This window comes from Hyperoodon ampullatus (genome assembly GCF_949752795.1).
Source record: "Hyperoodon ampullatus genome assembly, chromosome: 6".
Lineage (NCBI taxonomy): Eukaryota > Metazoa > Chordata > Mammalia > Artiodactyla > Ziphiidae > Hyperoodon > Hyperoodon ampullatus.
In genome coordinates this window covers 57674589-58177134 of record NC_136919.1, presented here as the reverse complement: position 1 = coordinate 58177134, position 502546 = coordinate 57674589, and the positions used below count along the sequence as shown (strand labels likewise).

Below are 502546 nucleotides of genomic sequence, written 5' to 3'. Positions count from 1 at the left end.
AAACAATCTCAATTATAAGAGCAACTATTTGTGTATTGTGTATATACGTGTGGCTGTGTATCTACTCAGCCATATTATATTTATTAAAATTCTTAGATTGCATGTTGCAATAAAGTTTTCTGAAAGGGGGTCTCCAACTATTAAATAAATGACTACTACTAAATTCATATGTAGTCATTAATCTCAAAAATTACCTGAAAGTCTGATAACTGCCTTGCCTTTGACTTAAAAATTAATATATATTTTTACCCTTCATGTTATGTATTAGCTCCCTTAATGAATTGTATCTTGAATATCCAGTTACTTCCTTTCATCCTCTTCCCTGTGTCATGTTAATTTGCAACAGCTTTAAAATTGGAATGAGCCAGATAGTTTAAATGAAATTAATCAGCTTCATAATTTACAAAATTAAAATTCTTGTGTATGTCTTTGGGCCTGAAATTGTTCAGGCACATAAATTGTTGCTATTGGTCACTTTTAAAAACCTGTGGGATAACTTGCACTGCACACAGAATTTTATTCTTGTATAAAATTTAGATTTGTACACTTACTATTTGTGCATTTGTAAATACTGTTTTTTAGGCTGAATCAATTGTCTTAAAGCGTTCAAGCTTATTAAACTTGTTGCCAGTAGGTTTAAGAAAATCATGACCTCACATGCCTCACTGACATTTATCATGCCTTTTGTTAAAACATCCCTTAGGGACAGTAAATTTGCCTTTCCTCTGTGCATGCATGGTTTGAAAAGCCAATGATTGTGTGCTGGCTTTTACAGTAATTATGCAGATAACTAAATCAGTTGATAATTATTTCCAAATGGTACAGTTAACAGCCACATCTTTCTACCTGCTATATTTAAAAAATTGTTACTATACCAATCTTCCAACATTTCAGGGTTAATAAGACCTATGCAGAATCCTAGTTTCAATTTATTGTGAAAGTGCTAAGTGAAAGAACTTGTCAGAAACTGTGTACAATTCTCATTGCCTTAAAAATGGATCTTTTGCACTGTCTCAGAGAATATATTTTTGCAACTTAAGACTTGGTACTAGTTTTAATACTTAACACTTATTGCCCCAACACAAAGTTTGGAATTACTTTGCATATAAAAAAATCAAGGTTGAATAAAATGAAAACTCCTCAAGTTTGCTGTGCTTGTCTTACATTTTTAAGGCTCCTGAAGTGTGTACAGTAATTCAAGCTTTTGTGATCTTCAGAATTCCGGTATTGTCTGTTTTCCCACTTCTCTGTAGTTCTCAATAACTTGAACTAAATTACCAAAGCACTTCCCACTAAAACAACCCTGTGATGATCTCCTTACACATTTAAGAATATTTTGCTGTATTGTATCAAATTACAAAATTTCTAATAGCTTTTTAATATTAATCTAAATAACTTAGCCATTATATATTGGAAAGCTTAGCCTGTGGCTGTCATTCAGAAATTGAGACTGATTTGTATTAAAATTGCTTAAAGGCCTTTTTCTTGCACCTACCACAGAAAGGGCAGTAAAAATTACAGCAAAAAAGACGCAAAAAAACAGATTTCAAATCATTATTTATAGGTTTAGAAATATCTAGAATGACTGTATGAGACTTAAATCCTGATTAACTTCTGAAAGCGATCTTTCAAATTACTGCAGATTGTTTAGCATAACTTTACACTGGTTTTAGATTTGGTATTAACTGCTTTTCATAGATTGATTATAGCAACCTGCAGTTAATGAGTTAACAATCATAAACACGTCTGACCTACCTTTGGGATATTCAATTGTTGCCCTTTTCATTTGTGGTATACACTAGTAATATAGGATTCAATGTCTTTGCAATGTTAAACGCTTAAATCTGCCAGATTTCGTAAGCTAGTATAGTCTAGGCCCACCTTACCTATCTGTCCACCGCAGTGACTGTACTCCTCAAAATAAGAAAGCAGGGTGGTTCTCATGTTTTATGCATTAGAATCAACCAGCTACTAGTTAGAATTCTGGGCTTACACCAGACCTGCCTTTTGGCCTGTTACCCTCTAGGATTCAACTGTAGTGTCAGTCCTTCTGGCACTGGGTACTTTTCTTTAAATGCTGTAAGTTCAACTTCTAACTTTGTCACCTGCCAATTAAGACTTTAAGACTTTTGTAACTTTTTAATATTACATTAAGAGCTATGGGTGCTGTTCAGCAGAGTAACACAACATTGTAAATCAACTACTCCAATTAAAAAAAAAAAAAAAAAGCTATGGGGATCTCCTCTATGAATCTTGCTTCAGGGCTGGCATTATTGGCCTAACCTGGGAACTTATGACTGGGGCCCCAAACTACCGAATCCTAGTCCACTTTTTAGCCAGATCCCCAGGTGATTCTTATGCACACTTTAACGGAAGCACTTCTTCAGTCTCTACATGTTACAGCCACTTGAAAATTTTACTCACCTGTTATTAATATATACTCTGGCAAAGGAGCACCTTTTAAAGCCTAATGTGCCTTCTTTTAAGACGCTTCTGGTCTATAATGGTCTGAATGAAGGTTCTAACTGCAATTACCATAGAAACCAGACATAGTACATTAGAAAAAGTATAGTTTTGGGAATTCCCTGGCAATCCAGTGGTTAGGACTCCACACTCTCACTGCCAAGGGCCTGGGTTCAATCCTTGGTCAGGGAGCTAAGATCCCACACCTCACAAGCTGCACGTTGCAGCCAAAAAAAAGGTATACTTTCTCTGTGCATCCTTCACTGATGCGTGCTTCTAAAAAGAGGTACAGTCAACTCCTTCGCAGTGTGAAATATAATAAAAACAAGTAGAGTTGAAAAGCTTTCTGTTAATGCATTAAATCTGCACTGGTTTTAAAAGCTTTGTCAACTATTTTAAAATGGTATCCATTAACTATGCTTTTAACAAGTTATCCTTTTTACATATGACAAATGTCCATCTACACAAGGGCACTTTTCATGTATCATGTATAGATCTTTAAGAAAAACTGTATTCCTCAAAATAAAGTGTATCAAAGATTAATAGTCCTAGTCATTTATTTCCCCTATATTGTTCCATGCCTTGCTAAAAAGCCAGTGAACATGCTAAGAGTCCTTTCCTGAGCCACCCACCAAAGAAACTCTGTCCTGGCCATCTCTTCCACTGTCACAGTTCAGTCTCAGTGTCTGAATCTGAAGGATTACCACTTTCAGGTATCTCTTGCAGACTTTATCTACCACTAGATTATACAGTACCTCCCCTTCTGTAAGTTTCTCGACCTTCATTTATTTTATCATCAATTAAAAGTCAATAAAGGAGATGTGATGTCTGATCTTATTTATTTGTTACTCTTAGAACATCTCATTTTTGACTGGACTCAGACTTAGAAGTAGAAGCTCTCAGAGAGGACAGCCTCCGTCTCTTGGCAATCTGTTCCTGGCGTTTTTCTTTGGCCTCCTAAACAAAACCAAAAAAAAAAAAAAAAAAAAAAAAAAAGAGCACAGTTAAAGCTTATCTGGATTAAAAATGCAAATCCAAAGCCAGGCCTATCCCCCCACCCCCCAACACACACACTGAGGACTTACCTTCATTCTCTTGGCCAAAAGTTTAGCATATTCTGCAGCCTCTTCCTTGTTTTTCTTAGTACGCTGTTTCTTCAGAGCAATTCGCCGACGTTTGTGTTGCAGAACTCGTGGGGTAACAAGACGCTGAATCTTGGGTGCTTTGGTCCTAGGTTTCTTACCTAAAAATTTAGATAATGACTCAATCACTTCAATAATACCCTTGTTCAATAGGACCCACATTTACATTTTTAAAGCATTAGAAACAGATTCAAACTCAGTAGTTCCTATGAAAACTTATTTGTATGAGACAGTTTACTAGGGACCAGTGTTTTCCTATACCAATAGCTTGGATGTCAAGTTCAAGATCATACGTAAATTCAGCAAAGTAACAGGTTACTTTGCTGAACAGTTGGAAGTCATACCCCATACTTTTTTCTGTTCACTTTTATTTCCCTTCCACAATTACACTGTCTTGGGAGGATGTTATATCTCTCTGTACCGTTAAGACATATGAGCAGTATTAACCGCGTATTTAACTTGTCATGAAAACTAAGTAAAACATTAACTGCATCCCACCATGCTCTTTGAAGTCCTAATTAGTGCTCAAATTTCTATTTTCTAAGACAGGCTGCTTATCTGGAGTGAAACTTAACATTAGAATGAATGAACAAATGAATGAATTTGTTTGTTTGGTGGTGCTGCCCGGCTTGCGGGATCTTAGCTCCCCAACCAGGATTGAACCTGGACCACCATAGTGAAAGCAAAGTCCTAACCACTGGGCCACCAGGCAATTCCTGAGAATGTCTTCACTTAGCCTGCTGATTTATAATCCAAAATCCTCTGGATTATAAATGTGCTTCAGAACAGGAGTCTTTTCAGATGCAGTGATTTTAGTTTGTGGATACCTTCTGGGAGCAATAAACGCTTCAGATAAATATTCTAAGACTAAATGCTCAGTTGTTCAGGTTCTGCTAAAATTAAAAACCCTTTGGAATTATAAAGAAAAAAAGAACCATCTAACAAATGTCTTGTTAAGTAGCACTTAGTACACTAATGATATTTCCAAGGGCGCAACTACAGAGAACTACCGTATATTTGCCAGTTACTTCACTGAAAGTCATACCTGGCACACAGTAGGTGTCCAAATATTTCGTATGAGTGACCAATGAGCACTTACCATATATTAGCTTATTTAAGCCCCCAGTCCTGAAAACCAAAACCCAAGCAAAATTTTTCAGACCTGTCAGGAAAACCCAACCCAGAACTAACATACTATTTATTCCACTTATTATAAATATTCATACAATTTACTACAGAAATATCATTACTGAGCATCGCTGCTGCAGACCTCACTAGTGATGGGTTATGTTGCCTAATAAACAATATACCTTCTTAAAAAATAAAACACCAAGGTTCCTGAAAAAACTAAAAACTGAGTTCCCATATGATCCAGCACTCCCACTCCTGGGCATATATCCAGACAAAACTGTAATTCATAAAGAACACGCCACCCCTATGTTCATAGCAGCACTATTCACAATAGCCAAGACAGGGAAACAACCTCAATGTCCACTGACAGATGAAGGGATACAGAAGATATGGTAGGCATATACGATGGAATACTACTCAGCTACAAAAAAGACATAATGCCATTTGCAGCAACGTGGATGGACCTAGAGATTATCATACTAAATCAAGTTACAGTAAGACAAATACCATGTATCACTTACATGTGAAATCTAAAATATGACACAAATAACTTTACGAAACAAACAGACTCACAGAGAACAGACTTGTGGTTGCCAAGGGGGAGGGATGGATTTGGGAGTTTGGAATTCAGATGTAAATTATTATACATAGAATGAATAGACAAGGTCCTACTGCATAGCACAGGGAATTATATTCAATATCCTGTGAATAACCATAACGGAAAAGAATATGAAAAAGAATTTACATACATATAACTAAATCACTTTGCTGTACTGCAAAATTAACACAACATAGTAAATCAACTACACCTAAATAAATTTATACACATATGAAAACCCCAAAACCCCAAACACTTGTCCCTGGTATTTTGAATAAAGTTTCTTTCCAACTTCTAATTCTCACAACTCTATTGCTATCCACATTCCAGTTGAAGTAAACGAAGGCCAGCAGTTAAAGCAACTTAAGTGGATGAAAGCATGTCTTTGGTAAACAAAAAAATTAGAACCACTGATATGGAAAGAAAGCAAGTTTGGGGGTGGTGAGAGCACATTCAATAACAACCCCCGAGTTTTCTGTCATTCTTTCAACTCCTAACCCCAAAGCAACGAACTTAAAATGTCTCATAAGTTATCTCTGAATGAACTTATACATCAGTGACCCAAAGGCAAATTCCCAAGAAAAATTCTATCACTCTGGAGGGCACTGGATATAATAAGGATTCATACCAACTGCACGTCTTGACCCTCTCTCTCCCCGACTATCTTCCTAAAAACTCAGATTCTAGGTAACTAGTAGGCAGATTCTTATCTTCTAACATGCACACAAAATGCTATGACGAATCAATGAAATTAAGCAAGCCCTGAACTGCATAATCCCCCATACCTTCTTTATTTAGGGGCTTTCTCACAACATACTGGCGGACATCATCTTCTTTAGAGAGATTGAAAAGTTTGCGGATTCTGCTAGCTCTTTTGGGCCCCAGGCGACGAGGCACAGTAGTATCAGTGAGTCCAGGAATATCCTTCTCCCCTGAAAGACAAAAACGAACAGACGTTTTAATTCAACAACCTCCTTACAAACAAGAACCCTAGATTTTTCAGGCATTGCTAAAACAAGTCCACTGGTCAAAACTGTGGATACTGCAAATCAATCAATCAATCAATCGACAATCCGCTTTAAATCAGTGTGGACAAAAATTAACTCAAGAATAAAAATCTCACCTTTTTTTACAATGACCAAATTGAGAACGCTCAGATTGGCATCCACAATGCAACCCCGTACAGATTTGCGCTTTCTTTCTCCAGTCCTCCTTGGTCTGTAACAGGAATGCCCCTTACTCAGTAGCAGGCGGACTCGGCCATGGGTCAAGACACCCTGCTTCATGGGGAAACCCTGTTTGTCGTTCCCACCACTGATTCGGACCACATAACCCTGGAAGAGAACACGGTGACACATTACAGAACAAAAGACTGTGGCCTCCAACAAGTACACTTCATTAAGACCAATTTGAAACTTAATAGCTTTCTCTGTTCACTAAATTTTGTCTACACTTCCAATTTCCCAAGTTCAATTAGCAAAGTCCTTTCAGTCAAGTTACTTCTAGCCGATGCTTTACCAGAGTTAACAGCTCTTGGGGGAGAAAGACTATGTTAAGGAACAAAGCATCAATGAACCACAAATACATCAAAAACAACCCTTCTTGGCACTTTTCAAAAAAAAGTGGAGACCATTAGCTTGCAGGGCAAGAACTATATATTTTTTCATGAACATAACCCTGCCAGGTGATGGCTCCACGTTATAAAGTGACATCTGGAAGTAACTAAACCCAAGGTCAGAAGACAGAACCGGAGTTTCAACCCCATTACATTTACCAATTACCGAACAGCGTTTACCATCTCTCTCTTAAATATTCTAACAATTCAATTCGGCAGTCCGGCAGGCCACTTTTACCTTCCATTCTTCACCCAGAGCGTCAGCAGCAACTTCTGTGGCCATACGCTTCTCATAAAAGGTACGAAGTTTTCGTTCATCGTCCACTTCAATGAGTTTCTGGCAGCCAGTGGCCGGGAAAGAGATGTTCAGCTAAAAATTAAACGGGGGGGGGGGGGGGGGGGAAAGAACTTCATGAAAATCGCAAAACCACTACAAAGGTTATTCCACTGCAAAAAGCCTTTCCTGTCACCCGCACACAACTAACAGAAAATTTGATACTACTCACTGAAGCATGTGTGTACATAAGACCGCGCAAGACACACTGCACTAAAGTAGGACACATCTTTCAAGCCTCGCGGAATGACGCCGGGGCGAAGGGCGCTGCGCAGCAGCTCACCCTCTCGGAGCAAGAAGCCCGACCTACTTGCCGGCAACCGGGCAGCAGGGCCGCCTCTATCTCGGCTGGGGGGCAGGACGCCACCATGGCGCTCCCCGCCCGGCGCAGCTCCAGCTGCAATCGCTCGCCATCCGCTCTCCGAAAGAGCTCCGGCCCCAAAAGAGCGATCCTTCTCCTGCCTCAGGCCCTTCTCCATCCAGAGCCAGGATTCTGGAGCGCAGCGCCGTATTCTGGGGCTCAATCCACGTTACTCAAACCTAGCGCAACACCCGCCACCAGTTCCCACCTTCATTCTGAAGCGGCCGACCGCCTCCGAGGCGCCACGAAAAAGAGACCCAACTTCCGCTTAGCCCAGGTCACATAGGCTCTTCCAGTTCTCGCGAGACGGTCAGACGCCTGGGATAGCGGAAGCGAGCGTGGGTAGGCGGCACTTCCGGGGGTGGGGTTAATCAGCGGTGGGCGGTGTTGGTGAGGCGGCCCAGGTCTAATTTCGAAGGTTAGTCTTTCCACTGCTTGTTCTTTCCCCCGTCGTTCTGGGTCAGAGAGCAGTCCCGCTCGGTCCCGGCCACTGCTTCTGATGACACCAAAGAGGGAGAACGGGATCGGAGTTCGGCTCTCCTGGGCTGTCTTGTACCTCAACCTCCGTCCGAAGATTTCCACTTTAGGAGCGTGCCCTGCCCTGGTTCCGGCTGTTCAGAACAGGACGCCTTGAAAGCTGTGCTCTGTTTTTTCCTTAAATACTCGATCATCCGCTTGTCCTCTAACCGCTGCAGTCATCGTTCTACCACAGAATGATACACTCAGCCACCCTGTCACCCAAGCCAAAAACCATAATTACTCCAAGTCCTGGTACCTCCTAAATAGTCTCCCTGCTTTCTGTCTTGCCCCTGCGATCTTTTTAAAACGCAAAATTCTATCACTCCCTTGCTGGAAATGCACCATTTATTTCCCACTATAGTTAATACTTTCCAAACTTCTTAACCTGGCTTTATAAACTTTCCACAGTCTAAAGCTCACCTATCGCCATTCGTTAATGCCATGCCAGTCTTTTCAGATTGCATGTCCTTCCTAAGAGAAACCTTTCCTGAACACACAACCAGAAATTGTATTCCTCTCCTCTAGTGTAGCACTATTTCCCTTTATAGTACTGTTTACTTATGATACATAAATGGTTTGCTTATGGTCTGCCTCCCCTACTAGATGGTAAATTAGGCCAGGGCTCATGTCTTAACTTCACTGTGGAATACTAAGGATGCAGCAAAGTGTATGGTACTTAATAAGTAAGGCTCAGTAAATATCTGTTATATGATCATAACCCCAGCTCTGCTGTGTGTTAGTCTATCAGTGTAGTAGTATGGAGCCAGCCAGCAGAGGGAGAAGGAATGAGTATATTATACTAAATCTTGAATCAGCAATGATTCAACTCTTATTAGAATAGAAAGATGCAGGAAAGATACAGTGTATCTGATAGTCCTCCAGAACATTCCTGGGAGAATGAGAATGAGAACCCAGGTGATCTAACTTTGAAGCCCACAGTACCCTGAATCAGTACTCTGAAGGAAGAAACATTTATTATCTATTACATATTTACTCCATATTTTTTCTTCAAGAAAAAAACTCCTGCATTTAAAATAAACAAAAATAATTTTAACTTTCCAAGATTATTACATCCCATCTTCCATTTCAGTATCACAAAGTTTTGAGTTTAGGCCTGCTTCACATTCAAAGCTGAAAGATTCTGCTAAATCCTGTTCAATCATCTGATGTTAGTGTAAAAAGGTTGGTGAAATGATGCATTGAAATCCTGTGTATGTAATTTTTGTTAAGGTGAAATTGACACAACATAAAATTATTCTTTTTTTTTTTTTTTTTTTTTTTTTTTGCGGTACGTGGGCCTCTCACTGCTGTGGCCTCTCCCGTCGCGGAGCACAGGCTCCGGACGCGCAGGCTCAACGGCCATGGCTCACGGGCCCAGCCGCTCCACGGCATGTGGGATCTTCCCGGACCGGGGCACGAACCCGTGTCCCCTGAATCGGCAGGCGGACTCTCAACCACTGCGCCACCAGGGAAGCCCAAAATTATTCATTTTTACGTGAACAATTCAGTGGCATTTAGCACATTCACAATGTTGTGCAATCACCACCTCTATCTAGTGCCAAGATATCTTTATCACCCCAAAAGGAAACCTTGCATCCATTAAGCAATTGCTCCCAATTCCACCCCCTTCCACCAGCTACTGGCAGCCACAATCTGTGTACTGTCTCCATGGATTTACTTACTCTATATATTTCATATAAATGGAATTATACACTATGTGACCTTTGTGTCTGCCTTCTAATATTTTTGACGTTCATCCACATTGTAGCATGTATCAGTGTTTTATTCCTTTTTACGATTGAATGCTATCACACTGTATGTGTAAATCACAATTTGTTTATCCGTTCATCCACTGATGGACATTTGGGCTGTTTCCAACTTTTGACTATTGTGAATAGTGCTGGTATTTTTTTTTTTTTTTTTTTTTTTTGCGGTACGCGGGCCTCTCACTGTTGTGGCCTCTCCTGTTGCAGAGCACAGGCTCCGGACACGCAGGCTCAGCGGCCATGGCTCACTGGCCCAGCCGCTCCGCGGCATGTGGGATCTTCCCGGCCCAGGGCACGAACTCGTGTCCCCTGCATCGGCAGGCAGACTCTCAACCACTGCGCCACCAGGGAAGCCCAGTGCTGGTATGTTTGAGTACCTATTTTTAGTCCTTTGGGGTATATAGGAGCAGGTCACATGGTAATTCTGTGTTTCCCAGGGGAACTGCCAAACGATTTTCAGAGCAGCTGAACCATTTTACATTCCCCCCAGAAATGTATGCACTTGTTATTTTGTTATTTTCTCTCTTTTTAAATTATATTCATCCTAGTGGGTGTGAAGTGGTACCTCAATGTGGTCTTGATTTGCATTTCGTTAATGACTGATGATGTTGAGCATCTTTTCATGTGTTGGGCCATTTATGTATTTTCTTTGGAGATATGTCTACTTAAGTCCTTTGCCCGTTTTTTGTTTTTTATTTTAGCTCTATTTTTATTGAAGTAGTGGTAGTGAGTTAATATGAGGCAAAGAGTAAAATCCAGGACAATTCCTCAGGCTGTTTTTTTTCTTTTCTAATGCATTTTTTCAAAGACATAAAATTTACCATCTTAACCATTTTTAAGTATACAGTTCAGTAGTGTTAAGTATATTCAGGTTGTTGTGAAACATCTCCAGAGCTATTTCATCTTGCAAAACGGGAACTCTATACTCATTAAACAACTCTTTTTCCCCCTCTCCCATCCCTGGTAACCAACATTTTTCTTTCTGTTTCTATGAATTTGACTACTTTAGATATTTCATACAATTGGAATCACACAGTACTTGCCTTGTTGTGAATGGCTCATTTCACTTAACCACGTCCTCAAGCTTCATCCATGTTGTAGCATGTGACAAGATTTCCATCCTTTTTAAGATTGAATAATATTCCACTGTATTTACATAACACATTTTATTTATCCCTTCATCTGTTGATGAACATTTGGATTGCTTCCACCTCTTAGCTATTATGAATACTGCTGGTATTAACATAGGCATGCATATATCTCTTCAAGACACTGCTTTCAGTTCTTTTGGATATATACCCAGAAGTGAGATTGCTGGATCATATGGTAGTTCTATTTTTAATTTTTTAAGGAACCTTCATACTGTTTTCCATAGAAGTTGCACCATTTCATAATCCCACCAACAGTGCACAAGGGCTCTTTTCCTGTATTTGAATTGGCTTGTTTTATTATTGAATTGTAAGAGTTCTTTATATATTCTGAATGCTATACCCTTATTAGATATATAATGTCCAAATACTTTCTCCCATTATGTACATATCTATCCACTTTCTTGAGAATGTCCACTGATGTATAATAGTTTTGAACTTTGATGAAGTACAATTTATCTAATTTTTCTTTTGTTGATCATGCTTTCATTGTCATATCTGAGACAAATCCATTGCCAAATCCAAAATACCTATATTTTTGTCCAATAATTTTATGGTTTGAGTTCTTGTATCTAGGTCATTGATCCATTTTGAGTTATTTTATTAATATGGTGTGAGATTGGGAGTACAACTCCATTCTTTTGCATGTAGACATCCAGTTGTCCCACCACCATTTGTTGAAGAGGCTATCCTTTCCTTCATTTAACGATCTTGTCACCCTTGTTGAAAATCAACTGGCAATAGATGTATGAGTTTACTTCTGGCCTCTCAAATCTATTCCATTGATTTATGTATCTATCCTTATGCCAATACTACACTGTTTTGATTTGTAGATTTGTAGTAAGTTTCAAAATCAGGAGGTGGGGTCCTTGATTTTTTCAAGCTTGTTTTAGTTCTTTGGGAATCCCTTGTAATTCCATATGAATCTTATGCTCATTTATGCAAAATATGCTCTTGGAATTTTGATAGGGATTGCATTTAATCCATGGATCAATTTGGGGAGTATTGCCATTTTTACAAAATTAAACTCATTAAACTCTTTCAACTCATGAACATGATATGTCTTTCCATTTACTTAGGTTTTCTTTAATTTATTTCAGCACTGTTCTGCGGTTTTCAGTATGCAAGTCTTTTACCTCCTTGATTAATTTTATTCCTAGGTATTTTGTTGTTTTGGATAATATATAATACATATATATATATAAATATATATATATATATACACACACATTTATTTATTATATGTATATGCACACATATACTATTTTTTTCTGAGCCATTTGAAATTAAATTACAAACACCATGGTATTTCTCTTCTGAATACTTAAGGATGTATCTCCTAAGAATAAGGATATTCCGCCACATAGCCTCAATACCATTATCACGTGTAAAACTTATTATTTAGGCAATACATTCTACTACACAGCCCATAAAATTTTACCAATTGTCACAAATCTCTCCTTTAGTTTTCCCTCAAGCCTATTAGCACCAGGGCCTGGCCCCACCCACCAGCAGATGCGTACCAGCCCCTGGACCTCCTGGGCCATGTAGCTAGTCACACTGTGACCCACCAGTGGACCAGCAGCCACTGCATGAGGTAGGGTCTAGTAGCCGATCAGGCTGTTGGCCAGCCCCACCTACCAGCATGCCCAAACAAAGGAACAAGACAAAACTCCAGAAGAAGAACTAAACAAAGTAGAGGTAAGCAATCTACTTGATAAACAGTTCAAGGTAATGACCATAAAGATGCTCAGTGAACTTGGGAGAAGACTGGATGAACACAGAAGTTTAACAGAGTAAAAATATATAAAGAAGAACCAAGCAGAGCTGAAGAATACAATAACGGAAATAAAAAATACATTAGAAAGAATCAGTAAATCAATTAATACTACCCAAGGCAATCTACAGATTCAATGCAATCCCTATCAAAATAGCAAAGTCAGGGAATTCCCTGGCAGTCCAGTGGTTAGGACTCGGCACTTTCACTGCCAGGGCCCGGGTTCAATCCCTGGTTGGGGAACTAAGATCTTGCAAGCTGCACAGTGTGGCCAAATTAAAAACAAAAAACAAACAAAAAAAACACACCAAAGTCATTTTTCACAGAACTAAAACAAATAATTCTAAAATTTGTGTGGAAACATAAAAGACTCTGAATAGTCAAAACAATCATGAGAAAGAAGAACAAAGCTGGAGGCATCATGCTCCCTGATTTCAAAATATAACAAAGCTACAGTAATCAAAACTGTATTGTACTGGCACAAAAACAGGCATACAGATCAATGGAACAGAATAGAGAGCCCAGAAATAAACCCACACGTAAATGGTCAGTTAATCTATGACAAAGGAGGCAAGAATATAAAATGAGAAAAAGACAGCCTCTTCATAAATGGTGTTGGGAAAATGGGACAGCTACATGCAAAAGAAACTGGACTACTTTCTCACACCATATAAAAAAACAAACTCAAAATGAATTAAGGACTTAAATGGAAGACCTAAAACCATACATTTCATAAGACTCTTAGGAAAAAAACATAGGCAGTATACTCTTTGATATTGATCTTAGCAATACTTTTTTTTTTTGGTTGTGTCTCCTCAGACAAGGGAAACAAAAGTAAAAATAAATACTGCACCAAACTAAAAAGCTTTTGCACAGTGAAGGAAACTGTCAACAAAATGAAAAGTCTGCCTATTGAATGAGATGATATTTACAAATGATATATCCCATAATGGGTTAATATCCAAAATATACAAAGAGCTCATTTAACTCAACATCAAAAAAAAAAGATTAAAAATGGGCAGAGGACATGAATAGACATTTTTCCAAAGAAGACATATTGATGGCCAACAGGTGTATGAAAAGATGCTCAGCATCACTAATCACCAAGGAAATGCAAATCCCAACCATGATGAGATATCATCTCACACCTTTCAGATGGCTATTATCAAAAAGACAACACATAACAAGTGTTAGTGAACATGTGGAGGGAAAGGGAACTCTCATGCACTGTTGGTGGGAATGTAAATTGGTGCAGCCCCTATGGAAAACAGTATGGAAGTTCCTCAAAAAATTAAAAATAAACTACCATATGATCCAGCAATTCCTCTTCTGGGTATTTTTCTAAAGAAAACAAAAACACTAATTTGAAAAGATATATACCCCTATGTTCACTGCAGCATTATTTACAATAGCCAGGAAATGGAAGCAACCCAAGTGTCCATCAATACATGAATGGATAAAGAAGATGTGGTATATATACAACGTAATATTAGCCACAAAAAGAATGAAACCTCGCCATTTGCGACAACTTGGATGGACTTAGAGGGTATTATGCTAAGTGAAATGAGTCAGACAGAGAAAGAGAAATACCATATGATTTCATTCTTATGTGGAATCTAAAAAACAAAACAAACGAACAAATGCAACAAAACAGAAACAGATTCATAGATACAGAGAATAAACTAGTGGTTGCCAGAGGGGAGGTGGGTAAGAGTCATGAATGAAATAGGTGAGGGAGATTGAGGTATAAACTTCCAATTATAAAATAAATAAGTCACAGGGATGTAATGTATAGGAAATGGAATATAGTCAATAATATTGTAATAACTTTGTATGGTGACAGCTGGTAACTAGACTTATGGTGATCATTTTGTAATGTATAAAAATATCGAATTATTATGTAGTACACCTGAAACTAATATAATATTTTAAGTCAATTACACATCAATAAAAAATTTACAACATTCACATAGACATCAAAAGTTTATAAAAGGAATATTCAAAGTATTAACATCAGCAAGATGGCTGAATAATACTTTCTTGCTCACACCCCTCCTACCAACAACAATAATTCAGCATCCATCAGGGAAAAAAGTGCCTTTGTGGCAGCTTTGGGACCCAGGTAGATTGTGAAATCTTGGTGCAGTCCAAGACCAGGAGAGATATTTTGAGAAGGGAGGCCTGAATCCAGGGTGCTGACTTCACCCGTCACAGACCCGAAACAGCTCCGTATCTGAGGACTCAGCTACCACCCCATTTGGCTTTGGTTCTGTCACCAGCACCATATGCTATGGGACCCAGAAGGAGTCACGCCCACCCATGCATTGGACAGTAGGCATACAGACCTCAGTCTTGGTTATGGATCCTGAAGTGGCCGGTGAACTGGCTCTAGCCACTCTCGGCTGTGATCCGAGAGCCCTTGAAAGTAAGCCTGTCAAACTCGGTCAAAGTGTAGATTTTTTGTTGTGGTTTTTATTTTTTATTTTTATTTTTTTGCGGTACACGGGCCTCTCACTACCGTGGCCTCTCCCGCTGCGGAGCACAGGCTCCAGACGCGCAGGCTCAGCAGCCATGGCCCACGGGCCCAGCCGCTCTGCGGCATGTGGGACCCTCCCAGACCGGGGCACGAACCCGCGTCCCCTGCATCGGCAGGCGGACTCTCAACCACTGCGCCACCAGGGAAGCCCTCAAAGTGTAGATTTTGAAATAACTTTGAACTGGGCTCCACTCCGTCTTAGCCACAGTCAGCGAACAGTCCTGCTGACAGAAGGACCGAGCAGCAGACGCTCTATGCCCCAGAGATCGTGAAATGGCCCTATACTTTGTTCCAGCCCTTGTGGCTACTTCTGTGGAGCAGTCCAGCCCACCCAGGGCCCTGGCGGGAGACCTACCAATCCATGCCTCCGGAGCCAGGTCTGCAGACCTCAGTGAAACCTGAAATAGCCCTGGGCCTCGGTTTCAGCCCTTCTCAGCCACAATCCAGAACCAGTCCTGCCCACTCAGGGATTCATCCAATTACCAGGTCCACCCAGGGTCTCATCCAATTACCAGGTGGGAACTACCTCCAAGCACCTGGTGATAGGCTGCTGTCTGAGGACCCAGCTGCAGAATCTGAAGCAGACCCTTCTCCCAGCACCACCATATTGAACAAGGTACTGGAGGCAGTCCCTTACCACCGGTGACCAGACAGGATCCACGCCTGCCCCAGCCCCTAATAACACACCTGCCAGCCACGGACCCCCCTGGAGACCCAGCAACATCACATAACTGGCTCTAACCCAGCAAGACTGCATTTCTGAAAGTAATCTCATCATCCCTGGGAACTGACAGGACCTTGGAGAGATATCTGCACCCACATGTTCATTGCAGCATTATTTACGATAGGCAAGACAGGGAAACAGCCTAAGTGTCCATTGACAGGTGAATGGATAAAGAAAATGTATCTATTGGGAATTCCCTGCCAGTCCAGTAGTTAGGACTTGGCGCTTTCACTGCTGAGAGCATGGGTTCAATTCTTGGTCAGGGAATTAAGATCCTGCAAGCCGTGCAGCGCGGCCAAAGGGGGAAAAAAAAAGGCAAGAAAATGTATCTATCTATAATGGAATATTATTCATCCATAAAAAGAAGGAATTTCTGCCATTTGCAACAACAGGGATGGATCCTGAAGGCATTATGCTAAGTGAAATAAATCAGACAGAGAAAGACAAATACTATATGACCTCACTTATATGTGAAATATAAAAAAAAAAAAAAAAGGAGAGAGAGAGCTGAACTCACAGAAATAGGATGAGAATGGTGATTGTCAGGGGCTGAGGGGTGGGAGAAAATGGTGTTAACACTGAGTGTTAATCGTCTATGGGATATACAAGTAGAGATAGCCAACAGGCTGTTAGGTACACAGGTTTGGAGGCTGAGTGTTTGACTCAGTGAAAAAGGTGGTTTTGAGAGGGGGCCCATATTCATTTGCTAGGGCTGCCATAACAAAATCCCACAAACTGGGTGGCTAAACAGCAGAAATTTATTTTCTCACAATTCTGGATGGAGCTAGAAGACTGAGACCAAGGTGTCAGCAGGATTGGTTTCTTCTGAGGCCTCTCCTTGGCTTATAGATGGCCATCTTTTCTCTGTGTCTTCACATGGCCTTTCCTCTGTGTGTGTCTTGGTCCTAATCTCCTCTTATCCTAAGGACACCAGTCATATTGAATTAGGGTCCTTCTTAATAATCATTTTAACTGAATTACCTCTTTAAAGACCCAATCTTCAAAATACAGTTATATTCTGAAATACTGGGGGTTAGGACTTCTACATAAGACTTTGTGAGGGACACAGTCCAACTCCTAACAGGGCCCAAAGGTAGTCTGTCAACCATGAGGAGCCTGACTAAACAGAAGAGAATTTGTATTCAATAACACTGAGTTAAAGTAATCCTGAAAGCAATCAGTAAAGGTAAAATTTCCTCTAACTCACTGAGCAGGTGAGTTTTTCAAGTGTGTTTGGGGAAGGAGATACTTTCCAAAGGGAGGTATAAACACAGGAAGGAAGAGAAGTAGTAAAGGGAGGAAATGAGCTTGTGCCTTTCAGGAAGCTGTCTCATATTTGGCTCCAGTCAAGAAAACAGGAAAAAAAGATCATTTAGACAGAAAAAACTAAATTTCAAGGGCAGTTTCTACTCATAGGAAGAGACTGATTTTAAAACATGCCATGCTGTGTTTGGGAAAGGAAGTTAAATCAAAGAAATGAAGCTAGGAAAACTCCTTGCCAATATTTCTGTAACTATATCCAGAAGCAAGAATTACAATGGATTTCTCACCCCTTGGGTCAGGGACTAAGGGCTGTTTTTGCAGTGTTGTGGAAAACAAGCTCTGGCATATGTTTATTAAATATTTGGTGGTGGGCAGGAAGGAAAAGGGATGACAGGAAAAATGCAAGAATAAATCTTGTTTTTTTATCAGATCAATTCACTCTATGGGGCAATCTTTTTGTCCCATGTATTTCCATTCTTTTTAAAAAATATTTATTTTATTTATTTTGGCTGTGCGGGGTCTTCGTTTAGGCATGGAGGATCTACTAGTTGCGGCATGTGGACTCTTAGTTGTGGCATGCACGTGGGATCTAGTTCCCCAACTAGGGATAGAACCTGGGCCCCCTGTGTTAGGAGCACGGAGTCTTACCCACTGGACCACCAGGGAAGTCCCTGTCCTATGTATTTTCATTCTTTAATAGCTATGTGACCTTGGACAACTTATTCACCCTCTTGGTTCCTTAGTTTGCCCATCTGTAAAATGGTGGTAATACCTTCCTCACAGAGTTCTTGTCGGGGGTGAATGAACTGATACATGAAAAAAGTTAAACCTTTCTGGGTGCACGGTAGAGTCTCAGTGAGTGTTAGTTATCTTCATCATCCCTGACACCACATCATCACCTGTCATTACCCATGTCCCTCTAACTTTACTCGTGTCACTCTCACTCCCAGCAATGCCTTCCTTTCCCCTCTCCCAAGTTGTGCTTTGGGTAGGCTTTCCATGAGGGTTCCAACCCAGACTGACCTTGCTACAAGGAGGAGATCGACGGCTGAGCTTGGTGCTGGGGTGCTGTGGATTGATTCAGATGATGGACAGCCTTGGGGAGGCGTACCAAGAACATACCTTCTGGGCTCAAGAACTTCAGATGGCAATTCTAACAAAAACTGGCACTGGGGTTCCAGCAGTTTCTTTCATGGGTGGAAGTTGAGAGTGGGATTTAATCTAGTCGAGGACATCATCCAGTAGGAAACCACACAGACCCCAGAAGCAGCAGAGAGAGGGCAGGGAGAGCTGTGGCTCAGATACAGCCTGGGCCCAAGCCATTTCTTGTTCCTAATTGACTGGCTGGAAAGGTCACCAGGATGAAAATCCATGAGTTGTTTGTAGTTAGTTGATATCTGCAAGGAGATGCCCAAAATTATTCTCTAAAATTGTCGCTGCAAATCCTGGCAAAGGTTTCTTCAAAGTGCTCATCCTAAAATGCACTAGAAACTTTTTCATGTGAAGAGAAATCCCAGCCCTTGTGGTAGGTTCACTCATTTTGGGAATCATCAGATATTTCTAAGAGGGTCAAGCATCCCTTAACTTCTCATCATTTGTTCCCCAGGCTGCATTGCTAATGAGAAAGATTAAAGATCTATGGCTCTTCTTGGTGTCTAGTCTGCAAACTTCTGGGCAATGACTATCTCCATCTACAGAACATACTACATTTTAGATTCTTGCCTCCAACTATTAAAATGATCAGAGAATTTAGTAAAAAAAAAAAAAAAAAGGATGATCTCATTGGCTCCAGTCTTCTCCACTTTCTTTAAAGCCCTTGACCTCTTACCTGGACCTCTTTCTTTCAGTAGACAACGTATCCTGCCACTTTTCTCAGAAGTATTAACTGCTTCAATTTTCTCTCACCCTCAAACTGTGTCCAGACATTCGTATATATACTCTATATTCCCTTCTTTCTTAGCATAGAGTTCTGTTAGGACACTTAGTTTTAAGTCACAGAAATCCTATCCAAATTAGGTTAAGCAAAAATGCAACTTTACTATAAAGGTTCCAGGGTATCTTGGGAACATTTGGATGTAGCTAGATCCCTGGGCAGAGCTGGAGTCAGGGACTTCTTTTCCATCTGGACTGTCTCTTATCTATACAGTTCTCTTTGGTACTGCTTCATCATTCTCTTATGCTGTGTACCAGTTCTGCCTACGTCTCCATCCATTGGAACAAGTTACCAATAGTGCCTCAGTTCAAATCTCTATTCCATCAGGCAGCCAGATGGAGCTGGAAAGCTCCATTCTGATTCCAAATTTCCATGGGTGCATTCTGATTAGCCAGCTTGAGCCAAGACCCACTCTTGGACCAATGAACTCACTCTAGCCATGGAGTCGGGTCACAGTGTATTGCCACGGCTGTTCCTATGGTAGCCATCTGAATGGAGGTGAGGGCAGTGGAATGTGGGAGGTGGGCAGACCTCACTGAAGAGGCAGAAGGTCCCAGAAAAGGAGGGGATTCTGGGACAAAACAATACGTGTCTACTGCATGCTGTCCCTTCTCTCCAGGCAAATTGCATTCCACCTCTTTGCAGCTCCTTCAGGATCTGGTCTCATTGATCACCCTTTTTATTTTCTTTTACATTTTCAATCTGTTTCTCTACCTGGGCGTTAAAATTTGCTCAAGGCACTCCTGTACTAGAGGACCATCCCATAACCCTTCTTCAAGCTCCTGCCCAATTGGGTACCATTTCTCTCTACCAAGTAAATTTCATCTACCCTTTACTCACATTTTACCCCAACCTGGCCTCCTCCCCCTTGACTCCTGCTGCTTCCATTTCCCCAAGGTGCTTCTTGGTGTTGGAAGGGCTGAAGACAAGGCAGAGAGAAGGAAGCATGAAGTGTATAGGCCACTGTGAGTAGGCGTGATGTCTCTGACGTGCCAGAGACCCCCTCCCAGCACATCTCAGTAGCCACAGAGCCTAGCCCCAAGGGGCACTCTGGACTGTGAGGTGTGACACTGACCAGTCTCTGACCTTTCGACCTTCCTAGTTCCAGAGAATCTGTGGCCACAGTACCACCTGGATCCCACCCAGGCTGCTGATAGCTTGTTTACCAAAGCCTCCCTTGGTGAAAGGGCCTTCTCATGCAGAGGCCTGAGAGGGTACCCTTCAGGCCACTTGCCATTCGCTTCCTCAGGTGAGGGTAATCTCTCTGCTAGGTCTGTGCCCTTGGGAATGAAGGGGACAGGGAACAACCACAGGTTTGACCGGAACTGCTGCTTTAAGGGTACCCACTGGTAAAGGCCGAACCCTCCAGCACTTGCTCCCCAAGCTGCCTTTCTGGTGCTCTTGGCTACATGGGTGCTTATGGGGACACCCCATTTAATGAAGCCCTTTGCTGGTTTAATTTTTTTCAAACTTTTTATTATGGAAAATTTTAAACACATACAAAGTAAAGAGGCTAGTTTTACATGTCTACCATCCAGGTTCAACCACTCAGGTTCAATAATAATCCATTTAAAGACAGTGTTGTTCCATCTGTACCACCAAACCAACACCCTTCCCCATAATCTCAAAGCAAATCTCAGATATATTTTGTCTGTAAGTATTTCAGTATGTATCTCTAAATAATAATGTCCCTTTTTTGTTTTTGTTTTGTTTTGTTTTCTGGTTTTTGGTTTTGGTCCTGTTTATTAAGGTATAATTTACATGAAGTAAAATTTTCCTTTTTAAGATACAGTTCTGAGGTTTTAGAAACTCATTCAGTCAGGTAATGACCACAATCAGGATACATATCCCTTTGCAGTGAACTCCCTCTCCCATCCTCAAGCAACCACAGATCTATTTTTATTCCTTAGTTTTACCTTTTCCAGAATGTCATAAAAATGGAATCATAAAATATGTAGCCTTTTGAAGAATCACCTTTTAAAACATAATCATACCATTACCACACCTCCTCGGTCAGCAATAATTTCCCCAACATCAAATATCCAGTGTTCAGGGCTTCCCTGGTGGTGCAGTGGTTGAGAGTCCGCCTGCCGATGCAGGGGATACGGGTTCGTGCCCCGGTCCGGGAAGATCCCACATGCCGCGGAGCGGCTGGTCCTGTGAGCCATGGCCGCTGGGCCTGCGCGTCTGGAGCCTGTGCTCCGCAATGGGAGGGGCCCCTGCAGTGAGAGGCCCGCGTACCACAAAAAAAAAAAAAAAAAAAAAAAAATCCAGTGTTCACATTTCCACAATTGCTCTAAAAAACATTTGTTTATGCTCTGATTAGGATCTAAACAAAGGATTGCAATTGGTTGTTATGTCTCTATAGAAAATCTATAGGTTTCCTCCCCATTTTTTGTTTTAAGAAATGAGGTGGTTATGAAAGGTTTCCCTCAATCTGCATTTTATTGACTGTATCTGTGTGTTGTCATTTCTTCCATTCCCAAAGCCTTGTTTCTAAAATACGGCCCGTGGACCAGCGGCATCTGCATCGCCTGGGAGTTTGTTAGAAATGCAGAATCTTGGACCCCACTCAAGACCTACTGAATCAGAATCTGCATTTTTAACATTTTTAACAAGATCTCCAGGTGATTCACCTTCACCTCCTGTGAATTGGTAGTGAGAGCTAGAGTTTTGATCTGGTTTAGGTTCACTATTTTGGGGGGCAAGGCTGCTTTGTAAGTGGTGTTGCATCCTTGATTACTTCTCAACCCAGCATGCCTGCTCCTCGTCTGCCAGGACTTGTGCCTCCTTGTCACTCAGGCCTCTGAAAATGCAGGCACAACCAAGGATCTGCCCTCTGCCAACCTCCACTCTCTTTCCCTCCTGAGCCCCAGTGAGCTCACTTACCCCAGAGCTCTCAGGTATCACTTTTATAGTCATGATCCACAAGTCTTTCTCTCTAATCCTGACCTGTCCTTGGTCTCCTGATTTGCCTTTCCAGTTGCTGAAAGAATATATCTTCCTAGATGTTCAGCCTGCCTTTTAATTCAACACATCAAAGCCTAAATCATTATTTTCCCTCTTATCTTCCCTTTTGGGTTAGTAACCTAGCCATCTTCTGATCACTCAGGCTACACTGTTTGAAGTTCTTTTCCATTTTCCACCCACTCTTTCATGTCCTGCCTCTAATCGGTAGTTAAGTTTTATTAATTCTCCTTCTGTATTTGTCAGGCTTCATTAGGTTATTCTGGGGTAAGAAACAAATCCCCTCAATTTCAGTGGTTGACAGCACAAAGTTATATTTTTTGCTCAAGTTATGAGTTGGCCGTGAGTCGACTCCAGCTCTGTTCTGCTCTAGGTGTCTTCTTCTTTCTGGGATCCAGGCTGAAGAGGCAGTCCCAACATGGGGTATGGCAAAGGGAAATGAGGAATGGCAGGACTACGACTCAGTTTCAAAGCCTCTGCTCAGTCATGGAAAAATCAGTTCCATGCACATTTCATTTTCCATAGCCAATGATAAAGTCAAGTCCCATATCCGTGGGTTGGGAAAGTGCATCAAGTATCTCAAATCCATAGTGCAATCTATCACAACTCCCATTTTATATCTCCGTTGCATTCCTTATTCAATTCCTTTACCCCTGCCTCAAACTTCACTTTTCTTAGCTTAGAATTCACTTCCTCGGAGAAGCCTTTTCCCCGTCACCCTCCGGCAAGATCACATCCATTGCTCTCTGTTGTCATGGGACTTGTACTTTTTCATAGCATGTGGCACAACTGTAATGAATTATTTATGCAATATTTAATCTCTGACTTTCCCCCAAGTTCTGTGAGGGCAGAGACAGCATCTGCTTTGCTTACGATGTTATCCTTGGCACCTAGAAAACTGTCTAGGGCCCATCGCATATTCAGTAATTATGTAAAAGGTGCAAAAGAATGAATGCATGTCTTAGTCATGCCCATATCATCCCGCACCTGGATTACTGAGAAACATTATCAGTAGTTCTTTTTTTTATATAAATTTATTTATTTATATTTATTTATTGTTTTTGGCTGTGTTGGGTCTTCGTTGCTGTGCACGGGCTTTCTCTAGTTGCGGCAGCGGGCACTGCTCTGTTGCAGTGAGCAGGCTTCTCATTGAGGTGGCTTCTCTTGTTGTGGAGCATGGGCTCTAGGGGCAGGGGCTTCAGTAGTTGTGGCTCCCAGGCTCTAGAGCACAGGCTCAGTAGTTGTGGCACACGGGCTTAATTGCTCCTTGGCATGTGGAATCTTCCCAGACCAGGGCTCAAACCCGTGTCCCTTGCATTGGCAGGCGGATTCTTAACCACTGTGCCACCAGGGAGGCCCCTTATCAGTAGTTTTTGACATCTATTTTATTCTTCAGCCATCAAGGTTTCCTTCCTAAAGACCTACTCTTTTCACATCATCTATTAGGCGTTTCATTCAGCTTCTTCTTCTGCCACTTTTCCAGCTAAAACATAGTATTGAAGTTTCCTGAATTATTACGCTTTCTCAGACCTCCATCCTTCTGCACATACTATTCGTTCTAAAGAATTCGCCCCCGCCCCCCTCGGTGCTCTGCCTGGTAAAATCCTATTCACCTTGTTCATCTCAGTCTGGAAGCTGCCTCCCCTGATGAGCCCCCCTTGACTCTCAGTGCAGACTTGGGGCCCCTACCGCTCTGCTTCCCTATTCTGTGTCTGCACCTCCGTTTCAGCAATTGTCGCGTTGTATTCTAATGGTTTGTGTGCTTCTACTAGACTAAGCTCAACCAGGGCAAGAACGATATTTTTGTCTTCTATTACCCAGCACTTAATATAGAGCCTGGCACAAAGCAGATGCTCAAAATTGCTGCTACACTGTTGCAAGCTACAGTTATTTAACAAAGGAACAGCTTCTCTATCCAAAAGCAGAGGTCAAAACACATGTTAACAACTTCCATGCACTTCAGGCATGGGCAAAGCCTCAGACTTCCTATCAGAATCAACATACACCCAGTCCTAACATTGTTTGTGGTTTTCCAGCACAGATTAGAGAAAGGAGAGAGGCACTTCTAAATTGAGGCCTAGTGACAACTGCAGAAAGTGGCCTCTGACGGCTGTCAGTAAACAACCAGAGAGCACCCACGGCAGCAAAGGTGGCTGCTTTCTTGCAGTGGGTGCACTAGTGTTTCCCTGGCAAGGTCCCGCTTCCTGCAGCCCTCCCCCATAATTCTGAGCCTGGAGACTTCTTAGATTAAAAAAAAAAAAAAAAAATCATCCAGGGCTTCTCTGGTGGCGCAGTGGTTGAGAATCTGCCTGCCAATGCAGGGGATGCGGGTTCGTGCCCTGGTCTGGGAAGATCCCACATGCTGCGGAGCAACTAGGCCCATAAGCCACAACTACTGAGCCTGCGCGTCTGGAGCCTGTGCTCCACAACAAGAGAGGTTGCGACAGTGAGAGGCCTGCGTACCGCGATGAAGAGTGGCCCCTGCTCACCGCAACTAGAGAAAGCCCTCGCACAGAAACGAAGAGCCAACACGGCCAAAAATAAATAAATAAATAAATAAAATTAAAAACAACCAACCAAAAAAAAAACTATTAAAAAAAAAAAAAAAACCTTGGTAACTTTTTCTGTTTCCCTCCTAGCTGGAGAAGGGGGCGAGACTCTGGGCCCCAGTTTCCTGGTGATGAGCCTGATGAAAGGATGACTTCCTTCATTGGGCTCCTCTTTTCTTCCTCTTTTTCTTGGTAGCAGCAGCAGTCTTGGCTTGGATTTGGTTTTCCAGGAAAGAAAAGTGTATAGTCCAGAGTGAATTTTTGCTCCACCACACATTGGCTAAGATGGTGATTCTCATACATGAGAGTGGGTCAGAATCACCTGGAAGGCTTGTTAAGCCAGAGCTTGTTGGATTCCATCCTCAGAGTTTCTGATTCAATAGGTCTGGGGTATGGACCTAGAATTTTGCATTTCTAACAAGTTCCTAGGTGGTGTTGATGCTGCCAGTCTGGGGACCATACCTTGAGAGTCACTGGCCTAAATGATAAGCCTCAAGCATGACCAGTGATGAAAAACTCTGGCCAAACAGAAAAATGCAGAAAATTTCATCTTTGATCATGCACTTCTTTTTTTTTTAGATGTTTTAGGACTTTAATGTCCTTCACACGGTCAACATAAAACACTGACAATGGATGAACAATAGGGGAAAAGACTATTCAGCAAAGATCTTCCTTCTTCGGCATCACTGGTCAAACACCAGAAGGAGAACGATCACGTGAAGCAACAGTAAGGGAATTTAACACAGATTTTTAGTTTAACAGCATAACTGAAAAACAAAACCAACCAATCAACCAACCGATCTTCTACCCACTGAAAGGAAAGGAAAAGTGAATCAGGGAGCTTCCAAATCTTGTGAAGCAGCTTAAACAGGGAGAGGAGAGGGGGAAGGGGAGGCACATGACTGTTGAGAACCTAACACTCTAATGCACAAGGTCAAGGATCCTAACAAATTCTCAAAGTCTCAACATATACCAACAAGAACCGTATTATTAGAAATATAAAGGCACAGAGATATAAATGCATAGAGATATAAACCATTTGGTAGTAAAAACAGACCTTGCTATATAAACATATAGTAAGTCACTTCTATCGCTTTATGAGAATAACCGTATAAAGAAAGAATCCAGAAGACCCCACTGCTGTCATCTTGCAAAGGATCAAAATTCAGCACCTAGAGGGCCCCACCCACCCTCCATGCTGTGTGTCTGTGTTTCTCTAAAAATAATAACCTGCAATTGGTATATAATTAAACCCGTAGGCAGCTTTGAATATGAGATCTAGGCAGAAAAAGTAGCAGCAAAGACAACAGTAGCTGGAATTTGGTAGAAAAGTAAGAGAAGACTTTTTAAAAGCTTCCAGTTCAAGTCAGAATTAAGGTTAAGTTTCAACAGCTTGGGATAGCTGTGGATGCTTTTCTGTTCTCTGAAAAAAGAAGAAAATCTATCATAAGTATGTTCATTCGAAAAAAATACTGTGTTTTTTAGCCATGCCCAGGTGACTTCCAATTTTGTACACTGTTCAAGGGCAGAGTGTATATTAGTTAGGATGTGCTCATAGCTGGTGCATCTCCAAAAAATGCTTCATGAAGGCTGCCAGCTTCTGACATCTTCGATGGTGACAGCATTATACAGAGAGGCCTGAATGCCTCCAACGGACCCAGAAGAACCACCGATGCAGCCGTTAAGAACAGGAGCATCTGGTTGAGCATCAGGATGACCCTCCTTCCCGTCACCAGCTCCTGCGAGAGTCACGGCACCTGAGGCTGTCGTGTCCAACCTCCCACCTGAAAGCCCCTGCAGGTGGCCAGGAGCGTCACACATCTCAGTCATTAGAAAATTCCTTTCCAACGGCAGTGAAGGACCGTCATGCTCACAGGTAACCTAGGTTAGCTCAACTCTTCAATGAGCCTGCTGTGCAGGGGGCAGGGAGCGGGCAGCTATTCTCATGCGTGAAAACATACATCTTCCATGGAGCTCACAGAATTAACTACTCTCTCTGATGTTCAGGGGAGCAACAGTGTCTGTTCTTACACTGAACAGGCTTGTGCCAACTGCACTAGAGATGGGATGGCACCCTTTGTGCTGTCAGAGCAGAGATTTTCAAAGGAAATTTTGACCAAAGCTCCTAGAAGGTGCGCCCCCCACCCCGTGCCCTCGGCCGTGGAATCGTGCTAAGGGGCCTGTAAGCAGCAGCAGGAGCACCCCCGTAACAAACGGTCTTTCCCAACTAGTTACAATAACTGCTACTCCAGGATGGACAGGCTCCTAGATGTGTCTCCTTCAGTGTCTGAAAACTAAACCAATTCTCTGACAAGCTTCTGGATGGGACACGTACTCACCACCTATGCCCTTTCAGGGAGATCATACTGCGTTCAAGAGCTTTGTCGAGAAATCTTTTTTCTAAAGCATCATCTCCTTTGGTGTTGCCAATGCGGAATGGAATATTCATCTTGCTTCTATTCTGGGCCTGCACTGGACATCAATTCTAATAGTAGCTTTTCCTTTTCGACCACTTTCCAAAATTATAGTTCTCTTTTTCTGTCTAGAAGCTTTGGATGGTTCCTTCACCGATGAAGAAGTAATCCACTGGTACAACAAGTGGATTTTTTCTTATATCCAGAACGAGCAGAGTTCTGTTGGTTTCAAGGGCCTTTAGTAAAGCCTTTGCTCCTTCACTGGTGAGGCCACACTGCTGCAGGTCAAGTGCTCTAAGCCATAAATCCTCACTAAGAGATTCTGCCAAAGCACTTGCACCCAGGTCACCAATGAGCGTGTTGCAGTTCAGAGTGATGCGCCTCAAACCAGCCATACAGTCAAGATCAGGTCTCCTGGAACGAAGACTCTCAGCCCAGGTTTCTTCATGCTTTCTGGTAGTTTTCTAAACCTCCATCTCCAACTGGACAATTCGCAAGACACAGGTGCACCAAAGTGGCCAATTTATTCAATCCCTTTGTTAACATAGTTAAGCCTCTCTCTCTCACAACTAGCCCACTTAGCTCCACGTTCCTTAGCGCACCTGATGCACTTACACAGCGTTTAAGAGCTTTACACAATTGGAAGGTCACATCTTTATTTCTTTTCGCAGGAACACGACTTCTGTAAACTTTATTTCTGCCAGAAGCTGTCTCGACAAGCCGTGGCTGGAAGAAGCTCTGGATACAGATCAGGGGCAGCGGGTGCTCAGGAGCGGCGCCCAGTGCACCCCGCGGAGGCGGTCGGCCTTAAGTCCAGCGGGGCGTCCCGCAGGGAAGCGCGCACGGAGGGCAGAGGCACCAAGTCCTGCAGCGCGCACAGGTCCTCAGAGCGCGGAAAGAAGTCGACCGCGCTGTCCCGGCGCAGCTTCACCGAGTGATCATGGCCCGAGCACGGCCTCGGGGACGCTGGCTGCGGACACGATGGCCACACCCGCCTGGGGGCCCCGGCCCCTCGGGCGCCCACCGCCCGGCGGCTGCGGCCCCGCAGCGTGCGCAGGACCGGCGTCGCAGCCAGAAGACACAGGGCCACGGGCCCCAGCTACGCCAACCCCCCCATGCCGCGCTCCGGAGACCCCGCGTGGCGTGGTGTTGGCGCAGGCATCTATCGATCATGCACTTCTTGCTTCATTTACACAAGTGTTTGCTTTTCTTTTCCCCCACAAGGCAGACTTTGTGACTTGATGGTTTCTACTTGTGGGACCAGTTGAACTGGATATTTATTATCAGATATTTACTTAGACCAAAAAAAAAAGTTATAAATTCTGTAAAAATAGAAGATGCTGGCATCCAGACTTCCCTGCAAGGGCAGTTCTCCAAAACTTCTCTCTCCTAGATCTCTATCACTGACTCACCTTTAGACCAAAAGCGCCAGAAGCAAAGTCATCGTCAGAACTCAGCAGCGCCTTGTTCTCTGCTGTCAGCCCCCATCCTTACCCCAACTCTCCCCAAGCTCTTTTTACTCCAGATATCAGATTTTGTATTAAACCATTAATGGTAGTTGCTAAGGCAACATACTCTTAATATAAGTCCATTTCAAAATTAACATCATGGGGCTCCCCTGGTGATGCAGGGGTTAAGAATCCACCTGCCAGTGTAGGAGACATGGGTTCAAGCCCTAGTCCGGGAGGATCCCACATGCCGCGGAGCAACTAAGCCCGTGCATCACAACTACTGAGCCTGCGCTCTAGAGCCCGTGAGCCACAACTACTGAGCCTGTGTCCCACAACTACTGAAGCCTGCGTGCCTAGAGCCCATGCTCCGCAACAAGAGAAGCCACCGCAGTGAGAAGCCCGCGCACCACAACGAAGAGTAGCCCCCGCTCGCTGCAACTAGAGAAAGCCCACGCACAGCAATGAAGACCCAACTCAGCCCAAAATAAATAAATAAGTAAATTTATATAAAAATATTAACATCATGACCTATCATTAGGTAATTGACTAAGGTTATATTCATTGAAAAAATGTTAGGAATGGAGAGAGTGGATGAAAACATCAGAAAACTGTTAAAACACTTCCAAGAAGACCGACACAGGCATATTTGGAGTAATGTAACTTGCATCCTTCATGCTGCTCACCAATGGCTTTTGGCTTGAGCACCGTCTCTCTGTTCAGTTTTAATTAGACAGAACCCAAGGGGTCAGCTTTGATTTTGAAACAGAACTGTCACCGACAGTAAGAGTTCCCATGTAGGAGGAAAACTCCCTGTCATTCTCTTAGCAGGACTTGGAGAAAAGAATGAATAATATCCAGCAAATTCCAAATTTCATTGATGTTAAAACTCACACTGTTCTGCATTGTAACATCTCTGAATTTCAGGTTCATCTTACAATGAATGTCATTTTATAATCATGGTTGGTCAGGTGACAACTGAGGTGTTTTGTCATTGCCTGAACACACACAAACTCAGTGGTTATTCCTGGTGGGAAGACTTGGCAACTGTAATCTCCATGTTTCCATCAATGAGTTGTGTAAGGACCACCTGGAAAAGAAACATGCTGCCTGTTGTCTGAAAACCTTCTGTAGACACCTTCAGGTAAGATCAAGAATGTGCCAGCATTAAAAGGTGTACATGAGATGTTAGTGGCTTGAAAGCAAACAATAGTGAAGTACTCTTTAAAATGCTGCATCACCAGCACCTGGTAATTATGGACATCAACAATTTTGAGTCAAAAAATGATTCAGAAGAATAGAGATTCTGTGTGTGAAGAGACTATAGGAATTCCTTAATGAATTTATTTTGCTTATATTTTCCTTTTTGTGTGGGCACAAGAATGAGGTATAACGATGTATGTCTACGTCTAAAAAGCTCTCATTCAATAATTATTTTAAAATTCTAAATGATAAAAAATCTTTTACAAATGATTTAATTGGGAGTATCTTTCTTTTTAATAGCAGCTCTTAACATTTTTGATCTGAGGACTCTTTTTTTTTTTTTTTTTTTTTGCGGTACGCAGGCCTCTCACCGCTGTGGCCTCTCCCGCTGCGGAGCACAGGCCCCGGACGCGCAGGCTCAGCGGCCATGGCTCACGGGCCCAGCCGCTCCGCGGCATGCGGGATCTTCCCGGACCAGGGCACGAACCCTTGTCCCCTGCATGGGCAGGCAGACTCCCAACCACTGCGCCACCAGGGAAGCCCCTGATCTGAGGACTCTTAATGCTCAAAAATTAAGGAATATAAAGAACTTTTGTTTATGTAGTAATATCTATCTATATTTACCATATTAGAAATTTACACAGACTTATTTTTTATTGAAGTGTAGTTGATTTACAATGTTGTGTGAGTTTCAGGTATACAGTAAAGTGATTTAGATATATATATTCTTTTCCCTTATAGATTATTACAATATATTGAGTATAGTTTCCTGTGCTATACAGTAAGTCCTTGTTGGTTATCTATTTTATATATAGTAGTGTGTATATGTTAATCTCAAACTCCTAATTTCCCTCTAATAATCCCTCTCCCCCCTTTCCCCTTTGGTAACCATAAGTTTGTTTTCTATGTCTGTAAGTCTATTTCTGTTTTGTAAATAAGTTTATTTGTATTTTTTGTTTTTAGATTCCACATATAAGTGATGTCACATGATATTTGCTTTTCCCTATCTGGCTTCATTTAGCATGATAATCTCTAGGTGTATCCATGTTGCTGCAAATGGCATTATGTCATTCTTTTTTATGGCTGAGTAATATTCCATCGTGTATATACATCACATCTTCTTTATCCATTCATCTGTCGATGGACATTTAGGTTGCTTCCATGCCTTAGCTATTGTAAATAGTGCTGCTGTGGATGTTGGGGTGAATGTGTCTTTTATAGTTTTCTCTGGGTATATGCCCAGGAGTGGGATTGCTGGGTCATATGGTAGTTCTATTTTTAGTTTTTTAAGGAACTTCCATACTGTTCTCCATAGTGGCGGCACCAACTTACATTCCTTTTTCTCCACACCCTACACAGAGACTTTTAATACTGAAGAATACACAAGTACACGTTCCATTAGCTATCAGAGAGATAATGCCATCACACAACACATAGCCTCTGAGAAACTTCAGTGTACACGGGTGAGAGAATGAGAGCAAAAAGGGCAGATAATGTCATAGTGTTAATAGGAAATGAGCTTTGACTTGAAAGGGATCTCACACGCTGAGAGCCACTGGCATATGAAATGATGGTGTGTTTTACACCATCAGAATTAATGAATATGAACACATTTCCACGTAAAATATCAGAAGGAGTAAAACCTTAACATGGAGAACTATTGTTGGGCAGTTGGTGTAGCACTGTGAGACACTGAGAAATGAACTGATGTACTTTTCTTTTGTGTCTGTGGGAAATGTTTTCTTCCTCCCACTTCAGCGGCCAGCTCACACTGGGTATCCTGTAGATCTGGGTAATTCTGACCTTAAGAGAAGGTGACTGGGTCCTGAATTTCAGGACACAGTGGAACTGGCTGTTTAGGAAGAGGACAGGATAGGAGTTGGGACAAAGTTGAAAGGAGGAGTGTGGTCTGGTTCTGGGCGGAGAAAACTCGATTTCCTGGAGACTAGGAGAGGAGTGGGCCTTGCAGTTTCTGCCAGTGATAGAGAGCTGGGAAGACAAGTGAGTGTCTGTGCAAGTACCTGTGGAAGAAGGACACTGGGGGCATAAGGCATTGGAACACCAGCCAGGGTCCAAGGGGACTGTCAAGCCAGAGAGAGGTCAGCCTCTGGGGAGGTTCTGGCCTTCTGGGTACCATGACGGCTGGAGCAAAGAGATCCTAGTGACAGTCACCTGACCAGGGCCTATTCTGCCACTGCCATCTTGACCTGGAATCCTAGAACTGCCCAAGGAAGAAGGACCAGAGCTATGACCAAAACTAAATGACAGCCTTTCTCTTTATTCAGGAATCGCTGGAACCAGATTGGCTTTGGTTTAGAAACTACAGAATAGTTACAGCAGCAAAAGCAAAGCAGTGATGAGCAGATCTGAGATCATCCTGAATTTTATTTCTAGCCCTGACACTTACTAGCTGGAATGGCATTGCTGATAGAACCCACTTCGCAGGATCCCCTCTGGGAGCACTAAATGAGTGACACACTCGGAAGCTCTTCAAACAGCGCCTGGCCCATAGTAAGTGCAATATACCTGTCATCATCTCTTGTACCTGGGATGTTCTGGAGGTGTCATACCAGCCACACTGCATCTTTTGGGGACTGGGATAGCTGAAGTTTGACCCTATGTGTAAACGAAGACTACATTCTGATACTGGAGTCCACGGGACCGAGGGCAGGAAAGTATTCAAAACTGCAGAAGCGCTCTACCCAGGTGTGGGTGGTAGAGGCTGTGTGGGAGAGTCCTCGGCTCCACTGCAGACGCCCAGGTCTTCCTGCCTTAGCCCAACGCACCAAGCAAGCCGGAGGGACTGAGGGCTTTTCTCGGCCGTGAGTGCGTGCCACGTGCACTCGGAACATGTTCTCCGACATGCAGGCAAGTCCGAGCAAAGGCTGCCACGATTTCGTAGGGGCCGGGTCCTCCTGGGTTTCTTAATTTCTGGGTTTTCAATTTTTTGCCAGGGCGGGCTCTGGCGCTCTTTGCGCAACTGGGGTAGGGGGCGCCTCCAAGTCTGAGCCGCAAGGTGGGCGTGGGCAGGCCAATCAAGGCCTCTGCCACCTGCTGGCAACAGACGCGTCCAGGGATGGGGGAGGAGGAGACAGGCACCCTCCCCCCACTCTCCCCTCCCCCGCGCATCCCGCCTCCGGCGTGGGCGTGGCCGGGGCTCAAGGTCCCGCGGGCTCCCCCAGGGGGCGGAGCCGAGGGAGGGGTCTGCGAGCCAGTCAAGTCTTACGCGACAGAGCGGAGCCCCGAGAGGCCGGCCCAGGAGGCGCCACATCCGGCGGCTGTCCCGTGGTGCATAAAGCCGCCGCCGCTGCTGCCACCACCGCCGTTGGTTTCCAGCAGCAGCTCTGGCCTCCTCTCGGCTGCGGGAGCAGCTGCTCCAATGCCCCAGAGCGACCATGAGTTCCCCGCACTGGTGGGACCAGCTGCGGGCTGGCAGCTCGGAGGTGGACTGGTGCGAGGACAACTACACCATCGTGCCTGCCATTGCCGAGTTCTACAACACGGTGCGGAGTGCGGGAGTGGGGATGGCAGCCGGGCTCGCGGGAGGGGGCTGTCCCTAAGCGCCGCCGCGCCTGGAGCCTGGACCTGGGTCTGTGCGTACATCTGGGGCACTTTCGCTCCAGGGCCAGAGTCGACCCACGCCCCCTCCCCTGTGCGCCTTCCAGTTCTCCATCTGTCCTCCTGTCCTGTCCCTATCGCCGACATCTGGGCTCATCCTCCTCCTCTAAGTCATTTCTTTCTGATGGCTCTGTTGTCTTGTTTGGTCCTCACCTGTCCCGGAGCCAGTGCTCCGTGTCAGCCCATTCTTCCAGTTTGGGTCACTGGGGGCGGTGAACCCTCCAGGATTACTCCCTTCGTCCCTTAGGATCTCTGTGGCGTGACGCACTTGGGTCGCATTGTACGTTTTTGCCCTGAGCGCCTGCTCTAGGAGTCCGGGGAAACGGGGAGACCTCCCGTCAGGTCTCTGAGGTAGGGCCCACTCCGAAGGTTGGCCCCGCCCCAAGCGTACACCAATAATAGGTCGAGTTACTCTGGGCTAGAATCAAGTTAATTGCTAAGAGTTCTTATTTCCTTGCCTTTAGTACGGAGTTTCACACCAGCCCCAAGTTCAGCTCCCCCAGGCCTGTGCATTCTTCAGTTATTAAGCCTGGGAAGTGAAAGGGAAATTTGGGAGGGATCGTGTGCGTGTTTTCTGGACTTGCCTAGGTCTCTAGACGTGGGCAAGACGAAACTTCCCCACTGCAGAATCCTGTGTGCTTTTAGTCTTTGTGGGAGAGAAAGCCCGCAGTTGGGAAGGATATGCCTCTTCTTTTTGCTATGCCCATGCCTCAGGATTCTGGTACCAAAATGTGAGGCTTTGCATGGTCATTTCTGTGGCTTTTCATTTCACTGCTCTAACATGGAAAACAGGAACTCCCGGCTTAAAGGTCGCTGTGAATTTGAGATTGTTCTTTAGGATTTCCCCCTTTGATTTGCTGTAGAGAATGTCGTTGGCTTGAGTCAAATACTTCTTGCCTGGAAGGATCTCCCATGAGCTAGTTCCTCTCCTATTCATTGATGAGCAAACTGAGCTCTCCAGAGGGGAGCTGCTCTGCGCACATTTCTGGCATGGCTGGGGCCACAATCTAGAGCCTGCACTCTCCCTCCCCTCAGTGCTGAAATTCATTGTTGCCCTCCCAGCAAACGCTCCTCCTTTTTTTATGACTGGATTAATTCCTCAAGGAAACCTGGCCCTCTGCTGTCCCTAGATGCTGTGACAGATGCAGTCAGTGGAGGTGGCCACCCTTCACCTATTGTACAACCTGTTTCAAAGCATGCTATCAGGTGTGGACAGGTGCCTTCAGAGGATGAACTGGAGCAGGGCTGGGTGCTTTCAACGGCAGTAACTCAGTTTCTCCACTTGTAAGTGGAGAGTACTACTAAGGATTTCACCAGAGTTAATGAAGAAATGACAGCTTGGGGACAGGTTCTCACACACCCAGCAAGGTAATTATCTGTGGAGTCTGAGGCCAGCTGAGTCAGGCCTGGTTATTTGGCCAAAAATGTTAGTGTATAGCTGCTCTGGGTCTGCCTTGAAAAGCCCCAGAGTGCTGTATGGTGGGGAGACCTTATTTTGTCTTAACTTTTAATCTAGTCCCATTGGAGGTGTTTCGTAGTGAGTGCCAAAGTCTTTTAGAAATGAGCTGTTGATCTTCAGCTGCAGTGTCTGTGGCTGATTGGCTCTGCTGGTCTGCCTGGCAAACCTAATTCTTTGGAATACTTGTAAACCGCAGAATTTGCTTTAGCAAAGTGGAGCGATTGAGGGTCTCAGAGAAGTAGTTGGCCCTCAAACTTTGTAGAGTGTCGATCCAAAGAGTTTACCAAAAAAACGTTTCCACCTCTTCTTCTCACGTCCTAGTTATCTTCTGATCCTCATCATAGGACAAACCCTTGCTTATCTTACGCCTCTATTAAGGAAGACATCGAGCTATTACTTGGTGACAAACATCTCATTAAATCCTCATAGCAAGGCAGCAGGCCTCATTATCCACTTTACAAGAAAATAATAATCATTACTCATTTTGAGAAAAAATTTGAAGGAATTAAGATGTAAAATCAGGAGAAGACTGGGAGGGGGATCTAGAACCTTCTTAATGGAGCTTGGCAGTAGCACATCACTACTGCAACTTCAGTTACTCCTGGCTACCACTAGTTGTTCGCTGTGTGTTGAAGCTCTGCTGGGTACTCTACAGTCACCCTCAGCAGTGGTTGCTGTTTATTACATCCTCTTCGTAAAGGGGGAAACTGGGGTCTAGATAGATTTTGCAACTTGCTAAGGTCAAGAAAATGGCAGAACTAGAGTCAGAACTTGGACGGTCCATTTGATCCTGCTCTTGAAGATGCAAATGCCGTTGTAGCTACTTTAGATTTATTTATTTAGCATGGTACAGGTATTTATTGTTCAGTCATTCTTTAACTTAAAACTCCTGCATTGGGACCATTTGATCTCTAGGCTAATCATGGTGTTTGATATGGGGAAAAAAAGTTTTGTTTAAAGTAGTTTTTTTTTTTTTTGGCCGAGCTGTGTGGCATGCGGGATCTTGGTTCCCCAACCAGGGATTGAACCTGGGCCCCCTGCAATGGAAGTGCAGTCTTAACCACTGGACCACCAGGGAAGTCCCTTAAAGTAGTTTTTTGCTATTGTTGTTTATTATTAAAGTAACAACATGATCATGGTAAAAAAAATAAATAAAAGTAGGCGAGTTATAAAACGAAAAATACCCTTCTGTGTCTTTTCAGACATTTTATAAGCATGCAAAAAACACGTGTATTTGTGTAAACATAAAAGATATGTGTGCAACGTGTATATACACACCACAACCCAATTGAGATCATACTACAGAAACTCTTCTGCACCTTGGTTTTTTCCCTCAATTTGTCTTGGAGATAATCCCATATCAGATCATACAGAATTATCTTCCTCTTCACAATGTCTATACAGTATTCCATTTAATGGATTGACCATAACTTATTAAACCAGTCAATTCGTTATTGGTGGACATTTAAGGCAGTTTCTGTTTATTGTTTTCATTTTGGTTTCTGAACAGTGATGCAGTGAATATCCTCAAATAGGCATCTGGATGTACTTCTCCAAGTACTAATTCTAGATAGGAAATTGCTGTGTGGAGGGGAGTATTTACTTCGAAGGCTGATAATTGTTGCTTAATGGTGCACCAGAGAGAGTACTCTGATCTGTGTTCCCACTGGCTATGTTTGAAAGTACAGAGCATTTTGCTTTTGCTCCCTGAAAATCTCCATTGCCTCAAATTTTGCCATTGTCCTTTGCATCAGCCAAGCCCAAATATCTCTTTCAAGAACACATCATGCCCTTACACAGTCTTTTGCTTTTGCACCGTTTCTTCTAAATACAGTTGTATTGAATTGAGTTCCGTTTTAAGTTTTAAGGCCCAGTCACACTAAAGAGAAAAACTCCAGACCTAGCAGATTTGGAGAAAAGGGGGGTATGCCTGCCTTTTGATCACCGAGCTTGGCCTTTGGGAATTCTGTTGGGGACTCAAGAGGACAGAAGGAAATCATCTGGTGCTGGAAAAAAGTCTTGAAGCAAAATATATGCCTAAAATCAGTCCATGATCTGTCACCTCTCCTAATCAGCTCTGCCCCCAATCGTCAAGATAAGTAGAGTTCTCTTTATATGCCAAAGCCCACATCCCACTATCTGTAGGGCAGAGTTATCCATCAGTCAATCTATCAGGCTCTCCATCCATCCATCCATCCACCCATCCACCCACCCATCCACCCACCCATTTGCTGGGCAACTGTGTGCCTATCACAGAGACCAGACCTGCAAACAGTCATCTGGGTGGTGAGGACCATAGGAGAGGTATGTACAAGTCACTGAGGTGTTATTAGTACTCTGCTGGGGGTTGGTGTACTGTGGAGGTGGGGTGGGGAATTTTGCAGGAAGGCTTCTGAGTCGGGTGACCAACTTGTCCTGGTTTGCCTGGGACTTGCCCATTTTTAAAACTGAAAGTCCCATGTCCTGGAAACCCTCCTCAGTGCCAGGCATACCAGGACAGTTGGCCATTCCAGAGGCAGAAAGGGAGCAATGGAATGGATAGTTAGGAATCTGCATACGATTAAGATACATAGACGGTCTGCTCAGCCAGGGTAATGCCCCTAGCTGTTTATGAACTTGCTCTTCAGAAAAACTTACAGCCTGTTGCTTTGTCAGTGTTTGCCCTCTGTCTGGGAAAGTGCACAATCACATGCGTCAGGATGAGATTGCAGTGTGTTCCTGAGATTATTTTGGTACAAATGGCTGGTAGGAATTCATAGAATGAGGAAATTTCTAAGGAAATAATAAATTTTAAAATTGTGGTTTCCTTTTGATTAAAAAAAAAATCTGTTCTGCAGGCATTGAACAAACCAATTCTCCAAAGGATAATCCAACAATAGGCTTTTAAAAATACCCCTTGGCTGAACTATTCAACTTTAGTGAGCCACACAACTTTGAGGGGAAGTTTCATTTCTCAGTAGACATGGAGCCATTGAATCTGTCTTTCAACAAATGAATCTGTCTTTTACCAATGACTTGTTTGCTTTTCCGTATTTCTTTAGGAGTTCCTTCCTCTTTTTGTCTTGGGGAGCGTCTCCCTCTTATTTGGTCTTTTCCTTTTCATAGATTGATGTCTTTTTTTTTTTTTAATTGAAAAAAAAATTATGGCCGTACCACGTGGCATGCAGGATCTTAGTTCCCTGACCAGGGATCAAACTCGCCCCCCCTGCACTGGAAGGGTGAAGTCTTAACCACTGGACCTCCAGGGAAGTCCCCATAGATTGATGTCTTTAAAAAGCATGGTGGAGACCAGCAGGCACTGGTAGATGGGCTGTGCAGAAGCAATAATGTGATTTCAGTGTTATTTAGGACTGTTAAAATGATGCTTCTAAATTGAACTCCCTAATGTGGGCATTAAAAATATTTGAGGTATCATAATTTTACTGCAGGTGTAATAAACGACCTCATGTTTTTGTGACTAGTGTGTAAATACATTTAAAGGTTATTATTGTGTACATTGCTAGTGGTAACATAGATTGAAAAAGCCTTTTAAGGAGCAGCTTGGCCATAGATAGTTGCACCTGGCTGAAGCAAAGGAGATTGAGAGAACTTGAGGCAATAAACATATACAGTTGGACCTCTGTATCCATGGTTCTGTATCTGTGGATTCAATCAATTGTGGATTTGAAAAAAAAATTCCAGAAAGTTCCAGAAAGCAAAAGTTGAATTGCTGTACATTGGCAACTATTTACATAGTGTTTACATTGTATTTACAGCTTCAATTTTTTTTTGTTTATTTTTATTTGGTTGCACCAGGTCTTAGTTGCAGCAGGTAGGCTCCTTAGTTGTGGCAGGTGGGCTCCTTAGTTGCGGCTCGCCAGCTCCTTAGTTGTGGCATGCATGTGGGATCTAGTTCCCTGACCAGGGATCAAACCCGGGCCCCTTGCATTGAGAGCGTGGAATCTTAACCACTGCACCACCAGGGAAGTCCCTGTATTTACAACTATTTACATAGCATTTACACTGTATTAGGTATTATACATAATCTAGAGATGATTTAAAGTATACAGGAGGATGTGTGTATGTTATATGCAAATATTATGCCATTTTATATAAAGAGACCTGAGCATCCAGGTGAGTTTGGTATCTGAGGGGGTCCTGGAACCAATCCCCCACAGATAGAGGGATGACTGTACTGGGGGAAAAAGCTGTGTTATATTTATTCCCTGGCATTGTAGGTGAGGCTGCAAATTGGTGCGCCTCCCACTGGGGAATGGCTCAGTAAACTACTGCTGTCTGCAGCACTTACAGCAAGTGTGATAAAGCTCTGTGAGCTAAGATGAAAAAGTTTGCAAGGCATGTTGTCGAATGAGAAGAGGAAGTTGCAGAATGATAATGTTGTAATATATGATATATATGTATTCACATAAATGCAAAGAAATTGAAGATTGTGAATCTGAGAAGAGGGGATATCTCCAGGGAGGAGGATAGAAAGGAAGACTTTAGTTTTGTAATGTATTCTCTTTCTTACACGGAGAACACATTCATGTACGTGAAAGGAGAAAGTTACTTATAGTATAACAATTCCATATTTCTCCCTCTTCTCCCCGTCACCTCCTTTTATTCCTCCTACTTCTGTGTTTAACAAAAAGGAGAGCCGTGTTTAAATCACATAAAGGTCATAGGTGCACAGTGTGTGATGCAATTCAGAATTTTTAGATGCCCATTGAGGCGTGAAGCCAAGGAGGTCAGAATGTGGTTGGGTGGGTTGGAGGTGAAAAAACATCAGCTTGGGGCAGTAGAAGGAGTGGCTGGATGCTGGCCTCAGCTCTGTGGGTGACTGCCTCTCTGACTTTGGCCAGCCTGGGAGCCTTTCTGGGCCCTTAATTATATCCCCTTGTAAAGCAAATGATCTTTAAGATCTCTCATTTTAACTCTTAAAGGTCTCTGATTTTTTTTTTTAAGATCTCTGATTCTTTAAATGATTCCAAGGAAAGTTAAAGCCTGTGATAATACATAGACCCTTGTCCTGATTCTTCCTTCTCTGCTTCTTAGTAAATAAATGAGAGTTGGCTATATTTCCAAGTCTGGAGACTGCATACCACCTGGGACAGCTGAGGCCACTTATCCAGACTCTCGCCCAGGGTCACCAGTAGCTCAGAGGGCTCCTAGCGGGGAAAGAGGAAAAGGTCCCCACCAGAATGGGCCAACTAGAACAAGGTACCCCCTTCTCCAGAAGGATGCAGCCCCACGAGGGATTTCAGTCTTGAACTTTAACCAAAGGCAACAGCCTTGCGTCTGTCGCACCCCTGACCAAAGGTCTTGTCCTCTCTTTATTTCTCTCCCACTCTGTCCTTCTCCCCTTTCTAAAGACTGTCATTCCCATCCCCTCTTGTTCCCAGATGGTGACAGAGGCATGCGTTAGCTACTGTTGTTGCCAATTCCTACCTGTACTACACCTCAAGTTCTGGAGTTTGTGATGCATTTTGTTTAGTTTTGATTTCCTTGGTCTGGACACGGGTTCGAGCCCTGGTCCGGGAAGATCCCACATGCCGCGGAGCAACTAAGCCCGTGCACCACAACTGCTGAGCCTGGGCGCCTAGAGCCCGTGCTCTGCAACAGGAGAAGCCACCACAATGAGAAGCCCGCGCACCACAAAGAAGAGTAGCCCCCACTCGCAGCAACTAGAGAAAGCCTGTGCACAGCAGCGAAGACCCAACACAGCCAAAAAAAAAAAAAAAAGAAAGAGGCAGGAAGGAGCCCCCTAAAGGGTTATTAAAGAAGTTGTGAGTTTTCCTGGTTGTGCAATTTTTTTTTTTTTTTTTTGGTTAAAAAAAGATATATGGCCTCATTCATCTCCATTTGCAAAGGACATACTGGGAACAAGCTGCTTTACTTTTTGCCCTTTTACTTAATATTCATCTTTTCGTTTTACATTTTCTCCCCCCAGATCAGCAACGTCTTGTTTTTCATTTTACCGCCCATCTGCATGTGCTTGTTTCGTCAATATGCAACATGCTTCAACAGTGGCATCTACTTAATATGGACTCTGTTAGTTGTAGTGGGTAAGTGGATTCGTTTGCAAGCATGGGCTGAAAGGGAGGAAATGGAATTCTGTACACTCCCTGACCCCTTTGAACATTATGCTTTGTAAACCAAAGTCATTCTGACGTCTTAGCAAACTTTTATGTTGTTTGCTAGATGCCAAAAGGAGGACTCTTTTGGGCTTGATAACAAGGTTGACCGTAGTTATCACAATTGCGTTTGAGAATTCATTTATGTAACAGCTATTGGTGTTGTGCCAGTGCAGTTTTCTGTGAACTTCTGAAGAAAGTCATGTGAAACAATTGAAGTCTGATGAAACTGTGGTTTCTAATGGACTAAAATAAAAAAAGAAAACAAATGAAGGATCAAATGTTTGATTCTTCATTATTCTGGGAAATACTTGTATAATTTTCATTTCCTTCCACAGGCAGATTGGGAATTCTTAACAGTGAGAGAATGTTGACTTTTATTTACTGCCTGTTCCCATGAACAGGTGGATGAAGACAGAGTGTGTTTGTGCAGTTATTAAAGATCTGTGGGAGGGAGGGAGACGCAAGAGGGAAGAGATATGGGAACATATGTATATGTATAACTGATTCACTTTGTTATAAAGCAGAAACTAACACACCATTGTAAAGCAAGTATACTCCAATAAAGATGTTAAAAAAAAAAAAAAAAGATCTGATGTGCTGGTGTTTGGGCCCTTCTTCAAATCCTCTTTCTAGACTTGAAGTCTGCATGCCTAGGTGGTGTGAGTTTCTTCCTTCAGTTTCTTTTCTCAGAGAGATAGAGTGACCTGGTCATTGCTGTTTGTGAAAGGGCTATCCTTAAGCAGTGTATTGAGTTTGTGAGTCTGTTCTTCTATGTGACCTTTTTTTTTTTTGGTTGTAATTGATTCTAGGAATTGGATCCGTCTACTTCCATGCAACCCTTAGTTTCCTGGGTCAGATGCTTGATGAACTTGCAATCCTTTGGGTTCTGATGTGTGCTCTGGCCATGTGGTTCCCCAGAAGGTATCTACCAAAGATCTTTCGGAATGACAGGTAAGCTTGTACTAAATTTTTGCATTTACTACTAGGTGCGGTACCCAATATAACGACGTATTGGGTTGCCCAAAAAGTTCGTTCGGGTTTTTCCATCTTACGGAAAATCCCGAACGAGCTTTTTGGCCAACCCAATATATATCAAGAAAAATCACACACACACAAAAAAAGGGCTTCCTTGATGGTGCAGTGGCTAAGAATACACCTGCCAATGCAGGGGACACAGGCTTGAGCCCTGGTCCAGGCAGATCCCACATGCCATGGAGCAGCTAAGCCTGTGCACCACAGCTACTGAGCCTGCACTCTAGAGCCCGTGAGCCACAACTACTGAAGCCCACGCACCCAGAGACGTGCTCCACAACAAGAGAAGCCACTGCAATGAGAAGCCCGTGCACCGCAACGAAGAGTAGCCCCCGCTCACCGCAACTAAAAGCCTGCACGCAGCAACAAAGACCCAATGCAGCCGAAAATAAAATAAATTAGAAAAAAAAGAGAAAAATCACACCCTATTGAGTCTAACCTAGTGATGAGCTTATCATATACTTATTATTATTATTTTTTTTTTTTGCGGTACGCGGGCCTCTCACTGTTGTGGCCTCTCCCGTTGTGGAGCACAGGCTCCAGATGCGCAGGCTCAGTGGCCATGGCTCACGGGCCTAGCCGCTCCGCGGCATGTGCGATCTTCCTGGACCGGGGCACGAACCCGTGTCCCCTGCATCGGCAGGCGGACTCTCAACCACTGCGCCACCAGGGAAGCCCTCATATACTTATTTAATGTCCACTGATTATACTGTCAGACCAAAAACAAACTGCCAGATAAAAAATGTAATTTTAATATGCTTGGGGAAGAAGTTATCTGACATTAGGACAAAAAGTCAAATATCCCCCTTATTGGTACTAGCAAAACTAGAAGGATTTTCGGGGGAGGAGAAAAGACTGAATGGTAGTTCAAAGACCTTTGATTTCCTGCTATAATATTTCCTGAGTCCCACCCAACTCCACTAGTTTTAAATGTTCACAGTAGAATCCACACTGAGGAACTGGTTCTTGGAGCTATAGATAATATTCAAATTGTGTCAATATTGCTTCTGATGAGAGCTACACACCAAAACGCGTGCGCGCGCACACACACACACACATACCCCACCCACCCCCCTTCAAGCTGGAAATCCAGTATTTCAGGAAGGGATGCATTTTAATATCCATTGTGTTATTCTTTTTTTTTGCTGTACGTGGGCCTCTCACTGTTGTGGCCTCTCCCATTGCGGAGCACAGGCTCCGGACGCGCAGGCCCAGCGGCCATGGCCCACGAGCCCAGCCGCTTCGCGGCACATGGGATACTCCCGGACCGGGGCACGAACCCGTGTCCCCTGCATCGGCAGGCGGACTCTGAACCACTGCGCCACCAGGGAAGCCCCATTGTGTTATTCTTATATGGTTATTTATCAAGTAACTATTTTTTGGGCTTACTATTTACCATGAACTATTTACTATGAAGTTTTCTAGGCACTAGGTTATAAAAGCAAACAGAACAGCAATGTCTCTGCCCTTGATGAGCTTACACTGAAGTTGGAGAGATTATGAATCAACAAACAAACACATAAATAATATTATGTTAGGGTGTGATAGTGCTATGATGAAAAATGAAGCTGGTAAGGGGGTAGTGGTGACTTGGGGTGCTGATTTAGAGTTTGGTCAGAGAAGGTCTTTCTGAGGCATTCTTGTTAATATCTGAAGTAACAGAAGAGTCAGCATCATAAAGATGAGAAATTCTCCCAGAGCTCATTACTCATATGTTTCTCTGTACACACTGTTTAGTTAAAATATATATATACATATATAGAGAGATAGATAGATAAACAATCCAGAAATATGGATTCAATCAAGCAAGCTGTGTGTGCCCATGGAAGAGCTATACCAGGAAGATAAAAGAGTTCATTATAGTTTTCCTGGTACCCTGAGTGGAAATAGGAGCAATGCAGCTATTAGAGATGCAGGCTGTTCTGTATGGTTAGAGGTGGAGGAGTGTCACTGAAACATGCTGGCTGCAAAAAGCACATGTAGAACTGTGTGTGTAACACCCTAATTTTAGAATGAATGAAGCCTCTTTTTGAGTATATGTCTTTGTATATGCACAAACATGCCTGAGAGGATGAGGACAGCAACTACTACCACTGGCTATTCTTAGGAATTGGGGTGGAGAGAGAACTTTCACTTTTACCTTTAATCTGTACTGTTTTACAATTTTTTTAAAAAACAAGCATATGTTAATTTTTAATCCTAAAAAATGCATTATTAAATGAGGTAGGGAGAAAACATTATTTATTGGCCACACCGCATGGCTTGCAGGATCTTAGTTCCCTGACCAGGGATTGAACCTGGGCCCTGGCAGTGAAAGCACTGAGTCCTAACCACTGGACTGCCAGGGAATCCCAAGAAAACATACTTTAAATGGATTAGCTGTACAATCTTCATCCTGGGCAGCAGGATTTGAATTAAATAGTATTATCTCTAAATAACTATTGAGCAGATAGAAGTATCCTCAAGAGGTTATTTATCAAAAAATGAGAGAGAGCAGCTGTTTACAAGTAGAAGCGAAAAGGAGGGTGTTCCTGGTCTTAGATGAAATATGTTCTCCATCGTGCTGAGACCTTCTCCAGAATAGAAACCAGAAATAGCCTAAGCCAACCTGCTGTGTTTCAGTTGTGTGTCTTGTTTCCTTGTTCAGCTTCAGGAGAATGACTGGGGGATAATCAGAAAGCCTTGGGAGGTAGGGCAGGGGTGAGGGCAGGGGTGGAGGTAGGTGCCACTCGGGCAGGGGCACGAAGTGGCTTGGCCAGTGGGGACTTTTTGCCTCTGCCTGAGAGACACACCCCTTACCTTTTGGCCTTTTCTGTGGTCTCAGAAGGTGCCCACCAGTCACCTCCATGCTTTCCCTGAGCACACGTGCATTAGGTTGAGAGCTGAGGAACCATTTTGCTCTTAGATCTGATTGTTCAAGTCCTGGGATCTGAGTGAGAAGCTGACAAAATGGGAATAAGGGTTTTGTTTGTTTGTGGTGCTCTGGAGGCCTGGATTTGAAATTCCACTGGACAGTTTTTAATGTGTTCATAATAGAGAATCTTTTTCTTTTCTTGTCTCTTGGTGGGTGCAGGAGAGAAGAAAATGGGGCAATGCTGTAGTAATGAAAACTTACCGACTTTAATAATGAAACACATTTTGAGGCAGGGAGGTCTGTGACCACCCGGGACTCTTCCATCGCCAGCACTCTGCAGCCTGTCTCTGGTGAAGATGTGAACTCTCTGCCTTCAGTTTGGGGAGAGTCCTTTGGAGGCACTGAGCACCCTATATGTCTATATATTTGGAGACCCACCTGGGTTTGATTCCTAGCTTCCCTGCTTACAAACTGTATAACTTGTCTTGACTCTTTAACTTTCTGTTTCCTCATCTGTAGAATTAGGTGACTCATGGGTTCACCTCAGGGTTCTTGGGAGACGATCCTGCAGAGCACCCTGTCGAGTACTAAGAACATGGTCAGTGCTTCACGTTAGCTTTCGTTATTCCCAACGGCACGTGGAAATTTCTGCCCAGCATTTCTGAGATGTGCATACCAATTGAAGGAGAGAATGAACATTGCTAATTTTAACAGGCAAAGAAAGAAAAGGTGCATGTTATAGCTCACTGTAAATAAGGATTTCAGCTCTATTTGTTGGCCTTCAATTTGCCAGTGGTGGGGAGAGCAAGAAGGCCAGAAGGCCAGACCCCTCTGTGTGGGCTTCACCACCCATGATGTGGGGACAGGTGGCAGCTCTGCAGTGGAATGGCAGGCCAGACCAAAGACTTCGGGTCAAAACCAGGAATTCTGGAGACTGGGGAGTGTGTGTTTTAACTGCCTGAACTTACACGATATTTAACATTTGTCTCCCCTCAGCACCCCCCCTTTTTTTTTCAGTGATCTAGACTTTGCTGGAATATTTCTAAAAACCTATTAGGAGTGGTTCCAGTGTGAGATTTCTAGAGAAGAGAGGGGAGAATGTGTTGGCTAAGCGACTTTGGATCAGACAAATACGTATTTTAATAACAATCCAGTTTTGTTTTTTTTTTTAAGCTCTGGTACCTCATTTTGCTCATCTGTAAAGTGGAGATAGTAAAAGTATCTACCTTAGGGGTTAGAAATATACGGGAAAATCATATCAAGTGTATAATATAGTGTGTCTTACAGAGTAAAGACTCAGTAAATGCTAGGAGTTTTTATAAATGGCTAATACAGGTAAGAGTTTTGAAGATAAAGATATCTAGAACAGCAGGGAAGTTATCAAAGTTCATATGTAAATAGAAGTAATTGGTGAGATTTTTTTTAAAAGGGCTGTCTTTCATCTTGCCTGGAATGTCTGAAGAATTGTCAGGATATACACTCAGCTGTTGACTGTTATTAATAATTTGGGGCTTCCCTGGTGACACAGTGGTTGAGAGTCCGCCTGCTGATGCAGGGGTCACGAGTTCGTGCCCCGGTCTGGGAAGATCCCACATGCCGCGGAGCGGCTGGGCCCGTGAGCCATGGCCGCTGAGCCTGCGCGTCCAGAGCCTGTGCTCCGCGACGGGAGAGGCCACAACAGTGAGAGGCCCACATACCGCAAAAAAAAAAAAAAAAAAAATTGACATTTTTGTTTTGAGAAAAAGACCTTTTGTAGGCTAATTGTATCCATTTTCTAAAGAATTTATCTTGGTTTTCATGATGTTGCATCTACAAAATGTAGGGACAGCCCTCACTTTATGATCCAGTTCATTTTTTGAATCCTGAATAGCAAGGTTGCAGGCTGAGGTTTGGCTGTCCTGCTCTCTCTCTGCCTGGATAACCTGGGGCCTCCATCTCAGACTCTCTGGGCTGTATCAGTTCCTTAGAAAATGACGGGGGTGGACCTTCCAGGACCAAATGCTGGCGTCCTGTGAGTATCAGGGGCTTGTTCTAAATAGGTTATATTTTAGTCTTAAAGGGGAGTTTAAAGCAGTGGATCTTAGCCAGGGACATCTATCCCATGCAGGCCATCTGGGAAGTTTAAGGACATGTTTTTGGTGGCCCCAGTGATGGGAGGTTTTATCATCCATAAATTCCATTTCACTTCAGAAGAGTAAAGGGGGCATTACCAAACATTTGATATAAAAAAGGAGCTCAGGGCCTGATAGGGCTGAAAACCATTGCTTTAAAGGGTAGCTAATGATAAGAACAGTAACAGCATTATTATAACAATATTATGATGATGGTATTTGGTTGCTAGATTTTGGTTTGGGAAATACAGGAAGAAGGGGTGCTAAGGGTTCCCTGACCTTGTGTTCAGTTTGAGCCCATAATGGGCTGGAAAGTTGAAAACAGGAACAGAGGCCACAGTAAGGGTTGTTTAGAAAACACCCGATGGGGACCCCTTGCTTCCCGGATATTTCTAGCTCTCTCTGTCCCCAGGGCCTCTGGTGACTGTGGGGTCGGCTGGTGACCTCTGTTGACTTCTGCTGGTTGCAGAATCGTGCGTTCACACGATGTCCTCATTGGTTAAGCTGCCTTCCAGAAGTGCATTCCTCCACACCCTCTGGGGAGTGGTAGGGAGGTGTCTGCCCACGTTCCCCTTAGAGAAAGCATGTTTCGTCAAGCTTGTTGCCTTTGAACTCTTCGGCAGAACTATATAGAGCCTTTGCTGATTGCAGCACCAGCTCAGTCAGCTTTTCCCTGCATGTGATATTATCAACAGTGATGTTATGTAAAATAACATTTCTTCTCAAACGATGGTCATGATAACAGAAATAATAGATTTTATTAGCACACACCACGTACCAGGCTCTGTGTTGAGTGCTTTAATGCTTGTAAGAACACCATGGGGCCAGTGTCTTGATTTCCATACGGAACACCTGAAGCCTGGGGAGTTTTAGTGACTTGCCAAAGACCCCAGCACTGCTAAGTGATGGAGGCAGAATGTGAACATGGTGGGTCTCATGTTGCTCTCCGCGTCCTAAGCCTGAGTCCTAAACCATTGGATTTAGGGAGATGATGCAATTTGGAAGTATCTGATTATGTGTTTATGCAGTCTAAAAGGCAAAAATGCCTTGACGTGTCACAGAACCTCAAACCCAGTAACAGAGTTACCGTGGGTCCCCAAGGGCCATGCGCATGCTTGGGGCTGGGGCCTGTCACGCTGCTGTCCTCAGGCTGAGTTGCAGACTTTTATCCGGTAGCTGAAGGATGCTGGCCAAGGCCAGGAAAAGAACACGGTTCTCCTGAGGATTTGCTGCCTGGATCCTTTCCCATATACATATATTTTCTCTCTGGTTGAAGTTCAGGGCTACAGTTCCTGTTCATTCCAGTCAGAAAGTTGGCAGCTTGATCAACAATTTCCTGTGCCTTGATGATAAGTGGTGTTCCTCTTTAAGAGATCCATTTGTATTTTGAAGGTTTCAATGCACTTTGATTTCTTTATAATGGAATTTCGTTCAGATTAGCTTCCTAACTGTGACCCTTTCCAGGGCTCTTGGCCAAAGTAAATTGTGCTAATGAGGAATAACAGAAACTTCAGGAAAATCATGCGCCCCTAAATTTCAGTCATGGATATGGCCTTTGAGATCATCTAGTCCAGACTAGACAGGAAATTTATAGATAAGGAAATGGAGTCCCAGGGAGGGAAGAAGGAGCATGTCCAGGGTCACGTCGCCACTTCTAGATCTTGCTACCGAAAGCACCTTCACTGAAGGGTGTAAGGATGGTATGGATTATTTTTCTAAGATTTGTCATGTCGAAAACCTAACACAAAATTCCAATGCATACTAGACTGGATTGTCAGTAAATATAGACACTAGAATTTTAGACTTTTGTGTGCTAGACACATAGGGCATTTTTTTCTTTTAATCTAAGAAGTTTTATGGTTTGTAAATGGTCTCTGTTTTTCTTATAAAGGTCATACATGTTCACCTTGTAGAACAGGGGTTGGCAGACTATGTTCTTCAGCCAGATGGGCCCCTTGCCTGTTTTTGCAAATCAAGTTTTATTGGTGCATAGCCATGCCCATTTGCTTACTTGCTGTCCACAGTGGCAGAGTTGAGTAGCTGAGGCAGAGACCCTGTGACCTGCAAAACCTAAAATATTTACTATCTGACCCCTTACAGAGAGAGTTTGCCCAATCATGCTGTAAACCATACAGAGAAAAAAACATACAGAGCAAAAACATGCTGAAAAAAACATACAGAGAAATGCCACTAAAAAAAATCAAGTATTCATATCTCACCCTTAGGGATTTAGGTTGATTTTAATTTTACCATTTTCATGGCTAAATATTTTGAAAATTTCTTATTGCTTCCTGAGGATAAATTCCTAGACTAACCGAGCCAGTGCGTGAGAATGGTTTTTAGGTTCCTGGTACTTAGTGCAGAATGTCTTTTGAGCTTGCAGTCCCATCAGCAGTGCCCGTACTTTGCCAGCATTCAACAAACCAACACAACCTCCTTTGCTAATGGATTTGGTTTGCTTTCACCCATGTAGGGGCAGGTTCAAGGCGGTGGTCTGTGTCCTGTCTGCAGTTACAACGTGCCTGGCGTTTGTCAAGCCTGCCATCAACAGCATCTCTCTGATGACCCTGGGGGTTCCTTGCACAGCGCTGCTTGTTGCCGAGCTAAGGAGGTGGGTGCAGGTCTTCCTGCCTGGTCCTGAGGCTGTCCCTGGGATAGGAGCAAACCAGCTCCTGGTTCTTTTACTGCCCTTGAATGTGGAAGAGGAGTTACCCCTCACAAAGAGTAGTTCCTGACTTTTGGATTAGCATCAAGTTGCCTGGTTTGGTCCAAAATGTTAATGATCTCATTTTCAGAAAGAGGGGAGCAGTGTATGCAATGCATCCCAATGGTTCAAAGCTAGCTTAGGAGGAACATCTCAAGGACCTGGTGAGTACCTAGACCAAGCTGCCTAGAGTTAATTCTGTAGAAAGGAGAACAGATGTGCTCATGTGATAAGAATAAGGAGGAAAGCAAAGTCCTAGAGAGGCTATTGCATTTACACACAGAAGGAAAAAGAAATAAATGTCTATATACAAAGCAGCACTGCTACTTTCTCTGAGGCTTAGTTTCTTACAGTCTATCAGGTAAAGCCTTTGCTGTTGGCATAAGCATTTTCTTGTGGGAAGTTGTATGTGCAGAGCTCAGGTTGATATCCAGAAACATTTTAGTTTAGCTCTTGTGTGTTTATGACTGTCTTATTCAGCCCCAATTAAAACACAACCCAACCACTGCCCTTATTGTAATACTCTTTGAAAATGCTTCTTTTTCTCTGCACTCACTTGTAGACATCCATTTTAACTCATGACTCATGGTCATGGACATAGATGCTCTTAATTGAAGTCTTATATTTGTCTACCTTAGTGAGAGTTTTTCTGTGTAATGCGTTATCAGCTTTCTCTCAGTCTTTGTTTTGAGTGGAAACGTATATATTTCCTTCCGTTGCTTTGCCTCTGGGTGTTGTTTTGATTATCAGCAATACCAGGCAGGGTCAAAGGTGGTTGAAGAGGTATTTAAACTTGCTGGCTGGCAATGGAAAGACTCTGTCCTGTCTTGTCTTGTCGGCTTTGAGTAGCCTTCACGGACCTGGGAAGTAAGAGACCCATTTCAGAACACTAACAGATCTTAAAGCTCTTTGGAAAACAATTATTGGGTTGGCCAAAAGTTTCGTTCGGTTTTTTCCATAAGATGGCTCTAGTAGTACTTAGTTGTCTTTAACTTCATTCAAAACAATTTTGTTAGATTGTATGTGACAGCTGTCATATTAGCATGCACTTAAAAAAACCACTTATTGGGACTTCTCTGGTGGCGCAGTGGTTAAGAATCCGCCTGCCAATGCAGGGGACGCGGGTTTGAGCCCTGGTCCGGGAAGATCCCACATGCTGCGGAACAACTAAGCCCGTGTGCCACAACTACTGAGGCTGTGTGCCACAACTACTGAGCCTGCGCTCTAGAGCCCACGAGCCACAACTACTGAAGCCCGCACGCCTAGAGCCCGTGCTCTGCAACAAGAGAAGCCACCGCAATGAGAAATCCACGCACCGCAACGAAGAGTAGTCCCTGCACGCCGCAACTAGAGAAAGCCCATGCACAGCAGCCAAGACCCAACGCAGCCAAAAATAAATTTAAAAAAAGACATTAAAATTGGTGAATTTTTGTAGCCATTTTAATATTGAAGATGGAAGAAAAAAAGCAACATTTTTGGCTTACTATGCTTTATTATTTCAAGAAAGGTAAAAATGCAACCAAAATGCAAAAAAAGATTTGTGCAGTGTATGGAGAAGGTGCTGTGACTGATCGAACATGTCAAAAGGGTTTGTGAAGTTTCGTTCTGGAGATATCTCACTGGATGATGCTCCCCATTCGGGTACACCAGGTGAAGTTGATAGTGATCAAATCGAGACGTTAATTGAGAACAGTCAACGTTAATACCATGAGGGAGATAGCTGACATACTCAAAATATCCAAATCAAGCATTGAAAATCATTTGTACCAGCTTGGTTATGTTTGTGGCTTTGATGTTTGTGTTGCACGTAAGTTAAGCGAGAAAAACCTTCTTTACTGTATTTCTGCATGTGATTCTCTGCTTAAACGTAATGAAAACCTTCCATTTTAAAAACAAATTGTGACGGGCAATGAACAGTGGATGCTGTACAATAATGTGGAATGGAAGAGATCGTGGGGCAAGCGAAATGAACCACGACCAACCACACCTTCATCCAAAGAAGGTGATGTTGTGTATATGGTGGGATTGGAAGGGAGTCCCGTATTATGAGCTCCTTCTGGAAAACCAAACGATTAATTCCAACAGATACTGCTCCCAGTTAGACCAACTGAAAGCAGCACTCGGCGAAAAGCATCCGGAATTAGTCAACAGAAAACGCATAATCTTCCATCAGGATAACGCAAGACTGCATGTTTCTTTGATGACCAGTCAAAAACTGTTACAGCTTGGCTGGGAAGTTCTGATTCATCCATCATATTCACCAGACATTGCACCTTCGGATTTCCATTTATTTCGGTCTTCACAAAATTCTCCTAACAGAAGAAATTTCAATTCCCTGGAAGACTGTAAAAGGCGTCTGGAACAGTTCTTTGCTCAAAAAGATAAAAAGTTTTGGCTGAGTAATATTCCATTGTATATATGTGTCACATCTTCTTTATCCATTCCTCTGTCGATGGACACTTAAGTTGCTACCATGTCCTGGCTACTGTAAATAGAGCTGCAGTGAACATTGTGGTACATGACTCTTTTTCAATTATGGTTTTTTCAGGGTATATGCCCAGTAGTGGGATTGCTGGGTCACATGGTAGTTCTATTTTTAGTTTTTTAAGGAACCTCCATACTGTTCTCCATAGTGGCTGTATCAATTTACATTCCCACCAAGAGTGCAAGAGGGTTCCCTTTTCTCCACACCCTCTCCAGCATTTATTGTTTGTAGACTTTTTGATGATGACCATTCTGACTGCTGTCAGATGATACCTCATTGTAGTTCTGATTTGCATTTTTTTTGATAATTAGTGATGTTGAGCATCTTTTCATGTGCTTTTTGGCCATCTGTATGTTTTCTTTGGAGAAATGTCTATTTAGATTTCCGTTTATATGGGTCTTTACAAAATTCTCTTACTGGAAAAAATTTCAATTCCCTGGAAGACTGTAAAAGGCACCTGGAACAGGTGCTCAAAAAGATAAAACATTTTGCGAAAGTGGAATTATGAAGTTGCCTGAAAAATGGCAGAAGGTATTGGAACAAAAGGGTGAATACGTTCAATAAAGTTCTTGGTGAAAACGAAAAATGTGTCTTTTATTTTTACTTAAAAGCTGAAGGCGCTTTTTGGCCAACCCAATAAATTGCCGATAAAGACATCTGAATGGATTTGTAACAGTCCAGTGATGCTGCCTGCTATTAGACCTGAAGTTAATAGAATGTTCTGCACTTAGCTTTGTTTCTTGAGAATTCATTGCAATCTAGTTGTCATTTTAACTCCTGAGTCTAATCATCTGTTTTAGTCTATAATTTTGTTAAAAAATAGATAAGGAAAGGGAAACTTTTAAATTCATATTACCTAAACAAGAGCAAATGAAAGACAAGTGGTTAGGGCAGATGATTTTAAGGTTTAAATTCTGCTTCACAACTGTGATCTTTAAGCAGGGAAACATATCTTTCTTTAATATTCCAACCTTTGAAAGTAACTACAGAGGAAATAATTTTTGTTCCATACTTAAAATCTTGGCCCCTAAAAAGCTAGTCATCACTACTGCTAATTGGTCTTCATCACGACATTAGCAAATTGCCGCATCATGGGAAGTATCCCCCCTTCCACCTAGGGTCAGCCTTTCTACCCCTTGATAATTCCCCCTTCTCCTATGCTTAGTTTACCCCTGTAAGTTGTCTACTGTGTCATCCCTCCCTCTCCAAAGGATCCATCCCATTAGCCTGCAGCCGTGTTTGAGTCTCCCCCATGTTCTCTAACACCCAAACCTGGACTGAGTCACGTCTGTCTCCAGCCATCATGCTTTCTCTCTCCTGTCTGTTGCAGCCACACTTATTTAAAAGTTGTCTCCAGGGGATTCCCTGGATGGTCCAGTGGTTAGGACTCGGAGCTTTCACGGCTGTGGCCCTCACGGCTGTGGCCCTCATGGCTGTGGCCCGCGTTCAATCCCTGGTCTAGGAACTAAGATCCTGTAAGCCATGTGGCGTGGCCACACACACACACACACATATAAATAAATAAAAGTTGTCTCCATCCATCACCTCTCATTTAGTCTTCAAGCCACTCCAATCTGGCTTCTGTCCCCACTTCAATACCCAAACCCTCTTGGTTGTTCATCCAATGGTCATTTTTCTGTCCTCCTGAATCCCAGCTCTCTGCACAATTCACCCCCTCATCCTTGGAACATTCTTTCCCGTGATTCCTATGACACCACGCCCTCCTGAGTTTCTACCAACTCTGCGGCAGGTCCTCTTAAGCCCCTCATGTAAGCTCCTTCTTTTCTATGCACCTGTCCATGCAGGGACCCCGTAAGGTACACCCTCACCTCTCTGCTTTTCTCCCACTATATTTCCCCCTACAACCTCTCACCTACTCCATGGCTTTAATTCCTGTACGTATGCAAATGGCTCTAACCCAGTCCTTCCTTCTACTCCACCACTGTGTATCTAGCTGCCTGCCTGACCTCTCCAACTCCACATGTCACAGGCATCTCAAATCCAACTCATCCAAACCCAGATTCCTGATCTCCCTTTCCAGTTCTGGCTCTCTTAATATTTCCAGCCTCAGAAAATTAGAGCACCATTTACCCATTTGCTCAAGCCAGAAGTCTGGCTTCCTCTTCCTTCCCCAGTCATCTCATCTGATCACCATTATTTTTCTATTGGTTGGCATCACAATTAGGTTGAAGTTCAAAATCCCCCACATGGCCCCTGCCTGTGGATCTCTCCCCCACAAAGCTCCCCTTACATTTTGTCCTCCAGCCATTCTGACCTTCCGTGTCCCCAAGGGGGCCTGGCTCCTACCGGCTCCAGGTCTGGGTTCACGCTGTCCCTTCTTTCTGACCCTCTTGCTTGGTTCACTTCTGCTCATCCTTCAGGTTTTGGCTCAACCATTTATATGCTCTCATAGCACCCCAAACTTCTCCTTTATGGCCCCCATCTTGGTTGTAATTAAAAAAGTATTCGTGCTGTTGTTTTGCTCAATGTCTGTCTCCTCTGCTTGACGTAACTCCACGTGGGCAGGGACAAGGACCCCGTACACTGCTGTGTCACACTTCCCACTCAGGTCCCGGAGAGGAAAGAGAAGATGCTTGTTGGCCTGCTTTGATAACATCCCCAGCAAGAAGATGCCCTGTCGCTCTTGTCATGTCCTTCCAGAGTGTTCCCTGCTTGTCATCAGCAATGATGTGTCATGTCTCAGCTAAATGTTCGTCATCCCACCTCCCTCTGCTGAGAACAGATAGGGGAGGGGCTGTTTTTTAGCTTTCCATTTCTCATTAGCCTCATTCCTAGAGCTTGTTTCTAGTCTTTTCATATGTTCATTGTCCTTATTAAACCTTCTCTCAGACCAGGAGGAAACAAAATTTTCTTATGCCTGGGGGTCATGGCCTGACATTGACTGACATTTGTGTTGTCACATCACCAAGTGACTCAGCTGTGTTGAGGATATTTTGAAATAGACTTTTTCTGATTATAGGAGTGAATTTATTGTTAAGGAAAACTTTGAGAGCACAACAAAGGGTCAAGAAGAGAAGAAACAACAGCCATCCTCTCAGTTTTTCTATCCTAAAATAGGGTCCTGATATATATGTGTGTATATATATGACTTGTGTCCTGCTTTTAACCTCACATTGACATTGTGATATAAGCTCTGAAAAGTGGGGATAAAACCTGATGAAGTGCAGGTTTGGACAAGCCTCAAGTTCACATAGCCCTTGTTAATGGTGTACAGCAGGACCTGTGTCTCCAGAAGCAGAGAAAGGGTCAGTACCAGGTGCCCTGAGTCCCTGACTCTGCAGGACTTTGCTTTCCCTCCCTGCTTCACAAGTGTCAGCCCCGCCCCGTCTCTTCCGTGACCACCTGCCTTTCAGCCTCTCTTGCCACGTACGCTGCATCTGCAGCTCACTGTGCTGGTGTGGCCCTTAAACCAGATTTCCTAGGTTTAGTTAAATTGAGCTTACATAGCTCCTGTTATACCAGGCTAACTGTCTACATATTTGTTGATGCTTGTTTTTGTTAGTTTTCATTTTACCTTTTAACATGGCAAGAGGCCTGTTTATTATTATTTTTTTAATAAATTTTTATTTTATTTTTGGCTGCGTTGGGTCTTCGTTGCTGCACGCGGGCTTTTCTCTGGTTGCCGCGAGCGGGGGCTACTCTTCGCTGTGGTGCGCGGGCTTCTCATTGTGGTGGCTTCTCTTGCTGCAGAGCACGGGCTCTAGGCATGCGGGCTTCAGTAGTTATGGCACATGGGCTCAGTAGTTGTGGCTCATGGGCCCTCGAGCGCAGGCTCAGTAGTTGTGGCACACGAGCTTAGTTGCTCTGCGGCATGTGGGATCTTCCCGGACCCAGGCTCGAACCCATGTCTCCTGCATTGGCAGGCAGATTCTTAACCACTGCGCCACCAGGGAAGCCCAGGCCTGCTTATTTTGCCTTGTACAGTGCCTGGTGTGGATTCTGAGAATTTGGTACCCAATCAATATTGTTACTGTTTTTTGTTTTTTTTTTTAAATCTAAAAAAGTGTTCTGATCAGATCACTAGGAGGCAGTTAAAATAAAGAAGTGAAGGACAGTTTTATCTGTTCATGGAGCAAGCCTTATTTTTAAGTGCCTATTCTGGACCAGGCACTGTTGCTAGATGCTGGATATACATTAGGCCTAGTTCCTGCTCTCATTGGTCTTACAGTCTAGGCGGATACTAGGTATTAACAAACACTTAAACAAATACACAATCTCAGCTTGTGATGCATGTTATGAGGGAAGATGGCAGGGCCCCAGGAGAGAATGTGATGGGGGAGTTCGATGGTACTTGGGCTGTCAGAGAAAGTCTATTTGAGAAAGTGCCCTTGAAGCTGATACCTGCAGGAGTGGAGAAGAATGGGCGGAGTGAGGAGACAGGGCTCTGGGAGAGGGGCCGCGGGTCCAAGGGTGAGCCGTTCAGAGGAGGGTGTGCTGAAGAGAAGAGGGAAAATGGAAATTGTTCATCTCTGTTTTCGTCACTAAACTGGAAAGTAGTCACTACTTATGTCATGGGGCTCTATTAATTCTTTCAAAAATTGTTTCAAGTGGTGCATTGAGCCCTCCTACCGACAGGGTTTCTCAGTTTGTTTTTTGAGCGGGTCTCTCTCAGCCTGCTGTCCATCCCATTTTTTCACTGATGCTTTTACTCATGTTTCTATCAGGCAGCTGGGAAAGGTACCAGCAAGTCAGGCTTTTGACACCGTCTACTCGTTCAACAAATACGAGCCAATAAATATGAGCCCTTCTTGGGTGCAGATATTACATTAGATGCTGACCCCTGAGAGTGAGCAAGCTTGACTGACTGGGGAGCAGTCCTTTAAGGGAAAGAGACCCTGAGGGAGGGTTCGAAGGACCCTCAGGCACCAACTGCCTCTGGGCATTTCTCCCTAGGAATAGAAGTCACCCACTTTGTGAGCCATTTGGTGACAAGGAAAGAAAACGGCAGCTGAAATTTCCTTTGAGCTGCTGGGATTTGTTTCAGAAATGCTTTTGTTCCAGTGTGCGTTCAGGAGTACTGTGAGTCTCCTGTGTGCCTGGCGCTGTCCCAGGGGCTGGAGATGCAGCAGTGAGCAGCTTGCCTGCTGGTAGGAGATAGGTCTTAAATGTATAAGGAAAACACAGAGGATGTCAGCGGGGCTGTAATCACTACAGAGAGAACTAGAGGAGGGAAGAAGGTGATAGCGAGGGTCACTTAGGGGGTAGAAACAGGTGGTGCGATGGTTAGAAACAGTGCTCAGCAGAGGGCTCACTGAGTGACATCTGAGCAAAGACCTGGAGGTGGCGAGCCGCGTGTATATCTGGGAACAGCATTCCAGGTGGCAGGAACGGCAAGTGCTAAGGCCTGGAGGAATGCGCCCAGGATTTTGGAGGAATGGCAGAGATCCCTGGGGGGTTTGATGAGCAGAGGCAGTGAGGGGCAGAGTATGGAGGACGGGGGTGGAGCACAGAGGAGAAGCCAGCACACTGGGGCCTCGTGGCCTCCGTGAGCACTTTGGCTTGCCCTCTGGGAGAAGGGACGCAGTCGGAGGCTTTTGGGCAGGGCGTTGAGAGGTGACTGTAGGAGCGGGGGTGGATGGAGGCAGTGGCTGTAACACAGGCAGGAGATGATGGTGGCTTGGACCCAGGTGGACGTGATGGGAAGAGGTCAGATTTTGGATATATATTGAGGGGCTGATGGATTGAATGTGGGGTGTGTGAGAAAGAGAACAAGGACTCCAAAATTCTTGGCCTGAGGTCCTGAAAGCACAGAGTGACCTCTTCCTGAGAGGGCTGGGCATTGGGCAGAAGGAAGGATTTAGGAGTACGTTGTGGACGTGTAAACTTTATATCAACACTGGACATTGGGTGGACATGTCAAGAATGTGACATGTGGTTAAGTCTGGAGTCAAGGAGAGGCCTCGGTGAGGAGTGTGGCTTTATGAGCCATCAGGGTACATACGGTGTTTACATCCGTGAGCACGTGTGACAGGGCGTTGGGTGGGAACCCCAGTGCCAAGGGGCCAGGGAGGCAAGAGGAAGCAGAGAAGAAGTGGCCAGCAAGGTAACAGGAGCCAGGACTGACGCGAGCTGTTCTCTACATCCCCGGGCAGGTGTGACAACGTGCGTGTTTTCAAGCTGGGCCTCTTCTCGGGCCTCTGGTGGACCCTCGCCCTCTTCTGCTGGATCAGTGACCGGGCCTTCTGTGAGCTGCTGTCGTCCTTCCACTTTCCCTACCTGCACTGCGTGTGGTGAGCCCCGCTCGTGGTGGGGTGGGTGGTCACCAGGCAGGGCCTACACTCGCTGTCACTCGGTTCTCCCTGCAGGGGGCACAAGTGTACACAGGGGACAGAGCTGAGCCTGGGTGCCTCCTCTCCTCAAGTAGACTGTCAGACGTTTCAGAAGCGATAGAAAAAGCAGAAACAGCTCCAGGGAGCAGGCTTAGCCGGAACAAACAGACCTAATTGTCTGTGCTTCGTGTCTGTGGTCTCTCACCTCTAGCTCCATTATTAAAGCAGAAAGGAGCTTGGAACTTGAATCCGTAACCTGAGCTCTAGCTAGATCTCCAGGGTGGGGGAAGGTGGCGAAGGCGGCGAAGGCGTGGGACAGATGTGATGTGAGGATAGGACGGTCCTGAATAGGAACCAAGCACGCCTTTTGAGCCTGAGTGACCAGCCTGGGCCTCACAGGTCATCTAGGGACAGTCTCACCCATTCATTTGACAGGTGGAGACAGAAGCCCAGAGAAGTAAAGTGAATTGTTCAGGATCACCCACCTGGTGACATCAAACCAGTCTAGGAACTCAGTAATGGGGAATTGGAGCATCTCTAGTTTAGAAGGCTCAGGATACACTGTTAAGAAAAAGAAAGCTACAAAACAGTGCGGAGAATCCTGTACTCGCAAAGCTGAGGAGGAAATCCAGTGGTTTTCTTCCTGGGAATAATCAAATGCACAGATCTTAACTGTGTAGTCTGGTAAATTTTGATAAATGTATCCACCTGTGTAAATAGGATCTCACTGAAGATATAGTATGTTTTTAATTGATCCAAGTTCCCTTATCACACAGTGATTTAAGTAAAATTCAAAAAGTAGACTGTGATAACTTGGATTCCAACTTAATTTGTTTCTAAATTTGGTGTACTTTCTGAGGTGGTTCTTTTTTTTCCCTAAAGTTGAACCATTTTCTGAGACTTCCCCTGTGGTCCAGTGGTTAAGACTCTGTGCGTCCACTGCAGGGGGCGCAGGTTTGATCCCTGGTCGGGGAACTAAGATCGCACATGCTGTGTGGTGTGGCCTCAAAATAAAAACAAAAACAAAGTTGAACCATTTTTTCATCCCAGTTGTAAAGTGACATATTTATTTATTACAACAAATTTAAACTATAGGTAAGTATAGAAAGAGAGACTTTCATAATTCTGTCCACCAAAGAGAGAGAACAATTGTTAACAGCCTGAAGTGTATCCTTCCAGGGGCTTTATATACATAGTTCTCTAATTCTACTTTTAAAAACAAAAATAACATCATTCTATACATGATGCATACTGGTCCTTCTTTTGTTGTTTAAACTAAATACTAGATCATAGACAGCTTTCCTTACCAGTGCGTTTATATTATCTTCAACAGTTTTTGTGTCCAGTTAATACCACACAATATGGATGCTTTATAATTCGTTTAACCAACCTCTCTATTAATGCATATTTAGGTTATTTCTAACTTTCCGCTTTTACAAATAATTGGTGGTGAACATCTGTATTTGTTCATATGCCTGAATTGTGTCCTTAGGTTAAATTATAATATGTTGCCAAATCCAGAGATATTGTATCAACTAACACTTTTTACTAAAATCTGTAAGATAGTAAAAGTGTATCTGTAAGATACACTTTCACATATACTGGATATTAGTAACTTTAAAAAAAATCTTTGTTAACCTGAAAAGATTTTATTTTTATTTTCATGTCTTTTAAAAAAATTAGTATTTTGTTGGGCATGTTTTCAAATGTAAAATTACTATATCTTTCCTCTTTTGAAATGTGCCTTTTAAGTTTCTTTATCATCCCTGTGGAGTGTTTCCATTTTTAAAAGTTTATATCCAGCACCTAGCGCCTGACACATAGGAGACAGTCATTACTCTTTACTACCTATATGCCATTTATTGGGCACACTTGCAACATTTTCAAAAGTACAAAGAATAATACATGGAGCCCCCAGCTAGGCAACACATAGCTTCAGTAGTATCTACATGAGGCCAATCTCATTCATGCCACCTTCACCCACTACCCACCCACACCCGGATTATTTAAAGCAAATCCCAGACACCCTATGAGATGATTAGTCTTTGGGTTCTTTGTAAGATAGGGATTTTAATTCTTTGTCATATGGTGCAAATATTTACCCCCAGTTTCCCATTTATCTTTCAGTATGTTAATGATATTTTGTGCCATACTGGTTTAAAATTTTCATGTTCTCACATCTATCAGTCTTTTCCTTTAGGTTTTTTTTTTTTCTTTCCCTTCTGTATGCATTACAATGTGACTGTGACATCCCTTAAATGACACTGTTCTCAACTAAGCAAACTGGTAGTACTCTTACAGCCATCTTTATTCCATGTGTTTTTAAATGTAGAGACGTGCATTACATGTGGCTCTCACAGCCATTCCCTTTAGGGTTTCTGAACTTTGTGTCATTCTAAGAAAGGCCTCCCCCACCAAAGTTTATTAAAAATATTTTCTTTAAATATGTCTTTAAATGTATTTTCAATCTTTAATTCATCTGGAGTTAAGTTTCAGTATAAGGTACAAAAGTAGGATTACACGCCTTTAAATGGTCCCTTGCATGATAAAGATCAATATGAAAACTTTTTACAGGCACAGTGAATTTAATAATAGTAATAAAAAAGAGTTCCCTGGGCTTCCCTGGTGGCGCAGTGGTTGAGAGTCCGCCTGCCAATGTAGAGGACACGGGTTCGTGCCCCGGTCCGAGAAGATCCCACATGCCGCGGAGTGGCTGGGCCCCTGAGCCATGGCCGCTGAGCCTGCGTGTCCGGAGCCTGTGCTCCGCAACGGGAGAGGCCACAACAGTGAGAGACCCGCGTACCGCAAAAAAAAAAAAAAAAAAGAGTTCCCTTACTAAAGTGCAAAAGCAGATGAATCAGTATAAAATTATTCCTAATGAAGGGTGTCAGATATGTACAGCTGATTATTAAAGCTAGAAGGGTGGGGGGACTAGTTCTACGTGCTCATCGGTTATTTCCTTAGTGCCTTTGTTTTACTTATTTTGTTTTTTTAGTTTAATTCATTAATCAATTTATTTACATGTCAATCCCAGCTCCCAATCTATCCTTCCCCCGCTTCTTCCTCCCTGGGAACCAAAAGTTCCGTTCTCTAAGTCTGTGAGTCTGTTTCTGTTTTGTGAATAAGTTCTTTTTGTTTGTTTGTTTAAGATTCTGCATATAAGCGATATCCTCGGGCCTCAGTCTTCTCGGTTGAGCCCCAAAGGCATTTGCAGGTTTTTCCTGTTATCAAGCTGGAATGTTTTAGAACATTCCAAAAGAGGCTTTGTTGGCTCAGGAGTTACCATTCTTCTGCTATTCCAGGGATTGTTGGGCAACCTCACCCCTTCTTAATTAAAGGAGGCCCCTGCCTGTCTTTGCATCCAGGAGAGACAGGTTAGCCGGAGGGAGGAACGGGCTAAACCCGAGCACAGTCTTACCTGCGTCAGGTTCTCTCAGTTCTCATGCCGCCACGTCTCCACCGCAGGCACATCCTCATCTGCCTGGCCGCCTACCTGGGCTGCGTGTGCTTCGCCTACTTTGATGCTGCCTCCGAGATACCCGAGCAAGGCCCCGTCATCAAGTTTTGGCCCAGTGAGAGATGGGCCTTCATCGGTGTCCCCTACGTGTCCCTTCTGTGCGCCAACAAGAAATCACCAGTCAAGATCACGTGATGGCATGGCAGTGGCTGGCCTCTCTGCTTATTTTCCCTCTCGCACCTAAACTTCATCTGCCAGCAGAGACAGCCAGGGGGATTCGCAGAATCGGGAGTGGGGTCTGTCTTTTAAAAATTCGGTGCCCTTGGGTTCTAACTAGTGTGTCTGTGGACCGCCAGGACTCCACGGTGCCTGGGGGGCAGCGGGTGTCTTCCCCTTTCCCAAAGATGGGAAGTAGAGGGCCGAGGGGCACTAGGTGTGTCTTTTCAGTGTCACCTCCAGCTACAGTGCTCATTGGGCTGCGTCCTTTATGGTCATGGCAGAGCCGTCCTGTGGGGGACCCAGCGCTGCACACACCTCGCTTCCTGGAGAGAGTTTGCTCCAGATCCCCCCGTTCCCATGTGCTCTCGGAGCGGACCCTCCCTTGACAGACAAATCCTGCGCCAGACAAGACCCTCTGACTGTATGGTGGAAGAGGCCAGAGATTTTCATTTGGGGAAACTGTCCTGAAACGAAAGCAAACAAATGGAACACACACAGGGCTTGTGGCTAAGGAGGCTGGTTTCCCCCCTTGCATCTCTTCATAGCCCAGGGTTTACATACATGTGTGCATCCTTTTCCTGCTACCTCTTCTGAGAGATGGGGCCTTGACTTTTGATCAGGGTGAAGCTAACAAGAAAAACCCTCTATGCCAAAAACGACACTCCACTTTAAGCCATTCTTGAAGATAAGCACAGTTTTAAAATGCTGACACAGTCCCCGCCCCCCCCAGCCCAGTACCCTCAAACACACAAAGAGAAGACTAGCTATGGTGTGAGTGGTGTGAGCGTTCCATACAGAGACCCACCCCTTTACTGCTTGACCTCTGTGACGTTGCCAACGGCCTGTGACAATCGTGGTAGGGGTCCTGGTTCAAACTTTGGAGCAAACATGAAGTTTCAGAAGTTGTTCTCATTGGAAGCCTCCTGTATGCTGTCCTATTCCGGAAATTATCCTCAAGAATCTTGCCGCTTCTTTCTTTGATATTTACTGTGGGAATTACACTCCATATCCTCACAGTATGAGGTGCTTCCTGTGGTTTCTCCGTGCTGGCGTTTGACCACGTGCTTTTCTTAAGTGCTGGCCTTAACTACACACTGGCTGCTTTGGGTGCAGCAGGGCAAATCTCTTGCCTTCTGAGTTCTCACCTAAAGTGACACTGGCTACAACTCCTGTCCTCTTCACTGGGCTGAATGGGAGACTCCGCATATGTCTTCAAGGTGCGAGGTGGGAATTCGTGACCTCAGGGATACTCATTTTAACTCAGGCATCTCTTGCTTTGCAACATTCCATCACGGGAGAGGGCAGAACAGATGTGTCCTTCTTGTGTGGATGGGAATCATGTCACTGTCCTAAGTATGTAAGAGTCAGGCAGTAGCAGTTTTTGGCTTGTCCGGGAACTCTTACTCTGGTTAAAATTTGCACAGAATTGCAGGTGAAAAGTCCAAGAAGCAACTGAATTTAGACTTTAGAAATGAGTGACTTTATTCTACTTCTGTGGTTTTTAAATTATTTTAGCAGCAGAGCCCTGTTTGCAATAAGAAATCTTTATGGAGACCTAATGTGTGAAATAATTTGTATTTTATTAGCTTAAATTTATTTTGAGTTTAAACTTCTAGCACTTCGTGAATAATATAAAAGGCAGTGAAAATGGAAATTAACAAATTGGTGGTTTCCAAGGTAGAAAAATTTGGTATTGAATGAGTGTACATGTTGCTTTATTATAGTTTAAAAAACGGTATTTGAATTAAATACTCGTGGCATCTTTAATGTACCGATATGAGACCTAGGTGGCTTGTGGAACAGAATTGGAAAAACTGCTCTTAAGTCCTTTGGGTTTCAAGTCTAGAATTTTCTTTAAAGGGAAATGTCAGACCATCCAGATTGACCCACCAGGCACGGATTCTCGTCTCATCCATCCTGCAATATAAGAATGCTCCAAGTAGGGAGTTTGTTGTATTTTAAGCCCAGCTCCTTTAGTGGGAAAAAGTAAATAAGGAGAAGCAGAGAGTGTAGGAAATGTTTTGTGTGTGTGTGAGGTTTAATTTCTGTCTCCTCAGTGATGGGAGCATTGTCCCAACCGTTAAGGAGGGACCGGTTCTTCCTATGAAATGAAGGGTGTGTTCCGTGGGAAACACCACCTCCAGCCCCCAAGGCTTTGACATTGCCCTTCTGGAAGGTTCTGAGTGACCTTTGGAAATAGAGATACAATGTGACACTGCTGGAAGTAAGGAAGTAAGTACACTAACTCACAGGACTATTTCTCTGCTTTTCCTACAAGACAAATGACTAAGTTTCGGAGAGAATGCTTTTGTTACGAAAAACAGAATGCCCTTCTAGAGATTGGTTTTAATGAGATGAAGGCTGAGAAAAAAGTGTGGAATGGGGTATATTTGAGGAAGACAAGACTTTGCTTTTGAACAGAAATCACTACGCTTGCCAGCGTGGGATGGTAAATCAAGAGAGTAGGAATAGGGCTTCCCTGGTGGCGCAGTGGTTAAGAATCTGCCTGCCAATGCAGGGGACATGGGTTCGAGCCCTGGTTCAGGAAGATCCCACATGCTGCGGAGCAACTAAGCCCGTGCGCCACAACTACTGAGCCTGTGTGCCACAACTACTGAAGCCCGTGCGCCTAGAGCCCATGCTCTGCAACAAGAGAAGCCACCGCAATGAGAAGCCTGCGCACCGCAACGAAGAGTAGCCCCGGCTCGCTGCAACTAGAGAAAGCCCACGTGCAGCAACGAAGACCCAACGCAGCCAAAAATAAATAAATAAATAAATTAAATTAAATTTAAAAAAGAGTAGGAATATACCAATCTTACTTTAAGTTAGGTTTATGGCATCATGCATATTTATATTTACATGTGTATTCATAATGCTCATAGCACTACATGCATTTTAAAGAAAATGGGGATATTAAGAAAAGTTGATGGAGAAGAAAAAAAGTAGTGTGTACTTCTATAGCTCAAGGACAACCATTGTTAATATATTTTGATATATTTCCTTCTTGTCTTTTTTTTCCTAATATAGTTGTCAATTGATGTCTTTTAGAGCTGACAGTTGATATTGTACCTTGAATGGAATATAAATGCCAGTTGTATATTTTTCCTGAAGAGCAGGTTTTGGGATATATGAGAGTTAGCTATGCTCTTGAGTGTTCATCACTGGATTCTAAGACTTACTACTGAGCCTTCCCTTTTAATCGAGCCTCACATGAATGGGCCCTAAGAAATAATGAACTGAATTCTGCTTTTTGATATACTTCTGCACTTAGATGGACAAGTCATAGAAAATAGCTGTTAAATATATGGTTCTACAGGTTTTGATGTTTTCAGATTTTTAAAAAGTGCATAGCTTATTTCATTAATTGATGTGCAATCAAGAATCCTTTTTTTCCCCCCCTGATAATTCAGGGAAGTGGAGATTTGACATTTAGGAGTTAGGTCACGGCAGTTACTCAGCATGGCTATTAGATATTTGTTCTGGTTAGAATTTGCCTAAGAGAGATACCCAGCAGGAACTGGATTTAGAATATTAAAAAACATTAATTTACCAAGTGATCATTTAAGTTAATGATTCTTGTTTTATAGTGTTTGATGATTTTTAGAAAATATTTTCTCCCCTTTATTATTATAATGTAAAACAAGCACTTCGGTGAATATATTGCAGGTGTTTGGGGATGAGATATCTACATCTGTTTGGTAATAGGCTACCTTTTGGGGCAACTCTGTGCCTGTCCTTCTGAAGAGTGCCTATAAAACATGAATTGTGGATCAAAGTTGTTCTGTTGGGGGACTAACCTTGATGGGCCTCAAGCACAGGCTTTGTAAAAAGACCATCATGTATTCTATTTATTGGATTTCTCAGGTGTGTAAAAACTTCTTACTAGTTCATTATGCTTACATGAGCTGGTGCCATACCAAAGGCTCCAAAACTGGGATGTGATCCTTCCCTGGCTCTTCATCCCTCGGGGCTGACATGGAACCATCTCTGTGGGACAGGTGAGGGCTGAAGCTTGCCTGGCCAGAGCCCCTCTCATAGCTCCTTTTTCCCGGATGAACTTGGAACCTTTAATAGCCAGCTCTTTGCCTGGGTGCTGTTGATCCAGCCGGTCAAAGAGGAGTCTTGGGCCAGGTTGGGATTCTCAATGGATTTTATAGACATCGTTCTCTTACAGATGGTTTTTTTTTTTTTTAAATGACCCCTACTCTAAGGGACTAATTGTTTGAATTGTATCTTTCCCTATATGTTAAACCAGATTTAAGACGATTTTGTAACCACAATATGTAATCAGAGCAAATAGCGTATTTTCAGATATATACCTTGTTCTGTACTTCATATAGGGTGTGCTGTATATGGGTGGTAGGCCCACTGGCTGTGGTAGCATTTAATCTCCATTACTTTGGGAGTAATTCAAGGCCTTTCGAAATGGAGCTTTTGCACTTTATGCTCTTTTTGTGAACTGACTGTGATAGCTATGTTTGATATTAAAGCTATAAGTGGTATTTTCTGTGAATACGTATATGTTTGTGTTTATTTCCAAAATGATTTCTGCAACGGCTGCAGTGAGCAATACATTTAATGGATTGTAAAGTGCATTTGTTCAAATTCATTTATTAATGAATTTGGGTATCATTGTTATTAAACATACTTAAAATTAGTGTAGTTAATCATTGGTTTCTTCTCAGAGCTGTGAACTTAATACACCTACATACTTCCAGTGTGGAAGTACCTACAGGCAGTTTATTTTTATTGAAAGTTCTATAATTATGTCATGTGGATATAAAATCTCAAATATAGAAAACAACTCACCTAAGCTGTAGTTCATCCAGTCACTGGAAGGAAGATCATAGAACAATATAATATAGTAAATGAGTTTAGCAGGAAAATTCTGTATCTACCTGTTTTTCTTAATTTCCCGTGACCATTTTTTAAAAATTTTATTTATTTATTTAGGCTGTGCTGGGTCTTAGTTGCGACATGCGGGATCTTCATTGCGGCATGCAGACTTCTAAGTTGCGGCATGCGTGAGGGATCTAGTTCCCTGACCAGGGATTGAACCTGGGCCCCCTGCATTGGGAGCATGGAGTCTTAACCACTGGACCACCAGGGAAGTCCCTCCTGTGACTGTTTTTTTAAAATTAAGGGATATGGGCAATCATATTTATAAGAATAACAGGACTATCAGAGGAGAAAGACTGGGTCATCAGTATACTAGTATCATTGCAGTGGTTTTTTTAGACTTCTTTTCTGGCCAGGGTGAGGGGATGAGGGGTGGACACAGAGGTCTTTGATAATCTGCTGTAAGCAGTGGGTCTTGGAAAATGCCCACACATAGAATTTTCTGGGTATTCAGATGTCCCTAGAAGCCACCCAGATGAAGAACTGTGTAACAGGACACAAAGCCAGGACTCACATCATTTCTGGTGATGAAATTGGCGTCTCCACAGCTCCACTTTCCCGACTGCCCTCTGAGACCAACCCCAGGGCCTTCTCGTGTGAGGACTTTCCATTATGAGGGGCCGGAAGGGGGCAGACCCGGGGGGCTGGAAACTTACACCTTAGGAGTTGAACAAATTGGGAATTCACCTCTTCCTCCAGGCTCTTTCCTGGTTTATAGTTCCAGCCACTCCTTAAGATGCTATCCGAGTCTGTCATACTATTCTGTCTCCTTTTGCACTGTTGAATTTTTCCATAAATAAAAATGTTTTAAATATGGTATTTGGGTTTTCCTCCTCTGCCCTCTCGGGTGGGGTTCAGCCTCCTCCTCTTGCCCCACTTTATAGGAGCTGGTAGCCCCTTTCCCCAGTTTGAAGAGTTATCTATATCTCACGTTGGCACTTCTGTCTCTGATCACCTCCAGGCCTGGTGACCCTCTGAGTATTAACACACGAAAGGGAAAGATCAACCTCACCTGGGTTTTTGTTGGCTTGTTTTATGTTTCTCGTTAAAACATTTGATTCAGCTGCTTTTACGAGCAGAGAGACCAGACGTTATTGTAACAAATGGCAATAAAGTCAGTAGAGTTTATTTTTGTATTAAGGCCGGTGGTGGGAAAGTGGCTAATTGTGAGGCTAGGTGCATGGGGTGACAGAAAATGCATAATGGCATTATTGGTGACACTGGCTAGAGATGGATGCCTGTGAACAAAGAAAACCTTAGCCATCAGGGTGGGAGGGACCTGGAGAGACTCCTGGAATAATACTGCCATCTAGTGGCCCTTCAGGGTATTGCTACCAGGGCACAAGTGAAGTCCTTCCCAATTGCTGATCATCCCAGGACTCACTATAATTGTCTTAAAACAAGTTATGCAGACTCTTTTTATTTTTAAAATTATTTTATTTTATTTATTTATTTTTTGGCTGTATTGGGTCTTCGTTGCTGCGCGTGGGCTTTCTCTAGTTGCGGTGAGCGGGGGCTACTCTTCGTTGCGGTGCGTAGGCTTCTCATTGTGGTGGCTTCTCTTGTTGCAGAGCATGAGCTCTAGGCACGCGGGCTTCAGTAGTTGCAGCACGCAGGCTCAGTAGTTGCGGCACGCGGGCCCTAGAGCGTGCAGGCTTCAGTAGTTGTAGCTCGCCGGCTCAGTAGTTGCGCTCGTGGGCTCTAGACCACAGGCTCAGTAGTTGTGGCGCAGGGGCTTAGTTGCTCCGCGGCATGTGGGACCTACCCGGACCAGGGATCGAGCCTGGGTCGCCTGCATTGGCAGGCGGATTCTTAACCACTGCGCCACCAGGGAAGTCTCTGTGCAGCCTCTTTTTGGGCCCAAGTATGTTTCCTGGATTCTTTCAAGCATATCTCTGCCTTCATTTTCCTTTCCTCTATTCCTTCAGCTACTCATTCTTTAACCACTAGGTGTTTGATCTTACTCGATTAAAAAAAAAAAATCTGCCAAATACCTTAAACCAAATATTTTCCTGTCCATAAAACCAACTTAGAGTAGATGTGATCTGGAGGAAGTTTTGTATTTATTAACTTTTTATTCTTAATATTTTTATTTTTAATTTTTTTTTGGCTACACCATGTGGCATGCAGGATCTTAGTTCCCTGACCAGGGATTAAACCCATACCCACTGCAGTGGAAGCGTGGAGTCTTAACCACTGGATCGACAGGGAAGTAAGTCCCTGGAGGAAGTTTTTTAATCCCCTAGAGTTTTTTAATCCCCTAGTTTCATTTACATGAGTCAAATGTCATTACAATCCCCCAATTTTAAGACTGAATACAGTTTGAACCAACACTTTGCAAATACCCGCTATGCTAATGTGATGAGCACATAGCCTTGAGCTGGGTGTGTGTGGAAAGGGGAGAGGAGAAGGGGACCACTAACTCTGCTGAAATCCCTGCATAAGAGAGGAATCAACAGTGCTAAGAGGTAGGCAGGAGAGAGCAATGGGGTTCAACCTGGGAAGAGTTGGGGTTTGAGAATTCTAAGCTTTAACTGATGGCCCATGAGCCACGTTTAATAATATATAATCTCAGCCTGATTAAAGTATACTTCGGGAGTAATACTACCTAGGAGTATTATTATTTTCTTAAAGCCAGTCTTATTTGAGAGCCTATCACATAAATTATCTTTCACATAAATTGTCTGACTTCTCACGATTATTTTGTGAGGCTATTATTATTATTATTACTTTTTTTTTTTTTTGCGGTACGCGGGCCTCTCACTGCTGTGGCCTCTCCTGTTGCGGAGCACAGGCTCCGGACGTGCAGGCTCAGCGGCCATGGCTCACGGGCCCAGCCGCTCCGCGGCATGTGGGATCTTCCCGGACCGGGTCACGAACCCGTGTCCCCTGCATCGGGACGCGGACTCTCAACCACTGCGCCACCAGGGAAGCCCTCCTGTGACATTTTAGTAAATTTTTGCTGACTCGACATCAAGCTCGGCTCTGTTACTTAAAACCGAGGGAGGCCTAATGAATGCAGGTGGAATCTAAGAAAAATTATTGGGGAGAGCTAGATCTTGGGCAACTCCGGAACTAAAGAAGCTTCCCTACCCTCAGCCCCCTAGAGGCCACATCTGCTGTGGTGACTGGCGTGCTGTTTAATGCTGTCCCCATCTTAGAGAACCAGCTGCTGCTTGATTTAATAATACATTAGTAATACATATTCTTTCCTTATCACATTAGCTCAACAAATTTAAGGGAAAAAAATCACTAAAATCTTCCTTTCATACTTTTCCCCTCTTGCCTTTGAAACCAACTACTGCAGCTGCTAACAGAGGTCTCTCTATGTAGAATGTGTTTTGTCCTTCTGGAGAAGACAAAAGAATTATTAAAAGGGCGGGCAGCTGCTTGTAATGACAGGAGAATGCGAAGCGTTTGTCAGCATTAACTCTTCTCTGCTTCCTCAGTTGAATCACCATGACCTTCCTCTTTATCGCTTTTTGGCTTGTACTGTTCCCGGTCCAGGAATGTAGAGGCCTTCACCCTGCCTGTCCTGCATCTTCTGTGTTAAACCTGCATGAGTCTCACCTCTAAGACTTTGAGCAAACCTAACAGCTGATAAACTCTACCCTGACTTATGAACACAATCTCCCTTTCTTTCACAAATGCTCAGATCATGCAATGTTCTAACAGGGATATTTGCACAACAATTTTGCACGATGGGGATAATGACAGAGTCTACCTCATGAGGGTGCTGTGATAATTAAATGAGATAGGGCTATGGGTTTCAAACTTGGCTGCACATTAGAATCACTGGAAGAGTTTCAAAAATCCCATTGCTGAGCAGCACCTAGATATGTTCAGTCAAAATTTCTGCTTGTGAGAGCCATCCGTCAGTATTAAAAAAAAATCTCCCTAGCTAATTCCAATGTGCAGCTACATTTTGGAGTCAGTGAGATAGTACTTGTTTATAAGTATTCAGTAAATGGTAGCTGTTTTTATTATTATAATTAAAAATGGAGAATTACCCCAGTTTAACAGACTGCTGAAATTGAGGGCTTAGTAGGAACCAGATTCATGTTTTTTTAAATACGTTTATTTATTTTTGGCTGCATTGGGTCTTCATTGCTGCATGCAGGCTTTCTCTAGTTGCAGTGAGTGGGGGCTCCTCTTTGCTGTGGTGTGCAGGCTTCTCACTGCAGTGGCTTCTCTTGTTGTGGAGCACGGGCTCTAGGCACACGGGCTTCAGTAGTTGTGGCACGCGGGCTCAGTAGCTGTGGCTCGTGGGCTCTCGAGTGCAGGCTCAGTAGTTGTGGCGCACGGGCTTAGCTGCTCCATGGCATGTGGAATCTTCCCCGCCCAGGGCTTGAACCCGTGTCCACTGCACTGGCAGGCGGATTCTTAACTAACACTGTACCACCAGGGAAGCCCCTCATTTCTTCTTTAATTCATCCATCTAACAATAACTGAGCGTTTACTACCTGCTAGGCTCTGTGCTAAATTACTCCTCTCCACTTGAAAGTAAAAAGATAGTTATCGCCTTCAGAATGAAATTCAAGTTCTTTAGGACAGCCTTCCCATGCCCCCAACACCCCCTTCTGTGTGCTCTTACCTGCCAGGGCCATGGCCCACATGCTTGTGAGCTCCAGCCACTACCAACTATTCATCACGTTCCAGGCCCTTTGTCTCTGGGCCCTTCTCCGTACTCTTCCTTTTGCTTAGGATGCTCTTCCTACACTCCTTCTGCCTTTTCACTTGGCCTACCTTAAAGGATAGAATTCCTGGTACAGAACCTGTAGGACAGATGGGTGCCTAGCACTCCCTGGCAGTCCCGCATCCCCCATCCCCCCTGATGGGCGAGCTGGCCGCTGTCCTCTCATTGTCAGGATTCCGTGAGTGCCCTGCAGGGGTGAATGATTAGTTCTCAAGGTCTTCTCTCTGCAGAGAGGCTGGGCCAACCTCTCTCTGCTCTTCCTCAGGCCTCACGCTGGCGGAAGACTGCACAGGCCCAGGCAGGCTTTCTTTCCTGTGTCTTACTTAACTGGTTCTGTTGTTCCAAGACCCCAAGAGCTGCTCCCCAGGGCTCCTCTGAGGGAGAGAACTTTTCCTCTGGAATCATCCAAGGGAGCAGCGCAGCTCAGAGCTCCATACTCGGAATGGCCTGAGGGAGGCTGCATCTTCCGTGGCCACTACATGAAATCCCACGGCATTGGCAGCCTTTGGCGAGTAATATGACTTTATGACCAGAGGTAATCCCTGAATACTATGCTCCAAAGGAGAGAGACCCTCTGGTGTATCTCGACCTGCAGGCACCTAACATAATGTGTGAGGGGCTGCGAGCTGTGATAGCTTTCACAGCTGCGAATCCTGCTGAAGGAAGGACTGCTGTTAGGAATCTTGTAACCCTTTCCTCACGCTGACCTCCAAGGTGGTCCTGCTTAGAAACATCCCAGTGCCTTCTCTCCATTTCTGAGTCTGTCAGGAGGTGGTCTAAGGACTTGCCTGTCCTGTCACTGGGCCGACAGAGCTCTTTCTATAGGAGCCAACCAAGAAGACCTTACTCAGTGTTCCAAGTCTGTCCATACACACACACACATCCCTTGATTCTGGCTTTTCCAGCTCCAGGCCTGTGCCACGGTACCTCCTTTCTGTTCCATCCTTCAAGATTCATATTCTGCTCCGGGGGAAGGGGAAATCTGAGTGTGTTCTATACATAATCTCACCTAAACTTTTGCAAAAATCTTATGTAGTTGGTGTAGTTATTCCCATTTTATAGAAGAGGAAACATTCTTCCCAAGGTCACATGGTTGGAATACCAGTTAACTTTTGCTATGTTACAAATCATCCCCAAAACTAGTGGCTTAGATCAACCACCATGTGTTTAGCTCACAACTCTAGAGATTATTTGGCTGTCAGCTGGGGTGTTGTGAGTAGGGCACAACTCATCACATGATCTCTTTCATACTCCAGCAGGATAGCTGGGGCTTGTTCATATGGCAGCTTGGTAGGATTTTTCTTGGAAGGCTGGATGGATGGAAGGCCTCTTGATACTTAGGCTTGGAACTGTTACTGTCACTTCTGCCATAATCTACTGGCCAAAGCAAAGCATGAGGCCTGCCTGGATTCAAGGGATGGTGAAATAAACCTTACTTATTCTTTGTTGGGAGGAGCTGCACAGTCATATTGCAAAGGGGCCTGAATACCGGGAGGGGTGGGATGGAGGGTCATGTCCACTTCTGCAATCTACTGTAGTTGTTACGTGACAGAGGTAGGATTTTATTTTTCAATTGCAAAAATAGTGTACACACACAAGAAAAATTCAAACAGTAAACAAAAGGGGAAATGAGGAAGAGAAAGTCTCATTCTTAGTCCTGGACTAGGAAAAAACATTCTAATCTAGTCCCACTCTCCACATGGAAACATGATTGACAGTTTCTTGTGTATCTTGATGCGATTTTTTTTTCCTGCATGCACGTAGATGGGAGCCCGACATGTACAATTTCCTGCACTTCGTTCTTTTCACTTAATAATAATGCAACTAGGTTCTTTCCATAGCAGCACAACTAGAAATTCTCCGTTCCTTTAAAGGTCTACGTAGTGATCCACTGAAGAAACATACCATGTTTATTCAACCACATCTCCTACTAGTGGACACTTAAGTTTTCTTCTAGTTTTTGTTAAAAATAATACTGTGGTGACTATCTTTGAATATCCTTCTTTGTGTACTTGTAGACTAGATTCCTAGAAGAGGAATTTCTAGGTTTAATAGCAGAGTTGAGCCTTGATCTGTTCCCAAAGCACATGCACTTTTCAAGATGCGTCTCCAGTTACCCACTGTTCCTCTAACCTTTTCTGTAACTAGAAACTACCTTAGGAAGCATGTCCCCCTGTGTACATATGCACATATTGGATGATGGGCATGACCTCTCCACACCCTTCCTTCCTAAGCAGGCTCAAGAGGTCCTGAGCTATGCATTATTAAGCTCTTCCAAGAAGATCCAGATGTTATCCTTTCTGTGTCTTCCTTCATGATGTTTTTCAGGAGACATGTACTGCTCTGTTACAGGCCAATGATAAAAGAATCCTAGTAACAAATGTTAACATACAAATGGTAGGTTCCAACCAAGTGAAGGCCTAAGGTATAAATGAAGATTTCACAAATATTACAAATACAGACAGGTGGTAAAAGAATTAAATCAAATCATCACACAGCAATAATAGCAAAGCCCTGTTGTCACACTGAGCAGTTATATTACATGAATTCTGTCTTTGTTCTTGGCAACTTTAACAGTTCATGAACATTAAGTATAGTAGCAAATATACAGTGAAGATATTTCTTAAGATCCTATTTTTTCATTCTTTAATATTGTTTTTGGGTTTCTTCATGGATCCTGATGCCCACATGCCACCTGCCTGGATGTTAGTTGGAGCCCTGAATTCTTACCAGGTCTGTATGGACTTGACTCTTTTATGAACAGTGGGTTGGTGACTGTCAGAATCTGGAGGTGGCATGCAAGCACACTCAGATACCTCACTCCATTTCTCACAGCCTCTGATTATGTCCCTGAGTAGATGTAGGCAGTAATTCTGTGGAAGGGAACAAACCACAGGGGGCCCATTTCTGTATGTGGGGAGAGTCTGCCTTTCAGGGCTGCTCTGCAGATAGGTTAAAGAAGTGGATTTCTAGAGAATGCAGTTTCAAAAAGTAATTACTTAATGGTTTGAGTTCCATGTGCCTCAGACTTCAGAGCAGGAGGTACCCAGTTTCTTATCTGTTACTTAATAACAGAGACATTGCTGCTGTCAAAAAGACAGCATTCTGAAATGTTCCTATTAATATAGCCCAAGGAAGAATGATGTTTTATTCCATGGTACACTGAACAGTGAAGCATTTAAAGGCTAATCACTGCCCAGCCACAATAATCTGTGCATTTCTTCATTCACTTATTCATCATTTATTTATTGAGTGCTACACTGTGCCAAACACCATGCTGGGTGGAGATATCAAGATAAATAAAACACACATACACCTCCCCATGTATCAGTTAGCTCTGGCACTGTAACAAACACACCAAAACACAGTGGCTTAAAACAAAAACTATGTATTTAGTTTACATGGCTCTGGGTCAACCATTTGGGCTGGGTTCAGCTAGCCAGTTCTTCTGGTCTGTGGCCAGCTGTGGGGTCAGTCAGGGCTGGCTGGTCTGGGGGTTCTCAACTAGGATGGCTTGTCTCTTCTCCACATGCCTCATCCTCCTGCTGTCTGGCCTGGACTTACTCACGTAGGGTCTAGGCAGATTACAAGAGAATGAGGGGAAGCCTGCCGGGTCTCTTGAGGATTAAGCTTTGAACAGACATGATGTCCTTTTAGTTATTCTGTTGGTCAAATCAGAACAAATCGACTTACAAGGCCAGGGAAAGGTAAATACCTCTTGATATTCATGGCCAAGAGACTTGGCAACAGACGGGGGAATAATGATGGTTAATTTTTGCAGAGTCTATCTCACTGCCCTTTATAGCTCATAGTCTGTGGTCAGAGGGACAGGAAATTGTGATACGTGCTACTAAGAAATTGTTTCTATCTCTTCCTCTCTTTCCCTCCATCTCTAACATTTTTACATTCTACATCAGGGAAATCTAGTCACTCCAGTTAAAACACTTCAACGAGTCAAGGGTCTGGCACAGTGCTGCTATTATACATTAAAAAGCAGAAATGTTACAAGGCAGTTGGAGTGATCCATGAACCTCACGACCACCAAGCTGTTGGTCATATCACACACTCGATTCTATGATAGCATGTCTGCCTTTTAAATATATTATCAACATACAAAACTGTGCCTGGGTTTTGTTGAAACACACTGTATCGCTGCACACACATATTTCTTCAACTAGAGGCAGAAAATCATCTTGTTAAAATGCATGGTGTGAAACCAATGAAAATAAAGCCATAGCCAAATCCATAGCCATAAAATAGGATATTTTAACCGAGGACCTTTTTTTAAAATTCCATCAGCGAGTAAACACCTGTCAAAATATGCGAACTCAACGCCAACACCAGATGCATCTAATTAAATCAATTTCCAGCTCTTGCTGTCCGAGAACAGCTGTGTGTAAAGCACGTTTTCCCCCCACACCCCCACCCCGCTCCTTCCCACCATGTGAAATCCCTGAGGGAGCAGAGAAAGCCCCAGGTGAGTGGGTCTCAAACTTGTGTGCATGAGAATCACCTGGATAGGGGTGGTGTGGGGCATAATTCTTGTTAAAAATGATGTTTTTTTACTCTACCCTTTCCCCTCAATCTTGGTAATTCTCCCAGGAAATCTGCACACAGGTGGTCAGGATCCCCCTTTCAGGATCACTGCCTTTATCTTAGAGCAGTTTTCCTTCCAGGAACTTTAAAAAAATGAATTAGGACCTCATACTTCATCTCTCTATGTCAGGCAGAAAGTACCAAGTCTCTGCCAATCTAGTTTTCTCACGTGGACTAAACTTCCTGGACACCTTGAGATATGAACAGCACTAACTCACTAACCAGAGACCAAAATGCCTTTCAAAAAATCCAATTTTCTGCAAAGGGGAGAGAATGCAGCTGTGACTTGTGGATGGGCACCTAGGGCTATTTGAATTTCCTCTAAAACTGTAGATCTGTACAGTCTACGAGTACAAAGGGAATTTGGGGCTACTTAGTTAAACTCCATTTTATGGATACAGAAACTGAAGTCAAGTGTCTTCTCTAAAAGTAGCAGAGATGGGGCTAAAACCCAGGGCTTCCCATTGTCTAAAGTTAGTTTTCTTACAAAATATGGGGCTTCCCTGGTGGCGCAGTGGTTGGGAGTCCGCCTGCCGATGCAGGGGACACGGGTTTGTGCCCTGGTCCGGGAGGATCCCACATGCCGCGGAGCGGCTGGGCCCGTGAGCCATGGCCACTGAGCCTGCGCGTCCGGAGCCTGTGCTCCGCAACGGGAGAGGCCACAGCAGTGAGAGGCCCGTGTACCGCAAAAAAAAAAAAAATGTGGAGTCTGCAGTGCTCTGTCTACTGAGAGTCCTTTGGGTGCATGTTCTCTTGTGAGGCAGCCAGCAGAGTGGGGGAGAAAGGACACCCCAAGAGTGTTCTTAGTGCCCCTTTCTGACAGAACTGGAGTCAGGTGACATCAGGCCTCTTGATTCTCCAGCCCCAGTCCGCGTGTGGGATGCAGCAGCGTGGTGTGTGTGTGGGGGGGAACTTCACGCTGAGTGTGTGCTGAGGTGCTGTGGCGTGTCGCCTGCCACGGCCCGCAGCCTCCTTCTGTTCTGGGTTCTGAGAGGAGACAAGACAGGCCTCCCTGCGAGAGTTTCACACCTGCTTAGAGTCTGCCCCGTGCTGACTACGCTGCCGCTTTCCCCGTTTTTCCCCCACGGCAGACATCACTAATCCAGTATGACAGTTCTTCCAGCAGAGCCAAAACCTGGTTTCAGCATCTTCCTCCAATTAGCTCCGTGGGCAGCCACTTCAGATCATCCAGTCAGCGGGAGAGAGGAGACTAGTTTGCAATCCTGCTTCTGAGTGATTTTGTCCAGAAGTAATTCTAAAATCGACCTCCAGGGAATAGGGCTGACAAGCCCTTGGGGAGGGAGGGAGGGCTGAGTCAGAGCTATGGAACACTGTGGCTGTGGTTCAGGGCTGGGTTCCCCCCCCAGCAGCCCAGGTGTTACATGCCGACCTCCACACGGGCATCCCTTCCCACTGAATCTCCTCTGGTCCAGTGTGTGTGTGTAACAAAGACCCAAGATAACCAGCTGGAGCTGTGGGTTCAGTTTGCAGCCATAGAACACAGTGATCCCACTGATGGGGATCAAACTGATGTCCTTGACTTTCCTGGTGTGATTCTCAACCAAAGAAGCTACCTTGTGACCAACACAGAGAATAAAGTCTTGTGACTCAAAGTGTAGTCCAAGGACCAACATGTTGGCCTCCCTGGGAACTTGTTAAACCCACCTCCTAGAGAAATGGAAATAAAAAAATAAACAAATGGGACCTAATGAAACTTCAAAGCTTTTGCACAGCAAAGGGAACCATAAACAAGATGAAAAGACAACCCTCAGAATGGGAGAAAATATTTGCAAATGAAGCGACTGACAAAGGATTAATCTCCAAAATATACAAGCAGCCCATGCAGCTCGATATCAAAAAAACAAACAACCCAATCCAAAAATGGGCAGAAGACCTAAACAGACCTTTCTCCAAAGAAGATATACAGACTGCCAACAAACACATGAAAGGATGCTCAACATCATTAATCATTAGAGAAATGCAAATCAAAACTACAATGAGATATCATCTCACACCAGTTAGAATGGCCATGTCAAAATATCTACAAACAATAAATGCTAGAGAGGGTGTGGAGAAAAGGGAACCCTCTTGCACTGTTGGTGGGAATGTAAATTGATACAGCCACTATGGAGAACAGTATGGAGGTTCCTTTAAAAAACTACAAATAGAACTACCACATGACCCAGCAATCCTACTACCGGGCATACACCCTGAGAAAACCATAATTCAAAAAGAGTCATGTACCACAATGTTCATTGCAACACTATTTACAATAGCCAGGAAATGGAAGCAACATAAGTGTCCATAGACAGATGAATGGATAAAGATGTGGCACATATATACAATGGAATATTACTCAGTCATAGAAAGAAATGAAATTGAGTTATCTGTAGTGAGGTGGATGGACCTAGAGTCTGTCATACAGACTGAAATAAGTCAGAAAGAAAAAAAAATACCATATGCTAACACATATATATGGAATCTAAAAAAAAGGTTCTGACGAACCTAGAGACAGTACAGGAATAAAGACTCAGATGTAGAGAATGGACTTGAGGACATGGGGAGGGGGAAGGGTAAGCTGGGACAAAGAGAGTAGCACTGACATATATGCACTACCAAATGTAAAATAGCTAGTGGGAAGCAGCCACGTAGCACAGGGAGATCAGCTCGGTGCTTTGTGACCACCTAGAGGGGTGGGATAGGGAGGGTGGGAGGGAGACACAAGAGGGAGGGGATATGGGGATATATGTATATGTATAGCTGATTCACTTTGTTATAAGAAACTAACACAACATTGTAAAGCAATTATACTCCAATAAAAATGTTAAAAAAAAAGTCGAATCTCAGGCCTCATTCCCAGACCTACTGAAATAGCAATTCAAACCTTAACATATTTTAACAAATCATACAGGTGACGTATATGCTTGAGAGTTTGACAGGCATTGGCTTAGAAAGTCACTATGACTTCAAACTGATTAGTATTTGAAGTGTGCTGGACTCCTTGGCAGATGTCATCAAGACAGGCCCTGTCTTCAGAGGTAGCTCAGCAGGTGCAAAGGCATCGGGCAGAACATGGACTGGATTTGTGACCCATGTTGTTCTAGAAAGAAAGCCCTGTTCTTGTTTTGTGCAGCCTTTTTACTTCTTCCCCCATTTTCTGTTCATTCTTTCATCCTTTCATGTTGCTTCACCCTGCACAGGCCCTGATATCCAACTTTTGTTGGCTATCAAAAGTCCTCTTGGTCTTTTTGGTCCTCCAGTCCTCTTGGTCTCAGGCCCTCCACTCTCTGTTCTCATTGTCTGCTTCTCCACCATCTCCCCGCAGCCTCAAGGTTTTGACTGAGGCCCTAGTTTTGCAGAATGTACTGATATGGCTTGCCTTCAGCTGTGGTTGATTTGTTTGCTGCATTCAAAAAGGCCCAGGCTTAGGCAATTCAAAAGGCAAACAATGAGGTTTGGAGAAGTGCACAGTGGATCCTGTTTGCTGGCAAGAAGAGGCACAGTCTTGTTTAATTGGTCCCTTAATTGGGGGTCTTTCACCTGTTCTGAAATCTATTGAAGAGCCCCACGGGCTGGGATTCCCATCTCAGTGGGCACTGAATGGCCAAGTGACAGAAGCCAATGATGCTAACCAAGTGACATGCCCTATAATCTTTTCTCTGCATAGGGATTGTTACTTTAGCCTGCCACCTTGGAGGACTGCTTTGCCCAGCATTGAGTAATGGCTAGATCACTGTTATTCATGCTAAATTCACTGCTATGGGTCAGACTCTAGGGTGTAACCACTTGACTATGTCCTCTCGACATTTAGAAGAACAGTGATAAGAAGAAACAAGACAGGGAGTCTAAAGTCTGTCAAGAGAAGAAAAGATTAACTGTTGAAATGGTCCCATTTGCCTTCACTGTCCTCATTCAGTCCATTGGCTGGCAGACTTAGAGCTGCCATGCCTGGCTTCTGCTGGCTGCCAACATTTAGGGAAGGCAGGCATCTTTAAATCTGAGTAACTGAGTCTGTGGATTAATTGTATTTCCTTAACTCAGACACTGTTAAGAAGAATCTGTCACCATTTCCACTGAGAAAAGATTAATGAGCAATATGATTAATTGCTAGTTGTACCAATGCTCTTGTGTTTTTTTCCCCTGAGAATTACTTTGGGTGAAGCTTTCCACTATGGCATTTTAATACAAAACTGAATGATCGATTGTCCCCTGTGCAACAGATTAGCCACTAACCACATGTGGCTATTGACATTTACATGGAAGAAATAAAAGATTTACTTCTCAGCTGCACCATCCACATTTCAAATGCTCACTAGCCACAGTGGCTAGTGGCTACTGATAAAGGACATTTTTATCATCACAGAAAGTTTTTTAGACACTGCTGACAATGACTCAGAATTTAGAAGAACATGGGTTTCTGAGTCTTATGGGCCTGGTTTCTTCTGCACACACATTATATCTCACTTCTCTGTAAGAAGTCACAGGTAAATAAGACACCTACCTTTCAAATGGTTGACTATGCTTTATAGCTCCATGGTTCTCAAATTTCAGTGAGCATCAGGACCACCTGGAGAAGTTGCTAGAACACAGCTTACTGGGTCTCAACACCAGTTCTGAGAACGTGATTTTAAGTTTCCAGGTGCTGCCCCTGCTGCCTTATGCAGCTGCCCTTGAATTGTGGAAGCCAGAACACCTTGATCGACAAAGATTAAACCATGGGTATCCTTGGTTTATACGAAGGAGGTCCATAGGCACATTCCTGAGGGTGTGAGCATTCTTTATAACCTTGTAACAATTGTGATTTCACTCTCAAAATAAAAAGATTAATAAACACCTATTCAGGATCACTGATGACCATCTGAAAACCAACAGCAGCATGCGATTTTAGTGCCTGAGTTTGCATGTGTATTTATGATCACATGATCACCAAACGATTTCCAGAACTGGTAACATTTAATTTTGATGTAGAATTTCTTAAACTGGGTTCTGTAGAGGTCACTGAACATATATGTAGGAGTCCCAGATTCCCTGTGTTTGAGAAACAGTGACCTGGGAAATAGGGGTAGGGGAGGGGTGGACCCAGCAAGGGCAAGGTCTTATCAGCATTTTTTCAGGGGGAGAGCATGTGGCATTTTGATTGGAAAGGTTTTCTGTTTAGGACTTCCCCTCACCTTGAAGGACATTTAGCATTGCTGGGCCTTGCCCATTAAATGCCGGGGTGGGGGGTGCTCCAGAGTCACAGGACAACCCCAAACCATTTGTACACGTTCAAAAATCCCTCTGGGGGGCAACAGTACAGCCTGCTTCTGGGTGAGCAAACCCATAGGCCATCAGGTTTGCCCTAAGGCAACTGGGCCTCTGCTCTTTCTGGCGATACTATGGCTGCAGCTGGGTCCCGGGGCCTCCCCGGCCTCTGCTTCCCTCTTTTGTCACCCCCAAGCTTCTTGTTTGGGAACTGAGATACTGTGTACTATACAGTGTACGGCCCATCTTCAGGACACTTCGGTGGGGTCACCTTCAGTCTACCGTTTGGCCTGTAGAGGGCAGCAGCACCCAGAACTTCCCGCTTGCTTTGCTTATTGCTTATCATGGGAGGCGGTAGTCAGCCTAGCACCTCTGTTCCCTCCGTCCCTCTTCCGACCTCGCCCTTGTTTTTGGGGGTCTCATCTAGAAAAGATCTTCTCAATGTTCCCCCCGTGGCCCTGGCACCCGGTGGCCAGGAAGGAGGCCTGGCAGCAGCAGTGGTGTTCGCTGGACCCCACGAGCTCTTTGCGACCCTTGGAGGCGGCGGTCCTCTCCCCACGGCCTGGCGCCCGGCGGTGCTTAGCCAGGGCGGGAGGCTGGGAAGCCGGGCCGCTGCCCTCCACACCGGCTTTGATTTGAAATTCTCTCTCTTGCTTTCTTGCCTCCTCCACCCGCCCCCTGCACCGCGCTCCCACCATGCTTCATTCCCAGAAAGAATCTGAGTCAGTCTCGTCATTAGATTAGCTCCTGCCAGACGTCAAAGCAGTTGACAGGGAGATCGTGACCCCCCTGCTCCCACTCCAACAGAAAAGGAAAAGAAGGAACTGGAGTGGAGAAGGGTCTCTTTCGGCGGCTCAAGAGCCCTTCCCCGGTCTCCGGTAGAAATAGGAAGAGGATGCAAGCAAGAGTCCCACTTAACTACCTGTTAGCATAGGTCAGAATCTTTAGATTTTGCGTTGCTTTAGAACAAGAATATTGCCCCTTCTCTCGAGAAACACCCTTTGGCTTAGGCCTGCCTCTTTCTAGAAGTCCCCATTTTCCCCAATTTTTTCTGACGCTCTCTTTCTTGCCCGTGCTTAATCATGCTGGCTCTTTCCTGGGCCGTAACTCGCATGCGTGGGCTTCAATTTACCTTCTTTCTGTGAAACAAGCAACACCTGTCCTATCATCAGTGACTCCTGAAAACCCTCTCTCCTAGAGCTCACAGAGGCTGAACGTCTCTCTGACCCTCCTGGGGAGGTCACCCTGCGTCAGTGGCAGGGGTCCATGCAGTTAAGGACTCTCGTGCTGTTACCCACTCCTGCCCGTGACCAAAAGTCCTCCAGTGAGCTCTCTGTCCTTGAGGAAAGGACAAAAGATGTGATACATCTTAGATCCAAGACCTGGGACAGAACAGCGCATTTCAGAAAACACTCATCATCCAGGATGCTAAAGGGGACTCCGGGCAGTCATGGTGGCACCTGGACTTCCTTCGTTGGGGGTAAGTCGATCTGCAGTGGCCCCAGGGAAACATATTAGCATTAAAGCCAGGGGGCCAGAGCAGAAGTGGCCTGGCCTTGAGAGTGCAGAGAGCTGATTGCTAAAATCTGTGTCAGGCATGATATCCAGGTAGGGGTACAGGAAGCATGCAGGAGGGGAAGGAGGCTGACTGGTGTCGGGCAGCCCAGCCTCCCTGGTGATAGCCTTTTCCCTGCTCAGTTTTGCTTTTCTTGCCCCTTCCTACCTCAGGCACCCCCTGCTTCCACTTCATGTCCATCAAAACTTTCCTCCTTTCACACTGAGGCGCAAGTGACTGATAAGAGCAGAGAGTGGTGGTGCCTAAGAGCTTTCTCCCAGCCGCCCTTTCAAGATAATTGTTTATAATGGAAGACTGCAAAGACATAGAAACAGAATAGTATCGTGAACCCCCATATAGCCATCATCCAGCCTCAACAACTATCAACGCGTTTCCAGTCTGGGTTTGTTTTTTTTTTTTTTTTTTTTGCGGTACGCGGGCCTCTCACTGCTGCGGCCCCTCCCGCTGCGGAGCACAGGCTCCGGACGCGCAGGCTCAGCGGCCATGGCTCACGGGCCTAGCCTTTCCGCGGCATGTGGGATCCTCCCAGACCGGGGCATGAACCCGCGTCCCTTGCATCGGCAGGCGGACTCTCAACCACTGCGCCACCAGGGAAGCCCAGTCTGGGTTCTTTTATAGCCCCGAACTCCTCACTCCCAGCTTCGGTGTGAAGCAAAGCCAAGGCACCATTTCTTTTCAGTATGTGCAGAGGGCTTTCTTAAGCCCAATCAACCATGTCATGTGCTGGTGAAGAAGCTTTGGTGGCGTGAGGTCCAGGTTGCTTGGTGGGTTGGACAAGGCTCCCCTGCAATCTGCTACCGCCCACCTTTTCAGCTTCTGTCCACTCTCTAGCAGACCCTACCCTTCCAGCCGTACTGAATATTGTTCCCCCAAATGTCACGTGTTTTCATCTATCACTTGGTATAAGGGTTTCCTCATCAGACTTCTCATCCCCCACCTACAGTCAGGAGTCATGTTTTCTCCGAAGATTTCCCTGAACCCTCAGATGGACTTAAAACACTGTCCTGTGGGCTCAGCTGACATCAAGACACTTATTTATAGCACTGATTTATCAAGTGGGGCACATTGCTTACTATAAGATAGGCACTGTTCTAGGGGTGTTCCAAAATAAAAATTAGCTGATTTAACCCACATAAAACAATTCTCATGAGGTCATAGATGGAACAAGTGAGGCACACAGAGGTTTAGGTCACTGAACTGGTAACTGGCAGAGCTAAGATTTCAACCCAGGCAGTCTGGCTTCTTAACCACCCTCTAGGCTGCTTATTCTAGTACAAGTCCTGATTGGTCATGTGTTTATCTTCCTCTGAAGACTACAAAGTCTTTAAGAAGAGGGGCTGGAACTTAGTCTCTTCCAGGCCCCCAGTGCTAACGCCTGTATCCGGCACATTGTAGGTCCTGACAACCCATGATTGAACGCATGAATAAATATAAGGTCATTTGTAGAAACTTCCAGGCATGGACTCTTCCTAGAGCCAGTTACAATTTCTACAGGGATCAGGGCCTTAGGCGAAGCAGGATTCTCAATCTTTTTTCCACACAGCACTGCTGCAGCTTATGTAGAGCTCACTATGGCTCTCGCCTGGGAGCGTACACGTTGGCCACGTTGGAGAGGGCAGCTGGAGGTGGGGTCGGGTTTTAAAAAGCCCCCGGGTATTTCTGATATGTCCTTTGTGTGCCACCTCTTTGTTGAGAAGCCCTGAGCTGGATAGACAAGGCACTAAGATGAAATTCTAGGCAATGGTCCTGGGATGGAGGGGGAATCTGAGGATGTTGGGGACAGGGTCTTCCCCTTACTGCCCAGACTCTCCTAATGGCCATCCCTGAATCAGGCCAATGGGAATGAATAGCATTACTCTCCTTGTGGAAAACACTTTTCCTTTTGCCCTAAGTTCAGTGGAACTGCTATGGGGATGGATTGTGCATTTGAGTGAGCTCCTGAGAGGAGACAGGAAAGCTAGAATGTTTACAACCTTCCCTGACCTGATTCCATTTCAAGGGCATGGGTCATTAGCTGCTGGCAGCAGTCAGAGCTGTATGCATACTTCCCAACAGCTTTGTGATCGAATTTGGGCATAATTTTACTTTTTGTCCCTGAGGTGATTGTTATTATTTACTGGAAATTCCATTTTTAAATCCCAGCAGCAAAAGCCTTTCTTTTCTTCCTACACAATTCTCATTAGTTAGAAGTTGCTATTACTCACTGTCTGGCTATAACCTAACTAATGACCCGACTTAAGCCTTTTAAACTAGCTGTCTTCTTATCATAGTTCTCTAGCTACTCTGGCTTGTGAGTAGCAAACCCTCCACCTTGCAACGCTGTGCGTCATAGATGGTTACATAAAACACCCATGGCAACATGCGAAACACCTCAGATGCTTTTTGGCTATTGCAGCAAAGACTATACACAAAACAAAAACCAGACCCTAATATCCAGTTCTACAGCTTAGTAGTGTGACCTCAGGAAAGTAACACTGCTGATTTAGTCTTCATTTCCTCATTTATAGATTAGGCTAAAACATGGCAATTCGATTTTCTCTTGCATGTCACTGGGACTGATTGGTAGTGGCTGCCTATAATGCTCAGCTGAGAAAATATAGTGGGGAATGGTTCTGTGACTGATTATTGATATCTGCTGTGGGTGAGGCAGCGTGAGTGGCATAATTTACCAAGTGTTGCCAGTGCTTGTTTGGCAATGTCTTAGGTCTATCCCTGAAGAAATATACAGAATATATTTAATGTATGAGCTGGCCCTAGAGGCAAGATTGACCAAGAGAAGTTTAGTATTTCAGTGTGTTATTTGTAGGTATATCACCAAAGCCTCCAAAAGTTGTGGGAATCCTGGGTGCACCTCAAAAGGTTTCATGTCCTGGGGCTTCCCTGGTGGCGCAGTGGTTGAGAGTCTGACTGCCGATGCAGGGGACACAGGTTCGTGCCCTGGTCCGGGAAGATCCCACATGCCATGGAGCGGCTAGGCCCGTGAGCCATGGCCGCTGAGCCTGCATGTCCGGAGCCTGTGCTCCACAACGGGAGAGGCCACAACGGTGAGAGGCCTGCGTACCACACACACACAAAAAGGTTTCACGTCCTGGATGAGCCTGACACCTAGATTGAAATGGAATCTGTCTTTGTATGCTGTTTCTTTTTTTTTTTTTCTTTGCGGTACGCGGGCCTCTCACCGTTGTGGCCTCTCCCATTGCGGAGCACAGGCTCCGGACGCACAGGCTCAGCGGCCATGGCTCACGGGCCCAGGCGCTCCGCGGCATGTGGGATCTTCCCAGACCGGGGAACGAACCCATGTCCCCTGCTTCGGCAGGCGGACTCTCAACCACTGTGCCACCAGGGAAGCCCTGTGTGCTGTTTCTAACCAGGCTAGGCTTTTAGATCCCAGGGTCACCTGGCGCATTCCTGGATGAGGGTAGGTGGGGGACTGGGATCAGTGGCATCCCAGGAAGAGGTGGGATGTGTGTAGTGTTAGCGTACTGAGACAAACGGTTAGGATTCCTATAATCTTTAAGCTTAGAAAATATACTGACATCTCAATAAGGGACCAATTTAAAATATTTTCTGAATCTTAGGGAGGTTATATAACTTGTTCAAGATCACAGGAGGTGGGCAGAAGGGAACTAACATATACTAAAGCCCACTGCAAGCCAGGCACGTTATGGCATAATGGCTCACTCTTTCTAATAACTTATGGTGGGAGTGGGGTATGCTGGGGAGTAATGCAGTTGTAGCATTTCATAGACAAGGAACTGGTGTGCAGAGTCATTGAGTAACTTGCACACAGCTGCACAGGAAGAAGTGGACCAAGGTCAGTCTTTCCAACAGTTCTGGATTCTGATCATAGCACACTTTCTATCAGGACTTCTGTGTGTAATTGTCAATGCATTTGGACCCTAGTATCTTGGGATCTGTGAAAACTAGGGAGTAGTTTTTTTTATTTTAATTTTTGGAAACATTAATTATACAGATATTTGTAAGCCAATTGCTAACGTAAATGGTTGTGAAGGGAATTTTTTTCTTTTGTAATTTATTTTTAGTTTTACAAATTATACCATGATAAAACAATAAAAATTGCTTATTTGAAATATTTCCCTTTAACATTTTATAAGTTAATCAAATGCATACTACAATAGATTGTTGTTTAAGGGAGTGCAAATGATTTTAGTATTACAAAACTTTAAGCTGAGGCTACACTCAAAAATAAGTTTAGAAAATGGTATTACAAAAGATTGAGAGTGAGTAGTAAAAAAACCCCAAGACCAAACCCAAGCAGGGCCGCTGTGCTGTAGGAAATCAGGTGTTTTCACTGCCATAAATCTTCACTGTGGCCAAACTTACAAACCAGTCCTCTGGGGAATTCCCTGGCAGTCCAGTGCTCAGGACTCGGCACTTTCACTGCTGAGGGTGTGTGTGGTTCAATCCCTGGTTGGGGAACTAAGATTCTTCAAGCCCCACGGCCAGCAAAAATCACCCCCAAACCCCCAAACCCAAAAACAACTCTGCCTAACCCCCCCCACAAAAAAAACCCCTCCAAAACAGTCCTCTGAAAAAGAGAAAGACATTCTGGAAAAATACAGCAATTCCAGGGCATATTATGGCTTTTTCTTTAGCAACATAACCTCCAAAGAGTGTAATCTGTTATATAGAGTTGTGGATGAAAAATGGATGGAAAACTCAAATCTTTTTGATCAGTAAAACTGTACCAATAAAAACTGGGTTGAGTAGAAATAATGGAGAAGATTCCCAATAGCACCTACGATTGGTAAAAATTTTAATATGGATATAAAAACTAAACTTAATTGATGAACTGAGTTCCTATCTTAAAATTTATACAGAAAGCAATGTCTCCTGGAAAATTTCAATAAAATAGAAAGGATAAGTTAGAAATTGTTCTCTATACAAATGTATGGACACCAAGGGGGGGGAAGCTGCAGTGGGGTAGTGGTGGTGGGATGAATTGGGCTCTTGGGATTGACATGTATACACTGATGTGTATAAAATTGATGGCTAATAAGAACCTGCTGTATAAAAAAATAAATTTAAAAAATTTAAAAAAAAAGAAATTGTTCTCTATAGATAACTGATCAAGGGTTTAAATCAACCTAATGAATATTGCCTGAAATCAGCATTAATGAAATCAGCATTCATATAATTCTGATCAAAATATTTACATTTTCAAACATAGGTCAAAAATACCATCAAAGGCACACCCCAGAATTTTTAAATATCACTGGGTTGAACACAGTGTCAAAATGCCTTGTACCTCTTCCCTAAACATAAAGCAGTTGCTAAATCCTCATCTCTGAGAAGTGAGATTCATTTTGGAAGGAAGGGAAATGAGAGGTGTGTGGATTTCAAGTTTTTCTTAAACTTGGCCATGTGCCCTCAGCCCATCAGCTGTGCTGACAGAGAAAAGACCTTAAATCTTCCTCCGGGAGAAATTCAGCTATCAGGACAACACCAATGAACGTTCATTAAAGAGGTCACTTTGGAGCATGGCTTTGGGGATGTGCTGTTTCCATGGTTGTGGCTTGCAGAAATTCCTTCAGAGGTCGGCAAAGCCTTGCTTAGGGAGAGACCCAGAGACTCAAGAGAGGAAGACCTCTAAAACCCAAACTGTATTTGGTAAACTGCCCATTTGTGTGGAATGGGCCAAAAGAGTCCCACAGCCTAAGCTTCGGTAGTCTGCTGTTCACACAGAGACCATTTGAGGAATAATGCCAAACAGGTTATTCCTGCTTGAAGTTTTACCTCTGCACTATTGCATTTAGGTGGGGATGAAGCATGGGAGGTGGTGTGTGTGTGTGTGTGTGTGTGTGTGTGTGTGTACGTACACGTGTCAGAGAGAGAGAGAGAGAGAGGGAAAGAGAGAAGACTGAAAGGGCAGACATTGGCTGAATTCCAGCCATCTTGAGGCAGTGGGCTAAATTCTATTTGATAGAACAGTAGTCGTTCTCAACCTGGGGCAATTTTGCCCCACCCCAGCCTACCCCCAGGGTAATTTGTCCATGTCTGGAGACATTTTTTTGTTTGTTGAAATTTGTGCCTAATGGGTAAAAGCCAGTGATACTACTAAACATTCTGCAATGCACAGGACAACACCCACCAACAAATAATTTTCCAGCCCAAAATGTCCATGGTGCCAAGGTTGAGAAATCCTGTGATGGAGGCACCAAGGTCACTCAATCAAATGCAGCTAGTGTGCATATACATTTTCTTGAGAAGCGTATGGTTAGGAAAACCAAGAAAAGAATCCAAGCACTTGGTTGACTTTGGGGTCCTCATCTTGTCTAACGGTCTGTGTGCTCCATAACTGTAATCCTGGAACTTGGGGTAATTATGTAGCTAATGGCAGGGGAGGTAAAAAGTAACGACTAAGAGTTGAAATTTGGATAGCAGGGTTCAATTTAAAATTCTGACATTTAATGTGTGACCTTGGAATGTTACTTAACCACTTGAGGTCTTATATTTCTGTCTGTAAAATGGGAATGATGTAACCAACTCAGTGAGTTGTTGTGAGGATTCAATGGAATGATGCATGCAAAGCATTTAGCATTAGTGTAGACACAGAGCTGTTAATAAAATGTTGGGAACTGTGGTCAGAACAGACAAGAAAAATTATGAACAGAATGAAGAATCCAATCAAGGAATAAAGAGATTAGTAGAATACAACCCAATGGTACAGAAAAACTGGCTGAGAGCCCGTGGGGCTGCAGGATCCACCTACTCAAAGCAGGAGGCAAAACTTTGAAAGAGATTGAAAAAATGAAGTGATGGTAATGATGCCCACTGGACTGCAAAATGAAATTCCAGCTGAAAGGGACCCTCCATGACAGGAGACAGAATTTGACTCAACGCCTGAGTGTTATGATTCCTTTTGACTCCAGTAGAATCATCTTGGTAGTATGTAGGAACCATGTGTCATGTTCTGGGATAATTCTCTAAATGATAAATAATGGTATTGTGACTCAGCCTACATCATCTTATCCTACCAGAGATGCTCCATAGTGAGGTGACTTTTCAAAGCATGGGAAGACGTTATAGAAATACAGTTAATAAAGTAAAGCAAATTCATAGTATTAATACTTTGGTATGATTTAGGAATAAGTTTTATAATCCTTGGGATATTTTGTGTGTATTTCTATTTCAAGGTGTTTGAAATAAATCTGGCATACTACATAATCTGATTATACTTTGAAATGTGTAATTATACTAGACTCATGGTATTGATTTTATTTTTTAAATTTTTTAAATGTGTTTAAATGTTGAGCCTTCTTTTATTTTATTTTATCTTATTTTATTTTTTTACAACTTTATTGGAGTATAATTGCTTCACAATGGTGTATTAGTTTCTGCTTTACAACAAATTGAATCAGTTATACATATACATCTGTTGCCATATCCCTTCCCTCTTGCGTCTCCCTCCCTCCCACCCTCCCTATCCCACCCCTCCAGGCAGTCACAAAGCACTGATCTGATCTCCCTGTGCTATGCGGCTGCTTCCCACTAGCTATCTACCTTACGTTTGGTAGTGTATATATGTCCATGCCTCTCTCTCACTTTGTCACAGCTTACCCTTCCCCCTCCCCATATCCTCAAGTCCATTCTCAAGTAGGTCTGTGTCTTTATTCCTGTTTTACCCCTAGGATCTTCATGACATTTTTTTTTCTTAAATTCCATATATATGTGTTAGCATACGGTATTTGTCTTTCTCTTTCTGACTTACTTCACTCTGTATGACAGACTCTAGGTCTATCCACCTCATTACAAATAGTTCAATTTCGTTTATTTTTATGGCTGAGTAATATTCCATTGTATATATGTGCCACATCTTCTTTATCCATTCATCTGTCGATGGACACTTAGGTTGTTTCCATCTCCAGGCTATTGTAAATAGAGCTGCAATGAACAATTTGGTACATGACTCTTTTTGAATTATGGTTTTCTCAGGGTATATGCCCAGTAGAGGGATTGCTGGGTCATATGGTAGTTCTATTTGTAGTTTTTTAAGGAACCTCCATACTGTTCTCCATAGTGGCTGTACCAATTCACATTCCCACCAAGAGTGCAAGAGGGTTCCCTTTTCTCCACACCCTCTCCAGCATTTATTGTTTCTAGATTTTTTGACGATGGCCATTCTAACTGGTGTGAGATGATATCTCATTGTAGTTTTGATTTGCATTTCTCTAATGATTAATGATGTTGAGCATTCTTTCATGTGTTTGTTGGCAGTCTGTATATCTTCTTTGGAGAAATGCCTATTTAAGTCTTCTGCCCATTTTTGGATTGGGTTGTTTGTTTTTTTGTTATTGAGCTGCATGAGCTGCTTATAAATTTTGGAGATTAATCCTTTGTCAGTTGCTTCATTTGCAAATATTTTCTCCCATTCTGAGGGTTGTCTTTTGGTCTTGTTTATGGTTTCCTTTGCTGTGCAAAAGCTTTGAAGTTTCATTAGGTCCCAATTGTTTATTTTTGTTTTTATTTCCATTTCTCTAGGAGGTGGGTCAAAAAGGATCTTGCTGTGATTTATGTCATAGAGTGTTCTGCCTATGTTTTCTTCTAAGAGTTTGATAGTTTCTGGACTTACATTTAGGTCTTTAATCCATTTTGAGCTTATTTTTGTGTATGGTGTTAGGGAGTGATCTAGTATCATACTTTTACATGTACCTGTCCAGTTTTCCCAGCACCACTTATTGAAGAGGCTGTCCTTTCTCCACTGTACATTCCTCCCTCCTTTATCAAAGATAAGGTGACCATATGTGCATGGGTTTATCTCTGGGCTTTCTATGCTGTTCCATTGATCTATCTTTCTGTTTTTGTGCCAGTACCACACTGTCTTGATTACTGTAGCTTTGTAGTATAGTCTGAAGTCAGGGAGCCTGATTCCTCCAGCTTCGTTTTTCGTTCTCAAGATTGCTTTGGCTATTCGGGGTCTTTTGTTTTTCCAAACAAATTTTGAAATTTTTAGTTCTAGTTCTGTGAAAAATGCCAGTGGTAGTTTGATAGGGATTGCACTGAATCTGTAGATTGCTTTGGGTAGTACAGTCATTTTCACAATATTGTTTCTTCCAATCCAGGAGCATGGTAGATCTCTCCATCTATTTGTATCATCTTTAATTTCTTTCATCAGTGTCTTATAATTTTCTGCATATAGGTCTTTTGTCTCCGTAGGTAGGTTTATTCCTAGATATTTTATTCTTTTTGTTGCAATGGTAAATGGGAGTGTTTTCTTGATTTCACTTTCAGATTTTTCATCATTAGTGTACAGGAATGCCAGAGATTTCTGTGCATTAATTTTGTATCCTGCTACTTTACCAAATTCATTGATTAGCTCTAGTAGTTTTCTGGTAGCATCTTTAGGATTCTCTATGTATAGTATCATGTCATCTGCAAACAGTGACAGCTTTACTTCTTCTTTTCCAATTTGGATTCCTATTATTTCCTTTTCTTCTCTGATTGCTGTGGCTAAAACTTCCAAAAGTAAGTTTAATAAGAATGGTGAGAGTGGGCAGCCTTGTCTTGTTCCTGATCTTGGTGGAAATGGTTTCAGTTTTTCACCATTGAGGACGATGTTGGCTGTGGGTTTGTCATATATGGCCTTTATTATGTTGAGGAAAGTTCCCTCTACCCTACTTTCTGCAGGGTTTTTATCATAAATGGGTGTTGAATTTTGTCGAAAGCTTTCTCTGAATCTATTGAGATGATCATATGGTTTTTCTCCTTCAGTTTGTTAATATGGTGTATCACGTTGATTGATTTGCGTATATTGAAGAATCCTTGCATTCCTGGAATAAACCCCACTTGATCATGGTGTATGATCCTTTTAATGTGCCGTTGGATTCTGTTTGCTAGCATTTTGTTGAGGATTTTTGCATCTATGTTCATCAGTGATATTGGCGTGTAGTTTTCTTTCTTTATGACATCCTTGCCTGGTTTTGGTATCAAGGTGATGGTGGCCTCGTAGAATGAGTTTGGGAGTGCTCCTCCCTCTGCTATATTTTGGAAGAGTTTGAGAAGGATAGGTGTTAGCTCTTCTCTAAATGTTTGATAGAATTTGCCTGTGAAGCCATCTGGTCCTGGGCTTTTGTTTGTTGGAAGATTTTTAATCACAGTTTCAGTTTCAGTGCTTGTGACTGGTCTGTTCATATTTTCTATTTCTTCCTGATTCAGTCTTGGCAGGTTGTGCATTTCTAAGAATTTGTCCATTTCTTCCAGGTTGTCCATTTTATTGGCATAGAGTTTCTTGTAGTAATCTCTCATGATCTTTTGTATTTCTGCAGTGTCAGTTGTTACTTCTCCTTTTTTATTTCTAATTCTATTGATTTGAGTCTTCTCCCTTTTTGTCTTGATGAGTCTGGCTAATGGTTTATCAATTTTGTTTATCTTCTCAAAGAACCAGCTTTTAGTTTTATTGATCTTTGCAATCGTTTCCTTCGTTTCTTTTTCATTTATTTCTGATCCTATCTTTATGATTTCTCTCCTTCTGCTAACTTTGGGGGTTTTTTGTTCTTCTTTCTCTAATTGCTTTAGGTGCAGGGTCAGGTTGTTTACTCGAGATGTTTCCTATTTCTTAAGGTGGGATTGTATTGCTATAAACTTCCCTCTTAGAACTGCTTTTGCTGCATCCCATAGGTTTTGGGTCGTCGTGTCTCCATTATCATTTGTTTCTAGGTATTTTTTGATTTCCTCTTTGATTTCTTCAGTGATCACTTCGTTATTAAGTAGTGTATTGTTTAGCCTCCATGTGTTTGTATTTTTTACAGATCTTTTCCTGTAATTGATATCTAGTCTCATAGTGTTGTGGTCGGAAAAGATACTTGATACAATTTCAATTTTGTTAAATTTACCAAGGCTTGACTTGTGACCCAAGATATGATCTATCCTGGAGAATGTTCCATGAGCACTTGAGAAAAATGTGTATTCTGTTGTTTTTGCATGGAATGTCCTATAAATATCAATTCAGTCCATCTTGTTTAATGTATCATTTAAAGCTTGTGTTTCCTTATTTATTTTCATTCTGGATGATCTGTCCAAAAAAAGTGAAAGTGGGGTGTTAAATTCCCCTACTATGAATGTGTTACTGTCGATTTCCCCTTTTATGGCTGTTAGTATTTGTCTTATGTATTATGGTGCTCCTATGTTGGGTGCATAAATATTTACAATTGTTATATCTTCTTCTTGGATCAATCCCTTGATCATTATGTAGTGTCCTTCTTTGTCTCTTCTAATAGTCTTTATTTTAAAGTCTATTTTGTCTGATATGAGAATTGCTACTCCAGCTTTCTTTTGGTTTCCATTTGCATGGAATATCTTTTTCCATCCCCTTACTTTCAGTCTGTATGTGTCTCTAGGTCTGAAGTGGGTGTCTTGTAGACAGCATATATATGGGTCTTGTTTTTGTATCCATTCAGCCAATCTGTGTCTTTTGGTGGGAGCATTTAGCCCATTTACATTTAAGGTAATTATTGATATGTATGTTCCTATCCCATTTTCTTAATTGTTTTGGGTTCGTGTTTGTAGGTCTTTTCCTTCTGTTGTGTTTCTTGCCTAGAGAAGTTCCTTTAGCATTTGTTGTAAAGCTGGTTTGGTGGTGCTGAACTCTCTCAGCTTTTGCTTGTCTGTAAAGGTTTTAATTTCTCCATCAAATCTGAATGAGATCCTTGCTGGGTAGAGTAATTTTGGTTGCAGGTTCTTCTCCTTCATCACTTTAAATATGTCCTGCCAGTCCCTTCTGGCTTGCAGAGTTTCTGCTGAAAGATCAGCTGTTAACCTTATGGGGATTCCCTTGTGTGTTATTTGTTGTTTTTCCCTTGCTGCTTTTAAAATGTTTTCTTTGTATTTAATTTTTGACAGTTTGATTAATATGTGTCTTGGCATATTTCTCCTTGGATTTATTCTATATGGGACTCTCTGTGCCTCCTGGACTTGATTAACTATTTCCTTTCCCATATTAGGGAGGTTTTCAACTATAATCTCTTCAAATATTTTCTCAGTCCCTTTCTTTTTCTCTTCTTCTTTTGGAACCCCTGTAATTCGAATGTTGGTGCATTTAATGTTGTCCCAGAGGTCTCTGAGACTGTCCTCAGTTCTTTTCATTCTTTTTTCTTTATTCTGCTCTGCAGTAGTTATTTCCACTCTTTTATCTTCCACCTCACTTATCCGTTCTTCTGCCTCACTTATTCTGCTATTGATCCCATTTAGAGTATTTTTAATTTCATTTATTGTGTTGTTCATCGTTGCTTGTTTCATCTTTAGTTCTTCTAGGTCCTTGTTAAATGTTTCTTGCATTTTGCCTATTCTATTTCCAAGATTTTGGATCTTTACTATAATTATTCTGAATTCTTTTTCAGGTAGACTGCCTATTTCCTCTTCATTTGTTAGGTTTGGTGGGTTTTTATCTTGCTCCTTCACCTGCTATGTGTTTTTCTGTCTTCTCATTTTGCTTATCTTACTGTGTTTGGAGTCTCCTTTTTGCAGGATGCAGGTTCGTAGTTCCCGTTGTTTTTGGTGTCTGTCCCCAGTGGCCAAGGTTGGTCCAGTGGGTTGTGTAGGCTTCCTGGTGGAGGGGAGTAGTGCCTGTGTTCTGGTGGATGAGACTGGATCGTGTCTTTCTGGTGGGCAGGTCCACGTCTGGTGGTGTGTTTTGGGGTGTCTGTGGACTTATTATGATTTTAGGCAGCCTCTCTGCTAATGGGTGGGGTTGTGTTCCTGGGTTGCTAGTTGTTTGGCATAGGGTGTCCAGCACTGTAGCTTGCTGGTCGTTGAGTGAAGCTGGGTGCTGGTGTTGAGATGGAGATCTCTGGGAGGTTTTCGCCGTTTGATATTATGTGGAGCTGGGAGGTCTCTTGTGGACCAGTGTCCTGAAGTTGGCTGTCCCACCTCAGAGGCACAGCACTGACTCCTGGCTGCAGCACCAAGAGCCTTTCATCCACACGGAAAAAGAGGAAAAGGGGAAAAAATCATAAATCTTGCTCTCCAAGTCCACCTCCTCAATTTGGGATGATTTGTTGTCTATTCATGTATTCCACAGATGCAGGGTACATCAGGTTGATTGGGGAGCTTTAATCCGCTGCTTCTGAGGCTGCTGGGAGAGGTTTCACTTTCTCTTCTTTGTTCTCACAGCTCCCGGCTCTCAGCTTTGGATTTGGCCCCGCCTCTGCGTGTAGATCGCCGGAGGGCGTCTGTTCTTCGCTCATTCAGGACGGGGTTAAAGGAGCAGCTGATTCGGGGTCTCTGGCTCACTCTGGCCGAGGGGAGGGAGGGGTACGGAGTGCGGGGCGAGCCTGCGGCGGCAGAGGCCGGTGTGACGTTGCACCAGCCTGAGGCGCGCCGTATGTTCTCCCGGGGAAGTTGTCCCTGGATCCCGGGACCCCAGCAGTGGCGGGCTGCACAGTCTCCCGGGAGCGAAGGTGTGGAGAGTGACCTGCGCTCGCACACAGGCCTCTTGGCGGCGGCAGCAGCAGCCCCAGCGTCCCACGCCCGTCTCTGGGGTCCGTGCTTTTAGCCGCGGCTCGCGCCTGTCTCTGGAGCTCCTTTAAGCAGCGCTCTTAATCCCCTCTCCTCGCGCACCAGGAAACAAAGAGGGAAGAAAAAGTCTCTTGCGTCTTCGGCAGCTCCAGACTTTTCCCCGGACTCCCTCCCAGCCAGCCGTGGCGCACTAACCCCCTGCAGGCTGTGTTCACGCCGCCAGCCCCAGTCCTCTCCCTGCGCTCCGTCGGAAGCCCGAACCTCAGCTCCCAGCTCCGCCGCCCCCCAGCAGGTGAGCAGACAAGCCTCTCAGGCTGGTGAGTGCTGGTCGGCACTGATCCTCTGTGTGGGAATCTCTCCGCTTTGCCCTACCCAGCTACGTGGGGAGTTTCTTGCCTTTTGGGAGGTCTGAGGTCTTCTGCCAGCGTACAGTAGGTGTTCTGTAGGAGTTGTTCCATGTGTAGATGTATTACTGGTGTCGCGCCTTCTCTTAATTAATTAATTTTTAAAAAAATTTTGGGCTGTGTTGGGTCTTTGTTTCTGTGCAACGGCTTTCTCTAGTTGTGGCAAGCGGGGGCCACTCTTCATCGCGGTGCGCAGGCCTCTCACTGTCTTGGCCTCTCTTGTTGCGGAGCACAGGCTCCAGACTCGCAGGCTCAGTAGTTGTGGCTCACAGGCCTAGTTGCTCTGTGGCACGTGGGATCTTCCCAGACCAGGGCTCGAACTCATGTCCCCTGCATTAGCAAGCAGATTCTCAACCACTGCGCCACCAGGGAAGCCCGATGGGATTGATTTTAAAGGTGTAGTAGACTTCTATTAAGATTGTAAATGGCATTTAAATGTTTCGGATAGCCTGGTTTATTATATTTTATTTAAGTTTGATATATTAGATTAATAGGAATTGCTTAAGTGCGTAGGAAGATTTTGTTTTTTAGGTCTGTAAGTCTGTCAGGGTTTTGGAGTGTTTGAGAGAATCGGGTATGTTAAATGTGTAAAATTTAAAAAGTTCCTGAGGGAATTCACCTCGTAAATTGAGTTCGTTAGAATTTAATCTTTTAAAGTTATCAGTTAATTGAGTGTAATCAAAGAAAAAACTGACTCTGAATTCTTCTTTTTATCTGAAAGTAATAGGTTGATACAAGACTGTGAAATTGAATTTAAAGGCTTAGAGAACACTAGGCTTTTGAATTTACAACTTTCAATATATTTAACTAAGTAAAAGCAAATTGTTAGAGTAGTCCTTTCAGTGCGCAAGGTTCCCTCAGACATTGGAAAGCTCAAATGACACTAGTAAGCACCCCGTAAATGGTTATAATTAACAGCAACTATTTCTTGCCCTCTGTTCCTTTGAGTCCTTGCAGTGAAACTTCCACAACTGTGTGTCAGTTTCTTGAGATCCTGAGGGTCCCAATTAGCTGAAGGCAAGGATTATTCCAAAACCAAAACACTTTTCTTTTTTTTAAGAACAAGAGCCCAGTTTTTTAATTTGATCATTTCTTGCATTTGAAGTACTCTTCCATGACATCCTTGGCCTGAGACTCTTTGCCATAGTCCTTAACCACCACGCAACTGCAACCAACCACTTTAGGTATTTTTCCCTCTCCATCAGTTTTACAGAGGCCTACCCATTCCCCCAGTTTCTTGATGTCATCAACCTTAATCAGGTTGATTTGGTGCTCAGCACAAAGGGCTTCCACCAACTTGACATATATGGGCTCATCACAGTTGGATGCAAGCACACAAAGATGGGCTTTGGCAGCTTCCCGAATTCCACGTGCTAGGCCATCGTGGATGAGGGCGGTCTTCAGCACCTCTTGCAGAGCAGGATTAACGTCCATTACCCCTCCAGCAGCAATGCCTTCCTCGGCCATGGCGGCAGGGACTCCGAGGTGGCAGGGAAAGAGCAAAACAACACTTCTTTTGGGTCAATAATTTTATTACTATCACTTTTCACACCGAGGAGACTTAGTTACATAAAGTGAGATATTCTATGAGTTGATTACCAGTAGTAGAAGCACAAAGGTGTGGAAAGTGTAACATGAACACAGTGAAGAAACGCCCTTTATCAGAGTGAAGTCCATGTGACAGAAACACATTACTCCAAACAGACTATGTACAAATAAATATAGCTTTCCATCTATGTACAGACATATTCACAGAGAATAAACTGACGCAAAATCTCCATACATCTCCTCATCCAGCGAAAATTGATCACAATAAACAAAACACATGGGAAATGACAAAAGTAACTTGGAAGTGCATCAACTGGATTCTTGTAGGGGTATAGAGGTTAAAATGCTTCTTGAAAATGGAGGCAAACAGAGGAAGCATGAGATGACATCTATCCCTAAAAAGATCCTTTACAAAAGTGGCATTCTGATATTTGTAAGGTAACTTGTCCAAAAGACAGTTTACGAGTTCTAGGGCAATGCCTATGTTGGGGTCAGTCTTGACAACATGGTCTCTGTTTTAACACTATGCAAAGAACAAAAGTATAATTTATCTTTCCTTTAGCACTAGCAGCCACTTCATTAAACCAGGAAGGTAGTTTTTGCTACTCTTTGATGGCACTTTTGAGACTGCAGATTGCTTGGAGATGGAAGCTGTTGCTTCTGGAGTTTTTTCAAACTGGAGCAGAAGAAAAACATCCAGGCTAGATGCAGGGCACAAAACTTTGTGTGCAGGGTTCAACAGGATTATATCCCAACAGAGTTTCCCTCATCCAGATGGAGAGTCTCTGCCCTTTGGAGAGATGCTTCAGACCACAAAACAGCCCCCAACAGAAACATCACTGGCTCTGGATCCAGACAATCTTTCTTTAGGGCAAATAGCCAATTAAACATAAAATTGATGGGGTTGGTCAATTTAACACACATTTAATCTATAGAGATAATTTAGGTACCCAGGTGGTAGATATTTCTAGGCTATTAAGTGCCTTTTAGTCATTCTTTTAGCTTTTACTCGAATCATATAAAAAATTGTGATGAAGTGAAACAAAGTTTTTAGTTGTGGGGACATCTGTGTGTACACGTGTGTAAGCAGTCTATGATACTGGGCCAGAAATTATGTAGTTTAGCAGAAAAGGAAAAAAAATCCAATGAATTATGAAGTCTCCTGTTTTATATGCTTTCTTCCCAAGGAAGGTTTATAATTTAGGCATAATAAATTATTGATAAACTGTATATCTCTATTTGCCACTTTTATAAGGGAACTTCTTAGACCCATCCTATATTTACATAAAAACTCAAACCTTAAATTTTCCAGGTACATATATGCTAATTATCCATTTCACTCTCTATATTGCTTTACATAACAAATGGATTCCTGAAAAACAGTAAATCTATAACTTAAAAAAGGAAATACTTTCACTGTAGTATCAGAACTTGCTATTTAAAGGAACTTGCTATTTAACAAGCTATTTTGAAAGTGAAGAATGGTTTTGTGAAATGAACAATTTCTTTGATTTTCAGTTTTATGAAAGTACACATCTAAAATTTATCAGATTAGGATCGTCTAGAACAATAATTGTCTGCCTTAAAAAACAGAACAGATAAACTCTAATTTACAACAAACAATACAAAACAGGAATGACTCATGAACTGCTTATCGATTGACTATATTCAGAAGCCCTGAATATATGTATTATTTGTATTTTATGGCTTTAATTAAGACAGTTGTCTCTTATGAAGTATTGATACTATAAAGTGCAATATTAAAAAATTAAAAAACCTAAAAGGCATCCATTGTCCTTCAGTTTTAGCCTGATGAGAAGAATCGGAGATTTGTTTAATTAAATGGCAAAGAATTTTTTACCCTTAATTCCTGCATGTAATTTCATCCTTAAAATTATTTTATTTGGGGATTCAGACTTCATTCATTTGTTCCTTTTCTTTTTTCTCTTTTTTTGATGACATGATTTTAAAAATTAGTATTCTCTTTTGGTTAGTTGAGTGCTTTTTGAGAACTGTCAGTCCCAAGGACTTAGTTACTTCCAGTTCCATTGTAAAGGAATATGCAACCCAATAAGTGAGAATGTAGGAGCAAATTTCCAGCCTTTTGGTGAACTGTACCCCATTTTCCTGGGCCACGACACCAATCAACAATCTTACAATTCCCAGCCAACCCACCACACAAGGAAGTAAATGCACTGCAATACTGGGTGATGAGAGGTGGTCCAACCATTTCCCCCATTTCCTATTTAGAGCGAAAATATAGATTCTTTTTGGTAAATCAGTGCAGGTAAGTGCAGGTCCAGAGTTCCTGAATGATCTCCAGTGGTGTCTCTCCCATTCTGAGTACTCGTTGAGTGTGGGATTATGACCATAAAGACGAAGTCCATGAGCTTCACCTCACCAGGGCCTCAAGACAATGCCGCATCAGTGTTCAGACTTTTCACCAGAGGATAAATGCCTGCTAGTACTTGTTGAGTCGAGGCCTACTGGTGCTTTTAAGGCATTTCTGTGACTCTCTTGTAGTTGTGAATTCTGTTCCCATTTTAGTATCAATTAGGAGGGAGTCCCTCCCCCCACCCCCCTAGAAGTAGTCAATTACACAAAACGTAAGTTGTTAGGGGCACGGGGCTAGCATTTTTCTATCTTCACCTTAATGCAGAGATGGAGAAAAGGCTCATTAGACTTGCCAAGTACAAGTAAAGTGGAGAGGCTGGTGGTGAGAAGCTGGAAGGGGAGTAAGCACTGGGCCCAACCTAGACTTGAAAACTGGAACTGGGGTTAGAAAGAAACAAACGGAGACTCAGTAAGGCCCAAGGGAGAGGGGCTCATGGTAGGTAAGAACATCCATCCAAATGCACTGGACGAGCTGAGAAATGCACTCGCTTCACCTGTCTTGGAGAAAGATACGGAAGTCACAGGGAACACAAGATTAATGTGAATTAGCAATGAAGTGTGACTTTCTAAAAGGTAAAGGGGCACAGAGGAGTGCAGAAGCAGGGGGTAAACACTGGGTCTGAGGCTGTCATCCCGCCCTATTCAGACCTTATACTTGTGCCATGAGTAGTCAAAAGGCTCCATGATTTCAGAGCAACATAAGGCATTTGAAAAGGCTTAGTAAAGAAAAACTTAAAAATTATTGAGGGTTAGAGAGAAAGACTCAGAAATAAAAATCTGAAGATAACATTTGATGCAAATAGATAAAGGGTCACATAGTGGTGACTCCTAGCTCTGTCAGGGGTAAATAGTGAAGAGTGCCCAGATGCAACTCTTTTCTGCCGAACAGAAAAAAAAAAAAAGGTGAATTCATCACCTTGAGGGGCTGGGGTGAATCTGGAGGAAGACTTTTCTGACACGGATGGTTGTTCATGTTAATAGCTGACAGACCTGGGTTACACCAGGAACATCTATGCTAGGATTTCTTTCCTACAAAGGGATTGTCTTTGGGATCAGGGTGATAGGTTGAACAAGTGCTCTTAACAGAACTAAACCTTTGGCAAACTCAATGCCAATTCCATGGCACTCTTTCACACTTAGGTCTTTATCAGTTTTTTAAAAAAAATTCTTTAAGGTTTCCCAGTCTGCCAACCAATCATTTAGTGGAAGGGCTTTGGCTTAGATAATTTGGTGTTCCATAGTGTCCCCACTATTTGTTTGCTAATTTGAACAGAGTTGTCTATCCAGTTGTAATTAGAGGCTCCTTTTTCTCTCTAAGAAACTGGCTGACGTGTGGATTCCTGGGCTCTTTGTAGCTTTCTCTCAGTTTGTTTAAAGAAAACTGCCACTAAAGACCATGATGGAAATCAGGTGGTGCTGGGCAAGGCCGATGCCCTGTGCGTGAGGAAGGTGGGGAAAGCGGCAGTGAGCACACTGGGGGGCACCTAGGCGGAAAACACGTGTGACTTCCATAACAAACATGAGTGCACCCGCGTTTTCTACAGACACCTAAAGGCTCCTGGTGATTTCTGTGCTGCAGCCCATGCCTTTTTTTAAAAAAAGATATTTATTTGGTTGTACCAGGTCTCGGTTGGGGCAGGCAGGGTCCTTAGTTGTGGCATGTGAACTTTTAGTTGCAGCGTGCATATGGGATCTAGTTCCCTGACCAGGGATCCGAACCCAGGCCCCCTGCATTGGGAGTGCAGAGTCTTAACCACTGCACAACCAGGGAAGTCCTGCCTGTGCCTTTTCGAAGCTCCCAGTAAAGTGAAAAAAAAGAGTGTAATCTCACAATAAGTAGTGGAGTTCATCTGGCTCTGAGTGTGCCTTTCTTGCTTTTCTTGTTTGCTAGATATTTCAATGAATAGGAAGCTGTGAGATTAAAAAATGAAACACAAAGCTAGAGAGGCAAGGAGCTAACCTTAAATAGATAGTGGAGTGGAGGCCCTTACCTTTCTTCCCAAAGTCTTCTTGAGAGGGGAACATATTTTTATCTGGGACTCTATATAGGCTTTGTAATTGGGTAAAAAAGCCTGAAATTTGTAATTATTTAAAACTACATAGGGATATATATCAATGTGATATTTGCTTTCTTGGGAATCCTGGTAAAAGTAAGTTAATTTCCCCTTTCTTCCTTTTCCTTATTATTTTTTCACTAACTTTCTCTTCACGACAACCCCTCACTTACTAACTGAAGACAGTCTTGCTGAGGGAGGTACAGGAGTTGAGCATGTGTCTTTTAGAAATATTAAGCCAGGTGGTTATGTAAGATTTGGCTTAGCAAGAATGAGCATTAGCTTCTATAACAAGCTTTCAGGAGACAGTTGATTTTTCCAGAAATCACCCTGAGAACAGTTTCCCTTTATTTCTTCTGGAACAGAGCTGTAACAATCCAATTAATTATTACTAGCCACTTAATTATTGGAGTAGCAATCTGTCCAGGTGCAAGGAAGCATGGCATGCTCATAATCTTGTGTGTGTGTGTGTGTGCGTGTGCGCGTGTGCGTTGTTGGTAGATGTAGGGAAGGAAGCATACTGAAGTTTTCTGACATGCTTGGATTCAGACCCACATCAGATATTCCAACACAGCAATCTCAGCAGAGCAGTTAACATTAGTTCCATCTTTTCCAGCTGTCTATCTGGCCAGCAGCTCTATCTATCTGTTGTCACTTCCCTGGTCAGCTTTCTGTTAAGGTGGTCTTGGGTGGAGGGCTTCCCTTGATAGCTCATCCTTGTCACAGAGGACTTTAAGAGCTATGAGCAATGGTGGGGAGTTTGCCAACTCTCTCCCTGCCCAGCAGTGATGTACATTAATATCATCAAATGTCTCATCAGCAAAGCAGCTGTGTTTTGCTGAAAGGCCTCCAAACACCTGATTCACGCCTTCCCTAGAAAATAAATGATAATGGCCCCTGTCAGCTGACACCTGTGAGAAGCCTTACAAAGCATTTTTCCCAAATACGAAACAGTCCCTGCCTCTTTTTATAATCTTCTGGGCAAGGCTTTAGGAAGTTCTGCTGCATCAGCCAAACTGATAAGCAACCCTCCCCCTTAGTCCGTGGACGTTACTGTGTTTTCCTGACCTGCCGCTGCCTGGCTCAGCTTAGGCCCGGGAAGCTGCATGCAAACCTTCTCATCTCCAGCTTCAGTTCTTGAGGGTCTAGGCAGGTTCAGAGGGCAGCTGAACTCGGCGTGGGCATTCCCAGAGGCAATTGAGAAGGGTCTATATGGGTATTCTCAGCATGAACCAGGTCGTTCTCCTGTCCTGAGGCTGCCTAGGGTGACAGGGGAGGTGACCTGCAAGTAAGACCTGCTTGGTTTGCTGCAGGTAAAGGGAACCATTTGCATACAGCTCATTTATTTTAGATTGAACAGTAAGAGGTTGGCTCTTGAATTTTTGATATTTTTACCCTGTTCCAGAAAAACAAAGAGAGTTATCTGTAGTCTAAAGTTTTTTCCCCTGTACTTTTCTACTGTGCATTCTTTGCCTCTACATCACCATTAGGGATATGGCTGGCCATTTAAATATACAGGGAGGGTTCATGTGTGTATGTTTGTATGTACTTGTGCACAAAACAAACCTTATGAGATCAGGAGGAAATGTTCCCTTTGGTTGTTGGTGTGCATGTTTTTCCTTTCCTTTCACTAAGGCAAACTTTGGTGCTCCCTGCTTTTGAATCCTGGATGTAATTGGGTCAGAGGGTGATGATGTAAGTGGTATTGTGTGTATATATATAGATTTGGTATGAAGATATATATTTATATATGTATTTACATATATGTTAATGATTTGAATGCTTTTAAAGATCCACTGTTGCATCCTATACACTTCTGTCTGGGTTTACCCAAGCCCAACACATAACCTCACAGACAACTTATAGGAGGCAAGCAGGGGCAGGGAGGTGCCTGCATACTGGCCGGTGAGCCAACACTGCACACCCTTGAGGTGGGAACTGGGTTCAGAAATAGCATCTTCTCAAATGCAACTTTTCATGACTGACAACACTCCCCAGGAAGGGAGCTTCCCAGGCAAGTCAAATGCTCTGTGGTTGCTTGGATGAGTCTTCACCGTGAGCTGGGAATGAACGGGAAAGAGTAAGGAGGCAGGGCGAGTGTGGGGAAGGGCTGGAATAAGAACAGGGTTGCACTGGACCTCCCTCCTCCTTTCTGGTTTTATATAGTCAACCTGCAATTGAGTCAGTCACCTACTCAAACCTTCCTTCACACAACAAACCAGTCCGTCATACACATCCATGCAATAAACAACTCTGCTCCCCTTTGAGTAATGCACAGGGAAAACCATCAGAGTTTTTAACTCAATGTTCACTTACTCCTTCTCTTTCACTCAGAGGAACTAACACGAATTCTTGCTTCAACACAAAATCCTGCCCTTGATGAAGGAGACGTGGGTCTCTCTCGCACAACTGAACACCCGACTTTGCAAAGTTGGAGAGACTGGGAAGCTGGCCTCCTGGGTGGCAGCCATCTTGGCTTCCTGCTTTCCCATTGGGCCTCCACTCAGAAGAGCAATGATGGGCACTGCCTGTGACTGCCATGCTCTGTGGAGTGGGCTGAGGTTTTGTGGAAGGAATGCTGAGCTTGATCTTTATCTTTATTCAGTTGTGAGTTCTGCATCCTGTCTCCCTGTGTTAGGAGGGACGTGCTCACCGCAAAATCATAGCAGCATCAGTGACACAACAGACTGGAGAGAAGCCATGGTGTGTGCCAACTTAGATGCAGGACGGCTACAGAATGATGCGCCATCCTCTATTTACTTTTTCAACTGATGATAAGGAAGCATGATTTGGGGAAATGAAAAACTCTGCATGTTTTTCAGTAAGTTAGTCCACCTCATCTTTTTCCTCTGTTGGTTTTATTTTCTTTTGACATAGACCTGAGAAATCATACAAAATGTCAAATAGAACTTGGGAGCACTGAATGAATGAAATGAAGATGTCCCTTGAATGCTCTGAAAATCAGATCCTTGAAGTGACTGGCTTGAAGCCAGTGTAAAGCTGTTGCGTGTAGTCTGCAGTGTACTCTGTGAGCTAGGAAGAGTCCCAGCTGGGGTCCTGATGGCAGGAGAGACACCCATGGTGCATGGGCTTTAACCAGATCCTGGTCCTGGCACCACTAGACACAGGACTCAGAAACCTTCCTAGTTAACAAACGCCTTTCCAAACATCTTGAAGCTGCCTTAATCCAAGCAGTATTGATCAGAGTCATTCTAGTTCTATTGGTTGGAGGAACAATGATTTCTTCCTTCAGCCACTGAAGCCCTTTATGACCACACTGGAAGATGCATTAAAGAACCATGTCCTTAGGGGGCAAGTCCCGCTGAGTGCCTCTACTGGATGGTATTTCTTAGTACATATCCAGGCTCTCTTGGCAGGCATTTCGATGCCCTTAGCATCAAAATACGTCTGAATGACAATCACAACTAAACTTGCCCCCCTTCTTTTGATGATAATGGGACATGCATTAGAACAGTATAGGTTCAGTTTATATAGTCTTGTTGTCCTAGAAGTGCACTGATGTGCTTTGCAATCATAGTTTCTACTTGCATGCTGGGGCTATAACCCCCCCCAAACCCAACCCTGGGCACCTTCCCCGTGCCCCAAACCAGTATCCACCCAGCCTGGGTTTTACCTCTGAATGTCCCGATAACCCTGTGGGTTTCAGAGAGTGTACCCCAGTTGGGGTGGAGAGAAGGTCTTCCCGGTTTGGCTTGTGGGAACATTTTGGAGGGCTCATTTCAGGGCCCCTACAGCCCCTCTGCACCCAGCCCTCCCTCGTGCAACCTATTTTCCTAAAATATCCACTGTACCAGGCAGAATCCCAGTATGTCCAAGGTAGGCTGAAGGTCACAGCAATGATTCTCTTAGCTCACCTCTTGCACTTAAGAGGTAAAGCTCAGACTGAAGGTTGATGCCCCTCTTCAAATAGGTACTAGAAATATACTAGAGCTATCCCTGAAAAGATGCAGTTGTATATATATATATATCATATATGTATATGATATCATATATATCATATATATATGATTATATATATTTATAATTTTTCTTTGTATTTGTATACAGGTATGTACTAATCTATAGGTGTGGAAGGAGAGGTATAATACAGGAACAGGCAGGGGTGTGTGCATGTGCATCTATACATAATATATATATTTTATATGTATATATATCACCTCTGTCATTCTTTGCATCATGACAACGACCAGCGAGGAGTACCTGTCAGCAATGCAGGGAGAGAAGCCCCAAATGCTGGGATCTCTTTGTCTCTTGCATGGAGCCACTGCAGGAGGCAAGGGTGGGAGCAGCCCAAGAAATGAGTGGGCCCAGCGTGAAGCCATGCCCTTATCAAAGCCACCAAGGAGGAACACTTGAAATGCCCAGGGCTGTGTGCCAGCAGAGATCAAGGAGCCTACAACCTTGAGCGGGGAGAGACAGTCCATTTTGTTGGCTCAAGATATGGCTTTTCCTGCTAGATGGAGACAGGGCACATGAGGATTCTGTCTTCCAGGAGGACACTGACCACGAGGAACCCAAAGTAGAGGCCAAACATGATGAAGCCCAGCACTTTGTTCATCCTCCATTTGCAGAGGGCGATGGAGAGGATGACGAAGAGCAGCATGATGAAGAGGAGGACGATGGCGCAGAAGAGGCCGTTGCTGCTGACAGCCACGGGTTGGAACCTGTGAATGATGGTGTACAGGAGCCAGGGCAGTGGGAGCCTGTGGAGAAGAGAAGCAGGGTAGAAGGGGACGCAGTCAGGCACGCTGAGGAAGGCACAGGACGGAGCATTAGCTTCTCGGAATCTGTGATTGGAGACGAGTGTCCTGTTAGGTTCACTAGGACTCAGGCCTGGCTGATGCAGGAAATCATATTTACAAGGAAGTCAGGTGAACTTGAAAAACCTTGATCTATTTCCCAATCAAATTAGGGAGAACAGAGAGAATTTATTCTGCGGTTGAACAAGATCAAAGACATGGCTGCTGCAGATGATTTCTGAATTTGATTTGAAATAATTTTTTTTGGTTTCCTTCCTAGTTGAGATTAAAGTGTCACTCTTAGCCCTAAAGAGGTGAACTGGAAGATCTGTACAGGATGACAGGAGGAGATGATAAATGGAGAAAAGGTATAGAAATCTGTGGTGAAAATGACCAAATTATTTTTTTTAAATGGAGACAGAGAATAGCAATCACACATACATACACACATACACCCCCCCAACACACACACACCCAATTCTGGTGAACTTGTGGTTGACAGCACTACAAATAGATAAAAACCCTTTGGGGGAAATATGACATTTTTAATACTTTTGACCAATCAATTCTATTGTCAGGGATTAAGCACAAGGAATAATTCGAAATGCAGATGCAATTTTATTCAGAAAGGTGATCATTTCAGTGTTATTTTGAGTAGTGAAAAATCAGGGATAACTTAATCTCTAATAATAGGCAGCTAGTTAAATAGCAAACTATAAGTCAATGTAATTTTATGTAGCTATTAAAAATCATAAACTTATAATGATACAGGTAAATGTTCATGGTATGACTCTATATTTAAAAAGAAGGATAGGGCTTCCCTGGTGGCGCAGTGGTTGAGAGTCCGCCTGCCGATGCAGGGGACACGGGTTCGTGCCCTGGTCTGGGAAGATCCCACATGCCGCGGAGCGGCTGGGCCCGTGAGCCATGGCTGCTGAGCCTGCGCGTCCGGAGCCTGTGTGGAGGCCACAACAGTGAGAGGCCCGCGTACCGAAAAAAAAAAAAAAAAAAAGGATAAACATAAACATAGCAATCTAACTTCAATAATAAATTAAAAAAGAGTAGTGTTGGTTTGTATTTATGTTTTATATATGCTTATATGTTGGTTTGTATTATGCCTTATATATTTAGGCTTTATATGTATTTTTTAAATCCTTTACCTTGAGTATGTATGAATCCTATAAACAAGAAGAAAATGCTAGCAAGACTATGAAGAAACTGTTACACTCAATATATTGCTAATGACTTTGTAAATTGGTATAAACTCTTGGGAAAGACTTTTTAGAAAAATATACTACATCAATAGACATTGAAATGTTTATAATCTTCAATCCATCAATATTTCTTGAGGAAATTTATCCTAATAAAATAATTAAAAGAGGAGATCTTTCTGCATAAAGGTGTTCATAAAACACCCATGATATCAGAAAATTGAAAAAAATACAAAGGTCCTACTAAAGGGTAAAGGCTAAACTGAAAGCAACAGGATGGAATATTTAGAAGCTGTAGAATGTTAATTATGAGAGCTATGAAGAAACTTAGAAAAATGGTTGATTTACTAATTTACTAATAGATGCCTACTCTTTGCTAGGCATAAATGGCTTTAAAATGGAAAAATAAAAGCCCTCCAACAGGGCAAAATTGATTATTCACTAAGAAAACTTTCTGAAATATTAGGAGAAAAACACACAAAAGTTAAATGTTTTGGGGTAGTAAGATTAGGGGTGATTTTCTTTAAACTTTCATTTAAGTTTCATTTAAGTTACAACGTATATAAAATTTAAGAACAATGAACAAAAAGCATCTTGCAATTCACTATATTTTTCAAAAACACGACAAATTTGTCTCATAGAACACTTGTAATTTTTCCCAATATGTAGGATTTTCTCTTTTTGTGCTACAGAATATTTTCTTTCTGTTTATACAAGATATTGACCAAGAAAACTACTCTAAATGTGTGGGCAGTGGAACTGAGAAACACTGTTTATACTAGGGATGTCCTTCCTTTAAAATATACCTTTTCAGGCATTCACTCACTCATTCACTCGTTCATTCATCCATCCAACCATCCATTCATCCATTCATTCATCCATTCATTCATCCACCCATCCATTCTTCCATTCATTCTACAAACATCTGCCAAACCACTGCCATGCATTAAGCATTGTATTAGGCTTTGGGGAGTTCTTGTTCTTGGGGAGTTCACAGTCTAGCAGGCAGACTGATAGATAGGAGCATGATAAGAGTGTGAGATACAGATATACAGAAAGTATGCAGGAGCACAAGCCCCCAGGCAAGACTTAAGGGAATCAGAAAAACCAGGATTTGAGTTGACACAGGAAGGGTAAATTGGAGTTTTCCAGACAGACAAGCAGGGAGGGCTCCTGAGGGAGAGGTGCCAGCAAAGGAAGAAAGAATGGTAGGAGAGGGCATCTTTGGAACTTAAAGGTGGTTCAGACAGTGGAAGCTCAGAGCAGGGTTTTATGCACAGGTAGTGCTGGAGTTGAGAGCACAGACTCTGTTCAAATCCCAGCTATCTCATTACTAGTTGTGTGAATTCTGTGCCCTTTGGTTTCCTTATCTGAAAAATGGAGATGAAAATACATATGTCATAGGATCGTCATGTGGCTTAAATAGATAAAAACGTATGTACAGTGCATGTGGTAGATACTGAATGAAAAAATTATTATATATATTAGGTAGTGGAAAGGATAAAAGAGAACAGTATTCAAGATGCTCAATGAGAAAGTAGATCCGTTTTAGTGGTCTTCCAAACTCAAATGCAAGAGCTCAGTTCTTCGGGGAACACAAGGATAATATCCCATGTCTTACTTTCTCAAGGGGCTGTCCTTCAAGGTTATTTATCAGAATACTTTTACTTGGACACATTAAATGAAATGATAGAGATGACAGCATCCCTCCCAAATCGGATCTGCTTGAGATTATTCATATTGAGAACTTCAGTCTGCTTAACTGTAAGAAGAGATCTCATCTTCTGACTTTCAAAAAACCTCGAATATCTTCACCAGCACAGATAAAGAAATGATAATGCCAAACCTGCCAGCATTTTCCAAGGAAGGAGATGGGATATTTTTTCTGGGCCTATGTTTGTTTCAGTCTGCTTTCCAATCCAAATCTCATCTGAGGCTGGTGGGGACTTTTATTAGAATTAGAACATGTAAAAAAATACAGTGAAACCACCAGAGCATCTCAGTCACATGAATGTTGAATATTCATGTCGTATAGCCAATGCCATTTTATAGGTGAAATTCTCTTAAAGTATTTCCTACAACACCCACTGCATGCAAGTTATGTGTTTCTGCCTGTCTACAGATAACTTACTCTTCATGAAGTTCTCTGAAAATGAAAATTGGAGTTGGTGAAATTGAATGGTACTACCAGTCTTTACTTTCTATTGGTATTGGTTGGTTTTGGGCTCTGAGATCCTGGTCATGTCTTCACAGCTCCTAAGAAGACAAAGACAGTGGTGGAGCTGATGTGCACCTTTATACAACTAGCTCTACTCACCCTACAGTGATGTCAAAAATGTTGCTTCCAACAGAGCTGGACACAGCCATGTCCCCGAGCCCCTTCCGGGCCACTATGACACTGGTGATCAGGTCAGGGATGGAGGTCCCAGCAGCCAAGATGGTCAGACCCATAATCTCTTCACTAATGCCAATTGTCTCTCCAACCTAAAAGCAATGACAGGGACAAACATATGAGTGTTTGAAGTCACAAAACCATCAAAACCACTAACATTTGAATGCAACTCCCTTTTAATGAGTTCTTACTCTGTGCTGTGCTGAGTATTGAGATGATAACAAGGAATAAGGCACCATCATTGACAGAAAGGATTTTATATTTTAATGATATTCAGACCCAAGGGATCAGGAATGTTCACATGAGGATTAAACAGATAATCTCAAAAAAGAGCTATAGAAGACTGGAGTGCAGCCTGTATATGGTTTTTATTAGGACCAGGCAGGGGAAGCAGAAGATCAGAGTTACAAATGCCCATTGGTCATTGGCTACAGGGGCCAGTGCCTGACAATGCCACCAAATCCTGTAGCAGATTTACCCCTGGATTTATCATTGAAGATTAAGAATTGACACCCAGTGTTCCCATTTTTCCTTAACATTTCCTAGTGTCTATAACCCACTCTTAAACACTTTTAGACTCTACCATTTTCACAGAAAACTTGATTTTGGGTGTTTTTGGGTTTTCTAACACAGGACTGTAAATCAGCAAGGCAGCCATGGAGAAAGCAACAGTTAGGGAATCAGAGGACCTTGGTCTAAGGTCTGGCTCTGGAATTTATTAAGTACTTGACCTATTGCTAACCCGACCAATTGGGCAATATCTTTGATCCTCACTTTCTTTTTTTTTCCTTCCAGTTTTATTGAGATATAATTGACATACAGCACTGCATAAGTTTAAGGTATAGAGCATAATGATTTGACTTACATACATCATGAAATGATTATCATATAAGTTTAATGAACATCCATCATCTCAGATATACAATTAAAGAAATAGAAAAAAATTCATTTTCCTCATGATGAGAACTCTTAGGATTGAGTCTCTTAACAACTTCCATATATAACACACAGCTGTGTTACTTATATTTTTATCCTCGTCTTCTGATCCATAAAGTGGGTACGATAATACTTACCTTACAAGGTGGTTGTGAGGACTTAATTAAAATTTATGGAAAAACCCTTTGTAAATGGGTTTGACAATGATGTATGTCATCACTGACAAGTGACAGGGGGATATTTATTATATTCTTTTGGTCTTTGCCTTTTAAGACTGATGACTTCTCTTCTGGACAGTTGGTCTAGCCTTCAATGTATGCTCCTCCAGTCTCTTGAGAAACGTGTTTGTCTTCTTGTTGTCTTTCTTTTAAAAACTTTATGTATTTTCTGGAGTTGGTGAACTGCAGTTCTGAAAACCTTTATGACAATTCTTTCAGTTTGGTTTCCTACCTGATGACGTCCAGCATTTTCTGAGAAAATGTAAAGGGCCAAAGTAGCATGTAAGAATAAAGGTTTTGGGGGGATATAATAAACATTTCTTTTTTAAAAACTTGAAATATAGTTGATTTACAATGCTGTGTTTCAGGTGTACAGCAAAGTTAGTTCCAAGTGTACAGTTATATATATATATATATTTCAGATTCTTTTCCCGTATAGGTTACTATAGAATATTGAGTAGAGTTCCCTGTGCTATACAGTAGGTCCTTGTTGGTTATCTAGTTTATACATAGTCGTGTGTTTATGTTAATCCCAAACTCCTAATTTCTCCCTCCCCCCATTTCCCCTGGCAACCATAAGTTTGTTGTCTATGTCTCTGGGTCTATTTCTAGAATAAACCTATTTCTAAATCTCTGTTTCAATTTATAGGAATAGCCTGGTTCCCACTAGCTTAAAAACATAGTTGGGAGCTATTTTTATTTTGATGGTCATGCCTGCTCTAGAGCCTGGTGAGCTGAACTAGTTTACCTATCCTCGTGGTGCACAGATTCATTGCTCCCCATTAGAAAGTGACATCTACGTGAGCAGGGTCAGGGCCTTAATCACTATGGTCTCCCTAATAAGCAGAACATAGCCTGGTACATAGTAGGCTCTCAATACCTATTTGCTGAATAAACAAATCAATCTGCATACTTAGATGATTTTACTAGCATGATTTTTACTGACTCTCCTAGAAAAAGTTAAACAAGAGTTTTGTACAAAAGTGCCCTATTTGAGCAAAGTATTCTCCCTGATGACATTTTTTGTTAGATTTGGAGTGAAACATTTTCCTTTTACAAATTTATTTATTTATTTATTTATTTTTGGCTGCATTGGGTCTTTGGTGCTGCGCATGGGCTTTCTCTAGTTGTGGCGAGCGGGGGCTACTCTTCGTTGTGGTGTGCGGGCTTCTCGTTGCGGTGGCTTCTCTTTGTTGCAGAGCACGGGCTCTAGGAGCGCGGGCTTCAGGAGTTGTAGCTTGCGGGCTCAGTAGTTGTGGCGCACGGGCTTACTTGCTCCGCGGCATGTGGGATCTTCCTGGAACAGTGCTTGATCCCGTGTCCCCTGCATTGGCAGGAGGATTCTTAACCACTGTGCCACCACGGAAGTCCATGGAGTGAAACATTTTCAAACACTGTGAAGGTGCTGACTAAATGACTGTCGCCCTCAATAAGTTCCAAACTATCTAGTACGTTCTTAGTAATTTAAAATCTTGGAGTTTAAAAAAAAATTTATTTATTTATTTATTTATGGCTGTGTTGGGTCTTTGTTTCTGTGCGAGGGCTTTCTCTAGTTGTGGCAAGTGGGGGCCACTCTTCATCGCGGTGCGCGGGCCTCTCACTATCGTGGCCTCTCTTGTTGCAGAGCACAGGCTCCAGACGCGTAGGCTCAGTAATTGTGGCTCACGAGCCTAGTTGCTCCGCGGCATGTGGGATCTTCCCAGACCAGGGCTCGAACCCGTGTCCCCTGCATTGGCAGGCAGATTCTCGACCACTGCGCCACCAGGGAAGCCCATTAGAGGGAGTTTTAAAGCAGTGACTATTTAAAAAAAAATTTGTATCTGGAGTTTGAATGACACTACTGACAGAATAATGCAGAAACTGAAGAGAGGTGTTAACGGTAGTGTGGTTAAGAGTGCTAGCATGGGGTACAAAAAGCCCTGGGTGCAAATCCTAGCCTGCCACTCCTTGGGCACAGTGGCCAACTTCCCTGAGTCTCAGTTTTTCTCATGTGTAAAATGGGGATAATAATATCTACCCTCAGGGTTGTTGGGATGATTACATGTGATGATGCATATAAAGCAAATAGCAACTAGTGTCGGGCATAAAGAAAATGTTCAATAAATATCAGCTGTGATAAATCAGACACTACTCCTCTCCCTCTCCAACATATCAGAGTGCAACCCTCAGGGTTCCGGCAGTAGGGACAGAAGCTGGTTTAGCAGAGTCAGTTTACGATGTGGGAAGTCACATGAATCATGACGAATTTTCACTGTACATCAAAACCCTGATGACTCTGGGTGGCTCTAGAAACACTTTCACTGAAGGAGAACTAGTTTTCAGAAGCTCATTTTGAATCTATTTCACTGGAGTGGGCTTTTGGCGAGTCAGGGGCAAGGTGATGGGTGCATGGATGGGACAGCATTCTGATCAAATCGGGGAGCATCAGAGGAGTTTACAGCTAGAAAGGACCTCAGTAGTCTCTTGGGGGAATTCCTTTGTTTTCTAATAGAAATAAATAACGAGGCCGCTCAGAATCCATATCCAGTGCTGCTCCAATATTCCATGATCCAGTTCCTTGCTGTGGTTTAGTGAGGATCTGCAAAATGTCATATTGGCTAAATGAGACATGAGGTTGTATCTGACTCTTAGCATTAGCCGAGAATTAACATCCAATTAAGTAGATGCGGGATAGATTTTAATCACAGGTTTTCATCACCCATGAAATTAACTAAGATGAAGATTCGAGATGTAAAAACAAAAACAAAAAACTCCCCAAAGGAAAGTACGCACAAAGTGTTTTATGTGAAGGGCATTTAGTTTTGGCCAAACAGTAGCCAAATAATTGTATTAAATAGCATTTATTATTGGTAAAACTGTGGATAACAAAATAGTTGAGCACTAAATGGTACACTTGTTATCTTTATAGCTTTTACAGTTTAAAAGTACAAATGATAGAATTAGAGCTACAGACTTAGAACAGAATCTGCTATCTTGATCAGCTGTTTGGATATTTTGAAAGAGAAAAGCATTTCTTTGGAGAAAAGAAAGAGAAACTTCTCATTCATTATTTGCTAGTAAGGCTTCTCTTTATATTTCTGGGCTTTTTTTTAGTAATTATTATTGTTCCAGGCATTGTGTTTGTATTTATCTACAAGAGAATGAAAAGGAAACAGGATTGTGGAATGAAGATAATCATTAAAAAGTAGAGAAAGAGATGGAAGCCTGTAGGATGATGTTTCCTAGGATGACTAAAGAGAAATATCTAGAGAACAAAATATTCCAATAAGTGAAAAAAATAACTTTTTTTCCTTTATCAGTATATGGAAGAATAAAAATGATTATTAGGAAAGGCCATTGTATATCTATAAATGGCAAACAAACACTCCTTTTAGCCTGGAAATCTGGAGGCTGAGAAGCAGCTTACCTTCTGCAATGATTTCTGCTGGGTATCGGTAGCAAACATCTTTCAACAAATGTAGAAAATAATGACTTTGGGGCAAACAGAACTTCTTCAGGGGGCCGAGGATTTTTGGAAATATTAAGGAAGAGTAATCTGAGGTCAAATGTCAGTAAAATAACTGTGATAGGAATAATATAAAATATCTTGTAGGAATAATGCTTGGTTTATCAGCCAACATTTCCAGTGGGTTTTGTTAGTGATGCCATATCTTCTTTCTGAAAAAATTAAGGTGTAATTTCCATACAGTAAAATTCACCCTTTAAAAAAAGCATACTGTTCTGTGAGCTTTGACAAATATATGCAGTCCTGTTTCTCCACATCCTCATCAACAAATGGTATTGTCTGTCTTTTTGGTTGTATTCATCCTAATGGTTGTGAAGTGGTATCTTATGTTTATTTTTAAACAACTTTATTGAGATATAATTCACATACCCTAAAAGTCACCCGTTTAAAGTATATGATTCAGTGGTTTTTTAGTATATTTATAGAGTTGTGCAACTACCACCAGAATTTAAGTTCAATTTTTCGTCATTCCAAGAAGAAACTCCATACCCGTTAGCAGTCACTGCCCATTGCCCTCCAACATCCCCAACCCTAGGCAACTGTCACCTACTTTCTGTCTCTACAGATTTGCCTGTTATTCACATTTCATATAAATGGAATCATATAACATGTGATCTCTTGTAACTGGCTGTTTTCACTTAGCATAATATTTTAGAGGTTCATTCACACTGTAGCATGTATCAGTATTTCATTCATTTTTATTGTAGAATAATATTCCGTTGTGTGGATATACATTTTATTTACCCATACAAGTTGATGGACACCTGGATTGTTTCTACTTTTTGGCCATTATGAGTGATGCTGCTGTGAACATTTGTGTATAAATTGTGCAGATGTTTTCATTTCTCTTGGGTATATAGACAGTGGAATCACTGGATCATATGGTAACTCTATGCTTAACATTTTGTGGAACTGCCAAGCTGTCTACAAAGTGGCTGCACTGTTTTACATTCTTACCAGAAATATATCAGGGTTCCAATTTCTATAGATCCTCTCTAACACTTGTTATTTTCTGTCTTTTTGATTATATCCATCCAAGTGAGTGTGAAGTGGTATCTCACTGTGGTTTTAATTTGCATTCTCTAATGAATAATTATGTTGAATATCTTTTCTTGTGCTTATTAGCCATTTGCATACCTTTCTTTGTGAAATATCTACTCAAATCTTTTGTCCATCTTAAACATTAAGATGCCTGTAGACACTTGCCTTTCTATTACTGAGCTTTAAGAGCTTTTTATATATCCTGGATACAAGTGCTTTATCAGAGAGATATGATTTGCAAATATTTTCTCTCAGTCTGTGGTTTGTCTTTCCAATTTTTGGGGTTTTTTTTGGCTGTGCCACGTGCCTTGTGGGATCTCAGTTCCCCAACCAGGGACTGAACCTGGGCCCTCGGCAGTGAGAGCGCAGAGTTCTAACCACTGGACAGGCAGGGAATTCCCTGTCTTTTCATTTTTTAAATGAGGTTTTCTGAAGAGCGGAAGTTTTACTTTTGATGACGTTTAGTTAATTTTTTTTTTATGGATCATGGTTTGGTGTTATGTCATAGAACTCTTTGCCTATCCCATGGTTATGTGGATTTTCTGTTTTCTTCTAGATGTTTTTAGCTCTTACGTTTAGAACTATCGTGCATTTTGAATTAATTTTTGAGTATCGCAGGTGGTAAATGTCTAAGTTCATTTATTTTGGCATATAGAAATCCAATTATTCCAGCAGCATTTGTTGAGAACTCTATCCACATATGTCCTTGGTGTATATTTCCTTATTTCAAATTGCTATATTTTATTTCTGTTAAGAAGTATAATAATTTTAAGGGTATATTAGACAAAGAATACAAGTGAGCAGTTGGAATTTATGTAGTTTATAATAGAGATTAAAAGCATGAGTTTTGGAGCTGCAGAGTGCTGGGTTAGAATCTCAGTCCTGCTTTTTACTACCTAAATGATCCTGGGCATTTTTTTTTTTAATTAGCTCTAAGCTTAACTCTTTATCTGCAAACTGTGGATAATAATAGTACCTCCCTTATAGAAATGACACCCGTGTACAAGGACAAAGGGATGTGAATTATCTGGCATGTAGTACACATTCAATCAATAATGGTAACCATTACTATCTTTGAGAATGTAAGACCTTTGCATCTCATTCCTCCATTCATGTGTTGCAACAAACAATTCCTGAGAGTTTATTCTGGTGATGAGCATTATGACTGGTATTGAATTAAAAGTGGTAAAAGGGAAATACATCATCATTTTTGTAAATGGAGGCTCAAGGAAGAGACCATTTTGTCTCCAGTTCTTTTCCTAAGAGCCAGTTGGATGAGAACATGAGGTGAGTGGCTGCCCAAGAGAAAGTAAGTGCTGCTGAGCCAGGAAAAACTCTGACATTCCTCCAGGCCTCGGTTGGCCTGGCTTCAGGCTTCAGAGGGCAAGAAGCAGTGAGACTTGCCTTTCCTCCACATGGCTGTCTGGGGCTATGCCGATTTGAGTCCACACTATAGGGAAAGGCCAGGAGACGAGGGAAAGTTAAGTGGAATAAATTCCTTTAGCCCTGGAATATGTAATTTGTTAGATGCAATACTGTTGTGACAGTTTCAGAAAGCAAACACACTGGTTAGCCACATAGCAACCAAGAGAAAAGCCAGGCAGATGTGTGTCACTCTCAAGGTATTACCTGATGTGCCCACCAGACCATCAAGTAAGAGAATACTGCGATCCAGGTGATGGAGCCGAAGAACGTGATGGGAAAAAACTTCCTTGATGACTGAAAGAGAACCAGAAAGAGGAGAGAATGTGAGTGCTAACTGAGGTGATCTGATAGCTCAAAGCTAAGACTACCAATTCAGCTACTTCTCCCTCACTGCCTGCAGTCCGGGTAGAATTAGCAATCAAAATAAATGACCAAGTGTTGGTCAAGCTGGGACATTAAGATTCTCTCTTGAGAATGTGAAATTGGTGGAAGCCAAACCATCCCAAAGCTAGTTTCTGAGATGGAAGTCTTTTGAAGAGAATGTCTGTTCCTGCTTCTGGTTTCTCAGAGGCTCTCTGTTCCTGCCCTTTCCAAGGCTTGGTTTCTCAGCCTTGCCTTCAATCCCTCAATTCCCCACATTCTCTCTCCCTCTCCTGCTCCCTTTTCTACCTTCTCTTCAACTTCATGAGAATCAGTTTCTATTGCTTCAACCCATGTATCCTAAGAATCCATATGCCAGAAAGCCTACGGGATTAATTACATTTAACAAGAAGGATCAATAGTTTCCAAAATACATTGGCTCATTTTACGGTCCCATGAATTATGAGGAAATGCCACACAGAAGAAGCTATCACCACAATTAATACAGATTCCTGAGGATGGCCAGTCTCCAGGACGTTGGAGCCACACAAGTATCAACAGCAGATGCTCACTTGTGCTGCTCTCCAAGGGGGTGGCACAGTAGACGTTCTTGGGAATGCTTTTTCTCCTGTTCTCCACCCCTAACTATGTTATATCCAATTATGCTTCTAGCCCTGTGCAATCTCAGGCTTATAGTATGAGCACTTTTTTTTCTTTTTTTTTGCAGTACGTGAGCCTCTCACTGCTGTGGCCACTCCCATTGCGGAGCACAGGCTCCGGATGCGCAGGCTCAGCAGCCATGGCCCATGGGCCCAGCCGCTCCGCGGCATGTGGGATCCTCCCGGACCAGGGCACGAACCCGCGTCCCCTGCATCGGCAGGCAGACTCTCAACCACTGCGCCACCAGGGAAGCCCCAGTAGTATGAGCACTTTTAAAGTTTCTTTCAAACATCAGCCAAAATCAGACACTCAGAATGCAGTGTTTCTTATCCATCCCACTATAGGGAAATCCACGCTTGCACTGGATGGTAGTGGTGTCCTGTTGATGCCCTTTTTGCAAAATTGGGATCCTTTAAAACATGCTCAGATAACAGAATGCTCTCAGAGAGTCTCTCATTTATTATTGCCAAACACTTTTTATTTCAAAGCTTTCCACTTTGAGAAACAATCTCATTTTTTTGCTTTGATAACACCATCCAATTTTGTCCAGAGAAATGAATCCTGGAGTTGACCTGGATGAAAGCTCTCTCACTTGTCTGAAGAGCTGACCTTGGGCAGTCACATAGAACACTTCTGCCGTGGCTTTTGAGAGCTTCATTAAAAGGAAAAGATAAACCTGTATATGGTAATCTTTTGAATATCTTTAATGATGAACACAGTCTATTGCTCCAAACAGGCTTATGTTCTATTAATTTCAAGTTTTTAATATATGTTTTCATTATCATTCACGTGATTCTATTAAATTTCACAATAACCATTTCTTTCTTTCAGTGGTTGTGGTTTTTCCTGGGCCTTTTGTTAGCTGGGATGTCTGGAAGACCAGTGGGCTTGATTAAATTGGAGAAAGCATTAACCACGGTGAGTAGCCACAACCTTATTCTTAAATGCTTCCCGCTACTCCTTCCCTTAGAAGGAAAATATTTCAGCCAAAGACTCAGACTCCTTCTGGGGACCTAAGCACTATTTAATGGGTTATGGGAAAAAAGTCATCAGTTTTTCAAAGTGGAGCTTGAGACATTCACTTTGAAAGCAAATTCCTTTAAAGCGAGGGGTTCAGCTGGATTCTGGAGACCAGATTCCCTGAGCCTTGGAATTGCCAGTGCCAAGAAATCCATTTTTCCCAGGCAAGGCATTTAGCTGATTAGAGTCCCTATTCTTTTCTTCTGGCCACAAGTCACTGTTTCAGGATCCTAGGTGTGATGAGGGCTTCATCTCCCACGCCATGCTCTATCACAGGGAAGAGAAGGGCCCCCTCTTGTGATGTGGGACCACCCATGTGGTTTGAGCAGTAGCCAATCCTTAGCTTGATTTTGAGCATCCTGGGAGGGAACGGAGTACCATCTCCACACTTTATGACATGGCACATGGACTGGATATCCTGGGAGAGTCCTCATTTCATAGGTATGCCCCCTTTCCAGGTTAGCTCACTTACTAAGTATGTAACTATTATTTTATTATTATTTAATTTTTTTGTACCTTTGCATGTCTGTTCATTGATACAGCATCAAAAGTCAGAATCAAATTATTTGAACATATTTCTCATCTAAAAAATATCATCCCTGAACCATAGACCATTCCCAGTCAAAAGGCAGAAAGTAAGGAATCGGACTAAGGATTTAAAGGTGCTAAGTTTATACCAACAAATTATTGAAAACCTCTGTATTTCAAAATTTGATGCTATGAGTCTTAATCAAGCAGCCAGTTAGTTATTAGTGGACATCTAAATGTACCTAGTATTGGATTAGGAACTCATTGAAAAAAAAAAAGGTTTAAAAATATTTTTTCTTTGTAAAATTTCAGGTCTTCATCATTAACTAGGGGGTAGGTAAAGGCTGGGCACTTACGCTGTACCCAGATCTTGAACTAGACATGAAACTCAAATCTAGGTCTCTCTGACTATATAGCATGCATTCCTAGATGTTAGGAATCTAGGTTATACTCATTCCTAAAGAAAGACAGGGCCAATAATGCTCAAAATATACCCGACTTTGGATACATAATGATCATCATCATCATAATACTAGCCTATGCTCTGAATGTCAGCAAATAAAGAGCATCAGGGAAATACAGACTAGCATTCCAGCTGTACAACCGTCTGCCTCACCCAGCCTCCCATATTGTTCCTGCTTTGGAAGCATCAGCCTTTCATGCATCAACAGTTTGGTTAAGTGTTTCCCCGACTGTCAAAGTACCTTACCATTTCCAATCTCACAGCCCAGGTAATTCCTTCTTTCATTTTTTTCTGGACTATTTCCCTTCTTTGGACTCTGTGGTTTCATTCTAGTTATCACTGCCCAGTAGCACGTGTACTCTTATTTAGTTACCAGTCTCATTGGAAGGAAGAAAAGAGCTCCTGAAGCCAAGGTCTGATGTGTCAATTTATGGTTAGTAATGGTGGTTCATCCTGACATCTGCTGGGATGGACCTCATACCAATTAGCAAAAAGCAAATTGTATCCATGTGTTGGCCCGCACATGTGTCCATTTTGTTCCAATGTAATGGTTTACTTGTATAATTGACAGCTAATGTTCTCATTAGAAGATTTTAGTACATCAGAGTGATATTTTCTTGGCTTAAAAAACATTACTGGACATTAGCTGGTCGCACAAATTGGCCATCTCCTAACTTATTTAAATTCAACAAATATTCACTGAGCATCTCCTCTGTGCAATATTCTGGGGCATACATATTTAACAGAGATCTCCAAAGCAGTCCTGTTAAAGATTAAAAGTATGGTCTCTGGATTACTATGACCAGTACTGAAATCCTTGCTCATCAATTACCAGCTCTGTGCCCTGAGACAAATTATTTAATCGCTCTAAATCTCAGTTTCTTTCTTTGTAAAATGGGAGGAATAACAAGGTCTAGTAGTTCTGAGGATTTCACACCCATGAAGTGTCTAGCAAACTGCCTGGCACAGAACAAGTGCTTGGATAGTAATGGCAGATGTTATTAGACAATATTAAGCTCATTTTGATTTTTAAGAGATAAGAAAACTGAAACTCAGGGAGGTGAAAGTGACTGCAGAGATATGGCCTAGAGTCTTGGCTTTGCTTCTTATTAGCTGGTTTTGCTTGGGCAAATCACTCAACTTCTCAGGGCCTCAATCACTCCATCCTTGCTAGAACCGTGCTTGGTACATAGTGGGTACAATAAATACTTGGTGAATGAACCAATGCATGATAGAAATTGTAAAAACCTAGCTGGGTTCTGAAGTACCTTCCTAGCTCTGATGGGTCATATTTTGATATCTCATGAGATGCATTCTTGTTTTGTAAGAACATCCATCCTAGGCCATGAGAAAATAAAACTTTTGGGGTCTTTGTTTCCTTTATTATTTTCAATTTTCATCAAAGACATATTCCTCATTAAGGTTTGCATTTCAGTTCTAGTACTTGTAAAATAAAGCCATTAATTTAAGAAAACTATAAAAGTGAAGCCCACCATTAATTATCTGAGCTGGAAGTATGCATAATTCAACAAACACTGTCATATAATTTGCATATAAATGAAGTGTAAATAAAAGCAAGTGGGAATACTATTTACTCTGAAACTACATGTATACATTAAAAAAATCGTGTTTTCATTGTAATTATTGTCAAGGTTTGGGATGTCATCTCCATGGGTAATTCAAAAACCACTCAGGAGGCAGAGCTGCCAGGCTCTGAGGAGTAGCAAGTGTCTATTAATTGATAGTTTTCTCTTCTGTCTCTCCTCTCCCTGGATAATTTTTCAAGAGGCCCTTGTTGCAGGACATGAGGACCATGGCAGACTGCAAAAATGACCGCATCACTTTGCAATTCCTCCCATGAAGAGAGGAGGTCTATTTCCCAAGCCTCTGAATCTGGGCTGGCCTTATGCCTGGCATTGACTAATAGAATGTGGTGGAAATGACTGTGCAGATTCCGAACTAGATCTTTGTGGCTTTGCGGCTTTCATTTTCACTACTCTTTCATTTTCACTACATTCACTACTCCGTCATGTGAATAAGCCCAGGCTAGCCTGCTTAAGGATACAAGACCAGTGGAACAGAGACAAGGTGTTCCAGCTGACATACGCCTACACCAACCAGCCCTCAGCCGTATAAGTAAGTAGCAGAACTGTCAGGCTGAGCCCCACCTACATCGCTAACTCGTAGAATTATGGGCTAAAAAAATGCTTGTTGTTTTAAGCCACTAAGTTTGGGGGTGGTGTGTTACACAGCAAAAGCTGACACAAGATCAAACCTAATGAAACTCTCCTGAGCTGAGCATGAGTAAGAAGCCACTTACTGGCCTTTGTATCAATTGGCATGCTTTCGTTTGGCATTTCATGTATGCAAAGAATGACCATATAACTCAAACCAGCATGCTTTGAGAGTAAACTGGGACTATCTCAGGCAAACTTGGATATATGGTCACCTTAAATTAGCAATATTGTACTGATAGTTATCTCTTTATGTTTTCTTGAATCACAGAATGTCACCACTGGCAGGGAATCTAGAGAGCTTCCTCCACTCCTGCATTTCACAGAGGAGGAAATATGGGGTCCAGAGTTGAGAAGTGACTTTCCCATGATTGCACAGCTCATGAGTCATGTGGGAAAAGCCACTATAGTAAATGGTAGCATGAGAATGCTCTAGAGTCAGGAGACTTGGGTTTGAGTCTAGCTGCTCTCACTAGCACAGCTGTGCAATCTTGCCCTGTAGGTCTATGTGGTCATGTTTTGTTTCCTCTACTGAGTTTAGAGCACCTTAAAAATGGGAACTGTGACTGATGTGTCTTTATATCTCTTTTAGGGCATAAGCCTGACGCCTGGCATATAATAGGTGCTCAATAAATAGTTGCTGAGGAAATCTAGAAACACCCAGTGTTCTACCTAGGAGTCTCATTTCTGCTTGGAACAGCACATGGCATACTCAGAAAAAAACAGAAGAAAATCCAGTCCGTCCAAGGATGGCCCTTGGAGGTGCAGTGAGCAAAAGCCCCATTGGCTACCCCAGCGCACGCTGCAGGGGCTGGCTCCCACGGGGTGCTGCTCAGCAAATGACCAGTCAGCAGTGCTACAGGGGGAACATCATGTTCAGCTGTATTTGCTCGCTTTGAACCCCTCAGGATAAGAGCATCAGCCTCTGTTTCGATCCAGGTAACTACAGCCATGGTGGAATCCTGTTTGCTGTCCAGGAGTTACAGGTTGAGAACTCTGATCTTCCCTAACAGTTTCCTTGACCTATCAGCTCAGATCATGGAGGGGACGAACACTTTGCCAGCCTTTGCTCTAAGAGTCCCATGCAACCCTGAGATTCTAGGGCCTTGAGTCATAGGCAGCTTCCTCCCATTCCTGCACATCTTCCTGATGGCTTCAGCAGTTGTGTGCTGACATCAATCACTTAAAAATTTATTTATTTTTTATTTTTTTGCGGTACGCAGGCCTCTCACTGTTGTGGCCTCTCCCGTTGCAGAGCACAGGCTCTGGACATGCAGGCTCAGCGGCCATGGCTCACGGGCCTAGCCGCTCTGCGGCATGTGGGATCTTCCCAGACCAGGGCACGAACCCACATCCCCTGCGTCGGCAGGCAGACTCTCAACCACTGCACCACCAGGGAAGCCCTAAAAATTTATTTTTTAAATTATTATTAAAATTTTAAAATTGAGGTATAGTTGATTTATAATATTGTGTTAGTTTCAGGTGTACAGTACAGCAATTCAGTTATATTTTGGGTTAGTCAAAGAGTTCGTTCAGCTTTAAGTGAAAATAAAAGACACATTTCTCATTTTCACCAAGAATTTTATTGAACAATGTATTCACTAACCGAACGAACTTTTTGGCCAACCCAATATATATTACATATATTCTTCTTCAGATTCTCTTCCCTTATAGGTTATTACAAGATACTGAGTATAGTTCCCTGTGCTATACAGCAGGTCCTTGTTATCTATTTTATAACATCAGTCAGTCTTATCAGTGAACCAGGCCCCTCTACTCTGGGCCATATCACTCTAGGCCTGCTGTGGGGATTTAGAAAACCCTGTCTGTCTCCCTCATTTTCCTCCCTGAGCTAAGCAAAAGCATCGGACTAAACAGCAGAGCAATGGCGACAGAAAGAGACAGACAGACAGAATGAGTGAGTGAGCGCATGTGAGCACAGACATCTCAGAAATGTCAATGTGATGGGAGCCAAGAAGAAACTGAACGCATTCCAGCTATTTGGCTGCAGGTTTCCAGGAAGCCAGGCCTTTGCATACAGCAGATGCTCTGTAACAGCATCTTGAACAAAGAAACCTAGATAGCACTTTAAGTGAGCCACACCTGCTACATTCACCCTTTCTTAGGAATCGCCTAATGTCAGGAGTCCTTAAATGAGGGGTCATTCATGGCCTGTACTTGGCAAGACAAGGCTCTCTATCAGGTTGGATTATTTCTAGGTCAGGGTAACGAGACAGGATTTTTCTCCAGTCTTTTTCAAGGGAGGAAGGTGGGATCATCACAGGGCTCTTGAAGAGGGATGCTAAATTATGCTGGATGTTACCACAGTATTCTATTCCAAATGCTTTTAGAAATGATGTTTTCAGATGTCTACCTTCTGGCGTCAAGAAATATGAGGAAGAGCCCAAGCTGTGTGGTCACACAGGCCTGAGTCTGAATCTCAGCTCTATGCCCTAGGAAGTGACCAGGCTTGAGCTAGTTAACTCTTTCTGCCTAAGTTTCTTTCTACTTATGCCAATTATATGTATATATATATATAATTTTATATATATAGTGCAGGCATATATATATGTATATGCCCATACTAGATGTTTTCTGAGATTTACAATAGAATTTATGGAGTATACCAAGGATAGAGCATGATACATAGTAGGTACACACTTTTTGTTGAATGAGTACGTGTGTGTAGGGCCATAATAAAAAGTAGAGCTGGGGCTTCCCTGCTGGCGCAGTGGTTGAGAGTCCGCCTGCCGATGCAGGGGACACGGGTTCGTGCCCCAGTCCGGGAACATCCCACATGCCGCGGAGCGGCTGGGCCCGTGAGCCATGGCCGCTGAGCCTGTGTGTCCAGAGCCTGTGCTCTGCAACGGGAGAGGCCACAACAGTGAGAGGCCTGTGTACCACAAAAAAAAAAAAAAAAAAAAGTAGAGCTGTTTCTCCTTATCTCTCATTAGTTCGTTCACCCTTTAGGGCAGTGGCCCAGGAACCCAGTTTGACACTACTGGGAAAGGATTTCTTTTGATTTGATCTACATTCAGATTGTACTTTGCTGATTATAAGATGGTACTGTGTTCACAGCATCCAGTACATAATAGTGGCAGATAATAATATTGATTATGGTAATGATAACAATACTGGTGAGAGCAGATCAGACATATAGGCATTTACACCAGACGAATGCATTTCTGTAAATTATTTTTTGAATCGAATGAATAATTCATGTACACAAATATTCAACAAAATGTGAGTCACCCTTCTGCCTCAGACCTTCAGTTCCCCTTTGCAGAGAAAATCACTGTAGTGGTTTTAAAACATGGTCGCAAGTTCTCTGAAACTGCTGCCATCAAGGGTGTCATATGCTATAGGACACTGATATATTCTATGGAGACATCTTATCTCTTCCCCTTTAATCAAGACAGACTTATGACTGCTTTGAGTAGTAGGGTTCAGTGGAGGTGACTCTGTGACTGCTGAGACTAGGCCATCAGAGACAATGTAGTTTCTCCTTGTGTTGCTAGAACACTCACTCTTGGAGTTCTGATCTCTTATGTAAGACATCTGACTATCCTGATGCCACCATACTGTGAGAAAACCCTAGTAACATAGAGAGGCCACGTTAGGCTCTCCAGTAGACAATCCCAGCTGAGCCCAGAATTTGAATCATCTCTGCCCAGGTGCCAGAAACATGAGCCAGGAAATCTCCAGATGATTCCAGCCCCCAGCCACTTGAGTCTTCCCAGCTGAGGCCCCAGACATTGTGGAGCAGAGACCAGCCATCCCCAATGTGTCCATTTGAATTACTGATCCACAGGACCCACGAGCAGAATAAAATGGTTGTCATTTCATACCACTAAGTTTTGGAGTCGTTCATTACGTAGATTCAATAGCCAGAACAATCACTATTATTGTGTATTTGTCCAGAGAAATTTCAGGCACATATATATGCATATACATGTGTATACGTCACCCCCTTTTCCTTTTAAGACAAGTAGAAGCAGGCTATGCATACTGCTATATGCTGTGCTTTTTTTTTTTTTTTTTTTTTTTTTGCGGTACGCGGGCCTCTCACTGTTCTGGCCTCTCCCGTTGCAGAGCATAGGCTCCAGACGCGCAGGCTCAGCGGCCATGGCTCACGGGCCCAGCTGCTCCGCGGCATGTGGGATCCTCCCAGACCGGGGCACGAACCCGCGTCCCCCGCATCGGCAGGCGGACTCTCAACCACTGCGCCACCAGGGAAGCCCCTAGGCTCTGCTTTTTACAAGAAATTCATTTCAAAAAAAAAATGCTTTACTCACAGGTTTGCGAACATCAGGTAAGGTAATCCAGAGAGGAAACACTATGGGGAAAACAACTAGGAATGTGACTTGTTTGTGGGTATCGGAAGGCCAGGCCAGGCTGAGAGGCTGGTCCTCCTCATCTTCACCCGTCTCTGTGGTCTGTTATAGAAAGAGAGAGAGAGAAAATGAACAAAAAAGACGATAACATCTGCAGGCCACAAAGCAAGGAGAGACGTTCCGGATCTCGTTAGGAGTTTTCTTGGGTCATCTCAGCTGCTTCATCCATGTAATTTTTTAGGTTTGTAAGAGAACCCCACCTGTCATAGTCTGAGTCCCAGGAACAAACAATACATTGCTCAGCCATGAGAATTTAAGAACTTTCTTTCCTTTCCCTCAACACTCTCCAGCTTCTCACTTTCCTGAATTGATCATTCAACTGGAGTGGACTCTGATCCATGACCTTAGGAGAAACCATATCTGCAGAGCAAAAGACCCCAGTGCCAACCTTCTTCTCCTCTCTTCTTGAGGAGAAAGCCACAGGATTCAGAATCCTTGGGAATAAATTTTTTTAATTAAAATAATTAAAAATCATTTTTTTAGAACACTGATTTGGAGTGGGCAAATGAAAGTAACCACAGAAATCTGTCAGTAACAATACTCAACTCCCTTCAGTGACCCTGGAATAGTTAAGTTCATAGTTATTGTGTGGTTGTGAGTTTCTAACCTGCTTAATCACCTCGTTAAATTCTAAACCATTTTATTTCCGGACAAAGGCTTATTATGCAAACATATATATGCATTCACAGCGGAACAGAGTATGGAAGTAGAGGATGCTAAACCTGTGGGTGTCGAGCACACGGGGCTGCAGAGCCAGGGGGTAAACTTCAGAGTTTCTGACTTGGCAGCAAGCGGCCAGCGTATTATTCGCTGCCTGCTGAGGTCAGCAGCTTCTGAGGTCCCAGAGCTACAAGGGACAGAATGTGGATCAGGGCCTGGCAGGATGACCATTAGCCTGTCAGATGGGCCCTCCAAGCCTCCGAAACAGCACTGCAGACAGCATCAATCATTCCCTTCTCTGCTTGTTTAAAAATGAAAGTGCAGCAGCAGGACCAAGCATCAGGTCTAAAAATATCAATAGGAACATTTCCACGGATGCTTCCTTTTGAGACCATATAAATAACCCACACAGGCTTCAAACAGCTCCTGCCCTCCCCCCTGCCCCCCACCCATGGCTCTTGCTTCCAGCATCCTGTACTATTTCAAGCAGCACTGAATCCCCCCAGCACTTCTCTCCCTAGGGAGGTGGTAAGTGGGCCAGGCTCGGGCAAGTTGTCTTAGAGGAAAAGGATAAGACTAGAGGCAGGGCTGGGTGTGAGGCCCGACTTGCTGTATGTTATGTTTATTATTTATAATTTACACCCTAGTACTGCCAGAAGGATTTGTAGTGGTTTACACAATCACCCATACTTTCTCTCCAGAAATTAAAATTTAAAAAAAATTAATAAAAGCTAATCTTAAGCCATGCTGAAAAAGGTTCTTTCTCTTTGCATGTATGTCCTTGGCAGTGGGTGAACGAATTTTAAACACCAAATATGAGGGAAATAAGAGGATTAGGTAATAAGGCAGAATTAGGAAGTCAGCGTGGTTTATTTGGGTTGTCTGGATCCTCATTAAATATACTTCTTATGCTCCCCATCTCTTTACTATGCAATATGTTGGAAAAGAAGGAAGATCTAAAATCAGTAATCTACATTTCCACCTTAGGAAACTAGAAAAAGAAGAGCAAATTAAATCCAAAGTAAGCAGAAGAAAAGAAATAATAAAAATTAGGGCAGAAATCAATAAAGTTCAACTAATCTATGACAAAGGAGGCAAGGATACACAATGGAGAAAAGACAGTCTCTTCAATAAGTGGTGCTGGGAAAACTGGACAGGTACATGTAAAAGAATGAAATTAGAACACTACCTAACACCATATGCAAAAATAAACTCAGAATGGATTAAAGATCTAAATGTAAGACCAGGCACTATAAAACTCTTAGAGGAAAACATAGGAACACTCTTTATGTCAAACACATTTATGTCAAACACTCTTTGACATAAATCACAGCAAGATCCTTTTTGACCCACCTCCTAGAATAATGGAAATAAAAACAAAAATAAACAAATGGGACCTAATGAAACTTACAATCTTTTGCACAGCAAAGGAAACTATAAACAATATAAAAAGACAACCCTAGAGTGGGAGAAAATATTTGCAAATGAATCAACAAAGGATTAATCTCCAAATATATATAAACAGCTCATGCAGCTCAATATTAAAAAAACAACCCAATCAAAAAATGGGCAGGAGACCTAAACAGACATTTCTCCAAAGAAGACATACAGATGGCCAAGAAGCACATGAAAAGCTGCTCAACATCACTAATTAGAGAAATGCAAATCAAAACTACAAAGAGGTATCACCTCACAACAGTTAGAATGGGCTTCATCAGAAAATCTACAAACAACAAATGCTGGAGAGGGTGTGGAGAAAAGGGAACCCTCTTGCACTGTTGGTGGGAATGTAAATTGATACAGCCACTATGGAGAACAGTACGGAGGTTCCTTAAAAAACTAAAAATAGAATTACCATATGACCCAGCAATCCCACTACTGGGCATATACCCTGAGGAAACCATATTTCAAAAAGACACATGCACCCCAATGTTCATTGCAGCACTATTTACAATAGCCAGGACATGGAAGCAACCTAAATGCCCATCGACAGACGAATGGATAAAGACTATGTGGTACATATATACAATGGAATATTACTCAGCCATAAAAGGGAACGAAATGGGGTCATTTGTAGAGATGTGGATGGACCTAGAGACTGTCATACAGAATGAAGCAAGTCAGAAAGAGAAAAACAAATATCGTATATTAATGTATATATGTGGAATCTAGAAAAATGGTACAGATGAACCAGTTTGCAAGTCAGAAATAGAGACACAGATGTAGAGAACAAATGTATGGACACCAAAGGAGGAAAGCGGGGGTGGGGCAGTGGTGGGATGAACTGGGAGATTGGGATTGACATGTATACACTAGTATGTATAAAATTGATAACTAATAAGAACCTGCTGTATAAAAAAAATTTAAAAATATGTGAGAAAAAAAATAAATCAGTGAAAGTGAAAACAGGAAGTCAACAGAGAAAGTCAACAAAACCAAAAGCTGTTTCCTTTGCTATGTAGTTCATGCGGGTTCATCCACTGCTTCCTTTACTTATCCCGAGGGCTCACATCCCTGACAGAAGCTTGGGTGTGCTGCCCCTGGTTCCTCTTCTGAGCCAACTCATCCTCCTCCCAGAAGAGGTAGCGGATGTAGAGAGTATCACTCCCTGCTAGGCTCACCAGCCTCCCAAGCTGTCAGTTGACTACATGAATAATCTCTGTGTAATCAGACCAGTGAAGATGAGGAGACAGGTGCATTTTAGCTGTTCCCTCCCAGATACGATCTTTCTTGTTTAATCCAAATGAATGACTTTCCCCTACCCACCTGGTAGATGCCTCAGGAATAGGGACCATGGGACAGTTGAGAATTTGCAGTACGCCTAATAAGTACCCTGTCTTTGGGCAAGGTAGGTGGTTTTATTCAGATAGAGGATGCCAGCACTTCCTTGAAGACCCATCAAGCTGATCTGATGAGTTCATCAAGGCTCCTCCCCCTTCCAGAGTTGACACTCCCCCCAGGCAGGTCCCCCACTGCCATCTGCAATCGAGCAACTTCTCTCTAAACTCTAAGCTAACCTTTTTCAGAGAAAAAACAAAAGCAACTCTTTATGACTCATGCCGTTTTAATGACACCAACAGATGGTGACATTTCATCAATAACCCTTCTGCTTATAACCTACGGATTAGCTCCCTTCTCAATCTGCCAAAGTCACCAGGCAGGCAGTGCCCCTAGAATATAGCAGAAAATAATTGTCTGTTTAGATGCATAAGCTCTAAACATACTACTGGTCCAATGCAAACAATTAGCTATACTGTACGGCTTCCAAAAGCTGCATTTGAGGTTGCTGTTGCTAGGGCAGAAATGGATGAGGAGAAGAGATTGGGTCTCAGGCTGCACAAACAGTGCTCTCCATGGGGACTTCACGGCCTCTTGGGGACAAATCTTGCTATGTACAGGAGCCCAGAACCCTTCGGAGGATTCTAGAGGTGCCTGGGGAGCAAGGTTGTCAGCATATTTTAGGGGAAATTCTCTTTGTCTTTTTGCCAAGTGCAATCTCACTCTCAGTGGGCAACAGCTTGCAAGCTAGTTAGAGGAAAAAAATTCTGTTCCAAGTCTGGGGGCTCGATTTGCCTTTGCCCAAGCTGGGGCTGCTGGCATGCTCATTTGTCTCAGCCCCGGGAGAGGCTGGGCACTGCTTTTCCAGCTTTTCCTGGAGTTGTGGCATCCTGGCTTTGACCTTGCAACAATCCATCCTTACCTCCTAAAGCTTCTGCAGCATGTCTATAGAAAAAAAACAAGGTAAAACGATCCTGAAAAAATTCAAATGTCTCATGATAGCTTAAGGTAGTTTGAGATCTACTGGGGTCTCCATAGAATCCCTAGAATTTTGTAAAACCAGGGCACCAATGATTGCTTTAGGGCCTTGTAATCTCTGACATGGTAAATCTGAGCCTAAGACATAACGACCCTAAGTTTCCACATTCTGGTTGTCTGATCTTGAAGGAGTCAGTGCAGCCTGGTGGGAAGAGCAGGTGGTGGAGAATCAGGAACCCTGGCTGCCGTTCTCTGCTCGAGCTTGGATTCCTTGGGTGGTGACCATGACCACCTGCAAGTATTCACTGAGTGCTTTTTAGGTAGAAAGCATTGCATAAGTTCTGGGACTCTTGATTTGAAGGAGACTTGAATTTCAAAGGGGAGACAGAACAAATGGCTCCAAAGAATTTATTCTTTATCTAGTTACGGGGATGCTGGCAACAGCTTCTGCTTGTTCTCTAGTATCTATTATGCCTCTTACACATTGAATTGTGTCTCCCCAAACTCATATTTTGAAGACCCAACCCCCAGGACCTTAGCTGTGACTGGAGATAGGGCCCTTAAAGAGGTGACTAAGTTAAAATGAGGCCATTAGGGCAGGTCTTAACCCAATACGACTGGTGTCCTCATAAGAATAGGATATTAGGACTCATGGAGAGACATCAGGGATGTGCATGCATGGAGGAAAGGCCGTGGGAGGACACAGCAAGAAGGCAGCCATCTGCAAGGAGGGGGGCCTCAGAGGAAAACAACCTGTAGACACCTTGATCTTGGATGTCCAGCCTCCGGAACTGTGAGGAAATAAATTTCGGTGGTTTAAGCCACCCAGCCTGTGGTATTTTATTATAGCAGCCCTAGCAACCTAATATACTGCCCTCGTACTTTAGTGATAGAAGGCCTACTTTTCCCTGGGTCTGGAATAAAGACTATTTCTAGCCTTCCTTGTAACAAGGTGTGGTCATGGGATGAAGTTCTGGCCAATGAGATGGAATGGGAAGTATTCTCTGCAACTTCTGGGATGTATCTTTAAAGGGTGGAGGTGTATCCTTCCTCACCCCTTCCTCCTTCTGGCTGCCAGGAATGGGGACATTTTGGCCAGAGCTTGAACAGCCATCTTAGACCATGAGGTGGAGAAATAGTATAAAAGGATCTGACCTCTGACACCCATCAAGAGCCATTCTAGCTCCGGGCTGCGTATAAAGACTTGGGAGAGACATAAAATTCTATCTTACTTAAGCTGTTGTTATTTTGGGGTTTTGGTTGCTCACAGTAGAACCTTATCCTGGCTGATCCAGTGTCCTCTTTATGAGGAATCAAGGGAGAAAAACCTTTCACATCTCAGCACTGGGAGAAGTCATGCTTCCTCTGAGAAACTGAGAAATCCGTGCATCAGGGAAATTATACTCTTTATTTTTTGGCACTGGGGAGTTCAGAGCCAAATTTGTAACCCTGTCCAGCAATCACAGCACTGGAATCTGCACTCACCTTACTCTAGTCTTACTCTCTTCCTTTCCTTTCCATCCTTTGCTGAATTTTCTCAAACTAGTCATTTTATCCCTTTACATCAGATGTATTTTTGCAAGCAGCCTGGAATCTTTGTGAAGGTGGGGCAGACCTAAAAATAAAACTCTGCAGTGGTCCAACAGAATTTTGGGGATAACTTTATGAGAGAGTGAGAGAGAGAGAGAGAGGGAGGGAGGGAGGGAGAGAGAGGGGTAAGATGTTACTGTACGTGACAACACATGACAAATGGACAACTACCTTCTTGGATTCATTATCAATACTGAAGGTTGGAATCTGGAGGTCTGGCTATCAGAACACCTACAGATAGAAGAGAACAGTTCCAGGGGGCAGTTAGCACCTATTGGGAGGTCTCTGGAGCAATCAACTCTTTTTTTTTTTTTTTGGTGGTACGCGAGCCTCTCACTGTTGTGGCCTCTCCCGTTGAGGAGCACAGGCTCCGGAGGCGCAGGCTCAGCAGCCATGGCTCACGGGCCCAGCCGCTCCGTGGCATGTGGGATCTTCCCGGACCGGGGCACGAACCCGTGTCCCCTGCATCGGCAGGCGGACTCTCAACCACTGCGCCACCAGGGAAGCCCAGTCAACTCATTTTTATTTTCCTTTATCTAGTGAATGGGAGAAGTGGCAGCAGCCTGTCCATTTGTGGCCTAGCATTATGAGAATTGGTTCAGCTTCTTTGCACGTGCATCTTATACTATTTCCACTTGTGTCTCGTCTGGATGGTTTGCCCCAGAATAAACGTCAGGTTTCCATTGGAGGGGCTTGAGTTGGATTTATCAGTCCAGAAGTTGCCTCTCCAGCCAGAAAAATATCTCTTGGAGGCAACTCAATTTCTTATTCTTGTCTGTGAAGGGCACTGTGCAAGATTCCTGCGTGAAGGTGAGCCCACTTTAATGAAATCTCTGCTGTCAGAGAATTAAAATGAACACCCAGGAGGCATCTGAAAATAGGTCATCTCTGAGTTCAGTTTTATTGATTGGTAATAACATCTCATCTCCAGTTCACAAGGAGCAAGCTCAGAGGATCACTTGCACCTGCGTAGCTCTCAACTCGGTGGGGTTTGATTCTTCTTTAACCCCCTCAAAAGGACCACTCAGTTCAGCGCTCAGGAATGCCACCCCTTCCCACTGGAGAGTCCCTTCAGTGTGGCATGATGCTGGATAAGATGCAATGCCAGTACTTAGGTATCTCTGTTTTACCTCCACATTGTTCAGTCACACAGATGCCCACATGAATGATCAAATGGGGCAAAGCTCATGGAGTGCAGTGCATGCTACGAATCCCCAACAAGACCCTGAAGCGCTGGGAGTGGGAAGAGACATCCATAAAAACATTCGCCGAGCCTGAGATATGAGGCTGGGTGGGTGCATCAAGAATACTGAAACTGTCACCCTCAACAAAAGCCACTAATAAAACACGTGAAAGGGCTTCCCTGGTGGCGCAGTGGTTGAGAGTCCGCCTGCCGATGCAGGGGACACGGGTTCGTGCCCTGGTCTGGGAAGATCCCACATGCCGCGGAGCGGCTAGGCCCGTGAGCCACAACTACTGAGCCTGCGCATCCAGAGCCTGTGCTCCACAAGGGGAGATGCCACAACAGTAAGAGGCCCGCATACCACAAAAAAACAAAAACAAAAACTAGCTATGTGACCCCAGGCAAATCAACGGAAATGCTGGAATAGCAGAAGAACACATACGTGTCACCTGTAAGGCATCTGGACCCGGTGCACCTCACCCCCTTTTAGGCCCCCAAAGTCCTTAAAAACCTTGTCATTGTGAAGCAGAGCTTCTTTGTCCCCTGCAATGTTTTAATGTGGGACCACCTTCCTGTCCAAGAACTTGTCATTCATTTTATCATTTGGACACTGAATGATCATGAAAGACAAGCTGCAATCATATAGACCTCTGCAATCATCTAGTGTAGGAACTTTAGGGCCCCAGAATTTCAGAGCTGGAGGGGCCCTGGGTCATTGAGCACCCCCCCACCCCAATTGAGGACCCTAAGATGAAGTGACATGCTGAAGGAAGGTCACAGTGCCAGGCTCATTTCACTCCCAACCCAAGGCTCTTCCAAAATACCACATGGCCTCCCCTCCTCACTCCTAAAAAGTAGGTATGAATGTGCTTTATGTCCAATTACACTAGGTTTTCCAGCTTTTTGTAATAAATCAAATCTACTAAAACAAAAATGCTAGCTATGGCAAACACTAAGAATGTAATTGACATAATTTTGGTTGATTTTCTTGTGTCTAAAACTAACTTCTGGTGGTTTGGATGCCCCACGTTCTTGCAAAAGCTGATCAGAAACATCTGATTCTTGGATGCACTCTTCCTTTTCTTGAGTCTGCTATGGATGGAATATCTGTGTCTCTCCAAAATTCATATGATGAAATCCTAACCCCCAAAGTGATGATATTAAGAGGTGGGGTCTTTGGGAGGTGAGGTGATTAGGTCAGGGTGGCAGAGTCCTCATGATTGAGATTAGTGCCCTTATATATAACTGGGAAGCTAGCTTGCCCCTTCTGCCATATGAGAACACAGTGACTAAATGTCCGTCTGTGAACCAGGAAAAAGGCTGTCACCAGACAATTGATCTTGGACTTCCGAGCCTCCAAAATTATGAGAAATAAGTTTCTGTTAATAAGCCACATAGTCTATGGTATTTTTGTTATACCATCCAGGGCAGCTTTGAAGGGGAAATGAAGGGCAGATCTGGGCGTGGGTGGGGAGAAGGAGCCATTGTGATGCTCTCTTCCCTCCTCTATCTCCTTGAGTGTTATCTCCAAGGAGCCAGGTACAAATTTAAAAATGAAATGTGGGTACTGATAAGATATCAAAGAATGTCAGGACTTCAAATACAGGTGAAAAAGAAAGACTTGTTCTTTAGCATCTCTATCCAAGAAAAAAGTGCAGAAATTTAGCCCAGGTTTGAAGTAGGAGGAGGTGACAATCAAGTACACCATAATGAGGGCTCGAGATTTTATGTGCATTTCATCGCTTGATGTCACCCCTGATTCCCATAACTGTGGATAATCATGTACTGGCTACTTCTAAAATGAGTATCTAGGGGACATTGGAGGAGATGGATTAAGCCCTTTACAATCATAAACTTTCCCGAGGCTAACTCCAGCAAGAAATGAAATAGGAGGCAGGTTATTTCCAGACTCCAGCATTCCGTGTTCCAAGGCCGGTGGAACCTCAGGGGAAGAATATACACAAAAGAACAGCATCGTCTTGGAACAGGGACGATCTGCTTCTCCTCCTGCCTTCATCCTCTTTCATTATTGAAGCATTAAAAATACTCTCTTTGACAAAGGTGGTATGTTTTACTTTTCCAATTAGGTTTCCTTCGGAACTGACGAGAAGGTGTGTGCACCTGTACAAAGCGTACGTGGGAGGCTCCTAGAGAGAGAAGAAATCTTGAATGTGCCTCACCTAATGAAGGGATTGCTGGAGAAGGGACTAAAAGAAGAAGAAGACCTACTTCTGCTCCAGAACGTTCTTTTACAATGTGACTGCTGTTACAGAATTAACTGAGATAGTCCAGGAAAAGCACCTAGAACTGTGCTTGGGACAGAGTAAACAGTCAATAAACATTAGTTATATTATGTTTAACAAATGGTTAGGAGAAGAATTTCTTCAAAGACATCCAGGAGAGAGAAGTTTAACTAGGTGACTTATGATACTTCCAAGCAATAAAATTCTATAATTCAATTTTTTTCATGTGGAAGTGGAAACTGCAATAATTGTGTTCCCCATCTATCCATTCATCCAACATTTACTGAGCATTCATGGACTACTGTGATGTCAACAATCTAATTTACTTTCCACTTTGGTAAGAGGAATAAACAGAAGGCCTTTGTAAATAAGATGAAAGTGGAATTTACTTTCCACTTTGGTAAGAGGAATAAACAGAAGGCCTTTGTAAATAAATTCCATAGCCCTAAGGAGAAAATGCTCTTTTATTTCAGTAGATGGGCTGTAAGTAGACTTTCTATCTGAAACAAAGCTTCCAAGCAGACTCATAATATTGTGACACCTTGATTCTGTCTTTTGAGCAGAGCTAAAACAACACTAGAGTTGGAGCTCTCAAAAATGCACATTCACACTTGAATACAGTGAAAGGCTCTGAAATCAACATCTGTTTGGCAAGTAGAAGGTGCCTTCCAAGAAACATTCCATGGAGTGCTTTACTACAAAGGAAATCTATTCAAGAAGGAGATTTTTTAAAAAGATAAATATCCATATGGTCAGCGTATTAGTCTGCTTGGGCTGCCATAACAAAACACCATAGACTGGGTGGCTTGAGCAGTAGATATTTATTATAAACTCCCACCATAAATATCAGCTGGCTCAGGGACAGTAAGTGGTTTTCATCTCATCTCCATTTTTTTTCCTGAAGTGGTTGGCCAATTAGTGGGGTCAACATACCAGCAGCCTTCATTTTGTCTAATACAGAGCTAGAACATTGTGCTTGAAATTCAAAATATCGATCCATAAAAATCTCATTACTAGGTGGTGGATCATTTTGTCTTACAGACCCAGAGACCTATACTCAAAACGTCTGAGTGAAAATGAATTCTTGGGACCCCAGAGCTATCGTTCAGGACTTGCCAAACAAGGTGTGTATGAGTCATTTTGAGTACAAACTCAGAGTTCTGGGATGGGTCAGCTAAGGGCTCTAGGGACAACTTCATTTGCCATTTGCCTTTCCTCTTTTTTATTATTTTTTTTTGCAGTATGAGGGCCTCTCACTGTTGTGGCCCCTCCCGTTGCGGAGCACAGGCTCCGGACACGCAAGCTCAGCGGCCATGGCTCAGGGGCCCAGCCGCTCCGCGGCATGCGGGATCCTCCCGGACCAGGGCACGAACCCGGGTCCCCTGCATCGGCAGGCGGACTCTCAACCACTGCGCCACCAGGGAAGCCCTGCCTTTCCTCTTTAAAAAGGGAATAAAACCAGGAGAGCCAGGAAGAAAAACTGTCAGACACAATGATGGAAGACCAGAGTCGTGTTTGGAAAAATTCAGTTACTCAACTCTAAGATGAATCCTTACTGACTATTATGAACAGAGTGTTTGTCCCTCCAAAATTCACATGCTGAAGCCCTAACCCTCAGTGTGGGTGTATTTGGAGATGGGGCTTCTAAGGAAGTAATTAAGGTTAAATGATGTCATAAGAGTAAGCCCCTGGTCTGATAGGATTAGTGTCCTTGTGAGAACAGACACCAGAGAGCACTCCCCTGCTCCTTTCTCTTTCCACCCACACCCTTTTGTGTAGGAAAGGCTCTGTGAGGACAGAGAGAGAAGAAAACCAACTGCAAGCCAGAAGGAGAGCCCTTGCCTGAAACGGAATTGGCCAAAACCTTGATCTTAGACTTCCAGCTTCCAGGACTGTAAGAAAATAAATTTCTGTTGTTTAAACTACCTGTGATTTTTTTGTTATGGCAGCCCGAGTGGACTTATACACACTGTCCATATGGATATTTATCTTTTTAAAATATTTTATTTTTGAATCCTTTTTTTTTTTTTTGGCTTTGAAAATAAAGTGTTCACTTGCTATAATTTATTTTTAAATCACCGTTTCACCATTCTTTACTGAGTCTTTGAGAAATCTCTTTTTGTTCTCTGAGTTTCTCAATGTCTTTGCCCTTGCATTATTTACCAATATCCTTCATCTCTCGACTCAGTTTTTAATCTCTGTGTTTCTATCACTTATCTCTTTCCAAGAGATAAGAGATAAGTCAAGAAGAGGTCAGTCAAAAAGCATCTCTTTTTGGAAGGCAGCACCATCTGAGACATCTGTATTGCCTTCTGTGGGGACCTCCTGAACCAACAGAGCTAACATTTATGTAGCATACAGATTTTTTTAAAAGTGATTACTCTCTGCCCATCTAGCAGTAGGAAATAATTCCCCCCCTTAAAATACCATTTTATGGGAGACTTCCGGGGAAGATGGCGGAAGAGTAAGACGCGGAGATCACCTTCCTCCCCACAGATACACCAGAAAAACATCTACACGTGGAACAACTTCTACAGAACACCTACTGAACGCTGGCAGAAGACCTCAGACCTCCCAAAAGGCAAGAAACCCCCCACGTACCTGGGTAGGGCAAAAGAAAAAAGAAAAAACAGAGACAAAATGATAGGGGCGGGACCTGCACCAGTGGTGGGGAGCCGTGAGGAGGAAAGGTTTCCACACACTAGGAAGCCCCTTCGCGGGCGGAGACTGCGGGTGGCGGAGGGGGGAAAGCTTCGGAGTCGCGGAGGAGAGCACAGCAACAGGGGTGCGGAGGGCAAAGCGGAGAGATTCCCGCACAGAGGATCGGTGCCGACCAGCACGCACCAGCCTGAGAGGCTTGTCTACTCGCCCGCCGGAGCGGGCGGGGCTGGGAGCTGAGGCTCGGGCTTCCGTAGGAGCGCAGGGAGAGGACTGGGGTTGGCGGCGTGAACACAGCCTGCAGGGGGTTAGTGCGCCACGGCTAGCTGGGAGGGAGTCCGGGAAAAAGTCTGGACCTGCCGAAGAGGCAAGAGACTTTCTCTTCCCTCTTTGTTTCCTGGGGCGCGAGGAGAGGGGATTAAGAGCTCTGCTTAAAGGAGCTCCAGAGACGGGCGCGAGCCGCAGCTATCAGCGCGGACCCCAGAGACCGGCGTGGGACGCTGGGGCTGCTGCTGCCGCCGCCAAGAGGCCTGTGTGCGAGCGCAGGTCACTGTCCACGCCCCCCTTCCGGGGAGCCTGTGCAGCCCACCACTGCCAGGGTCCCGTGATCCAGGGACGGCTTCCCCGGAAGAGCGCACGGCGCACCTTGGGCTGGTGCAACGTCACGCCGGCCTCTGCCGCTGCAGGCTCGCCCCGCACTCCATACCCCTCCCTCCCCCGGGCCTGAGTGAATCAGAGTCCCCGAAGCAGCTGCTCCTTTAACCCTGTCCTGTCTGAGCGAAGAACAGACGGCCTCTGGCGACCTACACGCAGAGGCGGGGCCAAATCCAAAGATGAGACCCGGGAGCTGTGAGAACAAAGAAGAGAAAGGGAAATCTCTCCCAGCAGCCTCAGAAGCAGCGGATTAAAGCTCCACAATCAACTTGATGTACCCTGCATCTGTGGAATACATGAATAGACAACGAAACATCCCAAAATGAGGAGGTGGACTCGGAGAGCAAGATTTATGATTTTTTTTCCCCTTTTCCTCTTTTTCCATGTGGATGAAAGGCTCTTGGTGCTGCAGCCAGGAGCCAGTGCTGTGCCTCTGAGGTGAGACAGCCAACTTCAGGACACTGGTCCACAAGAGACCTCCCAGCTCCACATAATATCAAATGGCGAAAATCTCCCAGAGATCTCCATCTCAACACCAGCCACCAACTTCACTCAACGACCAGCAAGCTACAGTGCTGGACACCCTATGCCAAACAACTAGCAACCCAGGAACACAACCCCACCCATTAGCAGAGAAGCTGCCTAAAATCATAATAAGTCCACAGACACCCCAAAACACACCACCAGACGTGGACCTGTCCACCAGAAAGACAAGATCCAGCCTCATCCACCAGAACACAGGCACTAGTCTCCTCCACCAGGAAGCCTACACAACCCACTGAACCAACCTTAGCCACTGGGGACAGACACCAAAAACAACGGGAACTACGAACCTGCAGCCTGCAAAAAGGAGACTCCAAACACAGTAAGATAAGCAAAATGAGAAGACAGAAAAACACACAGTAGGTGAAGGAGCAAGATAAAAACCCACCAGACCTAACAAATGAAGAGGAAATAGGCAGTCTACCTGAAAAAGAATTCAGAATAATTATAGTAAAGATGATCCAAAATCTTGGAAATAGAATAGACAAAATACAAGAAACATTTAACAAGGACCTAGAAGAACTAAAGATGAAACAAGCAATGATGAACAACACAATAAATGAAATTAAAAACACTCTAGATGGGATCAATAGCAGAATAACTGAGGCAGAAGAACGGATAAGTGACGTGGAAGATAAAATTGTGGAAATAACTACTGCAGAGCAGAATAAAGAAAAAAGAATGAAAAGAACTGAGGACAGTCTCAGAGACCTCTGGGACAACATTAAACGCACCAACATTCGAATTATAGGGCTTCCAAAAGAAGAAGAGAAAAAGAAAGGGACTGAGAAAATACTTGAAGAGATTATAGTTGAAAACTTCCCTAATATGGGAAAGGAAATAGTTAAGCAAGTCCAGGAGGCACAGAGAATCCCATACAGAATAAATTCAAGGAGAAATATGCCAAGACACATATTAATCAAACTGTCAAAAATTAAATAAAGAAAACATATTAAAGCAGCAAGGGAAAAACAACAAATAACACACAAGGGAATCCCCATAAGGTTAACAGCTGATCTTTCAGCAGAAACTCTGCAAGCCAGAAGGGACTGGCAGGACATATTTAAAGTGATGAAGGAGAAGAACCTGCAACCAAGATTACTCTACCCAGCAAGGATCTCATTCAGATTTGATGGAGAAATTAAAACCTTTACAGACAAGCAAAAGCTGAGAGAGTTTAGCACCACCAAACCAGCTTTACAACAAATGCTAAAGGAACTTCTCTAGGCAAGATACACAACAGAAGGAAAAGACCTACAAACACGAACCCACAACAATTAAGAAAATGGGAATAGAAACATACATATCGATAATTGTCGATAATTACCTGAAATGTAAATGGACTAAATGCTCCCACCAAAAGACACAGATTGGCTGAATGGATACAAAAACAAGACCCATATATATGCTATCTACAAGAGACCCACTTCAGACCTAGAGACACATACAGACTGAAAGTAAGGGGATGGAAAAAGGTATTCCATGCAAATGGAAACCAAAAGAAAGCTGGAGTAGCAATTCTCATATCAGACAAAATAGACTTTAAAATAAAGACTATTAGAAGAGACAAAGAAGGACACTACATAATGATCAAGGGATCGATCCAAGAAGAAGATATAACAATTGTAAATATTTATGCACCCAACAAAGGAGCACCTCAATACATAAGGCAAATACTAACAACCATAAAAGGGGAAATCGACAGTAACACATTCATAGTAGGAGACTTTAACACCCCACTTTCACTTTTTTTGGACAGATCATCCAAAATGAAAATAAATAAGGAAACACAAGCTTTAAATGATACATTAAACAAGATGGACTGAATTGATATTTATAGGACATTCCATGCAAAAACAACAGAATACACATTTTTCTCAAGTGCTCATGGAACATTCTCCAGGATAGATCATATCTTGGGTCACAAATCAAACCTTGGTAAATTTAAGAAAATTGAAATTGTATCAAGTATCTTTTCCGACCACAACACTATGAGACTAGATATCAATTACAGGAAAAGATCTGTAAAAAATACAAACACACGGAGGCTAAACAATACACTACTTAATAATGAAGTGATCACTGAAGAAATCAAAGAGGAAATCGAAACATACCTAGAAACAAATGACAATGGAGACATGACGACCCAAAACCTATGGGATGCAGCAAAAGCAGTTCTAAGGGGGAAGTTTATAGCAATACAATCCCACCTTAAGAAACAGGAAACATCTCGAATAAACAACCTGACTTTGCACCTAAAGCAATTAGAGAAGGAAGACCAAAAAAACCCCAAAGTTAGCAGAAGGAAAGAAATCATAAAAATCAGATCAGAAATAAATGAAAAAGAAATGAAGGAAACAATAACAAAGATCAATAAAACTAAAAGCTGGTTCTTTGAGAAGATAAACAAAATTCATAAACCATTAGCCAGACTCATCAAGAAAAAAAGGGAGAAGACTCAAATCAATAGAATTAGAAATGAAAAAGGAGAAGTAACAACTGACACTGCAGAAATACAGAAGATCATGAGAGATTACTACAAGAAACTCTATGCCAATAAAATGGACAACCTGGAAGAAATGGACAAATTCTTAGAAATGCACAACCTGCCAAGACTGAATCAGGAAGAAATGGAAAATATGAACAGACCAATCACAAGCACTGAAATTGAAACTGTGATAAAAAATCTTCCAACAAACAAAAGCCCAGGACCAGATGGCTTCACAGGCGAATTCTATCAAACATTTAGAGAAGAGCTAACACCTATCCTTCTTAAACTCTTCCAAAATATAGCAGAGGGAGGAACACTCCATAACTCATTCTACAAGGCCACCATCACCTTGATACCAAAACCAGGCAAGGATCTCACAAAGAAAGAAAACTACAGGCCAATATCACTGATGAACATAGATGGAAAAATCCTCAACAAAATACTAGCAAACAGAATCCAACAGCACATTAAAAGGATCATACACCATGATCAAGTGGGGTTTATTCCAGGAATGCAAGGATTCTTCAATATATGCAAATCAATCAACGTGATACACCATATTAACAAATTGAAGGAGAAAAACCATATGATCATCTCAATAGATGCAGAGAAAGCTTTCGACAAAATTCAACACCCATTTATGATAAAAACCCTGCAGAAAGTAGGCATAGAGGGAACTTTCCTCAACATAATAAAGGCCATATATGACAAACCCACAGCCAACATTGTCCTCAATGGTGAAAAACTGAAAGCATTTCCACTAAGATCAGGAACAAGACAAGGTTGCCCACTCTCACCACTCTTAATCAACTTAGTTTTGGAAGTTTTAGCCACAGCAATCAGAGAAGAAAAGGAAATAAAAGGAATCCAAATCGGAAAAGAAGAAGTAAAGCTGTCATTGTTTGCAGATGACATGATATTATACATAGAGAATCCTAAAGATGCTACCAGATAACTACTAGAGCTAATCAATGAATTTGGTAAAGTAGCAGGATACAAAATTAATGCACAGAAATCTCTGGCATTCCTATACACTAATGATGAAAAATCTGAAAGTGAAATCAAGAAAACACTCCCATTTACCATTGCAACAAAAAGAATAAAATATCTAGGAATAAACCTACCTAAGGAGACAAAAGACCTGTATGCAGAAAATTATAAGACACTGATGAAAGAAATTAAATATGATACAAATAGATGGAGAGATGTACCATGTTCTTGGATTGGAAGAATCAACATTGTGAAAATGACTGTACTACCCAAAGCAATCTACAGATTCAATGCAATCCCTATCAAACTACCACTGGCATTTTTCACAGAACTAGAACAAAAAATTTCACAATTTGTATGGAAACACAAAAGACCCCGAATAGCCAAAGCAATCTTGAGAACGAAAAACGGAGCTGGAGGAATCAGGCTCCCTGACTTCAGACTATACTACAAAGCTACAGTAATCAAGACAGTGTGGTACTGGCACAAAAACAGAAAGATAGATCAATGGAACAGGATAGAAAGCCCAGAGAGAAATCCACGCACATATGGTCAACTTATCTTTGATAAAGGAGGCAGGAATGTACAGTGGAGAAAGGACAGCCTCTTCAACAAGTGGTGCTGGGAAAACTGGACAGGGACATGTAAAAGTATGAGATTAGATCACTCCCTAACACCATATACAAAAATAAGCTCAAAATGGATTAAAGACCTAAATGTAAGTCCAGAAACTATCAAACTCTTAGAGGAAAACATAGGCAGAACACTCTATGACATAAATCACAGCAAGATCCTTTTTGACCCACCTCCTAGAGAAATGGAAATAAAAACAAAAATAAACAAATGGAACCTAATGAAACTTCAAAGCTTTTGCACAGCAAAGGAAACCATAAACAAGACCAAAAGACAACCCTCAGAATGGGAGAAAATATTTGCAAATGAAGCAACTGACAAAGGATTAATCTCCAAAATTTATAAGCAGCTCATGCAGCTTAATAACAAAAAAACCAAACAACCCAATCCAAAAATGGGCAGAAGACCTAAATAGACATTTCTCCAAAGAAGATATACAGACTGCCAACAAACACATGAAAGAATGCTCAACATCATTATTCATTAGAGAAATGCAAATCAAAACTACATTGAGATATCATCTCACACTAGTCAGAATGGCCATCGTCAAAAAATCTAGAAACAATAAATGCTGGAGAGGCTGTGGAGAAAAGGGAACACTCTTGCACTGCTGGTGGGAATGTGAATTGGTACAGCCACTATGGAGAACAGTATGGAGGTTCCTTAAAAAACTAAAAATAGAACTACCATATGACCCAGCAATCCCACTACTGGGCATATACCCTGAGGAAACCATAATTCAAAAAGAGTCATGTATCAAATTGTTCATTCCAGCTCTATTTCCAATAGCCCGGAGATGGAAACAACCTAAGTGTCCATCATCGGATGAATGGATATAGAAGATGTGGCACATATATACAATGGAATATTACTCAGCCATAAAAAGAAACGAAATTGAGCTATTTGTAATGAGGTGGATAGACCTAGAGTCTGTCATACAGAGTGAAGTAAGTCAGAAAGAGAAAGACAAATACCGTATGCTAACACATATATATGGAATTTAAGAAAAAAAATGTCATGAAGAACCTAGGGGTAAAACAGGAATAAAGACACAGACCTACTTGAGAATGGACTTGAGGATATGGGAGGGGGAAGGGTAAGCTGTGACAAAGTGAGAGAGAGGAATGGACATATATTAACTACCAAACGTAAGGTAGATAGCTAGTGGGAAGCAGCCGCAAAGCACAGGGAGATCAGATCGGTACTTTGTGACCACCTGGAGGGGTGGGTTAGGGAGGGTGGGAGGGAGGGAGATGCAGGAGGGAAGGGATATGGGAACAGATGTATATGTATAACTGATTCATTTTGTTATAAAGCAGAAACTAACACACCATTGTGAAGCAATTATACTCCAATAAAAAATGCATTCTAAAAAAAAATCTTATGGTTTGTTTTACATATAGATGGAAAAAAATCTAGCATCAAGAACTTAGCATATTAAATACAAAATGATAAGGTTTCACTCAGCAGTGGCAACCTGAAAAAACTTCATCTGCTTCTCCATGACTTTGAATTGAAACCAAGATTTCAAAATATTTTGCTGTGAGTGATGAAGCTGTCTGGACCTAAGTTTTCCAAGAAGCCAAGAAACCATTTTTTATTAATGTAAAATGGCTTTTGGAGAGTCTGGTGAAATGCAATTACTTTCCTTCACTTTGCATTTTGCCCAAATAATTCTGAGGTGCAACCTACGGACAAGATGTATTTCTTTCTGTATTGCTATTTTAAACTGGTTTTTGTATAGTTTTCATGGGCTTCGTAAATCCTGCTGATACAAATCGTAAAAGATTCGTCAACATAAAAGCTACAATTCAAAAGTCATTCTCATCGTTTTATCATCAACTGGATTACAATTACTCATAGGAACAGTAATATTAATGTTGGTATTTTTTTCAGGGATAGTCAGCTCTTAATGTATCTTACGTGAATAATTAATAGATTTTCTTCAAACTACTTCAGAAAGCACAATGACAAATGGTGTTATTAACAGTAAGATTCTAAGTGAAGTTATAATTCTCTGTCAATATTCAAATTTAGGCAGAAACCCAAGAGTCAGATCTATCTATTTCATTTTCAAGTGTGGTCAAAAGGCCTCTGAGTGCATCTTAAGCAGCTGGTAAATATTGTACAGGTCATCAGATATAGGAACTAGATCTCAACTTTTCCTTAAAAAATATATGTATAGATTGAAAGGAAAAAATGTTATCTCCTCCAGAAATGGAACCCATGTACTAAGGCCTGGTAGGTAAAACACTGTAATTTTTGCTTTTTTCTATAGTTTGTATTAGCTTTTCTCAGATACTAATAAGTTTCTTGGCTTGGACCTTGCCAACTCCAGTCTGATGAAGAATCTTTGGATATTCTTTTTCTTTCACAAGAGAAAGGCCTTGCCCTCTCTCCCCAGTACTGCCCTTGTGCTCTGGCTGTGTCAGACACAGAGATCCAGCCCCACTTTCCACTATATTCTGCTTTCCTCCATTTCTTGAGTGCCAGAATCCTCTTATTATGCTTCACCAATGTTCCAAGAGATTGAATAATCTCATCAATAGTGGGAAATTCGGTCCTTAGCTGTTTTTAAACTTTCAAAATGGTGGATCTGGCTATTCCACCTTAATCATTTAGAAGAGATACTTGCGCTTTGAATAACAGGAAGATTTGAGGTTCGAAAGGCCTCTATTAAAATTACTACGGCTAAGAAAGTACATGTTTACTAACTTAAAGGTAATATTTTAGGAAGAAAGACACCATATGGATTCTAGGTCCCATCTGCTTGGATAATCTTGGAAATATTATCAGAGCTAATGTTTTGGACCAATGTTTATTATGAAGTCTTTCTATGGAGCTTTAAAATCACAGCTGTAACTTTAAATGACAACAATAATCCAAAACAAACTGCTGTCTTTGACAACAACGCTTTTTTACCACCCTCAGAGATGCACAAATTTAATAGTAGAGAAATATCTTTGTGCATTTTATTTTATTTTTCTTAAGAGAAATCTAAGCTTACAATCACATCCATCATCTTTCCCTACTCATCCTTTACTTAGTCACATAATACCCAACTATTTTTATCAGCACTATGAGAGCAGATCTTAAAAACCATACTGAGTTTAGGTGAGGACGAATGCTAGACTGGGGAGAAATAAGTCAGGGTTGAAATCCCAAAGGGAGAAAGGAAGGGCTTAATATAGCAAGATGGTATTTAAGTTGTAAAGTGAGAAAAAAAGAAAAAAGTCTGCATTTTATATATTTTCTATCTATCATCTATCTATCTATCAGTACATGTATGTTTGTGTGAGTATATGTGTGTGTGTGTATACACACACACACACGCACGCACATACATATTCTTTTTTCCTAGGAATGCGATTATCTTAAATAAGTCTGTTTGCCCACTGGTGCATCTGGGCAACTCTTAACCAAAGCAAAGACCATCTGGATTTCCCTAAGGACAGAGAGAAGTCTCAGAGCTGAAATGAAATAAAAGCTGCAACATATAAAAAGCATAATACAAGAAAAAAAAGTTAGATTTTCAGATTCCAGAATCTAGGAAGTTTGCAAGGCATTTCCCCTCCTACCCTTTCACTGTGCGCGTGTATGTAAAGAGTTTGGATGTGTCGTGTCTGGAGGACTGTGACGCAGCAAGGCAGGCAGCTTCCCTGAGCAAGCCGGCCACATGCAGTCACCTGGCTGTTGTCTAGACTGGCAAAATTAAAATGTAAGAAAATGCTGGGTTCTGAGTGGGAGAGAATATATCTTAGAATTGTTTTTCAAACCTGGATAAATTTCCAACATTGAAAATTTAGAAGGCTGGTAAATTCTCAGTGACAGCTCAAATCAGTTCTGTTAGAATTGACAGCATTTTGTTAGCAGGTATTGGGAGAAGATAATAGCACTAAGCTGTTCGAAACGTCAAATTATTTCTTGGTTCCACAAAATATACAAATGAAGCAGAAAACCTCCTGCAAAGGGGCTTCCTTGGTAAGAGAGAATATTTTAAAGTGCTCTTCATTGCCAGTGTAAAGTCTGGACAGAAGGAAGGTCTCAGAGCTGAGGCGTCTGTGTAAAATTAGTTCATTGGTAAACAGGGTTTTGAAAACAGCAGGTTAATTACACGAGACAGGTTAAACTCTCAGGAGAGAATCAGCAGTGAGTGTGTGGTGTGTGGGGCTCATCATTTCCATTAATAAAGTCGAGATGCACACCTCATTCCTCCTGGAGCCTGATAAAAATACAACTGGGAAAGAAAGAAGACCAACACAATACAAAGGCATTGAATCCTTTCTGTGAAGTTGTGCTTTGGGTGGCCTGAGTGTCCTGATTTCACACCTTTTTTTCTGACTCTGGAATCACAGCCTTAATTTACCGTGTTACCCAGTTTTTCCAGCCTTGAAACTCAAGCATCACCCACAGCTGCTTTTTCTTGTTCACGCTCTGTGACCAATTTATTACCAAAGGGTCTCAATTCTGCCTCAGAAACAGCTCTCACATCCAGCCACTGTCACCCCTGCCACAGCCAATACTTGGTCTGAGGCCTTGTCATCTGGGCTACTTAATAGCCATTTTTAAACAGTTTTACTAAGTACTGCTAATAATAGCGAACATCTATGCAGTGCTTACCATGTGCCAAGAACTGTTCTATGAGCTTTCGAGTCTCACAATAATGCTATGAAATAGGTTACTATTCCTGTTTCAAAGAGAAGGAAGATGAGAACAGAGAGGTTAAGTAACTTGTCCAAAGTCACACAGCTGGTAAGTGGCAGATCTGGGATTTGAACTCTGTCTTCAATTTGTGGTCTGTCTTCAGAGACTCTACTATTAAAGGACTAATGCATACTGTTTCTGTTTTAATTTAACCCATTATTATTTTTAGTTGTTGCATTTTTTTGGAATAGGTAAAACAGTTAACTCATTCAAAATTCAAAAGCTACAGGAGGCTACATACTGAAAGACGTGTGCAGAAGGCTACCTCCCACCCTGGTTCCCCACCACAGGCCCCCGTCCTGCAGGTACTCAGCATGACCAGTTTCTTCAAGAGCATCCAAAGCAAATGTTTATATGTTACTATGTTATTTTCCTCCTTTTTTTCCTGTTACACAGGCAGAGTATATTGGATGTAATTTGGCATGTTGCCTTTGCCACTTAACAACATATATTGAAGATCATTCCATATAAGTGCATGAAGAGCTTCCTCATTATTTTTTTCTTTTTTCTTTTTTTTGGAAAGACTGCAGATGGTTGAAATGAGGGGTGGGCAAACTTTTCCTGTAAAGGGCCAGATAGTAAATATTTTAGGCTTTATGGGCTTTATGGTCTCTGTCACATATGCTACTGCTGCCTTTTTTTTTTTTTAAACCTTCAAGAATATAAAAACATCCTTATCTGATAGGTTGTACAAAAAAAGGCTGCAGGCCGGATTTGGCCACAGATCATAGTCTGCTGATCTTTGAACCAAACGGGCTCTTACCTCGCTGCCCTGCGTCCTGTCCTCCCTCCCTCTGGCCCCTTCTTGACCATTCAGAAAGAGCTCTCTTCTTATCACATAAATCCAAAGCTGCCACTGCTCCCTTTAAAGCCTCTACGCCTCTCCACTCCCAGCAGGTGGAGGTCCAGGCTGCTGAGCGGTGCCCACAACGCCCTTCATGATCCCTGTGCCTCTCCTCCCCTCCCCGTCTACTGCTCTGGTCCAGGCCACTATCAGCTCTGCCTCAACTCCTGCAGCGACCTCTTTGCCCCACTACTACTACACGATCTCTTGCCACAAATCCACTCTCTACACCCCAGTGCAGTCCCTTGGATCGTTTACAAGTGCAAATCACATCTGGGAACCTCTGATAGCTTGTAGCTGCCCCAGAATGAAGTCAACTTCTGTATGGTCCACAAGGCAGGCCAGCTCCACTCGGCCCTCCTGTCAGACCTCACTGCCAACACCATCCCTCCCTCCACCCCCCACTCTCCAGCCACAGTGACTTTTCTGTTCCTCAAACAAGCCGAGCTCATCTCTGCCTCTGTGGGTGCTGTTCCCTTGACTGACCTGTTCTTAAAGTTCAGCCTCCGTTCAAATGCCGCTTCCTTAGTGAAGCCTTCCCTCACCTTCCAACCTAAAAGGACCCCTCCACGCTTGCCCTCCACTGAGTCACCAGGCTTTATTTTCTTCATGGTCCTATGGCTGTCTATAATTATACCTTGGTTTACATTAGGAGGCTCTCTGCTCTGCTAGGATGGGTGGGCATCTCTGGTGCACAGCACATTGCCTGGCACACATTAGATGAACACCGAAAATTTTCCGATTCAACAATGGAAGAATTTCAGCCCAATTTACTTTTCCTAGTGGATTTCTCCTCACTCCTCACCTTATATTTCAGTCTTCAGTTCCCCTGGCTTTCTCAACCAATCACTACACAGGAATCTCCCTCCTAAGCGAACAGGTTGTCATCTCGGTCATCTCCTCCTTCTCTGAGCGACAAACTCCTACTTACCCATCAATACCCAGCTCAAATGTTACCTCTTCTCTTAAGTTTTTACACTTTCCCTTGCCAGGGTCAATTTCTTCCTCTGGAAGGCTCCCAGAGCGCTTTGTATAGACCTCCCTGATCACACTGGGCCATAATGATTTCCCTACCATAGATGTTTTTTTATTTACTTATCATACCCTGAATACTCTCAAATTTATATATATATATGTTTCATTTTATCTACAATAAGCATTTTACCTATAGGGAAAGGACACTTTGGATGCTGTTTATATAAGTAGGTATGAACACATAATAATATAAATAGCATCATTTAGCTCCGTGCTATGTGCTTTATGTATCTCATTTAACTCTCCTAATATCCCTAATGAGGCAGGTACTATGGTTATCTGTACTTTGCAGATAAGGAAACTAAAGCAAGGTTGGGTAACTCGCTCCTGGTGGATCTGGAATTCACTGCCAGGCTGTCCTGCAGGCAGCTGGTGGCCTGGCTCTTTGAAGGTCTGTGTGCCCTTGAGCTCTCAGTGTAACAGGATGGTGCCCAAATCTGCCCTCTGACCCTGCGTGAGACCTGGGGACACGGCTCTGCTCAGAGAGGGGTCAGTTGGGACTCTGTCACTCCCCTGCAGCAAGGTGCCCCGTGTGGGGGACACAGATGTCCCTCTGACAGCCAGATGGAGAGGCACAATGATGAGGCTGCCCTCTGCACACCTGTGACTGTGCCATCCCCAAGGGCAGCCAGGTATCCTTGGGGCCTGCTTCCTGCTGCCACATGCTGCTTATCCATGTGGACATAAGCTGCTCTGCCAGCTCACCCTTGAGCTAATACGAAGGGACCGCAGGGCTCTGGGCAGGAGGGTGGGAGCCTAGAAGGCAGAGGAGACAAGGGCAGAAGGAGCTGCCATTTCTCTTTCTTTTCCTTTAGCCATTTCCCCCCTCCGCCCCAGCTTTACTGAGGTATAATCGACAATTAAAAATTCTATCAGTTTAAGGTATACAACATGATGATTTGATATACGTATACCTTCTGAAAAGCACAGCAAAGGAAACAACAAATGAAAAGGCAACCTATGGAATGGGAGAAAATATTTGCAAATCATATACCTGATAAGGAGTTAATATCCAAAATATATAAGGAACTCAAACAACTCAATAGCAAACAATGAATAACCTGATGAAAAAATGGGCAAAGGGACTTCCCTGGTGGTCCAGTGGTTAAGAATCTGCCTTCCAATGCAGGGGACACGGGTTGGATCCCTGGTCAGGGAACTAAGATCCCACATGCCGCGGGGCAACTAAGCCTATGCGCCACAACTATTGAGCCCATGAGCCACAACTAGAGAGCCCACGCACCACAACAAAGATCCCTCGTGCCCCTACTAAGATCTGATGCAGCCAAATAAATACATAAACAAATAAATAAATATTTTAAAAAAGGGCAAAGGACGTGAATAGGTATTTTTCCAAACAAGATGTACAAATGGCCAACAGGTATATGAAAAGGTGCTTGACATCTTTATCCTTTCCTTTGAACAAAGAAACTTTCCTTGCACCTTTCTTCAGGGAATAAAGGCAACAGGCAACAATGAGCAAGTGTTTGTCTAAGACATACAGACTTCCTCTGTTGCAGAGTGTATCCTCGTGTAAAGGAGAAGAGAGTGCTGGAATGGATTTGCTGTAGTCTGGCTTCATTATCAGCTCATCAGGAAAATTCTGCCTAGAGAAGTGGGTCACAAACTTGAGGGGAATGCTACTCAAAGTGTGGTTCTCGTACCAGCAGTATCAGAATCACCTTGGAGCTCAGGAGAATCGCAGACTCTGGGTCCTACTCCAGACCTGACAAATCAGACCTTGAACTGTAACAGGATCCCCCAGGAAATTCCTAAGCACATTAAAGTTTGAGAAAACACTGACCCAGGGTGACTGATTAAAATGTGAGTTTAGGGCTCTATGCCTTAGAAATCCTGATTCACTTGAGGAGGGTGAGATCCAGAAATCTAACAGGCACCACCTACTTTTTGCTTCTGCCTACTTTTTTGAGCAACTGTGGTCTAGAGGCAGTGCTGCTTGGTGGAAATAGTACAGACGCTATATTTAGACAGTCTTGAGATCAAATCTCATTTCTAATAGCTACAAACTAAATAACGCTGAATAACTACTTCATCCTGTTAAGCTTTAGCTTCCTCAGCTGTAAAATGGAGATATTAAATGTCTATACCTTCAGCTGGGTGGTTTAAAGCACCTAGCACCAAAGCTGTGGCACACAGTATGTATAAATGTTAAATATTATAGCCATTAGATCAAACAGCTATCTAATGGTTGCAACACTGAATGGTGGACTGGGCCAGGGTACTGATTAATTTCAACTGCAGGGACAGGGAAGGCCAAAGGGGGCTAACCAAGGTGTGATGGCTGTGGTTTCTCTGTTACTTAATCTTGGCCCTAAAGACAGAGAAAGGATTAGGCTGCAGCAGTGATCAAACTTTATCATCTACTAAGAATCACCAGGGAAGGGAGTTAAAAATGCTGATTCCTGGGTGCCACTTCTCAGAGATTCTGTTTCATCGGGTCTGGGATATGGGCTAGGGATCTGCATTTTTATCCCCAGGAGATTTGATGCATGAGTCCTCCAATCTCACCCTGAGAAACAGTGGCTTAGAAAATATGTGTACTTATTGGATAAAGGAAGAGCCTGACGCATGTGGTGCCCTGGCTGGTACTGGGAAATATACATAAGGATGGATGACTCCACCTGGTGTCCACCCAGCTGGGAGCTGGGGCCTCCAAGGAGAAAGTAAGTCTGTGCTGCTGTGCTAGAATATCGACACGAACGGCGGTCCGGAAGAGCAATGGAAAAGAGGCATACCTGGGCTTCCGCAGCTTCAATGCTGTGCGAGAGATTTCCATTTTGTACAGGTTCCGAAGCATCACTGGATGGTGTCATCTCCACTTCTGTGCTGGTGCTGTTTGGGAGCTCGATTTTTTCTGTGACATAAATCAGGCACATACAAAGAAAGCAAATGGAGTCAAGTAGGGGTAAGAGCCATATAGAGAAGAACACCCTATATTGGGCCAAGGGAGAAGGTAGTGGTCTCTGAGGGGTGATAAGGCCCAGGGCTGAGGTTGTGTCAGATGGCAAAGGATTTCTACCCTTCTCCCCCATGCCTTTTAGTGTACTCAGCCCTCTTCCTCTCTTTAATAGCTCTCTGGCATCCCCTCTGGCCTGATGTCTGACCTTAAGTGCCCTATCAACTCCCAGGGTATGCATTCTCTAGACTAGGCAAACTGACCAACTCGCCACTCAAGAACATGAGCGTGGACATTTTTATACCAAAAGCCAATCTACACACTAACTGTTTATACCCAGGACCACACCTCTCAGATATTTTTTATAGCAGGATCTTTTCTTTTGTATCACATTCCAGAAAGGATATTTATTAGCTATGGCCTCAGAAGACTTGGGTCCTAGGCTCTGCTCTGCCACCATCGGGCTGTCACCTCGGGCAAGTCCTCTTCTTCCTCTGGGCTTTAGGAACCTTATCTATGAGATTAGGGAAATCAACTGGGTGACCTCCAAGGCCCACTGCTTCCAGCTCTAATTCCCTCAGGCTCAGTGAGTAGACAACTCTGCCGGAGTGTAGGTGCCACGCGTAGGGCAAACCTGGGAACCCGGCCTTCTCGAAATGCGTGGAGAATGCTACTGAGAACATTCCACACCTGGACATCCTACTGCAGGCCAGGCAAGAGCGGGGTGCTGAACAAGTAATCATTCCTGAATGAGAGGTGACATTTGGCTAGAGTGACTCCTGGGTAATGGTTGAACACTGGGACTCGTGGACACTGGGCATCTCAGACAGGCCTGGGTTCACACTCTGATTCTGCTACTTGTGCTGTGGGACCTTTAGCAAGTGACTTAACTCCTCCGAGACTCAGCTTCCTCATCTGTAAAATCAGGGAGATGACGACAATAGAAACACCACTGCTGCTATGACTAACAACAACAATGCGATCAAAGGGTACGCTGATAAAGATTACATAAGAAAATGCATCCAAAGCTCTCAGCACAGTGCCTGGTACAGAGCGAGCAAACAAGAAATAGAAACTATTGGGATCCTCATTATCACACCTGCCTTGCATTAGAAGATTTTTTTTCAGGGCTCAGAGGAACACCGGTAGGTGATCAGTGATCAGGCACCACTGAGGTTTTTTGCCATGATTTCAGTGACAGGGAAATAAAAAGGGTTCCTAGGCCCTCTGGCTGTGCTGGGTCAAGTCTCGGATTTCAGGAGACGATGAAGCTCTGTGGTTCAGTGTCAGCGTTGCCAGGAATACCAGAATGCTCATCAGTATCAGATATGGGCAGTCTCAGGCTGCTCATAGAGTATCAGAGTATTTCTAGCAACTTCAGAAAAACTAAACATTTTTATCACTGGTAAACTCTCACTGGAAAATCATTTGAGAGTTACATAAAAACTGTTGGGTTTGAAGGAGCCAAATTTTGGAAGTCATAGGGAAATATTTATGTTTATGTATTTAGTTGTGGAATACAGAGGCATCGATATATTTAAATGTAGAAAGCCACTGAAACTCAAACTATTTTATCTTTCCATGTTTTCAGTCGTGATGATGTTATCTTAATGATGTTCTGCTGTGTGTGACTGTGTCTTTTTCCTGGTATACTTGGTTTAGTTATTTAAACTAAAAAGTACTAAGTACCTTGGGAAATATTAAAATTGTGTTTAGGGTGTCTGTTGGCTGAAGTGATACAACTTTAGGATCGGCCTTCAATAGCCAGACAACACAGGAGGCTGGGTCCCAAAGTGGAGTTAAGATGTCCAAGAACAGACATGAACAGATGAGAAGAAGCAACCTCCCAGGCATGATAGTTAGCATTTTAGCTTATTTCCTTTAAGTTTTTCTTTTTATACCCAGTAGACTCTTGACTGTTTCTTGGCCAAATAGTTTCTGTGAGCTAGAAGTCAGGATAACAGGAGAGGCAGAAACTCTTCTAAGGAATGTCATATATTTCGAGTGCAACACTTTTAAATTTTGTCTGCAGATAATTTTAGTTTCTTGGGCAATAGTATTGTGTATCGCATAGTTCCAGATTAGGGTAAATTTAGTCTGAATTTAGAATTAAAGAGCTACGTGAGAGTCACAGACTGGAGATGAGGAACATAACATTCCAAGTTAAAATGAGATGCCTGAATGTCACGATCTGGTCACACAGGAACTCAGAAAAGGTCAACCACAAGAGACCCGGGTGAGTACTGTTGAATTCTTAAGAAAGGAGGGGCAGGGTCATCTTGTAGGAACCCTGCCACTCAGTTCAGGAGTGACCAAGTGAACAATCGGGTAATTTACTGGGGGTGCTGCAGGCACTGTCACAGGTATAAAGTCTGGCTACCAGGCAAGAATTTCAGAAGGGGTACTCTCACCTTTTGTTAAGCATTAAATGACAGGTCTGTATGACTTCTTTATGTGCAATCCCTGAAATGAAGTGACTTTCTACTCTTCAGTGGAGATGCCTGGCTAGGAGGTGGTGTAACTTTGCTTATTTTTAAGTTTTTATTTATTTATTTTATATGGTTCCGCAGAGAATCATTTCGCTCTTTTTTTTTTTTTTGCGGTACGCGAGCCTCTCACTCTTGTGGCCTCTCCCGTTGCGGAGCACAGGCTCCAGACGCGCAGGCTCAGCGGCCATGGCTCACGGGCCCAGCCGCTCCGCGGCATGTGGGATCTTCCCGGACCGGGGCACGAACCCGCGTCCCCTGCATCGGCAGGCGGACTCTCAACCACTGCGCCACCAGGCAAGCCCCATTTCACTCTTTCTAAAGTTCACCTGGGTGTAGGTGATATATTGTGTCTATTCATGCCCTGTACCCATGAGGGGGAAGTGGGACTCTTCCTGACACCCAGGAAAGGGCTGAGTTGCAGGGTTCTGTGTCTGCACTGAGTTGGGGTGTCCACACTGGGTCCTGTCTCTCTGCCCCCCTCCATGTACTTCAGGAAAGGCACGGGATGGAAGTCTCCCGGACTCACCCACATGATTAGCAGCGCCATTCTGCCTCTCGTTCTCATCCACCTGACATTTTTTCTTGGCGATCTTGTGGAGAATTGAAGCCTTTTCTCTGAACCTCCCTGAAGCAAGAGAAAGTAATGGAAAGGAGACAGGTGAGAAGGAAGATAAAGAGAGAGGCTCGTGGCAAATGGCGAAGCGCCGGTGAAGCAGGCATGTGGCTTCCTCAGCTAAGGGGCCGGTCAGCAGCAACCACTCCTTTCTGCCCAGCCCAAAGGCCCTATGACCTGCAAGAAGGGTACTTTCTTACCTTGTGATTCTTCAGCCCAATTCTCTATCTGAGAATCTCAAGCTGCCGGATCACAGATGAAAGGTGACCTCTTCTCTCCCTCCCAATTGCTTACGAAAAACGAAAGCACCAATCATCACCAAAACTCCTCCCCCTACTGCTGAGGTCTGAAAAGTACCATTTCAAGGTAATCATTTCAAACAGCTGTGCCACAAAAGTAATGCTTCTAGAGAAACAGAACTGCTCTGGAGGCATAGCCGTGTCTCTGGAATTATATGCTCACCCCAGAATTGGCTTTTGACCATGGAAAGCTAAGCCCAGGGGTCCTTTGATTTGACTTTGGTTTTCAAACACTTATCTTAATTAACACTGCAATTTCTATAGGAGTTGGGATGCATCACAGCTTTTCGTATTAGTTGAGTCAGCTGCAATTAAGGCATCAGGGAGGCAACTGATTCCAGTTGGGGATTTACGGTAAAGGATGAGCAACTAAGCACAGCAAGTAATGTCTGTTGGTGAAGAGACGCTTAGGGAAAGGTGCTGGAAAAAATACCATTTTCAAAGTAATCATTTTAAACAGCTGTACCACAAAAGTAACGCTTCATTTCTTCTCCATTACTAACATAATTAATGGGTAAATGCATGCAACAAGCACAGAAAAAAAGCATGCAAAAGTGTAGAGATTACTTTATGTGAAACATAGCGTATTTTTCTTTCTCTTTTAATCCTTGATTTTTTTCTCCCTGGGAACGTTCAAGGTACAAAGGAGCCTCATTTGAAACTGACTGATTATTGCCTAGATTCAGATATGATGAGTCCCTGAAAATATCACAACTCCTACAATTTTCCCACTAGGCATTGGGGGTTGGCTGGGTTCTCTAGCAGCATATTAGCAGAGGAGCTCATTCTACTTTTCTAGTTAGACCCAAACCAAACCAAATCAAACCCCAAAACGTTTCTCTTGGAGAGCCTGTCCTCCTAGGATGGGGCATGGCAGGTTGGCATCCGCATCCCACCCCTCCTTGTGAATGGAAATCCTGGGGAGTGGTCACAGAGGTGACTTGTGTGCCTGGCTGGGGATGACAGGAGATGTAAACTAGAGTGGGACCAGTTGACTTCAATGGTGAAAATGATGGGGGAGAGAGCCCCTTCTGCTTGCAAGCTCCATTAGCCTTAAATCTAGATGCCTGCTACCATAAAGGAAGCCTCCAGCAGGTAAGTACCTTAGTCTAGGTAATGAATGTGCCCTGCTGGGCACACCCTCCAAGGAAGCAGGAAGAGGAACATGACGCAGAGAAAAGTGGGTCAGTATGTGGCTTGGGCTTCATAAGGAATGATAAAGAAGGACTAGGTGATGGGCATGATGTCCATCCTTGAGGGATGTTGAAGGTCAGCATTAGGTTCCCCACGCTGGAAGGTAATTTGAATTTGGCTATTTCTATTTAATCTCCATGGAAACTCGGGGAAGAAAAGAGGAAAGGAAAGAAGTCTGGGGACTAGGAGAAGGAGGAGGTAAAAGGGAAGAAGGAAAAAAAAAAAGAAAAGAAAAAGGAGAGAAAAAGAAGGAATTCAAGAAGGAGGAAACGGGCAGGGAGCTGGGATTGTCTGGAGGTTGCCAGGCAGCATGGATGCAAGACACATTCCTGGCTGCCAAATCTAGTCTTATTTGGGGAGTAGATAGCTGGATAATGAAGAGTGATTCTCAGCATTTGGCAGCCTGAAGCCTAAAGAGGGGTACTTCTTGTGGAAGACAACCCTAAGAAGTCCTCAAATCATCTGCTGAAAAGGCAAGAAGAGGAAAAGGGAGGTTCTAAACTTTATAGAAGGTGATGATTCTAGTAATAATGCCACTCTGTGGATTTGGGGTCTGTCTTTGAACTTAGACATTCTGCAGCTCTATGATCAACAATTGCTATTTAAAAATTGTATGTAAAGTAATAATAAAGCAAGAGAGCATTCAGAAGAGGAAACAAACAAGCCTGGGGAAATAAAACGTGAAGTAATCCAATCCAAGTAATGCCCAAAAGTCATGAAACATGGGCTGGTTTCCCCAAATTCTCTAAAGGAGGAGTGGGAGGACAGGGTAGGGAAATGATTCAAGAATTGGGATTTCATAGGTTCTCAAACATTTCCACAGACCAGCAAGGGTTTTCTAGACTGGGTGTCACCCGTTTTCCCACTGCAGGAGCACCTCAGATTTTCTGTGCTATGGAAAAATGGGAGGGATAGACCTTACTTGTTTTCTCTTGGGGTTCAGCCCTTGGGCAGCAAGGCAAAGCTGCAGAGGCTGCCTGGGGAGCAGCTCTCGTCCATCCACCCCTTCAACTTCTTTAATACAACGTCTGCCCCAATTTGCAGAACCTGGCAGCCATTCTGCCTTGTGAGTGCTGACAATGGCTGCTCCAAGGCCTAAAAGGATTTTCAGAGATTAGTTTCTAGAAAAGCAGCACACAGAAAAGGTGAAGAAAGGGTGAAGGCCCACCTTTAGAATTTAGCACACAGGGGAGTTCCTTGAGGTGGTGGGGCAGAGCTTCGCCAGCAAGGCATCCTCATCCCAGTTCCGTGGACACCCCTGGGATCACCACAGGGCACCTTTTGAGAAAAGCTGTGAGGATCATGCTGACAGGACAAGAGTGAGCACACAACATGGGATTCTCAAAGGGACCCTCTGTGTTTGGGGGTAGGAAGACCTGGCACCTTCAGGACCTGTTCAGCCTGAAGCCACAAGCTGGGAGAACACCTCGCAGGATGCATGTGTGTTGGGGACAGCACAGTGCTGTGGTTAAAAGGATGTGATTTCGAGGCAGCTAGGCCTGGGCTTAAGCCCCGCCTCTCTCACTGGCTCTGCTGGCTGAGAACTGGTAAACACGTGACTATTTCTGAGCTTCAGTTTTCCCACCTGTTGAATAGGGATGTTAACGACTGACTCCTGAGCTAAATGCAAGGCTTAAGTGAGAAAATATGTGTAAAGGACTGATCACAGTGCCTGGCATTAGCAGAACTCTGTAAATAAGAGGAAAAAGAAAAACAAACCAACAGACAGCCCAGGGGCAAGGGTAACGTGGCCCTGAATTGCTTTAGAGCAGCTGTCCCCAACCTTTCTGGCGCCAGGGACCAGTTTCATGGAAGACAATTTTTCCACGGACAGGGGCGGGTGGCGGTGGATGGCTCAGGTGGTCATGAGAGCCATGGGGAGCGGCAGATGAAGCTCTGCTCACTCGCCCGCGGCCCACCTCCTGCTGTGCGGCCCGGGGTGGGGGACCCCTGCTTTAGAGGAATCGTTGGCATCGTCTCTTCTCTCAATCCACACAGGCGGGACTGGAGAATTAGCTGCATCTGACCCAACAGTGTAAGCATCGGGGGCCTTGTCGGATTGGTGTTTAGTTTTCAGTGAGTCCCCCAAAGTCAGTTCCAAAACCAATTAGGAGAAGGATCACTTTATACTTTCCCGAAATTAAGAAGGTCAAGGTGAGGGAGCTGGCCCTCTGTGTTTTAGATACCTTCATGATCTTAAAATGAAAAGATAGTGATCAGCTTTCTCCCATTACCTGTGAGGACAGAGTACAGGGAAGGGCTATTGGTGTTGCACAGTGGACTCGGGGTCGCTCAAAAGAGCTTCCTGATGCACAAGGACTTTACCTCCTCTGTGTCTCAGGCTCAGAATTTTTAAATGGGGATAATAAATAGAACACTCAGCTCGTACAGCTGCTGGAAGACTTAATGGTTTGATACACAGCAGGTGTTTAGATGGCCCTGACATACAGTAAATTACTCAGAAAGGGTTGGTATTATTATGGAAGTGAATGCAGGACCTTCACCCTATAAATTACTGAAAATAAAAAGCTTGATATTTAAAAATAGAATGGAAGCTTAGCAGCCTCCGGTGCAGGAGACCTTGGCAGTAAAGGCACTGCTTCCATAGATTATTTTAGGCATGGATTCCACGTTGGCATAAGGGTTGACATGGACAGGTCTAAGAAAAAACTGTAGCTCTGTGCCTAAAGAAGAAGACATTTTCGAGCACTTTTCAAGGTGAGAGGAGTGATTTTTAACATTTTTTAAGGCAACTTTAAAAAATATACTCTGCTGCAGTGTGAACCCTTCAAGTGTTGTATTTTTATACAGCGACAGATAATTTGTATACTTAAAATCGCAGAAATAGCAAATTCTGCTCAAATCATGAGGCACCTAGTACGTCAAAACCTAGTACACAATTTTAATATAGTTTAGCTTGCTCTGAAATCTGCAGAAGAATACCAGCTGAGTGTCCTCAGGGGACTGTGTGTTGAGGGGGTGCGGCAGGGAAGTGTGGGAGAAGATCAAAGCAGAAAGGCCTATTATGAATAAGAACAAATTTTGGAAGAACAAAATTTGAGGAATCAAAATCCTCAACCAATCTCTCTGCCATAAAACAGAAGCTCTAAGCTGCTTCGCAAAATAACTTTTGGAGGTTCTGTTTACTCAAAGAAAAAGCATTTTTCTTCTGTTTCTGCTGTTAATTAATGGAAATGACCCCTGGAAATTCCTTCACATCTTTCCCACCAAGTAATCAGCAGCGCTGGACAGGAACCCTTTGGGCTGGAGGTAAGATTCCCTCCCGGCTGCCATGGAACATTCTGAGCACCAGAAACACAGAAGAGATAGGACCAAAGAGATTTACAGATGTAAAGGGAGTGGCCACACACACCTCGGTGAACAGGCCTTGGTTTGGGAGAAGAAAAGGGAAAATGAAACAGGGGGGAATACTTAGTGTTTTAGAAACTATTTTTGTGTTTTCAGTTCTGCCTTTCCTGTCTCCGTCTTTGAAGTTTATGGCTTGGCTGGTAGCTTAAAAAGTAAAAGGGCACTGAACTTTCTTCCTGTTTATCCCCTGTCTTTTTGTCTGGAAGCAGAGACTCAGGTCAGGCAGCCAGGCCATCGTCACTCTGAGAAGGTATGCAATGGAACTGACGTGGCAAAGAGCAAACGCCGACCTTGGGGTCATCGTGGGTTCCTCTCACATCCCACATGTTATCCACCAGCAAATCTGGGGTCTCTACTTTCAGAATATTTCAGAATCTGACCACTTTCCCCTCCCCATCCCCCTGGGCCGAGCAACAATCCTGCTGGCCTTCTGGCCAGTCTCCCTTCCACCTTTACCTCTCTGTCCCCCAGGCTGGTCTCAGTGATCAGATCATCACGCCACTCACTCCTCTGTGCAAAATCCTGCAGTGGCTCCTGAGGTCAAAGTGAAAGCCAAAGTCTTCCCAATGACCTGGAAAATTCTGTCCAGTGAAGCTCACCTCGACCCCCTCCCCCGGCCCCTCCCCCTCTCCTAGCTTACTCTGCTCAAGCACGCTGGCCTCCTTGCTGTTCTGGAAAACACTGTGCACTCTCCCACCTCAGCGCCATGGCCTTTGCTGGTCCCTCTACCTGGAATGTTCTTCTCCCAGGGATCCACGGGCTTCACTCTCTCAACTCCTTCAAGTACTCGTTCAAATGTCACCTTCTCATCAAGGCTGCTCTGAGCAGCCTATTTAAATTTGCAACTTTTCTTTCCAGCATTTCTCATCCCCAGCTTATTTTCTTGAAAAAGTGTTTTTTCACCATCTAATTTACTGTATCCTTATTGCTACTGATTACCTGCTGCTTCCCATGAGCAGCCAAACTCCACGAGGGTAGGGATTTTCATTGGTTTTGTTCGCTGCCGAATCCCCAGCGCCCAGCGGGGCTCAATCAATCCTTGTGTTTGTGGTTTCCTGGCAAGTTGATGAGGTTCGTACGTGCTTCTCGCTGGCTAATGACCCAAAGTAAATCCTTTCAAGTCCACCCAAGCCCAAGGCCCCAGTAGGGCTGAGGGTCCGTACATAGAGCCCCAGGAACTGTCCGAAGGTAAAGAGGAGAAATGGGCTGGACCAGGTGTTTATGCACCAGAGATGGAAGACAGAAGGGGACACCAGTCATCCCATTCCTGCACCTCCCCCACCAGGCTGCCCAGGTGAGCACTGGCGAGCACAGCAGAGAGCAGAGCGGGGAAAGCTGGGCTCTGGCTTCTCCTTCTGTATGAACATACTCCTCATTTGTCAAGGCCTAACTGAAGGCCAGACCCGAAGCTTTTTCTCTACTGATACACACACCCATCTTCCCAAGTGGAAATCCACCCGCCGCTATCATGGCACTTTGTACCCCTGTCACAGCCCTTATTTCAGTTTGCTGCCCACCTGTCTGCTTTCCCCACCAGAGGGCAGGCTTCTCAGGGGCAGAGACCTCTCCGCCATCCGTGTATCTTTGTGCTCCTCAACAAGCGTCTTAGAATCGTGCTTGGCACGTCACATGCAGTCACTGAGTTACAGTGAGGCTCTCGGTATATTAGCTCCCCTGGGAAGTCAGCTTTTTTTCCAAGTCAGTACAAGTCACAGTCTTCTACTCTGCAAATATTAACCAAGACTGTGCTATGAATCAGGCAACATTTGGTAATAAGATCCAGCTGGTGGGTGCCCTTGTAGAGTTCACAGCCTGGAGCCAGAGAGACAAGAAACAAGGACTTGAGATTCATGCCCTGATGGTATGGGCCTTCTCGGGAGGGCATGGAGACTCAGAGAATAGTGAAAGTTCTAAGATACAAGACACTACCTAGCAGCTTGAAGGAATAAACTCCTCTTGGATCTGACCTGACTTTTATTCTTAAAAGCAAAATATTAAAAATAATATTCTCATCCTGCACAAAAACACCAAGATCATAGAGTTTACTTACTTATTCAACCTCTAAATTATTTCCTCTAATTTTTGTGAAACATCATGTAAAACCACTTATTGTAAAATTACATTGACAATAATGGAAATTAAGCTAGTATTGTAATAAAGTAGTTTGTAAAGTGTCTTTGTAAATATTTTGTGAATGGACCACATAATAAAGATGATGAACATAATTTAATTGTAGTTATATTTATAGATGTAATCATAGGACTAGTATTTGTAATTAATAAGAATATTTACATAATTGTATCTCAAGCGGTGGCCAAACCCATCATATAATGAAATGAAGCAGGCTGATTTCCTTATTAAGGCTTTTAAAAATAATTTTCTGTAAAAATGACCTCTGGAGTCACAAGTAAAGCACAGTTCTGTCTACATGTGAATTGGTTCTATATCATCTCTCCTAATGGGGTCACCTTATCATTGGAAATATGAGAGTGTCTTCCTAAATATTTTGGAAGATTTCCAATGTGTTTCAAAAGTTGGTATCTTAAAGGTTGAAATTCTGTCCTTTATCCCAATTTCCTGCCTTTTCAGGGACTCTGCCTAATCAGTCATCTTATCCTCAATCCTTCCCTTTCCCCTCAATATATAATCATGCTTAAGTCTTTCAACGTGGCAACTTTTCTCTTGACTTCAGGTTTCCTGCAGGTACTGCTCTCTCTTGCCTTCTCTTCATGGACAAGCCTCTGGGAAGATCAGTCTGTGCTGGTGCCTCTGTGTCCTTAGGGTTCCTTCAGTCATTTCTTTTTTTTTTTTTTTTTTTTTTTTTTTTTTTTTTTGTGGTACGCGGGCCTCTCACTGTTGTGGCCTCTCCCGTTGCGGAGCACAGGCTCCGGATGCGCAGGCTCAGCAGCCATGGCTCACGGGCCCAGCCGCTCCGCGGCATATGGGATCCTCCCAGACCGGGGCACGAACCCGTATCCCCTGCATCGGCAGGCGGACTCTCAACCACTGCGCCACCAGGGAGGCCCCTTCAGTCATTTCTTAACTCTGCACCTGCCATTTGTCAGCACTGCTCCACTGAACCTACCCGTGGCCACTTTTCACCTCCACTTGCCTGGATCTCTCAGTGGCATCTGATATTCCTCACTCCCCTCCTCAAAATCCTCTTTGATTTTCAAGGCGTCCCGAGAGCGCTCCTTAAATGTCATCACTCCTCAGGGGCCCCTCCTTGCTCTCTCTTCCTCACACCTCACATTCTCCCAAGGGACCCAGTGGACCACTGCCTGGATAGTGATGATTCCCACATTCAGATCTCTGGCCCAGATCCTCTCATCCAATGGACTTCTGAACACCTTCACTGGGAAGTCCCTCTGATGGTTAAACTCAACATGCCCCAAACTTCCATACATCATTTTCCTTCCTAGGAATCTGCTCTTCTGCTTGTATTTTCTGTTGGTGATTTCCTCATTTCCAGTGTTTTCTAGCCACCTTAGAGGTCTCCCTCTCCCCCATATCCAATTAGCTGCCAAGTCCTTTTGAGTCTACCTTTGAACACTTTAGATCCAACACTTTCCAGCCTGGATGTTGGTTACAGCTTCTTAATTGGTCTCCCAGCTTTTAATCACATTGCCGACCTGCCTCCTTCTAATTTACCCTTCAGATGGCTTGGAATGCTCCACAGTTATTTTCTTGTCTTACTCCTTCTTAATACTCTGCTTTAGGCATCTCATCTTTCAGGAAGCTTTTCCTGAGTCCCTTTCCTGGGCTGGCAAGGCACCTTGGTACTTTATAACAGCGCTCTGATACTGATCCTGTCATGACAGTTATCATAGAGCCTCAGAGGTGTTTTACTGACTCTCTCTCCAACTGGCCTGTGGGCCCCTCAAGGCAGGGATGCTGCTTTTCATGTCCCCCCAGTACTTACTTCTTAGGCTGGTCCTCAGTAAGTGTTTATGAATATAACATGAACACAAACAACAAAGGGAACCTTGTGTGTGTGTGTGTGTGTGTGTGTGTGTGTGTGTGTGAGAGAGAGAGAGAGAGAGAGAGAGAGAGAGAGAGAGAGAGAGAGAGATGCTTGGAGTTCTTGCTGTATGCAAATCTATTTGAAGTTTACATTCTTTTCCAGGGGAGAGAAAGAAGGAAGATCCAGAAACACATCACAGGAAACTCACCAGACTCTCTTCCCAGTTAATGATGTAAATTAAATCTCCAAAGTCTAATAGTGTTTACAATTAATGTTTGTCTATTTTGAGACTCTCTTAAAAAAAAAGATAACCTAATCAAGTTCAGGCAAAATCGGAATTTTACAAACCAAAAAACTCGCAGCAGGTATCAGATAGCAAACTACGATGTTTCAGGCAAGGAGCCAATTTACTGACCTTAGTCGAGGCTGACACGGCTTGGGAGCTACTGTTCTTCATCATTTTGGGTCGCCTGTTTTATTATTTGAGGAACTTAATTTTCTGGACCTTTCTATCTCATATACACAGATACCAATGGCTCACACACAGACATCCTCAAAGGGGTTTGTCTGATCTCAGTTTTGGAGCTCTGAGTCAGGGAGGGGCTGCCGGATAGAAGGCTTGAACATCTTCCCCTGCTCCCATCCCTTGCACCCTGTGGATATCTAAGAGGTAAACGAATAAAGAATCACTTTACCCAGGCATGCTTCAGATCCAAGATTTGCCAGCATCCAGCCCCAATGCCACCTAAGGGGTGGAAAAGAGCTCCTTGGAATCAGGTGGTCAAAGCCTGTATCTTGGGTATGTCTCTCTGCAAATGGGCTGTGACATTGGTGTATTCATTTGGGCAGAGTTTTGACTTGTTCATAGCACTTGGCAAATAGTAGGTGCTCAATAAATATGTGTTGAACGGTTACTCTGACTTGTATGTAAAAAACAGAATGTAACAAAACAGTTCTTCCTTATGATTAGCCTGTATATTGCCCAGTTATTTATCTGGGCATAAAGGGAAAGATTTTATTCTGTAACAGCCACTGTTTCACGTACACCCATCCTCTCCTGTCACTTGGATTTCATGTGTCTGCAAATTGTCAGTTAACTTGGATTCTTATGTTCTATTTTTTCTGAATCCTCAACTTTACATGGTAAACTGGTGCCTGTAAATCTCATTTGAAACATGGGTTTGCAACAGAAGTGCCGGCACCTGCCGTGGGTTCTTAACTAAATGGGACTGAAGGCTTAGTGGCCCATGACTAAAATGAGATACTTCAGTTCATTGCAGATCTAATCAAGAGAGAAACTTACCATGCTTAATTGAACATGCCAACCTCCTGGTATAACAGATTCCCACTTTTTTTTTTTAAAGAGAAAGTTTCATGGGGGCGGGAAATTATATTATTAATTTATAATAACAGTGTTCAAGTTTGACTGATGAAGGCGAACTTAACATTTTCAGTTCTGAAGATGTCAGAAATAGATAAAAAAAAAAAAAGCATCCATGGTTTGCCTTCTGCTGCCACTTAACACCTTCTACATATGCAATGTGGCAAAGTCTGCCTTTACTTGCCAACTCCAATCTTTCTGCTTTTACTGCTGACAGTTTAGATCATGAAAATAAGATGCAATGAAGTTTGAAGAGCTGGATGTATTCTAATGAGAAGACTTCCTTGGTCCTGGTTTTCAGGAAGACCGTGGATTTACCCACACAGCTGGTTTGGTCTTTCTGACAGATCTGATACAGGTTACTAGCTGATTAGTTTGGTTATGCACACACACTAGGCTGCTGTCTTCCTAAGATCCAGCCCCAGGGAGAGACTTGTAAGAATACATCTCTAAAAAAGTAATGTGGTTAATAACTGATGAGTTAAATCTGTTTTTTTGGAGAAGGCTCAGCCTTAACGGATAGCATCTGTTCAGGTGCCCAGAAAAATTGTGTGGTTATGGAAAGTTGGACCGAATGAGTTAAACCATAAACCTGGAATGAATGAAACATAACATGGTGCTGGAAATGGTGTCTGTGCACAACAGAGGGTGCCCTCATTGGTAACCGAAGGGAGAAAGTTAACCTGCAGTGTACTTCTCAGAGTTTCTATAGGGATGTCAATGGTCTTGAGGCAAGAAGGCACAGGCTGCAGTGGAAATTGGATATTCTGTGTGGGAGGAATTGCCTTGTCATTGCATTTAGAAAGGACAAGGATTCCATCAGAACTGCACCCTGGCTTTCAATCAACTTTGGTAAAAAGTCAGGTTTAGCAATGAGTACATTAGAAGGTAGTTACATTATGAAGGCTTATCCGCTTTGGAATGAAGTCAGTTTGAATCTCTGTTCAAAGAACTTATTTAAATTTGTTGTTTAAGGCTTGCTCCTTCACTGTTACTAGGAGTGTAAATTGGTGCAATGCCTTTGGAGGGCAATTTGACACTACCATTCGAAGTCTGAAATGTGTATGTCTTCTGATCTGTCATTTCTATTTCCAGACATTTATTTTATATCTTTATTTATATCTTCTATTCAGTAGAGTTTATTATATGGGCAAAGAAGATGCTCATGTAGCATTTCAATAACTAAATGAACAAAATGGGAAATATCCTAAATCTTCATCAACAGGGGACTGATCAAACCCACCAGGGAAGAGCCGGGCAGTGGAATACTATGCAACTGCTAAAAAGGAATGAGGAAAGTAAAAAAGTGCTAATACGGAGATATCTTCAAGACATATAAATAAACGAAAGCCAGGTATAGAACAGTACATAGAAGAAAAGAGAATATGTTAAAAAACTGATAAAAGTGGTTAACTCTAAGGAATGAATGGAATCTGTGGTAAAAGGGAGGCTCACTTTTATTGTCTTTCCTTATGTAATGTTTGCTTTTTACCTCTGTGCGCATGTAATGTTTTTATAATAAAAAAGAACAGTTAAAATTAATTTGCAATTTAAAATTTCTACTGTGGTAAAAGTTTAGATTTGTAACTAAGAATATAGGATTTTTTGGGGGGTGGGTTGTCGTTCTTTTAAGGGTCTATTCCACAGGAACTATCTAATGGACTATTTTCTGTATTTAACCACATTAATAAAGAGTTTGGCTGTGAAATGGATCAACTAATACACAAGCCTTTTATTCCAGATGCTATGACCCAGGAACATACCTACCACAATCTTGGTGGCAGCTTAATCAAAATGCAAGATCAAGTTAATCTTAAAGGTAGACTGCAAACCAAAAATGTCTGCCATCACACTTAATAAAGGCACCAGGACAGGATCTTGGACATGGGACTGGAAGGGGCATCAAGGTATCCATTATCTGAACATCCTTCTGATGGAGGCTTCCTTGGCTTCTCCAGAGATGGGAGACTCACTCCTGTCTGAGACAGGCCATCCCATCTTTGGCCATGTCTGTAAGAAAGGTCCTTCTGTGCTGGACTGAACTCTGTCTCCCTGAATTAAGGAAGGCTGATCTCCTTCCTCAACCTTCCCCACTCCAAGGTGGACTCAGGGGGATTCCCCAGAGCTCCTCTCTCCTGGAAAGATAGACCCCACTTTATCACTGCAAACTGCCCATGCAACCAATCGCAAGAAAGAGGCTCTAGGAAGAACTTTGAAAACATTGTTAGGTTGTTCCCATCCCATGCTACGACCTTGTTCACTTCAGCACCATCCATCACCATCGAGATGCTTATCACCAAGTGGCTCTGAAAATCCCTGGACTGACTCAACCTCCCAGCCCCACCATTGGTAAATCTTTTATGTCTTAACCTCTTCTATGAATGTTGTCTTTTTGTTCCAACTGAAACATAGCTGTTTCCTGATGGCCCTTTTTCTCCTGTGGCCTTTGAAAGTGACACTACTTGTCTCTCCAAGTGCCCACATTCCATTCCTCCTACCTTACCACTCATAGATCATTTCTCTGTCCTTCTTTGAAGCCCAGGCCAATAAACTCTACCACCTGTACCCCAAACGACTTCCAAGTCATCCTTCCCTCTTTCCTGAATATATGAGAACCCAGTTCACTCGTTTTCTCTCCACCATTACTCGTGTTACCATCCATGGTAACTCTACGTGGGTGAGCCCTGCAACACTTGGTTCCTCACCGCCCTCACCTACTCGCTTCCAGCTGCCCTTTCCTCCAGCTCACCTCATCCATCCACTCCTGCAGTTAGACCTTAGACTTTGTCACTAGCAATAACTGCACCATGTCCAAACTCCTGACTGGAAACATCCCACGTTCTGTCTATAACTCTTTTATCTTTCTATTACAAAACTTCTTTGATCTCATTGGTCAATTCATTGATGCCATCACCTTTTTATGCCCCTCCTTTAGAACAAGTTCTTCCCTTGGCTTCTGGGATGCCATTCTCTCCTGGTCCTCTGCCCACCACAGTCTCCTTTGCTGGGCCGTCTCCCTTCTTCCCAGACCCTACACTTTAGAGTCCCCAGGGCTCACTCCTTGGCCTCCTCTTTCCTATTGATTGGCTAGGTATTCTTATCCAGTTCTGTAGCTTTAAATGATACCTATATTTTACGACTTTCAAATCTATATCTATAGCCCTGACTTCTCTCCCAAGCTCCAGACTCCAATTCCACTTTCTCCACATCTCCATTTGGATGTTCCATAGGCAACTCAAACTTAGCATGAGCTCTCAATCTTCCTCACAGAGCTTGCTCTGGTCTCAGTCCTCCCCATCAACATACAATTATATGAAAGTGATATTTCTCTGTTGTGAAGAGATTGCAAGTTGCCTATCAATATCTATTCCTTTTTCATTTCCTAATGACATAATATCTGAATTATTGGGGCTAGCAAATCACCCAGCTTAACATACTACATTTCCAAGCTTCCTTGAACTATGTGTAGGCATGTAACTGAGTTTTGGACAGATTTTACTGGGAGGGTCTAAAAGGAAGCCTCCTTAAAAGGAAGACAAAACAGCTGGGGAAAATAATTTTGGCCCTTCCTCCTTCCTGGAATACAGATGCGATGGCTGGAGCTGTAGTGGCAGCCATCTTGGACCATGAGGTGCCCTTGAGGTTGAAAGTCATATATTAGGATGGTGAAGAAGAAGGATGGAAGGAGTTGGGGTCTAGGATTACTGTGAAGCTTCCATATCAGCCATGTACAGCCTGCCTCTGGACCTCTTTTACTTGAGAGAGAAATATACTTCCATCTGATTTAAACCACTGTTAATCTGGATTTTCTGCTATATAGAGCTGAAACTATCCTGCTTGATATATCAGTGTATACAACACAGTCTCATCCATTCAAAGCCAGGATTAAAATATAAAGTGAAGGCCACAGATAGCACCAAGGACCTGTTTTAGGACTACATTTTCAGAGGATACCTCTTGGGCAATGGAAACTACTGTTGAATAGTATTCCAAAATTCAATTTCTCTTTGAGAAAGAACTGGAATATTTCATTGGAGTTAAGAACATCAAATGACTGGCTAGACTATGTATCAGGGTGCTTCTGTTTCTTTGAAATAATGTGGGTTTTCAAAACTCAGCCACATGACTAATTGAGGAAACCATGATTCACATAACACATTATTAGTTTCTCAGCTTGGTAAAGAGGTTGCCAATAGGTTGCCATGAAACTAGCCTTAATTTCATTAAAGAAAAGATCATTATTATTTTTGCCTTTGATATTACAACAAACTTTTCTATCTTCTCTTTTCCTTACACAAATGAACAAAGATTGACTTTTTAAATCGTGGAGAAATTATTTTTCTAGAAATGGCTTCTGTTAAATGGCAACGAGTTTAGGACAACACATTGCATCTTTGCAAAGTATCCTTAGTCAGGATTTCTGTTTACCTACCTACCTACCTACATGTCTCTGTGACTGTTTATCTCCAAAGAGCAGAAATGATTAGTTGTGTATACTGCCACTGGTGGAAAGGCATCTCTCCTTTGAATGTCTCTGTTCCATCACACGAGTTTGTTTTCTTTTGAACTAACTTTCTACATTTTCATTTAAAGTAACTTTAGTAAGGTAGCTAAGTTCAATTTATTGAGGATGTTCCAGAGTGATAATGGTATGAAATTTGGGTGTCTGCAGATGAGAAATAAACTATGGGTTATTTATTTATTTTTTAACTGAAGTATAGTTGATTTACAATGTTGTGTTAGTTTCAGGTGTACAGCAAAGTGATTCAGTTATACATGTACATGTGAATATGTACGTGTATATATATATTCTTTTTCAGATTCTTTTCCATTATAGGTTATTACAAGATATTGAATACAGTTCCCTGTGCTATACAGTAGGTCCTTGTTGTTTATCTATTTTATATATAGTAGTGTTAAACTATGGGTTATTGACATTAAGTAAAAATCAGAGATTGCTCTTCCAAGAATATTCAGTATCACCCCATGAGGAGATAAAGGGATGGATGCCCATGTAGGGGGATCTGAGGTCACCAAAAGACTGCCCCTAGAGTCATTTGTTTGTATCCTTGGAAACATCTTGTTACAGAGGGAAATAGAGTCTTTGGGAGGAGTGAAGTTCACGAATCTATCAAGTCTAGGAACATGACTCATACAGAGGCAGGTGCTCAGCTATTATCAAGTGAACACATTAGAATCAGGTGGCTGGTGGGAGAGTCATCACCTTGGCAAGCAGGAATGAGGCAGTGGAGACACGGTCCCTTCTGAGAAGCCTGCCCTCATTTCCATTGGGCTCCCCTGACACCTCGGGTCTGCCCATCATGCTACTCATCTCTCTGCCTATGTCTCCCACTAGAGCGTGAATTCTTCAGGAGAAGCACTGTCTTTCATCTCCACAGGCCCTGCACCCAGTCTAGTGCCTGGTCCATACTGAGTATTGCTGAAAGAATACGTTAGGGAATGAATGAGTGAGTGAATAAAATTCTGATTGGCTCGGGGTGGGAGAGGAAGTTGGGTTTGGCCCAGGGAGCTGTTCCCATTTATGTTCTGGGCACCTGAAGACAAGGGAGGGAGGGAAAGGGCTCCGAGGGGAGGGGCAAATTTTACAAAAAATGGTATGCTTTTGTCCAGTGTCTGAGAGTAAATAGATTGTTTTATTAAAATAACATTTTAATGGTAAAGTGTTCCAGTAGGGGGGCCATGTTTCAGTCAATAGCTCACTGTCATTCTTAGTCTGTGGTTCAACCTTTCCCATGGTCTGGTCTCCATCAAGCCTTTCTTCCCACTCCTACCCTGTAGCCAATCTGAACTGTCCAGTTCCTCATTCCACCTTGTGGAGCAACCACAGCGGAGCTGAGAGGACAGGGTGTGGCATGCCACAGTCCTGAGTTCAGGTCCCTCATCTCAACTTACTACCTACGCGTCCCAGAGCCAATTACTTTTCTTCTCTGTGTCTTCATTTCCTCATCTAATATAACACTTCTTTGGGCTTTGGTTTTCTCATCTTCAGTAAAATCTACCTATGTGATCATCACAAGGATTAAATGACACAGAATATATAAAAAGCCCACAGCACTGCACCTGGCAGGTGGGAGGCACCCAGTAAGGGCTGGTGTGGCCCCTCTTTTCATCCTTCTCTCGGCCTGGTGGCTCAGAACTTACCACTCCTCCTTTCCCAATTTACCCCGTATTTACTGATCTTTTAGGGTGCAGGTCAAAGATCACCCTCTCCATGAAATCCCTCCCCAGCCCGCCCCCCCAGTTGAAAGCAATCTTTCCTTCTTCCATAGTCTGTCATCTTTTTCTGAGCACCTGTGGTACTGACCACTCTCTTCCTGGTGGCTCAGTGATTGCTGTGCTTTATTTCTCCCCTGTCTATAAGTTCCATGGGGCAAACTGCCCACCTTTTAATCTTGTGTTTCAACAAAGCACCTAGCAGAATAACTTGCATATAGTAGGTGCTTAAAATAATAAACTGAATCTGTGCTGGACAATTCTCTATATTGAGGAAATCATCCCATCATTTCTCTTAGGATAGGGAGTGGCATATATAATTCATCTTTCCATTTAATCCACTTTAGGGAATAAAAATAAAACAGGCCTCGTTGCAAGTAGCTGATGTCACACAACATCCAGAGCACTCTCTGGAAACAGTTACAAATAATGACTAGTCACGTGGGCAATTACAATAAAGCCCTGTCAAGGGCTAGTCACAATTCTAAAATTGTGAAAAGAAATGCTCAAATGAAGGGGGATATTTCCTGAAGGCTATACTAGTCCCCTATTGCCCATAACATCTTCACCTTTATTATACGTCCTTAAACTGTACAACATGGAAGTGATATATATCGCAGTTATTGCTATTATTTTCAATGAGAGGGGAGAGGCCCTTAAGAACTTGAAGAAGTCATGCATGGTGGTTGCCAGGTCTGAGGTTACTGAGCATCTTTTAAGCTGAATCCCAGAATTAGGTTGAAGCCAGGCCTGGCTTGTCACAGAGGCAGCTGCCAAAGGGTATAATCTGAGGGGGCTGTAGGGAGACCTCCTGTTCCAAAGTATCCTCTCCATGAGTGCCTGAGAGGGACTGCTATGTGTTTAGAAAACTTTTGAATCGTTCTAGGTGAAGGATAATGCCTTAACCAGCATTTCTAAAAGAGTTCCACAAGAGGCTCCATGGAAAAATGGGTCCTCTGACCAAAAAAGTCTGGGAAATACTGCAAACTCCATCCCTCTATACGATTTACTATTATATGCTGCAGTGCACGGGTACATACTGAAGGCTCTGACAAGTCACATGGTCAAGAAATCTATTTAACTTAACTCAGAAGCTCTCCCGCTTATTTAACTATGAAATCAAGCTTGCTTTCTTTTTTTCCCCCAATTGTTGCAAAATTCCTAATGACATGATCTGGAAGTAGTATTTCATAGAACATGCTTTTCAAGTGCTCCCTGAGCTATTATTGGCTATCACTGTAACAGGGATGAATGTTCAGCTAAGCATGGGGCACAAAGGGATACGCATGAAGGAATGGGGGAGTCAAGAGAAGGATAAGGAACGTTAAAGGTGACCATGAGGGCCCCCAAAGACAAGTTCACAATCTCGCGAAGATCTCAGTCTTGCTAAGCTGGTCAGCCTTCTCATTCCAGGTATTATTTTGGTTTTGTTTCCCTGCCTAGAAAGTCCAGCTGTTCGATATCAAGTGGTAGCATCAGCTCGGAAGTAGCATTTTTGCATCTTCACATAATCTCGGTTTGTCTGGCGTGGGAAGGAAGATTCAGGGAGCACTCGGATGGCCACATTTACTCCAATAGATGTGGAAAGAGGAAGGAAGGGAACGGTAAGGGAGAAAAGGGGCAACTGAGGCAACAGAGAGCCAGAAGCTGCTCTGGCCACAGGAAGCTAAGGGCAGAAGGCAGAGGACAGGAAGGAGGAAGGAGAGAAAAGTGAGGGGTTGTCACTGCTCAGGTAGAGGGTAACAAACCCACCAGCTGCCCAAGCCATGAGGCCGAGGCTGAGGGCTGTGAGACTCCTGAATCGAATTATAGTCAGTGAGGCCCAAACCTTTGGCTTCCCAAGCCAATCACCAAGAAAAATCAAAGTGGTTTGAAGACATGAACTAAAAATAACAGCCGGGACAGGAGCCTTCCTTTAAGGTTCGGATTGCTCTTTCTATCCCTGCGGTGGTGGGATACTGATTCTCATAGGTAGCTTTCTGCCTTTGGGGCTTTCACTGCCCAAGGGTCTGCATTGCCCCAGGTTGTTGGGAGGGCCCTGGGCTACAGGAGAGCCCAGTCTGAGATCCTAACTGTGGCCTACTGCTTTAGAAAACATCACAGTGGTTAACTGAAAGCACAGAGATAACAGCAGAGAAGGGCCCGGGTACAGTGCAGAAGCCAGAGTGGGGAGGGGCTGGAAAGGGCTTCCTCTTACCGAGGGCTGTCGGATGTCCTGCTTCCTGCAAAGCAACTAGGAGATCTTTGGCGAGCTAAGGCAACTCAGAAATACTAGAAGCTGAAAATAAGATATACAATACTTTTGGGAGTTTCTCTCATGTTGAAGGATAAAATTAACTGATTCCCCTTCTAGGGTACCTTTTGATTTCTTGTCAATATCAGTGTAAAAATCACGGGAAAACTCCAAATGTTTTCGTAACTTACAAATATTATTTATTAGTCAAAAGGCGGAGGTATAGGGCAAGAGAGATAGGGAGATAGGGCAAGAGAACAACTCCCTTTACAAGAATGCAAAAATTCTCAAATTGCTGTTCCGTGGTGCACTTACTTCAGAAAAGTCATTCTGACTGGGGCAAGGCCGCGCTCTGGGACAGAGCCTGGAATTCATCAGTAGATACATTGAAAAAGAAGTTTCTGCCAGACTTCACTTATTCAGGGGAAATGGTTAAAATGATACGTCCAATCTCACGGAGTGTGAATCCCAATATATACAATCCTACTGGCTGGAATGGTGGCCCTGGCCTCTCGTGGGTGAGTTAACAGGGACTGTGACAGCTAAGGACGTGAGCCTATGCGGCCCTCTGCATCAGAAACAGGTCTCTAACTGGTTTGGGACCTAGTGGTTCCTTTAGATCGCTCATTCCTTTGCATAAATCAGAATATTACCAGAACCTCCCCACCTCTGAAATTGGGGCATATTAAAAGAAGAGTCTCGGTTGGATGTGTTTCTATATGTTGTGAGCATGTGGAGGAAATAATGATGACCCAGTGGGTGTGGGCTTGTGCTTATGCTGCTGACACCATTTCTCTAACTGTGTTACACAACTGAGATGGTTTGGATCGGTTGAATGGAATAACATGATTGCTCATGGTATTGCACGTCTCCAATTCCAAACCAACACGATGGCAAAAACTAGACGAAAATGTGGAAAGAATAATAAAACACACAATGTCACTGAAGTCATGCAAAGAGGGGGAAAAATATTTTTTAAAAAAATGGGCAAGCCACAGACACCATAAATGAAAAAAAAAGCCAGTGCATACAATTCTAAAATCATTCTTACCTTCTTCAGTCATTGTGTCATAATATTTTAGTTTTCCATATGATCCAAGTTCTACAACATCACAGTAAAAGACACAAAGATAAGGAACGAGCTGTAATGCAAGAACTTTGTTTTTACACATTCTCAATTAATCAGATTCAGAGTTACACTGTCAAATTCCGCAATCGTAACTATATAGAGATGTGCAAACATGGGCCATGTGGCGGATGGCTTTCACGACCCACTTTCAGAAATCACTTAAAATGTATTATTCCACCGGGGGTAGGACTTGCCCTGCATTCCAGAATAGGACACAGTTATTTTAACATCTGATGAAACAAATACTTGACAAAGATATCTTCACACCAGGTCCAGCCTAGGCCTATAATTTTTAGAGGTGACATTCCAAGAGAAAGGGCTGGACAAGGACAATGCTCAGACCCACTGAGGCTTGTAGACACCAGGATTCCTTGCTGTGGAACAGCAGTCCCAAGAGTTCATTTCACAGCTTTTCTCCAATAGAACTACTTCCTAGAGATTAGTAAGGAAGGCTACCTGGGAAAATCCCAAATAAAAAGCCAGGTTCTAGACTTCCCTTTCATTTCTAATCTTGTATTTTAGACAGAAAGCACTGAATACCATGGGTGCAGCTTGCTTTGGTGTGTGTTGCGGTGGGGGGTGGGGGAAGGGGCGGGGGATGGGAAAGGCGTGGAAAGCTTTGGGAGGAAGGGGGAAGCGTATTCCCAGGGAAGGGCACGTGGGCCAGACAGGTGACAGGGCAGCCACAACTCCCAGCTCAGGGCATTGTCTGCTGCTGTGTAGACTGCAGGGGCCAGGAGGCAATCTCCTGGGTGCAGCTCACCAAAGGACTCGGCTGTAATGGAAACCACGGGCAGAAAGCAAGCTTTTCTGAGTCAGCTGGTGGAAGTGGCAGCCTGGGTGGAGGGACGGAGGAGGTGGGGATGCACCATTTCTGTTTTCTTACTTCAGTTCTAAAATAAAAACTTTCATTCTTGTTCATCTGAAAATTCCAGATTTTTTGAAGCACCATTGTGAGCAGGTTAGAAATATTTTCCCTGGTCATAACAACACTCTCCCAATAAAATTCAAGAAATTAATGACACTCAAGAGATATTCCTGTGATTCTGTAGAATGCTTCCATGGCTCATTAACTTGGTCGACTGCTAAAAATTTCACATGTGAATGAATTAATAACTGATAGGGTTTGTGTACAAAAGGCTTTAGCTTAAAACCCAATAATAAATATTCTTCTGCTTATATTATACACATTCTATATATATTCTTTTTCCATGTGCCTAAAATTTTACCTAAAGCTATTTTAACACACCAACACAAAATTATGTCTTGGGGAGAAAAATCACCTCATCTTTATGTTTCTGCAAAAACCTGCCTATTCTGGATTTTGTTAGATACACGACAAAGGAATCAAGTGCTTCAATAAGAAATGGAATTTTGTGTAAAAACAAGGGAGTTTTTTAAAAAAAAAGACTTCTGGGGATTGCCTTCTGTAGAAAATATTTGTTTTTTTTCTGGTATTTTAAGAAGAGTAGTCTATTATATATATGACATTGCACAAGTTTGGGATTTTAAAATGATCCAAATACCTTCATAAATATTAAAACACATGTTCAAGGTGGCTTTACCCATAATCTATGCATTTGTATTTGTGTGTGTGTGTGTGTGTATAATCTTGCAGTAAATTGATGAATTATATCAGCCAACTAATTTTTTTGTAACCTCTACTCTTTCCCTGAGGTAAAGCAGTAGAATAAGCAGCTGGCATTCTCTTTACTTGCCGAGGAAACAGAACGTGAGCAGCTCTGTGTTTGCAAAGTTGGGTGTAAACCATATTCTACACAATGAAGATACATTATTGCATTTTTGTCTTTTGAGATGCAACCTCTCTGTAGGCAAACGCTGGTCTTCATGTATCAATCCGAAACTTTCAAACATCTGCTTATGGCAGATGTGATTAATTTTAAATTTTACCTTCTCTCTCGTGGAGCCGGGTATAAATAAATACAATCATATTCTTTAATTAATTTATTTTTACATAGTCGAAATTGGATCTGTGGGTGACTGACAAAGCTCACACATTCTTGCTCCTGTGGCAATACCTAGATTGTTTCTTAGCTGCTTCCTTGGATGAGGACTGGGGCAGGGGGACAAGAACTGGACAAAACATATAAAAAAGGAGGCTAAAGGTGGTGGAAGAGAAAGAATAAGAGCAGTGAAAGGCTGAATAACAACAGGTGATGTAGCAACTTAAAGCACAGTGAGCTAGGAGGGCAAGGGAACAATATTTGCCCAAGTGAAGGGAACCATGTTTGTTGCTTACTAAAGAAAAGGCACGCAAGAATGTGAAGGAAACGAGCCTACTGGAATGAAGTTTTTAACATTGACAGCAACGGCATGGTGAGACAGTGAACTCAGCACCTCAATGCTTTCAAATGGTCAGGGTGGCATCCTGGGGCTGGTGGGACAGCACCTCCGAGAGCTGGTGCCTCCCTTCCTTGAACCAGGGGCTCAGGGGGTGTAGGAAGAGGAGTGTGACATGCGACTAGGACAAACATGACTTGCATCCATAAGCCAGAGCACATAACGCACCTGGCTTGTGTCCCACATACCACGGACACCTCATGGAAAGTGGCCTGAGAGGCATGAGCGAAAACTCACCGGTAAGGGGCAATGGCCTCCAGTCAGCACACTCCCCATGGACAGTAGCCAGGGTACCTTTAGCACCGTTGGATTAAGATTCAAACTGCGCCCAATCCAAGCTGAGTTTCTTTGGGATGGGAGGGAGGAGGGGGAGAACTCAAGAGGCTGCTGTTTAATACCATTGAGCAACTTCCATTACGTCAACTGAGCAAGAGGCAGCCAGGACTGGAAGAGGGATGAATCAGCAGTGAATATCATCCTGGGTACCACCTGGTGCCTCTTCTATGTAACATTTCTCTAAGAAGACATACAGCCTAAGAAAAATTCCAGAACCCAGTGGTTGGTGTTTGAGATGAGCCTATGAGCCGATTGGGAATGCTGTCTAACGTGGTGCCCACACTCGCTCATGCTAGGTGGACAGCTGGGTCCACAGGCACCCAAGCTCCCAGATCTCTAGGAGGGCTTGAACCTTTTGTCATTCCTCTGTCCACTTCCTTTCAGGTCTTGTCAGCAATGTCATCACCTGGCTTTAAGGTACCTCTGAATTCTTGTCCATATTTCTTGGTTGACAAGTCAAGGGAAGGATCTTGTCTTTAGTCTCAAAGAATCTGAATAAGAACTAGTGTTTTGGGCTCCCAATTTCTTCCTTTCTTAAAAAGGGCATGGACACAGATTTCTCCTTCCAACGTTGACCTTCTCAGCTCTACTTTTGAAGCCTCTGGCATTCTTAACCCTTTTCTCAGCAAATTTCCCCAGACAGGAGCAGCAGAAAAGTGACTTCTCACCTTTCAGGCCTCAAAATTCTGACGTATACAACAGAAAGTCAACAGAAGCATCTATGCCGAATTCATTTTGTTAGAATGAAGAATAGAGGTAGAAAAATCAGTGAGAGCAAGTATTTATTAAGTGTTGGTTGATGGAAAAAAATGATTAACTTGTTTGTTTTCTTAAATCAAAGAGCTGCTTTATTTTTGTTACCTGTTTGAACTGAGTTTGAAGATCTAAAAGTTAAGGTTTCTAAACAACAGAGAGTAGTTTCTTGGTAAAGTTGTCTAATACCTATCAAGGAGGTGTGTACAGATACCAGATTACATCACATCCCTGAAAGGATTATTTTCAGTAGCAAATAGAAGTTAAGAACATAGGCTTTGAAGCCAGGGTATAGGTTTGAACCCAAGATCTGCCACTTATTAGCTGTGTGAATTTGAGCAAATTTACCTCTCTGAGCCTCAGTGTCCTCAGCTGTAAAGTGGCATGACTGTATCTACCCCACAAAGTTGTGGTGAAGAATAGATGAGATAATAATACCCACTAAGCAATCGGTAACGGGCAGCTTCATTATTGCAAGCATCACCAAGAAGAGTGAAAGAGAACCTATGGGACATGGAGCAGAACACATAGAAAACTTGGTATTTCACACGGGTTTAGTTCGTTAAAACTAATTCAACAGTACTTATAGAAGTTTAAAATAGCTATTTGTTGCCCAACAATATAAGATATTTTGCCTTGCTGGGGCTAGAATTAGAAAGAAATGTCTTCATCAGTCCTGCCCTTCTACTCTCAGATCTATGGGGAATGTCAAAACATGGACCATAACCATTGGAACAGGATGTAAGAAGCAGATCCTTCATTCATCTGACCACCATGTTCCAGCTTTGGACCTATGCACCTTTCCTTCTAATATGTGCACACAAGACTGTCTCTCCACATGTTGGAGGCTGAGACCCTCTTTGGATTCCTCTTTGGATCTCTCCCAACTAGAACAGTGCTTTTCTCATATCACATGCTCTCCTCACATTTCTTAAACAAAGCATATAAATGCACAGCTCCCAAATAACAGTGAGGTTTAGGATGCTTTGGTGTGTTGAACTTCCCTGGACTTGCTGAAGTCAGGAAGGCAGGCACTGATGTCTAAGGCTTCCGGACTGCTGATACCATAATATCACTCTCAAAGTTCAGGGGGTGGGGGAGGGATGGCTTGGGAAGTTGGGATTAGCAGATGCAAACTCTTATATATAGAATGGATAAACAACAAGGTCCTACTATACAGCACAGGGAACTATATTCAATATCCTGTGATAAACCATAATGGAAAAGAATATAAAAAAGAATTTATATATATGTATAACTGAATCACTTTGTTGTAGAGTAGAAATTAACACAACATTATAAATCAACTATACCTCAATAAACTAAACTAAAAAAAAAAAAAAGAGTACTTCTGAGTGAGACAGATAAGACAGCTAATTCAAAGCTTGGTTCTACTACTTATAAGCTGGGTGATCCTCTCCGCACCTTAGACTCTTCTTCAGTAAAATGGGGACAAGAGCAATAAACACCTATTCTCAGGAGGGTTTTTGGAGGATCAGATAAGAACATGTCTCTATAGCACTTTGTGCTGGGTGGCAGAGGCATCCTTAATAATTGGTACCTCTCTTCATTGTCTGCCAAAGTTCCAACAGGAATATCTACTTCAGCCCAGCATGAGGTTGTTAAATCCTATCAAACTCTAATTATCTCTGCAGGTGGGCACCAATGTCAATGTCAATACTCAATGTGTGCAAGTCAACAACCCCCGCTAGACATCTTAAACACAAGGAAGACTGTCAAAAGGAAAACTTTCAGTTTAATGAAAGGCTGCCCTGGCTAACTTCCAGAACCATGTTTGGCAGTATTAACATTTTAGCCTGAGGTGGTTTTCTTTCTTATTTTTTTAAATTTGTGAATTTATTTTCATTATTGAAGTTTTGTGAATGAATAGTTTGAGAGTTGTGTATTTGTCATTTTCCATTCACTCCCTACAAACATAACATTTATATTTGTAGATCTATACAATTTTTAAGTTTCTTGCAGGGTACGTGGGTTGATCTTGCTTCTCTTCTATTCCTGTGTGAAAATTTTTCATCAAAAAAAAAAACCACGTATGGGCTTCCCTGGTGGCAGAGTGGTTAAGAATCCACCTGCCAATGCAGGCAACATGGGATCGAGCCCTGGTCCAGGAAGATCCCACATGCCACGGAGGAACTAAGCCCGTGTGCCACAACTACTGAGCCTGCGCTCTAGAGCCTGTGAGCCACAACTACTGAGCCCGTGCACCACAACTACTGAAGCCTGTGTGCCTAGAGCCCGTGCTCCGCAACAAGAGAAACCACCGCAATGAGAAGCCCACGCACCGCAACGAGGAGTAGCCCCCTCTCGCCGCAACTAGAGAAAGCCCATGCGCAGCAATGAAGACCTAGCGCAGACAAAAAAAAAAAAAAAGTATTCTGAGTTAAAAGATATTTCTAATATAGCCCAATTTAAAGCTTTTTGTTTGATTTTACCTAAAAAAGAGCTGCATGGACCACCGAAATTAATTGCTTTCCATTAAAAGGCTTTCTTTGGTCATTATTCTTTTATATCAAATGTTCATGTCAAGGCAAGTTATTTTGTTTTAACTAAAAAAATAAGACTTTAAGAGATTGAGGTTAAGTGAGGAAACAACCATATTCTCACTTCAGACTCAAGTCAGAAGAAAAGGAATATTTTAACCTTCAGATTCAAATTCTCACTCAAAAAAAGCTTTTAAAGTACTGACTCATTGCAGAAGCTCTGCTTAACAGTCTGTGGGGGAATAATATTTGTGTGTTAAACTTCCCTAAGAGGCTCCTGAATACACGGTTACCTGGGGACAGCTGTACCCAACATGTGGTAACACATCTATGTCATATACAAGGTGTAAACGGAGGTGATTTTGCCCTATGGAGCTCTTTTCATATTCAGCTCTTCCAAATCTATGCTAACAAGTGCTTCCTTTTCTTCTATGAGATTAAAGCCTCTCACTTAGGCTTTTGGAAGCAAGGCAAGAACTTTCCAAATGAAAATAAAGGGCTGAACTTGTGGGTAACCCTCCATCAGCTATTGAGTGTCAAGTAGGATTTATGTACCTACACACACACCACCTCTTCGACATTTATCACCTGATTTTCACGCCCTCTGAATCCAGCCCCTTCATGAAACACTCACTCTTCCTTTTCAAGCTTCCTGCAAACCCAGACACATTGGTTTGTTACCGCTGTTCTTCTTATCTCCCTCACTTTCTACATGTATTTCCTTGTCGATGTCCATCTGCTGATATCATTCTGAGGACCCAGTCACTAGGAAATACTGATACTACATTGGTGGCCAAATCAGGGGTCAGAAAGATCCCCAGCAGCTGGCCCAGTGCCTGGAGTACAGCAGCATTCTGATAAAGCACCAATGAACCACAGGGGCCAGGTGTGTAGGTGAGAAAGTGGACTGGGGATGACAATAGGGAGTGGTGGGGATTATGGAAAACTGGCCAGTGCGTGCCTAAAGAGGGGCAGCGGCCAGTCAGCTCCCACTCCATGCAGGAAGGCAGTTACAGTGCTGATAGATCTGATTATTCAAGGGAAGCCAGAGATCCAGATTTTTATGTGAAAATTCCTGATTTTAAATGTTGGCAACTAATTCCAAATTAAAAAAAAAACACTCTGGGTCATATTTGGCCCAGCAATTTGTAATCTTTGATTTAAAATCAGGATGCTTAGTCCAATTTTCTTATAAATATTAATTGAATGAATGAATGAAGAAATGAGACCAGTTAGGCTATTGGAACTGGGAGGGGTCCTTGTTAGGTCACCCTTCTCCTGAAGGTCAAGGACTCTGGTTCTCTTCCTTGTCTCCCTCAAGGCTTACCTATCACCTCAGGCTCCTGAGACACCAAGGCTGAGTCCATGTCAGGCCAATGGAGCTGCTATGATGCCATGACTAATACCCTCTTTTTTTGCATGTCCTTGCCCATCCAGCTCTGCCATCACATGAGCCAACAGAGTAAATTTTTTAAAACAATCTTATTTTGGAGAGGAATGAACACTGCCCATTAAGTATAACTGTTCCCAATTATTTTGCAGGGAAATATCTGGAATGTGAAAACACAATGAAAGGTTCTGAAAGGTAGGTGAGGATCACAGAGGGAGGTGCCATATAATTATATGGGAATTATCATCCTCGAACAGTGAACAATAATGTGTGGTCATTACTGTGGATCATCCAGATGGTTCATGATGAAACGCCCAAGCGAGTCCCCAGATACTCCAACTTCTTATAAATTTGTCACCTAATTTGCAGCCTTGCTCCTCTGCGGTGTTGCTTGGCAATGTCAATGGTTACTGATTTCTGTTCTGTGAGGAGCTGACTCAGGCCATATTTCACTGTAATTTACATGCTCTGGATGATCAAGCAAGAAAAATGGGACTATAGGAAGAGCTGCTCTGCTGCTTTCCTTCTGAGGCTGATTGCGGAGGGGAGAGAACAGGAGCGAGCAAGCAGGTTTCTGGACAGGAGTTATAAAGAAAAACAGTGAGCCATCAGGCAAGAGAATCAACCCCAGTGTGGTTAAAAAAAAGAGTTCCTGGGATTTTATGAATGTCCTTTTTTTTTTTTTTTTTTTTTTGCAGTACGCGGGCCTCTCACTGTTCTGTCCTCCCCCGTTGCGGAGCACAGGCTCCGGACGCACAGGCTCAGCGGCCATGGCTCACGGGCCCAGCTGCTCCTCGGCATGTGGGATCCTCCCGGACCAGGGCACGAACCCATGTCCCCTACATCGGCAGGCAGACCCTCAACCACTGTGCCACCAGGGAAGCCCCTAAAAAATCTCAATAACAATCTTAAGGTAACTTTAAACACTGAGACTTTGGCAGAATGTTTTTCCCTTTTCCCAAAGGGATGGAGAAAAGCACGTGACAATATAGCATGATGGCCCCATCATTTGTACTGTGGAGCCCCACGGGCTTTGACTTGACAACTAAAACATGTTCTTCATAAGCTTTTTGGGTAGGTAGTGGGTTAAGAAGCTAACATATTCACTAATGACATCTAACATCTTGGGTACTTTTTTGCATCTCTGTAAATGGAAAGATTATGTTTACCAAATCAGGCAAAAGGTACTTTCTGATTAAGTCTTATCAAATTTGGGGTGGATGATACAAACACATTTATTGCTCAGTCTTAAAAGTGGCAAAGTAGGGGCTTCCCTGGTGGCACAGTGGTTGAGAATCTGCCTGCTAATGCAGGGGACACGGGTTCGAGCCCTGGTCTGGGAGGATCCCACATGCCGCGGAGCAACTAGGCCCGTGAGTCACAACTACTGAGCCTGCGTGTCTGGAGTCTGTGCTCCGCAACAAGAGAGGCCGCCATAGTGAGAGGCCCGCGCACCGTGATGAAGAGTGGCCCCCGCTTGCCACAACTAGAGAAAGCCCTCGCACAGAAACAAAGACCCAACACAGCAAAAATAACTAAATAAATTACTAAAAAACTCCTACCCCTAACATATTCTAAAAAAAAAAAAAAAAAAAAAAAAGTGGCAAAGTATTCCATTCTCTTCCCCTATCCGTGTTTTAAAGGATTTTTCGAGGTGGCACATACAGATAAGCCCACTGTTTTCTTTCATAGATATGCGAGCTTGTGACTAACATCCACAGGGTGGAGCTTTAGGTGATGCTGATACTTCTATAAGCCATACCCACAACCCAACCAGTCATGAAGCCCTATCAATTCTACCCCTAAATATCCTCAATTCTGTCTTTTCTGTTCCATTCCCACTGTTCCTACCTTAGTAGGAGGCCTTGCTGAGGTTACTGCAGTAGTCCTTTTGGATCTCTCATTTCCTAACCTTTCTTACCACCTACCGTCTAGTCCTGGCACCTTTCACCTATCTTTCTCATTGTTACCAGGGTAAGGCTTTCAAAACACCAACTGAACATACACCTCTAAATCCCACGCATACCGTCTTTTTGTGTTGGAATTTTATTAGGTCTCCCAACTTACTGAATCACTTGGAACCCAGGTTTGAGGTTCCCTCCTGCAGGCAGCATTCCTGAATGCCCCCCATCCCTAGTGTAAGTCACTTTCTCCCGTGTGTCTGTTCCAAGTATACCCTTCTGTGCGTGCTCATCAAAGGCACCTTAACCTACTTGCTTTCTGTCCTTTAGGGCAAGGAATCCACATACTCATTTTTTAATTTGAACACCCAGCATAGTTCCTGGCACTCTGTAGGTGTTCAAATGCTGCTGAATTGAATTAAATCTCTATTTAATAATGCTCTGTTAATCTTCCTCAGCCTAGTTGCCTTTGGTATGGACATCTATGATTCCTTCCATTTTAGTGTTTTAAGTCCACAGTTTCAACTATTCTGTCTTCACTATCTCTGCAGGGAGGAAGTCTGTGAAGGGAAAATGCATGTGGCCTCAACTGTTAGAATCCTCTTCATTGCTTCTGTAAAGTAGGAGGATTTACATCATGCGAAAGTGTCATCAGGAGAGTCCTCAGCACATAGAAGACAAAATGGTGGCAATGGCTTGGAAATGGAGATAAAAAAACAAAACAAAAAAACCCCACTGTTGTGTGGAATGGATGCCGCATGCTGGCTAGAGAATAATTTGGATGTTCTCCTGGATCCCATCCTGCAGCCTGGCTGGATTCAGAAGAGTCTGCCAGGCAGACAGAATCAGTGCTAAATTATATCCAGCCATTGGGTCAGCACAGCTGAGTTTCTACCCTCTGATGCACTGAGCATCAAAAAATATCAGAAAAGTATCTTAGAAGAGGAGAGGAAAAACAATAAAATAGACAAATTTCAGCCATCCAAGGGGGAAAAAAGGGCAAGAGATAAGAGAGAACTATGAGAAGGCAAGAGAATTTAAGAACAGAATGAAATTGAGGGAAAAAAGACTGGAAGACAAAGGAAATTAATGCCACTGATGTAGAAGTAATTCAAAGTCAAAACTACCCTTATAATTTTGTATTCTACACTTCAGTGCTGTTCAGGATGTCACTGCATTGAATACCTGGCTCCCTACCACAACAGAAACAATCACCCCAAATTATGAAAAACTTAAAGGATCAAATTTAAAGTAGAAAGAATGTTCATGCAATCCTCTAAATTTCATTGAAGGGTAAATCCATTTACCATTACTCCTACTTAAATACCATACTATATAAAATGGGACCATACGAGTGAGTTTAAAATCCAGGATGCAAAGATAGGGTAAAAGATTAAGATATGTTTCCTAAATAGTCCACTATGTGCCTTATATTAAACAGCAAATGCCTGCCACTGAACCAGAGCTCTGATGACATAGGAGGAAGTGGGGCACTGTAGGATCTTATAACCCGTAACTGCACGAACAGTGCCCTAAGGATGTTTCAGCAGGGTTAAAATATTAGTACAGTAATTGCTTTTTCAGATTTTTATCAATATGTTGGAAAGAGGAATTTTTTTTTTTAGTCTGCCAAATATCCCAAAGCTATGGACCCTAGAGGAAACTGGGACTTTTTGGAAGGAAATGAGTTAAGTACCATGTCACACTGATGTACTTCTCATTGTGCAAAGGACAGGAGAATTTGGAAATACAGAAAGTATAATTATTCAATTTCAGGATAACTTTTGCTCAACTAAAAGCCAGATTGCCAAAAAGACCAGTTCCCATCTTATCTTATAGACAGGTATGGCAGGATCTAAAAAACTGGTACATGGTGAAGAGGCTGCTTTTTAAGGGAAAATAGAGATATGATACATAATTCAATGACTTACTATTGAACCACTGAAAACTGCCTAAAAATATGACAGCTGCAAGAAAAAAAAAAAGGACTGAAAGCGATTTGGCAAATACCTACCTAGAGCTAATGATGTATCAAGCACTGTTCTATGTGCTCTGTGAACAGCACTTCACTGAATACACTCAATAGCCTTAAGAGATAGATGCTCTTGTCTTCCCTGTTTTACAGAAGAGGAAGTTGAGTTATACAGAAGTTAAATAACTCACCCAAGGTCACACACCTAGTAAGTGGCAGAGCTGGGGTTCAAACCCAGGTGGCTGGCTCCACAGTGTGTCTGCTGAGCAGCTACACTATACTCCTCCTCCCACGAGCCTAGTGGGAAGATGCCACCGTGAACACACCTAGCATAGGACAGAGTCTGTCTAAATGGACATATTGCAAGATGCTACCTTTAAGCTCCAAGGGTCAGTTCCTCACCTTCTAATCCTGACTTGCACAAAGAAGATGGGGAACAGTTCTGAGGTCAAGAAAAGAATTTGTAACTTTTTCTAGATAGGAAACTCTGCGTGACCTGTGGTGCCATGAATGGGAATAGGATGCATGGAAAGGGAGATAACAACTGGGTAAAGTTTTTTTCAGAAATGTAAGAGGAGACTTTTCATTACGAAGAGTTTTCTGGAATGAGATGGACTCACCATGATTTTTAATTCCTGCCAAGGATGGTGGTTCTGGCCTAAAGCCCTTAGAGTTGAAGCAAAGCTACCTTCGCTATTGGTTATTTGGGATTAAGTGCCGCCAGCCTGGGAAGTCAAAGAGAGAAATCACCACCGCAGAAGTAGCCACAGAGGTTACTGCAACTGCACTGCTAAAGCTCAGCTTCAACAACAGCATTTAAGCTGGTTTTCAGGAAGTTAACTAGTCTGGGACAAGCACCAGCTTCTGTTCCCCCAGAGACTTACCTACAGTGGGGGCTTGTAAAGAGAAATGTTCTCAAATGGGGTGACTACTTACTCAGCTTGCAATAGGAATGCATGTTGTGAATGAATAAATGAATGAATGAATGAATACATGAACCCACACACGAATAAGAAACCAATCTGATGTAGATCCATAAGCTTTATATAAATCACAATGCTGCTGCACTCTTTGAGTGCATGTGTGTGTGTGTGCGCGTGCCCTTGCACACATGTGTATCATATAGTCTCATCTGAGCCTCAAGGCAACCGGTAAAGGACAGTTTGATGTGGGTCAGGGAATTCTTCTTAATGGCTGAGGCAAAGAGGCCAGATTGGGTGGCTCTGATATCGTGAGATCAGAAGAGAAATGGACCCTCATAGCAGCTCAAGGATTTGTTCTTATAGTATGACCAACATCCAGAGGTGAGTGCACAGCACAGTGCAAATCCCAGACCAAGAGACAAACTAGGAAGAGATCTGGCTACTGTCAGAGCAAAGTGTCTCAGAACCGAATGCAAGTCGCCCAACCTGCATTCCACTAAGTGAGGCCTGGCTATTGATTCAACAAAGCAGAGGTGTCTTTAGTGTTTCATTTGAGAGAAAATGCTTTTGAATGCACTCATCTCACAGATGATGTTTCTACATCAACATGCTTTTGGAATGGGCCGTCACTGACAAAACTGAAGTGCTTTTTTCACTTCGGTCCTCCACATCGTCAAAGCTGTGACAGCTGCTTTCTGTCTCTGGGATTTCTGAGTCCTCTCCTCTGAAGGAGTTCTAACTGCATCTCTTGGGCATGTGATAAGTTCAAGAGAACAAAGATGAAGCTGTAACTTTATGGATGCCTCATCCTCTTTTTCTTTCTGCGTGCAATGTTTACATTCAAATGGCAGCCAGTCAATTTTTTGGCCATATACCTTTGTGGACTTGACTTCAAAGCAAACTTGAGAGAGACAGAGAGAGACAAAGAGAGAGAAAGAGAGAGAGAGAAACTATGCCCATCCTCAAAAGCATTTCTTTCAGTAAGACCATTCACATTCCCTTCATGCCCCAAATGAAATGTATTTGTAATGTGTACAACACAAAGAGAGATTCAATTTCGACCATCTTTGATGTTCAGATCTGAGAGTAACGCTTTACTACTCCCCAAAGAGAGGAGCTATTTAACTTGTTCCTGAATTGGCTCTATGAGAGGCATTAATAGCTTGCCTTCCTCTCTCCAGCCATTTAAACTGCTGTCATCTTATTAAAAACAAGGCCAGTAGATTGCATTTTATTCTCTTCCAGTGAAGATTTTCACCCCTGTTGCCTGTTCACGCATCAGCTGAGGCAGCACGCAAACATCTTTCTTGCTAATTTAAACTGATCTGTGATTTGGGACAGAAAGAAAGGATACAATACTGCCTTTCAGGGATAACTTCTCCCCATTTTGAATCAAATAGGCATGAAAATGACTTTCTTCTGGTTTCAAATGACAATTTTTGAATGCTCATATTGAAGCTGTTTCTAAAAATAGAAGCTGGGGAAATAGGTTCTGCTGTTTGGTGCGAAAAAAAGAAAGCCCAGCAAGCCAGTGAAAGTTTAATCTTAGTGTTCAGCCCCAAATGAACACTCAATGTCTATGTTAAAGAACTGAAGTGATCTTACAAAATAGGGAGCTGCATGGCTGTGTGTCCGGGAGATGGACACTTGTGGCTACAGACGAAAGTCCTGTGTGAGTGCAAAGCATTCAGGCTCCGAAGGCAAACTTAGGAGCTGGGTGACCAAGAGCAAGTAGTGTCGCCTTGCTGAACCTTACTTCCCTCAGAGGTAAAACACACAATAATTCCCAGAGTCGCTGCTGGGAGAATTCCAGGAGGTGACTGGTAGGTGTGTGGCACAGAGCAAGCACTTAGAAAGTTCCACTTGCTTGTTTTTCCTCTTCAGCATCTCTTAGGCCTTTAGCTTCCTACACTTAAATCACACACGCACAGCTATGGTAGACACACACACAGACACACGCAGACACACACATACACATAGACATATAAACATACACGTACAGACACACAGACACACAGGCAGACACACACAGACACAAAAAGATACACACACAGACACACCCCAAGGGCCCCTGGACAGGAGAAACCGCTGGAGCATTAGTTCAGCGGGCAAACAGCCACATGCCTGCTCATCTTTCAAAGGAGCCCCATCTCGGCTGGGCCAACCATACATCGTTTTGAGTTTCTCCAGCCAGTTCCATTGCCCTGAATTTTTCATCACCTTTCCTGCCCTCCCACACTCCTCACCTCCTTTCAGAACCACTCTCGAAGCTCACTTTCTCTGAAGGCACCGCTTCCTGATGGCCCTGCCCTCAGGTTCACACGGAGATGCAGTTCCTGAAGATCTGGCCAGCACAGTTCACCTGCACTGACAGTTTCCTCTGCGGCCGCTCAGCGCTGTCTGAGCACCAGCCAGAATTCTCCGTTGGGTTTATTAATCTGCACTTGTCATGATGTGATATCGATTCCGTGAAGGTGTGCTTTCCCCGCCTCGGGAATGAGGGCCTTGCTCCTTCACGTGGCTGATTCTAGTGCTCGAGGAAGCCCCTCTACCATCCCCATAGCGCTTCACCCAGAGCCGGTAACCGACCCCCCAGGACAGCGGTGCTCACAGCTTCTTCCTGCTCTTCGGGGGCCGCCTCTGGGAAGACCCTGGCTGCTTCTGGTCCAGCCTTCTCTCCTTCCTCCCAAATCCTTCAACGAGAGCAGCTAAAAGCTGCTGCTTTGTGATGCACCTTGATCTCTGCTGGGCATATTTTCCCTTTTTGTTCTTTTGGGTGAAAAGTGCCTTTGCTCTTCCTGCTTATTCTATATGAATTTAAAAGTCCAGTTATGAAGTCCCATAGATATCTTTTTGGGATTTCACTTAGGATTGAGTTGCACTTAGAGTTTAACTTGGGGAGAACTGATATCTTTATAATATACCAACATTTGTTTAGATCTTCTTCCATGTTCTTCAGAAATGACTATTTACTGTTTTTGCTATAAAGTTCTTAAACGTTTTCTTTGGGTTAATCCTTGGTACTTTTTGGTTTTGTTGCCCTTGTGAGTGGCCCTTCATTTCTTTTATGTTTGATATTGCTGGTCTAGAGGAAGGCAACTGAATTGGGCATAGTGATACAGGATTTGACATGAGTGAACTCTTAATAGTTTTAACTATTAAAAAAAGTGTTTATTCTTCCCTGTGGGGATTCCTTTGAACAAAAGGTTCTGCTGCTACTAAAAAACACATTTGAAAACACATAATCTAGGGTACAGGGAAGATGGTGAAAAAATAGAGAGTTGCTATTCATTTGTGAGGCTTTTACAATCAAGATGTCCTGGAATTCATGTCACCTCACATTGCCTGAGCCAGACTGATAAAGCAACAGGAGAGATGGCATCAGGATGTCACAGGAGCTAGTGGGAGGAAAATGAGGGAGCCAAACTGTCCCTTTCAGAAAGGCAAGGGAAATGTTCCCAGGACACTCTTCCAGTCAATCTGAATGAAAGTAACATAAATGTGTTGGATGGAAAGTGACAACAGCAGAGACTGGCTGTGATAACGTGAAGTGAATTTACCATGGGGGAAATTTGCCCGTCATTCTAACAGCAAAGAAGGCAGGTATCATACTATGAGTACGGTATCATTTTCAGACATCTTATTACAGGATTCTGAAGATTTTGTCACGAAAACAGCCTCAAGCCTCACATATCAGGCCTGGAGACCTGCTGTTCTAAACAGTCTCATGCCCTGTAGTTAAATAATCCTTCACTTCAATTACAGGCCCCTAGGCAAGTACTATCCCTACTTTTGTGTTTCTAAGGTATCCAGTGTGCTTATTTGTTAAGTTTTGCTATTGATAATAAAATTGTTGTTATGATGAAAAAATGTAAATCAAAGTCTGAAATTCCACAAGGAAGGAGAAATTACTAGAATTGTGGAAGGGAATCCAAGAATCCATAAAAATTGAATAAGGAGCTTCTTCTTTTGTAGTTTTCTTCTCAAACACAACTTAATACCCAATTTCGTGGTAGATGCTATTTTAGAGGTGTCTGAATTTGTAAAATGAATGGTTAAAACAATAAACTCCTTACAATCTTGCAGTGATGGTAATTCTTTTTTTACAAAAAATTTTTAAAATTTATTTTATTTTATTTATTTTTTATTTTTGGCTGCGTTGGGTCTTTGTTGCTGTGGTGGGCTTTTTTCTAGTTGCGGTGAGCGGGGGCTACTCTTCATTGCAGTGAGCGGGCTTCTCATTGCAGTGGCTTCTCTTGTTGCAGAGCACGGGCTCTAGGTGCGTGGGCTTCAGTGGTTGTGGCATATAGGCTCAGTAGTTGTGGCTTGCGGGCTCTAGAGAGCAGGCTCAGTAGTTGTGGCACATGGGCTTAGTTGCTCCGCAGCATGTGGGATCTTCCCGGACCAGGGTTCGAACCTGTGTCCCCTGCATTGGCAGGCAGATTCTTAGCCATTGCGCCACCAGGGAAGCCTGATGGTAATTCTTTGAACATATAAAGTTAGGCCCATGAAATGCAAGAAATGAAAGGATCAACAGTTTATCAAAGGGAAGAAAAGAAAAGGAAATAAGAGAAGAACAAAGGGTTTGGAAAGAAAAGACAAAGAAGTAGACAGGAGAACTCATCAAGAAGGTGAGTGGCAGAGAGCAAACCTTTCCCACTGCAGCAATAACTCTAGAACTACAAGGAGATTCACTCATTCAATCATCCAGCAAATATTGACCAAGTCAGTGCCATCCTAGAGGCTGGAGATATACTGGTGGCCACAGCAGACATGATTGCTTCTCACTACTGCAGAGACAACCATCAACTGAACAGGACTTTGCTGGTCACAACCAAAGAGCCTTTTGACAGGGCATGGATTAAGACAATCTATGTGGCTAGAGACCTATGTTCTCCAGCAGAAACATTATAAAAGCAGGCACTCATTCAATCTACTCAACAAATATGGATTGGGATCCATGTGAGCTGGGCCCTGGAGATAGAGGAGTGCCTTCCCTATGTCCTGCTCTGTCAGAGGTGTAAGGGTAGAGGCAGGCAGAAAACAACAAATAAATATATTCATGGCAGTTATGGAGAAATATATCGCAGGGCAAGAAAGGTCCAGAACTCTGCTTTATTATCCTTGTTTTGATTTTGCTATTTTTCAAAGGCCGATTGAGAAAGATCTTTCTCATCAGGTGACATGCGAAGGCTGGCTTGAAGGAAGGAACGGCAGGGGCCTTTGGATGTCTGGGAGAAGAGGGAACATGTGCAAAGGCTCTGAGGCAGGAGGATGCTGGGAGTTTGTGAGGAGGAGCTGCTAGGTAGCCAGAGGAGTGGAGCACAGGGAATGACGCATGAGAGGAAGGAGAGGACGGCTGAGAAAGGGGAGGAGAGGAGTGGAGGAGGGAAGAACAGGACGGAGAAGAAGGGAGGGAGGAAGGTCACAGTGGGCCTTAGGGTCACCACAAAATCTCGGGCTTTTACTGCTGGTGAGATGGTTTTGAGCAGAGGTAGGCCATGATTTCACCTGTGTCTTAGGGGAACCAGGGTCCTTAGACGGCAAGTTTGGGGGCATGGTTTTTCTGGGGAAGGATTCAGAGGCCATTGTATAAAAGTTGGACTCATGGGCCACCAGAGAACGCTTTAAAAGGGAGGAAGAAGGGGAACGTCACATCTCTTCTCTGTAAGTCAGGAACTTGAAAAGACAGGATGAGGGTTACTAAGGACAGGAAGAAGAAGGGACGTTTGACCTTCACTGGCATCTACCATGGAGCTCCCTGTTTGGGGAGGCAGAGTGCCCACTCCTGGTTCCTTTGTAGGTTGGGGTGGTCACATAGCCCTGTTCTGACCCATGTGACACAAGTGGAAGTCTGCTTCTGGGAACACTAAGGGTTTTTCTTTGTTTGTTGTTTTTTTGTTTTTGTTTTTGCTACGCCATGCGGCATGCGGGATCTTGGTTCCCTGCCCAAGGAAGGTTTTTCTGATTAAAAAAAAAAGACAGCCGGTGTCTTCTCCTTCCCAGAATACAGATATGATGATGGTGGGGGAGGGGAGTAGCTTCCATCCTCCGGGGATGAGGATGAGAGCAACAGGCTCCGGATGAAATAATGAAAAAACAGGAGACCAGGTCTCTCATGGCAAGGAGGAGCTGTATTACTAGCCTTGAACTGCTTTTAATGGGCTTCTAGTTAAATAAGAGAAATAAAATCCTACAAAACTATTAAGGCCAACCTAAAGAGGCTATATACTGTGATTGCAACTATATGATGTTCTGGAAAAGGCAAAACTATGGAGACAATAAAAGGATCAGTGGTTTGCAGGGGTGTGTGTGAGAGAGAGGGCAACAAGGATGAACAGGCACAGGACAGAGGTGTTTTAGGGCAGTGAAAATACTCCGATATTACAGTGACGGATAAATGTCGTCATACATTTGCCTAAACCCACAGAATGTACAACACCAAGAGTGAACCCGAAGGTAATCTACGGACTTTGGGTGATTATGATGTGTCAGTGTGGGTTCATGCTCAGCAAAAATGTACCATGCTGGTGAGTGACGCTGATAATGGAGGAGGATATGCATGTGTGGGGCAGGAGGGATATGGGAAATCTCTGTATCTTCCTCTCAGTTTTATTGTAAACCTTAAACAGCTTTAGAAAAATAAAGTCTTAAAGAAAAACAACTATTAAATTAAGCCACTGTAGTTGGATTCTATTACATGACACTGAACACAATTGTTTTTTTTTTTTTTTTTGCGGTACGCAGGCCTCTCACTGCTGTGGCCTCTCCCATTGCGGAGCACAGGCCCCGGACGCACAGGCTCAGCGGCCATGGCTCACGGGCCCAGCCGCTCCGCAGCATGTGGGATCCTCACAGACTGGGGCACGAACCCGTGTCCCCTGCATTGGCAGGCAGACTCTCAACCACTGCGTCACCAGGGAAGCCCACACTGAACACAATTTTAACTGAAAAGTCATTGCCAACAGTCACGGAGCGCTAATTATATGCTTTTTGGGTACTGTTGTACTGAATACTCACCATAAGCTTCTGATGGTGGAACTATTATTATTCCTTTTTACAAATGAAGAAACCAAGGCCCTTTCATGTTGGAAAATACTACTCATAAACTTATGCTCGTGCTGCTAACATTATTCCATTTTAAAAGTGGAAAAACTGAGGCCCAATGAGGTTGAGAAGCTTGTTCGAGGTCTCAGAGCTAGAGGCTGAGCCAGGATCTGAACACTGAGAGTCTGACTCTTGTACCACATATGCGCCACGGCCAAACTCTAAGCCTTGTCCTCATAGCAACCTCTCCATTTCATCACCCAGTCACTCGGCTCTCTCGGAATTACAGAGTTGGCTATGGGGTTCCTTTTGCTGTGTAGGACAGTACCCACGTCATGCTGGATGGTGAGATCAGTGGTAATTCCTGCGCTTAAGCAAAAGCAAATGAGAGCAAGGTGCGCTTGTGGACTCACGAGTGTGGCTGCAACTCAAGGTGTGAGGGAATGGAGGGGGGAAGCTAAGGCCAGGCCAGGCCTTGCTGCAGAGGCTTCTGTAGGGGAAATTCACATCTTACAACATGAACGTATAATTGGTCCAGGGATAGGTCAGAGCTCCTGGTATTTAGGCTGGCATCTACATTAGAAGAAAAAGGGACACTGAGCTGGACACGAGGTTACACAGGGAGGCAGAGCAGCACAAGAACTACAAGGATGGACTGAGTCAGGCAGCCAGAGGTTCAAATTCTGGCTCTGCCATTTACTTCCTGTGTCACCTGGTGAGGCAAGACACAGCCTCTTTACATTTCAGTGTGCTTCTTGGACTGACGGAGCAGGGCTGGTGTGAGGACTAAATGGGATGGTTTCTGTAGAGCACGCAGCATAGTGCCTGTCTTATAGTAAGCCCTCCGCAAATACTATCATCATTAGTATTATTAGGCAAAGTAATAACAGCTACTTCTCACACCAAAAGCGCTACACCCAGCATCCTTGTTATAGGTTCATAAAGACGTACACTTGGGGGCTTCCCTGGTGGCGCAGTGGTTGAGAGTCCGCCTGCCGATGCAGGGGACGTGGGTTCGTGCCCCGGTCTGGGAGGGTCCCACATGCTGCAGAGCGGCTGGGCCCATGAGCCATGGCTGCTGAGCCTGCGCGTCCGGAGCCTGTGCTCCGCAACGGGAGAGGCCACAACAGTGAGAGGCCCGCGTACCGAAAAAAAAAAAAAGATGTACACTTGGGTAAATATAATGGCTTGTTTAGAGAAATGTTAAAACCAACATGGGACACTGGATTTTTTAGAAAGATCAATTCAGACAGTCATACTGTGATCTCAAAGACCAAGAGTGCTAGTTCTCCAGGGCTTTCTTATAAAAGAAACAAAAATCTTTATTCCAACCATTTATATGAGCCTTAAGCAGATTTCTTCTTTTCATCAACAATGTCCTGTTCAGAATTCTGTGGCCATGGAAAGGCACAGCTCGGTCTTATTTGGACTAAATCTTCACCCAAGGCAAGGTGACGATGGCTTTGTCCCTTCCACACAGTGTAGTGTGCCCAGAGCACACCAGTGAGCCACGGACAGACGAAGCTCTCAGTGATGTGTGTCCCTGAAACAGTTTAGGTTAGATGAAAGGTGGTTTCACGTTCTCTGCTATCTTCCCATGGAGAGGCGGAGTATCCTCCTCCCCGTCTTGAGTCCGGGCTGGCCTTTGTGACGGCTTGATTAGTAGAATACAGTAGAAGTGACTTCCTGGGACTTCCCAGGCTAGGTCATGGGAAGCTTTGCTGCCACGGCCTGGGCCTCTTGGAAGGTTTGCTCTTGGAGTCCTCAGCCACCGTGTAAGAATGCCAAGCATGTGGAAAGGCCCTGAGACAACCTGGAGAGTCGGGGGGCCCAGCTGAGCCTGGCTTTCCAGCTGTACCTTCAAAGGTGCCAGACGTGTGAGCAAGGCCCTTTTGGACCTTCTAACCTGCAGGTCTCCTAGCTGAATACCATCAAATGACCTCTGTTGATACCACACAGAACAGAAGAATCACCCCGCTGGTCCCTGAATCACCCAAATTCCTGATCCATGAAATCACGAGCAGGAATAATATGGGGGTGGTTTTAAGCCACTAAGTCTTGGGTGCTTTGTTACATATCAATAGATAACAAACACAAACACTGCAGGATCTCATGGCTTGGGCTCAGAGGCCCAACTGACTACCAATTAAAGCTTTAAGTAAGGGCTCCATCACTGGATTGACACCGGAATGGCACAGATGAGGAAAAGGGCATTTTATTATTTTTTTTAGTAGTTCAGTTTAATTTTCTGCTGTAACAAATATTTCAGCACCCTCCTCCTCCAGCAACAGGGAAACAATAGGGCCAAGAGTGCCCAAGGCCAATAAGCAAACAAGCAAACAATTAGGCCCCCATAATAAGGTGGCAACTAGTGTAGGAATCAGTGCCCTGGGGAAGGGCATTGACTGTCTTTCCATAGGTCATCTGTCCCAGGTGATGTTGAAAACTTCCCTTTTTGAACACTGTTTGCCATGTGGTGCCAATGCACGACTCAGCAAGGCAGACGCCAGGAACAACAATTAGTATAACAGAGAAGCCACTGCAGTGTTCATGGGGTCAGGTGATGTAACCAGCACACTCTATATTGTTAAAAGGTGACAGTTTGGCATGCGGATGTGTGAACTCAAGTGATTAGATGCAAACTAAAAGAGAGATGACTATTTCTGAGAGCTTGGAATGTTCTTGGAATGGAAAATGATTGTGAATTTTTTTGGGGAAAAATACCAGAGCAATCTGCTTTCTTGGCCGCGTGCTATGGAGCAATTTTAAAGCATTGAAGTACTTTCTATATTTTCTAATCACTCAAGTCCAGAACTGATTATGGCTCTCAGCATTCTCCCAGATTCACACCACTGGAGCACTCCACGTCTTTCGGGGAGAGGTTTCACCTTGAAAGCAGACGTCCAGATTTGGAAGGCACATCTTGGTACAGCAGGAACAAACATTTTAACAGCAGCACAGCCCTACAAGGGCCAGGTGTTTCGGAAAATCACTGATGGCCCAACACCGAGACAACTCAGATGCACTCTCTCTTATCTCACAAAGTATAACCTCCCCACCAAAGAGAAAAACAAAAACAACCCCTACCAGAAACTGAACTCCCTCAAACAAAAAACACAGAAATTTAGATTGTTGAGACCTATGGGCAATGACACACACACACACACACACACACAGAGTTGTATATGCACAGATCATCTCTGGGATGAGCCCCAAGAAATTGGTAGATGTGGTTTCCTCTGGGAGAATTGGGGGACTGGAGAAAATTGGGAGGTTGTTGGCGGAGGAAGACTTATTTTTCTCGCATAACCTTTTGAATGTTTTAAATTAAAACATTCATATGCTGCATTATTTTTCAAAATAATGGAACAGAGTAATTCCAAACCTGTATATGGTGTTTACGATCTGCTAGGCAATGTGTTCAATGCTTAATGTATATTCACTCCTTTAGTCCTTATAACAACCTTATGATGCAGACATCATTATATATTATCCTGATTTTTACAGATGAGGAAACTGAGGTACAGAGAGGTTACGTAACTTATCCAAGGTCACACAGCTAATGTGTGCAGAGCTGGAATTTGAATCCCGAGAGTCTGGCTCTGGAGTCTGTCCTCAATCACTTACATAACGTGCTTTGCCAGAAATAAATATACCCAGTTGCCTGCCTACTCAAAATCGAGTTGGGGCAGATAAGATAGTTCATTTCTTCTCTCACCTGACTCTTTTGGGTGATGCGTGGAGAAGATGGTGGCTCAAAATAACCAAGATACAATCTTAAACCCATGGGGCTTTAGAGGGCTTTGAAATTGTGTGACTATCAGAGCAAAAGCATGACTTTGGCCAAGTTGCTTAATTCTTCTAAGCCTTAGCAGCTACCATGTGCCAGGTAGACTGCTAGATCTTGGGGACAACTAGTAAATAAACAGAATCCCTGCTCTCTAGAAATTTACCATGTCCTGGGGGAGACAGGCAGTGAACAAATAACCACACAAATTGTAATGTGGGCAAAAAGGAAAAATTAAAGGGTGCATTGAGAGAGGATGATTGGGGCCCTGATTTATACTGGATGGTCAGGAGGTGTCATTTTCACAGAGCACCGAAGAAGGGGCAGGAATAAAGCTGGGAAAAGTGGAAGAAAATGGGAGAAAGAAAAGTATTCTGGGCGGGGGGAATAGCCTATGCCAAGACCCTGAGGCAGGAAAGAAACATCTGTTTTACGACAGAAGGCCTCTGTCTGGCTAAAGCAAAGTGAGTCCACGTGAGTTTGGAGAAAGAGACAGATCATGCAGACCATTGCAAGTATTTCACAATTTTCCTAAGAGCCATGAGAAGCCACTGTAGGTTAATAGGAGTGACATAATTTGATTTACTTTTTAAGAAGATTACTTGGGCTGCTGTGTGGAAAATATGCAAAGAAAGAGGCAACGGAGGAAGTGGAAGACCAGCTAGGAAGCGATGAAGACGGCTTGGAATAAAGAGCTGGCAGAGAGAGAAGGAGATACATTTGAGATCTATTTTGGTGGTACCCTATTTTATGAAATTTGAATAATAATGTTAGCTATGAAGTGTTATTATAAAGCAAAGATTCACAGGTGTGAAAATACTTTGTCAATTATAAAGTACCAGACAAAGGTAACTATTACTGTAGGTGAAAGAACCAAGTACTAGAGAGGCTCTAAGTTGCCCAAAGTCACACAAATGCTTCGTGGCTGGGCGGAGGTTGGCCTGCGATCCCCTCACTCCCTGAGATCATTTTTGTGGGGGTGACCCTGGTGGGGAGGAAAAGAAGGCTAGTGGCCAGGGCTAGTTTCCTTGTCATGTGGACCTCTGGTAAAGAGAGTAATGATATTTAAGATGTTCCCAGCAAAGGATTACCTGAGTAAACAGAACTCAGGATCTATGAAAGAAGGCTCTTTGGAAAATATCACATCAGCTACGTAACTCTCTGGGGTATAAGGCGGAAATGTTTTACAACTGAAATGCTCCACAGTGAGAGGTGAGCCCGTGATCCTCACTTATTATTCTGGGTGAAGGTGCGTGCCTAACAAGGGGAGACAGGACCTGGGGAGCCGCTCTTGAGGTCCCAGAGTTTTCTTGACTGCATCTGAATCTCCTGATGGCCTGAACCCTTGAAATTATTTAGCCAAGCTTTATATTGGTTAAGTGCTCTGATTTATGTGGGGATAATTTGTCAGTGGCAGAGACCTGTTTCCCAGGCCATTCGCCTCCGTGTAACATCAGGCCTTACTGTAAGGTCCAGGGATGAAGGGAGAACAGAAGACTTCGTTATATTTGAACCCTTTGCTAGTAGCCTAACTCTGATAGTTATTTGATGCATCAGATATCTGCTTCCTTGAAAAAATAACTTTTTAGGACACTTATGCAATTCAAGAAACAAGATGCACCTGGCTTCCTTGTGAATGAGTAAAACTGGAAGAACACAATACTGAACTCTTGGTGATGGTTTATATAATGTCCCTAGGAGGTGAACCAGGCCTCTTCAGTCTGATCCTAAGCAGTTTTCTTAGAGAGCGCTCTTTGGGTGCTTAGAAGCTCACCTCCCATCTTCCAGTTGCCAAAGAATAGGTACAACATCAGTGCTCTGCAGTGAACATCATTCTCTAAACTAATTACAGCCCTCCTAAGTCACGGAGTTCTTGTCTCCTCTTTTTCTTTTTTTTTTTTTTGCGGTACGCGGGCCTCTCACTGTTGTGGCCTCTCCCGTTGCGGAGCACAGGCTCCGGACGCGCAGGCCCAGCGGCCATGGCTCACGGGCCCAGCCACTCCACGGCATGTGGGATCTTCCTGGACCGGGGCACGAACCCGTGTCCCCTGCATCGGCAGGCGGGCCCTCAACCACTGCACCACCAGGGAAGCCCTTTTCTTTTTTTAAGATGTACAATTTATCAATTTTTCTTCACATATAACTTCATTTTGCAACTTAGGAGGATGACGAAAGAGAACTGTTACTCTATCTGGAAGGGAGAGAAACCGCTCTTGTCTTCTCCGCCTCGTAGCAGACTGTATTTATGCTAGAGGCATCAAAAGACAGAATCAGCGCACGGACCTCCACTCCTGCTCCTGGTGAAAAATCTCTGATCGTGAGCTGGGCGGTTGCAGATAAGCACGCAGAAGGGCCAGAGCTGCCTCTGGCAGAGGTTAACACGCGGACATCAGCCGGTTTGTGACAGAAGCGTGAACGTATTTTATAAAAAGAGGACTTTGCACATCCTCTCCCTCCCGCCCCCCACCAAGCGAAAGCCTGATGTTTACCTTCAGCGAGCGGGTCGAGGGTGTGTATCATGAGCTGGAAGATGCTGTTCCTCATGAGACTGTTGTGGAGGGAGGCGGAGCTTCCACCCCGCTGCAGACGCGGCTTCGCCTGAGCAGAGGGACCAAAGAGGCCGTTAGTGCTCAGAAATGCAAGGCAAGTCCTCACCTAGTCTGTCAGAGAGGCTCACACACAACGGAACCAAAGATTTTCTGCGCACATTCCTTCAAAGTCTCCTGAAGGAATGGCATTCTCACATTCTTTCCTACTAAAGGGATTAATTGCTATCTATCTGTTGAGAACTTATTATATGCTAGTCAACGTGCATAGCCTTCACCTCCATTCTCTAAGTGAACCCTATGAACTAGATACCATTATTGTTCCCTTTAGACAGATGAGGAAATTTAGTCTTAGAGAAGCGAAATGAGGTGTTCGGGTCACACAGATAAAAAATGGAGGATAGAGGAATGGGTTGCAGGTCTGCTTCACTCAAAATCTGTTCTCTGAACCAGTGGGTGGTCTCTAAGATGTCTGGATTGTGCCTCCTACCAGTAAAATTTTTGAGTGTGTATATATGCATCTATCTATATCTGTATCTATATTCATATGTATCTCCATCTATATCCAGACACATACTAAAATATGGGCATATATATCATAAAACATCTGCAAAAGTAGAAATAATGAAGAGTAACAAAGAAAGCAAACAATAGAGGTGCTAGTATTTCCCGCTTGCTCCGCAAAGGGACATCCTGCACACATTCCGGGGTACCTCATCTCCACGATGGGAACCACAGCTCTCATCCATGAAGCCTTACAGTCTATGTTAAATGAGATTTGAAGAGAGAGAATCTCCTATTATGAATCCACAGAGAACCTTCCTGGCTCCCTAGAGTCCTTTACATTACAGGGTTTTGCAAAATATTCCATCACACTCCAGATCCACAAGGGGGTTTCCCAAGAAAAGTCCCACAAGAGACTCCATGACCAAATATATTTGGACATTGCTACATCCTAGACCAACTCACCTTTAGAGTGTTAAGATACACATTAGACCACTAAGTCTAACACTAAAGAAATCTGGTTAACTTGATTAACTTGGACAGTGTTTCCAAACTATTGCCCATTCGTCCCTTGTTTTACAGAATACTTATTAAAACTGAGCCACATGTTTGGAGACAAACATGAAACCCAGAGTAAGCTTGAAGTATGGGTAAAATGTCAATGTGAGATACATGGAAAAATCGGAATTTTTTAGTGTGATTTTATTATAATTGATATTCTATTAGAAATAATATTTCCAACTTTACAGGGTTTGGAGAAGAATCAGAGGGGATTACTGGTGTCTCATTGGTGAACCAGATCATGATTCACAAAGGAAGAGACTGGGTCTGCACCCCTAGCCCAGTACTGGATCAGGCATATCCTATGGGCTCTCAATGCATGTCAGAAGTCTCTGCTCTGAGCATCACAGGAGGAAGAATGGGGTCATATGTATCTTCATTACTAGTCCTTTCAGCTTCAAAAATCTGGAACATTTTTTAATGCATTGTGTTATTTGATTCAGAAGATTAAGGCTCAAAAAATTTTAGGGGCAAGGTTAAAAGATTTGAATAGAGTTGATCACTGTTTGATGGCTGAACACAAAAACTGATGGTCATTTCTTTGCCAAGCTGCACAATACAAAATGTGACATGTTAATTGGACAGGAACTGGAAAATGTGTTTGTTGTTAATAATTTGTTATAATCACTGTTACTATGGTCCTTATTTTGGGAAACCTAAAGAACTCTCTTGTGGAAATCTTCATTAGCCTAGGATTATGTCTACAGAACTTAAAGCAGTCTTCGGGGCATTATGTATATTGAATATATAGATCTCATGCAGCATTTCTTTTGATGGAACCAAAAGAAACTTCCAACCAAAAACATAGGTGCATGCAGATGCACAAATAGATACCAAGCATTAGATCCTTGCTGTCCCCAAATATCTGCTCAACATCCCTTGGAATGTAATTTGGAAATATCTCACTCTTTCAACTTTTCCATGCCAAGTGAAAGAGAGAACTCAAACTTTTTGAAACCCAGTCCCAGAAATAATTTGTCGGTGAATGTAAGAATTCAGTTGACACTAATTATAGGACAGAGCATACACACACCAGCAGATTAAACCCTTTAAGTATTCCAAGGGAGAGGATGTTGAGCACAAGAGCCCCTTCCACCCACCCCTGCCCTCACACCCTCCACAGGCACATGAACAGGTACAGGCAAGGCCACTGCTTCCTACCGGTAGAGCCTGTTCATCCTTGTCCCTGGCTGCAGATGACTGCATAAGAGGAAAAGGCAGAAACAAAAGACACAGAAATAACTAAACACATATAGGTTTTACATTTAATCACAAGCATCAGTATAGAGAAAGATTTGGTTCTTTCTGCTCCTGGGAAGGACTATGCCAATGCAGGGGGTCAAGAGTGTATATTTCTAGCGAATATATCATGGTTTATTTAGGCATATGGTACTTTCGCTTGAAAGATCAAAGCTGAATGGCCAACTTAAATGTCCAGTAACAGAGGGCAGTTAAATCAATTGTGGTCCAGTCATCCAGTGGAATGTCACGTGGCCACTACAATGAATGAGCTAAGTACACATGTGTTGGCAAGGAAAAATATCTAAGATATATCGTTAAGTGAAAAAAATTTAAAAGCCTTATTTATTACCTCATTTTATAAAAGAAAATCAATTAATAATACTGCAGTATATGTAAAGAAAAAAGTTCTGCAAGAATCATTAGTGGTTATTCTTATTAGTGGTCATTATTTGGGGCAGGGATTACAAGGACCTGTCATATTCCATGTCTTTCGGAGGGAACTGACATTCACCGTCCCAAGTGTGATGAATAACATAAAAGCCTGAAGACGTTAAGCCTTTGAAGGAAAGACTAAGATCATCACACATGGAATCCAGATAATCCACCTTCCTTCCTGCCCCACCGCTTCACATTTTCCATTCTAAAAAAGGAAATATCTGTCACACTGAGAAAAGTTGACTAAAACACAAGGGCACGTGAGAGCTGGTCATCTGTTGGGAGAGAACACAACTCAGACGAGGGACACTGGTGCTCTTCTAACATGTCCCAACTGGACGGCTTTGCTTCCCCCGCTTAATACGAACACTCCCTCTTCAACAGAACCAGGCACTGTCCTGTGATCTTTCCAAGGGTATACAGGTGCCTTGGGAACTTCCTCGTGATCAGACCACCGCCTTTGTCACTTCACCTCAACTACGGGTGCAAACAGCAAGAAGAAACTGGTTCTCCAATGAGCGTCTTTGCTAACCTGAGTCTTCAGGACTAATCACACACTTGGAGAAGAGAAGACGAGGGCAGAGCTGTTTTAAAATCTTCATGGGCCCTGGGCTCTCTTTTTTTAGTCCTACCACACGTGTCACAGAAAGAACGTGAAGATGCCCTCACATCCCACCTACGATATACATTTTTGTGTAAAAAAAAAAAAAATGGAAAGGATTCTTATAATTTTGCATTTCAAATTACTGGCTCTATGCAATTCACTTAATTCATGATTGGCATGCTGGAAATCTTGGAAAGTGAGAAAACTGAATCTGTGATTTGGTTTCATGTAATTTTTAAGAAGGCTAAACTTAATACTTAATGAAGTTGATAGTACATATTTTGTCAACATTCAATTAAACATTTCAAAATCTTGTAGATAATTTTTTGGATCTTAGAGTCAATGTCAACATATATTTTTTCTTCTGGTCCCAAACACTTTTGCAGACCCTTGAAGAACTTGTAAGGCTCAGGCACAAATGGAAGAGTTTAGGCTGGAGATAATTTCTGAGTACAGCCCACAGGCATGACTAAATTTGCCAGAACCTCCTAATTTGGGACTCTCCCTCTTGGTGACTTCTCTAAAAACACTAACAAGAAAATATCCCTGCTTCCCTAGTTCCAGAAACATGCTTGGGGAACTAGACTGGACCTGAAATTGTCCTTTGATTTCCTTTTTGCTCTGAAAGCCACCGTATGATCCCGTTTCTCTCTGGCAGTCCTTTCATTTTCTCGTCTCCCACATTAGACAGCTCAACAAATGGCCCCCCATTCTACAGAACGATCCCCCAGGGAAATTATCCAGTGCAGCCAGATCAGTCTTTGGACACACATGGAGATTAACTGTCAGAGCACGCCTTTTCAGGTAGCAAATTTACACCTTGTGGCTAAACGGGAGACAAATAATTAGGAGCTGGGATCGATACCACAGCAATATCACAGACCATGAAGGAACGGGATGAAACTGAGGAAAGAAAAGTGTGGTCTTTATAAGAACAAAAATATCACCAGCAGAGAGTTTGGAGTTAAAAGATAGATTTAAAAACTATTTGAGGAAGAAAAAAAATCCCAACCTGTCCTTTGGTCTGAAAGGAAGAAAAAAAAATCTATTCCATTGACTTGCTTTTTCTCTCACAAGCAACGAGGCTCATAAGACACAATAAACGTAGAGAAAGTGTGTTGTACATAGATTCTACAAAGATAAAACTCAGTGCAGAGAAAGGTCTAAATCCTTTACAAAATTTCCCACTGCTTAATGTCAGCAGAGGTTGGCATCATTAGTTTACTTTCAAGTGCAATTTGCAGACATGAATATACATCAGGTTACAACATGTAAATTTAGGCACACACATAAATGGCGGCTGAGGCCATTAAAACGCCTCTGCACTTTCCTTTTATGTAGCCCTGTTGCAAAAGAGATGAGAAATGTGACATATGATGATAATTGCTCATTTTCAGGGCTTTGCCCACCTCTACTGATGATTCCCGATGCTCACCTGACTTAGCCCCCCTCTAATCGCATTTTGAAGCAGCCTCACAGTCCTGGAAATGTGCCTCTGATTATGTTAGGAATTCAATTTTAAAGGGGCTTTAATTACACTGGAAGTAACTAGTGAAGGACCAGAGAAATGATCCAGATATGCACAGCTCGTAGCGTTTCTAAGAACTGGATTATTTAACTGAGTATCTGGGTTTTGGATTGGCCTCTGTGTTGTGATTTTCTTTTCAGGGTCATTGAACATCTGGCAAGTTTATGCTAACCCACTGGATGTCACAGAAAAGATAACTTCAAAAGAGGACTAATGTGACTTTGAGGATTAATCTTGGCATATTTATTACGCATTCTGCTTTTTTAATTTCCTTAATTTTAAACACACCGAAATATCATACATTTGGGCTGTACCAATTTCAAAGCCCAATTCCTGGTGGTCCGTTCACAAAGGCTGTGCCAGTTATAGGAAAGATCTGTTAAGCCAAATCCATAGTATTCCACAGCAATTCTTGAAGAATACCTCTTTTACTTAACATGAAGTATTCTGTAATTCAATACTTTAATTTAAACTGACCCTCTCCCTAATTACTGCAAGTAATTGAGTAATTGAGCAACTGAGATGATGCCATTAATATCTGTTGTCCTTCCTGCTGGAAACCCAATTCTATGTGGGAATTTTGCTACCCGTTCGATAGGTGTTTTGAAAGTGCCACATTCCTCCATCCCGGATAATAAAACACACATCTCATTTACAAAGTATTTTTAATGCTATCAGCCATTTGCAAATCCTTAAACCACCTCTCGTCCTTTGGCCCTTAAAAGCCACTGGTTAGAAATGATTCCCCTGACTACTAAGTACAGTGTTGATGGGACTTTGTACAGAGCTTACCCTGCATACAGGCCCCCAGGGCTACCTCACACACATAAACATGAGGCAAATACTACACAGTTTATAGCTACATCATGAACACACAGCCCCCGGTTTACTCTGGTTGGTAATCACCTACCTGCAAATTACATTATCAAGTGGGTTACTGGGAAGATTTCATGTGCCAAAAGACAAGTGTGTAAAATAAAGGGTGGATTTTCTGGCCAGTGGCTTTGGCAACAGATATAGAAAGACAAGCAATTTTTCACAACAGTCAAGTAACAACCATAAACTTCCACCACCATAACCTTTCACTAAGTCCTGTGAAATGCCCCTAAATTCAGTGTGCAAAGGACTCAGAAGCACTATAAAGTCTACAAGAACAGACTTAAAAGTATAATTGTTTTGTCATAAATGTTATACAAAACATATATGCTGGCAATTAGAAATATTAATCCATTATTTAATTGATATTAACTTTAATGTCTTCGAATTTAGAAAGGTTGGGTGAGGGATGATTTGAATGACTGATTTTCATTTAAAAAATTAACAAGGAAGTATTAAATGATGTCTCCTTGTGCTTTCAATACATTTACATTCAATAAGCAAAAACATTTAAATTCTCCCTTCTGGTTAAAGATGAATAAACCTCGAAGACTGGATAAAAGGTGCAAAAACTTCAAATCTGAACTCTAAAAGGAAAGAAAGCCAACCACTTCTTAATCAGACGCAAAATCATGTCCCTTTGCCTCCCTTTATTGTGCCCCTAACATACTCCCTAAAATATTAAGGGGAACAGGATTAAATAAATTCCTAAAGAAAGAAATGCTAAGAGATTTAAATTCAAATGACTTTTACTACTGGTTGCCAGGTAATTACGCCACTGTCACTGTCCTTTAGGAAAGTAAGAATCTCAAAGATTAATGAAGTGCTGAAGGTGGCAGCCCAGGCTGCAAGAATACCCACTTGCAACTCTGGTTTAAAGAAACACGTTTGGGGCTTCCCTGGTGGCGCAGTGGTTGAGAGTCCGCCTGCCGATGCAGGGGACACGGGTTCGTGCCCCGGTCTGGGAGGATCCCACGTGCTGCGGAGCGGCTGGGCCCGTGAGCCATGGCCGCTGAGCCTGCGCGACCGGAGCCTGTGCTCCGCAACGGGAGAGACCACAACAGTGAGAGGCCCGCGTACCGCAAAAAAAAAAAAAAAAAAGAAACACGTTTGGATGGAGAGAAAGGATAGAAATTAAGTAAAAAGCATGGTAATAAAAACTTGGAAGCAAAGCGTTTTGATGATTTATCTGAATAATTCCCATGATCTTAAAATATTTGGGATAGTAGAAAGAAACTTCAGAAGAATAGATACCCTTCAAAAAAATGAAATGGAAGTGAAATTGCTTAGAGACAGCTAGGAACAACATTTTACCTTTTAAATAGTTGTATGAGGGAAGAAATAATGTAGGATGAGAAGTGGTGTCATACAGTTATTAAGAATATGGAATTCAGGCCCAGACTGTGCAAGTTCATTTCCTTATTTTTGTCACTTATTAGCCATGTGACTTTGGACAAGTTACTTAATCTCTTTATGCTTTAGTTTCCTCATCTGTCAAATGGGGATAATAACAATAACTACTTCAGAGGGTTGTTGGGAGGATTAAATGAGCTTATACATGTAAAGTGCTTAGACAATGTTTGGTACATGGTAAATGCTATGTATTAGCTCTACTATCAGTACTATTAATAATAAGAGCCACAAGGGAGAATAAAGACAAACTATATGCCAAAAGTAGGTTCAGGGTTGTGAACCGGCTTAGAGAACAGGGTGGTTTCTAAGGGAAGTAGGAAAATTCCATTGATTAGGATGGTGAGAGGTGATTTGTGTAGGACACTAGAGTACGGTTAATCGAGCATGCCCAAGGTTGGCAGCCCAGGGAAGAGGAGATGTCACAACAGATTATACTTCCTTGGCTTGGCTTCTGACTCCGTCCCTGTCCCATGAATCAGCAATGTCTGAAGGATACAGGATTGGCAAGGCGAGGCTAGCGTTTCGCATCTCATATACTTTAGTGGGCCTGGTTTTGATCAGGAAGCTCTGGAGGCTGGAAGATTCAGAGAAGGTAGGACCCCTACACTTACGGATGTTATATATATTATATGTCAATTACATCTCAATAAAGCTGGAAAGAGTAAAATAAAAACAAAAAAGGAGTTTCAATGCTTCTCACTAAATTGGTAAGCTGTATTGGGTGTGTACCACAGCTGCCCTAGCCAGCCTCCCAAATAGTGGAAGCCGTAAGATCCCTGAGAGCAGGACTCACCTTGTGCCTCCTGTGGTCCCTGACGTGGCTACTAAAAATGCAACCAGGTGGCAGGAGAGAGTGAGGCCACTCAGGCAGAATGGGGACTGTGCGGTCCTGCGTCAGGAACCAAAGCTCCTCTGATGCTTGCTCCAGAGGCTGAATTAATAGTAATGATGGTTATTTAAATCTATCCCTAAGAGCCCCTATTGAATCCTTCTTATTAAGTAGGTACATAAAAGACATTGATCCCCATTCTGTAAATGGAAAGAGAAGCAGGAAGTGCCTCAGGCTGTTTCTGTACTCAGGATACTGAGCACCTTTGTTAATTCACTTAATTTAGGAATTAACAACCCGATCACCACTTCCAGCTCTCACCGCCCCCTTAAGAATCCAGATGTTGCCAATATACTTTGTTGTATTGTTTGAGCAATTCTCACAATTGCTAATGAGCCATTTTGATATGCCAATCAAACATAATCTGTTAGTGGTGTTCTGACATTAGTCACACAGATTTCCTTTGACTGGTAAAGTACCCCAGTGCTCTCACGTGTTAAGTCTGGATTACCTGACTTCCAAGGAAGAGTGTCTAAGATGATGTGAATTTAAAAGTCCAACAAATGCTGGTGCTGGTCATACCACAGAATAATTTGCCACAAATAAAGCAGATTCCAGTAATAATGGATAATATTTATTGTAAGCTCAGTACGTGGCAAGAGCTTCATGTATTATATCTCATTGTATCCTCACAATAACAGGTATTATAACCAGTCCTGCCCCCTCTAATACATGAGGACCCCGAGGCTAATGGATGTTGGACAATTTGTCCATGTCCATGTAGCCAGTACGAGGCAGAGCTGGGATATGAGCTCAGACAGCTGGGCTCCAGAGCCTCTCTAAGTATTGGGGAAACAAGAAACTGGAATTTTCCTTGCAGCGGCCTGTGGGAAGGAGTCACTAGAACTGCAAATACAGTAAAAATAGTTTACTATTTTATACTAAGAACTATTTATGAGCTCTGACTTCCAATGGAAGCCAGAAAATCGTTGCCAGGTGATTGCTGTTAATACAGAACGACAGATTTTGTGTTCATTTGGTGCAAACTTGGTGCCTGGGAATAGAGAAAGTATAGGGGTTATTTTCTGATCTTTTGTCTCTTCCAGCATTATTATTTAGACTTGTCTACAATTGTCATAAATTTTCTTCTGAATGTCTTGAAGGTCACAGAGGCACTTTTACAACCTTCACAATGGTGTAGGTTCAAGTAACACTGCAAACTAGTTTATCCATACATCAAATTGACCTGTATTAAGGAGTTTATAGCTCAGCAGTAGGTGAGAAAAGAATATGAAAAAGAATGTTGTATACATGTGTATAACTGAATCATTTTGCTGTATAGCAGAAATTAACACAATATTGTAAATCAACTATACTTCAGTAGAAAAAAATAAAAGTGTAATTAAACTTTGGGAAAACAACAGAGGGCACAAATAACAAATATATAACATTTTCCACTGAAAATGCAGTAATATTGAGAATTGGTCCCTTTCCTTGATCTGCTCTCCTGTTCCTAAGAGAGGCCAGGAGGAAACTAAGATCACCCATGTCGTGGGTTCATTTCGAACACAGCGTGGCTACTTTCATATTCTACTCATGCTCTGTGTGTCCCTCCATTTTCTCCCTAGTTCATTCTTTTGTATTATTTGTTTCACCTCTCTCTTTCCCACTACTGAGCACCCTTCTGAGGGCAGAGACAGTGCTTTTTTCATTTCATATTATTCCACAGCACAGTAGTGCTAGATGCTCAACAAATACATATTTAATAATAAATAAGTGAAATCAAGCCCACATGCTCATATATAATGAGGTTGGAGGCACATGGCTTCTTTCTAGTCCAACACCGAACCGTGTCACTTTCCTCTAAGCATCTGACACTGCTAATGACCCACTGCTTCTTGAATCATTCTCCTCCCATGTATCTGAGATGTGTGCGCTGACCAGGCTACTCTTTCCTCATACTTGTAGAAATGTCATAATATAAAACCTCCCTTCTTTGAACTCTGATTGTAGTTAGAATCATCATTTCACAGTTATTCCCGATTGCTTGTGTTTGCCGTTTTGTTTGCTTGGTTGGAACTGTAACCTTCTTGAACATGGGTGTCTTGCACATTACACATCTTTGTATTTTATATTTTGCCTTCCCGTGCGCCAGCATCCTGCGGATGCTCAGCAAACGCTGATCTCTTGATTGACAGCTAGAAAGTTGTGGGATTAGTGCTTTGCAAGGAAGGAGGATGCTGGAATAGGCAGGAAACTCACTCTGAGACAGAAAAGAGTTGAGGGACCTGGACCCAGTGTTGGGCTTAGGTCACGGTCAGCAGAAACTCTTTGGACTAATACAGAGTGGTACTGATTCTCTGGCTTAATCCCTAGACCCTGTGCCCAAACACTATTACATGGGTCCTTTAAACTAAGAGAGCTAGTCTTCTTTTTGGTGGTTGAATGGGACCTGCAGTAGTAGTGGCAGAGGCGAGTGTGGTGGAAGCACTGAATGGAACAGGACCACCATGTAGTGAAGTGGAGAACATGGGAGTAAGGAACAGTTCCATTGGACACTGACCATTACATACCTGGGCACCTTAGAAAAGTATGGTACACAATAAAGGCTACGAATCCCACTACTGGGGCCTGACACGAAGACAGTTACCATTCCACTTTCCCCCTAAGGCTGATGCAATCTACAGTAACGAGAATCACATGAAGGTTCAAATTTATCTACACAGATCACTTATCTTTCCTCCCCTTTGCTCTCATAGGCAGTCCAGGCAAATTGCCATGTTAGCTATTTTATCTATGTCCTACCTTGGATATTACCAAGTTATTCCCTCGTGCTCTACTTGCCAAATATCTTCCTTCATGGTACCTTCAAAACCACTCTTTCATTCATTCTTCAACACATATTTAATGAGCACCTTATATGCATCACACTGTTCTAGGTATGGGAATAGTCTAGTGAACAAAACAGCCCAAATCCTTGCTCTCATGGAATTTATATTCTAGTTTAAATCTCTCTCCTAAGACATAGTCTTCCAATTAAGTAGCAAAGGTGGCCATTAATATATAAAATCCCTGCTGACTTTTACTGAGTACTAACTACACTAGAGACAGTGCTAAATGCTCATTTAATCCTCGTCATAATTCTAGGTGGAAGGTTCTATTAGGAAGCATTGAAAGAAAACCTTTTTATTTTGAAATAATTATAGAGTCACAGGTAGTTGTAAAAAAATGTACAGGGAGGTGCTGTGTACACTTTATCCAGCCTCCCCTAAAGACAGCATTTTGCACAACTATAGTACAATATCAAAACCAGGAAGTTGGCATGTACAATCTATTGAGTTCACTCGAACTGTGCCACTTTTATGCACACTTACTTGTGATTGTGTATGGTGTGTATGGCATTTGTGTTGCTCTATGCAATTTAATCACATGTATAGCTTCAGGTAACCATCACTGCAATCAAGATACTTAACTGTACCGTTACCATAAGATTCCTTTCTGCTACCCCTTTATATCTACATCCACCCCTCTCCTCATCCCTATCACCTGGTACTCACTAATCTGTTATCTATCTCTATAATAATTTCATGATTATTATGTATATGTATCCTTTTGAGACTGGCTTTTTCTACTCAGTATAATTTCCTAGAGGGTCATCCAAGTTGTAGCAGATATCAACAGTTTGTTCCTTTTATTATTGAGTAGTATTCTACGATATGGATCAACCACATACATCCATTGAGGGGCATCTGGATAGTTTCCAGTTTGGGGCTATGGTGAATAAAGATGCTTCGTGCTTTCATGTACCAGTTTCTGCATAAAGATAGGTTTCACTTCTGTAGGATATATGCATAAGAATACAATTTCTGGGTTATAAAACCATTTATAGTTTTAAAAGGAACAACGAAACTATTTTCCAGAGTGGCTGTGCTATTTTATATTCCACCAGCAATGTATGAGTGATCCAGTTTTTTCTGCATTCTTGCCAGCATTTGGTATTGCCGCTATTTTTTATTTTAGCCATCCTAATAGGTATAGTTATATTTCATTGTGGTTTTAATGTGCATTTCTCTAATGCCTATGATGTTGAACATTTTTTCATGCACTTATTTGCTGTTTGTATATCCTTATCAGTGAAATGTTTGTGCCTATCGTTTGCCCATTTTCTAATTGGATTTTTAAAATAAATTTTATATTTTATTTTTGGCTGTGTTGGGTCTTCATTGCTGCACGCAGGCTTTCTCTAGTTGCAGCGAGTGGGGGTTACTCTTCGTTGCAGTGTGCAGGCTTCTCATTGCAGTGGCTTCTCTTGTTGTGGAGCACGGGCTCTATGCACGTGGACTTCATTAGTTGTGGCACACGGGCTCAGTAGTTGTGGCTCATGGGCTCTAGAGTGCAGGCTCAGTAGTTGTGGTGCACGGACGTAGCTTCTCTGAAGCATGTGGGATCTTCCCAGACCAGGGCTCGAACCTGTGTCCCTTGTACTGACAGGCAGATTCCTAACCACTGTGCCATCAGGGAAGTCCCTCTAACTGGATTTTTTAAAATATTATGTTTCAAGAGTTCTTTATATATTCTAGATACAAGTCCTTTGCCATATATGTGGTTTGCAAATATTATCTCCCCACCTGTAATTAGTCCTTTCATCTTCTTAACATTGTCTTTCACAGAGCAAACGTTTTTAATTTTGATGAGGTCCAATTTATCAATTTTTCTTTTGACACATTGGGTTTGGTAGCACATCTAAAAATTCTTTGCTTAGTCCTTGGTCCGGAAGATTTTATTTCTATTTTTTTCTAGAAGTTTTTAGTTCTATGTTTCACATTTAAGCCCCAATCTATTTTTTTTAATTGGAGTATACTTGGTTTACAATGTTATGTTAATTTTAGGTGTATGGCAAAGTGAATCAGTTATACATATACATATATCCACTCTTTTTTAGCTGCTTTTCCCATATAGGCCATTACAGAGTATTGAGTAGTGGTCTTTGAGTTAATTTTTGAATAAAACATGAGTTTTGGTTGTGATCCATTTTTTGCCTATGGATGTCCAATTGTTATTATACCCATTTTAAAGATCAGGAGTGGAAGGTCTAGTGAAGTTAACTGATTTGCTCACAGTCATACAGGTAGTAAGCGAAGGCACGGGGGTTGAAATGCAGGAAGTCTAACTTGAAACTATGTGCTCTTAATGGCTATACTTTCCTGGGTCCAAGGCATCACTCTCTCTGCATTCCCCAAGTAAACATGAAACACACTCTGAATTCACCTTCCTGCAGAAGGAAATTTATTCAGAAAATGGAAGCCATCTAACCTCCCTAGAGCTATTTAAGAAAATCTAGAGTTTTATTCATTAGCCTTGCTTTGAACAAAAAGTACATGATTTAAAAAATAAACTATTATTTCCAATGTCATGCATCCTTTCAATAGCATAAAGACAAAGTGCAAACCAGAAAAACAGAGATGAAATTGAGATCTGCCATTAAGTAAAGACAGTGCTCTATTTTTGCTGATGAAGTATTAAAGGACTGACAATGTATTGGAGGTTCAGCCCTTAAAATAAAATTTCTGGGGCTTCCCTGGTGGCGCAGTGGTTGAGAGTCCGCCTGCCGATGCAGGGGACATGGGTTCGTGCCCCGGTCCGGGAGGATCCCACATGCCGCGGAGCGGCTGGGCCCATGAGCCATGGCTGCTGGGCCTGCGCGTCCGGAGCCTGTGCTCCGCAACAGGAGAGGCCACAACAGTGAGAGGCCTGCGTACTGCAAAAATAAATAAATAAATAAATAAATAAAATAAAATTTCTGGTCCCACATAGTGGCTGTGGTCTCTGAGGGCATATCTTATCTGCTACCTGTCAATAGCACAGCGGAAATTGTGTACCATTGAGAACAGATGTAGCCTCGCAATAACAGAAATGGAAAAAGATATGCTCTGGGAATCCTAACTGCATTACTGTCAAATGGAGCCAGGAAGTGCCGATATTACAGTCAGTACCATCTTCTTGGCCAAATACTCAGCACTATTTTCAGTGTTGGAATTAAAAATCTGTTGCAGAATTAGGGGAAAATGACATGAGGAATATCCTACAGAAAACGCTTTCTTTCTAATTGCTGTTGACTCTGAAGCCTTGGCTTTAGACACTGAGAACTTCTAGATAATTCTAAAGACTTCATTTTGCAGCAGGTCCCAGGGCACAAGCTTACTGCCCAGAGAGCATCTTAAATGACGATAATAATCATATAATGTTGTATAATATCATCACTGAAAGTATATTATTTACTCAGCTATAGGAATGCTGGACATCTTGTGACAGGATTCTAATATAGTGAAATTATGTTCCTGTGGGAAAATGATGCTCACTGATTGAAGAAAATCCTGTCCAAAAGTGAAAGATTGTGCTTGTGTTGACATTTCTCTTAAAATAATGTGTGTTTATCCTCTAAGGTTCTATAATGAAAAATTTTGAACACAGGAAAAGCCTGAAGAGTAGTACAATGAATCACCATACTCCTACCACTTAGATTCAGTAATTGTTAGCATTTTCTATATTTGCTTTATCAATATATGTATATATTTATAATTTTTTTCTGAATCATTTTAAAGTAAGTGGCACATGTCATGCTAAACATTTCACATGTTATCTTCTAAGGACATGGTCATTCTCCTGCATAATCATTATACTGAGTACGTGTGCACTTTGTCTGTATGTAATAGGTGGCATGTCGCCTTAACTGGCTAACACCTCCTAACGGTGTTTTTTTTTAAAACATGGTCAATTATTTTTATATTTATAATTTTGTCCTCAAGGCTAGTTATTAAGTGTATGTAAAACAAAGTATCTGTTTTACTTGTGAAGACCTCCTCCTTTCCTTACTTATCCCACCAACCCATGAGAGGAGATCAAGAAAAATCATTTGGTTCATTAAAAAAATTGCTCTAGACACAAATATTCATTTCCTGACTCTGTTTGGTATTAGCTTATTGGTGGACAATACTGTCCATACAAATATTTATAAATACAAATACTACTTAGTGCTGGAATTTGGGGTCCATAGTCTGGATTTAAGAGGGGAGTTGTGAAATCTCTGAAATGATGTGTAACATTTGGTGTGCATATGAATTTTCAGGGGCAGGAGGAAGAGTATCCATAGCTTCTGTCAGATTTTCATAAGTGTCTATGACCCTAAAAAGGTTAAGAATCGCTGATCTAATGCTTTCAAAACACCCTTTGGAAGCTGGATGACATTATTACAAAGGGCACAAATGATCAATTGCTAAATGACAGAAAGAAGGAATTCCAGAAGGACCCATCTAGTCTATCCAATGGCAGCTCGATACCACTGAAGTGTGTTCTGGCAGAGGGGAGCTAGAGCAGAAGGCAGCACAAAGCATGTTACACACATCGACAAGTTCTCAATTAGTTCAGACTCTTCAGGAAAAAGATCTGAATGTCACTGCAGATGATCCAGTTCTATTCAGTGGGCAGAGACAGGGCGGAGTGCCAAAGGACAGCTCCATGGACCAGGCACTCATCTCATGCAACTGTGTTTGTTCCAGATGTCCCCCGTCTGCAGGCTTTGGCAGCCTTTAGGGTGGCTTACTACTGTGATTATGCTCACCTCGAAGAAACACAGAAGGATGCCGAAAAACCCAAAGTAAACAAGTGAGAGAAAGGAAAAGAGTCTCCTCTTTTACCTGCCAGGCCATTTTGGAAATGAGAATAAATGCCAAGGGGAATAAAACAGGGGCATAAAGAAGCACCGGTACTGTGCTAGGTGTTCTCACATGGCTATCTCATGGCATTAGCAGAACTATGAGTATCTCCTTTAAACCGTTTGGTAGCTGGAAGTAAGTGCAGCTCAAACGAATGAAACAACTGGATGGGGTAAGGACAACTAGTTACCCAGTGAGCAGAGGCCAGCGTCAGAACCTGTGTCTTTGAATGCCATTTCCCATCACAAATATTTAGTGTGGGAGAATAGATGTGGAACACACAAATGATAAAGAAAAATAAACAAGTGAAATTCCCTGGTTCTGTGGGGTTGTTCGCTTACTGTGCTTTGTTTTGTGTTAGCATCTATTGAAAAATGCAGGTGAGAGACAAATCAATAGCACTTAGCTTTTGAATGAATTGATTTAGATGCATTATCCCATTTAGTATTTAAAAAATTTTTTTATTGGAGTATAGTTGATTTACAATGTTGTGTTAGTTTCTGCTGTACAGCAAAGTGAATCAGTTATACATATACATATATCCACTCTTTTTTAGATTCTTTTCCCATATAGGTCATTACAGAGTATTGAGTAGAGTTCCCTGTGCTGTACAGTAGGTCCTTATTACTTATCTATTTTATTTAATTTTAAAAAATTTATTTATTTACTTTAAAATTTCTTTGCTTTCTTTTTTTTAAACATCTTTATTGGAGTATAATTGCTTTATGATGGTGTGTTAGTTTCTGCTGTATAACAAAGTGAATCAGCTACACGTATACATATATCCCCATATTCCCTTCCTCTTGTGTCTCCCTCCCACACTCCCTATTCCACCCCCTCTAGGTGGTCACAAAGCACCAAGCTGACCTCCCTGTGCTATGCAGCTGCTTCCCACTAGCTACCTATATTTAGATTTGGTAGTATATATAAGTCCATGCCACCCTCTCACTTCGTCCCAGCTTACCCTTCCCCCTCCCCGTGTCCTCATTCCTGTCCTGCCCCTTTATTCCTGTCCTGCGTCTTTATTTCTGTCCTGCCCCTAGGTTGTTCAGAACCATTTTTTTTTTTAGATTCCATAAATATGTGTTAGCATATGGTATTTGTTTTTCTCTTTCTGACTTCACTCTGTATGGCAGACTCTAGGTCCATCCACCTCACTACAAATAACTCAATTTTGTTTCTTTTTATGGCGAGTAATATTCCATTGTATATATGTGCCACATCTTCCTTATCCATTCATCTGTCGATGGACACTTAGGTTGCTTCCATGTCCTGGCTATTGTAAATAGTGCTGCAATGAACATTGTGGTACATGACTCTTTTTGAATTATGGTTTTCTCTGGGTATACACCCAGTAGTGGGATTGCTAGGTCATATGGTAGATCTATTTTTAGTTTTTTAAGGAACCTCCATACTGTTCTCCATAGTGGCTGTATCAATTTACATTCCCACCAATGGTGCAAGACAGTTCCCTTTTCTCCACACCCTCTCCAGAATTTATTGTTTGTGGATTATTTGATGTTGGCCATTCTGACCAGTGTGAGGTGATACCTCATTGTAGTTCTGATTTGCATTTCTCTAATGATTAGTGATGTTGAGCACCCTTTCATGTGTTTGTTGGCAATCTGTATATCTTCTTTGGAGAAATGTCTGTTTAGGTCTTCTGCCCATTTTTGGATTCGGTTGTTTGTCTTTTTGCTATTGAGCTGCATGAGCTGCATACATATTTTGGAGATTAATCCTTTGTCAGTTGCTTCATTTGCAAATATTTTCTCCCTTTCTGAGGGTTCTCTTTTCGTCTTGTTTATGGTTTCCTTTTCTGTGCAAAAGCTTTTGTTTCATGAGGTCCCATTTGTTTATTTTTGTTTTTATGTCCATTTCTCTAGGAGGTGGGTCAAAAAGGATCTTGCTGTGATTTATGTCATAGAGTATTCTGCCTATGTTTTCCTCTAAGAATTTTATAGTGTCTGGCCTTACATGTATGTCTTTAATCCATTTTGAGTTTATTTTTGTGTATGGTGTTAGGGAGTGTTCTAATTTCATTCTTTTACATGTAGCTATCCAGTTTTCCCAGCACCACTTATCAAAGAGGCTGTCTTTTCTCCATTGTATAGTCTTGCCTCCTTTATCAAAGATAAGGTGACCATATGTGCATGGGTTTATCTCTGGGCTTTCTATCCTATTCCATTGACCTATATTTGTTTTTGTGCCAGTACCATACTGTCTTGATTACTGTAGCTTTGTACTATAGTCTGAAGTCAGGGAGCCTGATTTTCTCCAGCTCCGTTTTTATTTCTCAAGATTGCTTTGGCTGTTCGGGATCTTTTGTGTTTCCATACAAATTGTGAAATTTTTTGTTCTAGCTCTGTGAAAAATGCCATTGGTAGTTTGATAGGGATTGCAATGAATCTGTAGATTGCTTTGGGTAGTAGAGTCATTTTCACAATGTTGATTCTTCCAATGCAAGAACATGGTATAACTCTCCACCTGTTTGTATCATCTTTAATTTCTTTCATCAGTGTCTTATAGTTTTCTGAATACAGGTCTTTTGTCTCCCTAGGTAGGTTTATTCCCAGGTATTTTATTCTTTCTGTTGCAGTGGTAAATGGGAGTGTTTCCTTGATTTCTCTTTCAGATTTTTTATCATTAGTGTATAGGAATGCAAGAGATTTCTGTGCATTAATTTGGTATCCTGCTACTTTACCAGATTCATTGATGAGCTCTAGTAGTTTTCTGGTAGCTTCTTTAGGATCCTCTATGTATAGTATCATGTCATCTGCAAACAGTGACAGTTTTACTTCTTCTTTTCTGGTTTGGATTCCTTTTATTTCTTTTTCTTCTCTGATTGCTATGGCTAAAACTTCCAAAACTATGTTGAATAATAGTGGTGAGAGTGGGCAACCTTGTCTTGTTCCTGATCTTAGTGGAAATGGTTTCAGTTTTTCACCATTGAGAACAATGTTGGCTGTGGGTTTGTCATATATGGCCTTTATTATGTTGAGGTAAGTTCCCTCTATGCCTACTTTCTGCGGGGGGGGGGGCAGTTATCATAAATGGGTGTTGAATTTTGTCAAAAGTTTTTTCTGCATCTATTGAGATGATCATATGATTTTTCTCCTTCAATTTGTTAATATGGTTTATCACATTGATTGATTTGCATATATTGAAGAACCCCTGAATTCCTGGGATAAACCCCACTTGATCATGGTATATGATCCTTTTAATGTGCTGTTGGATTCTGTTTGTTAGTATTTTGTTAAGGATTATTTCATCTATGTTCATCAGTGATACTGGCCTATAGAGTTTTCTTTTTTTGTGACACCTTGTCTGGTTTTGGTATCAGGGTGATGGTGGCCTCGTAGAATGAGTTTGGGAGTGTTCCTCCCTCTGCTATATTTTGGAAGTGTTTGAGAAGGATAGGTGTTAGCTCTTCTCTAAATGTTTGATAGAATTCGCCTGTGAAGCCATCTGGTCCTGGGCTTTTGTTTGTTGGAAGATTTTTAATCACAGTTTCAATTTCAGTGCTTGTGATTGGTCTGTTTATATTTTCTATTTCTTCCTGGTTCAGTCTCAGAAGGTTGTGCTTTTCTAAGAATTTGTCCATTTCTTCCAGGTTGTCCATTTTATTGGCATATAGTTGCTTTTAGTAATCTCTCATGATCCTTTGTATTTCTGCAGTGTCAGTTGTTACTTCTCCAGTTACCTATTTTATATACAGTAGTGTGTATATGTCAATCCCAATCTTCCAATTTTTCCCTCCCCTCCTTAGCCTCTGGTACCATAAGTTTGTTTTCTACAGCTGTAACTCTCTATCCCATTTAATATTTATAGCTCCATAAGCTTTATCAATCCCATTTTACTGCTGGAAAAAAGTGAGGCTCAGTGAGGCTGACTAAATAGCCCAAGGTTACAGATGTAGATAAAGTTGGGGTTCATGCCCAGCACCGTCTGGTCTGGTAGAAGGTCTTCTCTGCAGGCTGGAGGCTATGGGATCAGGGACTATGTTAACATCTGGAGGGCACAGACTTTCAGGCCACTAGAGAGCACTTAGTTGAACGAGGAAAGGTTATTTTCTCCAAATGAGTCCCCCTTTTATCCAATACACACATTGTTAAGAAGTTCTGTAGGAAATCAAGTTTTAGTAAATTGAATTTATCATTATTGTCAATGAGTATTCATTAGGCACATGATTCTAATACTTTCCTTTTACTCGTTCCTTCTGTTGAATTGGAGATTCACAAGCATTTAAACATCTTGGAATAGCTAAAGGAATCTCTGTTTTGTTTTTTTGTAATGGAGTGATTATTTCCCAATGAGTTAGATTGTCACACCTGTATTTCTAACATAGCACTTAATAAACATACATGAGAATATGAAATTACAAGAAGCTACGACTGGAAGAATTAAATATCTAAACTCAGAGATGGCAGATAGCCAGGTTTAAATTCCTACCCCTGAACAAATCTTGAATCTCTCAGAAGCTTTGGCCAAGAATTTCAACTTCATGGAACTGCAGAGTAGTGGGCAAGTCAGTCATGCTCACCCTAGACAGATGAGAATGGAATCTGCTTCAATTTTTCCATTTTCTCATCAAATAATGGTCATTTTGCATTTGCAAGTGGTTTTCCCAGTGCAAAGATTCTTTCTCACAGCTCTTCATCCCTCTTTCATAAACTTGTTAAAAAGTCACTAGGTGAAGCCACTATATTATAGGTAATTGTGTGGGTTTTCCACTTTCATGTGGTGGTTTGTTTGCAAAATGGTTGCAATTATTCTCCTCCCTGTATCCATGTACCTTTGCAACAATGACTGTAGTTCCCCCACACCAGGGGATGGAGTTTATTTCCCTTCCCTTTGATATGGGCTGGTCTTATGACTTGCTTTGGTTAAGAGAATGTGGTGGAAGGGACAGCATGCCAGACTAGGTCTCAAGGGCCCTTTCACACATGTAGACGTTCTCTTAGAATTCTTTCCAGCCACCACGTGAGCCAGCCCAGGTTAGCCTGCTAGCTGTCCCCTGTCAGGCCAGCCATCATCCAGCCAGATGACAGAATTACCACTGAGCAGTGAGGCAAATACTTTGGGGATGTGTATGTGCGCAGTACATACCTATGTGTCTTTCTCACCAAGGATCTTATTTGGACATGGGGTCATGTTAGCAATATCTGGATAATGAACTTTTAGTGTAATGATGACAATATTTTGCATTAGCAGATTCTCAAATCTCCAATATGGAAACTGAGATAGACACACCTCCTTTAATATAAGAGCTTGACTAAGATGAGCGTCAATAGCTTTTAGGCCTTTCTGAATCCATTTATCCAGTTATTCAGAGGAAGCAAACCAACTTTTAAAACATAAGGCACAGTGATGAGGGAAGGGGGCAGGGAGAGGTCAAGAGAAAGAAAATATTTCTTGTTAACTTGGAAAACCTACAAATATTTACCGTATTAATCAAACCTCAAACCATATGCACTCTTAAAAATATGTTCGTTAATAGATTTCTGAGATCATTCATGCTTCAGTATAATAACTTGAATTTATTAAAGGAATGAAGAAATTAAAGCTTCTTGGTTATTTTCATTGATAACCTGGTAAATAAGAAAAACCTCTTCTCTCTGCTGAAGAGGTCACAAAATAAAATTACGATCATAACATATTTAAGCAGTCAAAAAGCATTATGTCTTATACAACTTTAATCTGCCTGGAAACTTTCCATGAAAGCTCCGTCAGCTTTACCTAAAAATGGCTCCCCTGCTGTTATTAATCCATGTGCTTCGCTGAGCACTCACTGTGGAAGTGAGATCAGATCCATTTGGAAAATAAGAAGTTGAATCTTCACCTTTTTAGATGTTAGTGTTTGGTGCCTTCCTCTCTGTACTGCTGGGCAAAACATCTTCACATGTCTTGGGTTTATTTTAGGTTGCTTCAACATTTAAAAAAACTAATATTTATGTTTTTGACCATAAAAATACATGTTCACCGGGAAGTATAGGTCTTGATATGGAGTTTGCAGGGCCAGGACAAAGGTGAGGCAAATGTCTCACTGGCGGCATGCACAAAATTTAAGGGGGCATCAAAAACCTTGGTAATATAAATGATACAAATGCAATCTTTCAAAAAGCAAAATTAATGCACAAATTCCGTGTTGAACAAAAGATCAAAACTTTAAATAAAGATAGGCTCCGACCCTGTACTTGCATGACCCTTTGTCATGTACCTTATCCTAATCCTGGCCCTGGTTCCAATAAAATTTTATTTATAAAAACAATCGGCTGGACTTCCCTGGTTGCACAGTGGTTAAGGATCCGCCTGCCAATGCAGGGGACACGGGTTCGAGCCCTGGTCCAGGAAGATCCCACATGCCACAGAGCAACTAAGCCCGTGTGCCACAACTACTGAGCCTGTGCTCTAGAGCCCGCAAGCCAAAACTACTGAAGCCCGCGCGCCTAGAACCCATGCTCTGCAACAAGAGAAGCCACCGCAATGGGAAGCCCGCGCACCGCAACGAAGAGTAGCCTCCGCTCACCACAACTAAAGAAAGCCTGCGGGCAGTAACGAAGACCCAATGCAGCCAAAAGCAAACAAACAAATAAATAAATAAACAAAAATACAATTGGGTGGCCCATGGGCTATTGTTTGTCAATGTGATTTTTAAAAAATACTGCATTAAAATATGATTTTTTTTTTTTTGCGGTACGCGGGCCTCTCACTGCTGTGGTCTCTCCCGTTGCAGAGCACAGGCTCCGGACGCGCAGGCCCAGCGGCCATGGCTCACGGGCCCAGCCGCTCCGCGGCATATGGGATCCTCCCAGACCGGGGCACGAACTCGTATCCCCTGCATCGGCAGGCGGACTCTCAACCACTGCGCCACCAGGGAGGCCCTATGATTTATCTTGAACTGAGATTTTGGATGCCTGGTTAAATTTTGTGCCTCACTCACCTCACCCCAGTTCCAGCCCTGGGAGTTCAGATTTTATTTTAAGTTGAAATGATAGGCAAATGAAGTTTTTCAAGCAAGGGCTTGATGGGATTGAAGTTTTAAAAAGATGGCTTTGGCTGCTGTCTAGATTGGAAGGAGGTCAAATGTGGAAACTAGGAGATTAGTTAGGAGGCTGATGCTCTAGTCTAGTGATTCTGCTCTTATCTAAGTCATCAAAGACCACTCTGGTGTAAAGGCAGTGGCCACGTCCCTGTGCTCACATCTCACTGGATATTTCAGCATCTGTCTTCTTCTTGTCATTCTCTCCTGGCTCTCCTTCTACCTCACTGACCCCTCCTTCCCAGTCTTGAGGACTCTGCTCTCTTCTGTTCTCAAACAATCCCTTGACCTTAAATACCTTCGGGCTTCCCTGGTGGCGCAGAGGTTGAGAGTCCGCCTGCCGATGCAGGGGACGCGGGTTCGTGCCCCGGTCTGGGAGGATCCCGCGTGCCGCGGAGCGGCTGGGCCCGTGAGCTATGGCCGCTGAGCTTGCGCGTCCGGAGCCTGTGCTCCGCAACGGGAAAGGCCACAACAGTGAGAGGCCCACATACCACAAAAAAAAAAAAAAAAAATACCTTCAACAGACATCTCTAGTCCTGACCCTGTCCTCTCCAAATCTGCACATCCAACTGCCCATCTGCCATTTCCATTCCATTTCTAGTGGGCAGACCTCACAGGCCAAAGTTCACGGTCATAGATATTAAGGAAGGTGCCTTTCTATCTGTACTGTTGAGATCAGTCCAATTACAAACTGAGATGTTACAAAACATCTTCAGATTTCTTTAGTTTATTTTAGGTTGTTTAAACATTTTTTTAACACTTAAAATAACATGTATGTGTTTGGACTATAAAAGCAACACATGTTCACTGGAAGTTTTTTTTTCTGCTCCCCAAACCTGTTACTCTTCCCCCTCCCTTTGAGTAGAGGATGGCATTGTCATCTACCCAACTGTTGAAGCCAAAAAATTAGGAGTCTTGCTGAATTTTTCTTTTTCTCTTTTCTCCTACATCAATCTACCAGCAAATTCCATCAATTCTATTGCCAAAATGTGTCTCCATTTTTCTTTTAATAACATCAGCACCAACCTCAGTAGGCTGAGGACCTAGCTCCCACATACCTAGGGTAGGGTCTGCCTGGATGGAAGAAGCTGGGGTGCAAGGGGTTGGGGCTGGGAAAGAATGTGTGAACAGGAGTGTTAAATGTCTAGCACGGGTTGTAGGGAGGGAGACTGGCTTGGCTTTCGGGAGGGGGAAGATGCAGGCTGGAGAGGACTGGTTCCTCATGTGCCTGGGCCTCCCCAGGTGGCACAGAGGCTACAAGGCGCCCTAGCTTTAGGCCCACTACACACACTCCCTCACGTCCTGTGCTGGGTCCACACATCTGGATCTCGGACCAGAGGGAGAAATTCTCCAGCAGGCCCTGGGAGGTGCATCTGGTCGATCTTGGAGGGAGTAGGGTGATCTCCATGAAGATGTGTCTAGTTATCATCTGGGAGGCTGCCCAAGCAGAGAAGTTGGTGACAATGCGCAGCCAGAACTCAGCTTGTATGGCTCAGAATCCATGGCCTGGCATAGGGTTGACACCAGGTGGCAGTGTACCAAAACCACAGGGTGAGTGTGCTAAGCTAACTCCTCTGGGAGATGAGTTCACTAATGCAGAGGCCATTTAACCAGCAGTATGCCCATGGGTCCTGCTCACATAGACCAAATGAAGTTTGTTTGCCTTATTTGTTGTTTGATTTGGCTTTGAAGGTGCCTTATATGGGGCTGTGATGCTATGACTTTTCATGTTTCCTGATTGCAAGAGCCAGCTTCCAGAGATGGTATTAATTTTTTAAAATACAGATCTGAATGAATTCATTAATCTTCTTCCCACTTACAAAAATCAGTGGATTTGATTTAGTAACTACTGATTTTGAATGTTCTTTGCATATCAAATGTAAGCTGTCGTGACTCTATTGAGATGAAGAATTTTTATCTTAATGTTAAACACTGAAAAATGATAAATGTGCTTTACTTATACCTGCATTTTACTAAATTCAGTGGATACTATACTATAAAAATGTTAGATTTAATAGCTCTTTTCTACTAAATTGTCTGTTGCAGAGATCAAAGGGCCCATTATTCAGGTCAGTTATGTTTTTCATTGATCTTATTTGTTTGAAGTATCTCTAGCTTATTTTTTGACATGTTCCTGCTACTCCACACTTGCCACCACCATTAAATTTGAATAACTGATGGAAATGTCCCTAAAATGGTAGCAAATTGAGTGTGGAACCATTGGGGTATATTTCTCTGTATGTGGAGTGTTTGCTATTGATGGGCCAGCAAGCAAGCCTAATCCAGATATGCTCCAGAGGATGGGTAAGAGGGGCTTGTTGCCATAGACACCATGTTCCAGGACAACTTCCCCAAACACTCTTGCATCCTTTGGAAGGAGAAGACGTGTCATGTCTGAGCCTTCTTTCTATAACATATATTTACTGAAAATAACAATGAACATCTGTGTATGCCTTTCCAGTTTGCAAAGCACTTGCAGTACGTCACTATTAACATGCTGCTTAGGACAGCAGTTCTCAACATTAACTTTTCCTGTAACACTTGAGGATGATACTGATGTGTGTGACACTCACACAGCAAAGGGCCAATGATATGTTTAATCCACAGAGTGTAGGATTTCCCAGAACTTTACATCTTTGCCTCCTTCCTCCTTGTGGAAGCTTGTTGGAACTCAATTGAGTGAGGCTAAGGTTATTGAGATAACCTTGAAACGACTTTAATTGGTGCAAGTAAATTTATGAATCTGGGTACTTAAGTCATTGTGAATATAAACTACCTATGACATGCCTCACACCTGGAAACACACTAGTCCCTCTCCACAATGCGAACTTGGAGCTTAGTGAGAAATAGCATGTCTCATCTAAAGGTCAAAAATTTATGTAAAGTGAGAGTAAGGTGCAGTGTTGGAGATACGGATGATACGGTATTATTGATGGTGGGGAGAGATGGTGCTTAGAATTGCTGATTTCTGTTCTCTTCTGGAAATAGATAAGAGTCTTAAGACAGTCAGGTTCAAATGAATGTAGGTGGAAGACTGGCTTCTGAGGAATAAGGACATTCAGCTTAAACGGACATGTTTGTAATTTTTTAAGGGGACACTGTTTGCTTACTATGCCAGGAAGGGTCTATGTATTTCACATAGATTCACTCATTGAATCCTCATAACAGCCTGTGAGATAAGTTCTATTTTCATCCCCATGTTACAGAATGGCAAAACTAAGGAAACTGAGGAAGGGGAAGATTAAATTACTTGCCTAAAGCTTACTGTAGTAAATGACAGAGCTGAGTCTGAAGCCAGGCAGTCTACCCAAGGTCTGTGTCCTTAATCATCATGCTACTCTCTATCTCCAATTTTAGCTGGTTTAATGTTAAATTACCGCCCTGTTTTTCTCATTTGACCTTAGCTTATGTACATTTTCTCTCTATTTTTACACAAGTAATATGCTTGATATAAAAAGTTCATGTTTATTAAAAAAATCATGCCACTTTCATGTTTTGCTTAATGGATACTTGCACATATCTGAAAATAGGATTCTTCATTAGGAATACTTGTCATCATTAATGCTGCTTATTCACATTGAAAATTTTGTAGGTAAATGGATTATATTAGTATTCTCATTCTGTGATCTCTAAGTCTAAGAGTACATTTATTTAAATAGGGCCTTTTTCCTGAACTAACCTTGGATTGGAACTTCCAGAACAAACTTTGACCAGGCATGAAACTACACAAGGAGAATAAGAAATATACAGTACTTAAAAGTGAGAAAAGATGTCCTATTCTATTACATTCTATTTGGTACAGTTTCTTTAGATGCTCCTTATCCCCACTGATGAAAAGAATAATTTTAGTATTCAAGCTATACACTGTAAAGATACAGAGAGAAGGGGCACATAACCAAGGACATAAAAAATGCCTGGATGTTATAATATATCCAACTCCCAGAGATTACATTAGCTATTGTATTAATGTAATTTCTATTCATATTCATTTGTAAAGACCATGATATCTGGAATTGCCACCATTTTAGGAATATCTTATATTGTGGTTGACTGTAAACTTGACACTTTTTTTTTAACTTAAAAAGTTTCTTTGCTCCTCACAGAGTGTGCTGCATTGTTACAATTAATAATTCAGGACTCTGATTTAGCATATTTTAGTTTGTGAGCTTATGACTGTAAGAGAAAAATAAGGACATGTTTTGTACTTCAGAGTAAAATTTCGGCATATAACAAAATAAACGTGGTATGTTTTTTAAACATGGTGGCAAAAAATAAATGTGTGTTTTTAACACCTGATGGCAAAGAAGGGTGTGGAAAAAGTGGAGCTCAGGACAGAATGTGAAAGGATGAGCATTTGCTAGGCAGGTCCCAATGACAGCGGGTCTGAGGTCAAGAGCAGCACGGGGTTGGGTGATAGTGGCGGGGGGGCATCTCCAGTAGCCCAAATACCCAGGGGCTCTGGGCCACCCCATACCTCAATTTTGGGTTCCCTGCATTGGTTCTGCAAGAAAGAAGACTTTGCACTAATTTTTCACTATGAATCACAAACATAAACTTTTCAGGTCTGTAAGGAACGTCTGAGAGAATTGCTCTTGCTGGGTCCTCCCTTTGTACAGAGGAAGAAGCCCATCCCTAGAGAAGCAGCTCTGTTTGAAATGCAAAGGGCATTGGACCTGGGGTTGCTCCTGCATCTCCCCACCTGTGTGATCTTGGGAAAGCTATCAGCCTCTCTGGATGCAGCATCCCCAACTGTAACATTATAATAATCCTTCCTAGGAAGGCTAGGAAGAGTAAATGCGACAATGTATATGAAATCACTTAGAAAATTATGTAAAGCAATGCAGTCGTTGCCATCAAGTAACTCACTTTAGGTGCACAGTTGAGCAGGATCTGAGCTTTAGCCAGAATGCAAGGAATTCTAGCCCTTTTGTACATCTAAGAGTCAAACAGGTCTATTTCGGTGCATATAAATCTTAGACGTCTTTTTTCCTCACAAAGTAAAATATAAACTATTTGAGTTTCTTGCTTGTTCTCAGACTTCACCAACAGATCATTTCTCTTCTCTGAAACTGCCCTTATCGCTGATTATGACAAAACCCGGTATTCTTCTTGGCAGCAAGCAGGGGGCTGTCACTTTAGGGCTAACACACTTTCTTTCTTTCAGAAAGAAATCCCTCTAAAGCTCTGAATGCTGAATTCAAAACATCAGTGATGTCAGGCCAGGTTTGCCTTTTAAAGAAAAGTCACTGCTGTGAGGAATGGACCCGTGTCCAGGGCATCAAATTGGGTGGGATAAGAGTGACAGACACAGTTCTTCCAGAAAGATTCTGATAGATAATAAAAAGCTTTCCCCTTTCAAGGGAAAAATCAGACAGGAATGAGATTTAAACACACTGTCCCCCAATTCTCTCCCTCTCTGATATTATCTCTTTGAGCATGTTTAGAGTGAAAGTAAGTTTTTGCAGCTTTTACAGCCTTAAAAATATGGCAGCAACCAATCTTCCCAAGCATGTATTTGCCACTATAATTCTTTCCTTCATTTTCAATATGTTTTTGTACATACACACACACACTCTGAGGGAAAGGAGTTGCCAGTTGTTTAGCTATAGCCCTTGTCTGGAATACTATCTTTGATTCATTCTCCTGTAGAAGTCTGTTGAATTTCTGACCTTTGACTCTCAGCTTTTCCATGAAGCCTTCCAAGATTTTCCCAGATAAAATTAATTTCCTTTTCCTTCTTATCATGAGGATTCCTCTACTGCAGTAGTACCCACAGTCTGCCTTGATTTAACAGGTTATTTTTATTTCTGTTTCCCTCCTATGTTTGAATTCTTCCTTGACAAGGATTAAGCTGTAGTATCTATGCCTCTCCCATAGAAACTAAGACTTTAGTGAAGATATTTATAGGAACATTTAGCTGTCAAAACTCTGGTTCAAAGTTATCCTTTTTATCTCCGGGAACTTACAGATGGTCTATTGGGATTTCCTAAATCTCCTTCACTGGAAATTTTGATCAAAGAGGACAAGACCACTAAGAGGTCTCTAAAATTAGAGAAATAAGGAGCAGTGGGAAGGATGGGAAAGAGGTGGCTGTTCATGGCTGTATTTTCACGTGACAGATGTCCCTGAGACGAGGCGGGCAGCAAGCGCTGCTCAGAACAGCACTCCTGATCAAGGAGCACCATGGAAGGGACAGGAAATGGAGTACTAAAAGGTAATTTAACATGAACATATACAAAAGAAAAACATTTCTGGATTGAGATGAAAAAGGAAAATATACAAGAGTCATTATCAGCAGGAAAGAATGCTTGCCAAATGAATCAACTGAGTACCAGTTATATCTCTACTGTTAACTCCAATCCTTTAGGGGAATTTAGGTTCTTACCTTTATAAGAATCATTAGCTCCTATCAATAGATGGGAAATGCTTGATTTCACAAGCAGCACAAAGAGAAGGCCTGTGATAAACAAGGTTACAGGTGTCTCACTTGAGCTGGCCAACATCCATTTTACAGTGGATATTCAAATAAGGATTGTGAACTCTGAGTCTGAAATCCCTTCCTCCTCCTATTGGTGACAGTGATGGGGGGCTGTTGTGAAAGGCAAGAAAGGAGAATAAAAGCCAACGAGCCACGACAGCCCTATGAACTAGGTTTCATGAATAAAAATGGTGCTAACATTAACTGAAGTGCCATAAGCTGTCTGAGGCAGTGGGGAGTCATTAGTTCATAAAACCCATCCGACAATCCCATAACGTAGGCACTACTATTACCTTCATTCTCCAGATGGACAGCAGAGTTAAACAAGTCATAAGGCATCCAATTAATAAGTAGTAGTACGATGCCTGATTCTAATAAAGAAGAAAAATCTGCCAAATAAGGATAATACATTTCAAAAACATTAGATTTAGATTAGATGGGCAAATTAGAAAACAAAAACTAAAAAACCCAAGCCCTCAAAAGAGTTGGATGCCACTTATGGAAAGAATTTCAGAACACAAGAGAAAAATTTAAGGTAAGAAAGGGAATCAAATTGGCTAAAACTAGAGCCTGCACAACATAAGAGAATGCTACAAAACAGGGAAGTTAAACCAGATCATTTAAGGAGAAGCGAAGGAAATAAAATCCATCTGTAGAAAGAAAGCCCAAACTAGGAGACAATTTGTAAGGGTATTATTTGGAAAGCAATATTTAATTCTCTTGGGCAGAGGGGAACTGGGTAGATACTGATTCAGTGACAAGGAGGGACATTAAATACAAGAGGACACTTTGAAGATTAAGGGGTTAGGGTTAGTTATTGGGTTTTATGTTTATAAAACAATCTCTAAAAAGGGTCAGTCTGTATTCAGTTTCACAGACTCTGTACCACCCACGTGTGCTGGCAGGCTGAGAAAGCTAAAATGGGGAAGGAAATGACTCAAAGTTACTTAATAAAACTGGCTTTACTGAAACTGTCTGGGCCTAAAGATATTCATTCCAAAATAAGAGGACTTAGTGAATTTTACCAATGTTGATTAAAAACAAACTATACCCGCTTCCCCCTCGCGCCCCAGCAATTCTTCGGCAGATGTGGATGATGGGAAATGTAGAAATCATTGAGAAAAGTTCAAGATCAGGGATCAGTCAGAGACATTTAAATACTAGAAAGGAATCAGTGCCAAATATTAGCCAACCTGTAAGCACTGTAAGCATCCAGAGGTTTGAAGTAATAGCTAAATAGGTTCGAGAATCAAGGTATACAAAACTTTGTTTCTTGAGATGGGGCAGTAGGCATTTTGTATTCACTTTTATTATAAGAATTGAGGGGCTTCCCTGGTGGCGCAGTGGTTGAGAGTCCGCCTGCTGGTGCAGGGGACACGGGTTCGTGCCCCGGTCCAGGAAGATCCCACATGCCATGGAGCGGCTGGGCCCGTGAGCCATGGCCGCTGAGCCTGTGCGTCCGGAGCCTGTACTCCACAACGGGAGAGGCCACAACAGTGAGAAGGCCCGCGTACCACAAAAAAAAAAAAAAAAAAAAAAGAATTGAGAAGTATTAAGCTTTTTTTTTTTCAAAATAATATTTGTTGATCTACAGCTTGAGTTGTCCTGCACAAAATGTTTTGGGTATTTCAAAATCAACAGGGAGATATGAAATACCAGCACACTAAAAAAAACACTGATGTTATACCATTCAGTTTCTGAAGCCACTAGAACCTATCTTTATGATAAAGGTTGTGGGCGTGGGTGGTTAGGCAGAACACTGTGTTTGGACTTTAACATGGAATTTCTTGCAGCATGAGAAAATCACTTCCCAAAATAGATATTTTGAGAGTACATCTGGATCAAGGGATTCCTCAAATACAGGCTTCATTTGGTCACAAGTATTAGGGTGTTCAAGCATCTCTGTCCGATAAAATATTTCTGAGGTACAGATAATAGTCCACCTACCCCCAGTGGCATGTGATTCAACTAAGAAATATGGACAGTGCACAGGAATAAGATTTAACTGCTGGCCCAGAAAGAGGGTGTCCAGTTAGCACAGTTTGCCAGGTGACCGTCTTGGATCTAGCTCCAATAAGGGTGAAACAATAAAGGGCACCCCCGCTCCAAATCACGTACCGATTCAGAGCAGTGTGATTCTGCAGTAATCACTCAGTTGCTAGCTCTTCTGCCCACAGTGTCATGTTTGCAGGGAAGTATCATAATGGTGTCTAAAGGGCACAGGATCTGAAAGCAGACTGCAGGAGTGTGAATCCCAACCTTCTGAACACCTGGCAATGTAACTGCTCTACACCTTGGTCCTTGTTGGAAAAAAGGAACAGTATGTTCTATCTCATAGGTTATTTTGAGGATTAAAGGTGATAATTCACGTAGAAGGCCTTGGCACAAGGTAATAAGTACTCAATAAATGTTAGCTCTTATTAGCAGATTCTTTGGCAACAGACTCAAGAGCTGAAAATGTAAGAAACCAGAGATGCAACACTTTCCAAAGACCAAAACTAATAGTACTAATTGGGTCCCAGGAGTCTACTCTGGGGTAAAGAAGATGGATGCTGAAATAATCTAGTCTATGGGTTAAGAGAATGGAGCCTAAAACAGATTTCTGCAGGGACCCAACCCAGAGAAAATTAAGAAGTGGTTCACATGAAGACAAAGAACAACCTAATGAGAGATCATAGCTAACATTTCCAGAGGCCTCTGGCTGACCATAAGCTTGACTGCAGTTGTGGACCAGCCCTGATAATCTGCCTTTCCCCCCGATCCTCCCATCCCATGGGAGACAGCCTGGATGTGATGATTAGGGACCAGCCTCTAGCTACAAAAGGAAGCAGAGAGCAAAGCTAACTGGCCAAATGGGAACTGAAACCATGACCTTGGCCCCATTAAAAAGAGTCAGCAATGTCCTTGAGTAGACCAGTTTTTCACAGACAGCCAAACCACCTGCAAAGGAAACAAAATATGGCATACACATACATATATGCAAACACACACACATACACAAATAAAAACAGAAAAGCAAACAACAAACAGGATTTACAACTAAAATAGAAATTAATTCACAGATATTTTTCCACATCAGCTTCTATTTTTTTCTGGTGCCAACATCAATAGCCTTCTACGAAGTCAGTTCTGTTGGCAGGGTTGAAAGACTTCTGAAGGGGAGTACTCTATGCTCTAACCTCCATTTGAAGAGACCTCATAGCTAAGCGGTCAACTTGCATTGATAGGAAATCAACTGCCTCAAAGATAAATAAGGTGCTACCTTCTAAAATCTGAAAACTGAAAAGGAAGCACCTCTTGAGAAACAACCTCAGATGTGGACCTAACAGTTGTAGGCAGCACAGCTCTGAAACCCTGATGACCTCATTTGCTATCACAATATGGTGTGACATGACCTGCCCTTTCTGCTTCTGCTCTAGCCACTCTTTCTACCTTTTATGCCCTGTCCCATTATCTGCTGGGGAAAATTCAGCTAGTCGTACTTCGAGCCAACTCACCTGGCTTTGCTTCACATTCACTGTTCCAGTTGGGGACCTCGAAACTGACTAGTGATAAACTTAGCCCAACTCAGGCTGCCTCCTGTCCACCTCCCAACCATGGACACATACAGCTAAGTTGTGAACCTGCTTCCCTGAGGACAGAGGCCTTTCACTCTCAGGGCCCAGCCTCAGGTAACAATGGGTCAAGAGCAAACAAGAGTTGTCTTTGAAAGGCCCCTCAACAGCCTGAAGAAGTGAGTGTAAACTCTCCTGAGCACTGTAGTGCATTGATGTTCTCTTAGGATACTTGATCACATGTCATCTTGATTATGATCAGAGTAGGAAGATTGTCTTCTCTCTTCTTCTAGTTTATAATCCTCTTAAGAATAGGGATTCATTCATATGCCTGTCATTTTCAGTGACTGACACATGGTAGGTGCTCAAGAAATGTGCTGAATGGGACTTCCCTGGTGGCACAGTGGTTAAGAATCCATCTGCCAATGCAGGGGACACGGGTTCGAGCCCTGGTCCAGGAAGATCTCACATGCCACAAAGCAACTAAGCCCGTGCGCCACAACTGCTGAGCCTGCGCTCTAGAGCCCGCGCTCTAGAGCCTGTGAGCCACAACTACTGAGCCCGCGTGCCATAACTACCGAAGCCCGCGCACCTAGAGTCCATGCTCCGCTACAAGAGAAGCCACCGCAATGAGAAGCCTGCGCACCGCAATGAAGAGCAGCCCCCGCTCACCACAACTAGAGAAAGCCCGCGTGAAGCAATGAAGTCCCAATGCAGCCAAAAATAAATAAATAAATAAATTTATTTTTTAAAAAAAAGAAATGTGCTGAATGAAGAGAAGTACAAGCTAGCACTCATCATGAATAAATATCCCTGCCAGAGTATAGTAGCATCTTCATAACTTATCAATGCGGATTAATATTCTTCATTATGAAAGCATCATTCCCAGTTGAAAAGTTAATCTCCTGAAATTACCCAAGTAGCCATGCTGATAAACTTGCTACAAAACCGTCCAAATACAGTAGGCTGTTGAACCTGGAGTCGAGTTTAGAGTTTTATCCCAAGTCCCGGCTTTAACTTTGTGATTCCTCTATCATCATTATATACCTGGGGCCTAGCACAGTGCCTGGCATGTAGTAGACATGCGATGTATGTTTGGTCCCAAGCAAGCACTGATCTGCTTTCAGTTATTACAGTTTTGCCTTTTCTAGACTTTCATATAAATGAAATCACACAGAATGTAGTCTTTTATATCTGGCTTTCACATGTTTCTGAGATTCATCCATCCTGCCATATGCATATGCATGAGTTTATCTTCTGTCTTGCCTGGGCCTTTGGCTTTGGTGCAGTCCTGACATTTGGCCTGGCTGCCTTGCCCTGCAGCACCTGCGTGCTCCCAGGGAGTTGAGGGTTCCTAAATCGTGTGCATTTCTCCTGGGTGACACACTACCATTTCCAACCACCTGGAGAACCTGCCCTTCTCCTCACTTGGTTAATGGTCCCCCTTTCTCTGACTACTCACTGTCCTGGTGAGGAACCTGAAGGTTATCTTCCACCTTCCCTCTCCCTTAGGTACATGACCTGTGAATTTCATTCCAGGTAAAGAAAGGGGGCATTGCAAAATATGGTGTTTAATATTGTCCTAAAAATAATCTGTCTGGTAGGTCTGAGGACTTCGCACCAGCTGTAATTATTTAAGAACAACTTGAGGGAAGAGATTCTTTCTCCTTCAGCTATAAATATCCTTCTGTACCTGCCCCCACCGTCCTCAACCCAGCTTATCACCCCAGTTTCACGATTTCACTGCTGTCCAGCTGCTTTGCTCAGCCCAGACATGTCCCCTTTGGCCATTTTAATGACTGCTGCAGACTCACGCTCATCATTGCACTCATTATTGGAGAGTCTTTCTTATGCTTTCTTAGAAGATGTTTATGTGACTGGAATTCGGATAACTGGGGAGCTTTGTAAATCTGTAGTGAAGAAAATCCTTCACCAATTAATGCAGCGATACCTTATTTATCTAGCCACATCATCGAACAGGAATTATGAAAAATGCATCTTCCAGATAACTGAACCCTGCTCACTTCAAGTGTCATTTCTGATGGAAACCTTTCTAAGGAACACTCGTTATATCCTTCCTTGCTTGGCAAACAGAGTATATTAGACAATTTAACTTTTTCTTAATTTAGCCTTTCATTTTTTGAACATATTTTAAAATATTTTGTGTACTTCTAGAGATGGCTCAGAAGACACCTTCCTCTCTTCCTATCAGCTTCTACATCTTTAGAACACCACTGCTCAGCTTCTGGTGGTCTCACTGTCTTCCAGTTTTCTGCCTGAGTCTACATAGACAGGATGCGAGGTTATCAAAGACCCTGGGTAATTAAGAATGTTAAATCATTAACCCATTTTCCACACATCACCACAGTGAGGTAGATGGACTTTGTGAGGAATTTTACCTCTCTGCGGTGACGGATATCTTTTTTATTTACTTCTGAATTTGAGGCTGTGTTACAGATGTGTGAGGCTCTGGGATTTTAATTTCAAGATGAATGGACTACTTTGGCATTACCTGAAAATTATTTTCTTTTGTTTTGCCTGCATTACTTGTTTTATCTAAAACAAGCTAATATGAATCACAGGTTAGAACTAAGTTACAGACCACAAGCAATGAATATCCATAAGAAGAGTGGCTGGTGGCAGATGAGTCTCAAGTCCCCTGGCAATTACAGTTGGTGGGTGGAAGGTTGCCTGGAGAGCTGAGCTGAGGACAATTTTGAGTTCCTATCCAGCTGGGATCCCTGGGAGAGTCTGCTGAGATTGACTAGTGATGTCTTCTGTGGGCATGGGAGGAGGGCACAGAGGCTTGAAAAGTGAATATTTAACTTTCCAATCCGAAGGTGCCATCGTTGATTGTGAAAAAGGATCATGGGAGGCCACAAGTTCTAATTGTCCCTACAGAGCCTGAGTCACTTTCTCCCGGCTGGATTTCTGAAACTTGGTCTGCAATTATGACAAGTGGGCCCTTTTGGAATTGTTTGTGCGAACCTCAGACTGTCAGCTTCAATGCTGTGAACCAGACTGTGTTTCTCTCCGAAACCAGAGAATGGATCATTTCCATAGAGAGAACTTCCATTTATGTCAAATTGCTATGTAAGATACCACAATGAACAGAATACAAAGTTTCTGTGGTTACCAAGACTATAACCAATATTAAAAAAAAAATGGAAGTAGAAATACTACAAACTTATAGCTGGGAAATCGGTATTGTTCTGTGTGGTTAGTTCTGTTGAATTTATATCGATTTGATTTTATCCCGTTTGTGGCTATCACGACCTGCGTTATTTTGGCCTTCAGAACTCTAGAATGATCTTCCCTTGTTTTTGGCCAATCTAAAAATCTTTAGTGTTTCACTTTCCATCTCAAGTCTCTCCTTTTTCATTCGCCTTTCTCATTACTACTGGATTCCAAACACACTCTCTAAAATCCTCATGGATTGATCTGCCTTTAGTCTCTTTCACAGATTCTCACTTGTCTTGTTTGGAAGATTCCCATTTTTTATTCCCACCTTCAGAGCCCACAGACCAGACTCCCCCGCTCCTGTGTTCCTTGTTCTTATCTCTCTGCATCTTCTTTCCAGTTCCTTTGGCTCTTTTGAAATATAATGTGCACCTGGGGTCTCTCCACACCTCCCACCCGTTTCTCCTCCCACTTCTTTGCAACTGTGGTAGTTGAAGTGCCTCAATTTCTCTTTTGTCACCTGCTGCCTCCCCCGAACTTCTTTTGGGTCTAGTCCAGTGGGACCTCTCACCCACCAGGCAAAGCTGAATTCCCTTCCCTGATTCCACCATACACCACTCCCACCTCCTCTCACCTCCACCAACCTGAGGGGGCCTCTTTGTTTCCCAGGCTTCCTTCTACCAGGGTGACTCTCCCTCTGGCCCTCCTGAAAATCCCAGGGAGCTGCCTTCTGTGTGGTGACACTTTAATGACTGGTGGCTCTGTGTTTCCTACCTTTGTAGTGGCAGAATAACTAACCACCTCTGGCTTCCAGAAGTTGCCTCTTTCAACTCCAGACTAGAGTCTCAACTTAATCTCAGAAGGACCTTGAAACAACTGCATATATTTAGGAGGGAGGGCCCACTTGTCATAGTTGCAGGCCAAGTTTCAGAAATCCAGCTGGGAGAAAGTGACTTAGGCTCTGCAGGGACAATTAGAACTTGTGGCCTCCCATGATCCTTTTTCACAATCAACAATGGCACCTTCGGATTGGAAAGTTAAACATTCGGTTTTCGACGGATACACCAGAAATACAGCTACACGTGGAACAACTCCTACAGAACACCTACTGAACGCTGGCAGAAGACCCCAGACCTCCCAAAAGGCAAGAAACTCCCCACATACCTGGGTAGGGCAAAGCGGAGAGATTCCCGCACAGAGGATCGGTGCCGAGCGGCACTCACCAGCCCGAGAGGCTTGTCTGCTCGCCCGCCGGGGCGGGCGGCGCTGGAAGCTGAGGCTCGGGCTTCGGTCAGAGCGCAGGGAGAGGACTGGGGCTGGCGGCGAGAACTCAGCCTGAAGGGGGCTAATGTGCCACAGCTAGCCGGGAGGGAGTCCGGGAAAACTCTGGAGCTGCCGAAGAGGCAAGAGACTTGTTCTTCCCTCTTGGTTTCCTGCTGCGCGAGGAGAGGGGATTAAGAGCGCTGCTTAAAGGGGCTCCACAGACGGGCGCGAGTCGCGACTGAAAGCGCGGAGCCCAGTGACGGGCGTGGGACGCTGGGGCTGCTGCTGCCGCCGCCAAGAAGCCCGTGTGCGAGCGCAGGTCACTGTCCACACCGCCCTTCCGGGAGCCTGAGCAGCCCGCCACTGCCGGGGTCCCGGGATCCAGGGGCGGCTTCCCTGGGAGAACGCACGGCGCGCCTCGGGCTGGTGCAACGTCACGCCGACCTCTGCCGCTGCAGGCTCGCCCCGCACTCCGTGCCCCTCCCTCCCGCCCGGCCTGAGTGAGCCAGAGTTCCCGAAGAGGCTGCTCCTTTAACCCTTTCCTGTCTGAGCGAAGAACAGACGCCCTCCGGCGACCTACACGCAGAGGCGGGGCCAAATCCAAAGCTGAGACCCGGGAGCTGTGAGAACAAAGAAGAGAAAGGGAAACCTCTCCCAGCAGCCTCAGAAGCAGCGGATTAAAGCTCCACAATCAACTTGATGTACCCTGCATCTGTGGAATACATGAATAGACAACAAATCATCCCAAATTGAGGAGCCAGGAGTCAGTACTGTGCCTCTGAGGTGGGAGAGCCAACTTCAGGACACTGGTCCACAAGAGACCTCCCAGCTCCACATAATATCAAACGGCGAAAATCTTCCAGAGATCTCCATCTCAACACCAGCACCCAGCTTCACTCAACGACCAGCAAGCTACAGTGCTGGACACCCTATGCCAAACAACTAGCAAGACAGAAACACAACGCCACCCATTAGCAGAGAGGTGGCCTAAAATCATAAAAAGTCTGCAGACACCCCAAAACACACCACCAGACGTGGACCTGCCCACCAGAAAGACAAGATCCAGCCTCATCCACCAGAACACAGGCACTAGTCCCCTCGACCAGGAAACCTACACAACCCACTAAACCAACCTTAGCCACTGGGGACAGACACCAAAAACAACAGGAACTACGAACCTGCAGCCGGCAAAAAGGAGACCCCAAACACAGTAACATAAGCAAAATGAGAAGACAGAAAAACACACAGCAGGAGAAGGAGCAAGATAAAAACCCACCAGACCTAACAAATGAAGAGGTAATAGGCAGTCTATCTGAAAAAGAATTCAGAATAATGATAGTAAAGATGATCCAAAATCTTGGAAATAGAATAGACAAAATGCAAGAAACAGTTAACAAGGACCTAGTAGAACTAAAGATGAATCAAGCATCGATTAAAAACACAATAAATGAAATGAAAAATACTCTAGATGGGATCAATAGCAGAATAACTGAGGCAGAAGAACGGATAAGTGAGGTGGAAGATAAAATAGTGGAAATAACTAATGCAGAGCAAAATAAAGAGAAAAGAATGAAAAGAACAGAGGACAATATCAGAGACCTCTGGGACAACATTAAACGCACCAACATTCGAATTATAGGGGTTCCAGAAGAAGAAGAGAAAAAGAAAGGGACTGAGAAAATATTTGAAGAGATTATAGTTGAAAACTTCCCTAATATGGGAAAGGAAATAGTTAATCAAGTCCAAGAAGCACAGAGAGTCCCATACAGAATAAATCCAAGGAGAAATACGCCAAGACACATATTAATCAAACTGTCAAAAATTAAACACAAAGAAATCATATTAAAAGCAGCAAGGCAAAAACAACAAATAACACACAAGGGAATCCCCATCAGGATAACAGCTGATCTCTCAGCAGAAACTCTACAAGCCAGAAGGGAGTGGCAGGACATAATTAAAGTGATGAAGGAGAGAAACCTGCAACCAAGATTACTCTACCCAGCAAGGATCTCATTCAGATTTGATGGAGAAATTAAAACGTTTACAGACAAGCAAAAGCTGAGAGAGTTCAGCACCACCAAACCAGCTTTACAACAAATGCTAAAGGAACTTCTCTAGGCAAGAAACACAACAGAAGGAAAAGACCTACAATAACGAACCCAAAACAATTAAGAAAATGGGAATAGGAACATACATATCGATAATTACCTTAAATGTAAATGGACTAAACGCTCCCACCAAAAGACACAGATTGGCTGAATGGATACAAAAACAAGACCCATATATATGCTGTCTACAAGAGACCCACTTCAGACCTAGAGACACATACAGACTGAAAGTAAGGGGATGGAAAAAGATATTCCATGCAAATGGAAACCAAAAGAAAGCTGGAGTAGCAATTCTCATATCAGACAAAATAGACTTTAAAATAAAGACTACTAGAAGAGACAAAGAAGGACACTACATAATGATCAAGGGATCGATCCAAGAAGAAGATATAACAATTGTAAATATTTATGCACCCAACATAGGAGCACCTCAATACATAAGGCAAACACTAACAGCCATAAAAGGAGAAATCGACAGTAACACAATCATAGTAGGGGACTTTAACACCCCACTTTCACCAATGGACAGATCATCCAAAATGAAAATAAATAAGGAAACACAAGCTTTAAATGATACATTAAACAAGATGGACTTAATTGATATTTATAGGACATTCCATCCAAAAACAACAGAATACACATTTTTCTCAAGTGCTCATGGAACATTCTCCAGGATAGATCATATCTTGGGTCACAAATCAAGCCTTGGTAAATTTAAGAAAATTGAAATTGTATCAAGTATCTTTTCCGACCACAATGCTATGAGACTAGATATCAATTACAGGAAAAGAGCTATAAAAAATACAAACACATGGAGGCTAAACAATACATTACTTAATAACGAAGTGATCACTGAAGAAATCAAAGAGGAAATAAAAAAATACCTAGAAACAAATGACAATGGAGACACGACGACCCAAAACCTATGGGATGCAGCAAAAGCAGTTCTAAGAGGGAAGTTTATAGCAATACAATCCCACCTTAAGAAACAGGAAATATCTCGACTAAACAACCTAACCTTGCACCTAAAGCAATTAGAGAAAGAAGAACAAAAACATCCCAAAGTTAGCAGAAGGAAAGAAATCATAAAAATCAGATCAGAAATAAATGAAAAAGAAATGAAGGAAACAATAGCAAAGATCAATAAAACTAAAAGCTGGTTCTTTGAGAAGATAAACAAAATTGATAAACCATTAGCCAGACTCATCAAGAAAAAAAGGGAGAAGACTCAAATCAATAGAATTAGAAATGAAAAAGGAGAAGTAACAACTGACACTGCAGAAATACAAAAGATCGTGAGAGATTACTATAAGCAACTCTATGCCAATAAAATGGACAACCTGGAAGAAATGGACAAATTCTTAGAAATGCACAACCTGCCAAGACTGAATCAGGAAGAAATAGAACATATGAACAGACCAATCACAAGCACTGAAATTGAAACTGTGATAAAAAATCTTCCAACAAACAAAAGCCCAGGACCAGATGGCTTCACAGGCGAATTCTATCAAGCATTTAGAGAAGAGCTAACGCCTATCCTTCTCAAACTCTTCCAAAATATAGCAGAGGGAGGAACACTCCCAAACTCATTCTGCGAGGCCACCATCACCTTGATACCAAAACCAGACAAGGATGTCACAAAGAAAGAAAACTACAGGCCAATATCACTGATGAACATAGATGCAAAAATCCTCAACAAAATACTAGCAAACAGAATCCAACAGCACATTAAAAGGATCATACACCATGATCAAGTGGGGTTTATCCCAGGAATGCAAGGATTCTTCAATATACGCAAATCAATCAACGTGATACACCATATTAACAAATTGAAGGAGAAAAACCATATGATCATCTCAATAGATGCAGAGAAAGCTTTCGACAAAATTCAACACCCATTCATGATAAAAACCCTGCAGAAAGTAGGCATAGATGGAACTTTCCTCAACATAATAAAGGCCATATATGACAAACCCACAGCCAGCATCGTCCTCAATGGTGAAAAACTGAAACCATTTCCACTAAGATCAGGAACAAGACAAGGTTGCCCACTCTCACCACTCTTATTCAACATAGTTTTGGAAGTTTTAGCCACAGCAATCAGAGAAGAAAAGCAAATAAAAGGAATCCAAATTGGAAAAGAAGAAGTAAAGCTGTCACTGTTTGCAGATGACATGATACTATACATAGAGAATCCTAAAGATGCTACCAGAAAACTACTAGAGCTAATCAATGAATTTGGTAAAGTTGCAGGATACAAAATTAATGCACAGAAATCTCTGGCATTCCTATATACTAATGATGAAAAATCTGAAAGTGAAATCAAGGAAACACTCCCATTTACCATTGCAACAAAAAGAATAAAATATCTAGGAATAAACCTACCTAAGGAGACAAAAGACCTGTATGCAGAAAATTATAAGACACTGATGAAAGAAATTAAAGATGATACAAATAGATGGAGAGATGTACCATGTTCTTGGATTGGAAGAATCAACATTGTGAAAATGACTCTACTACCCAAAGCAATCTACAGATTCAATGCAATCCCTATCAAAATACCACTGGCATTTTTCACAGAACTAGAACAAAAAATTTCACAATTTGTATGGAAACACAAAAGACCCCGAATAGCCAAAGCAATCTTGAGAACGAAAAATGGAGCTGGAGGAATCAGGCTCCCTGACTTCAGACTATACTACAAAGCTGCAGTAATCAAGACAGTATGGTACTGGCACAGAAACAGAAAGATAGATCAATGGAACAGGATAGAAAGCCCAGAGATAAACCCACGGACATATGGTCACCTTATCTTTGATAAAGGAGGCAGGAATGTACAGTGGAGAAAGGACAGTCTCTTCAATAAGTGGTGCTGGGAAAACTGGAGAGGGACATGTAAAAGTATGAGATTCGATCACTCCCTAACACCATACACAAAAATAAGCTCAAAATGGATTAAAGACCTAAATGTAAGGCCAGACACTATCAAACTCTTAGAGGACAACATAGGCAGAACACTCTATGACATAAATCACAGCAAGATCCTTTTTGACCCACCTCCTAGAGAAATGGAAATAAAGACAAAAATAAACACATGGGACCTAATGAAACTTAAAAGCTTTTGCACAGCAAAGGAAACCATAAACAAGACCAAAAGACAACCCTCAGAATGGGAGAAAATATTTGCAAATGAAGCAACTGACAAAGGATTAATCTCCAAAATTTATAAGCAGCTCATGCAGCTCAATAACAAAAAAACAAACAACCCAATCCAAAAATGGGCAGAAGACCTAAATAGACATTTCTCCACAGAAGATATACAGACTGCCAACAAACACATGAAAGGATGCTCAACATCTTTACTCATTAGAGAAATGCAAATCAAAACTACAATGAGATATCATCTCACACCAGTCAGAATGGCCATCATCAAAAAATCTAGAAACAATAAATGCTGGAGAGGGTGTGGAAAAAAGGGAACACTCTTGCACTGCTGGTGGGAATGTGAATTGGTACAGCCACTATGGAGAACGGTATGGAGGTTCCTTAAAAAACTACAAATAGAACTACCATATGACCCTGCAATCCCACTACTGGGCATATACCCTGAGAAAACCATAATTCAAAAAGAGACATGTACCAAAATGTTCATAGCAGCCCTATTTACAATAGCCCGGAGATGGAAACAACCTAAGTGTCCATCATCGGATGAATGGGTAAAGAAGATGTGGCACATACATACAATGGAATATTACTCAGCCATAAAAAGAAATGAAATTGAACTATTTGTAATGAGGTGGATGGACCTAGAGTCTGTCATACAGAGTGAAGTAAGTCAGAAAGAGAAAGACAAATACTGTATGCTGACACATATATATGGAATTTAAGAAAAAAAAAGGTCATGAAGAACATAGGGGTAAGACAGGAATAAAGACACAGACCTACTAGAGAATGGACTTGAGGATATGGGGAGGGGGAAGGGTAAGCTGTGACAAAGTGAAAGAGCGGCATGGACATATATACACTACCAAACGTAAGGTAGATAGCTAGTGGGAAGCAGCCACATAGCACAGGGAGATCAGCTCGGTGCTTTGTGACCGCCTGGAGGGGTGGGATAGGGAGGGTGGGAGGGAGACGCAAAAGGGAGGGGATATGGGAACATATGTATACATATAACTGATTAAATTTGTGATAAAGCAAAAAATAAAAAAAAAAAATAAAAAAAAAATAAAAATAAAAAAAAAAAACATTCGGTTTTCAAGCCACTGTGCCCTTCTCCCATGCCCACAGAAGACATCACTAGTCAATCTCAGCAGACTCTCCCAGGGATCCCAGCCAGATAGGAACTCAAAATTGTTCTCAGCTGAGCTCTCCAGACAATCTCCAATCTTCTTCTAAGGAGGGAAGAAGAGCCAGTTTACATTCGGAACATGAAAGACAAACTGCTATGACCTAGACAGTCCAAGGATAAATCACGTACTGAGTGCCATGCTTTTGGTGCAGACAACCAGGTACTCTAGATCCTTCCCCATTACTACTGTTTTTAGTCCCATTTCCCCCATAATCCTATTTGTTGTCTTGTATCTTACCTCTCACTCTCATTGATGCCACCACATCTGTTCCTGGCCCATGTGGTCTTTGTGTGGTCCACTTTGACTTTGCTTGGCTGTTGCTTCCCCCGCCTCCCAGTCTCCACATGCCCAAGTCCTACTTTTTCCAGGTTCAGCCCTAATACTATCCTTTCCACAAAATCCTCTCAGGTGAAAAAAAAATCCTCCTCGATGTCCCACTGTATAACAATTGGTCTTCTTCTCAGTCTGAACCCCTCAGGATTTCTACTTGTCATGAGAGTTATCTGTGTCCTGCTCTTAAGGGCATCAGCCCTCTCCCAAACAATGTGCTTTGGGCATTGGATTGGTCCTACCTCCACTGTGGAAATTACACCAGCCTTTGCCCAAGCTGCTGTCTGGCCAGTATGGGTCCCGGGTGTTGAAGAACATTCACTTGGGTTTATGACTTTGAAAATCAGAGAACATTGCTGGGAAAAAGGCCTGTGTGCACATGTGTGTTCATTCACACACATGACACCTATTCCTCTCACATTCACCAGATGCATAAGGTAGTGGCCTGGAAGCTGGGTCATTGGCTGGAAGACGACCAGCACTCATCATAAAGCAATTGCTAATATGATTATTATCTGCTGAGCACCAAGCTGACAACCCTATGAGGTGGCACTATTATTATCCCTAACTTACAGACAGGTAAACTGAGGCTTGGAGAAGTTAACAGGCTATGCTAAATATTCTGTTTGCCCCTCCATATCCAGTCTTCACCCTTTCACCCTGCTCCATGCACAGGGAGGCCAACCTTTAGGGACTGTATGAACGGGTTCCTGCCCTTGGGCTTCCTGTTGGACACAGTCACCGGGAGGGGCCAGCAGAAGATCCAGGAGATCAAAGGTTGGGAAGAGAGAGAGGTCAGAACGTTTATTTCTCTAGATCCCTCCCTGCCTGACTGTTCATTGCATGGCTGCAATCTCTCCCCAGGGCACAGCTCTGCCAGGCATCCTTTCCTATAGCACAGGTATCAGAGGGCTCCAGTAACCCAGGGCTCCAGATGGACCCAGCTGCTAGAGGGACCTTTGCTGGCTTTCCTGAACCCCACTGTTCTGAGTTGATTTGTATCCCCTGTTGACTTTCTAACTCCCGGTACCTCAGAATGTGACCTTATTTGCAGATGCAATGAGTTAAGGAGTAAGAGAATTCTAATAGGACTGGTGTCCTTGTAAGAAGACCGCCCCATGAAGACAGACACAGGGAGAATGAAGGCAGAGATTAGAGGTAGGCAGCTGCAAGCCAAAGAATGCCAAAGATCGCTGGCCAGCACCGGAAGCTAGGGAGAGGCAAGGGCGGATTCCCCAGGTTTCTGAGGGAGCACAGCTCTGCCAACACCTTGATTTCACATTTCTAGCCTCCAGAACTGTGGGATGATAAGATTTCTGTGATAGGAAGCCATTCAGTTTGTGGTACTTTGTTATGGCAGCCCTAAGAAACTAATAATCCAACTCCCTACACTTTGGAAACAGTCCTTTCATTAAATTCTCTTCACTTGCTTAGTCTGAGTGTGCTACATGTTTTCTGCTGGGTCCCTGGCTTTCCTAAGGTGAAAAAGCTATTAACTGGATCCAGGGTGGCAAAGCGCAAGTGCTCATCCTCTGTCATAAAACTGATAATATCATAGGTTAAGCTTATACGGTGCTTTTATTAACTCCCTTAATGCCGCTTGGCCTGAGGGCAGAGCTGCAGATTGTACTTTCAGTGTTGATGACATGCCTGATTCTTTTGCTATGTAAGACCAGCTGGGTCTGTGTTAAATGGCAGAGCTGTGATGAAGAGTAAGCTCTTGAGAAAGCTGATTTTCTGAAGAGGCACAGATACACTCAGAATGGGACAAGTGGAAGCCAGTGTCCGTGGGGGTCAGGATTTTCAAATATGCTCACGAACTTCTCGTGAATACCATCAGGAGGACAGCCAAGCAGGAGCTCAAGTCCCAGCCTCCATTACCATCAAAGCCTAAAACTACAGGACCTGAGCTTCATTTTTAAGGTGAACAGGCGGGGAATTGTGAGGCGACCAAGTCCCTTTTAAATGCAAATAGGCTGGCTACGTGGCGAGCTGCAATTCTTCCAGATGAAAAAGAACTAAAAAGCAAACAGATAAAAGGTATAGACCTGAAAGTCTTCCTTTGTCACAGAGGATCCCCTGATTGTTCTACCCTCTGGACCATCTCAGAGCCTCTATCTTTACATCCTGCCCAGGGAAGCAGGTGGAGGAAGCTGCTGTCTACGTAATTATTGTTTTACCATTTCTTCTTAAGGATGTCACTATTTTTAGTAGAAGTGACTCATTCATATAAGTAGGTGCACTGGCGGGGGTGGGGCGTCGGGGGCGGGTAGTTCTTAGGGATGACTTAACCCTTAAGGTCTCAGTGTATTTATATTTATCCTCACACCTTATCCCTTCTCTTGATGATCACCACAGGCCAGTTTTGATTCAGGGCACCAAGAAAAACACCTATCCCCCCTCAAGTGAATAATTTAAAGTGTTCTCCACGCAGATATCTAAGAAATGGGAAGGTTCTTAAAAATCTCTAAACCTTAGGAGTGAGTGGAAGAAAGGGGAGATGGCTGCAAGTCTTCCTGAGAAGAGGGACAGGTGAGGGAGTAGCCAGGAAGTGGAAAGAAAGAACAATGCTACTTCAGAGTGCCTCACTATTATGGGAGCAGCTGGGAAAGTACTGTGTTAGGAACTGGAAGATTTAGAAGCCTTGGGGCAAAAGCAATTCATTCTGGAATGGCGGTTTCCTGATTCCTCTTGCAAAAGGAAAGCTTATATTAGAACCCCCAGCACAACCACCACCAAGCTTGCAAACCTTTGGCATCGGGCACTTTACACACCTAATCTCATGTAGTCCTCAGGACGCTTATAAGACAGGTAGTGTTACTATCCCATTTTACAGATAAGGAAGCTGAGGCTTAGAAAGGCTTAGAAAGGTTTTGTAATTTTCTCAAGGTAACATACTAGTAAATGGCAAAGCCAGACTTGGAACTCAGGTCTGGCTGAGCTCAGACATGTGGTAATTCTGGCTCACTGGGGTGTTGCTAGTACACCAGAGTCTACCAGCTAGTGATCCTGCTCAAAAGATAAGTTTTTGAACATTTTGGCAGAACTTCCCACTTGGGGATGAACTGACCTCCTCCGTCATGAGAGAGTCTACCTGTGTGATTCTGTGGGTTTGCTAGCTAAGAGAAACAGGGTAAAAATCTTGCCATTATGAGCACTTTGGTTTAAATAACCTTTCTTGTAATTCCTCCTCATCCAATACAACAATGTAATTTACCCATATTTATGTATTTTCATATCCCAGTCTTTTGTGTATTTATTATTTAACTGACATTAATTATGTAACTGACAAGTCCTTATCACATCGCCCGTGGTAGAGTATGAACCCCCAAATATCACAGATATTTCTGTATAAACGACTAGATAAAGTACCCCGTACAATATCAAGGCAGGATCTTGCTTTTTATCAACCTTTTGATGGTTAAGGAAGAGTGAGCAATTACTATAAAATCATTATGTGCAGGGATCTTTCTTCTAAGTACTTTAAACACAAGAATAAAAAGATACCATGTTGGATCAGGTCAGCTCAATATCTCTTGTTGCTCCATGTGGGGCATTTCTAGTATTGTCTCATAGGATGTCATCATGAGAGAATAGAGACATTTCTTAATTCTCCTGTTAAGAGACTCATGTAGGGGTCTGTCTCCTGTGCTTTCATCCATATATTCCTTGAGCACATTTATATTTATACTCCAAGAAGTCACTGGGTTGAGGAAGTTCAAATAAGGGGCACGACAAAAGTCATCAACCCTCTCATTTTTTTCCAAAACTTTAATCATGAAATAGCATTTTAATGTTCTCTAGGACCACCCTTGACTACAAAACCATCCAAAGCGAAAAATCAGGGAATCTCCTTGTAAATTTCCATTGTTACTGCCAGTGACGGACACTTCTTCCTATTTATCATTCATATGAAGGCTAACAACATATCTGAGTGTGCATGACCAACATATGTCTTTTTATCAAAACACCATGGAGAGCTTTTCACCTGCTGCATCCAGACAGCCTACTCATGATTCCCTAGATACACCTTGCACATTCCTCCTGGTGCTTACACAAATATCATTCTCCTTATTCTGGAAAATCCTTTCTCTTTCTTTTTATGCACCTGAGCCCTACTCATTTTCCACAATAGTGTTCAAGCTCTATGTCCTTCTCTGCTACCCCAGGCCAAGACCTTTCAATCTCAAGACTAGCACTGTCCAATAGAAATATAATGTGAGCCACACTTGTAACTGTGAATTTTCTAGTAGCGACACTTAAAAAATAACAGGAACAGGCACGATGACTACGCCTAATAATACTGTATCAAACCCTGGAAATATCCTGAGAATAGATTTCAGGTACACTGATCACATAAAAAATGGGAACCATGTGAGGAGATGATATATTAATTAGCTTGACTGTAGTGATCATTTCACTATGTATGTCTATATATATATATATATAGACATATAGATATATAGATATATATTATATCAAATACATCATCTTGTACATATTGAATATATATGACTTTAATCAAAACATACGTAAATTTAAAAAGATAATTCAAAAAAGAAAGTAATAAGAGGTAAAAGTAGTTATTATCATTTTACTTAACCCAGTATATCCACATCAGTATACTCTCAACATGTAATCAATATAAAAATTAGTAATGAGATATGAGATAGTGACATTTTTTGTCCCAAGTCTTTTGAGAGCTAGAGTATATTTTATACTTATAGCACATCTCAGTTGGACTCGCCACATTTCAAGGGCTCAGTAGAGACATGAACTGGACAGCACAGCACAAGACTACAATTCTTGAGGGCACAAGCATGGTGCCTGGTACACAGAAGGAGTCATGCTGCTTGTTTAAAGTTCTCTCTCCTTGAGTTACACTTCTGTCTGTTCTGCTCAGTTTGCAGTGATCATGGTGCCCTCCAAGGCATGTGCACTTCCCTCAACTAATCCACCAGCCCTTGGGCAGAGACCAAGGCTGACACTGATTCTCCCACGAAGCATGCCGAGCCACCTGTGGTCCCTGAACCTAGAGACCCAATCCTCATTGTCTCGTCTTGGTACATACAGGCTGTCACTCCTGAACAGAATGTTCCTTCCACTTCTCCTTTAAAAAGTAACACCTATTCTTAAAAAAGCACTCTGTCCCCGGCCATTTCTCAGTTTGATTTAATGCTTATTTTCTGAACATCTTTTATTTTTTTAATTGCACAGGCTCAGTGGCCATGGCTCACAGTCCCAGCCGCTCCGCAGCATGTGGGATCTTCCCGGACCGGGGCACGAACCCGCGTCCCCTGCATCGGCAGGCAGATTCTCAACCACTGCGCCACCAGGGAAGCCCCTGAACATGTTTTATCAGCATTTATGTTGTACTCTCACAGTTAACTTGCTCACTGGTCTCATCTACTGCCCTATGAGTTGTGTGTGTGTGTGTGTGTGTGTGTAGTCCAGGTCCTACTGGTTTTAGATCACTAATATCAAATACCATACCTATAAAATTAATGCAGGAATAGTACATAGTATATGCTAAACAAAATATTAATTTATCTTCATAATTTTGAGAGGAAACAGGTTTCTAACTTAAGATATAGTCTGCATTTATCACCTGCAAAGCAGGTAAATGGTTAAGTATTCAATACATTGACCCATTCCCTGGAAAGGGAAAGGGCAAGGTGGAATCCAACATTCACCGAGCACATTTTACTTATTTACGCCATCTCATTTAACCCTCATGACAACCCTGCAAGGGAAGTATCACAGGTGAGGAAACAGAGGCTCAGAGAGGTCAAGAGACTTGTCCAAGGTCACATAGCTACTGAGTGCCCGAAGAGGGAAGTGAGTCTCTGAAGCTGATCTTTGTGCTGCTGTCCCAGTTACAACGAAGTTCTAGAGCAGTAGCCTTCTGATGGCTTCAAACAAACCTGAGTTCAGGTGGCCTCTTTGCACAGATAATGGAGGAGAGCACAATGCACAGGCAGGCATCTCTTCCATCTCTATTCCCCCCACCAGGATAAGCTGCTCGTCTCCCTGCCCTGTCAACCATAAAGGTTAGTGACAGAAAATGCTTCCTGACTTGGCAGCAGAATAGGCTCTTGGGGACACGGGGGTGGATCAGAACAGTAGGAAAAGCCCTGGGTCTACATTCCACAAGCTGTCGGAGGGCAAGGGTCAACTCCAGCTTCTGAGTGTGAGAAACAGCTTTACTGTGCCCATCCCGCTTTCCAGCGAGGCTCTCATTTTCTCTCTCATTAAGCATTTCTGCCATCCTCTGTACTGGAGTCTGCCGAAACCTCACCCAATTGCACTGATTAAGTGCACAAATGCCTGGCACTGTGGTTGGTGCTGTCACAGGTAATCCCAGGGCCGCTGAGATCTCCTGCAAGGCACTGAAGCTTCTAGCAACAAACCTGGCAGCGAGCAGCGCACCGGGGTGCAGATCTGAATTTGCAAGCAGGGATGATTTCCCCTCCAATTTCCCATCTCTTTCTAATAAGCAGCTGGACAGCTGGAAGCAAAAGAGATTGGCAGGGCTGCTCTTAGAAGCTTCTGCTGTCCTGAGAACTGAAGGGCTGTGACCCCATAGGGGGATGGATGGATTTCCTCAACCAGCTTCTCTGCAGACTTAGTCTGAATTCACATCACACATAGATTAGCACCCTTGCATAAATGTTTGAGTTTAAATTTTGGTTTGTTTTATGACAGTCCATGTATCTATCCTACCATCAGGAGACTCAAAATACAGAAATCAGAATAAAAACACAAAGTAGAGACAATTATTTGCTTAGTTTCACAGGGTATTTGATGCAGGATTTCTTTAAATATCAAGTTTCCTTGGTGCACTTAGAACAGGGGTTAGTTTACAGACAATTTTTTAAAGGAAAAGGTCTGGCAATAAATCATAGTGGCCATTTACTGAGTAGTCTCTATGAGACGGACTGTGATAAACATTTTATGTGCATTATCGCAATTACTGTTCACATTTACCCTGGAAATTAGATATTGGCATTACTGCCGTATAAATGAGAAATCCAAAGTTTAAAGATGTTCAAAGCCAGGGGGCAAACCTGGCGTAGTGGGTTGAATTGTGTCCCCCCGACAAAGACATGCTGAAGCCCTAATCCCTGGTACCTCTGAATGTGACCTTATCTGGGATGGGATCTTTGCAGATGTACTCAGGTTAAGGTGAGGTCATACTGGATTAAGGTGGGCCCTAAATTCTAAGACTCATGTTCTCATAAGGAGAGAGATTTGGACTCAGAGGACACAGACACAGGCACAGACACACACACACACACACATATACACACACAAACACAGAAGGTGGCCATATGATGACAAGGCAGAGACTGAAGTGAGGCAGCTGCCAGGTAACAGACGCTACGAATTGCCAACAACCACCAGAGGTTAGGAGGAGGCAAGGACACTTCCCTAGAGTCTTCAGAGGGAGTGTGGTCCTGCCAACACCTTGATTTCAGACTTCTGTCCTCTAGAACTGTGAGAGAATACATCTCTGTTGTTTCAAGCCACCTGGTTTGTGGTACTTTGTTATGACAGCCCTAAGAAACTAGCACACCTGGGATTGAAACCCCAGGTTCTCTGATTGTGCAGATACACCGTCCCCTCCCAGAACATCAAGGCTGCCTGGCTGTGGTTAGTGACATCATAGGTCCTCACTCTTATCTACATCTGATCGTTTGCTCTCAGGGAAAGCCATCGAGAGGGATTAGGCAGGGGAATGACACAATCTATCGGAGGTGAGTTTCCCAAACATGGCCCCGGGGAATGGGGGTTGAAGTGGTGCAAGGACAGATGGAGAGTATCCAGAAGAGCTGCTATTGTCTAGGAGGAAATGTAGGTGGCTTGACAGTGGGAATGAGAAGAGATTGATGACTTTGAGAAGCGCTGGGCAGGCAGACTTGTAGAACTGCCAACACACTGGATTTGGGGTAAGTATGACAGGGTGTCAGCTGGGAAGCCCAGGTTTCTGACCTGGGTCACTGGGTGGGTGGTGGTTCCATAGTGAGAAGAAGGGAACAGTTCACTGTGAGTGATCTAGACTTGACAGACACAAATTGAAATAGATTGGTTGTAGAATTCTCTAAGGGCATCAGGCAAAAGTAAGTACGAACCCTGTAATGGCAACACACGTGCTACGATACACTGGGCAAATCATTTAACCTCCCTAGGTTACTGTTTCCTCATCTGTAAAAAGTAAGGATAATGATATGAGTTAATACATGTAAAAAGCAATGGAAAGCACATGATGAATGGTTAGCTTTGATAAAATATTTTATAATTAATAGAATGCTTTCTTCTTTGAATGCTTCAGTGGCACATCTTATTCATTCTCATTATTTCCAAATGAGGTACAGGGACCTTGTTTTCATTTCCTCAATTAAACATGAGAAAAATGTGAGTTAATTTGGGTGGCATAGAGTGGTTAAGGACCAGTGCAAGCTCCCTCTAATGTCATAAGAAAATAAAAATTATTTCTAGCTCTGTCCACGCAACTATAAAGTATCCATCATTTTTAGTGCAGAGATTGAAACATTTTTGATTAAAAAGGGAATGTAAGTGAATTAAAGCCAAGTAGTGTGGAGAGCATATATTTATTTCTAACGATTCATGGGAACAGCATGTACCAGTAATAAAATAGCACTTTCTCTTCCTTAACAGATTTTTTTCCACTCTAAAGGGCTACTAAAACCATTAAGTTTTGTTCAATGCAGGACATCTTGTCCTTTTCCCTGAGGTTATATTACTTGGTGCCTTTCATGGTTTCAGACAATAAACTGCTCCCTAAGTGGGGCTCTGTTCTTTGTCCAGAACATTTTATCTATTATAAAGCACAGTGTGGCCACGACAGGTGCTATTTATGTGCACACCCACAGAGCTACACAAACAATTCACTCTTTTCTTAAAATATCTGAAATAAAACACTCCGTACAAATTAATAAAGATCAGGCACTTTTATGTTTGTATAACTGGGCTCTGTTCTTTCAGCTGAGATACTGATAAATCTAGATGCCTCTACTAGTGAGACGTAACTCGATTTCCCTGCGATTTAAACACATAACCTAAATGAGTTATCATATAAAAAGACGAAATAAAATCTCAAGAATCATAATGAAAGGATGAAGTTACTAAAATAATAAGGACAGAAACCTTGCCAAAGCCATTTGTTCTCCAACCTGGTTATTTCCCTCAGGTGTCTCAAAATAAAAACGTTCAAAAGTGAACGTGCCGTGAGTTACTGTTTCTACTCCCCCACCCAGGTCCATTCTTTCTCCCACATTCCCTTTCTTTGTTAATGATTCCAGTTAATGATTCCAGTCATAGTTAATGACTAATGATCTAGTCAGAGGCCTGGAGCTGTCCTAGGCCTTTGTGCTCACTGTCCAGGTCTGACTGGTCACCACATCCTGGAGATGCCACCTTCTGATCACTGGTTCACCTCCTTCCTTCTCTCCATCCCCAAGTTTGCCCCCTGGACTAGGTGTTCTTGAGCTTCTCTAAGAGCCTCTTCAAGGGTATTCTTTTTTTTTTTTTAATATCTATTTATTTATTTGGCTGCATTGGGTCTTAGTTGCGGCGTGTGGGCTCTTTGTTGCGGTGCATGGGCTTCTCTCTAGTTGCGTCGCTTGGGCTCAGTAGTTGTGGCATGCGGGCTCTCTAGTGCTGGTGTGCGGACTTAGTTGTCCCATGGCATGTGGGATCTTAGTTCCCCGACCAGGGATTGAACCCATGTCCCCTGCATTGGAAGGCGGATTCTTAACCACTGGACCACCGGGGAAGTCCCTTCAAGGGTGTTCTTGCTTCTCATCTTGGAGCTCTTCATTCATCCTCCACTATGGTCCAAGGAGCTTTCTAAATTGCCTTCTCTCTCTTCCTTGGTGAAGCCTTTCACTGGTCCTGAGACCTACAGACCAGAGTGTCAGCTCTTTGGAACGGCCTGGAATGCCTGCCAGAAGGACTGTTTCCTCCTGTGGAGCCTCCTACTGGGCTTCTCCCGGCCCAGCCAGCACTTGACATCCCAGCTGTTCCGTGCTGCCTGTGGTCTACCAGCCACATCATGCTGCTCCCTCTGCCTAGAAATGCTTTTCTCCACCTTGTGACCCTAGACAACCATCCTTAAACCCACCGCTAGTTCTGACAGTGCCTCCCCCAGGAAGCCTTCTGGGACCTTTCCTTCTCACCCATTGCCACCTCAGTAGCCTGGAGGTGCTTTGACCCTAATTCTATTCTTCTCCATTTCCCACTCCATTTACAATGTTTTAATTTACACGTCTGTCTTCCTGGCCACAATGGCAGCTCCTTGGATGTGGAGACAGCCACTGATTCATCTTTGCCTCCCCAGCCTGCCACGTAGTGCCTGGACATGATAGATAGCCATCAACTATTGAAGTGATTTATGATCCCAGTTTTTCACTGCCAACATCCTAACGTGATTGCTTTTCAATATCATCTCCTACCACTCCATATCCTCCCAGCCTATTTTATTTTTCAATCTCACCAGACTTTTATCTTCATTTTATAGATGAGGAGGGTGAGGCTCAGCGCATGTAAGTCATTCCTAATATCATACTGCTAGTAAGTAGGAGTCAGGATTTGATCCCAGAGCTGTGTGAGATCATATAGCCCAGATGCTCTAGCACTATGCTCTGCTGCTTTCCTAGGATATAAGCGGTAGATCGGGAGCAATTTCTTTAAAACATAAAACATTTCATATCTCCATGTCTGTGCTTCTCTCCTCCACCTGTGAAAGTCCTACTCCCCCTTTAAGGTCTAGTTCAAATGCCATTGAGTTTATGAAATATTTTCTGTTCTTGCCAATTAGAAATAATGGTCCCCTTCCTGTGCAACCCACAGTATCTTCACGCGCACACACACACACACACACACACACTCATTCACATGCCCAGATCTACAACTTCTCTTCCATGGCCTCAGTTATTTGCTAATTCCTATAATGGTTATTTCTGCAAAACTTTTCCCTTCATTAAGCTGGAGTGCCGTTAGTACAGGGACCAGGCCTTTTCCATCTTTGTATGGCCCCAGCCCCAATACAATGCTGTGCACATAGGAATGTCATATTTCATTGGTCTATCTCGGAGAATGCTGGGCTTTCTAAATATCCTTACCCTGGTAACCTGAAAATAAATATCTTACCTTAATTGGCTCAATTGTACTATTACACCTTATACAGTATAATTGTTCCTCATAGTTTGAGAAAAGGAAAGAGAATAGGAAGGGGGAAGGCATATGTAATTTGGGACTTCAGGACTCAGTCCCTGAGCTCCAGAAGAAGAAAGAAAGAGAGAGAGAGACAATGAATTCTTACTCAGGAGACTGTTCTCAACCAGGGGTGGTATACTCTCCTATGGTGCCTGTGGAAGTGCGTGTGTGTGTGTGGCTGGATGATGCAATGACTGGGAGCAGTACTAGCATTAATGGTCAGAGCCTGAGATGCTACAGGCACTAGAATGCTTTGGGCAGTCTGACATAACAGAGAATTATGCTGCTCAAAATGCTTATGTGCCTGTATTAGTTTTTTATTGCTGCTGTAACAAACTACCAAAAGCTTAGAGGCTTAACACAAATTTATCACATTACAATCCTGTAGGTCAGGGGTCTCACATGGGTCTCACTTGGCTAAAATCAAAGTATCAGAGGGCTGATACCTGTCCGGAGGCTCTAGGGAAGAATCTATTTCCTTGCCTTTCCCACTTTCTATAGGTCACCCACATCCCTTGGCTTCTGGCCTCCTTCCTCTTTCTATAAAACCATCAATAGCGGGTTGAGTCCTTCTCCCACTGCATTATTCCAATCTCTTTCTGTCTCTCCCATTTCCACTTTTAAGGATGCTTGTGATTATATTAGTACCATCTGGAGAATCCAAGGTAATTTCCCCAACTCAAGGTCAGCTGAGTAGCAACCTTAATTTCATCTGCAATTGCAACTCCCTTTGCCATGCAACATAACATATTCACAGGTTCTAGGGATTAGGAAGTGGACATCTTTGGTGGCCATTATTCTGCCATCACAGAGACCCCCCACTGAGAAACACTGGAGGAAACCCCACACTTATTGATCATTGGTGATTATCTTCTGTGTTAGATGGGTCACCCTCAAGACAGGCACTCAGGAAATGGTCTGAACCCAGAGAGATCCAAAATTTAAAATCCCCAGTGAAATTCTCAGCACCTGGTGTAAGTATCATTCCATGCTCAGAAGCCCGCCACCTCAACATTCCTTCCCATTCCTCATGGTACCTGTGGGAAGCCTCAGGCATATCATATCTCAGTCCTGAGATTCCCTCCTCATTTATAGCTACAGGTGTTAGGCACAGGTGAGAATTAAGGTCATAGGGAGGCATATTATCTCATCCAGCCCTGGTTAGCCCTGAACTTTATTAGGTTCTCTGGCATCCTAGTTCCTAATGCTGATACTGATAGAAGCTTCCAAGTGTGACCACACAACAACATATTTACAGCTATTTATGACTAAGGTAATCTTAAAAAAACTGGGCTTCCCTGGTGGCGCAGTGGTTGAGAGTCCGCCTGCCGATGCAGGGGACGTGGGTTCGTGTCCCGGTCCGCAATGATCCCACATGCCGCGGAGCGGCTGGGCCTGTGAGCCATGGCCGCTGAGCCTGCGCGTCTGGAGCCTGTGCTCTGCAACGGGAGAGGCCACAGCAGTGAGAGGCCCGCGTACCGCAAAAAAAAAAAAAAAAAAAAAGTAAAAATGGGTTGGGCGGGGAGAAGAGGCAGACATTGCCCAGACTCTTGCATGTCTCGGGATGAGGATAATTGTTCTGTGTGCTCCATAAGTTGTCCTTCACTGCCCAGGTCACCAGGTGGTAGAGCAAAGCTTGCTTTATCTGCACTGGACAAACTATGGCTTTCTAAGGAACATTTCTGATATCCCTGATAAAAACTGTTAATCCACCCATCAGCGTGGAGACCTCAAGCTAATTAGCCTAAAGCAGTCAGAGTAGACTGGGGTTAAGTCTGCAATCATTAAAAGTTGTTTACTGTTTCCTGGGAGTTTTGATAATAAAAAGAAACTTAGATCTTTGTTTCAAGGAGTTTTCCTAAATGGCATTTATTAATTATTGTGCTCAATAATTATTTGTTGAATGTATGAATAAGTGAAAACAGCATTTAAAAATTAGATCCTTTAAATAACCTGGACTTTATACATCTCTTACATTAGCAATGATCATCTCTGGGTGGTAAAATTACAGGTAATTTTTGTTTGTTTATCTGTATTTTCTGTTTTTCTCCCACAATGAAGGTACTTTTTCCACACGTATATCTAACACAGCAGGAAAAGTTTTTGAAAAGAATTTTTCATTAGAAATTAGGTGAGTAAGATAAAGACTAAAGAAAGCAAATAAAGCAAGATAAATGAACTCTTGATTACTGGAAATTTTTACTATCAGCAACCCCATTCCAATTAAAATGTCACATAAAACAGATAAAACTTTGTCCTCTATTGAGGGACATATTAGGAAGGACAGATTTGGCTTTGGAGAGAAATGATTTTATTATTTAATATTAATTTCTTAACCCAAGGGATTTCTTTCTTTTTTTTTTTTTTTTTTTTTTTTTTGCGGTACGCGGACCTCTCACTGTTGCGGCCTCTCCTGTTGCGGAGCACAGGCTCCAGACGCGCAGGCTCAGCGGCCATGGCTCACGGGCCCAGCCACTCCGCGGCATGTGGGATCTTCCCGGACCAGGGCACGAAACCGTGTCCCCTGCCTCTGCAGACGGACTCTCAACCACTGCGCCACCAGGGAAGCCCAAGGGATTTCTTTATAAACATTACAACAATAAAAAAGTGTTTTTTTTAAAGAAAAATCCAAATTAAAGTGAATAAAACCTTCAAGTTTCATGTATTTTGGCAATAACCTATATAAATATATTTATGTGTATATAAATACTGTATTCAGTTATATGTGGTATATATTAATATAATTATTATAATACACATTCTAGACTATATGGAATCTATTATACATTGTATTGTACATTTATATATATAGATACAATAAATATATATAAACATACACATATTGTATGTTTATATATAACATATAAACAAATGCATACATATAACATACAAATGTGTGTAAATAAATACGTAAAAGTATAAAAATAAAATATAAACACATACACAAGCTCATAGAAAAAACCAATGAACAGTGATGACAGAGCCAGGCCCCAGGCAGCAGAGTGCCACTGAAAGAAATAAATGGGGCTTCAACCTGACAGTCCTGGTCTCAAGCTCTCTCTCTGTCATGCTAGCTTTGTAACCTTAGGCAAATGACTCAACCTCTTTGAGTCTCATTCTTCATGATTAATAATGGGCTCATAATACCAACTCCCAGGGTTGTTATGAAGATGAAAAGAGGTGGTGGGGGCTTCCCAGGTGGTGCAGTGGTTGAGAGTCCGCCTGCCGATGCAGGGGACATGGGTTCGTGCCCCAGTCCGGGAAGATCCCACATGCCACGGAGCGGCTGGGCCCGTGAGCCATGGCCGCTGAGCCTGCGTGTCCGAAGCCTGTGCCCCACAACGGGAGAGGCCACAACAGTGAGAGGCTCGCGTACCGCAAAAAAAAAGGTGAAAAGAGGTGATGGAAGTAGCGGACCCAGCACAGAGTCAGTGCTCAGTAATGGGAAATTATTCTGGTTTCTGCTTCCGTTTGCTATTCTCACTCTAAATTCTGTGCTCTTTGCACCACAACACCATAAGGCGCTAGTCTATATAGTTCTCAGTACCCTCTCCCACATCTATTTCTGGTAAGGAGCTTTGCACCCCACTCTTCGGCTGCCTACTCAGCAGGAGGATTTCCAAATTGCAATGTGCATCCAGCTTGCATGCATCTGTAGACTTCAATACCTCCTAAGCAGCCTGAGCAGGTAAACCTATGAAGTGATTAAGGAAACCGAGTAAAGCCCTTGCCTTTTGATTTCTAACTTGGCTGTCTGGTGTGATACTTTATTTCTATTTAATAAACACTGAAGGGTCTTTTTCTGGTCCTCCTTACTTGAATTTTACTTTTTACCCAAAAGAAATCAAAGGTATTACCATAGCACGTCAAGAGGAAATCTAAAGATCTCCTCATAATGAACAAATACAGATACTTTGTCCTTTCAACTAATTCCTAATAGCTCATATTGCCTGCACTAAAATAAAATTTACAAAAATGTCTAGAATTAGGAGACTGCCTATGTGAGAGAAACTATAATGTTTTTTTTTAATAATGGTTTCCTTCTAAATACCTTCTCACTCTTTATAGAATTGATATGAATCGACTATTAAGTGATACTGCAAATTCACAGTTCTTCCAAGTAACTGAATACAGAAACACCCATCATAATGAGTGGGATAAGAAAATCAATTGTGTAAAATATGGAGTCGTGAATTAGAAGGTTAATGAAAAATAATATATTTAGTTAGTCTGTGCTGTCACAAACTCCACAGAAGGTACTAAAACTTGTACAAATGGCAGTACACTGAGTTGAAGGAGTTTCCAGGCAATCATGCTCTAATTCCACCCTGATGCCCTCAAGACAAGAGTGTAGCTCCCAAACTGAGAACAGGGACCAGCAGAGGGTGGGAAGCAATCACCCACCCTGTCACCTGACTTTGTGTTATAGGCCAGATTATGGTGGGTTTTTACCCAACAAGCTGTAGATGGACAGCACACTTATCTACACATATTACAGGTAAACAGTGTCCTGAGGTTCTCTAAATTGTCTATTTTGTCGTTTCTAAGACTGCATAAAGATGTATATTTTATTGCCTTGCCCTTATGGACCTCTGTTGCCATATCCAGAAAATAGGGATAAAAATACCTTCCTCATAGGGTCACTGCAGGCCTAAATGAGATCATGTTTGTAACATGCCTAGCTCAGTACCGGGGACACTGCACACTCATAATAAATGGCTGTCATTACCACAGGAAGGAACCTTAATTGGTTCCTGCAAATGCAGCTATCTAACATAAAACGATAGGGCTCTTTCAACCAAACATCAGTTCAACGCACACTAAGTACTGTGCGCTGGGCAATGTTATTTTAGCAATGGGACTACAAACAAGGGATCCGCCACAGTTCCTGCCCTCAGGGAGTTCACAGTCTAGAGGGAAAGACAGATACAGAAATCCATTAACACTGAGAAGCGCTCAATGCAGAAGGTGAAGGCGGGCAGCAATGGAAGCAACAGGAGAAGCACCGAACCCTGCCAGAAGGAGGGGTCACTGGGCTGAGTTTCGAAGGCTGACCGTCGTAGAGAACTGGACCTCCAGATGAAGCCACAGATAAGCAAAGGCATGGGTACAGAAAGTGTCAGGGCACACTGAGAGCAGAGTGTGGCTCACATGGCCCAAACCAGGCAAATCCACTGTCCAAAGGCTGAGGCCAGAAGGAAGCAGATCACATAGAAGGTGTGACGCTCCAGCAGCGACTTACCCATGGTTGATGAGTTTCTGCTGAAAATCCTAGTTTCTCTGCATGACTTTTGTTCATTAAAGTGACTGAGTTGGCAATAACTCTTTAACTGCACTTTCTTGAACATTATGGGAAATGAAGACAGTTCTCCAAATATAATTTTCACAGCGAAAATTATGAGAATATAAATTTCACTTTGGGGATCCCTTATCCCTACAATTTTTCACATGACTCAGACTTACTTATTTCAAGGCAAAGAGTCATGGCTTCAAAGCATTTGAAAACTCCTCAATTTCAAAATGTTGCGAAGCTCATAAATACTACTGACAAATTTCTTTCCCGTCAAGAGCTGGCATAATAAATGCTCTGACAGTTTTGCTGACTTGAAACACTCCAAATATACAGCAGGGGTTGTGTGTGTGTGTGTGTGTGTGTGTGTGTGTGTGTGTGTGTGTCACCGTGCATCCAGAATCCGACTTCTTCTTGAGGCCCTACCACTACTATCTGGCCCATCACTTTTCTGCCTAAGTGCAATAATCTCTGAATTCTTTATTGGTCTCCTCCTGCCCCATTTAGCCAGCTCTCAGCAGAGCAGGCAGAGCGGGTCTGTACAAAATGTTGTCAGAACATGCCTCTCCTCTGCTGAAAACCTTCCAGATGGCTTCCTATCTCAGAGCAGAAGCTGAAGCCCTTACAGAGACCCTCCAGGTATACAAGGGCCCCCAACCCCACACCTCTGACCCCACCTGTCCTTGCTCATCTCCTCCAGCTACACTTCAGAAGCTTGACCTTGCTCTTCCTCCTGGAATGCCTTTCACCCCAGATATCCAAAAGCTTTCAGATCTCTCCCTCCCTTCCTTCAAATCTTTGCTCAAATACCACTTTTTACAAGGAGGCCTTCCCACCTCATTTCAAATTGAGGCTCCCTGCCCCTCTTCTCTGCTTCATGTGTCTCCATTACCCTTCTCACCTGCTAATTTATTTTTATTTTTAAAATTTATTTTATTGAAGTATAGGTGATTTATGACAATGTTGTGTTAATTTCTGCTGTACATCAAAATGATTCAGTTATACATATATACATTCCTTTTCATATTCTTTTCCATTATGGTTTATTACAGGATATTGACTATAGTTCCCTGTGCTATACCGTAGGACCTTGTTGTTTATCCATTCTATATATAATAGTTTGCATCTGCTAATCTCAAACTCCCAATCCATCCCTTCCCCACACCCCTTCCCCCTTGGCAACCACAAGTCTGTTCTCTGTCTGTGAGTCTGTTTCTGTAGAGAAGTTCATTTGTGTCATATGTTAGATTCCACATAAAGTGATATCATATGGTATTTGTCTTTCTCTTTCTGACTTACTTCACTTAGTATGATAATCTCTAGGTCCATCCATGTTGCTGCAAGTTCACCTACTAAATTATTTATTTTCTGGCTTCCTCCTCTAGAATTTAATCTCCAAGAGGGCAGGAACTATTGGCTATCTTGTTCACTGCTATAACCCTCAGGTTAACCGAGGTGACGCCTGGGGCACAGTGCAGAAAGCGAACCATCTATGATCCAGTGGAGAAATGGGGTCTCACTGGGATTTCAGTGTCTCCATTCCCTTTGTCCCTAGTTCATATTGCTCAGCTAAAAAGAGTTTTTGAGTCAAGAACCCTCTACGTAGCACAACCACAGACTATAAAGTGATGGGCAACAATAGAGCCTGCTAATGTAACAACAGCCAGTTTGGCTATTATCTTTGTTCTCAGTTAGCATAAGCATTACAAACACATATTTAGGATCTGTAGATTAATGAGTGGGGAGATCACTTACTTTTACTCACTAGGGACTCATGCAGTCAACCTTTGGGAAACAGTATGTTTGCAGAATATTTGAGTGGGATGACAAACACTCGTTTGCAAAAACAATTCCTTCACACAACAGAAATAGGCACTGATGAATGGGTTCCACCAGGGTGATTTATCATCATTTCTTCTGCCCAAAGCCACCAGCTTCATTTTCCTGTTGACATTTCTTATGCAGATCTCTCTGCCACAGGTTAATTGGAACTGGGACCTAGACAGGAGCCTCTGAAACTCATTATCCTGCATCATGGATGTGCTTTACGTGAACATTTACTAAAGTGAGATTCTAATTTTTTTTTTTTTTGCGGTACGCGGGCCTCTCACTGCTGTGTCCTCCCCTGCCGCGGAGCACAGGCTCCGGACACGCAGGCCCAGTGGCCACGGCTCACCGGCCCAGCCGCTCCGTGGCATGCGGGATCATCCCGGACCGGGGCACGAACCCGCGTCCCCTGCATCGGCAGGCAGACTCCCAACCACTGTGCCACCAGGGAAGCCCCTGAGATTCTAATTTTAACAGTGCTGACTTGCAGTGATGAACATCTGGAAATGTTCACTGGGCCAGGAGTAAGATTCTCAATGGCTAAGGCAGCACACATGAAATTATGTTTAGTAACTTCCTTTTGGTACTGGTAGTAGGTACATACAGAACTGAGGTAGCTGAGTGCAAAACTTGGGCCATTCTGTCAGCCCAAATGGGAGAAACCTTACCTTAAATTAAATTGCTAATGAATACTAGAAGGCATAAAGATGTCAGTTTCCTGAAATAGTAATCCTCTCCTTTAGAGCTGTTTCCCTTCCTATGAATTTTAACAAAAATGTCAAAAGGGGAAAAAACTTCAATACCTAACCCCAGGTGTGGAACAGTCTCAATCCCTGTGGCCATGGAATGCAGAAAGGAAAGACCTGTCTCCACGGTAAAGTTTAACCAGCAAATTACTTTGTGTGACACAGCAGCAGCCCAAGGAACAGGAGAAACAGAGCATAAGTAAACACATGAAGGCACGGTATGAAATAGCATGGCATCTTTAACTTGGGATCAAAGAGATATTTATAGTTGATCTTAAACTATGTAATTGTTGAAACTAATTTGTACTGATTCTAAGCAAGTGATGAAAGATGTGAAAGATTTTTGAAGGTAGGGCCCAAAGGGAAACTCCAGAAAAAGTAATGGCTTTCATCCATTTCCAACGCTTTTTACTTTATGTATTGATTGGCTGTACTGCCTTGGAGCGAGATGGATTAAAAAACAAAACAAAACTGAGAGCAGTGGTTTCAAAAAAAGACTTAAGGTAAAAAATGCAGACTAAGGTTGCAGTAAAGTCATGAATCCACAATGAATATTCAGCTTCACAAGCCTCTTCCTAGCATAATGCTGATGTAAAAGTCTAGTGCAGGGAATTCATCAAGAAGAGGAGAGCAAATCACTTTAAAGAACATTAGCTGAGTGTTTACATATTATTATAGTCAGATACTGTAATAAGTGCTGTAGTGAACACACTGAAAGCAAAGCTACCACAGGCAAGGATTTCACGGTTTAGTGGGAGAGATGGATGGACAGAAACAATTACAAAACAGGAAAGTGGGAAATACAGGTCTTCAGTGCACTGGAGAAAGGCAAGGAGTGATTGCCTCAGCAGAGGGAACTGAGAAGGATCCAGGGAGATGACATGGATGTTGAATTGTATTTTCAAGGATACAGGGGAGCTCACTGTCCTTCTAGAAATGAAAGGGTCTGGAGAAGGTGATGGCCATCTGGTCTGGTCACACACAGCCATTCTGATCAAGTGACCTGCATTACACACTCAGCAGCCAGCATCCTGCTTGGAAATTGTGCTCTGAACTATTAAAAAATCTCCTCGAAACGTCTTTATATTTTTTCATGAAGATGTGGCCAACCAAGCTTCATTAATTAAACAACGTTTAGTTCCTTTCTCCACTTCTATTAATTGGAGGCTTCCAGTTAGACCTTCTGAAGTAGCAAGGATCACTACACTAGGTGATGAAAATCTAGCTAAGAGCAAACAACTGAAATATAGACAGGGCAGCTTTCCTGTGGTTAAATGGGGGAATTAAGAAACATTTTTGCGGGAAACATTTAAGAACGCTATTGGTGACCTGATGCCCAGGACTCCAGGTGGGGAGCCACCAGCCATGGGCACATGGGCTCCACACACCTCTTTGTTTTCTCATACTTCCTGGCAGTTCCTCCCTGGGTCTATGGGTCTATGGTCCTCACCATCTCCCTCTTGGTGGAAGGGCGGGAGCGGTGGGTAGCCCTTAGGATTCTATGGTTACAAGCAAAAAGGAAACTTTCTGTTAACATGGAAAAGGGAATTTATTGGAAAGAAATTCACTGGATTGAAGGAAAATCAAGAATCAAGTTTAGAAACAATAGGCAGAGCGTTCTCTGGGGCTCTGGGCAGCAGGAACTGATGGGGTATCTCCCTAGGGGGTCAATCGGCCCCAAGTTCTAAAAAATTTTTTCTGCTTTTGTATTATTTCACTCAAATGCCTAAGGCCCAGGGGAGAGACAGGGAGACTTCCTTTAGCTGTGTGGTTGGTGTTAGAAGAACAGATCCCTTCCCGCAGTGGACATCATGATGCTGCAGCTAAGGGAAGAGGAGCCCCTCCCCTCAGGGGTCTCCCTCTAGAACCAGGGTGAAATCCTTAGATTGAAGCTCCACTCAGGAAGTACTGATGATGCCTTTTGACCAAGATGGTCAAAACCAGTTTCTGTGATGGTCAAGGAGAGACAGTGCACATGTCCTCAAGCAGTTAGTACATGTGGCTGGGGAGGGCTGCACTTTATAGACCCACACTGTAACTGAGCATGACGACACCAGTAAAAATGAAGGAAGGTGAAACCCTGAGTATACCTGACAGGCAGACATTACGGGGTTCCATTTTGGAGGTTCCAGGATGGTGAGTTTCTTCTAGACTTACTGATATCTAGAATATGGTTCTTCCCACTGATGGGAGTCACATGTATATAAGAAACTGGAAAAATCCATCCCCAAAGATGACAAGATGGCAGCATTGTAGAGCTGAGTTCTAATCCAGGTCCACATTGGCTCTGTCATAGTAGCCAGCATGGGTTAACCAAGTCATCGCGCTTTGGGTATGGAATGTGTAAAATGGGACATTACTTACTCCTGTGCGCATAGACCTGAGTTAATTAAATTTTACAAGCCTTTATGAAGCTCTGTGGGAATTCATGTGGAAGACTTGAAGGAGGCATCTACCTGGGAGCAAACAGAAAAGTAAATTCATTTCACCCGTGTGGGTGGTCCCACACATCGGGCAGGAGATATGACAGACAAGGGCTTCTGACTTCCTCATGCTGGCCACATTCTTCATTCTGAAACGACTGTCCCAATGTGCACCACACCATGGTTCTCAACTTGTTTTGGAGCTTCCGAGTTTTTCATTTCATGGCTCACTTCCTGTTTGGGGTTCTCCCATCCCCACTCACGTGACTCTAGTACTTGCTCTGGCTTTTACCTTTGCTTCTTGCCTTGAGTCTAACTCAGTTTCCCACCAGTTACTACTTTCGGCTGTCTTGATAAGTTCCCCAAGTTAGAGGATTGGTTTTGGACCCAGTAATTTGAAGGACAAATTCTCCAGTCAGGTGCCCTGACCCCCTGAAAGGACCAGGGCAATGGCTAAAAAATTAAATGCCCTGACCCGTGTTACTTAAATGTTACTCAGCCTTGGCAATTCAGTGGGGAGTCATCCCTCTGCCCCATATGTGTGTCTTCCAGTGTTTACGCATAAACACTCGGTAGTTTCCAATAATTTCTCTCTCCTTTTTCCATTTCATTAACCTGCAAGGCAATATTTCTGCATGCTTTTGAAAAGCTCTGTGAAGGCTGCTTTCAGTGATGGGTGAAATGATTTCTATAAATAACTTGCAAATCAATTGTTCAGCTTGCAGAAATCTTGATGAAGAAAGGTACTATTATTACTCAGCCATAAAAAGAAACGAAATTCAGTTATTTGTAGTGAGGTGGATGGACCTAGAGACTGTCATACAGAGTGAAGTAAGACAGAAAGAGAAGGACAAATACCGTATGCTAACACTTACATATGGAATCTAAAAAAACAAAATGGTCATGAAGAACCTAGGGGCAGGACTTGAATAAAGACACAGACCTACTAGAGAATGGACTTGAGGACATGGGGAGGGGAAAGGGTAAGCTGGAACAAAGTGAGAGAGTGGCATGGACATATATACACTACCAAACGTAAAATCGGTAGCTAGTGGGAAGCAGCCGCATAGCACAAGGGAGATCAGCTCAGTGTTTTGTGATCACCTAGAGGGATGGGATAGGGAGGGTAGGAGGGAGGGAGACGCCAAGAGGGAAGAGATATGGGGATATATGTATATGTATAGCTGATTCACTTTGTTATAAAGCAGAAACTAACACATCATTGTAAAGCAATTATACTCCAATAAAGGTATTTTTTTAAAAAGAGAGAAAAACAAATACCATATGCTAACACATATATATGGAATCTAAAAAAAAAAAAAGGTTCTGAAGAACTTCGGGGCCGGAGAGGAATAAAGACGCAGACATAGAGAATGGACTTGAGGACATGGGGAGAGGGAAGGGTAAGCTGGGACGAAGTAAGAGAGTGGCATGGCCTTATATACACTACCAAACGTAAAATAGATAGCTAGTGGGAAGCAGCCGCATAGCACAGGGAGATCAACTCAGTGCTTTGCGACCACCTAGAGGGGTGGGATAGGGAGGGTGGGAGGGTGGCACAAGAGGGAAGGGATATGGGGATATATGTATACATATAGCTGATTCACTTTGTTATACAGCAGAAACCAGCACAGCATTGTAAAGCAGTTATACTCCAATAAAGATGTTTTAAAAAATAAACTATACTTCATAAAATTAGAAAAAAAAAAGGCAAACTGCGAAAAGAAAATGTAGTCTCCAATGTGATGTTATTTGGACGTGGAGCCTCTGGGAGGTAACTGGGTTGTGAAGGCAGACTCATGAATGGGATGAGGGTCTTATACGAAGAGGTCAGAGAGCTGATGCACTCTCTTTCTACCCTGTGCAGTCACAATGAGAAGTTGGCAGTTTGCAACCTGGAGGAGGACCCTCACCAGAACCCTACCATACTGGCCCCCTGATCTCAGACATACAACTAAGGGAAATAAATTTCTGTTGTTTATAAGCCTCCAGTCTATGGGAATCTGTTATAGCAGCCTGAACTAACACACTGTACTTAACATCCTGATATTCTATTGTATGACTTTCACTAAGTACTTCGATTTGGTCAAGAAATGGCATTAGTCAAGCTATAAACTCTAAGCAGAGGATATTCTATCACTCAGAGTAAATCTGAAAAGGATAGTTACTTTCTGGCTATTAACACCATAATATCTTCATTAAAAAAAGTGAAAGAGCTATGAAATCTTTTATTTAAAAATGTACACCAAATACCGGGTTCACCTGAGTCTCCTGAGCAATAGAATCAAAGACATTTCAACTCTTCTTTACATTTCTGTCTCATACCCTATTCAGACATAGGACCAGCTTAAACATTGTCCAAGACTAAAGAAATTAACTGTTCATATCCCTAATATTCACACTTAGAAGACTTTTTTACCCAAGGAGAATAGAAACCAGAATGTATAGCATAAATCCCTGGGTGTATAGACTTGCACTTTCTCCTGGAGCACAGTAATTCCTTTTCTATACTTTTCCTGGAGTCATTATTTTACAATTGAGCTTCGCTCACTTGCCTGCCACTCACGTCCTGCTGCGTGGCCCAGTTCCTAACAGGCCACAGACTGGTACTGGTCCACGGCCCAGGGGTTGGGGACCCCTGGTTTAGTGTCTCTTTCCTCCTCTAGACTGTAAGCTCTATGAGGACAGGGACTTTGTATTCTTCATGGAGTCTCCCCAGACCTAGCAAAATGCCCAGCACACAGTAGGTGCTCAATAAAAATTTGTTGAATGAATGTTGATTAATAATCAAAGGTTTACAGTTAGCAAATCCTCTCATTTTTCAAGCTCTACCCATCAATTATCAGATCTGAAAAACACACACTTGTTAGCCATTTGACCTTTGTGAAGTCAACCACACAACGGCTCACAGTTTATGTCTCTGTCTATAAAATGGAGATGCCATCAAATCACAGGGCAATTGCGAGAATAAAATGAAGGAATATCCATGAAAGTGTTGGCCCCTCTATGTAAGCATCTGCATATCTATCTATGTCTCTATCTATGTATGAATGAAACCCTTTGGCCCAGGATCTGGCTCATAGTAGGTGTACCATAAATATGTCTATTAGTTTAATCATTTTATTCATTAATTTGGCCACAGAATATAATTATTTATTTTCCAGTTGTTGGTGTCCCTGTCCAAAACCAAGAAATCAACAGATGAAAACATTGCCTTTATATATACTTTAACTCTTACCCTTATATATCTACAATATGAAGAGGCTTCAAAGCTCCTCTCCTTAATCGAGTACATTTAGAGGACAAAAACAGAACAGGACATTGACAAGACTGATAAGCATTAAAGTTGTTTTTTCTGTCCCTCCTAAAAGGTCAGTTTGTTTTCAAGATGCTTCTTACATATAGAAGACAGTGTTAGGGAAAGGAGGAATTTGAGTTTTAAAATGGTGATTTCTTAGGCAATCCGTTCTTCCTCCCTCCCTCCCTCCCTCCCTCCCTTCCTTCCTTCCTCCCTCCCTTCCTTCCTTTCTCTCTCTCTCTCTTTCTTTCTCTTCCCTCCCGCCCTCTCTTTCTGCCTTCACTTCTCTCTCTCTCTCTCAAGTGTCTTTATTCATTAACTAGAATTAAAAAAATTTGGTTGTCTTCTTCATATAAGATAAATATCTAAAAAAATAAGTAGGTCAGAGGGAGGGAAAAAATGGTCAATAGATGCTTTCTTAGAAAATTAATGTACATTAAGTAATCTTCAAATTAGAATTTCACCACTAAGATACCACTAAGGCAAAATGAACTGGTTGAATTACAGGTTAATTATAACCATTATAACCATTAAAACATGGTGAACCAACATGCTCTAAAAAATTTCTGAATCATTACAAGTTTTATTCTAAATAAACATCTTTTAAAAACATTAGGAAAATAACGGCCTATTTGTACAGGAAAATAATAAATGATAAAATCTCAACCAATAAGTTAAAGGTATTCCTACAGAGTATTATCTCAGCTGTTCTCCCCCCCAGTGAAGAATTTTCCCTCCACTTTAATATCTTTTTTAAGAACTGATTTGTTAAGCGGGGTGAGGGGAAGCAAAACATTTTTATAATACGAAGTTCTATCTCAATAGCTCTATCTCAATAGCTTTACAATTTATTTTACTTTTATTCTCTGATAAAGAAAAGGCTACAGGGAAAGTAACAGGTGAATGATGACCAAAGGAAAGAAAAGAACTGCGATTAGATGAATATGCATTGTCTGTAACAAGGGTTGAGAATGCAAATACTGAGAAATGTATTTTAAATTGCATATAATTTTCAATACCACTTATTGGAATTAATAATAAAAAATTCAGATATGCACAAAGATACAAGGACACTATACAGGGATAATGATGCCGATGTTGGTTCTGGAGGCAAAAAATTGCAAATCCTTGTTTCTCACACCTTTCAGGTAGGTGAGACTACCCTATAGAGATAGGAGGCTGAGTGTCAGAGGAAATTTAACCTGGAGGCTTTGGACTCAGATATACCAAATACAGTCAAGGGCAGACATGGGACACAGAGTGAAAATGGAGGACTGAGTAAGTGGCTGTACCAGGCCCTTCTTCTCTGATTCTCCTCCATCAAGGACAGGAGACTGGAGGAGTCCTTCTGGAGACAGGGAATGACCCCAGAAAAAAAAGGCTTTTAGAGACCTGAACTAGAAGCAAATAAAAAGCCCAGCCAGCCCCTTATTGATTCTAGAGCAGTGGTTCTCAACTTGGGGGGCTGGGGGGGCAGGGAAGTGTCCCAAGGGACATGTGGAGACAGTTTTGATTGCCATGACTAGAGGCGAGCGGTGCTACTGGCACCTCGTGGATAGAGGTCAGGGAAATTGCTAAACATCCTACAAGGCACCTAACAGCCCACAACAATGACTTATCCGGCCCCAGATGCCAATAACCCTGCTGCTGAACCTTGAGTGAAGCCTACAGTTAATGCCTGTCCCTGTCTACATCACTCACACAGGACTTCAAAGGGCTACAAAGGATGAACTTTCGGACTTCCTCCTCAAATACGAATGGCTGGCCCTTCACCACACATTTGAGAAAAGCCCCACAATGAAAGTCAGAGACAAAAACAAACAAACACTCACCTAATAAGAAAAACCACCTAATAATAAAAATGATTGGTGGAAATAGAGACTATGCAAAAAACTTTAAAAAAATCAACCCTGTAATTGGTACAACCAACCCTGAAATGCAATTTGGCAACATCCAGCGAACACAAAGCTGAACAAACTGTGACCCAGCAATGCCACTTGTAGGGATTTATCTTAGAGAAACTCTTGCACGTGTCATGAGGAGAGATGCACAGATTATTCACAGCAGCATTGTTTATTAATAGGAAAAAGCCTATCCATTCACCAAAAAGAGAATGGATGGATTGATAGCAGTCTATTCATATAACTGAAAGCCATAAATTGCTTAAAATGAGTGATATGGAACTATGTATTTCAATATAGATACATTTCACAAATACAATGTTGACCAAAAAAACCCACACTGCAGTATTCATTAAGATACTGTTTACATAAAGTTTAGGAACATGTAAAACCTTACTATACATCCTTTAAGGATTTGTTACCTGTCTACTAAATCTGTAAAGTAATGCATTTTAGTATCTACCAGATTCAAGATGGAGGTTCCTTCTAGAAGGTGGATGGGAAGAAAATATGACTGGGAGGGATACACAAGAGAATTTCTACTTTGAAATGTTTTATTTCTTAAGCTGCATTTGGGGTTTACAGTTGCTTATTATGTTGCATTTTTATGTCTTTGGTATGTTTCAAATTACATAAAAACTATTTTAATATCTTCAGCAAGATAAAATAAAATATTATATCCAGTAAAATGTAATGAGTCTCATTCATGAAGTAGGAATTCTGAAAATACAGTTGTTCTAAGAAAATGTAATGTGCAGTCAAGTTATTACATGCTTTAAAATATAAAATTAAAATGTATGGGCTTTTTTAAAAATCTGCAATTTAATTCCAAATACATAATTTAAATTTAACCTCAACAGCATCACTCTAAAATGAACTGATTTTTTCTTTTCTAATAACAGAGCATATAAGAAAACTGAATCATGCACCCATTTGGAAAGTTTTATAGATAGGTCTCAAAGGTCATATGCAATGTCCAGCTATTTTCCTTTAAATGTTGTCTATGTCAAGTATCGGGGGGAATTGCTAATTGCTAAAGAAGAAAAAGCTGATTATATTTTAGGCACTTAGCAGTTATAGTCCACAATAAAAACTCTAAGAAACTAAAAGCCAACATGTTTGTCAATGTTTTAAGATCTCATCAGTGAATTAAGTCCCTCAGATAAGTGGCTGCATCAAAGGCTTTTAAAATTGTAATAATAACTTCTGCAATTATGTAACAAATGCCTTTTTCTTTGTCACTAATTTGTTCTAAGTAGAGAAATCATTTGGGATTTGAGAAAAGCACAAAAAGCCTGTCTTTTTTTTTTTTTTTTTTTTGCGGTACGCAGGCCTCTCACTGTTGTGGCCTCTCCCGTTGCGGAGCACAGGCTCCGGACGCGCAGGCTCAGCGGCCATGGCTCACGGGCCCAGCCGCTCCGTGGCATGTGGGATCTTCCCGGACCGGGGCACGAACCCGTGTCCCCTGCATCGGCAGGCGGACTCTCAACCACTGCGCCACCAGGGAAGCCCAGCCTGTCATTTTTAATCGTATAAATAAGTGATACAAGAAAACCTGTGAGTGGATTAGTTTTAATTTCCTTACACTGGCTTTGCTAAGAGTATTTTGTTATTTTAGAAATTTTATATGCCAAGTAGTAAAACATTAAAACATATACACATTTAGCAAGTATAAAATAAACATGTTCATTATTCCAGAAAAAAAAGATCCTCAAAGACATAATTTATACTTTCCAGTTTCACTGGTTTCATAAGTACTCATTAAATTAGCTTTGGAAACTGAAATGATAACTTTACCCTTTTTTGATATGGTTGAAAAATTCATATAAAAAAATAAATTTGTAATCTAATCATTGTTTCATACATGGTGTGCTTCCACTAAAAGGGAACACTCTATACGTTTCGATTAGTAAATTCATACTAAGACCATGGCCAGTAACAAAACAAAGCAAAACACAAAGAAACAAAAATGGTTTAATATGAAAAACTTTTATCAAATTAAAATTCCCTGGCTAGTTATTCAAATTTATCCTAGCAAGTGTCTATAAGGTAAGGATGCTAATGTAGCTGTGTTTGCAAAAATAAAATTGTAACCGAGAAGATGGTCAGTGAGACCTGTAAGATCTCCTCCAGCTCTCATATTTCATCCATTCATCCTTGCCTTCCTTTCTTCCTTCCTCCCTTCCAGATACTTACTATGTGCCATGCACTGGGCTAGACTTTGAAAGTAGAAAGAGAAAGAAAATGAAATGGGCTCCAGCCACAGTGCATCAGCATGACCGGTGGGAGGGAACTATAAACACGGGGAGTCTGTAATCTGCATGGAATTCTCCACATTCTGTGCGAGAAGAAAAGAAGCTTGCCCAGGTGACAGGCACACAAGATCCAGCATTTCTCTAACACTTAGTTCACATAGCACAGCACATTTCCATCCATTTAGAGTTGAACACACGGAGACACAGAGAGAAGACCTAACTTGTTGAAAGTCACAGAGCAAGTTAGAAGGCCAAAATTAGAACACATGTTCTGCTGTAATGCTCTCAACAAATGTGTGCAGAACCTGCCAGGTGTCTGGCTCAGAGCCCGGAACTGGGGACAAGAAAGATGATTAAGAACCAGTTCTTGCCCAGAGGTGTTTAACACTCTCATGCTGGCACTGGCTTGACACGGGAGTTTCGGGAATCATTTTAATGTTGGATTGTCTTGGTATCTACTGCTGGGTCTTTGAGGATTGAGGCAGCATGGAAACACACCTGGTACTATGTGGCTTAGAACACCTGATACAGTACACGTGGGGAAGCAAGTTCAGCTTGGCTGTCATCTGTAAAATGCAAATTAGAAGAATTTTTTTCACCTGCCAATCTTGCAAAAATTTAAAAATAACAACACTCAAGATGTAGAAATTGGCTGTCTTACCCACTGATACTGGAAAAGTAAATTTCATGTTTACATGCCAAAATCGCTGCATCATGTGTAATAGTTTACAACCAGGAATGATTTCTATGTTCAACAGTAAGTGAATGTTTAAATAAATAAAGTTTACATTCATGCAATATTATGGTGTATGAGGCAGTTTCTTACGATTATTTAATCATCTGGGGAAATACTCATCATCTAATGTTCATTAGAAAACCAGGATATTAAACTATATACAGTATAATCCTACTTTTCTAAAAAATACAGTGTGCATACATACGTGCATTACATGTACTGGATGTAATGTATCAAAATAATACTTGGGTGATTTTCATTTTCTTTTTTTCTGTATTGTCCAAATTTTTGATAAGCAGACTTTTAATTTAATAATTAGGAAAAAAGAGTATTAAGTGTTAGTTAATTTTTTTCTGACCAGATTGATTCTCTGAAATGAACTGCCTGCTACCAACTGGTTTTAGGCCACAAAGACTCAGCCCCTTCTGGTCTGGACACCACAGTGGACTTGAAAAGCCCCATGACCCAGACCTGTTTCCCTGCTTACTGGCTGAATCTTTGGGGAAAACAGTTCTGAACCTTTGTAATTTTACCTGTAAAATGTGGCAACTGATATTTGCCCCACAGATGAACTTTAAAGAGAGCATAAGAAAAATGCGTTGAAAAGCACTATATAAATGCAAGTTCTATCTTACATGAGAAATAGGATAGAGGACAGATGCTAGAGCCAGATTGAGGCTCAAATCCCAAGTGACCAACTTCTTAGTTTTATGACATCAGTCAAATTACATAAGCTTTTAGAACCTTAGCCTCATCATTTGTAAAGTGGAGCTATTAATGCCTTCTTCAGAGGGTCACTGTGAACTAAACACCTTGTGCAATGCTAGTAAGTTAGTTTCCTTCCTTTCTTAGGCTCTACCTTTCACCACCTCACCCTTATTCCGAAACAAGGATTAAAACAAAAACAAACCAACTCTCCGGCATCAGCAGTATGTGTCCTAATTTTAAAGCATACTTATTTTTGATATGTTAAAAATGTATAGACTCTCTCGTTTCTCTACCCTTTAATGGTTTGGACCAATAAGGAGTACAAAGTCAGCACAGCCTGGGCAAATCAATGTGAGGACTGTGGACAAATTTTAAGGGAGTCATCTGAGCCTGATGTCTGCCATACAAACTTTAAGCACTTCCCATCAGGGCAGGCAGAGTAGGAGGGGTGAATGTCCTTGCTTCGGTGCACTGAAGTGATTTCAGCATATTATGTCTCCTTGGATTCTGGGTTTATCTAAATATATGTGTGACATTCTCTAAATGTGCAGAACTCAGAATTTCTCAGGCTCGGTGTCTCTAGTGTCAATTGACAACCGCATGTCTTAAATGTTTCCTTTAATTAACCTTCTCCATTTTCAAAGCAGTTTTCTCACTTCCTCATGGTGTTACTGCTATTCTAAGGATCGCAGACCTAAGGGACCCACATTTCAAGGTTTCAGAGGTCCATATGCCAAGGCTGGCACTCTGTCCACAAACAGATATCCAAGCACATCTGCTGTCTCTTCTGCACACCCAAATTTCAAAGTTCAGGGTATCAGGGGATTCAGCCCTGTTTTATTTTCTGACCTCTGGGCTTCCTTTTGTGTGGATCTTTCATTATGAAAGCATTGCAGATGTTTGAGAAAGGGAGCAACCCACTCAAAGCCCTCCTTATTCTAGGAAGATTAATCTGTAAAACGCTGGGAGACTGCCTGGAAGGACTGATCTGCAGGGGAGATGATGATGGAGGCAGATTAGACAGGAAGAGCAGGTGAAGGGCACATTATGGCAGACACTGTTGGTGCCCCGTCCATTTCCCTGGAGTCTTAGCCCATTGTTGTGCTCTGGCTGATTTGGAACTGCCTGTGTCTACCTCCCTTTACTTGAGAGCTGAGGAATTAACACCCTCACGCCCAGCAGCCCTCAGCCAATGAGTGATAGGAGTAAATACATAAACACCTTGCCTTTTGGGTAGAAGAACCCTAAGTGCGTTGTATTTGTTTCCTATTGATGCTATAAAAAATTACCAAAACTTAGAGGCTTAAAGCAACACAAATTTATTATCTAACAGTTCTGGAGGTCAGAACTCCCAAATGGGTCTTAGCCCAAAATGGGCTAAAATCAAGGTGTCAGTAGAGCTGGGTTATTTCTGAAGGCTCTAGGGGAGAATTATTTCCTTGCCTTTCCAGCCTCTAGATGCTGCCCACATTCCTTGACTCTTGGCCTTTTCCTCCAACTTCAAAGTCAGCAATTTAACAACTTCAAAGCTCTTTCTGACTCTGACCCTGCTGTCTCCCTCACATAAGGACCATTTAGATTATTTTGGGCCCACTCAGATAATCCGGGACAATCTTCTCATCTCAAGATCCTCAATTTAGTCATATCTGCAAAGTCTCTTTTACCATATAAGGTAACATATGCACAGGTTCTGGAGATTAGGGCATGGGCATCTTTGGGGGAGACATTGGGCTACCACATGCATGTTTTACACCATCTCCTGGAGTTTCCCCTCAAGGAATAAGCTCTAATCATCCCCAGTGGCGGTGGCTTTAAAACCCACTCTTACCTGCCTGCTTCCCCTTCCCTGAATACTCCTCTGATCTCCTATCAGTGTTTTCTGAACCTCCCAAGTAAACTACATGTCCTCAAAGTCATGTCTTGGGGTCTGCTTCTAGGGCAACCCAAACTTAAATATTATGAGAGGAGAAGCCTATAGTAGTGGAGGTGGAGGGAAGAGTCAAGAAGGATAGACTGGGCCGTTAGGGGGGAATGGTAACAATGGGGAGTCAGAAGCGGATCTGAGTTTGAGAGAAACACAATGAGTTCTATTTTAGCGGAGGTGACATTAGGACAACAAAGTGGAAATGTCAGTTAAAGGGGTAGGGTGTCTCCTATGAGGTGAAGGCGTTGAGACATGATGGAAAATATTGTACTTAGAACTTTTGGGATAATAACAATTTGTTAGTGAAATAAACAAGAGATATAAAGGGCACTGCCATCATTTGATTCCAGAGGCAGCCCAGAGGAGCAGGAAATGTCTAAAACATGAGCTCATACCTTCCTTTCAGAGATCTTTTTCATCTTCTTAGTGAGTGTTTTCTATACCCCAGGCAGGCATGGTTCTAAACATGTTCTTTGTTTTACCACATTAAATCCTTGTTATAAGCATATGAGGTAATTACCATTATTCTCCCCAAGTTATATTCGGACTAAAGATCAGAGACATTCAGTAACTTGTCCAAGATCCTATGGACAACGGTAGAGGCAGAATTTGAAACTAAGTTTATTCAACTCCAGAGCCTCAAATTTTAATCACTGCATTTTCCTGCCTTTTTTTTTTTTTTTTTAAAGAAGAGGAATTCAGGAAGGCTCCTTCAGGTCTTATACAGACAAGCCACCCACAACTTGGTCTACCTGCATTAGGAGCTTGGTCATCATCCTTCAAATTGAAGGTACATTTCTCTCTGCTGTCTTCAAACCAATACACCATTAATCCCATGATTTAATTTAATCCCATCTAACTGAATCTCACTATTGTACAATCCAAGTCTAGAACCATTGAGTCAAACCCTTTAATCCCCTAGACCAGCAGGAAGATGTAGGAAGCATCCTAGAAGCTCACCCTGGATGGAAATCAATGATGAAATGACAAGATCCACAGAGTCGGAATCTTTTATTTTTTATTCTGGCTATAAATAACTTTATGACCTTAGTGTAATCACTTAATCTCTGTCTGACTAATTTCATTTCTTTATGTAGAGTTAGAATTAACAGACCTGTCCCCTCTTTGAGAGATGTCACAGTGTTAACTGAAAAATTCTATGTGAACTTGTTTTGACTTCTAACACAACAGCAGTAATTATGTTAATTCAGGGCATAGTAAATCTTTTGTTTTTTTCCATGAATGCAGGCTTTAGTCAAATCTTTCCAAGCAAAGTATCCTCTGTACAATTGGTGCTCCTCAAATACTTACTGTTTTTGATAAGAAGAGAGATGACTCATTGTCAAGTAACATACTCTCTACTTTCTCTGAATTGTAACTGGTATACATTGCACCATCCTAGTCACTTTGATCAACCCCCTCATCACATTTATGCCTCAGTCCTTGATCAGAAACAAACTCTCTCCTCTATGTTCATTGGGTTTTTCTGCAAGCTGAAATAATGAATAGTCATATGTCAAATAACAGAACACTTGACTTTTGGGTTTATTTTTTTGTTTGTTTGTTTTTGCGGTACGCGGGCCTCTCACTGCTGTGGCCTCTCCCGTTGCGGAGCACAGGCTCCGGACACGCAGGCCCAGCGGCCACGGCTCACGGGCCCAGCCGCTCCGGGCATATGGGATCTTCCCAGACCGGGGCACGAACCCGTGTCCCCTGCATCGGCAGGCGGACTGCCAACCACTGTGCCACCAGGGAAGCCCTTTGGGTCTATTTTTAATCACACTTGTGCAATTTTTATTGAGACTCTGTTATGTCTTAGAACTCTGTTGGAGAACAACTCACAGAACTGGTCTTCCAAGAGGTTACATAATAATAGCTAAAATAACAACTGACACCCATATATTGCTTTACAGTTGGAATGTGGCTTCCTATGGTTAGAGGTTTCTCAAACTTCAGTCATTTTTATAACATCAGCATGATATTTTGCCATATTTTCTTTTTTTTTGCAGTACGCGGGCCTCTCACTGTTGTGGCCTCTCCCGTTGCGGAGCACAGGCTCCGGACGCGCAGGCTCAGTGGCCATGGCTCACAGGCCCAGCCGCTCTGCGGCATGTGGGATCTTCCCAGACCGGGGCACGAACCCATGTCCCCTGTATCGGCAGGTGGACTCTCAACCACTTTGCCACCAGGGAAGCCCTGCCATATTTTCATAACTTAAGCTCTACTATTTACCAACCATTTTACTTTATATTGCCTTGTCTTTTTTTTAACTTAAAGAAGTTTATTTAAAAAGTGAACTTCATATCACTCCTATAACTAGAAAACCAATACTGCTTGCCAGAAATAGAAAGTAAATAAATGCAATGAAAACAAGACAATACTGTTTAATTCCTGCTGCATACTGCTGTTGGGTAAAGGTCTCTGGGCCTGAGATATGCTCTTTTTTGTGAGGGGTAGGGAAAATGAAAGAAAGAGATTTGCATGTATGAGATAAAGTTTCAAGACAGCTAAGCTCTAAGTTGAGATGTTTTTTAGTGAATTATTTAAATTTTGGAAAACAATATAATGGATTGTAATCTTAATTTGCACAACAACCTGGTTAAGTAATTTGTTAAGTAAGCAGCACAAATATTATCCCCTATTTATAGATGACAAAACTAGGGCTCACAGAGGTTATAGGACTTGCTCCTCGATCATACAAGCTGGTAAGTGACAGAGCTGGGCCTCAAACACAGACTTCCTCATTCCAAACTGTGGCTCTTTCTACTGCACCAAAATCCCTTCTGGAGTAAATCCCTGTGAGGAGAGTCACAGAGGACTTGGGTGGAGCATGCATTCCCTCAAGCAGTTCACAATCTAGTCACGGAGATGAGAGATGCCAAGTGATATATTTAAGTGGCATCAAGGGAAAGTAAATAAGTGTGCTTTGAGATAACTAGCCCAGAGAATAACGGTGAAAATATTTAGCAAGTGAGTTCACGGTAAGTTGGACTATTAGGGAAGGCTTTCTGGAGAAAGTGAGATTAAAGGGTGGATAAAATTAGATGAAGAGAAGACAGAGGGAAGGCATTTCAAATAATAACAACACTGTGATCACAATTACCAAAAATATCAAAGAAAGCTCTGTTATGGTTCCCTGCAGATAGGGGAGAATGCAGATGTGACAGGAAGTGCCACAGCTACATTTTAGTCTCATGTGCTATGAGGTGGAATTAATTACTGTCTTGGACTCTTTAAAAATAAATTATTTCCCCTTAAATATATGTATGATTCAGAAAACTGCTTATAGAATTTTTTTCCTAAGGAAATAATGTCGGACGTGGGCTAATACTTACAGAGATGTGCCTCATCCTTACAGGGAAATTGGAAGTAACTCTGATGTTTGACAACATGGGACTTAGTTACATAAACTTTGACACGCTGACACTGGGGACACAGCAGACTTCAGAAAGGATGTCAACCTTTGCTACTGAAATGTGGTCCTTGGACCAACCCCATCACTTTTACCTGGAACTTGTTAAAATGCAGTTTCTGATTCAGTAGGTCTGGAGCCAGGCCTGAGATTCTGCATTTCTAACAGTTTGCCAGTGATTCACAACGCGTTAGAGTTTGAGAAGCACTGAGGTTGATGATTAGAGGCATGGAAAGGTATTGCAATTAAGTGGCAATTAAACAGGCTGATTTCATAAGAATTAGTTCTATACGGTACTACACTGGTAAAATTTAAAACTACGTATAAATTCATACATATGGGTGAAAGAGATAGACATACAGGGAAAGAGACAGGGAGAGCAAGAGAGCCAGTACAAGACAGCAAGACAGATAAGAGGAGTATTTACCAAAATCCCAGCAGCAGTGGAATTAAAGGAGATTTAAATATTCTTCTGTGTTTGCTTATCTGTATTTTCTACTATGAACATGCCTCTTTAAAATATAAAAGCAACAAAACTATATTTTTAATTCCTTTTCTGTTCTCAGAATTTCACTGAGTTCTTTCTGGAAAAATAAACATGAACCAACAGGCTGAACTGGAAGACAACTACCCACAGGGATTTAATCAGTGTGACAAGGTGCTGTCAGAAGAGAGAAAGACTTATAAGAATTTTCCACTAGGTGTGAAATAACCTTCACGTTGTAGTCCCTGGAGCTCTTGGGATACATAAAATAATTTTTTTTTTAAAACAAGGCTATAAAGCTACAGGAGCATAGACATTTTCAAGACTGCCAACTGGGAAAGTGCTTTTAAGATGAAACATCAATTTCCCTTAACAAGTATTTTCAGTGGTTTTATTCTGAGTTCTGGATGGGAAGATTCCAACCATGCTAGTTGCAAGTTGAAAGAGGATCCAGCTGCTTTGTCAGAATGATTCTTTGCCTGAATTCTCTCTTGGAAAATTTACCTGAAACTTTACGCATTTCTGTCAGTTGTCCCCCATTTTAGTGACCCCTTTATTTCAGCATACTGTGGTAGGAAAATGATTCAAATCCCAGGTTCACTATTTCCTAGCTACAGGGAGAATTAGGCAACAGAAGTAAAGGTCCAAATTCCTTTAACACAAAATTGGGGGGAATGGTATCTCCTTTAGTTAAGAGGATTAAATAAAATAAAGCATTTATTAGGGAGTACTAGGAAGTTATTAAAAAGTTGATTGATTGGTTGATTCATTCCTCATTCAACAACTGTGTACCATGTGTGCATTATATGCTGGAAACTGCTGAGGGCAGAGAATATAAATGATCCCAGACATGTTCCCTTACCTCAGAATGCTTTTAGGCTCAAGGGATATAACCAAGGCAACACCATTACTGTAGAGCGTCAGAAGTGCTACGATAGGGAGAGGGCCCGCTATCGTGGGAACCAATAAGAGGAGGACCTTACCCAACCACAGGGGTGGTGGTGGTGAAGTCTTCCTGGAGGAAGTGACACTGAACTGAGGGCTGACAGACTAGTGGGTCTTAGCTGGGAAAGGCTGGGAAGTTCCAGACAGCGGGGGTATCACAATGAAAGGCTCAAAGGTGAGAAAGAGCATGCATATTCAGGTGCTCAGCAAACTAAAATGATTAAGATATGAATTTGGGGTAGAGGATGGGGGCAGTGGAAGGAAGGTAAGTAACACTGAAGGGGTCAGCAGAGTCCACTCATGAATGGGCCTTGTAAGCCATGCAAAAGAAGTTTAACTTCCTCCGAAGGGTCATGAACATTATCATGATCTGTCTGGGGTTTTAGGGAAGAATGCTCTGGCCACAGTGTGGAGCAAAAGAGTAGAACTGGAGATCAGCTGCAAGGCTGATGCATTCATGCAGGTGAGAGATGATCCTAGTCTGAACTAGGCCAATGTCAGTGGAGAGGGATGACTGTAAATGGCGCGAGATTGGTGATTAACTGGAAGAGGGGATGATGGAAAAGGCAGTGAGAATGTACTTAATAAATGCTTATTTCCTTCTTGTCCTCTCCATGGAGATCTATCGGCCCCTTCAGGCCAAGGGAAGATTAAACAGCAGTGGAAAAAAAATATTTTCTGGACACACAATACCTGGCTCTCCTTAAAAAGTAATTGTTTCAAATTTATACAGCAGGCTAGCAGTTCTCAGAGTGAAGTTTAGGGATCCTTAAGCGTCCCTGCATTTCCATTTAGGGGGTCTGTGAGGTCAAAATTATTTTCACAATAATAATAAGACAGTATTTGCCTTTTTTGCTCTCATTCTAGCAAAGCATACTGTGGAGTTTTCCAGAGGCTAAGTGTCTGGAATGATGCAACGGCTTTGATATAATATTATATGTTCTTGGGCTTTAAATTTTTACCAGTTTTAATTTCGAATATGGTAAATATAGAAAGCTATAACCGACATAAACAAAAGCTCTTGGGGTCCTCAGTAATTTGTAAGAGTGTAAAGGGGACCTGAGACCACAAAATTTGAGACCCATTGTCATAAGCATTTAAAGAACATTTTAGAGGCATCTACTACTAAGAGCTCAGCAAATTTATAAATAAGGGTAAACTCTACTTACTGAAGAGCCTAGTTCTTATCTGAGTTTTGGTGTCCTTTCAAATCAGAGCTACTGCCTGTATAACGTAGGGATAACGCCTGGACTTTAAAGATGGCATCTAACTAAGGAAATCAAAGTACATAACACACAGTGTACTAAGTAGAAATATGAAATCTGTATCTGCGATGCTGAAGATACTCTGTTCTTTAAACTTGTTTTTAAAGTTAGAAAACAAAGTCACTGAGTAATACTCATAGCTTAGAACAAGATCTCTGCTGTGTGGGCAGAAAAGCAAAATAGAAGCTGCAGTGTGGGCAAGTAGAGAATAACAGTGAGGAGGAATGATGCAAAGTAGACTCTGAACCAGGAGTTCCAAACTCAAGTTTCCACCCCCGAGAGGACTTCAGGATCCTCTATGGACCAGGCCTTTAAAAACTGAGGGAACTGGGCCAGCTAATCAAGCGTAAACCCAGCAGTCCCCTTCTTGCCACTCAAAAGGTCTGGAGACATGAAGGGAACTTTATTGTGCTCCTGAAGAATACCAGGGAGTCTGCCCTTCCAAGAGGTCACCGGATGTCTCAGCATGAAGAGCCCGGGGAAGGTCAGGATAAGAACAACATAGAAAAATGGTCCACGAGACTGACAGCAGTTAAAGCTCAAGACTTGAGACCAGGATTCCATACGGTTTTCAGGAAGATTGAGAGATCTCTAAGTGCTAATATGAAATCATCTCCTCTAAGTAAAGTAGGGGGAAAAAGCCAACAGGAGAACAGTGTATAATATGGTCTCATTTGTAAAAAAAAAAAAAAAAAAAAGGTCGGGGGACGGGAGTCTATGCATATAAAAATGCTTGTAAATCATAGACTATTGATGGAAGAATACATCAGAACTGAAAATAACAGTGTCCTGTGGGAAGGGATAATGGGGGACTCAGGCTCTGGGTTGGGAGTCTTATTTTTCATTGTGCCCATTTTTGTACTGTTTAAATATTTAACCAGGTAGAGTTTAAGTAATAAAAAAGTTACAATGAAAATAAAGAATCTGAATGTAAGAAAATGGGATTCATTAGTGGGTAAATCTAAGAAGACTAAGAAGTGCTCATGACTGAAGTATGCGAAACCCCCAAAGCGGTGGATTTCTTCTGGTTTTGGATTATAAAACTGAGGACTGTCCCTGAAGTTTCTGAAAAAGGTTCAAGATTTCATTTGTTTTTTAAAAAATTAAATAGAACTCTATTTAGTAAATAAAACATCTTTTCAACTTACTATCCTTAAGAGGTGCTTCAGGAAGGATTTAGATAAATTCACGAATTTCTTTGAATCTATTTAGCCCTCGGTAAATTTTTGACCTTTTGTCTAAAAGCAATAGCATTGACTCTAACCCTGCTCAGAGGTGAACAGTTTTCAAATATTTTATATTATATGAAATAAAAATTTTAAACTTTTTTTCTGATTCTAAAAACATGTTTCATTGTAGAAACTAAAAATAGTTATTTAAAAGTTAGAATAAAGCTATATACACAGATTTGACCATTTTATCCCACTTAACCTTGCTGTGTAACTATTTTGCTGTTTAATGAAAAAAGTATGTAAAAAACTTTATTTTTAGTGGTTATCATAATTGATTTACTAATTGCTTTATTATCATTTACATTGTCAATTAGATTGTTTGACTGCAGCAACATTTTTAAGTCCCTTAATACATTCTGGAACCTACTTTCAAGAAAGGTTTTAAAATTTTCATAGCAGAACTGTGAATATAATTTTAAATCGATTACTAGCACAAGAAAACACTGATTGCAGCCATGCTGAAAGAGCCCGCCTGACACCTGATTGTATACCTGGGATTGCCATCTTCTACAATGTTTGTCTACCTGCCATAGCAGCACTGACCCGAAATCCTTATTCTGTCCCTACTCTGAGACCCTCCTCTGTTCAGGTGCTCCAGCTTCTTAGCCTGACTCTCCTCAATGTGTCTCCATTTCCAAAATTAGGCTTCTGCTTCAGATGACCATTTTCTTGGCTACTATTCTGTATCAATGGTTTGAAACATGTCCTCAAAATTCTTCCCAAGTATTTTATAAAATAAACTATTCTTTAGCTATTTACTTTAAATTATCTGTCATTTTCCTGGATAGGGTAAGAGAGAGAATGTGCTGAGTGCTAACTGAGTATACCATTTACTAGAATTCAGGGTTTTGTTTTACTTTTTTAAAATTTCTAAATGGCTGGGAAATCAAAGACATAGTTTTAATGCAACAGGACTCATGAGGTGTCAGAGAAACTGCACAGGAAAAAACCTGAAGAAATTTAGAGTAACACCACTAGACATACCAGACTTGGGTTTGAGTTCCAATTTTCAACTTATTAGCTACAGGATGGTAGTACATTTTTTTAGATGGCCACAATTCCTTGTAGCTCCTTCCATCATAAGTCAATTTCTCTACCCTTTGAATATGGGCTGGTGTTATGATTTGCTTTGGCCATTACAATGAAGAAGTGACGCTGTGGAAGTTCCAAACCCGGGCTTTGGCTCTTGTTCTTGTGACCCCTGCCACTGCCACCATGTGAACAAGCCCGAAGTTGTCAGATAGAAATGCCAGACACATAGAGCAGATGATGAGCATCACGGCTGAGGCTATACAAGAACACCCACCCCCAGCTAAGTCAGCAGTTGACCCAGCAGTCACATAAATGAAGCCAAACCAAACCAGAAGAACTACCATGCTGAGCTCAGACCAAACTGCTGACCCAAAGAACTGTAAGCTAAACTAATGATCTATTTTAAGCTGCTACTAAGTTTTCAGGTGTTTTTTTATGGGGCAAAAATTAACTGATAGAGTTATCTTAGGCATGTCAGTTAACCTTCCTTGGTTCTAGTTTCCTTCTCTCTCACAAAAGGAATAACTGTTCAACTCAAAGGTTCCCTATATTATTAACATTTAATTATTTGAAAACAGTATTGCCCAAAAGAACAACGATGAAACTGCTCCATGTCTGAGCTGTCCAATATGTCAGCCAGAGCTGCATGTGGCTATTGAGCACTTGTAATGTGGGCTAGTACATTTGAAGAAGTGAATTTTTAATTTTATTTAATTTCTATCAATTTAAATTCAAACAGTCACATAAGACTAGTAACTACCATATCAGAGACCTCTATTTCAGAACTTCAATGAACTGATCTTCCCAATCTTTGGATAGCCAACACTAAGATCTTCCATCCCTGGGCAAGACGGCTGGGGAGAACTCATTGTTTAGGTAAACAAGTAGGTGAAACCCTTTTCTCCCACAAAACCCCAGGATTAGTTTCCTAGGACATCTGCTAGCAAAGCTGACTAGTCCTCTTGGGAGAGTCACGGAATAGGAGCTTAGTAAAGTGGGAAGCAGAGGCAGAGAACAGAGAAGCAGAGGTCTTGACTGTTACCCCATGTGACCTGGCTGTGAGCTACCTTTCAAATTCTTTTCCTGGTAAATACCCCTTGTCACTATGCTCCAGCCACACAAAGCTCCTAGCTTTTCCTCAAACGTGCCACGCAAGTTCCCATCTCTCAGCCTGCTGTTTTTAACTTCCTTCTTAGCCTGAAATATTCTTTCCCTAGATGGGGGTTTCTTAACTTCAGTGCTATTATCATTTTGGGCTGAATAATCCTTTGTTACAGGGGGCTGTTCTGTGCATTGCAGGATGTTTAGCAGCATCTCTGGCCTCTACCTTCTAGATGCCAGTAGCACTTCCCACTTCCAGACCACGTTGTGACAACCGAAAGCATCTCCAGATGCCAAATGTCCCTTGAGAGGCAAAAATCACTCCTAGTAGGAATCACTGCCCTAGATATCGGCAGGATTCACTCCCTCACTTAATTTAGGTCTGTACTCAAATGACACGTCTAGGGAAACTTTTTCAAAATCCAGGCTGAAACAGAAAGCCCATCTTCCTCTGTCCCCTTTCCCGGTTTTATTTTTCCTCACTGTACTTATCATCAGCTAACATTATATCAGATAGTTCTGTGTTTATTGTCTGTCTTCACTGTTTTGTTCACTGCTATAATCCTAGCACCAGGAACCTGAACAGCTGGTAGATGCTTTACGAAGGACGGAAGGAAGAAATTACCCTGTGGAAAGCTGGAAGAGAGACAGGAAGTTCTCCTCCTGGGGGAAGGGAAACACAGCACCAACAGAAAGTCTTCAGCTTTATTTAGCTATTAAAATCTGTCTTGCCTGTTACATACAGCAATGATGAGGTTTTAGGGAATTTCCTAATAATGGGCATACTTTTACTCACGTTCTCTGTAAGGATGCTTTGAATGCAGAAATAAAACATTTAAAAATTTTCAGCCACATTTACGAATGCTATGTACTTTTGAGACCTAAAATTACAGTCATTTCATATCAGCAAGAAACCATCTCACCCATTATAAACATTGATACCTGCTTGCCATTGAGCAAAAAACACTGTCACAGTTAGAAAAGTGTCTGATTAAAGAAAGACCTGCATTTGTCCTTCACGTTTATTAGTTGAAAAAGTGTTTCTAAGAGGTTTTGATTAGCATTACTGTGTAGGCCTATCAATTCAGTGGGTGTTATTCCCAGCACTAATAAATTTATTCATGTAGTGAAGTCCTTACTTAATTGTAAGATTGACTGTTTTGTTTTGTTTTTTTCCTGAAAATCTGCTATATTCTTTCTGAATTCCTGAAGACATATTAGGCTGATTTCTAAGAGGCTGACTTTCTTCTGGAAAGAACTTTAAGTATTCAAGAGAAATTACAAGTGCCAAGAAAATTGCATATTTTGGAGAAGGAGGTAAAGATATCTCCCGACTGGTGGTAGGTCCTTGTGAATGGTCAGAATACTTCCATAAAACCTGAATCCAGCCAGCCATTAAGTGAAATTCCATAACACCTCAGCTGCCAAGAATCTCCAGGGACTACCTTCTGAATACATTAAATACAACTTTAAAGAATTAATTCTACTTTCACCTTTTCTAAGTTTTCACTGATTAAAGTCTAAAATGCATAATACTTCCTCTCCTAATAGACTATCTGTAACTTTGTGTGTGTGTGTATTGTAGTGATCTAAGGTCATCCTTATGAACAGAAATCCTTTTCTGAGCTGTGCATAGCACAAGCAAGGGTGAGCGCAGCGCAGGTCTCACGTTTTCGGGATGAGGCTCCCGAGAGTAGCCTGGAACTTATTTCCTCTCACAGGTGGAGTGCAGCACGTGCAGAACCATGATGCATTGTCACAAGCCTGCCTTTTACAAAATTGATGGCTAAATCAAAGACTAAAAGTAGCCTTTCCATCCTGGGGTTTTCATGATTAAAAGAAAAATCATCTTCTTCTTTACTCTTTTTCTAGAGTCTTATCAACTTCTGGTAACCTTCCAAACCTTGTTTGTGATGTCTAGTCAGCCCTCCTGGCAACTCACATCACTCATCTATTTCTGTTTCGCTAGTTGTATGGAGGAGGAGTCCTCATTATTAGTCCAAGAATTGATGTGAGAACAGGTAGGGACAACCTACACCTAAGGTGCCTTGTCCTCTCCTAACTCTACCATCCCCATCCCCATCATCACCATCACCACCACCACCATCATCAGAACATGACCACTTTCAGAGACTTAATACCAGACTACATTTTTCTGAAAGCATTACTCACTGTTTGACTTTGAACAAAATTCTAGACATCCACAAAATGCATTTTAATGAACAATGTTTGGATGTTCTCCATAGTATCTGTAGGACATATCAAATTCTTCTTGTATTTTCTTTCATAATAACATTTTACTTTCTGAGTAATATCCCACTTGATACATGGGCAGGCAGAAAGATGACTGAAGATAGCAATGCCGCCTCTTCAAGGTTAGAACCATAATTGCCTAGCTGGAGAGTAGCTGAAGTGTCCTCAAGTAAGGCTTAGATTTGAAATAATCTTTCCCTGACAGTCCACTAAAAAATGATGGAACCTCTTGGGAAGTATTCTTCATCTATCTGTACATTAGTTTGTCCTCTGGAATCAACACCAAGACTCCTCTGAAAGCTCTGTGCTAAGGATTTTTAAAAAGTTAAAGGTTTTATTGTCCAGAGGCTCCAAGACTAGCTCCTGCGGGCACAGTCAACCTGCTCTCATTGTGTGTGAAACGAGGCACAGTCCACCGGTAACCCGGCAAATATGACCAAGGCGCACTATTCAATACTACTCAGAGGGTGGCAGTATATTTACAAAGGTGTACTCTGTAAAGAATAAACAATGGACAATTTTTATATAGCTGCATTATATACTGGCTGTTTATAAAAGTCAAAACCAGTCAAAGTATCCATGCCTTAGTCAACTATAAGAATCTATTCTTTTCCTAATTTGCTCTTTAAAATTTGTCTTTTCACATTGTTTTGAGTTGCAGGTCATTGAGGCGGTGGGGAGGAGGGAAAGGTACTCTCTCTTTTTATGGAGAAATACTGAAATAAATACCCCCATTCAGCCGAGCATAGCGGCTTGTACAATACATCAACAGAATGGAAGACACACTTACAAAAGCAGAAGGCTTGTGAAGAGCATCCCTTTTTAAACAAGTTACACAACACTTAAATAACATATGTACCCAGCCAGGTTTCCTAGGCTTGTTCATTTCAAATCACTTCCAGTTTCCATGCCCCCTTGCCTTTCCCAGTCCACACTGCAGGACACCACCTATAACGCACTCACTCCTAATCCAACTGCACATAGTTACAATTTTCTACAGCCAAAGACTCTACCAGATGACAGTGATGACAGTTCATTCATTACTGCATTCAGCATACATATCGTGGACCTATTATGCCAGGCAACGTGTGGGCCCCTGACCTCATGGTCACTGGCCACCATGGCACTGTATGTCTGAAGGCCTTCAGTAAATTTTTTATGCAGTGACAACCCTGTGTGATCCCTGGGGTGGTATGATTTATCCTTATATTAAATGTAACCCTCCACATCACAGCAGTGTTATTCCAGGGCTGATGCCTGATATCTACCTTTAGACCAACCATATATTGAGAGATGGCTGAGATCTATAATAATTTTTTGATAAAACCCTTTGCTGGCCTCCTCTATTTGATCCTTTCTTTCTCTCAGGCTCCTAGTGTTTATATCTTATAGCTACCATGCCCTCTCTCGTCCACACAGCCTCTTTTCTTTTCCTATCCTCTTGTCTGTCAAATATTCTCTACTTCAATTATCTTTTTTCTTCTGCCTCCGTCATGTCTTCAATGCTTCTGTGTTCATTGTCTCAGTCTGGTCAGAGAGTCAATGGTACTACTATAATATCTAGGTTTCCAGGTTTTCCTAGTTAATACTCTGACTTTTATCTGCTCAAAGTCTGGATAAAGAATTCCTTAAAACACACATTTATCTGTTCCCAACACTGTTCCCCTCTCCCCCATCAAACCTGGTTTGGTGCCATTCCAGAGGCTCAAAGTTGTTCGCAATGTGACATCTGAGTTCTGGATAATGGATGAACTACAGTAGCTGACCTAGCCAGAGACAGTGAGAGCTTTTCCTGAGACACTGGGCACACTCACATCATTTCACAAAACATAGAGGCTGAATCAGAAGGTAAGAGCTAATGAATAGTACCTTAGAAAACAGGCCAAAGAGCTATAAGCACTGCAGCATATTTCTCTGCAACCGTGGACAGACCGTGCTGACTCACTGATTCTCAAGTTTTCAGAAAAGAAATGGGAATGTTAGATCAGAAAGAGACCTACACTAAGGTTCCATGGAAGGGAGGTACCCTATAAGAAGCCCAGTACACTCCAGTTTATTTGGAAATGGTGGCAGATTGAAATGGTTAGGTCAATTTAATTCTTTGACTAACCAAGAACTGCCATATGCACCATGGACTTCTAATTTTCAAAGAATAGGATGAAATGACTTTGTCAATAAAAAGATGCTGCCAGGGCTTCCCTGGTGGCGCAGTGGTTGAGAGTCCGCCTGCCGATGCAGGGGACACGGGTTCGTGCCCCGGTCCGGGAAGATCCCACATGCCGCGGAGCGGCTGGGCCCGTGAGCCACGGCCGCTAAGCCTGCGCGTCCGGAGCCTGTGCTCCGCAAAGGGAGAGGCCACAACAGTGAGAGGCCCGTGTACCACAAAAAAAAAACCCCAAAAAACAAAGCAAAACAAAAAGATGCTGCCAAAAAAAGCCTATTTGATTTTTTTTAAAGAACTCTAGAAAAAGTGGAATTCTATACAAAGTCATCTAAATTTGAAAGTTAAACTGATGAACAATAAAGTTATATAATACCAGCTCACCTAATCTGGGCTCAATGTATTGCTTGAGATTCTGAATTTTTTACCTGGCTCTTAAATTGTTTTCTTAGATTCTCTGTACAGCTTCTCCTCTTTTTCTCTGTCTAAAATCATCTGAAGCCTCTTGCAGTAATTATATTGGAGTAGGCGATCCCATAAAACAGTCAAACAATTCATTTTTCAGTGACTCAACTACATAAAAATTCCACTGAAAATTTTAGTCACAAAAATACAGCACATGCATGTATTAAGATCTAATCAGATTGGGATAGATGAAGACAATGATGACGACTCGATGACTTCACACTGGTCCAGCATAACTGTGTTACTCAGACTGGCACTGTGGCCCTTACTGCCAGCCAGGCTTACATTAATTGTATCAGAGTCACTGAATGCCTAGGACCAGATATAAATCTCATGCATTTTCAAATACTTGGATCAATAGTTCCCACTGTGGAAATGGCTTTATATTAGCTCATTAAAAGATGACCCATTTTCAAGTCCTCTTCAACTCCTGGAACATTAAAGTGTGGTATCAACTTATTTCCCTCATGACTCTCTCTGAATTTATACCAGTGTCTTCCTTTTTGAAATTGTAGAGCTGGTCTGAGGAAAGTGGGACACACTTCCCTGGCATATTTCAAGCTGTATGAGAAAGAGAAACTTAGCTGCAATAAACTGTCAAATGGAATATTGGCAGAAAGCAATCAAGTCCTCTGCAAAGTCTCACCTGCTCTCTTCCACCTCCACTTCATATAATACCCCAAATGCCAAGGTTCCTGATGAATATTTCTTCTGGGCATGTACTGCTAAGACTTCATTGTTTGAAGGAGTTTTCGGAGGCATAATGTGCTATCCTGGTACTCACAGTCACAAGATATTCTTTTCCTTGGTTACCAGCATCAAATTTTGGGTCAGGAGAGTCATACTATTCCTCAGGGGACCTACTGTAATGCTCTTGTCACCAAATTAGTGGGAGAGGAAGTGTGGCTAACATCTTAAAACCTTGTATATTATTTTCAACCCAGTACTAATTTCTTTAGCATTATTTTTCTGTTTCACATCTGACCTAGAGTATTCCACATCATTTTTTGTTTGTTTTATCTGAGTTCTTCACAAAGCTCTCAGATGATGCTCAATGCTCTCAAGATGCCTTTACATCTTAGTTCCTACATCTTTATTGTGCAAGGTAAGAGCTTAGGCTGAGAAATGAGAGGAACCAGAGTACTTGAGGAGTTGCATCTAAAATCTCCACTAATGGCAGAAAAGAAAGGGTCCAGAAGGTGAGAGGCAGAACAGAGAAAGATAGGAACCAACCTGGGCTGAATTTAGGGGTTTATAGAAAGTTTCATTTTCAACTAAGGTCAAATATTCAGTACTTAGAAGAATACCAACAAGCTCACTAAGTAAAATGGACCTCAGACCTCAACAAACTTCATATAACCACCTCAATGACTCAGAATATTTTGCCTCATGTTATTATCCACCTTTCTGGATTATCCTCCCTTTGGGTTTCCATTATTGCATATAATAGAGTCGATTACACCTAGAAACCACATTTAGCAATACATACATAAAATAAATACAACATTATGTGACTTCAAGCAAGTCACATCACCTTTCAGGGTCTTAGTCTTTTTTTTTTTATATATATATTTTTTTATTAGTTTCTGCTTTATAACAAAGTGAATCAGTCATACATATACATCTGTTCCCACATCCCTTCCCTCATGCATCTCCCTCCCTCCCACCCTCCCCATCCCACCCCTCCAGGCAGTCACAAAGCACCCAGCTGATCTCCCTGTGCTCTGCGGCTGCTTCCCACTATCTATCTACCTTACGTTTGGTAGTGTATATATGTCCATGCCTCTCTTTCGCTTTGTCACAGCTTACCCTTCCCCCTCCCTTAGTCTTTGAGACAACTCTAAATTCCCTCCAACTTCTACTGTAGCTCTATGATAAGGTTCACACAGTCAAATTTCTATAGGGGCCAAGGAGGTAACATAAATGGATGAAGCAGGCTATAGATAAACCTGTAGACACTATGCTACTAGTGTCATGACCAATCAATACAAGCAATTCTTGCCTTGCTATACTGTATCATAAAAACCTCTGTGTGTGCCAAACAAAACTAAATGAGGCTGATTTTGGGATTTGGGGACATCAGTTTGACTCTGAGAATCTATAATAATTTACCAGTTATTTCAAAAGAACCTGCAGAAGATGGTACACAAACTGTTCAACAATGGAGTTGGAAAAACTCTTTTGAAGATGAAAGTGCCCACCTGAGACAGCCTTGTCGGAAAGTGCGAAGGTGAAATTTCATTGTGAATACATGGATTACGAGAGAATTTGTTAACTGGTCCCTGAGTATTAAACTTCAGATCTGCAAGAAGAAACCTGCAGCTGTCCATGGTGCTTAAGAATTCTCCATAAAGCTGGAGCCTCTTCTCAGAGTCTGTGGTATGGGAATACTTTACACTGAACATATTGTGTGTTAAAAAAAAAAATCATCTTGGTGTAGCCCAAGAGGATCTGATGTATTCTTGACTCAACTCATAGCAAATATTTAAACAGAAACTCATGTCCTCGATTTCCTTTCTGTAGTTCTGAAATGATTTGTGTGTGTAGGGTGGTTGGGGTGTGTGTGTGTGTGTGTGTGTGTGTGTGTGTGTGTTACACCTTTGAAAGCTTCTACCAGCACCATATATTCCCCTGATGTTAATAATATCCTGACTTGATTCTCTAACTTTCCAAAGTGCAGTGCTTGATACAAATAACTGTTTAGGTACCAGTAATTCTGCTCTGGAGTGTGCAGTTCTGTGTTATAGGAATGCCAATTTCTGATGCTTCTCCCTACAAGTTTCACTCTTTGGTAACTACTGCCTTTTATAAATTTAAGAAAAATTACTATTTTCTCAAAGTGACAGGAATTTAAAATTCTTTATAACACACTAAAAAAAAGAAAGAAAAAAGAAAACAAAAAAGGAGGTTGAAAACAGGATCTAATCCCGAAAATTTTCCACTCTGAAAATTTAAAGCCACTTTTAAAATATATTTCACCTGGCTTATTTTGAAATCAAAACATCAATTCTGTATGTTCACAAAACCCAGAGCAAAATGATATTGGCTGGATTTCAGTTACTGTCACCCTTTTCCATTATAAACGTTGTGAAATGTTGATCCTACATTGATACTGGCTAGAGGAGTTTTTGTGCAAATCTGGAATTTTTTTTTAATCTTAGAGCTAGTAATTTGCCTTGATTGGAGTAACAATGTAAAAGAAGAAAAACATGGAGACAAAAATATGTGGTCCAATAAAATAATCAAACATTTAAGTCTTCTCCTTTCTTTCACAATGAAGGTTTCAAAAGCTTTAATCACGAGGAACAAGACAAGGTTGTCTACTCTCACCACTATTATCCAACATAGTTTTGGAAGTTTTAGCCACAGCAATCAGAGAAGAAAAAGAAATAAAAGGAATCCAAATCGGAAAAGAAGAAGTAAAACTGTCACTGTTTGCAGATGACATGATCCTATACATAGAGAATCCTAAAGATGCTACCAGAAAGCTACTAGAGCTAATCAATGAATTTGTTAAAGTAGCAGGATACAAAATTAATGCACAGAAATCTCTTGCATTCTTATACACTAATGATGAAAGAGAAATTAAGGAAACACTCCCATTTACCACTGCAACAGAAAGAATAAGATACCTAGGAATAAACCTACCTAAGGAGACAAAAGAACTGTATGCAGAAAGCTGTAATACACTGATAAAAGAAATTAAAGATGATACAGACAGGTGGAGAGATATACCATGTTCTTGCATTGGAAGAATCAACATTGTGAAAATAACTATACTACCCAAAGCAATCTACAGAATCAATGCAATCCCTATCAAACTACCAATGGCATTTTTCACAGAACTAGAACAAAAATTTCACAATGTGTATGTAAACACAAAAGACCCCAAATAGCCAAAGCAATCTTGAGAAAGAAAAATGGAGCTGGAGGAATCAGTCTCCCAGACTTCAGACTATACTACAAAGCTACAGTAATCAAGACAATATGGTATTGGCAGAAAAACAGAAATATAGATCAATGGAACAGGATATAAAGCTGAGAGATAAACCCACGCACATATGGTCACCTTATTTTTGATAAAGGAGGCAAGAATATATAATGGAGAAAAGACAGCTTCTTCAATAAGTGCTGCTGGGAAAAATGGACAGCTACATGTAAAAGAATGAAATTAGAACACTCCCTAACATCATACACAAAAATAAGCTCAAAATGGATTAAAGACCTAAATGTAAGGCCAGACACTATCAAACTCTTAGAGGAAAATATAGGCAGAACACTCTATGACATAAATCACAGCAAGATCCTTTTTGACCCACCTCCTAGAGAAATGGCAATAAAAACAAAAATAAACAAATGGGACCTAATGAAACTTCAAAGCTTTTCCACAGCAAAGGAAACCATAAACAAGACCAAAAGACAACCCTCAGAATGGGAGAAAATATTTGCAAATGAAGCAATTGACAAAGGATTAATCTCCAAAATTTATGAGCAGCTCATGCAGCTCAATATCAAAAAAACAAACAACCCAATCCAAAAATGGGCAGAAGACCTAAACAGACATTTCTCCAAAGAAGATATACAGATTGCCAACAAACACATGAAAGGATGCTCAACATCACTAATCATTAGAGAAATACAAATCAAAACTACAATGAGTTATTATCTCACACCAATCAGAATGGCCATCATTAAAAAATCTACAAACAATAAATGCTGGAGAGGGTGTGGAGAAAAGGGAACCCTTTTCCACTGTTGGTGGGAATGTAAATTGATACAGCTGCTATGGAGAACAGTATGGAGGTTCCTTAAAAAACTAAAAATAGAACTACCATGTGACCTAGCAATCCCACTACTGGGCACATACCCTGAGGAAACCACAATTCATAAAGAGTCATGTACCACAATGTTCATTGCAGCTCTATTTACAATAGCCAGGACATGGAAGCAACCTAAGTGTCGATCGACAGATGAATGGATAAGGAAGATGTGGCACATATACACAATGGAATATTACTCAGCCATAAAAAGAAACAAAATTGAGTTATTTGTAGTGAGGTGGATGGACCTAGAGTCCGTCATACAGAGTGAAGTAAGTCAGAAAGAGAAAAACACATACCATATGCTAACACATATATATGGAATCTAAAAAAAAAAAAAAAGGTTCTGACGAACTTAGGGGCTGGAAAGGAATAAAGACACAGACATAGAGAATGGACTCGAGGACATGGGGAGAGGGAAGGTAAGCTGGGACGAAGTGAGAGAGTGGCATGGACATATATACACTACCAAATGTAAAATAAATAGCTAGTGGGAAGCAGCTGCATAGCACAGGGAGATCAGCTTGGTGCTTTGTGTCCACCAAGAGGGGTGGGATAGGGAGGGTGGGAGCGAGATGCAAGAGGGAGGGAATATGGGGATATATGTATACGTATAGCTGATTCACTTTGTTATACAGCAGAAACTAACACAACATTGTAAAGCCATTATACTCCAACAAAGATGTTTAAAAAAAAGCTCTAATCATGAGATGATAAATATGATGGAATCAGGGAAGTTAATAAAGAATTTAAATAATAAATGGAAAGAATCTTAAAACCATTAAAATAGGAGACTCTTTAAAATGTCATTTAGTCCTCGTCGTTTCAGACACTTATGTGTCTTCCTCGTTCTTGTCTTCCTAATGAAACAACTCCACAGTCCTTCTAAATAAATCATCCTAACACAAAACAGCCTTAATTTTCATCCAATGATGAAATATTATTTCATCCTATCTAACTTTAATGTTTGCCAGCTAAAGGTTATTTCCTTTTTAAAAAGTCTCTCTGTCTGCATATCCATGGGGAAAATATTGGTCATTATTCCTCATATAAATGTAAACAGTCACTAAATTAGTAAGGCTTGTTGTTCTTTTTCAGGTAAATAGACCTCATTTCTTCAACCTTATTTTGTGTACTCTTCACTCTCCATTTTCTAATATAAGGTTATTTTCCATGATACTTTTTCAAATTCCCCACATCCCATTGGTTATACAATCCTCCCTGAGAGGAGAAAGCATTTCAGACACTATCTGTCAACTGCTATTATATTTTTTGTATGTGCTATTTATATGACCTGCTTAAATTTAAATGGAAATTACAGTAAACAGCATTTAAGTAGTTTCACGTACAGCAGGAGGTGGGTGTACATAGATTTATTTAGGCTAAAAAAAAACTGGATTAAGAAATCTTAGAGCAGATGAAATCAAATACCACTTTCCAGAATGTTCCCTAGGAAAGCTTATGAGATTAGGAATTCTATTGAAACAATAGAAAGTATGAGTCTTCACAGGAGTTAGTTAGGCTGAGCTGAAAATGCTGGGCTGGACACATTTTTGTATCACTTTGAAATAAAAAAATATTATGACTTGTTATATAATAACGTGAATACAAGTCATGCCTCCTTTGGCACTATTACATCTTCAACAGGAAGCCATGAATAGTTAATTAATATTTGGTTTGTAGTTCTTATGAACAGATGTTTCATCAGAAAGAACCAGTTAATATTACCAGATGCCCATTAGGTACAGGGATCTGAATTAAACTCTCTGGGAAATTACACAGGAACAGCATATTCAATCCGTATCTTTAAGGTCCTAACTCTCAACTTGAAGAGCTGAGGCAACAAAATGCAAGTGGCAGCATACAAACAAAATGATAAAGAAGACTTACAAACAACCCTAACATGTATTACCGACTTTGTAAGGGAAGGGCAGAGGGAGGGAGAAATGTCAAAGAAAGAGTTCCTACAGTATTTGGAGGTGCTAGAAGGAGGTGAAGCCAGTATGGGAAGATAGGTTTTGAGTGACGTTGTGAAAGGTTATTTTCTTGTCCTAATCAAATCTGGAAGGTCACCTCTGAAAGTAATGAAATCCTCTCTGCATTGCAATAAGATTGTTCAATTTTTAATTCAAGGAAAATCCCAAAGCAAATGGCACATAAAATACTGGGGCTTGGGGGTGGCAGTGATAAAATTATCATCAAAATTTAAAAACCTGTCAATCTAAGCAGTATACTTGGATCCATTTTTAAATGAATTGTACTGTTTTTAAATGACATATGCCACTTTTATCATACATATTCTTGCAATCTAATTCACCATAAATCTCCAAATAACTTACGGCAATTATTTTAAGTGCTGCTTTATATAGCAGTCATGTCATTTGCTCTCTTTTTCTATTTTTGTTGCATCGATGTGAAGGAGTTTTAATTTATTTCATATTTTTGCTAACAACAAAGAGAAATATGATGCACTGAGAAAAGAATGAGCCCACAGAGCATCTGGTACTCCTCCCCCATTTAAAAAATGGTATTTAATACGGGTATTTCTATTCCAAATATTCTAGCACCTTATATTTAATTTACAGTCAAAGTTTTCTCCCCTTAAACTCTATCTAAAGCCATAAACTGAATCTTTCATCTTATCATAGTGACTTAACATAGACTATGAAGTAAGCAAATTTTGCCATAAGACTTTAGGATCAAGTGAAGCACTAGAAGGGACCCTAATAAATATTAGGGCTATTACCTTGCCTTCCAGTATAGCTGAATCAGACAGACACAGATCATTTACTTTCCTATTCATGTAATTCTCCTTGAAAAATAATTTCAAGAGAATTTCTGTTAATAATTAATAATAGAAGTCCAGGGCCAGAGTCAAAGTGAGAACAAACCATTGAAGGAAATTCACAGTTCAAGAAGCCTTCTATATACCATACTTCAGGACTGAAATTAACATATAGAGCTTAATTCAACAAATGTTTCTTAAGAACTTATTAAGTACTGGGTCCTGTACAAGGTATGTCTTTGATAATGTGAGCATTTTGCCATACTGAGTATTTGCAACTCATAAATTTACATGGGTTGAATGCATTGAACTATTTAGATGTCTGATTTATGAAGTAATCTAACTCATGGTATAATATGATTTGTAGTACATCCATAGTAAGGTTAATATCCAAATACAACTTCTGCCGTAGTCTTATAATTTAATTTACTATGCAGTGATATTGATACAACACAATTATAATACCTGGTAGAGAATGGTAATTCCTTTGAAGAAGAATTTAAGAGCACGTCTTCCTAGAAGACTTCTCTTTTGGAAACTTAGAGCCACGAAGTTTGGTGAACATAGAATCATGATTAATCTCGGACACTTGGCTAAATGCATAGCTGACTGTTGCTCAGTCAGATTTAACGAGGGATGCTATGACAAAGAGAATGACATTCCAACAGGGCAGCATGTGATAACATCTGTTTTTCAAAAGCGACACAATTTGAGCAAATAATTTCCTTTGAGAAAGGTGATGTCTTCAAAGTTAAAACTACATTGAAGATTCCACAAATATTTGAAAGATAAGTATACACAATTCTGATCTGTAAAAGATGAGTTGTGGACAGGATAAAATGTCTAAATGACCTGACATGCTTTGAGGTCCTGCCAAAAAATAACATTACTAATACAAAGTCTGTTATAGTGCTTCCCTTTCAGTAAAACAATGCCAAGTGGCTTTGTTTTGTGGCATTTGTAAAGGGAAAACAGTGAGCTTATGCCCAATCCAATTACCTCCAGCAGCTCTAATTCCAAAAGAGCCACATTATTAAGTTCAAAAAGAATTCAGCCTTAGTTTAAAGAAAGAAATAAAAATTACTTAAATTTCCCCAATTTTTAATTTATGCACACATTATAATTTTGGCATATTTACCAACTTAAACATCTTTGAAACCAATAGGGCATATTTCAAATACAAACATCAAACTGCAAAAGATACCATTAAAGGTAAACCAATAAGCAAGCCACAGATTAAATCCAAAATCCTATACAAACTTCAGGAGCTTATTAAATCTCCTTAATCTTGTAGCCTCCCTAATCTTCCCCATTAGAAGAACAGCTTGCTCTTTACCCTCTGTCACAACTCTTGCAGCCCTGGTCTGCATCATTAAAAACCTCTGCCTTACACTATCCACTGCAGTATATGCCAGTGGGGTGATTTCGTCCCACGGAGGGCATTTTGCAATGTCTAGAGACATATTTGGTTGTCCCAACTAGGGGTTAGGGAGGGTCTATTGGCATCTAGTGGGCAGAGGCCAGGGATGCTGCTAAACATCCTAGAGTGCCCAGCATAGTACCCCACAACAAAGAAGTATCCAGCCCAAAATGTCAATAGTGCCGGGAATGAGAAACTGTGCACATTGCATATCTGATAAATGGTTAATTTCACATTGCACGCTGTAATTACACACAACTCAATCAGTTGTTTCTTTCGTAGCTAAATGAGGTAATGTCAATCCAAACATACCTCCTTCAGAATAAGCAAACAGTTGAGGTAAGAGAATCTGGCTCAACGTTTTATTTTTACTCTATTTTGGCTTATGATGAAAAGCATACAAACTGTTGAAATGTTTTTGACAAAAGCTCCCAGATTTGGAGGTAATCTGTCTACAAAATAAACTATCTTTCCAGGGCTTCATTTACACACACCACATCATTTTATATGCACATTTATTTTTGCCATTTAAAAAGAAATATACACAAGAATATGATGAGATGGTTGTATGACTAAAGATTGTAGCATTAAAAACACATACGAAGGCCACTTTACTGTGGTCTTGGAGAGGTGAGAGTTTGGGGGAATGGCTAACATGTACTCCTTCTCCATGTTCCTAAAGATGCAGAACTGAATGGATGTGGGTCCACAGATCAGCGTTCAATGTAGCATGTCTTAAGGAAGTTTTCCCCTTACTCCCAGGATACATAGCAGCTACTTATATTCCCCTCTGGGGTAGAGGTATGCCAGGTTTGAAAGAAAAGTCCAATTCTTGCTATGCCCTGGCCCTTTTATATTCAGACCTGCATGGTATTGGAAAAAAAAACCCTTATTCTCCCAGTCTTTGGGCTTCTGCTTAAGGATTATTTACAAACATTTACAAACATTGTGATCTCTTGATTCTTGAAGCAAACTCAACTCTAGGGAGGCCAAATCCTCATCAAGGAAAGGAAGCAGAGTCAAGGCCTTTGTGTCCTGATCAAGATTTCTTCAGCTTTACAGCACCTCAAAAACCAATCTTCCCGGAGTCACCTCTTGGCAAGACCTTTCATTATGTGGACAAGCATTTCACATTAAACATGGTGTAGGATTACACTTCCTCTCAAGAGGCAGTCTCCTTGCTGCAATAACAATATTCTAATCGCTTGGAAGAGACTATAACCTCAAGAATATCTTATATCCAACTAAAAAGGTAAAAAGAAGAAGGTTAAATCTGGTTCCATAAACAATAGTACAGTCTTCCTTTGTGTATTAGCCTGAGTACATATTGCTCTCGAGTATACTGTTTTTGCTTATTCATTTTATTTTGTTTTAATATGAAGGCAAATAAAATTGCAGTGTTTGTTTCCAAGCAGCAATCAGAAGGCACAGCACTCTCCCTAAAACAGGAGGAGAGGTGGAAGAGAAGGCAGTGTTGGAGCTCCGAGACTTTGGTGACCTTCTCCAAACTGAACAGGGTATGAAATGTGATTTTGCTCTCTTTAGAATGATTACTGAATTCCTGTTGGCTAATACGACCATTTGGCATTAAATATTCTCTAGTTGTCATGCAGATGACTCACTTAAAATCATTACAGGATAGCACATATGGTTAACTCAGTTCACTTCATCTGCCATTCACCAACTGTTCTATAGAATATTTTTGCATCCTGTAGAATTGATCTGTTTACCTCAAGGCAAATTCAACCTGATCTATAGAGCGTTTCTTTTCTTTCAAACCAAGGAAAGTTTTCCAATTAACTTTAAAATTATAATGAACGCCCTGGGTACATTTTGGGTTTTTTCTTCATGTCAGAAAGATCGTATTTTATTTATTGCTCGGTGGTACACAGCAGGTCATCATCCTGCTGGCTTCCTCTCTGACGTCAGTCCCAGATTTATGACTTGTACCCATTTCATTTAGGCACTGAAATAATTTATGGTAAAACTTTTTCACCATTAAAGAAGCAAAGATTTTGTCACTTTATTTTTAGAAGAAAAAGTTTTTAAAGATTCATTTATGCTAAGTATTGAAAAGAAGACTCTATTTGAAAAACTACCCTCTAATATTTACCTTATATGCCTCTAAGCAAAGATCAGATCAGTTCTACATTTATTTGAAAACATGGTCATTTACTATTGATACCAGAAATCATAAACCAAGATCCTTCCCAATTCCTTCTCAGGGGGTAAAGGGGTTGCTTCCAGTCTTTGTGGCACACCTCCAGAAGTTCATAAAAGAAAGCAGGTTAACCCTAAGGGTCTAAGGGGGCAGAGTCAAGATGGCAGACTAGGAAGACGTGGAATTTGTGTCTCTGCACAACTATGGCACCTACCAGGCACTGGTGGGGGACCGTGGACACCCAAGGGGATGGGAGGAACCCCCAGAAACCAGGTAGGACATGGAGCATGGCGGGGGAGTGAGGTGGGGAGGAGAAGTGGAGGTGGGACAGGACTGGCACCCCTGCTGAGGGGCAGCTGGGGGAGGGGAAGGGATCCCACACCCAAAATGGGAAATTGGGGGACCATTGGAAGGGCAGAGGGTCAAAAGGGAGCATGGCCAGGTTTCTCCTGCCCACTTGGGCCCCCGGGAGCCTGCTGAGATCCAGGGCCTGATCCTCTCCCCACCGAGGGCCCCTCCAGCCCACCCAGGTCCTGAGGGAGTGGGAGGGAGGGAAGGGGGAGCAAAGGTAAAGGCCGGACCTACAGGACTGGCACCCCTGAGGGGCATCTGGGGGGAGGGGAGGAGTTCCTACACCCAGCCAGATACACCCATGGTTAGGGGTCCAGTGGCGACAGGGGAGACCCTGGGAGAGACAGTGGGGGAGGGGGATTTTAACACCCCACTTACACCAATAGACAGATCATCCAAACAGAAAATAAATAAGGAAGCACAAGCTTTAAATGACACAACAGACCAGATAGACTTAATTGATATTTTTAGGGCATTCCACCCGAAAGCAGAGGAATACACTTTCTTCTCTAGTGTACACGGAACATGCTGCATAATAGACCACATTTTGGGTCACAAATCAAACCTTGGAAAATTGAAATCATATCAAGCATCTTTTCCGACCACAATGCTACAAGATTAGAAATCAATTACAGGAAAAAAACAGTAAAAAACACAAATACATGGAGGCTAAACAGTGCGCTGCTATATAACCAAGAGATCACTGAAGAAATCAAAGAGGAAATCAAAAAATACCTAGAAACAAATGACAATGAAAACACGATGATCCAAAACCTATGAGACGCAGCAAAAGCAGTTCTAAGAGGGAAGTTCATAGCAATTCAAGCTCACCTCAAGAAACAAGAAAAATCTCAAATAAACAATCTAACCTTACACATAAAGCAACCAGAAAAAAGAAGAACAAAGAAAACCCAAAATTAGTAGAAGGAAAGAAATCACAAAGATCAGAGCATAAATAAATGAAATAGAAACAAAGAAAACAATAGCAAAGATCAATAAAACTAAAAGCTGGTTCTTTGAGAAGATCAACAAAATTGATAAACCTTTAGATAGACTCATCAAGAAAAAAAGGGAGAGGACTCAAATCAATAAAATTAGAAATGAAAAAGGAGAGATTACAACTGACACTGCAGAAATACAAAAGATCATAAGAGACTACTCCAGGCAACTATATGCCAATAAAATGGACAACCTTAAAGAAATGGACAAATTCTTGGAAAAGTACAACCTTCCAAGACTGAACCAGGAAGAATTAGAAAATATAAACAGACCAGTCACAGGTAATGAAATTGAAACTGTGCTTAAAACTCTTCCAACAAACAAAAGTCCAGGACCAGATGGCTTCACAGGCAAATTCAACCAAACATTTAGAGAAGAGTTAACACCTATACTTCTCAAAGTCTTCCAAAAAATTGTGGAGGTAGGAATACTCCCAAACTTGTTCTACGAGGCCACCATTACCCTGATAGCAAAACCAGACAAAGATATCAGAAAAAAAGAAAATTATAGACCAATATCACTGATGAACATAGATGCAAAAATCCTCAACAAAATAGTAGCAAACAGAATCCAACAACATATTAAAAGGATCATACACCATGATCACGTGGGATTTATTCCAGGGATGCAAGGATTCTTCAATATACACAAAACAATCAATGTGATACACCATGTTAACAAATTAAAGAATAAAAACCATATGATCATCTCAGTAGATGCAGAAAAAACTTATGACAAAGTTCAACAGCCATTTATGATAAAAACTCTCCAGAAAGTGGGCATAGAGGGAACCTACCTCAATATAATAAAAGCCATATACGACAAACCCACAGCAAACATCATTCTCAATGGTGAAAAACTGAAAGCATTTCCTCTAAGATCAGGAACAAGACAAGGATGTCCACTCTCACCACTATTATCCAGCATAGTATCGGAAGTCCTAGCCACAGCAATCAGAGAAGAAAAAGAAATAAAAGGAATACAAATTGGAAAAGAAGAAGTAAAACTTCACTGTTTGCAGATGACATGATACTATACATAGAAAATCCTAAAGATGCCACTAGAAAACTGCTAGAACTAATCAATAATTTGGCAAGGTTGCAGGATACAAAATTAATGCACAGAAATCTCTTGCATTCCTACACACTAACAATGAAAGATCAGAAAGAGAAATTAAGGAAACAATTCCATTTACCATCACAACAAAAATAATAAAATACCTAGGAATAAACCTACCTAAGGAGGCAAAAGACCTGTAATTAGAAAACTATAAAACACTGATGAAAGAAATCAAAGATAACATAAACAGATGGAGAGATATACCATGCTCCTGGATTGGAAGAATCAATATTGTGAAAATGACTATACTACCCAAAGCAATCTACAGGTTCAATGCAATCCCTATGAAATTACCAATGGCATTTTTCACAGAACTAGAACAAGGAATTTCACAATTTGTATGGAAACACAAAAGATTCTGAATAGCCAAAGCAAACTTGAGAAAGAAAAACAGAGCTGGAGGAATCAGGCTCCCTGACTTCAGACTATACTACAAAGCTACAGTAATCAAGACATTATGGTACTGGCACAAAAACAGAAATATAGATCAATGGAACATGATCAGTAGAAATATAGATAGAAAGCCCAGAGATAAACCCACGCACATATGGTCACCTTATCTTTGACAATGGGGGCAAGAATATACAATGGAGAAAAGACAGCCTCTTCAATAAGTGCTGCTGGGAAAAATGGACAGCTACATGTAAAAGAATGAAATTAGAACACACCCTAACACCATACACAAAAATAAACTCAAAATGGATTAAAGACCTAAACGTAAGGCCAGACACTATAAAACTCTTAGAGGAAAACATAGGCAGAACACTCTAAGATATAAATCACAGCAAGATTCTTTTTGACCTACCTCCTAGAGTATGGGAAATAAAAACAAAAATAAACAAATGGGACCTAATGAAACAAAGGAAACCATAAACAAGACGAAAAGACAACCCTCAGAATGGGAGAAAATATTTGCAAATGAAGTAACTGACAAAGGATTAATCTCCAAAATATACAAGCAGCTCATGCAGCTCAATATCTCAAAAACAAACAACCCAGTTCAAAAATGGGCAGAAGACTTAAATAGACATTTCTCCAAAGAGGACATACAGATGGCCAACAAATGCCTGAAAAGATGCTCAACATCACTAATCATTAGAGAAATACAAATCAAAACTACAATGAGTTATCATCTCACACCGGTCAGAAAGGCCATCATCAAAAAATCTACAAACAATAAATGCTGGAGAGGGTGTGCAGAAAAAGGGAACCCTCCTGCACTGTTGGTGGGAATGTATATTGATACTGCCACTATGGAGAACAGTGTGGAGGTTCCTTACAAACTTAAAAATAGAACTACAATATGACCCAGCAATCCCACTACTGGGCATATACCCAGAGAAAACCATAATTCAAAAAGACACATGTACCACAATGTTCATTGCAGCACTCTTTACAATAGCCAGGACATGGAAGCCACCTGAATGTCCATTAACAGATGACTGGATAAAGAAGATGTGGCCCATATATACAATGGAATATTACTCAGCCATAAAAAGGAACGAAACTGAGTTATTTGTAGTGAGGTGGATGGACCTAGAATCTGTTATACAGAGTGAAGTAAGTCAGAAAGAGAAAAACAAATACCGTATGCTAACACATATATATGGAATCTAAAAAAAAAAAAAGGTTCCGATGAACCTAGGGGCAGGACAGAGATAAAGACGCAGACATAGAGAACAGACTTGAGGGCACGGGGGGGAGGGGAAGGGGAACCTGGGATGAAGTGAGAGCGTAACATGGACATATATGCACTACCAAATGTAAAATAGACAGCTAGTGGGGAGCAGCCGCATAGTACAGGGAGATCAGCTTGGTGCTTTGTGACCACCTAGAGGGATGGGATAGGGAGGGTGGGAGGGAGGCTCAAGAGGGAGGGTATATGGGGATATATGTATACATGCAGCTGATTCACTTTGCTGTACAGCAGAAACTGACACAACATTGTAAAGCATTTATACTCCAATAAAGATATGAAAAAACAAAATAAACAGACCTGAGAGATCAACATCATTAACCCTTTTCCAGTGAAATAACTGAAGCCCTAAATGGTTCAAATTCTCACCAGGTAAGGAAGTAGGGAGTGGAGTGGGGTCAGGTGAGCTGGGCTTGGAAACCGTGCCCTCCTTTCTAAGCATATCAGTCCCAGCTCAGGTCCAAAGAGTACAGTCCCTTCTTGTTCTTTGGGTATTCTGAAAGGCAGATGGTCTCACTTGCGTTGCTTTGTATGACTGGCATTTTTATTGAATTAGTGACAGAAAAAACATTTGACTCATTCCCAGCTGGATAATTTCAAAAATACCAAACTGAAAAGAATGATATCTCATAAATTCAGGCAAATGGGCATTAAGGAGGTTAAGCTAGCTGTCCTTTTAATATACTGAGTATTAGCATTTTCCATGGTTTCAGGCCGTTAATGTAGTTTCAGCTCTGAAGGCTAACGCCTTTCATTAAAACTCTTTTATTCATTCTGCTTTGTTATAATAAAAAAAGTCTTAAGTTGTCACATGTAATGATTATAGAAGGTTTTCAACTCTGGGGGGAGAAAGGCTCAGAAAAGGCAGGCACAATTTTCAAAGGCCACATACTGCTTACCTCAGTATAAAACAAAAACAGCTGTAACCAATGATTTACATCAAAAAATAAGTTTAATTGTACAGACTGTTGATTTAGGAAACTCTGAATATCGAAAGGCTCCTTAATTTTTGTACAGTCAGAGGCCCAAAGAATTCTAGGCTAGCTGATTTTATTCACTGATGGGATAAAGGTTGTCTTAGTTTATCCAGTTGCTATAACAAAATACCATAGACTGGGTGGCATATAAACAACAAAAATTTATTTCTCACAGTTCCGGAGGCTGAAAGTCTGAGATCAGGATTCCAGCATGGTCGGGGAGGGCCCCCTTCCGGGTCGCAGATTTCTCCTAGTATCCTCGTGTCGTGGAAGGAGCTAGGGAGCTTGGTGGGGTCTCTTTCATAAGAGTAATAATGCCGTTTATAAGGGCTCCACCCTCATGATTTAAGTACCTCCCAAAGGTCTCACCTCCTAATACCATCACCTTGGGTATTAGGATTTCAACATATGGACTTCGGGGGGACACAAACATTCAAACCATAGCCAAGGGCATATTCAATAGCAACAATTTGTTTTTACTTGAGTTGAGTCTTGGATTAAAAAAGCAAAGCAGTACACCAAAAGGAGTGAATTTTACTGCATGTAAATTTAAAACTAAATTTAAATAACTGCCTACCGATCAGCAGTGTAATGTGATTTGGTGTTAAATCCTTCGGCTACGGACCTAGGGTTCCTTAGATTGCTTCAGACTAGGACAGGAGCATAGAAGCCAGAGAAAAGACATGAGGAAAAAGTAGCCCCACTGTGGAGTTTGGAAGACTGCAAAGCAGCAGAAAAATTTCCTTCCCAGTCATTAAAATCTAGTTTAAAAATACAAAGAGTGATATCCAGTTTTTAAGGATAGAAGAAAATGTGCACTCTCACATACTGAGGGTGTATTAGTCAGGATTCTCCAGAAAAAAAAAATGCCGACCAAAAAAAAGAAAAGTAAAGCACACAAGTCTGGGGTAGGTCACCTGTCTTACTTATCTCTCCAGCAGCCTTAGTGTCTATCACCTTGCAATCTACATAGCAGACACTGAGTTAATGTTTGTGGAATGAACTGCAAGGATGAGAAGGAGATGGGATCTACCATTTCAATGAAAGAACGTCAGTTCACCTCACTCAAGTCCACAGGTACACTTACTGGACTATTGTTTTGGGGAACACTTTCTGTAGCAGCATGGCAATCTCCCCCACTTCCTTCAAGCTTCTGATCAAATGTCACCAAAGAGGAGATATGCAACATAGTGAGAACTCTGACAACGCTTCATCACAGCCGATGTAGAATGTGTCTTTGGAAAGGTTAAATGTGAAAACTTATCTTGAAGGTAATTTGGCAATGTCTGTCAACATCTTGAATGTGCATGCTTTTATCCTATAGACAAAACATGTAATATATCTGCCCACGTGTATAAAGATGTGCAAAGATGTTCAATGCTACGATTTTGTGATTGTAGGAAAGAACCTAAATATCCACCAGTAGGGGAATAGTTAAACCAGTGATGTTACAACCCCACTATGGAATGCTAGGCTGTTGTGTTACAGAGGAAGGCCAATCTACATGTAGCAACATGAAAATGAATCCAACTTATCTATTAAATGAAAAAAGCAAGTTGCATAAGAGTCATTTTTGTTTAAAAAACACATATCTGTATAGTTATATATTTCCTACTGCTTGAATTGCTTAAAATGTGGATATATTACCTTTGCATTAAAAGTTTTAAACACATTTAAGATATTATCTAATGCATACTTTTCTAAGCATATATGACTGCTTTTAAATTCACAGTTAACAGTGTTTTAAATCATAACTCCTACTCCTTCCTACACTTAAGCCCTACAGTTCTTAGGTTATTTTTTACCTTTGGTAATAAAAGTTTCTGACAATGTAAAAAAAAAAAAAAAAAAAAGATACTCATCTTTCAAGCACTTGGCCCTACTTGAAACTCCCAGGCTTTTCAGTCTATTTTGCTTTATAATCTATTTGTTCAAATGCTGAGGGATATTGATTTATCTCAAGGTACATATTTTAAAACAAGCCAGCACAAAACAAACTAACATAGGGCCTCCCTGGTGGCGCAGTGGTTGAGAGTCCGCCTGCCGATGCAGGGGATACGGGTTCGTGCCCCGGTCTGGGAGGATCCCATATGCCGCGGAGCGGCTGGGCCCGTGAGCCATGGCTGCTGAGCCTGCGCATCCGGAGCCTGTGCTCCGCAACGGGAGAGGCCACAGCAGTGAGAGGCCCGCATACCACAAAAAAAAAAAAAAAAAAAAAAAAAACAAACTAACATAGTACATAAAGCAACTGATAAATCAAGTTTAGCTACTCTTCTCATGTATATATTGTCTCAACACTGAGCCACTGAATAAAGTTTAGGAAGTAGTCTAGCTGTTGGAAAAGGTACGGATTTTAAAATCAGGTCTTAGTTTGAATCCTGTCTCTGCCCTGAGTATGACTTACTTTCTCTGAGCTTTAGTCTCTCCATCTGTAAAACGTGTTTCTTGTGAGGATTACCCACACTGTTATAGACAGAATGTCTCTGTTCCCCCCCGACCCCAATCTATTTGTTGAAGACCTAATCCCCAGTGTGACTGCATTTGGAGATAGGGCTTATAATGAAGTAATTAAGGTCATAATTAAACGAGGTCATAACAGTGGGGCCTCGATTCAATAAGGTTGGATTTCTTATGAAAGTACATAACAGAAAAAACACTTTTCTCCCTTTTGCTGCCATGTGAGGATACAGTGAGAAGGCTACAGTGTGCAAGCAGGAAAAAGCTCTCACCAGAAACAGCGTTGTCAAAATGAGCTGGATATGAACCCTAGCTTTGCAACCCACTCATTGGGAGTCAGTTTCTTTAACCACTTGAGCATTATCTCCCTGGTCTGTGAAATGGGTATAAAAATATCTACCCTGCAGGTTGTGAGAACATGGAGGAAAAGCATTGAGGTCATGTTGGTACATTGCAAGTGCTCAAAAAATGATTCCTATTGCTGTATTTATTATGGATGTCCAATATAAAACCTTAGAGTTGCTACCAGGTAAAAAAAAAATCTCTTCCCAGTGAACATTTGGATATATCCATAAAAAGGCAGATGCAGATACCTGTCTAGTTACACTCAGTCCAGGGCTTGACCCCCGGAGGGCACCCAGTTATGTCTGCTGCCCAAACATTCCAGTAGCTTAGCTCCACTGGCTGGCACTGAAGAGGTACAGGTTGTGGGATTAATCTCCAAACAGTCCAATTAGCTTCTAGAAAGATCTCTGATTAGTGGCTTGGACTGACAGGGCACCTTGAGACCAACACTTGCAGGAATATTAGAAATACTGGTGTGAGCACATCCATCCATGCAACTCCTTAAGGGCTGGCAGCCTCACAAGGAGGCTTCAGCAATGCCAGGTATATATTAGGATATAATCCCAATGTCATAACCTGAGATCCACTTCTTTCCCAAAGCCATGCTGGATCTTCCTCTGCAGTTACTCTGCCTGCAAATGCTAACTGCACTTCACACACAAAACCATGGTTCTGACCATGAAACAGAGGGACTGACTGCCAGGGTCACTTTTTATTGCAGGCCCAGCTGCCCTCCCATCTGCCTGTCAGGCTGGAGAAAAGGCCGAGAGCTGAAAATGGGAAAATAATACAGCCCCAACTGTTAGGAAATCTTGATTTTTTCTCAGTTGTCATTCTTTGAGTAAAACCTAGGAATTAATCTGTGACCTCTTTGCTTTTTTTAATTTCAGAAATGGGCAAAAGCCACAGGGAAGTATCCCTTACACCACCCCAGGCCCGACTGCTACAGAGGAAGACAACAGTGACTCTAAAGTCACATAAGGATGGAATATTTTGGAAGTCTTAAGATGTGACTGGTGTTTAAAAAATAAAAAAGGCTAATATGGTTCCAAGCAAACACTGCGCATCTGAGCTGCTCTCTGGGTGGTACTCTGGTCCAAGCTTCCAGGCCTGGTGGCCTTTGGTTCTTGAGTCTCAGCAATGAAGAAAACAGAGCACTATTAATCCAGGTCCTCTGGATTTAGAATTCTCTTGGCCCAGTTCTCAGTACCTTTTATGTGAATGCCCTTTTGCATCGTGTCTCAACACTGCTGACCTAAGGGTATCAGAACCAATGCTCTTGATGTCCTTCAGCCCAAAAATGCTTCATCAGCAGAATCATTTCCATTCCCTTTTGTTTCAACACTCTCTTCAGTCATCCAGCCCATCACTCCCTCGCACTTTTTGACCAGGTCTTATTTCTAGTGATGATCTATGAAAGAATTTTATAGAGAATGCTGCTTGCTGCACAGGGTACGGAGTCTAGCACAGTCCTCAGTACACAGCTTGGCACCCAGATTTGAAAAGGTGTTCAGGAAGTGTTGATGAACAAAAAACACGCATAGAGGAAATCTTCCCCCTAGCTATTTCTGAAGTGATCCTAGTATCCCTCCCCAGTTTTCTTTTCTTTTTTTTTTTTTTTTTCTGATACGTGGGCCTCTCACCCTGTGGCCTCTTCCGTTGCGGAGCACAGGCTCCGGACGCGCAGGCTCAGCGGCCATGGCTCACGGGCGGGGCTTCCCTGGTGGCGCAGTGGTTGAGAGTCCGCCTGCCGATGCAGGGGATGCGGGTTTGTGCCCCGGTCCGGGAGGATCCCTCCCGGATCCCACATGCCACGGAGCAGCTGGGCCCGTGAGCCATGGCCGCTGAGCCTGCGCGTCCGGAGCCTGTGCTCCGCAACGGGAGAGGCCACAGCAGTGAGAGGCCCGCGTACCGCAAAAAAAAAAAAAAAAAAAAAAAAAAAAATCCTCTGACTTGTGGTTTGCAGCAGTTCTCCAAAGCCGTATGGGTCCCTGCCTTTATGACGATTACATTTTAATGAGAGAGACAGAAAAAAACAAACAATTTTTTCCCAATTCAGGTGATAAATCCATGAAAAAAAACAAAAGAAAGTAAGGTAATGGAGAAGAAAGCGGTGGGGTGAGGTTATTTGAATTAGGGTGACACAGGCAAGGCTCTCTGAGGAAGTGACATTTGAGCAGAGACTGTATAGAACAGTCTGCCAGTCAGTTTGAGCCATGCAAAAAATGTCTTTAGAATTAAAATACATGACAATGGAAACACAAAACATCAGAGATATTAAATTGATTAAAATATTCTAAGGCTCTTAATACACAATGTCCAGAAAGTGGTAAAAGTACTCATTTATATTGGACTTCAGTAAGTAAAGTATACATAATGGATTCTCTACAGTTTTAACAAAAGAATAATAAATTAGAGGAAGGAGAAAGAATGTAATAATAATAACTCATCAAAAAAGTAGCAAAAAAGAGAAAGAAAGAACATTTAATTGGAAAGACAGAAAACAGCATGATGATTTAAACCCCAATATATCGATAATTACATCAAGTATATATTGACTAAATACTCTAATTAAGAGACAAAGATTGTAAACAAATGACTGCAAATAAAACCCAATCATACACAGTTTACAAGGGACACACTTTGCATATAAGGGAATGAAAAGATGGAAAGCGAAGGGTAGAAAACTGCAGACAAAAGTTAACCAAAAGAAGGCTGGTATAGCTATATTAAAATTAGATAAAGTAGACTTTAAAGTCAGAAGAATCACTAGAAATCAAGAGGGCCATTTCACAAAAATGAAAGGGTTATCTCAGCATAATGATATAATAATGCTCAATTTGTGTGTTTAATAACATAACTTCAAAATATACAAAGCAAAAATTAACAGAAGTAAACAGAGAAACCGAAAAACTACAACCATAGTGGGAGATTTTGATGTACTTCTCCCTGAAATTGATAGAAAGAGAAGACAAAAAAAAAAAAATCAGTATTGAAATAACTGAACATTTGAAGAATGTGATAAACAAGGATGCCCGCTGGTTTTTCCTCTATACTGCATTGCACCCGAGGTCTGAGCCAGGCTCACCCAGGCTCATTTGCAGGAACAGGGGTAAGAAGACAAATGGAGCCTACATTCACCACACATAAACATGCAAAAATTACAAATCAAGTCATGAAACTGTCAAAATATGTTCTGTCCTCCTGCCTTGACAAATAAACCTTTATAATGACAAAAAAGTACAAAGCTAATATTTATATATGACTTAAAACTGGCAAAATATTAAAGATGATTAAATTTAATTATTATAGTACATGTCAGGTGTTCTGTTGATGGGCGGGCCATGTTTGAATAAGTCAAAAATAGAAGGCATGAAAAATCCATCAATTTTCACAAATTTATTCCATAAAATTATTTTTATACTACCTTTATTTTAGCAAATTTCTCACGTTGTTATAGTCAAGATTTTCATATAATTGGTACTATCGACGGTAATGATTTAGAGGATTAAAAAATAAAATGCAATTGCATTCAAGGTATGTAAATTAATATATTTTCATAAAAAATAAAGAAAATGTAAAATATCAAAACATTTTTGTTTTCAAAAATACTACTTTTCTTCTAAAATATTCAAAATTATATATTAAAACTGAAGGCAAGATACAAGTAAATTAGTGAATCTCAAAATTTTAAATAAAAATTACTTAAGAAACCTGATATTTTATATTTAATTTTTGAAAATTTAATAAATTTTATTTTTATGCATGTAAAATATTGTCAACTCTATCATTCAGTGTCCTTCCAAATGCCAATAAAATGAATCAGTAAGAGGCATCACATATGTTAGGTCTAGACTTATATGTATGCAAATTTAAGAGTAATATAAGTTGTTTCCTACTGTAAAATGTTCCTTAGCTGGGATACGCAATTGATGCAAAAATGTTGCTAATTTATGCATAACTTGCTATTTCCCAGAAATACAAATAAGAGTACAAGAGAAGTAAGAAAACAGAAGCCCAAACTACCGGGAAACAATACTTTATTATACAAGGAAGCTATGCATTCATGCTATCTAGGAAGAAAGATTTGTCAACTTAATTAATTTGCCTTTTACCTAAGTGCTTTTGCCACTCCAACCTCCTCTCACTACAAAGCAGTGTTAGTTCCCATCATCAACATAAACACAACTTGCAAATTGTCATGGAATCTGGATGTTATCACCTTTGTTTCAAAGACAATGCACAAGACGTGGAGAACCATTTTCCTGGAGGGTGGATGATGTTAGGGTAAAAGTGAATATTTAGGGCCTCCCTGGTGGCGCAGTGGTTGAGAGTCCGCCTGCCGATGCAGGGGATACGGGTTCGTGCCCCGGTCTGGGAGGATCCCATATGCCGCGGAGCGGCTGGGCCCGTGAGCCATGGCTGCTGAGCCTGCGCATCCGGAGCCTGTGCTCCGCAACGGGAGAGGCCACAACAGTGAGAGGCCCGCATACCACAAAAAAAAAAAAAAAAAAAAAAAAAAAAAAAAAGTGAATATTTAGAGTAACAGATCTCAAGTAAGAGAGAAGCCCATGCATTTTAAAATAAATTTATTATGTTCAGTATATGTTTATGATATGCTGGTTTAAAAGAGGTATTGGTCTTAACCAGTGGAATAAAGCAAGAAAAACAAATGAATCGCATAAAGATTAAAAGGGAAGAAACAAAGCTGTCATTATTTGCAGACAACATGATTGCATATGTAGAAGAAAAATTATCTTCAAAGAAACTATTCGAATTAATAACTGAATTTAGCAAATCAATTACATTTCCATATATTCAAAAAAAGAAAATAAAAAATTTAAAAATTATTGCAGTCAAAATAGCATGAATCTATAAAAATCATTCATCTAGAGATAAATCCAATAAAAGATATGCAAAGCCTCTATGAGGAAAATGAAATAATTTAGAGAAACTGAAAAGTCTAAATCAATGTAAAGATACAAAATGTTATGGATAGAAGATTCTATATCGCAAAGAAGTAATTTCTACTCAAATTACAGACTGAATGCAATCCTAATCAAAATCCTACCAGGCAGTTTGGAAATTAATAAGCTAATTTAAAATTTATATGCAAGTTAAAAAGGCCAAGAATAACCAAGAAAGTTCTGAAGAACAAAGTTCAAGAATGTACACCATCAAATGTCTTAGTCCTTACTACAATCAGAATAACATGGCATTCACACAAGGATATACAAATAGAAAAACTATAAACAAATTCATACTCATACAATCACTTGATTTATGACAAAGATGAAACTATAGTGCAGTGAAGAAATAATAATCCTTTGAACAAATGGTGCCAGGTCAATTGTATATCCATATAGGGAAATAGAATCTTGACCCTTACCTCACATCATAAACAAAGTTCAATTGCAGGTGGATTGTAGACATAAATGTGAAAAGTTAAAAAAAAACCCACAAACTTCCAGAATATAACATAGGAGAATATCTTTATCACACTGGGATAGGTAAAAGTTTCCTAAACAAGACACAATGAGCACTAACTTATAAAGTCTGATAAATTGGACTACATTAAAAACTAAGAACTTTTATTATCAAAGACAATATTAAGAGAATGAAATGGCAATCTACAAGGGGAGAAGACATCAGCAATGTTTATGTCTGACTCATATCCAGAATATATGTGAAGAACTCCTACAGATCAGTAAGAAAAAAGGCAGACAACCCAATAAAAGCATGCAAAAGACTTGAACAGACTCTTTACAAAATATACCCAAATAGCCAATTATGCATCAGAAAATGTGATCATCAAGGAAACAGAACTTAAAGTGATAATGAAACTCCATGACACACTTATCAGAATGTTTAAAATGGAGAATTCAGACAATGCCAAGTGTTGACAAGAATACGGAACAACTGGAACTAGTGGGAGGAAAACTGGCCTCATCACTTTGAAAAACTGTTAGGTGGTATTTATTAAAGTTGGACCTATGCATATTATAAGACCCAAAAATTCGTTTCTTGATATATACCCAAGAGAAATATGTACAAATGTGTACCAAAAGTCATGTTCAAGTATATTCATAGCAACATTATTTGTAATAGCCAAAAGGTGGAAACAACTCAGCTGTATATGAATGGCAGAATACATGAATAAATTGTGGTATATTCATACAATAAATTACTACAGAGTAATGAAAATAAATGAACTATGGCTACATGCAACATGGATAAATCTCACCAACAATGTGGAGAAAAAGAAGCCAAACTCAAAAAAGTGCATACTCTATAAGTCCATATATATGAAGTTGAAAACAGGTGATAGTGGTCACTCCTTTGGGAAAGGGTGGTGAGAGGACCTGGGAGAGTACTATAAAAGGGCGCAAATGCTTGTAGTATTCTTTTTTCTGATCTAGGCGGGGTTTACATGAGCGTGTTTGATTTTGGAAATTCATCAAGCTGTAAGTAAACATAATGAATTATTATGAATGAAATTATATAGTTCAATGGGAAGATGGAGGCATGGAGAGGGGGTACAGCAGGCTAAATAATACGTAAGTAGCCAAACAATTATGACTGTTATAGTTGAGTGTTGGGTAGGGAGTGCATTGTGCTAGTCTTTGTATTTTAGTTACATTTAAAATTTTTCGTTATAAAAAGGGCCAGAAAATAAAAGAACTATCCATAGAGACCTACGACAGCCTTCTGATGGTTTACTGCCCTCTCTGAATCACAGTTTCACTGGCTTTACCTGAAGGTAAATAAATACAGATAAAGCTAAATGTCATTTGAGGACAATGAAATGATGCTACATTTTGTATGCCTTTCCTGGCCCCCAGAGTGCTGCCTCTCCCTTTCTAAGAGCTCACAGGTTTGGTTTCTGCTGCTGCCAGCTAACCTTTTTGCCTGAAAACTTTTGGGCCAGTGATTAAGCTATTTACCTCTCAGCTCAAACCTGCCGTTCTATACATATTCCAACTTTCTGAAGCTGGGGATGGGGCTCTGCAAACTATGGTTTTTTTTTGAGGGGGGGACACACTGCACAGCTTGCAGGATCTTAGTTCCCCAACCAGGGATTGAACCCAGGGACAGGGCAGTGAAAGTGCAGAGTCCTAACCACTGAACTGCCAGGGAACTCCCTGCAAACTATGCTTCTGGTTTGCCAACAGGCCTTCTGATTCTGCCAAAAAGGAGCATGAGAGGGAGATGGGAAGTCTGTAAGAGGCAGAAGGAAGAAAGAACTTGCTCCTTCCTTTCTATTTCCTGGGCACTTCCTGTCAGTTTCTTGATCCTTTGAGTTTCACCCCAGGGGTGGCCGTCCCTTCCCTTCCCAGCAGCTGAATCCAGCGTGCCCTTTCTCACAGAACCAGCCTCACTGTCCTCGGCTCAAAGATGGGAGCATCAGGGCAGCAGCCCCCTCCTCCATACTTCTAGCCTTTTCCCTTTGTTTCCCCAGTCTTAGGAGTGGCAGCTGTTTCCTGAAATTCTACCTCCCTGGTACCTTAAAGTTCTCTTACACTTTAGATGATTAACAACTTTCTGCCTGGTTAACCATTCTTTATGTCAAGCTCGCTCTGTTCAAGTATCAGGGGAGATTTCTGCCTACGACTGGATCCTGCTGATACAACCTCCTAGAGTTATACTCTGTCCTTGCTGCCTCTATGCTTGACATAAAAATATTGATTATTTTCTCTCACTGAACATACATTTGTCTTTAACAAAAAAAAAAATCAATAAACTCTTCTCCTTCCTACGTTCACCTCAGATAAGCAGAAAAACAATTTCAATTATTCAAGTATTCGGCTATCTCAATTCTTTTTTTTTAATGACTATTGAAAATTACATAATTGAGTTTTGCCTTAACAATTGTCATTCACACAGTGTATAATGGGATAATTTCTGACAGTATATCTGAGCTTTAACTCACATGTCTCTCACATGTTTACATTATTTCTCTTAAATCTTCCCATTGTGAATGAAATTGATAGGGCAATATTGAAATTGAGGCAGAAAAGCCAAATTCCATCCCAAAGGCAATTGTCATCAAAGTGTTGATGTCATAAGTATATGGAAGCTATACTGTAGGTGCTTAATTTAAAAGCAGATGAAAGTTGCATATTATATGAATGAGTGTTGCCCAAAACAGAGAGCAACTTATTGGGAATTTAGTCAAAATGTGCTGTGGAAAGATCGACAGGTATTATCCTAAGGGGAAAAAAAAATCAATGTTTTTCTGTAAATAAATCTCTGAATAAATTTGAGACATATCCTAATCACAGCCATCTCAGTTATTCTGTTTAATAATACGTGATATTTGTACATAAGAAGATCCCTCCCCAAAGCATGCTCATTAGCGTGACCGCCCCCCGAATTGTCACACCAGCCATATGGAATAGAGCTGTATTATTACTACCCTTCTCTGTGCTCCCTCCTCTATACCCGCTGTCTAGATTTTTTTTAAGTCCAGGGAGGTTGGAACCTTTTCTTAGTTCAAGTGTATAAAAGTGGCCAAAGGAACTTGACCCTGGCTTTCTGATTCACAGCCTGGTTCTCCTTTCATACAGGTGCCCTAGCTAGCATTACATGTCTCCTTTCAGAAGCAAGGCAAACTAAGAAGTAACCTATGAAAGGAATCAATGAACTTATCCCCTACCCTGCTCAGCACACAAACCTGTCCTCAGGAATGTCTCCTCATAGGACATTGAGTCAGTTGGTTTCTATGGGCCACAACTGTACCTCTAATAGTGAGACAGCAGCACTACCTTAGGAATGGATGACAGCTTCATGGAACCATCCTGCTGCATTTGGAGGGAAACAACTGAGACCATTTATTTTTTTTATTTTATTTTTTAAAAAATATTTATTTATTTATTTATTATGGCTGTGTTGGGTCTTCGTTACTGCGCACGGGCTCTCTCCAGTCTAGCCTCCTCTTTGTGTTGAGTGAGGGCTACTTTTCGTTGCAGTGTGAGGTACTCTCATTATGGTGGCTTCTCTCGTTTTGGCTCACGGGCTCTAGAGTGCAGGTTCAGTAGTTGTGGTGCACGGGCTTAGTTGCTCCATGGCATGTGGGATCTTCCTGGACCAGGGCTCGAACCTGTGTCCCCTCCATTGGCAGGCGGATTCTTAACCACTGCGCCACCAGGGAAGTCCCGAGACCATTTATTGACAGATGGAATTCTCAACAGGACATGGGGATTTCCAAAGAAATCCAGAGAATGCTTTTGTTTCAATGAAAACCTTAAAACATTTTAAATGTCTCAGATTTTTTTTCGTTAAGTCTGAGAAAAACCTGTTATTTTGAAAAATAGAGGAATTCTGTGCTTAACATCTTTCTTTCAAAGCAACAGCATGCAAAAATTAAAAAGTCAAAATCAGTATTGGGCTAAGAGCAGTTAGAGCTGAGCTGGATAATTACTGCTGAGGTTATGTCATAGGGTCAATCAGTTTACCACTTCTGTTCTTGGGAAGTTGATCATGCACTGATTTGTAATTCACCTTACAAATTATACAGAATTTTAATCAGCTGCTTTTTAGGGAAACAGTATTTGAAATACAGGTGACACCGATTTTCTACATTTTTAAATGATCATTTACTGTGCTGTAAGCATAACTTGGAAGAATGAAGTGTTTTCCTTCAGTGGCATTTCTCAGACTTCGTCACTGTCCCCAAGCCAAGGACAGGGTGGGTGTGGGCTAGGGCTAGATGGAGGCACATAGCCCAAAACAGTTACTATGAAGCAAAATTTCTTTGAATTTGTGTTATATGCAACAAAGAGAGGGATTTTTGCATTCCATAATCTGTTCTTGTTTGCTTAATATAAAAATGTTCTAAATTACTTGCTAGGTAAATTATTTAACTGCTGCCCCGGTCTAAAATAGCTACCAGGAAAATTATGCTCAGATTCTAGGATTCTGTTTGTCCTAAGGCATGCTACTGTCTCTCCTAATTGAAAAAGCATGGAAATTTAGGCACAGTTCTTAGTGCTCTAAAAATGCTCTACAGGGCACATGGGACAACAGCATGAATGGATTGATGCCTTGTTTTGGTGGCTTGCAGGTAAGGAGGATACTCCCTAGCTCTATTAACCCATCCCTAAACTGTACGGTTGTGTTTATTTGATTATTCAGTGGTTTAAAATGAGGATGGCTTCACCCCCTTCAGTCCTAATTTCCAGTGCTGGATCACTACCTCAACACCCGTGCAGCACAGTGTTGCTGGAGGGGAAAGCCACAGTGTACTTCATTTCAAAAGGGCTCAGAGAGCTGCTCTGCCATGTTTTCCTGCTTCATGTCAATTGCCCAGAACATTGCACAGCAGTCCAGCCAAACCTTCTATTCTTTTCCCAAGGACAAAGCCCTCCTCCCTCAAGAAGAGGGTCTTGTCTATGTTACTAAGAAGATCTACTCTACTCCTGAGAAGATCAAGACCACCATCTTCAATTCAAAATACCTCTTTCTCTACTTCCATCTTATTTTCTTTCTTCCTTACCATACTGGGGGACAGATGTCCCCATTCCTTCCCCAAATCAACCTTCCCACTTGTGTCCTTGATTCCATCTCCTCCTTCCTCTTGTTGGACCTTGCTCATGTCATGATCACAACTCGCCAGCATCTCCTGTTCTTCTCTGTCCTCAGACTAGAAGTGTGCAGGCTCCTCCTGTTGCATTTTGCAGTTGCAAACTCATCTGTTCACAGAGATCTGCTGGGTCATCTAAAGGCTGGAACGGTTAGATGGGGCTGATTAACCCCAAAGCTTATGCCTCAGAAAAAGGGAGCAGCTGTCACTTGGTTCAGCCGACTGTTGTCATGGGGGAATACAGACCACATCGGATTTCTGAAAAGCAGACAGGAATCTAGATTTCCATATGAAATCTGATAACTTTTAAATGGTGGACACTAATTTAAAAGACTGAACAACTCGAAAGATCGGTTGAGTGGGCCAAATACCTCGTGGGCCCCAACCACAACCTCTCGTTTAAACATTCATTTGACTCTGCTTCCTATTTGAATGTTATTTCACTCTCAGAACTTCCCAAACATCTAGTCTGTAACTGTTATTCTTTTCCACACCAATGACTCTCTCCCCAGCCAACTTCAGTATGTTTTCCACTCTGCTGAAAGCGTACTCCTGAAGGTCACCAGGAAACTTCTAGTCACCAGATACTCCAGAACGCCTGTGAGATATATATATATATATATATATATATATATATATACACACACACACTTTTGTATATCCTTAAAACAGGGGTTCTCAAAGGGATCCCAGGAGAAGCAAAGCAATATCAGCATCACCCAGGAACCTTCTAGAAATGCAGAATCTCATGCCCCTCCCAAGACCTACAAAATCAGAAACTCTGGGGGTGAATCCAGCAATCTCTGTGTTAATAAGCCCTCCAGGTGATTCTGATGCCTGCAGGTTTGAGAACCACTGCCCTAAAATATACCTGCTTGTGAATCCATGGAGGAGGAAGAATTCTACGTGTGGGGAATTAATCTATCTCTCCGTATATTGCCCTACAACTGCAATCCCTCTTCTACATGTCAGGGAACGTCTCTGCATCGATGGAGCACTCTTTGTTAAAGGATTTTCCCATTTTATCATCTACTTTCTGCGTAAGAATCCTACATGTTAGGCAGAGCAAGCCAAACAAGCTTATTATCCCCATCTGGCCATCTTATAAATGTGAAAACTAGCAACAAGAGGTTAAGTGATTTTCTTAAAATTGCAGTTAGTACAATGTCACAGTTAAGACCATTAATTTGGTTTCCTGACATAAATCACAGCCTTTTTTTTTCTGTGTTTCAGAAATGGCATTTTTTCCTTCTTGTAAGAGTCAACTACATTAGCTGCAGAAAAGCTGGTAAGCACAGAAACTACAATAGAAGAAACCAAAATATCACCCAGAATTCCATCATCTGTTACTGTGCATTTTCTTTACCTCTTTTTTTTCTTTAAGTGCATGAGCCCACACATGCACAGGTGCAGCCCTCTTTTCTATCGCATGATATTGTCAGGAGATAAGCAGCTCCCTTGTCCTCAGAGCCTATGCTAACTTTCTGGGGAGATCATAAATGAAAAACTTCAAGAATTATTTTCTCTATTTATTGTTCATCAAAGTTATAAGTAACTCTGAAAGGAGATGCAAAACGTAAACGAAAGGAAATCAGCTTTGCTGATTTTTCTAGCGGTCATGACAGACAGGGGAAATTGCTAATTCTGATACGAAAATATTCAATATCTCTATGCTATTAGGGGTGCCTGAGGCAACGCCAACTGCAGAGAGTGTGTGTGTGGGCTCACTGTGACTAACCCTAATAGAATCCAATAATAAAAACACCCTTCATTACCATAACAGCCTAGTATGTCAATAAAATTGAGACTGCTCCTGCAATAAGCCAAAAATTAGAAAATATACCCAAGGGCATGCAGTGGGAAACTTTTAATTTTTTATGGACCCAGAGAATTAGTTTTCCCTGATTCTGGCATTCCTCTAAAATCCAGTATTCCCTTCCTCACTTCCTTAACTCACATACAAAATTAAAAAGCAAAGGCCCAAAAGCCTGAAGAAGATTCACGGGGAGGCCAACCGAAGTGCTATTTCAGACAAAGAACCTTTTTTTAGTGCACTTGTAGATATTTATTTTTAGCCACACTTGGTTATCTCACTGGTTAGCAAGAATGTTTGCAAAGGTGTTCTGAGTTCCTTTGGGGGTTTCTTGTAGGAGTTCCTAACCTGCTGGATCTTCACTTCAGAATATAATCCCAGCAATGAAATCAACAGTTTTATTTCAGAGCAGTGTTTGTAGGGAAAAAAGCCTCCTAAAAGAACAATCCCATTTGTGGAGTGTCTGCTGTGTGCCGGTACTGCGCTGCACTCTCCAGATTGCTACTGTAACCTCTTTCTCAAATTATGAAATATTTTAAACATTCAAAGACGTATAGCAAATACAATGATCACCAGTGAATCCACTGCCTGACTTATTCAGATTTTAACAATTTTGCCATATTGACACTGATTTGAAAGAAAGAAAATATTAAAGTTGAAGCCCCTCATATTCACTCTCCCACCCCATTCCCCTCTCTTCTTTTCCTCAACCCCTTTGCTATTTATCATTCCCATGCACTTTTTTAAACCTTTCTTTTCTCTCTCTCCCATTAAGTGTATATATATGTATATATGTATATGTCTAAAACATTTCTATAAATGGTTTCATAATATACATATGCAACTTGCTTTTTTTGCCCTATGTTATATTATGCAAGTTGATCCTTTATACATAATCTCTTTAAGTCTCAATTTCCTCACCTGTCAGAAAGAGACAAAGATGCTGTCTACAAGAGGACTGAATGATTCTGGTGAAGTGCTAGCACGATGTCCAGTATGTGATAGGCATTTGATAGCAGTTAATTACAAACATTTTACTATTACCCGACATACCATGCTGTCTTTCATGAGATTAGCCAAAGCAAATTCTCCTGGCCTTATCTGGCAATTAAGCTCTCCTAGGAATGCCTTACATAAACTCACGGATTTCCACCTACTTCACATGACCCCAGGACAGAGCAGCACCACAGGCTGATGGAACACACAACGGCACAGACACACACGCACACACCACACGCACAAAGGTTATCTGTGTGCCAGGAACCGACTGGGGCTGCTCTGTATTTACCGATCTCACCCACACAACTCTATGCACTTCACAGGTGAGGAAACTGAAGCACAAAGAGGTTCATAAATGCTGGAGACCACAGATCTGGTCAGTGCTGCCACAGCTGGATGCTCATTTCAGAAAGTCCTGCTCCTGAGCCTGTGCTCGGGGCTGATACTCGGCTGCTTCTCCACCTCTAAGCCTGCATAGGTTTCTCTATTTTCTGGTTTTTCAAAAGCTGTACATTCACAAAAGAGACATGCAACAGCAAACGTCCTATGTGCTTCCCAGGGTATTTACTGAATTATTTACTAAAGACAAATACCCAGAGTCATTAGCATTGGACAGCAGCTCACACTCAGCTCAGTCGAAGCAGATATAAATATGTTGTGCAGGAGAGCAGATCCGAGGTCTCGGCTCCCTGCCTCCCAGCGGTCCTCACAAATAAGCAGGCAGATTCCCCGCTTTATCATGAGACACTGGCTTCTTTATGCTCAGCCAAACAACAAACCATCATTCTCTTCCCTCTGAAACGACACGGAGGAATGACATAGGAATTTTTAAGATTGGCCTTTCGTTGATGCAGTGGGGTAGATGATAGAAAAAACTGTTGAGGGCACCTTTGTGAGCGTGTTTAAACCTCCTATAGTCCCAGCTGAGCAGTAAGGATTTTGCAGGACGGATGCCGGATATGGCTAGTTGGTGTGAAATTTATGACCTTTGTAATTTAACCTAATTGTTCAGCAATACTGGTCAGCCTCTTTAGGTAGTCTAGGCCCAATTATTTTTTGTTGTTCCTTTTTGTTTTTTACCAACACAGCTCAAAACATCTTCCCAGTTTCCCGATGGCGCTGGTCTAGCCATAAGGGATAAAGCATTTCTAGGTGTAAAATGAAGGAAGAATCACAAGATACAGTTCAGCCACAGTGGAGGATGATGGTGGCCCTTCATTTCAAAGGGAGAGAGTGCAAGAGAAAGTGCATTTGTGCTAAACTAAAACAACAAGAACCTGCTCCTAAAAAAAAAAAAGAACCTGCTCCTCTCTGGAACAGGTTGCTGCACCAGATTGTGCAACTTCCCTCTCCCAAGACCTTGTGGTACAGGATGAGACACATCTGATCAGCACAGCCAGCATCCAGAGTTATTTCCAGATGCCATCAATAAACCTTTAAGATTCTCATGAATCAGCAGGACCAGTGTGTGCCTTCCAGACACAGAGGCAGCTCACCTCTCTTCCTTGCCCTCAGCTCAGGTTGCTTAGGTGAAAAAGGTTAAATAAACAACAACAAAAATAAACAAGCAGCACAATCCAGATACCTAGAATCCCCTTGAGCAAAACACAGGTATTCATTCATTCTGTTTAAAGGAGACAGGGAGGACTTCCCTGGTGGTGCAGTGGTTAAGAATCCGCCTGCCAATGCAGGGGACACGGGTTTGATCCCTGGTCTGGGAAGATCCCACATGCCGCAGAGCAACTAAGCTCACGTGCCACAACTACTGAGCCTGAGCTCTAGAGCCCGAGAGCCACAACTACTGAGCCCATGTGCCACAACTACTGAAGTGGCGTGCCTAGAGCCCGTGCTCCACAACGAGAAGCCCCCGGCAGCAATGAAGACCCAATGCAGCCAAAAATAAATAAATAAAATAAAATTTTTTTTTAAAGAAAGGAGACAGGGAAATAGCACATATTTTCTTTTGGTCTGTGTCACTGTCTGAATTCTACTATACCAACCAGGATATTTTTTTGGCTGTATTTTTATATTTGGTTGGGTGTCCTTTTTTTAGAAGGTATTCAAAGGAAAAAACAAATACCACCAGCGATTAAAAAAAAAAAACAAACACAAAGCTGAGTTTACTGCTTGTGCAGTAAGAGAGAACCAGAGCTACATTACTCAAGAACTGAGTTCAGCTGGTCTCCCTGTGCTAAAAGCAGAAGGAGCCATTTATTTCTTATTAGGAGAAATTCTACGCATTACAAGAAATCTCTGAGGTAGACTGGGTTTAGGATAGTCAGATTTAGCAAATAAAAATCCAAGATGCTCAGTTAAATTTGTATTGCAGATAAACGAAGAATCATTTTTAGTATAAGCTTATTCCGTGTAATATTTGGGACATACTTACACTAAGAAAAGGTTCATTGTTTACCTAAAATTCAAACAATGTGTCGTCCAGTTTTTTATCTAGCAGTCCTAATTAGGTGAGGCTCTTTCGAGTTCAGAGTCAGGCAGCAGCAGCTAGGTCACATGCCCACACATGGGACTTGGTAACATTCCTCTTTCACAATGTCAAGTGAGGGTTGCACTGCAGTGCATTCTGCCACAGGGACCAGAAACCAAATTCTTCCATCTGGGATCACCCTTTGTCCATTAAGCCCAGTGGAATAGTATACTAATTTGGGGAGCAATGCGCACAGATTCTCCAGGAACTCAAGCCAATACAAGAGGAATCGCAGTTACCACTGCCTCCTGGACAAGGAAGATCTGTTGTTGGATGCTGCTGGTGTAGACTGGGGTCGGGAAGGCGGTTCAAGGAAGGCGTCTTTGACGATGACTGATTTCTAGCTTGTGAAGCTCGCTGGAGGACAAGGTTTACACAGATATCCAGAAGATGGGAAGATTTACCGGGAAGACTGGAAAGGCTGAGCGGGCACAACAATCCCTCTCTTCCTTCCCAGCTGCCCAGTGAACACCTCTACCTAAACATCCTCCACCTGGGTGTCCCCGCAGGCTCTCACACGCGGCATGCTCAACACTTCCTTCATTCTCTTTTTCTCCAGACCCACTTGTCCTCCGATGATTCCTGCCTCATGTACAGCCAGCACACAAAGGCACCAACAGCCCAAGGCTGCCAGCCTCCCTCCCGCCTCGGTCAGTGAAATGCCAACGCCTCTGAGGCTGCCTCTGAGATGTCTCTCCAGTCCCACCTCCCGCCTGTCCCTTAATTCAAGCTGTCATCATTCCTCACCTCCACATCAGCATAAAGGTCTTAATGAGCCCCCTCCCCACCCAGCCGTTTCCTCTTTTTATCTCCTCTTCTCAGAAACGCAATTTTGAGGAGGTTTCACCGTTTCTTAAAAACCTAAGCGGCTTTTCATGCCTGGAGAATAAACTCCAAATTGCCTTGGGGCAGCACACGGGTCCTTCAAGGTTTGGCAGTGATCTCCATTTCCGGCCTCTCAACCAGCACTCTCCCCCATCCACAGATAGGGCCCAACTACCAGCCAGTTGTCTGCTATCTGATGCTCGTTCAGGTCAGGAGGGCTTTGCACAGACTGTTCCTTTACCTGGAGTGTCCTTCATCTACCCTGCTTTTGTCTGGCAAATCTGTCCTTCCAGACCCTGCTCAAGTGGCAGGCCTGCTCCTGGTAAGCTGTTTCCTTCTGTGTTGCAGAGTTAGCTGCTCCCTGGTCTGTACCCCCGTAGCACGCAGACCTGCCTTCATTCTAGGACTCACCAGTTCGCACTGAGTGTGGCAGAGGCAGGTCTGTCTTCCCCAGAGGATGATGAGCTTTGGGGGCAGGGACTTGCTCACCACGTCTTTGAATCCCTGGGACTTTGCACAAGCACTGACTATAATGATTATAGCAGTAATGATTACTGTGGCTAATACTGGCTGAGTGCTTATATGCTGGGCAGTTTTCTAGGCACTTTATCTACTTTTAACTCTTTAATCCTGACAACAACCCTATGAGCCCAGTACCATTATTATCTCCATTTGATAGAAGAAACTGAGGCCGAGACGTGAAGGGCTGGCCAAAGCACTGTGGCTAGTGGTTTCAACTCAGCTGCAAAGTAGAAGCACCTGAGAAACTTTCTAAAAATACTGGTGCTCAGAGCCACTGAGAACCAAGGCCTCAGAATCTGTGGTGGGCTGGGACCTGGAGAGGCTTATTAAAACTTCCCAGGTGATTCTAAGGTACCAGCTTTGAGGATCACTGACCTACTTGCTTCATCCTAAGAAACCTGAACCAATGTTGGGGGGAGAGGAGAGGAGCCAGAGAATTTTGGAGGGAAAAAGGGACCAGGACTCTGACAGCTGGGGGCTCCAAAGCTCTGCGGCCATGCCCCTAAGTCCCCCATCAAGCACTAGACTCCTGTAGAGGAGCGCAGTGCCAGGCCCACCTGACATGGTGCTCTGCATTCTTCCTGAGTATTGCAGAGAGGAGCACGTTCTTTCCTTAGCACATGGCTGGCTTGAGATCAGCAGTGGGAAGGGAGGTGGAGACGGCTCCTTTCCAACCTGGGTGTGCACTTTACCAGGCAACAGAGGAAGGCTCTGGCTGAATTAGACATTTCTGAGCACATGCACTATGATGCCACCTAATCTTCTCCAAGGACAGAACTGGTCCTGTTTCTCTCGGTGCACCAGCTGCTTCTCTGAAATCACTCCCTTGCCCAAATTAGAATGTGTAATGCAGTAACCACTTTCCACGGAGTCAAAAAGTTGTCAAAAGGCAGGATTTGACCATAAGAATGTTCATTTGATGAGTGCCTGAAAGGTATTTGGTTATGTGACGTCGCTGCCAGCTGCTTGCCAGGGAAGAAATAAGAACAGAAACGAGAGAAACTTGATGCAGAAAGCATGAGGACTTGATCCAGAATGAGGATAAGAAGGCAGGGGATTTTTTTTGGGGGGGGGAAGGCAGATATAAAAGACCTAGGAAAGGTGAGTTACTGTAGATGTATTAGGAGGAATCAAATGTGGAGCCACGGTGGGGTTTGGAAATAGGTACTATTATCATTTCACAGGTGAGAAAACTGAGGAACAGAGAAATTAAGTGACTTCCCCAAGTTCATGTAGATAATAAGTGGCTAAGCCAGATTTTGAACCAAGGCAATCTGGTGTCAGCATCTAGGCACTTAACTGCTATACTATGCCCAAAATTCTCTGCAGGTATTAACAGAATAAATGAGGAAAAATGTCAAACGCAAGAAAAATGGAAATGCAAGAATCCCTAAATTACGGCTTTCAAAGGAGGAGTCCCCTAATCCCTCAGGCGCCAGGAGTGGCATTTAGATCTAGATTCATTTTCGATCACACCCTCTCCTTTTCTTTGCACCCTCTGGCTGGATGGAAAGGAGCCCCGTAAAAGTGCACAAAGGACCAGATAGGCACCCTGTGGCATCTGAATGTAGATTTGATGGGAAGAGTGACCCTCTTCCTAGTTTCCTTGTCACTGAAGAAGCAGGAGATGCTCCTCATGAGTCCCTTCTGATTCTCACAACTGGCAGCTGCCAGCATCTCTCACTTACATCAACCACGCAGCTTCTTTGAGAGAACCTTTGAGAGAACCAAGCGGTCTTTCTAGCAGCAAAGGTATGTAAATGATTGATTAAGTGCAAAAGGTGCACAAAAGGCACCTTTTGTTGTCCTCAGACCACCAGTGACTCCCCTGGCTCATCAGACAGCGAGGACAGGAACACACAGCTGAATCAGTCTCATCCAATCACATCTCTCAACTCAACTGATGCCCACCAAGGGCAGCTCACCTAATTTCTCAGATTCCCAAGTCCCAGCATTTTTAAAACCCTGGATATTATCTCTGTTGACAATCAATAAAGCTTTTAAGAATAGAGATAGCTTTATTCTGGAGAGTTCTAAGTGCTGGTAAGCAGAGCTAAGAACATGGGGAAAAAAAGTAATGACCCTAAACTATTAACATCCCCAAATAGTTTGTCCATTCCTATACAATGGGGTGCTTTTCACTCAGGCTGGCACAAAACCAATCTTTATTTTTAAACTACCACCTTCTTATCACGTATTCACCTCTATTTTTAAGGAATGGATTAAATTACATTACTGTAAATAGTGGAATCTGAACCTCCAAGTTTCAAGTGTCTTTTAGTACTTCCTGGCTTTAGTTTTTTCCATTTTCTCCTTTTCTCCACCAAGCACAGAGTGTTTACCTACTCAGCCATCTGTTTAGAGTAAGTTATTCCTTCAAAACTACTATCCCACCAAAGGTATGTACTAGTGAGAAAACGAAGCTGAGGACCAGACAGGCACCCTGTGGCATCTGAATGTAGATTTGATGGGAAGAGTGACCCTCTTCCTAGTTTCCTTGTCACTAAAGGAGCAGGAGATGCTCCTCATGAGTCCCTTCTGATTCTCACAACTGGCAGCTGCCAGCATCTCTCACTTACATCAACCACGCAGCTTCTCTGAGAGAACCCTTGAGAGAACCAATTGGTCTTTCTAGCAGCAAAGGTATGTAAATGATTGATTACATCGTATATTTGAACATCCATGCAAGAAAGACACTCTTTAAAAAAAATAAGGGAAAAGCTGGAGCCCCCAACACTTTCCACATTACTAACAATTTAAGCTACATTACAGAGGTGAGAAAGCTCACTACTTAGCTTTCACCATGGTATGCCACTGCGCTGAGTCCTCAGAGACTCTGAAAAAGGGGTCACACCCTCGGTGGCAGAGTAAGAGGAAGGATTCACCTGCCTCCGAAGACCCTGCCCCACTGCCTGCCTTCCCAGAACCACAGTCCATCACTCCTGCAAGATCAAGGTTCTCCGTGAAGATGCCCCTGTAAACACTCATTCCCCAACTAGGCTGAGTCAGGCAGTGGGGAGGACGGTGAACACAGAGCTTGGAGTGTGACAAATTCACTGAGAGCCTGGCCAACCATCACCCTCATCATATGACCGTGGGCACATCCCCTCTGAGCTTGGGACTTCTCAGTGACACAGGGACTGGCACTCAGCAACTGTCTCACCTTCCTTCTAGTATGCCTTCCTGAACTGCAGAGGCCAGAAAAAAATGACATTTCCAGCCTCCCTTGCAGCTAGGGTGCAGGGTGCTATTTAGGTTTAGCCAAGCAGAGACTCTCAAACTACATTCAGAAGGTGACAGTGAGAGGATATAATGATGCTTTGCTCTTTCTCCTGGAAATCATGGAGAGAATTTTTTTTTTTATTAACCTGTGGTGTTTAGTGACTAGGCGCGTAAGTACTGAGAGGCAGGGCACTGGTGGCTTGTTCCAGAATGCACCGGTTCCCGTGGCAGCTTCCTGATTCCTCACCTTCCCAACTGAGGCAGAAGCGGCAGCTCTCCGGGCAGGCCAGTCTTACCGTGGGATTCTGGGAGCAATTCCTGGAGACGCAGCCTGCTCCTCCTGCCCTCTCAGTGATTTCTGTAAGCACCCAGTTCCTCCATTAAAGCCCTCTCTCTCTTTTTTTTTCTGCGGTACGCGGGCCTCTCACTATTGTGGCCTCTCCTGTTGCAGAGCACAGGCTCCGGACGCGCAGCTTCAGCGGCCATGGCTCACGGGCCCAGCTGCTCCGCGGCATGTGGGATCTTCCCGGACCGGGGCACGAACCCGTGTCCCCTGCATCGGCAGGCAGACTCTCAACCACTGCGCCACCAGGGAAGCCCCCCACCCTCTTTAAAATAGTAGAGTGGTTTCTGTATTTTCTGCAACTGAACCCAGACTGACACATCTCTCCCTCCTTCAGAGTGGGTGTGAGGACTAAAAGGAGGCAGTTAAGAGCATAAGCTCTGGGCTAAGATGGCCTGAGCTTAAACCCTGCTGCTTCTTGCTTGCTCTATAACTACGAGCAAGTCCCTTAATCTCCAATTCCTACGCAGTGGGGTTCTCATCGATCACATAAGCAATGCTTGTAGAATGCTTGCCACAGTACTTGGTCCTCAGTAGGAATTCAATAATTGTCAGTGTCTCTTTGCCCCCAAGCTCCTGTAGAGCCCTCTGTACACCTCTATTCCAGAACTTGTATTGATTAGCCCTCTGTGAACACAAACCCAGAGGACTGTCTATAATGTGGGAGTAAAAAGTATAGGAATATCCCAAACGCAAAACAAAGTGACTTGGGAGTAACCTTAAAGAAGGAGAACTGACACGTGATTGTAACTGACCAAGTGGAAACATAGCTATCTATATTATTGTGCCCTGTTATGGAGATACAGTGTGAACAGGTGGTCAGGTATTGCACAGAGAGGGAAGTATCACAATTAGACAGAGTTGGCCAGGCCTGTCGAAGGGCTGTCAAGGGTAGAGGAAATCTTGGCTGAGCAAGTCTTCCTCTTTCCTCAGTAAGGTCATCCCTGCTGTGGCGAGAGTCTGTCAAGCATTTTAGCAAAGCAACACTTCTTGAGTCTATGATGATGCTATCAACTGGCTTCCCATTTTGTTATCTACACAGAGCCTATGGTCAGACCAGTCAACTTGACAGTTTAATTCCTCATTTTAAATTAACAGATTGTCACCCTGATTATGATACTTTGGTTTTCCAAGTACTTGTCTACTGGGGGATAATAAGGCACTGATTTGTTGATTTGGGCTTTCCTTTCAATTTTAGAGATGTAGTTCTCATTGTATTTTAATGGGCTCTAATTGGATTTGTATTAATAGACAGCAGTCATAATGAGCTTGGGCAATACAAGTCCACCTCTGAAAGACAATCCCTTTGCAATGGGCCATTACAATCAGGGTTATGAGTCCACTGGGCTGAGAGCCAGGCTCCTGCCAACGGTAAATTCACTGAGGTAAATGCTACCTGCTTCCAGTGCACTGTGTCAACAGATATAACCTTCAAACTTGAGCATCCAAACTGTATACGATGATCTGCTTTCATGTCTGTGTGAGCTCCTGGTGTGCAATGACCATGCTTCAGTCAGATTGTACCTCCAAATGCCCCACTGAGTGCCAGGCACATACACAGTTGATACATCATAAACATTTGATGCACAAATCCATAAACAAATGGATGTGTCCTTCTGCAGAGGAGTTTTTTTAAAAAAACTATAGAAACAAAGAGAAAAAGAAAATTCCAAAGGGATTCCAAGAAGAGGAAAATCATGGGCTTAAATATTCTATGGTGATTTTTGAAAAGACTCAAAGCCTAGCTATTGATACTCCCACATTTTTGGATAGCTATTTATATCCTGTTGCTATCATGAGTGGATTCGTTTTCTTCTGCAGTAAAACAAACTGTCACAAACGTAGAGGCTCACAACAACATCCATTTATTATCTCCTAGTTTCCACAGGTCAGGAGTCTAGGCACAGCACGGCTCAGCTACGTTCTTAGTTTGGACAAGCACGTTATTAGGTGACAATTAATTCACCTTTGGCAAGCACTAAAGATTATACTAGAGTTCCAGATTATTCTGGAACTAGAAAACCAGATTTTATCTGGTTTTATTTCAGACTAGGCTCTTTGCAAGAGTTATTGACCTAAGTCTGCTCATTTCATGCAGAGAAAGACCACCTTTCTAAAGTCCTCCTAGAAAATGCTGAAGTTCAGGGGAGACTGTGGGGCGAGAGGGCAATGGTATCACAAATGTATAAAACTAGAGCTTGGAATCCATGCCCCAGGCTTCCACCGCAGCCTCTAAAAAACTGAAATGTTCACCTCAAAATTCTGGAGCCAACGTATTCAATTTGCCAACACACAACTGAAACAACTGACTGGCCAAATGATGGTAAACTGTAAATTCCTTGAAGGCAAGGGTTGTGTCTCATTTATCTCTGTACCCCAAGAGCCAAGCACAGGATCTGTCCTGCATTCAGTACACTGTATGTTGATAAATTCAAGAGTTTTGGATGAAACTAAGCATGCCAGCAAAATATATGGCTGCATTTAAAAAATTATCAATACTTATTAGAAAATTTCACTGATTCATAAATTTAGTTGCAAAGAAGAAAGGAAAAAAACTCTAAAGTAATTTCTTTTATTTGGTTTCTTCTGCTTCTCCTCCTCCTCTTCCTTCTTCTTCTTGCTTTAAATAATGATCACTTAAAATTCTACAAGGTTATTTTTCTTTATCAGAAAATAGACACAAAACAGAAATATCCCCTTGACAGTTAAAAAATAGCTTGAAGTAAAGGTGAAGCTCAGAATTGAAATAAACACCCCAAACACCCCAATAAGCCAATGGGATTTCCTAGTTTTTTAAAATCACATACAACCCAGTAAAGATCTTGACAAAGATCTAGACATACCAACAGAGAAGAGATTTCACCACTGAGTCTATATTAGGGTAATTTCAATATCAAAAAGGAAGAACTAGTTTACAGAGCATGAAAGAAAATAATCTATGACCTGGCCATAGACATGAAGTCCAGCCTTTTGTCTGAACTAAGTTGGTGAAGAAGACAGACACAGGGAGGGCCCATCAACTTGCCCAGATCCCATCACAGTTTTTTTTTTTTTTTTTTTGCGGTACACGGGCCTCTCACTGTTGTGGCCTCTCCCTTTGCGGAGCACAGGCTCCGGACGCACAGCCTCAGCGGCCGTGGCTCACGGGCCCAGCCACTCCGTGGCATGTGGGATCTTCCCAGACCAGGGCACGAACCCGTGTTCCCTGCATCGGCAGGCGGACTCTCAACCACTGCGCCACCAGGGAAGCCCCCCATCACACTTTGCTTGTCCCCATGAACATGACCCAATCCCTCCTCTGGAAGAGGGAGGGAAAGAACAACCATAAGTAACCTGTTGGCAGTCAGAAAGTTGTTCTGGACTTTGCAATTGGGACTATTTCATATGAAATTCTGACCTTCCGTAGTTTGTTTCCATTAGTCTTCAATGAAAAACAAAACAACCTAAGAGTTAGAATATACATTATTTGGAAAATAAATGCTCCTTGCTAAAAAGGAACAAGAAAGCATGGTTTCCTTCTGTCGGCCTTTGGGCCCAGAACATCCAATGGGAGTAGTGTGTACCTTGAAGGTTGTTCAGTGGGGTTGGGTTGTGAACGTGAGGGCCCAAGGGGACGGGAAACCCTGGTCAGGTTTGGTTTGTTTGTAGTAAGGAAGGTGATTCCTCTCAAAGAGCACTACAATCTAATACCTCAAAGTTATTTTATCCCTTACCAATCACTGGGGTCCATCGATAATTCCTGTTAATCAGGCAAGTTGCAACTAAAATATATCCTCTTGTTCTACTAAGGTAAAATCATCTCTTCACCTTCCCTCAGTAGCTTACCCCATGCTGCAATGCACCTTTCCTCTGAGGCTCCTGGGATAGAGTGCAAAAAGTGCTTGCGCAGCTATTTTGTGTCAAGATTACACAGCAATCAGTATGCAGCCTATTGATTTATGTGAAGAGGCTCATCTTGCTGAGCAAAAGGAAATCAAGAGCAATGAGCCTTTGAGGTCCTACTGTTTATAAAGAAAGTCAAACAAAACACAACTACAAACAGGCACCTAGACCTGGAATACAAAGCGTAACAGTTTTACTTAGCTTCTGAGTCTTACTATGCCTGCCATGTGGTAGCAAGTTGGCATAACTTAAACATCAGAGGACCTTGTTTTGAAATTCCATGACCATATCTGGTTTCTCAGTGTAGGTGTCCAACTTGCCAACAGATGGTGCCCAGCATTTTACCCATTAAACTCTATAATCTCCATAACCATTTAATAATAAGATTGGACCAGATAAGATCAGAGAGCAGATTTTCATTCTGCACAGAGATTCTGCCGGCTTTTCAACAGCAAAGTGAATTTATGGAGTAAAAGCCTCTGAAATTATCCATAAAAACAGAGCTATAAGCAATATTCTGCAGTCAGTTCTCAAGAATAAAGAGTTTGGAGGAAAAGGCAGCAATGCAGCCATATGGACACTCTCACTTGAAAGATGAAAAACTGAAAATGTGGAAACTGATCACTTAAAGTAATTGGTAACTATCCTTTTAAGTGAAAAATACTTTGGTTGCCCTTGGTTTGGCATCAGTCATTCATTCAGTAATTGTTTACTGAGCACCTATATTTGGTGCTCAATAAACATATACAATTACCTAGAAGGTACTCTTCTAGGTAGCAGGGATTCACATGTGAACAAAAATTCCTGTCCTGACGAAGCTTACATTTCATTGACTTCTATGTTTCTACCACAAACCATGTACTGGCATAGCTCGGGCTCCTGAGCGAGTCAGAAAGTCACCCTTTAGGTTACTGAACTGCAGATAAATAGCCTGCTATATCCTGTTATTAAAAAAATAACATGGGGCTTCCCTGGTGGCGCAGCGGTTGAGAGTCCGCCTCCCGATGCAGGGGACACAGGTTCGTGCCCCGGTCCAGGAAGATCCCACATGCCGTGGAGCAGCTGGGTCCGTGAGCCATGGATGCTGAGCCTGTGTGTCCGGAGCCCGTGCTCCGCAACGGGAGAGGCCACAACAGGGAGAGGCCCGCGTACCGCAAAAAATAATAATAAATAAATAAATAAATAAATAAATAAATAACATGGTCTTTTAAAATACGATGGGTTAATATTTATCACTCTGCTTCTTGGCTTCCCAAGCAGGACAGATTTTTGTACTTCAGTCTGAGCCACACAGCTTCATTTTGTTGAATGTCGACAGATAATTGTGTGTGATCGACAGATAAATAATAGTGGTAAATAATAATTAAATAGATAAATAATAATAATATCTATAAATAATAGATAAATAATGGTGTGATTGACAGATAATTTTTATTACTCATCAGAGCATTTTTCAATCGAATTTTGGAACTCTGTTGCTTCCGATTTTACTGAGAAAACAGAAACAAAAAGAGAACTTTCACAAATCCCTCCAACACACTCACCCATTACCTGCAGCCGTGCCGTTACCTGTCTTCACCCCTTACTAGGTGGTGCCCATCCAAGCCAACCCTTCCATCTGTACCCAGAATCTCCCACCCCTTCCCCACTTACTCAGGGACATTACCACAGCTATTCTCCCCTCTTTGCATCATCAACTCTCCCCCTTTTGCTGTGTCATTCCCATTATCACACAAATGTGCTATTCTTTCTTCCACTTAAAAAAGCTCTTGACCCTACATTTTCTCTTGGCTTGCACCCATTTGTTTGTTTCCCTTTACAGGTATCTCTAATTCCCACTTTCCCATTCCTTGAACCCACTTTACCCTGATTTTCACCCTACTCACTCCACCAAAACTGGTCTTGTCAAATGACCAATGACCTCCTCGTGGCTAAATCTGATGTTCAGTTCTCTGTCTTCTCCCTACTTAGTCACCAATTGATGCAATCACTCTCTTTTCTTTGAAATGCTTTCTTCACCTGGCTTCCTCATTCTCCAGGTTTTATTTCCTCAGTAGCTACCACTTCTCAGGCTCCTTTGCTGGCTCTTCCTCATTTTTCTCCCATCTCAATGCTATAAACCTCAGGACACAACCTTCAACCTCTTCTCTTTATCTACACTCACTCCCAGGTGACTTTATTCAGTTCATGGCTTCACATACTATCTATAGAGTCATATGATTTCTGAACTTGTACTTCCAGTCTGAATTCCGGACTCATCTCCAACTGCCTACTCAACATCCCCATTTAGATGTTTACCTTAACCATTTAGATCACAAACTTAAATCCAAAATTTAACTCCTATCTTCCACTTGAAACCTGCTCCCGTGAAGTCTTCCCATCTCAGTGAATGGCAGTTCCACTCGTCCAGTTACTTAGGCCAAAAATTCTGGTATCACCTTTGATCTCTCTCTTTTTATCACACCCTGCATCTAATCCATCAGCAAATGCTGAGGTCTACCCTCAAGAGAGGTCCAGAATCTGACCACTTCTCCCTGCCTCTGTTGTGACCACACTGGCCAGGCCACCATCATCACCAGCCTGGATCATGCCACCAGCTATGCAAATATGTAGATCACTCTTCTCCCACCTACAGCCTGTCTTGAAAGTGTCACTGCCTCTAGCACAAGGCACACTGAACATGATTTAGACTCTCTCAATGTTTCTGTGGGTATTATCAACGTTAATTGTCATATCACTTTCAGGTCCATGGGTGCCATGAGAAGGTGAAGCACTCTGTTTTGAACCTGCAGTTACCCCAGATAGATATACTGTCATATGGTTTTAGAGTGCTTCTGATTCTTGTTGCCACTGGCTGTCATACTGACAGGGTCTACGGGGCAGCATACGCCTTGTATATGTGTACTGCCCACAGCCACATGGTTGCGGGGTAAGTGGACCCTGTGCACCCCACCATGCCAGGAGTTCTGGTGGGCACTGTATCTGCCTACCCAGAGGAGATGGCACCTTTCTCTTTGCACCAACATGTATTCTGCTCATCACATCCTGCACCTATAGAGCTGTCCACACTTGAGGGGCGTGTGTGCTTTTTCTAACTGGTCTGCTCAGAGCAGGGAGCCTTTTGTAAACTGCTTAGAGACACTGAATAGGCCAGTAGCAGACCTGGCCATCACTGTGCACAAAGGAGTCTACCCCAACTCAGAACTCTGCCCAACCCCTGCTCCAAACAGATCACATTTGCTGCTTCTAAATTCTTTATGGGCTGGAAAACCAGGCAACCTAATTTATTTGAATTTTGTATATAATCAAAGTCAACAGACTCTTATAAAGAGTCTAAGAAATTGTATGATTAAGTGCCTGAACTTTGAACACTGATCTTCTAGCATCTATCTGGCTGCTCAAAGGTCGTCTGGACTTTGGATCTTGGTTCTGTTCTGGACATCTGGATATTGGACTTCCAGATAAATGGAAGTTTATGGGATTGCAATTATATGCAAATACAGATTGCCAGAAAGTGCTTTATTAATCTCTCAAGCTGACTACATGAACATTTTTTCAGGATATTCACATTCGAGCAATCCTTTATATAAAGACAATTTACTTGAACCCCACACTAAAAATGTGCTTGAAACCACTCTAATCCTATTTTCTAATATTCTCACTCAGCACTTGCCACTGTCTCTTCGTGTCTGTGGTTTCATTTGAATGTGAGCTCAGATATCTCCTCATTAGCTACCACACTATCCTATGAGACAAGGGAAAAAAGCCATCTCCTCCCATTTCTTGATGTAGAAAGTTGGGGACAGATAAACACATATAACTCATAAAATGTCAGCATTTAATAAGGGAGTAGGAACATAAAAACATTTAAATTGGTGTATAGAAACTAAAATTTAACAATGAGTTAAAGAGTGAGTCAGAAAGAGTCTCGGACAAGCATTTTTTTTTATTCCTGGACTGGTTAGGTTAAGGTTAAAAAAGAGAGAAGGGGAGTTCACAGCACATCACAAAATACTTAATATTATCTTTTTCAGGTGGCTTTTAAAAACCTCTATAACCCAACTCTAGGACTTTAAGAATTTTAATAAGAAGCCCCACGCGGATCATATCCAATACAAGCTATTCAACTAAAGGTTTGTCCTGTGATCCACATTTGCAAGAACTTGAACTGAAATAGTCGTATAAGACTCTAAGCAGTTTTACTAAAAACAAATAACCAAAAGCATGTATTGGGGCTGCTGAGAGACAGGAAGCAGTGCTCAGGAGAGGTGCCTGGCAGAGGCTGCGATCCAAGGTGATTACATGCTGAATGTCACTGGCTATACCACTCATTTGGGGCTAGTCTCCCAGAGCCACACAGTGAAATGAGAGAGTTGGATTAATTTTTAGCGTGGTTGATGATTATGCACCAGTGAAGCATGTGGTGATACTTCCCAGGGCATTTAAATTCTTCCTCCTAAAGCCTAACACTATCTTATCCGGTTCTATTTATTTTTCTTAAGTGTCTGTGACTTGCAGAGCATTAAGACGCCAAAACATATGTTTCCGAAGCCTGTTCTCATTTCTCACCTTCACTTAGACTTTCAAGGTCAGAGCTGTTTGCCGCTATCCACTTAATTGGACTTAAAAATAAAAGGCAGCAGGAAACAGCAGATTTGTAATGGCCCTTCAAAGTAAGCACCAAACGAGCAGCCTGGCACATCTGAACCTATTTGAATAAATCAGCCTCTTGTTCAGGGCCCCCAAACTCCATCCACCCTGCCACTAGTCCCTGTGCAGCTGTAGCAAGCTAGCAGCAAGAGAGAGGATGTTTCCTGAACCCCTTGGAAACCACTGGAGCTTTGAACCAATTGTGCATTTTTGTACACAGCAGGATCGCATGGCTAAGTTCTCTTTACCCTTGGAGTGTGCTCATTAATTAGGTTTGTGCAATGACTGTTCACGCCAGGCAATGACAGAGTAGATCATTACTAGTATTGTTATTATTTACTGTATGTAGCTCCATATACTTACAAACCTTTGTTCAAAATGGATGCAAATGTTCCTAGGACCTGGAGTGGGAGAGGTTATATGTTTTGGGACAGAGTGGGTAGATGGGCAGGATTGGCCCACAGCCAAGTTGTATGAAGCTAAGTGCCAAGGTTCAAACAGCAACATGGGCGAAGTTCACATCTGGGAAAGAAGGACTGTGATCCAACTGCTTTCTTGACAATGCTTCTGGATAATACGTAGGGAAAGGGATTTGATGACAAGAAACTCTCTTAGATAATACAGAGAAGAATTAGGAGTAGGTTAAAAAGGGTGATGTAGCAACCAGACAACAAACATCCTGGGTCCAATGTTCAAGTAGATTCACGTTCCCAGGTTCTCTATAATCAATAAGTCCTGAAACTCAAACAACCCCTAAATCTTCCTCCAGTCCTTAGCTTCAAGGGGATCAAGCTTCCAAGACCAACTCAAGGAAACAGGCAGCTTTAGGGTTGATCCAAAGGTTCCAAATCACTCTAGGTATAAGTAGATGCCTAGAGAACAATAGGGAACAGCTTGGAGACCCAGTCCCAGTTGGGGAGCTGCCCCATCTATGGAGCATATTCCTTATTCCACAGAATAGAAGATATTTGCAAATCATATATACGTTCTTGCCCCCAGAATATATAAAGAACTCTTAAATTCAACAGTAAGGCAAATAACCCAATTTTTAAGTGGGCAAAGGATTTGAACAGACATATCTTCAAAGAAGATATACAAGTAGCCAATAAGCTCATGAAAAGATGTTCAACATCACCATCCTTCAAGAAAATGAAAATCAAAATCACAATGAGGTACTATGCCACGTCCACTAGGGTGGCTATAATCAAAAAGACATATAACAACAAATGTTGGCAAAGATGTAGAGAAATTGGAACCTTCATACCTTGCTGGTAGGAATGCAAAATAGTACAGACACTTTGGAAAACAGCTTGGCAGTTCCTTAAAATGTTAAACATATGGTGAGCATATGACCCAGCAATTCTACTCCTAAGTGTATACCAAAGAGAACTGAAAACATATATCCACACAAAAACTTGTAAGCAAATGTTCATAGCAGCATTACTTATAATGGCCAAAAAGTGGAAGTAACCCAAATGTCCATTAACTGATGAATGGATAAACAAAATATAGTATATCTATACAATGGAATATTTGGCCATAAAAAGGCAACAACATGGATGAACTTTGAAAACATTATGCTAACTGAAAGAAGCCAGATACAAAAGGCCACATATTGTATGATTCCCATTGATCTGAAATGTCCACAATAGGCAAATCTATAGCAACAGAAAGAAGATTGGTGGCTACCAGGGATGGGGACGGAAAGAGGGATGGGGATGGAAAGAGGGATGAGGAGTGATTATTAATAGATACAGGTTTCTTTTTGGTGGTGATGAACATGTTCTAAATATAGTGGTGATGATTTTACAACTCTGAATATATGAAAAACCAGTGAATTCCACATTGAGGATGAATTCTACGATAAGTGAATTATATCTCAAAAAAGCTGTTATAAAAAAGTCAATAGAGGACTTCCCTGATAGCGCAGTGGTTAAGAATCCGCCTGCCAATGCAGGGGACATGGGTTCGAGCCCTGGTCCGGGAAGATCCCACATGCCGCGGAGTAACTAAGCCCGTGCGCCACAACTACTGAGCCCGCGCACCTAGAGCCTGTGCTCTGCAACAAGAGAAGCCACTGCAATGAGAAGCCCACGCACCGCAACGAAGAGTAGCCCCCGCTCACCACAACTAGAGAAAGCCCACGCACAGCAATGAAGACCCAACACAGCCAAAAAGCAAAAAAAAAGAAAAGAAAACCTTAAAAAAAAGTCAATAGAGAGAAACACTACATAATGCTACACAGTAAGGAGAGCTTCTTCGAGGCCACAGCTGGAGTGATCTGGCCTTTAGAATTGATGGCCCTTACCTGCCCTGACAGCCACACTTCCAACCTGAGGAGACTGGAGAATGTCTAATGAATTCTGTTTCTCAAGTCAGATATTTGTTGTTTGCTCCTTGACTTTAATACATAAGCAACTATGTTTTATGAATGATTCAGGCCCAGACTTTTTATCGTGAACACTAATCACCACCATTATCAATTCCCGAAGGGTATTCAGTGCCCTTTTCCCTTCTACCCTAGATACCAAGCGAGACACCAAATGCTGCAGGTGGGATTGGTTAGTTCCTGAGTCAAAGGGAGTGATTTGATCCAAGGCAGAAAACACAGATGCTGGCAAACGAACATAAGGCCCAGCCACGACTAGATGGAGATGTGACAAGCTAAGATTAAACATTGATTATTTATATAAGAAAAGAGTAAATACATTTACAGGGCAGTGACAGGGGACCTCGAGAGAACTTTGTGGTTGAGCAAGGTTCAGTTTCCAAACAGGGAAACTACTTCTCTCCTAATCCTCTGCAAGAACAGAGGGAAAGCAGGTTCAAGTCCGAACACTGGACACTTGAATCAGTTGGGGAACTGCTCCTTCATCTGGCTGTTTGGGAGGCAGAGAGAAGAGGGCCTAGGGAGTGAGGCAAGGTCCTGAAATGACAGGAGGGCAGGCTAACAGCACATGGGAGGGACTCAGAGGAAAAGAGACCAGGAGTAGAATATACGTGGGTGAATGGGACCGTATTCTGCTAATCACTTTTCCTGTGTGATTGCATCAAAATTCACAGCCTTTCTCTGAGGGAAAGGCTATTATTTCTTCTTAATCTATGGATAAACAAACATAAGCCCAGAGAGGTTCAGTAACTTTCCCAAGATCACACAGCAAGGAGGGTCACACTCTATCTCAGTCTTAAATAATAATTCTATTATGTTAACCCTTAAACGTCATCCTCCCTCTCAGGAAACAAAGTTACAGGTTCCTAGAACACATGCACCAATACTCAGTGCCTACCGCATGCCTAAAATAATAGAAGTGGCTCAACATCTTTTTCATTGCTATCAGGTGACAGGGAAAAATAAAACTGACTTAGCCTACAAGTGGTTAGGGCAACAGATGACAGTTTAAGTGGGAGGAATGGGGCTGCTGAAGGGGAAACCTCTATTTCTACTTGCAACCTCCTTGCCCAGCTCAATGTCCATCAAGCAGTAAAAGAGAAAGTACAGAGCACCAGCAACTTTGACCCTTTCTAGGAACGTCCTGTGCACAGGTGAGGAAGCCTGCATTACCCCTTCAAAGGAACTAGTCTCCTTTAATTGGTCTTCTTAACTGGAAAAGTACTCTGAAGGTAGTAAGTTCAGGGCTTCATTACCTGACCACCTCTTCTGTTGGTCAGTCCATAATTAGGGACATATATTTGTTTCTCTCCCATTAACACAGAGGCACAGAATTATCAGAGCTGGTGGGGACCCTGGAGATAAACTAGCCCCTTCATTTTCAGAGGAGACACTTGGGGCAAAGTACCTGGACTAGGGTTAGACTGCCAGTGTGTGGGATGAAAGGGACTCCATCTCTCCAGGCTTGGTTCCTGCCAGTGCAGGATTCTGAGTGCATCCTTTAAAGCTATAAACATGGCATTAATATAGTCTGGTGCCCAGGCCCTTTCCAAACCCATCAGCTTTTACCAGGACAAGAACCGTGTCTGCATCATTTGGTTTACAAATCCAATCCTTCATAAAAAGGTAACCAACCTAATTGAAATGCAGCGTCAGCCTTCTTGGCAAGGTTCTGCTTCTTTCTGACTCCGTATCTCCCTGTTTCATCCACATTTCTTTCCCACCCGATGACAAGCTCATTGGGAACCAAGGAGGAGTCGAGGCTCAGGGAGCACATCATGCTTTGATCTGCACCTTCCTTACCTGCAATCAGTCTCTGTCAGAGCCAGAGGGTAAGAAGCAAAGCCACCACCAGCTTAAAGGGCACCTTTGTGGAATTAAGAAAAGGCACCCTTTCCCCTGGGCAGCCACAGTCCCACACCAAAGCACACAGCTTGTCCAGTAGAGTGATGTCTGGATTTCTGTCCCTATTTGCCGCCTTGGTCAGACAGATGCCCTTGTGCAGTACATTAGCACAGCCTTGAAGGGCAGCCCCACTAAGAGGATGAAGGAGGAAAAAGGAATTTCTAAAAATACTATTTTTTTAAAACTTAGGTCACAATCCATTGGTGGGTCATGAAATTATTTTAGGGTTGAAACTAGCATTTTTAACAGAGTAGAAAATACTATATATATATATATATATATATATATATGCCTCACACTTAGGTTTTATTTTTATATGTATATGTAAACATATACATATGTATGTGTATGTGCATGGGTATGTGTATATACTGAATTGAGATGTAAAATGTATTTTTTAGTGGGGGTCATGGTAAAAAATATTTAAAAGTCACTGACTTAACACAGCCTAATATGAAAGGTGCATCTAATTTGGAGGTTTGCTTTGTCTTTATTCCCAACTGTCCAGTAGGAAGCAACAAGGAAACTAGAATGCATTTAGGAGTCAGACAGACCCAAGTTCAAATGCAGTTTACCACTAAATTTGGACCTCAGGCAATCATTTATGTTTTCTGGTCCTCAGGTTCCTGATCTGTCAGTGGAGATGGTACCTGTTTCAGAATGTCGATGTGGTAAAGATCGGGTATTAAGCACGTGTCCAGTTTTCAGATCTCTCTCTTCTCTCGACTTTGGACAGACCAGCAGAGACCAATGATCCAGGGACACACATGCAGCTTCCACTGAGGGTTTCCACTGCCAGAAGCCACAAAGCTGAGGAGGTGTAGAGTCCTGCAGTAAACTTTAAATGATTTTCTCCTGTGCAAGTTGTTCTCCTGTCTGTATGGAAGAACTGCCTCCCAAAGCATGCTTAAATAAAAATTACTGTTTAGCCAAGTCAATTAAATCATTTAAGCGAAAATACTACAGGTAAGCCGGGTTAGGAAAAGAGTTTGGTGCTGTGGGTATGGTGAGAATCTGGTCTTCTGTTTTAGGTAAATGTGTTAGATTTTAGTTTGGCATGGTTAGAGTATTCCACATAGTAAGGATGAGAGCCTCTGAGGGCAGAAATGACAAGCTAAAGTAATCTTTTAGGTCATGTGGGTCAAATCTCCCATTTTCCAGATTTGGAAATAGGGTCCTAGGACGTACAGGATCCACCAAAGTCACGTGGTTGGGGGGGGGGCACACCTCGTCCCTTGGGAACATCATTTCTTAACTCCTGGGTCACAAGGCCTCCTTCTTTAGAATAATTATCCTTTAAAACAAAAATTGCAACAACTTCCTGCCTTGATTTAGGTGTGGAAATGTGGGGAAGTATGAGAGCTAAAGTTAGGGTTTCTCAGCATATGTTTGTAAGAGATTTTTGAGTCATCACAGCAAACTTTAAAAATGACGCAAAAGACACATAGGAAATTGGCAATCTATAAATGAAAATTTGAATTCTCAAAAAACATATTTTCAACCTCCCAATTAATCAACGAAATGCAAATTAAAACAATGTAATGTTTCACCTATGAAATTGGAAAACATTAAAAATGATAATAGTCAACACTACCAAGGATGTAGCAACCTAGAAGAAACTTTAAAAAGCTCATAAACTTTGTTCCAGAATTTCTGCTTCTCCAAAATCAAAAATTCATGTGTAAGGCTGCTGGCTGTAGCATTTTTTATAGTAGTGAAATATAATATGAAAATAACTTTCTATTTTATGATAATGCTAAACAGTGAATAACCATTTTGAAAAAGTTAATGATCTGAGGAAATGCTCATAATAAACCAAGTTAAAAAGTTAAAATGGTATATATTCAATATAAGTTTAAAGTTGTGCATATCCAATATCATTCAAACTTATTTAGATATATAGGTACATATGTGCATGTGTGTGTGTGTGCGTGTGTGTGAGTGAAAGTCTGGAAGAATAAATGCAAAAATGTTCATAGTTATTTCTGGATGGTGCAATGGAGAGATTATAGGCTATTTAAATTTTTTTTGTATTTTGATGTGTTTTTATAATCTTGTACAATGAATATATTACTTTAAGTATCTGGTAAAAATATTATTTAAAAGGCAAATCTACAATTTAAACTTTCTGTTAGAATTGCCTTTTACATTTGATTTGACTCAAAATTTGCCATTGGTAGGATCTGTTGATAAGGAGTTTTATTACAACGTCAGGCTATATTAAACATTCTGAAAGTATACAATTAAAATACATATTATCATCCCTTGTTATATGCATTATCATTTGACAAATCCAAAGTCTAAAACATAATTTTTGGCAATATGATGATTAAACATTCAGAGAAACCATTTTCACTATATACACCTCAAATTATTGGATACTATATTCTTTGATATATTTTAAAATTACCCAACTATATTAGTGAGGAAGAAGGGATTTCTTAGAACCTAGAACACCAACTAAGCACAAATCCAGAGGGGTCTGTGTTGCTTTGCCTCTGAGGTATTTGCCATTCCCCAGTGGTCAGAAACTAGGACTGTGGAAGCTACAAACATGAGGCCTGATAGAGAGGAGGTACTTCAGGGGCCTCCACTCCCAATAAGCTAGAAACCCTGAAGGGTGGACACTCTTAGTGGGTGAATAAGGAAAAAAAAATCTGCCTACCGAAGGGAAATAGTAGAATGTGCCTATTTTGGCCTTAATTTTGAGCAGTACTGAAAAAAAGAGCAAGAAAAAAGAGTCTCCCTTAAGAATTTCTAAGCACAGCTTTACTCTTGGCTTTGGAGTCTGAATTCACACTACATGGGTAGAAAAAAGTCAGACATTTAGGTTAGAATGGTTCCAGGTTGGATGGGCTCCCGGGAACTTGACAGAAGAGCAAACAAGTCCTTTCTGTTGGGATACACTTAGAACAGAGGCCTCAGTGACTCCCTACAGGTCAAGTTCCAAGAAATATGAGTTCAAAGTTTTAAAAGAAATCACTAAATACATAAGAAAGCAACCCCACATGAAACATAAAACAAAACAACTAGACCTGCAAGGATACTGATACTAGAAATACCAATTATGAACTATAAATATAAATATACTTAACATGTTTAGAAAAATAAAAGAAGGCATTAAATAATAGAAGAAGAAGAAACAGTGAAAATCAACCTGACAGTGGTGAAAAGGAGCCACAAAACCTAGAAATGAAAAATATAATAATTACAATTAGAAACTAAACAGATGAGCACCAGAGCAGGTTAGACAAAATTGAAGAGAAAATTAGAAAGTAGAAAGCAGATATAAAGAAATGATCAGCAAGAAGAACACAGAAAAAGATGAGTAGTTAAAAGACATGAAGAACAGGTTGAGATGGTATAACATATATCCAATCAGAATTCTAGAAGATTATGGGAAGAATGAGGTAGAGGCCAAATTGATGGAAGGCACTAATCCTCAAATTCAGGAAGTCTAATGAATCACAAATAGGGGATAATTAAGTGAGAAAATCACACCTGTCATGGCATCAGGAAAATGCTGAACACCAAAAACAAAGAGAAAACCTTATAAAGTAGTCAAAGAGAAGAGACAAACTTCTTACAAAGGAGCAACATTCACACCAGCAGCAGTCTTTTCAATGGCAAAAGTGGAAGTCAGAGACAGTAGAATTATTATTTCAAAGTGGAATGAGAAAATAACTTTCTACCCACCAAAGCTATCCTTCAAGAACAAAAGTAAAATAGATCTGTAAGCAAATAAAAATCAGGAGCAGATACTATTAACAGATTCTTGCTAAAGGAACTTATAAAGAATGTAAGTCAGTACAAGAAAAAGTCATAGAGAAAAGGTCTGATATGAGAAAAGAAATGAGGAGAAAAACTGGTAAAAATGTGGATACATCTAAAAACACTGATGGCATAATGTCTAATTTGTAGGATTTAAAACTTTTTTTTTTTTCGGTACGCGGGCCTCTCACTGTTGTGGCCTCTCCCGTTGTGGAGCACAGGCTCCGGATGCACAGGCTCAGCGGCATGGCTCACGGGCCTAGCCGCTCCGCGGCATGTGGGATCTTCCCGGACTGGGGCACGAACCCGTGTCCCCTGCATCAGAGGCGGACTCTCAACCACTGCGCCACCAGGGAAGCCCTAATTTGTAGGATTTAAAAAGTGAAGATTATACCTCAATAAAGCTGTTATAAAACATCAAGGTAGAACTTAAATTGTAGACTTCAAATCATTTACATTGGGGGACAGGAGACTGAGTTAAAACGTTCTAAGGCCCTTAAGATGTTTAGCATGAGTGTAAAGATATTAGCTTTACACTCTGTTGAGTTAAATATATGCATTAAAAATTTTAGGGTAAACACTGAAAGACTAGAAATAGGATGTATAGATTCCAAACTACTAATGGGAAAAGCAGATTTAGAAAAAAATCAATCCAAAAAAAAAGCAAAAAAAAGTTGTAAAAAATAGAAAGTTTAAAATAGCATGATAGAAAAGAATCCAAATGTAATAGTAATCACAATCAATGTAAATAAACTAAACTTTCCAGCTAAAAGATAATGATTGTCAAACTGAATTAAACAAAATGCTGCTTTACTCTGTTTACTAGAGACTTACCTAAAACAAAAGGAGGTTGAAAATGGAAGAATGAAGAAACTAAACCAGTCAAATCCACACAGATGTCCTTGACTCATCTTGGAGTAACTTAACAATCTCATTCTTTGTTAAAGTTAAAATACAAATTATCTGGTTCTAGGGGAAAAAAGGGGAGAAGGGAGGCAAAAAGGAGAGAGGAAGAAAGGAGACAGGAAGGGAAGTGGTGATAAGTCCTCGCTCTCAACATTGCCAGGATTCACAAAGTTTAGGTCATCTCTCGCTGGAGGAACAAGAGTAGCTAGGGGAACAGCCATGGGCAATCTGCCCTCTGTGTATTAAAATCCACTGGGCTTTCTGAGTCTCTCAAAGTGCCTCCTTCACTCTTTGAATCATGCAGTAACTGAAGGGTTTGCTTTTAACATAAATAGAGGGAAACAAAACAAGGAAAATAGCACCATGCTGTATCCCTCGATCAACAAACAGACTTGTGATACTGTGATTTATAGGAAATATATATATTTGGTCATTCAGATGACCAAAATATATTTCTCATATATATTTGGCCTTGGTTCACAGTTCTGGGCTCGTGGCTCTCAAAACCCCTGGAATTTCCTAAGTGTGGAGAGTGATAAAGGTGTCGTTTGTTATGTTAATGAGGCAACTTTAGGAAAGCACCTAAGGATGGGGGCTGGTTGCCAGTGGAGCCAACTGTGTGATTAAAGGGTGGGACTGAGGAGAGAGGGGCTGGAGGTCAAATCAATTGCCAGTGGCCAGTGATTTAATCAACCATACCCACGTAATGAAGCCTCCATAAAACCCCCCAAAATGGCAGAGTTCAGAGTTGGTGAACACCTGGAGGTGCTGGGAGAGTGGTGCCTGGAGAGGGCACAGAAGCTCCATGCCTTTCCCCGTGCCTCACCCTAGGCATCTCTTCCAGCCAGCTGCTCCTGAGTTACATCCTTTTATAATAAACCAGCGATCTAGTGAGTAAAATGTTTCTCTTAGTTTTGAGAGATCCTCTGGCAAATTCATTGAACCCGAGGAGGGGGTCACTGGAACCTCTGACTTACAGCCAGTCGGTCAGAACTACAGGTAACAACCTGGACTTGTGACCTGCATGGGGAGTGGGGGCAGTCTTGTAGGACTGAACCCTTAACTTGTGGAAAACTGATGTTCTCTCTGGGTGGACAGTGTCAGAATTGAGTTAAATTCTTGGACACCCAGCTGGTGTCTGAAAATTTCTTGGTGTTGTGAGGGAAGCACCCTACCCAACCCCTACACGTTTGAATTGGGTCCAGGAACTCAAAAGAATGCTACAATCACAGGCATCTAGTCAAGAATTTTAGTGCCTATATTTTCTTTCTTTTGAGGACAGAGAGTTTCCAAGTCTCTCAAGTAGTACTTACTCACTATAAGGACGATCTCACCTTACCTTCCTTGAAATCTGTACATTAATTTTACTAATTTACGTACTAGGTATGGAGGGGAAACAAAGGTTGAATTTATAACATATTCTTTGCCTTAAGAAGGCTTGGGACTATACATTTGTATTTATATAATTGTTTATGGTTTAGCATCTTACTAGAAATACTTCACTTTATGAAGAATATTTATAATATTGTTTCAATTTCGATTTTCCCATGATCATTAATAACAATTTGCATTGCAAACAGTCTGTTGGCAAGCAACTTTTCAGGAGTACACAAAATGAATAAAGCAAAGGGCCTCCCTGGTGGCACAGTGGTTGAGAGTCCGCCTGCCGATGCAGGGGATACGGGTTCGTGCCCCGGCCCGGGAGGATCCCATATGCCGCGGAGCGGCTGGGCCCGTGAGCCATGGCCGCTGGGCCTGCGCGTCCGGAGCCTGTGCTCCGCAACGGGAGAGGCCACAACAGTGAGAGGCCCGCATACCGCAAAAAAAAAAAAAAATGAATAAAGCAAGGCACACCTAAATTACTAAGGAGCCTGCCTTCAACTATCCAGCTTTAAGCATCTTTATTTAGACCATTCCCTTCATTTGAACTGGGCTGACTTGCTGTCAGATTACAGTGCCAAGTCTAAGAAGAAGTTAAATACCATGGACAGCTGCTTTCTAGGCCAATGACAGCCTAGCACCATAGCAGATCAGGGGACCTCAGCAGGGGACCTCAGCAGGCAGGCCAGGCACACTGCAAAACATGCCAGATGCCCTGAAACTCCACTGCTTCACATCCTGCAGGATTCAAATTAATTCCTAACCAGCTATGGAGAGGTTTTTGGAAGATAGTCCCAATCATTTATAAATAAAAATACCCTTAAAACAAAAATCTCTGCTTAGTATAGATATTTCTAAACCACAGTCTACAAAATAAACTTTCAGGACAACAAAGGCATTTGAAGGTTTCCTTGGAGTTTATAATAATATCTTCCCTGCATATGTTCATTGTATATGAAATTAGGCTTATAAATATTATAATATGACAAATATCACATGCCCCTAAGGGAGACAACAGCCCGCTGAACTCAGTGATTCATTGGCATGAACTACAATCTTCAAGGAATATTTTGAAATTCTCAAATTTGAAATAATTTATCCTGATTCACTTTTCATTTAAGAACAAAAGATGAAAGGAAAGGAACTAACACTTACTGAACAACCCACATTTGCCAAGGACTATGTTAGCTGCTTAACACTCATTTCTTCATTTAGTAATTTTCCCAACTTTATGAAGTAGGTATTATTATTTTCATTTTCCTAATTAGGAAAATGAGGCTCAGTAAGTTTATGTGATTTCTCTGAGGTCACAAGTCTTATTATACACCTGGGCTAACACCTTTTTTCCCTGAATCAAAGCCCAGGATCTCCTTACCATGTCATGACACTACACGACATTTTTTTGTTTTGTTTTGTTTTGTTTTTTGGGTATTTTTGTGGCACGCGGGCCTCCCACCGCTGTGGCCTCTCCCATCGCGGAGCACAGGCTCCAGAAGCGCAGGCTCCAGACGTGCAGGCCCCGCGGCCATGGCCCACAGGCCCAGCCGCTCCGCGGCACGCGGGATCCTCCCGGACCAGGGCACGAACCCGCGCCCCCCGCATCAGCAGGCGGACCCCCAACCACTGCGCCACCAGGGAAGCCCCTACACGACATTTTTTTTAACAATAATATTATCACTAAAAGACACAATAAAAATATCAAATTAAAAAACCAAACACCAGTGGAACAGTTAAATAAAATGGGAAACTATTACTTTAAATATGAGAAAAATGCTTGTATTTTCTATTTTTTCATGCTCCACAGTTGCACCATCATCAATAATGAAACCAAATTAAGATTTTCAACTGGTCCGTGAAGCCAGCAGTTTCAAAGATATTTCACTGTCTACAGCCCAGCAGAATTGATGAGTTTTTAGTAAGAACCATTGATGACTTGTATAAAAATATCTAAAATATGTTTCCTCCACTTTCCCATACTCCCCTATTCCATAATTGTGCAATTAAGACAATGAGGTAGCTTTGCCTAAAAATATGCTTAGTATTTTGCTTCCTAAACTCTTGTACAGCACATTCCTCTGTATGAAGACTCCACTGAGGGCTGTCTTTGGCTTGGGGTCTTTTTCTGAGTGTTCTGATGATGTTAGAAGCACTGACTTAGGTAGGAAAGGTGGAGTATACAGTCAGAAATCGACTTTGCAGATCAGAGAACAAGACAGCCAAGCTCAAAGACTCATCCCTCCTTGAGGGATGTTCAGTGCTCACATGTTCAGTGCTTAGAGAGCAAAATCTCCATAAGATTCTGAAGTCAGACATCTGATAAAGACCAACTGCTGAAAAAAATTTTTTCCAACAATTATTCAAAAGTGAAATTGGCAAGGTAAAATTTCCTAAAGGAAATCACACATCATTATGTACTGTTCCACCTAAAAATATCTGTGTTCCAGCATACCGAACAAGACTTAGCTATGTTAAAAAATTCTGGTCCCATGATAATTTATAGTTCAGTCTAGTTACTGAATGACAAAATAAATAATAATGATTAAGTGGAATAAACTAAAGCTATTTGGTGCTCAAAGGAGAATAACAATGAACATATTTTGGAGGTAAATCAGAAACAGGAGATATAGTCATGAATATAATTTGCTTTCTTTTTTAATTAGGTAAATCCAGAATTCCAAAATTTTCAAAATGCACAATATTAAGCATAGCAAAAATTATGGATATGAGTAATAATTTTAAGGAATGCCAGCCTAAGTTATTGACTTTTAAATTACCATTAAAATGACATGACAGTCACCTAATATAGTAGGTAAAAATCCTGCAAAAGCTGACTTAATGAGTGACTTATAATTTATTAAAAGCCATCTGTAAACCATATTTAAAAGGTTATTACTAAATGCACAAAACCACCTCCTTCCTCTCTAGTAGAAGACAAAATCCCCCTGCAATCTTCAATACACCATTGGACTGCTCTGAAAATTCCTTTTTCATACACGTTGCCAACATAACCTTTAGCCGGGTCTGTGCCTAAGTTAATGAAGTTCCACTGCGGCATACCAAAATGAAAAAGTACTGAGTTCTCAAAAAGACTTTTTATCTTTGATGGGCCCAGGATATTTATAAGACACCAAATCATTCCCTTGCCTCTAAAAACCAGGCCTTTCCCTTGGCAACTGTTCAGCATTCTAATTGGAATACACACATAGACGACTAATGCAAACCACCCAAACTTGTAGTCAGTCTTGAGGAGATGGCTTGAGGGATCATCCTTTGGGCTACAAAATTAGATCAGGGACTGGGCTCCAGTGATGACCCTGTCTTATGCCCTCAAGGATACAGACTCAGTATCACATCTGAATGCTTATTTGCCATGATTTTTTTTTTTTTTTTTACTACAGTTTCTAACAAACAACCATACACTGAGTGATACATTAGAAAAAATACAGTATAAAACATTTCTTGTGGTGGCGCAGCAGTTGAGAGTCCGCCTGCAGATGCAGGAGACACGGGTTCGTGCCCCGGTCTGGGAAGATCCCACGTGCCGCGGAGCAGCTGAGCCCGTGAGCCATGGCCGCTGAGCCTGCGCGTCCGGAGCCTGTGCTCCGCAACGGGAGAGGCCACCACAGTGAGAGGCCCGTGTACCGCAAAAAAACAAAAAAAAAAACAAAAACAAAAACATTTCTTTTTTGCATGGAATAAATAGAAACATTACTAGTGGTTTTTTTGTTGGGGTTTGCTTCTATTTCACAGCTGCTACAAAAATGATGGATGGTCATCAAACTTGAACATAAAGGAATTACGCTAAATTAATATCATGTTTTTCTTCATCTGGACAAAACATCTCACCCTCCACTCAACATCTGTTTTTTGCATACATGAGAATTTCCCCAGATGCAAGTATGAAAAGTCTGCATATGTATTTTGTTTCACTGTTTAAAATCACATTCCAAGACGACATTCCAATGTTAGGATATAGATCAGAATGGCATTACTCTACTTAACAGAAAATTTTATTGATGTGGCCCATGGATTATTTTTAATAATTAATCTATATTTTTGCAGATCGATTTCTTCTAAGCTCTTTACCAACTTGCTTGCTACCTAAGTGGTAGGATGGCCATTAAAATGTCATTAAAACTCCCTCAAATCCTACCATAAAAAATATTTTGGGTCATGTTTATCATGGCGTGCAAAATGGGCCCTCAAGCTACAGAGGCAGGCAGCATGGCTTGCCACTGACTCTTTCACATATCCAGATCCGTGCCTGGTCGAGTCGTCTGAAGCACTATTGTGTGGATCAAGAAGAATGGCCATGACCCATTCTAACGACCAGTCCTGCTGGGCCCTAGGCTGCTGACTTAAAGGTCCAGCTCTGCTGACACAAACAAACTTTCTTCGCTAAGCACCTTTAAAGAGATGGTTCTTGATAACTGTCACATGTTCATTTAAATAGAAAAAGCCCTGCAACTTGCAAGGCACACACACACACACACTTTCCCATGAAAATAAAACGGCTCACAAAAATAAGAAAATAAGAGACAAATAACTGCTGAGCCTGCTCTGAGAAGCTTATGTAACCTATATTTATAACTGTTTTACTCTGAGGCAAGTAGCTTGAGAACTTAGTAGACATTCCCCAGAATACCCCCCAAATTATTTTTTCCACTGTCATGTTGGTCTGGCTGTCAAAGAAATGCATAAAGCACCCTGCTATCCATTACAGCCCCAAACACCATCCCATTAAAAAGTGGCAGATCTAAAAAACATAAGAGTTCAGAGCTATGGTCAAGAAGACATTAAATAAACAACCACCACCACCTACCTTTGCTTGGGCCTCTGGTGCTGTCACCTTGACGACTTTGTTGCGGTTTATCATTTGCTTCACCCATCTTTCTACTTGGACGTTGAATTTCATGAAAACCACATAGCCAAAGTAAGCTGTTAAGAGAAGCAAGCTTTCCCACCACATGATAAAGTTATCCAGGAAAAATATGATCAGCATGATCAAGTCAATGATGTAGAAGGACACATCCCGAAAGAGTGGCCACCATGTCAGGTTTAAGATTTCTCTGGAAAACAGAGCACACATGCCAATGACAAAGAGGATGTTGAACACCGCTGAGCCCACGATTGTGCCAATGCCAACATTGCTGTGAGCGATAAATACCCCTATGAGAGACGTGAAAAGTTCTGGGGCTGATCCCCCGGCAGCCATAAAGGTGGCTCCAGCCACATCATCAGAGATGCCCAGTTTTTCAGTGATGACAGTCAAAGAGGGAACAAAGAACTCATCGCAGACAATGGCTAAGGCTATGAACATGTAGATCATTCCAATGACATGGAGAATGATGGCACCTTTTCTTCGCTGCTCGAGGGAAAAGATGTCTCTTGGGTAGTCTCCTTGGGCATGATCTGTACTATTCTCAGATTTGCCTTCCTGAGAAACAGGTGGCTGTGGAGTATAATCTCGAATCTTGTCATTTAAATCTAAGAGTGTTCTTTGACGGTAATCGTGTGCTACCCTGGGGCCACTTGCACCACTGGCCTCTCCTGTGCTCTGTGTCTCTGTCTCAGAAAAGGCACTGATTGAAAACGGAACAGTGCTAATGGCTACCAGGCCCATGAAAAGGCCTAAGATTCTAATCAACTTCAGTTTTTTTCTGACATTATAATGTCTCCTGCAGCCAGACGGTGACTTATCTGAACACCATTTCTCGAGGAAAGAGATGGTGGTGGTGCTTTGGTGCAGATCCATCCTGGGTCTTCTGGTGGATGTGGTGGTCTTCAAATTGTACACTCAACCAGATGGTTCTTTCATACTTTTCCTCACTTTACAGTTAACAGTGCTTGTGGGGTGCTTCCACAATTAGGGATTCTTAGGCTTCACATGAAATATTTTCAACATTTATGCTTAAATAAAAATAAAAACAAGGATATGTGAATCGTAAAATCATGTCTTTTTTACAGAACAACTTGGCAGATATGAAAAAATCCTATCCTACAGCCATGTGACCTTGGGTTAAGTTCCTTAATTTTTCTGTGCCTCAGTTTCCCCATTTCAAAAATTAGGACAATTGCAGCACCTACCACCAAGTGCTGCTTTGAGGATGAGTTAAAATACATGAAGCATTAAGAGTAGGACGTGACACATACTAGGCACTTATGATAGTGTATGTACAAAGGCAAACATTTTGGTAAATCCAATGTTAGATGTAGACTATGTATTTGTGTCTGTTAAATACAAAAATTTTATAGATGTAGATGGAAATCTATGTTGATCCCACCTTAACTCATGTAACAAATAACCTCCCAGGGCTAAAAAAGGTATTACTTCCTTTAGAATTATCTACGTATTTGACAACCAAAACCACTGTCTTTTCTTTTGGTACAATTATATAATTCCAGTTGCAGGTACACTTTTCTGATTAATCTATCACTTGGAAAGGGCTGAGTGTTGGAGGAGACAGCACTCTTTTCCTGCACACATAAAGATCTCAGGATCCTATTTTTCATGGAAAGCCCCTCCTACAGCAAATGCAGAAAAGTAGCCCTTTAAAAACTTAAGTTTACAAAAGAATGTTCGGATGACATGAACAAACTGTCTTCCCTAAATATCTAGACACTGTATTCAGCTAAAGCTTATTTTAAAAAACAAACTTTAATCGTATTTAAAATAGACAATTTAGTAAATCAAACAACTTCTAACAAGTAGGCTATTTCAAGACATCAAATGTGTATTTCATAAACAATATGCAAGTTGCAGTGATACCTCTGTCCACAAAATCTGCCAAAAAATAGCCCGGACACTGACTCTCTAGTAGGTTAGATACCCAAGCAGTTTTCATTCTCTGTCCCCACAGAGAAGGGTAAAATATCCACGCATGACAGCTGATATTCCGAAGGTTCCCCTTTTTAATTTTCTTTAAAAAACAGTTTTGTTTGGGGGTTTTGGTTTTTTCTTGTATCAACGATTTCATTTTAGAGGCATTCGCTGAGATCATCTCAGGTGTAAAATAAGCTAATTAAACACAAGCCAGTGACACACTGAGATTAGCTGGAACTCAGGTTTGCAGAGGGAGCCCAAATGAAACCAGGCTGAGATGCTGTTACTCCTGAGATAAACCTAACCCAGCACAGAGATTCCCGGCTGGCCTGACAGATGTCTATGCTTAGCGTGAACGATTAAGCGACTCACTGCGCTCATGGGATTGTCACAGTGCTGGGCCGGGGCAAACGTCAGGGACAGACTCAACTCCCAGGGTGCGCTATCGGCTCCAGCCTGAGCCTGGCTCGACCTGCAAAACCCACCGCTCCGCCGGCGAAGTGCACCCCCAGCCGCGCCCCAACTTTGCCGTGTGTGGTCTCAAACTTTCCCTGGTGGGTTCATAGGAAAATAAAACTGAAGGACAGACGCCCCACTAGCGAGCCAGAGGTTGGGATGCAGTTTGAGGAGGGGCTTGGCCGGCATCTTCCTGAATCGTTGGTGAGTAGGTGGGGAAGGGGAGCGCCCCTCTTTGCGCCTTCCCCGACTGCAGGCCCTGCCCCGCGCCCCCTAACCCGAGCCGGAAGCAGGGTCGGTTGGGGTGGGAGAAGTCGGGACTCGGAAACCCCGCCCGGGAGCGGAGAGAGTTGGCTAACTCCTTTCGGGGCCTGGGGCACCACGTCCACCGCGGAGCTACCTGTGAGCCTGCAGCGGGATGCGCGCAACCGGGATACGGGGACAACGACCACTGCGGCCACCAAGCCTGGCGGCTGGCCGGGGCTCGACCGCCCGCACTTACCGGGATCCGCCAGGAGAACGCGCACACGGCGGGGGCCCGAGCGCGGCCCGCCGCTCCGGTCCTCCGCTTTCTCCGGCCCTCCGCCTCCTCGCTCCGAGGCCCGGGCTGCGGCTCGCACTCGCTGCCGCTCTCGCTGTCCGGGGCTGGGCTGGGGAGGAGACTGAGCCGCCGCAAGCCCCGCGCGCCGCCTCTGGTGCTGCCGGGCCCCCTCCGGCCCCTCCCTCTCGCCTCCGCACGGGGAGCGTGGCCGCAGGGCGCTCTGCTCCCGCGCTCTCTGCTCCACGCCTCCTGGGCGCAGAGGCGACGCCGGCAGCCGTCCCTTCGCAGATTTCTCTGCAGTGGGGACGGGGGTCAGGATTTGCAGGCGAGCAAGGACGGAGAGGAGAAATCGTACAGGACGGTGACGCGCCTGATTACCAAAGCCTGAAAGTGTTGCCAACTTTAGGGTCATCTCTGCTGGGCCCCTCCTCTCCAATTATCTGCAAAAAGTGACAGCAGTCACACATTTAGGAGGCCATGTAATGTGTAATGGCAGCAAAGACGATCAGTGAAAAGGCAAGAAGGCCTGCAGGGTTGTATGTTCAGCCCCAGAGTTTCTGAGGTCTCTGGTTTGACTGGCTGGGACACTGAAGGATCTTTAGTCCTGCAGTCGGACCTTTAATTTCGTGGGTGATGAAACTGAGACCCAAGACATTGTCATTTTGAGCCATAGTCAGCGTTCGTATGCTGGCCTCTGGACTCCAAGCCCAGTGCTTTTTCCTGCCCTGTCAGGAAAGCAAGATCCCCCCACCACAAGAAGTTGAGCCAGGCTTGTTGGGGACTGGAGGCAAGAATCTGGGCCAGAGAGTGGGCGGAGGTAAGGCAGACGGGTTACTGCGGGAAGCCACTTTTACCCGGCCCTGCGATCACCACCAAAACTGCCAAGAGATACCCACCAGGAGAAACCTTTCATCAAATGTTTTCTGCTCTCTTTACCATCCACTCTCCTCTTGTTTTCCACTTAGAGAGGGTTTCTTTATGCTTTCCTGGGTCTAGGAGGAATGTTGGTCATATCTGGAAAACTCACTACCTTTGACTTTGGGTAAAACTTTATACTCAGACCTCTGCACTTCCTCTTGATAAGTCAAGAGCAGCCTGGAGAAATTAGAAATCTCTTTTTCTCCCACCAAAGCTAGGCATTTAAGACTACTGTCTTGCTAAGGATTTAAGGTCCTATTCTGGAAGTCATAGTGTGAACTTTTAAAATATTTTTTATTTTGGAAGATTCCAGACATTTACAAATATAAGAGAATAGTAATAATAAACCTCCAATGGGGCCATCACCCAGCTTGAACAACTATCAACTCACGGTCAATCATATTTCATCCAAATCCCCTTTCCCCGTGCCATCATTTTAAAGCAAATCCCAGACATTGTTTCATTTTATTTATAAATATTTACAGAAATAAAGGAAGCTATCAACCACTTCTTGTGTCAGGAAGACTGAGGAATCAATTCAAATAGCTCCCACTAGACAAGGATAGACCAATCTGAGCACCAAAAATTTATAACAATTGCAATTGTTTCAAACGTATCAAATATGATTATATCTATAAGTTCATAATGATTCTAAAGTAACTCGACTGGTCGCTGTTGATGGGTAAGAAGGAATGAACTCATTATTTTGAAATTGTTTTAGAAAAAAGAAAACAATCATGCATTTAATCTGCCTTTTCCATACAAACTGGACTTCAGGGTAACCAATTAGCCTTTACTTCTCCCCCGCCCTTGTCTTTGCTTTCCTAGTCTAACAATCCTAATCTTCCCTGACACAGTGATGCATCTGGCTAAGAAGGTCTTATATACAAAGTTCTGCTTAAAAGAAAACAATTATATATTTTTTTAAAAATCACACCCTTCCTACTAGGATCTTTACAAATGTTATCCAGCTGACTTCCCCCAGAGCCCACAGATGACCCTGAATCTCCACTTGGTGGGAAGGGGAATGAGGCCCGGATGCAGGTTGCACTGGCTGGGGTTTGTACTTGGCTTCGTATAACAGAAACTCATCCTTAGTGATTTAACCAAATAAGAGTTTATTTTTTGCATGTAAAAAGAAGTCTGATTTAAATCTTGATTTCTAATATACTGTCAAAAAACATTTAATGTAAGTAATCAAATTAGTATTTTTCCGTGGCTCTTCAATAATGAACTAATTCAACTTTATTGTTGGGATTACATCGTCGCTTAGGCAATGATTATCAGGATTTTAAAACTTAATGATTTGTTATTCTAAGCTTGCTGTTTCAAACTTTTGTCAAGCACATTTCAAAATAAAGAAAAAAAACTGTAAAATAAATAAATAAGTAAATAAAAATAAAAAGAAGTCTGAAAGCAGACTGTCCAGGGTTTGCAGAGGAGCTCCACAATGCCATGAAGGAACCCCGATCCTTAATCTATCTTCCTTAATGTATGACTTTTATCCTCATAGCCACAAAATGCTTACCTCTTTCAGACATCACATCTGTGCTCCAGGCAGGAAGAAGGGAAAAAATGAAGAGTGAAAGACAGAAGGCCTCCTTGCTAGGCTTTGCCTTTTTATTTAGGAAAGGACACGCTGTCAAAACTTCTCTTACTTACTTACAGGGCTTCCCTGGTGGCGCAGTGGTTGGGAGTCCGCCTGCCGATGCAGGGGATACGGGTTCGTGCCCCGGTCCGGGAAGATCCCACATGCCGTGGAGCGGCTGGTCCCGTGAGCCATGGCCACTGAGCCTGCGCGTCCGGAGCCTGTGCTCCGCAACGGGAGAGGCCACGGCAGTGAGAGGCCCGTGTACCGCAAAAAAAAAAAAAAACTTCTCTTACATTTCATTGGTCACAACTTGGTCACATGGAGCTGTCTAGCTGCAAAGGAGTTAGACTAATAACTGGGCTATTAATCAGCATTTAGAAAATCAGGGATCTCCTAGTAATACAGAAGGGGGAAACAAATGTTCGGTGGGCGACTAGCAGTATTTGACACACAGTTCTACAGTAGCTCAATTAGATCCACATTGGACTGAAGATTTAGCAGCTGAACTTGGCAGTCAACTGCCATGACAGTTGAGAAGGCTAAAAGTGCTGTCATTGTAGTAATGGAGAAAAGCTGGCCTATCGTTTGTCTAGGTCACATGATATGAAAGCAGTAAAACTGAACAACACCTGTAGGTCTCCCAGGTCCACACACCTTACTGCATGGTCATGAAGAAAAAGGGAGCCTCGTGAGAAAATTTACTACCACCACATGATGAGTTATTACAGAGTAATCTTGATCAAGTTCTTTGCTAAGAGATTTAAGTAATCAGTGGGTATGAATTATTATTAAAGAGCCAACTCTTTATTTATTTTTAGATATCTGCATAAGTATACACATTAGTTGGCATCATATTTATCCTTCTATTAACTGTATGATTTATTTGAACATAGAGTTTATGGAGGTCATTGGTAATTACCAGTTAAGAATGATGGGATGGGCTCCTGTTGTAATTCTGGAGAGGAGCCTTTCAAAATTCAGTAATGACTGTTTAAAGGTACGGGGTCATTCTTAAGCTAATAAGGACTTTTTCATATAAAACTGCCAAAGGGAAAAAGAAACCAGGTTCTGGTTCAAGATGGTGACATAAGAGGTTCCTGCACTCACCTCCTCCGACGAACACTCCAAGTCTACACACAGAACAACGTCCTCTGAAAAAACAAACAGCAACAACAAAAACTGGCTGAGTGACTCTTACCCATTGGGTAGGAAAGGCTGGGACACAATTTTACTGTAAGCCCCACCCTCAGCGTGGCGACCCAGAGTCAGGAGGGAACTAAACGCAGAGTTGAGAGAGACCTATCTTCTTGTCTTGGAGTGTTAGCCTGAGGGACAGACATCTGATTTGACACACATTTGGGGGCCTGCTGGGATGCTCTCTGGGGACAGAGACTGATGGGAACCATTTTTTCTGCTCTCCCTCTGCCTTGGGGGCACCATCTTTTTCTTTTTTTAAAACTCTAGGCTTTCTTCCTCCCACTTGCTTGCTTGCTTTGCTTTCCTCTCTTTCTTTCTTCCTTCCTTTCTTTCTTTCCTCTCTTTTTTCTCTCTTTCTCTCTTTGTTTCCCAATGGGCACCATCTCTGTGCTCTCCCTCTGCCTCACTCCAGAGCACCAGTATCTCTTGGAAGGGATCTTTTACACATGTCTGGTGTCCTGGTTTTTACTTCTGGTGCCCAGTCTGTCACCCAGGGGATAACCCTGGATCACCTGGCTCTGGTAGCCAAGAGGGCTTACACTTGTTGTCCCATAGGACTGTATATATTTGTATTCTTTAAAAGCTGCTACTTGAGCATTTGGCTTCAATCAGCCTAAATCTAGGTGCTGACTGAGATTCCCCACTTTGGGACACTGACAGATCTTGGCACACCCTCAACGACTGAGAGCCACTAAAAGTAAAATAAGCTGCTTGGACAATCACAAAACTTTGACAGGCAACCAAGAGCTAGGGTAGGGTTGAATCATGAGGTTCATCTTCTACATGAGGCCACTCCTTCAAGACTGGGAGAGGTGGCTGTTTTATCTAATGCATAGAAACCACACAGAGTCAAGCAAAATGAAGAAACAGAGGAATGTGTTCTAAGTGAACGAACAAGATAGGGAATTCCCTGGCAGTCCAATGGTTAGGACTCCACGCTCTCACTGCTGAGGGCCCAGGTTCAATTCCTGGTTGGGGAACTAAGATCCCACAAGCCGTGTGGCATGGCAAAAAAAACACAAAAAATAAACTAAAAAAAAAAACCCCAAAACAAACAAAAAAAAACCTTAATGAAAACTGCCAAAGGGATACTAGTAAAACTTACTAAGCATCCGTATCATTTTCACATAGAAACACAGGATTGTGTGATTTAAGGTAGGGTTGGGAAGGTTCCCTTTCCCCCATCCAAAATGACATCCCCAATGGGCACTGTGCCTACAATTCCACCATTAGTAATTTGTTATTTGGGCTTTTTATTTTACATCTTTGGGATTTTTTTTACAGAAGTAAGTGGCTCTAGAGTTATTGTGATAATAAACAACTTTACATTGCTTTTGACTTGACATTTAGTCTAAAGGAAAACAAAATTCTAGCAACTTTTCATAAGAGGAAAGTGGAAGAAAGAAAGCTGAGTGAGCCAGGAAGTTGTGGGCAACAAAGGTAAAGATGACATATTTAGGTTTTACTTTGTCAGTTTAACCACTTTTTTCAATCTCTTCTGATGTGTTTTTTTTTCTCCTTTCTAGTATAATCTCTAGCTTCTCTGTTATCAACATCTGCAGGCAATCAGAACATATATGAAAGATTCAATGTGCACAAAAGCAGTAGTTCCCAACCTTGACTCTGGTTAAACATTAGAATCAATGGGGGATAGTTTTAAAAGACTCTGACAATGACCTTCTTCTTCCCCCCTTATTATGAGCTCCTTGAGAACAAGAATCAGTATCATGTATTTTCCAGCATCAGGCACAGGGCTTGACATCTATTCAGCACACGGGTGTGAAGTGAACTGAGTTGTGGCAAATGCAGTTCCTTAAAGGAGAGTGGGTCAGTCAGGAGGGTGCAGGTTATGCTGCAGTAACAAAGAGCTCAGAAAATCACAGTGACATAAAACAATAAAGGTTTCTGTTTCTCACTCACATTACCTGTCCTCTGTGAATTTTGCTGTGTCATCCTCACTCCTGTCTCCAAGCTGGTCTCTATCTAGAACATGGCCAGTTGCTGTCATAAAGAAAAGACACATGGCAAATCTTGTACTTGCTTCAGCTTGGGAGTGATACATTTATGGCTACTCACATTTCACTGGCTAAAGCAAAAAGCATGGCCATATCTATCTTCAAAGGAGCAAGAAAGTGCAGTTGCACTACATGATTGGGAGAAGAATGGAAAGATTTGGTGACCAGCACTAATGCCTATCATGATGGACAATAGGAGCAAAAAATGGAACTAACATATATTATGTACTTACCATGAACTAGAAGTTTTCACCTATCTCTTTTCAATCTCATGAGTTTTAGCACTATTACTATTCCCATTTTACAGATGAATTAACTAAGGCTCAGTGAGGCTAAGTAGCTTGCCCAATACTAAGCAGCTCTCATTTGTACCCAATATTGGCTCCAAAGCCCATTCTTTCTGCTAATCCTCACTGTATATGACTGAGGTTTTTGGTCCCTGCCTAAGTAAGAGTAAGTTGCATTTTTCCTGATGGGATTACATCCTTAGGTGATTCCAGTGGATTTTTTCTACCACCAGCTGGTCTATAATCTAGCATAACGATCTACTTCCTAAGAGGATCCGTTTTGCTTATTTAAAAATCACAGGTGTAAATATCAAAATAGAATCCCAGTGTGCTCTAAAAAATGTTCTCCTCAGGTTCCCAACCCTGAGCTGACTTTGTTTTCCTTTGCATTTGGCTCATTTTTTGGCCAGTGGCTCTCGCCTTCCAGGTCAATGAGAACCATAAAAGCAGAAACAAATATCTGTGGGGTTAAGGAACGCAGTACAGGCTTCTTTGCTTTTGACAGTGGTTTCTGCAATGGCACTTAAAGCAACACACCCAAATCATTGCTCTTTCTTTTTCTTTCTTTTCTTTTTTTTTTTTTAATCTATTTAGGAGATGAGAAATGATGAATGCCTGTTATTTTTACATTAGAGACAGGAATTTTTCCCCCGGCTTAATCAGGAAGCACGAAAACTGAGTTTCTCTTTGCGGAACCAGCTCAGCTCCCAGCTCCTGGGCGCCGAGGCAGGCGCAGTGCTGAGGCAGGGCTCAGAGGAGTGCAGGAGCACAGGCCATCGATTTCATCAAGAAACCTGCAGTCTAGAACTCTGGCTGTCTTCCTGATTCCAGCAGGGACTTCCCGAGTGACCTCCAGGGTGTCCCTCAGTCTCTCAGAGCCACGTCAGCAAGGAAGTAAGGATAAATAATACTGGTAAAAAGGAGATACGCTGGGGAAGAGGCAATTCCTGAAGAGGAAATCAGGACAGCCCATTCAGAGGGCAAGCAAGGAGCACTTCTTTCTAAAAGCTCAAAACACTGTGCTCCTGCTGCTTTCTTCCCTAAACTACATTCTCTCTTTATCTATCTCTGATTCAGAATTTCAATATAAAGTTAAAATATTGGGATAAAAGAGAAGTGTGCCTGGAGCCGGTAGGAATATGCTACTGTATCCTTGGTTTTGAATACTGAAATAAAATACTTGCTTTATTCACTTCATACAAGTAAAATGAATGAGTCACTAGTCATTTTCCCAGCTCAGGGGTCTCACACTATTCTGCTCAGCAACACCTGACCCCCCCCAAATAACGTGTGCACGTGTTGCGGGGGGAGGGGCCCCCGCGGCCCAACACTGGGATTCAGTCAATAAGCCTGCTTGACACTCACGCTCCCCATCTCCCCAGATCGGCCGCTATTGGTGATAATAGTGATCATTTCTCTTCCACCTGCCGCTCCTTTTGGCTTATTTCTCAATTTGTTCAAAATCAAGATGGAAGACGGGTGATATATAATGAGCACCTCAAATACTCCAGATATTTCTACAGGGCTTATAAGTCCTGCTTCCTGGGCCCTGGAAATAACCATTTTCAGGTATCTTATATCTTTTCCTCTGGTGCTTATCACAATTTTGTGAAGTAGTAGGCTCGTTTTACTATTCTTGATTTTTCTGATTTGAATGCTAGCTGTTAAATTCCTATTAGGGAAGAAGAAGAGTTCTTCCTCCTACAATATTCGCCAACTCACCCCCCGACCCCCTGAAGCCCTCATCGCCACATAACCCTCTCCCCAGCCTTTCAATAAGGTTGTGTTGCCATCTTGAATAAATGAATATTCACATCCTTTAATGAACACATCTTGAAATTATGCAAACATAATCATCAGTTAGTTGAGCTGCAGAGTATACCAATTCGCCTCAAACTCTGTTAGAACTGTACATTTTCCCTTCAGCATTTTCAGATGGAGGGAATATCAGTTGATCTACCAGTTTCATGTTTTCCCCCTCAGGGAACGTCAGTCCTGGAGCCCCGTGCCCTCCTGCTGCCACATGAACAAACAGCTGTCAGGGCCTGCTGCATGGTTGGCAACCTGGGAGTTCTCTTTGTTTGTGCTGAGAGCCCTGTTTCCTAAATCCTCTTTTCTTGTCTACTTTCCTGCTTACTGGAGCACAACCTCCAGTATCTTCCTCAGAAGGGGACATGGGAGAAATGTTGAATGCCTGTGTGTCTGTAATGGCTTTATCCTCCTCCCATAGTGTGTTCAAAGTCTGGCTTTGTGTAAATTCTTAGGTTAGAAATGATCATCCTTTGGAATTTTTAAGGCATTTCTTTCTTTCCTGTCTTTGATGTTTCATTGTTGCTGTAGAGGAGCCTGATGCCATTCAGATTCCCAGTCCTTTCTGATGGGATCTAGTTTTTCTTTGAGAAGATTTTGGAACCATCCCTTAGTTTTATCATTAAAACTTCATGATAATGTTCCCTGGAGTGGATCTTTTCTCATTCATTTTTTTTCTGCTCTAGAAACTCACATACATCTGAGAAAATTACTTTTGTATATATTTTTAAAATAATTTTCTTCTCTCCATTATCTCTACCTTTTTAGGTATCTCTGTTACTTTGATTTTGAACTTCCTTACCTGATCCTCTAATTAAGATATTTTTTCCTCCATTTTCCATCTCTTGAGAGATTCTCAACGTTATCGTTTAACCCTTCTAGTGTTAAAAAATTTCAGCTTATTCTATTTTTTAAAATATTTATTTATTTATTTTGGCTGCTCCGGGTCTTAGTTGCAGCATGTGGGATATTTAGTTGTGGCATGTGGACTTTTAGTTGCGGCATGCATGGGGGATCTAGTTCCCTGACCAGGGATTGAACCCGGGCCCCCTGCCTTGGGACATGGAGTCTTATCCACTGGACCACCAGGGAAGTCCCCCAGCTTATTCTATTTTTAATTTTTAAAAGCTCTATCTTGTTCTTTGCACGTTTATGTATTGTTTCCTGTTTTTATTTCTTAGGTCTGTTAGCATCTCTTCTCTCTCTGAGACACTGTTAGCTTCATGAAGCCATGGGCTTTTTCTGCTTTGTTCACTACTTTATGGTTCAACTCCCAGAAAAAAATGAGTGCCTAGTATAATAAGCATTTGATAAATATCTTTGAATGAATGAGAATATTTATTATGCTTATTGCAAATTCCCTTCTTCTCCCTGAAGTTTCAGTTTCCTGCAAGTTCCTTTTTTGCTGTTTGTTCTGGCTTAGTTATCATGTCACAGGCCTTTCTAAAATGTCTGGTCCACTTTGGTAACTGTAAATAGCTGGGTGAGACACTAAAATGCTAATTCAAAGCTCCTGCTAAAATGGGACCCACAAGAAGAGGGTTTTACTCTATGGTAATCAAGTAGGGACTCAGCCATTCCATTGCAGGAAGCACAAGCATCAGGATCTCTATTCAATTTATAGACTTTAAGGCAGCTCACACTTGACCACAGCTTTGCCAGATGTCCCAGCCAACTCTGATTGAGTTTCTTCAAAGGGTCAACCTCAGTCTTCTGCCAGGTGGGAGCAGTTGTCTCCTGGCTACACAGGATGGGGAAACGTCTTTAAAGGTCTCATTGCTTCTTTAAGACTTTCAGCCAAGCTTCCTATTTTCAGCCCCATCCTGTATCCCTGCTCAGTTGGTTTTCTGTTGCTACTGTAACATATTAGCATAAACTTAGTGTCTTAAAACAACATACTTTTAATACTTTACAGTTCTATAGGTCAGAAGTCCAGTATAGTCTCACTGGGTTAAAATCAAGGTGTCAGCAAAGCCCCTTTCTTGGAGGCTCTAGGGGAGAATATGTTTCTTGCTCATTCGGGTGTTGGGAGGATTTAATTCCGTGCCGTTGTAGGACTGAAGTCTCTGTTTCCTTGCTGGCTGTCAGCTGGGGTCAGTGTTCAATCTCTCTTTGTGGTTCATAATGAAGGCTAGTAGATCACAGATGTTTTGTGTTTAATCATTTGGTTTTATTCAGTCCACTTTGATCGGCACTGCAAATCTGCTTAATACTCCCCTCTCTCTTCTTCTTCACACTCCAGTCTATTTATGTGGTTCGTTAGTGTCCTTGGGCTGCCAAAAAAATTACCACAAACTCTGTGGCTTAAAGCAACACAAAATATATTCTCTCACAGTTCTGGAGGTTAGAAGCCTAAATAAGGTATTGGCAGGGCCAAGATCCCTCTGAAGGCTCCAGGGTAGGATCCTTTCTTACCTCTTCTTAGCTTCTCTGGTGGGTCCTGGCAACCCTTGGCATTCCTTGGTTTGTAGCAGCATCACTTCATTCTCTGCCTCTTTTTTCACATGGTCTTCTTCTCTGTGTGTCTCTCTGTATCGTCTCCACTTCTTGTAAAAACACCAGTCATTGGATTTAGAACCCACTCTAAATCCAGGATGATTTCGTCTTGAGTTCTTTAGCTAATATCATTTGCAAAGACCAAATTTCCAAAGAAGATCACATTCTGAGGTGTCAGGTGGACATGAATTTGGGGGGGCATTATTCAACCTACTACATGTGAAGTTAGAGTCCAGGTCTGAGAAAATAATAAGGTTGGCCCACATTCTGACCACTCCAGCCTTGCCAGTTCTACACGAAATTGTGGCACCAAGGTGTATTTTCTCCTCCTCAACCTGTATCTTTAATTTTTGTTGTTCCAAGCAAGAGATTAGATTTCTCATGCCTTGTCATTTATTTTGAGGGAATATCATTGAGCTTGGGAACATTATCTATTACTTTTTTGGAATTCTCCCTTAATTTGCCCATTATCACTATGTTTTATAGAAATTCTTTATCATTGGTAGTTTGGGATAGAGCCGTATACTGTGTTCATGGTAGATGGAATTCCCTTCACTGTATGATTTTATTTTATTGTTAATTTGGAGGCATTTTAGTGGGACAAGTGAAGAAAACATACATTTACAGTACTACCTTTATAAAAAGACTACTTTTTTCCCCCAAAGGGCTACATTATATTTTATGGGTGGATAATTTATTGAACAATTTCCCTATTACCCTACTGTTATTTTTCAATTATAAATAACACTGCAATGGACATTATTATACTTGTAACTCAGTGTGCACACTCTCGTTTACCTTGAAATATGTTTCTTGCTACTGGGAACTCTGGGAATTCATGTGTGTCTTTCTCTCGTGAGTGGATTGGGGAGGATGAGTCTTCTCTGCTGATGCTCTTCCATGGAGGTCTCCACTTCTCCCAATAACCAGTGGATAGTCTACTTTGTAATTAATTCACTGGGAGAGCCAATGGGCTACCAGTCCTGTCTTGGCCAAAGTCCTTAGCAAAAGTATTAGATTTCTAAATCCACACACCTATGGTCAATTAGTCTATGACAAAGGAAGCAAGAATATACAGCAGAGAAAAAATAGTCTCTTCAATTAGTGGTGCTGGGGAAACTGGGTAGCTACATGTAAAAGAATTAAATTAAAACATTCTCTAGCACCATATACAAAAATACACTCAAAATGGATTAAAGACCTAAACGTAAGACTGGACACTATAAAACTCCTAGAGGAAAACATAGGCAGAACACTCTTTGACATAAATCACAGCAATATCTTTTGGGATCTGTCTCCTAGAGTAATGGAAATAAAAACAAAAATAAACATATGGGACCTAATTAAACTTAAAAGCTTTTGCACAGCAAAGGAAATCATAAACAAAATAAAAAGACAGCCTACAAAATGGGAGAAAATATTTGCAAATGATGCAACCGACAAGGGGTTAATTTCCAAAATATACAAACAGCTCATACAACTCAATATCAGAAAAACCAAACAACCCAATCAAAAAATGGGCAGAAGATATAAACAGACATTTCTCCAAAGAAGACATGCAGATGGCAGACAGGCACATAAAAAGATGTCAACATCGCTAATAATTAGATAAATGGAAATCAAAACTACAATGTGAGAGCTTCCCTGGTGGCGCAGTGGTTGAGAGTCCACCTGCCAATGCAGGGGACATGGGTTCATGCCCTGGTCCAGGAGGATCCCACATGCCGTGGAGCGGCTAGGTCCATGAGCCATGGCCACTGAGCCTGTGTGTCCGGAGCCTGTGCTCCGCAACGGGAGAGGCCACAACAGTGAGAGGCCCGCATACCGCAAAAAAAAAAAAAAAAAAAAAAAACTACAATGAGGTATCACCTCACACTGGTCAGAATGGCCATCATCAAAAAGTCTACAAATAATAAATGCTGGAGAGGGTGTGGAGGAAAAGGAACCCTCCTACACTGTTGGTGGGAATGTAAATTGGCACAGCCACTATGGAGAACTGTATGGAGGTTCCTTAAAAAATTAAAAAGAGAGCTACCATATGATCCTGCAATCCCACTGTCAGGCATATATCTGGAGAAAACCATATTTTGGGAAGATATGTGCACCGCAATCTTCATAGCAGCACTATTTACAATAGCCAAGACATGGAAGCAACCTAAATGTCCATCAACAGATGAATGGATAAAGAAGATGTGGTGTAGGGCTTCCCTGGTGGTGCAGTGGTTGGGAATCCACCTGCCAATGCAGGGGACATGGGTTCGAACCCTGGTCCGGGAAGATCCCACATGCTGCGGAGCAGCTAAGCCTGTGCACCACAACTTCTAAGACTGCGCTCTAGAGCCCGCAAGCCACAACTACTGAGCCCATGTGCCAAAACTACTGAAGCCCTTGCACCTAGAGCCCGTGCTCCACAACAAGAGAAGCCACTGCAATGAGAAGCCCGCGCACTGCAACGAAGAGTAGCCCCCATTCGCTGCAACTAGAGAAAGCCCGCACGCAGCAACGAAGACACAACGCAGCTAAAAATAAATAAATTAATTAATTAATTTTAAAAAAAGACGTGGTGTGAATATGTATACACACACACACAATGGAATACTACTCAGCCATAAAAAAGAATGAAATGATGTCATTTGCAGCAACGTGAATGGACCTAGAGATTATCATCCTAAGTGAAGTAAGTCAGACAGAGAAAGACAAATATCATATAATATCGCTTACATGAAGAATTAAAAAAAAAAAGATACAAATGAACTTATTCACAGACATAGAAAACAAACTTGTGGTTACCAAAGGGGAAGTGGGGAGGGAGGGATAAATTAGAAGGTTGGAATTAACATATACACACTACTATATATAAAATAGGTAACCAACAAAGATCTACTATATAGCACACGGAACTCAATACTTTGTAATAACCTATTAGGGAAAAGAATCTGAAAAAGAATACATTTATTATATATAATATATTATATATATAAAGGAATATATCTATTCAGTTTTGTGTATATATACAAAACTGAATTACTGTGTTGTACACCTGAAACTAACACGATATTGTAAATCAACTATACTTCAGTTAAAAAAAGTATTAGAAAAGAGTCACTTTTTTCCTCAAATACTTCCAGTCCTACTAGTTTTCCATGCCAGGCACACATCAGACTATAATGGAGATAGTCATTTATTAAGAGTATCTCTTGTCGCTTACAAGGAGAGGTTTATGCAGAATTCGAGGGGACTGATAGTTGATGGCCTGACTGGTTGTTAAAGTATTGAAGTACTCTATACCACTTGGTAAATTTTATTATATTGATAGTAACAGTGATAAGCAGTGAAGTTAATTTATAATATAACTCTAATATAAATTCATTACTTCTACTACAACAACCCTTGACAAATGGCCACCTGTCATAACAACATCTAAGAAATAGTTGTAGCTCTACCACCAGTTGGCCAATGTCCAGTAAGCAGTACTGATACATTGTGTGTTCTTTACAAAACTCTCTGTGCTTTGGGAGAATCAGCAGTTTATGTTCATCATGGAATTATAGTTGCCATTTCATTTAAATATTGTGCTTTTTTTATTTGTCTTTTATAGTTACTGTGTTGTAATTCTTGAGTAAGTGCACATTTTAATGTTTTGAGATTTAAGAATTTATAACAAAAGGTTGAATACAAACACCTAGAATGAAGGAACAAAAAAGTTTGGAGGGCTTCCCTGGTGGCGCAGTGGTTGAGAGTCCGCCTGCCGATGCAGGGGACACAGGTTCGTGCCCCGGTCCAGGAAGATCCCACATGCCGCGGAGCGGCTGGGCCCGTGAGCCATGGCTGCTGAGCCTGCGTGTCCAGAGCCTGTGCTCCGCAACGGGAGAGGCCACAACAGTGAGAGGCCCGCATACCGCAATAAAAAAAAAAAAAAAAAAAAAAAGTTTGGATATGTTTCTCAACATTTCTGTTATATATAGTAACAGGAACAACTTGGATCTGTTGGAGTATAAAAAAGAAATGATATCAAAATTATATTATTAAAAGGTGAAAATGTTGAATACTTAAATCTTTATTAAATTAGGAAACATGTTCTGTTAAATCTCATGATTTAAACAAAGGAACTTTACAATCATTATTAAGAAAAAAATTTTTAAATTAAAAAATGGGTGAAATAAAAAAACTCAAAAGTTTGAAAAATCCAATTCTTAAAAAAGTAAAAGTCCTTAAAAATAATGGACAGTTTTAGGCATGAATATTTAATAGAACTTCAAAAAAAGAATACTATCAATATAGATACATAATTATAATCTATATTTGTAGTCCTGGCTTGTTAAAAACATATCTCCTGAAATGAAAACACTTCTTGTTGGAAAACATAAATCAAGACAATAAAATTTCACATTATTGATGAAGCTTCAATTGTTCTATGTAAACATACTGGAATAATTTCCTTTAAATGAAAAATTCAATACTTTGAAGAGAGTTGGAAGTTTTTTTAATATTGGGGAGCTGAGGTGAATAAGATCTGAAATGCTATAAAAGTTTTTGTGATTGACGTCAGAGAAAAAATATTTCTGTGAAATATACTGACATAAAAACCTTACTGAATTTATACAGATGTACCAGTGCAATGTTAGATTTTTAACCATAATTTTAAAAAGTTCTGGATATTTTAATGTGGCACTAAGCCCCCCTATTCAATCATTTCTGGGTAATGCAATTAAAGCTATAAAATAAATGTTTTCTTGATAATTATATATTTACTACTATTCATCAAATAAACCTCAGAGAGACTCACCCAGTGTTCTGGAAGGGATGGAAAATGAAATAATGACATTAGGGAAATATTTGCATCTCAGTTGGCAGCTTATAGTGCTAGAGCTGAAAAGCAGTTTGAAAATCATGCCATTGTTACAAACTGTGAAATGAGGTAGTTGAATATTTGAGAAATGAAAAAAAATAAGTTTTGAAATGCGTTACAGAATTGCGGTTTTTAAAAACATCTTTACTGAGATATAATGCACATACCATTAAATTCATCTTTTAAAAATGTACAATTCAATTGTTTTTAGTAAAGGAAAAGTGATATTTAGTGAAGAAGAAATGATATTGACAGTAGACTGTGGTCTGAAACATCTGATGTTGTGGACAAATACGGAAGAGCGAATCCTGCAACTTTGTTCTTTTTCAATATTGTTTTGGCTATTCTGGGCCCCTTGCATTTCCATATGAATTGTAAGACAAGCTCCAGCTCCTCAATTTCTGCAAGGAAGCCTCCTGGGATTTTGGTAGGGATTGTGTTTAATCTGTAGATCAATTTGGAGAGTGTTGCTATCTTAACAATATTATATCTTTTGATCCATGAACATGTGAATTCTTTCCATTTACTTAGGTCTTTCATTTCTTTCAACATTGTTTTGTACCTTTTCAAGTACATGTTTCATACATATTTTGTTAAATTTAATCCCAAGTGTTTTATTGTTTTTAAAGCTGTTAGAAATGGAATTGTTTCTTCATTACATTTTGGGATTGTCAATTACTAGTATACAGAAATACAATTAATTTTTGTATATTATCTTATATCCTGCAACCTTGCTGAACTCATTTATTAGTTTTAACAGTTTTGGTGGATTCCTTAGGATATCCTATATACAAGATCATGTCATTTGCAGAGAGTTTTACTTCCTCCTTTCCAATCAGGATGCCTTTTATTTCATTTTCTTTCCTAATTGCCCTTGTTAGAATCTCCAGTAGTATGTTGAATAGAAGTGGCAAGAGCTGTCTTGTTCCTAATCTCAGGGGGAAAGTGTTCAATCTTTCACCATTAAGTATAATGCTAGCTGTGGGGTTTTCTTAGATGGCTTTATCAGGTTGAGAAGGTGCCCTTCTACTTCTAGTTTATTGAGTTTTTTAAAATCATGAAGTGTAGTTGGATTTCATCAAATGCTTTTTCTGCATCTATTAAGATGTTCGTGTAGTTTTTGTCCTTTATTCTATTGATATGGTGTATTATATTAATGATTTTCAGATATTTGGAGGTTTGGTTTTAATAAATGATATTCTAACAGATACCTTCTTTAACTTTACAAGAAAGAAATGTTTCAATTACTAAAGCCGACATATTAATTTGACAAACTACCACAGTGACTAAACACATACTAACATATTATTCTTGACACCTGTCAGCACAATATGATAAAGGTGTATAATGCTGTCAATAACGGAATAGCCTTGTATGAAAGCCCACCTACATTTCATGGAAAATATTGACAAGTTTTGACTTTGTCATTTATCATATTGAATTACCCTCTTCAGCTATACATTTAATAAGGATGCTTATGTTTTACATTCAGGTTGTTAGTAAAGTAATTGAATAAGACAATGCCATAGACTGACATTCCCTGTGATATTCTTCTAGAGACTACTGTTTAAGTTTACATGAATCCACTAATCAATACTTTAATGTTTGGCCATTCTTCTAATAAGTAATCCACCCAACAATGCTGTCATGCAGAGAATATTACTTCATCTTATTCAAAAATACATCTTAAGAGACTTACTCAAACTAAAGATATATATGGTTAATTCCATTGTACTGTGCTCTTTGAGGTACTTTGTTATTGTGCTCCCAGTAAAAAAAATTATTAAATAGAAACTTCAATTACATAGAGTTGGGAGAGCAGAGGAGGTGCTCTCACGCCCTGCAACAATAGCAGAGCCCAATAGGAAGAAGACAGACCCCCCTCCTTTCCTGACAAGGACTCAGCCAATGAAAAGCCATGGACCCTTTGTTTACTACAGCCCTCCTGACCAGCCCTCCTGACTCCTTCTCCTCTCTATTAAAGCATTCTCCTTCCCTTGCCCTGCAGGGACTTGCATGTGGCTCGCCACTGTTACAGACCCCAGATTACAATTCTCTGCTGATTCCAAATAAACCAGTTTTTGCTAGAGAAATATCTGGCAGTCTCTTTGTTTCATTTCAACATCCGCAAACCCTTGAACAGTGCCTGACACATAGATGGCTCTAATAAACATTTGCTACATGAGTGAATGAATTAAATTCCTTGGTGTACTAACCTAGAAAGCAATCAAAAAAGCAAAACAAATTAGGTTACCATGATTAGTTCTTGGTGAACCCATGTGTTCAAATGCATCTAAATTATGAGCTTGACAATTTATTTTCATTGTTAGGTCCAGGTCTTATATGGTCTTTAGCTCACACATTTTCATGGGCTTAAGAAAAAAAAAAAGCCAACTTAGTTATAGGGCCTTAGAAGGGGTCTGAACAAGTGTGGGTCCCTGAGGCTTAAGCTTTATTAGCTTCTCAGTAAATTGCCTTATCTAAAATGTCACTATGGATTGATGCTTATATAATGAATGAATGGATGAATGAAATTCTTTCTTTTCCTCCTAAAAATTAAATCAAAACTTTTTCATTGCCTCATTTCAGTTTGGCTTTGGATGTTAAACCAGATGAAATTAGAAAGGGCATGCTATTTATCAAATATTAGGATAATTCAGATAAAAGAATATTACTAATTTTATTTTTAAGATTTAATTATCTGGGAAAATCATAGCAAAAAAAAACAAAACTGAAATTTAAAGTTTCAAGGAATATAGCTGAAACCAAGCAGGACCCTGTGGGTCCCCACCACCACCCTGGGTACGAATCCTTTCCGTGTCCCCCATTTCTTGCTTGTAGGAAAGAGGCTTTGGCCTCCTAGAACCTCCCTGAGTAACAAAGGGCAGATTCAAACAGTTGCTAATCAGAAAAGTGAGGGAATGCAGAAACACAGGAGGAGCAATCAAGAAATAATGGTGTAGTGATGGGACAGGGTCCTGGTTCCTCCTCAAAGAATATACATAATAATATATCTTTGAGGGAATTCCCTGGCAGTCCAGTGGTTCGGATTCTGCGCTGTCACTATAGAGGACCCGGGTTCAATCTCTGGTCAGGGAACTAAGATCCCACAAACTGAGTGGTGCAGCCAAAAAAATAGATAGATAGATAGACAGATAAATATCAGATATCTATCTATCTAATCTTTGAGTTCTTCTGCAGGAACTAAGGCCCCTACCCAGCTGGAGGATGGTAACTTCAGGCTAAGCACAAGAGTCCTGGAATACGGCCCTGTTACCTCACCACCAATCAGTCAGAAGAAAGTCCACACACGGTGGAAGATAAATAAGACTCTGACCCTCTCTCCAAATGATTAAATGCCAATAACTTTCCCTTTCTCCCTTTAAATACTGTCATGGTCGAGCAGAATCTTTGGAGTTGGTTCATGGATACGAGTCTGCCTTCTCTCTATGTTGCTGGCCTCCTGAATAATGCAACCTTTCCTTTCCAACCAACACTTCGCTCTCAATTATTGGCTTTACAGCAGCGAGCGGCCAAAAATGAGTTCAGTAACATAGTGGAATCAGCATGGTGTGAAGACTGGGCATACTGTGTAAAGAACACATGGATCAGGAACAGGGGGCTTGACTTGCCATTAACTAGATGAGGGACCTTGACTAGGTCCCTCATTTCTTTGTACTGAGGCAGGAGATAGATGGGCTCCAGGTTAGACATTTACAGCCAGCCTCCTGTTTACACTTCCAGATAGAAGTAACAAGAGGAACAGGGAAAATAGCTGGACTTCACCTTTGGTGGACACTTTAAGATAACGGTAATGGCAGGGGCAGAGAGGAGCTGAGCCCTGCCCAGATAAGAGATAAAGAGACAACATATTTCTCATTCTCGAGGTCAAGGAGACCTTCCTGCGCAGAAGGTCTCCTCAGGGGTCAAAAAGGGAGGGGGCGCCACCCCAAGGTAGGTGAAATCTGGGTGAAATCTGCTTTAAACAAAACTATTGCCCTGTGACTTTCCAAATGCTTTGAGTTCCCTTGTGTAAGGGCTACTTTACTCCAGTTCCAATATTGTGACTCCAAATCTTCATTTGTTCAGTCAGAGTCGCAGGATACTTTTTTTTTGTGATGAAGAGCATGACGATCCACCCAAAAATCTTTAAAGTGTAAGCTATCCCTTCTGAATGGTTATGACTTTCAGTCAATTCAGAGAACATTCATAGAGCTAATTCTAAATGCAAGGTACTACGGGGAAACTCAGGTAGATAAATTTGGGTTCTGCTCCCCATAGACTCCCTATAGATGAGGAATGATACTGAGTGATCTTTCTGGGTTCTTTCCAGATCTTGTTTCAGGTTCATAAAAGAAATAGCCACCATTCATTGTCCTTAAATATTGATTGTACTGGCAGGTGCCTGAAATAAAACCACTATAACAGTGTCAGCAATACCAGATTACGGAGATGTTCTTGAACTGGCTACAGTATTCTCGCTCATCTCTGATAAGTTTAAAGGACATATATGCATTCTGTTTTTTAAAAGCGTGTGAGTAATGAAATTGGAACTCACTTCATATTTCATGAAAGAAATGGATGACATTTACATAGAGTATTTGGCCACAGAACTCTGTTTTCAGAACAATGATTAACAACCTTAAGAGAAAGAGTTTTCTGATACAATGTGGGAAATGAACATTTCAAGATTAGTTAAGAAGGCTTTTCTATCCAGACCACGATGAAGACTTATTGAGGAGGGGCCCCTGACCTCCAAAGATTGCAGCATCTGAAGTTTCCTTTTGGTCCTGTCATGACCAATAGTTACATATTTACAAATAAATGAGTTAATGAACATACCTTTCACCTTTTGTTTTGTTCTCCTGTTATTTACTTTCTAATGATGTCCACATATTAGTTTAATTTTTTTAAATGTCCACAGTAGTTATCCAGGGAGTAGAAGGATAGGCTAGTTTTTGGTTCACTTCTTTATACCTATGTTTAAAAAAAAATCTATCAACAATATATTAACAAAACAAAACACCAAACCCTATTGGATTTTCCTATCATATAGGAACAGATTAAATGCTCTGAGATATAACAGAATGAAAAGAAAGAAAAACTTAAAATTTTAAGGATATTGAAAACTATGTACCTGGCAGAAGATTATTTCCTTAGCACACCAATCAACAGCCTCCAGAATATTTCACAGTTTGGGAAACTGATCCAGCCCCTGGGGTGTAGAAATCAGTCTGCTGGCTGGAACCTTAGGAAACAACAAAGAAAAGTTTAGCCCTGAGTGGGTAATGTGTCCTAATGAAGGCCTGGACGGGGGGACAGGTTATTCTGGGTACTGGGTGAGGCTGGCTTGGACACTTTGACCCAGTGTTGTCCCACCTCCTTCAGAAGTCCTTGTGGCCAGGCAAGCACAGTCTTAGGAGAGCTGGTATCAACTGCAGGGAGGTTGGATAACCAGAGCAGAGGGGCCCCAGTGCATGAGAATGAGCACCTCATGCAGATGAAGTTCATATATGTGGGCATTTAATTTAATCTGTTAATAATGTGTTTGTTTACAGAACTAGATTAAAAAAAAAACTGTGTAGATAGGAAAGAGCATAGGGAACTATGACTAATCCCAGAAAAAACAGGAACTGTATTGAACATGAAGAACATGAAGAACGTGAAGAACTGATCAGCTCCAATGGTCACAGGTGGAATTGGGTTCCAACAGTTCATCAGCATTGTGTGTACTCATGACCAAGTAGAAAGAGGGCGCACCCGTGTGTCCCAAGATGATAGAGTATCCAAATTTCTGAAAGAGGGATGCTAATTCAGTTAATGAGTCCAGTAAAGTAGCAGGTTACACAAAAAACCATGACAAAATTCATAGCTCTGTTGTATACAACCAGTAACTTTTTAGAAAACAAAATGAATAATAAGATCTTATCATAATAATAATTCCTTATTATTTATTATTTTTTCATTGACATATAGTTGATTATAATATTATATAAGTTACAGGTATGCAATATAGTGAGTCACAAATTTTAAAGGTTATACTCCATTTATGGTTATTATAAAATATTGGCTATATTCTCTGCGCTGTACAACATATCCCTGTAGCTTATTTTATTCATAATAGTTTGTACCTCTTAATCCCCTACCCCTATCACTGCCGCTCCCCTCTTCCGTCTCCCCACTGATAACCACTAGTTTGTTTTCTATATCTGACAATGATAATTTTTTAAACCATAAAATAACCAATATTAAGGATAACCTTATCAAGAAATGTGTGAGGTCCATAGGAAGAAATGGACAAAACTTGTAGAATACTTGGCTAGATAAATAGGTACATAAAATATTGTATCACAGTTTTCTTTTTTTAAATTCAAAAGTAAAATATGCTTATTGGGAGCATTTCTAAAAACCAAAATTTTGGAAAATAAAATCCTTCCCCTTATTCTCCCTCAGACACTTTTCACTTTCCAGAGGTGTCGGAGTTAGCAGTTTGCTGTGTATCTTTCCAAATATTTGCTGTATTGAGTTCATTTACATTACTGAACTTAAATTTGCAATGGGTTCATTTACACGTGCTGATGACTGTTATATGTGGTTTTAATATATTTCAGACTTCTTTTTGACTTACCTATTTATCTTCTTCTCTCTTGACTTCTTTTGGATTAACCAAATAATTTTTATCATTCCATTTTCCCCGTTAACTTTTATTTTTACATTCTTTCACTATTTTTTTCAGAGGTTATCAGAGATTTCAGCATGCAGTCTTGATTTGCAGTCTAATATGGATTATCTTTTATTTTCCTGATAATATTAAAACTTTAGATTAACTCAGTTATGCCCCTATTAACTTTTGCATTTTATTTCTTTTAAAGGCTGTAAGACATTGTTATTATTGTTATTATAGTTCATTTTTATTTATCCTTTCCATTGCTCTTCTTTACTTCCTGTGTTTCTGTGTTTTAACCTGGGATAATTTTCTTTCTGTCTTAATAACATCCATTTGTATTTCTCTTAGTGCAAATTTTCTGGTAAAAATGCTGTTTTGTTTGTTTAAAAACTTCTTTATTTTGCCTTCATTTTTGAAGGATAATTTTACTGAATATAGAATTTTAGATTTATTTTCTTTCATTGCTTTCAAGATGTAATCTCATTATCTTCTGACTTCCAGGTCTGTTGAGAAATTGCTGTCAGCATTATTGTGTTTTTTTTAAAGGTAATACACATACTTTTTTTTTTCCTCAGCTGCTCTGATTTATTAAAAATCAGTTTTGGAAATTCTTGGCCATGATCTCTTGACTTTTTTTTTCTTTCTCATGTTCTTTCTTCTCTCCTTCTGGGAGTCCAATTATATTTACATCAGGTTTTTTATTATGTGTGTCTTATACTCTTCTAAAATTTTGATCCTTTTTTCTCCTAGTGCTTCACTCCAGTTATTTCTAACAACCTCTCTTCCACCTCACAAATCCTCTCTATTGCTATCTCTAATCTGCTGTTAAACCTATCTATTAAATTTTGAATTTCGGGTATTGGGTTTCTAGCCCTAGAATTTCGATTTGATTCTTTTTATAGATTATAATTCTATGATGAAATTCTTCATCCTTTCATCTGTTTTCTCTAACATATTAATCATTGCTGTTTTAAAATCCTTGGTTAAAGCAATTATACTCCAATAAAGATTAAAAAAAAATCTTCAGTAACTCCAATATAAGAATCACCTGTAGTTCTACATCTGTTGTCTAATTTTTCTCTCCATTTGAAGTCAGACTGCACTGCCTTTTGACATGTGTAATAATTTTGAATGACTGCCAAATACTATTTATTACTGTATGGCTTCCAGATGATTTTATTTCCCTCCAGGAAGTATTCACCATTTTCTTTCCTAGGCAAAAAGAATTGGGTCTGATTATCTCATTTTATTTAGGTGCTGAGCTATGCAGTTTTAGTAAGTCTCTACCTACCTCCGTCCTCCTCTGCTCCTAAGCTATAGCCCTCCAGGGCTTCCAACTAAGAACCTGATGTGTTCTCTGGACCTGTCTGCCTGGAAGGTCCTGAACTCTAATCATTGCTTTTTAGCTGAAACTCTGTTCTGTTTTCCGGAGGCTTTCTACTTAGCCCCTTAGCCTCCTGCAATGTGTAGTTTCATAATTTGGTGAATGGTTAAAGGAATAAGCAAGACACATGTCAGGCTTAGTTTTCTGTGTGCCCCCTACCCCCAACCTCTGTCTTGGCCCATGATGTCTCCAAGTTTAACTCTCTGGCCCCATGAAAGCATCCAAATCTCTACTGGTTTCTCTGTCAGCCCTCATAGCCCTCTATGGGTGCAAAGCCTGGATTCTCAACCTCTTGCTTTAGTTCAGAATGGACAAATACTCTCAGAGAAATAGCAGTTGCAAATGGTCAACTCACCTCTCCACTGTTTCCCCCGCTCCAAATCCTCGGTCCCTCTAATTCTGGTTGCTTTAGCAGCCCTTTCATGGCTGTAAACATATTTGTTGTTTGCATATTTTGTATTTTTATTTGGCTTTGCTGATTGTTCTCAGTGGGAGTGCTAGTTTGCTGTAAGCCATTCGTCATACCCAACAATATCTCATTGTCCAGACTTAGTCATATGGTTACATTCCACACTGTGAAAGATAATTTCAAAAATTCTGAGGGACAATATGCATAGCTAAAAATCAGGATTCCATTTCTAGGAAAGATGGGAAGAATGGGTGTTAGGGTTAGCAACTACCACTGTGTTCCAAAGTGGGTAGTGGAAGCCAGTTATAGTTTCAGGGTGGGATGGGAGTGGTCTTCTCATGCAGTGGGGCTATGAGTTGCCAGAACACACCTGTGACTTAAGTGAGCTCATAAAACAACCATGACTTGATTAACCCCAGCTATCAAAACCATTCAGCTCTCTGTGTTCAGATCCATGCTCACCAAACAACCTCGAGGTAGTCATTTGACTTTCCCTAAAGACTTGGAGAGAATGTGCTAATCAGCAGGTATGCATCTGCCAATCAGTTCGGCAGTTATATTTCTCAAGGTAAATAATAAGAAATAGTGTCACGACTTGCATGATGAACCAGACTTCTTGAGCTCACTTTGCCCTGGATAAAATGACAAAATAGAGTGTCTTAACCTACCAGAACTTTATTGTTTCTATGACATTCTTACGAAAGTAATGTCAACACTTAGATATTAGGCATCTCTTTCTAAATTTATCAGCAATTCCTGTCTGTGGAATTAAAAAAATGAATCCTCTGTTCAGAAAGATCTTGCAAATGATACATAAGTTTCCAATAAATAGATGAAACATCTTATAACAGTGATGAACACTGGAAAGATCATGTCTGAAACTAGTTTCTTATTATGCCAGATATGCCGTTGGAAAATGTGGTCCTGAAATTTGGTGAAAAGAAAACTCACAGAGAATTCTAAAAGATTTATCTCTCAGACTGACTGTTCTGCAATTTGGGGGTTATAAAAAATGTTTGTTCTTTTTCAAGGTAGAGCAGAATATAGATTTTGGCTAATGTGAGAGAACTTCCCTATTAAGTTAATCACTGCAAACACTGGGCCCTAACACATAGAAGAGATCTAAATTCTGAGGGTAAGAGCTCTCTTGGCACCCATTTCAATTTTATGGGAATAATCAGATGATTGAGAGAAAAAAAATAGTAGCTAGAGAAGTCCTTGGGATTCTCCTACAAAGTCTGAAAAAGGCATTTAATTTTCCTAACTCTGATTTCTTCCTTTTCCAGTCTGTTATAGAAAATAAAATATGACCTCTGAGGATATATTGCTTATACTAATGAAATAATAACCTAAATGATGCTGAGTTTATTGGATGGGCTTTGGGCCAATTTCCCTAAACCCTGTTCTTGACTAATTACTAGCTCACTTAAAATTCAGCACTTTATTAATTTTTTTTGAAGCATTGGAAGTATTTTCCTCCATCCATCCTCACTTTTAAATATTTCTACACACTCATCCATTAAGCTTGTAGAATCAGATGTATGCTGCAGAATCTACCTCTAGAAAAAGGCATCTATGTACAAACCCAGAGATTTTTGCCTGCACCTACAAGAAATTCGTAGACTCCTTGGAGCCCATCCAAGGACTAATTTTATATCTTTTATACCAAAGGAGACATAATGCATTTGAATTCTTGCTAATATATATTTATCAGACTTTGAACATTTTGTAAACAATTAGGCTCTTTTGTATCCCTACTATTGAACATTTTACTTTTCAACATCAGTTCATAACATCATAGTGGATTATAAAACATAAAGAACTATATACAGGGGTAGCCAACATGCTGGGCAATGGAGTACAAGTAACACTAAAGACTTCCATATTGGGACAGGTGTTATTATCCATTTATCTTTTGCTCTATTTTTTACCTTAATCAGAATTTGTTGTTTTTTGATGGCCCTGATGACTTTCCCCAGGCGTATACAGTTTGTGGCAACCACATATGTACTTTCCTACTAGGAGCACCCTCTACATGCTTTTCTCTCTGCCTTTCTTTCTCTCTTTGCATAGTTAAATCCTCCTTATTCTTATCTGGTTGATGAGCAGCTTCCCTCTACATGGTTATTCAGGGACCCAGGCTTTTTCCATCTTGTGGCTCCAGTGTCTTCAGGAGCTCAGAGTCCTCTGCTTCCAGTAGTGGAGAGAGAGGATGGAGAAGGCACCCACTTGTAATCACCTTGACCTGAAAATGACATAGATCACTTGCAAACATATTCTGATCATAAGAACTACTCATATGGCCCCACCTAAGGTGCAAGGGGGTTTGGGAAGTATAACTCCTAGCTAGGCAGCCACTTTCTAGGGACTCCTCAACACTGGAAGAGGGAGCATGAGTTTTTAGTGGCATCTGCCTATCTCTGCCACACCATAGTGTACCACTGGCATCTAGCATAATGGCAAACCGACAGTAGGTACTCAACAAATATCTGCAGAATGAATGCAATTGTTTGAGGTAGTTTATGATGAGCAGCCATATAGCAATTTCACACCTGGTGTACAGAGTTTGGAGGAGCAGCAGTTCCATTATGGTGTAGATGCCTAATTTACGTAGTTTCAAAATAATAATCCAGGAGAGACTGCTTTCTCAGGTTTAGTATGTCAGAATGCACCACGCTGGGCAACATCACTCTTACATCTTGGTTTCAGTCTGCGGGCTAGTATCATGGCACAATGCATCAACAGAAACAGAAGAAGCAACTCTGGTGAATTATGTCTGAGAAGCCCATTAGAATGGATTTTATCCTGGCCATTTCAAACTGCATCATGAGTTAATTGCCCAAAAGAGGAAAAAGAGAGTATAACCTAAGAGCAGATAAATAACCAATCAAAAGTAGGTTGAATTTAGGCTAACTAATCCTTAGGTAAAAATCTTTGTGCAAACTGACCTGTTCCCATTGGGTGAGTATATATATTCATATATATTAACTTTTATAATGGCCATTTGAAGGATTATATATATGAAACTAGGCGTATATAGAACACATCAGGGAATTGTAATTATGTTGTTTGCATGTTTAAAATAACACCTTTGCTCATTCCACATCATAATTGAGTTGATTTTCAAATATAAGAACTTGATGATGTAACAAATGAAATTATATTTCCACCAAATTCTAAATTTGAGCCTTATAATATATCTCTAAGTATATAGCTTTAATATGAAGTTTACAAGATTAGCAGGGACTATAAGATTTATTTACCTTTAATCTTTAGTGTAACATCTTGCCTGTAGTAGAGTCTCAGTACAGGCCTTCCTGGTTTCCCCATTTTTGTAACATTTCCCTGATTCATCCAGCTCCGTTTCTCACTGAGTCTCTGACTCCCACCTCCTACAAGGTGCTCCGTGTTCTTACCTGTCCTAATTATTCTGACTGATAGGAGAACCAGAGAATCAGAGGATCTGTAGCCCGGAAAGGACTTCAGCTTCAAGGGGACAAACCTGCTATGTGATCTGATAAACTAAATCAAAAATAAAGATCTAGGAACTTAACACAAGTGACTTTGTAATAGAAAAACGTTCACTAAAAAATCACTAGGGAGATACGACAGGAGGTAATGGATTAATGAAAAAGGTAGCCCAGGATTCTTCGTGTGTGTGTTTATGTGTGTGTGTGTGTGTGTGTGTGCATGTGTGTATGTAGGGAGTTACATAGCTGAGAAAGATTTATATGATACAAAAGGAGGAGGGCTGGACCATTTAGATATACTAGAATAGGCAACTTTTTCTTGCATAAAAGAGCTTAGGTGTAGCATTTGTATTTTCTGCAACCTCAAGGAGGTAGGCACGTTAGACCCCCATCTTCTGTTTGTGTAAAGAAGTCCCTACTGAATAACCAAAAATTTTTCTAAGATGCTACATTTTTGGAAAAGCACTTTTAGTTATTTCAAAATCTTAAGTGCTCTCTGAATGGCTGTGGCTTATTTTTGAAACAAATTTTTTTTGTTGGTACTGGTAGTTTCTGAATGTTTGCTACATAGAAGAGTTTACATCTACGTGTGAAAAAGACCAATTTAACTGCCCATATTCTATGTCCTTTAGAGTGGTGCCAATTTGTACTGTATTGTAAGGATTCATAAACAGATGAAATAGATTGGTACTAAATGAAACTTGATCCCCCAAATTAAATCTGCTCACATAGAATTTGTAATCTAGATTCTGCTTCTAGAATACACAAATAAATACACAGTTACTTAATTTTGTTTCATTAATTAACATACTGGTGATGATATTCCACTTTGCTATTCATCTTACATCAAATAGATTTACTTTTCACCTTGTTAAGGTGGGTTTGGAAGTACCCCCAAAGAATCTATTGAGAATGTGATATCACTTTTAAGGAAAACCTAGCCCAAGGACATGGGGGGACTTTATACAGTGTCCAATGTCTTTGATGGTACATGGAATCATTTCAACAGCAGAGGTTCCCAATGTTTTTGAATATAGGCTACTTTTGAAACTCAGAAAAACATCACAAAGCTGGAAGTTGTACTTTTAGTATCTATGGATTGAGAAATAACCTAATGATAATATCTATTCTTGAGCATAGCAATGCTTTAAGATATATTCTCATGTCATTAATCATCATAGCATCACCATGTTTTTGTAAAAGTATAAGAGCTATCTATAAGGGGCATGTTATCTATGCCATTGATGCTTGGCCTTCATATAAGCTTGTAGCCCCTTCAAGGGCTTGTCACCCAGAGACAGGAAAGTACTGGTTAATATAAAAATATATATATAATTGATGATGGACATCTTTTTTTAAAAAACATCTTTATTGGAGTATAATTGCTTTACAATGGTGTGTTAGTTTCTGCTTTATAACAAAGTGAATCAGCTATACATATACATATGCTCCCGTATCTCCTCTCTCTTGCGTCTCCCTCCCACCCTCCCTATCCCACCCCTCTAGGTGGTCACAGAGCACTGAGCTGATCTCCCTGTGCTATGTGGCTGCTTCCCACTAGCTAGCTATTTTACATTTGGTAGTGTATATTGGACACCTTTTTAAGTTATGAAAATTCATTCTTGACAAAGGCCTGAGGGCTTTAAGTAAAACTTACATCTTTCCAGGCCTAGGCTTGACGCTGTTCTTATTTCCCCCCATAAAATGGCTGATCTTTTTTCTTTTTTTTTGGCTGTACCACACTGCAAGGCTTGTGGGATCTCAGTTCCCCGACCAGGGATTGAACCTGGGCCATCACAGTGAAAGCGCCAAATTCTAACCACTAGACCACCAGGGAATGCCCTGTCTGATCTTTTCTTGATGCCAGATGTGACCTCTGATAATCCTGAGTGGATCTAAAGCCTTACCATGGCTGAAATGATACTCTTCTCCATGATATTGTGATTAAAGTTTGATGTTTTATAGCACAAGGAATTGGCTAGGAAAAATATCAGGACTGATTCATTAATAAGGTAATCTGCTAAACTATAGCTCATTTTGCAGTATCTCTGAAAAAAAGTGTAATTGCATATGCTATGGAAAATAGGAGCACTAACTCAGAATTTTAAAATAAGACTGCAATTTATAAGGACTACATTGCAGGATGGGAGGGAGTACTCACCTGTCAGAGGAAAGGTACCATCACACCCTAGCTCTTTAACACATAAAAATGATAAACATACTTCGATTCATGCAAAAACCTCAGACCCCTAATCCAAGAATGGGGGGTGAAGAGGGGCCGAGGGAGCCTTAGGTCAGGGAGGCCTCCCTTCCTCTCTCTCCTTCACAGGAGTCAGACCTGTGTCGCTGTCTGAATGCTCATACTGCCCACTCCTGCTTCTTTTCGCTTTATCTTTCGTGGAGGTTTCCTCCAATAAAATCTCTCCATCTAACCTCTGCTTGGCATCTGTTTTTTGGAGGATCTGAACTACCACACCACTTATTAGCTTAGATGAATCCTGATAAGTGTGGGCTATCTCAGCAGTAATGTGGATAAAATAATATTATTTAAGTCCTAGGAGTTCTATGAGAAGGAATTTTGACAATGGACGAAAAATTCTAAGCACAGTGCCTGGCACGTGGCAAGTCATCAGTGAATAATAACTGTCACTATTATCCTTACTATCCTTCAGTGCTGCTGGAACTCTCTGCTTAGGAGAAAGTTGAGAAAGTTGAAGGTTACCTTTACTTGGAGGAGCCCTGGATTCCCAAATATGGTTGGGGAAGAAATCACAGAATCCTAAGTTGATCACAATCCAAGTCTTTTGTAGCTGCCTGTGGTAGGGTTTTCCTTGCTATTGGGTTTTTGTGCCCTTTGTACTTAGTTAAAAGCCAATGAAAATCTCTCTGACCTACTGAGGCTTAAGCAAGGATGGGCTGGGGGCCTCAGGGACTTCTTGGCCAGTCCAAAAGAGTCTTCTCCCCTCATGCTTTTTAAAAAACACAACCTCAGACCTACATGACAGTTACAAGAATAGTACAAAGGATTTCTGAATACCTTTACCCAGACTCCCCTAATGTTAACATTTATGTGTGTGTGTGTGTGTGATTTTTTTCTGAATCCTTTAAGAGAAAGTAGCAAGTATGATGTCTTTTTCCCTTGAAATATTTCATTGTGTTTTTCCTGAAAATAAAGAATTTTCTTACATAGAGTACAATTTTCAATCAGGAAATTAACGTTGATTCAATTCTATTACCTAATAGATCTTGCCCATTGTCTCAATAATATCTTTTATAGCACTAAAAATCACAGACCAGGCTTTAGAATCTTCTTTTTTACTTTGCCTGAAATGTAATTCTATGAATAACTAATAAGTGCCCACTAAGTGCCAGGCAGGAATTGATAAGACTCAGGTGGGGAAGAAAGGGTCCTCATGTTTAAGCAGCTCACTCCAGGAAGTAGATGCACCAGTAACTAGGCTTGTAGTGTGGTATGTGGGGAGATTCAGTGGGGACTCATCTAACATGCGGTGTATGGAAGGTGAAAATTGCCCAGTTGCAGTCTCACATCCTGCTCTACAATAAATCCAGAGCAGCTTGATTTTGTCTTCTGCATTGAAACAGATCATTTCTTGGTTAAGCAGCTGATGAAGTAGTTATTTTGCTTATAGGGACCATGTTGTCTAGAAAAAAAATAGTATTTTTAAATACCAGAATTAAACTTATCTTGGTAAGAGGCTCACCCACGAGTGGCAGGTGGGAAGATGGAACCCTCTGAAGGTGGTTCTGGTGGCCCGCTGACTCAGGCTCTCTCTAGGCACGTGCCCACAGAGGTCTGAATTACCTGCATTGTTTACATTATTTCTCTCTCATTCTCTTTATTAAACTAGTTTCTGTTAAATACTCATAGGATCTGACTTTGAAGGACTGTTTTGCATGCTCAGGGGATGGAAAATTATTAAGACAAAAGCCCTGCCCTGAATGAACTTATACCAGGGAAAATAAGACGAGGACACAAATGATCTTTAAAAAAAAAGTATGAGAGAAGGGGTTTAAGAAGGAAAAAGGATTGCAAAGAGGTAGGCTCAAGGAAAGATTCATGGAAAAGGTGGCATTTAAGATGGTCATTAAAAGAGGGAAAGTCTTCTGGGCAATGTAAGTTGGGAACTTACATTCCACGGGGTGTATCAGCATAGTTGACATATAGAGATAGGAAAGCACTATAGTGAATGGGACACTCAAAAGCACCAAGGGTGGGGAGCCCCATTCTTCTGGGACACAAAGCATTTGTGGGAGAATAGTGAGAAGCAGGGTGGAGAGAGGATTGGGGGCAGACTGTGGAGCATATTAGAGCGTGGTCTCCAGCGAATTTCCTCCATAGTTCTGCGTAGGAATCCTGGGAGCAGTTTGTTTCCCCTCCTCCCTCCCTCTCGACCTTCCCTCTTACTTGTACGCTCTCCTTTTTCTGCTCTTTTCTCTTGGCGTCAAGAGACCTACTCTCAAAACTACAATGAGATATCATCTGACACCAGTCAGAATGGCCATCATCAAAAAATCTAGAAACAATAAATGCTGGAGAGGGTGTGGAGAAAAGGGAACACTCTTGCACTGTTGGTGGGAATGTGAATTGGTACAGCCCCTATGGAGAACTGTATGGAGGTTCCTTAAAAAGCTACAAATAGAACTACCATATGACCCAGCCATCCCACTACTGGGCATACACCCTGAGAAAACCATAATTCAAAAAGAGTCATGTACCAAAATGTTCATTGCAGCTCTGTTTACAATAGCCAGGATATGGAAGCAACCTAAGTGTCCATCAACAGATGAATGGATAAAGAAGATGTGGCACATATATACAATGGAATATTACTCAGCCATAAAAAGAAACGAAATTGAGCTATTTGCAGTGAGGTGGATGGACCTAGAGTCTTGTCATACAGAGTGAAGTAAGTCAGAAAGAGAAAGACAAATACCGTATGCTAACACATATATATGGAATTTAAGAAAAAAAATGTCATGAAGAACCTAGGGGTAAGACAGGAATAAAGACACAGACCTACTAGAGAATGGACTTGAGGATATGGGGAGGGGGAAGGGTAAGCTGTGACAAAGTGAGAGAGAGGCATAGACATATATACACTAGCAAACGTAAAATAGATAGCTAGTGGGAAGCAGCCGCATAGCACAGGGAGATCAGCTCGGTGCTTTGTGACCACCTAGAGGGGTGGGATAGGGAGGGTGGGAGGGAGGAGGCGCAAGAGGGAAGAGATATGGGAACATATGTATATGTATAACTGATTGACTTTGTTGTAAAGCAGAAACTAACACACCATTGTAAAGCAATTATACTCCAATAAAGATGTAATAAATAAATAAATAAATAAATAAATAAATAAATATCCAAAAAAAAAAAGAGACCTACTCTCAAATAGAGTCCTTTGCCAAGTTGGACAGAGACTTCCTTCCATTCTCACTCTCCATACACTCAGCCTTACTCCATGCTGTTAAAGTCCAGGGACAAACATTCATATTTCTAGGTTGTCACAAAACCACCAAGGTGAGGGATGCTGACGTGCCAGCGTAGTAAATGAGTCTTGTGGGCCATCTGAGGAATGGCCCTCTGCCTACTCCCGACAATGCATCTTGGCAAGGCTGGCATATGAGGCTCTAACCAGGTTCAATATTTTAGTCAAATTAGCTGGTTGCCTCCACTTCCCAATATGCCCCTGTTCTAGGTCCAAGATAACTTGGATGCACATGTTAGAAACTCTCTGAGTTTACAAGAGTGCTTTCTTCGTGAGGATGCCAACCTAAGGCTCCTCTGAAAAGTTACCCTAATATTTTTCTTCTTGTTAAGGGCATGCAAATGACCATGAGGAAAGAGCAAACGCCTACTAGTACTATTTTTTAAAAGGTATGACTAGCTTTATTATCATATCGCCTTGGTTCTAAGATGCATATTTTCACATGTCTTGATGTTTCTGAAATGGGAGCATGGCTTACCTTCAACATGCATGTTTAATGTGATATCTCCTTGTTTTCTCCCCCCCACCCCCAGTTTCCTCTTCCCTCTTCCCCAACTCAAACCAACAAACCAAAAGGTATTATTAAATCGCTGTCTTACAATCAAGGGAATAGGATGATATTTTCTTGTTCCTCACTCCTATCCCCTAGAGATATCCCTTCTGCTTATTGGCTGGGTGAGGAGAAGTCATCTACTTAAAATTTCCTATTGATGGTTAAGCATCCTTCCCTAAAGGATTCCGTGAACTCTGGAGTCACTCATGTATAAGACACGTCTAGACTATTTCCATCAGCCAACACCCTTTCGTCTATAAACCGAGTCTCATCTGAACAATTCCCACATGCACATGTCTTTCTGACGTCCAACTGTCTCATGTTGCCATCGTGACAGAAAGCAGCAAGGGATTAATTTTTAACAATCCTAGCCTGCTTTTTGTGATGATGATGATTATTAATTATTTATGTAGAAATGATTCTATGATGATTCAATTACAAGTAGAAGTAGAGGAACTTTGTTTGGTAGATAGCTTTGTATATCTCCCCAGAAAGCAGAATATAAATTAAATATTTTCAAAAATAGGAAATGAGGTTGTTTTCCTTGAACTCTGAGTATAAATTCCTGAATGAGAGGGACTCATAACTAGATTCAAGTGAGGGATGGGCAAGTCATATCCTCTCCCTGCTTTCAATTTTTCCCCCCAAGATTTAAAAACTGGATAAAATCTGGTTGGAGTCTGCAGACTGGACAGATGCAAAGGATTTCTAAAAATAAACAAGGTGTCATAAAAGACGCCTTGGCGGGTAACCCAGAACTAGCTGCTTAGCTGCAGGGGGGGTGCGGTAGGGGAGGTTTAAAACGAGGAGAAGGTCTGCTGCTTAGGACCACAGTCGCTCTGGCACCACAACAACATTCTATCTGCAGTCTGGGTGGGACTCTTTTAACAAAATTAACACTTCTTCTTCCAGATCACTAATGGACCTCCAGCAGCTCTTTCCTCCACTGCCAGCTATTCTATTCCCCATGCTGCCTGCCCTTCTCTCCCCACGCTCTTGAACTTACCCTTCCTTTTCACCTCCAACTCTTTTCTCATTCTTTTTGTCTCTACGCAAGAAATGAAATCCGACTTTCCCTGTAAAACTCTCACTGAGGAGACCACACTTTCTTCGTGTACCTGAAACTCATAGGATATGCGGGTTTGCTCAGTTCTGTTCCTCTGTGTCATTTCCTTTCTACTCTACCCTCTCTCTTGAAACTCTCCTCCTGGGAAGCCCATAGGGGTCACTTCCGTGGCTTGTGTGAAGGGGTGCAGAGCACAGTTTGACACTGACCTCCACCGCTCAGAGACTCTAAGACCATGCTGAGTGGCGGTGAGGGTTAAATAATTCACTGCTCAGGAGCATCCGGCAGAGGGCTTAGCAGGTTGCAAGCACTCAGCTATTTCTTCAGTTCACTTTCTCTCTTACCCTCCGTTCCTCATTCTTGATTCTGCCATCTGCACGATTCCTAGAAAATCTTTTAATTTCTGAGAACTAGATGAGCTTATCATCTGGCTCACAAATTAGTAAGGTATTTCAACATCCAAACTGATGGCCCTTCCAGTTCCTTGGTTTCACCATTCTTTACCAGCCTCTATTTTAATTACCTTCATCTTGAACATCTTCATCCCCTGCAAGAACTTTACGCCAGCTCTTTCACTGATTTTCTCCCTCTGTACATGAACCACCTCTCCACAACACTATATTTATAGAATTATGATGTGGTCTTTTGTTTTTAATGAGGACTGAGTCGGGGCAAAAAGAGCTATATGTGCAATACAGAATAATATTTCATTGAAAAAATAACTCCAAATGATATTGAAGGCCTATATACATGTTGCTCAATATTTCTTATTTAGATATCTACCTGATAAATGAATCTCAGAGTACGAGGCCAAGAAAATGCTTGCCTCCTCTGATGATTTGGTCAATGTCTTTTAAGCAGAGAATGGAACTTAAGAAACTGTCAGTTTTCCCACTTTGCCTTGGCTGTCGGGAAGGTCAGGGCCTCCCGTCTTTCCCTCCCTTCATTCCCTTTTCTCCCCCCTCCCTTCCTTCCTTCTTTTCTTTCTTCTCCCTTTTATAAAATTATAACATTTTTCTTACTTTAATTCCAGTAAAATTATTCTATTCCTTTTCTTTTTATTACTTAAAATTTGGATTAATTGATTCTGGATTTTCTACAGACTTAATCTGTTAAAAAAAATTTGATGTAAGGAGAGTAAATAAACACAAACTGGGATAATATTGGCCTAATTGGCTCCCTTGGACCCAGACTTATTCCCAAGGGGAAGGGGCAGATGGGTGATAAGGGAGCAGGTCTATGATGGAGATGGATGAGTCTTTCCAGTAGTTTTCCAAAAGTGCCAAGGCACCTCTCCAGGATTGCCATGGAGGCCTTGAGGCTGCTGTAAGCACAGCCCACTAACATGTCTAGCTTAGATACTGGGTTTCATGGCTAAAAAAAAATCTGCCAGCGACTGTGTTTTGCTTCAGGTATGACAGGACATCTTTGCTCCAGAAAAAGTAAATTCTTTTTGGGAGCCCCTCAGGAATCTGAGGTCTTTTAAATTAACTAAGATATTTTTTACAATACACCTTCTGTGTGTTTATTTGTCATGAGACACTGCTAGATTTTGACATGCATCAGTTTATTAGATTCTTAACATAACGCTGTGAGATAAGTATTATTAGTAGCTGCATTTTATAAATCAGGAAACTGACTCTTAGAAAAGGTTAAATAACTTGCCCCAAACCAAACAGCTAAGAGTTAGGCCTGGAATCATCTATTTGAAACCAAAACCCCCAACTACATTAGGATCTCTCAAGATGGAATGAAACAGACCTAGTCGCCCAGTTTCTTTGGGTGGCAGATCATCCAGACCCAGGGGACTCCAGACTCCTGCCCTTTCCTAGCTGGACAGGACTCTGGAGACTTTGGCATTGACCCATGAGACAAAGAACCAAGCAGAGGATACTGCATGGCTGGCATATGCCTAACTGTATGAATTCTGGTCACCAGTTATATCAAGTACCTGTATGTATTTCAGTCTGACTACCTGGGGAGAAGACAATTCAAGGTCTCCTTGATATATCTCTCACCTAGAAGTCTGGGTGTAAAAGCAAGTCCATTGTTTTTATGCTTCTTTTTAAATCCCTCTGCTGCTCTTACTCTTTCACTGTCCCTTCCATCTGAAATACCTTCTCTCTGCTAGAGCATAAAACAGAGCTGCTTATAAACTGTGCTGAAACTTGAAGGAAAAAAAAAAAGCATGTATTTTTAAAGCATGTCCGCAAATAAATCTGAAATCAAATCAGCTTGAACAATAGTTGTGCTACAAATGTCACTGGATTCTCAATTACATTTGATTCACAGGCCTTTTATTTTCCCCAACTGAATTCTAAAAATGATTTTTAATTAGGAAGACATAATATTGTCTTAAAATTTATTCAGTGGTTCATAAGATAAAGAAAAGAAAGGGACAAAGACTTCTGGCGGTGAGAAAAAAATCTCAAATCATCAACATGCCAAATATTTATTTTCCTTCTGAAACAAAGTTATTGATTTCCAAATAAGGAATCCATTTAGGGCCAAATACACCATTCAAATTATAATTGCTTTTTCATGCTAAACTTAGAATAGAAGAATGTATGCATTAGAAATGTTAGCAATTCTAGAAGCAAACATTTTGCCCATGATACACACATTAAAAATATTCTTGCATAATGGAAAAGACAGCATTGCTGATTCAGTAACAGTTGAATATTTGGTTTTTGCTTGTTAGTTTGAAATGAAATTTAGTGGTGGGACAGATTTGTATCACACCTGTGCCTGTCTGCACTCTTACCCAATCATTCCCACAGTTCTTTGATGAAATGCCAAAGCTGGGTCAGGGATGCTTGTTTCAGAGCAGGCAGAATCCAACTGGCACAGAAAAAGAGGATTTCCCAGATTTTGGTCTCATAAGTGAATACTCCAGCTATAACCCCAAACATCTGCACCATTTAGAAGCTAAAAAGGAAGTCCACAACCTATGTCTCCAGAATCATTTGGCAACGTTAAACTACTATCTACTCCAATTTATATCAGAGAAAAGTTATCATTCAATACACAAACCTTTTTAAACCTTATTATATGCTAGCTCTGAGTTATAGAAGTGCTAAGTAACTGATTCCATCAAAATGATCACCCAAGTCTTATGTGTAGACTAGAAATTTCTGAAGAGAATTCAGTGCAACACCAATTCATTAGGACGCTAAAAGATGATACTTTTAAAAACGTAATCCATGGCCCTCTGAGCTTGAGAAATACAGTGTTCTGAGCTTGAGAAATACAGTGTTAAGTGCAAGTAAACAGGGTTTTTAGTGTAGAATGTCTACGCTATTACAGATACAGACTATGTGATGACCAAGCCTGTATCCAATTAATCTTTTCTTTTTTTTAATGTTTGAAAAGACAGGTTTATGGCAGCCTCTATTCAGAAGCCATCTTTGTATTATGCCAAAAAGGTGCAAACAAATTTGCAAACAAATACAGATTTTTTACTGATTTCAAAGAGCTTGATCTGTTTGCTTTACCATCAGTTACCTGAGGGCCATCTTAATTTTCCAATTACTTGTTGCTATTTCTGTTTTAGCAACATGCTCAGAGACAGGGATGACTTCTATTAGGTATAATGGCAAAGTGCTTTCTTCATTCTTGCTCTGTCCAGAGTAGAGTAAGATGCCTAAACAATGCCAATAGGCCAGTTTAGTCTGAATTCTCTTTTCTTTCTTTTTTTTTTAAATTTCTTTATGGAACTTCCTGACATATTCTTTTGTGTAGGAGACTGATCACGTAATTCAAGAGAGAAGAACAATGAGTCATAATTATTTGAAGAATGGGTCAAAGTCTGGACTGGTGGAAGCTAATGGAGAAAGTCCATGCAACTTAGGAACTTACTACAGTTGGTGAATGTTTTCCTATCAGGCTTGAAAACACAGGTTAACTCTAGCAACAATTCCAAGAAAGTATAGTATGTAACTTTAAAAAATGGCAAAACAGAATTGAAAACAACGTAAGTGGTAAAATCATAGGAACTTAAAGGACAATTGAATTTGTGCTTGTAAGACCTTGCACAGAAAGACTAACTACTGTCATCCAAACTCAGCTTGTGACAGTACTCAGCCATTAAAAGTAAAGGAGGGAAACTGTCATTTTCCCAGGTAGCCTCTTTCAATATTTTACAATCCTTATAACTGTAACTCTTTCTACAATCAAACCAGTATCCAGCCTTGAACAGCAGTAGCCATCATCAGAAATAAGAGGACTGGAAGAGTCATACTGGAAAAGGAAAGAAGAACTATAGGTCTCTTAATTTTTAATGAGTTGAGGGGACTTACTTATACTTCCTATGTCCCTGTTCAGCCACATATGAACTATACCTGAACTCTCTGCCACTTTCACTTTTGTGACTTGACTTCTGGGAAGTGAACTCAAACCTTGCTTTCCATATGGTCAAAACTTGTGTTTCTGCTTTAGTCTTTTTGATGAATGTGAGAGTCATGAGTCTTTTCCTGGTTTAATGAATAAATTATCAGCAATTGGGATTACTGATTGTTTTTGTGACTTTATTATGTATCCAAATTACTACTGAATTTTTCACTAAAATAAAACTTACATAGGATGAAATGTACTCATTTTAAGTGTGTCGTTCAATGAGTTTTGGTAAGTGTATAGTCCTGTGTAACTTCCACCCCAGTTGAGATATAGAACATTTCTATCACCCTGGAAAGTACCCTTGAGCTCCCCTCCCTCTCCCTAGGCAAATACTATTCTGATTTCTATTATCATACATTCATTTTACAAGTTACAGAACATATAAATAGAATCATATAGAATGTACATTTTATAACTGGCTTCTTTTGTTCAGCCTATTTTTGAGAATGAGACTCCATGTTGCTGTGTGTATTAGTAGTTAATTCATTTTTACTGATGAGTAATATTCCATTGTAAGAATATACATCAATTCTCTTGTTGACAGGTGGATGGTTTACAGTTTGGGGCCATTATGAATAAAGCAATAATCATTCTTGTACAAGTCATTTCATGGACATATGTTTTAATTTTTTGGAACCATATACTTTTTCATCACCCTTAAATGTACACAAACATTTAATTTTTTAAAGACCATTTATTAAACAAATATTTATCAAGTGCCTACTCTGAGATGGGCACTGTTCTAAGTGCTGAGGATGCAGTGAACAGAAAAGAATCTGTTCTTGTGGTGGTCATTTTCTGGAGAGGAGACTAAAAATAAGCAAGGTAAATAAGTAAAAAATGTATACTGTAGCATATGTCAATAAGTGTTATGGAGTAAAGCAAAGGAGGGGGATAGTGGTATTGGGGTGGTCAGGGATGCCATCACTAAGAGGATGGCATTTAAGCAAAGACTTGAAGGAGGTGAAGAGCAAATCGTCTGAATATCTGGGGGAAGAGCATTTCAGGTAAAAAAGAGCAGTGCAATGCCTTTGAGGCAGGAGTGTATCTGGTGTACTAAATGTGTGTAGGTGAGGTGAGCGTTGCAGGGATCAGAGAGAGATAATAAGTAGTGGGGAGGGCTTATAAGGTATGATAATAAGTCAGTTAGCAATATATTGCCTCTCAGCTCTGAATTCACCCTTTTTGCATGCTTTGTGAAATTGGATATGCGCCCTTTAAATATTTTTCCCCTGTCAGCTCACACTGAAGCTTTGTCAATACAGGGCACTGAAGAGGATTGGAATATTGGTGACAACGAAATCTGGGGAAAAGATATGTAGTTGGATTTCTGTGAATGGGCACAGACTGTGAAGATATTTGTGTCCCATCTGAATGCCTACCAACAGGGATTCACTGCAATGGAGTTTTTTTTTTTTAATTTAAAAAAAATTTTGTTTATTTATTTATTTTTTGGCTGCGTTGGGTCTTCGTTGCTGTGGGGGCTACTCTTTGTTGCAGTGCACAGGCTTCTCATTGCGGTGGCTTCTCTTGTTGCAGAGCATAGACTCTAGGTGCGCGGGCTTCAGTAGTTGTGGCACACGGGTTCAGTAGTTGTGAATTGTGGGCTCTAGAGCACAGGCTCAGTAGTTGTGGCTCACGGGCTTAGTTGCTCCGTGGCATGTGGGATCTTCCCGGACCAGGGCTCGAACCCGTGTGCCCTGCATTGGCAGGCGGATTCTTAACCACTGTGCCACCAGGGAAGCCCTGCAATGGAGATTTTTAATAGTCAGGTGGACAAATTACTCACTCTTTGGATGCCAGCCACAGGTGCTCAATGAGCCCATGAATAAGGTGGTTATGATGATAGGGATGGAGGCTATGCATGGGCTCAACAACAAGAACTTTCCCATATCAAGAATGATCTAATGTTACTGTTGAGTATCTAATCTGCAAAAAGCAATACCATGATTGAGTCTTAGACATAACACCACTCCCTGTGGGAACTGGCTGGCCACCTGGTGGCAGGTTGATTACATTAAACCTCTTTTACCGCAGAGGAAGCAGAGATGTATCTTCACAGGAATCACACATATTCTGGATATGGATTTGCCTTCACTGTCCGTAATGTTTCTGCCAGCATCTCTAGCCAAGGACACTCAGGTTGTCTTATCCACCATCATGGCATTCTGCACAGTGTTGAGTGTGATCAAGGAACTCATTTACTGCAAAAGAAGTGCAGCATTGGGCTAATATCCATTGCATTAACTGACCAAACCACAGACCTCATTATTTGGAAGCAGCTAGCCTAATTGAAAGGTACAATGGCTTACTGAAGACGTGGTTATGATGCCAGTTGGGAGACAACATCTGAAAAGAAGGGGTTCTGTAATACAGGACACAGTATATTATTTGAATCAGAGACCACTATATGCTGCAGTTCCCAGAGCCAGAATACGTGTGTCCAGGAATCAAGGGATGGAAGCAGTACAGGCTCCTCTCACTATTACACCTATTAACTCACTCACAGAAATTTTGCTTTTTGTCCTGCCAACATTGAGCTATGCTGGTGTAGACTTCTTAGTCTTCAAGGGAGAATGCTTCCACCAACAGACACAACAATGGTTCTACCGAACTGAAATTTATGACACCACCACACAGAAATTTTGAACTCCTTATACCACTGAACCAATAGCTCTATTGCATTTGTGCTTTTGTCTATTCCACACAATAATTCTACCTGATATTCCCTCTCTAAAATTTCCAATCTCTCTTCATTCCTCAAAACTCCACTCAGATCACTGTGCTTTCACTAAGTCTTGCAATAGCTCCCCCGCTCCCAGAGATCTCCCCCTTACATAATAAATACTTTTACACTTTATAATCTCGTTGACAATGTTGTATTATCACTTGTAGTTATTATTAGTTTTCCAGTGTTTATATTTTATTCCCCCCAGCTGATTGTAGCTTTGTTTGAAGCAAGAGTTGTGTCTTTATACTTCTGTATAAACCCCATAATAGTTGGTGCCGGCCCATAAGCGATGCTGTCACCAGTCTGTAGCAAAGGGGAAAAAATAAGGATTATGTATTCGGGATTTTAAAAAGCTAATATATTCAATTTAGAGGACTATCCTTTATATATGTCCTTTATACTTTCCTTATGTCAATATGTTCCTTCTTTTTTGAAATTATAATAATAATAGATGATAGGGTTTCCTGAAATCTTTCTTTGATGAAATTGAAAAATCAGAAGCTCTATACCTGTAGACCCAAATGTGAGGGATGATAAAACTCCAAAGTCTAAAAAATAGTGCATAACCTTAGTGCAATACCTTTGGGGATTGTGGTTTAATATGTGTTTACTCACTTGGGACTTCACTAATCAGTGAGTCCTTGTTCTTGAAGAGCTGATAATTCTCTTAAATTCTCTTTGTTCAGAAACTTCCACTTGTATTAAATGTTGTAAGAGAAATGCAAATCTGGCTTAGGTTCCGTTCATGTGATTTTGAGATAATTCAGGGGGAGGAAAAATACCTTTCCTAATTATTTGGCATTATGCAATTGTTATATTGGATTATTTGGAGTAGGCGGCCGGCTAATACAACACAAATGCAAGAAAATATGTGAGAAAAGAAAATGATTCACAAGGTAAGACACAGTATAAATTTCTGCATCTTTTACAAAACTGCTATCGATCTGTTAATTTAACATTGTTCATTCCTTATATATCTCTGGGAGAAGTTCCTCTTAGAATTTAATGTTAGGAAAAAATCTCGTGTGTGTCCCAAAGAACAAACTGCATTCTTTTATCAGATAATGTGAACTACATAATTTATAACGTTCCTCTTTTAGCCTTGGCTGCCAAGAAGTTCAGTGCTAAATCTAACTCTCAATTGCATTAACCTGTCTTCTCAGTGGCTGCTGATGTAATCTCTCCCTCCTGGTTCTTAGTCACTTTTTCAGATTTTTTAAAACTGTCCTTACGTATATATGTTCTTTAGGTACTTATCTCAATTACTTTGTGGAGAGCAGGAAAGGTAAAATAATAAATGCATCATCAATAAACAAAATTCTCCGTGTTGGTAAGAAAACTGGGCTCTTACACAGACGGCAAGCACTACATATATTTTGCTACTCCCACGTCAGCACTTGCATGCCATCCTAATCCTCGTGAATTTATTTTGAGTAATTCCTTTTCTTTCTTCACACCAGTAAACAAGTGGCTTAATTTGCTCGGAACAAAACGATGGCAAGTTCACACGGCCAGCCCTATTTATTTGGCCATTTTCTGTTTAGATGGAAGAAGCTTCCAGCTTAGGCTGGCTTAGAGCTTGAGCCTAGCTTTGAATTTGACCATCAAAGGGCTTCTCTTTTTTCAAGAGGAAGCTGCAGTGCACATTGGACAACCATCAGCGACTCCCTCGTGACCACAGTTTTGGTGTGGCATCAGATTGTGTTATAATCCCTGGCATTGTGATTTAAATTATTCAGAACAGATGGATTTTTCTGAATTTAGAAGCAAGTTAACTTGATAACACTAAACTTTTTGTGTACAAAGGAGGTGGTTTAAACTGTAGATTTTCAAATTTGAAAATTTTGTGCTAAAACTCGGGGGGAGAAAATAAACAGATTTAAATTTTGGCTCTATCATGTTCTAACTCTGTAAAGTGATTTGTGCAGGTTATTTAACTTCCCTGTGCTTCTGTTTCTTCATCTATAAAATGGGCAAATTGGTAGTAACTGGGTGGAGAACAAATGATATATGGTAGCATAGGTAAAGTATTATATAAATTTATATATATATATATATATAATGTATGCGTAGTGTATGTATCACAGCATATGCATTGAAGTATTGTGTGTAAATGATATACAGTATTGTATGTAAAGCACTTATCATGGTCCCAGGCAAGAGTTAGCTATTACTATTTTAGAACTATAGAAATATAATCATAAATAATAAGCATTACAAAGATATTTTAAACATTTACTTTCTCATTATGTTATATACAATTTCACTTAAAGAGCAGTAGGTGAGATAAAAAAATGTAAAAATCTTCTCACCACAGAAGACTGTTCTTTATTATTAAACTGTGACACACTTCAAGTTCCTTGCAGTCAATAGAATTGGATCCACTTATTCTTGTGTGCCCTGCTTGACCGGAGCACTTATTGAACAGCAGATGTTCAATAAACGTTGACCTGGAATAATCTGAATTCTGAGTAGCTATTCAAAGGCTGTATTTATTGAGTGCCAAGGATGCCCCAGGGGCTTGTGATACAGAGATACATAAAACATGGATTCTGAATGCAAGGGGAGCACACCCTAGTGGGGGAGGCAGACAGGTAAAGAGACAGCTGTACTCCCAGGGAAGTAGCATGTGTGAGAAATGTGCAGGGCTGGGGGACACCAAGTGGGCACTGAGACCCCTGGGGAAGGGTGGGTATCACAGGAGGCTTTCCTGGTAGTGGGACAATGAATCTTTACCTTCCCTCTGCTCTGTGTTTGGGGTTTAGGTACTAACATCAGCCAGTAAGACAAGAAAAAAATCAAGTACAAATAGGGCCAAATCACCCTTGAAAAACCTCTTAATGTCTCATTAAGTGTATATAGAATAAATCCTGCACAGATACACATTGTACATGTGTGAACTATCTCTGGTAATGGAAAGCATATAATAGTAAGTACACAAGCAATATTTTACAGTATTTTAGTTTAAAAATCATTATTATTATCTTGCTGAAGTTATAGCATTCAATTCAATTAATTTAAATGTGCATGTGGTGAGATTCTGCTCATGGGCCAATGAAAGGCATTGTACTATTATTACGTTTATGACCCTAGTTTGCAAATATTTCAACAGAGAAATAAAAGCAACACTGGGGAAAAAAAGATTTATGTCCATTCTTAAAATGGAATGCATTATCATAACATAGCTGTGAGTATGAGTGACAATAAAATTTTACTTACCAGTGTAAAGGCTATAGCATAGAAATGTGTCTATTTTCATGCTATAGACTTTCTGTCAAGTAACCAAGAAAATGTCTTTATCTTTCTACGTCTGGAATGTTATGACTCTAGGAAGACATAAATATAGCAGGCACCAATCTAAACTGTGAAGACCAAAACACTGAGATGATATTTCATCAACAATCAAGAATTTTTAAAGCGAACGCTTCTATAATGGATTTAGATATAGAAAGTTCTTAAAGGGTTGTTGTGGAAAAAACAAAGAGCAGATATATGTGAACAAATTCATAAAACAGTTAGTTAACACATTCCTAGCAGGTTATTTTCTCAGAGAGGAGGCCCAAAGTCTGAATCATAAGAATAAAACCTGCTTTTCTTATAGAATCAATGTTATAATACAGGGCTATGTTACTGAGTAAGGGCCTGGTTTTTAATTCTTTATCAGAATGGTCCCCTGAGATTATACAAATGCCTGTACACTATGAAGATTTTAAAATAATTGAAAATCAGTTAGGCAGGCATCAAAGCAGTTAATGACTTAAAATTATGTTTAATGATACAGTAGCATAAGGTATTATTCAATGACCTCATCTTCTTTCTCTATAATTTCTAGGTTACACTGCAACAAATGAGAAATTCAAATAATTATTTTCTCCAACTTGTATTAAGAACATTTTTCAAACACAGAGAAAAAAATGAGAAAGTAGAACATCTTAATTGTTCTAGATTCACTCATTACCTAGATTCAACAAATTTTTTTAATGTGAAAAGCATTATGTACAAGCAATTATACCTCCTTATGAGTATGTATGTCTTTTATTTACACCTTTATTAAGGTATAATTTACATATCATAAAATTCAACTATTTTAAGAATATAAGTCAATGATTTTTTAGCTATTTATAGAGTTGTGCAGCCATCACCAAAATCCAATTTTAGAGCATATGCCATCATTCCCCCCAAATTCCCTTGAGCCATTTTCAGCATATGGTAGGTCCTTTGCATTTTCATGTAAATTTTAGGATCAACTTGTCAGTTTCTTTAAAAAAAAAATCACATTGGAATTTTGTTGAATCTAGAAACCAATTTGGCAAGATTGCCATCTTAACAACTATATTATTTTCCCATTGCCTTTGTAACAAATGATCACAAACTCATTGGCTTAAAACAACACAAATTTATTATCTTACAGTTCTAAAGGTAAGAAGTCCAAAATCAGTCTTACTGAGCTAATTTTAAGGGGTGGCAGATGTAGTTCCCTGGGGGTCAAGCCTAGTGGTAGAACCTGTTGGCTGGGACAGTAGGTCACAAAGGACATTAGAGAGGCTTAATATGTAGTAACAGGAAGGCAAATCATAACCCCCGGGGGATATAGAAACAGAAAGTATTTGGAGATCCAGGTAGGTTACTCAGTTTGGAGACACCTGAGAGCCTACTCCATAGACTGCTGTCCAGGGAGAAGACCCCTCTGAGGAGTAACTCAGAGGTCTGGAAAGAGTCTCAGAAAGTCTCAAGAGGTAGCATGGTCTTAGTGGGAAAAGCATGGGAAGTGAAATCGGACAGCTGTGGGTTTATTTATTAAGAACTGTGCATTGATGAAATAATATACATATAGCTCTCAATGCTACCAAGGAAGGCATCTAAACCTGCGGTCCCCAACCTTTTTGGCACCAGGGACGGGTTTCGTGGAAGACAATTTTTCCACGGACGGGGGTGGGGTGGGGCTGGAGGGAGGGTTCGGGTGGTAATGTGAGCGATGCGGAGTGATGGGGAGCAGCAGATGAAGCTTCGCTCTCTCACCGCCGCCCACTGTCGCTCACCTCCTGCTGTGCGGCCCAGTTCTGATCTAAACCTTCTCTTTATTTTCCCACTTCCACCAGCAGCCTCATCTAGCACCTGGATGTTCTGTAAAGTGAACCTGCATTTACAATAGAAAACTCAATCCTTCCCTGAATTTCACTTTCCCCTCTTTGAATTTAACCACAATTTTACATTCTAGTGTTTAAAGCTTCCAAAGGTTAATTTTCAATGCATACAAATTCAGTAAGCCACAGAGAGCTGACTTTTTTTCTAATTTCACAAAAGTTCTTCGACTTTTTGTTTCAGTCTCTGTGATATAAGAGAGAAGATTTACTCTATTTTTTAATGGAAATCATACATTTTTTTCCCAGTTGAAATTATTGTATTCTATGATGTGGAACTTTGGTGCTTCAAGTATCCATTTGTCTTGGCAGTAAAGCTAATCCAAATTGCATTCAGAAGAGAATTTTCACCTGATAGGAGGAGGGATGGGCTTCTATTAGGTAGACAACTCAGTTCTATTATGAGGATTTTAATTCTTCCCTAGTAATGCTGAGGGATAGAGTATATGATGCAGCACCCAAACTGCAAAATAATCTGACTGGACTCTGAGTACTTGCCCAGTAGCCCAAATCACCACCTCCCAATATCCATCAAAGGCCCAGTTCCCAGACAGTATTTACTGCCTGCTTTCAGGATAACTAGTGCAATCGTTTCTCTAGATCAGCAGTTCCAAAACTTTTTGGAGTCATGGACTGCTTTGAACATTTGCCAAAAGCTACAGATTCCAACTTCAGGCAAAAATTCTGTAACCTGATACATATAATATTTTTCAATCAATATCCTTTATTGCACTGGAAATTGATTTCCTTCATAGATAGAATAGGAAAATGTTGTCCAGAAAGAATTATACCTCTCATTCTCATTTTTCATATAAACATAATTGAATACTTGCTTAAAAAAAAAAAAGGGTCCAAACCTGCAAACAAAATTAAAAGTAGAAACTAATTCTGAAGGTTTATTTCAGTATCAAGGAGGTTGTTTTTGGCCTATACAAGAAGTTGGAAATGGTGTCTTGAATATGTATGACTTTGACCCAAATGCTTTCCAACTTTTCATTTTAACAGCTGAAAAATATTAGAAATGTATATGGTACCAATAGCTCCCTTTGCCAGACAAGGACAAGCTTATTTCTTGGCACTTGAATTCCCTCAAGATTCTTCCAGCTGAATTCGCAATGCATCATTTTCTTTGTCCTGTGTCACTGTCAGCTTTGTCTGTGGCTGCATTATTGATGCTGCCTATATCATCAAGGAAAGGATGTCTTCTGAATCTGCTTTTCGAAATTCTAGGCAAATAATCTGAGAAGTATTTTTCTGCGATGTTTGATTGTGTCTTCAGATTTCTGCCTATACCAAACTCTCTAAGGCTTTATCTTCTTTCCTCCATTTATAGAAGCCCTTTCTCTAGCTTTAAAACATTAGCTTAGTTAGCTTAGTTTTCTATGTCCAATTCTATGTCCAATTTTCCAGAGTAGCAAAAAAAAAAAAATCTTGGCCAAAATAGTTTTTGTTTTGTTTATTTTTACTAGCATCCCTAACAGCGACTGTATAAGAAGATTTTACTCACTCCCACGGCCAAAAGTATTGCTGAGAAAATCAAATCATGAATGAATACCTTCCTGTCAGATTTTACTGAGCAGGCTTTCCTTTTCTCTCTCATGAAAGTGATATTTCTCCCTGATGCTTCAATCTACTCTTTAAAGACTTGTCCTCAAGAAAACCAGTGAACTTCGGTTTAGTAGAAAACATTTGTACTTTGCTCTTATTTCTTAACAAAATCATTTGAAAACAAGGTGAACGAAGGCCCTGGCTCTGGTGAAATTGAGGACTTACTTTGAGTAGATGATGGCAAAACTTCTTTCAAGTCCTTTCGCAGAGTCTCTGAGTGAAATGCATGCCGTTGAGGACAGTGATGAGTCATGGATGACATACAGAGCCTCTTTGTTCATCAAAACAGCAAACCAGATGTGTTACCAAGTCCTGCAAGGGCTCCATCTGTGCCCAGGATATCTAGATAATCCTCGTGGGGAGGTTTTCTTGGCAAAGAAACTTGTCACCATTTTGGAGACAGTAAGGGCCTTTGAAGTTTCAAAATAGGGTTCAGGAAAGAAGAATTCTACTTTTAAGTATAGGCCCGCACCCAGTAGCTAAAATTCAGTTGTGGAATGCAGTGGTTTCATCCAGTTGCATGTTGAAAGGAAAGGGTGAGTTGCCACCAATTCTTCTATGATGTGCTTAAAACTATGAGAAAAATTTGGGGGTAGGTGATGTTACTTGAATAAAGACACTGCTTCAGATTTCTTCCTCTGTTTCAAGACACATACTTGCTCAGCTGTTTCCAAGGCACATGGATTAACTAAAGCTTCTCCAGTTGTGCTTGGTAATGTGATAAGCAACCTTATTCAATGCTTCAAAACAAGATTTTATGTTTGGGAAAATTTTAAGATTTAGTAGGATCTCAAACCTTTTTCTTAAAAAAAAATCTGGTTAATGAAGGTTTGCCCCCAGCATTGTTTCCTAGCAAATTTGGTTATGAAAGCCAAATCAAAGGACACATTGGTGTTACTATACCTCCTTTTCTTGAATATTTTCCCATTGAAGGCAGAGCTCACATAAACATAGAAAGATGTTTGCTAACGTAAATGTCAGAGCATGTGCAATAAGAAATCATGAGACATCATTATACACTTTAAGATCCTGAGCATATATAATAGTATCCAGTGCCATCTCACATTTATTTAGAATGAAACAATATCTCGACTTACAAACTGACATTAAAATGTATGTTTTTAACAAAGACCATTTAGGAATAAATTAAAGTAAAAAATTTGATTGGTGGATGCATGTATGCCAATTCATAGAACTCTTGGAAGCCACCTATAAGGGGCTATGTACTTCAGGTCAAGAACCTCTGGCTGAAGTCTTTAAAATCCACCTCTGGATTAAGTCAGATCAACAGAAGATATGCTCTTAACCTACTTTCAAATGGCTCTCCATAGAACTGCCTCTACTGAATGATGATGCCTCTAATTTAGAGTGAGGGTCACTGTAAGAAACAGCCTCATAAAGCTTGTTGCTATGTTAACTATATAGATATTATGAAAGATGTTTTCGTCACATTACAGTTTTCTCTCTGTCTCTGACAGCCACAGTGAAAGTTTATTTTTATCTTATGGACACCTTGAAACACAAAGTGAATCATATTTCCCTTCCCAGTGGTTTTGAGAAGATTTAGAACCATATTTGTGGCCCACCAAATACACTGAGTCATTATTATTATTATTATTTTTTTTTGCGGTACGTGGGCCTCTCACTGTTGTGGCCTCTCCGGTTGCGGAGCACAGGCTCCGGACGCGCAGGCTCAGCGGCCATGGCTCACGGGCCCAGCCGCTCTGCGGCATGTGGGATCTTCCCAGACCGGGGCACGAACCCGTGTCCCCAGCATAGGCAGGCGGATTCTCAACCACTGCGCCACCAGGGAAGCCCTGAGTGATTATTTTTGAAATCTTAATGGCTCAAAGTTAGTTCAAGCTGCCATTTTAAAGCCGCCAGCTGTTTTCTGATTCATTTTTGAGAAGGACTTTTTTATACGTTAAGAAAAATCTTTTCATTTATCTTTTGCAAAGGTAAAGCCAAAATCTTATTTCAGAATGGAGAACTATGGATAATATGGGAGCTAAATTTCTCTTAATACTAATGTGAACTTTGCCCTTTTTTAAGGTACTCACATCTGTGTGGACTATTATGCTATTGTCTAAAAAATGGGCCTGACACTGAGGGTGAGGAAAAACTAATTTTCTTCCCCTCTCATTAGGTCCCAGTGAAAGGTGGGGTCCTAGACTTCCAATAGGGAAATCAGAGTCAAAAAATTACCTTTGTGGAAGGTAAGCTGGAGCCTGCCACTAGAGCAAGTACAGGAAAAAGGAGAGCTACATGGCAAGAAAGCACTGTGTGTTTTCTTCTGAGACATTTCTGTTCCTGTTCTTTTGCACCTTTTTGGTTTCTGTGGTTGTATGTATCTTGATATAATATGGCGTCTCTTCCTTGTGATTGTAGCTTTAAGGCTAGCACCAATCTTAACCCTCATACTTCCTTTAGTCTCCTGAAAAGCAAAGGAGGAAAAAGTGGGCACAGAAAGTATACAGAAATCACAGTTCTGAGTCTAAGACAAGACTCAGTATTGTCCACTGTCTGTTTAACCCACTGGGAATTTGGTCCCTCTGCAGTGGCTTTCTGAGAATTTACAGGGATGGGCATAAAAATGGCAAAAAATGAAGGTGGCAAAAAAATGAAGAATCAGCTTCCACCCAGTCCTCTACTAGGCAAACACTTTCTAATGACATACAAAAACTGACCCACAAGTTGTAGAACTGAGCTCAACATACGAAAACTGACCCACAAGTTGTAGAACTGAGCTCAGTAGTTTGAATAAAGACAAACAGCAAGCAATGTCGAATAACATCTGAAAAATGCTGCCCTTTAAACTCTCCTATTCTGAGCTGTGCTCTGCTGAGTCAAAAGGCTAGTTCATGCATGCAGCTGACATATGATTGCTGTTGGAGATCTCTCAGTTGCATTAGATACGCAGAAAGATTGATGAAAGTAATTGCACTCTAAGAGAAACTGGTTAAACATTTGTGACTTAGAACATGAAATGATTAAAAATTACCTAATACAAAAATTATAGCAATGAGGATTTCATTTACTACTTTAAGAACTACTAGAACATTTAATAGGAATTTCATGTTTGCAGCAGGCAAATGTCACTACGTCTTCAAGATACTGGGATTTGGCAATTGAAACTATTTTATCTACCCCAACACCGTCTCACTGCAAAAACTCTAAGCTTCTAATATCGTATGTAGTGTGTCCAGACTGGAATTAGTTACAGGTGTAATAAATTTTTTCCTGAAATGTACACAAATCAAAGTTTTACAAATTTAATTTTTTTAATATGGTCACAGGTTAGGAAATTTATACTGTTAGCATCAATTAAAATTTTGAAAAATATAGTATAGCATTTTGTAAAGCAAAGAATTATTTTATAAGCAAAGACTCTTCACCTAGTTTCTCTGCAAACTGTGTGAACTTGCCCAAGTTGCTTCACGTTTGGGGGGCTCAGTTCCTTATCTGTAAAACGATGTATCTTTACTTCACTTTATCTGTATCTCAAAGGCTACTTCTACTCTAGAGTTTCATAATATGTGGTACATATAGACAAAAATTGTCCTGTTAAAGCTCTACTCTATAAAGGGCACTATTATTCTGGAAAAAGTCAGGGAGGGTCAATGCACCCAGTCTAAAAACTGATCTATAATGTTTTTTTCCCCCCTTAGGACTTTATGGCAACAACAACATGTATTAGTGTAGAATAGTTGGACCAAAACCCAGAAATTTTTTAAACTCAATATTTATGAACCATATTCCTAAAGAGGTTTGTTTCCTCTACCAAATTCTACAAAATGCCTGCTAATTAATATTATTGCTACTTGATGATTATTGGAGGATGGATAGCTTCTCATTCTGTGTGCACCATCCTAGGTTATTATCTGGGTCCTGTGTTTTCACTATTTTGAACACTATTCTATAGTTTAAAAAGGAGACAATGTGTAAGTTTCCCTCTCTTCACATTTTAAAATTTGAAATATTTTCATTGTAGAATCTGTATTAGCCAGACTTTTGGTTGGAAGTGACTAAAATGCAATCCAAATGCTATATATATATATATATATATATATATATATATATTCATAAAAGAAAATTATGGAATGGATGAATGAAGTTGGGCTGGCCATACAGGATGATGGAAATTCTTTCAAGATTCTGTTTTTCAGTTCTCATTCTTTCTGCATGTCAGTTCCTTTATCCTTCTGCATATCCTTTATCCTATGTGGCAGGGGTTATGGCCACCAGCATCTCTGAGAACATATCCTTGTAGCTCCTGGCAAGAAAAGAAAAAAAGGCCCCCAAGAACAACTCTGATTGAACTGACTTAAATGACATGCCAATTTCTGGCCCTTCACTGTGGCGAGGTGCATGGGGTATGCTGAATTTCTTATTCCAATAGTAGGGAAGAACAGTTCTTCAAGGGAACAGGAGCTATACCACTACTGGAAGAAGGAGGGCAGGGGTCTGGATAGACAAAAACAATGAGAATCATGGTTGATTCATGTGGATGATGATGAAGATGCTTTTATGTATGGAGGACTTTACAACGTTAAGAAACACTTTCACGTACACCATGTCTATTGGTCTCCCCAGAAACCCTATGAAATTTGGTTATTATCCCCATTTTATAGATGAGGAAACAGGCTCAGGGTTCTGCAGCTAGCACATGCTATAGTGGTAATTAAACACTTAATTAAAATTTAGGATAATTAAAAGAATCCGTCCAAACTTTAAGTGGCTTTCCACATTGTCACCCTGTAAACTGATGTGGCTCCATATGTTTTAATATTTCTGAAAAATGTTTATATACCAGTGTTTCTGTTAAGTTCATCCCTGAGCATGTGAAAATGATTTGAAAGATTTACCCATAGCCTTCCTTTTAGTTCCTTTGCCAAAATTTGCTATTTTTCCTTCTATATTCCCCCTAATTTCCTGATCTTTCTTGTTCTCTGACCAAACCTAAAGTGGCAGAGAAGCATGCATCAACCAGCCTGATTTCTTCTTCAGATCGTTCAATACCACCAACCTCTAGGGTATATAATGTGACTGTCCCTGTTTAGAGGGATTAAATCTTGGGCACCAGTATTATCTGTTACCTTTTAACTTGGATTCTGTGCTGTTTCATTAAATATACCATTTATTTGTAGGCGTAAGAGGTATCCTGGAGGAGTAGAAATGAGAAGGGTTTGTATTTGGATAAATTATGGTTCTAATTTGGGCTACTTTCTAATGTGTGATACTAGAGGGATCAGGGAAGCAGACTCAGCCAGAGTGACCTGGACTAAGAAATGTATTCTGAGTACAGAACCTGCTAACCCTGTGTCTGCTGGTACTGGCATCTGTCTTACTGTCATCCTTACCATATGTCTGTTAAAATCCTGGATGACTTCCACACCTACATCAATGGTTTGTTCTGCACCTTTAGTTTCTTTCTATAGTTTCCTTCAGTCTATCTGAGCCACTTACTCTTAAGGTTATACTGTACACATTACATTCACCAGTACAAGTTTTGAAATCTCCCTTTGAAGCACTCTTCCCTCTACCCGTTACCTCTTATTCTTCCTCCTCGGTTATTCTGGTATTCCACCAAGTCCCCATCTCCCACTGAGTTTTTAATCCTTTGTCCTACTTCTTCTCTTTCCCTTACACACTTCATCGTCCCTTCTGTTCTTACCTAGCTTAGAGCCTAGAGACCACTAATAGAACTACTCTATTACAAACTCTTTTAAGTCCTACACCCTTCTCTTCCTCTATCATAGTTGCCTTGAAAAATCCCCAAATCCCAATGCAATTTAAACCTATCTGTTTCCTCTATGTCAGCACCTAAGTCAAACACTGGAAAGAGAGAGAGCAACATGGACGCCCAGTCTTTTGTAACCTAATCTCGGAAGTCACATTGCATCACTTCTGCTGTATTCTATTAGAAGAAAGTCAGTAAGTCCAGTCTATGGTCAAGGGGAGAGACTGTGCAATGGCATGAATACCAGGAGGCAAGGATCATTGGAAGCTACTGAATATTTTAGAGGCTGCCTACTACATCTAAGTTGCCAGCGACCCATATCTCAGCAATGCCAATGGGCAGTTTTCTGCCTTCAGCTCACCTGACCTCTCAGTGGAATTTGATACAATTGATTACTTCTTCCCTAAAACACTGAGTCTCTAGGTTTCTAAGACAGCACACTGGTTAAGTTTTTCTTATTAATGACCCCTTCTCCTCTACTGACCTCTAAATCCTGGCATGCTTGAAAGCTCTGTCTTTGGCCTTCTCATCTTTATATCTACATTCTTAGCTGATCTCATTCTATTCCATAGCTTTTAATAGCATCTATGTGTTGACAAGTCTCAAATTTGTGGCTCCTCCAGTATCTTTCTCACAAGCTCCAGAATCATATGCCCAACTGCTTACTTAACATTTATTCCCACTTGGAGGTCTGATACATATATCAAACTTTTCATATTTAAAAGAAGAACTATTGATTTCTTCCATCTCTACCCTCCTCCCCCATCATCTCCTACCCCACTATCCCCTCTGCTCAAGTAAAGCACCCTTGATTTCAGCTGGTGCTTGGCCTTGAGGACAGTTGGTACAACTCTCAGGGAACAGGAGTTTTTATTCTATTCAAGTTTAGATACTTGTGGAGCTCGAGCTTTGGATAGACAAAGAACATTACTATAATAATAGCTACTGTTTATAATAGCACCACTGGATACCTGGCATTATTCTAGGTGAATTAAATTTATCACTTTAATTCAGTCCTTCAAACAATTGTAAGACATAGATATCATTATCCTCATTTTGTAGATGAAGAAACTGAGTCTCAGAGGGTTTAATGTTGTATCTGCTTAAGATCTCATTGTGGGTATCAGTTAGAATTAGGTTCAACTGTAAGTGACAGGAACCCAATAGTGGCTAAAACAAAATGCAAGCTTGATTTTCCTCTCACAGGCCACATGGGCTTGTATGGTGGCTTCACAACCATCAGACTCTGATGTATGTTGCTCTCCATCCTCCATACAAGGCTATCTGATGGTCCAAGATGGTTGCTCTAGCATCAGCTTTCATGGCCACCTACTTGCCAGCAGGAAGAAAAAAAAGGGGGCAGAGGGAAATCCCAGTTCTCTTAAGGACACTTCTTGGAAGTTACAAAGTTACTACTTCTCTTCATCTGTTCAGGTGGCTATAGAAAGTTACCATAAACTGGGTGGCTTACAAATAGCAGAAGATTGTCTGGAGAATGGGAAGTCCAAGATCAAGGTGCCAGGAGAGTCTGCATCTGTTGAGAGCCCTCTTCCTGGTTCACAGATAGCCATATTCTTGTCCTCACATGGTGGAAGAGGCAAGGAAGCTCTCTGGGGTCTTTTTTTATAAAGGCGCTAATCCCATTCATGGAGGCTCCACTTTTACGATCTAATCACCTCCCAAAGTCTTCTTCCTAATAAAATTGGAGATTAGGACTTCAACATGAGTTCTGGGGGGACACAAACATTCAATCTATAGCACTATTTCTACTTGCAACCTTTGACCATAACTTATTCTCAAAGCCTTGCTCAGCTGCAAGGGAGATTGGGAAACATAGTCTAATCTCAGTGACCATGTGCCCACCTAAATTCAGAATTTATATTATCCTGAGGAAGAAGAGGAAATGGGTTTTAGAGGACAATTAGCGGTCTGCTACAATAGGGACATAAACACAGGGCTGTGTGGTTCTGGAGATCACAACCTTTCTGTCTTCCTATCCCCCGCCTCCTGAGCACCTTAGCAGCTAAGGGTTCCAGAGACAGCTTTGCCATGTGTCCTGGGGCAGCTTGTGTTCTTTCCTCTGAAACTCAGCCTCTGACACATATGCTACAGGTGAGGTCAGTTATTTCCTCAGTTTTTTACTCTTCAGCATTTTGAATACTTTTATAAACTTATCCCATATGTTGTGATTATTTGTTTTCAGTTTTTATGAATCAAACGTTGGCTAATTGGTAAGTTTATTACATGAATGACTGAATTAATGAACAACCCAATATTGTTTATGTAACTCCAGCACATTGTCTGGCATTTCACAGATGTTCAACAAATACATGTTTATTGAATAGATGGACGGCTGGCTGGCTGGCTGGAAAGTCAACAGCTTTCCTAATTCAACATTTTTGTCTGATTTTGGATAAACACAGCCTTTGCCTTCAGGATTGGGAGAAAAGAAAGGGAAAAGGATACAGAAGATGAGATATATTTACACAAGTTCTTCCATCCCCTACTTCTTTCTCTCTCTTTAGTATTGATGCCACAATCATGAACTTTTCTATCTAAATGGACCTCCATAATATTTACTAGGAAATGTCCCGAGTATAACACATTCATGACTGATGACCAATGTATTAATGTTTCAGAATTTAGGAGTATTTAGGGAAGTTGTAACAAATTTTATTCAGCCAAAGTTTACATACTTTTCTCTTTGTGATGACTTCTTCACTGAAAACCAAATAGAATTTCACATTTCAAAGCCCTAAAGATGAAATAAATTTTTAAAAATCCCTTGCAAGGTAGTATAAGTGAATTCACAGTTATTTCAACTTCATAAAGAAATAAACATCATCACATCCCCCATGAAGAACTCCAGCAAAAGCCACTGACATGGTTTGACTGACTATAAACATCCAGCAGCTAAATGACTTTATCAAGCTACAATCCCTGGGCTCAGCAATTTAGAGGAAGTCAGCAGTTTAACCAAGGGTTTTTGTTTTTGCTTTTGCTGAGCAACTGGGGGCCAAAAATAAAACATTATTATATCAAACTGCAGACAAACTAAAATCTGAATACATTTGCTATCTTCTCATGTCATTTCTGTACCTAATGAGCACAGCTGAGCCTGAAGGCGTCAAGATGTTTCTCGCCCTTAGGCAGTGGCGTAGAGGATTAACCAATAATGCCTGACGGGCATTGTCAGTTCTACTGTGTAAAATAGGGAAAAGGTCAGAAGAGGATGTGTTTTCTAATCAATGAAAGAGAGACCTAATACATTTCTCTGACCTTTTTCAAATGCAGGGAAGATGCATTATTTGCATTAACCAGCATGTTGAAAATTCCTTCTGGATTGCCAAGTGCCTTTCCATGAGTGGTGGGAAATATGATACACAGCAATCTGTCGGAAAGAGCCAATTTTTTAAACTTTGCCTCTGAATACATATAAAACGTGAAACAACTTAGTTATGTGGCATTAGTCTTTCTAATTGGTGAAAAGGTTAACATTTGTCTAACAACATTGGTGCAAGGTGCTTGGGTTTTAAAGCACCAGTATGCGTAGGACACTGGATGTTGTTAAAAGGTAACACTTTGGGAGGTAATATAAATCATTAACATCTCCAGCAGAGTTACCACTTATTGAACATTAAAATTATTTCATTTAATCTTCACAGCAACCCTTGGAAGGACGTATGACTGGTATCATTTAACAGATAACAAAAATGTGTGGTTGGAGAGATTAAGTAATTTGGCCCCAAACCACAAAGGTACTAAATGAGAGAGTCAGGATTTGAACCCAGGTCAGTCCTGACTGACTCCCAGAGCCAACATCCTTCCCCACACTTTGGTACTCCCTTTGCCTCTGCTCTTCTCAACTGGCTGCCATTGTGAGAGTTACTTAGCTTTTTGCTGCCTCAATTTCTTTGTTGGTAAAAGGGGAACAAGAATAATTTTGTATCATTGGGATTATGAGATTGAATTATATACTGGTTATAAAACATTCAGTAAAATACTTTATTATACCTACCATGCCATTAATCATTTTTTCAAATTATCACATTCAAGGGTTGGGAAGAATCTAGTTATCACCCCCTTTTCTCATTTGGTGAGTAGGAGTTAGACTGAGTAAATGTCACTTATTGCCACTTATTGCCAACAGAGCTCACATTCAGGGTCCTGGACTGATAGAACTTGGAAGACTTCACATTAAGCCTTCTTTGTAGTAATTTATGAGGAAACTGAAACCCCAACTGAGACTGGGAGAAGTATACACTTGGTAGAACTGCTTTCAAAGCTACTGATGAGCCTCTCCATGGGAGTACAATGAACTCTTATCTGTTATTCTGCTTTTATTTCATTGCTTGAATGTGCCATTATGTAAACAATTAGTTATCAATCAAATATATGTTATGCTCAACATTTTTTATATTTATAAAAATGAAAAGTGAAATTTTAATTTTCTAAAAACTTAAATATCCATAGCCTATGAAAACTTGCACTTCTTTTTGAAGTATATTAAAAGAAACATAGCACAGAGTACTTTTAAAAACCAATTTGAGAGGGCAAACCCAGAGCAATCACAATTTTATTCATATTCTTATTATTTAAAATGTATTTTATAAAGGTACTTATTTTTACTAGAAAGTCCTTTTAAATAAGTATTAAAAACAAGAATTCTTAGTTCAAATGGGCAACAAACACGTCTTCATTATATTTGATTTCTAAACATTGGACATAAAATAGAAAGGGCCTGAGAGTTCAGTCTACTATGTTCTCAACACTTCAAAATATTTAATCATCACCAAGCTCATTAGGTAAGTATTATGATGCCCATTTTAAAATGAGACAACTGATGCTCAGAGATGTTGAGTACATAATTAATTTACAGAGCATCACACAGCTATAAGGGACAAAGCTAAGACTAGAACCCAAGCCTTTATGATACCTGAAGCCCAAGTGTTTTCCATTATTCTAGGCTGCTTTGAATAGAATTGTGTACTTCAGATTTATTTTTACCACACATGTTATTACCCACCCCACTTTTCATTTCACTGACTGGATCAGTGACAGTTCAGTCAAGAAAAGAGAACTATGTATTTTGGTGTAAGAATTAGATCTTGCACTGCTGTGGGGAGTTACAATTTGAAGGTAGGAGAAGAAATCACAGAGTCAGAGAACCATCTCTAGCCGCTTCCTCTGATGCACTGGTACGCGGGGTAAGTCAGAGCTTGTGGGAGAATCTGAGGTGCTGTACATGTCCAGCTGCCAATGTGGAGAAGCTTGTGGAAGGGTCTGTGGAAGTCTGCATGTCAGGGAAGCTGCTGCTCCCCAGGTCTGCAGCAGATATGTGGTGTTCAGTCTCACATACACCCTGGGGCATGTATAGCACACTTATGCAAGAAAGCCCAAAACTCATCAGTTGACAACTAGAGCCTTCAATATCTCTCTTCTGTCAATCTCATCAACCTCATCCTATGCCACTGCCTTACTCCATCTTTCTTCTGCAGTGTGAATTGTACTTGTCCGGTAGGTTTTGTGTGAGAATCCAATGAAATAAAGAATGGAACAATGCTTAGGATAAGGCCTGGCACAAAACAGATGTAAGCTGCAAACAACAGAAATGACTTCAGCTGGTTAAAGCAGACTATACGTTTATTCTAGGTTATTAGGTAGCTCAGGGAATTTCCATGAGGGACCAGATCAACTTGGAAGGCACACAGACAGAAAAGATGTCAAACTACACCATGAGTCAATCCCAGAAGCAGCCCTGTTGTAGCCCCCTCCAAACACTGACATCAGGCACTGCTGATACTGGGCCCTGGATTCCAGAGTCACCATAACTGTTGTCAGAAACCAAAGGCCTCTGTTATCAGTCACTCCAGGAAATGGATTTCATGCTCCTGTATTCTCCTACTCTTTTCTAAGCCAAAACCTCACATGTGCACATCTGACTGGCAGAGCCTAAATCACATACCTGTGCCCTTTCTGCAAGAGAGGCTGGGAAAGCAAGGGAGAGAAAGGCAAAATTTGTCTGAGATAAATTCTCTGCAGGCTGCCTTCTAGAAAATGAGTTGCTTCCCTGCAAATATGATAGAAACTGGCAATAGCTTGGTGCTTAAAGCAGTCAATTCTGGTTAACTATGAGACTTAAAGCCTAGCACTCTGATCATACCAGAGGAAGGGGTGGTATTTCTTTGGTCTTGAATGCTGCTTGGTTGCTGGGGTTCAAGCCGATAGCTAACTATATTATGCAAATACCAGAGAAAGGCCTGGTATTCCCTGAAGTCATGAAACACAAGGGTAGGGCTGGAGCCAGTGTTCTACCATGCCATATTACTATGGTACCCTGAACCCTGATCACCTAAAGGGAGGGGCTGGTGCTTTCCTAACCATGTAGCTCATAAGCCCCATGGCCCAAGACTGGAGTCTCTATGAGTCTGCTGCCTGCCTTGTTAGATCTCTGTGCACCCCCTTAGAATACAATGGATTAGAGGGGTCTGCCTATCTGCTACTGCTTCTATCTTTGTAAGCTCCATTCAGTTAGTCCTGGTGTGTGTGTTGAGTGGCATTTTCCCTTTCTGCACAAGAACAAATGCCTGGTTTCTACCTTTGGGAGGCAGGACTCTTAATATGGAAAATTACCAAGCCACCATCAAATTGGATTCATCCCAGAGTCACAAAGATGGTCCAACACATGCAGATCAATCAATGTGATACACCACACCAACAAAAGAAAAGACAAAAACCACATGATCACCTCAACAGATGCAGAAAAAGCGTTTGATAAAATTCAGCATGCATTCATGATGAAAACTCTTACCAAAGCGGGTACAGAAGGAACATATCTCAGTATAACAAAAGCTATTTATGGCAAACCCACAGCCAACATAATATTCAACAGTGAAAAGCCTTCCTCTAAAATCAGGAACAAGACAAGGATGCCCATTCTCACCACTTCTAGTCAACATAGTATTGAAAGTCCTAGCCATAGCAATTGGACAAGAAAGAGAAATAAAAGGTATCCAAATTGGAAGGGAAGAGGTAAAATTGTCATTATATGCCAATGGCATGATACTATATATAGAAAACCCTAAAGACTCCACACAAAAACTACTAGAACTGAAAAACAAATCAGCAAAGTAGGAGAAATCGGTTGCATTTCTTTACATTAACAATGAATTAACAATGAATATATCAGAAAGGGAAAGTAAAAAAAAAAATCACTTTTAAAATCGCATCAAAAAAATAAAATACTTAGGAATAAACCTGACCAAAGGGGTGAAAGACTTATATGCTGAGAAATATAAAACACTGATAAAGGAAACTGAAGATAATTCAAAGAAATGGAAAGCTATCCCATGCACTTGGAAGGATTAATATTTTTAAAATGGCAATACTACCCAAAGCAATCTACAGATTTAATGTGCAATTAAAAATAATAAATGTGGAAAATTACTCAAATATAGGAAAGATGTTCAAAGATGCTGGGTGTCCACAAAGCTTAACAGATATCTATTACCCCCCAATAAATATTAATTCATAATTAATTTCCCTGCACTCTTGCCTACTGGCCTATTCCTGGTGGACTCCATTACCTGAAGAGAGTAGATTTTGGCATTAGGCATGCCTGGGCAGGCTTGGGTCCCAGTTCTACTACTGCTAAAACCGTGTGGCCTTGGGCAATTAGCAATCTCTCTTATGAGTCTCAGTTCCCTGTTTGTGAAATAAGGCACACTAGTAATTGTTATGATTACTATCTTTAGTTATGATATAACATAACTGATTTTGCTATGTCAAAGTATTGTTATTATGATGAAATAAAGTATGCAAAAATAAGTAAAGTATGCAAAGAGTTACTAACATGTCAAGCACACAGTAAACATACAAGAAATGCAAGTGATTCTTATAGAAAGACTTCAAGGAAAGGAGTTCTAACCTGCTCTTGATTCTTTAGGGCTCAGTCTGGTGACAGTCCACTCTGTTTTCTTACTAACACTCACCCTAAAACCCAGTCCCAGAGGCAATTCTGGGAAATCTGCTCTTCATCAAAGGAAGGGTGAGGAGGAGAGAAAGGACTGGAAAAACATGCAGGGCTCATGGCAGCTCATGCCTATGTATCATGGGTAGACAGCAAGCCTCCTCAATGTGAAATTCCCAAAGTGCAAAGCATTTTGGTGCAGGGCAAACATGGGCCTTGGGGTAACAGTCCAATGTTGAATTCCAGCATTCCTTTTTACTACCTGGGGGACCTTTGGCCCTGGTGCTGTTTATTCACTGAGTCAACAAATGTTTATGGATCATCTACGGTGGGCTGGTGTGAACAGCACAGAGAATTCTGTAAGGAAGACAGGGTGGGGAATCCTCCTGATACACTGTGAATGATGTGATGATAGAGGTGATTACAAGATACAGCAATGGCACAGAACAAAGAGAACTTCAGTCTTCCTGGGTGGAGGGGAGAACTCAGAGAATGCTACACAGAGTGGGCAACATTGCAGCTGGGTTTAAAGACTGAATAGGAATTTTCAAGACAGGCAGTGGGGAAAGGACATTCCAGACAAGGAGAAAAGCCTTTCCCCTTAAAACAGATTAATCCTGACCTTACAGAAATCAGAGGGCTAGATAATTAATAACCAGATTTTTTTTAAGTGGATAAACCCTTTAACAACAAAAAGCTCCTTATCATCACCAGCAGCTGCATCAACAACCACCAAAGTACCAACCGAGCCGTCAAGTGTTGCCTCACAGGGTCTGACCTGGGCAGAATGGGTGCTCTCTCTATTCAACCAAGGTTCACTCTGGAAGAGGATATTGACTGGGCCACTTGCCTAAGTCTCTGGAATTGTCACACTCCTACTGTATCATAACATATAATGAACATTATATTGAAAAGCTGGGTCTCCAGAAAGGGCTAGATTTCTAAAACAGGAGGACAGGAGTGTGAGGTAAGGTCATCACTCCACTGCAATTAAGTTAGAAGGGAAGGAGGCACAGAAATGGGCTACGTGAACAGAAATGGGTACGTTTATGAGATGTATGAGTATGGTTATAGATTGAATATATTTGACATAATTAACCAATATAGCTTTATTTCCTCCCTAAATCATGTTGCCTTGTTGCCTTCTACCTCCATGGCGAGGCTTGTTACTCCAGGGAAAGAGAGAAAAGATCCTGCCTAGGAAAAAGAGCCATTGGGTCTCAAAGTCTATAGCAAGTCTTGCAAATCAGGCTTTTTTAAATGCAGGAGTTTCTAAATTTCTTTAACTTCCATTCAACAGATCAAGTGTCAGATCTCCTGGGACTTGATTATGCTTAGGGAGTGTATTAGTCGGTTTGGGCTGTTACAGCACAATACTATAGACTGGCTGGCTTAGGCAACAGATATTTATTCCTCACAGTTCTGGAGGCTTGAAATTTGAGATGAGGATGCCAGCACGGTTGGGTTCCTGGTGATGGCCTTCCTCTGGTTCACAGATGGTTTGTCTTCTTGCTGTGTCCTCACATGGTGAAGAAAGAGCAAGCTCTGGTCCCTTCGTCTCTGTATAAGAGAACTATCCCATGTGACCGCATCTCAACCTAATTAATTACCAAAGGCCCCCAAAATACCATCACATTGGAGATTACAGATCCAAAATAGGAATTAAATACTTCAACATAGTAAGGAGGCATAGCTCAGGATATGACAGAAAGGAAATGAAACATCCAGCTTTTCTCACTCAGGTGGGCTGCAGCAAGAAAAGAAAAATAGAGCCGGGGGGAGGCATTTTATGATTCTGTTTCCCCCTTCCTGAAGCTGCACTCTGATATGAGACTTCAGAAATATCCAGCTAGATATGAGAAAATTATGGGAGACAGGATTTAGAACACACTACTGCAAAATATGATGCCATGAAATTTTAAGCTGAAGGAATTTGAGAAACAGAGAAGCAGGAAGGACTCTCTAACCTCCACCTTCTCTGCTGAAGCAGGTCACAAGACCCTCATGTGAGAGGGGCCCTCCCTATACCAGGAGGAAAGGAGCATCCTTATTGCTGAAGGGAGGGCAAGAGGAAACTGAATGAACAGGCCTTGATAAGTTTCCCCGTGTTTACTACCTTTAGCTCATTCCCTTTGGTCCTTTCATGTTTTACCAGGACTTCCCACTCTTCATCAAACCTAGTACTAAAAAAACCCTCAGGTTTAACCATTTCTTCAGGTCTTCATTTCCTTATGAGGGCTCCATTGTCACGTAAAACTTGTTAAATAAATGTGTATGCTTTTCTTTTGTTATTCTGTCTTTTGACAGTCCAATTTATAAGGCACCAACTGGGAACCCAGGAGGGTAGTAGGAAAAGGAATTTTTCTTCCCCTACAGTCGCTCCTGCATGGAGCTAGAGGAGAACTATGAGCCTCAGGAAGTCTCACATATGGCACCCCTTCCAATATGGCACAGGAGACAGCACAAAAGTGGTGGAAGCGAGCTTGAGAGGTGAATGTGAGGAGGCACTCTGTTTCCATGCCTTGTATGGCATTCAGGGGACCCAGATGTTACCCTGTGTCCTGGTAAGTACGTACACATGCTCAGAGAAGGGACCAGAGCTGTGTAGAGTCAAAGCCCCTATGTGCAAAGACTGTAACTGAAGGAAGGTGGCTGAGACCATGGATGTCAGTAGTGAGAGCCAGTGTGCCACTGCCAAAGGTCTAACGGGACAAGTCTTACCTCAGTGGTCACCCACCTAGCAGCTGAGCAGACCAGACATGTTGCAGCAGAGACCTGCAAAGGTCAAGAGCCTCACTACTTAAGGTGTATCCAAACATCAGCTGCCTCAGTATCACCTGGGCTCTTCTTAGATATGCAGAATCTTGGGTCATCATCCCAGACCTGCTGAACCAGAGTCTGTACTCTAACAAGATACATAGATAATTGGTGTCACATTTAAGTTTCAGAAGCCCTGATCCAGAAGATATTGGGTGGGTCAAAGGCTCTGCCTCTCCCCTATAGCCCACCATGAGTTGCATGCCACAATCACCCTCTATAGCCATGTGCTCTTTTAGAGAGAAGTAAGGATGGGGAGAAATTGCGAAAGACTGAGCATTACCCAAAAGAGACTCCGTTATCTACAGAGAATGTCTGAATTTTTGAATTGGACCAAGTTTACTGGGTTGGACCCAAACTGGCCCCCCCCACCAAGATTAAATCAGTGGTAGAAAATGATGAAACTACATTTTCTTTGCACATTTGAAAGTAGCAGGGTTAAATTATAAGGACTGCCATAATATTATCAATGTATCTGAGTGGCAGAGTGAATAAAGACTATTTCCATGTTTGTCTGTTTTTTATTAGTCAGGATTTTCACTCAGACAAGATGAATACTGAATTGCGTGGTTTCTCATTTACTGTTTCATATTACTCACCTCTTTTTAGAGTCTTTTGTATCTTTAACTTTTTGGACTCACCTCTTAATGAGTGAATCCATGGGTCTGTGACATGAAATATTTTTTTAAATTTGCATAGCAGGGAATACAGCTTAAAGCCAGATTTGTTTTTTGTCCTAGGATTTAGTTAAGTCTGGACATGTCTGTGCAGCTGGTAGGGAAGCCTGGCAGGGCTATCTACCTGTGGGACTAAAGATCGTGATGATAAAGAATTCATCTTGAGGGAAAAGAGTAGAAGTAAAGGAAAAATGATTGTTGAGTCTCAAAATATACAGCAAGTCTTAAATTAGGCTTTTTTTGGTAAAAGTTTCTAAACATCTTTAACTCCCATTCAACAGATAAAGTGCCAGGCCTTGTGGGACTTGATTATGCTTAAGGAGGCATAATTCAGGATGTGACAGAGAGGCAATGAAAAGCCCAGCCCTTCTGGTCCAGTTGGTTCAAGGACAGTAACGCAGGGTCAGAGGGGAGGTGTTTCATTCAGACTGTCTCTTACTTCATTAAGGAAATGAGAGGACATCAGGTATAAGGTCCTTCAACTCCCCAGTATTTTCCCTATAAGCACCTATATTTATATTCATCCTCAACAACTTTTGTCTCAGAGGACGTGATGTTACACTTTTTGTAAAATACCTGCGCCCAATCCCCTTCCACTTCTTTTGGGACCTCGCTATTGTTCAGGAGAAAAACTTGCCTCTACCCTCTCAGGTTCAGTGCCCGGGGGCTTGTAAAATAAATGAACGAAGACAGATTAATAGGAGAAAAAGCACAAAATTTTTAAAAATTATTTTGTCATTACCTCTTTTTTTTAGCACTTTAAAAAATATTTATTTATTTATTATTTTTGGCTGCATTGGGTCTTAGTTGCGGCACACGGGATCTTTGTTGAGACATGTGGGATCTTTCGTGGCGGTGTGCGGGCTTCTCTCTAGTTGAGGCCTGTGGGTTTTCTCTCTCTAGTGTGGCACGCAGGTTCCAGGGCGTGTGGGCTCTGTAGTTGTGGCGCGTGGGCTCCAGAGCGCATGGGCTCTGTAGTTTGCGGCATGCAGCCTCTCTCACTGAGGCGTGCAAGCTCAGTAGTTGTGGTGTGCGAGGACTTAGCTGCTCTGTGGCATGTGGGATCTTAGTTCCCCGACCAGGGATCGAACCCCCGTCTCCTGCATTGGAAGGCGGATTCTTTACCACTGGACCACCAGGGAAGTCCCACAAAATTTTTATTAATATTTACATGTACAAGAGTTGACAGAAAAGAAGTAAAACTAAAGGAAGCTATTAGACTTGGGGGCTTACATACCATTTTAATGAAGGAAAGGTGTTTGTGCTTTAAGGGATGTTAAAACATGAAGCAACTAGGAAACATATGGGAAGATAAGGGTTATTTTAGTAATGTCTGTTTATTCAGACTCGTCTTGATGTTGACTCTATCTCTGGTGATAAGAATTGCTCTTCCAGGTGGTGGTGGGGATACCTTCACAAAGGGAAATTTATGCCCTACTAGGCAGATGAGAGGAGGGCAGAGAACTGTTCCTGCATCTGTTGATTCTCAGGTGCCTTCAGCTCAAAATAATCCACGGTGGCATACTTTGGGGTGGCATATTTTGATCCCCCTCATTATATCAAGCACACCCTCCCTCTGTTAGAGCTTCATTTCTGTCCCCAGTTGCTTCTTCCTCTCTTCTTGTAAACGTGCTCAAATCCTTCTCATCTTAGTGATCCTTCCACTGGCCCTTCCACATTCATTCAGAATGATATTTGTTGAGGACTTACCAAGAGTAAGCATTGACCTAGGTGCTGAGGATACTGTGAGTGAATAATGCAGACATAGTCCCTATCCTCCTGAAATGTATAGTCTTTTATCTCTACCCCCTCTAATTACCATCCAATCTCATTTCCTTTTCATCCAAATCTCAGAGTAATCTACTCTGCCTGAACTTTCTTGTATAATCTCTCCTTAAATTAGTGCCAAGCTATCTATCACCCAAACCAGAAACCTATGAACTTATTTCAGTTTCCTCCAGCTCCTCACCCCACACGTCACTAAGTCCAGGTGATGTTACCTAAACGTTCAAAAGATGATTCCCCTCCTCTCCATTCCGACCACCATGTTTCTAGACTGGCCTTGATCATCCCTTGCTCATCAGTGGTCATTATGATGGGTCTCCCTGCCTCTAGTTTCAGTTCCATTAAATCTGTCCTCCAGATGGGAGCTATAGAGGTCACTCTAATGCTTTTAATCCCTCAGTGACTCTCCATTTCCTACAGGATAAAATCTGAGTTCCTCAGTGGGTCCTCAGATTTTTGTCACAGCCTTCGTCTCCGACCTTACCTCTCATAACGCCCTGACTTGCACTCTGTCCTTGTAGGTCTCCACATACGGCATGCTCGGTAGGTGTATGTGCTTAAGCTCACAACAGCTGGGAACACTCTTTCCTGGGCTCTTCTTGCACAGTGACACTTAGCTACATTTACCTGCAGACTTTCCTAGCTTTATTCTTCAAGCCTCAGCTTTTTATTACCTTCTCTAAGAAGCCTTACCAGACAGTTCCCCTTCCTGGAGGGAAGGATGGGTGTCCTTCCTCCAGCTTCCACAGTGGCTGTGTGCGTCTACCCATCACTATGCTCTTATATTCTAACTCTCCATTCTGTCTTCCTCACCAAGCTGTGAGCTCCTTTAGAAAAGTATTTGATGCTTGGTAGGCACTCAATAACTATTTGTGAAATGAGGCCCAAATAGACCTTGATTTGGGCTTTTCCATGACTGGATGAGATTCCCAGGACTATAGGCACAGAACCCAGTCCTAATGGTGGTTTGATTCTGCAGTGTCATTGGAAAGCCAGCATCTCCTCCGAGAGATGAGATGCCAATGGCTCTACCTTAGCCTTTCACTACGGCTCCATTAAGCCTTTTCTGTGGCAGGAAATCACCTTGATCTGTGGAAACACCCATGATGCACAGTTATGATCACTTGTTTTTAATTCCTACCTTAGCCTTTCACTACGGCTCCATTAAGCCTTTTCTGTGGCAGGAAATCACCTTGATCTGTGGAAACACCCATGATGCACAGTCATGATCACTTGTTTTTAATTCCTGCCTAGCTCTTATCCTTGCACATTGGCTTCTCTTTTTATGGAGAAGAAAATCAGATGTTTAAGGGTGAACTTGGGGGCTGAGCATACAGATAAGGATAAACTTGAGAAAGAAACTATCTGTGTAACATGTCATTGAGCCTTTCGGTGTCTGAGACCTAAGGTTTTATTTATCACTCAATGTGTATTTACATGTTAAGCATTCTTTTAAAGTCACTGTAGCTTTACTATGATCACAGAATGAGGATTCTTGACTATAGCGTGTCATGAAGGTATTCAAGCCCCCAGTGTGAGGACTGAGACCAGCAGTTAGATGATAGGTAAACCCTCTGTGGAGACACACATTCCGCTTACACACACACACACACAAATGCTAGAGCTGAAAGGACCTTAGGGATCATGCTGGTGAACTTTCATTTTATAGATCCAGAAACTGAGCCTATTAAAGGCTTAAGTTAGTGTTCTCAGATGTTACCTATGGACAGTGCTGGCATGCATTTAATTGTCCTGGAAAAAAAGGTTACAAATGTGAATTCCCTGTTCCCATCCCACCAGCAGGGATTTGACTCAGGTGTGGGTTGGAAATTATGGGTTTCAGTGAGTTGCCAAGTTATCCCGTCACAGTCAGGATTTAAGTATCGGTTCTCTGCTCTCCACACTACAACATATGGCCTCACTCCATTTATCTAATGAAATATAATCCCCCCCTCTTTTCCACTGAATTCACGTGGGACCCTCACTCTGTCATACAAGTTTCTTGCTATTGCTTTCAGCTTCATGCTATTCACAAATTGGATAAGTAAACCATCCTTGTTTACATCCACACGGTTTATAAAGTGTTCACAAAGACAAGACTATGCCAGGGCCTTTTAGCTCATATTAGAGTTTCATATGTGGACATCATCCCCTAACCCAGATCCCTTTGGGATTCTTCATTTGCCTGATTGATCATCCTCCCACCTGAACTTCATCCAGTTTATATTTCTCTACCTTGTCCCCAAATCATGTCATTAAAGATGTCAAATGCCTGGCTGACACTCAAAACACTGTGTCTAATTTTCCCCTCAACTCACAGGATTGTGAAACAATCGACAAATCCTTAAAAAATTAAGATGAAACTTTTCTGTTTCTTAATATTCTCTCCTGGTTTTCTTCATGTCTCTCTGACAATTACTTCTCTCATTCACTGGCTCTTTCCCTCTGTTTCCATCACTTCTGCATACATCATTCTACATATTCTCTTCAAGCTGTCTCCTCTAAGCTGATGACTCCAAGATCTACAGCCACCCTGTCCAAACGTAGGTCCCATAGTCCCAGCTACACGTAGATGTTTGGGTGCAGCCTTATATCAGAAATGCAGTCACTTTTTGTCTGCCAACGCTCCCTTCTTAGAGAATGTGTCTTCCCACAGTCCATAAAGAGTAGTCATGTAAATCATTATCTGGCCTCATCTCTCAGGCCACAGCTGATTTGATCAGACTGGCTACCTGATGCAAGCCAGTCCAATCAGATTCCCTTACCTGGGAATCCTCTGCCAGTGGGCCCTGCAACAGTAAGGTGATATAGGGGTTGGGACCCTGTCCTGAAGATAAATGAGCAGAGTAAGCCAGTACAGAGAGAATCTGGGGCAGGCAGGGAAAGAGAAGCAAAGCAAAGTACAATATGATTTCAGAGAGAGAGTGGGTGGCTGCCTGAGGATCTTCCAGTGCTAATGAGACTCTGCTCTATTGCCCTCATTGTAATTCATGAAATTCAATCATTCACTTTTCAAATATCATTTGACAAGCTACTTTATGTCAGGAACTTTGCTAGGTACAAGAGATACTTTGTTGAATAAGAAAAATATGTTCTCTGACCTCACAAATCTTATTTTTGAATGGCTTCTCACAGTAAACTGCTTTTTACTTGCACGTTTGAGTGGGCTTGTTTCTTGCAATCCAAAGATCCATGATTAGTATACAAGTTAATTCCTAATATATCTCAAATCAAACTTGTCTTCCTCACTACGCCAGCTCCTTCTCCAGAAACCCAGTCTTGATCAGTGGGTATGGTGAGTGGCACACCCAGTTTTCAAAAGCAAAATCCTTACAGTTGCCATTCATTCTTAGCCAAATATTTTGGATTCTACCTCAAAATATCCTTCCCTTCAGACATTCCTTTTTATCCTTACTTTTATACTGCCTCAGATTAGATCCTTGACAGCTCTCACCTGCAATGTTTCCACCACCTCTTATCAGCTCTACCTGTTGATCTTGACACCCACCTCCTAAACATGTCCATTGGCTCCCTGCTGCCCCAAAGACAAAGTACAGACTCCTTTTACAAAGGGCCTACATGACCTGGTCCCAGATCCCCCTCTATCATTCTCTCCAGCAAGTTGTATTCCAGTGATTTCCAACTACATGAAACATCTAGCATCTTCTGAGTTTGTGTTTTTCTAATACATATTTCTCTCTGTCTAAAAAGGCTTTTCCCACATCTCTGCCTTGTAAACTCAACCTTTAAAACAAGCTCAAAAATCATCTTTTCTGACCTAGGCACAAGACATGTTTTCTTAAGGCATTCTGCTCACCTTCAGAGAGTTTGGAATCCAGACAAGGGTGAAAAGAGATAACAATAATTCTCCCTTATGCCTTGTGGTTATCCCATTTGGGATAAGTATGTCAAGGTTATACCACTTGAACCATATAACAACCCAGAGAGGCAGATAAGGGAGGAATGCACCCCATTTCATAGATGAGAAAATGGGCTTAAAGCAACAAATGTCCTGTCTAATGTCATGTGATCAGTCAGTTAGGACTCAGATTCTAGACACAGGTCTTTGCAAAATCCTGTCACATAAAAGACCTGACTCCAGGTATTTCAATAGTTCTGCAACATATGATTTTAATTTCATTTTAAAACACTTATTTTAATAATTAAAAAAACTGATTGAGATAAAATTCACATAACATAAAATTGACCATTTTAATCATTTTAAAGTGTGCAGTCCAGTGATTTTCAGTATATTCACAATGTTGCACAACCATCACCACTACCTAATTCCAGAATATTTTCATCAATCCCGAAAGAAACACGTGTCTTCCAATTCTGCCCTCCTTCTGTCCCCTGGCCACCACTAATCTATTGTCTCTATGGATTTGCCTATTTTGGACATTTCAAATGAATAGGATCACACAACATATGACCTTTTGTGTCTGGCTTCTTTCAATTAGCATGTTTTCAAGGTTCATCGATGTTGTAGCAGGTATCAGGACTTCACTCCTTTTTATGGCTAAATAATATCCCATTGTATGGATATACTACATTTTGTTTACCCATTCATCAGTTGATACATATTTGGTTATTTCCACTTTTGGGCTATTATGAATGATACTGCTATGAGCATTCATGTGCAAGTTTTTGTGTGAATATATATTTTCAATTCTTTTGGGTATACTTCTAGGAGTGGAATCGCTGGGTCATGTGGTAAAACTTTAGCTTTTGAGGAACTGCCATGGAAAAAAGCTACATGAGCAATATTACACACAGTCATCCCTCAGTATCCTCGGGAGGTTAGTTCCAAGACCCCTCAACAGACACCAAAATCTGTGGATACTCAAGTCCCTTATGTACAATGGTATTTGCATATAACCTATGCACATCCTGTTGTATACCCACCTCTAGATAACTTATAATACCTAATACAATGTAAATGCTATGCAAATAGTTGTTATACTGTACTGTTCAGGGAATAATGTCAAGGAAAGAAGTCTACATGTTTAGTACAGATGCAACCATGGTAGGCCTAACTACATAGTACATGTCAGCAACAACATAACATTTTCTTTCTTTCAACGCATAAATTGCTTTTGTTTAATGACCTGAATGGGATATACATACAATAAAACACAGAATATTTAAAATACAAGTACATATAGAAAATATAATTATAAATAGAGAAATATAAATTCATTCTCTCTCATACACACACACACACGCACCCACACACACACACACACACACACACACAGTGTTAACACTCACCGAAACCCTGGTTCTCCTCTCTTGATAACCCTGCTGTGATGATGATGATGATGATGATGACGAGGACAATGGTGATGACTGTTGCATGGGGCCTACAGTGCTGATGCTATGAGTCGATGAGATGTGTGGTAGTGCAGGTAACCCATGAGACAACAGGCCAACTCACACCTTCTTACAGGATGTCAGAAGGATCATCTATGCCAGGAAAACTGGCTTCCTATTGCAGACACTGATGCTTTGGAGGAGGCTGCAGCAGTGACATAGTGTTAGGAGGCAGGAACATCACTTCCACATTCTTATCAGTGAAGCAGGGGGGTTGGGGATGACTGGGAGCATTGTCAATTATGAGCAGGGCTTTGAATTGCAGCACTTTCTTTTTGAGGTAATTCTTCATGTCAGAAATGAAGCACTGGTGGAACCATTCCAAGAACAAGATGGAGTTACCCAAGCCTTCTTGTGTTACCAGAACAGTGGCAGGCAATTTTTGTTTTTGTGCTTAAGGGCCTGCAGATTGTGTGCCCTGCAAACGAGGCCTGGTTTGATCATGTGGCCTGCTGCGTTGCCACCCAGCCCCAGAGTAAGGCGATCTTTCCAGGCCTTGAACCCCGGGGCCTGTGGATGTAGGTATGATTGGGCATCTACTTCCAGAACAAGCCTGTTTCATCACAATTGAAGACTTGCTCCAGAAAGTAGCCTTTCTCTTCTACGAGTTTCTTAAGCTCTTCTGGGAATGCTGATGCTGCCTTGGTATCAGTGGATGGCAATTCTCCTGTGATCTTTAAGTTCTCCAGGCTGCAGCGCTTTGCGTGGCTAGCCAGCCATCCCTTACTAGCCTTCTGCTCCTTAGGCTTGCTCTCCTCAGCCCCTCACAGCGGGGCTCACAGAGGCTAAGTGCTTTTTCACACATCATTTTGCCATCAACAGGGCTATGCTTCTGTGACTTGTCCTCTAGCCACACATTTAACGCTTTCTCAGTCTTTGCAAGCTCTTTATCAGGAACCAGGGAGACAATTTTTCCCCTTGTAGCGGCAGCACTAACACTTCCACGAATTCCAGCTTCTTTCTGCTGTATTGTGCGAATGCTTGATTCGTTCCTACTGACCTCAAGGCCGACTCCCACAGGCGAAACGCCGCTTTTCAAAACATCTAAGATTTCCATTTTCTCGTTGAGAGATGACGCTTCACGCTCCCTCTTTGCCTTTGAGGGATTGCTTTGACCACTTAATTGCTTTTAGGAGACATTGTTTCATAGAAACAAAGGTTGCACACAATACAAATAGCCAACGAATGAGAAGTGAGGCGCTCAATGCTCACGCCCTTTCAGGAGAGACTGACGACGACCTGTGAACCGGAAGGAGGCTACGGCGGGGTGTGCCTACATAGCACGTCACTTTCATGTTTTCCGCGCAGTGTTCCATATGAGGCAAATTAAGTTTTGTTTTTTGAAACTTTCTGGATTTAAAAAAAACACTTTAGACCCGGGATTGGTTGAACCCTTGGAGGCGGAACCCGCGCCGGGGGTGGGGGTGGGTGGGTGGAGCAGAACCTGCGGTGGGGCGGAACCCTGCGGAGGCGGAACCCGGCGGAGGGAGAACCCGGGGGAGGGGGAACCCGGCGGAGGTGGAACCCGGAGGAGGGAGAACCCGGGGGAGGCGGAACCCAGCGGAGGCAGAACGCCACGGAAAATCATGATGTAATAAACTTACCGGTAAAAATCTTTGTATACATTCTTAATATATTTTTTTAGGATAGATGCCTAGAAGTGGAATTACTGGATCAAATTCTATTTTAAGGCTCTTGATTTTTTTTTTTTTTTTTTTTTTGCGGTGCGCGGGTCTCTCACCGTTGTGGCCTCTCCCGCTGCGGAGCACAGGCTCCGGACGCGCAGGCTCAGCGGCCATGGCTCACGGGCCCAGCCGCTCCGCGGCATGTGGGATCCGCCCCGACCGGGGCACGAACCCGTGTTCCCTGCATTGGCAGGCGGACTCTCAACCACTGCGCCACCAGGGAAGCCCAAGGCTTTTAATTTTTATGGTTACATTTCTCTGTGAAGATTGCAACAATTTGCAAATCCTATTGAGGTATGAGAATGCCATACCCCGCAGTCAGCCAACACTGAATAGTATCAGTTTTTAGTATTAGCTAGTTTGGTGGGATGACAGTATTTTGTTTCTTCAGCCTTTTAAAAATTAATACTTAAGTTGAATATTCGCTCTGTTTTATTGGCGTTCCTCGGACTGTTTATATCTTATATCCATTATTCTGTGAAGATTTTAGTATGTTTTCTAATGAAGTGTATGAATTCTGAGTTCATTATGGATAGATACAAATACCTTGTGTGTCTTATTTGTAGCAAATTTTCTCAGTTTTGTTGAGGTGGAGGGGAGAGGTCTTCATTTGGTTCTGATAATTATATTCTTTGATTTACAGAAATTTCACATTTTCCTTTCCGTTAAATCTTCTAACTTTTCCTTTTTGTATTTCCTTCAACAGCTTTTAGTTTTGGAATGTCCTTATTCGCAGAGGAACGACAAAGGTACTGGTTTCTCTGTCTACTTTCGGGTTTTGAGCTCACTTAGCCACCTGGAGTTTACTTTAGTGTTACCCTCAGGAAAGATCTAATTTAATTTTTTCCTAAAATTTCAGCCATGCTATTTTATTTATTATGGCCTTAAAGTTTATTTCTGGTAGAGCTGATGTTCATTGATTATTCTTTCTTTTTGTGGTCTTTTTGGCATTTCATGTGCATTTTTGCCTATAGGTGACTTTTATCATTACACTGTCAAATATTATTAAAATCTTATTGAGATTTGGATTTGGATTGCATTTAGACATATAAATTAATTTGACATTTTTACAACATTCATTTTCCCATCCAGTAACATCATATATCTCTCTACTTTTATGTCCCATGAGCAGGTTTTGTGATTCTTTTCATATAGCTCATGCACATAAGCTTATCCCTAAGGTTTTTGTGTGCCTTGTTGTTAAAATAGTGAGTTGGACTTTTTTGCTGTTTTTGTATTTAAAATATATTCTCACTGATAATCAATATTTTAATTTATGTTTCTGTCTCAAGTATCAAATTTGTATCAAATCTTGACAGTTTTTCAGTAGATGCTTTGGAGTTTTAGGGTTATAGGATGTGATACTTATTTGCATGTAGTTATTATGTAATCTCTTCACTTAAAATAACTATATCTCTTTTCTTTTTCAAATATTAATGCACTGTTTAAAGACATTATTACAGGCATACCTTGGAGATATTGCAGGTTTGGTTCCAGACCACCACAATAAAGCAAATACGGCAATAAAGTGAGTCACACAAACATTTTGGTTTCCCAGTGTATATAAAAGTTATTTTGTATAAAATAACTACAGTGTAGTCTGTTAAGTGTGCAATAGCATTATGTATTAAAAAAGCACATACCTTAATTAAAAAATATTTTATTGCTAAAAACTGCTAACCATCATCTGAGCCTTTAGTAAATTGTAGCAGTAGTATCAAAGATCACTGATCACAGATCACCATAACAAACAACATAACAATGAAAAAGTGAAATATTAAGAGAATTAGCAAAATGTGACACAGAGATGTAAAGTGAGCAAATGCTATTGGAAGATGGTGCTGTTAGACTTGCTTGGTGCAGGGTTACCATAAACCTTAATTTTGTAAGAAACATAGTATCCGTGAAGCACAATAAAGTGCAATAAAACAAGGTATGCCTGTACATAATAATGGGAACAGAAGGAATCTTCATCTTATTCCTGTTGCTAATAGGAATGCCTCTAGTTCTTGCTTTGCTGTTAAGAAAATGACTGGCTATTTGTTTAAGTTAAATATTCTTCCTCATGTTAAGGAAAGATCCTTACATTCTTGGTTTGCTAAAATATATATATATTTTAAAATAAGGAATCAGGATTGAACTTTATTACTATCTTGTCATCATCCTTTGAAATAACTGTACATCTGTTCCAACAACTATATATATAAACACATACATAGACTGATTTCCTAATACTAAGCCATCTTTACATTCCTGGGAAATATTTTATTTGGTTCTGGTGTATCATTTATTTAATATACTGCTGAATTGTATTTGTTAGTGTTTAGGATTTTTTGTGTCTATATTCGTAAGTAAGATTGACCTGGAGTGTTACTTGTTGTTTGGTGCTATTTGTGTTATGTTTAGATATTCTGTTTATTCTGGCTTTATAAAACAAAGGGAAGCATTCTGTCCTTTTTTGTGCTCTGGAATAGTTTGTGGGGTTTAGATTCATTCAGTGTGATTTCCTCTCTCTTGCTCCTCTGTGACAGTTTCCCCTCTCCGTTCCCACACCTTGGGTTTTTCACCTCCTGCTCACCCATGTCACTGTTTGGACTGTGGGGAATCCAAGGGTGAGATGCAGGTTGATGCTGCCTCCCTGCCTGCTGCTAATGGGCGTGTTTCCCCAGAGTTTAGTTGTGGATGCCTTAAACAGGCCCCATTGTGAGACATCTTAAAGGCATTCACCAAGGGCACCATATGAAACAAGGGGCAAAGAGACCCAGCCACAGGTGGTTCAACAGAAGCCCAAAGACTGGGAGCAGTCAGCCTGCCAGCCAGACGGAATTGTCTGTCTCAGGGAAACTGCCCTTCCCAGCAGAGAGAGGGCCAAGGGAACCACCAAAGCCCAGTGAAAAAGCGGCCAACTATGGTACAAGCACCACACAGGAGGTCCTGCTGTCAAGAGTACAATGTCCCAAGCAAGTCCTTACCTAGGACCTAAACCTTGAACAGGATGAAAAGTCACCCATGCCTCTCTTTGCCTGAGATAGGCCAGTGTTGGGGGCTGTGGTGGGGAGAGGAAGGGTGGAGGTGGGGACATTGAATTAAATGAAGGTTGCAGTTTTGATATTACGCTGATTGGGATTTAATTATTTAACATTTGCCGGAGAACTTTTTCTCACCAGAAAGTGCCTAGAAAGCTGTGGAACCTATCCAAGCGTGTATCAATGGGAACGATTTCACAGAGCAGAGTGAGTGGGGGTAGTTATTCGAAAGACTAGTATTGGCTTCTGTTTGCTTCCAATGGAGTTCAGCTCATTTGGCAAACAGGCCCAACGAGAGGCACTTAGAGAACAATCACTGAGCGGGATTCCCGGCCCTCTTTATGTCATTACTTTTAGAGTGTTCTACTTTCTTGTGCTTTGGAAGGTGATGGTAATACAGCTTGATCTGAAACTTAGACATTGTAATTTGCCTCTTATTGATGTAGTCTCTAATTGAAAATAGAATGGAAAGACAGAAACGTGCTTAAAGAGAGCAGTGAAAATGGCTCACGTGGGATTTGGGCAAGTTATTGAACCTCTCTGTGCCTCCCTTTCCTCATCTGTAAAAAGGGCGTAATAATAGAAGCTAACCTCTTGGGTTGTTGTGAGGATTAAGTGGGTCAATCAATGCAGGTAACAAACTTACAATAGGGTTGACACAATATATGTGCTGTTTATTCATATTTACTGTTTGGGGGCTTCAAAGTAAATTGGCAACCCGCTCCCAGCAGTGCACCTGTGGTAAATAAACAAAGACCATTTACCTGTGTTCCCCTCACCTTCAATTACTGACTTAAACACCTTTTCATAGTTTTAATATCTTTACTAAGGACTTAGAACTTACCATGCCATGTGCAATACTGAGTAATCTCACCTCAATTGGAAAATAAAGTTCATTTTCCATCACGCACATAAGTATGTAATCATCAGTTTGTGAGTATTTAAACCTCTCACCTGAGCACATTTTGAGACAGTTTAGTTGATTCTTATTTTTTCCCAAAGATAACACAGTGCTTGGGCACACATCTCCACAGGGAACTCTGTGGTACAAGGCTGATTCCTACTCCTGCCTTGTCCCTTTAGCCTCCATCTGTGTTACGTCTCAGGCAAGAGGTCCCAAGTCTTGCTGGTAACTCACATTACAGAAAACATGTCTATTATTTATATGGAATTTGAAGTTTATATTATTGGAGTAAATCATAGTGGCCAAGATGGAAGACAGGGTTAAGAAGCCTCTATGGATGTTAAGACACAAATTAAAAGCAGATATATAAGAAATGATCCTCCTGTCTCAAGAATGCTCTGAGTAGGGGTTTAAGCTCTTAGAACACACCTTGCTTCGTCTGCTTCTCTTCACACACATTTGCATGTATGTCCATCCCAAGCAGCTAGAGAAAATAGAGTTGAATGATTCAGACCATTTCCGTGGTTTCATGAGCAATCATCTAGTCTAAAAGACTAGGCCAAGAATTCTGAAAGTGGAAAATTCAGTGTTTCACTCAAAAATTTTATAAGCTATCTCCCTAAGCATGAAATAACTTCAGGGAGTTGTATTTTTTCCTGCCAGTTTGTCCCTAACTATTTGAGTCCATTATTTTCAGGGGAGCCAAGAGATCTCTTAATGAATTTCAGGGACTTCCTCTGATGCTTAAAAAAAAAAAAAAAAAAATGCAGCCATTTACTGTTTTTTTCCGATTTGGAGAACTTCAATAAAATCTTTTTATGCACCCTATTTATTTTCCTAGACATTTAAAATTTTCATGCAGGCTTGGCATGCTCAGTAATTCACGTATAGCTTAAAATGGTCAGGTTTTACTCTCCATGGATTATCTTTGGGGACTGAGGGTTTAAAAGAATGACAGCCATGAAAAATCCTAGGCCGGCCTCCAGCGGGGCACACAGAATCCTATCGCCACCAAAAAGTAACTTCCGCCTGCTCCACAGGAGGCATCGGACAGTCCTTGTAAATCATAAAACTTCACGCAGCTAACTTTAGAGCAGTGGGGCCATCTAGACTCCAAACAGGGAAGTACTGAGCGGAAAAAAATCCCTTCTGGGATCTGGGTATTGAGAGGGTGAAAAGCGAAGCTTGTACGTGTCGGACCCTCTTTAGCAGGTGATCAAGACAACGCAGCTGCTCAACGACTTTCCTAGATAAAACATATGAAATATTAAATTTTAAATATTTATTATAAGGATTTAAATTGAATAGATTACATATTAAAAATTATATTTTATGAGTGTGCTGGTATAAAAATGAATATATTCCTATTTTATATTAAAACATTTTATTCAGCCTAAAAGTTAATTTTTTTTCTTTTGACTTAAAAAGAAATCAAAATATTTTTGTAGAGCCCTAGATGTACTGTGGGCCATAGGCACTGTGCCTAGGAGATAAATCTGTCTTGCTTGCACATAAAAGTGAAGTCAGGGGTTTATAATATCCAGAAACCTTCCTTCCCTGTACTTTCAGACCATACTGAAAAGCGTCCAGACATTCTGAAGGACTTACCATATTTCTTTGCATTTTGTGCATTTGTCTCCTATTTTAATGTTTCTTATGCATCATATAATAGATGGCACATTTAACATGGTAGTGGTGGTTCTTTTGTTTCCTAAATGCCTTCATTGAATTGATGATCCTTCTTACATATGTAACATCTTAGACTGGAGGAGATATGATACCCTAGCCACGATGAGGAAAAATGGGCATCCCTCTTGGAACTGTCCTTGACCTGGCCCTTTACCCTCCCTATTACCTGGCCACACATCAAGAGGTGTTTCCTTTGTCATTTATTACTCAACCTTGGAAGCCACACAAAGATCAATTCTCCCATCCTCTTGGTTGAAGCAGTCACAAGCCCAAACACATCCATGGCAGAATGACAAGGTCATATTGTAGAAGGACAAGTGGGATGAGAAATATTATTGTGGGCACCTTTGGAGAATTCAATCTGCTAAACATCCCCCCCGCCCCAGAGACAAATTAATAGAGAGTTGGGATCATTTCTAAAGGGAAGTGGGTGGCAAGGGTGATGAACAAAAAGAAGTGACATTTTGCTTTGTTGTGCCACAGTCATCCCTGTTTCTTTACGAAATGGGTGACACACCCAGTACGCTCAGGTGGTGGGGGTTATTGTTGAGCTATTTGCCGAGGAGTGAGGAAACAAATGGCAGAGAGTGGCCAGTGCATCCTCTCAGCCAGCTGAACTGAGATGTGAAAGGTCATTTAGAGTGGCTGTGTTTTTGTGTCATCTGACACCCTCACAAGTCAGTTGCTCCCTTCCCAAGAGCTCTGACATTATGGCTGCTTTCCAGGGACTCTGTCACTCAGTTCTCTTGACATTACCAGTTGCCTTGCTCCCTGCTCCTCCTGTCTCCATGGCTTATGCCCCCTGTGGCTTCTAGAATATTGCCTTGACCAAGTCTCCATCACTGCTTTAGTTAGCTGTCTACACTGGTGGTAGGAAGCTCAGTGCTTCCAGACATCTTCCCAGCAGAAACTGCTAAGGGCACCTTCCTTGTTAACTCGGATTTTATCAGTGATCTGGGGCACCTGGGAGGAGAGTGGGAGAGGGAGTGACTCACCTGTCTTTGCTAAGTTCAAGGGTCATGCTGTAGCAGATTCTGTTAGCATCCAGTTTGGGGCTGCAATTTTAGAAGATGGATTTATAAGAGCCCATACTAAATGCTATTGTGCATCTAATCATCTATCACAGGCATTGCTGCTTCAGAAAATTGTTCTTTTCCCAACTGATTCCTACCTAAGAGCCCACAGAGATCACATGCCATTTGCCTCAAGATAAATACTTTTCATCGCCTGCAGAAGTTAATTTCCTAAGGTTAGGCCCTGGGTGAATACATGAGGAGAAAAGAAGACTGAATCTCTGAGAGTAAAACACAAAACAAAGTGAAATAACTTCTTAACCAAAGCGACTGCCAAACTCCTTAACATCTTCCTTCTCTCCTATCTCCATGAGGGTCTATTGTCTTCCCTGTAATTGCCATCCTTGAGCTCATTTGGCTCTTAAAGCGAAGAATCACCCCTTTGAATTCAGTACAGACAGAACCAAGCCAGCTTGTCTGACTGTGCCATGCTAAGTGCTCTGGAGGTCAGGCTGCAAGTGGAGTCAATTACCACAGCACCTTTGGCCCCAGAGCAAGCCAATGCATCTAACTGGAAGTTTCTGTAGGACCCTTAGACCCTCGGTCTTCAGTACCTAAGTAAAGCATAGCTTGCCACACATAAAGGAGCATACATTATCACCCCCAGAATGGTCAGGGACCTCCCAGATCTGCACTGGGATGTGCTGTGGAACAAACACCATGGACCTTCTCTGTATGGAGAGAGAGATCTAGGCTGCACCTTTAACTGTCAGTGTCAAAAGTGTATACATTTATAGTGATCAGGAAAGAACACAGAAGAGCCTAGAGAAAGGAGATGGCTGCTTAGATCTACAATTGTTCATCCTGTGTATATATAGGCACAGAGAAACGGAATTTTGAGAGGCTGTATATACTTTTTGTTGTACTGTCTTAGAATCTAACACACCTAAGAATTTTTGGCGTGGACAGATATCAAAGTCTGTAGCAAACAATCATTCAGGGTACACATATGGGTATACATATAAAAGTTTAACTATGTACATATGTATTTAATTCACATCTTAGTTCTCACTGCTGAGAAGCTCTACATTTTATATTACTTCATCAGTGAACGCTAGTACCAAGATTTTTATCATCGGAAACCTGAAATATTTTGTGTTTGGAAATGGGTAAAATCTTGAGGAGAAAAAAATGGCCAGCTCCTGCATTATGTATTTTTCAAAGGAAAGCTAATTATTAGCTGAGGATAAAACTTGGGGTCCCCCCATTAGGGAGGGGATTCCGGCGGATGAAGCCATGTAACATCATCCTTGCTCCATCCGCTTCAAAACTTAAGAATGTTTGGCTTCTGGATAGCGTCGGAAAATGGAAGAATAGTCTTTATTACTAGAGAACCGGCTTTTCCTGAGGGAGATTTAAATGTGTGCTGCACATGTGAATCCTTTTAAAGAAATTGCTCAGGGCTGGGGAATTTCCAATCCCAACCTCCCTTAACCTGCAGATTGAGCGAGACACACATCTGTTCTTTAACTGCACAGTACTTCGAATCTAAACAAACAAGCCCTTCCACGAAGAAGGGTCTGCTCTCCTGGCCTTGAATTTGGCTTAAGTTAGCCTTTGCGCTGCTGGGTACGTCTTCTCTGGGGACCAGGAGATAGCCATCTCCCGGCACCACCCCGCATCAAGATCGCCCGCAGCAGCCTGCGCTGCAGTCACACATCATGGCCACTAGATGGCAAGAGGGGACTGAGTTGGGGCTCCGGCGGCGGCTCCTTCCACCCTGCAGGGGGAGAAACACTTTTGTTTCTCTGCTTTTTCTTCCTGCCCCTTTGTTTGACTTCACCATTTTCTCTCGCGCTTTCTCTCCGCTGCAGTTACGTCGTGGCTGGCTTTTCAGCACCTCCGTTCTAGGAGAGCCGGCCTGGCCCCGTTTCGGGCCGCGTGGGTTGGGCGCACACAGGGCTCTTGCGATGACCCTGGCTGTCCCGCGCCCAACGCAAGCATTCGCTCCAGGTCCTTCGCACAGTTCCTTTCAGTTGTCACCCAATCCCCGGCCAGGTGTCCCTGTCTCAGAATGGGCCTATGCTCTCTGCATAACTTGGGGGAGGGGGAGGGGAGAGCGGGAGTAGCGCTCTTCATGCAGGTATTACAAAAAAAAAAAAGAAAGAAAGAAAGAAAGCAGCTTCAGACCGTGTGAATCAGAATATTATAATCTTGTGATGGGGGTTGGGAAAAAAAAAAAAAAAGATTCTGTTGAGGGAATGCAGACCAAACCGACCCCAGACCCGCCGTGTCTCCATACTGCACTGGGATTGGCCTTTCACCATAGGGACCCAGAAAGGAATTCAGAGGGGGCTGGAGGAAACAAGCTCTGTGATAGATTTTTTTAAAAAGGACATTCTAAAGAGCACGTGAGTTTTATTTGGTAAATGACTTAATAATCTGAGGAACCAAATCAAATGCTGAATTGCGGGCCTTCGAAAGCTGGGGAGAGCAGCTGCCAGGCCTTTGCTGCCCCAGTGGAGGGCGGTGGGAAAGGATTCCTAGGACTGGGAGGGGGGTGGTAGTGGGGGTGAGGTCTCCCAGGCCTCTTTTTGCAGCAATTAGAAGCCTATGCCCCCCTTGAGGCAGAGGCGACTCCCATTAATGTTAATGAGATTTATGCTCACAAAGAGCAAGAGTGGGGGAGACTCCAGGATGAATCCCCAGTGGGGTGTGCTTCCATTCTGCAGAAGAGGGACAGAGTCCTCTCTTCCAGTTGGACCTGCCAGAGCACCAGGGAGGCATCAAGTCAGAAAGGACCTTAGCAGGTGGCCTTCATCAGCACCTCCAGCTCCACCCTGGTGAGGGAATCCTGCCCCGTAGCCACCCAGTCCCCTTTAGCTTCCAATCTGCTAAGCAGGGGGTTCCCTGGGCCTCTGGCCAGAAAATTCCCTGTGTAGTCTGAGTGGTGATGGTCTCTTGCCTGGATTTACATCCCAGCTCTGCCAAGTTTCTAGCTAAGTCTAGTTTCCTCCTCTATAAAATGGTGATAACAATGGCACCTACCTCATGGGGTTTTGTTTTGAGGATCACATGGAATAATGAAAGTCAAGGGCTTAGTGCAGTATTTTGGCCCATATAAAGTGCATCTAAGTGGTTATCATTTATTATTATTCATTTAGGCCTGTATTGGCAGCCTATTCACATCAGGCAGAATCTAGTTTTACGGAAACACACTTCAGTGCCGTGATGGAAACATTTCATAATGAAAACCCAAGTAGGTGTGGACTGAAAATTCCTGCCCTTTCCAACTTCCCCCTCACAACCCTCACATACACTTGGGGCGAATGAGATCAGGATAGGCCAAGTTTCTCAGCTCCCCTCTTCCTTTTCCTCGGTGGCAGCAGTGTGATTTATTGCTCTGAGGGGAGAGCCGCCCAAACTCAGTTGTTTCAGCTGACCTTCCCTGTGAGTTTTCAGGTTGAAGTGAAATCCAATGGGGTGTGAACTGAAACTCAAGAATATCTTCTGAAAAGTCCAATGGTGCTGAGCTCAGTAAGGAATCAAACCAAGCCAAACCCTCCGCCTTGCTCAGTGCTACTGGAGCTCACAAAGAACGGGCCACTTCTGAACTCCACGAGGAAGGGGATGCTGCCCCGGCTGGGAGCAGAGAATCCCTGCTATCCCTGGAGCTGGCCCGTGCCAGCGCCCTCAGAAGCTGTCTCGGGGACTCGAGGAGCTGGTTACGCTGAAAAAGTGAGGCTGCGGTGAGAGACTCGCAGAGGCATGGCCAGGCTTTTCTCCCCCAGGGAAGCAGGTTCTAGCTCTTTCCAAACCATTGATACCTTCTAAGTTGAAAAGCCGTGGCACACTGAGAGTTTGGGCTAAGGCATGAAGATCGAGAAGCTTTTCTCTTAAAAGGTAGTTGTTAGTGTCTCTCTGAAAAGCCAGCGTGGTTTCTAGGGGATTCTGAAATGATGTTCTTAACGCAGAACTAAAGTTTAAAAAGATGGAAGGAGACGTTTCTGCTCAGGGTAGGAAGCAAAAAGCATGAGCTTTAAAGGCAGACAGTCCTGGCTCACACCCTTGATAGCTCAGTGACCTTGAGAGAGTCACTGAATACATTCTTCATCGGACCCTCCCTACCCCAATGTGTTTTGTATTTATGTTCCAATCAGAAGACTACAATGAGAACTAGGGTTTATAATAATTTTACTCATCAAAACTAAGTGCGCCGAGTGCTCAGTGCATTGGAGTAATTTCATTTAATCTTCAGAACACTTCTGTAAGGTAGGTCTTGAAAGAGCATGTAAAATATTGACCAGCTTAAAGTGGTTTGGCTCGTTAAATAACTTGATTAGTCAAATCTGGAGTTATTTTTAAGACAGCACTGCGCATGTGCAAGACAGCGGCGCCCCCGACCCCCAACCAAGAATCTTCAGCCTGAAGAACTCAAAGGATAGAAATGTCATCACTTGAGCCGTTTACAAAGCATTAAGTCCTTCAATAAGAAAAGCAGTCTTCCAGAAGCATGAGTAGCTTGATTACTGATTTGAGACTAGCCAATCAGCTTCTGCCCCAACCCCTTAAATTCTGCCTGGAACGCTAGGTGGGGAGACAGGTTGAGAGTCTTTCCTCCTGTCTCTTTGTCTGTCGACCTCTCGATAAAGCTCGCTCTTTTCTCAAAAAGCTTGTGCCATAGTGTTGGCATCTATGCATATTGGGCAGCTAGCCCTCAGAAGCAGTGTGATTCTCACTTTATAGGGAGGAAACAGAGACTTAAAGACTTAGAATGACCTTTCTAAAATATAAGTCTAGTATATTAGTTCTTAGTTAAAAGCTCTACCATAGGTTTCTTAAATTCTTTAACCTAGCACACACAGTGCTTCATGTTGTAACGCTTCAGGGCTTGGTACTTGACCAGTGCCATCTTTCTAACTTCCTGACCTCTAGTCCATTCTCTGATAACAAAGAACTGCTCACCCTTCCCCAGTTCTCATATCTCAAGGCTCTGCACAGACTTTCTTCTCTTTCATCCTGGGGAGTCTCTGGCTAATCCCTCAAGATGTGACTTAGGTATCCCCTCACCTCGAGGGTAATCCCTAAGTCCCCAAAGTAAGGGTAAATGCTCTTTCTGGGTGATCTTGGTGAAGCTTCTGGGTCTGCTTCTCTTAAGGGTGGTCAATGTCTGACCAGTTATTTGTCTCCCCAACTAGGTAGTAGCAGTTGATGTCTTTTACCTTTGTATCCCCAAGACTTAGAGTGAAAAATTTTTTTTAATTTAAAGGTGTAGAAAAGATAATGTAGATTTTTGCTCTAGTTCAAGAACTTTATAACAGCTGTCCGTGGGTGGCAGTTCCAAGTCCTAAAGAGACGAAGGTATTCTAACCTAACGTGATTTATAAAGTCATCCTTAGTGACGGCAGCAGCGTTTGTATCCACTGCACATCCCAGCTCATGCTCTTCACTATCAGTAGTAAACTATGAGGGAGTGAGAGGCATTGATGGGGAGTGTCATGGGCAATTAATAATGGGAAAATACTGTGCTGAGTAGAACTCTATTAGAGGTCCTGGGAATCACATGATGAAAACCTCACTTTCTAACTGAGCATGTCCTCAGATTATTGGCCAACAATAGGAAACACCTGTTAACATGTCTCAGCTCATTAGAATAACAAGGAACAGAGTTGAGGAAATGCTGTTCTGTAATAGGGTTTCTGTGGTACCCCAACAGCCTCAGCCTCTTTCTACATCATCTTACCTCATTGATTCTATTTTGATCCTTCCCCCAGGTGATGTTTTCATTGAACCACTTCTCTTCTCAAGACTGTCGACAGGTCTCCCCATCAACAAGGTTAACTCCAAGTCCCTTAGCCTGACACCAAAGAGAACTTTCTGCTGCCCTGATTTGGGATTCTTTCCATTGCTGGGCTTCTGCAGTAGGGAGACCAGGATGCCCAGTGCCTCTGAGCAAGCCAATAGCATTCCTCATTTTGGAAGTTTTGATACATTCTGCCAAATTGGTTTGAAAAAGGCTAAAGACACTGATTTTTCAAAAACTCACATACCATACACTTTGCCCCCAGAGTCTTTTCAAAGACTATCTGGCTCAGGAGTTCTCAGTCTAGCTTGTATATGGAGAAAGAAGGGCTGAAACTCAGAACTTCTGACTTCTTTTCTGGTGTTCCCTTTAGTTTTCAATTCTTTTCATCATGGTTCAGACTTCCTGAGGCCTTTTGAGAATCTGACAGCTATATACCATCTTGAAAAAATATCCAGGTGCACTGGTCCCCTGCAACACTCCCAAGAAAGACCTGGGACAGAGCACAGAGGGAAATGCAGGCCCACGTACCATATGCCACAGGTTTTTCCTCATCCCACTCAGTCCTACTCTGCCCATAGTGTCATGGATGCTATCACCCTTTTGGAGCTCTTCAAAGGAATCCAAGATTGGAAGGCCAGGTTCATATTCAGAATTCTTGGACTACTTGTTATTTCTCACTGGAAAGCGGTGGCTGGGAGTGGAGCTGGGCCTCATCCCTCAGCTGCTAAACTTCAGCCCACAGCTTGCCCTCCCCCCTTCTTTCCATCACTGGTGCCATCCCTCCCTGTGGGAGGGCCACTTGAGCACCTGTGTTATAAAATCCTACCCTGCAGGTTCCACCTCTGTCTACAGCCGTCCTTTGACCAGAGTGGCATGGGTTATGCTCAGGAGGATGGACCTGGGGAGGAAGCTTGGGCTCTTTAGGCTGGGAAGTCCAGGGTTTGAGAGCAGAACCTTGCATCACAAAAGGAGGGGGCTGGCTTATAGTGGGCATGTTCCCTTGGCTTCCCAGCACCATGTCCTGTTGAGAGGGGCAAAGCCAGAGCAGGGCACACCTAGACACTCCTCTTGTTTGATCTGAAGGCAACACTACATCTGTATGTACTCAAACAATTCTATAGACAATTTCTGAGGATTCCCCACCCTCTTGTAGCCCTTCCATAGGTCCCAGATTAGGAACTTCTTTATTCTTCATTACTTAAGAATAACAGTAAATCCCATTTGTGTTGCTCTTAATAGGGTATAAAAAGCTTTCACGTTCAAAAACTCATAATCGCACTGGAGTCCTAATTTCTTTATTTAACTCTATTCATCCACTTGTCAAAGAAATGTGCCAGGGGCTAGGCTATCAACTGGGAACTGCAGCAGTGGATAAAAACATCCTTTCAAAAAGTTCAGCACAGAGCTACTATAGGACCCAGCAAGTCCACTCCTAAGTATACTCAAAAGAAACGAAAACATATGTTCCTTTAAACACTTGTACATGAAGATTCAGGTACGTTCTTAATAGTCAAGAAGTAGAAACAACCCAAATGTTCATCAGCTAATGAATAAACAAAATGTGGTAAATCCACACAGTGAGATTATTCCACAATAAAAAGGAATGAAGTACTAGCACATGCTACAACGTGGATGAATCTTGAAAATAGTATACTGAGTGAAAGAAGCCGGATGCAAAAAGCCACACAGAGCCTGATTCCACGTATATGAAACCCCCAGAATAGGCAATTCCATGGAGAGAGAAAGTAGACTAGTTGTTTGGGGAGGAGAGATTGGGGAGTGACTACTAATGGGTAGAAGGGTTTCCTTCTGGGGTGATGAAAATACTCTGGAATTAGATGGTTACTCATCCTCCTGAACACACTAAACATCATTGGATGCTATACTTTAAAAGGGTGAATTTTATGGTATTTGAATTATATCTTTAAAAGGGAAAAAAGCAAAGCAAAATAGATCTTGTTCTTGCTGTCACGGAGCCTACACTGGCTCTGTGGAGGCCTCCGCACTTAGCTTGGGAGGTTCCAAGATGGGTTGACCGGGCCCCAAAGCAGGCCCATCATTTTCTGTCTCCCCCTGACCCCCAACCTGACAGAGGGGTAGGGCAGTGAAGGACCTGCCGGGAAAGGAGCAGATGGCTTTGCTTCCCAGCGTCAGTGTCCCCAGTGAACTCCGGAGGCCTGTCTTCCCCCGCGTGCTCACCCTGCTCACTCGGGTGTGCGCGCACCTGGCCCCTGAGACCCTGCACGCGGGCGCCGGCCCCGCCCCGCGCAGCCCGGCGCCCCTCGCCTGGCTCGTTAGCCGCTTGCGCTGCCTGCCGGGCGGCGTGCGCGGCAGAGCCCGAGCAAGCAGCCGGCACATCCTGCCTAATTTAAGTGGTAATTTCCTTTGGGGGTTTCACTCAAGTGCAGCCCTGGGAAAATCGTGGCGGAGAGCTTTCCGAGAGGAAATGTTACCCTGGACTTCCCGGAGAGTTTTAAAGACAGAGAACTTTCTCTTTTGCTTGATGAGAACCTCTAAGAGTGGTGGTTTAATTAACCAAGGTCGTCTCCTGGGAGTGTCCGCTGGGAAGGACTTAGTGGCGCGTCCTTTTCTGTCTTTTGTTTTTTTTCCTCTGGGGAGAAGAAGAGGGAGGAGGTGGTGGAAGAGAAGATTTTAAATGTGGACTTTGGGATGGAGGAGGGAGGGCTGCCAGGGATCTCAGAGATGTGGGATTTGGTCATCCTGGTGGCCCTGGAATTTTGTTTTTCTGGTGGTAAAGGCTGTTAGTTTCTCCTTTAGCCCTGGTGGTGGGGATGGGGACAGAGTGGGGTGAAAAACGCCCATCTTTAACAACCTTGCTGGATTATTAGTCTGAGCAAACTAAAGAGCCTCTGGTGGGCACCAAGCCCTTGCTGCTGAAGATTTCAGTCGTGGATGGGCTGAGGCTCACTCAAGAGGGTCCGAAGGAACTAAAAGGAAAAAAATAAAATAAAATAAATAGCACTTAAGAGCAGCAGGGTTGAGAGGGACTGGGTAGAAATACAAACTAATGGCCCATTCTGTTAAAAGAAATTAGAAAAAGCTGCCACCGGATCCCCCTTTAATCGCCACTTCATTTATTCACTTGCCCCCAAAGCTCAGACTTAGGGGGGTAGTGTTTAACTTTTTTTTTTTAAGCAATGTTGTGGTATTTAAAATGATGTGTTATAAATTTTTGTATTATACTAGAGAATTAACAGCAGGCAAATGTAATCAATTATGGCAGATTTGAATCAAAGGGTTTTAGGTGTTTTTTTTTTTTTTTTTTTTTTTTTTTTTTGCGTTATGTGGGCCTCTCACTGTTGTGGCCTCTCCCGTTGCGGAGCACAGGCTCCGGACGCACAGGCCCAGCGGCCATGGCTCACGGGCCCAGCCGCTCCGCGGCATGTGGGATCTTCCCAGACCGGGGCACGAACCCGTGTCCCCTGCATCGGCAGGCGGACTCTCAACCACTGCGCCACCAGGGAAGCCCTAGGTGTTTTTAATTAAGTACACAGGTTCTCTCTAAAGCAGTGCTTCTCAACCTTTTGTAACTTCTGATTTTTCACTCAAGAAATTTTTGAGCAAGGTATTCATGTACTCCTTTTTAAGATGTTTCTCAAACATACTATGTTATAATGTTAAACATAATTTTTCAAATGCACGCATACCCTCACATAAGAATTCCTGCCATCCTGTCATACTTCTTTGGCCATGCCTCCCACCCATCTACATTAGATCCCAAATCTAACACCTGGATAGTTCTAACAGCCGCAACTGTTTCCCTGATTCTTCTCCCACATCACCTTGCTGCTTCCCTGTGTCCTCTCAGCTGCCCACCACACCTGCTCATGGAAGAGACAAGGGTGCAGGGTTAATTATTGTCTGGTCAGCAGCTGCCCTACTTGCAGTCAGGACCCGCCTTATCGTCTTTTCAGGGCGAGGCCGGTGCTGAACGGTGGGAGGCTAAGTCCAGCTCGCTGCCCTTGTTGTCTTTGCCAGAGCGACCCTAACTGCTCTTCTGGGAGGTCCCCCTTTTGTCTGTGTGTCAGGGTGAGGAGCCCACGGGAAGGGTGTCACCGAGTTAAACCATAGCGAGGATGTTATGGAGTTAGACCTGTACACCCCATCCCACGGGAAATCGACACAACCCCTCACGCTGAGCCCTTGAAGCAACTTTTGGATGGGAGGCAATAGGAGACTAGGAGGAGAAAATAACTTCTCTGCTGGAAAAAAGGAGTATTTAACAAGTGCCTTAAAAATTTTAGGGAAAGACAAACTTTGAAACCTAAGACTTCAAGTAACCACAACAAATTTTGAAAGGAACTCACCTGAGTATCAGGGTAGATGCCTGCAACTCATCGTTCAAACTTCAGTTTAAGCCCTAATATTAAGTTTAACCATAAATGAGGCTGACACCATGATAAAGCTGAGCTTTCGCTGGTGTCTGAGAACCACCTAGCCTGTGTTACCATCCTTCACATTTTCTAGGGCTCCTTAACTATTTAGCTTTGGATTCATCATGAAGACTTTTTGGCCTTATTGTTTTGGCATCTGTGTTGTTAGTTGTCTTTGCTTTTTAAAAATTAGGCAGCTTATAGTACTACAAATGAGTAAAAAAATTGGAAGTGGGAGCTTCTGATTGGAAGGTTTATGTATTTAAAATTGCAAAGGTAAGAATGGTAGAAGAACTGAAAATAATAATATAAAACATTTGGAAGAGGAGGAGGTTTAGAGTAAATGAGCTAAATCCTCCCTTTTCATATTAAGGTGTCTAGAGATATTATCTCAAGTTGATAAATGGAGAAAAAGAGGTTAAGCCTCTTATCTAGATTTATGGAGGTAACTGTTAAAGGAACTAAAAACAAACAGTTAAAAGAGGTTGAATCTAGGGAGTGGAATGGGGGTGGAGGCAGAGCAGAGGGGCAAGAGGCTGCTGCTTTTCACCCTAAGTTCTGTCCTTTTGTTCCCACGCATGTGTATGACGTAAGCAGAAAAATTTTTTTTTCTCTTAAAAGCAAGAAACAAAAAGAGGAAAACATGGTGGGAACATAAAATTGAGTCAAGAATTAGGTTTAAAAACACACACCACATTGATTCGCACATTTGCTGCAGCTGGGCTGCACATTTGGCTCCGAGCTGTGTGACAGCAATTGGAAAAAGGACCTGGGTCAGTGGATTCATAATACCCACAAGATAAAAACAAACTAATTCTTCGAGAGAATCTTGCCTGCTCTTTGCTACTAAAAGGTCAAAATGAAATTTCTTCCCGAGGTCTTTCTAAAGAAAACATGGTAATATTGTTAACACTCTCAACAACCTCACTGACATGTATCACATTTTCCCTTCTTAGTATGAGTCTTAACAGAAATAGTTGGGTGTCACACCCAGGTGTAAGTCAGATAAATAATTCCATGGGAACTCAGCTCCCTGCTTGATCTAGGTTTAGAATATTTGGAGGAGATGTAGTTTTGACATAACAGATGTGTTATTTTTAATTTTTCAAATTTTTATTTTATTTTATTTTTTAAATTTATTATTTTTTTGCTGCACCTCACAGCATGTGGGATCTTAGTTCCCTGACCAGGGATCGAACCTGCGTCCCCTGCATCCCTGTGTTGGAAGTGTGGAGTCTTAACCACTGGACTGCCAAGGAAGTCCCCTTAATTTTTAAAAATTAAAATAGAATTTCTCACCACTGAGCTACTGAAAATTATTAGGTGACGTTGAGCTTGAAACGATACTTTCTAATAAGCACTTGGATTACATCTAATCATTGTTGTCTGTTGAAATTCACCATGTACCCTGACGGCCAATCAAGTTGAGATATTTTGTATATGACATTTGTCTATGCAAACAAAGTACTGTTAGAAACACAATATATGTATACACATGTCCTGTGCCTCTCTCTGGACATGGAAGCTGTGTTCTAATGGTGTCTTCAGGTGGGACAGCCTTCTAGGTGAAATAGTTATATTTCTAGTACTTCAGCAATTAAATAACACTGCACAGAAACTAACTTTACAGTAACAATTGTGGTTTGGTTATTATAAAAGCAACATGCTTATTAAAAATGCAAATATATGAAAAAACTTAAAACAGCTGTTAATAGCATTAACACTATTAGCCATTTGAGTTTTTTCTATGTGTATATATAGATTAAAAATGTTGTAAGTAAACTCTGAATTCTCTTAATACAGTGTCTATCTTTCCATGTCATTAGACATTCTTGAAAAACTTTAAAGTCTGCATAACCCATGATTTTGGTACATATTTGGGTTATTCATCCAATTCCCGACTGTTGGACATTGATTTTTAAAAACGTGATGTAGAAACTCAATTTTTAGGGTTGAATTATTAGGCCCCTTAATTATGCTATTTCCCAAAAGAAAAATCTGAGAAACCTGAGATTTTTAAAGAGGACAGAAATATTTTAAGGTCCTATTTGACTTACGTGGACATAGTTTTAAGGGTGCTATTAACATCCCAGTAGTTTGACACTTTCTTTCATTTTTGAGGGAAATTTTATGGTCATAAATAAGAGTATGGCTCATTAAAATGTCTAAGGAGTTAACTACAGACCCTGAAATAGTTTCATATTTTTCAGTATTACTGGTTAGGCAAGACACTAAAACCTCACCTGCCTACAAGTCTCCAGTTTTCTTTTCCTTATTTTGACACTTAGATGACCAGGAGATATGACTTCTCCTGGTTTAACCCTCTAGTGCACTGGTTCTTAAATGGCTCCATGGATCCTTGGTGTTTATATGAGCTGGGCTGAGATGTTTTACAGCTAAAATTTAATAATGCATGTTTTCTCTAAATTTCCAGGAGAAGTAAAAAAAAAAAAAAAAAAAGGTACCAGGTAGAATTTTCTCATCTCAAAGTTTTCCCTCCCCAGATTTCACTTAAGCTGTAGCCGATGCTAAAGTTTTTTTCTCCTTGAAACTGCTTACAAAGCTTAGGAGCAAGCAGCAATCAAATGGTGATGGAAAATGGAAAAACTCATAAGGAGCCTTCTGTGTCTAATCCCGTTAACTTTTTTTTAAATGGACATGACTGCTTATGGTAGATCATAGAGATAAATAGGTAGATAGTAAATGTCTTCTGCTAGTAATCTTGTTTCTGGATTCTAGTTTATGTAACAGAACAGACTATATCAATATATTCCTGGTATTTTGCAAGGCTATGGCACCACCTAGGTTTTCTGCCCTTTAAACCTGAGGACTAATGCTGGAGGTAGAACGTAGGCGGCCAGCTCTTAGTGAATTACAGCTATGCTAAAAGTCATGACTTCTGCCAAAGCCCTTCTCCAGAAAGTCCTAGCTCACTCAGATAAAATGCTCCAGCTTGTGTTGAGTGTTTTGCAGCAGCATATGCCTCCGACACAGTTTTTCTCAACCCCAGGCTGTAACAATAGCACTTAAATAGACTGAGCACTTCTGCCAGCTATGACTTCTCACAACAACCCTGGGAGGGGTGGCGCTCCCATTCCTATTGTACCCACAGAAGTGAAGGGTTAGAGGATAAGAAACTTGTCCAAGGCTGCAAAGCTGTAAGTGCCCCTTTCTGCATTGTTTTCCTTTAGGGTTTTTCTCTGGCTGCTCTCAACTCCTGTCTGAAGGTGACAGTGAGAAGCATCTGGTATCCTGTTGTGGGCAGCTGAGGATTCTTGAGTACAGGATTTGGATTTGGGAAATAATACCTCAAAGGGGAAGGCAAGAGGCTTTTGCTGACTGTTATGTACAAGCCTTGCTACTACATGGCATTCTGCATCTTTATTTTGTGGAGAATTAACACTCAGGGTGGAGGGAGGGTACTTTTAAGGACAAGGTCATACAGTGCTTCATACACTAGTGGTGGAGTCTGTTGCTAACACCTCTTTGCTCTGTGACCTTGGATAAGTTGTATCTTCTTGCTGGTCCTTGATTTTCTCACTTGGGAATTTAGGAGCTTGGGCTAGATGAGCGCTCATGGCGCTTCCAGCTCCCACCTTGTGTGCCACGGTGGCCCTCCACCCCACAGGGCATGGCGGGAGCTGTGAATCCTGCTGTGTTTTTCATGAGTGTCTCCATGGGTTTCCTGTGTCAGTGTGTCTTTGTATTCAGTTCTGAGGCATTGCTGCCTTAAGGCTGTTCGTTCCACTCATGCTCAAGGTGTGAGAACTTAAAAAATGGTGATTTTACTTGGGACAGGCCTTCTTTCCTACAATACCTGCTCCCAAGGGTGCTCTGTCAATGCTCTGTTCAAAGTACTGCCTGGCACATATATGGATCCCAGTGTGGCTTTTTGAAAAGCCAAAAGCCACGGACAAAAAAACGGGAAAGCCTCTCTCATTTTTATTGTGTTCCTGGCTATTCCAAGAGTCATTTCCTTTCCTTTCAGGGAGATAAAGAGACATATATTATGTGGGCAGAAGATGCTGTGTTCTGGTCAATAACGCAGGCCACAGAGGTCAATGGCTTTAAGCCAAGCCTGGCTGAAAGCTGCCATAAATTTTCAAAGGTGGGGGAGGAAGATTTAGAGTCTGATGTACACTGGCTAAGAGGAGGAAAGACACTGGGCATAAATGGCCCTCTAAAAAAGAACAGAGTATCAGTCCCATAAAATCCTACAGCAGTCTATACAGGGTCCCTGGAATGGGGAGAATTTTGCCCACCCAAGTTTTACCATGCAGTGGAGACAAATAAAAAGAGATCTGAAAATAAATCTCTGAGGCCAGCCTGTCTCTGGAGACTGAAACTTGAAGCCTTCTTCTCTGATTTTCTGATTCATCAGCATCTTTCATGTTGATGAGCTGGCTCCAAGCTTGATGGCACAGCCCGGTAAAGCCTCTGTTTTGTCTGGTCTTAACTTGTTTCACCATCCTTCTCAAGGCCTACTTTAGGATGGAAACATCATATATTCAAGCTACCCAGTCCCCCCCACCAACCAAAAAAAAAACCAACAACAACACCTGCTTTAGAAAGCCACCAGGTTTATTTACCAGATTTTGTAGAGGATTGGGAGTGTATGTCTGTATATGTGTGTATAAAAGAAAGAGTTGTGTTGTGGAAAGGAGGGATGGCTTCACCTATTCTAAACACATCTGAGCTAAATTGCCCATCACATGGTATTTATAATTCCACACTTACTATAAGCATATGATAAATTTGTTTTAATAAAAGTTACTAAGGTTATTGTATATAACAAGGTACTGGATGAATATACCTGCTGCAAAATTCTGTCTCTGTTCCATAAAACACATGATCAACACAAGAAAGTACTGACAAGGAGTCATTACTAGAAGTTTAATTCCATGAGGGACCCTTTGTTGGAGGCTGTGTGTATGTATAAGTGCACATATGCATGTTCATGTATACAATAAGGATTTCTCTTGAAAGATAAATATGAACATGTAGGATTTAAAAACAGAATAATTACTTTAGCAGCTTAAAAAAAATCTTACTTTGTTTTATCTACTAGTCTAATTCTTTACTTTGGCATTTTGCAAGCCCTCACATAGCCCTGAATAGTTTTCCAAGAGTTATACATATTTTATCTCATTCTATCAACTCTCTGAGAAACTAAAATTCACTAGGAGTAAATATCTTGTTTGATAACTTTCAGTAGCAGAGTTGGGGGGAAAATAGTAGTAAGCTTGATATTGCCTTTATGTGTGGCCAAGTTCTTCTGAATACATCACCAAAATTAACTCATGATCCTTCCGGCAAGTCTCAAAGATACAGATACTATTACCACTGCCATTTTATAGATGAGCAAAGTGAGGTTAACATGATTTGCCCAGGGTCACGTGAAGAGTCAGTGGCTGATTCAGGATTATAGCCAGGCGATTTCCAAGCCACTAGGATGAATTTGAAAGGTAACTGCATCTTGAGTCACAATCCAGGCTGTGGGAATGTTTGTATCAACTGCAAAAGCATATGGGAATTTCTTAGGGGAAAGAAAAGGACAGCTTAACATGGTTCAACAGCATATTTCGTTTTTAATTTAACCTAGCTGACACAATCACCTTGTCGAGTATTTAGGAATAAGAAGATATTTATAACCAGATTGCCTAAAGTGCCCTAAGGCCACCATTTATGTCCATATGGCACTGTGCCCAGGAAGACACATCTGTGTCACAAAATCCCTACTTGCTCCAGAGAAGAATTTAGACAAGAGAAAGTGAAGCCATAATCGGGCAGCGATGTCCTGGATGTTTACAGTGTACCTCCAGGCACTGATGAGCCAACAGAAACGTGAAGTTGTAAATAAAATTCACTATCTTGTCCACTTGTTGGATCCAAAAATGGCCCCAAATAAGCTTTCTAGAGAAATCTTAGAAATCAATATCAGAGAGTGAATTAGAACTAGAAATAGGTCCTTTCAGAAGCTTAAGAAATTATTGGTCATCTTCATGAGGGTCTTGGAATATTAAAATATTTTTTTAAAATTGCTAAAAATTGAGAATACACAACTGTATTTAAGCAATGATGACATTTACCTGATTAATGCTTCTAACATACCCCCAGTACAATACACTACAAATGTGCTACTCACAAAATAATTACAGGACATATAAAAATATTAATTTATAATATTCTGTTGGGGGTAGGCTCCATTAATGGGACACTCAGAGTTGTATGATGAATGCCCTCTTTCACCGTATTAAAAAGAACAATTAGGGCCTCCCTGGTGGCGCAGTGGTTGAGAGTCCGCCTGCCGATGCAGGGGATACGGGTTCGTGCCCCGGTCTGGGAGGATCCCATATGCCGCGGAGCGGCTGGGCCCGTGAGCCATGGCTGCTGAGCCTGCGCATCCGGAGCCTGTGCTCCGCAACGGGAGAGGCCACAACAGTGAGAGGCCCGCATACCACAAAAAAAAAAAAAAAAAAAAAAAAAAAAAAAAAAAAAAGAACAATTAAACCTGGGCTTTCATGTACTCACCCCTAATTACTTTCTACCCTGGAAGAATTTTATTCCACAGTTACTATTCCAGCTATCTTTCATAACCTGCTCCCTGGAGGGAAGTTGGAAGAAGAACTATTTGTTTCCATTATATCTCTTATGTCCCTTTTCATTAGTTCTTTTTTTTTTTTTTTTTACTACAATTCAAGCTATTTCTTTATTGTTGTAGAGTTTATACAGTGCTTTTGTGCTTTTGAGCCCTGCAACTGCTCAAAACACACTATTAGCTGCTAGCAAGCATCTTACTGAAAAAAGCCTCGAGAGTTCATTTGTGCCTCTGCTCTGAAATTGTTAAGTGGAAGGACATTTTGCAGATAATTCTCTTGGATGTATATATGTGTGTATATTTATATTATATACTTTTTTTGGTCTGACCTAAGATACAGAATGGTATTATTTCCAATGTTTCAGTTTTCTCAGTTTCTCAAGTAAGAAAGATACTGCTCCCTTTTACTAAAAAAATTGTTTTTAAGTTATTTAACCTATTTTATTCACTGATATTTGAAAGCTACTGCAACTTAAACCTTCATTCATCAAAACTGTGAGGTTCTACTTGGTGTTAAGACACTGAGCTAGAAATTGGGAATACAAAAATGATCTTTTAAAAAATCCCTTTCAGGGAGCTTAATTTTCACACCACATTTTCTTAGGAACTTAAACATTAGACAATTTAAAGGAAGGGGGAAAAAGGAGAAGGAATGAATTGGCGCTATCAGAACAGGCACAACTTAAAAATAAGGCTTAATAAATATCTGAAAGAACGTTTAGTTCATAATATGATTCTCTTCTCATTAACAAGACTGTATTTCAAGATAAAAATGCAATTTTCTACCAGTATTAGGCTTCTGCAACATCCTATATGGGCCACTGCCTTTCTGAAGTGTCCCTTTTGTTTCAGTGTCCCTTTGTTTCTATTAGACCATGAGGCATAATGTTCACTGCAGTATAATACACTTGTAGGTATCAAGAGGTGAATTGGAAGCTAGAAACCTTTTTTCACTTATAGTTGTCCTCATCTGCTCATAGGTGTGTGTGTGTGATATAACTGTATATACATATTCGATATATATGTGATTGTATATTTGATACATATATATATGATATATATTATATATATTTGATAGTTACAGAAGGAAGGAAAAAAAGACGATTCCGAGTTGCTGGACTTAAAGAGTCATTTGGTCAGATTTCCATTTGGAGAAAAAGGTTGTCCAATTTCTGTTTGATCCACCCTAGCATATCCCCTCAGTATGGATGAACTGGTCTTTCTTCACACACGTTCTTTTTGTGCATGCAGAGTCCTGATCAGTCAAATCATACACATCTAACTCAGCTGCTTTTCTTTGAATTAAAAAATCAGGACACCCAAACTAGAAGATTAGCATGTTGAACACAGCACTGAGTTGTCACAGACAAGCATAAAAGACATTAAATTGCAGAGTCAGCTATGACAATTTCATTTGCAATTTCTTTGAATCAAGGACAAAATGCCTTTGCTTTATAAGAAAATGCTGGCAGGACCAGGCTCTTCCAGTACTAACAAAAAGGGTTGGAGGGATACGGGAGGATGGGAGGTGTGGAGGGAGAAAGAGAGAGAGAGAGAGAGCCAGAGAGCAGCAAGTCTGTAGAAATGGACTCCCTTCATGTAAGAACAATCACTCAGTGCCTTCAGCTGTTCGCCAGACTAAACTCCCCCAAGCATTTTACATCTATGTTTCCTTTTTTCTTTTCCATGTTCATTGCTTCACACAGTTGAAACAAGAAGTGAAAAGGATCAATTTTTGCCTTGTTGTAGACGGTGGACCACAGGAGTCACCTTGGTTTGTAGAATGTTTAGTAAATGCCAGACACTAACTAAGCAAGCTGCTCAGAGGATTGTTAGGGATCCCCACAAGACCCTTTTGAGTTCCGTGTTGTTATTACCCTCATTGTGCAGATGAAGAAATGGAGGCTCAAAGAGGATAAGATGGAGGCTCAAAGATCTCGCAGAAAGAGGCAGCCAGTATTTCTCCAAAGCCCTCACCTTGAGTTCCCAGTGCTCAACTAATTGCTGCCAATTGAAATGGAGGTGTCTTCCCATTACTGTAGGAACAGACTGGTTTTGTCCATATGTCCCTTGAGGACTTGGACAGTAAGAAAGTCAGTCTTTTTCCAAAGGAGCCTGCCAAGTTCCCATTTCACACTGGTTGAAGCTTTAGAAGCAGCCTGGGAGTTCAGCGATTGTTCGAGGTCTGAGAACCTCCCGTCCTCTCCACGTAGAGTGGAGAAAATTGTCACTCTGAGTGACAATCAGTTTCAGAGTAAAACTGCAAGGATTTTGAATTTTCAGGTTTATTGTGGTCAGTGGATAAAACTGGTTGAAATGCTCTTCTCTCTACCCCTTACACCCTCTTAACCCTCATTTAGTGGTTCATAATTGGTCACGAGCAAAGGTGGCCATCCCCATCACCAAGCCTCTCCTGCCTCCCCCTTCTTGAGTACTGTGCTAAGTAAAACTCCTCAACAGTTTAAGTGGAGTCCTAATTAATGAGTCTGATTCCTGCTTGACACAGGCTCATTTTTAACCTGGTAAACTCATTAAACCTCTGCTCTTCATTTAGCCACGGATGACCAGAGTATCATAATTTCAACCAAGTGCGCTCAGTGATTTAATGGGCCTCGAGTTTCCCGCATTCCCATAGTGTCCCATCCGAGGAGCTCAATCAGTATCGTTAGAAGTTTATTTAGTGCAATGAGAGATCTCTCTGATCTATCCTGAATTCAACCGAAGGCTTTAAAGATGAATGAAAGCAAACCGCTGGCTCCACGATTTCAAACAACCCATTTTGCTTTTAACCGTAAATCAGCCAGGGGGTCTGAAATGCAGACAGTTTCCAGACAGACCAGCACATCTCCTGAGTTAATGAGACAACTCCTGCTAAGGAACAGTCCCCACCTCTACCAGCAGATGCCAGCACCTCCTCTTCTTGGATAAGAAAGGGCCCAGGAGTTTGGTCTCCACTCCACACATCCTGAGATTTGTAAAATAAAGGCAGATTAAAAGCAACAAAAACAAACAAGACACACACATACACCCAAAGTTTATTCTCTATCTGCTTTCATTCCCAGTTACTGCTCAGTTAATCACATCCAAGGGAATTTTCTGTAAGAGCTATCTGTTTTGTCATTGTTGTTACTGCTATATTTGTGTGAATGTGTAGATATCTAATAAACCACTTCCGTGCTCCCATATAGAAGAACTTTCAAAGCTCAAACGGGCCAGGGTGAGTTGGATTCCAATGTTAATCGGTTCTCATAAAGCCCCTGTCGATTGTGAGTACCCAGTAAGGGTTTTATAACAGTGACAGCTTTGCAAATACTGTAACATATGTAACTTGGATTGGGTCAATACATGGCGGGGAAATCAGACTGTGAGATGGTCGAGCTGTTCATTTTGGCTGTCTTTACAATCAATCAGCCAGACCAACTGAGCCTGCAGTGATATTCACTGATTATTGAGAAAGCTAAAACAAATGGATTGGCCATACTGTCCGCTGAAGCCCATTCAGTAGCTAAAACCTCTGTCAATATACAGACCGGTGCCACCTTTTGAAAACCAGTTATTAGTAATAACTCTCAGGTCCAACTAAAAGCAAGGCCACATTTTGACTGCCACAAAAGGAATTAGTTCAATTTATTTCAGAATGTTCTGTTTGGTAGATTTTGCAGAATGACCTGTTCAGAAACCCAGAGTTTATAGACCGTGGTGCCAGGCCACAACAGTAATTTCTGCCTCACCCCAACTTGCTTCTCTTTTTCTTCTTTGGGTATCTCAGCTTTTGTGCTTAATTCAAAAGCTTGTAAAAAGAACAGTAGTCTCAAATATATTTCCCAACTGTGAAGATAAAACTCCTTAAAAAAGATCCAGGTTCCAGAGTGATATGCAGGACTCGTAAGCCCTTTCTTATAACCTGCACAAGTGACTGGATGTATTAAGCTACCACAGACCCTCACTGCATTCTTTACTTCCAGCCAACTCATCCGTGACTGCTGGCAGGACGAGTGCATTGTGTGAGTTGCCTAATCCAAATGTCTCTGAGTTGCTAGGTTTAGGCTAAGATGTTCCAATAAAAATGAGGGCAGCCTCCCAGTCTTTGCCTAAACTTGATTCAAATCACATTAACTTAGAATGAATTACTTTCACTATATTTTCTTCAGGGACCACTCTGGCTATAATAGAGATAAGAAACCAAAAAGCTGCTTATCAAGATTTCTAGTTGGAGAAAGAGGAAAAATTAATCAAAATCAATTCAAGGACAATATTTCCAGCTTCACTGCATTTCCTGAGGATCAGGTAGAGGTTGAGAGGTGATGGGCCACTAATGAAATGTGGCTAAAGAAAGATGGGGAGGGGGGACTCAGATGTTTAAAATGCTTATTATTTATTCATTGTAAGGTACTATTTTTAGGGTGTGCAAGAATGGACTCCCTCTTTCCATTTAATCAGAGCTTTGGAGGAATCAAATTAAGGAAGATTACTTAGTTGTAAAATGGGTTTTTCTAGACCCAAAGGAACTCCTGTGCAGGTCAGCAGAAGATGGGGGGAAAGGAGATATACTGTATTGGCTCACACTAAGAAGAAAGAGATAACAAGATGTGATGAAAATCACAGGCTTGTAAATCTACTGTGGCAGAGACTGTAAGTTGTCTCACCAATCTACATTAATTCATTACGAAACTTTATTTCAATAATAGAACCTCCTGAGTTTTAGCTGTGCATTGGTCCAGTTGGAGACTACATTTCCCCACCTTTCTTGCAGCTTTGGTGTGACCTCATGACCAAGTCTGGCTAATGAACAGTGTGTAGAAGTGATATGTAACTTCTGGTCATGCCTTTAAAAGGAAGCTGCTTGCTCTCCGCTTTCTCTTTCTCTCTTTCCAAAGACTGGAATGTGGCTATGGTGGTAGGGGTTCATTTTTGACCATGTAGATGAGGGCAATCCCTAGTGGATGATGAATAGAAAGAAGGCACCTGCCTCCTTAGACTACCTCATGGTACAGAACCAGCCCATATCTCTAGACTGCCTGCTTCCTTGGATGTTCTCGGGAGAGGTGGTTCAGTGTAGTACCTTGCTAATCAAAGTGTGGTCCTCAGATCGTCAGCAGCACCTAGGAGCTTATTAGAAATGCAGAATCTTGGGCTCCACCTCAGGCCTGCTGAATTATAATCACTTTAAAAAAAATCTCCTCAAAATTTGTATATACATTAAAAGTTGAGAAGCATGGGTATATAGTGGTTAAAAGCATAGATTCTGGAGGCAGTTCCTGAGTTCAAATCCAAATCTGTGACTTAATTAGCTGTGTCACTTGGGGAAAATTACTAAAACTTTCTGTGACTCACATTTCTCATCTGTAAATTGGGGGTATTAATACCTTCCTCATAAGGTTATTGTAAAGATGATATCAGTTAATAATGTAAATAGGTTGGTGTAAAGCTATATAAAGACTTACTCTTATTACAAAAAGTTAACTTCTATCTTGTTTAAACATCTGGTCCCTGATAAAGATGTCAAAGCAACATCTTAAATTCATCTACTGTTAAAATAATGGATCTGTGTGAAGATTTGGAGAAGGGTAGAAATTGTGTCAATTCTTATAATTGAAACAACCACATATCTTGGCTCTTTCAAGATGATCTTACAAGAAAATTTATTTACATTCAACAAATATTTACTGAGCACCTCCTATGTGTCAGTCATTTTTCTAGGTGCTGGGCATGCTTCAGTGAAGAAACCTGGCAAAAATTCCACCTTCATGAAGACTATATTTTAGTGGAACAGATGGGAGGGCATGAGGATGGGAATTATCTGTCAAGTTTGGGTCTCTATATCAGGTTGTGGTTCAGGTTGTGTTTTTTGATCACTAGTTTGGAAAATTTAAACACCGTAAAAAGAGGAAATGAAAAATACTGAAACCTCCTGGGGCCTATGAAGTTGTGGTTATTACAGTATCCATGTAGGGCCAACAAGGTTTTTGCATAGTGGAGGTGACTTTGTGACCACAGGAGATCTGAATTCTACAGCAAAGTCAGAAGACTCTACTAAGTGTGGAGCTGGGCTGGTGGGTCTCCAGCTAAGTTCCTGACCAGGCTCAGCCATTGCTGAAGAGCAGGCAAAGGCCCCCTCCATGAGGCATTTGATAACTATCACCAGGAAGTATCACTTCCTCATGGAGACGCTTGACCATAATGGGAACTCATTCATATAACTTTTGGGGAAGTGTCTAAATCTTCCACTCATTTCTTTAAAATTGTGTGGTTTTTCTTAAGGTGTCACTGTTCTTTATATATTCTGGATTTTTTTCAAATTTGTGACTTTTCATTTTCTTGATTGTTCTTTTGATGGGGAAATATTTTTGAATTTTATCAAGTCCAACTTACCAATTTTTTTTCTTATGGCTTGGGTTTTTTGTGTGTCCTATATGAGAATTCTTTGCTTAGCTGAATGTCATAAAGATTTTCCCCCTAACTTTTCCTCTAGAATCTTTATAGTTTTAGTTCTTGTATTTAGGTCTGTGACACAGTTTGAGTTAGTTTTTGTATAACGTGTGAGGTAAGGATCAAGGTTCACATTTTTCCCTTACAGATACTCAGTGTCCAGCACAATTTGTAAAAAGTATCCTTTTCCATTGAATCACATTGACTTCCTGATCAACAATCAATTGACTGTAAATAAAGTGTTTATTTTTGGATTACAGATTTATATATTCTTAAACCAATGTCAGAGTATTTTGTAGCTTTATGATAAATCTGGAAGTTAAGCTGTGTATATCCTCCAACCTTGTTCTTTCACAAAATTGTCTTGACTCCTCTAAGTCCTTTTCCATTTGATAAAAATTTTAGTAGGGGCTTCCCTGGTGGTGCAGTGGTTGGGAGTCCGCCTGCCGATGCGGGGGACGCGGGTTCGTGCCCCGGTCTGGGAGGGTCCCGCGTGCCGCGGAGCGGCTGGGCCCGTGAGCCATGGCCGCTGGGCCTGCGCGTCCGGGGCCTGTGCTCCGCGGTGCGGGGGTGGGCCGCAGCAGTGGGAGGCCCGCGTACTGAAAAAAAAAAAAATTTTAGTAATGTTGGGAAAACAGGCATAAACATGGGCTGTGCAAGACAAAGGGACATGTATGTCCCCCCAGGAAGGATTAGAAATTGATTTTGTAACTTCAGCAGGACTGTGCATGCATTAGCCAATAAAACAGCATTTTCTACCAGATTTCCTCATTCTCTCTTATTATGTCTGTTTCTGGTTCTAAGACTATTGAAATATTTCCCTGGGCTTTCCAACCCCTCCTCTGGAGGAAGCAATGCAACAGAGTCCTATTTTGGACATAATGTCCATCTCTGGGAATCCTCATTCAGTGAGGAAACCTCTTCTACCTCTTCATATGAGATGCTGAGCTGTTGCCTTTTTGTCAGAGAAGTTCTTTAGCCCACATCTGTAAGAAGCAAAACTTGGAACTAGTAACACAGCAATTCCATAAGTTAACTATTACATATTATAAATTAGCAAACTGAAGTGTAAGTAACTCAGTTATTCCCTTTCATCAATTCTAAGACACATACAGCTCCACATTTTGTTATCTCTGAAGTAAGGATTTGTCCCATGATTAAGCATAGTTTAATTGACTGCATTGTTTTCTGTGGAGTGATATATTATATGTCTTTATAGTTAATGGTGTCTTAGATTTAAAGATAAAACGTTCATCTGTTATACAAAGATGATAATCGTGTTGGAGTGATGTGAAGTTTCAGCAATAAACATTGTTTGCTTGTAGAAAACGGGGTAGAATGAAAAAATAAAGAGCTGAAATATGAGTAGAAAGTCTCAGTTTCTCTTCCCTTTTTTTTGAGAAAATAGTAAGGATTTTATTATCAGAACAAGTAAGAGATACAAGCATAACAGAATACATCAATTAATTTTTTTGTATTTTAGACTCTAGGGTCTCTCTATGAAAAGGTCAGTTGCTTATGAGGGCAAGATGCTATTCAACAAACTATAGGCATTTAAGACAACGTTTAAGACAGTGAGTCTTAACATAGGACATAGTCTTAACAATGAGATACAGTGAGAAATAGAAAGCAGTTTTCTTATTTCCTGTCCTTAGTAAGGTGTATATATATATGTATAAAATGTATGAGGCTCATTTTGGGGAAAAAAATGCCTTCATATAGAAAAATCTTAATTTCCTCCATCATCCAGAAAAAAAAGAGTTTCAACCCCCTGGGCCAAACAAGGAAACCAAAATAGGGTGACACTAATTTCACATGAACCTCAAAACTATAATCTGACTGTAGTTACAATCTTCTTTACTTTTAAAAAGTTTAGCATCCTTTTATCCATTCCAGACCAGTACACTGAATCTTCTCCCTTACAAGATTTTTAACCAAATTGGAATTAAATTAATCACATTTTAAAGTGCAAAAAAGGATATGTAAGACAAGTGCTTGCTCTGTGTGACACACACAAAAAAGCATCCTTCAACAGCACTGGCCCAAGAGGTACTACAATAAAACTGGCTGCCGGAAAAAGGATCCATTAGGTCGACTAAAAGGGCAGAAAGAGTCCAGTTTCAGCAAAGAAATGCCTACCAAGTCTGATTTTTTTTTTTTTTTTTTTTTGCGGTACGCGGGCCTCTCACTGTTGTGGCCTCTCCCATTGCGGAGCACAGGCTCCGGACGCGCAGGCCCAGTGGCCATGGCTCACAGGCCCAGCCGCTCCACGGCACGTGGGATCCTCCCGGACCGGGGCACGAACCCGGCATCGGCAGGTGGACTCTCAACCACTGCGCCACCAGGGAATCCCCAAGTCTGATTTTTAATTGTACCCAGATCTCAATCAGATCTTAGGTGCCCCTAACTGACAAGACCAGAGCACATAGTACCAGCACAGGGTCAAGAGGGCCAAAGTTGTCTAAACTAGTCAGTCAATATCTCTACTCCACTATTTGCCAATGCTTTTTAGGGGCATTGCCAGTGGTAATGGAACTGAGGAGCCTGGGTTTTGGAACAACACAAATATTTACCTAATAAGCAATAATCAAAGTGTTTGTTTAGGGTGAATGATATAAAAATAGGTAATGAGTTCTCTCATACATCACTGGTTAATGATTTAGTCTGACTGTAAATTAAAGCAGTACAGAATGGCTTCTTCCATACAATAAAGATAAGCTTTGCACTAGTGTTTCTCAAAAGCCAATTATATCTCCAGCTCTACCTTCAGTTCAACATCTTAAACCCCCAAATACAAAACCTTTCCTGTAGTAAGGTAAAAGGGAACAAGACACCCTCTACCCAGAGTCCCTGGAATAGAAAGAGCTCTAGAACTCAGTAGGCATGAGCACATTCAAGTTTGAGATTATGGATCTGCAGTCATTGTTTCTTCCCTTCTATCACTGGACTGTCCATCTTGGGTGCCTTGAATGTTGCTGGATCCTCAGCCATTCAGATGACCTCGATCTGAATCAGCTCCGTTGGAGAGGGCTTCTGGGCTTCTTTGTAGGCCTGGTGGCAAAACTTGAGTCAGACTTCTGGAGTGGTCTTGGCTCAGAGAAGCTCCATTTATCTGAGTTTCTGTCCTTATACCCACTTACAGAATCCACGGCACTGGGCTTGGGCCCGGTAAAGCTGTGGAAGAACAGTAGTGTAACAGCCTCTGGGTTTCTGCTTAGAGAAAGAGTGAGGGGTGCTGCTAGGGTGGTCTGGGCCAATGCAGGCTGCCTCTCTTTTTTTGTTGTCTCTCCACTGTGTAGCTTTAGTTTGTGGCATGCTGTTACCACTTGAATGTACTTGATCTCCCTCGGTGGGAAAGCCCTTGTGGGGTGTGCAGCCAGCACCTTTCAGCCCTGTATGTTGTTCAAAACACTAAATGCTCTCCCGGGTCTCCTTTGTGATCAGAGAATTCATGATAACATGGGTAGTTGTAGCCTTTAGCACTTGTCCACATTGTCAACGCTATAGGGTCATGGCAGGTGGTGTGCATACTGGCGTCTCCTTAGTCTACTTTGGCAAGGTTCTGATACTTGTGTCTGGAATCACTGGCTTCCAGGGGATGCTGCCCATAACTGAAGGAAGAGGTAACATGGTGTAGGGCCCTTGAGGGCATTGTCATGGCTGAATGACTGACAGTACATCCTGGTGGGGAGGGACAGCTTGCCTAGAGGCCCACTAGGCTCAAGGGCAGGCCTTTGGAGTTCTCTCAAAGCCATTGTAAGACTGGGGTCCAGGTGCTTTAACTGTGTAGAATTCTGGAGCTGAGTCCCTATGACCACAGTGAAATGATGTGACAATCATGCTGACAAATATTCATGAGGAACATTGTCCAGCCGCCCAAATTAGCAAAGCTTCCCTGGAAGAGTTTATCCAGAGATTCTGTTTCTCTGCCACTATGGGGCTGCCTATGGCCTGAGCTCCTGCGCTAGAAGGCTTCAAAGACCCATGTCTGTTGGACGTGGTGCAGTTGGAACCGAGCCATGGTGTGCTGGCCACAAAATGTATTCAGGCCTCGGGCACTGATCGACAAGTGCTGGCTGCCATGAGGCTCAGACTCCGCCATTAACTTTGCTCTTGAAGAGCTAAGTGACATTGGGTAAAACACAGTATCTCTGAACCCTCAGTTTCCTTGTCTTAGAAAATGAGAATAAAATACCTGCTCTGTCTACTTCACAGGGTTCTTGTAACATCAAACAATCCTTGTTCTCATTGGTTTTATGAGACAGTGGAAGTGTAAGTGTGTGAAATAAAAGAATGCGTGTGAAAATATTTTTTTAAGTTTTAAGGGGCACACAAATGTAAAAATAACTGCTTATGATTTTAATAGTAAATCCAGGCTAAAATGTCATCATTTTTATGTTCAATTAAAGTCAACCAACATTTCTGAGGCCCTTCTTTTGGACCTGACCCTTTGGGAAGGAGTGTTAAGTTGTACGCACACACCTTGGGTATGGAAAGGCAATTTTCCTTTGGCAAGCTCCCTGCCCCCAAAGCAAAGATGTGTGGCAAAGAATTAGAAACCATTGTCCTGGGATACTGTGGCTTTTCCTCCTAAGAACCACACTTTGATTCTTGCTAATCCACTTCTCATTAGAAATGTGTATAGGAAAAAAGAGGTGGGTCCCTTAGCTCAGGGTTAGAGGTAATCGGCAGAACACAGGAGAGTCAGTGATGGATGGCAGGGGTAGAAAAGAAAAAGAGGGACCTGGGAATTGGAGAGAAGAAAAGACAATGTACAAAGAAAATCAATCCTCCCAGCTGTGGCATGTGGAGAGAAGGAACCAAGCTATAAAAATGGTAAGTGAGGACCTCAGATTCAATCAGTCGGATGCCAGGTGGACACGGCTTGAAAAAAAATGAGGCTGTTATCACTGAAGTTCATTTGACAGAGCTTATGTGTAAGAATTAAGCAATGATCACTCTTGTCTAAAATCATAAAATAAGGTGCCAGGGTGAGTTGTCACTCTGCTCTTCTAATAAACCCCAACTTTAGGAAGCATCTATAAACTTGGGCCTCACCCTAAAAACTCTTACTATGTCATTGTAGATTAGTCCAGTCTCTGGCACATAGCAGGCATTCAATAAGTGTTTGATAAATAAACCAAAATATTGCAGACTTACTTAGGTTAATTTATGTTTTCATGGGGTTGGAGGGTTCAAAGCTAGAAAAGAGTACATTTCCCTCCTCATTCTTTTATTTCCTTGAACGTGAGACTCTCAATTAAGACTCCTCCAGTCTACATACAGGTCTTTCTCCACTTACAATAGGATTACGCCCCAAGAAACTCATCGTCGTAAGTTGAAAATACCGTTAAGTCCCCGAAAATTCACTTAATACACCTAACCTACCGAACATCAGAGCTTAGCCCAGCCTACCTTAAACCTGCTCAGAACACTTACATTAGCCTACAGTTGGGCAAAATCATCTCACAAAGCCTATTAATAAAGTGTTGAATGTCTCATGTAATTTACTGGATACTGTACTGAAAGTGAAAAACAGAATGGTTGTACGGGTACAGAATGGTTGTGTTTGGGTTGTGCATCCTCGTGATGGCGTGGCTGACGGGGAAATGTGGCACTGCCACCGCCCAGCATCACAAGAGTATTGTACTGCATATCGCTACCCCGGGGAAAAGGTTAAACTTGAAAGTTCCAAGTATAGTTTCTACTGAATGTGTGTTGCTTTCCCGCCATCATCAAGTCGAACCATTTTAAGTTGTCAGGGACCATCTGTAGATAATTTAATAATAGCTGGTACTTATTTAATGGTTGTGTCGGGCACATGTGTGCTTGAGACGTTCACAGGATCTCAGTCAATCCTTGCAACATAAGTCAGCACATAGTTATGGTACTTTAAACATGGAGAAAGTAAAATTCAGGGAGGCTGCCTTTAGATAGGGTAAGTAACTTGGCAAAAGTCACACAGCTGGTAAGTTGCATATGGGTTTCTGTAATTATTTTAGTAGAAAGGCACTAGGAATTGGATCTTTATAACCACATTTGTCTAAGTGGTTAAAGCCAGAAGAAAGTGTGTACAATGAAGGTAAGGTATCATTAATAGCTGAACACTGTTGGCAGTGACCTTAAGAACAGATGGAATGGCTAGGGCAGAGGCTTTCAAATGCTTTTGATGGCAACCAAAGTAAGAAATGCATTTTAAATTCTAACACATACACACACATGTGCATGTGCACACACACACAATCACACATACCTATATACATAACTGAAGTAAAACTTTAAGCAGTGCTTACCATCACTATGTGCGATGCATACTAATTTTTTCTGTTCACTTTTCTTCTCTTTCCTTCCCTTCTCTTACATTCTATTCTACTCCAGTGTTTTACATGCTGGTTGGGACACACTTACTTGACTTCACTATACACTAATAGGTTATGATCTGCAGTTTGAAAACCCCTGAGCTAGAAAACAATAAAGGTGGTAGAAGGAGCATGGACCTTTGATTCAGACAGTTGTGGGGATTGAATCCTGGGCTGCTATTATATTAAGTGTGCGGGCTAAAGCAAGCAACATCTTCTTTTGAGCTTTTGTTCCTCATCCATAAAAGGGGGATAATGGTACCTACTTCAAAGGGTTATAGAGAAGAATGAGCAATGAATATAGGCATCCACCCTAGCACGTAGCTTGTCTCCCAGAAGGATGGTGACAGCCATGTACTGATGCATTTAAGAATGTAGAGTGCTGGTCCTGGCACCAGCTAGCTGTGTGAGTTTACATAAGTAATTTCTTTAAGCTTCTCTCTAAGTCATGTAATTCTCTATGCTTCAGTTTACTCATCTGTAAAAAATGGGAGAAATAGTAGTACCTGCCCCGTAGGATTGTTTAAGAATTAAATGTGATAACACATGGAAAACCCTTAGCACAGCACCTGTGCTTAGTATGTGCTCAATAAACTATTATTGGCTATATTAGCTGTTGAACAAATATATCTGTTATTACTGTCCAGCCACTTAAGGCTAGCCTGAACTCCCCAGACTAGGTTACAATATCTATTCTGATGATACAAACTCAGGATTGTGTGTGTGCATGTGCACATATGTATGTGTGAAATTGGAATTGCTGTTAACTTTGTTCACCAGTATTTTCTAGAGGCCAAAACAAACTTGGCTGCAGCAGAGGAAATCATTTTAGTAAAGAAAGGTTAGTTCCAAATTGGATTCCCTCTCCTTGTTCTTCTTAAGTATTTCTACAAAATCCCATCTTTGGTTTGACATTAAAGGCTTATTTTCAGTGAGTAGACTTCACACACCAAAAAAAAAAAAAAAAAGAATTAAAGAAAAAGAGAGAAAAGAACATGACTCTACACACTAAGTAGTGGGAAGTGAGTTGAATTCTTCTGAGGTCAGTTAAGGAACTCTGTGGCATGGCCCCTGCCCAAAGCGTTACTCCTTCCCACCTGTGAGGCAACCTCATGGGATTCATGCTCTGTGTAATCCCCTCCTCCTGTTGGGCTGGACCTAGTGATTCACTTCTAACTAAGAGGATAAGGTGGAAAACACAGTGTACGACTCAGAGATTAGGTCATAGGAAGCAGTGTGGTATTGCCTCCCTCTCTTCTGGATCCCCTGCTCTGGGAGAAGCCAGCTGCCATGTTGTGCCCCATGGAAAGGTGCATGTGACGGAGAGGTGAAGCCTCCCACCAATACTCACGTAAGTGAGGTTGGAAGCTGATCCTGCAGCCCCTTCAAAGTCTACAGCCCCAGCCAATAGTTTGTGACTTCACCAGAGACCCTGGGCCAGAACGACTCACGCAGGTGCTCCCAGATTCAGGACTCTCAGAACCTGTGAAATAATAACTGTTTTTTCAAGTTGCTAAGCTTTGGAGATGATTTGTTGTATAGTAATAGTGACTACCCTACCCTTGAATCCCACTTCACAGCATCTCTGTGTTCCATCAGGCAGTTCATTATTCACTCAACAATTCCCTCATTCATTCCATGAACTTTTATGAATTGTTCACCGTGTGTCAGGCAGTGTAATGACCTTCAGATCCTAACTTGAAGGAGATTACAGTCCAGTGGTGGAAATACAATAAGCAGACTAAAAATTAAAAGGTGAGCTGCATGCTAAATGTCACCATGTGGTTTTGTTTTGAGGGCTTTGGGAACTCAGAGGAGGAAATGAGAACTTCCAGCCTGGCCAGATGAGAGAGGGATGAAACAGGGAGGGGACGGCACTTAAGCCTTCATACTAAGGTGTGATGGCTTTGTAATGAGTCACCTTGTCTAGGCTGACTACATTTCCCAGAATTCCTTTTCTTCTACATTTCTGTTTAGGGTGGGCCACAAAGGAGATTCTTGCCGCAGGCAAAAGGGAAGCAGCAGCCAATTTGTGGTGCACACATGTTGATGCTAATCTGCTAACTCACCTTGTTAGTGTGAAGCAGCGGCCAGGCCTGCAATTTCTCCACCTTCCCTTGCGCCTTCCTTCAGCTTTTCTGACTTCTGGGTTCTGTGTGTTTAGCTCTGTGATAAAGGGCTTTTGCTTCTGAAGGATTCTTTCATCACCAAAGTGAAAGGCAAGACCAGACAAGGTTTCAGCCCTTCTTTGTTTCTGGGATGCCAGCCTTCCTGACTGCCTGGAGCTCCAGCCTCAGATATGGAGACAAGAGCCTTACAGATACTGCTCTACCACCTCCCACAATTGTGTAGTCCAGTTCCCTGTGACAGACATGAGAGAAAATATGAACAGGTGAAATGAAAAAAAGCATTCGAAGCAGAGGGAATAACATGAACAAAAACATGGAAGGGAACAGTAGGAGTAATACTTAACCACTGGCATGCCATTGCTACTGACCAATCAGAACAAACTCTGGCTCCAGCACTGACCAATCAGAATGAAGCAGGGTCTTCAAGGGCCCTGATTGTGTCCCCTTCAATTACTAGATTATGGAGACTATCTGAGAAGTCTGGGTGGCTCTTGTGGTGGTTAAGGCATTTGGAGGATCTATCAGAGATGTGGCTATTTACCAATTGGAACAGAAATGTTTTAATATTTTAACAACTGGTACTATTATACTAGTGCATTCTAGCTGTATGGCAGCTCTGAAAAAACATGTGAGGCATATGTGATGAGGAATGAGTTTTTAATGTGACTGGAACATTGGCTGGCTTGGTGTGTGGCTGTAGTTTTAAACCCCAGTTACTCAAGTCAATGGAATTGATGAAACTGACTTAACCTGCTGTATATTATGTGGCCATAGTCATAGTAGCTATTAAAACTGTTCTGTGGAGAAGTTGAATTTAATCCAATTACAGAAGACCGGGACCCTATCCCTTCACTGAGTGAGGGTTCAGAGAACAGGAATTTTAGGCTCTCCTCTGCCGTTGACACACTGTACACCGGACAAGTCACTTAACGCAACCTATTCTGGAGCCAGAAAGCAGTGACTTCACTTGGCCTTTCTTCTCTGTAATTTTCTGGGGATCTGAAATGCTTTTCCATTCTTGAAAACTATAGCCATTATGCCCTTCAACTTTGGAGTAAAGATGTATTTAACCCAAGAAGCTTGCTCTGTATTTCACTGCCTCATCACCAGAATTTTAGTCTGGCAATTACTTCGTATGAGTTGATCCATTATTGCCATGCTCTCTCTAGAGAGCATCACAACTGTGTAGTTTATCCCTCCTTTTGATTGATCTCTCAGCAAATCACTTGCCAGGTATTCCTTTTATACCCTGTAATGTCCCCTGGTACTTAGAATTCTCTGTACAGCAGGTGTCTAATATCAATACTTATTTCATATATCACTTTGGTAAATTTTCCATCTCCAAATGAAAGTCAAACAGTACATTCTAAACTAAAATATTTAAGGGATTTGGATTGTGTATAGCTCTGTATTGTCTCTGCGTCCCTTCCACTAGCATGAATAATTAAGAATAGATTTGGACCCCTGTGTGTGCATGCCCATAATAATATATGTGAACATATAATAATGGTGTATAAATTAAATCTTTTTGCTTCCAATGAAAAGGCAGCCTTGTTCAATCATGATTAAGTATGAATACAAAGAGCACTTCAGCATACTTAGAGCCACTGATGTCTCTTAGATAAGATCAAACTACCAGAAATTAGTATTTGTCATTAAAAGAAATTCAAATCATAAACAGAAAAAATAATACAGTCAACACTGAGATACTTTCAGTATTCTTCTAGGGCAGTTGGGCTTAATTTGCACACAGTTGAAGCCCATCCTCACTAATAAACATGTCACCATTGAACTCATTGTCCTTTTGGGAAATGAGAAAGACAAGTTGAACGTTTATAGGGAAAAAGAAACACAGGAAAATATTGGTCTATGGTTAAAAACAAACTGTGAAATCCAAACAAAAAAGTGGATATGCTGACTAACAAAATGGTAGTGTCTGAATGCAATTGCTGAGAATTTGGGATTTTTTAATACAAATTCTTTCCTCTCAAGCAATTGAATTAGTAGAAGAAATTAAAAATGAACAGAAATGACTACAAACAAAAGTCTTAAAGCTTTTACAATTACTGCAAAGCAAATTTTCCTTCTTAACCCTGGAAAATTGTTCACAAAATGATGAGGTAGGTTTTTGAGCTTTTCTACTTGTCTTGTTTTCATGTTTAGCAAATATACATTTAATTATATTTGAATATACTTACTGCAGCTATAGGTGAAAAAAATGAACACGTTCACTTAGCATGATCTTATGAAGTGTACAAAGCAAAGGAGAATTTTTTTCTCTCCATTCTGTTTCCCGGGAATAAATCATAGGTTGTTCACTGTTATTGAACCATTTTTCAATAGTCCACCTCCCAGCATTAGCATGAATAAATTTCTCTTCTCAGTAAAGAAAGCAATTCACCATTTCCTTTCTCTCTCTTAACCACATCCAATCCTTCAAGTTCACTTGTTCTTTTACACATAGGTGTATATAGTTCTTAATTCTTAGCAAACTTCTCATTCCCCAGTAGAAAGAAAGTCTCATCTATGCCAGTGCTCTTTAGTCAGAATTGGTCTTCTGAGTCCATATTTTGCTTCCAGTCAGTTCCTTTCATGAAGATCATCACAGAAGCTTTATTCATTAGCATTCTGAGTGGTTTCTCTACAGTGGGGGTAGCTCTAATGTGATTTATATTTAGTTCTTCCCATGCTTCTAGCTCTTTACATCAAGCCCTCCTATTAGCGGTGAGATAAGTGAGCAAATTGGAAAAGGTTTTGAACCCTTGGTGAATTTCATCCTAAAATATACCAAAATGCTATAATCTGTATGCAATCTTCATTAAGAACTCCCACCACCTGCTTGCTGAAGCCACAGCACAGCTTCACTCATAATCACCATGCAGGGGGCAGCATTAGTTAACGTCATTAGACAAATGTTGATCTTCTTTTGCATGTTCATTAGCACCAGGTGGGAAGAAACTGCTAGATACAGGCGGGGAACTTTTGGGGATGATTCAGGATTATGCATCATTTAATTATCTAACTTTGTGAGCATGCTTAAAAAGCCAAAGAGGCTAACAAAGAAGTAATTTTCTGTTTTTGTTTTTGTTGTTTTTTTCGGATACTTCAGGGTCAGTGTAAGTTTCCAGCCTCACTAAAGAAAGTAGAGGATGATCTTTACTAGTGTGGCATTGGGCAAGTCACTTAACCTCTCTGTGTCTCATATTCCTCACCTATAAAATAGTAATTTTTTCTGTCTCATAGGGTTGGTATGAGGATTAAATGTGTTAACACAGATAAAAGCATTTTGAATAGCACCTGGTTAGGTGCTATTTGAATAGCACCTGGTTAGGTGTAATCATCATCATCACCATAACCTTTTGCTAACTCTTCTTTAACATTGTTCATCTAAACACTGGGGAGCCCACAGTGCCCAAAATAGAATCACAGAGAACGATTTGACGCTGAAGCACAGCGGCTTCTCTTGTCCTTTTCTTTTTAAACCTACATTCTTGGAGCACTTCCTAAGTGCCAGTCATTATGCTAAGCTCTTTGCAAACATTTTCTCATGCAAACCTCACAACAAGCCTAATAGGATAGACACTATTATAATTTCCATTTTATAGATGAGGAAATTGGAGTTTGGAGAAGTTAATTTGCTTATAGAATTAAGATCTGCAGAATCTAAAAAGTGGATGGGCTTATTTCATATTAACCTTAAGGTGTTGTATTCACCTTAAGACTAACTATGATAAAAGTTTTTAGAGCTAAAAGGACCCTTGCACTTACGTAATCCATATGAAGGAGTTAAGGCTCAGAAGTTAACAACTTCAGCCAAGATCACACAGCCAGTTGTGATCAGCCAGGACCAGAATATTTGCAGGAATACCTGTCTCTACAATGCACTGCTTTTTATTTTAATATTATTTTACATAATTAATAGATCTCTTTAAGTGTGAAAATACTTAATCTATGCATTACTTTCAGGGCATGAGTTTCTTCAGCAAGGAAATCATATGCTTAAATGGAAAATTAATTGAAGGAAGAAGAATACTTCCGTTAGGTTTTTTACTTAATTTAAAATTAAACACAATTGCTTTAAGTGAGCAACATCTTAAAAGATGGCGTTAAAATCATACCCCAGAAGCCACAAATATGATAATAAAAGGTTTACAGTGCCTGTGTTACCAGGCAGTCTGCAACACCATTTTCTCTCCAATGTTTATAACTAGCATGGAACTGAGAGAATTAAGAACAGTCTTCTTTCAGCTTCTCTAAGACTTCTTCTGTTTTAAACCTGAATTCCTTAAGGCAGGGGAGAAAAGGGAATTCCCTGTTTCTGCATCCGCCACCCCCATTGCTCTCAACACACACGCACGTGCACGCACACACACACACACACACACAACTACTTTTCCCAGAATGAAATCTACTTTTTTTCATCTATTCTTTCTCGCAACCTGCACTCCCTCCCCCAAATCTCTCCCTCCAAACCTAAATTTCAGAATTTGACTCAGTGACATTCTGTCAAGATCAAAGTCAAATGATAATTTCCATGAAAATCAAAGTAATTTGTCTCCCTCTCTCCCTGAAAGCCTGGGTCTCATGCCAGTGAAACACTATAAACATTCCACATTTCCCCTTCTCCTCAGGACCAAACCCCACGCTCCCTCTTTTTTCTTCTGGCATCTCTTCTCTTCAAGTGCATTACTGCTTTCCTGCAGAGACGAATTTGAAGCTGAACATTTCTACAAACAAGATTTAGCTACTTTTAGTCTGTCTCTGGCTCTCTCTCTCTCTCTCTGGGGTAAGCAGTGGCTGTGAGGCTTGAGGCTTGAGGCTGAGGTGAGAATAAAGGACCAAGAAGGGGCAAGGGAGAAAGTTAGAAGATGGAGTGCTGGTGGCAGTGGGGGGGATGGTGGGAGATGAAGTGGGGATCTAGGAAATTGGTATATAGTGACTTTCTGTATGTCAGGTATCACTGTAGGTATAAGAAAAAATTTTTATTTTACATATGAGTAGCCTCAAACTCATGGAAATCATTTCAAATTTTCAACGTCAAAGAGCTTGTAAAGGGCCTAGTTAAAATACTAACCCCTTGCTGTCTGACCCCAGAGTCCAGGTTTTGTACAGAAGTATGAGGTCAGTGGCATAAACATGGGGAGGACTGGGAGGGGCTCTACGCCACACCGCGACCCCACCATTACACACTGCTGGTGACTTCCTTCACACGTCTTTATGGTGAATTATCCAACTGACCTTGTATATAACAAAGGGACCAAAAGCACCTGCAAGCTAGAGTTTGGACAAGGACCTTACCCTCTCTCATTGCCTCACCGTCCCTCCGTGCACAATCATGTATATGCTCAAGTAGCTCCTTGTGTAGGGGGGCAGAGGAAGTTCTGATTTTGATCTTAAAGTGGAAGGGGACCCTTTCTGAAATCACTGATGCGTTCCAGGAACCCTCCCACAAGGTCATGGACTGGAGGAGTGACTTCATACTTCCCTTTGACCAAGATGTTACCTGGGAAGTTTCGTGCATATGAAAATTATTTTCCCCCTCAAGAAATGGAATAGTAATTTCTCCACTTAGTTAGGAAACACTCTCAGAAAGGAAAAATGCAGTATTTTTTTTATTTGAGAGGAAAATATCAAATTCCTAACACAGGACATCTCCCTAGAGTCTACCTTCAGTAGGAAAGCTCATTTTGTATTTTGCAAGTTTTATGAGAAAAGCATTCAGCTCTAATAAGTAGCTATTTGAGTATTATTCCTTGTGTGTTAAATGCATTTGTTGAGACTAACATAATACCACGGGATGGAGACTGGTCCCAACAGGAGTTATAAGTCATCCTAGGGATTATGACATGAAATGTTCAGATATCCATTATTAAAAATGAATCTGTTTTCTTTTGCTACTTTTCTTCCTAGTGGGGAAAAGAAAGAAAAGGAAAAGTACCGTATAGATTCCACTAAAACAAACAAATAAACCACATCCTAGAGTGTATATTCAATAAAATCTTGGCTTGACATAAGGTCCTGATTTGGTAATATGAATCGGCAAGTGGTTTTCCTGATCTAATTGGATAGGAATATAAGGAAATAGAAGTCAGAATTAACATTTAATGAGCACACTACCCATGCCTGTTGCCATGTAACTTTACAGCACTTGCTCTCCCACTCCTATTCTGGGCTCAGCCTTGTGACCTGCTTTGGCCGATGGAATGTTGACAAATGTGATGCAAGCAGAAACCCGAAAGGTGCTTGAGTTTCCACTTGTTCTTGTACCCTGCCATCGCCATGAGAACACATCTGTGTTAGCCTGTTGGAGGATGAGAGCCACACAGAACAGAGTTAAGTCATGCCAGTCACCCCAGCTGAGCCAATCTAGATTAGTCAACACCCAGGCAATCCGTGAACATATAAGCAAGTCCAACCAAGACCAAAAGAACTGCTTAGCTGAGCCAAGGTCAGCAAAGCTTCTGAGCACACCTCCCAGATGCATGAGTAATAAATGTTTATTGTGTGGTTTGCAGTGGTTTGTTATGTAGTATTATTGTGGCACTAGATAATCGATAGGAAACCTGCAGTGAGGAAATGGTTTCTGGATATCAAAACACATTGTAATTGTGTTGCATGTTATGTGCAAGTGACAGTAGGGACTTGTGTTAAGGTTGACTGTAGCCCTGTGTGAATGAGCCACATCCAGGTAAGTAGGGGAAGGGGTCTCACTTAAAAGATGAGATCATTTTTGCACCATTTACTCAGGGAAAAGGAGTCTCTCTCCAGGTGGAAATTAAGATTAAGGATCATAGTCAGGTGGGTGTTATGATAGGCTCTCTCTTAGGCAGGAGCTTTTGTCTAGGAGGGTGTTTCTCTAGGGTCCATTCAGAATGACTTTAGCTGTGCAGGTATTGACCAGGAGGTGAGAATTGATGGGCCCAGGTGTTTCCATGTGACCATGATGTTGATGATGATGATGATGATGATGACAGCTGACTCTTACTGAGCAGGTTGCTTATTATGTCCCAGGTGCTATACTCAGCCCTTGATATATATTAGCTCATTTAATCTTCATAACAATCCTATCAGATAGGTATTACTTTTTCCCCCATTTTATACAGGAGGAAACTGAAGCCCAGAGCTCTTAAGTTACTTGCCAGGGACAAATAAGAATGAAAGAATAGGGCTTCCCTGGTGGCGCAGTGGTTGGGGACACGGGTTCGTGCCCCGGTCTGGGAAGATCCCACATGCCACGGAACGGCTGGGCCCGTGAGCCATGGCCGCTGAGCCTGTGCGTCCGGAGCCTGTGCTCCGCAACGGGAGAGGCCACAACAGTGAGAGGCCCATGTACCGAAAAAAAAAAAAAAAAAAAAGAATGAAAGAATAGAGCTGGGTGGTCACGAATTTGGCTCAAGAACCTCTATGCCAAAGGGCTTATGGAACCAAATAGACAAGTTGAGTTGGGATCAGAGCTTTATACTTTGTAAACTGGGCTGTTTATATTCCTTGTATGTAGTTTCTGACTCTGCATGGGAACAAATTTCATCCCACATGAGGCCAATATCATGGTGGCAACAGGAAGGGAATAGACAGAGCTAGAGTTGGGACTGAGAGCAAGAGAAAGAAGAAGAAGAAAACCTCAATGGGAAGGTGAAGTTGGGGGACAAGGTCAAGTGCCCTCAGTCAGGGGCTTACCTCACTCACTTCCCCTGGGAGATTCTCTACCTGGTGCTGTTTCCTTAGAGGTTCTGGGTTTAATTTTATTGAAGAAAGTGGAATTTCCTTATGTTTTGTAAGTGCCAGGCACTTTTCTAAGCATTTCACATACATTATGCATTGAATTTTAACAACCACCCTCCAATGATTAAAGATATTTTTAGCCTTAGTTTCAAAGATCCGTGCTATTCAAAATGCAGTTCCTGGACTGGGTGGCAGGCAGTGAGCTCTTTCTTTCCAGTCCACAGTGAGATGAGACACTGACAGCAGGTGTCTAGAGACTTTTAACAATTAGAGTAATTTTTTGACTGTTAAATCTAATCATCTAAAAAGAGTGTATATTTTATGTCTATGCTTTTTATTTTCCTGGTAATTAATTTCAATCAGTATTCTTCCTCAAATGGATTGGAAATATGGTTTAAGAAACATGTCTAGATAATAGAACTGAGGCTCAGAGAAATGGAGTAACTTGCCGCAGTTTTAGTCATTAAGAGGCAGGGCAAGACTCAAACTCAGGTCCTAATCCAATGCCCATCAACTCATTTTATTTTAATTAAAATTAACATCCAACTTGACTAAGAACTGTGCCTGCCCATACCTGCCTATTTAAACAATGACACTAAGCTTGATTTTGTAGGGCTGAGAGGAGGGTGGTAGGCACTGGGCCTTTCTATTGCTGGTCAGTCGAGTCATTCCAGAGCATAGAAATTGGACTTGAGAGCTGGACTTTATCAAAATGATGCTACCCATGTGTTCATGTAGTGAACACACAGCCATGGCATGATTCATGTAGAATCTCTTGGAAATAACAGCAAAGCTTTCTCCTTTGCTCCTTCTGTGACTCCCTAAAGGAGAAAAATAGGAAATACATAAAATTCTCATTTAAGAAAAATTGTCTAACAGACCCTACATTTAGTGAAGCAGTTCATTTTTTGGTTTAAAATTCAAAGGAATTCCTTCCTATCATCTGTTAAAAATACAATCATGTAGTGATTACCACGAAAAGTAGTAGATAGACATGGGCTTTGGAGCAAGACACATTAGACTTGGGTCCTGCCTTTGCCATTGTCTTACTCTGCAATCTTGGCATCATGCTAACATTTCTGAACTTATTTTCTCATTTGTAAAATATGAATAATTCATACCTCATAGGATTTTGGGATAAATTAATAAGGTAACTTATGTAAACTGCTCTCATCAAGTCTGAAGTAGGAGGATAATTACCTCAGATGCCCCCAAACCAAATCCATTTAACCAGCTTGTTTGAGATCCTTTCAAATGCTGTGGCTGTACAACCTCTTAATAATTAAACCTTTTTTTCTTTTTTTTTTAATTAGTTACTCAGCAAGTAGGATTTTTTGGTCAAGGAATGAAACAAGGTCATTTGACTCAATTGTAAAAATTGAATTAACTGAATGATTTGCATGTTTTGTTTCCATACACAGAGTCTAATAATTCAGGATGATATTCTGGTCTATTGCACATTGAAAAGTGATTTCATTGAATCTGTGATGTACTCACTTTCATAGATTACTGATAATCTTATCTCGTAAGAATGTTGGGAGAGTCAATTAGATTATGTAATATATACATGGTACATGATAAGCACTGAATAAATATATTTCCCCCGTATTCTGCTTTATTTATAAGTGCTACTGTTTTTAGGTCAATGCCACTCTATAGCGTTTGATTTTATATAATCAAATAGTACTTTTCTTTTAAGACTTAACAGGATGAAATTATTTGTACTTAGAAGGTAGAGATATGGGCACCTGTGATTTAAAGCCATTATGAATTTGCCTTGAAACGCTATGGTGAAATTTCTCCAAATGAATGATAATAAAATCTCTATGATAAATGCTTCCCAAGGTCTGCACTCCAACTAGTTTATGAAGCAGCATTGAGCCTTTGGCATTTCCTTAGTAATTTGTCCCTAAATTGTGTCAACAAGTGCTTGTGTACTTTTTAGAGTTTTACCTGTTTTTGCCTTTAACCATTCCAATATCCATTTCTGAGCAAGACACAAACCTGTGCTTTAAACTGTTAATTGATTTTCCTTGCAACATCCCATGGGTCTGAAGTCAAAAGCCTCTTTCAGGAGCTCATTTTAGGCAACATTGGAAACTATTTTCGAAACTAAACCACATAGGATTAGTTAGAAAACCACCTGGAAATATCAGATAACTTTATTTCTATCACCTGGCTGTCACTTTGGTTGAATCCACAGCTTTTAGATCCTTCCAGAGCACACAAAATAACCAGCTCACAGGATTATTTAAGCATTAAATGAGATGAGGTATATAAGAGTACTTTCCAAATTATCAACAATATACAAAGGCTATACCAAGGTCAGATATTGTTATTTCATAGAATGCTTTTGCTTCTCTGTGGTTCCTTCATGGTCACAAGATGGCTGCCATAGCCGAATGTCACATACTTATATGACAGTGTTCCAAGCAGGAAAGTTTTCTCAAAGTTTTATCAGGCAGGAGAATCTTTCCCAGAAGCCTCCACTCCAGCAGACTGCTCTTAAGTTTTCATTGGCCAAAACTAGGTCACACATTCATCCCTAAGGGAGGATAATAGAATTATCCATCCCAGGCATGGGGAAACAGGATTACCAAGATTGATTTAGGCCAAAATGACACAAAGGGTCTGATTTAAAGGTCTTTGATATCCAGCCTCCAGTCCCAAGATCCTAGCATAGCTGTTCTGGGCTCCCTTACTTCTTGGCTCCTAGTCAGCTTTCATACAGACACTTCTCTCATCTAACCACTTCTTGGACATCTTGACTGTACATTCTGATATTCCTTCTTAAAGTGTACTTAGCATTTCCATGAAGGAAGTACGGCCAAAAAAATCCTCCAAGTGTGCCTGAACTATACTACATGCATTCTTCCATGTTTGTCTCCTTCTCTGTACCTCTTGTCCGTCCATGGTAATGTGGAATTGGAGGGGAATAGTGAGCTTGGAATCAGATGGACCTGAGTATGGCTCCATCACATCTTAGCTAAGTCATAGAACATTTTTGGAACTTCATTTCCTCATCTATAAAGGAATGAGAAAAATACCTCCTCATAGGATGGAAAATACCTGGCATATGGTAGGGAACCAAAAGAGGTGACCCATTTCTTTGTTATTTTCATTGTCAAGCCACACATCAGTTCCTGTGATTGCTTTATATCCAAGATGGGTTCCAACTCTTCACCTTGCTCACTTGTGTTGGAGACCTGGTTTTTGATGGCTTATTCTGGCTTTAACACTGTTCTCCTTCAAGACATGCTCATTGCTTCTAATATTCTGCTTTTTGTCTATTGATTCCAACCCAACTCTGGATAAAAGATGCTCAGACCCCTGTGCCGCAGTCTGAAAGACACAGCAATAAAACATTTCATCTTCTTGTGAAGATGAAAAAAATAAGACAAATGCAATGAACATATGAGAAAGTGCAATCAGGGACAGCAAAGCCCAGTTGCAGTCATAAACAAAGGCTGGACAGGTGGCTAATTGCAATGGGTAAGGTAGGCTCTGGCAACATGAATAGCTACAAGGACAGTAAAACTTCACAGGACTGTGTTCACATCGGGTATGGTAAAAGAAGCAACAGAAACAAATCAGGAAAAGACAACAGATCAAAAGAGAAAGGGACTTGGGCATGACCCAAGCCATTCGGATAAATGAAGTGTTGAGAAAAGACCTGGAAGCCCAAAAGACCCATTTCTGTAGATTTCCTTTAAAACATAATGAAACACTTAGAATTAGCTATATTTGTTTAATTGGGGTACATAGTCAACTTAGGTTTTTTCGTTGTTGTTGTTGTTGTTGTTTTTTGGTTTTTTTTTTTTTGTGGTACACGGGCCTCTCACTGTTGTGGCCTCTCCCATTGCGGAGCACAGGCTCCGGACGTGCAGGCTCAGCGGCCATGGCTCACGGGCCCAGCCGCTCCGCGGCATGTGGGATCCTCCCGGACTTGGACACGAACCCACGTCCCCTGCATCGGCAGGCGGACTCTCAACCACTGTGCCACCAGGGAAGCCCCAACTTAGGTTTTAAACTTTTTCATGGTGTGTGTGTTACGCCAAGAATTTATTTTCATTTCATTTTTAGATATACACGTGTAGACCCTCAAAGGAAGCCAAGTAACATCTAGTACAGTTCAGTCTGGCTCTAACGACTGATTATCCCTAACTGGCTTCACTTGCCCTCTTAGCCACACAGGGCTGGGGTGCGGTGAAATGTCTCACAAATATTTACCTGCTCTCACCTGTTGTTGAGACCATGAGTTCAGCATTTAACCTAGGAGCAGAAGCAGAAGACAGTTTGGCCATTGTTGTCAGGTCCTTTTTGTTGGCACTCTAGACTGTCTGCTTGGAAACTACACACAGCCCCACACGAGTTGTTGAGTATGTACTCAACACCCGACCTCAGCTAATCTGATGACTGGTTTCCTGACCCTCTTCTTTGCCCTGGCGTTTATGTTATTGAAGAGTAACATTTGTTTTGATTGCCAGCCAGGGAATCCTATCTGCTCACCTTACCATTTCTGGGGAGATCTGCATCTTACGGTCTTAAGTGGCAACATTTCTTCTTACCAGTTATGCAGTCCTCTTTCCACTAGTCACCAGATTGCTCAGTCCTGCCCTCCTCACTGGCTTCTGGCCTCTTCCCAACAGAATCAATCCTCTGTGGATCTCTGCCCTGAGTCCCAGTCTCATTCCCAGTTTCAAACTCGAAATTTGACCTGATATTCCCTCAGTTCCAGTACCTCCCCAGAATAAGCTGTTTTGGTACAGCCTCCTATTAGCAATTGTGAGAAAACAAGAGTGGAAGAGAAACAGGCATCTCACGAGCACCTTCCCACTTTCTTGGGCTCCATAGACCTTAAAGGAAGGGCCCAACACTAAGATGGTGAGGGCAAAGCCTGGTACCCAGTGTTTACCTAGAAAACACATCCCTTTTTCTGTCTGTGGTATACTCATCTCTCCCTAACTTTTAAGGCAAGTATATCCCCTAGATCAGAACATCAATTTCGTTTCCATAGAATCCAAGAGAAGTAGCTTTAATTTCATCAAATCTAAATGATAACAATAAGAGCAAACTTTCATTGAGTGCTTAACTGTGTTATCTAATACACTCCTCTCACCAACCCCCTGAGGTATCATTCTGATCATCCCCACTTTACAGATGAGAGGACTGGGAAACAGAGAGGCAAAGTAACTTTGCCAAGATTACACAGCAAATAATTGCCAGACAGGATTCAAAGTTGTACATTCTGCAGAGTCTGAGCTCTTAGCCATATGGCACGTGCTTCCAGATCTTTGGTATTATACTTGGTATAAATATATAATTAAACAAATCATAGAGGATATGAAAATTGTGGATTTTGGCAGGGATTTTTCTTTAAAAGTTGGGAGATTTAAAAAAAAATTTGCATGTGAAAATAAGTAATTTATCCTTTAATCAAAAGGAAGATACATGGAGGGCTTCCCTGGTGGCGCAGTGGTTGAGATGCGGGGGACACGGGTTCATGCCCCGTTCTGGGAAGATCCCACAGGCCACGGAGCGGCTGGGCCCGTGAGCCATGGCCGCTGAGCCTGTGCATCCGGAGCCTGTGCTCCACAATGGGAGAGGCCACAACAGTGAGAAGCCCACATACCACAAAAAAAAAAAAAAAAAAAGGAAGATACATGGAGACGCGTGATTAATGCTTTGAGAAAGCATTCAGCCATGTATATAGCCTAAAGTGTAAAGTCATTTATATAGTCTGAATGGTTCCAGACATAATGGTGCTTTGGTTGCCTTCATACCACCAGCCCTCCAAGTGGGCATGTGTGACTGTCCCCTTGGTGGCCTTTTGATGTCAGCGGGCTGAAAACTCCACCAGTTCATGCTAAGTGCCTCCATTTTCAAACATGCAGAGGCTTGTAGCTTAATTATGCCTGTGCAGAACGATGATTACTGCATCTTTTTCCAATCAGCTTTCTCCATGCTTCCACACCTCAGACCACCCTGCTTCTTTATTCTTTATCCCGTAAATACTCTGAGCCCCTTACCTTTGGGGAGGCAGATCTGAGACTTGTTTTCCCATCTGCTCACTTGGCTGCCTTGTGGATAAACCCTCTCTTTGCTGCAAACCTCAGCATCTCAGCATTTTGGCTTGCTGCAAGTTGGACAAAACAAACCTGGTTTGGTAACACTTGAATACACCATCTTAACCAAATGATGAAAGTTAATATCACCAAAATTGGGACCAACCCATATCATGTACTTCCCAATATGATGCACTGAGAAAGAGACACTATTAACTCAATGCTGTTCCTGCCCAAAATGCATAACCTGAATTAATCCCTGAGGAAACATCAGACAAACCCAAATTGAGGGACATTCCTCAAAAATATTGACCTGTACTCTTCAGAAGCTTCAATGTCATGAAGGCAAAAGAAAGACTAAGAAACTGTTCCAGATTAAAGGAATCTAAAGAAAAATGCAAGATAAGAGTAAAGAGTGATCCTGGATTAAATCATGGACTAGAGGAAAATGTTGAAAATAAAGGGAAATATTGGAAATTTGAATGAAGTTGGAACATAAACCGTATTAGAGAACAGTCAACTTAGAGAAAAATGCACAACAGAAGCATTTTGAGTTTGTTTTATTTAGGGAATTGCTGAGGACTATAGCCTGGGAAACAGCCTCTCAGTGGCTCTGAGGGAACTGCTCTGAAAAGGTAGGAAAGAAGCCAGTTTACATATAATTTTTTTGGCTAGGAAATACATGCAGTCAAGCATATATCTTGGTAAAAGATTACTGCTAAATCACAAATAACAGATAAATCAAGTTAATAATTTTAGTGCTTTTCTATGCACAGGAAAATGCAAGAATCTGGGGTCATTGAAATTCTTCCTAAGATATACATCTAACTATCTAAGGGCATGTTTACCCAAAGCACAGAACGCCACATCCTGTTTTTCATCCCAAATTCCTCTCAGGTTCCCCTGTCAGGGGGCAATTGCTGTGGGTGCATAGAATAGGGTGGTGAGCAATGCTCTTTCTTTTTCTTTGTTCATAGAACAGTATTATAACTATGTTAAATTTCTGATTTTGATAACAGTACCATGATGATGTAAGAAAATGTCCTTGTTCTTAGGATATATATGCTTAAGTATTTAGGGGTAAATCTCCAATCTACATTTAAATATGTAAGGAAAATTATATATTTTTTCTGTGTGTTTGGGAGAGAAGGAGAGAGAAAGAATGATAAATGGGCAAAATATAAACAGTTGGTGAACTTGGATAAAGTATATAAGTCTGCTCCTGGTGTTCTTGTGACTTTTTCATATGTTTGAACTCATATTAAAGTGTTTTAAAAGTTCAAAGAAATTTCAGCAAGGTACACGCAATTAAAGGCATACTTAAGTGCATTCTAGTGGGTGCCTTGGAGGAGTGTGAGTTGAGACAAGGATAAAGGAGAAAAATAAATAAAACGAGAGTGGGACCAGGCTTTACTGATGATTGTAGACCACAAACCAAAGAGAACGATGACCTCTCTGCAGCAAGGTCAGAAAGAGATAATGGAGAGATAGGTACAAGCTCCTTATAACAAGAGCAGTCTGGATACTATTCTGAAATAATAGCTTGGATTTGATTTACTAAATCTTTCCTTTTCCCCTGCATTTCAGGCAAGTAGGTGGAACCCTGATATGTCCTTGCTTTGGGGATTTTTGTAGGGTTGGAAGCAGCAGCTATTTGAAGACAATTATATCTCCTGTCTTTTACAAAAGCCTAAACCCAATGAACGGATTTAGCTGAGGAGTGCATTTGAGGGTATTTACAGAGAAGAGGGAGAGATTTCACATAGAATAATTTTTTTAAAAAGCTGGAGGTCAGAGAAGGAAGAGGCAATCTAGGGCAGATGGGCTCTGGACACAGAGTTCCCAACTACACCAAATAACTGTTTTTTTATTGGACCAGAAAGGATCATGTGCCAGGGATAATGGGTATCTCAAACATATACACCAGGGAGATAAGGAGAGGCAGGCAGGAGGGGCCCTCCAGGAGGAGGAGAGGAGGGCATTTGCCTCACCCACTGGAGCCCAGGAAGCCTGTTGGGCTCCCAGGTGAGGTCCCTTGCCCTCTGAGACCAGGGGTGGGGGGCACGCCTGGGCCCCTTCTGTTCCTTTAGCCTAAGCCCCACCCCCCACAGCCCTCAGGGCCTTTTCCAGCCCTGTGGGTCCTGAACATTGGCCCCGCCCACCACCCAAACCTCACCCTTGCTTAGGCTCTGCCCTCCACAGGCAAAGCCTTTCCCCCCCTTTTTTTCTCTTTCTTTTTTTGTTTTCTTTTCCCTCCTCCTCTTTTTTACTATTGTGGTATTGATGTACCTTATGGTTGTTGATTTGTCTATATTTTTCTTTTTATATTCTTTCTAACATATCTGTTAGTTTCCTAGTCTAATTTTATTTTTTATTTTTTTATTGTTCTCTCTTTGTTTTTTCTTTTTTCTTTTTTTTTCTACCACCCCACATGGCTTGCAGGACCTTGGTTCATGAGCTGGGGGTTGGGCCAAAGCTCCTGAAGTGGGAGCACCAAGTCCAAACCACTGGACTAACAGAGAACCTCAGGCCCCAGGGAATATTCATCAGAATGATCTCTCACAGAGGTCCTCATCTCAGCACCAAGACCCAGCTCTACCCAACAGCCTACAAACTCCAGGGTTGGAAGCCTCAGGCCAAACAACCAGTAAGACAGGAACATAATCCAACTCATAAAAAAAAAAAAAAATGAGACAACAAAAATATATGTCACAGATGAAGGAGCAAGGTAAAAACCTACAAGACCAAATAAATGAAGAAGGAAGTAGGCAATCTACCTGAAAAAGAATTCAGAGTAATGATAGTAAAGATGATCCAGAATCTTGGAAATAGAATGGAGGCATGGATTGAGAAAATACAAGAAATGTTTAACAAAGATCTAGAAGAACTAAAGAACAAATAAACAGAGATGAACAACACAATAACTGAAATGCAAAATACACTAGAAGGAATCAATAACAAAATAACTGAGGCAGAAGAATGAATAAGTGAGCTGGAAGACAAAATGGTGGAAATAACTGCCAAGGAGCAGAATAAAGAAAAAAGGATATAAAGAATTGAAGACAATCTCAGAGACTTCTGGGACAACACTAAATGAACCAACATTTGAATTATAGGGTTCCCAGAAGAAGAAGAGAAAAAGAAAGGGTCTGAGAAAATATTTGAAGAGATTATAGTGGAAAACTTCCCTAACATGGGAAAGGAAATAGTCACCCAAGTCCAGGAAGCACAGAGAGTCCCATACAGGATAAAACCTAGGAAAAACACACCAAGACACATATTAATCAAACTAACAAAAATTAAATTCAAAGAAAAAATATTAAAAGCAGCAAGGGAAAAACAAACAATAACATACAAAGGAATCCCCATAAGGTTATCAGCAGAAACTCTGCAGGCCAGAAGGGAATGGCAGGATATACTTAAAGCGATGAAAGAGAAAAACCTACAACCAAGATTACTCTACCCAGCGAGGATCTCATTCAGATTCGATGTAGAAATCAAAAGCTTTTCAGACAAGCAAAAGCTAAGGGAATTCAGCAGCACCAAGCCAGCTTTACAACAAATGCTAAAGAAACTTCTCTAGGCAGGAAACACAGAGAAGAAAAAGACCCACAAAAACAAACCCAAAACAATTAAGAATATGGTAATAGGAACAAATATATCAATAATAACATTGAATGTAAATGGATTAAATGCCCCAACCAAAAGACACAGACTGGCTGAATGGATACAAAAACAGGACCTAGGGCTTCCCTGGTGGCGCAGTGGTTGAGAGTCCGCCTGCTGATGCAGGGGATATGGGTTCGTGCCCCGGTCTGGGAAGATCCCACATGCCGCAGAGCGGCTGGGCCCGTGAGCCATGGCCGCTGAGCCTGCGCGTCCGGAGCCTGTGCTCTGCAACGGGAGTGGCCGCAACAGTGAGAGGCCCGCGTACCGCAAAAAAAAAAAAAAAAAACAGGACCTATATATATGCTGTCTATAAGAGACCCACTTCAGACCTAGAAACACATACAGACTGAAAGTGAAGGGATGGAAAAAGATATTCCATGCAAATGGAAATCAAAAGAAAGCTGGAGGAGCAATACTCGTATCAGATAAAATAGACTTTAAAGACTGTTACAAGAGATAAGGAGGGACACTACAAAATGATCAAAGAATCAATCCAAGAACATATAACAATTATAAATGTTTATGCACCCAACATAGGAGTACCTCAATACATAAGGCAAATGCACCACACCAACAAATATCATCATCTCAATAAATGCAGAAAAAGCTTTTGACAAAATTCAACACCCATTTATGATAAAAACTCTCCAGAAACTGGGCATAGAGGGAACCTACCTCAACATAATAAAGGCCATGTATGAAAAACCCACAGCAAGCATCATAGTCAATGGTGAAAAACTGAAAGTATTTCCTCTAAGATCAGAAACAAGACAAAGATGTCCACCCTCACCACTCTTAGTCAACATAGCTTAGGAAGTCTTAGCCACAGCAATCAGAGAAGAAAAAGAGATAAAATGAATACAAATTAGAAAAGAAGAAGTAAAACTGTCACTGTTTGCAGATGACATGATGCTATGCATAGAAAATCCTAAAGATGCCACCAGAAAACTACTAGAGCTAATCAATGAATTTGGTAAAGTTGCAGAATACAAAATTAATACACAGAAATCTCTGGCATTCCTATACACCAACAACAAAAAATCAGAAAGAGAAATTAAGGCAACAGTCCCATTTACCATTGTAACAAAAAGAATAAAATACCAAGGAATAAACCTGCCTAAGGAGGCAAAAGACATGTATGCAGAAAACTATAAAACACTGATGAAAGAAATCAAAGATGACATAAACAGATGGAGAAATATACCATGTTCTTGGATTGTAGGAATCAATATTATGAAAACGACTATACTATCCAAAGCAATCTACAGATTCATTGCAATCCCTATCAAACTACCAATGGCATTTTTCACAGAATTAGAACAAAAAATTTTACAATTCATATGGAAACACAAAAGACACTGAATAGCCAAAGCAATCTTGAGAAAGAAAAACAGAGTTGGAGGAATCAGGCTCCCCAACTTCAAACTATACCGCAAAGCTACAGTAATCAAGACAGTATGGTACTGGCACGAAAACAGAAATATAGATCAATGGTACAGGATAGAACACCCAGAGACAAACCCACGCACATATGGGCACCTAACTTACAACGAAGAAAGCAAGAACATACAATGGAGAAAAGACAGCCTCTTCAATAAGTGGTGTTGGGAAAACTGGACAGCTACATGTAAAAGAATGAAATTAGAACACTACCTAACACCATACACAAAAATAAACTCCAAATGGATTAAGGACTTAAATGTAAGACCAGACACTATAAAACTCTTAGAGGAAAACATAACAAAAAAACACTCTTTGACATAAACCACAGCAGGATCTTTTTTGACCCACCTCCTAGAGTAACGGAAATAAAAACAAACAAAAAAATATGGGACTTTATTAAACTTAAAAGCTTTTGCACAGCAAAGGAAACCACAAACAAGACAAAAAGACAACCCTCAGAATGGGAGAAAATATTTGCAAATGAAACAACAGACAAAGGATTAATCTCCAAAACATACAAACAGCTTATGGAGCTCAATATCAAAAAAAACAAACAATCCAGTTAAAAAATGGGAGGAAGACCTAAACAGACATTTCACCAGGGAAGACATACAGATGGCCAAGAAGCACATAAAAAGATACTCAACATCACCAATTATTAGAGAAATGCAAATCAAAACTACAATGAGGTATCGCCTCACACCAGTCAGAATGGCTATTATCAAAAAATCTAGAAACAATAAATGCTGGAGAGGGTGTGGTGAAAAGGGAACCCTCCTGCACTGTTGGTGGGAATGTAAATTGATACAACCTCTATGGAAAACAGTATGGAGGTTCCTTAAAAAACTAAAAATAGAACTACCATATGACCCAGCAATCCCACTACTGGGCACATACCCTGAGAAAACCATAATTCAAAAAGACACATGTACCACAATGTTCATTGCAGCTCTATTTACAATAGCCAGGACATGGAAGCAACCTAAATGTCCATCGACAGATGAATGGATAAAGAAGATGTGGCACATATATGCAATGGAATATTACTCAGCCATAAAAAGAAACGAAATTGAGTTATTTGTAGTGAGGTGGATGGACCTAGAGTCTTGTCATACAGAGTGAAGTAAGTCAGAAGAGAAAAACAAATACTGTATGCTAACACATACATATGGAAGCTAAAAAAAAAAACATGGTACTGATGAACCTAGTTGCAAGGCAGGAATAAAGATGTAGACATAGAGAATGGACTTGAGGACATTGGGTGGGAGGGGAAGCTGGGGCGAAGTGAGCGTAGCATCAACATATATACACTACTGAATGTAAAATAAACTAGTGGGAAGCAGCAACGTAGCACAGGGAGATCAGCTCGGTGCTTTGCAATGACCTAGAGTGATGGGATAGGGAGGATGGGAGGGAGGCTCAAGAGGGAGGGGATATGGGAACATATGTATCCATATGGCCGATTCACTTTGTTGTACAACAGAAACTAACAAGTACTGTGAAGCAATTATACTCCAATAAAGATCTATTAAAGAAGGAAAACATATACAGTGTGGGTAGATAAATGATGGCCAGAAGGATCTCTCTGATGGTGTGCTGCTGTGTAAGACCCCAAGGTCTTTGTGCAATCCTTGGGACAGTCTTATTAATAACTTAAATTTCCTGCAAGGACAGATAGATGGGTGCTAGATGTAGATCTAATTTAACTGCAGAGAATAAGAGAATGAACATTTCTGAACTCTTGAATTTGTGAAATAGATTTCCAACTTGCATCAAATACGTGCTTCTATTTATCAAATAGTCATTTACTAAGCTGGCTTTCCAACTCTATATCTGCGTTATACCCTGTATAATTTTATGTCACCACCTGCATCTCATGATCGTTTGCCATCTCCAGCTAAAGAATATAGAAGGAACTTTATCAGTTCCTTAAGAGAGCTTTAGAGAGAAATGATGAGTTTCAATGTACTGTTGTTCAGAAATAACCACTAGTTGTTATCTTTAGCTTGCTCCAAGTGCTAATTTTCTTTTAAGCTGAAGGCTGTGTCACTCCAATAGAGGGAGAAAATGTGACCCTAGTATAACTTCTACAGTCTTAAAAAGGCTTAGGACAGGTGGGTGGCAGTAGATGAAGAAAGGAAGTAGTGTCAGTGCAAACAACCAATGTTATGATTCCCATTTAAGGAAAGAAGAGAACATTTTTTCTTTAAAATATTTAACAATTTTAGAAATATGAATTCCTTAACTCCCTCTAAACAAAACAAAACAAGCTCCACATCTAATTCTTAGTCATGGGACAGTGGAGAAAATAATCTATGAACTGCCAGAATTGAGGTGAGTGAAGAGAAAAGTAATTTTGCTAAATGAGTGGCTGTGGGGGAAGGAAAGAAGAAAAACAGGTAGAGAGAAGAAGAAAGGGGCAGATGAGTAGCTCTACTGAGTGGAAGGAGCATGTTTCTCTGCATGCTGAAGAAAGATGACTACATCCTGGCAGAGGAAGGCTTTGAGGCCAATCTGGATCATAAAGTATCAACATTGGTTTAAATATGCTTGTGGTGGCACGTGTGTGCTCTCCTTTCTAAGTGGTAAATTAGATCTTTGCCTACAGGTGTGTGAACAGCAGAGGCCTGAGATAATGATCCCAGTGTACTGCAAGTAGCTGAAACATCTCTCTTTCTGGCAGCTTTTCAATATCTTGAGCTTAGACTATCATGTCATGTTCAGGTGTATCCTGGCATACCTGGGATGATTTACATTAGTGCTTCTCAAACTTTCATGGACATATGAAGCACGAGGGGACCTGATTAAAAATTCAGATTCTGGTTCAGTATGTCTGAGGTAGGGCCTGAGTATCTGCATTTTCTACCACTTCTCAGGTGATAACAATGCTGCTGATTCTCAGACCAAACTTTCATGAGCAAAAGCCTAGAACACACAGTCACAAATACAGAGATATTCAAAGATGTGCACTATGTATATACATGTGTGAACTTGGACACACATACAGGTAGAGAAAGACATTTACTCATTCATTTAGGTAATAAATAATTTTCAGTGCATTTTTAAAGGTCAGCCACTTTAGACATATAGACATACTCATAGAGAACACATTTTAGGAATGATCTTTGCAAATGTACCTTAAAAATCACAAAATAATTCTTTGCTTTCCCAAGGCATGCCATCATTCTCCAGCACCAATCTCTTTGAATGGCCTAGTTTTCCTTAGTCTTGGTTACTAGCTTACCTTAGGATGGGTATTTGCCTACATGCAGTACCTAAGAAGATATTTCTCTTTACTGTCTGAAATTCTTAAAATGGCTGTATGACATAGAGGTGAGAACATGGGTGTTGAAATGAGGAGGCCTGGGCTCAAATCTCAACTCTGTCACCTACTACACCACTTTAACCGCCTTGAGCTCCAATTTCTGTATTTGCAATATGGTGACAATAAAATCTCCCTCATGTAGATGACTATTCACCTAATTCATCAAATATCTATGGTAGGTTGATAGCCTGCAAAAGACACAGAAATGAAGTTGATTCAATTTCTTGACTCAAGGAACTCAGTCCAGTAGAGAAAACAGACACAGTAGAAGTATGTAAAGGAAATAGCAGAGGGAGGAAATGATTAGTTTTACTGGGTGGGGGTTCGGGGTTAAAGTCTTCCCAGTCCCAGAGGAACTGATAGAGGAGTTGGGCTTTGAAGGATAGAAAGAGAGACCTGGTAGAAAAGGAGAAAATAAAGCCATGCTTCTCAAATTAAATCTTCATCCAAATCACTGGAATTGAAAGACCTGATAGTAACTGAAGCAGAGCATGTGATTCTGCATTTTCTAACAAGTTTTAAGTAATGTTGGCCACATACCTGGAGAAGCAAGGGAGTAGGACATTTCAGGTTAAGGAAATACCAGCACAAAGGTGACACTGAAAAGCACTATGGTGGATTTGAAAAGCAATAAGCAGGTTGGAATGATTGGACCATCAACTGTAGGGGAAAAGCTATGGGAGGTGATGCTGGAAAGAGGGTAGAATTAGATCAAGGGAGAATTATGAAAAGACATAAGTGATTCTTCCTGGTACTTAATGAGCACTTCAGCAAAGTTGCAGGATAGAAAATCAATACACAAAAATAAGTTGTATTTTTGTATACCAGCAATAAACAATCTAAAAAGGAAATTAAGAAAACAATTCCATTTATAATTGCATGCAAAAGAATATAATACCTAGAAATCAACCTGACCAAGCAGATAAAAGATTTGTACATTGAAAACAACAAAACACTGCTGAAAGAAAATAACTACATAAATGATGAGACATCCCATATTCATGGATTGAAAGACTTAATAATGTTAAGATGTTAATACTACCCAAAGCAATCCTCAAATTCAATGCAATTCCTGTAAACATTCTAATGGCTCTTTTTGCAGAAACAGAAAAGCTGATCATAATTCATGTGGAATTGCAAGGGGCCCTGAATAGCCAAACAATAATGAAAAAGAACAGAGTAGAAAGACTCATAGTTCCTGATTTTAAAACTTATTAAAAAGCTACAGTAATCAAAGTAGCATGATACTGACGTAAGGATAGATTTATGGACAAGTAGAATACAATTAAAAGTTTGGAATAAATCCATGCATCTATGGCCAATTGATTTTTCACAGGGATGCCAAAGCTATTCAATGAGAAAATAATATTCTTTTCAACAAATGGTTTTAGGACGACTGTATATCCACATGCAAAAAAATGAAGTTGAGCCCTTACCTCACACCATATGCAAAATTTAAGTGTTGGGAGAGGAACACATGAGAACTCTCTTTACTTTCTGTGCAGTTTTCCTCTAAACCTAAAACTGCTCTAAAAAAATTCTAATTAGGAAAAAAGTCCTCCATATGAGACAGCAATACACATTACTAGAATAGCTAAAATGAAAAAAGGTTGACAATAACAAGTGTTGTTGAGGATGTGGAACATCTGAAACTCTCATACATTTCTGATGGGAATTAAAAATCATATACCTACTTTGGAAAACCATTTGGCAGTTATTTTATAAAGTTAAACATACATTGCTAACCATTTGGCTCAGCAATCCCACACTTGGGAATTTATCCAACAAAAATAAAAACTTATATTCATAAAAAGACTTGCTATGAAATGTTCATAGCAGAATCATTCATAATAGCCAAACACTGGAAACAAAAGTCCATCAACTAGTGACTGAATATGCAAATTATAGTATAAACATACAACAGGAATACTTCTCAGAAATAAAAAGGAGTGAATTACACACAACTTGGGTGAATCTCAAAAGTATTATTATTTGAAGTATCCAGACACAAATACTAAATACTACATACTATATGATTTCATTAATATGAAATTCTAGGAAAGGCAAAACCGTATTGACATAAAGCAAATTAATTCTTGCCAGGGGCCAGGGTCAGAGAAAGTATTGACTATGAAAGGAAGCAAAGGAACTTTTGAGGGGTAATGGAAATGTTTTGGCTTTGGTGGTGGTTACATAACTGTATACATTTGTCAAAATTCACCAAGATCTGTACTAAAAATTGGTGAATGTTTTCATTTGTAAATTATACTTTAATAGGATGATTTTTAAAGCATTGAAAAATGAACCTAATTAGATCAATGACTTAAATACAAGAACTAAAACTATAAAACTCTTAGAAGGAAACATAGGAGTAAATCTTCATCATCTTGTATTTCGGAATGGATTCTTAGACATGACATCAGAAACATTAGCAACAGAAGAAAAAATTGTAAGATGGCAATAAAGACACAGACCTACTAGAGAATGGACTTGAGAATATGGGGAGGGGGAAGGGTAAGCTGTGACAAAGTGAGAGAGTGGCATGGACATATATACACTACCAAACGTAAAATAGATAGCTAGTGGGAAGCAGCTGCATAGCACAGGGAGATCAGCTCAGTGGTTTGTGACCACCTAGAGGGGTGAGATAGGGAGGGTGGGAGGGAGGGAGATGCAAGAGGGAAGAGATATATGGGAACATATGTATATGTATAACTGATTCACTTTGTTATAAAGCAGAAACTAACACACCATTGTAAAGCAATTATACTCCAATAAGGATGTTAAAAAAATTTTTTTTTCCTTGAGGTGGACACTTAGCTCATTCATTCTGTCTTACTTTTCCAATAAAGATTCTACCTTTATGTACATTCCCACAAAAAAAAGAAAAAATTTGGTAAATTGGACTCTATCAAAATTAAAAATTTTAGTGTATCAAAGGACATAATTAAGAAAATGAAAAGACAACATACAGAATGAAAAATATTAGCTAATCAGTCTAATATCCAGAATATTTAAAGAACAATTACAACTCAGTAACAAAAAGACCGACAATCCAATTAAAAATTGGGCAAAGAACTTGCACAGGCATTCCTTCATAAAAGACATACAAACGGTTAAAAGTCACATTAAAAGTTGCTCAATATCATTAGCCATTAGAAAATGCAAATCAATACCACTTCACACTCACTAGCATGGCAATAATCAAAAAACAGAAAGTAACAATATTGGTGAAAATATGGAGACATTGGAACCTCTGTAATTGCTAGTGAGCATATAAAATGGTTCAGCTGCTGTAGAAGGCAGTTTGGCAGTTTCTTAAAAAGTTAAGCATAGAATTAGCATTTGACCAAGCAATTCCACTCCTAGGTATAGAACCCCCAAATTGCAAAGCAAATACATGTACATGCATGTTCATAGCAGCACTATTCACACCAGCCAAAAGATAGAAATAACCCAAATAACCATCAACAGATTAATGGATAGACAAATTGTGGCATATGCATACAAAATATAATAATATATACATACAGTAATATCATTCAGCCACGGAAAGGAATGATGTACTGATACATGCTACAATGTGGAGGAACCTAGAAAACATTATACCAAGTGAAAGAAGCCAGACATAAAAGATTATATACTGTGTGATTCCATTTATACCAAATACCCAGAATGGGTAAATCCATAGAGACAGAAAGCAGGCTGGTTGTTGGGGGGTGCTGGGAGTGGGAAGGAATAGAAAGTAACTGCTTAATGGGTACAGTTTTCCTTCTGGGATGATGCAAATTCTTTGGAACAGGGTTAATGGTGGTGGTTGCACAATATTGTAATTGTACTAAGTTCACTTTAAAAGGGTTAATCATGTCGTACACCTTAAATTTATACAATTTGGTCAGTTATACCTCAGTAAAGCTGAAAAAAAATTACAAAACAGACAACTCAATACAAAATAAATAAATAAAATGGTGCATATTCTGTTGCATGATTTTCAACTCAATTTTTTAAAAAGCTGCCATTGGCCCTGATGAAAGATAATGAGCTTGAATTCAAGCAGACAGTGGTGACAAAAGAGGAAATGATGCGGACCATGAGAGTGGTACTGGATGGAGGAGAGCAGGAGAGAGGGAGGAGTTAAGGGTGGTGCTGAAGCTTCTCACCTGGAAGAGCTGATGCTACGTTGCTGTAGATGGGAATAAGGAGGAAGATCAGGTTTGAAGTGTGAAGACAGTGAGTTTAGTTGGGTCATGAGGATGGGTGTGCCTGGGAAGTGCAGGTGGAGCTCTCTCTCACAGTCAGCTGGACCACTGGCTCCTGGAATATAATGGGGGAGAAGAGCTTTAGGACACCCTGGTGGACAAGCCTTATGGATGAAACTCCCGTCTCAATCAAAATATTGATCCATGTACAAGAAATCACTAACTTCCTACCTTACTACTACAAGATCCTTTTAGTAGATTCAGTTTTGCCATTTTAATAGATTAGTGAAGACTGAGGATTATATAATATTAAGGGTTCATCCAGGGACACAAAGCATATCCATCCCAGAACCAGAATTTTTCAACACTCAAGCTCTTAGCACTCTTGCTTAAACACCACATTTACCAGGCACCATTTTACCGCTGAATCCCAGATTCAAGAACCAAGAGTTGCATCATTTCCCAGGATGTTTTGCCTCCTGGGGAAATGAATCTATCTTTGTAAAAGTCTCTCCAAATCCAGAAAGTTAGCTGGAGCAGTTTTTATTGGTATCTTAAAACCAGAGCCAGGTCATTGCTTTGAGCAAACTCAGTTTTAGCCCAAGAATCCTTCAGCATCATACATCTGTATTCTCAATTTCTTTGGGCCACATTTGTTGCTCTGTCTTCACCCACTTACCACTCTCTCCCAAAGAAAAGTGAAGCCGTGAATTCCCAGGTAGAGGAAACACTTTCTGTGCTGTAGGGGCACTAAGGCAGCAACACCATCTAAGTTTTTACCACTCCCCACCCCGTGTTCATGCCCATAAGCCTCAAGTTTGGAATCTATTGGAAATGTTAATTTCATTGAAAACAAAAAACACTTTTGTAAAATTATGCTAAAGTAGCATTCAAGAATTGAGGAAGAAATTGTGAGCCCTGTAGAAATAGTTCTTTATTCACAACTGGAAACATTTGGTACAGGTACAAGGAGGAACAGATGAACTACAGGTACATATAGGAATTTAAGGTTTTTCTCCTTTTCTTGAACTATTTCTCTCTACAACCTCCTTGGATCCTCCTTGGTCTTCCCAGACAAGCCACATTGGAAACCTGCCCTCACAAAGTTCTCCCTGCCCCAATTTAATTCTTTCCTTCCTTTGCAGCTGATTTTGAGCCACACAGCCCCAGATGGTCAGTCTGGGAACAGATATAGGCTTTTTCAAAGAGACAATATTGATTCCCTCTAGACCTATAATGACCTCTTTTTTCTATCTCTTCTTACTCCAGTTCACAAGGTTTTTAATCCCCACTGAATACAGTGCTCCAGTATGGGTCAGAGAATGGGCCACAACTCAAAATCAACTGTTCCCATCCAGGAAGCTTTGACTGGCGCGAGCAGCGTTCCATTAAGCAGGGTCTGGTGCCATTGTTTTTTACAAGGCTCTCACCAGCTGGCCTTGCTATGCTTGGCTAAGAATTAGACAAGGGAGGGAGGATCTGGCTTGAATAGGAGGAGAGACAAGAGCTGGCTTTAAAAGGTGACACCCTAAGGACAAGCTTGAAGGGACAGGGAATAGGCAATGTCCCCCACAGGGGTGGTTCTGCTTTTGCAGAAGAACCAAGGAGAGAAACAAGTTTACACTTACCTCTCTCTGAAACAAAACCAAGGTCAGAAGAACACCGAATCCACTCGTTCCAATTCGCACATGCCCTTTTGACTCCAGTTTATGGGAAAAACCTATGAGGAAATAAAACAAAATTTTGCTTAAACTTTAATTTTCACGATAGGTATTTGCAACACAAAGATGCTCACAGCCATCACATTTTCTTGTGGAAGCTGGCTTTCTTGGTCTTTTTTAAGCATCATTTATTCAGCAGCAGAGAAATATGAGATGTCCTATTTATAAATTCTGCAGCTAACACGAGCATTTAAAAATATAAACAATGCTAGATAAAAATTTTAATAAAGTACATTTAAGTCATACACACTCAGCATATTAAATATTATGCATTGATATTATTCCATGTCTGTTTAAACAGAGTTTACCAAACATAATAACCTTGTAAAAAGACGGTTTTATAAAAGGTTGGGATCACTAGCTCTAGAATCAATAGAACTCTGCCACTCACTAACTGAGTACCTAGGAAGAGTCTCTTAATTTCTCTAAGCCTCATTTTTCCTTTGCAAATGGAGCTTGGAGCTTGATCATACCACCTACAATGAAGTGCATATCGTAAGCACTTAATGCTGGCATATCGTAAGCACTTAATAAAAGATATAAATGTTATTGTCATTACTAATTTCTGATGATTTGGGAGTCATCATAAAGTATGTCAATTATTACACTTAGCCCAGTCCTTTTATATGTGTTCGTTAAAGTGGATGTTAATACTGTGAAGTCCTTCTAGACTGTGCTTTATGCTAAGTGATCTGTCACTGTTCCTGATCCTTCATAATTATTTTGTGTCTTAGCCTGTTATCTTTTAGAGTCCTTCCCTTTGCTGCTTTTAATCTGATCTCCCTGTAAACTAAGAAGAATACTGCCTTTCATTTTAAGGAAACTGGATAATCTTGTGTGTTTAAATCAGTGGGTTTAAATTGCCACCCAATACTTAACAAGCAGACTAAAGCTTCAAAATCTTCCCATAGAGAGAAGTACATCGGCTTTATGACATTTATTTTTTTTCAACCTGCTGAGAGGTGTCTTGGCGTGAGGACATATCCACTGGAGGA

The 502546-nt window shown here is 41.6% G+C and overlaps 4 protein-coding genes and 1 pseudogene across 7 annotated transcripts; 1 reads left to right on the top strand and 4 right to left on the bottom strand.

The window, feature by feature from the left end:
• Positions 1-3285: 3285 nt before the first annotated feature.
• On the bottom strand, positions 3286-7884 carry RPS6 (ribosomal protein S6). The gene is made up of 6 exons (XM_079706911.1): positions 7853-7884; positions 7188-7319; positions 6458-6668; positions 6120-6266; positions 3549-3706; positions 3286-3420 (listed from the first exon to the last, which is right to left on the bottom strand). Exons 1-6 carry the CDS (start codon positions 7856-7858, stop codon positions 3325-3327), a joined length of 750 nt encoding a protein of 249 aa, XP_079563037.1. The 5' UTR covers positions 7859-7884; the 3' UTR covers positions 3286-3324.
• Positions 7885-33286: 25402 nt separating this feature from the next.
• ACER2 (alkaline ceramidase 2) lies at positions 33287-62212 on the top strand (the record flags this gene model as incomplete). Of its 2 annotated transcripts, XM_079705882.1 has the most annotated exons (6): positions 33287-33394; positions 40898-41012; positions 41894-42035; positions 49555-49692; positions 58384-58521; positions 62026-62212. In XM_079705882.1, 6 exons carry the CDS (start codon positions 33287-33289, stop codon positions 62210-62212), a joined length of 828 nt encoding a protein of 275 aa, XP_079562008.1. The 2 variants fall into 2 exon arrangements, with proteins under 2 accessions (XP_079562008.1, XP_079562009.1); XM_079705883.1 differs by lacking the exon at positions 49555-49692.
• Positions 62213-98210: 35998 nt separating this feature from the next.
• LOC307054321 (small ribosomal subunit protein eS12-like) lies at positions 98211-98591 on the bottom strand (the record flags this gene model as incomplete). Its single annotated transcript, XM_079705952.1, has 1 exon — positions 98211-98591. The coding sequence occupies one exon, from the start codon at positions 98589-98591 to the stop codon at positions 98211-98213; it is 381 nt and encodes a 126-aa protein (XP_079562078.1).
• Positions 98592-107594: 9003 nt separating this feature from the next.
• On the bottom strand, positions 107595-358856 carry SLC24A2 (solute carrier family 24 member 2; the record flags this gene model as incomplete). Of its 2 annotated transcripts, XM_079706205.1 has the most annotated exons (10): positions 107595-107844; positions 111409-111575; positions 118813-118902; positions 128169-128300; positions 155008-155126; positions 158184-158282; positions 177996-178046; positions 203534-203642; positions 205817-205855; positions 357924-358856. In XM_079706205.1, 10 exons carry the CDS (start codon positions 358854-358856, stop codon positions 107595-107597), a joined length of 1989 nt encoding a protein of 662 aa, XP_079562331.1. The 2 variants fall into 2 exon arrangements, with proteins under 2 accessions (XP_079562331.1, XP_079562332.1); XM_079706206.1 differs by lacking the exon at positions 177996-178046.
• Positions 358857-467838: 108982 nt separating this feature from the next.
• LOC307054826 (putative monooxygenase p33MONOX) lies at positions 467839-468528 on the bottom strand (annotated as a pseudogene). Its single transcript has one exon. The product of its transcript is annotated as a putative monooxygenase p33MONOX (transcript).
• Between the last annotated feature and the right edge of the window lie 34018 nt (positions 468529-502546).

What these genes read in the sequence shown, in the direction of transcription:
- RPS6 (XM_079706911.1), bottom strand. An exon ending in CTCTGGGTGAAGAATGGAAG is followed by an intron (nt 6,669 to 7,187) that starts GTAAAAGTGGCC and finishes GTTCTCTTCCAG; the next exon opens with GGTTATGTGGTCCGAATCAG. An exon ending in TTTGGTCATTGTAAAAAAAG is followed by an intron (nt 6,267 to 6,457) that starts GTGAGATTTTTA and finishes TTTGTCTTTCAG; the next exon opens with GGGAGAAGGATATTCCTGGA.